The 562383-nt window shown below is 52.4% G+C and overlaps 8 protein-coding genes and 1 long non-coding RNA gene across 16 annotated transcripts; 5 read left to right on the top strand and 4 right to left on the bottom strand.

Moving 5' to 3' along the window:
- Positions 1-168802: 168802 nt before the first annotated feature.
- LOC103819171 (voltage-dependent N-type calcium channel subunit alpha-1B) lies at positions 168803-260326 on the top strand. Its single transcript, XM_050981029.1, has 25 exons — positions 168803-168882; positions 170762-170851; positions 174358-174567; positions 185405-185517; positions 191830-191942; positions 195005-195136; positions 196557-196629; positions 202236-202353; positions 209774-209841; positions 216407-216513; positions 224953-225015; positions 232761-233585; positions 235368-235594; positions 237305-237425; positions 240902-241031; positions 241727-241786; positions 242515-242621; positions 251167-251263; positions 253923-254083; positions 255116-255253; positions 256077-256278; positions 257861-258025; positions 258992-259102; positions 259270-259353; positions 260225-260326. Coding segments are annotated over exons 1-25 (3537 nt in total). The 5' UTR covers positions 168803-168881; the 3' UTR covers positions 260246-260326.
- A 1621-nt stretch (positions 260327-261947) lies between these two features.
- Positions 261948-310983, top strand: LOC127060228 (voltage-dependent N-type calcium channel subunit alpha-1B-like). Its single transcript, XM_050981144.1, has 16 exons — positions 261948-261959; positions 267741-267857; positions 271351-271416; positions 272008-272099; positions 274132-274282; positions 275217-275344; positions 282555-282651; positions 290623-290731; positions 293909-294016; positions 295601-295710; positions 296937-297064; positions 298274-298400; positions 299648-299758; positions 303799-304006; positions 305141-305352; positions 306981-310983. The coding sequence occupies exons 1-16, from the start codon at positions 261948-261950 to the stop codon at positions 307506-307508; spliced, it is 2304 nt and encodes a 767-aa protein (XP_050837101.1). The 3' UTR covers positions 307509-310983.
- A 4719-nt stretch (positions 310984-315702) lies between these two features.
- On the top strand, positions 315703-399428 carry LOC108962489 (collagen alpha-1(I) chain-like). The gene is made up of 69 exons (XM_050981143.1): positions 315703-315790; positions 348721-348868; positions 349457-349615; positions 350673-350868; positions 351493-351630; positions 353501-353542; positions 360150-360402; positions 360473-360762; positions 363731-363775; positions 364721-364840; positions 369085-369123; positions 369243-369296; positions 369950-370003; positions 371165-371272; positions 372400-372453; positions 373092-373145; positions 373260-373304; positions 373510-373563; positions 374099-374143; positions 374921-374974; positions 375070-375114; positions 375856-375909; positions 376190-376234; positions 376727-376780; positions 377845-377889; positions 378392-378445; positions 379004-379111; positions 380187-380240; positions 380433-380486; positions 380685-380729; positions 381263-381316; positions 381755-381799; positions 382384-382437; positions 383261-383314; positions 383493-383546; positions 383729-383782; positions 384074-384127; positions 384633-384677; positions 385363-385407; positions 386271-386378; positions 386639-386692; positions 386892-386945; positions 387098-387151; positions 387781-387888; positions 388235-388288; positions 388537-388635; positions 388941-388994; positions 389200-389253; positions 389475-389528; positions 389931-389984; positions 390801-390908; positions 391031-391084; positions 391221-391274; positions 391584-391637; positions 392006-392059; positions 392242-392295; positions 392523-392576; positions 393254-393307; positions 394134-394187; positions 394263-394316; positions 394481-394534; positions 394643-394660; positions 394790-394843; positions 395009-395071; positions 395692-395857; positions 396088-396194; positions 396722-396802; positions 397658-397846; positions 399128-399428. Exons 1-69 carry the CDS (start codon positions 315703-315705, stop codon positions 399275-399277), a joined length of 5280 nt encoding a protein of 1759 aa, XP_050837100.1. The 3' UTR covers positions 399278-399428.
- Positions 399429-400677: 1249 nt separating this feature from the next.
- SLC31A2 (solute carrier family 31 member 2) lies at positions 400678-406041 on the top strand. 2 transcript variants are annotated; one of them, XM_009093513.4, is made up of 4 exons: positions 400678-400823; positions 403320-403386; positions 404459-404627; positions 405162-406041. In XM_009093513.4, exons 1-4 carry the CDS (start codon positions 400818-400820, stop codon positions 405328-405330), a joined length of 411 nt encoding a protein of 136 aa, XP_009091761.2. In that variant the 5' UTR covers positions 400678-400817; the 3' UTR covers positions 405331-406041. The 2 variants fall into 2 exon arrangements, with proteins under 2 accessions (XP_009091761.2, XP_018773362.2); XM_018917817.3 differs by having other exon boundaries at positions 404459-404660.
- NIBAN2 (niban apoptosis regulator 2) lies at positions 406010-440908 on the bottom strand. The gene is made up of 14 exons (XM_050980918.1): positions 440731-440908; positions 425192-425322; positions 419966-420094; positions 419765-419870; positions 418577-418744; positions 414290-414405; positions 414105-414209; positions 412955-413117; positions 412027-412214; positions 411679-411834; positions 410823-410939; positions 409916-410023; positions 409700-409811; positions 406010-408995 (listed from the first exon to the last, which is right to left on the bottom strand). The coding sequence occupies exons 1-14, from the start codon at positions 440783-440785 to the stop codon at positions 407725-407727; spliced, it is 2925 nt and encodes a 974-aa protein (XP_050836875.1). The 5' UTR covers positions 440786-440908; the 3' UTR covers positions 406010-407724.
- A 9721-nt stretch (positions 440909-450629) lies between these two features.
- On the top strand, positions 450630-472695 carry STXBP1 (syntaxin binding protein 1). 2 transcript variants are annotated; one of them, XM_030230064.2, is made up of 19 exons: positions 450630-450753; positions 461037-461086; positions 461205-461286; positions 461988-462064; positions 462261-462339; positions 462452-462555; positions 463255-463403; positions 463850-463934; positions 464112-464242; positions 464674-464781; positions 464898-464958; positions 465525-465590; positions 465728-465808; positions 465901-466039; positions 466191-466300; positions 466410-466511; positions 467852-467937; positions 468819-468973; positions 470990-472695. In XM_030230064.2, the coding sequence occupies exons 1-19, from the start codon at positions 450717-450719 to the stop codon at positions 471070-471072; spliced, it is 1785 nt and encodes a 594-aa protein (XP_030085924.1). In that variant the 5' UTR covers positions 450630-450716; the 3' UTR covers positions 471073-472695. The 2 variants fall into 2 exon arrangements, with proteins under 2 accessions (XP_030085924.1, XP_030085923.1); XM_030230063.2 differs by lacking the exon at positions 470990-472695 and adding an exon at positions 469794-470978.
- Positions 472696-474787: 2092 nt separating this feature from the next.
- Positions 474788-490344, bottom strand: AKNA (AT-hook transcription factor). 5 transcript variants are annotated; one of them, XM_050980989.1, is made up of 22 exons: positions 490224-490344; positions 482821-483098; positions 481769-482703; positions 481222-481296; positions 480625-480772; positions 480295-480452; positions 479870-479929; positions 479676-479776; positions 479353-479578; positions 479148-479275; positions 478889-479062; positions 478516-478717; positions 478315-478421; positions 477921-478144; positions 477544-477730; positions 477115-477282; positions 476911-477014; positions 476595-476744; positions 476405-476506; positions 475796-475906; positions 475413-475563; positions 474788-475164 (listed from the first exon to the last, which is right to left on the bottom strand). In XM_050980989.1, the coding sequence occupies exons 2-22, from the start codon at positions 482984-482986 to the stop codon at positions 474888-474890; spliced, it is 3954 nt and encodes a 1317-aa protein (XP_050836946.1). In that variant the 5' UTR covers positions 482987-483098; positions 490224-490344; the 3' UTR covers positions 474788-474887. The 5 variants fall into 5 exon arrangements, with proteins under 5 accessions (XP_050836946.1, XP_030085920.2, XP_030085922.2 ...); XM_030230060.2 differs by lacking the exon at positions 490224-490344 and adding an exon at positions 483718-483831; XM_030230062.2 differs by lacking the exon at positions 490224-490344 and adding an exon at positions 483718-483831 and having other exon boundaries at positions 476595-476690.
- Positions 490345-491139: 795 nt separating this feature from the next.
- On the bottom strand, positions 491140-548725 carry WHRN (whirlin). The gene is made up of 13 exons (XM_050981117.1): positions 548126-548725; positions 530401-530616; positions 515997-516122; positions 507958-508160; positions 506512-506548; positions 504436-504648; positions 503700-503906; positions 497060-497131; positions 495430-495861; positions 495275-495380; positions 493308-493486; positions 492573-492695; positions 491140-491845 (listed from the first exon to the last, which is right to left on the bottom strand). The coding sequence occupies exons 1-13, from the start codon at positions 548723-548725 to the stop codon at positions 491663-491665; spliced, it is 2697 nt and encodes an 898-aa protein (XP_050837074.1). The 3' UTR covers positions 491140-491662.
- On the bottom strand, positions 495913-496643 carry LOC127060225 (uncharacterized). Of its 2 annotated transcripts, XR_007778990.1 has the most exons (4): positions 496336-496643; positions 496268-496288; positions 496083-496212; positions 495913-496022 (listed from the first exon to the last, which is right to left on the bottom strand). It is a non-coding gene; the product is annotated as an uncharacterized LOC127060225 (long non-coding RNA). The 2 variants fall into 2 exon arrangements; XR_007778991.1 differs by lacking the exon at positions 495913-496022 and having other exon boundaries at positions 496053-496212.
- Positions 548726-562383: the final 13658 nt, after the last annotated feature.

Here is a 562383-nt window from a genome sequence, read left to right as displayed (position 1 = left end):
CGGAGTCACCGGCGCTTCCCCGAGCCGGAGCGGCGGAGCCGGCGGGCGGGCGGGGCCGGGCGCTGTCCGCGGTGCTGGCTTGAGCTGGCCACGGTGCTGAGACCGGGCTGGCCACGGTGCTGAAACAGGGCTGGCCACGGTTCTGAGCCGAGCTGACCGTGGTGCTGAGCCGAGCTGACCACGGTGCTGAGCCGAGCTGACCACGGTGCTGAGCCGAGCTGACCATAGTGCTTGAGCTGAGTGATGATGGTGCTGAGCTGAGCTGAGCACAGTGCTGGGATGAGCTTATCAAGGTGTTGAGCTGAGCTGACCACGGTTTTGAAGCCAGGGTGAACACGGTGCTAAGCTGAGCTGACCACGGCGCTGAAGCTGGGTTGACCGTGGTGCTAAGCTGAGCTGACTGTGGTGTCGAGCTATGCTGACCATGGTTCTGAAGCCAGGCTGGCCACAGTGCTGAGCTGAGCTAAGCTGACCGTGGTGCTAGGATGAGCTTATCACGGTGTTGAGCTGTGCTGACCACGGCTCTGAAGCCAGGCTGACCACAGTGGTGAGCTGAGCTGACCACGGTGCTGAGCTGAGCTCATTGAGGTGCTAAGCCAGGCTGATGGTGGTGCTGAGCCAGGCTGACCACGGTGCTGAGCTGAGCTGCCCGCGATGCTCAGCAATGTCTCCACGTTGCCAAATCGAGCTCTCCGAGTGCTGAGCCGAGCCCTCCAGGGTGTTGGGTCTGCGGCGCGGCTCGGCGCTGTCCCTGGTGCTGAGCTGAGCTCTCTGCTGCGCTCAGAGGAACTCCCCATGGCGCTGAGCTGAGCTCCCCACGGTGCCGGGTCCATCTCCCCACAGCATCGGGTCCGTCTCTCCACGGTGCTGAGCCCAGCTCTCTATGGTCCTGAGTCCATCTCTCTGCAGTCCTGGGTCCATCTCCCCGTGGTGCTGAGCCAGGTCTCCACAGTCCTGGGTCCATCTCACCACAGGGCTGACCCCATCTCCCTGTGGTCCTGGGTCCAGCTCTCCATGGTGCTGGTTCCACCTATCATCGGTGCTGAGCTCGTCTCCCCATGGTCTGGGTCCATCTACCCGTGGTGCTGGTTCCATCTCCCTGTGGTGCTGAGCCCAGCTCTCCATGGTCTGGGTCCATATTGTAATGGTGGTGGGTCCATCTCCCCATGCTCTGGTTCCATCTCCCCATGTTCTCGTTCCATCTCCCTGTGGTGCTGGGTCCATCTCCTCATGCTCTGGGTCCATCTCCCCGCGGTGTTGAGTGGAGCCATTGCTGCCCTTGGCCCCGCTGCCGCCTGTGGCATGGCTCCACCCTGGGCAAGCAGGGGCTTGACACAGCTCAGGGTGGGAGATGGTGGCAAAAAACAAGGGGGGACCTGGTGCTGGATTTGGATTCTTTTCCCTCCTCACTTCCCTCCTACATCCCCAAAGGGCACCGAGGGTTTTATTCTCACTGAGAGTGGGCATTGCAATCGAGCAGTAATTCATGTTTTAGACCTGGGTAGGTACTCTAAATTGAACTTTTTGTTCCCATCACTTATTTGCACCGTGTGCTGAAGTTAAATGTTTCTGAAGAAAAATTAAGCAGATGGTGTTTAGTTGTATAATCTATTTGGAGGCAATTTAGCTTATCAATCTCACTGAAAATCAATTGATATTAATAGTTTTTTATTTCCTTTGTACCTTTCACTTTCTTGCTCCCAGATTCCTTGAGCAGCTCAGATTGTGTGTGAGTCTCTAACTCTCTTAGAGAAGTGTCAATTTCCTACTTCTCTTCCAAACACACCCCAGAAAGAACTGAGGAAGCCAAGGAGACCAAATGTCTTAAAAAAATATGAGAAACCTTAGATGCTCAATTAATGCAACTCAGTGCATAGAAACAGGATTTAGATGGGGTTCTTCTCGTATTGTCCAGTGTCTTCTTTAACTTCTGGTCCCCACTCCATTTGAATACATGATTTTAGCTACAATTATAGCCAATTGTATTGTGCTGGCTCTGGAACAACATTTGCCGGATGGAGACAAGACACCGATGTCAGAGAGATTGGTGAGTTGCATTCATTCATTTTCTTTTTTTATTTTCCTGGTCTAATACAAAAAGTAGTCGGCCACTGGGTGTTGGAAGTGTTTGGATCTGTTTTAAAGATCCACACGTAAACAGACAGGCACTGATCTGACAATCAGAAAAAATCTGTCACAGCAAGGATAACTGTCCCCTCCCAATCCCATCTGCACAAGAATGCTTCATCACTCCAGCCAGCCCTGCCCAGCCACGGGAGAGAGCTGCACCTTGTCTTATGATCAGAAGGGCTTCAAACTTAGGTTGCCTCTAAACCAGGACAGGAAGGAGCTGAGGAATGCTTAGAATTATCTTTGGAATCAAATGAACTTCTGTGTAATTTAAATTTTCCCAGGGAGTGGTAGAACAGAGTAATCTTTTAGGATTTGTGTGTCTCTTCCTGCCACAGCACACATCCTTCAAGGCAAACTTCAGATGATTACACTTCCTTCCAAAAAAAAAAAAAAAAAAAAAAGGCAAAAAATGCAACCAGCTTACAGAGAAAAATAATTTACCCGCAGGCTTTATGGTAATGAGTCCAATTACCTTATTTCAAAAGAAAATAGAAGAATAGCTTCAAAATAATTCTCCCATTTATCATCACTGTAGGAAAAGTATATAATTCTTGGTTTGATTTTTCTCCTTTTACTCTCCTCTACTTTTAATGATCTGGAACGTCTTGCATGCCTAAATGCATTAATCCTGCATGTTCAAAGGATGGGGAAATAGGGATCCATATGTGTTTTCCATGTAGATGCTATATTATGCAAACAAAGATAACATTAGGCTTGCTGCCAGAAACGAGAGCCTCTGAATAGTGCTTGCTGCAATTCCCAAGGATGGCCCATGCCAGTGGGCAACTCTCAGAATCTCATTCTCCAGAAGCAGGAAAAAGTGTGTTAGAGAGAAATGTGGAGAGTCGGGGTCAGAGTTTGGTGCTGGGTGGAAATGGATCCACTCCTGCTGGCTGCCCTCCTGCACGGGGCTTGCTCTCTCTCTCTGTTGGAATTATTTTTAATTAAGAAGACACAAGGATAAATTGAATCAATGATTGTATGTAGATCTTTCTGCCATTAAACCTGTCTTTTTGTGCTTTGGGGTTGGTTGGCAAGGCCAGCCTGGGGGTGTGAGCAAAGCACAGGTTCAGAGCCAGGACTGAGATGGGGGAGTGCCTTCCATGGATATAAACATAAGGAAAAGCAGTTTCAGGGACTTTCTGGCTTGGTAATCCTTTTGTTCACATTGGTTTTATGTTTCTCTGCATCCCTTGATTTATAAGGGCATCCTAGAGGCATTTTATTGTCCTTTTCCCAGTGTATTAATTCCATTTTACAGCACACACACCTTCAGATCCTGCCTAAATCATTCCAAAGGGGGGCACTGGCATTGCCACCGAGCAGTGTGAGAGAGCTGAGTGAGTTAAATGCACAGTCTCTGCCCTCTTGGCTCTGCCTCAGAGAGGAGGGAAGAATTAACCCCTAATTTTTGTCCCAAGCACTGTTATGTATGATTCAGATATCCTGAAGCCATTTTAACTCCAGCACATTTGTAACTCTGAAGTAAAAAGTGATTTTTCATACAGTAACACTGAGAATCTTTACAAGTCGAGAAATACTTTTCATTTTTAACATAAGCTGGAAAGAATAAGCATTGTGAGTAAGAGAAATGGTCTTCTAGTTTTCAAAGTGAAGCCTCTTTAGAATTCTGTTACTTCTATAAACTGGAAGTTGTTTCATCAAAAATGAAACAAATGTTACAAATCTGTGTTAAGCCACAGTGGGGAAACGTTCCCATACATTTTCTATACATTTTCAGGTTTGTTCAGCCAAATTCCAAGTGCATGCAGAACAGCAGGTTTTTTACTGCTGTCTTTAACGGGAATGGAATTGGTCTTTTTTTGGGCAATGGTTAATGGATATGGCTTTTTTCCCCTCCTGGTTTCATTAAAATCACCAAATTGGAGATCATCAGTGAAGAGTTAATCAGATATTAAGGATATGAGGAACACATCACAAGCCTTTTGTGACTGGGAGATGTTGGCAGAGTTGTTGAAGAAAAACTGAAGTTGCCCAGATAATTTGTTCCACAGAAAGAAAGGAAAAAAAAAAAGATTGTCTGTTTGTTATAGCTGAGGAAAAATGGGAGGAACCCATGAAAGCATTTTAATTCTATTTCTCTTTTAATCAAAATTCTCCTCTATTTATCTCCCCAAGACCCAGGATATGATCCTGCAGTGCTGCAGCACCAGGCTGTTTTCTGTACTCCTGTTATTGTCAGACAGGGTGAACTGAGCACATGTACAGTATATGCAGTACTCCAAGATTTGAGTGTCTGGCTTAGGAGAATTCTCAGAATGCACAGAAAAGCATTACTTGGCTCTGGGCTGGAAATTCTGGTCTAAATCAGGGCTCTGAGAAAGCCCCAGCCTGGTGATCAGAACATTTAGTGGTGAACTGGGGGACTGGCTCAGGTCCTTGGTCATCAAACGAGGAACAAACTCATTCTCCTACCAGCAGCAGACTGACCTACCCCGAGGCTCTCTCCTGCTCTGAGCTGGAAGTCTCACATGCTCTGGATGCTGGGAATGTTTCCCTCCCACCAGGAATTGTCCATTGGAGCAGCTTTGTCCCTGTCCATCTCCACCAGGAATTGTCCAGTGGAGCAGCTTTGCCCCTGTCCATCTCACCAGGAATTGTCCATTGGAGCAGCTTTGCCCCGTCCATCTCCACCCAGTCAGCCTCCCTCTGCCCCAAAGAACATTGCATTGTTTGTACACACAGGGGGAATGCAGCTGCAGAGATGCTGAGGGAGCTGTTGAGAGCAGCCCAGAGCCTCACTGGTGGTGAGAGCTCCAAAGGTGGGAATGGGAACTTCCCATCCCAGCCCCCAGTGGCCTCAAGGGTACCTTGCTCACGAGGCTGTTGGCTGTCCATACTGAGACCTCCTTCCCTCCCTGTCTCCTTCCTGATTGCTCAGTTTCCCATGAGGAGCTCCAGGAGCCTCTCCCAGAAGGACAGTGATGATTCCAGAACTTGCAGGACAGGAAATCTCTTTTCTGCCCTGCCCTGGAGCAGGCCCTGCTGGATGGCACCAGTGCCATAGTTGAGATGGAGACAACACAAAGCAGCGCACTCTATTTTCAGAAGGCTCCAAACTGTTTTTATTCTAGCCTGCATGCTTCTTATACATTCTTACAAACTCATCAGTTTACACTTTACTGATTGGTCAGGAAAGACAAAGTGCTCATTGGAACAGGCAGTTGCAGGTTTCTCTTATTTATCCTTCCTTCTTTCCTGGTTTCTGTGTCAACGACCTTGGTAGGAAATTCTTTCAGGGATGAACGTGGATCCTCTTATCAGACTTCTCTCTGGCTCTCAGAAATTGCTGTAAAACCTCTTCCACACCAGAGGGGCTCTGGGATGTTCACTGCAGGCTCGGGGTGTTTGGCTCCCCTGGGTGTTTTGGATGTGAGGACAGAACATCACTTTTCCCACATTTTCATCTCTGTGACAGCTCTGGCAATTTACTAATGGATTGAATGCTTTCTCCCATCCACAGGCACTTAGGGCAGTAATGTGTGAGCTGCTCATATTAACCTTTGCATGAACAAAGCCTTTCACACCCAAACCTTTCCAGGCTGTCACATCCGAAGGCCAAGGAAAGACACTAGGACGTGAAGTAGGAATGGTAATGACTTTCCAGACTCAGAAGTTGTTTCTGATCAGAAACATATTGATTAAATGTGTGTTTGGCCCAGCCTCAAACTCTGCTGTGTCCACAGCAAACAACTTGCTGGCACAGCTCTGGCTGCTGCCCAGATTCTCTGCCCTCCTTCCAAGTACGCACAGGGATCCTCATCAGCACCTGCTCTGCCCCTCTGGAACCCGAGCAGGGCCACAGCCTCTGGTCTGAAGGGGCTTCAGGGTGTCCCAGCAGGGACTCTGAGCTGAGGCAGGGCCATTTCAGTGCTGTACAGGGCATTCAGCCACGTCCTTCCCTCCTTCCATCACACACAGTCAGACCAATCCTTTTTTTCTCAGCTGCAGGACCTCTCCCCAGTGGGGCATAAATTTTATTTTTCATCTTGTTGTCACTGCCCTGATTCTTGGGCAGAATCAGTGTAAATTTAGGCATGCTTTAGAAAAGACTTTCTTTATTTTGCCTCTTATTTCCCCAGCTACTCCCTGCCAACCCTACAGATGAGAGTTTTCCTTTGTAATAAATACCCAAATCCATCTGCAAGCCTTCCTACTTCCCTAAAAGCTGACAAAAACTCCTGACCCACTTCCTAAGAGCTCTGTGTAGCCCTAGCTTTGGGAAGAGCACATCCCATCAAACCCTGGAGTACCTGGAGCTGGCTCTTTAAAGCTGGGAGCTGTAATCACCAGGCACCTGACCTAGATTGAGCAGAGACTGGAGTAGATACCAGGCTTCAAGGAAGTGAGGGAGTAATGTGGAGGAGTGGATGTGGGTAAAGGTAGCTTTTTTTGTGTGTCTTAGAAGAGCTATTTTTAGAGGCACACGAGTAGTTGTGGGATGGGGATTTGGGATGGGCTGGGAGGCCTTTGTGTGCAGACATTCCCCGAGCTGTTGAGCCAGGAGCTGGGGGGGGTGTTGAGGAACAGGTGGATTGGGTTGTCAGAAGGCTCCTGTGTCCATGAGAGTTGTAAGGAACTTCTCCTGGAATCACAGGATGATTTCTGACCCCTTCTCCCCTATTCCCTCTTTTCTGTGCTGGGTTGGAGCTCTGGGATGACTCCAGCTCTCGCTGTGGAGCAGCTGCTGGAAGAAGATGTGTATTGTAGGATTTCTGTTGAAGGTCATAAAAGGTCTGGTGGCCTTTGTTCCTGATTCTCTGTGGGTAAACAGCTCTGAGATGGGCAGCTGGAGGTCTGGCAGGGGTGGCTGCTGTGTCCTCTGAGCAGCATCAGTGAGGGATAGGGGGCTTGGAGGTGCTGCTGCTTGTGCAAAGCCCTCCTTGGCTGGAGGGAGGCCAGTTTGGGGCTGGGTTTTCATTTTCTGCTCTCCATTTCAGCCAGAGGCCCAGTGGGAATCCACAGGCCCCTGCTCTGTTTTGCTGCCTGGCCAGCCAGCAGCTGGGACAGTCTCTGCGGGTGGCTGTCACCTCAGCACAGGGACAGGGCAGGTGGAGCTGCTGGGGCTGTGAGGTCAGAAAGGTGGAGGGCATGGAGGTAACAGGGGGGCAAGGGGCAATGGTGGAAGAGCTGTTCCCACTGAGATGTGTAGGGACATGGGGAACAGAACTTGCGCAGCAGCTGATGGAAAACCTCTCCAGGGGCTGTGTTTTCCAGCAGCCTGGAGGCATCCTCAGAGATCTGCTGGACCTGCTGAGCTGGGTCATGTCCAGCCAAGCCTCCTTGGGAGGGCTGTGCTGCCACATTGCAGATCCCAGGGGCTCAGCCTGGAGGGGACCACAGGGGGGTCCCTGGTGCCCCCTCCCTGCCCCAGCAGGGCCAGCCCAGGGCACAGGGCTGATGGCTCTGGAATGTTCCCTGTCAGGGAGACCCCAGAGCCTCCCTGGGCTCTGCTCAGGGCTGGGCACTGCCCAGGGCAGCAGCTCTGCCTCCTGGGCAGGGAATTGCTGGGCTCAGGCCCTGCCCGGGGCTCTGGGGCCATGGCTGGGCCTGGGGCAGGGCCTGGGCCTGCTCTGCCCTCTGCACACAGGGACAGACAGGGGGACACAGGGACAGACAGGGGGGCACAGGGACAGACTGGGGGACAGGGACAGACTGGGGGACAAGGACAGACAGGGGGACAAGGACAGACAGGGGGACAAGGGGGACAGACTGGGGGACAAGGGGGACAGACTGGGGGGACACGGGGACAGACAGGGGGACACGGGGACAGACTGGGGGACAAGGACAGACTGGGGCACAGGGACAGACAGGGGGACACAGGGACAGACAGGGGGGCACAGGGACAGACAGGGGGACACAGGGACAGACTGGGGGGGCACGGGGACAGACTGGGGGGCACAGGGACAGACAGGGACACAGGGACAGACAGGGGGACAAGGGGGACAGACTGGGGGGCACGGGGACAGACTGGGGGACACGGGGACAGACTGGGGGACAAGGGGGACAGACAGGGGGGCACGGGGACAGACTGGGGGACAAGGACAGACGGGGGACACAGGGACAGACAGGGACACAGGGACAGACAGGGACCAACAGGGACAGACAGGGGGGCACAGGGACAGACAGGGGGGCACGGGGACAGACTGGGGGGCACAGGGACAGACTGGGGGACAAGGGGGACAGACAGGGGGGCACGGGGACAGACTGGGGGACAAGGACAGACGGGGGACACAGGGACAGACTGGGACACAGGGACAGACAGGGACCAACAGGGACAGACAGGGCTGAGGGCCCCTCTCAGCATCACCTCTCAAGACTCAACAGGCCCAACTTTTAGGGGTGAAAACCTCAATTTCCTGAGCAAGGGCTGTTCTGAAGGTGGGTCTGTGGCAGAGCTGAGCAGGAGTTGCTGTGCCCGTGTCAAACCTGCTTCTTCCCTGGTTCTGGGACCACAAGCCTGGACATTCCTGCTCTTTTTCCATCAGAGGACAAACAATCCCCTATTGTCATTGTGAGAATTGCAAAATACAAACAGCCACATCTCAAACAGCAGCTCAGCTCTTTGGTTCTGCTGGCCAGACATGCCAAGGCCACTGGAAAAGAGATTTCTAATCTCCCAGTGTGGAAGTTTGCTTCTTATTAGGGTAGGGCTGCTTTACTCCCACTGAATTCAACTGAAAACCAGGATCTGAGGCACATTTGGAAATTGGTTACTGGTGCCAAAGCTGATGAACAAGTTCTTGAAATTGATGCCCATTGCTTTTACATCTTGCTTTGTTCTCTTTTCTTGCCCAAATCTTCTTTCCAAATGTGAATGCTTCCATTTGGCACTGAATTTGTGTTGAAACTCCAGTCAATAAAGTCCAATCCTGAGAGATCTGGTGCAGAGATGGAATGAAAGGTTTAGTAAAACTGTAGAGACCAAGCTTGATTTTCAGTGTAGTGAGCAAGACACGAATCTGCCATCCCAAGGGATGTGTTAGTCTGCACCATGGACCCCAGGCACAAATCTTGCTGCTCCTGCTGTTCATGGGAGGGGATGGGGATTTCTCCCTGAACCAAATCCCCAGTGGAAGGAAAACAAATGAGGCTGCAGCTGTGAAAATTGATAAAATGGAGGAGATGCAGAAAAGAAAGAACTGATGGAATAAATGATAAATAAATAATTTCCTGTCAGTGCAGTCAGGCTTGCTGTGGCTGACTGGTGCTCCCCAAGACACCCTCTTGTTTCAGGTTCCTGGATGAGCAGTGGAACATCTTCCACGCCAATAACTCCAGAAACCTGTCATCTCTAATTTCAATATATCCTTAGAGCAAAATTTCCACATCAAAATTCCCTCCAGAACATTCTGTAAAGGTGGAAAGTGTGGTGTGAAACCATTGGGATGAAGGCCAATAGGATTGCCAATTTGTAAGGAAAATTCATTTCAGAGAAATAATAATGAAATTCCTCTGTGAACTTACTTCCAACAAACTTAAACCTTTAATTTCAGCTCTGTTCAAAGAATGGAAAAGGTGTGAAGTTGCTGCCTGTAGCTGTTTAGGGGACTGCTTATCACAGCAGGAGCATGGATATCTCCTTGACTCCTTTAATTTCCCTTCTTTTCCAGGACGACACTGAGCCGTACTTTATTGGAATATTTTGTTTTGAAGCTGGTATCAAAATCATCGCTCTGGGCTTTGTTTTTCACAAAGGCTCTTACCTGCGCAACGGCTGGAACGTGATGGATTTTGTCGTGGTCCTCACAGGGTAGGTGACCTCCTCTCCCCCTGAGCTTAACGGGGCTCTCACCCTCATTTGTGGTGTTTGTTTTGCTCTGGGTTGGGCTGGGATTCACTGGGCTGGAGTAGCACTAAAATCCTGCCTTTCTGGCTGTAGTAAATCCAAAGAACGGCTCTTGTGCTGAATGAGTCACTTGCCAAGCATTTGGACCAACTCAGAAGTGGTTTTGAGGATATTTCTTTGTAGATATTCCAGTGTGTGTCTGATCCAGACACCTCCTGACATTTCCGTGACTTTGCAGGTTCTAATTGCCACTGGTACTTGAACCTGATTTAAATCAATTTCTTTTCGGACGTTACAGGATGACTTTAGAAGTCAACATGGAGAGTACTACCAAATTAAATGCATCCTGGTTTTAAGCTGTTACAACTCTGAAATCAGCCAAGTTTCTGCAGGAATGAATTTATTCCCTTATAAAATAACTATTCTCAAAAGAATTTGAAGGTGTTTGAAAAGAATTCAAACTGTCTTATTAAGGATGGAGGTGAAAAGGTTACGTGTGCATTTTGTACCCTACTTTGAAATGATATCACTGATCTCTCCCTTAGAAATGCTGACAATATTTTACATTATGCATTGCAGCAGTTTCTGTCTATTTATATAAATAGAGGGTGATGCTGGTGGATAATGAAAACATAAACATGAACACTTCTAGTCTACAAATTGGGCTTTAAAGCTTCAAAGGAAACGATCCAAAGGTCTGCGTGAGGTCCTGAGCTTGCAGCCTTCATCTTGGAAGGATTTCAGTTCATTTCTCCCCAGAAACTGCAGCCTGGCTCCTGCTATTGATATGCTTCCCATATCCATCCTTTCCCACACCTTCCCAGCCTGTGTGTGTGGTGAACGTGGATATTCCCTGCTCCTGGTGGTGGTGAGGAGTAGGGAGGTGCTTGCATACATATACAAATGTATTCATTAGCTACATGATCACTGTAATTCCATTTGCATTCATGACACCCTGTGATACAGCACTTGAGAGGCCAAAGGGAATTCTTGATCTATTAAGAGGAAGAGAATAAATATTCAGGGCTTGATTCTCCTGCTGCTGGGGCTGGGTATTTAATCAATAGAAACTTCAGTGGAGGCACAAGGAGAATCAGATTTCCATACTTAGAAGCAGGGGGTACTAGGATAAAAAGAGAATTAGCACAGATGCTGCAATTATTCTCACTGACTCTCTGTTCTGATTCCTAGTTAGCTCCACACCATTGTTTGTGTTAAAAAAAAAAAAAAATCAAGGCCCTGATTCTGGAAAGGACTTTGGCATTGGCTGAATTTATCCTACAGCAAAGCATTCCACTATATGCTGGAATTCAGCTGACACCAGTGGTTCTCTACTTAAAGTCCAGTCTCCACAGAAAAGCTTTTCTGAATCCCAGCCATATTGTTTAGGCATGGTTTGAATTCCTTTTATTATTTTTTTCCCCTCCATAAACACAAGACTCCAGAGTTTGTTGGTTTTATTTTACAACTGACACATTCCAAGCGTCGCAGCCGGAGCGGCCGCGGGATCCCCCCGGAACAAGCGGCGTCTCCCCGGTGCTGTGGGAGCTGCTTCTTGCAGCACCGTTTGATCCTGGAAAATAATTGTGGAATATCAGCTTGATGAGACAGCTGGAACAAGGACCCCCGGTGCCATCTGCAGCCCCGCGGGTTCCTTTGAAGTGCCATCCTGTTAACGTCACCGCTGCTGTTTCCCATGGTGACACCAACTGGGCCCTGCTGAAATTGTCTTGTACAAGGGCTTCCCACCAGGCAGCAGTGCAGGGGTGGCAAAGGCTCAGCTCATCGGCTTCAGGTCCAAGAGTCGTCTCCACTGAGGAAATCCAGATCTCTAATCCTTGTAATTCGAGGACTGCATTTAACAAGGCACTTGAGCTCGTGCCCGATTTTTGGCGTTAGGGGGAAGGTACTGAAAAGAGCAGAGTTACTCCTGCTTGGTTTAATGCTGTCCTGAATATTTCTAGCCCAGGTGGAGGGAGCACAGAAAGCTCTGCAGCTTCACGCAGGGGGTTAAATTAGTGTTTTGCTCTGCATTGCCCAGATCATGATTAAGTTCTCAGCTCACTCCTGTGTTGCCATGGGGCTGTGCTGGAAATCTGGAGTTTCCCTACCTTGGGTTTCCTTCAGTGGCCAGAACCCTTTCATGTGCCCCCTGCCTGCACAAGCTCAGGTGAGAGGGGAAATCTGTGCAGGGCAGTTCATTTGAGACAAAATCTTCCTCGTTTCTGGATCAAGATTTCAAAGTCAGCTTGAAGAATGAGAAATCTCCTGCTGACAGACCCTCCAGGGGTGGCTGTAAGGTGGTGACACAAGTGGGATCTTCATTCTCATTTCTGTGGAAGGCAGACTTAGATCTGTGTGCTTCAAAAAATGATGAAGCTGTAATTTATTAGGGAATAATAAAAAAGGACAGTGCTAAGCCAGTACTTAATGTGTTCTTATAAATATAGATAGGTAGGACATCAGTTTTTGAAATATCATTTTGCTACTCTATCAAAAGCTTTCCTTTGCCATATGTGCAAGATTTCTGCTTGAAAATGTTACTTCATGTTTCCCAGGCAGTACTCAGCTCCCAAGCTCAGTTTTACATTGGTCTTCAATATTATGGAGGGATTTTGAGTCTTCTTTTATTTTTTTCATTTCTGTGTAAACATGAAAGATCATGAAAATGCTCCATGATACCCCACACAGAGTTGTGTACCTGCTAATCCTCTGAGTGCTCGTTTTTATTAAGGTAAATGGTGAATTCCAGAAAACCTGATCTCATTTTCAGCTTTTAGCTAAGCACCAGAAAAGCAAAGAGCAGCTCTGCTCTCATTCTCTGTTTCCATAGGAAAAAGGCCAGCCAGAGTCTGGGTGTGCTTTGGAGGAGGCTGTGGGGGAAGGCTCTGCATTGATTGAACTTAGCCTTGTGTAAATATTCCAGTGATCATGCAGCAATCCTTCCCACCTGCTTTTTCCAACCTTTTTTTTTTTTTTTTGTTACTCAATGCCTGCACCCTGGAATTATTGATAAATATATTTTTTATCTACCCGCAATGAGGGAGATTTTGTTTGTCAAAAGCAGACAGCAGAACTTGTTAATCAGGAAATACATCAGGGCTGTGTTCCATGCAGCCAGGATCAATATCTTATTGAGCTAAACTCGAGTCTAACAGATAGTGGCCCAAAATGGCTTTGGTTTGTTGTTCCAGAAAACACTCCCTCGGTTTCTTTTCCCAGCAATGCTGTGGTGCCTCTTTCTCATTTGCTTCCAAGGAAACCTGTGGATCTGCTGTTAACAAAGGCCTGGGAAAAGAACAGGTTGCTCTCCTTGAAAGATTTTCTTACCTCTGTGAATTTTTTAGTGATTTCTTATGATCTCCACCAGTTGTAGATGAGTCTCAATGAAAGCTGTCCCTGCTGGGATGGGCCTGTTGCTGTTGGGGAGAAAAACACACATTTTATAGCTCCTGCTCATTTTCTTTCCATGTTTCTGTGGGATTGCACTGGCTCCAGTGGTGACATCACCCATTAGCAGCTCTAAATCACACATAAGTGCAGTTTCTCAATTGGTCTGGGACTGGATGATCTTAATGCACTTTTTCCAAGCTGGAGGCAAAGGGATTTTTCAATTCTGTTGCTGCTATGTGTTTTGGTTTGAAAATTTTAGAAAGCCACAGTTATTTTTGGAAAAACTTTGTCCTGTCTCCAAATTCCTCAGCTGGAGCCATGAGGTCTGATTCAGGTCCTGGAGGGTTCAGACCTTTTTCTCTTGGAGTTCATGAGAGATTTTCTCCTGGGTTTTAGATGCAAAGCCTGGAGAACTCCTGGCTTTGCATGGAGCTGGTGTCAAAGGCTGTGTGCTGAGGGGAAGAATGGGGAACAAGTCATGGACAGAATGATATTGATCTTTGAGTCTCAAAATTCAGATGTCTAGGGGTTTTTCAGAGGGGAAAAAAGGGCTTTTAAACTGTGATCTCCAAGGGGTCTTCCCTCAGTTGTGTTTTGGAGCTTGTTTGTACTTCTGGCTTCCCATATCGTGGACAGAGGGCTTTAAGGTCTGCCCTCAGCTGTGTTTTGGAGCTTTTTTATACTTTTGGTTTCCATATCATGGATAATGGGCCATAGGGTTTAACTCCATACCCGAGGAAAGGAGCTGCTTGTCCCTTTTTCATCACCAGCTATCTGAGATTCCCCTTGGTGCCCTCTAGTAAGGTTTGAAGAAGAATTCCTTTTTCTGCATGCCTATGGTTTTTTGAGGTGTCAGCTTTTCCCCAGACACAGATTCATGCTGCTCAACCCCCCCTGACCTGAGGGCTTTTCTGTGCACCACAGGCCTTTGCTGCCGATTTGGTCTTTCCCCAATTCTGCCACATCCTCATGGAGTGACCACAACCATGTGGTGTTTGTCTAACACCAAGAATGAAATAATGGAGTGGTTGACAGGATCGTGCTCTGCCCTTTATGAGCAGAATTAATTTCTTTTGGCTTCCAATCAGCCTGGATTAAACACTCTCGAAGAGTCCTGGTGGCTTCTTGAGCCAGTTGGATCAGCTGCCTGCATCTCTGGGTGGGACTGGCAGAGACAGCATGTGCCAGCCCCGGAGCTGCCAAACGATGTGCACAAAGTCTCTGCGCGGGTACGGATGTCTCAGGCTGTCTGGAACAAATGACAAAAGCCAGAATTATCTTGATTGTCTGAGAAATGTGCTCCCAGCTCCTGATGCTGCTAATAATTTGGAAGGCAACTCATTTAGTAACAGCAGAAAGGCCTGCTCATCCTCGATGTGAGCGTTGCTGGTTACCAGGATCATCCTGCTATGTGGGCAGTGGGAGCTGCTATTCCTGGTGCTGTGTTTGAGGAGCAGCAGCCTTGGGTGCAGGGATGAGTGGCAGAGTGGGAGGCACAGGAACCACCCATCCTGGGCTGTGCAGAAGGTTTAGACCTTGGATCTGCTCCTTTCAGGTGGATGTACCTCCCAGACAGGGTGTGGGGGGAAATGTGACCAGGGTAGTGTTGGAGAAGGAAATGCCTAGGTGAGGGCTGGGATTTCTTAAAGCTGTCAAATCCTCATAGAAGCTTTGGCTCCAGCATTTCTTTCTCTCCATGTGCATGTTCCTGTTCTTCAGAAGCCCTTAAATGAGGGTATCTGAGCTCTGGGACTGGCTCTGGTGTACTTTGTGTACAAGGGTGACAAGACCAGGGGAAATGGCTTCAAACAGAAGGGACGTTTAGATGAAATGTTACGAAAAAAATCCTTCCCTGTGGTGGTGAGCAGGCCTTGTCAGAGGTTGCCCAGAGCAGCTGTGGCTGTCCCTGGATCCCAAGGCCAGGTTGGATGGGGTTGGAGCTGCCTGGGACAGTGGGAGGTGTCCCTGCCATGGCAGGGGTGGCACTGGATGGGCTTTAAGGTCCCTTCCAACTCAAACCTTTCTGTGATCCTTTGATTCTATATTCCACCTACAAATAACCACAAAACTAATTTGAAAAATGAAATTCAAATGAAATCAGCCCCCTTGGCTGCCCTGCAGCACCCCTTTAGGTGGTTGCTCAATGCTTTGTTTATCAGCTCTGGGGCTGGAGATGCAGGGAATGAAGGGGTCGGAGCAGGGAAGTACAGATTTCTCTCTGCTTTCTCAGTGTGGAAATTTTGGCACTTGTGTGCTAGAAAGCAAAGCAACTACAGGAGTTGGGAAAAGGGACACTTTGAGAAGGAACAAGCTCAGTCCTGGTTGGCTGTCACAAGGAAAAGGAGCTGTTTGCTTGGGGTGGTGATGGACTTGGGGCGAGTGCTGTCAGCACCGTGCATGAGTCATGAAAGGAGCAAAGCTTTTATGGATTTGAATGCAGCTGATCCTTGTGTTCAATTTCTTTTATGCTCCAGTGATGGATGGACACTTGCTGGCTCAGAAGGGCAAAGGCCCCCTTCTGAAATGAAATCAGATAAAGGTGGACAAGACACAGGGAATTTACCTGTAAGGTGTTACCTGGTGCTCTGGCTGGTGGGTGAGGGCAGAAAGTGAGGAAGCCAAGCCACCAAATTTTCATTTTTGAAGCAGAGAGAGTTTGTAACTGGGAGGGAGGAGGGTGTGTGAGGTCTCAGGTTGAACAGAAATTGTTCTGCCCCTTGGCTGTCTGGGCTCCTAGGGAGCTGTAGAAACCATTCCCTTCAGAGAAGACTGGGCAGGGAAGAAGGGTTTGAGGGCTCTAAACCCATCTGGCAAATGTCCCCATTTCATTTTTTGTCCAGTGGGCAGCAGCTTCCTTGGGACTGGAGCTTGTTTTCTCCCTGGGCTTGTTTCTCTGAGCAAAGGGGTACCCAGGCCGTGCTGAGCCTCTTGCTGTGTTAATTAGGTCTTGTGTCTTTTTTTGTTGCTTGTAGTGGCTTTTCTGCATTGATTTTGGTGGGGGTGGCTGGAGGTAGGTTGAGAGGAGCGGGTGGGTGAGTAATTGTGTGGCTGGCTGCTAAATCAAGAGACTTTCCTGGGCAGAGGAGGACTCTGGGCTGTGCTTAGAGGAAGACTGCAGATGGTCCCAGCCCCTCAGAGGACCTGCAGGTGGGGACAGCCCTTCCCTGGCAGAAATTATCCTGCTCTGGCTCTGCTCTGGTGGTAGCAAACCAAATGTTTCAGGTCAGAGAACCTCTCAAGGGCAAACAGATAATGAGATTGATGTGTTGCTCTCTTACTTTATTAAAAGGCACTGCAAGGTATCGAATACCTGGGATGAGAAGTGATAATGAAGGAACAGCACAAGAAGCCTGGAAGTCGAGGCCCAGACAAACCCCTTCCTATTAAAGGAAGAGGAAACAAAATCTCCCAGGTTTCTATTTTGTATCCATTTCCACATTTTGTGCCTGTTTGTGCTTCCTGGAAACTTTGTGCTCACAAAGAGGGGCTGCCAGATAATATTTATGGGTGTTTACCTCTCCCTGAAGCTAGGCAGCTGTCAAGTAGAAGTGACCATCTCAAGGGAAACAAGGGCTGCTCCTCATGGCAGCCAGGGCTTTATCAAAGGCAGGCAGGATCATTAGTCCAGAGTCCAGACAGTCCTTTTAGCTTTTTATGGCTCTCAAAGGCAGGTGGGTGGCAGGGAAATATTGTCTCTTGCGAGGGAAGCAGCTGCTCAGGCAATTGTGGAGCCTGCAGGTGGGAAGAGGACTCTGGACCTTGGGATCTGCTCCTAATGGGTGATCCTGCCCTGGCAACCCTGTCCTGTGAGCACCTAGAGGTGGAAAACATTGGTAACTGCTCTTGGAGCTGGGTGTGGATACTGGGACTTCAACCCCAAACCAGCAAATGAAACTGCAGCTCCAAAGGGCTTTAATTTCTTATTTTTAATGCTTCTAGTTTAAAAACAAACAAACAAGCAAAAAAATCACCAAGCCCAAAATACCCAAGTGCTGTGTGTGGTGTTGAGTGCTGTCCCATAATTAGATGAGGAGGAGGGTGCAGGTTACCTCAGACTCCTGTTTCTCAAATGGTGCTTCTGCTGCTGTGTCCCAGTTCCAAGGCAGCAGCTTTGGATGGCAAAGTGCCTGCTCATCTGAGAGGAGAAGAACCTGCCTGTGACTGTGGAAAAGGGGGAAGATTTGGAAAATCAGCCTGATTTTAGTTGTGATCTAAGCCTGAGTGCCAACAGTGAGTCTGCACACGGGTCCTTGGATCCACATCTCACCCCAAAGGCTTTGGGTGCTCTCAGACCATTCCCTTTCAGAGAGCCCTCTAAAAACATCAAGAAAACTTGGATTTGGAAAACTTGAATTTAGAAAACTGATTTTCCATTCTGTTCTTGCTGAACCACCCAAGAGCTGTGTAGGATGCTCTGGCCAGGGCCAGGCTTCCATGCTGGAAGCTGGAGCCAGAATGTGTGAATTCCAGGTCAAGCCAAGTCCAGGATCAGCACCTGGAGATGCTTTTTCACACAATTCCACAAGATTTTTTTGTTTAACTTCAGCTCTCTTGCATCTTCTCTGTGCTGAAGGGTCTGATGAGGTGGGACAGAGGAAGGGATCCCATGTGAATGAGGTCAGGCTGCAGGATGACTCCTCTGGATGAACTCCTGACTGTGGGAAGGTCCCTCTTCTACCCTGGGCAAGCCCAGCAGTTCAGGCTGAGAAAGTCCTGCCTCCTGTGGCACACACCAAACCTGTGGGGTGAGCTTAGAGGCTTTGGAACATTCCCTGATCCTCACAAAGGCCACCTAAACAATACACAGGAGAAACCTTTCTCTCCTGGCATGGTCAGCATCAGCTAAGTGAGAGTCTGACACAATTGTATCTCCTCCCTCCTCCATCTCCCCATATTTTGGTGGCCAGAAGAGTCACCTGTCATGGGTTTTGGATTGATAAATGAAACAAACTCATCTGCTCAGTGATGTCAGGGTGGAGCATTCAGGAAACAGGTCAGACTTTTCTGGTGGATATTCTAATTCTGTCGGTGCTGGAGTTGTCTTGGTTTCCGAGCTGGCTGCAGGGCTGGGTGTGTTTGTGTAGGTGATTCTCGTGATCAGCTGCAGAATTTTAAAAGCCTCCCTCTGGAGCAAGAAGTTCAGGTCACTCCTGAGTTAAACCCAATTTTAGACAATAATGGGTTTAGCTGTTGGCTCAGTTCAAGTCAGTTCAGGCTGAGCTGGGTGAGATTTAAGCAAAGAAAGGATCAGGAGTAGAGATTGGAGCAATGCTGGGCTTCCCTGGGAATAGAAATTGTTCCTGGGGCTCTCCAAAGAGGGGAGGGCTGCTCTCAGCCAGGAATCTGTGAGCAGAAGCTTGTTCCTTAGGGAAGTTTCTGAAGGGGGGTTAAAGCTGACTTCCCTCCTTTGCCTTGTTACATAAATTCCCTGTAGGGCTCTGCACAACTGGAAGGTCCCAGAGTCAGACTGAGGCTTTAGGAGCACGTTGATGGTCCATGGCATGATGCAGAAGTACAGAAGTGAAGGACAAAAATGAGCTGCTTGGAGAAGACTGAGACTTTTTCAGCTACAAAATGTTTCTGTGCAGAAGAACTCCAATAATCAGAAATACTTGGTTGGATGTAGCTTGCTTCTGGTTCAAAAAGGACTTAATAGAACTTAAACTGGGGCTCTCAGCTAATTTTCCAATTAAAAAGAGCTGAAAAAGGAAGACGGTTCAATCTTTCAGCCTTTTGGCTCAGTTTCCCCCTTTCAAACACCATGAACCAGCATCCTTAAATAAAATTTGGACATGGGAGCTTAGGATGAAGGCTGTGAAAATGATTAAAGTGGTGAAGAAATGTCCATTTAAGGAGAAGTGAGAGTTAAAATTAAGAGCAAAGTCTCATAAGGGTGAGATAGATAAAGAAAAGCAGAGAGAAAATCATGTTTCCCTATCTATTTTGGTAGGACTCAAAAAACATCAGTGATGAAAATGAAGTTTTAGAACTTCTTCACTAATGGAAGTGTAATTAACTCATGGAAATCATCACAAGCATTTGCTGGTTTGGGTCTTGAGACCAAAGTAGCCTTGAGATCATCTTCAGATCCACCAGAAGGGAAATGGTTTTTTTTTGAAGGGGGATGATCAGGCCTTTCCCTGGTGCTCCCTGGAATAAGTTAGGTGGACATGTGAACAGGCTGTTTCATAATTGTCCTTTCCTTTATCTTGTAATTTCTTCTGAATCCTGTGGAGCCACGGCTCAGGAGCAGGATGCAGCCTGTTCCAGCCTGTCCTGGGAATAGGACTTAGTCAGTTTAGACACGACACAGTATTGATAGGAGTGCTGCTATTTCATCCCTTCATGTCTGATTTAAAGATCAAACATCTTCCTGCTGCAGCTCAGAGAGAAACTTCAATGCTCCAGAGCTGAGTGTGCCCTCCAACCCCATGAGCCTCAGCTGTGGGAAAAGACCTGGGGTTGAAAATTGGCACTCATTTAAAATGAATCCCAGGTGGTTTCTGGTAATGTGGATATTGCTGTGATAAAGGGGGTTTGGTTTTGGTGAGGAGGGAGGTCTGGCAGGCTCAGACCTGGTGCTGCAGGGGTCTCACTACTCCCTTTCCCTGCTGGAGCATCCCCTTGACCTTGCTTTGGGAGGATCTCAGCCGTGGCCTCCTGACTTTGCAGGAGCTGGAACACAGGAGAAGATTCTGGCAGGTGAAATTATCTGATCAGGGGGTGGCCCTGTCCTCAATGAGGCTTTAGTCAGAGCTGAGAGCTCGTCCAGCTGCCACCAGTCAGGCATGAAAGCTCTCCTGCTGGGGAGGAGCATTAACAAACCTCCCTCCCAGTGCCAAAGACAAATCTCTGCTGCTTTTCTGGCCTCCAGCTCTGGGGGCAGGGTGGCAGCCAAAGGCTGTGGGAGGTTGCAGGGAGTTATTTCCACGCTGGGAAGAGATCTGCTGCACTCTTGGCTGCTGGGAGGTGGGTTAGACCTTTCCTGAGGGTCAGTAGAAACAGGCCTGGAGAAAAGATGAGGTGAAGTCTTGTCTTGATAAAGACATGGACTACTGAATCTGGGCTGCTCTGGCTGCAGGATGAAGAATGAACTCCAGAAAACTCCTCACATTTCTTTTAAATCCCATTATTTTCAGAAGTTCATATCCATGTGCTCCAAGTAAGTGATGCTGTATCTGTTCAAAACCATTTAGCTGATAACATGAATAACCTCATCACAGATCTCTGCAGCTTATCTCTGCTCTGAGAAATGTGCTGAAATGAAAAATTTTACCTTTCTTTTCTTCTGATGCCAAATCTCAGACTTATTTACCCACTTCCTGGGCAGAAGCATTCCAAATTCCTGAAATTCTGTGGCCCAAATTACCTCCTGGACTGGCTGGATGAATCCTGAGCTTCTTTAAATTTCTTAATAATCAATAAAGTACTAAAATTGGAGAGGTAGAACAAAATAGGATTTGGAAATGCTTGACTTGGTTACCAGTTGTACAGACAGGACCACCCCAAGTCTGTTTTTCAAAAACCACTTAATTTTTTTCACTCTCTGGTTACAGCTTTAAAGCCTGTTATAACAGATACAAAATGATGGTAACCCCTGCCTTTCACAAAGGGTGAAACCTCAAAGGAAGCTCGGCATGATTCAGTTTCTTGTTTTAGTTTGAAGCATGAAAGAACAGGAGAGTATGGGAGCAGTTAATGCTGTGTCTGAGGCAGATCCAGGATAATGCAGCTCTGGGTCTCTTCTGGAGCACACTGGGCAGTGGATGGGATTTTGAGGGTTCTCTTTTTCTCTTCTGCTCATGACTTTGGCTAATCAGGGATTTTAGGCTGTTTCTTTTCCCTTTGTTTTCACATTCCCACCTCTTTAAAAACGAAGGCAGTGCTGGTTCCTGACTCTGTAATGGTGAAGGAGGCTGGGCTGTCAGCACTGAAAAGTAGTGAGTTTCAAATGTCTCAAAAGAAGTAAAAATAAGCCTTTAAAAATGTTGAAATGAAGTGTGGGGAACTTGAATCAGAAGTAAAAGAGATGGTAAGAGCATCATCTTCTAGAAATCATCAGCTAGAACTCTTCTAGCTGCTCAGTCACAGTGAGTGGGAGACTCTTGCACGGAGCTCAGCGCTCGTGTTCCACGGCGAATGTGTTACATCCACGGCGTGGCACACACAGAACTGCAGCTGTGGGTGTCTGGCAGAGCTCAGCCCCAGGCAGGATTGGACCTTTGGGGGAGGTGGTGTGCTCTGAGTCAAAATGTCCATGAGTGTTGTACCTGACTTGTGGTGTGACAACCAGGGGCTCCACCTTGGCTGGAGAGAGGGGAGTGTCCTCCGTGGCAAAATCACTGCTCAGGATCGTGTCCTGGCTTTGAAATGCTGGAATCATGGGTTGATTTTCAAAAGTTGTGGTTCATGAATGGCAGGGAGAAGTTGGGAGTGTTTTCCTAGTGCCTCTTTCCACAGAAGGATGGGACTGTGAAGGTTTCCTGCAGCAGAAGCCTCCCCAGGGTTCCAGCAGTGCTGAAGCCACAGCTGTGACCTGGGGCCAGGTTCAGCTCTTTGGGTTTCAGAGGCCACATCTGAGCAATCAGCTGAGGCCTGCTTGGCATGAAGGTGCCCAGGGGACAAAAGCAAACAAAATTTGTATTTATTTTTTCCTTTTTAAAACCTGGCAGCCCTCCAGCTCATCAAACACCACTTCTGCTTCTGATGCCTCTAGGGCTGCCCTCTGATCTGGCTTGTGTGGGAAGGATGAGAAATCCTTTCTTTGTAACAACAAACCTCTGGTGTCCCTCTGTGAGGGCTGGAAAATGCAGAATTAGTGTCCCTTTTCCTCAAATCAACCTTCTTGTCCATTAGCAGCAATGGAATAGCACTCCTGCATCTTTGGAAACCTTTGTTCCACAGGAGGAAGGTTTGGGTGAGGCTTAATTTCCATCTAATAGCCTGTTAAAATCTTCACATGGTTTCTTGGAGAATGCCATTAAGAACCAATTACATTAATGGGGCTCAGTTGGAGCTGTGCTGAAATATGGATGGGATCAAGGAAAGTGACTTTGCAAAACAGGGTCCTTGGTGCTGCAGCCATTTATTCCTCTTGATCTCCCCCAGTTTCTGTGAGGACCAAACCTGCTCTTGGATCTTGTCAGCTCTGCAGGAGCTGAGCTTGTTCAGGGATGAGGGGTCAGTGTCATGAACTGTGCTGTAAAGCCACTGCCAGCGGGGTTAGGAGGGAGTAATTCCCTCACCCTGGTGGAGATGGTGTTGGGCTGCTCAGTTAAAACCACCTGGCAGCACCAGGAGATCCTCCAGGCCTTGTTCATCCAGCTGCAGAGCCTGATCTGACACCTTAGAGGTGTCTGGGACTCTGCTGCTGACACTGCAGAGTGTCCACGAGCTTATCATGTGACACAGGGCCTGGAGATATGAGAGGATGGAGAGAAAGACCTTTCTGTCTGTGGCTGCTGGGGTGTTAAACTGATTATAACGTGGGCTGTGAAAGAGGATCCTTAGCCATGGAAAGAAGATGGTGACAGAGAGAAGCTGCATGTCCTTGCAGGAGAGGTGCATGGAAAGGTGAGTCCTGTTGTGAGACTGCTCAGGACCTTTCATAAAGTGAGACTGAGAGGTCACTGTCCACTGCCCCTTCCATGGGGTGGGATTAATTGAGTGTCCCACTGCTCACAGCTGGTGTTAGGCAGTGGTGGCACTGCTTTGGTCCTGCTGCTGGTGTAGGAAGCGTGACTGGAGCTGGGCTTGCAGTGAATATGCTGGGAAAGCTCCAGCTGAACCCTCGTGGATTGGGATGAAGGATTCAGGTGGGGTTGGGAAGGAGCCTGTAGTGGCCACAGTGACTCTGGGTGAAGAAAGATCAAGAGAGGGACAGAGACAAGGCCTTGGTGTTGTCTGTTGTGTATTTTCCATTGTACTTTGAGCCTCTTGGATCATGTTTTTTTTGCAGGAACGCTTGTAGAAAGGGCTCTGTGGAATCCAGCTGCCTTGTGGCAGTGTTTCCAAACGCTGCGTGGGCAGCTCAGCTGCAGGCGAGTGGCCTGAGGGACTGAGCTGTGAGGCAGAGCCCTGTGGTGTTTGCAGCCACGTGCCAGGCAGTGCTTGGGTGTTTGTGAGGTGCAGGGAAAGCCACAAGTGTTGGGTGCTCTCTCTTGTCCATGAGAAATTGGTGATTCACAAGAGCTCATCTGTTGCAGTGTATTTGCAAGTGTGAGGCCGTAGTGTGCACCCAGCCTGCTTCTAGGTTTGTTATCAAAGCCTTGGGAATTCATCAAGGCTATTGGAACATAAATTGTGCTAAATTAAGAAAGAAGAGGCTGAAAAACTGACTACCAAGATTGCAAGTACCAGATAACAGGGCTGTGAAACACCTGGACTGTAACCAGCCACGTGCTGTGAGAAATGCAGGCAGAAAAGGAGTGGACAAGACAAAGGCAGCAGTCAAGAAGTGTGTACTTAGTCATTTGTAGAATCTATAAATATGTGTGTAATGTAAACAACACATGGCTTCTGCTTGATCATAGTGGTCAGTTGTCCAGGAGTCCTGGATTTCCCCAACATTCATCATCCCCAGACTCATGAGCTCATACCTAGCTTTGTTTTCTCTTTACAAATGAGGGGCTTGAGTAAAACCAAAACAAAATCTTTAAAAGATCTAAAGTACAGGTGGGGTGAGCATTCCCCTGGTTCGAGTAAAACCAAAACAAACAAAATCTTTAGAAGATTTAAAGTAGAAGTGGGGTGAGCATCCCCCTGGTTCCCCTGGGTGCCATGGCTGAAGGACTCGAGCTGCAGCTGAAGAGAATCCCCGCTGCCAGAGCTGGACACTGAAGCAGGCAGCAGGTACAAAACTGCTGAGCTGGTACCCTCCAGCAGAGCTGCATCCCGGGCAAGGGCTCCACTCAGTGTCTGATCACCCTGAGCACCCCAGGGTGGCACCTCAACTGGCACTGGGGCTCCTGGGGCTGCCCTCCCTGCTGAGCAGCCGGGGCTGGGCACACGCCCGGAGCCACAGACCCCGCGAAGGTGACTCCATGGAAATGACTCTTGGGATGCTTGGGTTCTGTTTGGAGCTGGAGGCTGGAGAGATGTGCCTTTCCCAGAGCTCATCCATTAGGGAACCACCTCCTGTGTGCAGCCTGTGCCCAATGCAGAGCCTGTCCCCCCCAAGCTCTCATTAAATCCAGCAGAACCAAACCTGCCACCATGATATTTTCTGAAAAATCGCTTTGCCAGCATTTCTTCTCCTGGAAAACTGGGAAGCTTCAGCTTCTCCCTGTTCTGCTGCTTAGGAATGTGATTTGGAGATTGTTTATCCAGCATGTGAATTGTTTTTACTTAATGGTCAATCACAGCCAGCTGTGTCAGACTCTCTGGTCAGTCATAGGTTTTTATTATTCATTCTTGTTAAGCCTTCTGATGTTTCCTTTCTCTTTCTCTAGTATAGTTTTAGAATAGCATTTTAAATATAATACAATAAAATAATAAATCAGCCTTCTGAGAACATGGACTCAAATTCTCATCTCTGACCTCATTCTGGGGACCCTCACAAACACCACACAAACCCACCTCTTCCCACTTCCCACCTCACCCAGCCCGAGCTGTGCGTGTGGGGAGAATCTGTAAATCCCTGAGCTCAGGCTTGGAGTAACCTTGGAGCAGAGTGATGGGAAGGGTGTTGCTGGAGACCAGCCCCAGCCAGACTTTACAGTGCCTTGCTCTTGGAAACGAGCTGGGTTTCAGGCAGATATCCGGGAGCTGGGGATTTTTTTAGCCTGTTTCTTGCTGTTCATTTTCTCCCTGGCACTGGGACTGCAATTCCAGGAACCCTGGCTATACTTGAAAGTGCCTCTCAGACAGGAATAAAAGTAATTAAACCTCTCAGCTTTCTCTTTTTTTTTTTAATTTATTGTAGTTTTTCAAGCATGGCTTTAGGATGGGGACAAAATGTACAGGCTGAGATCTGCCAGCCTGTTCCAGCACGGAGCAGGTGAATGGGAGGATGAGGAGGCTCCTCCCTGAAAGGCTCCAGAGCTGCTCCTGGAGGAAGCAGAGATGGTTGGCTGCTGCCAGGTGCAGCCTTTCTTACACTTCCCCTCTCCTCCCCACGTAATTATCTTGTTAAATTTAGCTGTCTGAGAGGTATGGAAACGCTTGTGGTGCAACTGCTTCCGCCGTGCAAATAACCCTGATTTCAGCTTCCGAGAAAAATCAAGGGAATTGTTTCATGCCATGCAGAAGCACTGAAAGAACTGAGTTTCATAGGAAAAGAAGATAAAAAAGGCAAGAAAATTGGGGGAAATGAGGAGTAATGTTTTTGTCTAATCTGGATTATGATGATTTTGAGCTTTTAATATTCTCAATTTTATTTTTTTAACTTCAATTTTATTTGGGAAATTAAACTGTGACATCCTTTTAAGTAGAAAAGACCAGACTCTAAAGGTTTTGATTTAATAATGTTGGCACACAAAATGTTCTCCATGTTGCCTTTCCTCAAGGAAAGGTTTTGGCAAACTTGGCTTGAGTTACTGAAGTGTTGTGGATGACCAAAATCCAGGGGGGATGTGTGGGGGGGAATTCAGTAAAAAGTATTCAGCAGAGTTTCTCTCCTGATGCTGTGCTGCTCAATCTCTGGGCAGATGGAGTGAACTGAGAGTCAGAGCATCCTTAGAATGCACTTTTTGGACAAAATGTTTTCTCTGTTAATAGCTCTTCCTGATTGCTCTGTGCATACCCATGTGGAGGGATGGCCCAGCCTGCAGAAACTGAAATTGAACTTACCTGGGTAAATTTTAGGGTTGCATCCCAAAGCTGTGGTCACTGGAGATTTCTTGATGTACCACAGAGTTATTTAGGTTGGAAAACACCTGTGAGACCATTGAATCCAACCTGTGACTGATCTCCACCTGCTTGTCACCCAGTGAGTGCCGCCTCCAGGTGTTGCTTGGATACCTCCAGGGATGGGGACCCCACCACCTCCCCCCTGCACAGCCCTGTCCAATGTTTAATCATCGTTTATGTGAAGAAATTCCTCCTGATGTCCAAGCTAAACCTCCCCTGGCCCAGCCTGAGCCGTTCCCTCTCCTCCTGTTCCCTGGAGCACAGCCCAACCCCCCTGGCTGTCCCCTCCTGGCAGGAGCTGTGCAGAGCCACAAGGGCCCCCTGAGCCTCCTCTGCTCCAGGCTGAGCCCCTGCCCAGCTCCCTCAGCCCCTCCTGGTGCTCCATTCCCTTCCCTGGGCACGGTCCTGCCTCTCAATGCCCTTCTTGCAGTGAGGGGCCCAAAACTGGACGCAGCACCCAAGTGCTGAGTCCAGGGGGATTTTTATGGGTTCCCATCTGTTGAGGAGCTGGGCTGCTCTTCCCTGCCCATCCCTGATGGAAAGCCCTTGGCTGTGCTCATGGTGGGGAGGCTGAGAGGCTGGTGATGGAGCACAGGGAGCAGCTGAGGTCAGCTCAGGTCTGGTTCATCCTCTGTTCCCAGGTGCTCGTGGTCTCCTCACGCTGTCAAACATTAACCTGCCCCTCCACACACAGCTGTCCCTGAGCCTTCACCACCTGTGCATGCAGCACACACCTGGTGGGTCCTATCCCAGCTCTGTTTGCTCTCAGGGCTCAGCTCCTGTGGGCTACAGCACATGCGGAGGAAGGCTCCAGGTCTGCCTCATGCTGAGCATGGATGGGAGGAGATGACCTTCCTGGGAGCACAGAAATGCTCAGTGGGGATAATCCTGGAGCAGGGACACCCCACCAGGCACCTGCTCCTTCCCCAGAGTGTTTTATCCAGGTGCAAAGCAGACTGGCTGCCCCAAGCCCATTTTCTGCTCAGCAGTTGGTTGGCACTGGGGCAATGTTGGCATTAACCTGCCTGGCTCTCTTTGTTCACCCCCACATTCTCCACTGGCTCCAGCTTTGTTTGAGATGGCAGAGGGGATTCTAATCTCATTTTCCATCTTTATTGTTCAGTGCACAGCCCTAAGTCTTATTTACAGGCTTATTCAAACCATGGGCTGAACATGGGAATTTTCATTTCCTTCCAGGCCTCTTTTTTATGGACCCCATTGCCACAGTCTGAGAGCTTCACACCAACATTAACTCAATTTCACAACACCCCTGTGAGACAGACTTTGATGTTTCCTATTTTATGGTGCAAAGGGAGGTATAGGAATATCAAAGACAAAAGTAACCATTAATTTTCACTTAATACCCTCAAAACCTGGTTTTGGTCACAGCAATAGGCTCATTTCTCCTGCATGGGCTCATTCCCTGACAAGTTTTAGGGCAGCACTCCAAATGGAAAGATTTCTAGGGCTTCTCATGAACTCACACCAGAGTTTTCTGAAGGTTTTCCTTGATTTAGGGCTCAGACAGCACCAAGAAAACTCCACCTAAAGGTAGAAAGCTAGAAACAATAAAAAGGGGTGGGAGTGTGTGGCTTTGAGCCTGTTGGTAACTTCACGTGTTTCTTGTCTCAGGATGCACACAGGAAATGAAAATCCTGCAGGTGATGGTGGCAAAGAACATCCTAGTGGACATTTCAGCTTAAAGCTGGCAGTTTATGCAACTTGTACTGAATGTGAAACCTTCCCCCACCCATCCCATCACTGAGCCCTCTTTGCCATCTGTTAGTCCAAAGTGGTTTCTGGAGTTGCTGCTGGTGGGGCTGTGCTGTGGAGGAGCAAACTTTGTGGCATTATTTCTTCCCTTGGTATATCTGTGCTTTAGGAGGAAAATGTCCAAGAATAATTAAGATGAATCAGGTTTCTATATGTGGCTTTTTTGAATATTTAACATCTTAGATCTTGTGAAGCAAAAGGGGCAAGGAACAAACACTGTCTATTTTTAGGTCTGGGGAGTGGATGAAGCTGCTGGCCTAGATCCTGAACTCCTTCCAGGAGGAGCAGGGGAAAAACAACCATCAACTGAGCCAGTTTTTGTCTGAGGGGCAGGATTTCTTGTGTTTATTTGAGCTGACAAAAACCAGTTGGTTTTCATGTTGAGTTGTGGAGGAAAAAAGTAAAAAAGGGATCATGAGAACTTTGAATGAAACCTCTTCCCTCTCTGGTTTTATTTCAGTTGTCCAAACTGAGAATTGTCTAAATACTTGAAAAGGATGAAAGTCAGTAAAGTAAGGGAAGACTTTCTCCCTGTCTCCACCTCTTCCCCCATTCCACACTGGGGTTATAACTTGCTCAGGAGTTATTCCAGTGTTTTGCTTTTCCCAGCTGCCACAATATGGAAATTTTGGGAGTTTTGAGGGCTCTTCCTCTTTCCCTCCTCTTCCCTGTGCCATTCCTGATACTTTGCACTGGTTCCAGTGAAAATTCATCTTAACTACTGACCTGCTCTCAGAAATTCACCTGGGTTTAAAGAGCCCCCAGATAAATCTCAGGGACAGGCTGGAGAAAGATCTGTGTTTGCCATGCATTTCTTACAGGGAGATATTGCTGTTACTTTAAAATTAAAAATAAGAGCAAGATATGCTGAAAAAATAGAAATAAGTGGGGTGAAAAACTGTTCTTCATCTGAGACTGAGAATGGAAAATTTCTATCCAAAAGAAGAATATTTCTGGAAATGACAACTCAATGGAAACATAGTTCTCTAATGCATTCACTGTTAAGTGAACATTATTTATATTGCAGGAGAGAAACACAATGTGGCAGAAGTTATTTGGTTGAAAAAAAAATAGAAAATCCATGAGCAGACATTCATCGTTTGCAAGTAGGGAGCCTGGGATACAGATGAGCTAAAGGATGAAGACTCCAGACTCTTGCTCTTGTAATTTGCATTTTGTTGGTATATATAAAATGAAATGAGGTTTATATTTGTTTCAAGCAGAAGTGCTTAGCAGGCATAGGAAAAGCTGTCTGCAACGTTAAGCATATATTCCAAGTTTTCTTGGAACGAGATCATTAGGAGGAAATAGCTCCTCTTTTTCTATTCTTGCTGAGGTAGGATCATGTTCTCCACATTGTTTAATAGCAAGTCTAATGCTACTTCTGAGACTCTTTTTTGGAGAGGCAGCACATTCTCAGCCATGTGATCCTGCAATCTGCAGTTGTTTTGGGGTAGTACTCGGATTGCTCCAAGGGGGAGATGTAAATCCCACCTGATCTGGGCTGACTTGTGGGACTGACAGGGGAATTAAATTCTGGGACAAGTCTACACAGGGGGTTTATTCTTCCTTCTCTTTATCCACCCCCTCTGGGGCTGTTGGAGTGGTTTGGGCCCTGCAGTGGTGTGGTGCTGCTGCTCCTGCAGGCTCTGGGTGGGTTCCTGGCACCCACAGCTCCGAGGATTTTGGTGTGTCAAAGTCTGCTTGGAGAGTGCAATGGGAAGTGAGGGAGCTCCCAGTGCTCCTCCTCTTGCCCATCTCAATAATGTCCTGGTGTGCAGGGGAAGTTTTCCAACACACCCATCCATCCTGCAGTCTCTGGGATGATAATCTGGCCAAACCCCTGCTCTGCTGCTTTTTCAGGTTCACCACCTTTGGAAAGAGCTTTTCCTTTTGCCAGTGGGAAGGGCAGAGGTTTAGGGTTTATATTTTAGCAGTTTGCTGTGGGTGGCAGATCCTCTACTCTCTTATTGCTGCTTTCAGCAGGTTTCAGATCAGATCAAAAATTCCTTTGCCATGTTGCAGGACAGATTTCCCAGCTCAGAGCTCTTGTATCCCATAGATTTACTCCCTCAGCAATAAAGACAGCCAGATTGACAGCTAAAATATTTTTTCTCTTTGTAATGACTTTTTAACATTCAAAATTTATGGATCTCTTTATGGCCATAAAACACAGCAAGTCTATCCCCTGTCCCATTCCAGCGTCACTTGCCTAAATTTGAATCCATCACTTTGAAATGATTTCATTGCAGATGGGGTGCACGATGAATAATGGAATATCTTGAACCCTACTAACTTTAAATTAATGTCCTTTACTGCCAAGTAATTACTGTCCCATAAAGGAATCTTTTGTACCTCTGGATGAGGCTTTCTAGTCCCTCATGCCCCAAAGTCCTTTAAACTGTCCCTTTTAAGCTGGTCTGAACCAAAAATACACAAGGACTGTGGGTCCTGATAAGTTTTTAGTCCTTTAATTGGTTTTGTTGGAGGCTGGGAGTGTGGTGGGAGCACATTTCTGGATGACTTTGCTCTGGACACCAGAGTGATTAGCAAGAGCCCTGTTGCTTTTTAAGGCTCAGCCTGGCAAAATCAGCTCGTTCTTGACTCTCCTGGAGCAAAAACCAGGATTGTTGTGGTCATCTTTTTTTGCTAATATGGTCTACCTTGTCCTTATGGCTGGGAGTGGGTGCTTCAGGAGCATCTCAGGACAGGAATTTTGCTGCTAAGGGAGAGGAAGAACTCCAGCTCTGGGCTAATGGAACTCCTGTCCTTCTGCCTACCACGTCCACTTCTGTTTCTCAGTGCTCCGGGCACAAGGATGGAAAATGTGACCCCACGTATTTCATGGGAGAAACAACTGGTGGCACTGAGCATCAGGGATTTTCAGTCTGCTCTTTTCCAGGAAAGCCTTTTCTCCCACTTCACCAGTGCTTTGTGCCTGATCTTGCTGAATTCTAAAATTGCTGTCCTGGCCATAGTTGAGGAACTAACTCTGGTGTCTAAGAGAAGCCTAACAAACACAAGTATCTCCCCAGTTTCTGGGATGCTCACTCTGTCTAGCAATCAGACTTTTCCCTGTTTCTCCTTTTGTGGTTCTCACCATTAGATTTTCCATTTGTTAATTTTCACAGTGCTATTCAACCTGTTCTGTACAAATCTGAGCTCTGTGATGGGGCTTTTTACACCTTCTTATGGTTTGATACAGAAAGAACATGAGCAGAAAGTCACACAGACAAGTTCCCTTTCTCCCACCGGGGCATCTGAGGATGCAGAGGGATGGACAAGGTCTGTGGGGTGACCTGAACCTGTTTGTGGGCTAATGAATCTTCTCCATCATTACCTCATGTTGTAATGACTTTTTGGTGCCAGAATCCTCAAGAAAAATCCACCCCAACCTGAAGGACCATCAGTCTGTGTCATTAAACGGGCCCTGACCCAATCAACCAGAGCTATTTAAAATTTAAATATAATCTCTCGGGTGTCTGTCTCCTCATGAGTCTCTGGAGGCTGCAAATCTGCCTTAGTTCTTCTAACAGAAGATTTCAAAAGAGGTTTAACTCCTTTCTCTCATGCTTAGGATCACAAGCAAGATGGCCCTGACAATCTAAATAGATAAAAGTGCTGCTGTTGGGTTATTTCATCTTCATAAGGGCCATTTAACCCCCTTCTGCTTTTTCTGCTGGAGCAAGGGAGCCCTTCAAAGGAAAGGGTCAAGGAACAGGATGCAGAAAATTGATGTCATCCTCAGAGCTGTCCTTGTCAGCCCCCAGCTTGAAATATCTCGGGTGACACTGAAAGACTCTCTGCAGGGCTCTGAGGACCAGGATGAATGAGGATCCTTGGATTAGATGATGATTAAGTGCCTGATGAAATGGGATGGATGAGGTGCTGCAGGCAAGAACTCTCCATTATCACAGCTGACCCTGGGCCAAATTTCCTCCCTTTCCCCATCTGTAAAAATGGAAATTTATTGCATCATGAGTTAAGGGTGAAGTTGTGTCTTAGAAACCTTCTTGCTCTGGAGAGCAGAGAGCACCTTTCTGTTCACAGCTCCTGCCCAAGTCATCAAGGGATCATGGGTTGGAAGAATCCTTAAAACCATCTGGTTCCACCCCTGCCATGGCAGGGACACCTCCCACTGTCCCAGGCTGCTCCCAGCCCCATCCAGCCTGGCCTTGGGCACTGCCAGGGATCCAGGGGCAGCCCCAGCTGCTCTGGGCACCCTGTGCCAGTGTTTCATCTCCCTTATAATAGAAAACTTCTCCCCACTATCCCGTCTAAACCACTCTCTGTCAGTGTGGAGCCATTCCCTCTTGTTCTGTCACTCCATGATTTTGGAAACAGTTCCTCTCCATCTTCTGGGCTCCCTCCAGGCCCTGCAAGGCCACACTGAGGTCACCCCAAAGCTTCTCCTCTCCAAGTGAACAATCCCAGCTCTCCTAGCCTTTCCTTCCAGCAGAGCTGCTCCCTCTGATCCATGAGGAGACCATAACTGCCCTGCTGCTGATATTTAGTAGACGCTTGCACAAAATGGGCTAAGACAGGAAGCAGTTTTTTCCCTGGACTGAAATCCTCTGTGTGAGCCGTGCAATGAATCCGAATGCTCCACAAAGATCCCCTGAGTGAGTCTGCATGAGGCCTGCTGGGGATGGACAGGCCTCCACATTCCCTGTATCATCCATCAAGGAGCTTGAAGTAACTGGGAAAGAGATGGTCATTGAATATCTCATGGAAGATGGGAGAGAAACATAACTCTTACCCATCTTTGAGGAGAGGAAATGAAGGAAGGAGTAGCAGAAGAGTAATAACACACAGAACAGAACCACAGCTGCCTTGGTGTTTGGTTTGGGCAGCTGCCTGCTGTTTTAGGGCCAGGAAGGGGAGCAGGTACAGAGCATGGCAAATCCTTCCTCCTCTAGTACTCACTGCAAAGTTCTCTGCAGATCTTCCCCGTGCAGACAGAGAAGTGGGGCCCTGAGCCAGCAGGGCCATGGAGCCCACTTGGCATTCCCAGCCCAGCTGGGTTTTTGTAGCCCTGCCATCCTGGCAGGATCAGCCTCCCTAAGCCTTCCTTGCACCTTTAATTGCTTTTTTTTCTCCTGGCTGGGCCCTCAAAGCCCCACAGGCCATTGGGAAACAGCTCCCTGCCATCCTCTGGGTGGTTGCATCCATGGGCTACGAGAGGTGACTGTTCCAGCAGGTAAAACATCCTGGGGTCATTTCCTACAGAGGGGCTAGACATGTCCGGGTCAGGATTGTTAAATCCAGGCTGTTTTACCACACAGTTTGGTTTTACATAAAATCATTGACTCTCTGAGTCAATGTTGGGAAAAATGACCCATTGCAGCCTGGATGAAGAATCCCTGGCTCTTAAGAAAGCTCAGCACTGTCACAGGGAGTTTCTTGTTAAGGAAATATGGAAATCTGAGAGGTGAGGCCAAGAAGGGGAAGTGTGATTTCTGATGGAAAACTGCTTTATTTCTTCCCTGTCTTTGTACAAGTGTTACCTGTGGGTCTCAAACTCTGCAGGAAACATCTCTGATACTTCCTGAAGGAGCTGGCTGATCCCTTCCCCTCTTGTAAAGAGGGAAGAGAAAGGAGGGACATAAAAAGCACATTGAAAATGGCTCCATGGCAATGACAGACACCCGTGGTGTTTTTCTGGAGAGTTTGTTTCCTGGAAGGGATTGATTCTTGCTCAATCAGCTGATTCCTGCCCCTCCTGCGTGATCTTGAATGCTGTCACAGTCAGGCAGAAATATCAGCTGTGACTCTGGTCTTGTTCCACCGTGTAAGTCATGAGCATCAAGAGAAACTTGTCCTCCACCTGGCTGAGGGTAGAATCTGTGGTTTTCCTGCATTCCAATTTATTTTGGTAACTTTGGACCATATAGTGAATGATCCTTTATTTTAAAGGAAGCCGGAGATCTCCCTGAGATTGTTCCAAGTGAGCTCTACAAGCTTCTTCACCTAAATTTTACTCTGGGAGCAGCTGAGGTGGCACTTTCTGCCCCTTTGCACAGATGGATTGTCCAGGAAACCCTCAGGAAAATCCTGATGAGTCAAAGTGGAAAATGTTGACCAGAAAGAGCAGAAGGTCACAGCAAAAGGTCACAGATGGACACTTCCAGCCCTGTCCTGTCCCTCCCACCACAGCAGAATGGTGGGGGGGACAGGGAGAGACGGACAGGGCTGCTCTGAAGGGCTCAAAATGGTTGGGCCCAGGTGATTTCCTCAATGCTATGGAACCTGGTTCATCCAGAGGGGCTGGAAAGTGGATCTTGGGATTGTTTTTAATGTCAGATTATTCAGGTGGGCCTGGTGGCTGGAGATGACTCAAGTGAGAAGTGAAGGAGCTCTGGTTGTGGGCAGTCCAGGGCTGCCAGTCAAGGCTGAACTTCCTGAGATCAGGCATCTTCTAAAGACAGGGCTCATCTGGGGAAAGATAATATTGTCTTTGCCAATTTAATGCAAATTTGGCTTGAAACTAGCTGGATTTGCAGGTGATGATGTTTCACAGGTTTGGGAGTTTGACACGAAGTTGCTCTAAGGCTGTTGGCTCTTGCCAGGCAGAGGCAGCAAAGCTTTCTCAGCAGGGCTGTGGCCTTCTCTAAGGGCTGGGCCACCCCAGGTCTCCTTCATCCTCATTTTCTAAACTCTGATGTGTTCATTAAGAGCTGTTTGCAACTTGTTCCAGCCCTTTTTGCTGAACAAAGGGCAATCCTGAAGGCCAAAGAGCCCATTAAGAGCATACACAGGGAAAAAAGTAACACCATGAAGAAAACATGAGATTTCTTTTTGAATCTCTTAATCCATTTAGTGAAATATGGGTGTTTCAAGCCAAAAATGGAGAAGGAGGAAAATTGAAAGTGTTTCATTTTGAAATATATTGCTTTTATGTACTTGAAATGCTTCTTTTGACTTTATGCTTGGAAATAGCACTGATCTAAACTGTAAATAAAAATTAATTAAGTGACTCAGATGCCATAAATCTGTTACCTTTGGGTCAAAGGAAATATTTGTTTGGCCTGAGGTGGCTTTTCTTAGATGCTTTTTGCCTGGGAAAGCACAATGTCTGCAAATGGGCTCTCACTGGTGTCCCTGCCCATGGGGTTGGAATGAGATGGGCTTTAAGGTCCCTCCCAACCCAAACCATTCTGTGATTCCATAAACTGATTTTCTCCAGTTCTTTTGGATGATCCAATTGAAAAGTTTGTTTGCATCACCCAACAGAAAAGTTCCCTTGTCCAGCTGCAGGTGGCAATGACTGTTTTTTCCTGTTGTTTTTGCACTCAGAGATATGGTTTCCCCCTTCAGGAAAGGGTCAGCAATTGGGATTTTCCATTGCCAGTCTCCTCTGAAACTCATTCCTCTTGGATTAGGAGGGATCTGCTTTGGGAAGACCTTAGACCTGACAGGGAAACTCAGCAAAGTAAACAGAGAATAAGGAAATTGAGATTATTTGTAATTGGGATGATTTGTCTCCCTTGCACCAAGCCCTGAAAGGGATTCTGGGGAAAAGAAAAGCATGATGTAAAAAAGAAGAAGCTTTTATTCTGCTTATCTGGGCTGTTTTGAAACCTTTTTTTTTTTTTTTTTTTGGGGAATGATATTGATAGAAAGGATATTATTACATGCAAAGCTTTGCTGTGTGTGTAGCCTGTAATTCCAGCAGAAATACCTGGAATAAGCCAAATTCCTCAGTGCAGTATTTGGGCATTGCTGGTGGCAGGTCCTGGCTGTTAAATTCAGCTGAAAACATCTGAAGGGGCCACTGAAAGAGTTCAGGCCTTAGAGGGAAACAAGAAAGGGATGCTGGAAGGTTATGGATCTCCTGCCAGCATTTTCCTGGAAAACACAGAGCTTTGCAGGCAGGTTTTGTGCAACAAAGACAAGCTTGAGCAGCTTCAAACACAGGAAATCACAAAGGGCTGCAGCCAAGGAGAGGGTGAACTCAAGGCAGATAAGAGGCAGGAAGATGCATCTCCAAGCAAAATTCCCAGGGCATGGAAGCACAGGTGGCTCTTGCCTCACAGAGATCTTTTGTTTTCTCTTTTTCCTCAGGAAAATGTGTGAAAAAAACCCCGACTCTACACTGATTATCTCAAGTTTAAGATGTTTAGAAAAAGGACAGTTTCTATCCTCAGGCCTCCCTGTTCCTCCTGGGAGAGATGAATTGCTGGAGAGGCACTTGAAGATTTCATTCCACTTTGGTTTTCCTTCATCTTCCTCAGCCTCTGTGCTGATGATCTGGAGGGGCATGGAAGTTCCCCCAGTTTTCCTTGGATTTCAGTGAAGTTGTAAGGAAGTTGTCTTCTCTTCATTTTGTCCTTCACAAATGCTCTGAGGCTTTAATGCTCTTTCAGAAGCTGTGGCTCATAAAATGGGGCTTTGGTGAGGAAGGGGAGGAACAAAATTGGAGGCAAAAAAACCTTTTCAATAACCACCCCCTCTGCCAAAACAAGGATTCACAGGTCCCCTCTGCCTCTCCCTGAGAGGGAGAAGGATCTGAGTGAAGAATGAGCAGAGTTTTCCAAATAAATTCCTGGCTGGAGTGAGCGTAGCAGCTGCTGATCACCTCCCTGAGTGCCACATTCCCCTCTCCTTTGCTCTGAGCTGTGCAGAGACTCTTTGGAACTCCTCTGAGTAAGAGCCTGAGATGAGAGATGCAGGACTCCAGGTGACTCTTCAAAATGCTGTTTATTGTATACAAAATGCTGTTTATTGTATAGAAGACTTTACAGCAGTCTTGTGTGGCAGTGTTCACAGGGGTCCCAGGATGAGAGAAGAGATGAGGATCTGACTCCATGTTTCAGAGGGCTGATTTATTATTTCATTATATATATTATATTAAAAACTTTACTAAAAGAATAGAAGAAAGGATTTCAGCAGAAGGCTGGCTAAGAATAGAAAAGGAATGAATAACAAAGGTTTGTCTGTGACCCAGACAGTCTGGACAGCTGGACTGGGATTGGCCATTAATTAGAAACAACCAGATGAGACCAATCCCAGACCCACCTGTTGCATTCCACAGCAGCAGAGAATCATTGTTTGCATTTTGTTCCTGAGACCTCTCAGCTCCTCAGGAGGAAAAATCCTAAGGAAAGGATTTTTCATAAAACATGTCGGTGACAGTCATGGGTCGTGGGTGACAGAGCCACACACACAGCTGTCAGCTACAGCTATAGAGACGCCTGAAGACACATTAATTTTGGTTACATTGCATTGAATATTTTTCTTTGCTGAGCACATGACAACCAATCTATGCCTTTACTATTACCTATGCCTACATAACTGTCATTACCATATTATGGTCAAACTGTCCAACCACATGAGTTAGTATGGTACAGTTTAAGCTTAAAGTTCTTTTTCAGTTTTCTTGCAGTGAAAATTATTTGACCTTTTTTCTACTTGCCTCATCAGCATGCCTTATTTGCCTGTGGTATCTTTCTGCTTGGAAAAAACATCCTTTTCTTTGTGGTCAGCTTATCTTTTACTCAAAGTCATAAAATCTCTTTCCAACTGACTTAACCTTTGCTTTCTTAGTTGTCCAGTAAGACTGGCTCAACAATCCTCAATTTACACATCCATTGTTCTTCTATATCAAAACTTGCTCCCATCTCTATTCCGCTCTCAGGTTCTACATTCAGAGATCTTTCTGCCAAGCACACATAGCTGTGAGACTTTCGTGTCAAACTTTCATCCTTCCCAATATCTCTACAGAACAATCTGCCCAAGATGGCCCTGGAGCAGTTGTAGGCCAGTCCCGGAAGCCTCAGGCAGGAGAGGAGCAGCTGGGCTGTCCCTCCTTTTCCAACACATCTCCACCTGGGATTTCCTCTGCCCCCAGTGTGTGCTCAATCAGTATTTACCGATTTTGTTGTTGCTGTTTTGAGCTGGAAGGTTTGATGTGTCCATCCTCTCATTTCTCAGGGTCTCTTCTCTCCAGGTGTTTGTCCCACCAGTTTCACCCAGGACAGACCAGGACAGGTTTAATCTGATTTAGGAGGATGAACCTAAAATACAGGTTAGGAAGGACCTTGGGATATTGAGCATGTCCAGAGGAGGCAACGAGGCTGGAGAGGAGCTGGGAGCACAAACCCTGAGAGGAACCCCTGAGGGAGCTGGGGGTGCTCAGCCTGGAGAAAAGGAGACTCAGGGCTGCCCCCATCACTCTCACAGCTCCTGAAAGGTGCCTGTGCTCAGCTGGGCTGGGCTCTGTCTCCAGCAGCACTGACAGAACCAGAGCTCACAGCCTCCAGCTGTGCCAAGGGAAATTCAGGCTGGATATCAGGAAAAAGTTCTTTACAGAAAAAGTGATAAAGTTGTGGAATGGCTGCCCAGGGAGGTGTGGAGTCCCCATCCCTGGGTGTGTTTAACAAAGCCTGGATGTGGCACTGGGTGCCAGGGTTGAGTTGAGCTGTTGGGGCTGGGTTGGGCTCCATGGTCTTGAAGGTCTCTTCCAACCTGGTGATTCTGTGAATTCTGTGAATTGAATATTGTTAGAAATTTGAGATTTTTTTCCGTGTTTTTTGGTGTCCCCCCCCCCCCCCCCCCCCCCAGGGTTTAAGCAGTTGTATTCCCCATCCAGGACCAGGAGTTTCTTCCATTTCACATTGGATATTCCAAAGAGGAGCCATTTCTAGAGCTGTTAGGGTGGCAAAGTATTTTTTTATACAGAGAATCATAAATGTTTTGGGCTGGACTTTGTCCACCCCTCCTGCCATGGCAGGGACACCTCCCACCATCCCAGGCAGTGCCCAGCCCGGTCCAGCCTGGCCTTGGGCACTGCCAGGGATCCAGGGGCAGCCCCAGCTGCTCTGGGCACACACAGTCCCCCTTCCCCTGCACACACCATTGCCTTTGAGTGCTTTCTTCCAGTTCCTAAATTCAAAGCATCTCTAAAGGGCTTTGAATTGAAGTGAATTTCTTGTTACAGTTCTTCAGCAGAAGCAGGGCTCTGTGCTGGGTAATCTCACCTTCCATCATCAAATCCATAATATTTTAATTTAAGAAATTATTACCTAACATTTCATTTTGTGAACCTATTTATCCCCATTTGTAAAGAGCCTGCAGATGATCCAGGCCTGTATTTTACTCAGTCCTATACAAACAGAAATTGGATCTGAAACCAATTAGAGGCTCAATTTCAACTTGTGGGACAGTTATTAATCTCTGGTTTGCCAGACAATCTAACTCCTTTCTCCAGCACAGTGACCTCACATCTAGATTTTGGGAATGGGATTCAGAAGAAATGTGAGGCTGTAATTGTTGCATCTCCTCTGACAGGAAACATTGATTAGCACTGATGGACAAAGTGTCAATGGCCTGGAAAAACGGCTGGGAAGAGGCAAGGGTCAACATCTCATGGAGTTAGTGAGCTCAGCCAAGAGTTTCAGGAGGTGGAGACCAAGCAGACAGGAATCAGTGCTGACAGCTACAGCTCATGCCATGGAGGGGATCATTTGAGTTTCTGGATGATAAATGCACCCTAAGGGAGGGGTAACTGTGGGGAAAGGGTGAGAGATCCAGGTGGAGAACAAGTAGGAAATCTCCTCAATGCCTGGCAATAGTGAAAATAGTAATAAAAGAAGTGAAAATTAATAATCCCATTATCATTACATTGGGATTTAAAAAAAGTCAATATATCAGCAAAAGATCCTTTCCTGAGCTACTCACTGATCCCTGTATCCAATGGAGTTCATGGAAGAGCAGTGGAAGTTGTCAGGATGAGAACCAGTAGCACTGGAGCAAAATAAATGAAAAATCAAGGGTCAGTTAATGTAAAAGATGCCTAAAAAGGAACATGAGAGATGTGAAAAATAAGAGATAAGGGGCCAGTGGATCAGCAGCTCCTTTACTTTCTGGGGAAGCACAAGGAGAAATTGCAGGTAATTCTTGAAAAAAAGAATGAGAAATGAGGAAGTGGCATGTTTGTACTCACAGAGGAGCCAAGGACTTCTCCTGAGTCCTGAGGATGGTGGGAGGGTGGAGCACCCTTCCTGTGAGGAAAGGCTGGGAGAACTGGGGCTGCTCAGCCTGGAGAAGAGAAACTTTGTGGAGAGCCAGTTGTGGCCTTCCAGGGCCTGCAGGAGCCAACAGGAAAGGTGGAGAGAAACAACTTACAAGGGATGGAGGGACAGGACACAGGAATGGCTTCCCACTGTCAGAGGGCAGGGATGGATGGGATATTGGGAAAATATCCTTCTCTGGGAGGGTGGGCAGGCCCTGGCACAGGGTGCCCAGAGCAGCTGGGGCTGCCCCTGGATCCCTGGCAGTGCCCAAGGCCAGGCTGGACAGGGCTGGGAGCACCTGGGACAGTGGGAGGTGTCCCTGCCATGGCAGGAGTGGAATGAGGTGATTTTTAAGGTCCCTTCCAGCCCAGAGCATTCCATCGTTCCAGGGTTCCATGGCACTGGCACAGCCCAAGATCTCTGTCAGGCTGAGGAGCTGTGTCTGGATGTCTCCTCAGCCCAGCATCACTGGTGCTGTCATGGCTGTGTTCCATGGCACCTGCAGGCCTGGCAGGGAGGGGAGGAGGTGAATGTGACACTCTCTAGGATTTCCTGCCTTTACTCCAAGGAATTTGGGCAAGACCACAGTTGAGGATGGATTTCCTCAGACCTCTGTCTCTCCAGAAAGTGCCTTGACACACACAAAATTGACTCTAGAGTGGGGATGGGTTTCAATTTGTGCTGGAGGTGGAAGGTCCAGGGGCTCTTTGGTCTCACCCCTGGCTGGTTATTCCCTTCCTCCTCTGAAGGAATGAGAAGGAAAAGGTGTTCAGTGCTGTCACCATGATATTTTCTGAAAAATCCATTCACCAGGATTTTTCTCCCGAGAAGCTGAGAAGCCTCAGAAAAGAAATGTAAACAATAATTATCTGATTGCTTGGAATGTGGTCTGGAGGTTGCTCACCAAGAGATGCATCTTTGATTGGTTCCATGTAAATTGTTTTAATTAATGACCAATCCCAGTCCAGCTGTGTCAGACTCTCTGGTCAGTCATGAGTTTTTATTGTTCATTCTTGTTTTATTCTTCTAATGTCACCTTTAACTTGCTTTATATGGTTTTAGTATATAATTTTCATATAATATGATATACAATATATGATATGATGAATAGAATAGAATAGAATAGAATAGAATAGAATAGAATAGAATAGAATAGAATAGAATAGAATAGAATAATCAGCCTTCTGAGAACTTGGAGTCAATTCTCATCTCTCACCTCATCCTGGGGACCCTCCCAGCCCCACAACACGGAGCCTGTGGGTGCCTGCTGGGGGTGCAGGGCCAGGCAGCACCACGGCAGCATCCCGGGGATGCTTCCAGAGAGGGCTGGTGGTTTCCAGAGGCAGGGGAGGAAACCTGCACCCGAGATGCCCCTCGCCCACCCCTCCCCACCCTGGCCCAGAGGGACTGGGCTCTGCTTGCTGTCTTGTTGGAAGGAACTGGGAGAGCCACTTCCCCCGGTTCCTCTCCCGGTTTCTATGGTGATGTTGCACTCAGCTGTGCTCAGCAGGTCTGGGTTTATTTCCCCGCAGATAAAACAGCCTGTGCTGATACACTGCAGCCTGGGCTCTGGGGCTTGCCAACAAGTGTACACTGAGCTGGAAGGGCTCTGGGTGCAAGGTTTCTCATGCTGGATTTGGCAATGGGTGGGATTAGCTGATGAAATAATATTTGGGTTGTTGGTTTGGGCTGTTTGCTGCCCTGAGGCTGGAAGGCTGGGGTGCACATGGAAATGTGCATTCTCCTGCTCCTCCTCCAGGCTCCCTGGTGCAGAAAGCTCAGGGACAGCCAGCTCGGGCTTGGCTGGAATGCAGAGCCTGGTGTGGGAGGGAAAACGTGTGAGAGAAGGGTGCTGGAAGCAGTGGGAAAGGGGCTGTGCTGGGGGTGTTCAGGCTGGAGCTGTGTGCACTCCAGGTGAGTAATTCACACCCTTTTCCTCCACGAAGGAGCTGCTGCAGTTTCCATCCCCACTCCACCTCGGGGGTCTCTGGAAGCAGACCCACCTGTGCTCTTTTTCCAAGGCCTGAAGGCTCTGGGTGCTGCTGAGGGAAGGGGATGCAGGTGATGGCTGGCTCCTCCTGTGCATGGGGGATGTGGGCTCACTTCTTGCTGCTGGACATCTTCCCTTCTGTCACTCACATGGCTACAGGTGATCCCTCCCCAGGAGCTGCCAGCCAGACACATCCCTGAGGATCCTGTCCATCACTCCGGCCCCAGAGAGCAAGGCTCAGTCCCACTGCTGGGCTGTGCAGCAGCTCAGCTTTGACTGGGTGTTATGTGGGAGCAGAGATGTTTTCTTTAGCCTTCTCCAAAGAAAACAAGGTTCCAAACCTGCCCTTTGCTCTGACAGGAGGGGTCTCTTGCTGTGTGCAGAGCTTTGATCCTGCCACACTCCAAGATGTGTTTGCTGAGGTTCTCCCACCTGAGTCGTGCTTGTGTATTTGCTGCAGAGGGAAAATAAATAAACCTGGGGAGAAAATGGGACACCCCCCCAACCCAGCAAACCAGGCTGTGGCCTTTGAAAAGACCTGAAAAGTGAATTATTTTAATGATTTAGCATACTTTTCTGCAGCTGGGGGACCTGGGAGAAAGAGAAAGACTGGGAATATTGCAGCAGAACTCATTGCAAAGAGTGATGCTGCTCCTCTGAGCAGGAGAAAGGGGACAGGCAGTCCCAAATGCTGGGGCTGTGCCCTGAGAACCTGGAAATCCCAAATGCTGGGGTTGTGCCCTGGGGACCCTGCAGTCCCAAATGCTGGGACCCTGCAGTGCCTGGTGGAGCTGGCCGTGCCAACAGCCCCTGAGCCACCTCGCCCTGGTGATTCTCGGGCTCCCAGCTCAGTCTGTGTCACTGTCCCCTCTCCCCCTGTGCTCCCGGGCTCAGGCCCATCTGCAGGCCTGGCTTCCCATCCTGGGCAGGCTCTGGGGCCCTGGGGGGGCTGCGTGTGTGAGGAAGAGGGAAGTGCTGCCTGTGAGGATGAGGGAAATGCTGCCTGTGAGGAAGAGGGAAATGCTGCCTGTGAGGAAGAGGGAAGTGCTGCCTGTGAGGAAGAGGGAAGTGCTGCCTGTGTGAGGAAGAGGGAAGTGCTGCCTGTGAGGAAGAGGGAAATGCTGCCTGTGTGAGGAAGAGGAAATGCTGCCTGTGAGGAAGGGAAGTGCTGCCTGTGAGGAAGAGGGAAGTGCTGCCTGTGAGGAAGAGGGAAGTGCTGCCTGTGAGGAAGAGGAAGTGCTGCCTGTGAGGAAGAGGGAAGTGCTGCCTGTGTGAGGAAGAGGGAAGTGCTGCCTGTGTGAGGAAGAGGGAAGTGCTGCCTGTGAGGAAGAGGGAAATGCTGCCTGTGTGAGGAAGAGGGAAGTGCTGCCTGTGAGGAAGAGGGAAGTGCTGCCTGTGTGAGGAAGAGGGAAGTGCTGCCTGTGTGAGGAAGAGGGAAATGCTGCCTGTGTGAGGAAGAGGGAAGTGCTGCCTGTGAGGAAGAGGGAAGTGCTGCCTGTGAGGAAGAGGGAAATGCTGCCTGTGTGAGGAAGAGGGAAATGCTGCCTGTGTGAGGAAGAGGGAAATGCTGCCTGTGTGAGGAAGAGGGAAATGCTGCCTGTGTGAGGAAGAGGGAAGTGCTGCCTGTGTGAGGAAGAGGGAAGTGCTGCCTGTGTGAGGAAGAGGGAAGTGCTGCCTGTGAGGAAGAGGCTCGTCTGCGCGCTCCCACGGCATCTGTGCCTGTGCAGGCAGCGGGTGGCACCGGCAGGCTCCCGCACGGTGACGCAGGTCCTTGGCTGCCTCCCTGCCTCACTTCACACCTCTCCCAGGCACGGCTGATCTCAGCAGTGGCATTTGAACATCCCCAGCACTGCCACAGCTCCGGGCTGACGCTTCCAGCACATTCCATTCCCTCGCAAAGGGCCGCGGGTTGCAGCAGACCTGTGAAAACAAGGCGAGGTTTCACTTGGGGAGTTGCAAATTTAAACTCATCCCAGAGCCCTCCTGGAGCTGCTGCCCACATCCCACACTCTGAGGGTGCAGCATCATCTCCAAAGCAAGGGCTCAGCCACCTGTGATCAACCCTCAGCTCCTTGGCCAGTTTGGCACCAGGGACCTGGTGCCAGAGAGGTGACGGTGACAGAGACTGAGCTGGGAGCATGATAATCACCAGGGTGGGGTGGCTCAGGGGCTGTTGGCACTTCTGCACTGCCAGCTCCACCAGGCACTGCAGGGCCCCAGCATTTGGGACTGCAGGGTCCCCAGGGCACACACAGCTCCAGCATTTGGGATTGCAGGGTCCCCAGGGCACACACAGCTCCAGCATTTGGGACTGCAGGGTCCCCAGAGCACACAGAGCCCCAGCATTTGGGATTGCAGGGTTCCCAGAGCACACAGAGCCCCAGCATTTGGGACTGCAGGGTCCCCAGAGCACACAGAGCCCCAGCATTTGGGATTGCAGGGTCCCCAGGGCACACACAGCTCCAGCATTTGGGGTCGCAGGGTCCCTGGTCCTCCAGGCCTCGGGCTGGAGAAGAGATTGGAGGAAAACCACCCCTCTTTCTGCAGGGCTCAGAGCCTACTTGGAATGAATATTAAGGAGAAAGCAGAGCACATCTTGAGGAAGCTCCTGAACCCAGGGCAGCTCCCTGAATGTCTGGGTTCCATAAGCAGGATGAGAGTGGGCAGGCCCTGGCACAGGGTGCCCAGAGCAGCTGAGGCTGCCCCTGGATCCCTGGCAGTGCCCAAGGCCAGGCTGGACAGGGCTGGGAGCAGCCTGGGACAGTGGGAGGTGTCCCTGCCATGGCAGGGGTGGCACTGGGTGGGCTTTCAGGTCCCTCCCACCCCAAACCATTCTGTGATTCCATTGACCTTGTTCCTCTGTGTTTTCAAAACCAAAACACTGTCTTGGAGCCAAGCTGAGGAAATTGATGTAGCAGGGGGTGTTCAGGAACCCTCCTCACTTCACTGCAGGTCTCCAGGACACTCCTGGATCCCAAGCACTGCCCATCTCCCCATTTCCAGAGGAAAGTTCAGCAAGGGTATGGTTATAGCCAGTAAGAACTCCAGACAAGTGACCTGTGGTGCAGCTAATTGTGCAGCTTTGGTTTATTTTTGTCCACCCCAGACTAACAGCTTGTATGTCTGACAGAAGCTTGCTTTTCCCTTTCCCCTTCCAGTGAAGGATTATTAATAGATGAGGCTTCAACAAAGCAAAGACCATTTGAGAAATAAGATGGGACACTTGCTTTACAGTGGAAAGGGAAAAAAAACAACAGCACACACCCACATGAAACATTCTTTTCTTTTTAAAGCACATTGACAATGAAGGCCTCTCTCCTTCGGGAGGCATTTGTATTCCCCAGAGTTCATGATTCAGCCAGCACTCCTGCCCTCTTCAAACAGATCCAAATCTCAAGGACTTTTTTTCCCCCCATATTGTGCCTGAATGATTTTAAGTCAGGTCAGATGCTGACTTGCAAAAGACTGGGCTTGAGCATCATCTCCTTTTATTGCTCCTATCTGAGACTTTGTGGTCTCTCTTCAGGCTGGAAATAAAATGGGACTAAACATAATAAAATCTCATGCTGCAGGGCAAAATATAATTACCTGGAGGGAGCAGGGAGAAATTGTTTTACTTTTGTGAATAGCTCTGATTAATACAAAGTGGGCTGATGAGGGTATTTCTGACAAGCACTCATGGGCCATCACTGGAAATGGACTCTGTGTGCCAAAGGTCTTTGCTGCTGATACACTGAAGGCTCATTTCAGAGGGCTTGGGAGGTGGATTGGGAGAAATAAAGGAACTTTAGGCTCTGGGAGGCTTTAGGATTCAGAGCTGAAGGAAGACTTTGCAGCAGAGTGGTATAAAGTGTGTGTGGAGAAGGAAAGGAGGAGCTCACAGTGTTTGTGGAGAAGGAGGGTGCTGCCCCGACCCAGGTGCTGAGCCATTCCCAGGGTGCCACCTCCCATGGGATGCTGCTTCCTGGTCACCCATCCTGCCTGGCCACCTGTGAGACCCAAGGGATGTCTCTGTCCTCAAATCTTGGCCCCTGTGGTGCTTTGACAGCCTTTCCTTTAGCTCAACAAGCAGTCTCCAAATGCAGGAATTGTTTCAGGGCAGAATTTATTTTGTCAATGCAGCACCCGCCCATTTCCCCAGGGATCCTGGTGAGATCCCATTTGTCAGGAAAATGTCTGAGAGTGTGGGGAGCACTGATGGAGAAGTGAGAGATCACTGAGTTCAGCAGGAGGGGTTGTGTTTGAAAGCCTTGAGACACCTTTGGCTCAGCTATCAGGTGAGGAATGGCCTGGAGCTGATCATTTCCAGGTGGCTCAAACCCCCCTGGAATCCTGGGGCCAGGGGAGGGAGGGGTAGGTTGAAAAAGGCAGAGGAGGAGCAGCTTCTGCCCTGATTCCAAAGACAGAGCTGATCCTGGCTGAGCTGGGCACAAGGGCTGAGACCTGGCATCACCTCTGAGGCTGAAGGTGAGTTTGCTCCTGAATTCTCCTCTCTGAGAAAAGCAGGGACCAGAGCCATCTGGCTGAAGTCTTTCACTGTTGTGTCTATTGACAATGAAGGTTTTTTGGTTCTTTTACATGTCCTTTGCATTTAAGAGTCTGTTTGGGTGGGGTGAGGGGGGGGTGTGGGCTATGGGGAGTTTGTGGGGCTGCTGTGGGGTCCTAGGATGTGCTGTGGGAAGTGCCCAGTTTTTAACTCAAATGATGCTGTAGCACCCCTTTGAGATAGGCTCTTGTTTTCCCACAGATGGGATTGTTGCATTGACAGGGAAAGCTGCTGAGGCTTCTTTGGAAAAAGGAAAAAAGGGCTCTGCTGTTATCCTTAAAGGTGGGCTGTGAGATCCATGTGCTCCAGGATCCAGGGAAGGCAGCCCGGTCTTACTGCTGAGTTTGTGACTTTTAAAGACCTTTCCTCCTGAGTTAAACCAAACAAGAGCAGTATTTCCTTGGAGAACCAGAGTTTCACTTGTAATTTAGGAGTGTGTGTTGGAGAGACTCAGCCCCACGTCAAGTCCTTCTTCTTTGCTCTGTAGCTGTATCTTTAATGATAATTTAGTGAGCCAGGCTTGTCCAGCTCTAATTTTCCTGTTTGTGTGGTGCAAGTGAAAATCAAATTGCTACAAGAGCAGGTTTATATAACCCCTCTGGCCTGCTGGGCTCTATCCTGTTGGCTGCAGGTAATTGGCGGCTCTGTTGCCATTAAAATTTTAAAAAGCCTCAAACAAAGTGATAGAAACAGCAACAGTTTTGGAACTCAGCTCTGAATTGCACAGAAAATAAGAAATACAACCTCTCCAAAAGTCCTGTTAGCTCTCCATGTGAAATATGGAGATCTGCTGAGATTCCAACTGTTTTGCCAGAAGTATGGCACCAAAACTAAAAACCTGTGGGCTATATGAGGACATGCACAAACAAGAAGGGTATGGAACAGGGACCATGTGATTCAAAACTTGGCCAGGTGGGTTTTTTTCTTGGAGTTAAATCCTTAATCTTATTAAAATTTTATTTATAAAGTACCTTCTTGGAGGCACTTTAGGTGTTGCACAAGCTATAAAAATGCACTAATAAAGAAAATAGCCTCATAAAAAAGCACAGAAATGAAAAGAAGTACTAAAATGGTGCTATCATACAGACAGCAGCTATTACAAGTCATATATTGATGTCAAAATTGTCCCTCCTTATGTTATAAAGATTAATAATTTGCCACTGGGAGCTCAGGTACCATGGTGACAGGGCCAGGGTTGGACTCTGAGGAGAACAGAAGAGATGGAAAAGTTGAAGGCAAAGCAGAGGATGCTTTGTTGGCCTTGGGAAGTGGGGAATGCCAGCCTGGATCAGAGCAGGGCCTGGGGGACAGGAGGGGAATTGGTTCCCCCTGGGCTTTAGCCTGGAGTTTTGATGACCAGAGCAACCTGGGAGAGTGGAAGGTGTCCCTGCCCATGGCAGGGGGTGGAAGGAGAGGAGTTTTAATGTCCATTCCAACCCAAACCACTCTGGGATTCTGTGCACACAAAGACCTGTCCAGTGAATGCAGAGGCTCCCTCTTGGTGTTTGTCTTCAACTGGGACCTCATGGCTTTGTGCTTATTTAGGGGTAGAAAATCTGCATTACCCACTCAGCTTTTGCTGTTCTTATCTGCTCCCATCCTGCAAAGTTTTTGGGCCAGGTTGTTCCCAACCTGTGGCTCCTCAGGTTGGGATAAAGCATCCCCGAGTGATGGCAGGGACGTGCTGGGTGTAGGAGGTTAAAGACTGCAGGAAAAGTGACTGATCCAGCTCCCTCTGCTGAGCCTGGAGACAGCCCCCACTATTGTTCAACACTGGTGCTCAGCAAATCGTGCCTTTTGTAAGAAAAGTGGGTTTTTTAATCAGTGGCAATTGCTATGTGAGCTCTGAGAAAGAGGAGCAAAACATACCCCCACTTCCCTCCCCACCCCCGCTCGCAGCCCCCAGTTTATTCTGCCTGCTCTATTTTTGCCTTCCCAGAGTTACTGGGAGAACAAGATTAGCAACTGATCATTTATGCTGATTTTCCAAGCGCTGAGATGTCTTTCATTAAAACTGTCATTCAAGGGAAAGCCTTCAATCGCGCGCTCGTGCTACAACTCCGCGCCGCTCCTGCCCACGGGGTGGGGACATCTGGCTGCTGCTGCCTGGCAATTGGCTTTGTCTTGGAAGAAAGAGATGGGCCAGGGGGCACTTGGTCCAAGCTGTGTTTGATTCCATCCCTCGGTGCTCCCTGGAAAGCTGAGGTGTGGCTGCAGGAGCCGGGTTTTGGGAGATCCTTGCCTTTATCCAGTCCCAGGTGGAGGTGCTCCCGTGGCCTCAGGAGAGCAAGGCTTTGTTTATCAGCTGCATCTGCAAGGAAAGCCTGCATCTGCCTCCCAAGGCTGTGGAAAAGCTTCCCAGCCTCTGATTTAGAGGTACTTATGGTCTGAGGCTGGGGCTGTGCCTGTCTCCAGGATGGAGGTGGGGTGAAAATGTGCCAGCTCTATAAAAGCTTTCAGGGCTCCCCCGAGGCACTGCAGCAGCCCTTGCTCTGGGCTGGGGATGGGAGGCTGGGAAGGATCTGCCTCCAGCTGCTCCCTGCTCTGTGCGAGGCCAGGAATTCTGCTCCTGCTCCCTGGCACCTGGAGTTTGCTGCAGGTGTTTCTGTGCATGCCTTTGATATCTCATGGCTTTGATACCCCACCAGGCTCCCAGGCAGCTCCCCCTGCCCTTCCAGGCTCCAGCACTGGGCTTGGACATGGGATAATTTGGTCCAGCCTGTGATCACCTCGGTTATTATTCCTTCTGTCACCACAGGCAGCAGCCAGCACGCAGAGGCTGCTGCCTTCCCCTCCCCACCACCCATGGCTTCTCTCCACCAGCTCCATTTTGATCCACGGCACTCCTGGCACTTGTAGCATTACCTACCCGGGCTTTGATGTGCAGAGACTGAAGTATGTTAGAGGCAGCATAAAAATTGCATGTAATTATCCTTGGTCTGGTTCTATGGGAGCAGGGAAACATCAATATTGATGGGTGAGAGCATTTATGTTTTATGTGCGAGCATATATCTCCTCTCCTCCATATTCAGCAGGAGTTTTTGATCCCTGCCTGTGTGCTGCACCATTAGAGCTGCTCTTGTGCTGGTTCCTGTCCCCCTGGGGCTGGGGACCGGGTGCTGAGGTGCTTCCAGAGCTCATTACAGTGGCTGGAGACCAGCCCTGGGGGATCTGCAGCTGGGAACGGGGTGACAGCTTCCCAAAGTGTCTCTGAGTTCCTCCCTGGCTGCACGAGTGCTGCCACCCATGAATAATTTAGGCTGGAAGATGGAAGGGGGAGGATGAGTGCTCTCAGGGTTGGGAGCAGGGGAGTGGTGACAACCCTGCCCATGGGCTGGGGCAGTGAGGGTCAGGCTCTGGTGTGAGTTTTGGGGTTTGTCCCTGGTGCACAGAGGGCATTGCTGAGCCTGGAGAACCCTGAACTCTCTCCTCCTCTGAGGATGGAGGGGATGTGCTGCAGCAGGAGGATGGTGGTGCAGGGAGGGGCTGGTGATGCCCAGCAGTGTTTGGGCACACAACACCCATGTGGGAGAGAATCCTCCTCCACTCTGGTCCTCCCTGACTTGACCTAAAATCCCAGCCAGGACCAGGCATTTCCCTCCCCACTTTCCCTTCTGCACCCAGCTCCCGCTCCAGCTCTGGCTCTTCTTTCCCACGGGGACTGTGTTTGGACCACGTTGCTTCCAAGGCATTTGCACTTGTGGAATTTGTGCCCTGAATATCTTTAAGGGTCTGTTCCTTAAGAGGAGGGTGCTGGGAAAACCCTGGGGGAAGTGTTTGGCCAGGAATGGGGTTATTGGATGAGATGCTGCAGCACCCTGGGTCATCCCCAATTTGTGATGTGACCCTTGGGGTGTTTGTGCAGGGCCAGGATTGGACAGGGTGACCCTGGTGGGTCCCTTCCAGCTCAGGACACTCTGGGGACAGGCCAGCAGCAGCAGCCTGGTGTGGGCTGTGCAGGGTGGGACCTTTCCATGCCCAGTGGGTTTGCTCTGAACCAGAGCTCAGGAATGAGCCCAGACAAAGCTTTTGAGGGGGTTAAAGGACAAAGAGCCACATGGCAGAGGGACACTGTGAGACAGTGGCATCATCCTCTCTGGGACAGAGCACCAGGGACACTGGGATCTGTCTGTCTGCTCCCAGCCCTGCCCCAAACCAGGGCCATCCTCGGGCTTCCAAAGCCCCAGACTTCTGCAGCTTTAACAAACCTGCATCTTGAATCCTGTGTGCATTGCTGAAATCCATCCAGCACGTGGAAAACAGACTGGGGGTTCTGGGTGGGGCAGGGAGAGACAAACTGGTGATGCTACAGGATCTGAGGATGGACAGTCAGAGGCTCTGAGGCTGTGGGATGGTTTTTGGGGTGTCAGTCTAGGGACTGTGTTCCTGTTGGTGTTTTGTGGTGCCTTGGGAATAACGAACACATTCCAGCTGTGCTGTAAAGACATCTGTGTCCCCCCAGAGGTTGTGCCTAGCCCACGTTTCTGGCCCTGGAGTATCAGTGCTGATGATTCCAGATGTGCCCAGGGCTCCAGGGAGCTGTGCCCGTTCTGCTCAGACACCTGGGAGTGGGCTCTGGCTGGGAGCAGAGCCCTGCAGCTCCCTCCTGCCCCTCCCTGCTCCTGCTCTCAGCCCTCTGAGGAGTGGCTGGATGGGAAATGTCACTGCCCTGCTATTTGTAACTGTGAATGGCTTCTCCCAAGGGGAGCTGCCTTTTTGCTCATCCTGAATCAAAATGGATTTCCTGCCCAGAGAAGGAGGAAACCAGAGAACCAGCAAGCCAGAGAAACACTCCCTCCTATCACTGAAATGTATAATCCTCCATATGTACGGGGGGAAAAATGACATTTTCCTGCTGCTTTGTTCCTGTGGTCACTTAAAAAAAACATCCTTTGGATGAGATACCTACACAATTTTGGTCCCTGTAGTAAATCCTGTGTAGTACAGAATCACAGGAGGCTCAGAGTGGGAAGGGACCCACAGGGATCATCCAGTCCCACTCCCAGCCCAGCAATCCCACCCTGTGCATCCCTGAGAGGGCTGTCACAACACTCCTGGAGCTCTGGGAGTGCCAGCAGTAGATTCTATCATAGCACCTACTACCTAAATACTCACATTATACTATCTATTATGTAGTGTGTATCTATGGAGTATTTTATATAGCACCTACAGAACATGGTACTCATCAGGCTGGCAGTATCAGCTCTTCTTTATCTTTAATTTTCTCCCAATTACAACCAAGGCACCCCGAAACCCCTTTTTAGCAGTTTGTCCCCTTGGTTAAAATGAGCTGCTTTGATGAGGAGGCTCCATTCTGCTTCAAAGTGAGGTTGGGTTCTTGTGAGCAGTGCTGTAAATTGAGTTCCCAGGGGCTGCTCACATCAAATGAGAGTTGAGGATGGAAGTTTTACTCTCCAGTTAAACATTGGATCTTCACTGGCCAGTGTTGACACCTCTCCTGGGGTGTGTTGGTTTGCTGTGACATTTCCAAGAAAAATCAACTCCATCAATTTCACAGCTGTTTCAAAAGTATAAAATTTTTTATGTTGGACTTTGTGTGTTGAATGGGCTCCTCTTATTTCATAGGAAGATGGTGGACACTTGGGTAAGTCCTGTACTCACCAATCCAATCTGACTACAAACAGGCTGGTCTTGAAAAAATAAAATTTTTGATTTTTAAAAAAGCCTTTCTTTGCCCAAATGCATTGTTTTGAAGAATATTACAGCTGATATTTGTATGAGTTGTTTGAATCTCCAAAGAAATATTTTTTTTGCTTTAAAAACAAGAGCCAGCTACCCACAGCTTTTATTTCCAGCATATTGTAGCTTCTCAGTGCAATTAGAAGCAGTCTCTGTTGCAAGGCACTCATTTAGACTCTGACCTAGGGCTGAGATTAAACAACTCCTTTGCAAGTTTGTCCCTGTGTTGGCACATTTGATGCATTGCTGATCCAATTAAGTTTTCACACAATGGCTGTATTGTTACTGCAGGACTTCTTTGTTTATTAACCTTTCTTGGGGAGAAATTCCTTCCCTAACCTTCAGCAGATTGGACATATGTTAATGTCCCACAACGGGGAAGGAGCAGAGTCAGGAGGAGGGAAGGTGACACAGCTCTAGCAGGGCTCAGGTGAGGGGAGTCAGCACTTTGTGGGCTGGAGCAAAATTAAGGATTCCAGCTGGTAAGAGAAGTATCTTCTACCCATCTGTTCTTCCATTAAAGCTTTCTGTGTTGGGTGGTTTCAGCAGCCTTGACTCACGTGTGTTTTTGTGGGAATGGATTTTGTTCTCCGTGCTGTCCCTGCTGGCATTGCACCCCAGCTGTGTTTGGGCTCTGCCACTGCAGCCTGATGGAATCACTGAGGGGTCTGGGTGGAAACAGAGCTTCAAATGTACCCAGTCCCACCCCTGCCATGGGCAGGGACACCTCCCACCATCCCAGATTGCTCCAGCCTGGCCTTGGGCACTGCCAGGGATCCAGGGGCAGCCCCAGCTGCTCTGGGCACCCTGTGCCAGGGCCTGCCCATCCTCACAGCAATTAATGCCACCTAATCACTTGTAATGCTGTTTCTGCTCCTTCACTGACTCGTGTCTGATGTGTAGTGCCAGGATTTTGGCTATGGGAGTTTGCAGGATCACTCTCTGTGAGTTCTTTGAGTATCCAGCAACACAATTACAATGACCCCTCCAAGTGCAGGCACAAAATCCTCTGATTTTTGTTTCCTGCCACTGCTTTTCCCATGCAAATTCTGGCAGAGTAAGAAGTAAACTTGTTGTAAAATACTAGTGAAGCAAAGCCTCTTCTTTCAATGCCACAGGAACAGCAGCACAAAGGGATTGTAGGTAACTCAAGCATCTCTTTTTTGTAATTCCTGTGCTCCAAGTCCAGAGCACCAGCTAGACTCTGTCCCTACCAGTGAAACATTAATGACACACTTAAGCCAGTATTTACTCCTGGGGTTCAATGCATGCTTGCCTTGGATGCTTGGACCAGGCCCTGCACAAACATGAACAGTAAAAGTTTGCTTTCCATGAGTTTAAACAAGCCCTGGGCTTATTTCCTCTTGGTTCTGCCCTGTAGCCAAAGTTCTCTGGCCCTTTCCCTTTGTCCTAATGTGTCAGAGTTGAGACAGTCCCAATACAAAGCAGCACACTCCATGTTCAAAAGGCTCCAAACTGTTTTTATTCTAGCCTGCATGCCTTTTATACATTCTTACAAACTCATCAGTTTACACTTTACTCACTGGTCAGGAAAGACAAACAGAGTGCTCATTGGAACAGGCAGTTGCAGGTTTCTCTTTTTCCTCCTTCTTTCTTTCTTGGTTTCTGTGTCAATGACCTTGGTAGGAAATTCTTCCAGGGGTGAACGTGGATCCTCTGATCAAACTTCTCTCTGGCTCTCAGAAATTGCTGTAAAACCTCTTGCACACCACTCCATCAGCTGGAGCAGTTCAGGACACCCCAGGCTGTGCAGCTGGTTTCCTTGCTCAGGTGTTTGCCATCCTGCCATAACTACCCCAGGAATTCAGGATTTAGGGAGCAGCCTGGCTGAGAGCAAGCTGTGGGGAAGGATGTTTGACTCTTGGGGAGCTGCCCCTGCCCCTGCCAAGGAACAAAAGCAAATGGCTGCTTTAGGCTTTACCCCAGTGTCTGCTGTGCTTTGGCTGCTCTCTTTTGGAAATGGCACCTGGTGTGTCCACAGCACCCTTGGAGAGCAGGCAGAGCTCCCTCAGAGATGAAAAACCTTGGAAGGGGCTGGAAAAGAACAAACTCAACACATGGTTCTGTTCCATCATTTAAAGAGAATTTTCTTTCCTCTAGTGACCTGTTAAAGTATGGATTATTCATTCCAGCATCCCAGCTCCATTGGTCATCTGTTGGGAAACTGAGGAAGAGGAGAAATCTTCAGACACCTTGGGCACTCTTGGCAATCCAACAGCTCCAAGAGCAGACAGGCAGCAGCATCCCACTCCCTTCCTTTGTATGTTCACCAGCTCTTCCATGACATCCCAATCCCAAGAGCACAGCCAACCCCACCTGGAGGGGGTTTGTGCCTCTTGAGGACCTCCAGTTCTCCCAGCACTGCCCTATTTTTTTTTTAATGCCTTAGATATTTTTAGCTGTTGAGTGACAAATTTAGTTAATGCATTCAGCTCTGACGTCAAAGGCAGAGCCAGTGGGTAGCTGGAATAGCTAACATTTTATTTAATCATCTTGCTAAGCAATTTTTTCCCTTCCTTTCCTTTTCTAGAGGATCTAGAAAGGCAGTTCAAGCTGGGCCAGACTGTGACTAAAGGGGAAGTTGGTTTGTTTTGGTCTCCATGAGAGGACTCATTCCCCACCTTGTTGCTCTTCAGGCAGTGGGTTTGGTTGGAAAAGCGAGGCTGAGATGCTTTGCTGTGGGCCTGACATCATCCAAAGGTTGTTGTTGATAACTGGCCCAGTTGTGTTTGCTCCTTTTTGGGCCTGGTCCATGGGGTAGGGGAATTACAGAGCAATTACTGAGTTCTTGTTTGCTCCCTGGTTCACACCCTGGTGAGTTGGGTGGTGGCATTTCACTCATTTGTCCCTTCCTGAATCAGCCAGTGCTGGGTTAAACCACCAACTGTGCCCTGTCCCAGGACATGAGACATGTGGAGAGCTGGTGTGGGAATTAATCCAAGGAATAACTGTACAAAACCCACTCTCCACGAGCACCAAAATATCATTATCATTATTAGATCTGCAGGCAGAACCTCTGCCTGAAGTCGCACTCTTGCTAAAAGAGGTGAAGGAACAGAATAAAGATCTCCACTCATACAGCTCCAGTGAGAGTTCAGGCACATAAACTTAATCTTGGGAAATTTTGAGTACATCTCTTATTTAAATGAGTTTTTCCTGCTCACCTCTCTCTTGGAAGGGAGTTTTTGGAGGAGCTGTGCGTTTGGTTCCACGCTTCCACAGGGAAGGGAATCAAGGAAGGGCTTTGGCCCTTAGCACTGCTGTTGCTGTGGCAAAAGTGTTTGATTCCCTTTCCTACCACATCCCCTGAGGATGGAGATGTAAAATGTAAACACCCTCCCTCCAAATTATTATAATTTGGAAATTAAGGGGCTCTCAGGCAAATATGGGAATAGGAATAACAGTTCTGTACTAGGGAAATTAAAAATACAAATGTAATAGTTCAAATAAAGAAAACAACCCACTGCCAGAGTGAGAATAGGAGTTGATCCCCTGTGTGTCAGGGTGATAGCACAGTGCCATCCCAGGGGGGCTCAGGGTGGTGGCACAGTCCCATCCCAGGGGGGCTAGGCTGGTGGCACAGTCCCATCCCAGGGGGGCTCAGGCTGGTGGCACAGTCCATCCCAGGGGGCTCAGGGTGATAGCACAGTGCCATCCCAGGGGGGCTCAGGGTGGTGGCACAGTCCCATCCCAGGGGGGCTCAGCCCTCCTGCAGTGCCAGCTGTGGTTCTGCTGGAGCAGGGATCCTGCACAAGGGGGGAGTTTTCCTCTGCAGCTCCAGGGCTGCTGGAGATGGGCCTGCTCTCCCTCTGGGAATGCAGGGCAGCAGAAAGCTGCTCCTCTGGGAATGCAGGGGGCAAAGGCTGCTGGGCTGTTCCCAGGGCAGATTGGATCCAGGTAGGAATGCTTGGCTCCTCCCCTGGGCGGAGCATCTCCCCATGGGATGGTGGAATTTGATCAGCCCTGCAGGGACACTCCCTGGCCATGGACAGCAGAGATCTCCTGGAGGGGGGATTGGCTGTGGGAGAGATAAAGAAAACTGCCCATGAACAGAGAGAACTGCCCCAGCTCTGACAGATGGGGATAGAGTGCACTCATATCTTCCAACCCAGGACAGCTGGGCTGTGCTGCTGGGGTGGGTTGTGCTCAGAGGGCTAAACCCCTAGGTGCATCCCTTAGCTCTCAACAGCCAGCTGAAATCTGTGAGCATCTTCCCACTGAGTTAACTCTCAAGTACAATGCAGAGGAGAGGTTCTCCAGGTAGCTTTTAGAGCTGGGGAATTGCTCCCCTAAAAGCAGCCCTGGGACTTGCTGAAGCCTTGGCTGTTCTGAGTGTTTCATCCCCTGAGCTTGCTGTGAGTTGTGTGATGCCAAGGGATAGCCATGTTTGCTGAGGGGACAACATCCATGGGGATCCCAGTGCAGCTCTTCCCAACAAGCCAGATGGGGAAAAAAACTCTCTGCTGGCTCCAGGTGACAGTTGGGGCTCAGCTAGTCCTGGTTCTCTGTGGTCCCTGCTCAGCCTCTGCTCTGCTTGTGCTGTGAGCTTGTTCTGCTTGTGACAACTTGAGGTTGTTTCACCTTCTGTGCCAGAGGAGCAAAAATCTTGAACACCTCGAATCCTCCTGGGAGCTGGACCTGGCTTCCCTGTTCCCCTGACTTTGCTGCTGCAGGCAGAGCTGAGACAGTCAACAGCACAGCAGAGCCCTCCAGGTTCTCTTATTTGCAGAGGATTTTGGTACAAGTGACTCCAGGGCCCCTCACAAGCAGCTTCAGCCTGTGCCTGAGCCTGTTTTGCCTTCTGTGATCCATCCATGTTCCCTCCCATCACTCCAGCTCTTCCTCTAGGCTCATTCTCCAGGTAACAATGTTCTTTTTCTGCAGCAGTAAACCCAAACACTTTTCTCAGCAGACAGGTCTCTGTGCTATTATGTGATTTTACAGCTTTTTGTCTTCCTAAATGATTGCTGCTGCAATCTGCATTACAGGAGAGTTTTAGGGGGCCTTGCAGGAATTAAAGGACTGGGGTCTGCTCACTGTTATATGGGGTATGTTGATGAAGAAATGAGGTGGTTTTGTGATTTATGTGCAGCTCAGCCTAGCTTTGGGCCCTGACCAGCACTGCTTCAGCCACAGAGCAATGACTTTGTCCCCTAAACTGATTCCTGTGAAGGGTTCTGCTGGGATTCCTCCTTTCTCTCTGCCTAGCAAGCACATCAGGCAGGTGAGCTCAACTGGAGCTTGCCAAATATTTTAATTCTGCCCTGCTCTGGCTGTTGCAGAGCTCAGCATGTTTATACTGAAGTGAAGGTCAGCACCAACTTTCTTCAGCCCAACTTAGACCTCGAATATTTGAGGAAGGACTTTGAGTGTTGTGTTTTCATCCAGGATCTTCCAAGCAGAGTTTATAGCTAAATTCTTGGGGCTGGGCTGCCTGCATTTACCGCTGTGGTATAAACACAACAATTTTCCTGTTTTCCAAGGGAAGGAATTGGGCTTGTTCATAGTTTTCCCTGCTCTTTATGGGGCAGAAGATCCAGGCCAAGCTCAGAGCAGCTCAGCACAGCTCTGAGGTTCCAGCCAAGAGCTCTACATGGTAATGAAGCTGCATCTGTGGTTCTGAGCACACCATGAAGTCAATGCCTCCAGTTCCTCTGCAGACACCCCCTGCCATGGTATTTATAGAGTACCTGCTGGTGGGTGGTGTGATTCTTTCTTGTATTGCCTTTTTTTTTTTTTTTTTATTTTTTTTAAATTTTCATTCATGAAGGATGAGGCTGCGCCACCCACTCGGGAGCGGTGCCGTATCCTGAGCTCTGCAGGAGCAGGGCTCCCATCCCTCCCTCAGGGAGCAGCTCTGCAGGGAACTGCTGAGGATTTCAGCTGGGGATGGACAAATTCCCACTGCCCTGAGTTGTCTGGATGCCTCGTGGGACTGTGGTCCTCACCCAGGCTGAGCTGCTTTGGATTTTTGGCCCCCACCTCTGCTCTGTGCTTGCCACTCCTCTGCTGCTCTCAGATGGGCAGACCAGAATTTTTCTGTTTATTGGCCACATTTTCCCTTCTGCAAATCAGGGCTGCTTTACCAAAGTCCCAGATTTTACACCCAGAATCCCTTTTTGCCTTTTTGGTTTTTTTTTTTCCTTCCCATCACTCCACCCCTTCAGCAGCTTCCCCAGCATCTCCAGCCCCCACCCCTGCTCGCTGCAGTCCTTCCTCGCCCCCTTCTCCCTGACAGCTCCTCTGCTGTTCCTGATGAACCCTGATGCCTTCCTGGGAGCCTCAGGCCTACGCCACCCTCTTGGTTGCTTTTCCATGCTTTTCCAAGCCTTCCTGAGAAAAAAAACAACTTCCCTTTGCTTAAGGAAAAGAGAAGTCTCACTGGGGGCCCTTCCAGCACCGCCCCGAGCCAAGCAAGGGAAGGGAACTGGGATAACTTTGGGGCTCTGTGCTGCTCCCCTTGGAACTGGAGCATGGAAAAGGATAAAGCAGCATCCCCCAAAGGGCAGGAGAAGCTTTTTCCGAGGTGCCAGACTTGGAGCACCGTGTCTGAGCACGGGGCAGGTGCCGTGAGGTGCCAGCAGACCTCAGAGGACCCAGTCCCGCTCGTGCCTGGCACCCTCCCAGCCCGGTCCTGGCAGGCAGCAGCTCTGAGACACATGGATACCTGCCTGCCAGGACCTGGATCAATCCCACTGGCTTCCCACAAGGCCCCAGGCAGCCATCAGATGGTGGTTGAGCATCCCTGCTGCGCTGGGCTGGCCTGGGACCAGCAGCTCGTGGGCTGGGCACGTGCTGGCCAGGCTGGGCAGCGTGTGCTGCGCGTGGGGCTGCCCAGCATGGCCACTGCAGGTGGCACTGGGGCATTTTTGGCCTTGCCCTTCCTCAAGGATAGGGAATGTCAATCCCATCAGAGTCACTGAAGGTGGGATGAGGTATCCTCGGAGGATGGAGTTATTTTGTTGGGTTTTAGAGAGCTGCTGAGCACACGAGTGCACTTTGGAGTGAAGCTGGGATGCAAAGGAGAAAAAGGAATTGCCATTAATTGGAGAAAAACCTGGATTCATCCCTGGTAACTTTAAAATTTGAATGATGCAGCTGACCTCAGTGGACAGAATTCTTTGAAGGAATAAACTTCTGGTTGCTTGTACCCACAAGCCCTTTAAATCAGCAAATCTAGGAATCAGTCTTTTTACTTTTGCTTGTGTAACTTTACAGGAGTTTTTTTCCTCTTCTGAAATCTAATAACAGAAAACATTTTGAAGAAATTAAGTCAATTTAAGCAGTGAACTGGAGAGAGAATGCTTCCTCCAGCTCCCAATCCATCTCCATCCCTACCAGGGTGATGCCCTGTGCAGGCTGCCCTAGAGCAGAGGCTGGACAGAGCTGAAGAATAAAGCAGGGATTTATTAAAAGCCTCAGTGGATCCACCTTGGGCAGCACCGAGCCCAGCCAGGGCTGCACCCAAGATGACCCAAAATGGCCCCAAAATGCCCGGCCGGGCACGGGGTCTCTCCCTGGGATCAGCTCTGCTCCATTCCCACCTTGCAGTTCATTGTCCCAGCCCAGCTTTAGCCCAGGCACTCCCACCCTGCTTGTTTTTCTCTCTCCAGCCCACGGGGTTTGTGCTCCTGGGCTGAGATTTGGATCATTTGTCCTTGGTGCCCAGCTGGAGCAGGAATTGTTTTGTCTCCCTGCTCTGTGCACAGAGCTCACCATCCCCTGATGGGAACCCAGACCCACAGACTAAAGCAGCACAGAATGTGAAACATAGAAAAGCTAAACCTGAGGCATCAAGGGGAAAGCTGAATGGAACTTCAGGGAGGCAAAGGGACAGCAAGGCTGTAGTCCTGCTCAGGGGCTCTCTGGGGCTGCCCCCATGCCAGGGCACAGGTGGAACCTGGGTTTGAGCCCTGTCATACTCTGCAATATGGGATTGCTCACACCTGGGGACAAGTCTGAGCTGTTCCCCTTCCAGGGAAACTCTGTGGTCCTGCTCCATTCCAGAAGGAGCATTTTGTCCTGCAGGGATGAATTTGTGTACCAACAGCCCCTGAGCACAAGGGATAAGGATGGGAATGGATGCAAGGAGTGGAGGTGGAGCTGAGGCACGAGGGCTGAAGGGAAACTGTGAGTGAGCAGTTACAAACCAAAGCCATGGAAAAGGTTTTTGGGCAAAAGATTTGAGGAATTGAAGACAAATCCTCTCAAATTTAGGAAAACTTGAGCCAAACCAGGTGGTTTTACCTGAATTTATGGCAGTTACCAGGTCAAGGCAGCTGCTTTCAACCTTTCTGAGATCCTGGCTCCCCAGACAGGGGAATGCAGTTTGGAATGTCCATCATGAACTTGGGGTTTGCATCTCTTGTAGCCCCCCCAGGGATGAACCAGAGACCTTCCTGTGAGCTGTTTGGCAAGGAGGGGCCAGTGGGAAGGGTGGGACACGTGGCAGGGCTGCCCTGTGCTGGGAACAGAAACGCTTCAGGGCTGTCCCCAGCCTCTCTGTCTCTGGGACACCTGGAGTGACAGGTTTGTGTGTCACTAAAGAAAACTGAGCAGGATCTGGCTGATTTTCCCAGGTGCAAAGGCAGAGGGAGGAGCTGGGCAGCCTCAGGAGAGGGGCTGAGAAAGGAGAGTTGTGGGGAGGGAGGGGCTGCTGCTCTCAGCTGTTCTGGGGGTCTGAGGGCTCTGGATATTGAACCCCAACCTCTTCAGGGTGGGCTCTGCTTCTCTCTGCTCACTGCTGCAGCACTGCCAGCTCCTGTAACCATGAGGGCTAAAACTTCCTGCTGTTTGCTGCTGTTTTTTCTGGAACATTCTCATAAGAGTTGGACTTGATGATCCTCGTGGGTCTCTGGAACTCAGGGTATTCTTTTATTCCATGCTGTCCATGAGGTTTTCTTGGTATTCTCTGCTTTTAAAATAAGTGTTTCCTCTCTATCAGTGGTCTTGGCTGCAGAGCAAAGCTTCAAACCAGGACTGCACCAGCTTCAAATGTACAAGAAGAAACCTGATGGGAGCTCCTGAAAACCCCTCAGTGCTCCCCAGGCTGGCTGCAGCCTGGTGGGTGTCACATTCACATTCTCTGAAAAAATCCCTTGGCCCAGGATTCTTCTCCTGGGAAGCTGAGAGGCCTCAGAGAAAAGGAAAACAATTCTGATCTCATTTGCTTCTCCTGTGCTGTGCTGATGTGGAATGTGTTTGGAGATTGTTCACCCACAGGGGATTGTTCCATTGCATTCTGCTGGGAGTTGTTTGCACTCTTTGGCCAACCAGAGCCAAGCTGGGTCAGGGCTCTGGAGAGAGTCAGGAGTTTTCATTATTATCTTTTTAGTGTTCTGTCAGTGTCCTTTCTGTATTCTTTAGTATAGTATTCTTTAATATAATATAGTAACATAAAGTAATAAATTAGCCTGATGAGCACATGGAGTCGGATTGATCATTCCTGCTTTTGTTGGGGCATTTCCCTGCAAACACAATAGTGGGGAGGCTGTGCTGAGCTGTGAGCACATGGCAATGTCACCAGGGTCACAGGGACACAGCCCAGCCACTGAATTTCATTTCAGGTTTGCTGTTGCAAACATAAGCTGTGAATTGCTGCCTGGAAGTGTCAGGCTGTCCTCCCGTATCGATGGCACTCCGAGCTGGTATCGCCAATCCCACGCTGGCAAACACGATTAGGAGGGAGACAATAAACAGAGCAGCCATTGCTGATGCCACAGAACCCATTCTGCCCTTCCAATATCAATTTTTCCATTTCCTTTTCTAATTTCTAGTAATTGAGCTCAATGAGCCTGCTTGGAGCTGATTTCTCGATCTAGTTTTCTTTACATCTATTTCTGATTTTTGGCCTTGCTCCAGCTGCTTGCTTGATGGTGCATTTTATTTCAGCTTCTTAATTTGCTGTTAGAGTTGTCAACACCGTGGGGCCCCCTTGCTGCTCTGCTCTGCTTAAGTGGAGTGGATATATTCCTTGGATTTGTTAACCTCTTGCTTGCTGCTGGTGCCACCACCCTGGCAGGTGAGTTCAAACAGCCACGGTGGGGCTGTGCTGCTGGATGAGCTGGGAGGGGGAACGAGCCACAGAGGTGGGGATGAATTTACCAGGCTTTTGGGATTTTGGTGATGTTCCTGGTACAACTCCCAGCTGCCCACCCTCAAAAGGACAAAGGGAGAGGGGCTGTTCCCTCTTTCCCCATCCCCATCCAGGTAACAGAAGATGTGTTGGGCTGCTGCAGGTACAGATCACCCAGCAGGGGTGCAGGGAGGTGAAATCCCCTGGCTCCAGGCAGTTGGAGCAGTGCTGCAGAGCAGCTCTGCCCCAGCACTGCTCGGAGCTGGCTCACTGCCCATGCAGTTCTTTCATGCTGCTTTTTGTTGATGCAACAGAAAGCATTTCCATCTTCTCTTTATCCAAGGAACAGACAGGATCCAATCAGCCTTGTGATGAGGCAAAACAAAAATATGAGGCATAAAGCAGAAGCACAAATGCTTGCATTCATGATTTCTTTCATCCCCTCAGTGGCTTAGGGTTTTATGGCTTCACAGAACTTCCCCCAGCACATTTTTCTTGCAGTACCCATTTAAATTTTTCAGGGCTTGGTTCTGCAGGCAGAAAGGAGATGTTTTGCAGGTGTCCTGCTACATTTTCACTTTTCCAGAAGATCTCTTTTGACACAGCATGTTCTCCTAGGCACTGCCACGCCAGTTGAAATGTCCCAGCTGGTTTGTGTTTGCTGCTGCCTGGATGGAGAAAACTGCTGCTGGAATGTGTGATCCCCTATGGGCTGGTTTCCTTTTGAAGTTTTTTTTTTTATTTTTAAACTTTGGTTTCAGCCCTTTGGGTTGCTGGTGTGGGGAGCTCTGGACACTGAGGCTGTGCTGTTGCCTGGTGGCTGTTTGAGACATCATGTTCCATTGCTCGCGGGGGAATCGTCACTGGGAGAATAAAGCCCATGCTTGGAGCCTGTTACTCAAATGCTGCTCTGCTGCTTTGGCTGAATCATCACCCCCATGCACATAATCACTGTTTATTGTTTACCTTGCTCCCGAATTAATCAGCCACTTTGGAGAGGAGGAAGGAAGAAGCAATTGTTTAACCTTGCTGGTGGCAAAATCTCTTTGGGCTCCTTAATCCTGCAGAGTCACTTCTGCATCTCGGGCAAAACAACTTCCCTTGCATTTCATCCGTGGGGCTCACGGTCTGGCACCTTGTTGGGATTATTCTGTGCTGGAAAATATCTCACTGGGCTTCCTTTTGGGTAGGAATTAGGGAAAATAAGCTTGATGTCACTGTGTTGTGTGATATAGTGAGCAATGGGGAAGAGCAACAATCTCTGCCATCATTATCTGGGTTTTGGGGACAAAAGGGATGAGCAAGAGAGGTGTGCTTGTGCTTGGGGTAGGGTTCAGAGGGGGCTGTAAAACTAAAGGTACAAACCAGCCCCTCTCAGGCAATGCCACAGCTCCTTTGGCAGCAAAGACCAACTGCAATTCCTTGCTGTTAATGAGCCACGAGAGGATTTCAGTGCTGCTGTGTTTTCTCCCCTCAAACACAGACATCTGCAGGAGATGTACAGCAGCCCACTTGTAGCTTGAATAAAGAGTGTTTAGAGCTTGATGGTGATGGAAAAAACCCAGTGATGGTTAATACTTTCTAGCTTTAATTCTTCTCTGCTGGATACTTGTATTGGCAAAGGCTGTCCACCCTTGGAGGCAAGTGGGTGGTGATTTGCACAGAAAGAAAGACACAAGATGATGTTGGGATGTAAAGTAGAAAAAGAAATTGCCATTAATTGGAGAAAAACCTGGATTCATCCCAATTATCTTTAAATTCATGAGTGATGCACCTGCATTGGAAGATCAGGAATCAGAGAGGTGGCTCCACATGGTGGAATTGCCTCAGGGGCCACCTCTGAATTGAGGAGGGAGAAATTTGGGAAATTGCACAAGGGCAGCTGCTGGGCTGCTCTGCCTGAGGTGTCCTTGTGCAAACCCTCCGTGGCCCTTTGTGCTTCTCTTTCCCTCAGCCCTTCAAGTAGGAAATAAAACTGAATGTAGAAATAGGAGAGACCTGGGTGAGATGGGATCACAAACCCAGCAGAAGGAATCCTTGGAAACAGCCTTGGCTCCTTTGGGCGGCTTTTGCAGTTTGCAGTGCAGCCAAGGATCCTCCAGAGAGCTGCAGATTTGTAGGGCTGGGGCTGATTCCCATGCCTGCACTTCTCCAACCTGGATTCTGGGATGTGAGGACGGCAGGGTGGCACGGTGCCACGCAGCACGTGAGCCCAGGGCGGGTTTCCACTCCTTCTGCAGAGCACACCAACTCCAGCTTTTACAGCCTGAGGTAAAACTTTAATAGTTGTTTGATGGTAAATTTCCATGTCAGCTGCTCTGGAATTTGGCTGCAGGGCCGAGCCAGAAGCAGCATATTGCAGCGGGGGGATCCCTGGTTATGTGAGAGCCACAAATGTGACCCGGCAAGGCAGAGATCCAAGCGAGGAATGCAAAGTTTGACTGATAACTGTTGCCTCATTCCAAGATGCAAATGAAACACCAAATGTTCAAGTTCAAGCTGGGGTGGCAGCTTTTTTTTTTTCTCTCCCCTCTTGAAGGATCTGGCCACCCCCAGACTGGGTCTGATGCAGTTTCTTTCTTGAACATATTGAAGGCAGAATTCATCATCTTGGTAACTTTTTCCATATGGCTGTTATTCCTCCTGGAAATAGTTCTGTGTTTGGCTTCCTGTTCCCTGGTCCTCCCTTCCCATGTCTGATTTCTTCTTTTTCCTCTCTTTTTTATTTTTTTAATTTTTTTTAATTGCCTGCTCGAGTGTGATTGTGGGTCCTTTGCAATTCATGAGGTGGAAATGAGGCAGGATTTGGGACGAGGGCTGAGCGGGAGCTGCTGGGGACGCGCTGCTGTCGTGGCGCTCACGTCTCCAGCCCACTTGCTCAGACGTACTCCTCATCCACATGGATACAGGCTCAGTCATCCCAGCCTGCGTGCACACACTCATTCCCCTCCTTTGCCAAGTCCTCAGCTCCCCCCTTGGAGTCCAAAAGCAGGAGAATTAAATCCCCATAACTTCTGTGCTGCTCTTTTCATGTCAGAGCTGCTTTGTGTGGCTGTGTGGTCACTGGTCAGCTGCTGGAAGGGAGAGAGGTTCCTGGGGCTCTGCCTCTCAATCAAACCAAACCTGCAGCACGTTTTGTGCTCCTGTATTAGAGCAGAGCTTCCACCCTTGGGTGCTGGGCCTGGGCAGGGAATTGGGATTCAGGGCCTGTTCTTTGCAGTGAATCCTGGCCAGGATCCTACAGGTGGAGCTCAAGGAGGAGAGGATTTGTTGACAGCCGTGCCTCCCAAGGCTCTCCTTTCCCTGCTGTCCTGTGACTCACACCTGATGCTGGAGTAGCCTTTGCTGGAACAACCTTGAGTGTTCTCTGCTGTGAAATCCCTGCACGAGTGCCAAGCCTGACTCTCCCAGGGAGCTGCTCAGGGCTCAGAGCCGTGGGCTCTGCTCAGCCTGGAGGATTGCAAAGGGACATTTGGCAGCATAAACTGGCTTTCCATGGAGGTGAGGAGCTGCTCCCAGCTCTGGAGAGAGAGGAATGCAATTTCAGCCACCCTCCCACATGGATCTGCCTGACACCCGTGTGGCTCAGGAGGGAATTGTGCTGGGATGCTTGCTGGGCAGACAGGGGAGATCCACCTGAGAGCTCTGAGGCTCCTTTGATCTGTCTCCAGCAGTGCCAGGCAGTGGCAGTGCCCTGCTGGTGCCAAGCACTGAGCTCATGGGGACGCCTGGCACAGCACAGGTCAAGCTCTCAGTGTCCAGATGGCAGCAAATTGCCCATTAGGTGAATAATTGTGTTTTCTGGAAGGGAACAGGCCCTGGGGCTGACCTGTGTTCCCAGGAGATGCTGCTTGGTAACCTCAGATGTTGTCCTGGAGCCTTTGGGGAACACAGAGTACTCCTGGCTCTGCTGGGTGAGGGTGGTACCCTCTGTGCATGTGCAATTCATGGCAGAAAAGGCACTAAAAGGTCTTTATTCCTCTATTGGGTGACATCAGAAGGGACTTGGAGACCAAAGAAAGTTTCACTGTTGGAGCTGAAGCTTTCCTGAGCTCCTGACTGGGGGAGCTCTGAGGTTCAGAGGGGTTCTTGTGTATCATGGGGACCTCATGAACTGCACTTAGCAAATGATGGTAAATAAAGTCCCTGGGAGCAGGCAGAAAGGGATCAAAGCTCCTAAATGAGGAGGGAAGGATCCCACACTGAGCTGTCTTGGCCAGGAGCTGGTTCATGTGGCAGATCCCAGGCAGGAGAGACTGTAAGAAACACCCAAATTTTGGCTCAGGTTTCTTGGCAGATGCTCCCCCAGAGCCCCCAGGAATGGGCTGCCATGGACACACCAGGGCTGTACAGAAACCACCAGGCTGGCCTAGTAAAGCTGGGCTTGGGGGGGTCTCTGAAGGAGCCTCTCTTTAATATCTAACAGGAATCAAAGCTTCAGAGGGTGGGGGAACTGTTGTGTCCTCACCCAGAGCAGGAGATCCTTAGGAGAACAAAAGAGAAACTGTTTATTTTGCTTTTTCTCATGCTACTTGGCAGTGTGCTCCCCCTGCAACCATGAAATAACCATGAGTTAACCACAAGACAACTATGAGTTAACCATGAGATAACCATGAGTTAACCATGAGCTAACCAGAAGATAACCATGAGTTAACCATGAGATAACCACGAAATGACCATGAGTTAACCACAAGATAACCATGAGTTAACTAAGACATAACCACCTTCTCTCAGCAGAGCTTTGCCCAGGCAGTGCAGCCCCTGTGTTGGGGCCACCTCTGCCTCCCCAGCTGGGATGGGAAACACCTGAGCAAGCCTGGGGAGAAGGGGCTAAGGGATGGATGGATGGATGGATGGATGGATGGATGGATGGATGGATGGATGGATGGATGGATGGATGGATGGATGGATGGATGGATGGATGGATGGATGGATGGATGGATGGATGGATGGATGGATGGATGGATGGATGGATGGATGGATGGATGGATGGATGGATGGATGGATGGATGGATGGATGGATGGATGGATGGATGGATGGATGGATGGATGGATGGATGGAGGAAGCCTTTCCTGGCTCTTCCAGCTGACCTGTGCCCAGCCTTCCCAGATGGAAGTGGCAAAAGTGGTTTCCTTGCCTTCCACATGTTTTTAATCCACCGCAGGATGACTCTGGGGCTGTGGCAATCTCAATATTTCTTCTTGGAGCAACTCAGGGCATTGCTGAGGTGGCAGCTGCACTGCCAGTATCTTAGGCTTGGCACTACCCTTGATATTCAGCACTGTTCTATTAATTTTTCCCATTAAAATGGCTGTCCTTGTGTAGGAAGGAGTGAGGACAGACACTGGCAGTGCCGCTTTGCTGTGACCCTCCTGCCACCAGGGAGGCACAGACAGGGACAAGGACAGCTCTGTCCTCTACAAGCAGCTCTTAGGACACTGCAGACACAAGGTAAATGTGTGCAAGGGGTAATTGAACAGTGCCAAGTGTTTTAACTTCCCTTATGGAGCAGCTGAAGAAATGAACTCAGCCATGCACAAATCCCTGGAAGTTGGGAGGCTGCTGTTGCTAATCTCAGTTTGTGCCTGTGGGGAAATCAGGCAGCCAGTGTGTGAAAGACTCCAGGAGCCTGAGCAAGGAGCCACTGGGTCTAAATCACTGAAATGTTCTCAGATTCCTTTCCCCTTTCCCTTTCCCTTCCCCTTCCCCTTCCCCTTCCCCTTCCCTGTCCTCTCCCCTTTCCTTTTCCCTCTCCTCCCCAATAATTCCAGGCTGTCACTTGGTGTCACCCCCCCTTTGAGGACTGATGCCATTTCTGTGATGGAGCCTGAGGCAGTGAACCGTCAAATATTCAAATCTGACCTGGGACTCGGGGTATGTTTACAGGATCCTCATTTTCTTTTAGCCTCTGCCTGGTACATCAGGGCTTTTCCTGGCCCTGTCATTGCCATTAGGAGCCTTTGTCTCCAGAAATGTTTTGCTCTCACCCAGTTTTTGTTAAAAGCAGCGTTGCAAGAACTCGCTAAGATCCCGTGTTCCTCCCTGAAGTGTCAGTCTCAGCCATCTGTGCCCTTCCCACACCAGAGCTGCTGCTCTGCTTTTGTTTTCTTTGACTCTCCCACCCCAAGGCCAGGGCAAAACCATCCAGGTTCCAGCCAGGCCCCTGCAGTGGAATCCCACTTTGTGTATGGACAATTCCCAGGGCTCTCTTGGAACCCATTGCATTCCCCACCCTGAGTGCAGGTTTACTTTGGGGATGTACCACTGGGGCTGGTTTACTACAGGTTTATTCAGAGGATGTGCATTTGGGCTGGTTTACTACAGGTTTCCTCTGGGGATGTACCACTGGGGCTGGTTTTCTACAGGTTTACTCAGAGGATGTGCATTGGGGCTGGTTTACTACAGGTTTCTTATAAGGATGTGCAGTGTGGAGCTGGTTTACTACAGGTTTACTCTGAGGATGTTCATTGGGGCTGAGGCAGTCTGGCAAACCCCAGACCACTGTTGCCTCTGGGCAGCCCTAAAGCCCAGCCTGAGGTGTCTCCACCACTCCCTGGCCTCCAGCAAGGACCAGGAGCTGCTCTCCCTGCCCCAGTAACCACTGGCAGGTGAGTTCAGGAGGAACAGTGCTCACTGCTGGTTCCATTTCAACCTGGGGCAGCCCCTCCGTGCCCAGAATTATTTGTTTGACCCTCTGCCCCCGGCTGGCTGATGCCAAGGGCTGTGCCAGGGAGCCTGGGGTGTTTCTGTGGCTGTGCCCGTGGTGAGCAGCAGCAGCAGAGCACATTTCCCCTTTTACCAGGATGAGGGCCTAGGGGCACTGGGGCTCTGCATTCAGCTGGTGGGGCTGGGAGAGCTGCCCGAGGCATGGAGAGGGGCTGGGGGATGGATGGATGGATGGATGGATGGATGGATGGATGGATGGATGGATGGATGGATGGATGGATGGATGGATGGATGGATGGATGGATGGATGGATGGATGGATGGATGGATGGATGGATGGATGGATGGATGGATGGATGGATGGATGGATGGACAGGGCTAGAGGGATGGACAGATCTGAATGGATGGACAGGGCTTGAGGTACTGATGGACAGGAGCTGGAGGGATGGATGGACCCCAAGTGGCTGTTTTGGTCCTAAAGGGGCTGGAGGGTTGGATGGAGAGGGGCTGAAGGGATGGATGGACAGTGCTGGAGGGTTTGAGTGTGGGGATGCAGAAGTGGGAGGGAGCCCAGGGTGGCAGGGTGGGAGCCCCATGACTGCACTGGTGTGACAGCCTGCAAGGGCAAGATGTGGCTGCCACTGGTGGGGACCATTCTGATCAGGGATGAAAATCTGGGTGTCAGTGGTGGGAATTCTGCCCAGTGACCACAGTCTGGGTGTCCTCAGCAGGGACACTCTGCTCAGGGACCACAGTGTGGGTGTCACCCCTGTCTGAGGTCCTCCTGCTCCCAGCAGAGGTGGCAGGTGCAGGCAAAGGCCAATGGAGTTTTTGGATATTAAGGTGTGGCACTGCCAGGGGAAGTGGTGCTCAGCCCCAGCAGGCAGAGCTGCCCTCTCACCATCCCACCCCACTGCATGCTCCAGGGTGCTGTGGGAGGAATTCAGCCAGGGCCATGTCTGGGAGCTCAATTCACAGCATCCCTGCAGGTGTGTGAGCTGTGCTGGAAAAGGCTGGATCCTTCCTGAGGAAAACTCCAAACCCTGCTCTGTCTGTGCTGAAGAACCCCTGAGTGATGTGCCTTGATTGTCCCCTCTGGCTCAAGGGTTGTGGTTTTCACAGGATTTGGCATTTGAACTAGGAGTTTTAAGCATTTTCTCAAAGGTCAATATTGAGGATGATGAATAAGTAACAAGGCAGGCTGCTGGGGAGATGGAGGCTCCCAGAAAATCCCAGATCTTGGTGAATTATCCCTAAAACCAGCACAGCCCATTGTGTTTGGCAAGTTCTGCTCCATGGTTAAGAGTCCCTGACTCTGTAGGAGTCAGCTCTGGCTGGGAATTTACCTGTGGAGACTTAAATATTTTTCTTTGGTGGCTTTACTTGGATCTCTTGTGCTGGGCCAGGTGGCAGATGCTGTGGGAAGAAAAACCATTCCCACTTTGCTGCTCACCCTCACAGCCCTGCAGTTTGATCCCATCCCTGTGGGAAGCTCCCAAGAGTTGGACTGAGGGATGTGAGGAAGTGCTCATTGTTTAGGGCTGTATTAGATTTGGGGTTTGGCTATAAAACCACAGATTTTCAGTTTTGAGGGCTCCCAGGAGCATGAGATTTATAGGATTTTGCAGTTCAATGTGCCTTTCTTACTCTTGCTGTGAAGAGAACTCTGAATTCCTGAAATATCCCGGGCCCTCATCCTAAAAGATGAGGATTAAATTCCCATTGATGGCTCCTTTTTTGTTACTACCAGCTGAGATAGGAGGCAGGTAAAGCATTCTTTAGGAGGCTAAATTTGCTTGGGGAAGATAAGGAGAAGAAAGGGGATATTCATTAATTTGGCTGCATCATGGTCACCACCTGACATCTCCTCCTGTGGATACTGGAGTGCCCAAAGAGGCTCTTTTGGTCCTAAAGTGGCTGTTTTGGTGCCAAAAGCAGGGACAGAACCTTGAGGGACATCACCTTGAGGGCCAAAGTCCTGCTTGCAGCAGCAGCCCCTGCTCTGTTTCCCCCCACCACGGATGGGGACACACTGGCATGTCCCCAGGCCTGGCAGTGACACCAGAGAGCTGAGGGTGTCGCCATTCCCATCAACACAGGAGCCTCCAAACAACCCCATTTTCTGCCTTTTCCCCCTTGCATTCCACGTCCTTCCCAGCTGAGGGGTCAAGGGAAAGCTGGACGCTCTATTTTGCTTTTCCAGGCCCAGTTTGTGTCAGCGAGCAGAGGGATGTCCTGTGCTTGAGTTCCCTCACTGCTGTCCCCATGGATGTGCTGGATGGGGACCCCTGCCCTGCATGGAACATCTCGTGGCCCCTCCAGCTCCTTGTGGGGCTGGGCCAGGGGACAAACCTGGCTCTGGAGTGTCACTGTCATTTTTTTTAAAAAATCCCTTTGCCCAGGATTCTTCTCCTGGGAAGCTAAAAAGCCTCAGAGAAAAATAAAAATAATAATAATGATCTGATTGCTTCTCCTGTGTTTTGCTGCTGTGGAATGTGGTAAGAGATTGTTTATCCAACAGGTGGTTGGATTGGTTGGTTTCATGTGAGTTGTTTTGGTTTAATGACCAATCCCGGTCCAGCTGTGTTGGGACTCTGAAAACAGTGAAAGCTTTCATTATCATTCTTTGTAACTTTCTGTCTGTATCCTTTCTCTATTCTTCAGTAGGATTCTCTATTCATTAGTATTGAGTATTCTTTAGTAGTTTTAGTATAGCATTCTTTAATATAAGTCCATAAAATAATAAATTAGCCTTCTAAGAACATGGAGTCAGATTCTCAATCCCTCCTTTGTCCTGGAGACCCAGCAAATCCCACACTGGAGCACTTGCATAACTAGCAGAGCATCTCAGTGGGCTCTGCTGAGCTGCAGCAGGGCTCAAATGCTGCCTCTCCTCTATAAATAGAGTGAGTAGGCCAGTTTGCCTTGAGACAAGAATCTTCCCTCCCCCGAGAGCATCCTAAACTTTCCTGCCTGATGGAGCCAGAGCTGCTAAAGAAGCAAATTCCTCCCTATTAACTGCCCTCCTGGTCTTCCCTTCCTTTGTTTGGGGTTTTGAGGGCAGCAGCAGGTGGGGTGCTCCTGTGCCACCAGCTCTGTCCAGGGGAAGATCAGGATGCTGTGGGATGGATATTGGAGTGTTTGTTTGATGGTGGCTATTGGAGGACACTTCCACAGGTTGTTTCCTAGGAAAGAGGAGAGTCTGGGGCTCACTTAAAGAACAGTTTTGCAGAGTAGCTGTGGGAGGTTTCCTTCTGATAAAGGCAGACACCGTGAAGGGCGAGTGGCTGAAGGCCTGGCTGGGCTGGAGAACTGCTGGAAGCGTTTCCAAAATGAACCTGAGCTGCCAGGTGCAAACCCCACAGGAGCAGCACTGTGGGGAGCTGTGCTCTGCATGTCTGTGCTGTCCCTCACTGTCACAGTCCCTCTGGGTCTGGGCTTTGGTGTTTCTGCCCCAAGGGCTGAGTGAGCCTGGTACAGACTCTGCCACTGCCTTTGCTTGGCACTGCCCCCTGTCCCATCTCCAGCCCTGCTGTGACCTCGTGAGGTGTTTGTCACAGCCCCCCTGTGCTGCCCACTGCTGGAACACAAACTGAGCTGAGCCATAAATAAATTCCCATAAATTCTTTTGCTTGCATGTTCCAAGTTCAACCTTTCTTATTTTTTAATTTATTTCATCTTTACTGCTCTGTTAACCCAGCCCCTGAGAATTTGGTGGAAACTTAGAGCAACACCCCCCTTCCCTCTTCCCAGCTTGAAAATATTGCAGTGTTAAAGCCTCCAAGTCTCTGGTTAAATACCAATTCATTTCCAGTCATTCCTGCTGAAAGGGATAATGCTGAGGAGCTAATTATTTGGGGATGTTTTAGACCATTTCTGCAGCCAGGTGTTCTGGTTCTTATTTCTCCGTTGGCCCTGGCTCTGTCTCCTGCCAGCTCTTCCCATCAGTGCTGTGTTCTCATGGACCTGGAAGTGGTTTGGTTTATCCCAGCCAGGCTGCCCTGCTGGCCCTGATAAAGCTGAGCTGGGGGCTCAGCTCCTGTCTGCACTTCCCCAGCAGAGCCTCCCCTGCCTTTCTGACAACCATGCTGTGACCTCAAATCTCTGTTTTCTTTAGTAAATGATTCCCTGTAGGGATTTTTAAAGGCTTTAAGGGAGGGGGATGCCTTTGCAGACGAAGTGCTGCCTGTGTGCAGCTCGGCTCTTGCTGAGCTTCCTGCATGTGCTGGGGAGAGAAATAAAAATAATAAACTGCCTGGTTTGCCCAGGAGCTGAATAAAAAAATGTAAAAAATGGTGTGTCTGTGATATATATATATATATATATATATATATGCAGACACACATATAAAAATCTGATGAACTGCAAATGTGCCTCTTGAACTTGAAAACAATTTTGTTCCTTCCCATCCTTGGAAGTGCTCAAGGCTGGGTTGATGCAGTTCTGAGCAGCCTGGGACAGTGGAAGGTGCCCCAGCCCATGGCAGGGGTGAATGAGATGAGCTTTAAGGTCCCTTCCACCCCAAACCAGTCTGTGATCCCATTATTCCTCTTTATTCTCTTTGTCATGGATCTGTGGCCCTGCCAAGGTTTGTTTTGTTCCTCAGGTGGCTGTGGGAGGACATGGGTGAGTGTGTCCCTTGTCACCACTGCAGGGGATGTCCCTGTTTGGGACAGGTTTAGGCAGAGGTGGTGACAGCCCCTGGCCTTTCCCTCACATGTGCCATGAGAAGTTTCATGTGTTCATCATTCCTGCTTTGGGGGTGGGCACAGAAAAGCACCACAAATGCTGGTGTGGGCATTTTTAGGGCAGGGAACCTCTCCTGTGGCACTGGAGCATGGTGGTGGATCCAGCAATCCCCAGGCTCTGGCAGAGCAGCCTCCCTCACCTGGGCCAACTGGAAATAAAGTCCCAGTCAAGGAAAACCATTCTTATTTTTCCCCCTTATAAATGCCATGCCAAGTGTTTGTGTTTGTTTAACTTGTCCTGCTGCTCCCTTGCTTTCATCCTTATTCCATATCAGTCTGGGAAGCAGGTCTGGCTGCCCTTTAGGAGTTATTGCTTTGAGTTTGCAGCACAGTTCTCCACGTCCTCCAGACAGAGTATTTAGGGATTAGAGGGTATCTGTATTTATTTTGTGCTGCTTTCTCTCTGGCTTACTGACTTTAACACCTTTCAATCCCACTGAAACATGTTCCTTGTCCCCAGATTTGGAATGGATTCTGCTTCCTCCTTTTTTGGTGGCTTTTCTCGCTGGCTCATAAATTTCCCCAATAAATTTATGGGTGGCAGCTTTAACGTTGTCAGCTGAAAACAGATTAAAAAAAAAAAAAAATCTCTGCGTAAGGAGCCAGCTCGTCCTTAGCTGTGATTCTGATACCTCAGTCCTGAAATTATGGCTTTTTCAGTGGGGGGAGAAAAAATAGAAGTGACAAGATTGGTTTGCTGCTAGTTTTGCTCTGTCATCCCAAGGTGGATCTGCAGCAGTTACCAGAAAAATCCTCGGGAGATGGAGATGAATCATTCCCCAGTCGAGGCGGTGCTGGTGGAGCCGGGGGAAGCCTTGTGCTGTCTTTAGGCTCCTCATTATAGGAACCTGGGCCTTCCTTTTGGGCCACTTCCATGGGGAGACAGCTGCAGCCCACTGGGGACACAATAGCTCCAAGGAAATATGGCTCTTGTGTTGTTGTGAGGCCTAAATTCATGTCCATTCATGGGTTTATTGCCTTTATTTGGTCAAAGGATAATCTAGCCTTCACAAAAAGAAAAAAGTATGATAAAATATTTCTTCTAAGAAGAAAAATATTGCCAAATTAATAGGCCTTAAGAGATGTCATAAAAAGGAACAGAACTTCTCTGTGGCCCCAAATGCAAACTTCCTTTCAAAAGGGATAAATGCTGCAAATGCCCATAACTAAAATATTTAGCTGTATTTCTCTACTTTCAGCATGTACATGTAAATACATTCTTCTCTCAGCTCAGATGAAGAGATTAATCCATAATGAAGGATTCTGAACGAGGTGAGAGATGAGAATTTGACTCCATGTTCTCAGAAGGCTGATTTAATAATTTTTGATATTATATTAAAAGAAAATGATATACTAAAGCTATACTAAACTGTAGAGAAAGGATACAGACAGAAGGCTGGAAAAGAATGAATAATAAAATCCCCTGACTGACTGGAGAGTCCAACACAGCTGGACTGGGATTGGTCATCAAGTAAAAACAATTCACATGCTGGATAAACAATCTCCAAATCACATTGCAAAGCAGCAAAATGGGAGAAGCTGAAGCTTCCCAGGAGAAGAAATCCTGGCAAAGAGATTTTTCATAAAACTTCACAGGCTTTGTCTGTGGGAGCAGATGGGATTGGTGGGGCTGCTGAAGGCTGGGGTGGGCTGGGAGCTGTTTGGGGTGGACTGGCCTTTGGGGACACCTCCCCTGAGCTGTTTGGGGTGGACTGGCCTTTGGGGACACCTCCCCTGAGCTGTTTGGGGTGGACTGGCCTTTGGGGACACCTCCCCTGAGCTGTTTGGGGTGGGACTGGCCTTTGGGGACTCCTCTCCTGCCCTGGTGGGGCTCCAGGTGCAGGACCAGGGGATGCAGGGAATGTAACATGAGCAGGCAACATCAGAGGGAGCTTGGGGATGGGTGTGGGATCCAGCAGGGAATTTGGGGCTTTCCCTGCCTCAGGGGAACCCAGAGCTTCACCCAGGGAGAGCAGCTGTGGGATCCTCTCAATCCTTCTCCCTCAGGGAAATCCCCAGGGCCCTGCCTTGGAGAATGTATCAGAGTTTCCCTACCTGGGCTGATAGAGAGGACTCAGCCCATGGTGCTCTGCAGCACCATTGCAAATCTACATCAGACTGCTTCCCCCATTGGCCAGTTGACGCTGCCTGATGAGGTCTCTGGTGCTGAGGTGACCCCAAGGTGTTAGAAAGTCTCTTTTTCCCAGTCTCGAGGAAGAAGACAGGATTCCTTGGCTCTTGTTTTCCAGGTTGTTTATTTGCTCTTCTCTAATCCATTGTCTTTCTGACCCACTGAGGTCTGTCAGCAGGTCGGTTGTGGCACAGTGACTGCCCTCAGGGTGGTATTATCTTTTCATACTAAAACTATGTGTACTTTATTTACAATAATTTTCCAATACCTATCACCTATGTTAGACAGTCTGTCTCTAATCTAAATGAATCCAAAAGTGTCACCATTACAGCAGAAGATGGAGGACAAAAAGAAGAAGAATAAGGAGAGGACATGCCCAGATTCCTCCATCTTGCCTCTTGAAGCCCATTCTAAAACCCCAAAATTCTACTTTTTCACCTTGTGACAAATTCACTGTCATTCAATTCAAACCCTATGTGGCTTGTAACTCCTCACACAAAGTTGGTAATTGTTTCCATGGGCTAAAATCAAAGGCACAGGTGTTTTTGACTCTGTGCCAGGGTCCCTGAGCCCCCTGCCAGGGTCTTGAGTCCTCCAGGGCAGCCAGAGGAATGTCCTGGGTTCTGACACTGCCCACCCCAATTATTCATCCCTCATTGCCCCTGCAGGTTGCTGCCCTTTGCCCACCCCTGTGCCCTCAGGCCATTGTCACTGACCTCACACTTAAGCCTGTGCACACCACATGGTCTTGTCTTTGTCCCTGATCTCTTTGCTGTGCTTTGGAATAAACCTTGCTGGAATGCATCATGCAAAGGCCCTTGCTGTCCCTCCTCTGCTGAGCCATCCATGGTGTGTGTGTGCATGGACTGGAAATGGCTGCTCTGGTGGCCTTACTCTGAGCAGCTCCTGAAGGAGACACTTGGAGGGGGTTGCAGCATTTCTGCCACCCTGCCACAAGCAGGGGTGTTGGAAGGAGCAGGAGCTGGAGTGTGAGAGCTCCCAAGCTCTCCTCTGCTCCCTGCCAGCACTGTCCTCCATCTCCTGCTCTTTCTGGAAGCTGTGGCTCTTGGAAAAGATGTTGAGAACCTCCCTGTCAAACCCTGGAGCCAAAGCTCAGCTCTGAGCACAGGTTTAAGTGTTTTGCAGAGCTCCTGTCCCAAATCCCTCCTGGGGGTCCTGTGGCACTGTGATCCACTGGGAAACACATGGAAGGGACCAAGTGGGCTCTTTCTCCCAGGTTTCCAGTGGCTTTTTCCATGACCCTGGACAAGGCAATTCATGTCCCCAGCTTTGCCTGGCTGGGAGAGGAGCTGATTCTGATCCTCTAGCAGGGATGCCAGGTGCTGGGGGAGCTGCTGGTGAAACCCCAGCTTTGTACTGGGGGCATGAGGGGCTGAGCCCAGGCCTTGGCAGCATCTGCTGCTCCCCCCAGCCTGTTGGAGCAGCAGATATCCTGGTTTATGTGTAATGATGAAAGTTGGTGGTTGGTGGTGAGAACAAGCCTTGCACTGGGTGTTTGGTGTGGCAGAGAGGAGAAGGATTGATCAGAGGGATGGCTCAGTGCCACACTGAGCCTGATGAAAAGCTTTCCTTTCAAAGAGCTCCCCCAGATTGTTCCCAGCTCCTGTGTTTTGGGAGCTCCTTTGTTGTTTTTCTCTGTTAATCACTGCTGGTAGTTCTCAGTCTAATGATTTTGGGGGTTGTTTTCTTTTGGTCGCGTGCTTTTTCACTTTAGGATAAAGGCTAAAATAGGCCCTAAATCCCACAGAACCTGTAAAGCTGCTGGGGTAAGCGAGGGCCAGGGGGGCTGTGCAGTTTCTGTGTGTGACTGCACTCACAGGGGAGACGCCAGTGCTGAGCAATCCCCAGGGAAAAAGCAGCCTGGATTGTTGTGTGGATTACACAGGAGCTGTCTGCTCCCCTGGAGCCCTGCTAAGCCGGCTCCTCCTCACACCCTGCTCCCCTCGCTGTGGAATTCCTGCTCGGCAATGGGGAATGAAGGCAGGAGGGCTCTGTGGGATGGGGTGGGGCAGCTGCCACTGCCCAGAGCATGAACTGCTCGTGGTGTTTGGGGCACAGAATGTCCTGAGCTGGAAGGGACTGAAGGGATCCCCCAGCCCCTGGCCCTGCCCAGCCCCCCACCAACCCCACCCTGGCATCCCTGGCAGCGCTGTCCAAAGGCTCCTGGAGCTCTGGCAGCCTCGGGGCCGTGCCCATTCCCTGGGGAGCCTGGGCAGTGCCAGCACCCTCTGGGGGAAGAACCTTGCCCTGAGCTCCAGCCTGAGCTGCCCTGGCCCAGCCCCAGGCCATGTTCAGGACGTGTTTGTTGTGCAAGAAGGGCTGGGATGCTGAGGCTGGCCGGGTGCAGGGGGCTGTGCAAAGTGCTGCAGACACGGATCCTGTTCCCTCCAGGAGGTAATGTTATGGAAAATCATGGGAAAATGCTCACCCTCTGTAAGGGGGAAACATAGGATGGTTTGTGTTGAAAAGGACCTTAAAGCTCTTCCCATCCCACCCCTGCCATGTCCAGGGGTGCCACTGTCCCAGGCTGCTCCAAGCCCCATCCAACCTGGCCTTGAGCCCTTCAAGGGATCCAGGGGCAGCCACAGCTTCTCTGTCCCAGGGCCTGCCCACCCTCCAGGGAATAGGAGAAGGTAAAATCAGGTCACCCAAGCCCAGATCTAAAGTTGGCTCTTGGCTCACTGCAGGTGAAGTGGAGCAGCTTGGCTTAGTTCTGTCTCAACATCACTTGAGCTGAGCTGCATTAGGAACCACATCCCTGAGGCAGGAAGGTGCCTCCAACCAGGACAGGAATCTCCTTGTCCCAGAGAGATCTGCAGGAATGGGGGTCTGGTCTGAGAAGATGAGGTGGTGGCTCTGCTTCACCTGCTGGAGGTGTGGGGACACAGAGTCCCCTCTGCTCTGGATGCCTCTGGCTCCATCTTTAGAAGAAAAATCTAGAGCTGAGAGAGTTAAGAAAACAGTGAAGGGTCTGGAGGGGTGGCACAAGGAGCAGCTGGAGCAGAGTGAGGGCAGAGCTCAGGGGGCTGCAGCTCCTCCCGAGGGGCAGCTCCCATCTCTGCTCTGGGACAGGGACAGGAGCCAGGGCACGGCTGGGGCTGGGCCAGGGCAGCTCAGGCTGGAGCTCAGGGCAAGGTTCTTCCCCCAGAGGGTGCTGGCACTGCCCAGGCTCCCCAGGGAATGGGCACGGCCCCGAGGCTGCCAGAGCTCCAGGAGCCTTTGGACAGCACTGCCAGGGATGCCAGGGTGGGGTTGGTGGGGGTCTGGGCAGGGCCAGGGGCTGGGTTGGGGGATCCCTTCAGTCCCTTCCAGCTCAGGATATTTTCTGGACTCTGATTCTCTGAGTTCATGCAGCACCAGTTGAGTTTCCCATCCCTTCTCAGCAAGTGGAGCTCCTGTCCCCCAGCAGGCAGGGATTTAACTCCAGGCTGTGCTCCTCCCTGGCAGAACTGGGGCAGCAGGGTGGGGTTGTTGGGGGTCTGTGCAGATCCAGGGGTGGCCCAGGATGATCCTTGGGGTCCCTTCCAGCTCAGGATATTCTGTGATTCCATGATTTTGTGTCAGTCACACCACACTGTTAAAAATCCAGTGCAGGCTCCAGCACTGGTGTCCAGCTCTGAATCCTGGGGAGCAGCAGGAGCAGCAGGGTTTGCACCTGGAGCTGGCTCCTCTGCATTCAGCTTTGAACTTGGAGCGTGGTTAATGCAGGGGGGATTGGAGAGGCAGCTGCTTCCCCCTTTCTCTTCATTGCCTCTGAAGAACAGGCGTGTAACGAGATCAGGCTGGGGTTTGTTCAGTGCAGCTGAGGCTCATTTCACGTGCTGAAGGCACCAGAATTCAAAAGAAATGCTTTCAGTGTCTGAAAAAATGGAAATGAAATGAAATGCCTTCGGAGTACCAGGGGGAACAAGGCAGAGGCGCTGGTGAATGAAATCAAGTGTGTGATGACAGGGGAGAGGGGAAACAGAGTGAAAACCAGGGAAAAGAACAGAGAAATAATTTCTCCAGCCTGCATCCATGAAAGGTTTGGCTCCTGGATCCTTTGAAATCAGGAGGAGTTAGAACATAAACACTGATGTGGATCTGGTGCTCAGATTTTTGGCCTAATTTTGGTTGCTATTCACACTTCAGGCTTTTGCTCTGTTTTGGCAAGATGGGAAGAATGAGCCCTCAGTGCTCCCATGGGGAGTTCCAGGCTGGAAAAATCAGGGATGCCACTGCCACCTCTCCATGGGGACAGGTCACACTCTGCATCCCAGCTGGGTCTGCTGGAAAGGAGGAATTTTTTTTCTGGGCCAGAACCTTGATTTGTAGCAAATAACTTTAAAAAAACCCACCCAAGAAGAAAAGAAAAAACCCAAAAAACTACCAAACAAAATAATATTTCTACAAAAGCACACCAAAGATTCTCTCAGCTTCCCCATTCTCAATAAGAGATGTGATTACAACTGCTGCTAATTTAAAAATTAAAACAATTATTGGAAATATTCTATATCCTTTATTCATCCTATTAACCTTCTTGGGCAAAAAGTACTGACACAGGTTCAAAGTCAGGGCAGAACCTGGAGTTTCCACCATGCCAAAAATATTTTGCAGTGTCAAAATCCCTTTTTGGAAACCTGAAGTCAGAATTTTCCAAGGAGAAGGGCTTGTTTAGGTGGGGATAAAAATATTTTAATTTTGTTTTTAGAATTTATTTCTGGCATGAATCTTGACAAAATGAAAATAAACATGTTTTCAAAACAAGAACAAGTGTGTTTAACCCAATCAGACAGATTGTGACTGTTTTCCTAAATGAGCTTTTGCTAAGTTTGACCCCTTCCAGCAGGAGGTTTTGATATCATCAAATTGTCATTTTCTGTCAGAAAACCGTTCTTCCAGAAAATCTGCAGCCACTTCCAATCAATATTTTCCTTTCTTGTGCTCTGAGCAACCTTGGGCATGGATGCCCTGTGGTGGTTCATGGTGATGTTTTCCCAGGGCCTGAAGGGGCTCCAGGAGAGCTGGAGAGGGACTGGGGACAAGGGATGGAGGGACAGGACACAGGGAATGGCTCCCACTGCCAGAGGGCAGGGATGGATGGGATCTTTGGAATTAGGAATTGTTCCCTGGCAGGGTGGGCAGGCCCTGGCACAAGGTGCCCAGAGCAGCTGGGGCTGCCCCTGGATCCCTGGCAGTGCCCAAGGCCAGGCTGGACAGGCTGGGAGCAGCCTGGGACAGTGGGAGGTGTCCCTGCCAGGGCAGGGGTGGAAGGGTGTCACCATGATATTTTCTGAAAAATCCTCTTTGCCCAGGATTTTCTCCTGGGAAGCTGAGAAGCCTCAGAGAGGAATGGAAACAATAATTATCTGATTGCTGCTCCTGTGTTTGCTGCTTTGGAATGTGGCTTGGACATTGTTTACCAACAGGTGAATGTTTGTTTGGTTCCATGTGAATTGTTTTAATTTAGTGACCAATCCCAGCCAGCTGTGTCAGACTCTCTGAGTCAGTCACGAGTTTTCATTATTCATTCTTGTTAAGCTTTCTGTCTGTAGCCTTCTCTTTTTATAGTATAGTTTTAGTATAGCATTCTTTAATATAATATCAGAAAATAATAATCAGCCTTCTGAGAACTTGGAGGCAGATTCTCATCTCTTCACCTCGTCCTGGGGAACTCCCAAACACCACAGGATGGGATGAGTTCTAAGCTCTCTTCCAGCCCAAAGCATCCCTGGATTCCATGTGCTGCCTGTTGAGGTGAAGGGAACATGAGGAAAGGGGAGCAGGAGGTTTGTGGGGAGCAGCAGAGCTCCCTCCATCCTCCCTCTGCCCAGGGATGCTCCGAGGAGCTGCAGCTGGGCTCAGGAGCAGAGGATTCAGTGGGAGCCACGTCTGGGTCCCTGCACATGGGGACAGCAGTTGCTGGCTCAGTGGGAGCTCCTGTACTTGCTGAATTCTCTTCCTGTCCTTGATCCTGAATTGCAGGAGGGTTTTTGCTGCTGGCCTGGCTGTGTGCACATCCTGGCCCAGTGACAGCCAGCTGGAGCCCAGCTCTGCCTGTGCCCTGCTGGGAGCCAGGCTGGGACATCCCAGCAGGAGCTGCGGAGCCCAGGGGTGACAGCAGTGCCTCCCTGCCTCTGCCCTCCCTGGGGCATGTCCTGGGTGAGCTGGAGCCCCACAGGTGGCAGGGCCAGGCAGGCTGTCCCCTCCCCTTGAAGGACCCAATCCCAGCTCCTTCCTCAGGGAACAAAGTCCCCTGTGCATCCAGCAATGTCTGGGTGTCTGCAAATCCCTGAGCCAGGTGGGGGTCAGGCTCTTCTCCCAGGTGAGAGGGTGAGAGGAAATGTTCTCAGTCTGCACCAGGGGAGCTTTGGGTTGGTAGCAGGGAAGGGGAAAGCTCATCCAGCCCTGGCACAGCTGCCCAGGACAGTGGTGGAGTCCCCATCCCTGCAGGGATTTAACAAATGTGTGGATGTGGCACTTGGGGACATGGGCAGTGGTGGCCTCGGCAGTGCTTGGCAATAGGACTTGGTCTTAGAGGGTTTCTCCAACCTTAGGGATTCAATGGAATAAGTCCCCAAGGTTTTCTGTCTCCCTGGAGTGCTGGGGGAGCATCTCTTGAGGGAGTGATGGGATGTAAAGTGATCTGGAAAGGGGATGAACTTTGAGGGATTCTTATTTGATCCTTAATAATCCTGTTTTGATTAAGGATAAAATACTTCTTTCTCTCCTGTTTTGCCTGAAATACGAAACCCAAGCCTGGCAACCTCCTGAGCCAAAAGTAGGAATTTCCAAGGCTGGAGCTCAGCAGTGGGGGCTGTTTAAGCAGTGTTTTGAGAGGGGTAGGACAAATGACATAACTGCAAGAAAACACACAGGATTTTTACTTTTTAATGTTTTTTTTTCTTTTACCTTCAAGCAATCACCAAATGGCTAATGAATTCCTGAAAGCAGCTCTGTTTTTCCAGAGGACCTCACAGGAAACATTCCCTCTCCCAGCAGCTCTGCTGCTCCCACCCATTGCCATCAGGAATTATTCCACAACATGAAAACCACGGGAGTTTGATGGTTTTTGTGGCCTTAACAGAGGTTTGAGCTCCTGTGCAGGCACTGAGCGGGGTAAAGCATTCCATGGGGAATTCTGGATGCACTGGGGGGACTGGAGTACCAAGGGCAGCACAATCAGAGGCAGGGCCTTTCCCAGGACACTGCAGTCCCAAAGCAGCACCCCCAAAGGAGAGATCCATCCCCTAGGGGGGCACATTGTCTGGGTTTGCAAAGCCAGGTGTCTGCTAAGGAAGGAGGAGCCTCCCTGAAATGGAAAATGTAAACCCCCCCCCCCTCTGAATTATTATAATTTGGAAATTAAGGGGCTCTCAGGCAAAGATATGGGAATAGGAATAACAGTTCTGTACTAGGGAAATTAAAAATACAAATGTAATAGTGCAAAAACAAACCAGAAAATAACCCACTGCCAGAGTCAGAGCATGCCCTGACCCCCTTTGTGTGTGTCAGGGTGGTGGCACAGTCCCATCCCAGGGGGGCTCAGGGTGGTGGCACAGTCCCATCCCAGGGGGGCTCAGGGTGGTGGCACAGTCCCATCCCAGGGGGGCTCAGGGTGGTGGCACAGTCCCATCCCAGGGGGGCTCAGGGTGGTGGCACAGTCCCATCCCAGGGGGGCTCAGGGTGGTGGCACAGTCCCATCCCAGGGGGGCTCAGGGTGGTGGCACAGTCCCATCCCAGGGGGCTCAGGGGGGTGGCACAGTCCCATCCCAGGGGGGCTCAGGGTGGTGGCACAGTCCCATCCCAGGGGGGCTCAGGGTGGTGGCACAGTCCCATCCCAGGGGGGCTCAGCCCTCCTGCAGTGCCAGCTGTGGTTCTGCTGGAGCAGGGATCCTGCACAAGGGGGGAGTTTTCCTCTGCAGCTCCAGGGCTGCTGGAGATGGGCCTGCTCTCCCTCTGGGAATGCAGGGCAGCAGAAAGCTGCTCCTCTGGGAATGCAGGGGGCAAAGGCTGCTGGGCTGTTCCCAGGGCAGATTGGATCCAGGTAGGAATGCTTGGCTCCTCCCCTGGGCGGAGCATCTCCCCATGGGATGGTGGAATTTGATCAGCCCTGCAGGGACACTCCCTGGCCATGGACAGCAGAGATCTCCTGGAGGGAGGGTGGGTGTGGGAGAGATAAAGAAAACTGCCCCATGAACAGAGAGAACTGCCCCAGCTCTGAGAGATGTTAATTGAATACACACATATCTTCCAACCTGCATGATCACAGCTGAGCTAACTTCATTCCCTGGGATAACAGGGATCCCAGTGCAGGTGTTCAGGCACCAGTCTGCAACTGGGAAGTGTTGGAGTGTTCCACCTGTGTGCAGCAGCACCTTCTGACTTTGCAGGGCTACCTAATTATCCCAATGGGGTCAAACCAAGAACCAGCTTGTTCCCTTCTGGTTTTCCTTCTGTTCCTGGTGGGTTTTGTGCCACCTTCTTTTAACTTCTCTTGCTTTTAGAGCAGCCATTGCATTTTTTTTAAATGTCATGGTAAATCTCAGGGCTGGTCCCAGTTGGTGGCTGCAGCAGAGGGTGCTGGAGGATTTTAATGTGAGTTTTGAGATCACTTTTCCCATTGTTGGTGGGCACAGAGGAGGCTTTATTGCTCTGTCCCTGGGGACTCCTAAACTCCCCAGCTGAACCAACCAGGGAAACTTGATCCTGATTTTGGCTCTGGGAGCTGCAGGGTGAGCAGGGGCTGCAGGATGTCCTTCACCATGTCCCAAATGCCACATGCAGCCACACCAGGCCTGGCTGGGAATGCTGTTACTTACAGGCACATGGGAACCCCTCAAAATGTTTTACAGACATACATACATGTTTTTTTGACCCATTTCAAAAATTGATGATGGAGAGAACAACCTTTTCCCAGTCTGGGAGATTAATTCCTGGTTTGGGTGGCCAGATTGGAGAGCTGAGGGATTTTTCTTGGAGGAACAAGATGAGAACATCTTGTCCTGTTTGAAGCCTCTTCCTGGCCTGGTTTGGTATTTAACCAGCCAGGAGTGGGGGTGTCCTGCTGCAGGGCTGAGGCTGTAACTGCTTTGATAACCCCCTGATGGTTTGAGGGGATTTATGTCAGAGGGAACAGCTCCAGGGGAAGGGGCACAACTTCCCCAGGAGCTTCCTGCAGCTCGTGCTCAGAGCTTTTGGAGTCAGGAGAGCAAACTTCAGAGCTGAGCTCTGCTGGATTTTAGGGCAGTGCTGCATTTCTAAAGAGGATCTGCTCATCAGCTGCTGGGAGCTTTGAATCCCTTCTGGGAGAGCAGCTCTCCCTCTCCTCCACAGACATTGGAGATTTATGTCCAAAAAGGAGGCAGAGGAGCCCTGTAACTTTATTTCCCACGGGGTCTCTGAAATTGTTAGAGGATGCAGCCTCCTTTTTATCCTCATTTCCCAGCCACATTTCCCTCTCCTTCCCCACTGCCTGAGGTACTTGAGAGGTTCAGACTTCCCAAATCAGCTAATACCTAATACACCCCTTTTTAATATGCACCTCCACTTTGCTTTTTCCTTGTGTCTCTGTTCTTTGTTCTCCACATCCAGGGATTTAGCACAGGGTTTTTTCCCCTCACCTTTTTTCCTTGGGTGAGCAACAGTCAGTGTCAATCAGTGGGATTCCTCTGGAATTTCTGGTTCCTTCCATTGCTTCTTTCCCCTCTCAGTATTTGGATTTATCTACCAGCAGACCCAGTGTGTGTGAAGACACATCCCTCTCATTCCTTTCCCTGAAGCCCTTTCAGGAGGAGAGCCCCTTCTCCCTGCTCCCCTGGCCCAGCACCAGGAGCCCACTTTGGCAGCAGCCAGCCCAGCTCTGCTCCCCAGGGTGGGAGCTGTGCCCTCCTGTGCCACAGTGCCAGGCTGGAGATCCTGGAAAACAGGGAGGGCATCAGTGCTTTGCCCTCCTCTGGATTTAGCTCCCCTGATCCCAGCCCAAAATATCAGAGCTGGGGGTCAGCAAATACAGGGAGGTTCTTAGGGGTGCATTCCTCTGGGAAAGGTGCTCCACCCCATCAGCTGCAGCCTTGCTCTGAACACACATTTTCCCACCAAACCAAGCTCCTGATGAGCTGAACAGCTGAGAGGAACCAGCTCTGTGGAGAAGTAGTGAAAGGGGAGAGGTGAGAGCTGCCTGGCAGCTCCTGGAGCAGCCTCTGCACTTCTCAGAGCTGTTCCAGCCCTGCCCATCCCTGGGAAGAGCAGAAGCAGCAGAAGGGACACGGGGCAGTCCTGGGCTTTGGGAGGGGTGGGAGCAGTGCTGGCAGCCCTGGTGCAAGGCATGGGGGATGCAGGGAGGGATTGCAGCCTGGGGGAGCAGCTCCTCTCCTGGGGCAGGAATTGTTCCCTGGCAGGGTGGGCAGGCCCTGGCACAGGGTGCCCAGAGCAGCTGGGGCTGCCCCTGGATCCCTGGCAGTGCCCAAGGCCAGGCTGGACAGGGCTGGGAGCAGCCTGGGACAGTGGGAGGTGTCCCTGCCATGGCAGGGGTGGAACAAAGAGGAGCAGGAGGGACACAGGGCAGGCCTGGCTTTGGGAGGGATGGGAGCAGTGCTGGCAGCCCTGGTGCAGGGCATGGGGGATGCAGGGGAGGGATTGCAGCCTGGGGGAGGCTCCCAGTCCAGGATTTCCATCCAAGGGAGGCTCCAGGGCTGGGCTGAGCACTCCAGGGGCTTCCAGGTATCCCTCTGATCCTGGTTTTTAGAGCTTGGCCTGATGTTTTCCACTTCTGCTGAACAACCTAAGGGAAATCAGCACAGCATGCTCGGTGGACCTGGGTATTCTCTCATTATTTTTTCTCACAAGGTGTGAAAATCAGCTGTTGCTCCATTTTTCTGCTTTTATATATAAATTTAAAAGCTCATTTGTGCTGACTCATGGAGAATTAGCCAAGTTAAAGCACCATTTTGAACCACCTAATTGAGCAAACACTGAAAGGAAATGTTTGATTACTCCTTCAGCTCCTCATTTTTCCTGGCTGAGGCCATTTACTGCATTCAGCTCAAATTAACCAGCACTTTTGGTTTCACTCCACATGCATTTTCCTTTGAGAAAGTATTTTCCAAAAGGAGTTTGCTCAGCTTTCTTCCATTCCCAGTGTTTAGAATGAGAATAAAAATCAGATTTCTCATCCTCCCAGGGTGTTGAATGGGAATCTTGTGTTATTTAGGCTGCACACCAGTGCTTTTGTAAGGGATATTCTGTGTGTGGAGGGAAGATGCTGTTAAATATTATAAAGAGATTTTAGTTTCCTCAAGTTCACACACAAGCTGGGAATTTGCACGTGTGTGTGCTGGCAGCTCATTTTTATGAGTGTTCTGAACAATTTTTTATATAAATGAGACCTGTCTGGACATCTGGATGTTATTGGGAACTGACTCTTAAATTTCTTTCTCCAGAAGTTGAGTTTCCTGTGTTGCAAATCTCGAGGCTAAACCGTACTGAGTTGGTTTTATGTGTGTTTAAATTTTAATGGAGATAATTACTGGGAAATAATTGAGAGTCTTGCTCTGGTTTGACCTGTATCAATTAATTTGTTTTTCCCCTCAGTGGAAGAGGATGGGGCTCTCCATCATCTGAGGTAGAGAGTTTAAAAATAATTTTCCTGTTCCATCTGGTCTGCTGCAGTGATTTCCATGGGAAGAGAGGCCCTGTCTCTTTGTGATGGCTTTAATTGAAATCCACTCAGCACAGAAATGCTGCAGATCTCCAAAGATGCTGCACTTACTGCACTGGGCAGGTTTTGTATTTGTCAACTGGTTTGGCTTGGAAGGAGCTTAAAACTCACCTTGTTCCACCCCTGCCATGGCAGGGACACCTCCCACTGTCCCAGGCTGCTCCCAGCCCTGTCCAGCCTGGCCTTGGGCACTGCCAGGGATCCAGGGGCAGCCCCAGCTGCTCTGGGCACCCTGTGTCAGGGCCTGCCCACCCTGCCAGGGAACAATTCCTCATTCCCAATCTCCCATCCATCCCTGCCCTCTGGCAGTGGGAGCCATTCCCTGTGTCCTGTCCCTCCATCCCTTGTCCCCAGTCCCTCTCCAGCTCCCCTTCCCTTCTCCTTCTCTCCTTCTCCCAGCCTGGCTCCAGAGCAGAGGGGCTCCAGCCCTGGGAGTCTCTCAGGGGCTCCCCTGGGTTTTCTCCAGCAGCTCCATCTCCTTCCCGTGACAGGAATTGTCCCCATGGTGTCACCCAGCCCTGGCAGTGCCCTCATGGCCCAGCCTGTGCCACACCCCTGCATTTCCCTGGCTCCCTCCCAGAGCCTCTGGAGCTGCTCTGTGGGTCAGGCACAGACCCAGAGTGAATCCAGCTGCTCCCAAACACGGATAACAAATGCCAGAGGGATTTCAGTGGTGCTGAGCTGCTCTGCAAGGCCAGGAGCTGGAGTTCTCATTAGCCCCATTAGATCTGGGTGTGCTGCACACAGATTTCTGCCTTTTGTTCTCTTTTATGCCTTTTAAAGATGTAAAAGCTCCCTGAGATCCCGGCAGCCGTTTGCCAGCCTGCTGGGAGGGGAAGTGTGGGATGTCCTGAGCTGATGTGGGCAGGGTTTGAGGCCATGTTCCCAAAGCCTTTCCCCTGCTGCCTCTGCAAGGGCTATTCTTCTTTCAGATATTTCAGGAGGGGCTGGGATGTGTGTGAAGCTGGGCTGTGTGGGGACAAAAAGGGCTTTTTAAGGGCTTCTCCCAGATGAAGCAGAAAAATTGATTTTTTAGGGCAATACTAAAATGCCAGGGACTGACTAGGAGTGGCATCACCCTTCTGCCTTGTCCTGACTCTCCAGCTGATTGCTGAGACATGGGGTCACTTTTCTATGCCCTCAGCCTCCTCGTGGTGGCCAGGAGAGAGGGGAGAGGCCGGGAGGGAGCCCTGGCTCCTCCTGGAGAGCAGCTCCCTGCCAAGCCAGAGCCCTTTGGGAAGTGATACAGGAACAGGCAGCAGCAGCTCCTCGTTAAATGCCATTTATAGCTGGGGCTGGAAGCTTTGGAGCAAAGGAAACTGCTGAAATGGGGGTAATAGGATTTCTCAGGGAATTTGGCACTTAGAGCTTGGAGGGGGAAGGCCAGCACGTGGCTCCTGGTGGAAATGCCACGCAGGTCACCTCACACAGCTCTTTCCATCATCCTTCACACCCTCACCCTCCCTGGGTGCTCCTCTTCTCCTTGGGGGATGTCCATGGAGGGAGCCTGAAGCATTACCTGGAATTTTGTTAAAAAATCCCATTTTTTTTGGTCAAAATCCTCAGCTTTGAGGGTCTTTGAGGCTGGACTGGATGCTGTGCCCAGGCAGGGACAGCCCCTGCCCCGAGGAGCCCCCCTGGTGCAGGGCTGCCTCTGAGCTCAGCTTGTTTCTTGTGCCTGAGGCTCCTAAAATCCTGGCTGGCACAATTATTGGTGTCTTTCTGGATCCACTCCAGGGCAAAGGAGGTGCCTTGGGGCCAGGAGGGGCCAGGGCAGAGTCTCTGCAATTCACTGGAGTAAGAGAGGAGGTGGCTGTGCCCACCAAGGTCCTGGGCTGACCTGTAAATATCAATATCATTTACCCAGGGATGGATGGAGTCAATCTGAGAGGCCTTTTCCATCCTAAATGATTCTGGGATTCCGTATTTGGAGGTTTATACTGTGTTTAATTATTAATTATTGTGTTGTCACAGGTGATCACCACAAGCCCTGATTATCAGGGGTTAATCTCACTAAAGAACAAATGTTAGGCTCAGTTTATTTATTCCAGTGGTGTCAGAGGAGCACAGAAATGGCAGCTTGGGATGTCAGGATTGCAAGAGAGAGTGGAGACACCTCAGGTGGAGGAGGCTGGGAGTGTGGAAAGCAATCCTTGTCTGACCCAGGCAGGGATGGCAGGTGTGGTGTGGGAGGAAGTTTGGATGATGGTTTTTGTCACCATGACTGTGTTTTTTTGGGGAATGTGGTGCCTGGTGGTCTGTGCAGGGTCTGAGGGCAGTGGGAACTGGAACTGAGAGCTGGTTCTGCTGCCATGGACCTGTGGGTCTGAGGATTCAAACAGCAGCTGGGAGGGGGGAAAAGCTCTGTCCCAAGGGGTCTTCTGTGCCAAGGCAAAAAATTCCTGGGACAGAATTCCTGCTGGTCACTGTGCAGGGATGGTGTGCAGGAGTCAGAGGGGGTTTGGATAAATCTTTCGTGGCCATGAGCATTTTTTTTTGGGGGGGGTGGGGGGAGGGAATGTGGTGCCTGGTGCCAGGCTGGGGTGTGCAGAGTCTGAGGGGTCTGTGAGTAATTGAGAGCTGGTTCTGCTGCCTTAGGGGCTGTGGGTCTGAGGATCCAAACAATACCTGGGAGGGGTGAAGACCTTTGGGGTACCCAAAGATCCCTTGGGACAGAATTCATGTCCATCACTGTGCTGGGATGGCGTGCAGGAGTCAGAGGGGGTCTGGATGAATTTTGTGTGTCCATGAGCATTTTTTGGGGGGCATGTGGTGCCTGGTGCCAGGCTGGTGGGAAGGCCTTAGAGCCCATTCAGGAAACTTCTGGATGAATACCCTGGGAGAATCTGCCACAGGTTTGGAGAATGCCTCATGCTTGGGGTGAGAAAAAGGGGCTTCTGCCATGGTGCTCTGCAGTGCTGCTAAACTGTGCCAGAGTCTGAGTGTCACTGACAAGTTTTATGGAAAATCCTTTCCTTAGGATTTTCCCTCCTGAGGAGCTGAGAGGCCTCAGGAACAAAATGCAAACAATGATTCTCTGCTGCTGTGGGATGCAGCAGGGGGATCTGGGATTGGTCTCTGTGGTTGTTTCTAATTAATGGCCAATCCCAGTCCAGCTGTCCAGACTGTCTGGGTCACAGACAAACCTTTTTTATTCATTCCTTTTCTATTCTTAGCCAGCCTTCTGCTGAAATCCTTTCTTCTATTCTTTTAGTATAGTTTTAACATAATATATATCATAAAATAATAAATCAGCCCTCTGAACATGGAGTCAAGATTCTTGTCTCTCCCCTCATCCTGGGACCCCTGCAAACACTGCAGCATCTCAGGGCAGAGGGAACTGGAGTGAGAGCTGGTTCTGCTGCCTTAGGGCCTGTGGGTCTGAGGATTGGAACAGCAGCTTGGAGGGGTGAAAAAGCTCTGGGCCAGCCTAGAGATCCCCTGGGACAGAATTGCTGCTGGTCTCTGCTTGTTGCTGTCCTGGAGCCAGCCCTGCCTCCCTGGCTGACCCTGGCTCATCAGGGGCACAGGGGAAGCACAGGGCACAGCTCTGGTTATAAAGCTGCTCCTGCCAGATATTTCATGCTGCTAATTGCTGACACAGGCTGGCCAGGGGTGTTTGCCTCTCCTTTCCTGTTGGAATAAATAAGTAAAAGCAGGTGAAAGGCTGCTGGTGTTTCAGAGCAGAGTTGGAGAGAGCCAGGAGAGCTTGGGCCTGATCCCAGAGCTGCAGAGCACAGGGTGAGGTTGGGAGGGATTTATTGACTGGCATGGGTGGCACGAGGTGGCCAGAATTTGGGAGGTGGAATTTGTCTTCATCTTCCCAGCACAGGGAGGAGATGACAGCCACACATGGGTCAATGGTCTGGGCTGCAGGAGAGCACAGGCTGAGCCAGGGAGGAGCAGCTGCTGACCTTAAACCCTATGGAGCAGCTGGATATTGTGGTGGAAGACAGTCTGTCATTGAGGTGGGGAAAAGGGGATCCAGGGAGAGCTCAGAGCCCCTGCCAGGGCCTAAAGGGGCTCCAGGAGAGCTGGAGAGGGACTGGGGACAAGGGATGGAGGGACAGGACCCAGGGAATGGCTCCCACTGCCAGAGGGCAGGGATGGATGGGATATTGGGAGTTAGGAATTGTTCCCTGGCAGGGTGGGCAGGCCCTGGCACAGGGTGCCCAGAGCAGCTGGGGCTGCCCCTGGATCCCTGGCAGTGCCCAAGGCCAGGCTGGACAGGGCTGGGAGCAGCCTGGGACAGCGGGAGGTGTCCCTGCCATGGCAGGGTTGGGATGGGATGGGCTTTCATTCCCTTCCATCCAAGCCATTCCAGGCTTCTCTGGTGGGCTGGGCACTCTCTTTCCTGCATTATTCAGCAGCATCAAAAGGCAAAACTACCTTTTCATTTCAACATCCCCTCAGCCCTCCTGATGGTTTGGGAAGAGCCAGAAGATTGGGATCCAGGGGGCAGGTGCCTTGACACAAATGTGAATTTGGGAGTGTGCTGCTGTGCTTTGGGCTGGAACCTGAGCCTGGCTGGGGGTGGGACACAGGCACCAGCAGCTGCCAGGAGCCCAGATCTCCTCTCCCCTTCCTTCCTCCTCTTCCTAGCCTGGCTCTGCTGGCTCTCCCCCCAGAGCAGACAATTCTCTCTCGTGTTTCTAGCAAGGCTCTGGTGCTCCTGTGGCTGCAAACACGAGCTGAAACTTCATTATATGAAGACAGCCCAAAGTCAGGTGGCAGAGGAGATAATTACCTTTCTAATATAATAATGCCAGGGCTGGTGAGCCTTTTATCTCACTCTGTGTTCCTCTGTACAGTCACAGGCAGGGATTAAAATTTCCTGGGTTGTTGCTCACCTGTGGCAGCCAGGGCTGTTTTCTCTGTTTGCTTGGAGGGGATTTCAGGTTAAAGGGAAAGAGGAGGATTGGGCAAGAGGAAGGAGCAGGGGGAGAAGCCCTTTGTGATTTTAAGCAGCTGGGAGGGAGATGCAGCAGCCTGAGAACAGGGTGGGTTTGGTAGTGGTGCCATCCGATGGGAATGGGGCAGCAAAGGAGGTGAAAAAGAGAAGGCAGAGCTCCAGGGGAAAGCCTGGGGTTGGGGTTGGGTCTTGGCTGGGCTTGGTTGTTCTGTTCAGTGCATCTCCATTTCCCAAAGGGAATCTGGTCTCTGTGCTGTGGGAAGAGCTGGACTGACCCCTTCAGCAGCACCCAAGTGTTTCCCATTGCTTTCATCCCTTTGAAGCACAAAACTCCATCCCTGGGAGCTTCCTGGGGTGCTGTGCCCTCGTTTTCCCCACCCTGGTCCCACCTGGGCAGGGACTGGTGAGAGCCTCCTGCATCCAGCTCTTGGTTATTCCCAGTATTCCCTCTTGGTTGATCCCTACAAATGCTGATGGTGTGGGAGGCATCTCCTCGTTCTTCTCCCTCCAGTAAAATCCCATGGCTGGTTTCCTCTGAGCAACCAAGTGCTTTTCCTGGCTATCCCCTTTCCCTGGGGAGGGAAGGGGTTTGCACAGCTGCTGGAATTACAGAGCACTGCAAAGGTCAGAGCAGTCCTGTTTGCTCTGAGCTTTTGCAGAACATTAAAGCTGTTAAAATTCTGCTGCCTCATTCGTGTAACAAGGGAGACAAGAGGAGAGAGAGGAAAATGAAAGGGAAAAAACTCATCCCTCCTGCAACTGGGACAGAGAAAAGCTGCAGGTTTAACTCTTGCACTCAGCTGTGGCTTGCAGAGGTTTGCTGTAGCTGTGTGTGCAGAGTCAGCCTCTTCTTCTGTGCAAAGCTCTTACAAATCCTGCTCCAGGGCACTCACTGCTTAAGGAGTTTGGTGCCTTCAGTTTTCTCCTCAGTTTGGGTTCCTCAGCTTGGTCTTTGGCAGAGCTTGTGCTCAGAATCCAGGAGGTGCTGGGTATGGGGAGCCATCCATCCTGGCAGGTCCATTTGTGGGATTTTAGCTGGAAGAAGGGCCTGGGAGGATGAGTTGGGGCTCAGGGGAGGTGCTGAGGGCTGAGACAGCAAAGTCCAGGATATTTCAGGATTCAGCATCCCTCGTGGAAGAGGGGATGGGGTGCCATGGGCAGGGTGGGACAACAGTGATGGGACACCCTGACTGGGTGTCCCACTGCAGCTGAGTTAAAGGAAAGGGGGGAGATGTGTCCCTCAAAACCTGCTCATTCCATCTGAGCAATTCCAGAGCGGGTTTGGGGAACTTCCAGGCTGAAATGCTCTTTTTATTTTGTTTTCCCTGAAGAAAGGCCAGGTCTGAGATAAAATCCAAATCCTGGCTCTATTCCAGGCAGTAACTTTTGTCACCTGCAAACCCCAGGTGTCAGCTTTGTCCCTCCAGCTCTTGGCAAAGCCGTGGCATTGATGGTGCTTGGCACCCTCCAGCCTCCCTCCTCTCTGCCCCCTCCATTTCTCCCCCTCCCACAGCCTGACCTTCCTCCTTTGCTGGAGCTCTGCATCCTGCACATCCCCAGGACCCGTGCTCCAGGAGAAGGATGTGTCTTGCCAAGTCCCTCTGGGATGGATCCTGCTTGATCCCATTGATTCATTCCCCACCTTCCTTTTATCCAATCCCTCTGGAGCCTCTTCCCTTTCTCAGTGTTTGCATCTGGCTGAGCTTTCCCCTTTCCCCTCTCCCCTTTCCCCTCTCCCCTTTCCCCTCTCCCCTTTCCCTTCCCTGGCTCTGGGGGAATGTGACAAGGGAAGGGCCACCATAAATCCATCACTTTTCCACGAGCTGCAAGGAGCTGAAGGAGTTCCCTCTCCTGCCAAAAGTGTGATGTGCTGGAGGCTGCTGTGACAAGCAGTAAATATCACAGTGCCATCAGTCATGGAGCTGTCACAGCTGAAAGGTGAGAGGGATTCCCTGAGCCAGGAGAAAAGGAGTGGCAGTGGTGGCTGGGGACTCCTCAGGAGGGTCCTGCTGTCCCCACCTCTCCTCGTGGCTCTCAAGGTGAGCTGGAAGCACCCCAAAACTGTCTCCATCCCAAACTCTCAGACCTCAAACCCCACCCCAATGGGAAGGGGTGATGAGACAATGTAGGGTGACAGGTTTTCCCTCCAGGTTTGCAGGATGGTCACCCAGAAATCCATGCCCTACTGAGAAATAGTGGAGGAATTATCCTCATTCCAAAAATTTTTGGTTTAGAAAGTAGAGATTCCCCCAGGGAGGTTTCAGCCTGATTTTAAGTGGAAATGCTGCTTTCAGCCTGCTTTACAATATTGCTGCAGTTAAAAGCAACCAAATAAAAATAAAATCTGAAGTCATATTTGAACTTAAAGCAAAACCAAAATGTTTTGTTATTTCCCACTGGAAAACTGAAATTAATGTTTCCCTGAAAACAAACATTTTTGGTGGGAAAAAAAAAAGGCTTTCTCCAGCTTTCTTTGAGTGCTTTTTCTAAGGACAAGCAACACTTCTTGGTTTGCTGGAATTATTGCCACAGAGATGTCACTTACCAGAGCGACCTGGAAAGGGGTTGGAATGAGATGAGCTTTAAGATCCTTTCCAACCCACAGCAATCTATGAAAGAGAGGAAATTTAGATGAGATATTGGGAATTAGGAATTGTTCCCTGGCAGGGTGGGCAGGCCCTGGCACAGGGTGCCCAGAGCAGCTGAGGCTGCCCCTGGATCCCTGGCAGTGCCCAAGGCCAGGCTGGACAGGGCTGGGAGCAGCCTGGGACAGTGGGAGGTGTCCCTGCCATGGAATGAGCTGACTTTAACATTCCTTCCAACCCAAACCCTTCTGGAATTCAGTGTTTCCTTTTGCATGTTGCCAGGGCAGCTCCTCATGCTGGAATGGAAGCTGCAGTGCTCTGTCCCTGCTTGGTGCTGCTCCCCTCAGAGCCTGGGCACGATGGCAGTGCTGGCACTGCACGCTGCAGGGGTGTCTGGCCTGAGCTCTGAGCTGCTCCAGGGAATCTGGGCAAAACAATCAGACAGGCACAAAGCAGATGAGCTGCAAAGCCACCCCCCCCCCCCCAAACAAGCTGGAAGGAAGGAGTTGAATTTTTGTAGGACTTGACTGTCTTTAGGTGCTGGTGTCTCCCCAGCCCTCCCTCCTCCTCCCAGGCCTCTGCCCTGCAGCTGGATGCAGGAATTACCAGTTGTGCAATCTGATCTTCCTTCCACCTCTGCTGATATCTTTATTCTGCTTTGCAAGGCAGCAGTTCAGGGAGCCCCCTGTGCTCACAGAAACCCCTCTCCAATCCCTCCTTTGTTGGGGTCTCTGGTATCGAGATGACCCCAAGGAGTTGGAAAATCTCTTTTTCCCAGCCCTGAGACCAAAGAAGAAGTCAGGATGTGTTGGTTCTGCTTTTCAAGGTTGTTTATTTTTCCTTATCTATGACATTCCTTCTCCGACCCACTGAGATCTGTCCAGCAGGTCAGGTTGTGGCACACTGACCACCCTTAGGGTGGTGTTGGCTTTTTATACTAAGAACTACGTGTACTTTATTTACAAAAATTTTCCAACACCTATCACCTGTGTTAGACAGTCTGTCTCTACCCTAAACCAATCCAAAAGTGCCACCATCCCAGCAGAAGATGGAGGACAAGAACAAGAAAGAACATGCCCAGATTCCTCCATCTTGTCTCCTGAACCCCTTTTCTAAAAACCCCAAAATTCTGCATTTTCACCCTGTGATAAATTCACTATCATTCTATTCAAACTCTTGTGGCTTGTAACCCCTCACACAAAGTTGGTAATTGTTTCCATGGTTAAAATCAAAGGCACAGGTGTTTCTGACTCCGTGCCAGGGTCTCTGAGCCCCCTGCCAGGGTCTGGAGTCCTCCAGGGCAGCCAGAGGAATGTCCTGGGTTCCAACAGGGATTTGCCCCATACATCATTCCCAAGAATTTCCCAGCTGAATTTCCCCCGATGGACAGGGGGGGACAAAGCCCGGTGCCCCCAGTGCCCCTGGCAGGCGCAGGGCACACCTGGAGCTGCTCCCTCCTCCCGCTGCTGTTTCCAGGGCTACGGGCGGAGGGAAAGGCTCCGGCTCCCGGGCGGGGGGAAGGCGATGACTCTGCAAATGTCAGAATCGCTTACTCTGGAAAGCACGCTGGGTCCTGCCGCACCTCCCGGCTCGGAGCTGAGCGCTGTCTAGACGATGGGCTGCTCCTGCACAGCCCAATTATCATAATGGCGAGCGGCTGGAAAAGCGCTCCCGGCTCCTTCCCTGCCGCCCAAGGATGCCCCTCTGGGGCAGCTTTGTGCCAGGAGAGCAGAGGCAGCTGGGTTTGTGCAGAGGGACTGATGGGCACAGGCCGGAGCTGGGCACTACCACCCACCTGAGGTTTAAACCCAGTCAAACATGAAGCGTCTCCTCCCTAAAAATCCTAGTTTAAGCAAGACCAGTGTTCTAGAGTAGAAAACACAGTGTATTTGAATAGTATTTTAATTTTAGAGTGGAAAATGCAGTGTGTTTTATTAGTATTTTAATTTTAGAGTGGAAAATGCAGTGTATTTTAGAGAGGAAACAGCAGCACGGAGTGGAACAGTGACTTGTCTCACAGATGATTAAACTGAGATTTAAACCCAGTCAAACATGAAGTGTCTCCTCCCTAAAAATCCTAGTTTAAGCAAGACCACTGTATTTTAAAGTGGAAAATGCAGAGTATTTTAATAGTATTTTAATTTTAGAGTGGAAAATGCAGTGTGTTTTATTAGTATTTTAATTTTAGAATGAAAATGCAGTGTATTTTAGAGAGAAACAGCAGTGTGGAGTAGAACAGTGACTTGTCTCACAGACAATTAGACTGAGATTTAAACCAAATCAAACCCGAAGCATGTCCTCCCTAAAAATCCCAGTTTAAGTAAGACCAGTGCATTTTAGAGTGGAAAACACAGTGTATTTGAATAGTGTTTTAATTTTAGAGTGGAAAATGCAGTGTATTTTAGAGAGGAAACAGCAGCACGGAGTGGAACAGTGACTCTCACAGACAATTAAACTCATCAGCTCTTACAGCCCTCCTTGCTGAACCCAGCCTGCCCATTTAGGACCCCAGGGACTGCCAGCACTACTCTGGGTTTCTTTTCCCTGCCTGTGCTCTCCTCTGTTGGCTGTAGAGCTAAGCCTGGGCTGATTTAGCTCAGAACACAACACTTAACTCGGCTGCAGAAGAGCTGGGGGGGTTTTCTGGACCATTTCACAGCAATGGGCTGCATCAACAGCGAGCATCTGATGTTGTTGGCCAGCATCCCAAAGCCCTCAGTGCGATGTTCTCCTCGTCACAAAGCTCTGTGGGCCAGGGGCTGCTCCTTCCTGCAGCTGCCTGAGAAATCCCCCACAGATCTGTCTCTCTCCTGCTCCATAAATTCAGGTTTGAATTTGTGATGAGAGGAGAAGTGGCTGCAGCACATCAGCACAGCCCCACACCCGGGGTTATCCCTGCTGTGTTCCTGTTTCAGGAGGCTGCAGCACTTGGAAAAACCTCCCTGCCTGGCTTTGAAACCTTGGAAAACTGCAGCTTCCATCTCTGCCCCATGGGACTGCTCTGGAAGTTTGGAGAACACAAACATTTGCTGCTGTGCTGGGAGCTGGGGTGGCAGATTTCTGCCCACAGCATGGATTTTTTTAAGGGCTGGAATCTACAGCCCAGAAATGGGGAGTTTATGATGAAAATGCTGCCAGGCTTTTATCTGCAGCAATTCCAGGCTTGCTAACAGCCCAGTGGAGAGCAGGAACCTCTGTTATCTGAACAGCCAATTAATTGAAGCACATTTCCCTCTCCTGCTATAAAGATGTCACTTCCCTGTGCCAGTGGCATCGCTCTGGCCCCCGAGGTGCCACCTGCCCATTGCATTGTCCCTTTCATTCGCTGGAGCAGGAGCTCAGGGAGGTTTGCAGCCCCTTCCCTGGAGGTACCCAAACCCCATCCAGACACAGTCCTGGATGACAGCTCCAGGGACCCTCCTGGGCAGGAGGTGGGACTGGATTATGGAATGTTACAGATTGAAAAGGACCTTAAAAACTCACCCAGTGCCACCCCTGCCATGGCAGGGACACCTCCCACTGTCCCAGCCTGCTCCCAGCCCTGTCCAGCCTGGCCTTGGGCACTGCCAGGGATCCAGGGGCAGCCTCAGCTGCTCTGGGCACCCTGTGCCAGGGCCTGCCCACCCTGCCAGGGAAGGATTTATTCCCAATACCCCATCTACCCCTTCCCTCATTCATCTTAAGGCCAGTCCCCCTTGTCTCATCACTGCCCATCCTCATGAAGGTCTCTTCCCAACCTTCTCCTAAGTCCTCTCAAGCACTGGAAGGTGCTCTAAGATCTCCCCAGAGCCTTCTCTTCTCCCAGAGGAATGGGAGACTGCCTCTGGTGTGGGCAGGGACACCTCCCACTATCCCAGGCTGCTCCAGCCTGGCCTTGGGCACTGCCAGGGATCCAGGGGCAGCCCCAGCTGCTCTGGGCACCCTGTGCCAGGGCCTGCCCACCCTCACAGGGATCAATTCCCTCCTGATCTCTCTCTAAATTTCCCCTCTTTCAGATTTTGTTTGAGGACCTTCAGTGCTCCCTTCCAGCTTGAAGCACTTTGTCATTCCGTGGTTGCTGCCCAGGGAGGGTCTGTGAGCCCCTGCTGGCTTTGGGAAGGGGATGGTGCTGCTGTGCTGGGAGAGAAGGGATGGGGAAGGTGGAGAAAAATGAGGTGGAAAAGGAAGAAAGCAGGAGAGGCAAACCAGTGCCCAGGGAGAGGGGACCATTGGTGTGGGCTGTGCTGGTGCTGAGGGGATCCTTGGGGTCATTGCAGGTGGCCTTGGGGCACACAGAAGCTGTGCAGGTATCTCTGAATATCTGGGTTCTGGCTCATGTTCACCTGGGTGCATCGAGTTCTTTAGGTTTCCTTGATTTCCTAGATTTCTCCTCCCATTCTCTTTATCCAAAGCCTTTTGTGGTTTTGGAATCCTGTGCAAAGTAGTGGAGCATTACTGCTGCCCTACAGATGTTTTGTCATGTCCCAAAGGTTATAAATTCACCCCAACACCCTCCTCTTGCTGCACATCTGGCAGCCTGGGCCTGTAAGCACAGCTGGATCTCTCTTTCCCCAGCTTTGCCAGTGGAGAGTGGTGTGGTGGCTCTCTTTGGCTGTGGGAGCTCCACTCCACTCCAAACGGCTGAGAACAAGGGTTAAAAATACCAAAATTAAATTTGTTTGAGCTGTTGAATTGGTGCAGGCTCTGTTTGAGTGGGGATGGGGAGAGAATTCACTTCATCACCCATCTGGACCATGGTGGGGTGGTGCAGGAGCAGGACTTGGACAGGATGATCCTTGTGCCCTCCTTGTGGCTCAGGATATTCTGGGATTTTATGATCCTATGAACTCCCCAGCCACAGAGCAGCTGTGGCTGTCTGTGGCATTCCCATTCTCTGGAAAATCCCTTCGCCCAGGGTTTCTCTCCTGGGAAGCTGAGAGGCCTCAGAGAAAAGGAAAACAATTCTGATCTCATTTGCTTCTCCTGTGCTGTGCTGATGTGGAATGTGTTTGGAGATTGTTCACCCACAGGGGATTGTTCCATTGCATTCTGCTGGGAGTTGTTTGCACTCTTTGGCCAACCAGGGCCAAGCTGGGTCAGGGCTCTGGAGAGAATCAGGAGTTTTCATTGTTATCTTTTTAGCCTTCTGTGAGTATCCTTTCTGTATTCTTTAGACTAGTTTAGTATAGTATTCTTTAATAGAATATAGTACAATAAAGTAATAAATTATCCTTCTGAGCACATGGAGTCAGATGCCTTCCTTGGGGCATTCCCTGCAAATACAACAGCTGCCCCTGGATCCCTGGCAGTGCCCAAGGCCAGGCTGGACAGGGCTGGGAGCAGCCTGGGACAGTGGGAGGTGTCCCTGCCATGGCAGGGGTGGCACTGGATGGGCTTTAAGGTCCCTTCCAACCTTGCAGGCTGTGGTTCTTGCAGCTGAGTGCAGCCAGATGAGACTTTTAAATTAAAGAATGAAATTTGCTGGGCTGGTGATCCCCAGCAGGGCCTGTGGGGGTGTGAAGGATCTCACATGGTGGTGGCAGACCCAGCTCCTGGAGGCAGCACCCACCTGGAACTGCCCTGACCTCAGCTGCAGAACTCGACTTTTATCTACAAAAACAGGGGGAAAAAAAGGGATTTATTTGCCACATTCATGAAATACTGCTCCCCAAACACCCAGCATGAGAGCTGTCATGGCTAAATTATCCTAAAAAACAGAAGGGGGGGGAGTTACAATTTCTGGTTTTGATGCTGAAGGAATAAATTCTGACTTTCCCTGTCCGTAGCCCAGCTTGCAACAGGTTTAAAGCACAGTACAGATGGCTATGAAATTATTGCCAACATCTACTCATTATATTAGATAAAGCCCTGGGTTTATTTAGGAGAAGCAGATGGAGGGAATACACAATATTTTAGATGTCTTGGCAAACTGTGTTTTCCTTAGAACAACACTGCATGTTTGGTGTGAGAGTTCTGGCCAAAAATAAAACAACAAAACAGGGAAAGAGGAATAATTATATCCCTTGAGGGGCAATAAGGTGTGTATTAAAAAAAGAAATATTACAGTGCAAGTCACATTAGGAGATCTGAGGCCTTATTTTAATCCTTGTGGCAAGAGGAGAATTTTTGATTTTACTTGAAAATCTGTATTTTTGTGGCTTGTGGAGAAAGCTTGAAAACCTGACCCTAGCTGCCTCCAAAAGCTGAGGCATCACAAGGCAAAGAGAGAGTTTAAATGTTATTTTTTAAAGGATTTCCTGAGTTTTAGTCCAGCCTTGTTGATGTAGGGGCGGCCTGCATGTGTGAGCACTGGCACCCCAGGATGGCTGAGCGAGGGGCAAGTGGAAAAACGCTGGGATTTGGGATCTCTGGGGCAGGAGACTGGGACAGGAGGTGTTAGAGGAATATCAAATCTGGTGTTTGAGGAATATCAAACCTGTGCCTGCTCGGGGCATTCTTTGGGAAAGGCTCCCCAGAGACCTCTCCCTGTGGAGACAAAGGGTCCTGTGGCTCAGTAGCAGCTCCCTCTCCAGGGTAAACACGTGGAGAGGTGCCTGGTGCCATCCCAGGCTTTGCTTTCTCCAGGAACTGCTCTGTTAGAGGAATTTCCTCTGGGGACCCTGCCAGGAAGGGGTGGAGTGCAGCTCTCTTCTCTTGCTGAACCCCACTCCAGCTCCCCTCCCTTGCCCCCAGCTGTCCTGGGAAGGCCCAGGGGGCAGCTGGAGGGAGGTGTTGGTGATGCCCTCAGGGTGGATCCTCAGAGCCCCTGAGGTGCAATTGGAGCCATTCAACATCCACAGGGGGACAGCAACCAACCCTGGTCCTGCCCCGGCCCCTCTAGAGCCTGGTGTTGGTTTTATCCAGGGTTTGAGTCATCCCTGGTGTCCCATGTCACTCTTTGGATGTTCTACAGCATTCCTTGGGTATCCCACATCTCTTGGGTGTCCCATGCCATTCCTTGTCTGTCCCACATCACTCCCTGGGTGTGTTCCACATCCCTCCTTGGATGTCACACATCTCCTGGGTATCTCATGCCCTACTTTGGGTGTCTCACATCCCACCTTGGGTGTCCCATGTCCTGCTTTGGGTGTCCCACATCCCTTCCTGGGTGTCCCATGTTCCTACTTGGGTGTTCCATGTTCCTCCCTGGATGTCCCATGTCATTGCTTGGATGTCCCACACCCCTTCTTGGATGTCACACATCTCCTGGGTGTCCCATGTCCCTCCTTGGGTGTCCCACACCCCCCCTTGGATGTCACACATCTCCTGGGTGTCCCATGTGTCCCCACAGGCCCATGCAGGCTGAGCACCCCGAGTGCAGGCAGGAGCAGAGGTGCTGGGGTGCTGATGGCACCAGGGACCCCTGGTTTGCTGATAGTTTGTGGTATTGCAGGAAAGCAAGGCCAGGAATGTTTGACATCCTGCTGAAGTTCTCCACCTCGGCTGAGTCCTGGTGGGTTTGGGGTTCTCACTGGTGAAGGGCACAGGTGTGCCCTGATGATCCATTTTGGCCACTCCTCCCCTCTGGCTGTGCCCTGAGGCTGGGGAGAGAGCAGCAAACAGTGCAAATGTGGCAGCAGGAATCACCTCCCTGGCCACCCTCTGCTTTCCCAGTTATTTTATGGATGTTTTTGGCTCTCACTCTGCAGGAGTGTTGATCTTTTCTCATCATCTGCCCATCCCAGCAATGATTTGGGGTGGGAGGGCTGCACTGGAACATCCCCCAGCCCTCCAGGGTCCAGGGCTTGCTTCAGCTGTGGCTGGGTGGGGAAAACCCCTCAGTGCAGTGTGGCAGCAGCTCTCTGGGCACAGAGAGAAACACAACTTTCCCAGGCATTGTTATGGGCAAGGCTGTGAGATCAGACAAAACAAAGAGAAGCAATTCTTGTCTTAACCTGCTGCCCCTGTTGTTGTGCACATGTGGAATGTGTTATGGAGATTTGTGCACCAAAGGGTGGTTTCTTAATTGGCCACTAGTGATGATGTTTGGATTGGAGAACCAATCAAGTCCACCTGTATCTTAACTGTCTACAAAAGAGCAACGGGTTCCTTAATAAAGATTAATAATCAGCCTTCTGTGAAATACATTTAGTCTGTGCTAATTATTACCCTGCCAGGGCTGCTTGTTATGATGGTGCAGGGGGCCAGAAAAGAGTCAGGGACCACGAGGTGTCCTTCCCCTCTCTGGCTGATGTGCCCAGCACTGCCAGGTGGTTTTCCTTCCCCTCTCTGGCTGATGTGCCCAGCACTGCCAGGTGGTTTTCCTTCCCTCTCTGGCTGATGTGCCCAGCACTGCCAGGTGGTTTTCCTTCCCCTCTCTGGCTGATGTGCTCCCCACCCTCTCCTGGCACCAGGGGGAAGGCTGAGCTCTTCTTCTCACCCATTTTGTTTTGCTTTTCCAGCACTGATGGGATGTGATAGTGCTGACATTTCCTGCCCAGCTCAGAGGCAGCTCCTCCTGGGGGCTGGCCAGGTGCAGAGGGTGAGGTGGCTGTGCCTCCAAATAACACAGCCCTCGTCACAGCTCCCAGGGCAGCCTGGCAAGGAGCTTCTCCTCCGTGCTCCTGGAGGGAAGGAGGGTTGGGATGTGTTCTGGTGACTCAGAGCTCTCTCCTCCTGCAGTCTGTGCTGCCCTGTTAGCCCACCTGGCAGGAAAATCCATCCCCCATCCACCCACCAGCTGGCCTGTGCCCTTTGCTTTGTGCTTGCAGCTCGTGGAGAGCACAGCCCTGCTCCTCCAGCATTCCTGGCACAGCTCTGAAGGGCAGGGTTTGCTTTGGGTGACGTTTTTCACTCACACAGGGCTCAGGAGTTTGTATTTTTTGGAAAATGGCAGCATTAAATCAAGGCAAAACTATTTGCAGGCTTGACAAGAATTGCTTCCACTAAAAAAGAAAATGTATTTAAAGCTGGGAATGCTTCATTTTAGAACTTGACAAATGAAACAATCCCCAATGTTGTTCTGTTGCTCTCTCATTTACATCCCCTAAAGTAAAAATACTTGAAACATTTTGCTGATCCTGAAATTCCCCTTGAAGAATCTTGTCTGCTACTGAGACAAAGCCCTTCATGTCTTGACCGTGGCACCAGAACTCTCCAGGAAATGCTTTCTGCTCCCAGCTCCTGCCCTTGGGACCTCTGCAATGACATTCTGGGATGGCCATTCCCAAGGGCAGCCAGCAGCACCTCTCCTCTGTGCTATTAGTGGGTGAGGCTCAAGGTGTGACCTACTTTCTGATCCCCAGTGAAGTGCAGGGTGCTTTAACTCCTCTGCACCCTGTTTTCCCAGCATGAGCTCCCTGGGATGGTTTTGGCTGTGTGCATTTTCCTGCCAGCTGTCAGTGCTGATTGCAAACGAGCCTCCTTTGCCACTCTGCAGTGCTGCATGTCCCTGTCTCTCCTGCTTAGCAGCAACAAGGACTTCTTTGAGCAGCTGCCTCATCATCTTCCTTCATCCTGGGCACAACCCAAGCCCTGCAAATCCTCCTTTGGTGGATTTGAGTGGCCTTCCCTGCCTGGTTGGCTGTAGCAGAGGAGGGGCTGGCTCCAGACACTCTCCCTCCCTGGCTTCTCCCTGGAGCCTGGCTCAGGAATTACACTCCCAAAAGTGAGTTTAGGTGCTTTGGGGAGAGGATTCTGCTCCTGTTTTGCTCTGTCTCCTCCCAGGACTTGGGAGTGTTTCTATCATGCAAAAGAGGAGGAGGAGGGAGTTTGTGTTCACATCTGGGCACTTCTGGAGGCTGGTGATGAATTTAATGCTGGCTCAGAAATGCACCTATTTGGGGTGAGACCAGGGAATCACAGAATCCCAGAACAGCTGGGGTTGGAAGGGACTTCTGGAGATCATCCAGGCCAAGCCCCTGCCAAGGCAGGGTCACCTGGAAGAGGTGACACAGGGATGCGTCCAGGTGGGTTTGGGATGTCTCCAGAGAGGGACACTCCACCTCATCCCTGGGCAGCTGTTCCAGAGCTCTGCCACCCCCAGCAAAAGAATTTCTTCCTCATTTTGATGTGGAGCTTGTGCTTTAGTTCATGGCCATTGCTCCTCATCCTGTCACTGAACAGAGTCTGGCACCATCCTCTGACACCCCTTGGAGGTATTTTATGGATTGATGGGATCCCCTCTGAATCTCCTCCTCTGGACGGACTGGTTGTGCCTCTGAAGCACTTTGCTGCCAAATATTGCTATTTCCTGGGTGTACTTTACTTTACCTTCTGTTCCATTCATGTTAGAGCTAAGGAGAGGTTCATCCCTTGATGGATACAATCCATTTGGGAACAAACACGTTTTTCTGAGTGCAGGGACCAGCCTGAGGTGCTCTGCTGGGAGGAAAGGGTGAGGTCTGTCCCTTGTGCTGTCCATGTGGAAGTCAGGAGCAGGATCAGTGTTGCCCTGTTTTTTTAAATTCTTCTAAGCCTTCTGATGTTTACATTCTTTTAATGAACTTTCTCACACACTTTCCATAAATAACTTATTGTTTTGCATTCTTTTATGGAGAAGGAGAAATTTGATGGACTGCTGGTTTGTCCAGTGTCATTGGAGAGGTGGCACTGTCACTCTCCAATCCACTGTCACTTTTGGAAATCTGTAAATGTTGGAGTCAGAAATTAAACTTCCCTTTTTACCCTGGAGAGTCCAGTGTCCATGTTATTTCGTGTCCTAGAGTGACAGATCAGATGGAACATGCAGGCTCTGCTGGAATGCTCAGGCCTGGTGTTGGTGACCCAAAGAAGAGGCAGAGACCTGCCAAGCTGGGCCCTTTGTGTGGCAGGGACAGGACAGCTGGAGGGGAGTCACCAGTGCTGAGTGACAGAGCCACCAGCTGAACCTGGTGGCTGCCATAAATTAAACGCCATAAATTAAACGCTGCAATTAGCACCTCCCATCGACTTACCAGCCCAGGCCTGGGCTCCACTCTGTGCCTTTGGTAGTCAAGATAAAGCTCACAGCTGTGAAATTAAACTTAGTGGAAAAGGGCATCTTTCCAACCACTCTGATCACCGTCTGTCCCCACTTGGGGCTGTGGCACTGGCAGCACTGCCACTGCAGGCCTGGCACCAGCCAGCTGGGCAGAGTGACAGCCACATCCCTGGGCATGGCCACGGGCACGCCTTGGCTGGGTGCCTGTGCTGCCCTCAGGTCCTGGCTGGGGCAATCTGCCAGGCCACATCCCACAGTGACACCAAGCAGTGTCCCCTTGTGCGTGTGGGTGGCACAAGGGTGACAACGGCTGGTGCTGCTGTGCCCTGCAGTGATGCCCTGTGCAGGCTAGAGCAGAGGCTGGACAGAGCTAAAGAATAAAGCAGGGGTTTATTAAAGGCTTCCATGGATCCACCTTGGGCAGCACCAGAGCCCAGCCAGGGCTGCACCCAAGGTGACCCAAAATGGCCCCAAAATGCCTGGCCGGGCACGGGGTCTCTCCCTGGGATCAGCTCTGCTCCATTCCCACCTTGCAGTTCATTGTCCCAGCCCAGCTTTAGCCCAGCCAGTCCCACCCTGCTTGTTTTTCTCTCTCCAGCCCACGGGGTTTGTGCTCCTGGGCTGAGATTTGGATCATTTGTCCTTGGTGCCCAGCTGGAGCAGGAATTGTTTTGTCTCCCTGCTCTGGGCACAGAGCTCACCATCCCCTGATGGGAACCCAGACCCAGAGACTAAAGCAGCACAGAATGTGAAACATAGAAAAGCTGAACCTGAGAAATCAGCAGCTGAGGGGCTCTGAGCAGACAGACCCCCAGGACCCTCCCTGCACCTCCTGCAGCCCTCACTGGGTGCAGCTGGGGGGTTTCTCCCTTGGCCGTGGCCTTCATCCTCTCCAAAGCCTTGTGATCCACTGGGAACCTTCAGGGAAACGGGGCTGGGGTGCCCTGGTGGCACAAAGGGCCAGAGGTTGTGGCACCTCCAGGTGCTGCCTGTCTACTGGAATTCAGGGCCAGAATGGTGCAATGTTTCTTTTCTCAAGTCCTTCTCCAGCCTGTGGGTAGCATTGGGAAACACAGAGGTGACAGTCAGCCTGCAGGTGACCCACAGATGGGGAAACACCTTCAACTATTCAGCCAATCTTCATGAAGTTAGCTATTTTGGGTTTCCTACTGGATTCCATTCCCAGGGGTCACTGGAGCACATAACCATTGGTGCTCAGTCACGTTTAGGGAATGGGGATGATTTACCAGAGTTTTCTCTCTCTCTGAGGTTTTGGGTTATTTCAAGGGCTAGAATTTATAAAAATTAGCAAGGTTACATCAAAATACCCACAAGTTATTGCAGTGATTCCTGCTCAGCAGTGGCACCAGTGTTATCCAGTGGTGAGATCCCATGGGAAGCATTCATGGCTCTCAGACAAGTTGGGGATGATCCTGAGGAACAGGATTTGCTTTTCCCACTCCAATCCTCAGGATATGGAGCACTGGGGCTAAACCTGAAGGAATTCCAAGGTATTTTCCTTGCTCAGGGCTTCACTCAGGATGTTCATCCCCGTGTCTGGCAGCTGGGGTCTTGCTGAACCAGAACAAATCAATCCTGAGCTCCCAGCCCTTACAGGAAGGGATTGCTAATTATTTATGGTATCAGAACGTTCAGGGAAGGAACTTTCCCTTCATTCTTTGCTTTCTTTTATACCCAGAGGAACAAGCTGCTTTCATAATTTATTCCAGGCATTGCTGGAATAAAAGTTATCAAGCATTTATCCCACAGCTGGGCTGTCTCTGGGAAGAGCTGTCAGTCAGGGCTCGTTACTGGAGGAGAGAGAGACAAAAAGCAGCATTTAACCAAGTGATGGTGAAATTGGGGAGTGAGTGCCCCCAGGGATGGCAGGGTGGGTGGCCAGGTCCTCCTCAGCAGCACAAAAATAAGAAAGCTTTGGTGTTTGGCCATCACAAAAATGACAACTTCCATGGAGGAACTGGTTTTGTTGCACTTAAACCCTTGGAGGTGCAATCCAAGGTAACATCCCAAACATATCCAATCTCTGTGTTTCTGTGCAACCCACTGAGCCACAGAAATGGCAGCAGATCAAGCCATTTATCACCTAAAATCTGATTTTTTCTTCTTGTTTTTGCTTTTCCCAACCGATTTCCCCTTCTGGCACCGGGTCCCCCACCACCTCTGCTTTGTTCTCAGCTGTTGGCTGTGCAGCCAGGGACGCTCCAGCAGGAGTTTGGGATGTGCCTGTCAGCTGGCTCCTTTGATCTCTCCATTTCTCTTCTTTTTAAGGATGATTTCCCACTCCTCCTGACCTAACTCGCAGTGGCTTTTATGAGCTTTCAGAGGGAAAAATGAAACAAAGGTGGCACTTTGGCAAATGCCCCAGATGATGCTAATTAAGGTCTCCCCCTCACTGAGATGTTTTCCCAGGCGCTTTGGGAATCCTGTAAATGAGCTTTGGTTCTGTAGGGGCAAAGGCACCATCCCCACCCTGGCACAGTTCCCCTCCTGAGCTGCTTTGTTGTGCTCCAGCTGCTGCCCCCGGGTCCTTCCTGGCATCCTGAGGGCTCCTGATTGGGATGCTGACACCACAACAACTTTTAAAAGCCTCAGGGCCCCCTGTGCCCTGGTTCCAGTGCTGGCCCAGCCTGGCTGGGGCTGCAGAGCCACGGGGGTGGGCACGGGATGCCAGGGGGCTGCAGGATGCAGCTCAGTGCTGGATGCCCAGCCTGGGCTTTCCCAGCTCTGCCTCATTCACCTGCCCATGTGGAATGTGTTTGGAGATTGTTCACCCACAGGGGATTGTTCCATTGCATTCTGCTGGGAGTTGTTTGCACTCTTTGGCCAACCAGGGCCAAGCTGGGTCAGGGCTCTGGAGAGAGTCAGGAGTTTTCATTATTATCTTTTAGCATTCTGTCAGTGTCCTTTCTGTGTTCTTTAGTATAGTATAGATAGTATTCTTTAATATATATATTGTCTATATATAATCTAGTATAATAAAGTAATAAATTAGCCTCTGAGAACATGGAGTCAGATGCATCATTTCTGCCTCCCTGAAAATACAATTCTCTCTCCCAGGATTTTTCCTGGGAAAGGCAGTGAGAAGCACAGAGAAGAAGATAAAACAATTCTTGTCTCTATTCCCTGCTCCTGTTGTTTGGCACACGTGGAATGTGTTATGGAGACTGTTTACCCAAAGTGATTTGTTAGTTGGACACCAGTGAAGGTTGTTTGGATTCCTTGGCCAGCTGGGTCAAAGCTCTGTCCTGGCTGTCTCAGACAGTCACAGGTTTTTCTTTAGTATAGTTATAGTATACTATTACTGTAATATAACATAGCTTAATAAATAATTGTTCATCTTTCTAAATCATGGAGTCAGAGCACATTATTCCTGTTTTGGGGGCTCCCAGAAACTATCCATCCTATACATTTCTTATTCCCAGAAACTATCCATCCTGACTCAGCTCAAACTGTTTGTGCTGCTGGGAGCATCACCCAGGGTGGGTGTTCAGGATTATCTCCTCCCTGGGTTATTCCCACACTGCACAGGTCCATAAGTGAGCAATTAAGCTGTGAGGATGCAGGAAGGGAGCAGAGGATGAAATCATTGGCCTGGGTGCAGAAGATTGGATTAAAGGCTCTGCATGTGCTGGTTCTTGGTTTAAATTGTCTCCTGTTGCTCGTGCTCCAACTGCATCCATGGAGCTGATGTCATGGGAATTTTAAGGTCGTGAAAATGTGGGAACAGGTGTCCTATAGAATAAATACTCAGCTCCTCAGGTCCTGGCTGGCTTCTGCCTTCTGCCATCCAAGATCCCAGCAGGCTTTTTTCCTGATCTCCAGCACCTCCTGCTGCTGGAGTCTGGCCCTTTCCGCCCAGCAATGCTGAGCCTGCTCTTCCCTGGGCCAGGCTCAGGCAGTCACTGAGGTAAGGACAGGGATTTATTCTGGGAGTGCTCCCTGCACTGCCATGGCCACATCCTGCAATTGTGCAGCTGCTTCAGAAAACTCTGCTTTTCCTTGGGCTGGTTTATGGTGGCTGATCACTGCTGAATTCTCTGCAGCCTGCTGTCAAGAACCTGCAGAAAAGGGGCTCCTGTTAGCAAGAAACTAAGGAAAAGGCGTCCTCTTATCAGGAAAGTGAGAAAAAGGGCTCCTGTTATCAAAAAACTGAGGAAAAAAGGCTTCTGTTATCAGGAAACTTGGGGAAAAGGGCTCTTGTTACCAAAAAGCTGAGGGAAAAGGGCTCCTGTTATCAAAAAGCTGAGGGAAAAGGGCTCCTTTTAGGAAGGAGGGCTCCTTATCAGGAAACTCAGGAGAAAGGGCTCCTGTAATCGGAAAAGTGAGGGAAGAGGGCCAGATTCTCATGGTCACTGGGAGCGGTGCCGAAGATGGCGACTGGTGGGAGGGTTTGGGCTTGGCCTGTGTTAGAATCAGAGTTGTTTAGGCTGGAAAAGCCCCCAGGATCATGAAACCCCACCTTTAGATGAGCACAGGCCCCAATAAATAAAGAAGGAGGGTTTTGCTGGAGTATGCCAGAAGTCCTGCAGGAATTGGTGAAGGTGGCTGTGCTGAGGGGCAGAGCTGGCTTTGTGACTTCTCATCATTGTCACTTGTGGACACTGGGACAATATTTCTTCCCCTGCTGTGCCCTAAACCAGGAAATCCATTTCATTTTCTGTGCAGAACATCACATTTTTAAACCCTCTTCTGCTTTGGGGCTGGATTTCATGGTGTGTCAGACCCACACCCTGCTCTCTGCATGTTCTCCTCCAAGAGGATGCTCTGAGCAAAAATTAATTTGCACACAGAGGAGAAACTCTGAGGAGAAACTGCTTCAGGTGTTGGGAAACACCAGACATCAAACTGAGGGGTTTGTGGATTTATTATAGGAAGTTCAGGCAGGTAATTTCCAGCGTAACTGAGGGATTCAGCTCCCTCTCTCTGTCTCCTTTTTGTGTTTCCTGGGGCACAGGGTGCAGCTCTTTAGTGTCTGATGATGTTCAGTGGCCTCATAATTGGGGATTTTCCTACAGCAGCCCTGGAGTTTGTGGGAATTAATTCCTCTCACTGAACACAATCCACAATCACAGAGTTTAAAGGAGCTCCAATATTTGCCACCACACTCAGCCATGCTTTGGAAAGAGGAATTTGCATTTAATCTGATTTTTTTTTTTTTTAAAGCAGCTCCAATATTTACTGGTTTTACACCACATTTAGCCATGCTTTGGAAAGAGGAATTTGCATTTAATCTGGATTTTTTGTTAAAGAGGCTCCAATATTTGCTGGTTTTACACCATGTGGGATTCATATTCTCTCAACCTGAGAGAAGCAGAGAAAGGAATGATCAAAACAATTCTTATCTCAATTGCTTCTCTCAGGTTCAGAGAATGTGAATCCCACAACACCACACTCAGCCATGATTTGGAAAGAGGAATTTGCATTTAATCTGGATTTTTTTTTTTTTTTTTTAAAGCAGCTCCAATATTTGCTGGTTTTGCACCACACTCAGCCATGCCTTGGAAAGAGGAATTTGCATTTAATTTGGGTTGTTTTTCCTGTTTCCCTGCAGGATTCTGGCGACTGCTGGGACTGATTTTGACCTGCGGACCCTGCGAGCTGTGCGGGTGCTGCGGCCCCTGAAACTCGTGTCAGGAATCCCAAGTGAGTGTCGTGCCCACCTTGTGTCCCAGCCCAAGGGCTCTGTAGGTTTGGGGTGTTACTGCTTTTCTCAGCAATATTTTCTCTCCCTGCCTCTTTGGGGTTGGTGGCTCCTGCCCTCAGCATGCTCTGGTTGTTTCCCATCCCATTTTGTGCTGATTTCAGCTCTGTGCTCCCAAATCTGCAGGTGAGGGGCAGGGATTTGTCCAAGGATCCTTTTGTCTTTGGGGGTGAAGGAATTCTCTGGGAGAGCAGAGCTGAGAGCTGAATTTTGCAGCTTTCAGGCTTTTCAGCTTGGATCTTCTGATGGTTTTGACCAGCTGAGCATCCTGTGCTGGGCATTTGACCCTTTTAGTAAGGGGGAGTTGTGGTCACTATTTGTGGTATTTTTGGGGTCCCCTGGATGGAAGAGGAATTGAGAATCTGACTCCATGTTCTCAGAAGGCTAATTTATTATTTCATGTTCTATATTATATAAAAGAACACTGTACTAAACTATACTAAAGAATAGAGGAAGGATACAGACAGAAGGCTTAACAAGATACCAATGAAAAACTCATGACTCTCTCCAGAGCCCTGACACAGCTGGATGGAGGTTGGTCATTGAATAAAAACAATTCACATGTTGGATAAACAATCTCCAACCACATTCCAAAGCAGCAAAACACGGGAGAAGCAAATGAGATAATATTGTTTTCCTTTTTCTCTGAGGCTTCTCAGCTTCCCAGGAGTAGAAATCCTAGTGAAGGGATTTCTCCAGAAAATATGACTGACAGGAGAAAATAAAGGGAAAAAGCAGGTGGGATCTGGCCTTGCCTACTCGATTTATGCAGTTTATGGGTGAACCTGAGGGGTCTGAATGCTGAGTGAGGAGCTGCATCATGCCCCAAAACCATCCCAGTGCCCACACCGTGGCCTTCTGCCTTTTTCTGTCAGTCACAGCTGCTCTGCCCCCAGCAGGGATCACTTCCAGGAGCTCTTTTATTCCTGGATGTAGAATAGAGAAAAAGGAGCTGCTGGAAGGAGCTGCAGCACTGTGGGATGCTCTGGTGTTCTCTGGATTCACCTGGGGGCAAGACAGCACTAACAATTCCTGAAATCAGGTTCCATTCATGGGCAGGGCTTCCATCTGAATTCCCAGCCAGGACAGATCCTTGGAAAGGTGGCATTTGTTAGCAGAGTCTCTAACAAGGAGATGCTGCTGGCTGGTTTTCCCTGGACCTTTTGCCTGTGCAAGGTGTGTCAGTGCTGTCACAGAAGTGAGGCGGCCCCTCAGAGCTGTCCCTGTCCTGTTGTGGGACACGTGCTCCACCTGGGGATGTGTCCTGGACCAGCACAACACCTCCCCACAATAACTGCTCTCAGGTTTTTAGTGTTGTGGTGAAAGCTGAATATTTTATTGGTTTTTTTTCCCTGTAATAAATGCATAACCTTGATATGCAACCACCCACAAACACAGAATATCCTTCCCTTTTATTCCCTCGGTGTTTTTCCTGTCAAAGAGACCTTGCTGCTTTTTTAAATGTCTGTGCCCATCTCCATCTCACTGGTGCTGTACAAGGTGGCAAGACAAGGATGATCCTTCACACCCCGGCCCTCAGGACTGGGCAGCTGCAGGGTTTTGTGTGCATCTGCAGGACCTTATCAGCCACCTCCATCTCCAGCCTCTCTCTCCTTCTCTCCCTGCCTTTAATTGAAACGAGTGTCAGGGCTGGTGACAAAGCTGTGGATGGGCAGCCCTGGGTGTTTCTGCAGGGCAGGGTGTGACAGGGACAGCAGTGTCCCTTCTGCTCTGTGGGCTGTGGGGGGAGAGGAGCTCCTGAGCAGCCCCCACTGCCTGGCACAGGGATCACATCCACCCACGGGGCTCTGCTTCCCTCCTTCACTTCCAAACTCAGGGACAAGATCAGGTGCTGGGACATTCTGTGCTTGCCCTCACTCTGAGCCCCTCAGGACAGGTTTCCACTGCACTCCAGATCCTGCCTGATCTCTCCAAGCACCACCATAATCCTCCTTCCATGGAAACGCTTCAGCCTCGTGTCTATAGACACAAATTGGAATTTATTTTGGCAAATATCTGCAGGAGACTCTGGTGCAGCTAAATAATTGTATTAGCTGAGGTTTAATCTCCTGCTATGGTCTCACTTCCATTTCAGTGCAGTCAGATAATAACAGTAATAACAATTTAGCACCAATTTCTTAATTACCACTGAGTCCAGCCACTGTGTGAATTTGGTGGGATAAAGCTGACACTTCCAATACGTCTGGAAGCTTCCATGTCTGGACACTTACAGCTGTCCAAAATTGACATGTCCAGCATGTGGAGAAGAGGGAATACATTTTTGTCCCCCCTGCTCTACACCAGACTGGCTTGCTTGGTCCTAAGGTGTCCTAGGTAGAGTTCAAAGCTGCACCACAATTGCCCCAAGGATGTGGCTCAGCTCCAGGCTGACTCTCAGGACTCCAGCAGCTTCAGGAAAAGCCTGAGGGTGCCTCTGAAGCTTAACAAAGCACTGGATCTGTCACCTGAAGAAAAGACACCACAAAAGGAGAGCCCCCAGCTGTCTCTCCTGCTCTCATGGCAGGAAATTATTTTATAGCACCTGGGGAAGAGCAGCTTTGCTTGGTGTTGCCAATCCTCAGTTGGACAGCCCCTCTCTCCCACCTTCTCTCCACTCCCAAAGCCCCATCTGCCTTCCCTCCCTGAGGTGTTTTTGTGTCCCCACAGGCCTGCAGGTTGTCCTCAAGTCCATCATGAAGGCCATGGTGCCCTTGCTGCAGATTGGGCTGCTCCTCTTCTTCGCCATCGTGATGTTTGCCATCATTGGGCTGGAGTTTTACATGGGCAAGTTCCACAAAACCTGCTTTTCCAACGAGACAGGTGAGCTCTGCCCTTTGGACCTTCCCCTCCTGCTTCTGTGCTGCTTTTCCTTTTGCCTCAATCCCTGCATTCTCTCCCTCTTCACCCACATATCCTGAGAATTACACAGAATTTTGTGCCCACCCTACACGGACTGGGACAGATTCTCCTCTCTCTGATGCCACAGTGCTGCTCCCAGTCTGCCCAAGAGGGAGATGAAAGTCCTTAGGGCCTCCTGTCCCAAAAGAATTTTCTCATAGCAGAAGCACAGAACCAAATTCCTGTTCTTTCTTATTAATTAATGGTGTCTGTCTAAATTTCCTTGGGTTCTGCTTTATGCACATTGAGTTTCCTGGGGAGCTCTCTGGGGAAACTTGGTGTGGAACAATAAAAGATTGAAATGTCTGGGAGCAAACAAAAATAAAAGGGCAGTAGATGGGAGGCAAGGAGTCCTTTGATGGAGAAAGGATAAAAATGACCTTCAGAGAAGGGAAATTGGGCACTGAAGAGTGAATGATGTGTCTGCCTGGGGGTGAGTGACAGACCCCAGAAGATGGAGGTGGAGAAGGATGATCCCAGAGATTCTTGGCTGGGAACAGCTGTGTCAAATCATGGAATCATGGAATGCTTTGGGCTGGGAGGGACCTTAAAGATCTTCTTGTTCCACCTCATTCCTTTATAGCAGTGTTAATATATGTTTATTATCTGATAACACACATTAAAATGTTGTTCTTGTCTCCAAGCCATTGCATTTTAAGGTGCAATCGACTTTCTTTAAAACACAGCCTTGTATTTTCAGTCATTATCACTAATAGGTCTTAAAATTGATTTATTTCCATGCAATCCAATGGTGATACAAGAACAGCCCTGCCAAATCTCTGGGCATCCCTCACGGTGCTTTCTGATGGGAGCAGTTTAATGCACTCAGTGTACACAGAGCTTTGCAAAGGGAATTCTTGCTCATGTTCCTGTGGAATGCTGGAATAACATAAAGCAGGTTGTGAAGGAGAGTTGGCAGTTGTGCCTTGTGAGAAAATCCTGGCAATTCCTGGAGGAAAGGAGATTTTGGGCTGGATTTGTAGCAGGGAGAAGTCCCTTTGTGGGTGGTGTGGCCCCTGCCAGGAGCTGTGGCAGTGGGGACAGAGGACAGGGACAGCAGTGACAGGATGGGTGTGGAGGGAGCAGCAGAGTCCGTGCTGAGGTGGAGGGGAGGATGAATCCTGGGCAGGCTGGGGTTTGCCAGGAGCATTTTCGGGTCTGTTAGACTGCAAACAAGGCAGGGGATGTTTGTGCATCCCTTGTGAGCAGGAGGCAGCTGCAGGCAGAGCCTGAGGCTCTCCCTCACGGCTGACACCTGATGAGGGAGGATTTTCATGAGGGAGGATTTCCTTCCCTCCCCAGAGCAGAGCAAAAGGCCAATACCCCCCAGAGCCATGTGTGCTCCCTGCACACTCATCTCTGCCATCAGCGGTGACCAAGAGAGGCTGGGCCAGGCTGGGGGACCCAGGACAGATTTTGTCATGGCTAATGTCATGTGCAAGTTCCTCTTGCTGGCTGGGTGCATTCCAGCTGGAATTGGGAGCAGGGCTGGAGCTCTGCTGCCCGGGCTGCATTTCAGCTCTGCTGGCTGGGTGTCAGCTGTGGCTTGTCGTTGTTGAGACAGTCCCAATACAAAGCAGAACTCCATGTTCAGCAGGCTCCAAACTGGTTTTATTCTAGCCTGCATGCTTTTTATACATTCTTACAAACTCATCAGTTTGCACTTGACTCACTGGTCAGGAAAGACAAACAGAGTGCTCATTGGAACAGGCAGTTGCAGGTTTCCCTGATTTCTCCTTCTTTCTTTCTTGGTTTCTGTGTCAATGACCTTGGTAGGAAATTCTTCCAGGGGTGAACGTGGATCCTCTGATCAAACTTCTCTCTGTAAAACCTCTTGCACAGAGGCTCAGCTCCCAAAGCCCCTCAGCAGGCAGGGGAAGGGGCTCTGGGGGAGCTGAGCTGGCTTTGGGTGAGTTCTGAGCATCCCTTCCAGCTGCCAGGCAGGAAATGTTGTTTCTGGAAAGGAGAGAGGGGTGAGGTTTCCTGGCACTGCATCCCCTGGGAGCAGAGCAGCAGAGTAGCCCACAAAGCTTTTGAAAACCTAAGTGCTCCTCATCTCACAGAGGTGCATTAGGGAGCCTGGGCAGAGACCACGGGCTCCAAACCTGCCTGAGGGTGGAAATGTGAACCCATTAAAGAGATGCCTCTGGTAGGGGGTGGAAATGGGAGGAGGGAAAGCTGCTCGTGCTTCTTTCTGTTCCGAATCCCCAAAGTGAGCAAACCCCTGGGATTTTTCCTGGAATCAGGAGCCAGAGGAACCAACTGTGCATCATGAGGGGACCAAGCAGAGGTGTCAACAGCAAATGTAGCACTGCTGAGCCAATAGCCTGGGTAGGTCAGTGAGGAACTGCAGCACCAAAATACAGCCAAAGGGTTATTCATGGCCTTTCCCCTTCAGCCTGACTGTTCTGAGCTGGAAATGTGACATTACTGTAATAAAAATGGCTGAAACTCAGTGGCAGTTTTGCTCCAGTCTTGTTTCCCTCTCGCTGCACCCTCTGTGCCATTCTGTTCTGGATTATTTTTAAGGACCTGACCCAGCCCAAATGCCCCAAAGCTGCTCCAGGACAGAAGGGCACCATATTTATTTCCCATTTTCCCTTGTATTTCCCCCTTTCTGTCTTCTCCAGCCATGAGGAGTAAGGGCCAGTTCTGGTCACTGTTTTAAAAAGGAAAAAATCCCCCACCCACCCCTTTGTGGTGGATGTGCACTGCATTTTCAGAGAATTCCCTGGCAGCAAAAGGCCAAACCGAGATGAAACTGGATCCTCTTTGAATGCACACTCACAAACGGTCAGCAGGAGCCAGCTTTGGCATTTTCTCCTCTCACCAAGCCCGTGTGAGAGCCTGTGGTGACCCATCTGGGAGCTGGAGGTTTGCCCTGCACTGAGGTGTTGAGTCAACAGGAAAGTGTCACATATATATTTATATATATCTACACACACTTCTGTCCTGCTCCACCGTGACAATTTTGCTTTCCTCCAGCAGGCTTTGCTCTGTGGAATGATTATTGCTAATTTTTGTTAGTGCTTCTCCTGTTTTTCCCCTGGTGAATCAGATTTTGTGCTGTTTGCTGCTCCATGACCACAACATGTCCCTTTAAAAACCCTTTAATGCTTCCCCAACCCCAGCTCTCTAAACAGGGATACTGCTTGGGATATTTGCTTATGGTATTTGTGGGGTTCCCAGATGAAGGAAGGAATGATGAATCTGACTCCATGTTCTCAGCAGGATAATTTATTACTTTATGACACTATATTATGTTAAAGAATACTGTACTAAACTATACTAAAGAATTCAGAAAGGATACTGACAGAAGGCTGAAAAGATAATAATGAAAACTCCTGACTCCTGTCAGAGTCCTGACACAGCCTGGCCCTGACTGGCCAATGAGACAAAACAAATCACATGAAACCAATGAGACAATCACCTGTGGGTAAACAATCTCCAAACACATTCCAAAGCAGCAAAACAAGGAGAAGCAAATAAAATATTTATTGTTTTCCTTTTTCTCGGAGGCTCCTCAGCTTCCCAGGAGAAGAATCCTGGGTGAAGGAATTTTTCCAGAAAATCTGACTGTGACATTTGCTTGCTCTGAAAACCCAGCCCTGGGGTTTTCCAGCCTGCAGCACTTCCCAGCTGAGCCTGGAAGGTGCTGGGATGGTCCTGGCCATTCCTGGTGCTCACTCCCTGCCAGATTTATCCACTTTGGCCTCCTCTGGGTCTGCAAGAAAATCACCAGAGAAGCAACATCCAACATGGATCCTTTCCTTCTGTTTGGTGGAAAAATGTGGATCTTATGGAGGAGCTGGAGTCCTTCAGTGCTGCCTTGGGGTGATGCCAGGGGCTCCTCATGCAGCTGTGCTCCAACATCTGTACCAGGGCAAATCTGGGGCAGTCCACTCCCCCAAACTGGCACTAGTGCAGAAGGTGCCCTTTTGCTTTAATGCTGTAGAGCAAACATTTACCCCTTTGAGGGTGTTTGAAGTGTGTGCCATTCCCAAAGCCCTGATTTTACCACACTGTTGGTTTTATTTTTTGTGGTGTTGCTTTATTTTGGGGTTTTGGGGGGATGTTTTGTGTGGTTTTTTCATGCTGCTCTTACACCATTTCCAGACCTCTCAGATGTACTGGGCTGTCATAGGCCAGAAATTATTTGCAGTTTGGAAGGTTCTTCTGCCAGGTAACAAATGGCAGAATAAGAGGAAATGGCCCCAAGTTCTCCAGGAGAGGTTTAAGCTGGAGATTAGGGGGAATTTCCTCACTGAAGGGGTGGTCAGACGTTGGAAGGGGCTGCCCAGGGTGGAGTCCCCATCCCTGGAAGTGCCCAAAAACGTGTGGATGTGGCACCTGGGGACATGGTGGTGCTGGGTTGATGGTTGTTCTTGTTGATCTTAGAGGTCTTTTCCAACCTAAACAGTTCCAGCATGAGAGGTGGCAAACTATGAATTTTGGGCACTTCAGGGATGGCTCTGCTCCACCCCCCACAGACCCATCTCCCACAGCCCAGCAGTGTGGAAATGACTATAGGGGCACAACGACTTTTCCATGTCCATGGCAGCACAAAGAAACCCAAAATGTGGATTTAATCCTCACAGTGGTGCCAGGAGGATGCAGCAGCACCAGACAGGAACTTCTCAGGATGGTTCCAACAAGCAGGAACTTCTCAGGATGGTTCCAATCAGGAACTTTTTAGGATGGTTCCAACAAGCAGGAACTTCTCAGGATGGTTCCAACAAGCAGGAACTTCTCAGGATGGCTTCAATCAGGAACTTCTCAGGATGGTTCCAACAAGCAGGAACTTCTCAGGATGGTTCCAATCAGGAACTTCTCAGGATGGTTCCAACAAGCAGGAGCTCCTCAGGGTAGTTCCAATCAGTAACTTCTCTTCCCTCTCTGCAGGTGAGGAGGTGGGGGATTTTCCCTGTGGAGAGGAGCCTCCTGCCAGGCAGTGTGAGAGCGGGACCACGTGCAGGGAGTACTGGCAGGGCCCCAACTATGGCATCACCAACTTTGACAACATCCTCTTCGCCGTGCTCACCGTCTTCCAGTGCATCACCATGGAGGGCTGGACCGACATCCTCTACAACGTGAGTGCTCTGCTGGGGCTGGGGGGGTTGGGTGGGAAGAGATGGTTCTGAGAAAAAAAAAAGTGATTAAATTTGTGTGGTTTTCACCTCCTGAACCCCTGCTTTTGAGGAAGATCGTTCCTGTTTTCCTGAGGGTCTGTTTCTGGTTGAGTCTGTGGTGCTTTGAGGGTGCAGGGTTGCTCAGCTATGGGATCAGTAGGAGCAGGAGGATGTAGCAGCACCAGACAGGAAATTCTCAGGATGGTTTCAGTCAGGAACTTCTCAGGATGGCTCCAATCCATTACTCTTCAGGATGGTTTCAGTCAGACAACTGAAACCTGGGTGGTGGCAGTGCAGGAGCTGGTGTCACCCCAAGGTGCTCCTGTGCTCTGCTGGGTGAGTAGGAGCAGGATCTCACAATGCCCCACAGAAATTCCAAATTGTACAAAACTGGGTGGCAAAAGCAGCAACCCCTTCATATTTTGTACCTGGAGGTTTCCTCTCCTGACTGGGTGATCAAACTTGTAACACTGAGCTCCAGGACTGGTTTTGCTCAGTCCAGTCCAGTTTTACAAAGCCCTGTCACTCACCTTCACCCCTGGCATGACTCTGTGGGCTGCAGAGAAGGTGCTCCAGGCTGAATTTCCCTGCCTCCTGCAAGGCAAGACCACGAGTGGCACAACCTCTTGGTTGTTCTGTTTTGCTCTCCCCAATTTTACAGAGAGCAGGACAATTTCCCCCAGCCTCTGCTGGCTTCCAGGCAGTGCAAGGCTCTCATTTGAGGGTGTAGTTTATGTGGAAAAATCCCTAAGCTGTTCACTAGTGATGCCCTCAGCCCATTTCTCTGGCTGGAGGGATGATGCTGTGCTCAGTTTTCTCCATCACAGACTCCAGAGCCCTGCTGGGCTCTTTCAGTCCTTCCTGGGAGGGTTTTTGTAGCAACAGGAAAGGATTATCCTCAGCCACAGCGAATTGCCAGGTACAATGCTGCTGTGTTTGGAGCCAATAAATGTGATTTATTCCCTTCTCCCTTCCTTGCTCAGTTCCTCCATTTATTCCCAGTCTCTGACCACTTAAAGCCATCTCTAGAAGATTTCTCCCCTCACCCTAAAGCTTCACCACACCACCAGTTTCTCATTCAGCATTCCTGCTCCTTCCTCCTGGTGCCAAGTGTTGTAAGAAAAGCCCATTAGCATCCTGGCTGGAATTGATTAATCAATTTGTGGTGCATGAGATCATCTTCTCCCAACCTGCCTCTCGTACCACATGCAAAACCCCGAGCTTACTATGGGGGTATTGATTTTGGGGGTTGTTTGAAGCTGTTGTAGTTTCATTCTGGATACCCATGAATTGGGAGCAGGTGCCTGAGCAGCTGCAGAATGAATTTGTTGTGTCTGAGACCCCAGCTCAGGGTTTGATCTGGCAGATCTGGGGGGCTCTGGATGTTCTCACTGAGGGGAGGCTGAGTGCTTTGTGCTGTGCCATGGGACACTCACAGAAGTCAGTGATGCCAGGAGCCACCCCTGCCACCTTGTCCCCAAGGGCTGTCAGCCCCTCCCTGTGCTGCTCTGCTTGCTGAGGACCTGGCTGTGCTATTGCAGGCTGGAAACAGAGAAGCTGTGGGTGGGAAGATCCTCTCTGTGCAGCCCTCAGCCTTTTCACAGCTTCACTCATGTGCTGCTTCCTGGCCACCTGGTTCGGTGTCTTCTGTGCCTACTCCAAGTCCATCAAATTGAAAGGAGGAGACAAAAGCCCAGACTATGCTGCAGCAGTGACTGAAAATCATCCATGGGGTGTTTGTGGATGCATTGTCAGGCTGTGCACAGGCCACAGCAGTAGAATTATGGAATGGTCTGGGTTGGAAGGGGTAATCCCATTCCAACCCCTGCCATGGCAGGGACACCTCCCACTGTCCCAGGTGGCTCCCAGCGCTGTCCAGCCTGGCCTTGGGCACTGCCAGGGATCCAGGGGCAGCCCCAGCTGCTCTGGGCACCCTGTGCCAGGGCCTCACTGCCCTCCCAGGAAACAATTCCTGCCCAATATCCCATCTAAATCTGTTCTCAGTTTGAAATTCTTGTCCCTTGTTCTGTCACTCTGCCCATATAAAAAGTCCCTCTCCTTTCTTTTTGGAAGTTCCTTCAGGCCCTGCAAGGGCTCTGAGCTCTCCCTGGAGCCTCCTCCTCTCCAGGTGAGCACCCTCAGCTCTCCCACTGGCTCCAGAGCAGGGGGGCTCCAGCCCTGGGAGCAGCTCCGTGGTTCTGGACTGGCTCCAGCAGCTCCAGGTCCTCCTGATGTTAAGGACCCCAGACCTGGACACAGAACCCCAAGAGGGGTCCTGCAAGGGCAGAGGAGAGGGGGGAATCACCTCCCTCATCCTGGCCACTCCTCTGTAGGTGGAATCCATCCATCCTGCTCCAGGCAGTGCACAAACTGCCCAGGGATGCAGCTCGGACCAGCCTGATCTGGGCTCAGACTGGGAAGGATCTGGAAGATGTTTGCCCTTGAATCCAGAACAGGTAGAGTAAGTGAACCCCTTGACAAGGGGGCAGTGTCAGAGGTTATTCCTTGTTCAGGGAGCTCTGATTCACCCATCCAGTTCTCCAGTCCTGAGGAAAATGGTTTTTTGTTAGGAAAATTTTATCAGGAGCAGTTCCCCTGTCAGCCCCAGGCTCTGATCTCCTCAAGGAAAGCAGCATTCCCCTGATGCAGGACACTCATCAGAGCTGAGCTATGCACCTACTTTAAATCTTTTCCTTAATTAAGATTTGCAAAAGGCTGTGGGACCATGGGAGGCAAGATGTGGTCTGTGTAAACTGTGATTAGGCATTAGTAAGAAAAAAGGAGCTTTTTCTCCTGCTAATTCATGAAAGCAGGGAAAAAAAGCACAGTTCTGGTGCCCCCAACATAATGAGGACATGGAACTGTGGGAGCCAGTCCAGAGGAGGCCCCGAAGTTGGGAACAGAGCACCTCCCCCATGGACACAGAAGAGGTTGTGTGGAGAGCTCAGAGCCCTGGCAGAGCCTGAAGGGGCTCCAGGAGAGCTGGAGAGGGACTGGGGACAAGGGATGGAGGGACAGGACACAGGGAATGGCTTCAGTCTGACAGACAGTGGGGTTAGGTGGGGTACTGGGGGGGAGAATTGTTCCCTGTGAGGGTGGGCAGGCCCTGGCACAGGGTGCCCAGAGCAGCTGGGGCTGCCCCTGGATCCCTGGCAGTGCCCAAGGCCAGGCTGGACAGGGCTGGGAGCAGCCTGGGACAGTGGGAGGTGTCCCTGCCATGGCAGGGGTGGGATGGGATGGGCTTGAAGGTCCCTTCAACCCAAATTGTGATTCTATAAATGCTGCAAATCCTCAGGCTTAGCTGAGCCCCTTCCTTCACTCCATCCCGTGAGTGCCACCACCACAGGCTGGCTCAGGTTGGGGTAGATTTGTCCCCCTGCTTGTACAAACCCCTCCCTTGGTGCTGCTGGAGCAGCCAGCCCTGCTGGGACTGAAATCCCTGTGCTGCCAGGCAGTCTGGGACTGAGACCATTAGGGGAAGGCTGAGGTTACAACTTCTGCCTTAATGGCCCATTCATTTCCTGCTGCAAAAGGTCTGGATTGATTGTCCTGCATCAGCAGGGCTCTGTTCTCACCCCCTCCTCCTGCTGCTCTGGGGCTGTTCAGGGCAGCCAGGGCTTTGCTGGGATGTCAGGGTATTGGATTTGCAGGGACCCTCATGGCAGGGAGGAATGGTGATTCTGACTCCATTGCTCAGAAGGATAATTTATTACTTTATTATACTATATTGTATTAAAGAATACTATACTATCCTAAAGAATACAGAAAAGATACTCACTGAATCTTAAAAAGATAATAATGAAAATTCCTGACTCTCTCCAGAGCCCTGACCCAGCTTGGCCCTGGTTGGCCAAAGAGTGAAAACAACTCCCAGCAGAATGGAATGGAACAATCCCCTGTGGGTGAACAATCTCCAAACACATTCCACATCAGCACAGCACAGGAGAAGCAAATGAGATCAGAATTGTTTTCCTTTTCTCTGAGGCCTCTCAGCTTCCCAGGAGAAAAATCCTGGGTGAAGGGATTTTTCCAGAGAATGTGAATGTGACAGCAGGGAGCAGTCACTGGCTGGGATGTGCTTCACCAGTTCAGCACTCATTGAAATCTGGGAGGCTTTGCCCTGTTCTCAAAGCAGATTGGAGGCTGAGACAGTTGGGCTGTGATGGCACCAGGCAAACTGAGGAGTTTGGTGTCAAGGGTGTTCAGGAGAGAGGGATTGGGGTTTGATGGCTTGGCTCAGGTCTGTCACAGTGAGGGGTTTGTTGTGAGGGATTATTCAGTAATTCCCAAAGGATTGAGGTGACTTTAGAGGGGGTCCAGATCCAGCTTTCCTACAGATTAAGAAAGTCACAGCATCAAAGGCTTCAGCACAGCCTTTGCAATTGGAAACCTACCTTGTAAATATTCACTCCTTGTCCTGTGATAAATTGAGGAATTAGGAGAGCAAGAAGAAAGCAAGCTTACAAATCCCAGCCCATTTTTACCATGCTGATCCCCTATTTATACTTTCAGAGACTTTTCCTTTTAATTGGGGCTCATGAAAGCTTTCTAGCAAGGCTTTATCTGGGAGGTGATTTATGCTTGAAGCAAAGAGGCTGAATCATCAGAAGGGTGAAACACTTCAATAATAAGCTGGGGAAAAGAACTTCCTGCCTCAGCAGCACAAAAGCATTGGAACAATGACTCCAACCAAGCTCCTCTGGGAGCTGCAGAGCTGCTCCTCTGAGGTCTGTCTCAGCTGTGGCTTGTTTGTGCTCAAACGTGTCCAAGGAGCAACAGGTGGTTTAGGAAAGTTGGTGCTGGGGAAGAACATTTTTTCTAGCAAGTGGAGCACCTCCTGCTAATTCCAAGCTTTAGCATCATCTGGGAATGTATTAAAGTAGAGCAAGCCAACTGTTTTCCTCAGAGTGGGAGCCCAGTGCTGTGGCCAGGTTTTCAGTCCAGCCCTGTGCAGGACAGAGACCTCTCAAGCAAAGGCAGAGCATTTTCTGGACCATGAAATTAGGGAAGGATCTGCCCCAGCAGCAGCTTGCTGTGGGGGCAATGTTGCTCAGGGGCCACATGCCCTAGACCTGACTTTGTGCAGCTGGGCCCAGCCCCGTGCCAGGCTGGGCAGGTGGCAGGAGCTGGGTCTCCCTCTCTGCAGTGTGGATTCAGCAAGAATTGGGTTGGTACAGCTGTTCTGCATCTGGTGTGTTGGTACTGGGGCAGTCTCTGCTCTGGGATCTCAGGTTCAGGGTGGCCCTTTGAGCTTGTGGGGTTCCCCTGGAGCATCCCACTGGCCTTGGGGTGACATGGGACACTACAGGTTGCTGCTGAGGCTGGCTGGCTGGGTTTGCAAAGCCAGGTGTCTGCTAAGGAGGGCAGGAGCCTCCCCTGAAATGGAAAATGTAAACCCCCTCCCTCTGAATTATTATAATTTTGAAATTTAAGAGGTGTATAGGCAAGGATATGGGAGTAGGAATAACAGTTCTTTACTAGGGAAATTAAAAATACAAATGCAAGAGTACAAAACAAAACAAACAGTACAAAAACCCCACTGCCAGAGTCAGAGCATGCCCTGCCCCCCTGTGTGTCAGGGTGGGGGCACAGTCCCATCCCAGGGGCTCAGGGTGGTGGCACAGTCCCATCCCGGGGGGCTCAGGGTGGTGGCACAGTCCCATCCCAGGGGGGCTCAGGGTGGTGGCACAGTCCCATCCCAGGGGGGCTCAGGGAGGTGGCACAGTCCCATCCCAGGAGGGCTCAGGGTGGTGGCACAGTCCCATCCCAGGGGGGCTCAGCCCTCCTGCAGTGCCAGCTGTGGTTCTGCTGGAGCAGGGATCCTGCACAAGGGGGGAGTTTTCCTCTGCAGCTCCAGGGCTGCTGGAGATGGGCCTGCTCTCCCTCTGGGAATGCAGGGCAGCAGAAAGCTGCTCCTCTGGGAATGCAGTGGGCAAAGGCTGCTGGGCTGTTCCCAGGGCAGATTGGATCCAGGTAGGAATGCTTGGCTCCTCCCCTGGGTGGAGCATCTCCCCATGGGATGGTGGAATTTGATCAGCCCTGCAGGGACACTCCCTGGCCATGGACAGCAGAGATCTCCTGGAGGGAGGGTTGGCTGTGGGAGAGATAAAGAAAACTGCCCAAAGAACAGAGAGAACTGCCCCAGCTCTAGCAGATACACACACTCTCAGAATAGAATGCACAGCCCCCACATTATGTGAATTTATTCATTATGCCCATGAAGTGTCTGGATGTGCCAAGAATTGCTGCATTTGTTTTCATGCTTTGAGCAGGCTCTGGCAGTACCCAGGGGCTGCTGGAGCTGGGGGATGTTGGTGCTGCTGAGGGAGAATATTTCCAGTGATGGACTCCAAGGGCAGAGTCTGGATGAAGAAATCACTGTGCTGGGGTGGGAGGAAATGATGGCACTGCTCAGCAAGAGAAACTGTGGTGCCCTGGGATCTGAGTCCTCCTGAGCCCTCTTTTCCCTCCAGATCTAGTTTTCAAATCCAGATCATTTCTGGATCATTTTAGATCCTCTTGTTTACGTGCTTGGTGTTTGTGAATGACAGTGATTCATCTGTTGCTAATATGGGCTCTGTGGAGGTGGAAAGCCTTTTAAAGAGCCAATAGTACAACTCTGGTTTCCTTTTCTGAGCAGGAATTCCCAGTTTTGCCCATACAAGAACCTTTTTGTCCATCATCCAACCCTCCACTGGTTGCCATGGGAAGTTCCCCTTCTTTTGCGAAGTGAGAAAAGCCTGAAAACTTCTGGGCCTGCCCATGAATTCCTCCATCAAAATAATTATTTTGCTAGGCTGAGCCTAAGCATTCCTTACAGAGAGGAGCCAGCTGGGAGGGAGCTGCCTTCCTGAGGGAGCTGCTGTGGAGCTGGCAGTGATGAGTTTGGAGCTCAGAGCTTTCTGTGGGATCCCCAGTGGATTGGGAAGGGGTTGGGGCTCCTTGCTGTCCTTCAGAGCCAGCAGGGTTTGCTCTGCTCTGTTCCCTCTGCGAGGTGCCTTTGATGTGCACCGGGAACTTCCAAAGAATTGAGAATTGTGTTTGTGGACCCAGAAAATCATGGGTCAAACGTGCTCCATCTGGAGCTGGCAGAAGGCTCAGTGCTGACTTTCAGTGAGCTGGGCTTTCACCTTTCATCTTTCCAGGAGTTCAAAGCTCCACAGTGGAATTTGCTTTGCAAAGCAGGGGCTCCTTGCAGGAGAGGAGAAATGTCAAAGTGCACCCTCACTCTCTTTTGATCTTAATGGCAAGAGATTTTCATGTTTCTTCCATTTCCTACTGACAAATATTGGTGTCCAGCGGGTCTTCCAGGACTGTGGACTGGGCCTAACTCAATATGCTTGTGAGTAGGGATAAACAGTGCAAACAAGATATAAATCTACCTTAAATTGGATCCCAACTGGAACTTTACCCTCCCTGAATTAAAATAGCTTATGATTCACTTGGTATTTTTCATTCCTTTTTGTGTCTTTGAATTTCTTTATTCCTAAGACACAGAAATGAAAGGCTGGGATGTAATTGTTCTTCCATCTGCAGCCCAAGCCAGAGATGGTTTTGTTGGTGGGGTGTCACCATGATATTTTCTGAAAAATCCTCTTTGCCCAGGATTTTCTCCTGAGAAGCTGAGAAGCCTCAGAGAGGAATGGAAACAATAATTATCTGATTGCTGCTCCTGCGTTTGCTGCTTTGGAACGTGGCTTGGGCATTGTTTACCAACAGGTGAATGTTTGTTTGGTTCCATGTGAATTGTTTTTAATTAATGACCAATCACCATCAGCTGTGTCACTCTTGAGGCATCAGTCACAAGTTTTCATTATCATTCTTGTGAAGCCTTCTGATGTATCCTTTCTCTATTCCTTAGTATAGTTTTAGTATAGCATTCTTTAATATAATATCATAAAAAATTAAATTAGCCTTCTGAGAACATGGAGTCAGGCTCATCTCTTCACCTCGTCGTGGGGACCCCACAAACTCAACATCTTTGAATTTCTCTATTTCTAAGAAGATACAGAAATGAAAGGCTGGGATGTAATTGTTGTTCCATTTGCAGCCCAAGCCAGAGATGGTTTTGTTGGTGGGAGGGTGTTGGGGCTGTAGGGGCAGAAGAGACTCTGCTGTCTCAGTTTGGAGAGCTCACATGTGTCTTTTTTTGGTGTTCCATAGAATCCTGGAATGGTTGGGTGGGAAGGGACCTTAAAACTCATCTCATCCCACCCCTGCCATGGCAGGGACACCTCCCACTGTCCCAGGCTGCTCCCAGCCCTGTCCAGCCTGGCCTGGGGCACTGCCAGGGATCCAGGGGCAGCCCCAGCTGCTCTGGGCACCCTGTGCCAGTGGAAGGTTCAGTTATGAAGATCGAGCCTGTGACTCTTGGTCTCCATCACTCCCAAGTGTGAGCTGGGGGATCCAAGGTGAAGTTCCTCAGGAGGAGTTTGGATGTGACCAGCATTGGTTACCTGGACCATGAGGTGATTTCCTGATCAAACCCCCCAGGGAGGGGCTGTGAGGGTGCAGCTTGGATGTGCTACAGAAAACAGAATGGAAGTAAATAACACAGAGCAGATCCCCTCATCTCAGACTTGGATGAAGGCTCCAAGGCTCCTCTTTGCTCCCTGGCTGAGATTCCTCAGGGCTCAAGAACCTCCACACCTTGAGCACCTCTGAAACCTGCCAGTTAAGGCTCACAGGTGACTTAAGTGTCCTTTTGCTGGCCCATTGCTCAGATTGTGGCTTCCTGGGGGGGTTGCACTTGGCTTTGCTCATGGGGACTGTTACAGCTGGTGGCACAGTGACTGCTCCAGCAGAGCCTGTGGAACTCTGCAGGTGGCACTGGGATTTCTCTGTCCCAGTGATGGCACTGGGATTGCTCTGTGTCACTGGTGGCACTGGGATTGCTCTTCTCTCCTGGTACAACTGATGAGTAGTTGTTCTGTCCTCTGTTAGAAGTGACCTCAAGCCAATCCACTGAATCACAGACCCACAATTGCTAAATATTGAGAGGAGAGGGAAGAAATGTTGCTTTTGCAGTGGTGTCTGTGTGTCCTGGAGCTGGCAGCAGTGGTGTGAGGAGGTTCAGGGTGGGTTCAGTCTCCTGTGAGCAGTCCCTGTGCATGATCAACTCTCCTTGTGAATAAATGTTGAGAAGCAAAGCTATTTAACCAGCAGAAGTGTGAGCAGGCAGCAAAAGGAAGAGCTGCTGAAGGGTTTTCCTTACAGTAACAGGGAGAATAGGCACAAGGAGAGGAGAGGCTTTGTTTTGAACTCTGAATCCCACAGCACATTTCTGACACGGTCCCTTTGTTGTTGCTGTCATGTCCAAGGATCAGGTTTTGCTCCAGGTGAATGTGGGGTGTCAGAATCCAGGGCTGGAAGGGAGCAGCACTGGGAGAGCAGAGCAGGGGCTGGGCCAGGCTTGGCGTTGGGAGCTGCACCAGAACAAGCTGAGAACAAGGGTGCTCTGCATCCCCTGGCACACAGCTCAGGGTTCAGCTGGGTCTTTGAAGAGGTGGAGATCAGGGAATCACAGCTGAAAGGATGGCCAGGACTGCCCAGGACACCCCAACAATTCCTTCCTGGGCATCCCTGGGAGTGGTTTCCAAATGCTCTGGCAGCCTCAGGGCCGTGCCCATTCCCTGGGGAGCCTGGGCAGTGCCAGCACCCTCTGGGGAATCCTAAAACAGAACACATGTGGGAAGGGAGGAACCAACAGATGAAAAATGAATGCTGCAGCATGCAATGCCCACAGGTGTGTGAAGGAATGTCACCATGGCTTTGTCTGCAGCAGAGCCTGTTCTGATCTCTCAGCTTTTCAGAGCACACAGCATCTGCCTCACAGCTGGGCCACAGATTTGGTGGAAAATCCCCTCCAGCCCTGACCTAGGGAGAGGTTTCCCTTGGGATTTGATGCTCACCAGTGCTGAACTTCTCTTGTCACTGTGCATTTGCTCCTGGAGATGCCCAGGGACCTGCTGGGGACAAAGCCAGCAGGGCACGTGTCACATGCTGGTGGTGTGCAGCTGTGATGGAGATGGGAGCTGAGCTCCTGAGCTGTGCCATGAGGTAATTGTGCTCTCCTTTCTCCCTGCAGCTTCATAAAGAAGAGAAAAATCTCCTAATGCTGTTAGTGCTCAATTGCACTCGCTATCGAGTTAGGGTGATTTGAATTTGCTAATAAGAACCAGCCACCTTCAGCGAGCACATAAATGATAATTCCCAGCCTGGAGCTGTGGGGTTAATGTTGATTTTGTTGATTTTGTGGCTCAGTATCACCAATCATCTGCAGGAAAGTAGGGCAGTGAAGGCAGAGTTTGGAGCAGGCAGCCAAGAGCCTGGCAGCAGCTCCGAGTGCAGGGCTGGCTTGTGAGGGAAAGGCTGGTAGGGAGGGAGGGAATAACCTCTCCTGTGCATGGGGCCTTTGCAGAAGGGGTACTGGAAGGCAGGGACACACTTAGGGGTGACCAAACTCTTGCATAAAAGCCCCAAACCAGCTCAGCCCAACTACTGACTTGAGCACAAAACCACAATGGGAGTTCTGGATGTGTGGAACCCATCCCAACAGAGAGAGCCTGTTGTATTGCAGGGTGCCCCAAGGAAGGCAGGGATGATCACTCTGACTCCATGTGCCCACAAGGCTCATTTATTATTTTATGATACTATATTCTATTAAAGAATACTATACTATACTAAAGAATGCTAAAAGATAATAATGAAAACTCCTGACTCTCTCCAGAGCCCTGACCCAGCTTGGCCCTGGTTGGCCAAAGAGTAAAAACAACTCCCAGCAGAATGCAATGGAACAATCCCCTGTGGGTGAACAATCTCCAAACACATTCCACATCAGCACAGCACAGGAGAAGCAAATGAGATCAGAATTGTTTTCCTTTTCTCTGAGGCCTCTCTCGCTGCCTTTCAACTTCCCAGGAGAAAAACCCTGGGCAAAGGGATTTTTTCAGAGAATGTGAATGCCACAAGAGCCCACACATGGCCTGAGTGTCCCCCACGACCCCCTTACACCCCTGCTGATGGCACACAGGCTTTTTTCCAGTTGAGATGTGCATTTCATCCATGTTTCCTGCTGGATTTAAGCTTCCTCCCTTCCATTATGTTGTTACCACCTGTGGTTTTTTTGAGTATCAGACAGATTTATTATTATGTAGAAAAATCAGTCTTTTAGGTCACCATTCACTTAGCTGATCACTGGTGAGTGACAGACATCTCAGCATCTCACATTTCAGAAATTCTTGTCTAAACAGACTCACCTACCACCCATGTGTGTAAAAATATCCAAATTTCTCTGTGCCTTAAACCCTTCCCTGGAGTTCTGTGTCCAAACTCCCCTGAGCAGCAGATGGAGTGGATTTCTCAATTCCCTTTTCCCCAGGGAGAAGCCTCACTCCAGGCTCTGGAGTAAAAAACTTGTTACTAATGAGACCTGGTGGGGTGTAGCATTCCTGGAGTGCAATAAATTGGTGTGAGCATCCAGGGATTTGTAGGAAAAATCCCTCGTGGAGCACTGAACAAGCAGCACAAGCTCCTGTGAGGGGAAAGCACGTGGTGACAGGAGGAATCTGCACAGCTGATAGATCCTGTGAGAGCTGTCAGTACAAGAGCCCTACACCAGTCCCAATTCTGCCCATTATTGCTGCTTTCCTCCTGGGTTCTGGAGGGCTGCAGGCCCTGTTTGAATTCCCAGCTCTTTTAAGGGATGCAGGCTTTGCCTGCCTCCTCCTCTGAAAGGTTTGCAGAAACCCAAAGATGCTGGAATAGGAAATGTGTGGAGCAAGCCTAAGGCTGAAATGGCTTTGGAATATTTAAATGCCAGGAGTGCTGCACGTCTGTGCCCACGCCTGGGTCTCCATCCATCTGGGAACAGAGCCTGGCTGACCCTGTGCCCACGTGGGCATTCCCTCCAAGCTGTGGGAATCCACAAAATCCGAGGGGTTTGGGAAAGCTGCAGAAGGCAGGCCTCAGAGACAGCAGGACTGTGACTGGAGCTAAGCAGTAGCTGTGAGATTGGTCAGCAGAAAAATTATGTAAAATGTAAAAGCAAGGACAAATAGAACAATGGGCTGTGTATTAATGCTTGTCTAGAATAACTCCCTGAGCTGCAGAAAAGTTTATCTAGTGAGATGTTAGGAAGTTCCAAGTTAATAATGGAGCTCTGTGCGTTGTGTTTAAGGCTCACAAGCAGATGTTGCATTTGAAATAAGCCAGCAATGTTTAATCAAAGGTACCTGTGCTTAGAGTGGTTGGATGGTACCACTGTCAATATAGAATATATACTGTACAGGTATAAATACTGTCAGTGTGCTTCTGCTTTGTGAGATTGGTCAAAAAACTTATAAAGTGAATTGTAACATTGAGTTCTTGGTCTGCTGCCTGGGGTGTGAGCTGATGGCATCTTCCCATTGCCATAACCAGGTAATGAGACTGATGCTCATTATTAAAAAATTAAAAATAAAAGAGCTCAAGGCACGTTCCCAGCAGTCCCATCCTGTTTGTGATTTGTACAGAGACCCTGGCCAGAGGAACAAGCCTGAGAGGATTGAGCCATTTCAGCCATGCTCCAGCAAATCCCCCTGCTCAGAACAGCCCTTGAGCAAATGTGTGAGGCTGAGCAGGAGCTGAAGCACCTCCCTGAATCTTCTGGGGTTTATTTAATGTCTCAAAGATTTATTCCAAATGACTGCAGGGTGGCCACCTCCAGGTTTAATAGGAGACATTTCAGCTATACAGCAGGAGAGTGACATATAACAGACAAACTTCAAGAGTCTCTTCAAGGCAGCAGTTGCTCTCTGAAAAGCAGTGAAACCTCTCCAAACAGCAGCATAACCGTGGGGGCTTGCCAAGAAAAAAACTCCAGCTGAAGAAACCTACTTGCAGCTCAACAGCATGAAAGCAGTGAGGGTACAAACAGCCCCGAACGTGCCTGGCAATTGCTTTCCTGCCCAGGATGCAAAAGGCAGCTGGGTGCTTTCAGATTGTGCCATCCCTGCTGTATCAGGGGCTGCAGTGACACAGAGTGACAGAATGGGTCTGAGAAAACCCAAAGTGGAGGTTTCACTTGATTTTGTAGTTATTGAAAAGCCAGGTGTCTGCTAAGGAAGGCAGGAGCCCCCCCTGAAATGGAAAATGCAAATCCCCTCCATCTGAATTATTATAATTTTGAAATTAAGGGGCTCTCAGGCAAAGATATGGGAATAGGAATAACAGTTCTGTACTAGGGAAATTAAAAATACAAATGTAATAGTTCAAATAAAGAAAACAACCCACTGCCAGAGTCAGAGCATGCCCTGACCCCTGTGTGTCAGGGTGGTGGCACAGTCCCATCCCAGGGTGGCTCAGGGTGGTGGCACAGTCCCATCCCAGGGGGGCTCAGGGTGGTGGCACAGTCCCATCCCAGGGGGCTCAGGGTGGTGGCACAGTCCCATCCCAGGGGGGCTCAGGGTGGTGGCACAGTCCCATCCCAGGGTGGCTCAGGGTGGTGGCACAGTCCCATCCCAGGGGGGCTCAGGGTGGTGGCACAGTCCCATCCCAGGGGGGCTCAGGGTGGTGGCACAGTCCCATCCCAGGGGGGCTCAGCCCTCCTGCAGTGCCAGCTGTGGTTCTGCTGGAGCAGGGATCCTGCACAAGGGGGGAGTTTTCCTCTACAGCTCCAGGGCTGCTGGAGATGGGCCTGCTCTCCCTCTGGGAATGCAGGGCAGCAGAAAGCTGCTCCTCTGGGAATGCAGTGGGCAAAGGCTGCTGGGCTGTTCCCAGGGCAGATTGGATCCAGGTAGGAATGCTTGGCTCCTCCCCTGGGCGGAGCATCTCCCCATGGGATGGTGGAATTTGATCAGCCCTGCAGGGACACTCCCTGGCCATGGACAGCAGAGATCTCCTGGAGGGAGGGTTGGCTGTGGGAGAGATAAAGAAAACTGCCCAAAGGACAGAGAGAACTGCCCCAGCTCTGACAGATGGCCCCAACCACATCTTTCAACCTAAGACACTCTGCCGTGGGCTGAGACACCTTCCACCATCTCAGGTGGCTCCAAGCTCCAGTGTCCAACCTGGCCTTGGACACTGCCAGGGATGGTGTGTGAAAACACAAAAGATAATAAAAGTGTTGCTGTAATAAAAAAAATGGGTTTAAAATTTCCTTTTAAAAGCTGTATTGTGCCAGGAACTTTATCTTTTGGAGAAAAAACAACAGATTGCCTGAGAGGTGGTGGTTGCCCCATCCCTGGCAGTCCAAGTCCAGGTTGGACAGTGGGGCTTGGAGCAGCCTGGGATGGTGGAAGGTGTCCCTGCCCATGGCAGGGGGAGGAATGAGATGGGTTTTAAGATCCCTTCCAACCCAAAATATTCTATGATTCTAAAATCCAGACCTTGCAGGGGAGGAAAATCACCCCAGAGCTGTGGGAAGCAGCTCATCCCAAAAAACCCCTGGGTGTCCCTGCTCTTTCTGGGGTTGGTTTGTTTAACTGGTCTGTGGCAAAACCTTTGCTGTTCATCCCTGTTCCCAGGTCGTTTCCTTCTCCTGGAGTCCAGAGAGGAGCAGCTTTGAGCTGGGCTCATCATTTTTCACGGGCTTAATGAACATACACTGTAGTAAACATTTTCACACTTCAATTTGGAATTTCACAGGCAGTTCTCATTCAAATTTGGAACAACTTGGCAAGGCTTTTGGTTAGGAAAAACCTTTTTTTTCTTTCCGAGAGCAGAGAGTCCTTTTTATTTAAAATGTCTTCACAAAACCTTGTGAAATATCTTTAGAAGGAGCTGAGAGAATCATGCCCAAATGATTTTTTGTTCTGTTTTGTCTGAAGCAGGGAAATGGGAGGGATAAAAAACCTTTGGAATCTTTTTCTGAGTAAGGATTGCATTGACAAAAGGCTCTTGGGCCTGGGGGCTTTGCTGTGCTCTCAGTTCTGTGGGAGTGAGCTCTCAGCTCCAGCTCCTGAGCTGTAGATTTATTTACAGGGATATTTTTTGCTCATAATTAAGGAAAAGCTGAACTTCTGGAGGTGTCTCATTAGAAGATAAGAAGGAGAAGGTGGCCTAACCAAAATCAATTGATACTCTGCTCATTGCCAGCCCTCTGCTGCAGAGTGCAGGTGTGCAACAGCCCTTGGCTCTGATTTTATACCATGGAATCAAGGCTTTAATTCATTCAACCAATCTTCTCCTACTGCAAACTTCTTGGGAATATTTGCTGGTGATGTTTAGAAGGAAAATCAGGAAGAGTCTGGATCTGCATTAGGCTGATGAGGAAGCCTGTGCATTATCCTTAGGGCTGGTGTTATTTGCAATGATCTTGGGCCTTGCCCCGCAGTTTCCTCTGCTCAAAGCAGGAAATGCTGGAGTGTTGGATTGCTCTGGGGATTGCTCTGTGTCTCTGCTGACCAAGGGGCTGCAGGGCCCAGGGACTGCTGAGTGGCAGGAAAAGTTTATTCTGCATCTACTCACTAGACCAGCAAATCTCTGGGTGGGTCTGAATGCAGACACAGAAAATCTCCTGTGTCCCTGAGCAGCCAGGGAGAGCAGGGCTCTAAATCTGTGTCTGTGTTTATTCATTTATACCCAGGGATATTTCTCCCTCTCATGACTTTCAGAGCACATTTGGGGACAGCTTTAGCTCTTGACACCTGAAGCCTGTGCAGAGTAAGAACAGCATGTCCAGAGAGTGCTGAATTTCCTCCAAGTGCAGCTTGACTCATGCAGGACTTCTCTCAATGAATGATTTGTGCTTGATAAGAACTCCAAGCTCAGCAGCAGAATTTGTTTTTCAAGGTGCTCCCTCCAACTGCAGCACCCAAGAGCTCCTGTGCTCTCCTTGTGCCCCTTCCCAGGAATTGCCAGTCCTGTGTGCTCAGGGAAAGCTGCAGAGGGTGGCTGAGGCACTGCTGCTGGGAATCAGAATATTTGGGGTTTTTCTGGCTGAGCCTGCTGCCCCTGCAGCACCTCAGCTCGAGTCCCCTTTTGGGAAATGCTGGAATTTCTTGGTCTCACGAGCTCAGTGGCTTTTAGATTTGTGGTAAAATTTGTGAAATGCATCCTCAGAGAATCACAGAATGGTTTGGGTTGGAAGGGACCTTAAAGATCATCTGGTTCCAGCCTCCCTGCTGGACAGGGACAGCTTCCACCAGACCAGGCTGCTCCAACCTCATCTAACCTGGCCTTAAACCCTCCTTATCTTCCAGGTAAGTGCCCTGTGGGGCTCGGAGAGGGGCTGGGCAGGTGTTTGCTGGGGCAAAGCTTCCTCTGGAGAAGCCCAGGCAGAGTTGTCCTTCCTCACCCTGAACGTGCCTCACCTGTCCCCAGCAGGAGCAGTCTGCACTGTTTCCATCCATAATTCAAGCCCACAGCTGTTTAAAAATAAAAGAAAGGGAGGAGAGGCTACAAAATCAAAATAAAAACATTAAAAAGAGGTAGAGTCCCTTGGCCAGCCTGTTATTTCTGACAGTGGCAGAGCTTTCCCAGTGCCAGGCAGGCTCATGAATAAAGCAGCTGAGTGAGTTCATGCTAGCTGGGGAAAGAATGAATTTTTTATCAAGAAACCCTGTTAGCATATTTATGTATTGATATATTAGTGCCATAAGCCTTTGGATCAAGGCATAAAACAGCAGTGGTTTTGCTTTTTCAGCCTCCCCAGCTCTGCAGAAGGGGAGAAACAAAGGGGAGGATTTGCTTCTATTTAGACTTGGCTGAATTAACATTATTATTGCTTGCAACAACCACAGTTAAAACGTGTTCCTACATCTACTGCTATTGTGCAAAATTAAAATGCTGCCAGCTTTGAGGATTTTACCCAGAGTCTTCTTGTATTTGTGTTGATTTTATGCATTTGGATGCTTTCAGAGGAAAGCCCAGCTCTGGATTGGTGTATTTGAGGGAATTAAATCTCCCTTCACTCTTCTTTGGCACTTTCTGGGTCCTGCCAGAGGAAATAAAAGGTGGAAAATGAGAATCCTAAAGGGGGAGGTGATTGAGGTGTGTGTCAAGATGAAAAGGAGGAGTGGAGTAGCTCAGAGACCTCAAAGAGAGAGGATCTCAGAGCATGGATCTGAGTGTAGATGTGCAGGGGTTTGGGGTCTCCTCCCAGAGCTCAGGCTTTGTCAGGGCTTTGGTGAGAGGGGAGGGCAGAGGCCACTGGGGACCCTCTGAGGGCTTTTCCTACAACTGCTGACCCCATCCCAAAGGGCTCCCAGGAAACACTTCCTGTGCCATGGGATCTTCCCTGGTGTCCAGCCCCCCAAAGGCACAGGTTTGATGTGCTCTAGGAGGAGATCAGATCACAGAAGCTCAGAACTGGGTTGGAAAACACCTTTGGATTGATGATCTCAACCTATGACCCAGCACCACCTTGTAAACGAAGCCATGGCCCTGAGTGTCACATCCAGTGTTTTTCAAACACCTCCAGGGACAGTGACTTCATTCCAGTGCTCAATCCCTCTTTCACTGGAGAATATTTTTCTAATTCCCAGCCTAATCTTCCCCTGGTGCAGCTCAAGACTGTGTCTGCATTCTCAAATTGTTGTCTGGACCTTACATGAAGTTTAGAGGCTCCTGAAATCCTGTCCATCCCACTTCCAGCCATGGAGACCTCCAGCTGAGGGGTGTTCCTCACAGAAGACATAAGCAGGTTAAAATCCTAAGTAGTGGTGTTTGAGCTTGGCTCCCAGTCCCTGCTGCTTGTTGGGGGCTCTTCCACTTTAATTCCCTCCCTCTCTGAACAGTGGCACCTGCTCTGACCCACCTCACCCCACTGACCCCCGGTGGGGGGGGCTCTGAACCCCAACCCAACCCCATCTTGCTGTACCCAGAGCATCATTTGGAATAGTCACTAATTTCATTAGGGCCTGTCTGGGTTTGCAAAGCCAGGTGTCTGCTAAGGAAGGCAGGAGCCTCTCTTGAAATGGAAAATGTAAACCCCCTCCATCTGAATTATTATAATTTTGAAATTAAAAGGCTCTCAGGCAAAGATATGGGAGTGGGAATAACAGTTCTGTACTAGGGAAATTAAAAATACAAATGTAATAGTGCAAACAAACAAAAACTACTGCCAGAGTCAGAGCATGCCCTGACCCCTGTGTGTCAGGGTGGTGGCACAGTCCCATCCCAGGGGGGCTCAGGGTGGTGGCACAGTCCCATCCCAGGGTGGCTCAGGGTGGTGGCACAGTCCCATCCCAGGGGGGCTCAGGGTGGTGGCACAGTCCCATCCCAGGGGGGCTCAGGGGGGTGGCACAGTCCCATCCCAGGGGACTCAGGGTGGTGGCACAGTCCCATCCCAGGGGGGCTCAGGGTGGTGGCACAGTCCCATCCCAGGGGGGCTCAGGGTGGTGGCACAGTCCCATCCCAGGGGGGCTCAGGGTGGTGGCACAGTCCCATCCCAGGGGGGCTCAGGGTGGTGGCACAGTCCCATCCCAGGGGGGCTCAGGGTGGTGGCACAGTCCCATCCCAGGGTGGCTCAGGGTGGTGGCACAGTCCCATCCCAGGGGGGCTCAGCCCTCCTGCAGTGCCAGCTGTGGTTCTGCTGGAGCAGGGATCCTGCACAAGGGGGGAGTTTTCCTCTGCAGCTCCAGGGCTGCTGGAGATGGGCCTGCTCTCCCTCTGGGAATGCAGGGCAGCAGAAAGCTGCTCCTCTGGGAATGCAGTGGGCAAAGGCTGCTGGGCTGTTCCCAGGGCAGATTGGATCCAGGTAGGAATGCTTGGCTCCTCCCCTGGGCGGAGCAACGCCCCATGGGATGGTGGAATTTGATCAGCCCTGCAGGGACACTCCCTGGCCATGGACAGCAGAGATCTCCTGGAGGGAGGGTTGGCTGTGGGAGAGATAAAGAAAACTGCCCAAAGAACAGAGAGAACTGCCCCAGCTCTGACAGAGGGTGACAGAACACACACCCAGCTACACCTGAGACAAGCCCATTCCAGTTTTATCCTTCCCACAGAGCAGCCCAGGCTCTGCCATGTCCCTCCCATGGGTGGCACAGCCCTGGGGTGTCCATGGGGACATTCCTGTGCCAGCTGAATTTGGCTCTGGAGGGTTGGTGGGCAGCGGCCCCGGCTGCTGAGCCCCTGCAGAGCTGAGCACCAGATGCTCCCAAAAATGTTCTGGAACATCTGAGAGTCAGAATCCAGAGAAACTGGGCTGGATTTGAGCCCAGATGGCATTTCAATGGGATGGGGAAAGGCTTTCTGCAGATCCCTGTGCTCTGTATGCAGCAGCACGTGGGGCCAGTGACACTATTGTGTTGAGAAAGGGTGGATAAAGTGACACGGAGGCTCCACTGTCTCAGAAGGCTAAATGCAATCTTATTAAAAAGCACACACTTTTTCTAGACAGTTTTGATACAGGTGGACCTGACTGGTCCTCAGTCAATGTCTCTGACACCATTGGCTAATCAGCCCCACATCACTGGCTCATTAGGCACAGCACCTTCTGATAAATATCTTAGGGGAAAACAACACCAGCTGCAAAGCTCAAGAATTGTTTTAATTCCTTCTCTGAACTTTCACAAAACTGCACAGAGCAATGCCTGGCAAAGTTTATCTGATTTTGTCTCTGACTAGTTCTCAGCATCCACCGGTCAGTACTTGAGAATTGGGATTTCTCTCACTGCCCTGCTGGGGAATGTGGGAGCAGCTCACCTTTCACCTGGCTGTGACCCCATTTCACCTCCTGGGAGGGTGGGGATTGCAGCAGAGACCTCCTCAGTGCAGGGCTCAGTGGTGTTTCTGAGTCAGAAAGACTACAGAAGGTTGAAAATTTTAAAGCCTTTTTTAACAAAAAGGTTTTTTTCTCCTTCTGCTTTCATCAAAAGGCAGGTTCCAGGTGCTCCTGTACACGCTTGTAATATTTTTGATTTTATTCATAGTAATTTCTGTGTTCATTTAAATGTAAGAATAGGAGCAGATAGAAATAAATCACCCGTAAATAGCTTTGCTAATTATCAGGAATGGTGAGGACGAGAGTTGTGAAAAATCAGACAGAGGGTGAAGAGAGTTCATCTCTCCAAGACAGCTGAGAGTTCTCAATGCACAAACACTTAACTAGGGGAATATTACCCTTTAATTGCCCTGAATAAGTCAGGCTGTGCCATTGATTGGATTCAATGAGTAAACCTAGGTGTGCTCTATTTTGTATTTGGATTAAAAACATGGTAAAAGCAAATGGTCTGTGGTGTTTGGCTGTATCTGTCCAATTAAATCCCGTTATCGACCCCCACTCAGGAAACATTTACGTGGCAGCCCCTTAATTGTTTGTCTGACATTAAAGGTTATTTTATGTGATGTTCCTTCCCCTCCCAAAGCAGCTCCTGCTCCCTTTGATGGAGCCAGCAGTGGGACCTGGGGATGATCTGGTGAGCCCTGAGGCTCCCTGGGGATGTGGAGCAAGGAGCCAAAAGCAGGCAGAGACCCTGGGGAGCCAGGGAGGGGATGGGAATGGGCTGGGAGAAGGATGCTGGAGCAGGCCAGGCTTTTTTGGCATTTCCTGGTGATGGGATGGGGCTGGAACAGTGAGAAGCAATAAGAATGAGAATCCCAGATTGATTTGGGCTGGAAGAAAACCATAAAGATCACCTCATAGCACCTCACCATGGGCAGGGACACCTCCCACTAGCCCTGGTTGCTCCAAGCCCCATCCAAGCTGGCCTTGGGCACTTCCAGGAATGAGGAAACAGCCCTTGGAGCAGCCCTGGGAAGGTGGGTGGTGGCCAGGGCTGCAGGAAAGGAGATGAGAGGTGATAAAAGGGCATTTCTGGGCTCTGCAGCACAGTGCAAGCAGCAGTTGCTTGCTTTCAAGTCGATTGTTTCAAAGGGAATGAATTAATAACCAGACACAGCTGCCACCGTGTTAACAGGGGGAGCAGGGCCTGAGCAGCTCTGTGTGCCTGAGGCACAAAGTGAGGATTAACCCTGGCCCTGCTCTGCTCTTGGACACCCCACAAAAGGCCTGGTGCTGGGAAGGGCTGTGGGCTCTGCTGGAGAATGCCCTGTTCTGCAGCTCAGGGCTTTAATCCCCTGCAGGACAGCAGCCTTTGGCTTCTGAGTCTGCTACAGCTGCCAAAATTCCCCCACAGGTCCCTGCACCCTGAGGGGTGGCTGTGCTGTCACTGCCTGGGGACACCAGCACTGGGCATGGAGAGAGGAGAGAGCCCCTGGGTGCTCAGAGCCAATACAGTGATCTCTTAGGATTTTAACTTTTATATTTTCCTTACATTTGTAACCCTGCAGTTCTTTAGTGGATAACCCCAAACCCCACACCCAGGGTGAGCTGCTGCTTCCCCATTTTGGGCAGACACAACAATTCCCCTCCAGGCCTGGCACTCAAGGACACCTCACTGCCTCAGGGCCCAGAGATGGAAACAAAAGTGAGTTTGGGGGGGAGCAAACTTGGGGTCAATGCCTTCATTAGCTGGAGCTGGAATTGGCAGATGAACCCCCAATAATGGCCCAAACTTATAAAAGTGTGAAACCTGTGACCCATCATCCATTCTGGGTGTAGCCCCTGGGGGGCTTTGTCTGCCCTAAATGCACCTGAAGGGCCTTCCATAAATATTCCTGCTTTTTATTGCCTTAATTCTGTCTGGCCTCTGGTTTTAGATATCCAAAATAGGCATCAACAGGGAGAGAACAGAGAAAGGCTGTCCTGTGACACCCAGCTGTGGACAAGGACAGCAACTCCAGGGCAGCTGATGGAGCAGAGTCACCTGGAACAGGCTGGAGAGATGCTTTTGGGGATTGAGGAATTGGGTGATGCCTCAGGTTTAGCTTTTCTATGTTTCACATTCTGTGCTGCTTTAGTCTGTGGGTCTGGGTTCCCATCAGGGGATGGTGAGCTCTGTGCACAGAGCAGGGAGACAAAACAATTCCTGCTCCAGCTGGGCACCAAGGACAAATGAGCCAAATCTCAGCCCAGGAGCACAAACCCCGTGGGCTGGAGAGAGAAAAACAAGCAGGGTGGGAGTGCCTGGGCTAAAGCTGGGCTGGGACAATGAACTGCAAGGTGGGAATGGAGCAGAGCTGATCCCAGGGAGAGACCCCGTGCCCGGCCGTGCATTTTGGGGCCATTTTGGGTCATCTTGGGTGCAGCCCTGGCTGGGCTCTGGTGCTGCCCAAGGTGGATCCATGGAGGCCTTTAATAAATCCCTGCTTTATTCTTCAGCTCTGTCCAGCCTCTGTTCTAGGCACAAGGCATCAGGGGTATTTGGGTATTTTATCATGCTGGGTGTATCCTGCTACAAGTGCCAGGTCAGGGGTGGGAGCAGCTGGGGGCTGAGCAGAGCTCAGAATTTTAGGGAGAGCACTCCAGGGGTGCAGAGTTTGTGTGGGCATTAGATGTTTGAGGTGGAGATCACTCTGGCCCTGAAAGTGCTCCTCAGCTGCCTCAGTTTCCCTCTGTGCAGCTGTGGGAGCCTTGTGCTGTCACATTTAGGGGATGTGGATCTTTCCATGCCTGGGGCACTCCTGGGGCTGGGTGTGGGCACTGCTTGTGAAGAGCCCCATGGCTGTTTTTAACCAGGAGTCTCAGGAACAGTGTGAGAGCCCCCTGTGAGCCCCTCCTGAATTTCTGGCTATAATTCTGGCACATTCTGTTGAGTATTTTATTTCTCTTGCCCTCCTGTTACATCTCAAGTGGCGCTGACAGACGGCCAGACGTTGCAGCAGTGAAATGTTGTAGCTGGAACATAAAAATTGATTTGATCTCTTGGCTCCTCCTGCTTAATGAGAGAGCCTGGAGCTCAGTGGCTCTGTGGACCAAGAGCTCAGGGCAGACAGAGCTGCCTGTGAGACTCTGGGGGCTTTCCCTGGGAGAAGGAGTTTGGTTTTCCTGGCAGCAGTCAGGTTTTGAGTCATTAAGAGCCTCTCCCTGTGGCAGAGCCAGGGCTGTACCCTGTGCTTGGGCTCCAGCTCTCTTGTGTGAGAAATGAGACTCACTTCCAAAACATTTAAAAGGTTTATTAAAACTTTATCAAAAAATACAACAGAAGACTGAATAGAGACAATATTACAGCGCTGGGAGCAGAGGATTTTCCCCACCATGTGCTCACCCACACAATGGAGGTTTCACCTTTTAACCCTTTAGCCCCCTCAACGTTCTGTCCATCGACTCCTTCTTCACTGTCCAGGGGTGGAGATCCCTGCCTGACATCTTTTTTGGAGGTCAGCTGTTGCCATAGTAATGAGCTGACCCTCCCAAATGTCCCAAACCCAGGCAACCCCTGACAGCAACACAAGGGGGGTAAAACATAACTATAAATCTATAAAACTTCTCTTAACATATATACAGGATATTTGCCTGTTAATTGTGATAAAACATAACTATAAATCTATAAAACTTCTCTTAACTTATATACATCATATTTGCCTTTTAGTTGTGATAAAACATAACTATAAATCTATAAAACGTAACTATAATTCTTTAAAACAATAACTATAAATCTATAACACTTCTCCTAACAAATAGACAGGATATTTGCCTTTTAATTGTGAGAGGCAACCATGACATTACTCATCTGTCACACCTGGGGGCACTGGGAAAGGTGCTGCACATTCCAAGGAGGCTCTGTTTTCAAGGAGCACTTTGTCACCACTTTTGCCTGGTGTTTGTCACCATATCCCAAGTGGAGTTTGTCCTGGGTCCTCGTGAGCGAGGCAGAGCAAACAGAGCCAGGCCCTGCCCTGCCCTGAGCAGGAGGTAACCCAGCAGATGCTCAGGGAAGGGTGGGTAACTGGTTGTATTTCAACACGTTTTGTTTTTAAGGGCTTTGGTCGTGGCATGGAATTGTGGCTCTGCCGCCAAGTTTGGGCTTCAAAGGAGAAATAAATGATAAACGCTCATTTGGCAGCAGTGAACCCGCTGCACTCCTCTGCATGTTTCTGTGCTTTTCCCTTCTCCCATCTGTTCCTTCCTCCAGCCCCCCTTGGCTGCTGACAGCATTCCCAGCCTCACAGAACATGGAATGTCCTGAGCTGGAAGGGACCATCGAGCCCTCCCTGGATGGGATCTGCTTGCTGCAGCCAGAGATGTCTGATTGACCAGATGAAAGCTGAAGAACAGCTCCTAAAGATAAAACCCTAAATATAAAATTGTCCCAGACACTTCCCCACTCCTCCTTTTTCTCTGTTTCCAGACAAATGGTGCCACAGGCAACACTTGGAATTGGCTTTACTTCATCCCTCTCATCATCAGTGCCTCCTTTTCCCCTCACATTGGGAAGGAAGTGCTGAGGATGAGTTTCCCTGTTCCCTCTGAGCCCATCTGCAGAGATGCAGGGCAGAACAGAGCAAGGAGAGAGCTGAAAGCAGAGAGAGAGAAGAATGGAAAGCCAAACCAGGGAATGAAGAATTGGGATGGGATGTCACCTATTCCAAAGGCCTTCAAAACCCTAATTGGGCAGCTCAGAGCCATCCCTGCATCTCTGCTCTGGGCTGTTTCTCCTCAGTTCCATTTGTCCCTCACCTTGAGCAGGGGGCCTGTGGTGAGGTTGCTGAGTGCCCATTCCTCTCCTCTGAATCACTGATCAACTGCACAGCCATTCCTGCGAGGTGTTTGCTCTTTGGGGAGATGCTGGTCTCATGTTTGCTCCTGGAGGAAGGATTTGTGCAGACATGCACCCTATTAACAAACCCCAGGCTTATTTACTTGTGTCAGTGCTATAAATGTTATGTATAAATTGTTGTATTCACATACTCTTTGAACAGAGAGAGACATAATTCTCTCTCCCAGGATTTTTCCTGAGGAAGGCAGTGAGACAGCTCAGAGAAAGAAGAGAAAACAATTCTTATCTCTGTTTGCTGCTGTTGTTTGGCACATGTGGAATGTGTTACGGAGATTTTTTACAGAAGAGAGTTTATTAATTGGACTCTGCTGATGGTTGTTTGACTGATTGGCCAGATGGGTCAAAGCTGTGTTGTGGCTGTGTGGAAAGGGTCACAGGTTTTTCTTTAGTATAGTGTAAGTAAAGTTTAGTAGTATATTATAGAGTATAGTATAGTATGTAGTGTGACATAATGTAACTTAATAAAGCAATTGTTCAGCCTTCTGAATCAAGGAGTCAGAGCACATTATTCCCTGGCTGGGGGCTCCCTGAATCAATCTATAAATGTTATAAACATTATAAGTATTATCACCTGTGAGAAATACTCTGACAGTTTGGGGGTTGTTGTTCATTGGGTGAACAGCAGTGAGGAGGGCAGGGAGAAAGCTCAGAGAGAGAAGAGAACAATTTTTATCTCTGTTTGCTGCTGTTGTTGTGGAGATTGTTTACTGAAGAGGGTTTGTTAATTGGACTCTGCTGATGGTTGTTTGACTGATTGGCCAGTTGGGTCAAAGCTGTGTTGTGACTGTGTGGAAAGGGTCACAGGTTTTTCTTTAGTATGGTTGAGTAGTATAGTGTATAGGATGTAGTGTAAGATAATATAGCTTAAAGCAATTGTTCAGCCTTCTGAATCATGGAGTCAAAGCACATTATTCCCTGGCTGGGGGCTCCCTGCATTGATAAATAAATGTTATGAGGGTTATCACCTGTGAGGAATACTCTGACAGTTTGGGGGTTGCTGTACATTGGGTGACTTCTCATACTGAGACTTTTGAGGTGGCACCAGGTACATGCACAGCTGAGATAAAACACATTTAAAGTGCTTCTTTTTCTGAGTCCTGCAAGCAAAGTTATCCTTGGAAATATGATTAGGAACACTGGCTAAAAAACAGCACAGATAATAAGTTAAAGGCACCAATATCAGTTAGAATGAGCAGTTTTTGCCAGTTGGTGTTTGAGAGCAGTTTTTTGGGGCTCTGCCTTTGGGCAGGGAGCTGAGCTCAGGGTTCCTGCTTTTCTTTACCCTCTGCAGAAGGACAAGGAGAATGCAAGAATTTACTTGTATCAGTATCATTTATCAGCAATAAATGTTATCACCTGTCAGAATGCTGTGATGTAGGTTTTGTCTGTTCATCATGTGACTTCTTATACAGAAACTTTTGAGGTGGCACCAGGTACATGCATGGCTGAGGTAAAGCACATTTAAAGCATTTCCTTCTGTGAATCCTACAAGCAAAATTACTCTTGGCAATATGATTGGGAAGAGTGACCAAAAAGCATCACAGATAATGAGTTAAAGCACCAATATCAGAATTAATGCAGTTTTTGCCAAGTGGTGTTTGAGCTCTTCTCTGTAGTCTCTCCCTTTGGTCAGGGAGGTGAGCTCAGGGTTCCTGGCTTTTTTTTTTACCCTCTGCAGGAGAAGGGAGAAGGATGAGAAGAATGTGTTTAGGTCTTTACTTTCCTTTTTGCTCCCCTCTCCTTTTCCTTCCACCCAACATCAGATCCTCAGATTGCTGCATTCTTCCCTCACAAGGGAGGAATTTGCATTTTCCTCAGCACTGGGATTCTGTCAATAGCCATGTTGACAGGCATTTTCCTGTTCAGCACTTCCCCAAAGAGCTCCCTCGTGGCTGATGAATGCAGAAACTTTGTCATAAACTGCACCACCCTCCCCTCCCGTTCATCTGCCACTGCTGCCAGCTCAGGGTGGGTTTGGCTGGCAGGAGCCCGAGGTGCTGAGTGAGCAGATGTGCAATTCCAGCATTCCAGAGATCCTGGGTTTCTTGCAGACTCCTTGTCTGGGTGTGAGCAGATCCTGGGCTGAACTGCAGCCCAGCTTTAGGGAAGGCTGTGGTTCCCTGCTGGAGTGGCTCTGTTCAGGTGGAAATGTGGTGCTGGGAGTTAGAGCTGAGCTGGGGAGGGAGGAGGCTGCTGCAGGGAGCCTGCACAGGGTTAGGCCACCTAAAAATGGGGTTTGGTCCTGCAGCAGGGTCAGCCTGGAGCTGTGGAATTCTTTAGGCTGGAAAAGGCTTTTCAGGTCATCATTCCCTCAGCACTGACCCATGCTCCCTACACTGCTTTTAAATCCCTTCAGGGATGGGACTCCACCACTGCCCTGGGCAGCTGTGCCAGGGCTGGGCAGCATTTCCATGAAGGAATTTTCCCTAATGTCCAATCTAAACCTCCCCTGGCTCAGCCTGAGCCATTCCCTCTGCTCCTGTCCCTGTCCCTGGGAGCACAGCCCGACCCCCCCGGCTGTCCCCTCCTGGCAGGAGCTGTGCAGAGCCTCAAGAGCCCCCTGAGCCTCCTTTGCTCCAGGCTGAGCCCCTTTCCAGCTCCCTCAGCCTCTCCTGGGGCTCCAGCCCCTTCCCTGGGCATGCTCCTGCCCCTCAAGGTCCTTCTTGAGGAGCCCAGGACTGGAGACAGGATTTGAGGTGCCCCAGCACAGGGGTGGCCACTGCTCTGGTCCTGCTGGACACACCATGGCTGGGACAGCCCAGGTGCCTTTGGCCTCTTGCCTACCTGGGCACACCTGGGCTCATGTCCAGCCACTGTTACAGCACCCCAGGGCCTCTCCCAGCTTTCCAGCCCCAGCCTGGAGCTGTGACCCAAGGACAGGACCCTTGCTGATGGTGACCCCATGGATCACCCTGGGCTGACCCCTCTGCAGGGCCAGCTGCCCTCCAGCACACGCAGTCCCACCCAGCCTGGTGTCACCTGTGAACTCCATCCCCTCATCAGGTCACTGACAGAGACAACAGAGGGATCTCCCCTCTAGAGCTGAGGAAAAACCATGGTGTGGATGCTGGGACAACCAGCACTTTGGCTGGAATTTCAGCTGCTGAACACAGCAGGACTGACCAGGACATCAGTGGTGGCCACTGCTATGGAATTCCAAGGGGAATCTCCTCTGCCCTGCAGGCTCTGGATGGTGTTTCCTTTCTGAGGTGAAATAATACCTGTGTTTGTCTCTCCCTTTGTTTCCAGACAAACGACGCTGCAGGAAACACCTGGAATTGGCTTTACTTCATCCCTCTCATCATCATTGGCTCTTTCTTCATGCTCAACTTGGTGCTGGGCGTCCTATCAGGGTAAGGCACTCTGAATTTCTGTCCCCACCTGGGTATTAAAAGGGAAGATGTGTTGATTTTAGGGGGGTGTTACTGAGAGAGATGGGTGACACATCACTCTGTGTCCCCTTCCCACATATCCCACCCTGTCCTCTCCTTGCAGGGGGATATTTCTGTACAGCCCTAGGGTGGGGGGACAGCCTGGTGAAAAACCCTGCACTGAGATGATTCTGAATCCAGACCCAAGAGTGAAGTGAACTTTTGTGTGGAATTAGACTGATTTGGGCCAGGGCAGCCAACACTTCTGTGCTGCCTTGAAAAGCCATCAGGAACCTGCTGGTGCCAATAAAATGCTGGAGTGGGACATGGAAATGTGGATAATGCCACTGTGCAGCCTGGGGAAAGGGGAAGCTCAAACTCAAGGCAATTAAAAGATCTCAGGTTTGGGATTTTTTTTTTTTTTGTAGTGTTTTTTGTTTTCTTGTGTTTGATTTTTTTTAATTGACTTGTTTTGTTTGTTTGATCTCCGCCTGCTTGAACCAGTGCCTGGATTTTGGGGACACGCTGGTCCCTCGATGTTCAAACCCCAGGGGTCAGCCAGGGATTTGGTGTTTGTTGCAGCTGAGTTTTGGGTTTGGACCTTTGCAGGAATCAAGGTGCCAAGTCTGAAGCTGGAACACTCCCAGCATCTGGGGAGATGTGATCTGGAATTTACACACCCAGGACTATAAAGCTCTCAGACTCTGGCGCCTCATTCTGCACTGAGTTTCTTCTTAGATCATGCAGGCAATTGAGATCATTGAAATGTCCTGAAATCTGGATTTTTTTCTGCCTCTTGGCAGCAGGGGAATTAAAAATGAGTAGTTGCTGCTGTGTGGTAAAAGCCCTTCAGTGCTGCACCTTTCCTCTTCTTTTTTTGAGTGACTGGAGAAAGAAAAGTGTTTTCCAAAGAACATATCAATGCTGATTTGTATTATTTTGTTATTATTTTCCTCCTCAAAGCACAGGCTGTGGGCAGCAGTGCAGTGGTGTTTGAGGAGGGGAGAGGGCTGTGGGTGAGGCTGTGTCACACCCTTCAGTGCAGGAATAATCATCACAATCAACAACTGACCAAATCCATTTATAACTGAACAATAACTGACCAAAGCCATTTATAACTGATCAATAACTGACCAAAGCCATTTATTATTGTTTAAATCCATTTACAGGGCATGCTGGTGTATCAGAGGCTTTGTTTGATGGCTGATTTTCAGGGATTACCCCAGCAGGGCTGAGTGTGGTTCATTAGGTGCCTCATCTCCCTTGTTCCACAGTGGGATTTGAACCAACCCAAAATCCTGCAGGCTCCTGCTCCTTTGTGCTGGAATCAAAGGGGTTTGGTGAGCAGGAGCTGGAGAACTCTGTCTGACTCTCCTGAAAGCCTCTTGTTGCTTGGGGCAAAACATGAATATTATATAAATGTGTATCTCCTCTTAAAAACACAGCTCTGTGCAGGATTCCCTTTGTTAGTGGTGAGGATGAGAAATCTTCCTCACAGAGGGGAGCTTTTAATTTCTGTTTCACTGAGTGGTTTGATGTCCTTGCCTGGAATAATTCCTGGGGAGAGGCTGAGGAAATAAACATCACAGCACAGGTGTGGAGCACAGGGCTCCTGGTGGGCTTGGAGCTGCTGAGCAGGGAAGGAAAAAGGTATAAAATGTATAAAAATCCTTCCCAGTGAGGGTGGGGAGGCCCAGAGCAGCTGTGGCTGCCCCTTGGCAGTGTCCAAGGCCAGGTTGGGCAGGGCTTGGGGCACCCTGGGACAGTGGAAGGTGTCTTTGCCCGTGGCAGGGGTGGAATGGGGTGAGTTTTAAAGTCCTTTTAAACCCAGACTATTCCATGATTCTATATCTGAATGGAGGAGAGATATGAAGACACCAGGAAAAAGGAAAGCCCCTCAGAAAGGCAGAGACTGTGTCAATGTGCTCTGCAGCCAACAGCCCAGACAGCACCATGGAAAAAAAAGGAAAAAAAAAAAAGAGAACTTAATTTGGATCTATTGTTTGCCTGGGTTTCTGCATGGAGAAAGGCATGGAGAAGTTGACTTCCATAGGATAGAGCTTCACTCAAGGACACAAAGCCATCACATCCCCAGGACAGCATCAGCTCCAGCTCCAAGCCCTGTCCAACCTTGCCTAAATAAAAAATGACAACAAATGATTGAACTTCCTCCTAAATTGTGCAGAGTTCTGCCATAAATCTTGATGGAATGTTCTGCTTTTCTGGAACTATTTGTGAATCCATATCAACACTGAGCAGATACCAGTTATGAGTGGGTTTGGCTCCTGGGTTTGCCTGTTTGAGCAAAACTTGGAAAACTGACCCCGTTGGGATGCCCAGAATCACCTGCTCCCAAAATGTGCAACAAGAGATGAAGCCTGTGTTGAAATAAAGAGCAAACAACCTTCCCTCTCTGCTGATTCTTCTGGAATCCTGGGACAGGATCAGAGGAAATGGCCTCAAATTGTGCCAGGGTAGGCTTAGGTTGGATATAAGAAGTCTTTCATGGAAAGGCTTGGGGAGCATTGGAATGGGCTGCCAAAGGTGTCAGCATCCCTGGAAATGTTCAAAAAATGTGTGGAGGTGGCACTTGGGGCCATGGCTGATGGTTGGATTTGCTGATTTTAGAGGCCTTTTCCTACCTGGAGGATTCCATGTTTCTGTAGCAGCAGCAAAGGCAGGGGAGCCATGGGAGATGTGGAAGTTTGGAAAAGAGAGAATATAGAAATGAGCCTCAATCTCAGGCCCCAGGGGGGATCCAAGGAGCTCAGTAATTCCTGGTGGATGCTGGGCTGGACCTGCTCACCCCAGTGCCAAAGGGGAACTCTGACTGGGGAAACTGGGATCATCTCCTCCTTGCCAGGCTGGATAGCACTGGAAAATACAGAAATTGAATCACAGAAATACAGGAACTACAGGGAATTCTGTGTTGTTTTCCAGGGGGATTCAGAGATTTCCTGGGGTGGTGCAGTGGTCAGTGGTGCACAAGGGAGCTGTGACTGAAGCAGCTCCTGAAATCCAGAAGTTGGTTTTTATGGAATATCTGGGGCTCTCCAGCAGGACTCAGCATCCTCTGGAGCAGTGGTTTTGTGTCCCTTGTGGGGGATTTTCCTCTCTGCTCCTCACTTTTGTACTTCCCCCCCCTTTCCATTTTCTTTCCCTGGTGCTTGATTCTTCTGTGAACCAAGGAAACTCAGCAGCCCTGCAGAACCCAATAGAGCAGAAAAATACAGATTATTTCCTTCTGCAGAGCTTTTGCTGAGTGTCACAGCTGATTTGGGAGCTCAGGACTGCACAGAGCCAGGGGAGCAGGAGCAGAAATCCCTCTCCCTTTTGATCCCAATAACATCCAGGAGCTCATTTCCTTCTGCTTGTGACCTGTGAAATTCTGGAATTCCACAGGTCACAAGCATCCATGTGCTGGGAATTGGGCTGGGTGTCTCCCCAGTCACAGACACACACAAGAAAGTGTGTGTCTGTGAAAATTTTTATTTTGATAAAAATAAATAATTGAAAACTAGGTGGAATTAGGAGATTTGACACCTGCTTCAAGTTTTGCTGGCCCATCCCTCCAGGCCCTTGGGTGATGCTACCCCTGTTTCAAAAGATGGGGCACCTTACTTCCCAAAAACTGAGGTGGCATTTTCTAAGAGTGGAAGAACTGAAGTGGTGAAAATATTCAGGAATTTGTGCTCATAATGTATTTCCCTTGGAACATCTTTGTGTGCTGACTGCAGTGGGAGGTTAATTTTATTAAATCCTTTGTAAACTCTTTGTTTGTGATCTAGGTAGCAATGCAGGAGAATACAACTTTTCAAAAAAAAAACAAACACTGGCTGCCTCTCGTGGCCCCACGAGATTGTTCTGACTGCAAACCCTGGCAGGAGGTGCTGACCCCAGCTGCCCTCCTGTGTCCCTCAAACAGGCTCATTTGCTGATTGGGATGTCACAGCTTCCCTTCTGGCCACAACACAGCCTGGGATGATACCCATGAATTTTTTATTGAACTCTAACCATGGTTTGCAGCCAGCAGGGAAAAACCCCCACATGAAGTTGAGAAGTGCTGCCCCACAGGGAATCTTTTTCTGATTTAATTCTGGTTTATTGCCCTGTGCTGGGCACCCCAACCCCATCCCAACCCCTGTGGCAGCAGCTCTCTGGCCACAGAGAGCAGGCACAACTTTCCCAGGCCTTTCTGGGAAAGCTGTGAGAAAATCAGAGGAAAGAAAGAGAAACAATTCTTATCTTAACCTGCTGCCCCTGTTGTTGTGCCCATGTGGAATGTGTTATGGAGATTTGTGCACCAAAGGGTGGTTTCTAATTAGCCAATGGTGATGGTGTTTTTAAGTAATGGACCAATTAAGTCAACCTGTAACAAACTAGGGTATAAAAGTATGGGTTTCTTTAAAAATATTATTAATAGCCTTTTGAAATACATTAAATCTATGTCAATTATTACCTGGCCAGGGACCTGCTGCTCTGAGATACCCCAGCCCCATTCCAACCCCAACCCCATCCCCATCCCATCCCCATCCCCATCCCCATCCCCATCCCATCCCATCCCCATCCCCATCCCATCCCATCCCATCCCATCCCTATTCCCACTTTGTCTTCCCAGTGTTCCCTCCCTCAGCAGCCCCTTCAATGCTGTTTTTCTCCTCCTGCTGCTGTTCCCCTCCCAGCTCCCAGCATTTCCCACAGCCTGCTGGGATTATGGGGTTTCCTACAGCTCGGGTATTAATTTTGCCTGCTAATGAGCTGCATGATGCCTCACAATACATGGCTGAACTGTTTTGATGCTTTGGATTACACAATGCAAAGAGGATAAACGTTATCCTGGGATGCTGGGAGGAAGATGATTGAACTTATTTCAAGGCTAAGTGCTTTTTGGCATGGACCCAGGCGGGGGGAGCGCTGAGGGTGGCGAGACAGCCGGAATTCTGGCCAGAGAGGCCATGCTCCCAGAGTGATGCATTGGGATCCTGGGAGTCTGTGCCTCTGGAGTGTGAAAAATGCTGCTTGTCATGTCCTCAAATATTTATGGTGAAGGCTGAGGTATTTCCAGCCCAGGCAGTGAAGAGTGATGGTTGCTGCCAGGGTTTACTTATCTGGCTGGGAGAGCTGAGCTGGAGATGATGTGCTTTCCCCAGAACTGCTCTGTCCTGGGTGTGCCACACCTCTGTTTTATGGGATCACCTGCGGTGGGTGATGCCTATTTTGGGATATCTAAAACCAGAGGCCAGACAGAATTAAGGCAATAAAAAGCAGGAATATTTATGGAAGGCCCTTCAGGTGCATTTAGGGCAGACAAAGCCCCCCAGGGGCTACACCCAGAATGGATGATGGGTCACAGGTTTCACACTTTTATAAGTTTGGGCCATTATTGGGGGTTCATCTGCCAATTCCAGCTTCAGCTAATGAAGGCATTGACCCCAAGTTTGCTCCCCCCCAAACTCACTTTTGTTTCCATCTCTGGGCCCTGAGGCAGTGAGGTGTCCTTGAGTGCCAGGCCTGGAGAGGAATTGTTGTGTCTGCCCAAAATGGGGAAGCAGCAGCTCACCCTGGGTGTGGGGTTTGGGGTTATCCACTAAAGAACTGCAGGGTAACAAATATATGGAATATATAAAAGCTAAAATCCTAAGGGATCACAGGGACTCTGGAATGGGGGAGATGTTTGGAATGGGTGCAGCAGCTCTGTACAAGTGAGAGCCTGGCAGGGCACACAGCTCCAGCTGTGCTGGCACTTCGAGGGGACAAGGGGTAGGGAAAAAGGGACAGGGAAAAAGGGACAGGGAAAAGGGGATTCAGTTCTTTTTCTCACCCTTTTCTGAGCAATCTGGAACCTGGGTGCTTGACCCCACAAGACACCCTCCCTGTGTTGTGCTGCAGGCTCCCTGAGGGATCTCTGTGTCTCTGCTGTCACTGAGGTTTCCGTGGTGTTGGAGCAGCTCCTCGGGAGGCAGCACAGCCCCATCCCCACCTCCCTGGCCCCAGCTGCCTCGGGGACATGCCCTGCTGAATTTCATGACAAGTTTTCCCATCCTGAGGACTTTTGCCAGGTTGAGATCATAAAACCTCTGCCTGCAAGACGTGCAGAGGCTGGAGGAGAGCAGTGCTGATTAATTTGTCACAGTGGCAAAATGTTCTTGTGTTCCTCCTTCCCCTCATTACAGAGACAATCCTTCATTTGTTCCCAGTGCACTGGTACCTGCTGAGGTCTGACTTTGCCTGGTGTTAATTATTTGCAGCAGAAGAGCTGCATCATGGAAAGAGATGAGATTCTGGCTTCCTCCTTGCTTTTAGTCTGTTCCAAGGCTGTGCTTAAAAGGGAGAGGAAAGAGAAGAAAAAAGCAGAATTCTTTTCTCCCTTTTTCTTTGCTCATCACCCTTTTTAACAAAGCCATCATTGCAAACATGAAATGAGGGAGGAATTTTTCTGTCCTGGTTTCTTGCAGGAGGGGGCAGTGACTGATCCTACTGAATGTGGGTCCTTTGCTCCTTCTGTGGTTTTGGTTAGTCCAGGCAAGCTGCACTTCCTTTATTTGCCCTTCTCTTAAGCCACAATGGAAATCAAAGCCTGGAATACAAAAATGATACAGAGGAGACCTAAATTTCAATTTCATGGGGCCTCTGCTTTGTCCTGGGAGTGGAAACTTGAACAGAGAGGTTCATCCTGCAATTGCAGCAGGCTGAGGCGAGGAGATAAATGGGGCTTTTGAACTCCTTTTTCTCCCTTTGTCAGTGCCTCCTTCCAGCCAGGTTTGCCCAGCTGTGGCACTTGCAGTTCTCAAATCAGATTTGGAGGAATCAAAATCAAATTGGCACAAGCTGAATGGAAAGGCAAAGGAAAGGAGGGAGGAAGATGGATTGAAGGTTTCACCTCTGTGCTGTTCCCCTTCTCTCCCCAGAGATACAGAACATTTCCCATCTCTGGCCTGCATTTGAAGCTCTTGTTGCAGTGATTAAAGAGACTCTGAAGCCTGACTGGGTGCTCAGAGATCATTCTCTCCAGATCCTCCCATCCCTTATCAGCTGCTGGAGGAGAGCTGAGATTTCCCCTCTTTAGAGCGATGAGGGGGAAGCAGGGGCAGCTCTCCCTGTGAAGGATTGGTGGATCCAGTGCTCATTCCTCAGCACTGGACATTGGGATGGGTTAAGCAGCTCTTTGGGCTCAGCCTGGACCTTTCCCAGTGGGATCCTGGCTGGCTGCAGCTCCTCCACATGAAATAGAAACAAAAATGTGTTTCTTGGGGTGGCTGAGGAGCCACAGAGCTTTGTCAAGCTCAGGCCTCCGGGCTTTCCTTCTTTCATAAACTCAGACTTTTCAGCAAACTGCAGTAAAACTTATCTTAGAGGTGCCAACTGTCACCAGCACAAAGGAATTCTAAAAAAAATCTGGCTCTTCAGATGAATCCATTGTTTGGTTTCCTCTTGTTCCAGCAGTTTTCAGCGTGCTCTCCCTGTGCCCCATGGATGGGCTTCCTTTCACCTCCCTCAGGCTTTTCCCTGCCCAAATGAGGAGCATGTCCATGCTTTTCCTTCTTGTTCCATGGGGCCTTTCCAATCAAGATGCTTTGCCTGTGTTCAGTGGTGACCTGGTCCTGATTTTTAGAACTATTTGAAACCAGTGATTTAACAATACACCACGTTCATCTCTATTCATGTTTTCAGAGCAGTAACTCAGAGGCATCAAATTATTTTTAGTTTTGCCTGCAGATTTCTGAGGATTTTTTCTGTGGATGAGAATAATCAAAGCCAGCTTATCCTGAACTTTTCCTGATCCTTGCTGTGGTGAAGATCTGATGTTATGGGGAAGAAATCCATGTTTTTACTGCTCTCCTGTCATTCTGTTTGCAGCCCTTGTGGGTACAAAGTGCCAGCTAAGATTTGTCCTCTTGCGTTTGCTTCTTCCCCGCTCTGGGTCATGTCTGGGCAGCTGGAAATTGCACTGCTTTTCTATTCAGATTTTTCTTCCCTCAGCCAAGTTTCTAACTTCTAACAGTGTATTTCTAACTGACCAACATCCTCCCAGCTTTGTGTGCCACAGGGAATAAATCCCTCCCTCCTCTCCCCCATCCCTTCCCCTTGTCCCTTGCCTCCAGCTGCTGCTGGGGCTGCTTCAGCCTCTGCTGTGGTTGCCTTTCCTCCTCTCCTTCAGGAGTTTCAGTGAGAAACTCCAGAGGCTGGTGCCTTTGAGGTGCCTGGTCCCTGATCTGATGCCCGGGCTGCGTTCCTCCAGGCAGGACTGGCTGTCCCCATGGCTCCTGAGGTGTCACCTGCCATCCATTGCTCTATGGAATCCTTGTTCCTCCAGGCAGGACTGGCTGTCCCCATGGCTCCTGAGGTGCCACCTGCCATCCATTGCTCTATGGAATCCTTGTTCCTCCAGGCAGGACTGGCTGTCCCCATGGCTCCTGAGGTGCCACCTGCCATCCATTGCTCTATGGAATCCTTGTTATTCCAGGCAGGACTGGCTGTCCCCATGGCTCCTGAGGTGTCACCTGCCATCCATTGCTCTATGGAATCCTTGTTATTCCAGGCAGGACTGGCTGTCCCCGTGTCTCCTGAGGTGCCACCTGCCATCCAGGCCCAGCTTTATGCATTCCTTGGATGTACTCAGGCTGGAGACCAAGTCAGTCCTAAAACTTATTGGATTTTTTTTTATGTTAATTTGAAGACTTGAAATTCCGAAAGTTCTCCACAGCTGCTTTCCAGGAGTGGCTGGCAGAGTCCTTCCAAGATCTGCTGCTTTCTCGGCAGCACTTCAGCTCCGGGGATGGCGGCTGCTCTGCTGAGTAGAGTCTGAGATTTCCTGAGATCTGAACGTGGGATCCTTCTCAATGAGGAGCTAATTACCTGTGCTGTAATTACGAGTCGCTAATCACCAGCACTATTAGCGCAGGGATGACAGCGGGGCTGTCTCATCTCTCTCTGCCTCTTCCCCGGCAGTGGGAAGCGTTTCTGGCTGATTTCTGAGCAGCAAACCCCAGCTGCAGAGGTTTGAGGATGCCATCAGTCTTGCACTGCCGCTGCCCTGGGCGTGTGCCATGCAAGCCAGAGCAGAGGAGAATTTAGGATGCTCCATCCCAGCTCTCCGCTGTCACACAGGAAAATTAATCACACACTCGGGGGATGAAGACTGTGGGTTGTTGATTTTTATCCCTCTTTGGTGTGACAGTATTTTTAATTTAAAGCCAACGTGGATAAAGCAGTTACAAGAATTTCATTAGTTTATTAAGTTTACAGACCCTGGTGGTTATTCAGGAGCTGCCTCTGTCTCTTGTGTGGCTCGGGGGGCTCTGGAATTGCCCTGGAGTGGCTGTCTCAGTGCATACTTCACAGCGAGATTGATTTCCCTCCTCCACCCAGCAAGGTGGAAAGCAGCAGCCATCCATTTCCTGGTGACACTCAGCACCGGCCACTCTCCGGGAGAAAAATGGGACACGTGGAGCCTGACTGGATGTGGTTTCCATGATGGATGCACTGCCTTGCAATCCTGCTTGTTCCTGCTGTCTCTGTGCAATCAGCTACAAGGTGGGCAGGGGCACCTTCCACCATCCCAGGCTGCTCCCAACCCATCCTGGCCTTGGCACTGCCAGGGATCACCACAGCTGCTCTGTGCCAAGACCTCTTCACCCTCACAAGAAACCATCATGACATTCCAAAACTGGCCAAAGGGTAGAAAACCAGCTCTGAAAAAAATCCTGGAGGTAAAACTGGGCAGGGAGCAGCAAATTCCTGCTCGGGTTTTTCCTTTCTGATTTGGGAGATTTTTGCAAGTCAATGGCATAAATGGGAATTATGCCGAATAAAAGAGGAAACCTATTTACTGCTCCCAACCCTTCCCATGGGGTTCTCTGTTTTTTCATTTGGAGCTGGCAGGGAAACTTCAGTTGAAATATTTTTAGATGAAATAAGGCATTTTGATATCATTCACCCCTTTCTTTGAATGTGTTCTGAAATCTGTTGAAGAGCTCTCAAAGGGAAATTCTGGGAGTTTTCTAGTTGTAGCAAATGGGGAATATTTCAGTTCCTGAACGGTGATGGACATAGTGGAAGAGACATACATCATTATGATTTCATTTCATATAGAAAACCCTCTTTTTAACAAGTCCCAGCTTCACCAAACCTCTCTGCCATCTCCTGAAATGAGAAAGAACAAGTGGAGCTCCTTTCACCAGGAAGATCCTAAATCAAGACCCTCCAGTCTTGAATCTGATTGTGCAGCAGCTCCGAAACATTCAGGAGGAATTTCATGGGCAGGGACCCAAGGATTTGTCTTAGCCTGGAAGTGACATTCCCAGATTCTACAGCAGAACCTGGACAAGGCTGTGGACAAGCTCAAGCAGTGATCCACAGGAACTTCAGGAGGTTCCAGCAGTGCTGGAGCTGCCCCTGGGTCAGGAGAACCCCCAGGACCAACCCAGGCTGGGATGAGCAGCTGGAGCAGCCCTGGAGAGGGACCTGGGGGTGCTGGGGGTGAGAGCTGGAGCTGCCCCAGCCCTGAGCCCCTGCCCTGGGCTGAGCCCAGCGTGGGCAGCAGGGCAGGGGGGATTGTGCCCCTGTGCCCAGGTGAGAGCCCACCTGCAGAGCTGCCCCAGGCCTGGCCCAGCCCAGGGAGGAGCTGGAGCTGCTGCAGAGATCCAGAGGAGGCACCAGGGGGATCAGAGGGATGGAGCAGCTCTGCTGGGAGGAGAGGCTGGCACAGCTGGCATTGCTCACCTGGAGAGGAGAAGCTTTGGGGGGACCTCAGTGTGGCCTTGCAGGGCCTGGAGGGGCTGACAGGAAAGATGGAGAGAGACTGTCCAGGGGCCTGGAGGGGCAGGACAAGGGGGAATGGCTGCAAACTGACATGGAGTAGGTTTAGATTGGATATTGGGAAGGAATTCCTGGCTGTGAGGGTGGGCAGGCCCTGGCACAGGGTGCCCAGAGCAGCTGGGGCTGCCCCTGGATCCCTGGCAGTGCCCCAGGCCAGGCTGGACAGGGCTGGGAGCAGCCTGGGACAGTGGGAGGTGTCCCTGCCATGGTAGGGGTGGCACTGGATGGGCTTTAAGGTCACTTCCAACCCAAACAGTTCTGGGATTCTGTGGTTGGCCAAAGCTGCCAGTTCCAGGGAGAAGGAGGGCACAGGTGGTTTTAACTCCACAATTTCCCTCACTGGTGCCTTGGGAGATCTGTGTTTGGCTGCACAGAAACTGCTGAAGGTTTGCAACTTGCAGCAGTTTCTCCCTCATTTCCTTACACTTTTAAAGTACAGACTTACCACTTGAGATTTTGGACTCTGATCCTTGCGGGTCCTTTCTGTTTTGTGACTCTGCAATATAAAGTTGTGATAAAAGGGACAAGTCCTGGGTAACTTTTACTGTCCTCAGGCCAGACAGGACCTGGCAGAAGATGAAAAGCTCTGCAAGGAGAGCTCTCCCTTTGCTATTCCTGAGGGGTGAGGGAGCACTGCCATGGCTCATCTGCTGTCCTTCCTGCCCACAGGGGTCCTCCAGGAAACTTCCCAGTGCTGCTGTCTCCTCCTTTGGGAAGCTGTGCTGACGCCAGCCCCCAGCACCACACCTGGAAAATGAAATGCACACTGTCACCTCGTGCTGATCTCATTCCTCTGCTCCAGACACAAACCCAGACTGAGGGAGGGTCCGTGGCCCCAGGCAAGGGCTGAGGCAGGAATGAGAGCATGAAAAGGGAGGAGGGGTGGCCCAGCTGTCACTGCAGGATCTGGGATCACCCTGGGGATGTGCTGAGTGCCAGGGAGGAGCTGTCAGCTCAGAGCTGTGCTTGGACTCCAAGGATGGGGCCAGGGGCTGTCCTGGCAGGTGGGGACAGGGGAGGGGAGTCAGCAGTCTGGGATGTGCTGCCAAAATGAAGATTCCAGCTCAGCCCTCCCATCAGTGCTGGGTCCTCCCTCAGGCCCTACTCAGTGGGTCACATCGCTGCCAAACGAAGCAAAGTGGCACCTTTGAAGGAGCAGCTGCAGACTGGGAATGCAAAGCTGCCCCTGGCACTTGGAGCTCCTTTTTCCAATTTTTCCCCCATTTTTCCACCCTTCTCCCAGCTCCTGCTCCTTGTTGGCTTTTGATGAGCATGTTTGGGTGGGATTTTAGTAAAAATCATTAGTTAGCTGATTAATTAATAGTGAACTGAAGGTGTGAAGGACACAGAAGAGTTAAGACGTGCTGGGGGACTGAATCCTTATGATCCCACATTTAACCACACAAAGCTCTTGTGGGACACTCTCCAGTGTGTCCCTAAACAGTCCCCTTAAAACAGGGATTGCAGGGGCTGGTCAGAGCTCCATAAATGGCAGCTGGACACCTTCATGTGCCCAGAAAATCAGAACATTCCAGAGGTGCCAGGAATTACCTTGGCGAAGGCCCCAGTGTGGGTTGTCACGCTGGTGGCTGCACTTTTTTCTCACCTTCATTTTAAGCTTCAACAGCAGGATGTACTTGGAGGTGGTTTCTGTGATGGTTGAATGACACTTCCTTTCTGCCTGCCCTGATCCAGTGATGATATCCAGACTCTTGCTTTCCATGGGATTTTAGCAAACGGCAGGATCATTTTTACCCTCAGCCCAGGACATCTGGGATATTTCACCTCAACCCATCCCCACTCAGTTCTCATTTGACCTGTGCTTGTCACAGTCACCAAAAGCCTGGGAAAACTTGAAGAAAGACTGACAGGGAAGAGCAGATCCCTTTAGATAAGTGCTGATGTCTGTGACAATCTGGCTTCTAGAGGAGTTTAGGCTGTGGAGAGAGCTGGAGGATGGTTTTTAGCATTGAGGATGACAATTTGTGTTTAATGACTGGCTGTAGTGTGTGCACATGGAATTTTTCAGGTCTTTTTCAGGATTACAGAGGCAGCTGAGAAATAATTTGTTGGACTGATGCCTCAGGTTTAGCTTTTCTATGTTTCACACTCTGTGCTGCTTTAGTGTGTGGGTCTGGGTTCCCATCAGGGGATGGTGAGCTCTGTGCACAGAGCAGGGAGACAAAACAATTCCTGCTCCAGCTGGGCACCAAGGACAAATGAGCCAAATCTCAGCCCAGGAGCACAAACCCCGTGGGCTGGAGAGAGAAAAACAAGCAGGGTGGGAGTGCCTGGGCTAAAGCTGGGCTGGGACAATGAACTGCAAGGTGGGAATGGAGCAGAGCTGATCCCAGGGAGAGACCCCGTGCCCGGCCGTGCATTTTGGGGCCATTTTGGGTCATCTTGGGTGCAGCCCTGGCTGGGCTCTGGTGCTGCCCAAGGTGGATCCATGGAGGCCTGTAAAACCCCAAAATCCCAAATTTAAACTCAAATCCCTACTTAATTCTTCAGCTCTGTCCAGCCTCTGTTCTAGGGCAGCCTGCACAAGGCATCAGGACAGCAATGAGTCCCTTGCTGTGCTTTCCACTCCCTCCTCCCATCCTGGACTGCACCGGCTCCCTGAACTCCTCTGGAAGGCTGGGGGAGGGCTGAGTGCCTGCCCTGGCTGCCTGTGATGGGTTTTCCCTCTCTTGTGTGCCCGCAGTGAATTTGCCAAGGAGCGGGAGCGGGTGGAGAACCGCCGGGCGTTCCTGAAGCTCCGCAGGCAGCAGCAGATCGAGCGCGAGCTCAACGGCTACCTGGAGTGGATCTTCAAAGCAGGTAAGGCAGGCATCTCCCAGGCTTGCCTGGATGTGTTCTGGGGCAAGGGAGCTCTGGTGATGGGCTCCAGAATGAGCCCTTGGTGTGGCCAAGCCTGGGGATGGGCTGGCCAGCACTCGCTGGGTTTGTAGGAATTCTTTCTGAGCGTTCGCACCAAAGTTATGATCTTGGTTTGGTTTAAGCAAAACTAAAGGAGCTGAGCCAGCTTTAGTGCTGAGATCAAAGCAATTGTCCTAATACAGGATAATAGAAAAAGGGATCTGTGGATGCAACAGCCTGGTCAGAAAGTGAGAAAATGAGCTTTGTTTTCTCATTTTCTGATCAGGCTGTTGCACCCACAGTGATGGAATGCCCAAAGCCTGCACAGAGAGGAACTGTCCCCTTCCATGAGTAATTTCTGTTTTATTTACTCCCTGCCCCAGCTGGTTTATCAGCCTTTCCTTCTGTGCTGGTAAAACCCACCCAAATGGCATTTTATGACCTACAAAGATCACTTGCACGAAACTCCCCCCAGCCCATATTAACATTGATTTATAACCACTGGAACTGAACATTGCTCTTTATTGCAAGGCGTGAGCAACTTTAACCAGGACCCAGACACATTAATTTAACAGAAAATAGCATTTTTATCAGACTGCAACGATTACCAATAACCTTCCTGCTTTATGGAGGAGCTGATATTTATATATTGACATAACCACAGTCAATTCTTTCATGCAGCACCAAGAAAATGGGGGGTAATTTCCTCCTTGCTTGCTTTTCAACATCTGAGCCAAGTGAAAAGGCCTTTTAAAAGGATGATGGGGAGGAAAAGAAGTGCTGGTTTCTCAAATGGATTCCTGGGTGCCATTTTAGACAGATGAGCTTCATCTTTGCTCTTTACAACTGAAATGTAAAATAGAAATATCAGCAGTTTATGTGGTGCTTTAAACCCATTATTTCTTGTAGCACTGGACATAGTGACAATTGAGGGCCACTTGTGTTGTCAGACTTTATTCACTGTGACTGTTCAGCAGCAGCTCAGGCAGCCAACCCTCATTCTGTGCTGCTGGAGGAACAGAAAATAAATAATTCCCTTTCCATTTAGAATTTGTCTTCTCATTAGTTTACAGCTTCTGTGCAGCCTCAAACTCAGATTAATTCCTGCCTTGCCCAGTGGCTGGAGCAGGGTTCTCTGGGCTTCTCCCTTTTCATCCTGTTTTGCTTTTAAGGCTCTTGGTGATTTTTGGTCTTAGTCCTGATCTCCATCACTAAAACACAGCTGAGAGTTCCCCTGCAGGGTTGAGGGTGGCTTTGTGTCACTCTGGGGTCTGCTCTGCCCATCACCAGCTGAACTTGGGAGAAACTTGGGATGGAGAAACTATAAAATGTACAGCCAACCTCTGCTCCAATTCCCATCCCCGTGAGAATTCCTGGCTCTTCCATTTCCTTGTTGCCAGGGCTGATTAAATGCCACGCCAATGTCGAGTGAAACTGCTGGAAAATGCACATTTTTCAGCCTAATAACACACGAGCCAGAAGGCTTTGTGGGGCAGGGCAGTGCATGCAAAAGAGCTGAATCAGGGAATGTTAAAAATACTCTGGAAAGGCATTGTGGAGAATACAATAGGAATATAAAAGAGCCTCCTAGTACAGCTGAATAATAACAGTAATTAAAATCAGCTTAGCAATGTTAATAAAATCTTGGAATAAAAATGCAGCGTGAAGGCAAAGCAGAGCAGAGAATCCAGGCTTGAGGACTGAGGCACTGCAAACTGGGACTGTGCCGTCCACGGGGATTTCCCAGGTCTGGCTTGGGGATTTCAGCTCTGAAATGATCTGGCATTCCTTCTCCAGGATTCTGAGCAGGGAGATCCAGCCAGGGAGGACAGACAGAAGGGGACAGAAATCTTGCAGCAGCCCCAGGCAGGAGCTGTTTGCACAAAGGGAAGAGCGAAAGCTCCTGGGAATCTGCTCTAATGGAACTCTGGAGGATTTGGGCATTATTCCTGGGAATATCAAATTGTTTTTAAAGCTTTCTGCCAGCCTTGACCTCCTTGACTCTTGGAGCAAAGAGTGCCACATGTTAACAGCCAGTTTGATTTTAAAAACCAAACAACCCCACGGAGCTGTGTCCTGCCCTCACTTTCAATCCATTGCCTTTGTGCAGTGAGAGGAAGAATTCAGGAGTTCTTTTAATTACTTTTCTTTCTCTAATCTCCCTCTACCTTGTTTCATCTTACTTTTTCTTGCTCTAGAGCACCCAGATCCAATCAGCCCAATCCTCTCACTTCCCCTGGAAGCCTCATCAGGTTTCCAATATTTCTAATATCCTCCCTGAACATTTGGTCTCTTCGATTTTTTTCCCCCTCGTTTATTTTTGATACAAAGGCAGGAAGAGTGGAAAGCTGCATTCCAGTGCTTCACAAAATGATGTTTTAATCCTTAGATGGATTTTGCTCTGTAGTTTTCTACATGTTCTGTGTAGTTGCTGGAGCTGGACAGGAGGTGCTCTTGTCCTTTGTAGTGCTCAGCTTTTTGCCTCAAGTACTGTTTTAGGGCCAAGGGAAGTGTGAGTGACTAAAATCAATCCTCAGTCAACAATAATTTTAATTTAACACTATGGGTATTGTTCAGTGACCACTCTGAAGTGTCTTTAATGTTTCTCATTAATGTCAGTGATTTGAATTATCACAGAATCCCAGACTGGTTTGGTGTGGGAGCCGCATCCAGCCTGGCCCTGGGCACTGCCAGGGATCCAGGGGCAGCCCCAGCTGCTCTGGGCACCCTGTGCCAGGGCCTGCCCACCCTCCCAGGGAACAATTCCTAATTCCCAATATCCCACCTAAACCTCCCCTCCTTCAGTTTGAAGCTAGTTTTGCTTTCAGAGGAATTAAAAAGTGCCAAGTGATGCAATCCATGCAAATGATTTTGCTCCACTGAACTCCTCAGAACTGCAGGAACTCCAAGGCTGGAATTTTTGAAGAACAGGGAACTACAAGTTCTCTACACAGCGTAAAGAGTTATAAGCCCACAAATATTCTTTTGAAGATGTTTCTCTTATCTTACAAGGACATGAATCATTTGGAAAACACTTTGCTCAGAGTCTCTAAGTCTTCCCATCAGGGCTAATCAAGTTTCATGTCTTTTGCATTTTAATTCTTTCCAAATCCACATTTTTTCACACCAAACTGGAGGGCTTCTGTTCTCCTGGAATGCCAGGCTTTGGGAATGATTTCACCTCTCTCTGCCAGCCCTCTGTAACTTCAAGGCCATCCCTGGGTATGGCAGAGCTTTCTGAGCTTCAGATTTCAGCTTTCTTTAGAAGAACAGAGCCCTGAGCCCCTGAGAGAGAAGGGAACAGACATGTCCAGCAAAGAACCCCATGTGAGATGCCAAGGCAGGGTAATTGTCACCACATTTCTCTTCACAGAGAAAAGCAAGGCACAACTTCCCAAGAATATTTCTGGGATTCACATTCTCTGAACCTCAGAGAAAGGAAAAACAATTCTTATCTCATTTACTGCTCCTGTGCTGTTCACAAGTGGAATGCATTGAGGAAGATTGATTACCTGAAGGGAATTGGTGATTGGATTCTGTGTGAGTTTGATTCCATGACCAATTGAATCCAGGTGTGTGTGTGTGTCAGGAGTGTCAGCTGACAGTCACCAGATTCTGGGCAGTTGAGTTGGGTGCTTAGCAGGTTCAGTTGAGATGTAATATTGTATAGTATAGAATAATATAGTATAATAAAGTCATTAATTATCCTTCTGAGAAGATGTAGTCCCCCTCATCATTTCTCCCTGTCACGGGGGTCATCCTGTTCCGACAGGAATTGCCCCAAAGACAAAGCAGAGCTCCCTGGGAGGATGTGCCAGCCACTTCTGAGGGCTGCATTTTTATCAACTTTTCCTATTTACCCAGCCAGAAATTAAACTCATTTAGTCTTTGTTATTTCCAGTCATCTGCTGCTCCTCTGAGCCCCCAGTGTCCTCTTCCCCCACACCAAAGAGGAGGAGAAGGGGCACCACTTTCTCAGCTGGTTTGCCTTTATTTCCAACCCAGCACTTAATGACCAAAAATTCTTCTTGCTGCCGAGACAGCCCTGCCTCTGACACCCTGGCAAAGCCCCTGAGCTTTTGTTTGGAGGCTCAGAATTGCTGCTCTGGTCCCATCTCTCTGCTGAACATTTCTCCTCACGCAGAGGCACCATTTTTGGGGGTTTTCAAGGTGCCCAGTTATCTCCTTCCAGGCTCTGTTAGGGATGACTAAAGGCAAAGCAGCTCCTGAGCCTCTGTTCAGGATACTGGCTGGTGAAAAACCCCTCCTGGCAGTGCTCAGTGACCTGCTGAGCCCTCTTTTTAGCCTGGAAAACCTCCTGGGGTAGCTGTGGTCCTTTGGATTCCCAGAGGACACGAGGTAGACAGGAATAAATATCAAGGGAGAGAACCTGGGAAGGCTGCAGGAGGAGAGCAAGGCTTGAGGGAATTTCAGAGGTGAAAAAGGGAATTTTAAAGGAACAGCAAAACTGAGCCTGGCTGTGTTTATGGATGGAAGTTGTCTGAGCACCAATTCAGGATTCTGCATTTGGGGCAAAGGTTTGCAGAATTGTCTTGTAAGAGTAATTTGTAGGTGGCAATCCAATATAGCAGCAGTCTTTGGGAAGGATCTCCCATCCCTTCCTTGTGTTCCAGGGCAGTCAGACTGGGAATTGCCATTTCAGTCCTCCCATATTTTGGCCCCCAAACATCAGCACAGCTTTCCCTGGGGAGGACTTCAGAAGAATCTTTTGGCCTGAGGTGCTGGTTGGTCAGAGATGTCTCTTGAACTGCCTAAATAGCCCATTTCACTCTTCTGGCCTGTCTTAAGAAGACTTCCAAACCACCTGCATTGTAGGTGGGAATTGCAGGCACAACTTGTGGGTTTTTGGAAGGACTTTACACCTTTTAAAGTGCAGCTTTGAGCTCATCTGACTTTTTTACCCCTCTCAGCTCTCCTTTCTTTCACATCTCTGGTGCATTACTTTGCACTTCTGTATTTCCTTCCCCTCTGCTTAATTTTCCAGCTTTCCTCAGCCCTTGGTATTATTTTTCAGCCTTCTCAATTTGCTGTTTTATTAAAGTATCATTCCCTCTCTCTCCCAGATGATTAATAAAGAGATTATATAAGGCTTGTGTGGCTTATATAGGCTTATATAAGGCTGATCCCTCTGGTATCCTTCTAGACAGCTCTCAGCTACACACTTTGATGTTTGGCCTCTGGTTTGTTTGTATTTATTTTTCTGAAGTTGCTCTTCCATCTAGACTGGCTTAAACGGACTTTAAAGCAAAATTTGGTTGGAACATGGTGTCAGATGTTTTAGTAAGAGCCCTCATTGATGGAATTACAGGCCTGTGAATTTGCCATTTATGAGAATAGAAGGAAGTGTGGAGTTTACCAGCTTTGGGTTGTCCTTTAGCAGATCCCCACATCAGTTTCCAGCAGCAAACCCAAAATCTGTGGTTCTGAGTGCAATCTCAAGTATTGGCACAGCACTGCAAACTGGCCAGAGGGGTGGCAGTGCCCTGGGAAACCTCAGGAAATTGGGTTGTCTTTCACACAGATAAAAGTTATTCAATTGGGGGAGGTTGGTTTTTAGTGTTTCCTGTTTTGTGGTTTTTTTTTTTAATTTAGGACAGTGCAAGGTGTATTTTGGAGATGAGTTTCAGAGGAATGGAAGGGTGGTGTTGCAATCACTGTGCCAGGCAGAGCTCCCCCATGGAAAACTTGCTGTGGATTTTATTTGGACAAAGATTTGAAGTGATGGCTCTGTGGTGACAATGACTCTCCTGCTGTGTGGCCCTGCTACTCTCACCCTGTGCCACCACTCTGCTCCCCATGGCTGAATCCTGATTTTTGGAGATAAAGAGCAGTGATGGGTGTGGAGCATCTTCCCCAAAGTGTCTCCAGTGTGGATGAGCATGAGGGACCTTCCTGGGGCTTGTGGGATTTGTGGTGCTGTCTGGTCTGGAGGGAGGTCCTTGGTCTCCAGAGGTGCCTTGGGGATGAGAGCTGGTGAAGAACCCAGTGTGGAAGGTTGTGAGGAGGGATCTCATGGAGGAAGTGATTGGTTTGGAATCCTTCCCCTGTGCGAGAGGGACACTGGCTGAGAATGGTTCCTGGCCTGGGTCAGGACAGGTGTGGCCAGCAGGAGCAGGGAAGTCATCCTGCCCCTCTGCTTGGCACTGCTGAGGGCACACCTGGAGAACTGTGCCCAGCTCTGGCTCCTCAGGTTGGGAAGGACATTGAGGACCTGGAGAGCATCCAGAGGGGGCAACGAGGCTGGAGAGGGGCTGGGAACACAAACCCTGAGAGGAACCCCTGAGGGAGCTGGGGGTGCTCAGCCTGGAGAAAAGGAGACTCAGGGCTGCCCCCATCACTCTCACAGCTCCTGAAAGGTGCCTGTGCTCAGCTGGGCTGGGCTCTGTCTCCAGGAACTGACACAACCAGAGCTCACAGCCTCCAGCTGTGCCAAGGGAAATTCAGGTTGGATATCAGGAAAAAGTTTTTCCTGAAAGGTGATAAAGTTGTGGAATGGCTGCCCAGGGAGGTGTGGAGTCCCCATCCCTGGGTGTGTTTAACAAAGCCTGGATGTGGCACTGGGTGCCAGGGTTGAGTTGAGGTGTTGGGGCTGGGCTGGGCTGGACTCGGTGATCTTGAAGGTCTCTTCCAGCCCAGGGATTCTGTGAGAAACACAGCCCTGAGCCGTGAATTGCTCTGCAGGCTCGCTCGGGGGTGGGCTGGGTGTCCCCGGGACCGGCTCCTGCTGCCCCACCCGCCGGTGTCGGAGCAGGGCTCTGAGGGAGCTGAGGCTGACCCTGGCCGCTTTTCCTTTTCCAGAGGAGGTGATGCTGGCCGAGGAGGACAAGAACGCGGAAGAGAAGTCCCCTTTGGACGGTAGGTGGCTTTGCTGGGCATTTTCCTCCTGTGCCACGGGAGAGGTTCCACTGCTGTCACTGCCACGCCTTCCTCCCGAGCAGGAGGATCCTCCCGCATGCACCCGGCACAAATCCGGCCATAGAGCCCCTTCTGCAGGCTGCAGGTGGCTGAGGAGCAGTTATGGGACACCCCACACCGGCCCGGGATGGGGATGTGCCCTCGGGGTCGGTGCCCACGCCCTGCCGAGGGTGGCTGGCTGTGTGTGCAGGGGGTAGAGGCTGCCAGAAGGATGGAGAAGAGCGAATGCGCTGACCGAGAGAAGGCAGGGCTCCGAACGGATTTGACCAAGGGACTGAGCCCCCTGTTAGCTGTAAGCAGTAAGACATAACAGGGTGTGGTGATCCTTCCTTCCGACGTGCGAGCCCGGCGTGGCAGGACGGCCGGAGGAGCCGAGCAGCGAGGCCACGGGGATGCTCCCCCTGTGCCTCCAGCCCCGACAGCTCTTAGGATGCGCCAGCCACTCAAAGCTCAGTTAAAGACTCTTCCCTCTCCCTTTTCTGACCATCTTTCGTCCTCCCATGTCTCCTCCTTTCCCCTCCCCTCCCTCCCCCCCCTCTTTTTTTTTCTCCTCCCATTCACTGTCAGGGAGGGCCGCCTCGGAAGGGCCGATTCCTCAAGGCACGGCGCCGGCAGAGACTGGCAGCGGCAGCAGCTACAACAGTGAGTGGATTGCAAATCACCAGGGGCTTAGGTGGCACCCAGGGGCAGCTTCCCCGCCGCAGCCCCGTGCCCAGGTCACCGGTGACATGCCCAGGTGCTTTTGCCTGGCTCCCGGCCGTGCGGCTCTGCAGGTGCTGCCCAGGCCTCGGCCGGCCCGGTGACCTGCGCTGGGGAGGATGTGGGGCTGGAGGAGCCGGGGCTGCAGGTCAGGGCTGAGGTGTGCGTGCCAGTCCTGCTCTGTGTGCGGGGGTGTGTGTGAGCTGGGGAAGCCTGGCCGGCTCCTGGGCACAGCCAGGGCTGCCAGGCTTCGCTGGAGTTTGTGTCTGAGGAGCAGTCTGCGAGGCTGAGTGCTGTGAGAAACTCGAGGTGGGTGCAAGGCACGGAGTAAAGACCCAGAGATACTCAGGTTCCTCTTATCCTAAAGCGAAAGGAGCCCGAGAATGTTCCCAGCCTTGGAGCAACTGGTGTGGAGCAGCCCACAGTCTATGGTGGTAAATCCTGAGTCCCCAAAACAAAGGGACGTGCCTGGAGAGATGGCACAACCTCACTGCCAAACACACCGAGGAGTTTTCTGGGGCAGGAGATAAAAAGCTGCTCAGTTCATGCCAGGGAGTGTTGGAAAGATTGAATCCCAGTGCTGGTTGTGCTCCAGTGCTGAGGATGGCCCTGGATATGCTGGAGTGAACTGGGACAGACTCAGCCTGAGGGACCCCCGAGCTGGCATTGCTGGGACTGAGGATTCAGCGAGAGCTGGGTGGGGCAGCAAGGAGCACAAACAGTGCAAAGCAATGGATCCAGACCGCAGGTTCAGAGCATCCTCCCCTCTGCTCTGGGTGATCCCTTGAAGTGACTCAAGCACAGCCCGTAGGAGCAGGAAGCGCATCCACGTCTCTGTCAGGGCAGGGCAATCCGTGCAGTGTGGGAAAGGAATTCTGTAGAGGATTAGGGTGAGGGGATGTTGTGGAGGAGCCTCCCCGGGGCAGTCTCTGCAGCGTGAGTGGCTTTGCTGTGTGTGCCCACAGACCAGTCTGTATCACCACACCGTGGGGTGTCTTACTGCTGATAGAAAGTGCTGCTTTAGTTACTGTCTGTCTCGAAGCTGTCACCAAACTGTACCAACGTGATTTTTTTTTTCTGCCACTTCTCAAGGTTCTGCAGGTAGGTGGTCCTGGGAGCAGCGTCCTCAGTGCTCCTGCCTCACCCCCCGTGCTCTGGGTGGACAGTGCAGAGCTCTCATTCCCTCTTGGAGTAAATGTAGTGATGTTTGCCCTCCCCACTAAAAGCTGCTTTTGGAGGAGAAAAAAAAAAGTGTTTTCAAAGAATTCCGACGTCCCCAGAGGGCAGGGATTGCACACCGGGTGCTGCTGAGAGGCTGCTCACTGATGTGTGGCCGCTTTTTCCACGCAGCATTTCTGCTCCTCGAGGCATGGCTGGGTGGTAAACCGAGCTCTGTACATGCTGACCCCCTCACAGTGCCTGCTGCGAACAGCACTGGTGGTTCCAGGGGTGGCAGCACTCATCTCCCAGCCCCGTGGGGCTCAGGAAGCTCCAGTGTCCCTGCCCAGCCTTTGTGCTGTGCTGAAAGTGCAGCTGCAGTGACCCACCCCACCCTCCTGCATCTGCTGCATGAAGTGGAACGTGCAGAGCTGTGCCTGGCAAACCTTCAAAGCTGGAAGGGCAAAGGAGTGGAGCACCCTGGCACTGAGGCGTGCAGAGGCCCTGCAAGGTTGTGGGTTGTCTGGTTTGCTCCAGGGTACCCCAGTGGGAGAGCTTTGAGCTGGCATTGGGAAGGAAATGCTGGCCCTGGAGAGTGAAGGGAGGGGGAGAGAGAATCCACTCTGCATCCTCACGGGACACTTTCTCTTTAATTTGCACGCAGTGTTGAAAAGAGCCGCAATAAAGAAGAGCAAAAATGACCTGATTCATGCAGAAGAAGGTGAGGACCATTTCACAGACATTTGCTCCGTTGGTGAGTACTGGCTTCGCATCCCCCGAGGTTTCGATCTCCACCTGAACCTGTCCATGCCATGTTTCCTCCTCTGGAGAGGCTCCTTTGCTCCAGAAGCTGCAGTTTCCTGAAGGAGAATGAATTTTCACTGCTGCAGAAGCAGCACTCGACTTCCCAAAGCAAAAAGCTCCATGGCTTCACCCTCTCCCTGCGCTGTCTGCCTCAGCTCCTGCATGCTGCACCCTTGGGAGAGCCCTGCAAAGCCTTGGGACAGTCCCTGCTGGGCTGGCCACCCGGGATTCTGCTTGGAACGTGCTCATCCATGCTAATGAACCCCAAATCTGCCAAACAACACTGCTGGAGGGAGGAGAGAAGTGGCCACAGTCCCATGGTCCAGCTAAAGTGTCCCAGCCTTTGCTGTGGGAGTGGTCCCTGGGAGGTGCTGGGCAGTGGCCTCAATTCTCTCATTCTAGTCTCAGAGGAAGATCTTTAAGTGATTTTAAAGCCAGATCTGGAGATCCAGCGCAGAGCAGGGCATCCTGCGCCGTGGGGCGGTGCTGGGGTGAATGTGGCATCCTCAGGCTGAGGAGGTGCTGCCCATTCTGCAGCCCCCAGAGCTGATTCCCTGCTGAGATCTGCCCAGGTGGGGAGGCAGAGGCAGCTCTGGGCTGCCAGGGGAGGCTCTGGGCACCCAGCACCCACCTCAGGGAGCTGCTGGAGCCAAACCCCTCTGAGCCGTGGGAGAGCCTCTCCTGCTGCTCTGCAGTCGGGTGCTTTGCTCATCCTGTGCCTGTTGTTGGAGGCTGTTTTGCTGCTGAAGCAGCAGATGTTCTCATTATCTTCCAAAGAAATGTCTTGGCAGCCCAGTCCCCACGAAGCAGCAAATCCTGGATGCACAGGAGGAGCAGCACAAACAGCACATTTGAGAATCCGTGTCCGTGGCTGTTGCACAGCATGAGTGCCTCAGCTGCCCTTTGGAAAGTTGGTCTTGATGTTTCCAGGGATCACAGCTGCTGCTGGAATTTATTTTTCCCCCCTTTAAAGGAAGAGTTGGTTGCAGAAAATGAGCGTGGCTTGGCATGTTCCTGACACCAGCACTGAGCTGCCACAGTCCCCTGGGCTGCAGGTGAAACTGCTGCCACTTCCAGGAGAGGTTTGGTGCTGAAAAAGGGCAAAAATGCAGCAGCCTGTGTGCATTTTTGGTTTGGTTTGTTGTTGTTTCTTCTCGGATCCCTGCATGGATAACAAGGAATGGTCATTTTTGGAATATTTGCTCACGGTTGCAATAATTATGAGATCTTTGCCTCCAAATCCAAGTCCCTCCAGGCTCTGGGCAGCCAATGCCATGCCAACAGATCTTGGAGTTCAGCATTTCAGGTGGCAACGGATGATGGAGCATCTGGGCTCGGGAATAATCCGAGGCAGAGCTGGGAACTGTCTCAGGAGCATATGGCAGGGAAAATAACAGCAGTGCTTTCCACCTCCTGTGAGTGCTTCACCCACTTGGGAAAAGTGGCTTTGATTTTGATTCATGGAACGAGGCAGAAAAGGAGGAATGGATTAAGCAGCTACTTCTGCAGGCTTGTGAAGAGGCTGGAATGCAGAGCATAAACAATCAGATCACATGGGCAATTACACATAAAGGATCTGTTTTGGAGAAAAGGGGTTTTGGATGGTTTTCTGTAATGTGTTCAGACGGGAGCAGAAGGAGTGTGGAAGAACTACCAAATAATCCCTGAGTGCCACGTGAAGATGCAGCTCAGGGTGGGGGAGACTTTGCCAGGTCTCTCTCTGGCCATTGGCTGAAAATGTTGCACTTTAATTCAAGCACAAGCACCTTGATAGCTGCAGTATGAAGCTCTGTAGTGGTAAACACTTCCCAGGGTGTTCTCTGCAGTTGTTCTTAGCTTTTGTTCTTTTCTTTCTACTCCCACTGGCTTCACACCCTCTGTGCTGTACCAGGCACAGAGCACTGCCTTGATTCCCAGACACCAAAGCCTGGACAAGGGGATGTTTTCCATGTTGGAGCAGTTTAAATATCACTGCTTTGCATTTTTGGAAGATCAGCAGACAGGAATGAGAGGGCAGCACTGTTCCTTTGCCAGTCTGGGAGTACAGAGGGTTTGGCTATCTGAGAGCTCTGTACTTGCTAAGGAGTGCTGTGATATGAAGCAGCCTAAATCCCAAACTGTGGCTCTTCTTGTTGTCTTAAAGCAGAGCAGAGGAGGAGCACTGTGATTTCTTCTCTTCCAAACTGCCAAAGGCAGGATTTTCAAACCAACAGAAGAACACACTGATTTTTTCAGCACGGAGTTTGTTCAAAGCCTGGCCAAGGCCAGCTCTGCTTTTGGAGTGCTGGTGGATGGCCAGAAATGTGAAATGGAGCAGAGAGCTCACTTTCCACGGGGGAACATCACACTTGTGTGGGGCTGTGAGGCTTGGAGAACCTGCTGCTGTCACATCTGGATGCCTCACCCTTTCTCTGGCTGCTGTGGTTGATGTGGCAGGACGAGGCTGGGTGAGATTCCCACCCCCTCCAAGTGTTGACATGGAGGTGATCACACTCCAAGATTTGGCTGCTGAAGCCAGAACTCTCTGTTCATGTCACTGAGCCCAGGAGAGCCACCTGCTCCAGGACAGGACGAGGACATGTCCTGCTCCTCCTGCTGGGATGCTCCATCCCAGCGTGGGGAAGGGCAGCACCGATATCTTGTCCCAAACCACTGGCACAGACTGTGGCCAGCCTGGCACCATCACCATTTCCCCTGCCTGCAGCAGCTTCCCTGGCTGCTGCAGGGGAGCCCCAAGGGGTCCATGTATTTATTCCCTTATTCCTGATTTCTCCTGCCTCAGCATCAGCTTGAGATTGCCTTTCCATCTGAGCAGTGCCTCTACCCCAGAGGGAGAGCTGGCATCAGGAATCATTTCTTCCATCAGCTCCCTATTGTTGAAACCCTTGGCTCTCTGCCAGGATTTCAGCCCAGAGTGGAAATGGAGCTGATAGAGGCAGAATTGAGACAAATGAATGGCTGAGCCCAAAATCCAATGCACGGAGGCAGGTTGAGCCCTCTGCTAAAGAAATAGCTGAGGCTGGAGAGTAAATTAAGGAGAATTCACTCAGTTCCCTACTAACTGGTCCTTGAAGCAGGAAAAACAGGGACCAGCTTTCCTGTTGCACCTACCCAGCTCCACGAGGACGTGCTCCACACTGTGGGCAGAAATACCCTGGGCCTGCTGCTCTGTCCCTGTCACCAGGAAAAAGTGATGAGTCTAACTGGGACAATCAGGATTGCTGCCAAGTTTGGAAGCCCAGTTTAGACGGTGGAGCTAGGCATTGACCCATGAAGTTTCAAAAGCCCAGCCTTCATCCCTCATTACAAGCGAGACGCCCTTGCTCAGCCCATTCTCAACACCCCCAGCTTCCTGCTGAGCTGTTCTGGTGCTTGGAGAGGCTCTGTGTGCCCAGGAACCCCCTGTAGCCTTTTCCCTGCTGGGTTGGGCTGTGGTGACTCTTCTTTCTGTCCCAGGGTCTCCCTTTGCCCGTGCCAGTTTGAAGAGTGGCAAGAACGAGAGCTCGTCCTACTTCAGGAGGAAGGAGAAGATGTTCCGCTTCTTCATCCGGCGCATGGTGAAGGCTCAGAGCTTCTACTGGGTCGTGCTCTGCGTGGTGGCCCTCAACACCCTCTGTGTGGCCATGGTGCACTATGACCAGCCCGAGAAGCTGACCACTGCTCTCTGTGAGTACTGCAGGGAGCTGGGGGTGCTCTGCCTGGAGAAAAGGAGACTCAGGGGTGACCTTATCGCTCTGCACAGCTCCCCTCACTGCTGGTTTTGGCTCCTTTGTTCTACCTCTGACAAGAGGGGTTGAAACTCTCAAGACAATATTTCCTGGTCAGGCTTAGATGTTTATTAATTCTTATCTATAATTCAAGTAAGTTCTACAGCATTTTACCAACAAGGAAGGACTTTGGGACACTCGAGCACGTCCAGAGGGGACAATGAGGCTGGAGAGGGGCTGGGAACACAAACCCTGAGAGGAACCCCTGAGGGAGCTGGGGGTGCTCAGCCTGGAGAAAAGGAGACTCAGGGCTGCCCCCATCCCTCTCACAGCTCCTGAAAGGTGCCTGTGCTCAGCTGGGGCTGGGCTCTGTCTCCAGCAGCACTGACAGAACCAGAGCTCACAGCCTCCAGCTGTGCTAAGGGAAATTCAGGTTGGATATCAGGAAAAAGTTTTTCATGGAAAGGGTGATAAAGTTGTGGAATGGCTGCCCAGGGAGGTGTGGAGTCCCCATCCCTGGGTGTGTTTAACAAAGCCTGGATGTGGCACTGGGTGCCAGGGTTGAGTTGAGCTGTTGGGGCTTGTCACTCTAGGACACAAAACAACACGAGCGCACACACCGCTGCTCTCAAGGTGAAGAAAAGGGAAGTTTATTTTCTGACTCCAACATTTATAGATTTCCAAAAATGACAGTGGATTGGAGGGTGACAGTGCCACCTCTCCAATGACACTGGACAAACCAGCAGTCCATCAAATTTTTCCTCCTCCATAAAAGAATACAAAACAATCAGGTATTTACAGAAAGTGTGTGAGAAAGTTTGTTACTAGAATGTAAACATCAAAGTGCTCAGAAAATCTTTAAAAATCAGGGCAACAGGGGCTGGGTTGGATTTGGTGATCTTGAAGGTCTCTTCCAACCTGGTGGCTCTGGTAATCCTGTGAACTCTGTGAGTACTGGCCACTCCTGTTCCCTCAGCAGCTCTGGTGTTTCTGATCCCGCAGTGCCACGGTCATGTCCTGGCTCTCAGTGTCCCTCAAGGCTTGGTTCTCCTCACCCACCACTCCTGGAATCACTGAATGGTTTGGGTGGGAAGGGAGCTTAAAGCCCAGCTTATTCTACCTCCTGTGAAGGGATACCTTCCACTAGACCCTGTCCAACCTGGCCTGGGACTCTTCCAGGGATCCAGGGGCAGCCACAGCTTCTCTGGGAATTCCATTCCAATCCCTATCCTCACAGGGAAGAGTTCCTTCCCAATATCCCATCTATCCCTGCCCTCTGGCAGTGGGAAACCGTTCCCCTTGTCCTGGCACCAGGCCCTTGTAAATTGTCTCTCTTTACCTTTCCTGTCAGCCCCTTCAGGTCCTGAAAGGGAATATTTAGGTGATCTCAAAGCTTCCCTTCTCCAGACCGAACAATCTCAATTCTCTTTCAAATCATATTTCAAATTGTTGAATCACACGATTCAGAAAAAATCCACCAGGGTGTTAGTTTGAGAGAGGAATGCTATCCTAAAGGTTGTTCCAAGTTGAGATTCAATCAGCTGTAAAGCTTGGAACAGTGCAGGAAGAATTGTCCTGGAATGGGGCAGGAGGAGGAATTGTTGTGGAATGGGGCAGGAGGAATTGTCCTGGAATGGGGCAGGACAGGAGGAATTGTCCTGGAATGGGACAGGAGGAGGAATTATTGTAGAATGGGGCAGGAGGAGAAATTGTCCTGGAATGGGACAGGAGGAATTGCTCTGGAACAGGGCAGGAGGAGGAGGAGGAGGAGTTGTCCTGGAATGGGGCAGGAGGAATTGCTCTGGAACAGAGCAGGAGGAGGAATTGTCTTGGTGCAGGACAGGAGGAATTGTCCTGGAATGGAGCAGGAGGAGGAATTGTCCTGGAATGGGGCAGGAGGAATTGCTCTGGAACAGGGCAGGAGGAGGAGTTGTCCTGGAATGGGGCAGGAGGAATTGCTCTGGAACAGGGCAGAAGGAGGAATTGTTTTGGTACAGGACGGGAGGAATTGTCCTGGAATGGGGCAGGAGGGTTTGTCCTGGAATGGGGCAGGAGGAATTGTCCTGGAATGGGGCAGAAGGGTTTGTCCAGGAGCAGCATGCACAAAAGGAAGGGGAATGATGCCTGGAAAAACAGGATTCTCTGGCTAACCTGTGTCCAGAGAAATTTGTGTCACTTTGCAGCGGATCTGCACCCGTGGGTGATTCCTGTGGGGACACACTCAGAGCTCTGCCAGCTCTGACATTCCTGGGGTACCAGCAGCTGGAATGGCCTGGGAGATAAAAATCCTGCCAGTGTTTATGGAATCAGGCACTAAGCCCCCACACGTGCTGTGATTCCTGCCAGAGCCTTTAGAAGGTTTCAATTTCACAGCTCTTTATTGGTTCTGTGCCCTCCCTGAAGGGTGTGATGGCATGGGATGGGTGTCACCGTGCCCTCCTGTGACATTAAGTGACAGAAAGAATCCCAGAGGGAAGATTATCCTGTATTTGTGAAAAGATTTTATTTTAGCTGATTCCTCTGGTCACCTGGTTTAGCTCAGAGAGTCTAGAAGTGCTTTTGAAATATGAGGTTTGGGTTCTTAAATTGCTCTGATGAATGAGAAATGGTGTCTCCATGAGGTCACAGACTCGCTGACAAAGCTTGGTTAAAAAAATATGGGAGGTGAGGGATGGAGCTTTTTTGTTTATTTTAATGAAGTTTGGAGGCTGGGACTCCTAGAGCTGGAAAACTCCTGGCAATTCCTCATGCTGATAATGAAATAATTTTTCCTTCTGAAGGGATGGGATGAGGTTTGTTCCTGGAAGAAAAAGCCATTCATGACCCTATAAAATGGCCAGGAGCAAATCTGTTATTCAGCACTTGACCAGATGAAAATTTAAATAAAACTTCTGAAAAAAAACAAACAGAAGACTGGTAAAAAACCTCAAATATTTCCAACAGTCTAACAATGTTGGCTTAGATCTTTAAAGATCCTTATCTACCTAATTTGCCTTGATTTCTCTCTAAATTAGATACTTAAATATTTCTTGCCTCAGATCCTCAGGTCTTTCCTTATTACAAGGAAGGCAAACTTTTGATGTTTTTTTTTTTTACTAGACCTAAGAGGTCAGTCAGGAATACTGACTGCTCTGACATCAAAAGCTCCTTATTAATATTTGTTGAAATATTTAATGCCACCTGGTAATGGAGCTCTAATGAGAGATGTATAATAAAGACAGAAATTTCTTTCAAGTCTTTTTTTTTTTTTTTTGGCAAGATTTCAACAGAAAAGAGAGACAGACCATACAGAGAAGTCACTCTTGCTTATTCATTACCTCAATTTTCCACAAGAAATAATAAGCTAGATTGGCAGAGTAATTAAAAGTTTGAAGATCAGGATTTCCTCTGGAATTAGGACTAAATGTTTAGGAAACAAATCCTACATTTGGAGTCTTTCAACTCAAAAAAAGGTCACAGATTTACAGAACTCAGTTTTGGGAGCACCTTTTGCAGTGACTTTTCCAAGGGAACACAAAGAAATCCAGGAGCAGGAAACTTCTTAATGTTCCAGTGAGGGCTGGAAGGGCTGGTTCTGTCTCTGGGAATTATTCACCTCCAGCTGGGAAACTTATCTGAGATAGAGGCCACAGATTAGGCTTCCAATCTACCCCAGCTGAAGACAAAAACCAGGTTGGAATTAGGGATGGATCCACGTTTCAGGAGCTCTGCATTTGTCTATAACACCCAGTAATGTCAGGAGCAAGTTTGGATCTCTGGTGTGGGCTGGGAGTGGGGGTCCCAGTGCCTGACATTTCATGGGGGAGGCAGAAACCCACCAAAACTTGGGGAGGAAATTCTCAGCATCCTCCCAGCCTTTGCACAGCCTTTGTCAGTGGGGAAACACCTGGGCAGGGGCTCCACAAACCAGCCCTGAAAGAGATCCCAGAATGCAGAGGAGCAGGGCCTGGCTGGTGGGATGGAGAGCAAGAGAGAAATGAAAAATTCCAACGATGTGGTTTCAGGGAAGGTGCTCAGGAATGGACTGAGGAGGCTTTCTGTGAACTGCAGCAGCAGGAGAGGAGCACAGGAAAGGAGCTGCTAAACCCTGCAACTCCACCCAGGCACCTCTAATTCAATTATACCTGTCCCTCTGGGGAGAAGTTTAATTACATTACAAATTAATTTTACTTAAAGAACAGTTGGTAAAAGCCTACGGCTCTGCATTGATTTATTTTCCCCTTGGTCTTTTCTTTTAACTTTTCTGTTTTGAATTGTTTTGATTAGCTTTCTGTGCTTGATGCTCCATATCTCTACAACTGCTTTGGAAAAAGGACTGCAGGAGCTTTGGAGAGAGGCCTGGGATTTCTTTGGCCTTATTGAAAGCACTGATGAGGAATTCTTTGAATTCTCGTGGTATGATTAATAACAGGCTGTACTTCATGCCCCTGTAATTATCCTCAAATTCAATCAGAGATTCTCCTTCTCTGTATGGAAAGGACTCCAGGGCCAAATAGGATTTCTCTCATGCTGCAGATGGACACTGCTCACTGAAGCACAGAACCTGGGTTAAATAAGCTGCAGTTGGCTATAAAGGAATATATTTCATGCATCTGTTTCATGATTTCATTATCATCTCTTCACACTCCTTTCCACCACTGCCAGTATTCTGAGAAAGAAGAGATTTCTGTAAGAAACCAACTCTGCAATGGCAGCACTGAGCTCTGGTAGCAGCAAAGATGATTTTTCCACTGAGGGCCCCTCAAAATCCATGCTGGGGACACCGTGGAGGTGCAGAGTGACCAGGGCTGTGCCTTTGGGAAGGGCAGCCCCTGAGTGAAACTGCAGTGACCCAGTGCTGAAACCTCCTCCCCATGGTCCCTAAAACCCATCCCACAGTGTCAAAAACCCATCCCACAGCGCCAAAAACTCATCCCACCATCCCAAAAACCCATCTCACTGTCCCAAAAACCCATCTCACTGTCCCAAAAACCCATCCCACAGTGTCAAAAACCCATCCCACAGCGCCAAAAACTCATCCCACCATCCCAAAAACCCATCCCACAATCCCTAAATCCCATCCCACAGTCCCTAAAACCCATCCTGGGGGAGCAGCTGCAGGCATTGCTGCAGGGCACGAGGCCCCAGGGATGGGGCTGGGCTGGGCTCCTCTTCCTCTGGCTAAAGCCATGGGGTGAAGGTGGGACCAGAGCTCCCTGTGACTGTGGGATGGGATTTAGGGACTGTGAGATGGGATTTAGGGACTGTGAGATGGGTTTTTGGCACTTTGGGATGGGTTTTTGGAACTGTGGGATGGGATTTAGGGACTGTGGGATAGTTTTAGGCACTGTGGGATGGGTTTTGGCACTGTGGGATGGGTTTTGGCACTGTGAGATGGGTTTTGGCACTGTGGGTTGGGTTTTGGCACTGTGAGATGGGTTTTGGCACTGTGAGATGGGTTTTGGCACTGTGGGATGGCTTTTTGGCACTGTGGGATGGGATTTAGGGACTGTGGGATGGGTTTTGGCACTGTGGGATGGGTTTGTGGCACTGTGGGATGGGATTTAGGGACTGTGGGATGGGTTTTGGCACTGTGGGATGGGTTTGGCACTGTGAGATGGGTTTTGGGACTGTAGAATGGGTTTTTGGAATTGTGAGATGGGATTTAGGGACTGTGAGATGGGTTTTTGGCACTTTGGGATGGGTTTTTGGAACTGTGGGATGGGATTTAGGGACTGTGGGATAGTTTTGGCACTGTGGGATGGGTTTTTGGCACTGTGGGATGGGTTTTGGCACTGTGAGATGGGTTTTGGCACTGTGGGATGGGTTTTGGCACTGTGGGATGGGATTTAGGGACTGTGGGATGGGTTTTGGCACTGTGGGATGGGTTTTGGCACTGTGAGATGGGTTTTTGGGACTGTAGAATGGGTTTTTGGAATTGTGAGATGGCTTTTAGGGATTGTGGGATGGGTTTTTGGCACTTTGGGATGGGTTTTTGGAACTGTGGGATGGGATTTAGGGACTGTGGGATAGTTTTGGCACTGTGGGATGGGTTTTGGCACTGTGGGATGGGTTTTGGCACTGTGAGATGGGTTTTGGCACTGTGGGATGGGTTTTGGCACTGTGGGATGGGATTTAGGGACTGTGGGATGGGTTTTGGCACTGTGGGATGGGTTTTGGCACTGTGGGATGGGTTTTGGCACTGTGAGATGGGTTTTTGGGACTGTAGAATGGGTTTTTGGAATTGTGAGATGGCTTTTAGGGACTGTGGGATAGTTTTAGGCACTGTGGGGAGGAGGTTTCAGCACTGGGTCACTGCAGTTTCACTCAGGGGCTGCCCTTCCCAAAGTCCTCTTCTTTCTCCAGCACGTCCTGCAGGGATCCTTCCTGGCTCCTCAACCTGTGTAGGTCTGAACCCCAAATCCACTGTCTCCCTTTGATAAATCCAGGGTTTGAGCACAGCATTTGAGCCTTTATGGCCTGTTCCCTGCCCAGTGCTGAGCCTCACGTTTGGGGCAATTTGGCCTTGTTTTGGTGCTGTTGTTGCCTCTGAAGCCAAGACCCCACTCCCTCTGGATACCAACATGCAGCATTTGCAAGGAAAAGGCTTTCTGGAGCATATTTATTTCTGTCTGCTGAGCATTTCACATCTGCTTGGGCAAAAAGGGGGAAGTTTTACCCTTCTGAAGTTCTCCTGCTGAGTTTAATGTGAGAGAGAATGAGGAGAGGAGAGTGTCAGCCTCAGCACCTGCTTCTGATGCCATTGGACTTGGAGATGGGGCAGAAATGGAATTAATCCATAAATGACTGACAAAAAGGAGCTGGTAACTCTAATTAGGAACCTAATTCAAGGGTGTGGGGTGAAGGGATGCTTGCATGGCCTTTGCCAGCAGCACAGCTTGGAAATGAAATGAGAGTGTTTGTATCAAACCTTTCCTCCTTAAATCACATCACAAAAGGCTTTTGAGTGAGGCAAATGAAATTAGGGGAGGTTTGAATACCAGGAGGCCCAAACAACAAAATTGCATTTTCAATTATTTAGGCAGGGCCTTCTCAAAAGAAACCATGTGTTGGATGCAGCAGCCTCTCCATGAAGCCAATTCCTTCTGCCTGAGGAGCTCAGGGTCTGAATTCCACTTCCCTCCATCCCAGCCTCACTGGGCTCTGATTTGTAGCATCTGGTACCTGCTGGGACACAGCTCCTGCTGCCAGGTCTGGGCTCTGCTCTGGAACTCATCAGCTGGGAAAGGCCAAGGGTGGCTCTTGCAGAAGTAGCAGAAGGAAGTTGGATTTTAGATGCTCTGAGTTTTAAACATTTCCTGGCTTTATATATATTTTTTAAATATATAATCAAATATTTCTTGATTCTCTTTTGCCACTTTCTAGCTTTTCCCTTGGGTGATATTCTGGATTTGCAGGTGTGTTTGCAGGATGTGTCAGCCTGATGGTGACACTTTGCACTTGTGATACCCAGGGAGTGTTCAGCCTCTGCTGGAGCAGTCACTGAACATTATTCCTTGGTCCTTCCTCCTTTTCTGCTCCTTTGGGATGATGGTAATTGTCTTGGCAAAGTGTCCTGAGGTCTCTTGGTGCAAATTTGCAGTTAAAAACCACTGCTGAGGATTGTTGTTCTGTGGAGGAATCTGGGGGGCACCTGAGCTGTGACTTGGACAGTGAGGCTGGGGCAGAGCTGAGGGGATGAGAATCTCCCTGCTAGAGATGTGACACATGTGGGGGCTGTGCCTTGCTTCCTGGAGGATCCACAACCTCTCCCTGTGATTTTATCAGCTGATTTAACAAGGTTCCACAGCATTGGTGGGATATCAACCCTTGGGGTAGGGAGCCTGCACCTGGAAGTCGTGCCAGTCAGCATCACCTGCTGAGTGTGACACCAGAGTCCCTCTCCAGCTCTCCTGGAGCTCCTTTGGGCTCTGGCAGGGGCTCTGAGCTCGCCCTGGAGCCTTCTCCTCTCCAGGTGAGCACCCCCAGCTCTCCCAGCCTGGCTCCAGAGCAGAGGAGCTCCAGCCCTTGGAGCAGCTCCAGGATCTCTGGACTCAGGGCTGCCCCCATCTCTCTCACAGCTCCTGAAAGGTGCCTGTGCTCAGCTGGGCTGGGCTCTGTCTCCAGAAGCACTGACAGAACCAGAGCCCACAGCCTCAAGCTGACCAAGGGAAATTCAGGTTGGATATTAGGAAGAAATTTTTCACAGAAAGGGTGATCAAGTTGTGGAATGGCTGCCCAGGGAGGTGTGGAGTCCCCATCCCTGGGTGTGTTTAACAAAGCCTGGATGTGGCACTGGGTGCCAGGGCTGAGTTGAGGTGTTGGGGCTGGGTTGGCCTCAGTGATCTTGAAGTTCTCTTCCAACCCAACCCAGGGATTCTGGGAATTCTGGGAATTCTGTGACTCATCCCAGCAGCTCCAGGTCCTCTTGCTGGTCCCAGAGCTGGAGGCAGCTCTGCAGGTGGGGCCTCACCAGAGCAGATGGAAGGTCAGATGGATTCCCAGCACAATTATGGGTATCTCCTTACTCTGGGATCCTTGGTGCTGGAGACAGTTTCCTCACTGAGTCCTTGCACCTCCTGTGAGAAAGGGGAGAAAAGTTGCAGCATGGTCAGTTGTGAAGAGGCTTCTCCTCAAAAGCTCCAAGCTCAAGGTGAGAGGGAGTTGTGCTGCTCCTGTGTCCTGAGATCCAGAGGGAGGATCTGCCTCTTCCTGGGAAAAAGGCTGTAGGTCTCAGATTTTGTCTCAGATCTTATTCTTCAGCTGGGAACACGTTGTCCTTGGAGTCTCCTTTGATGATCTTGCTGCTGTTTTCAAGGAGAGCAGATCACGTGGGATAATTAATACTCCTGAAACTTCCTCCCCTTTTGCAAATGTTGGCACAGGTCTCCTTGCAGGCTCCTCACTACGGTGTTAATAAAGCCTCTCTCATCTCATTATTGCTTCCTGGATTTCAGGGAACTTTATGCCCATGGTGTTCCATGACTGGCTTTCATTTAAAATTAATTTAAAATTTAAAATTTAAAACCCCTTTTTTATTTTGAGTAATTGAAGCTGCGTTTTTCAAGGCATTTCCAAAGACACCCAGGATGGCCCTGGGCCAGCTCTGCTCACCCCCTATGGATGTGCCAGGCTGGGAATGGAAATCCAAGGCAGAATGGAAATCTCTCCCCACACTCAGCTGAAGCTGCAGATTGCAGGAGGTCAGAGGATGGCGGAATCATGGAATCTCCTGAGCTGGAGGGGGACCCCAAGGACCATCCAATGCCACCCCTGTCCCTGCCCAGCCCCCCACCAACCCCACCCTGGCATCCCTGGCAGCGCTGTCCAAAGGCTCCTGGAGCTCTGGCAGCCTCGGGGCCGTGCCCATTCCCTGGGGAGCCTGGGCAGTGCCAGCACCCTCTGGGGGAAGAGCCTTGCCCTGGTCTCACAGAAGTCACAGAATCCCTGGGTTGGGTTGGAAGAGACCTTCGAGACCATCCAGCCCCAACACCTCAACTCAACCCTGGCACCCAGTGCCACATCCAGGCTTTGTTAAACACACCCAGGGATGGGGACTCCACCCCTCCCTGGGCAGCCATTCCACAACTTTATCACCTTTCTGTAAAGAACTTTTTCCTGATATCCAACCTGAATTTCCTTTGGTGAAGCCTGAGGCTGTGAGCTCTCATTCTCCAGCCTTTCCCTGGCTCCTGTTACTGTCCCAGAGCAGAGATGGGAGCTGCCCCAGAGTGCAAAGCACCTGGAATCCAGGCTCATCCAGCTGAAATTTTCCTTGTATCTGTTGCCCCTTTTCTGTCTCTGTGCACCTCTGCATAAAGTTTGGCACCATCTCCTTTTTTCATTCCTGGAATCATAAAATTAAAATTACAAGAGACTTTCTTGTAGCATCTGTTCTGCTGCAGCCTCTGAGAACCTCCTGTGCTGCACTAAACAAGGTGATTAATCCCCACCTTTTGAGGTTTGATTCTTTTCCTCATCTTTTCTCCAGAGAGAGAGCTTTGCCTTCTGCTGTTTGGTTTTTCTTGGTAGTGTAGGTGGTTTTTGCCTCTTTTGGTTTTTTTTTTTTTTTTGGTTTTGTTTTTAACATTTCACTCTTGCTGTTGCTTATTGGCCTCCAGATCCAAACTTAAAATGCCAAAGGCAGTGTTTGCTGTAGCTTCAAGTTCTCAAAACTTGATGTAGAAATTGAAGCCTCCTGCTCTGTTCCTTCTGCCCTTTGTTTCATCATAGGTGATAAATTTTCCCATCAGAAGCTTCCCAGACTGTGATATGTGAAGGAAAAGGAAACAGAAGGGGCTCTTCCATAATTACAGGGCTATAAAGGCATAATAAAAATAAATGTGGTAACAGGAGACACAACACCTCTGAATATGAGCCCTCAGAGTCAGCACTTCTGTTGGGTAGAAAGGTATTTTTATCATCAGAGGATGGTACAGAAACTTACACCCCACACCCAAAAGTTTCCATCTCTTGCAAGTACAGAAGTCCCAAAACATCTCTGCAATTAAATTTGACCTTTAAAAATATCAGATCCAGGGCTTTCCTTTGAAATTCCTTTCTAGAGACAATGAGGATATGATTTAATGCTCCTTCCCCCACCCAAGGGTGCAGGTGGGCACTGCCTTCGCACAGCTCATGGACACACAGAAAGAATTGTGCCAAACTCTGCCTGGCTCCTCTTTGCCATTGCACAGGGATTTCCTTCTGCCAGCAGGCCCCTGGTGCTGTGCAAAGAGGAACAAAAATTTCCCTGCATGAAGAGCTCTGCCCACCAAGGGCTCATGGATTAATTTAGTCTCTTCTCCTGTTCCCAGATTTCGCAGAGTTTGTGTTCCTGGGGCTGTTCCTCACTGAGATGTCCCTGAAGATGTATGGGCTGGGGCCAAGGAATTACTTCCACTCTTCATTCAACTGCTTTGACTTTGGGGTGAGTAACGTCCAGCAGGGTGGATAAATTATGGGATGGTTTGGGGTGGTTAAAATCATCTAATTCCAACCCTCTGCCATGGCAGGGACACCTCCCACTGTCCCAGGTTGCCCCAGCCCCGTCCAACCTGGCCTTGGGCACTGCCAGGGATCCAGGGGCAGCCAGAGCTGCTCTGGAAATTCCATTCCAACCCCTCCCCACCCTCACAGGGAAGAATTCCTTCCCAATACCCCCTCCATCCTGTCACTCCATGTCCTTGAACCCCCTCCCTGGGACGAGCAGGTGTCTCTCCTGTCATTCAGGTGCTGGGTGTTTGAGGATGAGTGTGGAAATCCACGGGAAGTGCTCCTGGGGGGAGCAGCCCCTGTATAAATTAGCAGTGAAATGCATTAAGCTTCCCTCGTTATCCTCCTTTTGGAAGAGAAGTGACAGCCGGGGGATTTCATTTCCTCCAGCCCCGGGCTGTTGGCAGCATCAGCACCCCGGAGTGCTCTGATTGCCGGCAGATTCTGTCCCTCCCCTTGCAACGAGCTGATTGAAAGACAAAAAAAACCCCCACAAATCTTCCTGCTCGTGTCACCCACTGAGCAGCCTTCACCTGGAGTCACACGGGCAGAGCTTTGCAGAATCACCAGGAGCAGCAGAGCAAACACCTGATGAGGTGACAGCAGGGCAATAATTCCAATTCTTTCAGTGCAGAAGTCCAGGCTCTGCAGCTGGTGTGGATAGCGGAGCTGGGTTTGGCGTGTGGATGTTAATTTACTCATTAAAAGCTATTAGCTGTGATCTGTGCTCAGAGGAGAACTCCCCTCTCCTATCTGCAGAGGGCTGAGCAGGACCCAGGCTGTTGAAACACCCCAGATATGGAGCTCTAGATCCAGGCACAGGGAGAGGGACTCAGGTCACTCTGCTCCTCACCCAGCCCTGCTCTGACATTCAGGCTGCTGTTTTTGGCTTTTATCTGCCAAAATGCTGGGAGTGACTCTTCCTCCATGAAGCCAAATTCCTCTGCTCCCACAAGGGAGGAGGAGCTGTTGTCACCTTCAGCAAGTGACCCTCCTAAATCCAAGGCTCTGAGTAGAGCCAATTTATCTTTTGGGGCTGTGGTCGTGGCAGCAGCAAAGCTCAGAGTAATCTGAATTTGAGGTTCAATCACCCAGCTGTGTCCAGCACCCCGAGGTGTTGCACGAGGCTGTCCCAGATGTGGGGCTCTGGTTTTGGGGTGTCCTGGCAGCTGTGGTTGTTCAGGAACACATCATCACAGAGTGGTGACATGCAGGTGCTTTTATTGAAGAGCTCTGGGTGTCAGGGGTACAGACCCAAATCTGACTCCAGCACGGGTTCAGGATTGTGAAAAACGCCAGTCACTTGTTTTTAAAATTTTAAAAGTTTAATAGTAATAAAATGGTTATAAGAATAGTAATATAATTAGAGTAATAAGAATTTGGACAATTTGGATTAGGACAGCACAGGACAATAAAAACAAAAAGTTACAGACAGTCTGGGTACCTCTTTCTGGGCAAAATAAGCCCAAAAGAGGACACCCCTAAACAGAGGATTAACCCTTAAAAGCAACAGCCTGTTGCATATTCATACACCTCATCCATGATGCATAAATCCCATTCCAACACAGGATTCTGTCTGGGCAGTGTCAGCTTCTTTCTCTTAATCCTAATGGTGTTTTCAGGGATGAGTGAGGCAGGAAGAAGTTCATTTCTGATAATGGAGCAATAAATTCTCTTTCTCTGAAAGCTTTAGGTGTGCTGTGTCTGCCATCTCAGTGCAAGTTCTTTCTTTAAAAGAAGTATCTTACACAACATAGTTTCTATTTTAACATTGTTGTAACCTAAAACTATATTTAACACACTACTTAAAAAAATTAATATAGTCTAACTTTCTAACATAACACATATAATATTCATTTTAATATTTGAGAAAAGCCAATCATAAAATAGGCATTTTTCACAGGATGAACATGTTTTTATAGCCTTATCATTACATAACTACATATCAATTATTAAACTTACATTGTTCTATTGTATACATTGATTTCATCCAAGCATGGATTTTGTAATTTCCATCAAACCCCCCAGACATCGTTTCTCATGATTCCTGTTATGATTAAACAATAATTATATTCAATTACCAAACAATCATCACATTTAACAATCACATCATTTATCATAGCCATTAAATGATTATACAGGTGCAGTTTTGCATGATCCAGTAACATTTTCCCAGGGCCTACCAGGCCCGACCTTTCTTTCCAACCCCCCCTGAATATCCCATGATTTTAGAAACATTTTATCCCTACACTATCAGGGTGGCTCAGAGGGTTGGGATAATCTGTGGTATTTTTGGGGTCCCCTGTTGTTGGGAGGAAATGATGACTCTGACACCATGTTCTTAGAAGGCTAATTTATTATTTTATGTTACTATATTATATTAAAGAATGCTACACTAAACTATTCTAAAGAATAGAGAGAGGATCCAGACAGAAGGCTTAACAAGGTACCAATGAAAACTCCTGACTCTCCAGAGCCCCAACACAGCTGGACAATGATTGGTCATTAAGTAAAAACAATTCACATGTTGGATAAACAATCTCCAGCCACATTCCAAAGCAGCAAAACACAGGAGAAGCAAATGAGATAATATTGTTTTTATTTTTATCTGAGGTTTCTCAGCTTCCCAGGAGAAGAATCCTGGGCAAAGAGGAATTTTCAGAAAATATGACAGTGGCAGGATGGGTTGTCCTGCACAGCACAAGGGACAGTGCCCAGACCCAGACTGTCCATAAATTGTCCTTTAGGGGTGTCACTGATGCCCTGTGCAGGCTGCCCTAGAACAGAGGCCAGACAGGGCTACAGAATAAAATAGGGATTTATTAAAAGCCTCAATGGATTCACCTTTGGCAGCACAAGGGCTGATGTCCTGCACTGGGTGGGCTCTGAGCTGCCCCCCAGGCTGGCTGCCAATTTCCTCAGATCTCCAAATCCAGGATGCTTCTTCCACAATGAGAGCTTCTCAAGGACGGGTGATTTAGGAACTTGCACAAGGCAAAAAGCTGCACTGAGGAGGTGCCTGAGCTTTGTGGGCTGTGCAGCCCTGGCAGGGAGCTCCGCCAGGGTTTCCCAGGAGGAAAAGCTGTTGATCTGTTGCTAATTCTTCCTCCTTCAGAGAATCCATAGGGATCCTCCTTCTGTCTGTGTTGTTCCCTGCCTCACCCACCTTCCAGCCCCCAGAATGAGTTCAGCACTGGAACATCACAGAGCTCTGTACCCAGTTTTGTCTGACAAACCACCGAGATGGAACCGTGCGAGCTCAAAGGGTGAAACAACAAACCAGAGCAACATCTGCCTGGGGAGCAGCACTCCAGGGGGAACCAGGCTTCCAGGAGGGGCTGCTGAGGAAAGCTAATTATCACTGCCATGTACAAGGGCTGAGGAAAGGATTTTGCTGATTCATGAGTGCCTGGGTTTGAAAAGACAGGTGTCTGTTAAGGAAGGCAGGAGCCACCTGTAAAATGGAAAACGAAAAATATATTATTTACATTTTACTCCAAATTATTCTGATTTTGAAACTAAGAGGCTCTCAGGCAAGGATATGGGAATAGGAATAACAGTTTTTTCCTAGGAAAATTAAAATTAAAAATGCAATAGTACAAACAAACAAACAAAAAACCCCAACAAACCTCAACTGCCAGAGTGAGAACAGGCCCTGACTCCTGTGTGTCAGGGTGGTGGCACAGTCCATCCCAGGGGGGCTCAGGGTGGTGGCACAGTCCCATCCCAGGGGGGCTCAGGTGTGGCACAGTCCCATCCCGGGGGGCTCAGCCCTCCTGCAGTGCCAGCTGTGGTTCTGCTGGAGCAGGGATCCTGCACAAGGGGGGAGTTTTCCTCTGCAGCTCCAGGGCTGCTGGAGATGGGCCTGCTCTCCCTCTGGGAATGCAGGGCAGCAGAAAGCTGCTCCTCTGGGAATGCAGTGGGCAAAGGCTGCTGGGCTGTTCCCAGGGCAGATTGGATCCAGGTAGGAATGCTTGGCTCCTCCCCTGGGCGGAGCATCTCCCCATGGGATGGTGGAATTTGATCAGCCCTGCAGGGACACTCCCTGGCCATGGACAGCAGAGATCTCCTGGAGGGAGGATTGGCTGTGGGAGAGATAAAGAAAACTGCCCAATGGACAGCAGAGAATTGCCCCAGCTCTGACAGAGGGTGACAGAACACACACCCAGCTACACCAGAGGCAATGAGGGATCCCAGTGGTGGGAGAGAAATTTTAGTTCTTTCTTCAGATGGCAGACACTGGAATTATCAACTCTTGTGGGATTCCCTTTCCCTCTTCATTTTCTGGAAGCTCAGGGCACAGTGGGTGTTGCAGGACACTCAAACAGTGATGGAATTTTCAGAGACATTCAAGTTTTTATAATAAAAAGGTGGGAAAAGGAACTTTTGGCATTTGCAGTTGAGCCAGCCTTAAAATGTTCTAATTAAAAATTATTGTCCTTCAAAAAAAGATGTTTAAGGTAGTTTGATTGCTAGAGAAGAAAGCAGCAAGCTCCTCTCAGTGTATAAATCACAGTGTTCTCCTCCTGGGATGGAGAAAGCTGGGGTGGGTTTTTCCAGTTCTCCTGGCTAATTTAGGATTCTCCTGAACTTTTTGTAACAAAGGAATTCCCAGTGCTGCTGCCCCCATTTATGCTCCCTCCCACAGCACGAACCAGTGAGAACCAGTTCTGAACTGGTGTTTATGGTGTGCTCTGCCCAGCAGGGCCCACGGGCAGTGGGAGCTCAGAAATGTTAGGTTAATGTGAATTACACCAGGAATTGGCAGGGAAATGCCTGTTTGATCCTATTAACTCTGCAGAAACCTGTGTGGGTTTAATTGTCCTTCCCAGCTGTGCCCAACCCATCTCTGTTTGTCCTTTTCCTAATGAGGGATTTTTGAGAAGATTTTTCCCTTGCTTGAGGTGATTCTCTGCCATCCTTAAACCAACCAGAAAAACAAAATTTGAAAAGCCCACCTTGATTTGGGACAGTTTTTTCAGCGCCCCAAGGCTGAGGGCCAGGCAGATGATGGGATGTCTGTACCAAAGGCTTTGCAGGATCTCATAATAATTATTGCTTTAATTGCTCTCCTCTAAAGACTCTCAGCTGCCAGAAGTTTCTGGTAGATGTTACCCAGAGCTGCTATTCTGCTGTAGATGAGGAGTTTTAGTCCTTCTGATGGGAAGGGGAGGATGGGGCACACCTCCACACCTCTGCAGGTTGTGTGGGCTGGGAAAAGGAATGACAGTGGGCTGACAGGAAACTGTCCTTTTTTGCTTTGGTTTTAAGCTTGTTTGAAACAGAAATCTCAGGTTATCACTTGTATTTTATGGTTAAAAGCCCAAGTTTATTTTCTTTCTGAGTCCCATCCACTGCTGGCATTTGCAGTTGAGCCAGCATTAAAAAAAATCTAATTAAAAATCACAGTGTCCTTCAAAAAAAAAAGGTATTTTAAGGTAGCTTGATTGCTAGAGAAGAAAGCAACAAGCTCCTCTCTGTGTATAATCACAGTGTTCTCCTCCTGGCTATGGAGAAAGCTGGGGTGAGGTTTTTCCAGTCCTCCTGGCTAATTTAGGTTCTCCTGAACAGCCTGAACTCTGGTTCCTGAGCACCCAGGGGGCTCAGCAGCAGCTGTGCCCTTGTTGGACCCAGGACATTCCTCTGGCTGCCCTGGAGGACTCCAGACCCTGGCAGGGGGCTCAGAGACCCTGGCACGGAGTCAGAAACACCTGTGCCTTTGATTTTAACCCATGGAAACAATTACCACCTTGTGTGAGGAGTTACAAGCCACAAGAGTTTGAATAGAATGACAGTGAATTTATCACAGGGTGAAAATGCAGAATTTGGGGGTTTTTAGAATGGAGGCTCAAGAAGCAAGATGGAGGAATCTGGGCATGTTCTGTCCTTCTTCTTCTTCTTGTCCTCCATCTCCTGCTGGGATGGTGACACTTCTGGATTGGTTTAGAGCAGAGACAGACTGTCTAACAGAGGTGATGGGTATTGGGAATTATTGTAAATAAAGTACACACAGTTCTTAGTATAAAGAGCCAACACCACCCCAAGGGCAGGGACTGTGCCACAACCCGACCTGCTGGGCAGAGCTCAGCAGGGCAGAGAAGGAATGGAATAGATAAGAGAAAATAAACAACCTTGAGAAGCAGAACCCAGGAATCTCAACTTCTTCAGTCGTGGGGCTGGAAAAAGGAGACTTTCTGGGGAGCACAGAAACCCGAGATGCCCTCTCTGAGGTGGTCTCTCCCTGCAGGTGATCGTGGGCAGTATCTTTGAGGTGATTTGGGCTGCAGTGAAGCCGGGAACCTCCTTTGGCATCAGCGTCCTGCGCGCCCTGCGGCTGCTGAGGATCTTCAAAGTGACCAAGTAAGTGCAGCTCCCTTGGCAACCACTGCAGGCTCTGAGCCCCCCAGGAGATCCCTGGCCCCAGCCCCAGGGCCAGGAGGAGTGCTTTCCACATTTATCATCAATAAACTAATAATTAAATCACTACAAAGTTAAAAATAAACCCCAACCCAGTGGGGCAGCTGGCACAAAATCCCTGCCTGCCCCAACCTCCAAGGTCTGCACTGCCTGGGGGGGACAGGAGCAGATTGAATCTGCAGGTGCAGAATTCCCCTTCCCTTGGATGGGCAGTTGGAAATTGTGGGAATTCCTGAGCCTGGATTTACACCCACAATGGATTTTAAAAGCCCTTTCTCTCCTCAGCCTCATGTGCAGGTTTGTCTGCCCTTGCTTCCTCAGTGGGCTGACAGCAGAATGTCCTTCTTTGCTTTCTCTTCAGGCTTGTTTAAAACAAAAATATTGTGTTATCACTTGTGCTTTGTGGTAAAAACCCCAAGTTTTATTTTCTTTCTAAGTCCCATCAACTTGCCACTGATCTGATGACAGTTCCTTCAGGGGGAATGACAGTGGGCTGACAGGAGAATGTCCTTTTTGCTTTGGGTTTAAGCTTGTTTAAAGCAGAAATCTCATGTTATCACTACTATTTTGTGGTAAAAAGTTGTTTTTTTCTTTCTGAGTCCTGTCAACTTAGGATGTCCTTCTTGGCTTTATCTTCAGGCTTGTTTAAAACAAAAATACTATGTTATCACTTGTATTTTGTGGTAAAAACTCCAAGTTTTATTTTCTTTTTAAGTCCCATCAACTTTCTACTGATCTGATGACAATTCCTCAAGTATCCAGGCTCTGGAAAAGCAGCTTCCCTGGGGATTGCTGGGTGCTAATCCTGGGGCTGAGCTGCTGGGCAGACACAAATCTGAAAGGTGTTCCTGCTGCCTGGGCTGGGAATGTTGGAGTTTTTCAGGCTGGAGGCTCTGAGGTGGAATTTTCACTCAGGTTTCCACAGCTTTTCTGTTGTTTCTGTGCTCCTGCCTTGAGTCAATGTGTGCTGGCTTCAGCAAACAGCTCCTGTGCCATCTCCAAACCCATCCAGAGCTGTTTCTGCAGGATTGCTGTGGAATTTGATGACAAATTTAGGTGCTCCTGCTGTTGTTTTCCACCTTATTTTTTACACCCTTACCTCTTCAGTGCTGCCTTGCTTCCATCACTCCCTAAATTCTTCGTGCCTTGAAGTAACAGGAGCAGGGACAGCCCCTCCCTCCAAAAACACCCCAACCACCTGAAATAGATACAGAAATTCTGAGCAAAACTGTCATTTGAAGTAACCTGGAATGAGGGTTGTAGCTCTGTGGGGCTGATTTGTACCTGCTAATTGTTTATTGCTAATTACTATTATTCAGATCCCAGGTTTGTGTGTGGTACTGTGTCATTTGGGAAAACAGGGTCGGAACTTTTAAGTTCTGTAAATGCCCAGCAAAAAAAGTGCCTGCACCAAAAATGTCACTGTGCTGTACTTTTGCACTGATTTATGTGTGGGGAACTCCTGGGTTTGCAGCAAATTCAGAGCAATTTTCACCAGTTCATTTTACCCAGAGCTGCTGAGATCTGCTCTTGCTGATTGGGTGCAGTGCTTTGTAAATATTTGGGATGTTTTTGCAAGTTACAATTTTATTTTTGTGGGTCCTGACCACGGATTGCAGTCACCATGATAAAGGGATGAATCATGGAATTATTTAGGTTGGAAAAGATCTTCAAAGCCATTGTGTCTAACCAGTCTTTCCAAGGCCACCACTCACCCATGTCCCCAAGTGCCACATCTGCAGGGATGGTGACCCCACCACTGCCTGGGCAGCCTGGCCAGGGCTTGACAAACATTTTAATGAAGAAATTGTTCCCAATATCCAACCTAAACCTGTGTGGGACAATTTGAGGCCGTTCCCTCTGTTAGTGCTCATTCCTTGGGAGAAGAGATTTAACTTCACAAACCCAGCTGAGGGCTCTGCCCCTTCTCAGGACAACAAGTGACACTCTCAAGCCACTGAGGCTGAAGTTCCCCTGCCTTACTTAAGTGGATTTTTCACCTCACATGACAGAATTGAGTTCATTGCGTGACCAGAGCCAGGTCCCTGCAGCTCCCAGGGGGAATCCTGCATTATCCCAGTGCCTGGGGGAAGAGACAGGTGTGTGCTGAGGAGGGCAGGAGCTGCCTGTAAAATGGAAAATGCAACCCCCTCCTTCCAAATTATTATAATTCTGGAATTAAGGGGCTCTCAGGCAAGGATATGGAAGTAGGAATAACAGTTCTTTACTAGGAAAACTAAAAATACAAATGTAATAGTGCAAACAACCACTGCCAGAGTCAGAGCAGGCCCTGACCCCTGTGTGTCAGGGTGGTGGCACAGTCCCATCCCAGGGGGGCTCAGGGTGGTGGCACAGTCCCATCCCAGGGGGGCTCAGGGTGGTGGCACAGTCCCATCCCAGGGGGGCTCAGGGTGGTGGCACAGTCCCATCCCAGGGGGGCTCAGGGTGGTGGCACAGTCCCATCCCAGGGGGGCTCAGGGTGGTGGCACAGTCCCATCCCAGGGGGGCTCAGCCCTCCTGCAGTGCCAGCTGTGGTTCTGCTGGAGCAGGGATCCTGCACAATGGGGGAGTTTTCCTCTGCAGCTCCAGGGCTGCTGGAGATGGGCCTGCTCTCCCTCTGGGAATGCAGGGCAGCAGAAAGCTGCTCCTCTGGGAATGCAGGGGGCAAAGGCTGCTGGGCTGTTCCCAGGGCAGATTGGATCCAGGTAGGAATGCTTGGCTCCTCCCCTGGGCGGAGCATCTCCCCATGGGATGGTGGAATTTGATCAGCCCTGCAGGGACACTCCCTGGCCATGGACAGCAGAGATCTCCTGGAGGGAGGGTGGGTGTGGGAGAGATAAAGAAAACTGCCCCATGAACAGAGAGAACTGCCCCAGCTCTGACAGAGGGTGACAGAACACACACCCAGCTACACCTGAGACACATGGGAAATAAATTCCTGTTAATTTCTCCCCAAAGTCTCTTCCTCACTCATGTTCTCCCCTGGCTACTCTGATCCAACGCAGGTACTGGAATTCCCTGAGGAATCTGGTGGTCTCCTTGCTGAACTCCATGAAGTCCATCATCAGTTTGCTTTTCCTGCTGTTCCTCTTCATCGTGGTCTTTGCTCTGCTGGGGATGCAGCTCTTCGGAGGGCAGTAAGTCGTTTATTTTTTTTTTTCCCTTTCTTAAACCAGGATTAAATTGTGAGAGTGTATTTTTTGTTTGGACTTAAATGTTTATTTGTTTTTATTTATGTTATGGTTTTATGAGTTGTGAGTTATATAGTACTTTTCTTTAACAAACCAAAAAATGGAGTGTATCTCTTTTTTTACAAGTTGTTTTAAGGATAAACTTTCTAATTAAGAAATGACACTTGAAATTTTTTCAACTCAATAACTAACTATTTGTGTTTTGTAATGTGGATTATTTGTTTAATGACACAATACTACTTAAACTTACCAAGAAGGAGGTGAAGAAGAAGATGAAGAAGGCCTAGCTTCTGTCTTAAAACTTCTATTTTGTTTTCTGCAATATGTGTACAAATTAGGTTTATATAATATATATTTTAAAACTTTAAGTTTTTTTAGTTTGTGATATTACACCCTTTTATTTAAACTACACACTTGTAATCTTACTTTTATTATTTAAGGAAAGATACTATTATGCAAGGTTTTTTTACAGCTTTAGGTCACATGTAGTGTTCTCTTGGGGGTTAGTGTCTGTTAGTACAGAAAATTAAAAGTTTTTAGTAACTAGGGTTCTAACTGTGAGTCTGAGGAATCTTTGTTCTGCCTGATTTCAGGGCTGGGATAGGGAAATAATTCCTGTTCTGGTGCTTTCTCTGGAGCTGGATTCTTTCCTAAGGGAGAATGTCCCCAGTTCCAAGCTCCCCCATCATCCCCTGGTGCCCAGGACACCCAGAGCTGAAAGAGGACTGGGGCAGCACTCTCTGTACTGGTAACCAGAGTGCCGTTGTATTTATCCTCTATAAAATATAATATCCAAAAATAAAACATAATGCTCTCTGGAATGTTTTCCTGCTGGAAAACACAGTTTGGTTGGATCTGATGATTCTCATTAGAAATGCTAGCAATGGTGAATTTTGCAGTAAGAACCATCACAGTGTTACCATTTAGCTCCAGCCTCACTTCTGAACTGAACTAATGAAATGGTTTTGTTTGGTCTTTTATTTTCCCAGTCAATACCTATTTGATCTTTAAAATGGTAAAAAGAAAATATCTGCTTAGAGAGTCATTTCAATTTGGGCTTTTACACATGAGGATGAAAACTTTTGGAATGGCTCATTCTGCAACATCATTGGAGAGTTGGATTGTTCATTTTAATTGGGGATGAAAATGAATTTCAAAGCATCGGAGTTTTCTCTGGGAATGAAATTGAGTTTTTGCTGATGGTTCTGTTAAGCACCTTTGGAGATGTTCCCCAGCCTGGGGTGTTACAGCCAGGTGGAACAAATGTTGCTCCCTGACTTGCTTGGTGGGGTTAGTGGGTGTTCCAGGGCTGCCTGGAGCTGCCCGTCCCTCCCCACTCTGGTTTTTATTTCTCCCTTCTCTCCAGGTTCAATTTCCAAGATGAAACTCCAACCACGAATTTCGATACCTTCCCTGCTGCCATCCTCACAGTCTTCCAGGTAAAGCCATTCCATGTCCTGGGGCTGTGCTAGAACTGAAATTCCTGGGTGTTTCTTCCTGCTTAGGGAGGACAAACAAGTCCCCAAAAACCTGTGGAATTTAGGAAAGGGGGAGTCCTTCCTTCCCATGTGTTTTACTTTGCTAACCGATGCATGCATCACTAAAAATCAAATTAAAAACCAATGCTGTGGTATGAAGGAAAACTAGAACAAAAGATTTATTACTAGGGGGAAAAATGCTGATAAAACAGATATTTCTGTGAATTAAAATCTGTGTGTGCCCGGGCTGTGCCACATCTGGGTTTGCCCTTTGTGTTCTCCAGCCCCTGCCCATGGAGTTGCAGCTCTGGCAGATGCAATGCTTGGATTTAAAGCTGAATTTCCAGCTGTTTCCTACCTGTCTTTTAAAAAAACAATAATAAAATGGTTTTAAATAATTTAAAATAATTTTAAAAGAATGTTTCAGGTGTTAGCCAGCTCAGGAGAGTTGGGGCTGCTCCAGCTGCAGGTGACCCTCACATATCCAGCATTTCCAGCCTTGTCCTGCACAGTGTGGGCTCCCCCTGACCCAAAACTCCCCGAAATTCAGAAGGCCTGGCTGATGTATTTCAGTGTCACGACCTCAAAAGGAGATAAAAAGGAAGGGAAGGGGGGTGATGGCAATTTCTGGATTAAGACAGAAAGAGAATCTCAAGGGAAGCCTGTCCTGAGAGCTCTGCAGGAGCCACTGCCCAGATGTGAGGCAGGTTCAGTGCTCACCTCACAGGATATTGACCATGACAGGGGATTAAGATTTGCATAAGATTTGCATAAGATTTTCCTGCTGTTCAAAGGAAGGGCTCAGAGACAGGTATTGCCAGGGAGCAGCTCCGGATATGAGCCATGGGAATGTTGGTTTTGCTTTGGGACTGGAGCTGCCTGTGGAATACTCAGCTGGAATATTTCCTGTTAGTCCCAGTGTGGGGTGAAGGAAAGCACATGGGTTTAAGATGTTGTCTGGAATGTCAGGGGTAGGAGCTAAACCCAGCAAAAGCCATCAGCCCTGGATTAACTGTGGTCTCTCAGAGGCTCTTTGATACCCTCTGCTCTCCTTCCATCCCAGTCCTGAACTGCAGCTCAGTGTTTCTTCACTCTGGGGCTGGGATCCCTTTCCAAGCTTTTCTTTTATAACTTCAGCCAGGATCAGTCAGAGACAGCATTCAATGTGCTGAATAAATAAAGTTAGATACACCCTGCCCCCCCTGTACTTTAGGAGAGTCTCTGTGTAAGAAGCTTCTCAAACAAGCCCTTCAGCCCTCTGCTTTAGCCCATTTTTATCCCAGCAGCCCAGGCTGGGTCATGGTCCCGTCTCTGGACACCCAGGATGGATTTTGTCCATCTGGCAGCTGGCTGAGCTCAGCCTGAACTCCCTCAGAGGAGCATCAACCTTCAGCTCCAGGCTCCTGAGGGACTCCCTGTGAGCCAAGTGCTCAGCTCTAAATAATCCAGATTCACACACAAACAACATCCATGAGCACAGAGCCTCTGGAAAGCAGAGTTCTGTGTCAGGTACCTGTGCCCTGCTCCCTGATTTCCTCTGGAAATCCTCTCAGGCTGCTGGGGACAGCTGGAAATGAGGGGTGGCAGTGGCAGGATGGGAGCAGAGCTCTGCCCTGCTCCTGACACTCAGAATCCCTGGGTTGGGTTGGAAGAGACCTTCCAGATCATCGAGTCCAACTCAACCCTGGCACCCAGTGCCACATCCAGGCTTTGTTAAACACACCCAGGGATGGGGACTCCACACCTCCCTGGGCAGCCATTCCAGAACTTTATCACTCTTTCTGTGAAAAACTTTTCCCTGATATCCAACCTGAATTTCCCTTGGTGCAGTCTGAGGCTGTGAGCTCTGGTTGTGTCAGTGCTGCTGGAGACAGAGCCCAGCCCAGCTGAGCACAGGCACCTTTCAGGAGCTGTGAGAGTGATGAGGGCACCCCTGAGTCTCCTTTTCTCCAGGCTGAGCACCCCCAGCTCCCTCAGGGGTTCCTCTCAGGGTTTGTGCTCCCAGCCCCTCTCCAGCCTCGCTGTCCCCTCTGGATGCTCTCCAGGTCCTCAATGTCCTTCCCAACCTGAGGGGCCAGAGCTGGGCACAGACTCCAGGTGTGCCCTCAGCAGTGCCAGTGTCTGGCTGTGGGTCACTGTCAGAGCCCCCTGCCCGTGGGGTATGACCTGGAGCTGCTGGCATTCAGCCTTCCCTCAGGCACCTCCCCTGCACTGCAGCCCCTGGAAGCAGCACGGTCCTGTCCCTGTCCCTGTCCCTCATGACTCCATTAACATTTCACAGCAGCTCCTGACAGCTGCTTTATTCCCTCACCTGCTGCCCCCTCAGTGTTAAACAGTGAGCTGCACTCCTAATGGTTATTTAGGGCAGCTGGGGGCAGTTTGGAGCCCAGGGAATAACAGAAATAATCTAAATACACACAGAAACAACATCCCTGAGCACAGAGCCTCTGGAAAGCAGAGTTCTGTGTTAGGTACCTGTGCCCTTGCTCCCAAGCCCTCATTGCCTGTGCCTCTCCCTCTGCAGTGCTGTCCTTCCCTCTCCTCAGCAAAAATTCCTTGCAGCATCCCTAAAGAGATCTGAGAGAGCTGAATGAATTTCATTAGCTGCTTGAGGACAGAGCCAGCAGATCCTGGATCCTTCAGGCTGCTCCCTAATTACTTAAGTAATTCCTGCAGCTGATGGGTGACAGTGGGAAGGACACCAGCTCCTCCTTCCAGGCCCTCAGGGAGCATCCTCAGCTTCTCCAGGCAGCCTGCTCAGTTCACATTATTTATCTCTCTGCAGAAGCCCCATAAAACATCTCTTTTTTTAAACTTGCTCTTTTTGTTCCACTCTTCCATTCCTAAATAATCCAAAAGTTGGATTTTGAACCCAGACCCTGCTGGACTTTGTCATACCTGGAAATCCTGGTCTTCTGCTTGGAAATAGAAAAGTTCCTCAGGGTTGCCCTTTCCATGAATATTTGTGTGATCAGAAATCACTTTATGGCTATTCCCAGAAATCAGGAGCAGCTGTGAATTCATGGAAATTCTGTGAATGCACATTTGTGGACAATACTCTGCATAATTGAGTGGCAGATTTGAAAGCCCAAAGCCCTGTTTCATATTCTGTGGTGCAAATCCAGAGTAGCTCCCGCACTGTTGGGTCTGAATCCTGATTTTGGAATTATTTGAGGCTGAATTGTGCATTTGGGAGAGGAGTTGGTGTCTGCACTGGGTGTCCTTGTGTCTAGACTCGCTTTTGCCCAGTGCTGCCATCAGCACCATCCCTGCAGCCAGAAATTTCCTCTCCCTCAGCAGCTGCCAGCCAGGCTGGAGTTTGCAGGCTGGAATGTGCAGTCATTCCAAGCATCCTGTGTGCACATGGAACTCCATTAGTAGAGCATACATATGGCTTGGGGCTTTTCATCTTCTTTTTTGTTTCGTTGTTTTTTGTTTTTGTTTTTTTTTTTTTTTTTTTTTTGTGGGTTTTTTGGTTGTTTTTTATGTTGTTTTGGTTTTTGTTTTTTGGGTTTTTTTTCTTTTTCACCTACTAAACCCAAAGACAACTTTCTGTTTAGGAGTTGGATTTTGACATCCCAGTGTTTTAATGCACTAAAAGTGGTCATTGTTTGGCTCTGCCAGGGCAGGCAGAGGATGTGCTGATAAGCCCAGAGTTCCAGATTTTGGTGAAGAAAGGAACAGCAGGCAATTCAGACAGGTGCAAAATGAGCATTTAGCATGGCAAGGCTTGTTGGAGTCTTGCACACTGATGAGTTTTCCTATTATTCCTGTGTTGTTAATTAGCCCTGGGTGGACAGAGGTGCAGCTCTGTGCTTGTCCCTGCCCAAGGACAAGGAGGATCAGAGTCCCCTTCAGGCTGTCCCCTGCTCTGTCCTTGCTCACACACAGAGTTTTTAGGGATTTTTTGGGGCTTTGTGGCCCTCTGGGTCAAACCTGGGGAAACTGAAGAGGAGCCCATGGTATGCAGCCCCTGCGGTGGTGCCCAGAGTGATGCCCAGGCCCATTCCAGCTGCAGGAAGGCTCTGCCAGCCCCGAGGGGCAGAGGAGGGGTGGCAGGTGGCAGAGCTGGGGACAGCGAGTGAGGGCTGGGGCAGCTGAGCAAACCCAACCCTGGCTGCAGGAAGGGCACGGGAGGGGCTGGCACTGGCACAGCTCCCACTGAGGGCACTGCTCTGGGAGCTCAGGGCTCTCCTGGGGCTGTGGGAAGTGCCCTGCACGGGACTGTGAACCCTGGGCTCTCTGCATGGCTCACAGAGGGACAGGGGGAGAAGGAAGTGTCAGAATGTCAAACTGGATTTTGTTTCCTCTGCCTGTGTGAGAGCCCCTGGTCAAGGTGGGCAGAGGGCAAGTGACCCAGAGGGGCAGGGCAGGGACACCCAGGCCAACCCCAGCCCCACCAACCCCACCCTGGCATCCCTGGCAGTGCTGTCCAAAGGCTCCTGGAGCTCTGGCAGCCTCGGGGCCGTGCCCGTTCCCTGGGGAGCCTGGGCAGTGCCAGCACCCTCTGGGGGAAGAACCTTGCCCTGAGCTCCAGCCTGAGCTGCCCTGGCCCAGCCCCAGCCGTGCCCTGGCTCCTGTCCCTGTCCCAGAGCAGAGATGGGAGCTGCCCCTCGGGAGGAGCTGCAGCCCCGGGGAGCTCTGCCCTCACTCTGCTCCAGCTGAACAATCCCAGAGCCCTCAGCTGCTCCTCACAGCCCCTCCAGACCCTTCCCCATCCCTGTGTCCCTCTTTTGGACACTCTCACAGATTTAGATCTTTTTCTGATATTGAGACACCCAAAACTCCCCAGCACTGGGGGTGAGGCTGCCCCAGCCCAGCCCAGAGCAGGACAGTCCCTCCCTCCCCCATGTGGTGATGCTGTGCCTGGTGTCCCCCACGGGCTCCTCATTTCCCAGGGACATTCCCTGGTGGCTTTGCTCTGCCTTTCACAGAATTCACACAATGACCAGGTTGGAAGAGACCTTCAAGACCATCGAGTCCAGCCCAGCCCAAACACCTCAGCTGAACCCTGGCACCCAGTGCCACATCCAGGCTTTGTTAAACACACCCAGGGATGGGGACTCCACACCTCCCTGGGCAGCCATTCCAGAACTTGATCACTCTTTCTGTAAAAAACTTTTTCCTGATATCCAACCTGAATTTCCCTTGGTGCAGTTTGAGGCTGTGAGCTCTGGTTGTGTCAGTGCTGGTGGAGACAGAGCCCAGCCCAGCTGAGCACAGGCACCTTTCAGGAGCTGTGAGAGTGATGGGGGCAGCCCTGAGTCTCCTTTTCTCCAGGCTGAGCACCCCCAGCTCCCTCAGGGGTTCCTCACAGGGTTTGTGTTCCCAGCCCCTCTCCAGCCTCGCTGTCCCCTCTGGATGCCCTCCAGGTCCTCAATGTCCTTCCCAACCTGAGGGGCCAGAGCTGGGCACAGTTCTCCAGGTGTGCCCTCAGCAGTGCCAGTGTCTGGCTGTGGGTCACTGTCAGAACCCCCTGCCCTTGAGTGCCACCTTCCAGGAGCTGTGGAGTGATGGGGTGACCCTTTCCTGTGAGTGACCCTGTGTGTCCCTCCTGCTCTGTGCAGATCCTGACGGGCGAGGACTGGAACGCTGTGATGTACCACGGCATAGAGTCGCAGGGCGGCGTCCATTCTGGAATGTTCTCCTCCATCTACTTCATCGTGCTCACCCTGTTTGGTAACTGTATCCTTCCATCCTTGGTGCCACAGTCCTGCCCACTGTCACCATCCGCTGGGCAAGAGGGGTTGTGATGGTTCCTTTCCAGATCCCAAAGTGCAGAAGACAAACAGCAGGGGCTGTCAGTTCAATCACAACAAATGCACTTTATTGAGGGCCAGCAGCAAATGCGATAGAGGGGTCAGAGAAGGGAATAAAGGATGGGAAGACAAAGGAGGAAGGGGAATATAGCTACCAACTATTGGAATATTACCAATATAGCCAGATGGGATGTGCCTGAGCTTGTCTGGCCCTTGGTGCTGAATCAAATAGTGGCACTGTGGTGTTTCACCCCAGGGACACTTTTGGCCATGGCTGGGTGGTGTTTCACCCCACAGACACTTTTGGCCATGGCTGGGTGGTGTTTCACCCCACAGACACTTTTGGCCATGGCTGGGTGGTGTTTCACCCCACAGACACTTTTGGCCATGGCTGGGTGGTGTTTCACCCCACAGACACTTTTGGCTGGCTGGGTGCTCCAGCTGGCACGTGGGGACAAGTCCAGGCGTGCAGGAGCTCTGGGGGTGCTGGGATGGAGCTTCCCCCCATAACAGGGGCTGCTCCTCAGGTTTCCCTCTGTGGAGAAGCTTTAGGGCCATGGGGAAGGAAGGAGTCTGTTCTGATGGAGGGTTTGGATCCAGAGCTTTGTTCTGGCCCACAGCCTCTGAACCCAGCCCCAGCTCCAGCAGAACTCCTGACCCTGTGGGTGCTGCTCCTTTTAACCCCGGGGAGAGGGCAGGGAAGGGGCAGGGAGCCACCAGCCAGGGACAGGAGGGGAGGTCTCAAGGGACAAAGGACGCCTGGATGGCCATGTGCTCCTGACAGCACTGGAGGTGAGTTGTCCAACTTGGCATCGCTTTTCTTATGGCAACATCAGAATTTTTAATTGAATTTAAAGGAATTTCATTTTAATTGTTGTGTTTGCCTTGAAAATGTTCTATTAAGAGTTCATTTAGATTGTGGGAGAAATAATTGAGGGTAGGTCAGAGCAGGACCTTGAGTATCATCACAAACTATTTGTTTTTAGCCAGGGGAGGATTGAGATGGGTTTGGTGGAGGTGAGTAGTTGATGGTGGAGATGAGGCTCCATTCTCTTGGTGCCTTTGTCTGGGGCACCTAAACCAGCTGTGCTGTCCCAAATGCTCAGAATTATCTCATTCCCACATTTAATTTAATTCTGGATCTTGGGTGTCAGGTTCTGGCAGTGTTCAGTGCTCCAAGCCTTGGCACATGAAGTGTCTGTTTTGTTCCTCTGAGAGGTGGAAATCTCTCGAGGGTAACAAGAAACTGGGAGCTTTCATCCCCCCAGTGTCCCAGGATGTCTGCTGGGGAAGGGGTGGTGTGTCCCAGAGGTCCAGGGAGGCAGGGACAGAGTGACACCAGGATGGGATTTGGGAAGGGAGGCTGTGTTTATATGTATTTTACATTTCATACACAAGCAGCTGGGTGTGAGGAGGAGAGCCAGGAGGGCAGAGGGGCTGTCCCTGTGACAGTGCTCTGTGACAGTGCCAGCACCAAGCAGCCACAGCATCACAGGTGTGAGGACACAGCCCTGAGCTGCACCAGGGGAGGTTTAGGCTGGACCTTAGGGAGAAGTTCTTCCCAGAAAGAGTGGTTGGGCAGTGAAGGGGCTGCCCAGGGGGTTTGGAGTCCCCCTCCCTGCAGTGTTTAAGGAAAGATTGGATGTGGCTCTGGGTGACAAGGTGGTGTCAGGTGTAGGATGGACTTGATCTCAAAGGGCTTTTCCAGCCTGATTGATTCTGTGACTGATTCTGTGATTGATCCTGTATTCCTGTGATTCTGTGATTGATTCTGTGATTGATTCTGTGACTGATTCTGTGATTCTGTGATTCCATGACTGATTCTGTGATTGATCCTGTAATCTTGTGATTCTGTGACTGATTCCATGACTGATTCTGTGATTCTGTGGCTGCAGCCACGAGCTGTGTGGATCCAGAGGGAGCATCCCTAAAACAGGAAACCAAGGAATTGTGGCTAAGCTGAGGCATCCCTGGCCACTTTGTTTGTTCTGCAAAGGGGGATGAGAACACCCCAGAGTGGGATGGGAATGCCCCAGAGTGGGATGGGAACGCCTCAGAGTGGGATGGGAACATCCCAAAGGGGGATGGGAACGTCCCAAAGTGGGATGAGAACGTCCCAGAGTGGGATGAGAACGTCCCAGAGTGGGATGAGAACGTCCCAAAGGGGGATGAGAACATCCCAGAATGGGATGAGAACGCCCCAGAGTGGGATGGGAACACCCCAGAGTGGGATGAGAATGTCCCAAAGGGGGATGGGAACGTCCCAAAGTGGGATGAGAGCTCCCAGTGCTGCTGCTCCACCCAGGAGCCCCTGCAAGGATTCCCTGACCTTCTCACTGGTTACAGTCCCAGCATTCCTCTTTTCCTTGGAGTCTTGTTTGTGCTGGAGATGCAGGAGAAGGGGAGGGGTGAACTGGGAGAAATGCTGGGGCTAAAGAGGGAGTTCCTGCAGAAATGGGCAGCTGCAGCTGGAGTGGAGGGGCCAGAAGGTGCCATCGATGACATTGGTGCCCATGGGTGGCACAGCAGTGCTCCAGCCCTTTGGCTTGGCTGGAATTCTGTCCTTCACGATGAGGAGCAGGGACAGGGAGGAGCAGGGCAGGCACTGGGAGCTGTGCCTGTCACACGAGTGTCCTCAAGGATTTATCCCATTCCTGGAGGAGCCGTGGCAGTGATGCTCAGACATCTCACAGCAGCCAGCCCAGCCCCTTCCAGAAACACCAGGCTCTGCAAAACTGGGTCAGAGGGGAGCTGGGAGGGAGGGAGAGCTCGAAATCCTCTGGGATTAGCATTTGGAAATGAGATTAAGCTGTAATCAGGCTTGACAGCCCAGCTGAGGGAGGGACTTGTCACCTCCAGCTGCTGAGCTCCAGCGTTCCTGAGGAACGGGGCAAGAATTCCCTTCCTCCCCTTTAATTCAGAGGGGACCTCTCCCTGCTCCTTTGGCTTCCAGTGCCAGGGAGAGAGCAGGGCATGTTCAAGAGGAGGGGATCTGCTGCCCCTGCCATGGATTTGGGATTTGGAGAGTGGGAACCTCACCCACCTTCTCCCTAAATGCCATCAGGAGCAGCTCTCTTGTTTTCCCTTCTGCTGCTGAGGTGATCAAGGACTGTTTTTCCTGAGTTCCTCCAGACATCTCCAGTGCCTCTGCCATGCCCTGTGCCCACAGCCCTGGTGGGCACAGGGCTGGTGGCTCCTTGAGCTCCTTGGGACATCACTGGGGCGTTGAGGAAGGAAGGAGGATGTGCCAGGTGGGATTCTTTGATCCTCCCTGAGTCCTGCAGGTTGGGATGAGTTTGCTGCAGGTGAGGTTCTGTGAGCTCAGAGAGAGAGAAGAATTTGCTTTTTCAGTGCATCATGGCAAGGAAGAGTTTGTTTTTCTAAGTGGGACGTGTCTCATGTTACGTTTCCATTTCCAGAGAGTCTGTGTGGAACCAGAAATGGTTTAATGAAAGTTTTATGAAAGTAACAAACAATGAAAGTAACAACAGGATTTGGCCCATTTTCCAGGAAATTACACCATGTCTGTGTTCACTGTTATCCACTTAATTGATAAATTGAGGCATCTGTTGAGACAACAAAAAAGAAGGAAAAAATACTCCAAGCAAAACTGCAGAGGAGGCTGAAAAGAAAAGCAGGAACTGCCTGGAGGATGCTGCCCTTTCCTGGCCCTCAAGTGCCAGGCAGGATGATTCTGGCTCCAGGCTCTGCCTCGTCCAGGTTACACAGCCTAGGGCAGAGCCTGGAGTTTGGGAGAGATTTGGGAATCCCCCAGGCCTGCAGAGAGGACTGAGAGACCTTTTTGGGGCAGAAACACCCAAGTCTGCCAGACTGTGTCTGCTTGGGAATGGAGCAGGGCAGGCTGATCTGATAGAAAGAAATTAATTCAGTTTCCAGGGGTTGCCTTTGTTACACGAGCCACCTCCAGAGGGGGAGGGAGGCAGGGGGAGGGAGGCAGTTCTCCTGCTGAGACTTTTATTCCCTGATAGGAGGCTTGGAAGGGTTTCCAGACTGTTGGAAGCACCCCAGAGGAAAAAAACCCAAACACCCAGCACAGCCCAGGGGTGCTCTCAGCCCCCCACTCTCAAAGAAAATGGAGGAATTAATGTCTTTGTAAAGGACAAATGGGGCTCTGGGTGGGAGGGGTGATGATTCCAGCGCTGGTTTTTCCTGTTCTGTGTCCACTGGGCTCCCTGGGATCAAGGTGCTCTCAGCCACTCCTCGCTGTCCTGCTGGGATGGAGGAAGAGCAGGTGATGGGCATCACACTCCAAACCTCCCCCTGGCCCTGAGGAATCATCTCCCAAGGGCAAAACCCAGGAGAAGTGCTGCTTCCTGCTGGAGAGACCCCAGGGCTCTGTGTCCATGCCCTGCAGGGCTTGGCAGTCAGGGAGGATGGAGAAATATCCAAAGGGATGGATGCAACTCCTGCTGGAGACAGACTTGATGGGCACCAGGCTCTGGGTGATGCCCTGTGCAGGCTGCCCTAGAGCAGAGGCTGGACAGAGCTAGAGAATAAAGCAGGGATTTATTAAAGGCCTCCATGGATCCACCTTGGGCAGCACCAGAGCCCAGCCAGGGCTGCACCCAAGATGACCCAAAATGGCCCCAAAATGCCCGGCCGGGCACGGGGTCTCTCCCTGGGATCAGCTCTGCTCCATTCCCACCTTGCAGTTCATTGTCCCAGCCCAGCTTTAGCCCAGGCACTCCCACCCTGCTTGTTTTTCTCTCTCCAGCCCACGGGGTTTGTGCTCCTGGGCTGAGATTTGGCTCATTTGTCCTTGGTGCCCAGCTGGAGCAGGAATTGTTTTGTCTCCCTGCTCTGTGCACAGAGCTCACCATCCCCTGATGGGAACCCAGACCCACAGAGTAAAGCAGCACAGAGTGTGAAACATAGAACAGCAAAAACCTGAGGCATCATTTCCTCCCTGTAGAATCTCAACAAGGCCTTGTTGGGTCTCTATTCTAAAAATTTACTAACAATAGGTATTTAATAACAGATAAGTCTCTAACAATAACAAACAGCTCTCAATATAAATGTATAATAATAAACATCTAACAACAGATAAATATCTAATAGTAAATAAACATCTAATGCTGGAGAAATATCTAATAACAGTAAATATCAAACAGTAAATGTCTGACACCCCCTCAGTGGGAATTAGAGCTGAGAATGCCTGGCTCTGAAGTCTGGGCTTACAGTATCTGCAGGGACCCCTGTGGCAGGGAGGAATGATGAGGAGGACTCCATCTTATCAGAAGGCTAATTAATTACTTTATTAGACTACATTAGTCTGTCCTTTATTACACTGTATTACATTACATCTAAACTGAATCTGCGAAGCACTCAACTGCACACACTGCACTGAGTGTCCCTGACTGTCACTGGCAGTCCCAACACACACACACACACCTGGCCCTGACAGGCCAAGGAAACAAACCACCATCACTGGGTAAACAATCTCCAGATTGCATTCTACTTTGGCACCAACACAGGCACAGCAAATGATAAGAATTGTTTTCCCTTTCTCTGAGGTTCAGAGAATGTCAAACCCAGAAATATTCTTGGGAAGATTGTGCCTTGCTTTTTCTGTGAGGAGAAATGTGGTGACATGGGCTGAATTGTGTTTGGTAAAACCCTGGAGAGGGAAGCAGAGGGGCTTTGAGCTGCTGGTTTGGGCCAGCTTTGCTCCCTGCCTGCCTGGGAAGTTTCCTGATGTGGGACAGGCTGGATGGAGCTGCAGGGACACCAGGATGGCTGTCTGGGAGAGGGGGATCAGCCCTGCAGCTCTCCTGGCTGGTCTGGCTGTCCAGACACCCCCCTGAGGGATGGGGAGCCTCGGGAAGGGCTCTGAGGCCATGGGCTCCCCAAACCCCCCTGCAGGCTGGCAGCACCCTTGGGGTTCATCCCTCTCTTGTCCTGCCCTCCCAGGAGGGGTTTCTGCCTTCCCGCCCTACCAGCCTCACCCCAGCCTGCCCTTGCCCTTCCACCCCACAGCTCAAGGCAGGGAACATGGACCTGACAGCAAATCCCAGGATGGTTTGGATTGGAGGGGACCTCAAAGATCAGCCCTGCCATGGCAGGGACACCTCCCACTGTCCCAGGCTGCTCCCAGCCCTGTCCAGCCTGGCCTTGGGCACCCTGTGCCAGGACCTGTCCATCCTGCCAGGGAACAATTCCTAATTCCCAATATCCCATAAAACTTTACCCCCTGGCAGTGGGAACCATTCCCTGTGTCCTGTCCCTCCATCCCTGTCCTTTTCCAGCTCTCCTGGAGCCTCCTGCAAATATCTGAATTAAGTTTCCTAAAGCTCCTGCAGTCCTTTCAGTGGGTTTAGGAACCATTCCCCTGCACTTTCCTGCCTGGAGGAGCCCACAGAGCTCTGCAGTGAGTGACTCTCCTGTCCCCAGGTGATGTGCAAGAGCCAAACACGTTTTCTCCGTGGCAGAGGGGTTTTGCTGTGTTTTGCTCTGCTTGCCCTCCTTCCCTGTGCAAAGGCAGCTGATTTATGGCTGCTCTGGGGCTGTTTTGCAGCCCCAAGGCTGGAATAAGAACAATAAACTCAGCAAAAGCTGAAATCATTAGGTGGAAAAATGAAAGTAAAAGAGGAATAAATAATTCCAGGCCAGTGTTCTGTCTCAGGGATGGGATGCAGAGCTCTGCACAGAGGCCTGGGCTGGTGTGGGCACTGGCCAGGCTTAGCTGGGCTCTGGGCTGGGCTTAGGGGCTGTTTTATCAGCAGAGCTCATGAACGGGCTCATGTGCTGCTCTGGGGCAGCTGAGCTCTGTGTGGGGCTCAGCATGTCTGGGGTTGCCCCACTGCCACCCTGACTCCCGTGAGGCCAGCCAGCAAGGTTTCCTCCCAGCAGCAATGACCTGAGATTCATTTTAACATGCTCTCCACAACTTTATACAGCTCTGTGTGTATAAAAATGTAAATGTTGGATTAAAATGACCCATTTCCTGCAGCTCCACTGGTTGTGCTTTTCAACAAGAGGGGGAAATGAGGCTGGAACCTGCATGAGGGGAAAATGAGGCTGGAATCTGCATTTCTGGGCTGGAGGGGTGGAACACCAGGGGCTGTGGTGCCTCTGGGGGCAGCAGGAGGTCCCACCCTGCCCCTCTGATGGGGTGACACCCTTCAGGTCCTGTCCCCTCTCCAGACAGGTGCTGGGGACACCAATGTGTGTGCAGAGCCAGCTCTGGGCAGGGTGGGTGAGCTGGGAATGGTGGCAGAGCTTCCAGAGATGAATCCATGAGACCCTGAGGGTGGAAAGAGGGGCAGCAGGAAGGGAAGGATTGCTCCTGTGCTGTGTGAAGAGCTTTTCCTTAGCTGCTCCCACAGATACCCTCCTGAACGTCTTCTTGGCCATCGCTGTGGACAACCTGGCCAATGCCCAGGAGCTGACCAAGGTAGGTGGGACATTGCTGGGCCCTCCAGAGCAAGGGGGACACCTGAGCTGTCCCCTGGAGCCCTGGGGTGTGATGGTGCTCGCAGGGGTCTCAGGGAGGGACGAGAAAGTTTACTCCATGTTCAGAAGGCTTGGTTTATTATTTTATGATATATATTATGTTAAAACTATACTAAAAGAATAGAAGAAAGGATTTCATCAGAAGGCTGGCTAAGAATAGAAAAGGAATGAATAACAAAGGTTTGTCTCTGACAGAGACAGTCTGGACAGCTGGGCTGGGATTGGCCATTAATTAGAAACAACCACAGAGACCAATCCCAGATCCCCCTGCTGCATTCCACAGCAGCAGAGAATCATTGTTTGCATTTTGTTCCTGAGACCTCTCAGCTCCTCAGGAGGGAAAATCCCAAGGAAAGGATTTTCCATAGAACATGTGGGTGACACTGGGGTGCCTGAAGGAGCTGGGTCAGAGGATAGATGGAGTTAAGGGGAATAAAGTGGAGATTTATTGAAGGGCCTTCAAAGGCCACACCCAGCAGTACCTGAGCCACAGGCTCTGCCCAGATGGCTCCAAGGTGGGAGCAAAAGAGAGCTTGGTCATGAGATCTCACATTGTGATCAGCTCTGCTCCATTCCCACCTTGCAGTTCATTGTCCCAGCCCAGCTTTAGCCCAGGCACTCCCACCCTGCTTGTTTTTCTCTCTCCAGCCCACGGGGTTTGTGCTCCTGGGCTGGGATTTGGCTCATTTGTCCTTGGTGCCCAGCTGGAGCAGGAATTGTTTTGTCTCCCTGCTCTGTGCACAGAGCTCACCATCCCCTGATGGGAACCCAGACCCACCCACCAAAGCAGCACAGAATGTGAAACATAGCTGAGGCCTCACCTGCTGCATCTCTGGTGACCACTGTGCTCTGCAGAGAGGTTCATTCCCCTGCAGGTTTTTTATTTCAGGTTGCAGTGAATATTTTGTATTTGCTTTACCCCAGAGTGGGCATTGCTCATCTCACATTTTCTGTTTCCATGAGCAGAGGAGAAGCAATTAACAGGTTTTTGACTGATTGGAAACTCAGACAGGAGCACATTCAGGGATTGTGGGGCTGCTTTTGCCCCTCTGGTGAGCAGCTTGCACTGCAGAGATGTTTATTCCCCTGCAGGTTTCTTTATTTCAGGTTGCAGGGAATATTTTGTGTTTGGTCTCACACTTTGTGCCCCTTCCCTCACCCAGGTTGGTGATGGATTAAAGAATTAAAATTTTCTAATCAGCTCCAGGCAAAACAATTTGCAGAGGCTGTTGTGAGCACTCAGGGGAGATGTTGGGATATTCCTGCCTCTCCCCAGGTGTTTGAGAAATCAGAGGCACAAAGCCAGGTCCTGGCAGGGGTGGCAGTGACACTGGTGTGACTTTTCTGGGTGTGGACAGAGATTTCTTAGGAGAATGTTTACACTGAGAGCAGCTCAGCCCGGGGTTGTGCAGGCGGACTGTGACTGTTGCCCTTGGTTATTGCACAGTTCTGATTTCTTGGTGCACTCTGGTGGATTTATGAGGAGAATTGAAGGGATTTTTGCACGTTTTTAGCTTTCCTTACCCATTCCTGTGCTGCTGCCATCAGCAGCAGTCACAGTGACCTGCTGGGGCACAGGCAGCATCGTCCCCATTGGGGTGGATGTGCTTTAGAACTTTAATTTCCTTCCTCCTGCCAGTGGCAGAGCTCTCTGCCCATGAGCTGAGGCAGCAGCAGGCCCAGGTGGTTTTTACTTTTAGGGAAAGGTGCAGCTGTTCCTGCCCCTGGATCCCAAGGCCAGGCAGGATAGGGCTGGAGCAGCCTGGGCTGGTGGGAGGTGTCCTGGGTGGGCTTTGAGGTGCTTCCACCCCAAACCATCCCCTGGCATTGCTCAGGAGCCACGGAGCTGTGGTGCTCAGGGTCAGTGCTGAGCTCTGGCCATGGATCTGGCACTGCTGCACTCAAATCCTTCCCAGCATTTTTGGCTCTTTGGGTCCCCACTGCAGCTCCAGCCTTGAGGGACAGAGATTCCCCCCCATGCCCACCCTCCTCAGCTGCTGCAGAGCAAACCAGCCTAAGGTTCCCATCAAAAACCACATCCCTGCTGGGGCTGAGCTGCTCTCTCATCTCCCCTTTTCCTGCAGGACTGGCTCCAGCTTTTCTGGAGGTTTCTCCCAACAAACCCTCCAAACAGCCTGGTGGCTTCTGGGTGGAAAATATTTTTTATTAATATAAATATTCTTATTAAAAATATTTTATTCTAAAGAATTTTTAGAAATATTATTATTAGAAATAATTTTATTAGAAAGATTTCCACTATTTAAAAATTATTATAAGTGATTTTTATAAAATATTCTTATTAATAGTAAATTTATTATAAATATTTTGTTACTATAAATAATTTATTATAAGAAATTTTATTATATAAATAATTTTTATAACTTTTATAGATAAAAAATTTATAAGTATTTTTATTATTATAAGTCAGTTTTTATAGTTTTATTATTTTATTATTTTTTATTATTTTTATTATTTTTTATTATTTTATTTTTGTTGCAGTTCTGTGTTCTGCATCCCCCCTCCCTTATAATGCTGCTCATGGCTGTCTTTAATGGCTCTCTGGTTTTTGAGAGTTTTCTTCTTTTTTTTTTTTCTAATTTTTTTTTTTTAATGGGAATTTTTCCCCTTTCAGCAGCTCAGCTGTTTCTGTGCTCACAGAAATCTCCAGCCTGGAGGCAGAGATCCTGCCAGATTTATGGGCATCCCTCGCACGTGCTGAGAGGGGAGCTGAGGCCCAGCACAATTCTTGGATAATGAAGCTCATCCTCCTTCTTTTTAATCCTTTAAGTGCTTTCTTGTGAATATTTCAGCAGCTGACAGGGAGGGTTGGAAACCTGACTTTGGGGATGTTTATAAAGTCTAATTAAATATTGATGGATTCCACAGCATTGCCAAATCATAAAGCTTCACCAAAAAGTCTCCTGGGGATTTTTTTTAGTTTAATTTTATTTATGATTCCCCCCCTTCCCCCAAAAAAATCACTGGAGCTTTCAAAAGAAGAGGAAAAAGCTAAAATTCAATTAGACACGTACCTGGAGAATGAGGGATTTCCTGCTGAGTAAATATGATCATGCAAGCCCCAAAAATGGCCCAGAGATCCAAGGAAGTTACTCAGGAGTCAGTTGGTCCCACGAGATTCTCCTGACATTTATTCTGTGAAATTAATTGAGACCAGTGCTGAATTTAATGTGGGAGCAATTGAAATTGCCTCTGCTTAGGGAAGGCAAAAAACTTTCCTGCCTCAGGACTGGAACATCTCAACCTTCCCCACTGCTGGGTGCTAATTTGGATTCTTGATGTGGCATTTGGGCCCTTTCTGGGCTCTGTGACCTGTAAGAGGAGCTCTCAGAGCTGGGACTATATTTAACTGCAGCTTGATCACCCCGTGGCTGGTACAGAACTCACCAGCTTAGGCATGACTCATTTTTGGGGGAAAAAAATCAAGAATCACCACCTTTGCTTTCAGTCTTTAAAAATCCTGCTCCCAGCTCCCTCTCCTGCTCTTCCTGTTGTGGCCTGACTCAAACTCTCCACCCGATTTTGAGTGATTCCTGAGAACTCTCCTCAATCCCTTTGGGTTCCCTCACCTTTAGGGTTTTCTGATAGATTGACAGGTTTCTCTTCCTGCTCAGAGCAGAATTTACAATTGCCCCCAACATTATTTTTGCTGGTCATGCAGAATGTCTCTGGTGACATCAAGCAGCTCCTGCTTCATCCTCACTAAACTGGACTGTAAACCCACCAAAACTGAGGCTTTGTTTTCCTAAATATCCAAGCAGGAAGTGTTTTCTTGTCTCTGTGCACTGCCAGTGATCCCTGAAAAAGCAGGATAAAAACCTGTATGGGGGATGTGGGAATTGGATGTAAATTTGTATAAAGTTCTTGAGGAATGCCCAGAAATTCTGGACTGAAGGGAGTGGCCAAACCCAGAGCTGAGCATCCATAAATCCCCCTCCTTCCTTTGGAAAAGGCTTGAACTGACTGAATGTGTTCAAGAAAATTCAGTGTGAATGATGCACATCGTGATGGGTAGCACCAAAAATGGGTTTTACCCCGTGAGAAATTGATTTAAATGAAGATTTAGAGCTCTAGAAAACAGAGAGGGACATGAACCAGGGATGTCCTTGTGGGCAAGAGCTTTATCTCTGAAATGGGGGTGACAGTTTGAGCTGGAATTTTAAATAACAGGTAAATATTAAGGAATTTTTGGAGTCATCTGCAATATCTGCATGGAAGGAGCTACAGAGATGTTTCAAAGCAAACATCTGCTGAGGGCTGAGCTCGTTGTGAGGGAGGAGCAGCTGTGTTTGCTGCTCCTTCAGGATGGAAATCCAGCAGAATTACAGAGGGAGAATGGAGCAGAAGGCACACATCTAAAAGAGGTTTGAAAACCTGCACCTGGTGCTTTAGGGGCAGAGAAAGAAAAATCAGCAGCCTTTGGTTTTGGTTTGCAGGCTGCTGGAGATCCCTCAAAAGAAGAAATAATTTGAATTTACCTGGAGGATGAAAGGAAAAGCTGAAAGATTTTTTTATTGGGGTGTTATTCCTTTAACACTCGTGTCCTGAGGAGGACATTTGGGATGGGCACAGTTAATATTTGTCACAGGAGCTGCTGTGGGATTTGTGTGGGAAAGGGAATTTGTGTTGGAACCACTCTGGGATGTTTTGTTCTTGCTGAGCAGCGACCCCACAGAGTCCAGGGGGGAAACTGGGGGGCACAGGGACCTGGGGACACACAGCTGGGACAGCTGAGCCCAGGGACATTCCAGACATGGTGACAACATCTGTCTGTCCCAGTCCTGCTCCATGGAGGAAGCTCTGCTGCCCTGGGAATGGCAAAACCCGGGGTGGGAAATGTGGAATTCATTCCTTTCTCTTTTTCTTCCCCAAATACACTGAATTTATCCCACTCCCTGGGTGCTTGGCTGTTTCCCACCCCAGCAGGGTGAAAGGACAGGTACCTGAGGCTGAGCTGGGGGCCAGGATTAAACCAAACACCCTTGGTTTGCAACCAAAGCTCCCAAAGCTTTGATAAATTGGAGTTTGGCATAAAATAAAAATAAAATACTGGAAATTATGGAAAAAAATCCATAAAATACTGGAATTTGACAGCTGAGAAATACTGACTTTGTATAATTGCTCAGCAGGTCTTTTATTCAGGCCTGGCTATAGACTTGCAAATATTTGCAGAGGAAAAAAAAAGAAGAAGAAAAATAAAAAAGAATAAATTTATATGGTAACGATTTTTTAAATCAATTTTCCGTAATTTTTTTTTCCTTCTGAAGGAGAAAAAGAAAACAGTTTCCAAATGAGTTCAGTGGCAGCAAACAGCACCAAAGGCAGAGCAAGGAGCTGTTTATGCAGATGGGATTCAGGGTGGATAAATCTCTATAATTTCCTATTCCAAAGCTGGAGATCTGCCTGCTCTCATTATTTTAACCCTGACTCCTTCCAGCAGCCTGGGAGAGCAGAGGCAGACTGTGCATGCCATGGGGTTTGACAGAAGAGCCTGGGACTCCCTCAGTGTGCTTTTCCCTGGAGCTGTGAGATGCTGGTGTTGCTACCAGAGCTCTGTGCTGATCCTTCCATGGTTGGACTTTATTTTGGTTAGAAAATTCCAGCAAAGTTGCCCTTGGTGACCACTGAAGGGGAACCAGGCTGTTTCTTTGGGTTTTGCTCTCACCTCAATATTTAAGATCCTTAAATTTTGAATTTTTGAAATTAATTGTCATAATTAATTAATTTTTTTTTGAAAGTAAGATCCTTAAGTTTGAGTTTTAGTGGTGCTTTTCATGTTGGGTAGGAAGAGAGAAATCCCAGGTACAATCTTAAAAATTGGTTAAAAATCCTCCTGATCCAGGGATATGCAGGAAGCTAGAGCAGAACCCTGCTTTGCTCCACAAACTACATTTAATATGGTTCTTTTTTTGTTCTCTGAGTCCTCAGGGATCTGAGGTGGGTGTGAACAACTGATGGGAGCAGGACCATCCCAAATCCATCATTTTTTGTTATTGTTTCAGAAAAGTCCCCTTGGCAGGAGGTCAGGGAGGATTTAGGAGCCTGTGCAGGTGTTCCAGAGGGTTGTTCCACACAAAGCTCTGGGATAAATGGGGAATTCCACCTGGAATTGTCCCATCCCTGCTCCCTCAGAGTCTCCTTCCCCAGTGCTGTGTGCTGGGAGGAGACCCAGCAGAGTCAAATTTGTGAGGGTAAAAAACCCTCTTGACCAAACCTTGCCATTCTCACCTCAACCTGCACCAAACCTGGGGCTGCTTGCAAGAATATCTGCCCTAAATTGAAATTCCCGTGTCCTTGCAGCCCTAAACCAAAATCCCTGTGTCCTTGCAGCCCTCAATTGAAATTCCTGTGACCTTGCAGCCCTCAATTGAAATTCCTGTGACCTTGCAGCCCACCACAGCAGCACCACACCCCAGGCCCAGGGGAGCTCTGCTTGTTGTTATTCCACGATTTATTCCCTGATTTCTCTTGGGTTTTTTGTGCCCCAGGACGAGGAGGAGATGGAGGAAGCCACCAACCAGAAGCTGGCCCTGCAGAAGGCCAAGGAGGTGGCTGAAGTGAGCCCCATGTCAGCAGCCAACATCTCCATAGCTGCGTAAGCACCTTTGATTCCTTGGGAGAGCATTTCCCTTTTGCAGTGTCTCTGTCTGTCTGTCTGTCTGTCTGTCCAGCTGGAGCATCCCGTGGTCTGGGAGCCCTCCTGCACCACCTCTGGCCAAATACTTCTGTGCTGAGCACTTAATTAGGAGTTTAATGAAGGATTTCTTTCAGTTTGGTGTCCTTTGTAAGGCCTCAGCTTTGAATAATTGTGTTTTAGGAGGATTTTTTTATTTTAAGCTGGCCCAGGGTAGATTTCACCAGGTGAAGTGTTAACATCCCTCTTTGGATTTTTAACGAGGAGATGAGTTTAATGATGTTTAATGAGTTATTTCTGTGTGTGTACAGAAATCAATATTTTTTAATAATCTTGAGAATTCAAGTGCAAAGTCATCCTCTTAAATAGCTGAAAAATGTGCTTGAATTCCCTTTCCTTGCTGTGTGAAAGAGCTGGGTGGAATGAAATGCTCTGGTTTGGAGGCAGGAACATCCTTTTGGGATTCCCAGGTGCCTGGATGAGGACCAGCACAGGCTCTGTGATACCAAAACCCTTGGACAGCTTTGCCTTGGGCCCAACTTGTCCTGGATCCTAGAGGTGCAGAAATGAGGTGTAGGTGGAAATATCTGAGGTCCAGGTTCCTGTGTTTGAGACTTCCCTGGAAATACCCGAGTGTTGGATGGACTTGGAGCAGCCTGGGATGGTGGAGGGTGTCCCTGCCAGTTTGGGATGGGATTGAAGGTCCTTCCAACCCAAACCATTCCATGACTGTTCTGGGACTCCTCACAAGGATTTGCTGAAAAGGTTCCTTGAACTCTTCTGGAATTTCAGCATCAACACCAAAAAGTTTGGTCCTGCATTTTACTGGGAGCTGCTGATGTTTTCCAGACCCCTTTTACAAGAGAGACCTCCAAGGGCTGGAGAAGCTCAAGCATAAAAAAAAAAAAAAAAAAAAGAAATTTCCTGCTCAATTTACTGGAAAAAAACCTGAACTGCAGCCGGATTCCTTCGGTGGAAATCTCTTTTTACTGGGACTTTAATCCACTTTAGCAAAGACAAAAGGCCAAGTGGAGCCAGTTTATTACATGTGAAGGAAAAGAATATTATTAATTTGCCTATTTTATTCTTCTTACCATTTTATTTTGTCATTACTGCTGTAATCAGTTCCTATTTATGCTCTGGCTCTTTGATAGTTTTAAATACCATTTTTTCCTTACAATTATTTTCTGGCCAGCCTTGAAAAGAAGTCAAATGAGGATAATTGCTTCTGCTCTTTGATGAATTTCTTGGTTCTGGTATTTGAAAATGCAAGATGATGATGGTGCTTATTTGCTCCTGTTTTAATAAAAGCATTTTGCCTGGGAAGATTTCTTAGAAACCAGCAGAGAAAAAACCAACTCACTTCCATGGACCTAAGGTTGAAATTGCTTAAAATCACCTTTTCCCATCATTTTTCACCAGGTTTTCAAAAGCACGAGGAGATTTTTTGTGACAACAATTCAAAGTGAGGACGAAATTGTGGATTTTTGCTTATTTTACCTCAAATTGAGTCTGCCCTGCCCCAGCTGTGTGAAAATTCACACGAGCACCGGGGCAAGGGTGGTTTGCACATCTCCTGACCCTGTGACACCCTGTGACATCTCCTGGCCCTGCTCCATGGCCACTCACAGAGCTTTGCTTTGGGGACAAAAAGCAGCATTTGGGTCAAGGGGTTGATGCCCAAAGGGATGAGGCCCTGGAGGAGCAGGCAAGGGAGGAGTCAGATTTTGGGAGATGGGAAGAGGGGCTGGATAGATTGGTGGCTCGTGACCTGTGAGATTCAATGAATCTCCAATCTCCAAGCAATTTTATCCAGAAATCCCAGAATATTCTCACCTGGGAGAGACCCACAAGGATCAAATCCAGCTCTCAAGTGAAGAACCCATACAGGGGTGGGATGTCCATCCTCAGGGAGCTCCAGAGGGGCTGGGCAGCCCCTAAATCTTGGACAGGGATGGTCTGCAGCCCCTGAATCTTGGACAGGGATGGTCTGCAGCCCCTGAATCTTGGACAGGGATGGTTTGCAGCCTCTAAATCTTGTATAGGAGGTGGTTTGCAGCCCCTGAATCTTGCAGGGGGTGGTCTGCAGCCCCTAAATCTTGGACAAGGGATGGTTTGCAGCCCCTAAATATTGTATAGGGAGGTGCTTTTCAGCCCCTAGATCTTGGACAAGGGATGCTTTGCAGCCCCTAAATCTTGGACATGGAGGTGGTTTGCAGCCACCATCCTTTGGATGCTCCTCTCCAGCACAGTAGGGCTGATTTAGGGACCTTCTGGCACCCAAATCCACCCCAACACTTCATTTCTCCTGCTCTCATTCCCCACGGTGCTCTGAGGGTGGAACAGATGTCGTGACCATGGCAAGTCCTGGCAGATCAGATCCAGAGCTGGACGTGCCAAAAGTACTGGGTGTCCTTAAAAATTGGATTTTTGGTGAATGGAAATATCTCCAGAACCCAGAACTCGGGTACAAAGAACTGAGAATCCAATCCCTGTGAGATTCAGTGAGCAAGGCCTGGGAAAACTGGGATTTATCTCCTGCAAAGGTGGCTCTACTCTCTCAATTTCTGTTTGTACTTTCCCCTAAGGAATTTTTTTTAAATTTAATACTATTTTCCCAACATGTGAAAATGGATTTCTATAACAGCAGGCATCGATGGCATGGATGGATGTTCTGCAAACATTGATATTTTCCCTGCCTGCATCAGTCCACACAGGTGGTGGTAGAGAATACCATGACTTGGATTTTCTTGATCACGATGTTCACGTTCCCAGTGTCCCCACAGAGGTGACAAAGCTGTCCCTGGGCTGAGCTGGCTCAGGAGTCACAGTGGCTGTGCTGTCTCAGGTGCTCTTTGCTCCCTGCCCTTGCCAGTCCTGCTCCCAGCACTGACTGTGGCTCCCCTACAGCTCCTTCCAGCCCTTCCCATGGTGTTGGATCCCCCACCTCTGGCATTTTTCCTGTGCCAATACAGGGTCAGCTGTGCCTGGAGAGGAATTTTTTGCACTCTGTGACTTACAGGGTTTGGGTTTTTTTAATTCCTTGAGGTAATGGATTACAGCTGCAGCCACATCCAAGGGAATAATTTAATCACCTGCCCCACCTCCCCTCCTAAGCAAGCTCCATCAAATTTGCACATCCAGTGCCTTGGAATTGTCCCCTTGTCCCCCCTCCTCCTCTCTGAGCTCCATTTATTGTGCTGGCTACTGAGCATCATTTCCTAAGCATCAGGAACTGGTTGTTATCCAGGGTTACCCAGGCTCTGAAGAGGCACCTTCACCTTCCCAGCTGGAGCTGGATGCTGTGGGGGCTGGGAATTGCTTTGTGATTGATGGACACCAGGGATCTCCTTTAATAACAGGCTGATCACTGCAGTGCTGGGGAGGAATCATTCATCATCTGCCTTACCATATCCTGCATGGCTTTGGAGCTCCAGAAATGTCCTCTCTTGTATTCAGGGCACCCTGACGAAGGTGAGGAATGATGAATCTGACTCCATGTTCTTAGAAGGCTAATTTATTATTTTATGATACTATATTATAGTAAAGAACACTATACTAAACCATACTAAAGAATAGAGAGAGGATCCAGACAGAAGGTTAAAAGATAATAATGAAAATTGTGATTCCTTCCATAGCCCTGACACAGCTGGACTGTGGTTGGCCATTGAGTCAAAACAATTCACATTAAACCAATGAAACAATGACCAGTTGGATAAACAATCTCCAAACACATTCCAAAGCAGCAAAACACAGGAGAAGCAAATCAGATAATTATTGTGTTCTTTTTTCTCTGAGGCTTCTCAGCTTCCCAGGAGCAAAATCCTGGGCAAAGGGATTTTTCCAGAAAATATGACTGTGACATTCCTGCTCCACCTGAGCAGATTTGTCTAGCCACAGTTGATTTTTCACCTGGTGAACTCTAGCCTGAAGGATTTATTTAGGATGAAAAGCAAGGATGGTGTGGAGCTGCTGCTTCATCCAGCCCCCAGCATTTCTCTGCTCCACCAAAGAAACCTGAGCAGATTTGTCTGACCACAGTTCCCTTTTCACCTGGTGAACTCAAGCCTGAAGGATTCATTTCGTGGTTTCTCTGGATGAAAAGCGAGGCTGGTGTGGAGCTTCTGCTTCATGCAGCCCCCAGCATTTCCATGCTCCACCAAAGGGATTTGCCTGAGCAGATTTGTCTGACCACAGTTGGTTTTTCACCTGGTGAGCTCTGTTCTGCAGGATTTATTTTGTGGTTTCTCTGGATGAAAAGCAAGGATGGTGTGGAGCTCCTGCTTCATCCAGCCCCCAGCATCTCTCTGCTCCACCAAAGGGACCTGAGCAGGTTTGTCTGACCACAGTTCCCTTTTCACCTGGTGAACTCAAGCCTGAAGGATTTATTTAGGATGAAAAATGAGGCTAGTGTGGAGCTGCTGCTTCATGCAGCCCCCAGCATTTCTCTGCTCCACCAAAGAAACCTGAGCAGATTTGTCTGACCACAGTTGATTTTTCACCTGGTGAACTCTAGCCTGAAGGATTTATTTAGGATGAAAAGTGAGGGTGGTGTGTTGGTTCTGTCCCTGTTTGCAATGTTTGGCTGAACACAGGAGATGTGTTTGATTCGAGCCCATTGTTTCACTCTTCTTTTTTTGTGATGTTTGTTTGTTTGTTTGTTTGTTTTCTGTTTAGCATTTTCCTTGCTTTGTTGTTTCTGGAGGTGAGTTCTGGGTTTGTTCAGCCCCTCTGTGTTGTTTGCCCTGCTCAGCCTCTGCACCTGAGGGACTTTACAGAGCCAGGGGTCCTGAGGGCAAACCATTGGTGCAGCTTCCTTGGCAGCCAGACCGGAGAATGGGGGACAAGGGGACAATTCCAAGGCCCTGGATGTCCAAAGCACTTTTTGGTGCCACTGCCAGTGGAAGGAAGAGCCCTTAGGCTCATCCTGTGGGTCACACAAAGACCCCAAACAAACTTGGGGTTTTTCCTGCTTTTGCCTGGCCTGATGCCTGAACTCCCCATGTCTGGGTTCCTCCTCTGCCTTCCCTGTCCCAGCCAGAGCTGCACCAATGGCCTGTACACAAGGAGCACTCCCTGCCCCAGGCAGGGCAAACCTGGGGCTCACCTGGTACCCACAGCATTCCCCAGTGCCCTTCCCTCACCTTTGCTTGGGGAAAGCCTTAAAATAGCAATTTTTCAGCACCTCTAAATTCATAGGAGCCTGCCAGGTAGTCAGCCACACTTGGAGGAACTTTTTGCACTCTGTGATTTATGAGGTTTGGGGTTTTATTAATTTCATGAGGTAATGGATTAGAATTGTAACCAGATCCAAGGGAATCATGTAATCACGGGTGTGAGGGGTGAGTTTTGGGTGAGGAGAAGCTGGGTGGTGGATGAAACGCTCTGGGCAGTGGCAGAGACAGCTCCTGGACGTGGGCACCAGACCTAAGCACAGTTTGTCACATTGCCCACTGCTGTTCCAGAGTTATCTGTGCTTCCCAGGACAACTCTCCAGCCTCCAAGGACCTCCTGCTGTCTCCAGGACTGGTTTCTGCTGATCCCACTGGGCTTGTTCACAGAACTGGTGCTGTAATTGCAGTCCCACAGGGGGACAGTGTCTGTCAGTGTGAGCCAGGCAGGAAAGCCACCAGAGGTGGCACATCAGCTACTTCACCCTGACCCCTCTGGCCCTTTTGTACAGGTCTGGGGATGCAGGGAGGGGGGAGCTGCTCTGTTTCTCCAGGTTTTCCATCACAGAGGTTCCATGTTTTCCTTCTGTCTCGGGAGCACCGAGGCTGATTTCCAGATCTCTGTTGGGCTGTGGGGACCCAACAGGACCCATCAAGAAGCTGCCTGACCACCCAGCCCATGCCCCGTGCTCTGCTGGGGGGTGTAGATTAGAAGAGGTGTTCTTTTCCTTTTGCTGGTTGTGATTTCTTCCCTCTGCTCCTGCCCTGGAGTGTGTCAGTGTGTGAGGTTCTGATTCCTCCCGTGGGTTTTCCTCTCTGTCCTCACCGTCTGTGTCACCCACAGCCGCTCTCTGGGCTCTGTCCCTCCTTCCTGGTAAGTAGCATCTGGTGAAAATCAACTCCTGCTGTCGTTTTGCCCTGGAAAAGGAGGCTGGGCTGGCTCTGTGGTTGACACATGGCAGTTCCAGGCAAATTTATGGTTAGAAAAAGGCAGATCCAGCCACGGGAGCAGAGCAGTGAGCCTGGAGCGCTGCAGGACTTGTGTCACATTCCCTGCACAGGTGACAAGGACAGAGCGTGGCCTTCATCCCTCCCAGCACCAAAGAGGCAGGGAGACACACAGAGGTTCATCCCACTGAGGGATGTTCATCTGCTTTCAACAATTTTCAACAATCAAACCCAAAATCTCCACACGTACTGACTCCCAGGTGAATCAGGGCATCATTCTCCTGCATCCCAAGTTTTCCCAAAGGAATTTCTTGGTTATGCCCTGCGCTCAGGGGCTTGTTCTCTGCAGGATTTTGTTGCCAAAGAGTAAAAAGGTCCCCAGCTTGACCAACCTGGAAATTATCATTTCCTTGGCCAGCATGCGGGACGTGCCACCCCCACTCTGCCTGTGCTCCTGTTTCATTTGGCCCCAGACAAATGCAGAAATCCTGGGGTTTAGGTAAAATACCTCACCTGGCTGCTCAGCAGATTATTTGCTTCTAGCAAAACTTTTATGATGCCTTCCATAATTTTTCTTATATTCACTCCAGGTTTCTGAACCTCTGGATTTTGTGTTATATGCAATATCTGAGCCAACATTTCTGTTTAGAACAATCCATTAATTTTAATTAATGTATATTTAAACCCCTATTTCTATGATACCCAAAGAACATTAGGTTTTAACTGGGCCTTCTGGTTGGCTGGAATTGATTGTTAACAGATTTAGACCCTTGTGAAAGCAGGAGGAAAAATGCTGCAACTGAAAAGGCAAATCAGGAGGTGAAGGGATTTTATTTTCAGTCTTGGGGAGGGTTTTTGGAACGCTGTAGATTGATAAAAATGATCATCAGAGCTTGGAAAAAATTAATGCCTCAAGCCAGGATCAATGAGGATATTTAGAATCCTAGTTTTCTGTGGATTCCCTGCCTTTTCTGTGTGATTCAGTGATTTCCATATTTAGAATTCCCCCCATAAATGGTGTGCCGGGGATGGAGGAGAATCTACAAAATTCCTTGAGCTGCAGGAAGCTCCTTTCACCCCTGGGCCCTGCCCCACTGAAGCTGCAGCAGAGCTGAGGTTTTTAGGCCCAGTGACCCAATTTTGGGCAGTCTGAGCCAGGCCCATCCAGTCCCTGTCCAAGGAGAGAGGTAAGTGCCTCCAAAGAGCCCATCTGAGGCAGGGACTGAGGGGAAGTTGTGTGGCACCAGCTGCTGGAGCTCAGGAGGATTCTGGAGCCTGAGGTCCTCCCTCTAGCCCTTGCTCCGTGCTAAAGCTTCCTCCTGGTGCCAGGAGCAGGAATTAGCATCCTGCTCCTCTTGGAAACGAGGATTTGCAGCCCAATCCCGCCGTGGCTGCAGCCAGGCCTCCCCGGGTGGCAGAGGTGGCTCCTGCAGGACTCTGGCTGCAGCCAGGCCTCCCGGGGTGGCAGAGGTGGCTCCTGCAGGACTCTGGCTGCAGCCAGGCCTCCCCGGGTGGCAGAGGTGGCTCCTGCAGGACCTTGGCTGCAGCCAGGCCTCCCGGGGTGGCAGAGGTGGCTCCTGCAGGACCTTGGCTGCAGCCTGGCCTCCCGGGGTGGCAGAGGTGGCTCCTGCAGGACTCTGGCTGCAGCCAGGCCTCCTGGGGTGGCAGAGGTGGCTCCTGCAGGACTCTGGCTGCAGCCAGGCCTCCCGGGGTGGCAGAGGTGGCTCCTGCAGGACCTTGGCTGCAGCCAGGCCTCCCGGGGTGGCAGAGGTGGCTCCTGCAGGACTCTGGCTGCAGCCAGGCCTCCCGGGGTGGCAGAGGTGGCTCCTGCAGGACTCTGGCTGCAGCCAGGCCTCCCGGGGTGGCAGAGGTGGCTCCTGCAGGACTTTGGCTGCAGCCTGGCCTCCCGGGGTGGCAGAGGTGGCTCCTGCAGGACCTTGGCTGTGTGAGTTCCAGGGAGCCACGGGGCCCCGCACTCACGGTGTGCCTCTTGGTCACCTCTTCCTTTTGGCTCCCTTTTGGACTCTTTGGTTGTGTCCCCATTCTCCAGAGGGTGGTGTGTCCGTGGCTTCCACAACCCTGGAGCTTGCCTGGACTCCTCCCCGTCTGCACCCGACAGGACGCGGCCTGTACGAGTCTCTCCCGATGTCTGTTATGGTTTCTCTGCCCATTTGGTTTGGTTTGGTTTTTTTTTTTTTTGGTTTGGTTTTTTCGGTTTTTTGGCTTTTTTCTTTTCTCACTTTTTGTTTTCTTTGTTTGTTTTGTTTTTTTGCATGTGCAGTTTTGTAAAGCAAACTCGAGGTACTGTATCTCGCAGCTCGTCAGTCTCCAGCGTAAATTCACCGTGAGTTGCTCTCTGTTACAATATTCACTACGTGGATTTCTCATTCAGAGCTCTGTCAACCTTCCCCTTCTCCTGGTGCCTTCACTCTCCCTGTGTTCTTTCTCCCCAAAAAATCATTCCCATCATTGTGGAAAGCCTCCAGACCAACATCCAGGGAAAGGACTGGAAGGTGTCATTGTCATTTGATGCTTGTGATTTGTGAGCAACTCTTGTGTTCCATACATTGACTGTGACTTTTCCCCCCCTTCCTTCCTCCATTTTTCTCCCTTAATTCCTTTCCATCATTTCTCCTGAACTATTCTCCTCTCTTCTCCTGTCTCCCCTCGTTTGATGGTTTGTCTTGTTCTCACTTGTATTTCTTTCTGTTCTCTGTGTTTATTCCGTGCTGGGCTGTTGGCTTTGATGTTCCACCAGTGTTTGCACTCTGGGTTCTGTGGGAGAACCAGGAGAGCTCTCTTGGAGGGAAAACTGGAGGAGGACTTCAAAAGAATTCTGGAAACAGGGTCCAAGTGAGACTAAATTGGAAAACTCTTGAAAAGCTGGTTATGTCTTTGCTCTCTGACCTTCTCTAGCTGGAGCTTAAAGCAACAGATTTTGTTCTAATGAGGCTCTTGGCAACTCCTTGGAGCTGGAGTTGAGCAAACACAGTGGAAAACTCTCTCTCACTCCATGTGCTTCCTCCCAATCCAATCCTGCTGGCTGTGCTGTGGGTCAGGGTGTGCTTTGACACCGACAGGTTGGTAAAAACATCATTACTGCTGCTGACTAACCCTAAAACTCCTCATCAGCTCCTGTCCCACCCCCACGAGTGTCCTTTGGGTTATCCTTTAACTGTGTCACCTTGTCTTTCTTCTTTAATGCTTTTGGAGACTCAAGTAAGTGCAATTCCAGCCTGGGGGTTTGTCCTGGCCCCACAGCAGGCACCAAGGTACTGTGAAGCCAAGGAGCTTTTCCAGCAGCTTTTCCTCCTTGATACTCCCCTGGGTGTTTTGGGGCTCCTTGTGCACTGGTGGATCTTGGACAAGTTAGGATTTAAAATATGTGGGTGCTTTAAGTGAGTTTAATTTCTGTGACCAAGACTGAGCTGTTGTGACTGCCCAGAGGATGTGTGACCTGTCTGTGCCCAGGTCTGATGGCTCATGGGGAAATTGGGGGAATAAATGAGATTTAGTCATCTTTTAGATCATTTCTTCCAATGTATTTCCTGGCTGCTGGGAGTTTTGACAGACAGAAAGGTGCAGAGAGAGCTCAGCTGCACTTTGGGTGCCTCCTACCCTGAGAGGGGGGCCAGGATGGAGAAAGGGAAGTGCTGGGAGCTGCCTTCAACCCAAAATTCCAATTTCCCCCAGCAGAAATTACCCCAAACTGCTCCCAGTCAATGTTTTCCCAACTAGCCTTTAAAAAAAAAACCAAACTATTTTGTCCCCTTTTCCAAATTTCCAGAGGCAGAGTTGCTTTTTGTAAAAGGATGAAATCAAAGTGCAGGTACCAAAATCCTTTTGAAAGGAGGATTTGGCCACATTTTGAGGCATTTTTCCTTGGGGTTTGTTGTTAACTCCCCACCAGAACAGAGACCCTGGAATTTAACTGCTGTGACCAAGGTTGAGCTGTTGTGACTGCCCAAAGGAGGTGTGACCTGTCTGTGCCCAGATCTGATGGCTCACAGGGTTGGGACAGTGAAAATTGGGGGAATAAATGAGATTTAGTCATCTTTTGGAGAATTTCTTCCAATGTATTTCCTGGCTGCTGGGAGTTTGGCCAGGCAGAAGGGTGCAGAGATGGATGAGCTGAATGTGCATTTTTTTTTCTCAGTGAGTATTAAGGAGTATTTCCCAAAAACCTTCAGAGAGATAAAACATTGGGCTTTGTGCACACCAACCCCAAAGTGAAATATCCCATCGTGTTTTCCAAGTGGAAAATGGAAATGTGGAGTTTATGAACCCTGAGGTCATGAGCAGAAAATAGCATTTGAGTGGAAAAGTTTTGTTGTATTTTAACAACAAATTCCCTTTTATCTGAAACACAGAATTTCACAGCCAGTGTGTAATGTGTGGTTATTTTTAACACTGAATTATTATCTTTCCATAGGCTGCTTTCATTCATTATTTACTGCAGTAAAATTTTAAGGATTTCATTGAAGTGCAGCAGTAATTTCAAAGGTTATGGGAACAAAATCTTGAATCATTAAGGAGCACCCTAAGATTAGAATATGACTAAAAATACACTTCTCTTCCTTGAACAAACCACACAGTGCTTGCAGGTTTTATTTATACCAATATTAGTCATTGATTCATTAATATGAATTTTATTTGATTCTCCAGGAATTGCAGGGTTTTCTTCCCAGCCACAGGCAGGAGTTGTTTGTTGGTGTCTTAACCCAAGGAAAACCAGTGGAGCTGGGACCAGCAGTGGTATCTACAACATTTCCAGCCTGGAGGGTCTGGGGGTGGAGCAGAGCCTTCAAAGAGTTCCAAATATTCCTGAAAATAGGGATGGGGCGTAAAGCAACGAATTACCAGCAGTGTTTGTAGGATGTTGGCCAGTCAGGAGTGATTTACAGGGCAATTTCCTTAATGGCTTCAGGAGCATTCCAGGCAGCCAGCAGTGAGCAGGGTTCAGATGAGCAGTTGGCTTTATGGTTTTTTGTGGAATTTTATGGGGTTTTGTGGATATTTTTGGTAAGTATTTGTTATCACAAATCCTCTTTCTGGTCATTTTAGGTGTGTCCTGCCCTGCTCATGCTGTAGCTGGGCTGTGCCTGCCCTGATTTGTGTAGAATTCACTGCCCCAAATGAGGGGGGAAGCAGAGGAATTTATTTTTGCCCGGTTGATGCTTTTCCATCTCCTCTGAACCCCTCCTGTTGCTGCATCTCCTCCCGGGCAGGCAGCTGGGCTGGAGCCCTGCTTTGCTTTAAGGGCTGCCATAAATCAGCTCCCAGGCTGTCCCCGTGCCCAGGGAGCACCAGGAGAGGAGGAGCTGCCACAAATCTCAAGCCCAGTGGCTGTGGGGACCCAGAGAGAACCAGGGCTGGATAAACCCAGCTGGACAAGCAGCTGCCACTTCCTGCTGCTGCTCTGGCTCTGCAATTCCCTGCGCTGTCCCCACGGGGCCAATGTGCTCAGGTGCTTTGTCCCTGTTCCCACAGCAGCCCCTGTGCCCTGGCTCTGACTCCTGCGTGCTGTGTTTGGGATGACAGGGTTTGGGATGCTCCTCACTGCTCTGGAGATCACAGAATCACAGAATAATGAGGTTGGCAGAGACTTCTAAGATCACTGAGTCCAACCTGTGCCCTACCAGCTCAACCAGATTATAGCACCAGGTACCATGTCCAGTCTGTTTTTAAACACATCCAGAGATGGTGATTCCACCACCTCCCTGGGAAGAGCATTCCTGTACTTTATTATCCTTTGGTGAAAAATTTCTTCCTAATATCCAACCTATCCCTTCCCTGACGTAGCCTGAGACTGTGTCCTCTGGTTCTGTCAGTGCTGCCCAGGGGAAGAGACCAACCCCACCTGTCTGCAGCCTCCCTTCAGGGAGCTGTAGAGAGCAATAAAGGCACCCTGAGCCTCCTCTTCTCCAGGTGGAATTGAGCTCACAGGCGCTGCGTTTTCCTGATTGTGTTTTTACCACACTTTGTAAATATCCCGATTTGCCTTTTTAAAAAATATTTTTGGAGTGTTTTCCTGGTGGGAAGAGGAATGGTTGTGCAGGCATTGCCTCTGCCTCTCCTGCTCTGGAGCTGTTGGTGCCCAGAGCCAGCAGGTGGCTTTGTGCTGGAGGTTTTGGCACTCGGCTCCGTGACTTGTGTCAGCGTTAAGGATGCAGTTCATTTCCAGGTGCTGGGAAATTCCAGCTTGGAATGTCAGTGCCTGATTTACCCAGGGATCTGAGCTGGGTTGATGTGTGCACTGCCTGGTTCCTTCAGGTTCTCCGGGGTGCAGTTCCCTGGCAGCACCTCTCCCTTAGCCCTGAGTGATGGGCAGTGGGAACAGCTCAGAGATCATTTAAAAGCTGATTTATGTCCTTGGTGGAACTGAAACACAAGTGCAAAACCCCTCCTGCAGTGGCACAGCTCATGTCAGAGCTGGGCTTAGGATCAGCCCTGAATCCCAACCTTCTTCCTCCCCACATCCAGCCGCATTGAGGGGATTTTCTTTCCTTCTTGGCTGGGGGCTTGGTCTGAAAAGAAAGGTGTCTGCTAAGGAAGGCAGGAGACTCTCTTGAAATGGAAAATGTAAACACCCTCCCTCTGAATTGTTATAATTTGGAAATTAAGGGGCTCTCAGGCAAATATATGGGAATATGAACCAGTTATTTCCTAGTTATTTACTAGGAAAACTAAAAATACAAATGCAATAGTTCAAATAAAGAAAACAACCCACTGCCAGAGTCAGAACAGGCTCTGCCCCCTGTGTGTCAGGGTGGTGGCACAGTCCCATCCCAGGGGGGCTCAGGGTGGTGGCACAGTCCCATCCCATGGGGGCTCAGGGTGGTGGCACAGTCCCATCCCAGGGGGGCTCAGGGTGGTGGCACAGTCCCATCCCAGGGGGGCTCAGGGTGGTGGCACAGTCCCATCCCAGGGGGGCTCAGGGTGGTGGCACAGTCCCATCCCAGGGGAGCTCAGCCCTCCTGCAGTGCCAGCTGTGGTTCTGCTGGAGCAGGGATCCTGCACAAGGGGGGAGTTTTCCTCTGCAGCTCCAGGGCTGCTGGAGATGGGCCTGCTCTCCCTCTGGGAATGCAGGGCAGCAGAAAGCTGCTCCTCTGGGAATGCAGGGGGCAAAGGCTGCTGGGCTGTTCCCAGGGCAGATTGGATCCAGGTAGGAATGCTTGGCTCCTCCCCTGGGCGGAGCATCTCCCCATGGGATGCTGGAATTTGATCAGCCCTGCAGGGACACTCCCTGGCCATTGACAGCAGAGATCTCCTGGAGGGAGGGTGGGTGTGGGAGAGATAAAGAAAACTGCCCATGAACAGCAGAGAACTGCCCCAGCTCTGACAGACAGGAATAGAATATCTATCCCCATGCACATCTTGCATTTCCAACAGCTGGGATCTGCTCAGCACAGGCAGTAGGCACAGCCTGTGTCCGTGGGAGCTGCCTGATGATTTTCTCACTGTTGTGCTTTGGGTGTCACTGCAGGGACACTGAGCCTTCATGTCCCAGCCCTGCTGGTTCCTGTCCCCAGGCAGTGGAGCACAGGATGGAGCAGGGGTTGCTTGTGCTCCTCCCTCTGTTCTTGGGTTTTAGATAAATAGAAGTTTCAGCACAAAGTTTCAGCTGGAAGTTTCAGTACAAAGTCACTTTTCTTCTTAATCACTAAGGCTGATTATCACCTCAGTGCTGCCCAAAGCAGAGGACAGAGGCTGGTCCCCACCCCAGGACTTTCACTATGGAGTGAGGAATATTCCCTAAGAGCAGAGGTGTTTGTGGCAGCATTCAGGGAGCTCAGCCAGGCACAGAAAAGCCCTGAGCTTTCCCTGTGCCTGGCTTTGAAGAGATTTGTAGTCCAGTTGGGTTTAGCAGAGCTAAAACCCCAGGATGCCCATCCCAGGCAGCTCCATCCCTGCTGCCTGTGAGAGCTGGGCTGAGCTTTTCCTGTGGCTTCCCATGGGAAATCCTTGGACAGGGCAGCAGGGCTGGGCAGTCAGAGGCTCTGCACGTTCCTCATTCCTTCTCAAACCAAGGAAAGCTGCTGATGAGTTAGAATCTTTTAATTTTTCATAATTTTGAACTAAAGAAAATGGTGAGTGCCCACTGTGATGGGGCTGTTCATCCTTGTGCTAGCTTGGAGGGGGCTCTGCCTCAGGAGGAGCCTGTCCTCCCTTGAGGGTGGGGTTTGGGGTGAGCAGGGTTCTAAGCCATGTCTCCAGGACCTTCTGGCATTATTTACATTTAGAACTGAGAGTTTTATCACTTCTTCTCCTGCTGTGGTGCAAATGGGGGACTCAGCTTCTGGAAAATGAGTCCAGAACTTGCCAACAGGGCGTAGATACTTAATTTTGGTGATCAGCTCTGATTTTGGGACTAAATGAGGTTTTTCACATCTGCCTGGGTACTCTCATGAGGGCTTCTAGTGAATTTTTTCCTTTTAGCAGCACCGGGCGCAGCAACCTCGGTAAAGAAGCGATTCCCCAGCAGATCCCAGTGACACAAAACCCTTGTGACAGCTCCCACTGTGCCACATGAGCGTGGCTGGACGTCACCTCCCCGGGGTCTGTGCACGGTGACAGAGCCAGACAGTCCCAATCAGCACCAGAACACGCAAAAGCTGCTTTTTCCCACTGCCAGGGGAGCCCAGAAAATGCGTAAGGAAACTGTGTTTGCCTCCCCTGTGGGCTCTGCTCCCTCCAGCTGCACAGCTCAGGCTGAGGTGTGGGGAATGGAGGTGTCAGAGCAGACTGGGAGGAGGAAAATGCCTTTTTTGGTTTTGCTAGAAAAAGTTTCATTTAGGAAAAATGGGTGCTGAGTCTCCACGAGGTTAAATCCAGAACTCACCTGGCAGCCAGTGAAAAGCAGAGTTTGGCTTGAGGTTTTTGGGAGAAAAAGTCTTCCCTTCACAACCTTCAAACCCTGGTTGGGTTTGTGGTCACTTTGAATGTGGTGGTGAGAACCCAGATGCTGTGCTGAAAAATCCAAGCATTCAGGCCATGCCAGAGGGGGTGTCCTGGCCACAAGAGGTGACAGAGATGAGCAGGTGTCTCCAGGTGTTCCATCCCATCTTCATCTTTGGATACTGAGATGGGGAAGGGTCTGGAGGGGCTGTGAGGAGCAGCTGAGGGCTCTGGGATTGTTCAGCTGGAGCAGAGTGAGGGCAGAGCTCCGGGGGCTGCAGCTCCTCCCGAGGGGCAGCTCCCATCTCTGCTCTGGGACAGGGACAGGAGCCAGGGCACGGCTGGGGCTGGGCCAGGGCAGCTCAGGCTGGAGCTCAGGGCAAGGTTCTTCCCCCAGAGGGTGCTGGCACTGCCCAGGCTCCCCAGGGAATGGGCACGGCCCCGAGGCTGCCAGGGTGGGGTTGGTGGGGTCTCTGGACAGGAATAGGGGCTGGATTGATTATCCTGATGGATCTCTTCCAGCTCAGGATCTTTCATGGATCTCTTTATGACTCTCCCACTCTCTGGGCTCTTTTCCTGGTGCACAGGACAGTTGATGTGTGGGCTGGCTGGTCCATGCTCACGTGGAAGGATGCTGTGGATTTAGAGCAGTTTTAGACCTCTTCCATGAGCCAGCAGGGCAGCACAGCTGGAAAACAAGCCCTGGGGCTGGCTGGAAGGGGAAGGGGCTGGTGGCAGGCTCGGATCCTCAGGGACAGGTCTCATTTTCCCTGCTCCTCCTGCTGATCTAACTTCTCTTGCTCACCACTAATTTCCTCGTCCAGGTATTTCCAGGTGGGGAGAAAAGTGCTGCTAATTTTGGGAAGCTTTGCGGGCTGTTCCAAAGCTCTGGCTGGGGTGTGTGATTTTTGTGTGCTGACGTTTTAATCCTTCAGACTATTCCTGAGGCTTCCACATTTCCGAAATGCAGAATAACTCCTTTCCAGAGGGCTGATCTCATAGTTGTGGGCAAACTAACACGGATGATCCTGCTGGCTTTCCCTGCTTATGTTCTCTCTCCATCCTTGTTACTCCTTTGGTTCGACCCTCTAATTCCCCACCTCAGCTGAAATTCCCTCTTTTTTTTTGGTTGGCAATTAGGGAATTGGCACGAAGTCGGGTGCTGACTTCTCACCTTTCTCCCGCCCTTAGCAAGCAGCAGAATTCCTCCAAATCCAAGTCGGTCTGGGAGCAGAGGACGAGCCAGATCCGGATGCACAACTTCCGAGCCAGCTGCGAGGCGCTGTACAACGAGCTGGACCCCGAGGAGCGGGTCCGCTACGCCACCACGCTGCACATCCGTCCCGACATGAAAACCCACCTGGACCGGCCGCTGGTGGTGGAGCCCCGCGGCGAAGGCAGGAACAACATCACCAAGCTGAGCCCCGTGGATGTCCAGGAGGTGGTGGAGCACCCCAAACCCACCTCCGCTGATGGGGCAGAAGCGCCGCGGAAGCACCACCGGCATCGGGAGAAGGAGAAGCTGGCAGAGCAGGAGAAGGGAGACGTGACCAAGGACGAGAGCGGCGAAGCCGGGGCTGGCACCAAGGAGGAGCGGCACCGGCAGCACCGGAGCCGCAGCAAGGAGGTGGAAGGGGGCAGCAAGGAAGGGAAAAGCGACCGTAACAGGGGGCAGGAAGGGGGCAAGAGGCACCACCGGCGGGGCTCGGTGGAGGAAGGGGCCGAGAAGGAGCACCGCAGGCACCGCAGCCACCGGCACTCGTCCGACCGGCCGGGCAAGGAAGGCAACGGCACCGCCAACGGCGCCCGCGGCGAGCGGCGCTCCCGGCACCGCGGCGGGTCCCGCTCCGGGAACAGGGATGGAGAGCCCGGGGCCAAGGGGGACAGCGGAGAGGAGCCCCACCGGCGGCACCGGCTCAGGAACAGGGCCCTGTCCACCTACGAGTCAGTGGAGAAGGACAGTGGGGAGAAGGAGGGGGAGGCTGGCGAGAAGGAGCACCGGAATCACCAGCCCAAGTGAGTGAGTGCTGCCAGACCCTGCACGGGTCGGTTCAGGGGTCACAGAGCCCCAGATGTGTTCCAGAAAATCCATTATGGCCCTCCCCGTGGCATTCCCTGCTGTCCCTGTCCCCACACCAGCTCCCAACACAACCTGCAGTTCTGTTTTGCCTCAGTCAGCAGTGACAGAGGCTCCCAAAGACGATTTTGGTTCATAAAACAGCTCAGGTTTAAGGCAGGAAATATCCTTGCTGTAAACACCAACAGACCCTGTAGGACATCAAGTGGAGCGGAGAATTTCCCAGCTTCTGAAGGGAAATTTCCTTCCTTGCGAATGAAGCTCCTGAGGGACATCTATTTAAATTTCAGCCAGCCTTGCTTACAGCCCTTTGATTTTCATTTTTAATGGGAAGCCTTCAGCTGCACCACCAGTTGTTCCAGCACATGGCCTCTTCCATTAAGAGCAGCGATGGCCCCCATTTGCTTTAATTCTTATGTAAGTCAAGTGAGAAAAGCAGCCCTGGTGAAGCATTTGGAGTAGTTAATAAAGAAGGATAGATTGCCTTTTCAGCTTTATTAGTCTGATGGAAAAGAAATTGCACTGGGAATCTTTAGAATAGAGTTCATGTCACCGTGGAGAGCTGTGAGTGGCACTGAGATAATAATTTTCCTGTCTAAATTATCTTCCTTTCAGCTGAATTTCCAAACACTCTGCCTGCTGTGTAGCGGGCTCATGTGCATGGGCTCACTTTCCTCCTCACTGGAGCAGAGCTGCTGCTGCTGCAGAGGAGAGCAGGAGCCATTTAGCTGCTGATTGCCACGTTCCAGAACCATTCCAAAACCATTCCGAACCATTCCAAAAACTGGAAAAGAGAATCAGCACATTTAAAAAAGGCCTGGGGAGAGCGTTAGGGAGCAGTGTGTCAGGATTCATCCTGCAGCTGCTCTGGGAAGTGGCTCATGGCACTGCTACATGGTCCTGGCTTGGGAGCATTGTTAAAGTGACCCCAGGGATGTCCCGTGCCACAGTCCCCTCCTAATGCTGGGGCTGGGGTTTGGCCTGGGAGGCCTCGGAGAAAAAGATCCCAAATTTTGTGGTCAGAGGTTGTCCTGTATTGATGCAGGGAGCCCCCAGCCAGGGAATAATGTGCTCTGACTCCATGATTCTGAAGGCTGAACAATTGCTTTATTAAGCTATGTTGTATTACATACTAAAGAGATACTACACTATACTACACTATACTACACTATACTATACTATACTAGACTATACTATACATACTATACGATACTATACGACTATACTACACTACTATACTATACTATACTATACTATACTATACTATACTATACTATACTATACTATACTATACTATACTATACTATACTATACTATACTAAGGATACTACAAAGATACTAAAGAAAAACCTGTGACTGTCTGAGACAGCCAGGACAGAGCTTTGACCCAGCTGGCCAAGGAATCCAAACAACCTTCACTGGTGTCCAGTTAACAAATCACTTTGGGTAAACAGTCTCCATAACACATTCCATGTGTGCCAAACCACAGGAGCAGGGAATAGAGATAAGAATTGCTTTCTCTTCTTCTCTGAGGTTCTCACAGCCTTCCCCAGGAGAAATCCTGGCAGAGAAAATGATGTCTCTCTGTCCAGAGAATGTGAGCACCACAGTCCTGCAAAGGATTTCCAAGGAGGAAACAAGCCCAGCACGAGGTGCAGCATCAGGGATGTGTTCTCGGAACCTTTCCCAGGCCATATTGAACAAATCCTGCTTTTTCCTAGGGAGAACCAGTGTGAGCTGGAGGCCAGTGGCAGTGGCAGTGGCCCTGGCAATGTCCCTGTGCACACCCTGCCCAGCACTTACCTGCAGAAGGTGCCCGAGCAGCCGGAGGATGCCGACAACCAGAAAAACGTGACCAGGATGATTCAGCCCCCCCTGGACAAAACCACCACTGTGAACATCCCTGTCACCATCACTGCCCCTCCAGGGGAAACCACTGTCATTCCAAGTGAGTGCCTTTGTCCCCTGCTTTTCCTGCTGTGGAAGTGCCAGGAAATCCAAATCTGCAAGGAGTGAGGGGGGCTCTCCTGGGCACTGCCATCCAAGAGAGGCAGCCAGGGAACTTGGTGATGGAGGAGCTGTAATTGCCACACAGACTGCAGGAACTCAGCAAGGGTTCCTGGTGGCTCTGGAAAACACCTGAGATTCCCTGGAGATGGCTCACCCAGGTCACACCCTGTGTGTAAAGGAGAGGTGAGGGAGCAGGGAGAGCAACATCCATGTGTGACTCTGCTGCTGGATCCTGTGACATTCCAGAGCTTTTTACAAACCTCTGCATCACACTTGGAGCAGATCCACCCTCCCTGTCCTTCTCCAGAGCTCTCTGCCTTGGGTCCATCAGAACAGATTTACAGATGGTCCCAAGATCCTTGTGCCCAGCCACCACCAGCCTGTTCCCACCACCTTGGTGCTGATCCCTGGCAGGGTGGGAACAGCCTAGAGAAATCTGGAGAGCTGAGGAGAATCCCAGAGGGAAATCCAAGAGGTCCACATTAAAGTACAGGCTGTCAGGACTCTGCTTGCCAAAAGGCCCAGCCATGATCTGGCAGGGTCTCTGTGCTTTTTCACTCTGTTGTCAGCCACAAGATTTATCTTTTATTTTTTTATTATTTTCCCTTCTTCTTTCTCCTTTTTTTCCTCCCTCTTCAATGGTAATTTTCCTATATTGCAATGCTGAGTTGCTGTCAATCACAATTTATCAGTCTCTCCCTTTCTTGGCCATTTCCTCTGGATCTGACTGGAGATCCAATAAGGAGTTTATTGAACATGTCACTCAAACACAAAGAAATGTCATCTTCTTGCAAAATAAAATAAAAAGTAATAACAGCCCTGCACTGAATGCATTCCAAAGGGTGGGACTGTTGGACTTTAAGTCCTGGGAATTAATGGAAGAGCCTTTATGCATGTCTAAGAGAATTTGCAGCATAAAATGTTACCCAGCTCATAGATGGGAAATTATCTTCAGTAAATTATCCCATAAACCCCCTGCAAAGGAAGTCAGGATGGGAACTGGAGAATTTCCAACCTTTGGGAGGGAGGTTGGGAACAATCTCAGGGAAGGAGATCCCAAAACCTGCTGCAGGATGGAGCTGCTCACCTTTGCAGGTGGGGAACCCTGACCAAACCGAGGTGCACGATGCAGGCACAGCTCTGGGGGGTCCAAGAAGTCCTTCCCACGTTTCTTTTCCTATTTTCTGGGAAGTGCAGCAATTTCAGCCTTCAGATCATTAAACCTCATCCATGAATCTGCTCTTTCATGTGTTCCAGAGCCAGTTGTGCTCCTGCTCCACGGGAGAAAACACTAAATTAGGAGGCTGCTCAGGCTCCCTTTTAATTTTCTTTCAAGGATCCCGAGCTGATCCCTCTCCCTAAGAATTTGTGCTCTTTGGGATGGGTTTTCCAGCCCCAGTTTGGCAGCTCTGGGGTAGATCAGCTCATGGTTTCATTTCCTGGCTGTTGCTGCTGTGGCTCAGCAGCAGTGGAGGAGCAGGGAGTGATAACGATCCGATGATTGTTCATCCCAGTTAATCAGCACTTCCCAAGGCTGTTTGCTCTCCCAGCTGCACTGCTGCCATTTCCAGCTGTTCCAGGCAGCAGGAAGGCTGCGGATCCATTTTTAACCCTCTCCTTTGTGTTCTCCCTGAATTCCCATTTCCAGTGAACAACGTGGAGTTTGAGAACAAAACAGAGGAGAAGAAAGACGTCGATGACCTGACCAAAAATGGGCCTAAACCAATCCTGCCTTACAGCTCCATGTTCATCCTCAGCCCCACAAACCCGTGAGTTCCTTCCTTTAACACCAATTATGGGCTCCAGGTGCTTCAAAGCATTAGCATGAGTGGGATTTTCATCTCTGAAAACACACTGGGACATGAAATAAAAGCCTATTTCTGTGGGCCAGATGCTGTTGTTCTGTTAGTTTTCCTCAGGGGATAAATTATCAGGACAGGGAAAAGAAAATGCTTTGGGCAGACCCTGCTGATTTAGATCCCCAAAAATGGGAACAGAGAAACTGCTGGGAAAAGATTTTATCAGGAACAACAGGTTGAGGAATATTTGGATACCAGCAAATTCCTGCAGGTTCCTCAGCTGGAATTCCTCTTCTTTCCATAAAGTGGCTTTGCAGCCCTGCAAACTTTGAACTTCTGGGAAAACCTGGATGGTTTTTACTTGGCAAGGCTGGGAGTGGGATCTGCTGGGGTTGGGGCATTTCTTCCCCTTCAGGCAGTGCTGCCTCCTGAGGAGCTCTGGATTCCAAGCTGGGAATTCTGAATCTGTTCCTCTGCAGGGCTGTGGGACCAGTGGGGAGAGGGGTTGGAATTATTGTGGCATGAAGGGCTGTGAGTCAGTTTGAGCATTTTGAGGGAGGTATTTGGAACTTCTGGAGATCCGCTCGGAGCAGAGGTTTCTCTCTGGCTCAGGGAGAAACCTCTCTCTTGTTCTTCTTGGAATTTCTCTCTGCCCAGATACCCAAGGGGAGCTCAGGCCCTTCTTTTTTGGCTGGATTTAAGAGAACGATGAGTTCTCCTCCTGCTTTTGAGGGCTGTGACGTCCTGTGCAGTCCTGGAACACAACAAGCTCTCAGTTCTCAGATTTGACATCCAAAAAGCCCCTGTGGCACCCCCGGACCCTGGGCAGGCTGAACAGCATCCCAGCATCCCAGAATCTCCTGACTGAGCTGGGAGGGACCCACCAGGATCATTGATCTGGCTCCTGGCCCTGCACAGACACCCCAACAATCCCACCCTGTGCATCCCAGATTGTCCAAATGCTCCTGGAGCTCTGGCAGCCCTGGGAACATCACCTGGGGAGCCACACTGGGATTGTGGAGTTTGGCCTCTGTCTGGATGGATAAGGAAATGGTGTTTCCCTAATATTTGGTCTTTTTGCTGTGAAGTGACCACCAAAAATGAGCTGGGAAAGATGTGCCAAGGCAGCAGGGCTGGGTGAGGAGTGAGAGATGCTGAGCCCAGGGCTCTGAGCTGAGGGCTGGGCTGGGCAGGCAGAGAAGCAGCAACATTTCTTTGTATCCTATGGCTGCTTCCTTTCTCCCCCTTCATCCCAGTCAGGACCTTCTGAGCCTCAGAGTCCAGGATCTGGGGTTCTTTCAGATGCTTTGTTGTTTCAGCTTCCTTCAGTTTTCACTTTTCCCCAGACAAAAAACCAACAAACTGTGCTGAAAGACCATCGGAAAAACAAAGTTCACTGGCAGAAAAAATGTGTTCCAAGCAAGCCAAGGGGGAATACCCAGACAAAGGCCAAACTCCAGGAATGTCAGCAGCTTGTTTGTCCTCTGGGCAAGGTGCAGAGCCAGCTGCATCCCCCCGGGGGTTCTGGCTGCTGGGAGCAGAGCTGAGAGCCCTTGCTGGGGTCAGAAGCTTTTCCCCACTCCAGTGCTGCCACCTCCCTTCCAAGCCCTGCTGGGGATCCATGACCCAGGTGCTGCCAGAGGGGAAAACAGCTCAGGGAAGCAGAAATAAATTCCTTTTTTCCCCAAGTGGCACCACCCTCTTAGAGCACAGAGGGCTGTGAAGTGATTTCTCAAGCCCCACTGGCAGTTCACAAATGCTCCCACATCTCACTGCTGGTTATGGATGATGAGGGGCTAAAAATAGGGGCTTGTTATTGCTTTGATGAATTGAGTTTGATGCAGGAATTATGGCTACAAATGGTACTGGAAATGTTGCCTTTCACTTCTGTGGTTTCTCGGGGCACAGAGATGATCATCTTCTCCTGGCAGATGGAAATCCACAGTTAAGGGGTTCACAAAAGCACTTTTCTCCAGGTTATTTTCTATCTCATTTGCTTCCCTGGTATTTGTAACTCTTTTCCACTCTGAATCCATTAGCAAGCCAAAGAAAAGGAGTATGTAAGTAGACGTGAGAAATAGACTTTAATTCTCACTGTTTAGATATTTGCTCAGAGAAAATGGGATAGAGGAGCTGAAATACATTCTCAGATAACAAAGTTGTTGGCAAGTTAAATCTATAATTTGATTCTCAGGCTAAGTCCTTTATTCAGCTGACAAATATGGTGCAGATGCAAAGCTCTGTGTGCAATTAAGGATTTGGGAATTGTGGTCAGAAGGAATTATTAGCTGCAATTTGTGAAGACTTTTGGATTGCTTAGAAATGGGAGCATTTACCATTTTCCTTGGACACAATTTGTGCATAAAAAGATTAGGTGGAAGTAATCAAATCTATTCCTGTAAAGTATTTGTGCTGTAAAGTGAGAGCTGGAGTAAAGTGCAGGCAGAGAGAGATTGGTGGGAGGAACACTGAGAGCCACAAAGGCAGATTCAGCTGAGAGTCTCAACATTTTAAAGGGATTAGTTGACACTAAAAGGATTTCAAACCTTGTTTTGAGCTCACAGGGCGTTAACCTGGCAGTTCAGAGGGAGAAGGACGGGGGAGTGCCATAAACATAATTTGCAGAATTGAGTGTGGATGCTTGAAAGCTCTCAGTGCTCTTTTGACAGATGGGTAGAGAGATAAATAGATGGAGAAATAACTAGATAGGGAGATAAAGAGATAAAGAGATGAATGGATGTTGCTGCCTTGCAGAGGGAGCAGAGATCAGTGCAAAGATGTTGAACTCCCTTATTTATCTCTCACCACAGATCTGCTGCAAACTGGAATTTCAAACCTGTTTTTTGATTTCCTTCCCATTGTTAGGAAAATTAATCCACAAACACCAGAGGTTTATGTCCAAAAAGGAGACAGAGGAGTCCTTCTACTTCATTCCAATAAAGGCAGAGGCCATGGGGCATCCCCTGGGGTCTCTCACATTTTTGGGGGACACAGCCTCCTTTTTATCCCAATTTCCAGCCACATTTCCCTTCTCTCTTTCCCCACTGGCTGAGGTACTTGAGAGGTTCAGACTTCCCAAAACACCTGACAGCAGAGATTGCCCTCTAATGTACAACCCTCCCTTTTAAGTTTTAATTCTTATGGAATTTAGGGTTTTTTCTTCCCCATTGTTTCTTTCAGCTTTCAGTGTCTAATTTCATTTATCAGCAAACCTAAAGTTGATTTGTAAAAGCAAATCTCTTTTTCCATTCATCAATCAGTGGAATCCTTCTCATTGTCTCTTTTATCTCCCAGTGTTGGTTTTATCCACCAGCAGCTTGTTTGTAAAGACAAATCCTCTATTCCTCTCCCCATTATCACAGCAGGAATCCCAGAGGTGCTGCTCCTGCTGGGTTTGTGCCAGTTGTGCCCCCTCTGTGACCCCTGGTGTGCTCCTGTCCCTGCAGGATCCGCCGCCTGTTCCACTACATTGTCAACCTGCGCTACTTCGAGATGGTGATCCTGATCGTCATCGCCCTCAGCAGCATCGCCCTGGCTGCAGAGGACCCTGTCCAGGCTGAGTCTCCCAGGAACGACGTGAGTGCCACCCAAAATTCACAGAATTCAGGTGCTTCCCTCCTCCCAAAATGCCAAGAGTTCAGGTGCTTTTCTCCTCCCAAAATGCCAAGAGTTCAGGTGCTTTTCTCCTCCCAAAGTTCCCAGAGTTCAGGTGCTTTTCTCCTCCCAGCTCATGGCCATTCCCATCTCTGCCGGTGCTGGCCATGCAGAATTAGAGCTGCCTTTGGGAACACACTCCAGTTATCTTTGTTGCACTGTCAAAATGCTCAAATTTCTTTCCCTTTCTGCTGCTTCAGCCACATCTGAGCAGGAGAGCTTGAAAATCAGGGGTTGTGTGGCTGATGTGGTTTGGTGGAAGAGCTGCAAAGCTGGCACCCCATTCCACAGTGGGAAAAGCTGGATCCTGAGGACCTTGAAACCTTAGGAAAGGATGTTCAAACATTTCATTTTGAAACACCCCTTTTGCCTTGGTGAACCTGCCAGAAATGCAGGTGCACTGGAGCCAGCCTTGGGTGCAGTGTGGCAAGGACTGGGAAAATGCTGCTTTAAATCAGATGGTTCAGGTTTGTGCCTAAATTATCTGCAGCCCTCCTATCAGATGATTTTTGTCCAGCAGACAGGCCACTGCTGGATTGGATATTTTACTCCTTGCTCGTGTGCAGGTTATTTCAGTGTGTGGCCTTTCCTAACACACATTTCCCCTTCCCACTTAGGCTCTGAAATACCTGGATTATATATTTACAGGAGTCTTCACCTTTGAGATGGTGATAAAGGTAAGAACTTTTCCAAGCAGGAAGATTCACTTCCTCTTTCAGATTTATTTGTGAGAAGCTGGAGCAGGACAGAGGTGGGGAGGATGGAGTTGGAAACTGCTCTCACAATCAGATGCAGCAGCTCTCCTGGCTTCAATCCTCATGTTTTATGGAGGAAAATCAGGATATCTGTAGGAGCTGTGGCTGTGTAAGAGGATAAGAACTGGGAAGAACCAGGAGCTGACAGACCTTCCTGAGACACTCCTGATTCTTCCCTTTGGAAGGAATATTAATAACAACTGATTCTTGGTTTGTCATGTATCAAAAAGCTGAGAATTTCTCTTTTTACTCAGAAGGGTGACAGGTTTTTCCAGAAATGTGGGCAGTAACTTCCCAGAGAGCACAATTCCATAAAATCAGGGTTCAGTGCTGGGGTAGGGCAGGAGTTGGGTTTTCCTGCCAGAGTAAAATACAAAAGAGATGCAGAATAAAACCAGGATGAATGCATGTGTGTGGAAAAAATCCTAGGGAGCAGTGAGAGCTCTCATTTCTCCAGCTTTTGGTTGTGATTTGTTGATTTGAACTTCATTTTTGGGAGAGTTTTCCTGCCTGTTAGAGAGGAGCAGCTTGGCTGAGTATCTCAGCTATTTGTGAAGGGTGCTTTGATCCAGAACCTTCTCCTGCCCCTTGGCAGGGTGGATTTGGGCCATGTTTTATTAAAACTCTTCTTTGCTGGGTTTTCTCTGCAGATGATTGACTTGGGGCTGCTGCTCCACCCTGGCTCCTACTTCCGTGACCTGTGGAACATCCTGGACTTCATTGTGGTCAGTGGGGCCCTGGTGGCTTTTGCCTTCTCGTAAGTTCATTTTCCTCCTCCTCCCAAATCCCAGGGAATAAGTGACAGAGGGGGCAGGGGGCTGGCACAGGGACAGTGGCTGTGTGACGTTCGTGGCTCCATTTCTCAGTGAAATGTTCAGTTCCTGCCCTTTTTCCAGGGGGTGGGAAGAAAAGAATAAACCCAGCTAAATTCGTGCTGTGGAATATGGAGAAAATCCTCCCAGCTTCAGGCTGAGCCCATTCACTGCTCACTCAAACACCAGGCCAAGATTTTTGTGACTCCTTGGCCAGTTCTTTTCAGGAACTCACTGTAACACCTCGTGGCAGTCCAGTGTTTCCAGTCAGTGATTGTGAGAATCACTCTCATTTTGAGAAAACACTTCAAGAACTCAGCTGACAACTCCGTGAACTCTTGGCAAACCCTTATTTCCAGAGCTGTGGATATTTATTCTGGCTCACAAACCTTTGCTATTTCTCTCCTTTTCACTCCTCTCTCTGTACTTCCACTGGGTTTCACTCCCTCCCTCAAACCCAGCTCTGTATTTAAATAACACCCCATATTCTCTTTCGTGTCACGGAGGATTTTGAGCAACAAACACAGAGAAATAACTCCTTAAAAATTAAGATTAACTTCTCATCCGAGCTTTTTTCCTTGGAAACAACCAGAGGAAGAGCAATGCAGCTCCTTCCATCCTTCAGGAGCCGAGCTGGAGAATGGGAAGAAATTTTCCACTCGGATTGTTGTTTGCAAATCCTTTCCTGAGAAACAATGGGAGAGACCTGGAAGCAGGCAGAGGGACTTGACCAGTTTAATCTTCTGCTAAATTAGCCCCGAGCAATTAGGGGAATGTTCAGCAGCCCTGCACTCCCGGTTTGTGACACGATGATTACAGGAGAGGAAATTGTTCCACTTGCTAAAGAGAATTACAGCTAATGAGAAAAGCATCCACCTTTGTCAGGGAGCCACGGAGCGTGGCTGGGCTGCTTTAGACTGGCAGAAATTTTTAAAGCAGAGCCAAATCCCTGCTCCTCTCTCAGCTCTGCAGAAAAAAATGCACAAAATGTTGCCTTTCTGGTAAAATATTCCTCAGCAGTTTTTTGTTTTCCGAGCTGCCAAAATTGCTGTCACATCCAGGCTGTGAGATTTGTGGTTTAGATCTGCTTTTCTTCAGTGCAGATACAAATAAATACAAACACAAATAAATACAAATAAACCCTCTAAATTAAATTAACCAAAAAATGAATGGACAGGATTGATATTTTAGGTGTGATTTTTGGGGATATTGAAATCCGGGCTGTGCCTGATCCTTCACCAAACTGAGAAAATCATATTTAATGTAATGTTTCCAAAGGGGTGCTGCCCTCCTCTCTTTAAACATTTTGTCCCTCATTAAAAATCAGATTTTTGGAGGAGCTGACTGCTCTGTCCTTAGCAAAATTGTCTTGGTGAATGTCCTGCTCACCTAAAATATAATATCCAAAACCAAGCTGCTTTTTAAGCTTGACTAGACATGTGTGGGGTTTTATTTCCCTGCACATGAAATATATCTGTGGAACATCTTTCAGAACTAGACTGACTTAAGCCAGACTGAGTTAATCAAAAATTTAACTTAAAAAAGCCATGTAACAACATTAGAATTTAACAAAGCTCCTCTGAGTTGAAGAGAGGTAGAGAAGTAAAATAATCACAAAAACCAACTCAACCCAGAGTCTGGGGTTCCATGAGAATTTCCCTTTTCCAACAGGAATTCAGACTTCCAAGGTTGATTGTAGAAGGGGCATTTTGGGAGCCCTTCAGAGCAGCTCCCTGTGCTGTGAGAACAAACCTCAGGCTCTGCCTTCAAAACCTCTTCTCTTTGAACACCATCTTCTTTTGAGGGAGATTTTCCTTGCCCGAGTTATGGATTAAAATGAATATTTTTTAATCTTTTTGAGGCTTTTCTTGCTCAGGTTTTCTTCTGTTGCTGGTGTTGGGCCATGAATATCTAACAGCACCTCATCAGCCTCTAAATAAATTACTTCTACATCCCCTGCCTGTGCTTTATAATAGGTGCCCCAAGCTGCTTTTATTTTGCACTGTGAGTGAGTCTTGAGCAGGGTTTTACAGCCAGGGACTGCATAAACCCTGCCTAGTTACTGTATCCCAGATTAAAGTCAGACAAGCTGATCTGTGAGACTCAGGAAAATTTGAATTTCTTCTGTAATTTTTCTGCTCTCTGTAAGCCCTGCTCCCCATCCCTGTTCCAGAAGGCATCATCCAATCCAGGGAATGTCTGCAGCCTCCCTGCTGGAGCCCAAAAGCTGGAAAATCAGTCATTCCTAGGAAATTATTTTTCCCTGTTCCAGTTCTGAGTCCTGACAGGGTAGAGAGCCAGGACTGAGGCCCAGCTCCTGGATAAACCAGATGGACACAGAGCCAGCTGAATGCTGACAATCCCAAAAAGGAGCTCCTGGAGTCTCTTTGTTGTTCAATCAGTTGGGTTTTTCCAGCAAATCCTACAGCCCTGTCACCCTCCTCAGTGTCACTAAAAATGGGATTTAATGTGGCTGTCACCACTTTGTTTGCAAGAACCCACAGCTGCCACGTGCAAGGTGGGATTTAATTCCTGTTTTTGGCCTCCTGGCTGTCCACTGAAGGTGATGTGAACCAACTTCTTGCTGAATTAACCCATCCCTAAAAACCCAGGAATAACAGAGCTCCCTGAAATGCTCCCATCTGCAATACTGCAGCAGCCTGTGTTAATTAAAGCATTTGAGATTATATCAGTCACTGGTACAAGACTGATAAAATCCAGCTCTCAAAGCAGCTATGGGTTTTCTTTCTGCCTGCAGCTCTTTGGAAGCAGCTCTGTGGTTAGAAAAACAAAAAATAAATTTCAAACAACACCCCCGGAGTGATGCTGGGAACAATAATATGATGCTGACAATAATAAACTAATGTCTTCCATTCAGCAAAGCATTTCAAAGAGAAATCCCTTTCTTTTTCTGGAGATAAACATGCCACAAACACCCAGACACGTTTGAATCCTTAGGGAACAGGAAGCAAACAAAAAACCCATGGAAACTTGTCACCAAAATCTCTCAGCCCCAGGAGCAGAATGTACTTGGGAGGAACAGCTGAGGGAGAGCAGCAAAGATTTGGCCTGGAAAAATTGGAACAGAGATGCCCAGAATTTCAGGATGCTCCTGGAAAAAAACAAATAGTTGAGATTATCCCTCCCAGAGGGGGAGAGAAGAGATGTGCAGGTGTTATTCCCAGTGCAAGGGCTGATCCAGCAGGGAATGTGTATTGTGTTTGCAGGGATAGGAAGGAATGATGAATCTGACTCCATGTGCTCAGAAGGCTGATTTATTACTTCATGACACTATATTATATTAAAGAATACTATACTAAAGAATACAGAAAGGATACTGACAGAATGCTAAAAGATAACAATGAAAACTCCTGACTCTCTCCAGAGCCCTGACCCAGCCTGGCCCTGGTTGGCCAAAGAGTGCAAACAACTCCCAGCAGAATGCAATGGAACAATCCCCTGTGGGTGAACAATCTCCAAACACATTCCACATGAGCACAGCACAGGAGAAGCAAATGAGATCAGAATTGTTTTCCTTTTCTCTGAGGCCTCTCAGCTTCCCAGGAGAAGACTCCTGGGTGAAGGGATCTCTCAGAGAATGTGACCAATGTGGGATTTCTGTGCAGAGCCCTCCCTTCTCCGCTGGTTTATCCTGTGGGCTTGGTGGGAGTGGGCCAGGGGCTGGGGGATCTCTCTGATGTTTCTGTTTGTCATTGACTCTGCTCTTTCTTTGTCTTCTCCTCGCTGGAATCTCTCTCTAGGAGTTTCATGGGGTAATATGTTCTTCCTGTCTCTTGCTGCTCTGTTTTGCCTGTCCAACCTGTGTCCACACACTTTGCCACTGTGGAGACAACCCAGCCATGTTCCACCCATCCCATCGACCCCTCTGTCCCTTTACTGCTCATTATCCAGTGAAATGTATTACTTTAACTCATCCATCCTGATTTTCCTTCAGCACAGGTAGGAATAGACTGGAAATCCAAGCCAGGGAATCAAAAAACCACATGGAGATATATCTGTACCAAAAAGATTAGAGGGGCTGACTCAGTGGGCACTGAGGGGTGACGTACAATTCATGAAAATCTTCATAACCAGGTTTAAAGAAGCAGCTTGAGTCTCTTTTAGAGGATTTCACCTCCAAACAGCCAAGCTGGAAGCTCCAGGGCTAATTTAGTGCAGTGTGGACACTGTGACCCAGCTGGGATCCAGACTCTGATATTGGGGAAAGTCTCTGCCCTGAAAACAGAGCTCAGGGAGCTTTGTGCAAGGCTGATTTGTGGAGAAGGAGCTTCCAAACATTTTATTTAACCCTGTGCAAGTGGCAGCTTTGCTGTCAGTGCAGGGGCAGGGTGGGAGGCAGAGCTGTGTCCTCTGTCCCCACATTCCAGGAGCTGCAGGGGGATCCTCCACAGCAAGGAGGATGCCAAGAAAAGCCTTTGATGGGTCCAGGAAATTTGGCACTTGGTTCTTTCTTCTCTCTAGGAAAGCAGAGGATTTAGGGCAGAAAGAGGGTGCCTTTGTGCTTGGGCAAGGTGGGCTGACCTCATTTACTCTTCCAGGGAAGAATTCACTCTGCCAGGAGGATTCCAGGCTATCACAGAAGGCAGAGGCTCCACCTCACCCTGAATTTTTGATGCCCTGACTCTGAGGGGTGCATGTCACCTGAAATCAGAGCTGCTGGCAGCAGCAACAGGAACAAGCAGCTTCCATTTGAAAGAACCACTGAATTTTTAAAGGCTCTTTTATTTATTAAAGGGAGAAAAGGCACTGCAAAGCTCTTCTAAATTTTTTTTAATGTTTTAAATAAACATGCAGCAAACTGACACAGAAAACAACAAAACAGCACTGGCCTAATGCACCCAAAATTGATCTAATGCAATTTTTTTTGTGGTATTCTCCTGTTTTTCTTCTTTTTATTTTTTGCTGTCTGCCTTTATCCTGTGCTCCTCTTTAGCTCCTATTCAAGATTCAGCTGTCCTGAATGTTGCAGTTGTTATTCTGCAATCAATTAAAACCTTGTCATTCCATGGCAATTTATTTTTGTTGTGAGGAATATTCAGGTCAGATGTGTGCTTGGATACACCTTTTGACTGAGTCCCAGCTCCATCTGGACCTTTTATTTTCTGGGACATCTGGCTTTGTATAAAAGCAGGGAAAGAAATCCCAATATTGGCAGAGAGGGTTTTAAAAACACCCAAACCCAACCCTAAGGGCTTTATTTGACAGAAGAGTTGCAGAGGATGCTTTTAATTAAAATGCAATTTGCATCACTTTGGGTCAAAGCATCAGGAAAGGCTTTTCCTATAGCAGGGACCTTGCTGTGACAAGAAATGGGAATTTTTTTTTCCTCAGGATTCTCTATATGGCTCAGAGCATAAATCCCATTAAGATTTAATTGGCTCATGCTCTTTATTTGCTTAAGTGCCTGAATGGAAAAAAAATCAGTCAGGCCTTCTTAGTGTCCTCTGCTGAGGCAGAAGGAATTCTGTGTGACTGGAGCTGTCTGCCCTCCACCTCTGAGCTCACTCATCCGTGCCTCTCCCATTCTAGGGAAAAGCAGGAGCCAGGATTTGCTCTGCCCCACGTCTCTTTAACGCTCCTGGAAATATTAAACCCACAGAAATTCTTGCTTTAGGTGTGGAGCCTGCCCTGGAAGAGCAGAGCAGGGCAATGTCTCTGTTCTCGTTTGCACGAGGCCTCGTTAGTGCAGCTGTTAATTGGCACAATAGCAGTGTAGTAATTGGGGTCTCCTGGAGTCAGGAGAAGGCACCACCTGGGAATATTCTGAGTGAGGGTTCTGAGTGAGCCCAGGAGAGCAGAGCTGAGCTGAGCTTTGCAGTGTGGGCACTGTGACCCAGCTGGGATCCAGACTCTGATATTGGGGAAAGTCTCTGCCCTGAAAACAGAGCTCAGGGAGCTTTGTGCAAGGCTGATTTGTGGAGAAGGAGCTTCCAGACATTCTCTTTAACCCTGTGCAAGTGGCAGCTTTGCTGTCAGTGCAGGGGCAGGATGGGAGGCAGAGCTGTGTCCTCTGTCCCCACATTCCAGGAGCTGCAGCGGGATCCTCCACAGCGAGGAGAAGGATGCCAAGAAAAGCCTTTGATGGGGTCCAGGAAATTTGGCACTTGGTTCTTTCTTCTCTCTAGGAAAGCAGAGGTTTCTCTTCTCTTCTCTCTGGGAAAGCTGGAGGTGCTGATGGGCACAGGAGAAGTGTGGCTGTGGCTGGTGGGGATGGAGCAGAGCTCTGGGCTCACTGTCCCCATGTCCCACCCTTCCCTGTCCTGCTGCCCCAAGCACATGGCCCTAAAGGGTCTCCCCTTCACTGCTCCCTCAGCCCTGCCCTCCTCAGCTCCCACCTTCCCTGGCTGTCCTCAGGAGCAGGGCCGGATTGGCTTGGCCTGGCAGAGGGGACAGCCCAGGGGATGGGGTGGGATCTGCTGGGGCGATCCCCTTTTGCTTCCCTGCTTCCATTCCCATCCTCCTGGAGAGGGTGAACAAACTATTCTGCAGCCAGGGCACTGCTGAGGGTCACACCAGGGAGCTGCAGGCCAGCTGGTGGCTCTGGTGACACCGAGGTGTCCAGGGCAGGGACACTGAGCTGAAAGCAAATCTGCAAAGCCAAGCCTAGGCCAGACCTTCAGCTCTGCTAAAACCTGACAAGAAGGGCAGAAAAACTCTGCTGGCAGTGCCTGTTCCATCTAGAGCAATCAAAGATCTCTAATGAAAATCAAATTTATATATATATATATATATATTTAATAGTTATTTTGTGGCTTTACATCAGTCCTGTGGCTCTGGGAGTAAATCCAATGCCTGGGTTTCGAGCCATGTCAGTGCTCAGGGTCCATCTGGGGTGGATTAAAATGGCCTTAAAAGAACCCTGAAGGATGAGGGAGGGAGAAGATAGGGATCTGTCCATCCTGTTCCCCCTCTCCTCCACTTCTACTAAATCTTGTGGAAAGGAAATTTCTCCTCAAGTTGTACATGCTGGGATACAACCCACAGCCCTCCAAAAATTCCTTTGTGTCCCTCTTACTGCATTTCCAGTCAAGTGCAATGCCTGGGAACGGGACAAAGGGACTGGAGCTGAGGCAGGGCTGTGGGTTTGGGTTGGAGGTTCTGGTCCAGCGTTACTGTTGAGTAGTACAGGGTTAGCAGTGAGTTCTTCATCCTTTGGAAGTGGATGGATTTCCAAAAATTCCATTTCCAGGGCTGAGCAGGCTCAGTCAGCCCCAAAACTGGGTGGTTTCCTCCACTCTTGGTGCTCCTCCCTCAGCACAGGATGTGGGGCGGGGTGGGGGAAGCTTTGCAGTCCTTCCCAAACCTCTGTGGGTCTCTCGTGCCTCTCGTACTTCCGTTATTTCCCTCTTGGAGAAGAGGAATGTCCAGCAGCCTGGAGAGCACAGAATAGGTGTGTCAGCATCTGTCCTACACGTTCTTCATTCCCACCTGTGTTCCCCCAGCGCAGACCCAGACCCAAATCTCCAGCCATGAATAAAACTCTGTTCCAGATTTCCATCCCATTTCCCACTCCATATGAAACGAAGGGAATGTCGTTGTTTTGCCGTGGGGTTGGAAGAAGATGTACCTGTTGTCTTCTTGTGTTGCTTTATTTTGGAAGTGCACGAGGAAAGGAGCTCTGTCCTTCCCCTGGAACCCCTCTTGATGTTAACAAGAGGAACATTCTCGACCTTGCACTTGGTTTTAACAAAACCCAAACCCCAAATGTGACTGACAGCACCTGCATGCCTGAGTGGGGAGTTGCCCCAGCACTGTTCCAGGCATGTAATATATTGCCATATTACATGTTCCTGCATGGGATTGGTGGCATGTCCTCCACGGGAGACTCAGGAATGAGGGAATAGGCTCTGACCCCCAGGAGAGCTCTGTTCCTCACCAGGAAGGCTCCCAAACCCTCTTGGCACAATGTTCCTGCCAAAGAAGTGCACGGAGAAACACACCTTGCCTCATCCAGAAACACACCCTGCCTCATCCAGAAACACACCCTGCCTCATCCAGAAACAGCCCCTGCCTCATCCAGAAACAGCCCCTGCCTCATCCAGTTGGGGGGGAAGAGCCTTGTGTGGCTTTGTCCCTTCTCCTGGGAATGGGATGGAGGAGCTGGCCTCCTGTCCCAGTGCTGCTGCCCTGGCTGGGGGTGTTGTCCAGGTGTGGAGTTGGGGCAGGAAGGGCCCCGAGTCCTGGTGAGTGGCTGGAGGTGACAAAGCCTGGCCAGCACATGTGGCTGAGCCCTGCCAGGACCCTGTCCTGCCCCAGCCTTCTCCTCTGTGCTGCTGGAGACATCCCAGGTGAGGTTGGGTCATGCTGCCTGCAGCCCTGGTGAGGATGGACACAAAACCCATCAAAACATCCCCAAACCCAGGCAGTTCCACCACCAAAGCCACCCTGGATACGCACAGATATCCCAGTGAGTGGCCTGGGGAGGAAACAATTCCCTCTGTTGTTCTTGTGCCTTTTTCTCCCTTGCAGAGGAACCAAAGGCAAGGACATCAACACCATCAAGTCCCTGCGAGTCCTGCGTGTGCTCAGACCTCTGAAGACCATAAAACGTCTGCCAAAACTAAAGGTTAGAAAATAACCCCAATTTTTCCTTCTCTGGAGGTTTCTGGCTGATCTGAGTGAAAGCTGGTGTACCCCACTTAATCCAAGTTGTTTCTGTTGCTTTTATTTCATTGCAATGAATCTTTTTGCCAGATGAGCACAAAGAGCTGGGCAGATGTTGAGCAAATGTCAGGCACTTGGGTGCTTTTGCAAACATTGTGGATAATGTTGGGGATTCTTGTGAATCCACATGAAAATAAAACCTCTGCAAATAGAAAAAAAGAATGCAAATAAATTAAATTACAGTTCATAAGTGGGATGTTCTTCGATGTGATAAAGGAGAAAATGGGGTTGGAAGGGTTTGGCTTTCCCTAAAGAATTTAATATGAATATTGCAAGGTTTTCCACAGGCTGTCCAAAGAGATTTGTCATTGCTATGGGAGAAGCTTTAATTTATTCATCTTTCTATTAAAGAATCCATAGTTCAGGGGTTTATCCCTAGAGCACTGATCTAAAAAATAAAATAAATTTAATTGCCTGCGATTACTCATCCAGCACCAACAATCTGAGGTACAGCCAGGCCCTGAAAAGAGAGAATGGAAGGAGTTAACAAAACTCAGTAATTTCTGAGGTTTAGGGACTCTTCAGTACTTTTTGTGGGCTGTTTTCTGTGAGAGCTGGGGAAAAAGCAGTGAATGTTTTGGAAGGGTGAAAATGTGTTTGACAATTTCTGTTTTCACATCAAAATAAGGGTCAGCTGTTCTGTAGATTTGCTTTTGTCTGAGCCCACTATTCATGCTTAAATAATTTTAGTTTTATGCTCACTAAATTTATCTAAAAAGGAACATTAATGTTGAACCATGTAGAAATTTCATGTAGGATTTCTGGGCTGATCAGAGGGATTTCCATCAGAATTTTGGGGCTGATCAGAGGGATTTCCATCAGGATTCCTTGGTTGCTCTCTTGGTTTGAAAAGACAGCAAAAAGGTGTCTGCTAAGGAAGGCAGGAGCCTCTCTTGAAATGGAAAATGTAAATCCCCCTCCCTCTGAATTGTTATAATTTTGAAACTAAGAGGCTCTCAGGCAAAGATATGGGAGAAGGAATAAAAGTTCTTTATTAGGGAACAAAAAAATAAACAATGCAGTAAATCAAAACAACACTGTCAGTCAGAACAGGCCCTGACCCCTGTGTGTCAGGGTGGTGGCACAGCCCCATCCCAGGGGGGCTCAGGGTGGTGGCACAGCCCCATCCCAGGGGGGCTCAGGGTGGTGGCACAGTCCCATCCCAGGGGGGCTCAGGGTGGTGGCACAGTCCCATCCCAGGGGGCTCGGGTGGGCACGCCCTCCCAGGGGGCTCACCCTCCTGCAGTGCCAGCTGTGGCTCTGCTGGAGCAGGGATCCTGCACAAGGGGGGAGTTTTCCTCTGCAGCTCCAGGGCTGCTGGAGATGGGCCTGCTCTCCCTCTGGGAATGCAGGGCAGCAGAAAGCTGCTCCTCTGGGAATGCAGTGGGCAAAGGCTGCTGGGCTGTTCCCAGGGCAGATTGGATCCAGGTAGGAATGCTTGGCTCCTCCCCTGGGCGGAGCATCTCCCCATGGGATGCTGGAATTTGATCAGCCATGCAGGGACACTCCCTGGCCCATTGACAACAGATTCCTCCCCTCCCTCCTAGAGGGAGGGTGGGTCCTGGAAGAGATAAAACTGCCCCACCTGGTTTTAAGGGCTCACCCATTAACAGAAGATAACAATAGAATACACCTCCAGCCAGGTCTCACATTTGCAACCTAAGACAGTTGCATCAGGAGTAATTCTGTGAATGATTCACTTCCATTCAGAGGAACAGAAGCAGGATTGTACAAACCCTGTGCTTGGGCAGGGACTGCTCAGTTTCTGGTATTATGACAAACTTCTGACTAAAATGAAACTGCAAATTACTTGTAATGAATCAGGGCCTCATACCCACGTAGGAAATGGATTTGAGGAGTTCTTTGCAGGGAGCTTGGGAGGGCACATGCTGACTACATTAGTCACACCTCATTTTGACAGACAGCTCTTTAGAAAAATATTTATTCAAAGCATCTGGTTGTTTTGTTTCTGGTATTTTTTTCCTTATTATTCCAACAGTTTTTATCCAACCACTGGAATTAAAATCAAAACCAGTGCAATTTTCATTTTATAATGAAATGTTTGCTCAGGACTCATATTGTCTTGACAAGCTGTGATTGTCTTTATAAATGTTATGAGCAGCATCAGGAGGTTCACTGGCACAGCCAAAGTTGTGGATAAAGCAGGAGATGAAGGAAGCTGGAGTTATTTCTCACAGCTTTGGGAAGTGTTTGGGAAGCAAAAATCCATTGAAGCATCCATGGGTGGTGGGATGGGTAATAAAAGAGATTTAGGTGGGGTATTGGGAAGGAATTCTTCCCTCTGAGGGTGGGCAGGCCCTGGCACAGGGTGCCCAGAGCAGCTGTGGCTGCCCCTGGATCTCTGGCAGTGCCCAAGGCCAGGCTGGATGGGGCTTGGAGCAGCCTGGGACAGTGGGTGGTGGGAATGAGATGATCTTTGAGGTCCCTTCCAGCCCAAGCCCTTCTGTGATTCCCTGAGTGTGGTTAAATGGTGGTGCTAAGATTTTGGATGAACTTTTCCTTTCTTCCCACCCCTTGACCTTGTCCCCCTGCCCCCCCAGGCTGTCTTTGACTGCGTGGTGAACTCCCTGAAGAACGTCCTCAATATCCTCATTGTTTACATGCTCTTCATGTTCATCTTCGCCGTCATCGCCGTGCAGCTCTTCAAGGGCCGCTTCTTCTACTGCACGGACGAGTCCAAGGAGCTGGAGAAGGACTGCAGGTACAGCTGGGAGCAGGGAATGGCAGGGAGCAGCTTCCTCCAGCTCCCCAGGCTGGCCCAAAGGCAGGGGTTTGCTGAGTGGGAAGAGTCTCCTGTAAATAAGAGCAATAATTCATCACAGGTACCCTGGAGGTGAATTTTCCTTTCTTTTTCTTCATCAGCTCTGTCATTCCTGGCTCTGATCTTCAGGATACAGGGGAGGCAGCTTTTTTCCTGGGAGAGCTGAGTGTGATGTTTGAGAAGGGATTGTGAGAGTGTGACTCCTCTTTCCACCTGTTGCCTCCATTCTTAGAGCTCTTATGAATTAGAAAAGCACACTGAATAAATAATCAGAAGTGTGGGATGTTAAAGAGCTACTAATTAGCGAGGAGAGGGACAGGATGTGAATATCTTAAAAGCCCTGTCATGCTTTGTCCTTCCCAGCAGGCTGGCAAGGTGTGTTGTGCATCTCATTAGCTTTTTTCTTGGCACCCAAAGCACCTCCTCAGCACTGTCCTGCTCTGCCCATCCCTTTCCTGCTGCCTGGCACCTGCAGGGCTCGTCCCTGGTGGGGTCCTAGGGGCTCTCAGTGCAGTTCTTCTTTGGAAAAATGCAGCTAAATTATGGAAAGGAATGTGAAATTACAGAGTAGGGTAGGTTGGAGAGGGTTCTCCACGTGCCAGGCCCCTCAAAGTGGGATACATTTAGGAATTAGATCCAACCCTGGAGTAGGAGCCAGAGATGTTTCCCCATCAAGCAGAAGTTTCCTGTGGGGGCAGACATTTGAGGGGCAGGCATGGTGTTCATAGCTGGCTTTGCCTAATGAATGAATGATTAAAAACTCTCATTTTGAGATCTCAGGTCCAGTTCCCATGGCTAGAACTGGCTCAAAAATTGGCTTTTACTTCTGTCATGGACTTTGAGGGAGTCCCTTTGTCATTAACCCACAGCACAGTCCAGACTGTGCTGCTGGGGCTTTCCAACACTCCTGAGGGCTAAGAAATGCCTGATCTGCTTTAATTCTCTCATTGGCTCCAAATCTCTTTTTCCTAGGGGTCAGTACCTCGATTATGAAAAAAATGAGGTGGAGGCACAGCCCAGGGAATGGAAAAAATACGAGTTCCACTATGACAACGTGCTCTGGGCTCTGCTCACACTCTTCACCGTGTCCACAGGGGAAGGGTGGCCAACGTGAGTACATGGCACTGGCAGGGGCTGATGGTGCAGGTAAAGCAGGTCCCCAAAGCTCTGAGGGACAGCAGGTGACCTGGGAAATGAGAAAAGTCTTTTATCAGCTAAGTTCTGTGTGATTATTGGGTGAACCAGCGGGCAGAGCTCTGCACTTTTCTTGGTGCTCTCCTGAGCTTGCACAGGGATGCTCAGAAAGTTTTCAGTTCTTGCTTCAGGCTTTTGGACTCACACACCTTTGTCAGGGGTAAAACTGATAATGGAAATGGTAGAAAACGAAGGGGAAAAAGTGTTGTGAGCTCTGCTGAAGGTCTGCTGGGCGTGACAAGTGACATTTCCTGTTCAGCCCATGACTTTATTTTGGCACACGTGGAGTGCAGTGTGTGGCCAGGGCTTCTCTGCCTCCACATTCAACTCTTTCATAAAATAAAGACTAAAACAGCATCAGCCTCCCTTTTCCAGTCCCTCACTGTGTTCCCCTACTTGGATGTCACCTCTCTTTTCCTACCCTTACTCCATCCCTGTTGAGCAGAGAAGAGAAGCCAGATCCAGCTGGATCCTCTCGCCTTTGGGAGATCAGGGGGGATCAGTGGATCTGGGCACAGCAAATCTCCACCATTCTGCAGAATGGTGAGAACAAAGGGTTTCCCTAAAAATATCCTCAAAGAAAAACTTCTTCCCAGCCTCGTGGATGGGAGCAAGCTTTTCCTGAGCATATGTGGAAAACCCTGCACGTGAGTGAAGGCCAGGGAGTGATTCTCAGGGGGTCCTTGGTGCTTCCCAGGGATTGTGTTGACCTTTCCTCTCTCTTTGCATTTGCTTGCAGTGTGCTGAAGCACTCAGTGGATGCCACCTACGAGGAGCAGGGGCCCAGCCCTGGCTACAGGATGGAAATGTCCATCTTTTACGTGGTGTATTTTGTTGTCTTCCCTTTTTTCTTTGTCAACATCTTTGTGGCGTTAATCATCATCACCTTCCAGGAGCAAGGAGATAAAGTGATGTCAGAGTGCAGCCTCGAGAAAAACGAGGTACCCACCTCTTCTGACTCCAGAGTTGGTGTTCCAGGGGCTTAGAGCCCCTGGGTACTGGTGGATACTCCCCGTTCCCCCTGTGCTGGGGGCACTGGAGAGCAGTGGTTATTGGAGGGTGTGTGGTGTAGAGACCAAAGAAATGAGTGGCTGTTTCAGCTTCTGCGTAAAATAAACCCCAGGGAGAGTCCCTAGGTGCTTCCTGTTGGGAACCACTGTCACACATCCCCCTGGACCACACCAGAGTAAGGATGGGGAGGCCCTGGCAGAAGCTGCCCCATCCCTGGGAGTGTCCCAGGCCAGGCTGGACACTGGGGCTTGGAGCAGCCTGGGGTAGTGGAAGGTGTCCCTGCCATGGCAGGGGTGACACTGGATGGGCTTTAAGGTCCTTTCCAGCCCAAACCATTCCATGATTTTATGTTTGCTCGAGTGTGGAGGGTAGAAGGAGGCAAACCTTGTGGGCAGATCTCAGAAACCAAACTGAGGTTCAACTGCTGTGGCTGCCCAGAGGAAAACTCCTCTCTCCAGGCTGGTTTTGTGCCTGGCTGGAATTTTTGACAGCAGCCAAAAGGAGATGCCTTGAGAAGAGTGTAAGACCAAGGCAGAAAAAGCTGTGAGGTTTTACTTTAAAGCCCCCAAAAACACCATTGTTTTCCACTCAGGGACCTCCTGAGCTGGTTTTTCTTTAGCTACTGGCATCTGTGTATCTTCCTGCCATGGGTGTATCCAGTTTCCTTCTCAATCCAAGCAGATTTTTAGCATCTGCAGCATCCTTCTTCCAGGGTCCCACAGCCTCAATGACCTCTTTTGGGAAGAACCATCTCTTTTCATATATTTTGAAACTGGAACCTGATTTTTGATGAAAAGAGATGAATTTTTAAGTGATTTTTAACTAGTTCCTTGTTTGTCTAAATGAATAAAAAGTCCAAAATAAAGCATAAATTTAGAGAGCTTTACCCATGTTATTTTCCAACTGAGCGGAAAGTGATTTCAGACTTGCAATTCTTATGTAAATTCAAGTTGAGAAAATGCTCCAGAATCAAAACCTCTTGTAGAAAGCAATTTTTATCAGTTTTATATTCATATAATAAAGTGAACAGAAATAGCCAGTGAAGGGGATCTCTGAGAGTTCCCCCAAGTGCTTCTGGTGGGTAATTTATTGGTAAATTCAGTTCTCATTTTATGAAACATTCCGAGCTCTTTGGGTGTTGCTGTGTATGAAGACACACCCAAGTTCCACAATACTTTTTAAAAACCACAGATAACATCTTTACCAATCCTCTGGTTCCTATAATCGCCCATCAGGAGGAACTGGAAGTGTTTTTAGAAGTGGGAAGGGATCAGGACCACGGAGGAGCTGGGCTCTAATGGAATGTGGTCGGACTGCAAGGGGCATGGGAAAGTTCTAGGGTAAATATTGCAGGAGAATGGATCAGGATTTGGGGATCCTGTGCTGCATTTTATAGGAACAGCCAGCACTCACTTGGTATAAATGCTCTGCTCACTCTCCCAACCACATCCTGATGGATAAAGACTTCCAGCCCTTTTTGTGGCACCTTTTCATCCCCTTTTTGTTTTGTAGAGGGCCTGCATAGACTTTGCCATAAGTGCCAAGCCCCTGACCCGCTACATGCCTCAGAACAAGCAATCCTTCCAGTACAAGATGTGGAAATTCGTGGTGTCCCCTCCCTTTGAGTACTTTATCATGGTCATGATTGCTCTCAACACCATCGTCCTCATGATGAAGGTGAGTGGGATCTTCCTGAATCTTGGAATTTTGGGCTGTTGGCTGGAGAGACTCTCAGCCTGACTCAGCAGAGCAGCCCCCACTCCCTGTGTGCCTGGTGGGATTCCATTGGCCCCCGAGGGAGGTGGATTAGCTGGGATGAGATCCCACCATGGGGTTCCCTGCAGAGTGATGGTTGGGCTCAGCCCCTTTGGTGTGTGACCATGGGATGGGAACTGGGATCTGCAGGTCCTGATCTCCAGGCCCAGCCTGAGCTTTCTCCTGCAGAGCAGGGTCTTGGGGCTGCTCAAAGTCCAGACAGGCCATGAAAATTCAAGCTGAAACAGAGTAGGTTTAGATGGGATATTGGGAAGGAATTGTTCCCTGGGAGGTGGGCAGGCCCTGGCACAGGGTGCCCAGAGCAGCTGGGGCTGCCCCTGGATCCCTGGCAGTGCCCAAGGCCAGGCTGGATGGGGCTTGGAGCAGCCTGGGACAGTGGGAGGTGTCCCTGCCATGGCAGGGGGTGGGACTAGATGATGTTTAAGGTCCCTTCCAACCCAAGCCATTCTATCATTCTGTGAAATTACTCAATCTTGGAACAGTATCAGGCTCTTGGGAGAGTGGGGGAAGAGACACAGGTGGATATGTCCCTTCCTATCCCATGCCTGTCTTAGAGTATCTTTACAGTCAAGGGGTCCCCATATTAGTGGAAGAAACAGTTCTGCACTTGTCCTCTGGGTTGGAAAATGCCCTTCCTACCTCCTGGTCCGAGCTGTGCCTACAGGAGGATGTCCCTCAGCAAGTCTTCACTGCTGGGGATATTCTAGCTGCCCCCTCAGTACAGGATGGAGCAAGAGGGACAGGAATAATTGTGTTGTAACCCCAAATCCCACTTAAAGTGAGCACAGAATCCTGACTAAAATGAGCAGGGATCAGCTGGGGAGTCAGTGATCTTCCAGTAAGAGCCTTTCTTCCATCCCACTTTAGTTCTATGATGCTCCAGAAGCATATGAAGAAATGCTGAAATGCCTGAATATTGTGTTTACATCCATGTTTTCCATGGAATGTGTGCTGAAGATCATTGCCTTTGGTGTGCTGGTAGGTGCCTTCCTCCTTCCCTTCCACCTCCTTCCTATCTCAATGAAATGCTTGAATTTCGTGATGCGCGTTTAAAAACAAACAAACAAAAAACTCCCTGAACCTGTGCTGGCAAAAAAAAAAATAACCCCTGGATCCCTCTATTCCCCTTGTGTTCTATTTGGCAGAATTATTTCCGAGATGCCTGGAATGTCTTTGATTTTGTAACAGTGTTGGGAAGTATTACTGATATTTTAGTAACAGAGATTGCGGTAAGTACAGTTTGCTCAATTTATTTCATTTATAAACAAAGCTGTGCCCTGTCAAGACACTGACCCTTCTCCCTACCAGCCTTATTCCCTGGAGCTGCCTCTGGGAGTCAGGATGGCCTTGGCTGACCCTGTTCCATGAGCTCTGCTTTTCCATGGAGCTGAGCACAGCTGTGTGCCCCAAAGAGGGAAGGCTCTGATGAGAAGCACAGTGCTCATGACTCTGCCAGGAAGCAGCTCCCTCTCTCCTGCAGCAAAATACTCTATCCCAGGCCTTTTCTGCCTGTTCATGGAAAAATCCTGCTGAATTTAGAGAGGGAAAAGACCAAAGGGATTCTGCTGTGTTAATGTGGGAGTTTTTTTTCAGGGCACATGTCTGGCCCTTGGGATTCTTGCCCAGTGTGGGTCACGGGGCAGGGTGAGGGTGAAGGGAAGTGACAGGGACACAAGGATGGGGAAGAGGTGAAGAGTCTGGACTGAGGGAATGTTCCTGTCACAAAAGCTCTGTGGGGCAATGAATAAACAAACAGCTTTCACAGAGGATTTCTGGGCAGCTCTACAAGGGCTGCTGTCTCCCTGCTAACAAGCCTTGTACATCTCACAAAGTGGCCAGACTCATCATTAAATTCTGAAGGATTTTTCCATAAGGGCAGCCAATGTCTGTCTCAGTCCCTGACAGTCTGATAATACCTGATGGATAAATTGCTCCTCTCCTCTCCCAGTGCATGTTGTAGCTGATGATGTATCAAGAGTGTAATGAATTTGAACTTGACCATAACTTTTTTTGGACAGACTCTCACACTCAGTCCCAGGGGTTTGCCTGTAGATCTGTTTTGTGTGTGCTCACAACTGTGCTCCCCACATTCCTTTACAGGTGGTGGTGAAGACCATGTGACTGTTTCTAACAAATGCATTTTTATTTAACCTCCTTGGCACAAAATAACACTCAACCCCCCAGGTTTTCCTCCCCATACAAATGGTGTTCATTTATCTGCTGGTGAATCCTGTGTTGTAGGCTTTGGATTTTGTTTTCAGTGCAGCCAGGCTGAAGTTTACTCAGCTCACCCTCTCTGAGTGCTGTGGGAAGGCACAGGGTGCTTGTCCCCACTCCCTCTGCCTTGGGATGTGTTTTCTTGCCAAGGGCACCCAAACTTTTGCTATGGTTTGAAAATTTGTGAAAAGTCAGCCAAGACAGACTGAAGCTTTACCAGCCCCACTTTGGCCACTTTTCCTGGGAGGAAGCAGCACTGACAGCTCCCACAGGGTAAGGGAGCCTCTGGTTGCTCCCAGACTGGTGTCTTCTCCTTCAGGAAGGTTTCTGCTTCTCAACACCAAGCCCACATGCTGCTAAAATCCTCAATTTTGGAGCTATTTCACAGGCAAGGAGCAGCCACAGTGCTGCCCTTCCCTGCTCAGTTAATGGGACATTTGCAAAGTCAGGTTCTTGAAAAACTGACTTGCAATTCCAGGTAGGGCAGAGCAGGAAATAAAGACTGGGGATGAGCATCCACTCAGCTGCTGCTGAACCAGCCCCACCTCACCTTCCTCACCTCAGGGCACTCTCCTGGAGCAGGGAATAAGCAGAGAGGAGAAGAGCTCTTGGATCACCAGTCCCACAGCTGTGTCCCCAGCAGGGAATGGCCCTTTCTCCATGTGCCTTCCTCAGCTCCAGCCTCCCATTCTCAGCTGGGCAGAGCTTGGGGCAGCCCCTTCAGTCCCTCCAGCCCTCCTGGCAGCCATTCCCATGGAGTTTCCTCAGCTGGGATGTCCAGGTGACAGCCACAAAGTGACCTTGACTGCCAGCCTGCAACTGTCCCTGTCCCAGCACCCTCCCCAGGAGATGTTTCCTAGGTGACACTGAGCTCAGGCTCACAAATACTTGCCACAGCACTGTTTTCCTCCATATTTTCCAGCTAGAAGTGTTCTCCAAAGGTAAATAATCCTGGGTGGCCTCACCTTGAGAGACTTTGCTTCCACCAGCCTTGTTTGGTACCTTTAACCCTCTGAGAAGTAAAGACAAAAGGAAAAGAAATGTGTGGATTAATTACTTTGTTTTAGTTTTCCTGGTCATGTCACATATAATTTACCTTGTGATTGTAGTGGAATATCTATTTTTTTATTTCTTCAGGCAAAAGCATGAATGTCAGTTTTTTTTACCCTCAGTAAATGAGGGAGAAGAGGTGGGATGAAGGAAAAGGTGTCCTTGTGGACACAGTCGGCCTTGGGAGGCCGAGTGGGTGTTTAGCAAACTGACATCTATTTCTATGCCTGGAAATATAAAAAACCATCCTGAGAAGTGTTTGTGAATTGTCTCCAAATTTGCATTACAAAGTGAAATGCAAATAACAACTGCACTGTCTGTGTTACCTCAAGGACCTCCGAATCTCTTTTGGTTCGAAGCATTTTTTATTTCTGGAGTTCCCATAAAATAACACCTCCCCCGATAGCCCAACGGTTTTTTTCCAGTGAAATTTTTCAGAGTTTCCTTTTTGCTTGTCCTGATTACTCATTTTCTCTTTTGTTTCCTGTTTTTGTTCCTTATTTTCCTTATCTACCTGCTGAATCACGCCATCCAATCAACATACAATGCGAAAACCATGTCTCCGTCTGTATGTTGTGCACCTGCTGCTCAAAAAAAAATATAAAACTTTGTAAATAATCTTGCAAATATCCATCCATGACAACATCACATATAGGACACGGTTGGTTTCATTGAATTTAAACAATTCTTTAAATTCTCTGCTTTGATTTTCTCTTGTTTTTCTTTGATTTTAATATGTTTTTGGTTTGTTTTTTTTTTTTTTTTAATGAGAGTTCTGATTGCACTGGTGGAAAAGCCTCACTGCAGCGTGCCCCAAAGTGGCTTCTGCCCTGCACCTCTCTCCCTGGGCTCATTGGTGACCTGAGCAGTTGCCAATAGCCCATCCCTGCTCCCTGTGCCACCCCTGTGCCAAGGGGACACTGCCACTTGCTTTATTTCCGTGGGCAATGGGAGGAGATGGCCAGGGAAGGATGTTCTGCACCTGGAAACGCTGGGGTCTGGAGGTGGTGGTACCAAATTCAGCTCTCTCTAAGTGGGTTTGGCTTCTTTTAGGATGAGAGGATGGAGCTTTCTGCTGAAGGAAGCCCCTGACAGCCTTACAGGGGGTTTAACCCATGTATTGTAAGGCAGAAATATTATTGGGGTAATGGCAGACTTGCTTCCCTCAAATCAAAAATGATGGGAAAGAAGGATCTTAAATTTGAAAATTCTCTGTGACACCAACCCAAAGAACCCATTTTCCACAGTGAACACAGAATCAAACCCAAAATGGATGCAAGCCCAAAACCCCAAGTAAAATGAATAAATCATGTTATGAGCAGAGCTGAAAAGTACCAGGAACCAGATCCCACTGGGAATTCAGTGCCAAAGTGCAAATTTATTCCAAAAATGCCTTCAGAAACATTGACCTTTATCTTTGAAAATCACCAATTAAACAAAAGAGAATCCATAAAGGAAAATGCAATCAGAAATATATATATATATATTTCCATTCTTAATTGTTTTGGCTATGAGACCAGAAACTTCTCAAAAATCCTTGCTCAGCCACCTGACACCAGCTCTTGGATCTGTGAACATCCACCTCTCCTGTTGCACAGTTGCTGTTAAGAAAGAAATCAGGGTGAATTTTTATTTCCAGGCTGCATAGAAGCTCCATGCATGTTCATGGAGGGTCCTGGGGGGAATTTTCTGCTGGCATGCAGCAGAGAAAAAGATAATGTGTAAGTTCAAAGCTTACCCAGTGCAAGCCAAGAAGGGAATCCTCCATGGTGCTGGATCCCTTCCAGATGTGTGGGAGCACTCAGGATAAATTTGGAGACTTTGTCTGCTGCACACCTGGCCCAGGCAGCACAGAAAAGGGCTCTGGCATTAGCTGTGAACATAAAAATATATTGGGGAAAAATCAGTTTGCTAAATTTTGGCTGCTGTCCCTGTTACTGGTCAAAGATTGAAAAGCTCATCCTGCACTTTGTTAGGATTGGGGTTATTTCATAGAGACAGGTCCAGGCTCCTTTGACCACTTGGCATCCAGGTGAGGACTTTGGAGCACCTCATTGTCCTCTGGAGCTGCTGCAGTGACACAGCAGGAGCAGCAGAGCTGAGAGGAGTCCTGGAGAGGAGGAGCCGAGGGCAGAGCTCCCCGGGGCTGCAGCTCCTCCCGAGGGGCAGCTCCCATCTCTGCTCTGGGACAGGGACAGGAGCCAGGGCACGGCTGGGGCTGGGCCAGGGCAGCTCAGGCTGGAGCTCAGGGCAAGGTTCTTCCCCCAGAGGGTGCTGGCACTGCCCAGGCTCCCCAGGGAATGGGCATGGCCCCGAGGCTGCCAGAGCTCCAGGAGCCTTTGGACAGCACTGCCAGGGATGCCAGGGTGGGGTTGGTGCGGGTCTGGGCAGGGCCAGGGGTGGCACTGAATGATCCCTTCAGTCCCTTTCAGCTCAGGACATTTTCTGATTCTGTCAAGTAGGAAATGAGGAGAGTTCTGGGCATTGTACACAAAATAATTTTTCCAGCATTCCTGACTCAGGATGGAAGGACTGCTAGGAAGTCCCTCCAAAGGCAGAGTCCCCGAGACACAGACGAGGGTGGCAAAAATCTTCAGCCTCTTAAAATCAGCAGTGGATTCCCCAAGCTCCAGATGAAGCCAAGACCTTGTGCAAGATTCAGGAAAACTTCAGTGCTGGCAATACCATGGACATTTACATGGCAACTCAGCTATTTCCTCATCAGTAATTCCTTAATTAAATAATTACTAATAAGTTGCTTTTTATTGATGCCAAATGAAGAGAAGTCCTAAAGCTTCCTGAGTGATCCCATTCTTGGCTTGGTCAGATGCCTCTTCCTGCAGCTCCTTCTGCAACCCTGTGGACAGAGGGAGCAGCTCCTGTGCTGGGCAGGAAACCTCTGTGCTGCTGAGGCACTGGTACACAGATCCAGGCAGTGCCTGTGCCCTGCTCTTCATGGCTTTCCTGATTTTCAGCATGGAAAACTCTGAGCCCCCAAAAGAAGCAGGACATGGAGATCCTGGAGAGATCCAGAGGAGGCCATGGAGCTGCTCCAAGGGCTGGAGCCCCTCTGCTCTGCAGCCAGACTGGGAGAGCTGAGAGTGCTCACCCTGGAGAGCTCCAGGGAGAGCTCAGAGCCCCTTGCTGGGCCTGAAGGGGCTCCAGGAGAGCTGGAGAGGGTCTGGGACAAGGGATGGAGGGACAGGACACAGGGAATGGCTCCCACTGCCAGAGGGCAGGGATGGATGGGAGATTGGGAATTAGGAATTGTTCCCTGGCAGGGTGGGCAGGCCCTGGCACAGGGTGCCCAGAGCAGCTGGGGCTGCCCCTGGATCCCTGGCAGTGCCCAAGGCCAGGCTGGATAGGGCTGGGAGCAGCCTGGGACAGTGGGAGGTGTCCCTGCCATGGCAGGGGTTGCACTGGATGGGCTTTAAGGTTTCTTCCAACCCAAAACTTTCTGGGATTCCATGAAACAACCTAAGAAGGGGTAACAGAGCAGGCTCCCATGGTGGGACAGCCTTCAAGGGCAGCTCCTGGTCAGTGGTGTTTATTCTCCGTTTCCCCACTCTTTGCAGTTTTCTTCCCAGAGGGATGCATGGCCCATCTCCTCTTGTGGGAAGTGGCAGCAGTGTCTGGCCATGCCCAGAGTCCCAGGTTCCCTTCAATACCAGCCCTTCCTTTTCCAGGAAAATAGTGACAGGCCAGGTGGAAATTATTTTCCAAACCTAATTTATTATTTCTTAGATGGATGATAAAATCCTAAAGCTCTGGTGCCTGTGAGCACCATGAGCATCTGTGCAACAGGAAAGAAAAAGAAAAAAAGCTTGGAAAGGATGACTTTGATAACCCAGATATCAGATCTGTGCATGGCACAGAGGTGGCTCAGTGGGAGGAGAAGTGATGCTAAAAACTGTTTTACCTGAGAAATACAGCAATGTGGAGTTTCCCCTCTGGCTGCATGCCATCCCAATTCCTGCCTGGAGAGTTGAGGTGTGGGAGGATGGGTTTGGTCTGTGGGGTGCTGAGGGTGCCACACACACGTGGAGCCCTTGCAGCCCCCACCAGTGTGGGGAACTGGCCTCTCTCTCTCCGGGCAGTGCTGAGAACGGCCCTTCCAATATCCCAGGGTGTCTGTCGGTGGTGGGAGGGGATTTTCCTGGGTTGGGAGTGGCTCTACATGGAGCCAAGGCTTTCACTGCTCTCTAGGAAGTGGCAATGCCAGAGTTAAATAGGGAATGTGGGAAAAAAAATAAATCTGTGGACTGTTTGTCCATCTAAATCCCAGGGAACGGGGGAGTCACAGACATAACTGCACATCTTGAACCCTTTTCCCATTTCTACCCCTTTTCCATGGTAGCACTGGGCTAGCTCAGCTTGCAGGGAGCCCAGCCCAAAGCAGGTGTTAAACATCCTGGCAGCTGGGCTGATGAGGTTTTAGCAAAGCCTGAGTAGGACAACATTCCTGCTGCTGGGCTGCAGTTATGTGGGAAGAGGGAAATCCCACAGGATCCCACAGAGATGGATCCTGTGCCCCTGCTCCTCCTTGGAGCCTAAGGATTGTGCACAGGAAAGATCTGGCTTGAGCATTGCTCTCAAGTTAAAATCAGACTTTCAGGCCCAAGTGCTGCCAGCATTACACGTGAGGGCTGATCCAGTCCCCACTGCTGGGGAGATGTTCCAGGGCTCATGGTTAAACCTGTGCCCTGCCCTGGGCCCGGCTCACTGTGGGAAGAAGAACCCTGTTAGTGATGGTCCCCATTACCCAGCTGGGCCCCAGCTCTGCCCCAGGGCCCTTCCCTGGCCCTGCCCTGCTCAGGTGAGTGCAGCTGGACTGTTGTGAAGGGCAGGTAAGCGCTGTGAAAATAAACCTGCAGCTGATGCTGAGACAAACTGGACATTTTCAGTGCCTGTTCTACTGCCCAACCCAGGGGAATCCTCGCTCGTGCTTTGCCTGCCAGAGATGGCTTCTGTTGCTGGCTTGAATGAGCTCAGTGTTGTCTGCTCCTTCATTGAACATTCCTGTGCTTTTCTCTTTTCTCTTTATTTGAAGATCGAGTCTGATTTTCGGTCTGTGCCTAACTCTGAGCTGCTTGTGTTTTTAACCTGAGAGAAACCGAGTGCATGCCTGAGACTTGAGTTCTGGAACTCTTTGATGGGATTGGTGGAATGCAATGCTAATGGCCCCAAAACTGAGCTGGCATTGAAAGAATCCATAGATCCAACAAGCCCCCCAATTTCAGTATGAGCTCTGTAGCCAAATGAGCAAGAAATGTGGGTCAGTTCAAAGTGACTTCTGGTAAAACAATAATCCAAGGGAAATTTTTGCTCATCTTTACCAAGCAGAGCTCCTTATGATTATATTTTCTGCTTCACTGCTCAATAGTTTAAAGTGGGATGTTTTCTCTCTTTAGCTCACTCAGTCAAATAAGTGGCTGTGATCAGAGATCCACAAAAAAGTGAATTATGGAACAGGGGAATATTTTTTCATCTTCTTAAAATAGGAGGGCAAGAGGGATCTGGCTTTTGCATGTTTTGTTTTGGAAAGAACCCTCTCTAGATTAGCTCGTTGGGGCAAGAATCCTCTTTTCCCCGAAGGAAAGAAAAAAAAAATGGGGTGAGGGGTGGGGAAAATCCTAGAAAACAAATGAAAATCAGAACCTGCCTCCAGCAGTTCTTTGATCCACTTGTGCAGACACATTTAACGAGAATTTGAAAAACCAGCAGGTTCCTAAGGCATCTTCCTGCTGGTGAAAGCTCCACCTCCCCAATTGACTCGCTGCCCTTGATCCATCTTCCAAACAATCTTCTGGTGCCGTTTCTCCTTGGCAAACCTGTCCAGTCGCACGCTGTACAAACACTGGAAACCTCCAGGTTGGAAAACATCCTCATTCTTCCAAGGATGTTTGAATCTTCACTGGACATTGCCTTTCTTGGTCCCTTGCCAGTGTCTTGGCTTAAGTTCAATTCCCTGTCGAAACTGACTGACCAAGACTTTCAACTCATTCCTTTTCAAAATGAAAATCTGGCACCATCCCCCTCTCCCTGAGTCTTGAGGGGGAGAAAATATTCCTTGCTCTAAGCAAATCAGCCCTCCAAGGACAGCATGACAGGGCCTTTTCCTTTTCTCTCATTGAGCCAGTAGCAGAGGGGAGGGCTCTTGTGGAGAGGGGTTTTCTCATTCTTGCTGCATGTGGAGTGATCTGCACTGACGAATGTTTCTTTTGGAAGGTTTTCTGGTGGCCGATTTGCTGCTTAGATCGTGAAGCTGGTAATTTTAATTTCTTTTTTGCGGGCTGTGGTTTCGGATCGCGGTCGTTTCTGAAGGACACAAAACCTTTACTTTCCACAGGACAACTTCATCAACCTCAGCTTCCTGCGGCTCTTCCGGGCAGCCAGGCTCATCAAGCTCCTCCGCCAGGGCTACACCATCCGCATCCTGCTCTGGACATTTGTGCAGTCCTTCAAGGTGAGCCTTGGCAATGTGGGGAGAGATCTGGGGAGAGGGTTGTGCTTGGTGCACGCACAGCATCTTCCAGTGAGGATCCAAGAGCTTCTCTTGTCTTGGAACAGCCTCTCTGCAACTCTACAGAGCAATTACAGGAATTCAGAATTCAAGAATTCTTCAGCCAAAGAGGATTGGTGAGCACTGCCCAGCCACAGGAATATTAATTCTGCAGAAAATCAAACTGGCTAGCACCAAGAATATTAAATGTTAATTCAACTGGTTCGCAAAACAAGGGATGTTAATTCTGCTAAGAGTGAACTGGCTCATATTGACCACTCCTAGGAATATTAATTCTGCTAAAAATGAGCTGGTGAGCACTGCCCAGCTCCAGGAATATTAATTTTCTACAGAAAAGAGAGCAGGTTAGCACTGACCATCCCCTGAACACTGCATTTTGGAGGAGGAGGCTGAAGGGCTGCTTGCTCATGCATACTCCAGCAAGTGCTCAACACTCAGGTTACCCTTGACTGCCAAAATCCCTCTGGCAAAGTCTGGATGCTCAGGAATTTTCATAAGGAAGCAGTGGCCTGGCTGATGAGTGCCTTGTTCTTCACCTGCAAGGAGTGTAAGGCTAAATTACCTGCCCGAGGATTTGGGTGTGGTGGGATCTGGCAGAGGTGAAACCCAGCCCCTTGAGCTTTGGTAACACAAACTGTGAAGCTGTAGAGCCACAGGCCTGGGTTTGATGACGTGGAGGATAAAAATAACGAGGTTTTGTTGAGGTTTTGTTGTGAAGTTGAGGCAGTTGCTTTGCCTGGTTTCCTTTACCTCTGTCCTTCCACCAATCCTCAGGTGTTTTCTAGATCTAAACAAAATCAGCTGAATTGGCTGTTTTCGATATCTAAAGAAAAGCCCACATGCCCCAAAGCTGGTTATTTTTACATCTCTCAGCTGGTTTGCAGCCCATTTTTCATTGTTTGATGCTTTAACTCTGGTCCTGGGGCTGCTCAGGTTCTGCAGAGCAGGGAGGAGAACACAGCATGTGGAACCAGGATTTGTGGCAGTGATCCTGGTCTCTGACACACCAGTACTCATGGGCTGGGAGCTGTGGGTGCAGAGCCCCAGCCCTCTGAGGGGTCTGCAGGTGTGAGGTGTTCCCAGTCAGGAGAGAGGGGATGGATGTTGGGAGAAGGGGCTCAGCCTTTTCCAGACAATCCCGACCCTTCCCAAAGCCTGTGTGCTGAGTGTGGCCCTGACGTGGAGCCAGGACGTTCCCGGGCTTCATGAGGAGCTGTTTGTCTGTCTGTCCCCCTGGCTTGGAGCTCTCAGGCTGTGTCCCTCCTGCAGAGGTGTCCACCAGAGGTGTCCATCAGTTCCATCTCCGCAGTTTCCCTCCACGTTTTGCCCTGGGGTGCCTCAGGCCCAGCAATGGCGGCCGGGCCAAGGATGGGATTGTCCTGCTCTGCTCTGGGCTGGGCCTCACCTCCTGTGCTGGGGGAGTTTTGGGCACCTCAGTAAGAAAAAGCTGTGAGAGAGTGTCCAAAGGAGGAACAGAGATGGGGAAGGGTCTGGAGGGGCTGTGAGGAGCAGCTGAGGGCTCTGGGATTGTTCAGCTGGAGCAGAGTGAGGGCAGAGCTCCCCGGGGCTGCAGCTCCTCCCGAGGGGCAGCTCCCATCTCTGCTCTGGGACAGGGACAGGAGCCAGGGCACGGCTGGGGCTGGGCCAGGGCAGCTCAGGCTGGAGCTCAGGGCAAGGTTCTTCCCCCAGAGGGTGCTGGCACTGCCCAGGCTCCCCAGGGAATGGGCACGGCCCCGAGGCTGCCAGAGCTCCAGGAGCCTTTGGACAGCGCTGCCAGGGATGCCAGGGTGGGGTTGGTGGGGGGCTGGGCAGGGACAGGGGTGCCCCTTGATGATCCTTGGGTGTCTTTTCCAGCTCAGGATATTTCATGATTCTACAATTCCTGCTCCCTTGGCCTGCAGAACTCCTGCTCCAGGCACCACAGGGGCTGGCCCGAGGGCAAGACTTCTCTGTTTTTGAGCTATTACTAATTAAGAGGCATTAATTACCCATTCATTTAGCCCAAGTAGAAAATAGCTGTCACTCTCAGCCTGGTTGACATAATTACATTGCAGCCTTGACTGATTTCTTGCTAAAACTCAGAATCCTTTTGTCCTCCTGGGATTCCAAACTGGGCCTGTTTCAGAGCAGGCACTCATTTCTGGGATGGAGATTTTTTTTTTTTTTTTTTTTTTTTTTTTTTTTTTTTTTTTTTTGCACAGACTGAATTTCCAGTTAGGTCATTAACAATTAATGTTCAGACAATTATGCACACAAAGTGCCAGTGCCTACTGGTAGCTCCAGCGTTCAGTGCCGAGCCTCGGATTGGGTTTTCCCTGCTTGCTGCTTCCAAGGATACAGAGAGAGCCCTTGGAAAGCCCTGACTGTTGTGTGATCAATGAATACCTGGCTCCAGGGCGTTGTCTCCTGAGGGCTGCCACAATTCTTCATATCCTCTTCCCAGTTCCTACACCTGAAGGACTGTCTTGGTTTGCAAAGCCAGGTGTTTGCTAAGGAAGGCAGGAGCCTCTCTTGAAATGGAAAATGTAAACCCCCTCCCTCTGAATTATTATAATTTGGAAATTAAGGGGCTCTCAGGCAAAGATATGGGAGTAGGAATAACAGGTCTGTACTAGGGAAACTAAGAATAAAAATGCAATAGTACAAATAAAGAAAACAACCCACTGCCAGAGTCAGAGCATGCCCTGACCCCTGTGTGTCAGGGTGGTGGCACAGTCCCATCCCAGGGGGGCTCAGGGTGGTGGCACAGCCCCATCCCAGGGGGGCTCAGGGTGGTGGCACAGTCCCATCCCAGGGGGGCTCAGGGTGGTGGCACAGTCCCATCCCAGGGGGGCTCAGGGTGGTGGCACAGTCCCATCCCAGGGGGGCTCAGGGTGGTGGCACAGTCCCATCCCAGGGGGGCTCAGGGTGGTGGCACAGTCCCATCCCAGGGGGGCTCAGCCCTCCTGCAGTGCCAGCTGTGGCTCTGCTGGAGCAGGGGTCCTGCACAAGGGGGGAGTTTTCCTCTGCAGCTCCAGGGCTGCTGGAGATGGGCCTGCTCTCCCTCTGGGAATGCAGGGCAGCAGAAAGCTGCTCCTCTGGGAATGCAGGGGGCAAAGGCTGCTGGGCTGTTCCCAGGGCAGATTGGATCCAGGTAGGAATGCTTGGCTCCTCCCCTGGGCGGAGCATCTCCCCATGGGATGGTGGAATTTGATCAGCCCTGCAGGGACACTCCCTGGCCATGGACAGCAGAGATCTCCTGGAGGGGGGATTGGCTGTGGGAGAGAAAAAGAAAACTGCTCATGAACAGCAGAGAACTGCCCCAGCTCTGATAGGAACAGATTACACACCTCCATTTCCAACCTAAGACAAGGACAAATGCCACAAAACCCAGTCCTGCCAGGGAATTGGATGTTTGCTTTTGCTGTCATTAATCCCATTTTTTCCTTCCCCACAGGCCTTGCCTTATGTGTGTCTCCTCATTGCAATGCTCTTCTTCATCTACGCCATTATTGGCATGCAGGTAAAATATTTCATTCTCTCATTCTACCCATAAGCAGCCTGGGTTTGTTCAGGGTGCAGATGGTTGTTGCCTCCACAGCAGGAGCAGCACTGATTTGGGATGAGGCAAAAGCTTTCCTTGTCTGATGTCAGGTAAATTAGAAATGAAAAAAAAGGCTTCTTTTACAACTTTAAATGTCAGGTTTTTATGTTGAAGTGTCCCCAGTGAGCTGGACAAGCCAGCTGTGGGCATGAGCCTGGATCACATTTCAGCACTGGACATCGTGAATCCCATGGGAAAACACATCCCTTCCTCTGGCTATGGACACATCAAGAGGCTGGGAAGAGGGAGCAGCCCAAGCACTGCACCTTCCTGAGAAGAAATAATAAACTTTTCTTGTCCTGGGATGCAGCTGAACTGCTGGAAAGGACCTTTGTGAATACAAAGCACATTAATCTTGTGTTTGATCTTCCAACACATTTTTATCTCCCTTTTCAGCAGAGAAATTATTCCAGCTCTTGAGAGCCTTTAAACGAGGACAAATTCTTTCCCTGCCTTATTTTCCAACTCCACTTGATGTGCCTGGCTGAATCCCTTCTGTTTTCCTGGCAGGTATTTGGGAACATTGCCTTAGATGATGAAACCTCCATTAATCGGCACAACAACTTCCGGACCTTCCTCCAAGCCCTGATGCTCCTGTTCAGGTAAGGAGAGGATAAAACACCCTCTGGTTTGTGTGTGAACAGCAAACACATCTTTGTGCAGGTGCCAGTGGAGCTGCTCAGATTGGACATCCTTTAAAATAGGGATTTCTGAGAATTATCTATTCCTGCTCCCTCCTCCTCAGCAGATTGGATTCAGCCCCTCCACAAAGTGTCACCTGGAGCTGTGACCCTCCCATGGCAAGTCAGGCAGAAGCTGATTATAGATCAGAACTCCACTGGTTTAACTGAGTGATGGGTTTCCTGCCCTGGAACTTGGTGAATTTTTATTTTTTTAAGTGACAATTGCTTTAATTGGCAATTTTTGCATAACCAGAAGTCACCAGCTCCTACACCAACCCCACCTCTGTTTCAGAATTCAGGTGTTTCCCTCTGGATCCACCCTGCCTGGAAATGAAGCATTTTCAAGTTGAAAATCAGTCAATTAAAGAACAGATTTTCATTTTAAGACCCAGCAAAACAACAAAAACCAGCTTGGGGCAGTGTGGGGAGATGTTCCTGGTCCAGCTGTGGAGACCCCCCAGTGAACAGCAGCCCCTTCCAGCCCTGCCAAGGCTCAGCTCCAAGGATTCTGTGGTGCTTGGTACTGGATCCTTGCCTGGGAGTTTCTGTGAAGCCAGACAGAAATGGAATTAGCCCTCTCTAGCTCAGAATAATCCCTGGGCTCAGAACTCTGAATTTTAACAAAACTGGGTCATTATTCAGCTTTGTGGTCCCTCACCAGCCCCAGAGCAGTGGGAGTGAGGAGCAGAGGCAGCAGGATTGGGATGGGAGCTGCTTTCTGCACAATTCCCCACAAAGGGAATGGGCCTTTAGCACCCAGGCACCAGGGGGGAAATCTGCTGTAATTCAGAGTAGCCTGGAAGTTATTCCAGCTTAGATGGAGCACTGAGTTTTTCCAAAGTTTCTGTGCTGGCTCTGGGAATACAAGGCAAAAATTCTTTTTTTCTCTAAATGTTGAAGGAAGAAAAGGAATTCTGGAAAGCAAAAATTGAGGGAAGCAGGAATTCAGAGTAAGTGCATGTGGAGAACCCCTGACTTCCAAACCAAGGGTGAACTTCACAGGTGTGATGATGTTTGCAGGGGTCCCAGGATGAGGGAAGAGATGAGGATCTGACTCCATGTTCAGAAGGCTGATTTATTATTTTATGATATATATTATGTTAAAACTATACTAAAAGAATAGAAGAAAGGATTTCATCAGAAGGCTGGCTAAGAATAGAAAAGGAATGAATAACAAAGGTTTGTCTGTGACCCAGACAGTCTGGACAGCTGGGCTGGGATTGGCCATTAATTAGAAACAACCAGGTGAGACCAATCCCAGATCCCCCTGCTGCATCCCACAGCAGCAGAGAATCATTGTTTGCATTTTGTTCTTGAGGCCTCTCAGCTCCTCAGGAGGGAAAATCCTAAGGAAAGGATTTTTCATAAAACATGTCAGTGACACACAGGGACTGCCTTATTTTGAGGACCAACTCTCTGGGACTCCAAAGTTTTTCCTTTTGGCTCTTTTCTCTCAATAGTAGAAGTTAGAGAGGGAGGAGGGAACGGGTGAAGAACACACAGGAGACTGTGATGAGAAAGAGACCCAAGTCCAACCAGCCCATGCTGGAATTTATCTGCTGATAAAGAAATAAGAGATTCCAGTGGAGAAGCCTGGTTTCATTTCCCATCCTCTGCACGGGCTTTAGAGCCAGCACTAGATTCAAAAGGCAACAATCTTAACTCTGTTTACTCAGATTTGTTTAAATCAATCTGGTTTTATTCTCCACAGAAGCAATAAAGCTATTAGCCTACCTGAGCCTGTCTGGTTTCTTTTACCCCCCTGTAACAGAAGGAAATGTTCTTTCTCCTTTCTTTTTCACTAATAGTTCCAACTGCCAGTGTAAGTACAGTCTCTGCTCTGGGGCACAACCTTCCAACTAATTAATTTGGTTAATTGGGTGCAGTATTATTGCAGGGTGGCTGTCATGGGGAGGGGTGGAGAAACTCAGCCTCTGCTCTGGTGTTGCAGGAGCGCTACAGGGGAAGCCTGGCACGAGATCATGTTGTCCTGCTTGAGCAACAGAGCCTGTGACCCCCTCTCTGGCCTCACCAAAAAGGAATGTGGCAGTGATTTTGCCTATTTCTACTTTGTGTCGTTCATTTTCCTCTGCTCCTTCCTGGTAAGTCAGTCCTGACACCTCAAAGTGGGGGTGCTGCTGTGGATCCCCCAAACCCTCCCCTCCCCACCCCTGTGCCCCCTCCTCATCCCTAATTATAATTTAGACACCACCAAGCCAGCTTAGCTAAACCCCATTTATCATCTTGCTGATAAAATCCCCAAAGAGATCATTTAGTCGTTAAAGGGAAAGGGTTTATCTTTCTTCTCACAGGGGCTCTAACATTTGGAATTAAGCATTAATGGGGTTTGTCTTGATTTATACCATCCCTTTGAAGAAGGGCAGTGGGACAATGTCTGAGTTCAGCAGCCTTTCCTGGGAGCATCACATTCATTTCACAGAACCCCAGCATCTCCTGGGATGGGATCTGGGCTGGATCATGCTGGAGGCAGCACCAGTGATGGGGATGTGGAAAAATGGGCAGGAGAGGAGAAGGCAGCAGAAGCATTCCCAGGGATCCAGGGCTCTGTTGGAGAGTTTCCCCCTGGAGTGAGGTTGCTCCTTGTAGAAATATCCAGTTATGGGAACCATGACTGCTTCCCTTCCAGGTCTTAATTTTTAAAATTCTCATTCACATTCCCCTTCCTCTTACCTTCCATTCTTCTTCCCTTCCCATTTTACTTCCCTTCTCCTTTCTCCTTTCCCTTTTTTCTCCCTTTCCCCATCTCCTTTCCCTTCCTTCTCCCTTTTCTCCTTTCCCCCTTTCCCTCTCTGTTGCCCTCTCTCATCTCTTTTCCCTTCCTTTCTCCTTTCCCTTTTTCTCCCTTCCCCCTTCTGCTTTTCCTTCTCCTTTCCCCCTTCCTTTCTTCTCTCCCTTTTCCTCTCCTCCCCCTTTCTCCTTTCCCTTCTCCTTCCTCCCTTCCCTTCTCGGTTCCCCTCTCCCTTCTCCTTTCCCTTCCCTCTCCCCCTCCCTCCCCTCCCGGCCCCGTCCCCCCAGATGCTGAACCTGTTCGTGGCAGTGATCATGGACAATTTCGAGTACCTGACCCGGGACTCCTCCATCCTCGGCCCGCACCACTTGGACGAGTTCGTGCGGGTGTGGGCGGAGTACGACCCGGCAGCCTGGTACGTGCGGGGACACCGGGCTGGGACAGAGGGACAGCAGAGTAGGGACAGAGGGGACACCGGGCTGGGACAGGGGGACACCAGGGCTGGGACAGAGGGGACACCAGAGTAGGGACAGAGGGGACACTGCAGCTGTAATGCTGCACCTGAGCAGGCTCCGAGGCCGTGTTAACAGCTCCAGGATTTGGGGTAACGCCGCTGTTAATGCTGCAATTCCCTGAGCGCTGGAGAGGAACAGAGCTGGTGTCACTGCAAGGGCGTTTCCTTCCCGCACAGCCAAGCCCTGCAAGCAAAGCCCAGCCAAAAATGAACAGATTAAAGCCTCAGTTCCACTGAGCCCGCCTATATGGCCCTGGAGAAAAGCTATTTAGCACTTCCAAAAGGAGCTTTGGGTTCCTGCATCCCATCCGGAGATGCAAATCCGCAAATCTCTGCTGTTGGCAGCACTTGAGGGAGTGGGAGAGCTTCACACCTCATTTGTGCAGCCTTGTTTTAATCGAGATCCACCTTGGTGGATGCTGTGCAGACACCTCAGGCTGCATCTGAGTCAGGTCCTGCAGGCTCTGCTCCATCCTCCCACCCGCTCCCAGAGGGAATGATGTGATGCTCCTCTGCCTTAGGGTGGTTACCTGAAAAAATGGGATTTTTTCAAACAGCCTTTCCTCATTAAACACAACATTTTTCTCCTGGAAGCCTCCTTGTAATGACATCAAACTCTGGGTGTAAATTTTGGCCTTTTGAGTAATATTTAGCTCTGGAGTTGCAGCTGATATTATAAGATATGCAAAATGATCAGGATAAAATGAAATGAGCCAAAGTTTGGAAGTGTTTAATGCTTATATTTAATTGTCTGATAAAATATTCCTGATTTATGAGTGGGTTAAAGGAGGGGATGGTTTTCTCACACTAAACAATGAGATGTTTATTTCAGGGGTTTATTTTTTTAAATTGTATTTCTCCCAAAACACAGGGGATCTGCACACTGAGCTTAGGCAGTGGAGCAGCAGCACAGACCCCAAATTAAGGAATTTTTTAAAATTGAGGGAATGGCCCTGCCCAATGACCACTTCTAGAGCAGGACTGATTTAATAAATTGCTTTTCTGTATTGCTGCACCACAGCCCTGGTCAGGGGGTTATTCTCATTTCTGGATGCTCTATCCCAGCTCCCAATAATTCCTTGATACTCTATTTGGGAATTTGCCTGTTGGGAGACTCTTTGTTAATTTAAAGCTCTGCTAATTTTGGATCCCTTTTTTCCTCCCTGTGAGTTCCTGTGCCATGAATCTCCTCTGGATTTGTGATGCCTCCAGCTCTTCCAATCTTTCCTTTCTGTTTTGTTTCCCTTCAGCAGAGACAGAAGCAGGGAGTGTTTGGATAATCAGCATCTCCAACTCCCTGCTAGGATGCAATTAAACTGCTTTCAAATCTCACTTCAAATGATTTAGCCTAACTTTAAATGGAAACTTGTTCCAAAAACTGCATTTCTCTGATCTGTGGGGGATTTGAACTGCTCCAAGCCACCCCTACTACCAACCTGAATATTTACTCCACACTTACTACCAGCTTGTAATCTCCAGGCAGGTTTTCATCCCCACGAGGTCTGTGACACAGCATATCCTTTGTGAGGATTTAGGAGGCATAAATAGCTTTTCTTTTTACCTTTTTCCAATCCAGTCCTTTCTCTTCCCACTAGAAAATCTCACTGAGGCTGAAAACTCGGGAGTGCCTCATTGTTCTTTAGAAAAACAGCCTTGGCTCTACATCCCTGGGAGGAGGAACACACCTGCAAAGGGAAAATGGGATCAATGTGGATTGTTAATGTTTATATTCAGGAACCTTCCACCCAGAAGAGGCACCAGCAGTGAGTTTACAGGAAGATTTCTCGCTCTATTAACTCTGAGTCACTCAGGGGCCAAACTCCATTCCCAGAGCTGCTAATGCAGAAAATGTCACATACTAAGATGCTAATTCTGTTTTTTTTTTTTTTCTCTCTAACCCTGTTCCCTTTTCACTCTGGTGGGAAGTTATTGGGTGTGAATAGTTCCACTGAAATCACATTTTCAGAAGTGGGACTAAGATCTCCACAAACCTGAACTCCTTTCACACTTTAAGCCAGAATTGAGCTTTCAATAATTTGATTTAAGACCTTTCTGATCTTAGAGGTCTTTTTCAACCCAACTGATTCTCTGATTGGATTATTCCATGATTTGAGCTGAATGTGGTCACTAGCTGATCACTTCTCCCATGGTCTCTTCCTTGATTATCCCAAGGAAAATGGAATTACAGTGTTGTCCACTTTCCTTAGCTTGAGATCCCCAGTGAAAGATGCTGCACAATTGTTACATTTTTATTATATAGATAATATTTAAGACACAATTTAATGTGTATTTTACCTCTGTTTCTGATATCACCTTTGGTTTTGTTACAAAATCCAACTCCCTGGAAACTTTTCTAGAAAAAACCATTCAAATTGAAGTTAAAAAGGCAGTTAGGAGCTGTTATTCCAGCTGTGCCACCTTCCCTAGGGGTGAGTATGGGAAAACTGCTGGATTTGAGGGTGACAAAAAGCCTTGAGCTCACAAAAAAAAAAAAAAAAACTGAGAGAAATAGGGAGCACAGGGTAGATTGGTGGGAGTTAATTAAGAAAGGAGGGCAAACAGAATTTAGGAATGAACTGGGAAAGAAAACATAATTGGGTTTCTAGGAGCTTTTATTTGTTCAACATATAGAAAGTGAGGTCTTTCTATGTTTTATTCCTCTCCCAATGCCCACCCATGGAGATACTGGGGATGTTGCTCTGGCCATCCCACTGCTATCAGCTGTCCCCAGAGCACTCAGGAGGAGCTGCAGGTGCTCCCAAGGGAGGTCTGGGCTCTCTGGGATAAAGGGATGCTGAGGAAAATCAGATTTAAAGAAAATGATGTGCCATCCCTGGCAGTGCCCAAGGCCAGGCTGGAGGGGCTCGGAGCAGCCTGGGATGGTGGAAGGTGTCCCTGCCATGGCAGGGGTGGGATGGGATGGACTTTAAGGTCCTTCCACACCAAACCATTCTGGAATTCTCTGAACCTGGAAAAGGATCCCTGTTTGTCCTGATTTTGTGCCATGATCTCCCAGGCAAAGCATCTGGTTGGTTTTCCACCCTTCCACAGACTCTTGGAGAGCTCAGCGAAGTGTTCAGCCACATTTTCCACACCCTGATTTCCAGAATCCTTCTAAAATTGTAAGGAAAGTGTAAACTTGGTGCCTCAGTTAAACCCAACCCTTTTTAGACCCACGATTAGGCCTGGAGCCAAGACCTGCATGGTCCATTTGCTGTCAGGTTCATAGTTTGGACTTGATTGGGGAAGGCTTTGAATCAAGCTTAATTCTTCACATCCCAAAAAGCAGCAACATTGAAGGAGTTCTCTCAAAGCATTCCAGCCTTCTTTACAGAATGCACCCAAATAAATACAGGGAGGCCAAATGTCTGGGTTTGCAAAGCCAGGTGTCTGCTAAGGAAGGAGGAGCCTCTCTTGAAATGGAAAATGTAAACCCCTCCCTCTGAATTATTATCATTTTGAAATTAAGCGGGGCCCTCAGGCAAAGATATGGGAGCAGGAATAACAGTTCTGTACTAGGGAAATTAAAATTACAAATGTAATAGTGCAAACAACCCCCTGCCAGAGTGAGAACAGGAGCTGACCCCCTGTGTGTCAGGGTGGTGGCACAGTCCCATCCCAGGGGGCTCAGGGTGGTGGCACAGTCCCATCCCAGGGGGGCTCAGGGTGGTGGCACAGTCCCATCCCAGGGGGGCTCAGGGTGGTGGCACAGTCCCATCCCAGGGGGGCTCAGCCCTCCTGCAGTGCCAGCTGTGGTTCTGCTGGAGCAGGGATCCTGCACAAGGGGGGAGTTTTCCTCTGCAGCTCCAGGGCTGCTGGAGATGGGCCTGCTCTCCCTCTGGGAATGCAGGGCAGCAGAAAGCTGCTCCTCTGGGAATGCAGGGGGCAAAGGCTGCTGGGCTGTTCCCAGGGCAGATTGGATCCAGGTAGGAATGCTTGGCTCCTCCCCTGGGCGGAGCATCTCCCCATGGGATGGTGGAATTTGATCAGCCCTGCAGGGACACTCCCTGGCCATGGACAGCAGAGATCTCCTGGAGGGAGGGTTGGCTGTGGGAGAGATAAAGAAAACTGCCCAAAGAACAGAGAGAACTGCCCCAGCTCTGACAGACGGCAATACATTACACAGCCCCATTGCCAACTTAAGACACCAAAGCATCCCAGTTTTTTTCAGAGGTAATTTTGAAGGTCAGCTCTTCTCACCTATGAGTTGGCTATACAAAAACATTGAGAAATATAATCCTGCTGTTTAATTAGCTGAAATTATTGTTGGGAGTTAATGAGAGTGACCATAAAGCTTCCAGGAGGTGTCTGATTTCTCCTTCTGGTATTGAAGGTAGATTTTCCCAGTTCCAGTGCTGAAGAGGCTCTGGAGGTGACACTTTCTGCTCTCCCAGCAAATCCCTCATTGCCCAGGAATGGCCCTGCTGGGGTTATGTGGGAGGTGACAGTGGCAGGGAGAGGTTCCCAAGGTTTTAAAGCAGCTAATTTGAATCCTGACAACAACCATTGAAGAGCTGTAATAAAATCCCAGGAATAATCAATTAAAGAGGCTCTTTGTGACCTGCAGGCTCTGGGTGGAGTCTGGAGGCTGATGCTCAGGACAGGGAATTAAAGCATGAGTGGGAAAGGAAACCAAATGTTTGGGAAGCCTTCCACACATCACTGAAGGTTTCCCAGAGGAAAATCCAAGGATATAAGGTTGGGTGAGCAGTTGGAAGTTCTCTCTGTGTGTAAAAGTGGCTCCTTCCTTTCCAGACTAACCTTTCTTTTCAGCGTGTTTTGCCCTTCCAACTTGTCCTGTTTGCCTGTGGAAAAGCTGATTTTTTCCGTTTCCCTGTAGAAAAGCTGATTTTTCCCTGTTTGCCTGTGGAAAAGCTGATTCCTTTGGATTTTGCTGTCATAACCTCTGGTGTTTCCTTTCCAGTTGCCGCATTCATTATAAGGATATGTACAATTTGTTACGTGTAATTGCTCCACCCCTGGGCTTAGGAAAGAAGTGCCCTCATAGGGTGGCCTACAAGGTTTGGAATTTCAGAGATCCCTCCAGCATCTCTAGTCCTGGTTCTGTTTCTTTTTACCCCCTCCTCCCTCCCCGGAGTGCAAATGCAACCAGTAGAGGAAAGAAAGTGTAACGTAACCAATCCCCTGCCTGAAAAAAGGAATGATTGACTGACTGCCTCCTTTTTCTTCCATGCATCCCTTCCCTGTCTCCTCCCACACCCCAGCTGGCTGGGGACAGGCAGTTTTATGGGACAGGGAACCCTCCAGCTTCCATCCTGCCAGTTCCAGCTGGGAAATCCTGGGGAAAATTATCCCAGCACTTCAACATATTCCAGAGAAATGGCATCCCAAGGTTTATGGGGAGCAGCAAGTTTGGTTTGGTTTGGTTTGTACAATGTTTTGATCAATTGTTGAGTGATCAACTTGCCCTTTCCTGAGCTGGAAAACCACTGGATCTGGGCAGAGATGAGGGATGAGCTTTCCATGGTGCCACAGCCTGAGATGGCCTGGGGGTTAAATGATGTCTCTAAGCTGTGGTGGACACCCAGGGAAAGGTCTGCTCATGGCACAGGGAGAGTTGCCTGTGCTTGGGAGCCCAGGTGGGGGATCTGGCACAGATCTTGCTGAGAAATCAGCATGGGATGGGCATCAGTGGGGACCCAGTTCCAGGCAGGGAATTTCTTGGGAAACAGAGGATGAAGGAGAAGGCTGGAAGCAGCCAGCCCAGAGCTTCCTTTTCCTCTCCACTCCAGCCCAGGTGTTTCCCACACCTGAGTGAGGATTAAGAGCCCAGAAGCTCTGCAGAGGAAGAGGAGACCCCACACCCCAGCCCAGGAGCAGGAAGGAACCAGGGGAGGACACTGGCTCCAGTTCCCATTTTATGTCTCTCAGCAGCCTCCAAATCAGCTCTGGGCTGGGAGAGCTGGGTGGGATTTTATCTGCAGCAGTTACCAGGGACAGGAATAGATGTTTTGGGCTGGGTGAGTTCTCTCCTCCTCCTCCATCAAAGCTTTACTTAGGAACTGATGTCTATGTCAAGGGCACTGGGCTGGTGGGAGGGTTCCTGCTCAGAAAGGGGGGTTTAAATGGGTGCCTAGGTTTTCTTTGTTGGTATACAGATGAGGACATTATCTTGCTTTTCCAGGGGTTAAACTCTAATAAATAACATCCCTGGGTCACCTCAGATGCCAGGCAGCAGAGATTGGTACATTGTATAAGCAGTAAGGAAAACAAAAGGAGATTGGCACAGTTCTGCTCCCAGTTCCAACAGGCTACAAGAAGGTGAAGCAGGAATTTCTTGCTGTTTTGCCCCCCGTGTTTTTCAGGCCAGGATTTATCCACCACCATGTGCTGGAGGGAGATGCCCTCAGCAATGGGCTGCTCTGAGGGACTTGTCACAAACTTCTGCAATTCCCAGCTGAGGTCAGCTTGGTGAAAAACAAGCCCCACCAAAAGTGAGAGAGGAGCAGGTTTTCCTCCCACCTCCTGCCAGGGATGGGCTCTGCTTTTGCTGGATCAGGAATTTGCAGAATCCCAGCTGGGAGTGGGAGCAGACCCAGTGTATCCCTCAGCAAACCCCCACGTTTGACTTCCCCTTGTCCCATCACCCAAACCCAAAGTGCTGCTTCCTGGCAGGAAAGCTGGGCTGTGTTCCCCCAGCCCTGTCCCATAACTCTGCCCCCCAGCTCTCCCTGGCATGGTGACCTGGCTGCTTTGGGGGGTGATGGGGGAGCCTTCATCCCCCACGCCGCCAACAGCGAGCCAAACCCAGCCCTGCCACCCCTTCTCCCCCAGGGGACATCAGGCATTCCCCAGGGGACATCAATCATTCCCAGGGCCACCCCTGCAGGAGGAGGAGACGTTGGGCGCCGAAACAGCAACGGAAGCGGAGCCTCCTTTCTCCTGCCCCACCTCTTGAGTTTGGTTTTGTTTCCCCGAGAAATCTGATTAACCAGATCTCTGTTTTCTTGTCTGCTTTCCCTTCTCTCTCTCCTCCTTTTCATTTGCTCCGTTGTGTTGCCTTTTCCCCCGCCCCTCTCCCGTTCTCCCCGCCTCAATCCGATGGGATTTCTGTGTCCTGGTGCTTTTGCCTCCATCCCTGTGGTGCCAGCGGGCGCATCAGTTACACAGACATGTATGAGATGCTGAGACACATGTCCCCACCTCTAGGCCTTGGGAAGAAATGCCCAGCTCGTGTTGCCTATAAGGTAGAAAACCTCCCCAGGAACTCCTGCCCAACCACCAGCTTTCTGTGCCGTGGCTGAAGTGGGGTTTCTGTGGCATTGGTGTTGTTCTTCTGGACTTTTCTGGTGCTTTCTCTGCTTTCCAAGCAAGATTTTGGATCTTCTGATTTTTTTTCTTCTTAATTTTTATATATTTATATACATATAATTTTTTTGGGTAACTTTTTTTCTGGTCTTTGAAACTCTGGCACATCAGTTTGTCTTTCTAAGTATGTCTCTGCTCTCTATCAGTGTTTCTCTCTCTTTTCTCTCATTCTCCTTCCATTTAGGTTAATTTGAGGAGGGACCATGCTAATGAGCAAATTACCCCCCCTTAGATCCCCATTTTTCTTCCTGGGGCTCTTTGTCTCACTAACCCTTCAGAAGAATGTTGTTTTTTCTTCCTCTTAATTAGATTGGAGTAATTAGAGTAGGCAGTACTGTAGGAGTGAGCAGCAATTAAACAGAGACAACACCAAAGGGCTCCTTAAACACCCTCGTGGAAGAAAAGACTTTAACAGAAAACATTTAGGACAAGGAAGTGGAGAATCACTCCAGCGTATTGCTGATTTGGCAAAACTTTTTAACTGAGCCACCAGAATGAATTCTATCCCAAAGGCTGCTGCCTGGCTGGAAATTCAGATGGAAATGGAACAGTAAATGCCAGGCTGCCCTCCCAAAAACTCTCAGGGTGCTTGGAGACTTCCATTTCCAGGGTGATTCCTTGGAAGTTTCACCACTGAACCTCACAGTTTAGAAGGAGAGGTTGCTCAGAACCATTTATCACTGCTGTGGTTGAGGATCCATCCAACCCAGCAGGATGTTTTGGCTGCTGGTGTCACTCCAGCCACTCCCACACCCCAAAACTCAACCCAAAGGATCCAAACCACAACAGCCCCTCCTGTACTGAGGGATTTTTCACTGAGACCAAATAAACCCAAGATTTTTGTGAAGAGGCTCAAGCCAGACCCAAACCTGGGGCTGATTTATTCAGGCAGGAAGAAATTCAGATAAATCTTCCTACAAGATCCTTCCTCAGCCTTCCAGGATTTAAAATAAAAGGAAAATGAAACATAACCTTAAATCTCTCCAGTGAGGTGGCTTTGCTGCATTTGATTTGTTCCTGGCCACCATAACTGAGCTTGAGGAACCCAACTAGATGAAAATTCCAGGTCTCAGCTATTTTAGACACCAGTTATCCACAGAAATCCAAGGATTTGCCACCCCTGAGTTTCCATTGGTTTAGGAGAGCTGTGTCCTGCTGAAAGGAGGTGTTTGCAGGTGGGCAACCAGATCTGCTCTGGGGCTGTATCAGAAGGATGAAACTTTTTTTTTCCTAAATCTTTTAGAATTCAAAAAGGAAGAAAATAAAGGGGGATAAAGAGATCATACATTAAAATAGGCATTTTAAATAAGGTTTTGGGCTGGTTTTCATAGCAGACTTTGTGCCCACAGGCATTTCTTCAGCCTGAGAATTTCCTGATATCTCCTTTGTCTGTCTCTACAGAACAAACCCACAGAACCAGGGTACATAGGAATGGCTTCTTTTTATAAACCAGACTCCTGATTTTTTAAAGACATGGTTAATTTTTCCCCATCCTAGAAGGATCCTCTGGATTGTGTCTGTGTGTCACAAGCACAGGCAGAGATGGGCTCAAACAGCTCCAGTCTGGGTGAACACTGGATTTCTGTGAGTTTGGAGATGATCACATTCATTTCCCCCTCATCAAAGAGCCCTGAAGTACAAAATACAGATTTAAGACAAGATCAGGATTTCCCCCATGGATTAAAGCTGCACTTTGGGCTGATCTCTCACCCAGTTATTGCTGGTAAAATTAACCCCTCATGGGTTAGGACTGGTTTTTGCTCCTTCCCTCCTCCACTTCTCCGTGCAGCACATCCATGGGTTGGTGCTGGGCACCTTCCCCCATGACTGTGGTGGGATGTGGCACCCCCTGCCCTGCTCCTGCCAGGTGTCCCCATGGTGTCACTCATGTGACAGCCACTCCCAAGTGGATGAGAGACTCAGGAGGGCACTGAAATCCCCCTGGACACTGACCCCTCCCCGAGCCTGCCAAGGGACATTGACCCTCTGCTCCTGCAGGTTTGGCTCAGTCAGTGCCAACAGCAGCCAGGGCTTTGTCTCTGCCCTATTTTCTCCCTCTCCCTCTGGTTTGTAAAACCCTGACTGTTCTGTCCAGCAAAAGCTCTTTAGCCCCACACATCCCCTTTTTCTTTCCATGTCTTCTTTTCCCCAGTCCTTGTCAGAGGTTTTGTGTGTTTTCCCCACGTCTTTGTTGCCTTCTCAGCACGTCCACACTGGTTTTTGTTTGGATTTTCCCCTCTTTGCAGCCTCCTTGGCTGCTGTCCTTCCTTTCTGCTGTTTTCTGGTTCCCCTTTCTCAACTGTTCTCCTTGGTCAGCCTGACCAGCCTCTGCAGTTCCGTGTGGCTTTGCTGCTTGCCCGAGGTGCACGGGATCCTCAGGCACCAGGGAGCTCTATCCTGCACTGGGCTGGGGGAGGAGGCTGGAAACCCCAAATTCCTGTGCTCACTTCTGGGCCACCCACACTGAGAAGGATATTGAGGGGCTGGAGCCCCAGGAGAGGCTGAGGGAGCTGGGAAGGGGCTCAGCCTGGAGCAGAGGAGGCTCAGGGGGCCCTTGTGGCTCTGCACAGCTCCTGCCAGGAGGGGACAGCCGGGGGGGTCGGGCTGTGCTCCAGGGAACAGGGACAGGAGGAGAGGGAATGGTTCAGGCTGGGCCAGGGCAGGCTCAGGGTGGACAGCAGGAAGAATTTCTTCACAAAGAGTTTTCACACCCTGGAAGAGGCTTCCCAGGGCAGTGGTGGAATTACCACTGCTGGAGAGATTTAAAACCATACAGATGTGGATGTGGCACTTGGGGATATGGGTTAGTGGTGGCTGGATCAGTGTTTGAACAGATGATCCTGGAGGTCTTCTCCATCCTAAATGATTCTGTGATGCCATCAATTTTAGTCTTTTCTATCCCATCAGATGTAAAAGGGGAAGAAAACCTCTTTGCCCTCACTTGGCTGTCTTAGGATTTGCTCACTGTCCCTGCCCAGGGCAGAGGGTGGAACTGGACAAGCTTTGAGGTCCCTTCCAACCCAAACCATCCCAGCTGTGATTCTGTCATTCCTGGAATGATCTGAGAGGGATGAAAGCTGTGAAGAACCTCTCCAAAGCCAGCAGAATTAAACCAGAGTAAAATCATTCCAACTAGGTCGGGGTGAATTATTCATAACAAATAATTTATTCACCAAACTCGACCTCATTTCCCACAGCAGCGCTCCACTGTCCCCAATTTATTCCTGTCTGGGGATCATTCCCAGAGCAGTTCCTGTCCCAGAGGCTGATGGGGTGCTCTTAATAATTCAGATCTGTCGGGGTGCCAGTAGTTTTCCAGGCACTGTGTGCTCCTCTTCCTGTTGCCTCTGGGTAAATGTGCCAGGGAAGAGGGTTTAGGGTGTAGTAACTTTTTCTGGGTCAGGCTGAATCCAGCAAGACACCTTTGATCCGGGGATGAATTTTCTCCCTATTCCTCCAACCCTTTCCCTGCCGTTTGGACCATTGTCCGAGCAGTTCTTGAGCAAAGCTGAAAGGGAATTTATTCCTGTCACAGAGATTTGGTTCCTCGTTAGCGCTGCCTTTGTTAATTGCCAATTAAACCGCGCCGGGGCCGCCTCCTGACCGCGCCCGGACCCCGCTCACCGAGCGCTCCCTCCCGACCCCGCCTCTAATCAGCCCCTCGTTATCAGCACAGCGTTAATTACGAGACTCCAGAGACATCCCCGTGCCTGCTGCCTCTGGGGCCCTCTCCTGCAGCAGCAGGAACGAGCTCCAAATCCGTCTAATTAAACGCTGGGGCTGCGGGAGGGATCCCCAGAGCAGAGCGGGGACTCCACCTGCTGCCGGCTGCGCCTCCTCCCCCGCAGGCGCTGGGGATTCCTTTCCTGGCAGGTCAGGACTCCTGGGAAGCATTTCCACCTTTTTTTTTTTTTTTTCCTGGTTCCCATCATTAAGTCACCGGAGCGCCCCTGGATCATCCCAGGAATGATGGAATCCCGGGATGGTTTGGGTTGGAAGGGACCTCAAAGCTTGTCCAGTTCCACCCTCTGCCCTGGGCAGGGACAGTGAGCAAATCCTAAGACAGCAGAGTGAGGGCAAAGAGGTTTTCTTCCCCTTTTACATCTGATGGGATAGAAAAGACTAAAATTGATGGAATCACATAATCATTTAGGATGGAGAAGATCTCCAAGATCATCCAGTCCAAGCACTGATCCAGCCCCTGGGTTGAGGTGGTGATTCCCAAGTGATGCACATTCTTTATCAGTGCAGGGAAGGAGCAGCAAGCTCCTAAAATTTCCTTCTGGGCTCCAGAAAGATGAGAAATTATCCAAATTGGAGTTGGGGTTTTTTTTTTCTGTTTGTTTTGGTTCAGTTATTTTTGTTGTTTGGATTTTTTTGGTTCGTTGTTTATTCCTTTTTTCCCTCTCCTTTTTCCTTTCCCCCCATTCCTTTTCCTTTTTTTTCTTCATTCCCTTTCCCTCTCAAATTTTTTCATCCTCTTTCAAACCATAAGCTACAGCTCTGACACAGCCTTGAAGCAAAACTTCAAGTGAAGAAACAGAAAAAAATGGGGGGAAATTATTTTTTTTTTAATTGAGTACACTCTAAACAACTTTTTAATTTTTTTTTTTTTAACCTATGTTCTTGTCCCTAAGTCTTTGAGAAAACTTGAGGTTTTCTCTTCTACCCTGGTGCAGAATGAAAATTAAAAGTTCTTGATTGAATTTTTCAAGGAGAAATTTTGGATCAAGCAGAATATTTTGAGTTTGAAAAATGTTACCAATTTCAATTGGATTGCTTTTAAATGGATCCTCTAGAAATTGAGAGGAATTAAATACAGATAAAATTAGAAAGTAGCCTGGAAAGGCTTGAAATGTCAACCTCTGCACAAGGAGATATTTTTATGTATAGGGTTATTTTTTAATATTTAAGAGAAAAAAGTTAATTTAAGTTTTGTTTTCAGTTTCAGCCTTTTGGCTGCATTTCTGGCATTGGGAAAACACACCAGACAAAGTTCAAGGATCAAATCCCTCCTGGCTTTGCCGGTGTCTGGCTGATTCCTGGCTCCTCTGGGTGCCCCTGGGGATTTGGGACATTGATATTGGGGTGTGGGGTGAGCAATGTCTCACCCAGCCCTCCCTCACCACCCCAGCTGTGCTGGCAAAGCTATTTTGGATCCCAGAGGAAACAATTCTTTTCTTCCAGCTGCCCCACCCTCAGCAGGAGCTCTCAGACATGCCAGATATTCAATAAAACACAGATTTTCTCAAGCCAGGGGCTTCCAAGACAGGAATTTTCCCTGTTTTTGGAAGGATCTCGTGTGGCTTTAGCTGAGACCTGTTGGCTTTGGCTGCTGCAGGTTCTGAGGCATTTCTCTCTTATTTTATGGCTTTTTTTGGCCAAGAAATGGGCAGCTGGAAGGTGCAACCTGCAGCTCACCTTGGCAGGGCAAGAACTCCTCAAGTGCTGTCCAAAGGGAGCTGAATCCCAGACTGGCACCCCAAGGGGACCCAGGGACTCATCCCATCACAGCCCTCCTGTCCTGAGCACCTCAACCCCCCCTTTCTGCTCCCTGCTGGGTTCTCCCATTGGGAATTCCGAAGGCCTGGAGGTGTCTGTGGTGCCTGTTTGACCAGTTTGGATACTGGGATGAAGGAAATGGCAGTGCAGAGGGAAATGCAGGGAGCAGGGCAAGGAGGTGGGGTAGGGAGAGCCTCTTCCAGGTGCCTGTTTGCAGCAAAATGTGGGTTTTGCTCAGCCAGACTTCCATAAGTGGGAATCCCCTTGGAAAATCTTCCCCTACATCCTCTGTCCCTGGCTCAGATTGAGGAGGAGAGCACTGCTCAGTACAGCTGTGGGTGGCCTGTGGTGTGCATCTGAATCCTTTGGGAATTCACCTGGAAAGTCAGCTGGGAGACCTGCCACGTGCCCACCTGGTTTCTGGTGGTGGTTTCTGTGAGGATAGAGCTCTCCTGGGGGGAATTGCTCCTCATTTGCCTGTTCTTCACTTGCATGCATCTTCTTTCTCTCTGCATCCCTTCCCTCTCTCCCACTCCAGTGGGATTCTGGGACTCTGTGATTGCTAACTGTGGGCTCTCATAGATTTTTTTTTTTTTTTTTTGTAGTTTTTTGTGTGCTGAGGGCAGAATTGGAATTAAATCCCCTTTCATTTGACATGAGTGACCAGAAAAAGCCCAGTGGTGTTGCCAGCAGTTGGTACTGTCAACGATTGAGAGGCTGAACTTTGATTTCCCTGTCTCTAGGGCTGGGCAGACACAGAATAACCTCTGGGCATGCTGTGAGGAGAGCACAAGGGTTTGTCCCAGGCTTCAGGTGACAGGGACATTGTTACAGTGGTCTCTTGTCCCTGCAGGATGCAGTGAGAGCTGAAAATGTGTAAATAAGTGAACAAGGAGATTTCAGCTCCTCTGAGCAGATTTTACACTGGACCAGCACTTTGTGCCCTTTGTCTGCTCATGCCAACACCAACAAGTGTCCCCCTGGGGGTGGGGGGGGGGGGGAATTCTCTCCAGAACTGCCAGGGTTGGGGTCTGCCCTCCCTGAGGGCATGGAAATGTCCAGGGCCAGGCTGGACAGAGCTTGGAGCAGCCTGGGCTAGGGAAAGGTCCCTGCCCCTGGCAGGGGGTGGGATGAGATGATCTTTAAGGTTTTTTCCAACTCAAACCAGTCTGGGATTCTAAGGCAGCTCAGCCCATTCATCTGGGAAGCTGGAAGTAGAAGTTGGAAGATTCTCTAAGCAGGAAGGTTATCCCAGAGATGGAAAACCTGGCCAAGTCTTCATGCCCCAGCCAGGGCTTGGCTTGGGGAAAACACAGGAGCAGCTCCCACTGAGCCCTGAGGCTCCAGCAGGGCCCTGCTCTCACCTGCACCACGTTCCCTTCCCCAGCAGGAGAATTCCCATCAGCTGAGGAGTTTCTGCTGCAGATTTTCCCCAGGACAGCAAAGAGGCTGCAGCAAAATGTGCATCTCTGCAAGCAGTGTCAGGCTTGTGCCCACTGCTGCAGCACCCAGAGCCACGGGGGAGTGCAGCTGGCACCTCCACCAGCCTTTAGGGGCTGTTGTTAGGCAGAGAGGAGGTTTCTGGGCAGACAGAGGGGTGTAAATACCAGCCCAAGCAGCTTTCAGGTGGGATGAAATTCTCTCCCCAGCAAAGGGCCCAGGCCAAGCTGCCACTTATTTTTGAGGCTGTGCTCAGGCAGATCAATACCCAGGGACTTCCTTGGACTTTTTTATCTAATTACACAATACTGCCTAAACTTATGAAGAAGAAGGTGAAGAAGAAGGACCAGCCTCTGCCCTAAAACCTCCATCTTTATATACATATATATATATATATATATATATATTACTATAGCCTAAAACTTTGATGTTTTTCACTGTATGATGTTACACACTTCTGTTCAAACTCCACACCCACAATCCCTGTTCTACCATTCCATTTTGGAAGCTTCTCCACAGGCTCAGGTCAATGCAGTGTTCTCCTGGGGGTCAGTGTCTGTCAGCACAGAAATCTGAAATTCTCATTGACCAGGGTTCCAACACTGGATGGTGCAGACACCACTGGAGACAGTCAGGAAATGGGATGAGAGCCTCCCACCTGGCTTCCTTTTGGGAGAGCTCTGTGGGATTGCAGTGCAGTGCTGGCAAGTCACTCATTAAACCACTGAGGTTTACCCCAAACCTGCTCCTGGACAGGAGCTGCCATCCATGTGCAGAAGAATTTCAGCTCAGCACACAAAAAGTTCTTTCCTGTTTGTATTTTGGGTGTTTGGGGGTTCAGAGAGGGGCAGGTGAGGGTGGGGGGAGGACTCCTGGCCCTCCTCACAGCCAGCCCTGTCTGTCCCCAGCGCCTGGTGAGGATGAACATGCCCATCTCCCCTGAAGATTTAACTGTGCACTTCACCTCCACGCTGATGGCCCTGATCCGCACAGCCCTGGAGATCAAACTGGCCTCAGGTGAGAGGGAGGGGATGGCTGGGTCACCTGGAGATCAAACTGGCCTCAGGTGAGAGGGAGGGGATGGCTGGGTCACCTGGAGATCAAACTGGCCTCAGGTGAGAGGGAGGGGATGGCTGGGTCACCTGGAGATCAAACTGGCCTCAGGTGAGAAGGAGGGGATGGCTGGGTCACCTGGAGATCAAACTGGCCTCAGGTGAGAGGGACAGAGTGGCTGGGTCACCTGGAGATCAAACTGGCCTCAGGTGAGAGGGACAGAGTGGCTGGGTCACCTGGAGATCAAACTGGCCTCAGGTGAGAGGGACAGAGTGGCTGGGTCACCTGGAGATCAAACTGGCCTCAGGTGAGAGGGACAGAGTGGCTGGGTCACCTGGAGATCAAACTGGCCTCAGGTGAGAGGGACAGAGTGGCTGGGTCACCTGGAGATCAAACTGGCCTCAGGTGAGAAGGAGGGATGGCTGAGGGGTGGCTGGGTCACCTGGAGGATGCAGCAAAGACACCAAGGGCAGCTGTGCTCCTTGGAATGCTCTGTGACCATGGCACACAGGGATTAGGGAAGCTGAAGTCTCCTCTCGGTGTGGATTTCATTATGCTGCACGTTTCCTGTGCATGGAAAAACCCCAAAATAGCACCATAAGACCAGTGGCCTGGCCTCTTCCAGAGCTTTCCCCCAGCTGTGTCAGCCTCCAGCCTGTGCCTTGCAGGATGGGAGGGCATCTTCTGCCATCTGAGCTCCAGAAAACCAGGAGCAAGTTGGAGTTTTCTGAGAGCACATTGGCTCACAGCCCAGCTCCTGACCACAAGATGGGCTTGGCTGGTCACACCAAGGTGCCAGGGACACCAAGGGCACAGATTTATCCCTGGATGGGCCATTCACTGAAGAGTTTGTCAATGCTTGTGGGTCCCATCCAGGTCAGAGTATTCAGTGAAATCTGTGGGCTCGGTGTCCTCCCAAAACCATGGAAATTCTGCCCCAGGTGGGAATCCTGTCTTCCCATGAAACACCTGAGGACAGGGGTGTGGCAAATCAAGGCAGCCCTGACATCTGGGGAGAAAACGAGAAGGGCTCCATTGATATCAGAAGGCTAATTAATTACTTTATTATACTATATTATTTTATATTACACTTCATCCAAACTGAGTCCACACAAGTACTCCACTGCACTCAATTGCCCAGAATCTCATGACTGTCAGCTGACAGTCCTGACACACACACACACACCTGGATTAAACTGGTCAGTGAATCAAAACACTCACACCAGAATCTAATCAAGTAAATTCCTTCAGGTTAATAATATTCCTCAATGCATTCTACTTGTTCCAAAATGCAGGAGTAGTAAATGAGATGAGAATTGTTTTTTTCTTTTCTCTGAGGTTCAGAGGGTGTGAGTCCCAGAAAATGTCACTGGGAAGTTGTGCCTTGCTTTTCTCTGTGAAGAGAAATGTGGCCACAAAGGGGAGCTTGGGGAGAGGCCAGAGGGGTCCGGTCCTGAGCATCCCTGTGCCGTTGTGGTGGCAGTGAAATGTGGGAATCTTTGCCCATCCCAGCTGAGAACCTCTGAGGGGAAGCCCAGGACGTGTCCTCCTTGCTCTGAATCAGAAATTGAGTTTCCCCCACCAGTTCTGAACTATTCCAGCCCTTCCATGCTGGCAGCAAGGCAGGAACTGCAAGTGCCCTGAAGCACATTCCACCTTGAGATAATGTAATTATTGAAGTGGTTAATCAGGTGCTCACTCAGCTCCCAATTAAACTTTGCAGTGTAACAAAAAGCAGCGGCCTTTTCTCTGGGTCGTTACCCCATCTCATCAGCCTGCCTGGGTCACAGTCCAGCCGTGCCTGGCCCAAGCACTCTTACACCTAATTTAAAAGTTAACAGGAGGGAACCAGGCTCCTGGGAGCAGGGGCAAGGCAGGGTTAGGCTGCTGTGCTTTCCTGAGCAGTTTTAGGCCAGTGCAAACATCTAAGTTAATCTCCTCCCTCCTGTGCTGCTTAAACTTTGCTTGTGATGCTTTGGGGAGGCATTACTGGAAGAGGACAAAATTTTGAGGTGCCTGGGGCTCCCCAAAGGAGTGGGATCAAGACAAGGATCAGACACTCATTTCTACATATGCTTTTAGGATTTCCTGTGACTTTAAGAGCCAGCACCTTATTTCAGGAATTACTCCTAGATAAAGATGCTGAGAGTTTAATTTTCAGTTTCTGGTAACCTGTCAGCCTTTTCAACTGGAAAAGCTGCCCCCACCCTTTTGAAAACTGGATGGGAGCCAGAGAGGAGAACTCAGCTGATGCCCTGGATTATTTCTGTGGTTTAGCTGGGCTCTCTGGGGTGTGAGGTTCTGACCTGTTTTGTTGCTATGATCTCTCTTTGAATAGGTTTCATGTGCTACATTTAATTGAGTCTTTAGTGGGTTTAACAGACCCTTAATAAACCTCCCTAATGAGTTCCCTTGTGGGAGTTCAAACCACGCTGTAACAGACTACCCAGAGCCTCCTCCCTTACTCTGCTCTTAGAAAAATAATCTCTGTCATTCAGATGAACCCTTAATTGCCTGGAGTGTGGGGAATTCAGCTGGGAGCTGGCCTGGGGCTCACCCAGCCTTTAATCACTTTCCAGGAGTGCATTTAGGCCTGGCTTTGGCCCTTGGAGGAGAGCTGTGGGTTTGGCTCTGCCCTGCCCTAGGGTAGAACTCTGAATTTGTGTCATTGGGGTTTGGGGAAGAGCTGGTGGCAGAGGGTTTGTGATCCATCAGGACACTGCTCAGTGGAGGGTGAACCTGGCAATGGCAGAGGGTTGGGTTAGAGGATCTTTAAGGTCTTTTCCAACCCAAATCAGTCTGTGGTTATGGGATTTTGTGATTCATGTCTGGATCCTTTCCATCCCACCTGGGAGGTGCTGCTGCACCACGGGCTATCCCCAAAGGAAGAGGCACCTGCAGTTACATGGAATAAGTCTGAGCTCAAATTTAAGTGCCAGGTCACTGCTGAGGGTCCCAAGGGCAAGGCAAGGCTGGTCCTGCTGGGTTTATGCTCTTCTGTCATGGAGAATTTACAGATTACCTGGGCAGGGAAGGGCTGTGCTGGCTCACCCTTCCCAAGGAACGGGAAGAGGGGATGCAAACAGTGGGATGTGCTCCAGGGCAGGGCTTCACTCCTCTCCTCTCCCTCCCTGGCTGCAGGAGGTGTGAAGCAGCACCAGTGTGATGCTGAGCTGAGGAAGGAGATCTCACTGGTCTGGCCCAACCTGTCCCAGAAGACTCTGGATTTGCTGGTGCCTCCTCACAAACGTAAGTGCTTCAAGCACTGGGTCCTTCCCAGATACCCAGGAACCCCAGATTAGGTTTTTCCCTCCTTGCCTGCTCTATCCAACCCCAAATTAGGTTTCTCCCTCCTATTCTGCTCTATCCAAGCCCAGGTTAGATTTTTTATTATTTTTTCTATCCAGCCCCAGATTAGTTTTTCCCCTCCTCATTTGTTCTATTCAACTCTGGATTAGGTTCTTCCCTCCTATTCTGCTCTATCCAACCCCAGGTTAGATTTTCCCCTCTTGCCTGCTCTATCCAACTCCAGAACAAGTTTTTCCCTCATTGTCTGCTCTATCCAACCCCAGATTAGGTTCTTCCCCTTGCCTGCTCTGACCCAAGCCCCATCTGGGTCACCTGGAGGATGCAGCACAGACTCCAGTGGCAGCTGAGCTCCTTGGCAGCCTTTGCTGCCCTGGCTCTGTCACACAGGGATTGGTGACTCCAGGCATGGACTTCATTGTGCTGCAGATCTCCTGTGCACAGAAAACCCCAAATCCCAAACAGTGCCCAGAAGAGACCAATGCCCTGTGAGGCCTCTCCCAGAGCTCCTCCCCAGCTCTGGCAGCCTCCACCCTGTGCCTTGCAGGTGGGAGAGCAATTTCTGCCCTTTGAGCTCCAGAAAAACAGAAGAAAAGCTAAAGCTTTCTGAAGATTTAGGGAATCTGATGTGAGGTGTTTGGGGGTTAAAGGCATTTGTGTTATTTGGTGTTGTCCTGGGCAGAAGAGCTGAGAAAATGGGGAGTTTGCTGTTCCCTTGATTAGCTCTGGATTCCTGATTAATGAGAAGCAGTGTAGAATAATAAAGGCATTGTTAATTAAGAAAAGTGAGGGAGCTGAGGAGGTGCAGATCAGTGGGTAGTGACTGCTGAAGTCTGTCCCTCCCCTCCTCTCTTGATTCCTGTATATCTGCTGCTCTGCTCCAGTTTTTTCCATGGTGAGTGCTCCAGTGCTGGGCAGGGAAAGGCTTCCCATGGCTCTGAGGGTGAAAAAACCATCTGGAAAAATGAAATATTCCTTAAAAGTATATCAGCCCATTATACCCCACTCACTGTAATTCAGAGAAGCAGGAGTAAGGCTGTTGTGTAGATAAAGGCTGGCTGGGGCTCTGGGATGAATTTAGGAATTCTCTCAGCAGTGCTGACAATGCCATGAGTTTTCCTGCATGGTTTTTCCTACACAATCCCTGTGTTTGAGAGAGAGAGAGAGAAAGAGCTCCAAACCAAGGCAAGGCAGCAACAGGCAAAGAGTTGAAGAATCGTTTGTAACCTTTTCTTTGTTTTTTTTTTCTTTCCCCTACTTTTCTGTGTCTGTTTTACCTCATTATTCTCATAAAATTTTATTTATTCATAAAAATTATTTTATTAATAATAATTATTTCTTATTAATAAACGAAATAAAATATTATTAATAAATATAATTTATTTTATTATTAAATTCTATTTTTCTCCAAATTCTCATGTTGCTTTCTCCCTCTCCCTGTTTTTCACCATTTGCTGGTTTTTTATTATTCCTGTCTTCTCTTCATCCTTGGAATGGCTCTGCTGTGTTTTGCCCATGCTCTGGCAGCTGATGAAATGACTGTGGGGAAGGTCTACGCAGCCCTGATGATATTTGACTTCTACAAGCAGAATAAGAACAGCAGGGAGCAAGTCCAGCCCCCCGGGGGCCTGTGCCAGGTACAAAAGGGTTTTTTCCATCCTCCCTCGTGGGCAGCTTTAACAAGAATCACCAGCAGGATTCATCCAGGTCTGGCTGCTCTTCCAGGCAGGGCTTCAAACTGCTGGCTCAAGAATGGAAACCTCTCCTCAAAGTCTCTCAAAAAAAAAATACCTAAAACCAAAATTGTTGCAGTTGCCTTTTCCAGTAAAGAAAGATCTGTTCAAAAAAAGACAACTGATCTTTGAAAGTCTAAATGCTGTGTTAGAAAGTGGCCCAGGGCACACCAAAAGATTTCCTTGGGAGAGCCAAAAACTATTGAAAGCTGCTGGCAGTTTGGCTATAGAAGGCTTAAGTTATTTTTGAAAACAGGAATTATTCAGTTGTTTTGGCTCTAATAGGTTTTACAAATTCTAGAAAACATTTTCACACAGCTGGCATTGAAAGCCCAGTCACTTCCAGCAGGACGAACAGCTGTTGTTTTTAGGATGAGCATCCAGCTGATCTCCAGTGCAGGGTGGAGATCTGTCCCACATGTGGATGGGAGCCACTGGAATTGCACTGCCCCTCTGGCCACATCCATGGGGGAACTCACTGCTGTGCTCTGGTGATGGGGAGAGCATTTGGGGGGAAGGGGGTTTGCAGCAGGACTGGGGAGAGCATTCAGAGTGAAGGGGATTGCAGCAGGACTTGAGAACATTCCGAGGGAAAGGGATTACAGCAGGACTGGGGAGAGCATTTGGGGGGAAGGGGGATTGCAGCAGGGCTTGGGAGAGCATTCAGAGGGAAAGGGATTGCAGCAGGACTGGGGAGAGCATTCAGAAGGAAAGGGATTGCAGCAGGGCTTGGGAGAGCATTCAGAGGGAAAAGGATTGCAGCAGGACTGGGGAGAGCATTCAGCATTCAGAGGGACAGGGGATTGCAGCAGGGCTTGGGACAGCATTCAGAAGGAATGGGGGATTGCAGCAGGGCTTGGGAGAGCATTCAGAGGGAAAGGGATTGCAGCAGGGCTTGGGACAGCATTCAGAAGGAATGGGGGATTGCAGCAGGACTGGGGAGAGCATTCAGAAGGAAAGGAATTGCAGCAGGGCTTGACTTGTACCAGGGGTCCCTCAGAGCCTCTCCCCGCTGTGCCCAGGCTGGCGTGGCCTTTCTGCTCTCCCAGAGTGGCAAAGTGGACTTTTCACGGAGTAGGAAAAGCCCTGCAGCCCATCCCAGCTCTGACACCCCCCTTTGTGCTTGGCAGCCCGGGCCAGTGTCCCTCTTCCACCCCTTGAAGGCCACCCTGGAGCAGACGCAGCCCGCGGCCTTCAGCAACGCCAAGGCCTTCCTGCGCCAGAAGAGCTCGGCCTCCCTCAACAACGGGGGAGCCTTGTGAGTATCCCTGAGCCCTCCAGAGCCACCCACCCCGGGGTCACCCCTGAGCCCTCCAGAGCCACCCCACCTCGGGGTCACCCCTGAGCCCTACGGAGCCACCCACCCCGGGGTCACCCCTGAGCCCTACGGAGCCACCCACCCCGGGGTCACCCCTGAGCCCTACGGAGCCACCCCACCTCGGGGTCACCCCTGAGCCCCCTCCAGAGCCACCCACCCCGGGGTCACCCCTGAGCCCTCCAGAGCCACCCACCCCGGGGTCACCCCTGAGCCCCCTCCAGAGCCACCCCACCCCGGGGTCACCCCTGAGCCCCCTCCAGAGCCACCCCACCTCAGGGTCTCCCCCTCCACCACTGCTGCTCTGGTGGCTCTGGTGACACCAAAGCCAGCAGCCCCTTCTCACCATGGCTGCGATAATTCCTGCTGGTGGCTCTGCTCCCACTGTGGTTATCCCACTGCTGGTGGTGTTGGGGTCTTGGTGTTTCCTTCATGAATCCTCACTGGGAACTTCCCAGGGTGAGTTTGCTCACAGGAATTTGGGACTGTTGCAAAACAACCAAGCAAACCCCAGCAAGGAAGGCCAAAGATCCTTGGGAATAAATTCAGCCCTCAAGCTTGGGCAACTGGGCAACAGCAAGTGCTTGCCACAACACAGTTTGTCTCTTTGGGAAAATGATCCCTTCATGGAGAGCTTTCCAAACACTCCTGGTGACAGTGATCTCTAATCAGTTCTCCATTTCCTGCTCTCCAGGTGATTTTCCTCTGGATTATGAGTGGATTTTTAGTGACAGACAGCTGAGGTTTAAACATCCCAGATAATCCTGATGGAGAAACCAAGACTAGATTTGACAGCTGAAGGAACTTCAGCATGGTTGAGGTGTTTGACCAGTGTCCAGCTGGTCCTGCACACAAAATCAGCCTGAACTCCCAAATTCTTCATTGTCCATCAGGAATTAAGTGGCAGGAGTTGTTTTCCTTAATTATTGAAAAAAAAAAATCATAGTTGGTTTGATTTCCTCATTCACATGTGATCTTCAGGCTCTACAGGAGAAAAACCCAGGGCACCTTAGAGCTTTGCCAGCCACTGTGCCCATCCTGCAGCTGATTGGCACACGTGAAACCCCAAAGGTTGCTCGAGTTTGGTTTGGCAAATTTAGCAAAATCTCTTTGCAAAAGGATGAATCTTTTTCCCTCTTTTTCTTTGGACAGGCCACCCCCGGAGGGAGGGATCAAAGAGTCCAGTTCTTGGGGGACCCAGCGCACCCAGGACGTGTTTTATGAAACCAGGAGCCCAGCTTTTGAGCGAGGGCACTCCGAGGAGATCCCCATTGAGAGGGTGAGCAAATGGGGGAAGGGACAGGTGCAGGTTTTAGAGCTGTGGGAGAACTTGAGAAATTTAAGAAAGCATTTAGAAAAAGCAGGTGAAGACAGGGTGAGATGCAGGAGATTTTAGAGGTGTGGTAGAACTCCAGAAATTTAAGAAAGTGTTTAGAAAAAGCAGGTGAGGATGGGGTGAGATGCAGGAGATTTTAGAACTGTGATAGAATTTAGGAAATTTTTGAAAATCCTTAGAAAACGCAAGCGAAGATGGGGTAAGATGCAGGAGATTTTAGAGCTGTGGTAGATTTTCAGAAATTTTAGAAAGTGTTTAGAAAATCCAGGTGAAGGCAGGGGGACCTGCATTTAGCAGGAGATCTGTCCTTTGAGGCAAGCATTGTTGTGTCTCTTGTTTGAGCATTGTGGAGAAACCCCAAACCTGGCAGCTCCCACAGCCTGGACATGCTTTTCCTGGAATTCTGTCTTGCTGCCATAGGTTACCTTTTCCCATCTCCCAGTCCCATTGTCCCAGCTCAGGTGAGGGGTTTGAATGGTCAGAATGAGCTGAGGGGTTTCCAGGGTCACAGCTGGGGTTCCTGGCTGCTGGAAGAGCTCATCCCACTGCTTGTGGGATATCCTTGCTGAGGATAGAGTAACCTGGGCACTCCACCATGGGAATGAATCACATGGGACTCCATTTTCTTCATGGTGGCAAAAGCTCATTCTTAATTCACAGAACTACTTTTTACACAGTTTTACAGCCCTTGTGTGTCACTCCCATTGGTCAGGAGCTTTCTTAACAATCACTTTATTGGTCAGTACAAGTTGTTATTCTGTATGGATTGGTCACTCAAACCCCTGGTGTGTACATGCAGGAAAAGTTCTTTGTACAGGTAGTTTTCATTTTTCTATCTAACAGTGTAAAATCTGTTGTAAAGCTGTATAAAAACAGTTTATCCAGGTGTAAGTTGTTTTTTGCCCAGGAACAGATTGTTATCCTAATGAACTGCTCCCACCAGGATTGCTTTCACATGGGAGCTTGCACAGTGCCAGCTTGGCTTGGAAGAAACGAGAGGCCAGCCAGAGCAGGCCTGATTTTATAGGGCTTTTCTTGATAATTTTTGTACCTTGCTGCAACACTTCTCAGTTGCTCTCTCTGCCACACCAGCATCTCTTCCCAGTCAAATCAAACTTGAAGAAGCTGATGGTGGCTCCAAAGCTGATGCTGCTGTTCTTGCTACTGAAGCCATTCCATGTTTTGATCAGGTGGTAGAAATGAAGGAGATCAGCCCCACAGTTGCCAACGGAGAGCCCCAGCCAGGCCTGGAGAGCCAGGGCCGGGCGGCCTCCATGCCACGCCTGGCTGCTGAAACCCAGGTGAGACGTGGGGATGTGCTGGTGGGAGACTGGGGGCAGGTCAAGATCTCAGCACCTTCTTTCTGCTTGTCATGGGCTGGAGCTGGCTTGGGAATATTGGTGTTAAAAGATGTGGAGACAGGAATCCAGGCCTTGTGTGCTGGGATGGCTGGGGGGTTCCCTGCAGGGTGTGGCTGGTGTTCCTGCAGGGAATGGCAAGGATTCCCGGCAGGGTGTGGCCAGGGTGTCCCCGGCAGGGTGTGGCTGAGGTTCCCTGCAGGGATTCTTGGCAGGGGTGGCAGCTATCCTGTGCAGCCACAGCACTGTCACCAGTTTTACTCCTCCCTGCTTGCAGCACAAAGCAGCCCAGGACGGTCCCTCTGGCTGAGCCACCTGAGAGTGTCTTGGTCACTATTTGGGGACAAGGCCATTCAGGCTGTGTTCCTGGAAGGCACATTTCCCATTAGCTGTGTGTTGTTTATCCAGCTAGCCAAGCCATGTTCCTGTGGCCTATCCTTCCGAAAAGCTGCAGCTGTGCTGTGGCACACACAGGTGGATGCAGCAGGCACAGGAACTACCCGGACACTGATTGCTGCACTGGGACACTGAGTGTGCTCCCTGTATTTTTCTGTTCTGTGACCTTGGCCAGTAATTTGGTATTGAGGATTTCCCTTGTTGATTTATTTAACTTATTTTTCAAAGAAATCTCCTCACTGGAGTTACTTCCACAGCAGCTTGTGGGCACTGCTTAGTGTGTAGGATGTCACAGATCATTTTTGGCCATTTCACACATTTGCTACTGTTTGTCCCCAGTGCTGCCCAGCCACCATCCTGTCTCCTGTGTCACATCATCTCACCACTCGTGTCCTGCCTCATTCCCAGGGCCTGATTCACATAGCCAGGAGGGAGCAGCCTGGCCTAGGGCTGTTTCTGTGTCTCTCTTTGGGGAGCAGAATGTGAAGGATCTACTGCACCCCAAAGTGAAACCCTCTGTTGTGCACACACAGCAATAGCTCCAGCAGGTGGAATTGTTGTGCCAACCTGCTGGGGGTGCCCATTGCCCGCCAGAGGATTTCCCGCTTGGCTCTTGGCCTTTGTGTGAGCCCTGGGATTCTTGGAATTATCACTCCTCACTGTGTTTAATAAAAGCAACAGCTCACAAAGCAAAGTTTTTCCCTTTCCAAGAAATTGTCCTTTATACTAGACCACAGGTAGCCTCCTCCTTCCTTGGTGTGCAGCTGGCAGAGCCTTCCCTTGGGAATCTCCTCTCCATGGCAGTCAGATATTTGCAGGAGTGTCCCTGACAGAAGCATGGCTTGTGTCCCCAGGGTGTCACTGCCTCTTGTGCCAAACCTGGATGTGAATCAGGCCCAGAATCTCAGATCTAACCTCGTTTATAATACAATGTTCAGTGGTTGTAGCTTGGGTGAATAACTGATGTCCTTTCTGTGTGTGTCTCCCCCTCCACGTCCCCCACCCTCCCTCTCACATGCTGCTCTGCCCCTCCCCAAACTTTTGAGTTCTTTCTAACTCTTATTTGCCACGCTTTCTGTTCCTGGATGCCTCCCTTTCTGTTTGCCTCTCTCTTTTTATGTCCCACTTATTTAACAAAACCCCTCCTCCTGTGTTTCCACCCTCCCTCTTTGCTGTCCTGCCCTCATCATCTCCCTCCCCGGTCGTCATGGTGTCTGCTGCACATCTGATGTCTGACACTGGCTGTACTGTGGGGCTGCTTCCAATAATGTCCCTCACCTTGTCCGAATTGTTTGCAGAGGAGCAAAGCACGGTCACCTGGGAGTTACCTGGCAGTATGTAGTTTGCACTAAATTGTATCCTATTAAATTCACCTTAAGAGTCAATTAACCTTCCTTTAACCCTTGACTTTTCTCCCCTCTCATCTGGAGTCTCTCCGGCACAGCCGCTCTCTCTCTCTCTCTCTTTTTCTCCTCACTTTTCCCTCTGTCCGTGGTCGCTCGCTGCTCGCTCTGCTAGCAGGCCTTGGGTGGGTGGGTTGCTTTTTTTTTTTTTTTTGATTTGTTTATTTTCATGCCTCGTTGCTCAGGAATTTAGGCAGTGAAAACACTCGGGTTAGTAATGAAGAAGCAATTAGGAGCTCTCTGCAGGGGTGCATGCAGTCTCCCGAGGCTTTTTGGGAGCCTGTGCCTCCCATAACAAGAGCCTTGCCAGGATTTATGGAAAAGGGATTGATTGCTTTGCCACTGATTCGTGTCAGTGAGAATTCAGTCCCTGGAATAAGCGTGGAAGCAGGACCAAAGCCCAAAAAGAAATGTTCAATTCTTGTCAGTTTGTGTGGGGTTTTTTTGTTGGTGGTGATCGGGGTGTTTTTGTTTTTGGGGGGGTTTTGTTTGTTTGTTTGGGTTTTTTTTTTGTTTTGGTTTTGTTTGTTTTTCTGTTGCATTCTTACTGGCAGACCTGTATGGATTTTGAAACTCTGGCTGTGTTTCTCAGTGGGCAATACTTTCACTTCCCATATTTTTGCCCATCAGACTGTCCAGTTTACAGCCCCCCTGCCTTCCCCCAGCTGCAGGCTCAGCACTAAACAAGGACAGATACGAAGCTCCTGACTATAATTTCTTGCCCACATAAGTGAGGGCACCAGAGGAGGTGACACTAAAACATGCCACTGTGCTGGGCTCCCTCATCCCAGCCTTGTGCCTCTGATAAACCTTCCATCACCAGGATCCCAACTGCCTTTCAGTGGGAAGCAGCAAAATGTTGATAACTGCCCAGATGGTGCCTTTACACCAAGGATAGTCTGCCCTTAAGGGGAGGGAGTGTTTTTTCCACTCAAAATAACGAGCAGAGCTATGAAACAATTGGCTTTGCCTTGGGTAAATATCACAAGGGAAGCAGAGATCTGGATTTCAGGATGAGCAAACAAAAGAGAGCAGACAGGAAAAAATAATACAGAGCTCTTAGGAAAGGTTACAGGGAGCAGAGTAAATGTTCCCTGAGAGCTGGTGTTTTAGGCATTTGTTGGATTGGGAATTCAGACGAGTGTAAGGCTGAGGGACTGGGGGACATCCTGAATTTCACTGTTGAGCTGGAGCACCGTGCTCTGAGATCTCTCCTCTGGCACACGGCTGGGGTGCAGTGACAGACCCAGGGAAGCATCCAGAGGATGAATGAGCTGTTGTCTCCACACAGAGCCAGCCAGAGGCCAGCAGAGAATGAAATGTGGGAATTGTCCCTGTTTTCTGATCTTTATCCCTGGGCAGAGGGAGGGCAGAGGCTGTGAGTGGAGCTGTCCTACAGAACACTTGTCTGGGGGTCTGCAGAACCTTTGTGAGGTTTTGTACCTAAAGGGAAGGGAGCTGCCCCTGGCACAGGGAGGGTGTCCAGCAGTGCTGTTACAGCTCTCAGTGCCCAGATGTTTGGACACAAATGTTTTAAAAACAGCAATAGCAAACCCAGGTACTCCTTTCTGAAGGTGTCCTGGTGGGATTGCAGGATGCACACACTATCCTTGCCCCAGGCAAAGGGCTTCAGGGAGCGATGGTGAGACAAGAGAGGTTTAAGTGTATGATGGGAGTTGTGTTCACTGCAGGGAGATAGAAGGAATTTCCTGGTGGCTTGGCCTGTACCTCCCCTGATTCCTGATTTTTTTTCCCCTCTCCGTGTGGTGCTCAGCAATGCTACTGCTTTCCTCTTTGGAGCTGCTTTGGGATGCAGGCCCTGGAGCAGCTGTGGGTGCCCCTGGTGTTGGAGAATTCCCCTTGTGAGGTGCTTGGCTGCTGCTCTGCCCCGTGTCCCTGCTGAGCTCCCTGCTGGGTGTGCTGTGCAGTGCTGCCTGTGCTTCTGCTCCTGTGGTCCCCATGGATTGGCACTCTGAGATCCCATTCCCTCCCCAAATTTTACACTTAATCCACATCCCACAAATCCTCCTGCCCTCTCCGTTTGTCTCCAAATAACCATTTCTCTCCTTGCCCTCCTTGCCCCTTTCTCTCGCTGTTTAACCCCCTCCATGCTGGGAAGCAGGCAGCCGAGTGGGGCATGGCTCCTTCCCTCACCCTGCTCCGTGTCCCTCCGTGTTCCCGCAGCCCATCCCGGACACGAGCCCCATGAAGCGCTCGGTCTCCACGCTGGCCCCGCAGCGCCCTCACGCCATGCACCTCTATGAGTACTCCTTGGAGCGCATGCCTCCGGAGCAGGGCCACCACCACCACCACCACCGCTGCCACCGGCGGAAAGAGAAGAAGCAGAAGTCCTTGGATAGGGCCGCCCATCACATGGCTGATGGACAAGCTGGTGAGTGCTTTGCTGTCACCCTGATTTTTTAAGATTTTCTAAGCCTTCTGATGTTTACGTTCTTATAGCAAACTTTCTCGCGCACTTTCAGTAAATAACTTACTGTTTGCATTTTTTTATGGAGGAGGAGAAACTTGATGGGCTGTTGGTTTGTCCAGTGTCATTGGAGAGGTGGCACTGTCCCCCTCCAATCCACTGTCACTTTTGGAAAACTATAAATGTTGGAGTCAGAAAATAAACTTCCCTTTTCTTCACCTTGAGAGCAGCGGTGTGTGCGCTCGTGTTGTTTCGTGTCCTGTAGTGACACTTTGCCAACAAGGATTTGTCCCTGGGAGGTCAGCAAGGAGATGTACATCCCCTGCCCCCTCCCTTTCAGGTGGGATTTGGGGTCCTGATTGTGTGGAAGGACCTCCCCACCCCACACACTGATTTATTAAAAAATAAGGATATTGATCTAGTACCGATATCCAACTGTGACAGACAAAAACTCTCTGACAGTTTAAGGTTAGCAAGTGTGTGTTTATTGTGGGATAGCTCCCAAATACTCACTGCAATTTACAGGGGATTACAGAGCCCTCTTATCTATACAGGTATTGAATACCCAAAATACAAATGCATATTCATAACTTTGGTACATCCCATTCCCTGCTTTGTATGCTAATTCAAAAGCCATTAAGCATGGGTAATTTGTTCCTTGAAATGGGTCGGTGGTCCCTTTCATGGGGAGAGGTCCCAAAATGAGGAAGTAAATGAAGTCTTCCTCGTTCTGACCTTTCTACCTTTTCAATGCAAATATGACAAATGAACCCTTGGTAGAACTCCCATTCACCATCTTCATTTGGTTTCAGAACAGAGGAGCCCTACAATTGTCTTATGTTCCTAAAAGCTATTTTTCAGTTTCTATATTCTTCATTATAAACCCAGCTAACCAAACATTGTGTTGCCAAGCAATCAATTATTAGTTAACTACTAACTCTTCATCAAGGCCTACACATTTATTTTAATTAACTCCAATAAAGCTTATCTCTAAAATGAAATCTTTAACTAAAATCTTAGCTCCTCTAAAATCCCTAAATTCATTAAAATTTATGTCTCAGCACGCTGGTGACCCCCTACCCAACATTCTCCTTTCAGTAGCCCAGTCTGGAGAGTCCTCTTCCAAGGACAAGAAGCAGGAGCGTGGCCGCTCCCAGGAGAGGAAGCAGCACTCCTCCTCCTCCTCCGAAAAGCAGCGCTTCTACTCCTGCGACCGCTACGGCAGCCGGGACCGTGCCCAGCCCAAATCTGCTGACCAGAGCAGGCCCACCTCGCCCAACGGGGGCCCAGAGCACGGCCCACACAGACAGGTGAGGAGAGGCAGCGTGGGGAAACAGCCCTGAGCTCTGCCGGGGGCTTGTGCACCTTTTCTATGTTTTGCTTAACTTAGAGGAGGTAGAAAGGGCATGGAAGGCCAGGCAGTTGCAGATAAAGCCATTGAGGTCCTGCCTGGGGTCTCACACCGTGGTTGGAAAAGTCCTCCAAGTCCAAACTGTGCCCAATCCCACCTTCTCACCGGCCCACAGCACTCAGTGCCACATCTAGGCCTTCCCTAGACACCTCCAGGGATGGGGACTCCAAACCTCCCTTGGCAGCCCTTTCCAATGCCTGTCCACCCTTTCCAGGAAGAAATTCCTCCTCATGTCCAACCTGAACCTCCCATGGCACAACTTGAGGCTGTTTCCTCTTACATGGGAGCAGAGCTTGACCCCGAGCTGGCTCCATGCTTCTGTCAGGGAGTTGGAGAAACCAAAAGGGTTCTCCCTGAGCTTCCTTTTCTCCAGGCTAAAATTTAGTTCTCCTTTCTTTTGTAACGAGGATGTGCTCAGGTCCTTGGGAGAAGCTGGGCAGCTTCCCCAGGGTGCTGGAATGTTCCTGGTCACTGGGAGAGCCAGGCAGGGCAGAACAAGCAGTGACTGACAGCCTGATGAGTTGATAGGAAGGAAAAAGTGCTCTTTAAAAATTAAAGGTCTGGTCTCAAAATGTAAGGTTGGGAAAGGCTTGAGGGATTGTTCAATGCACTCATGTCCTGCCTTGGGAGAATGTAAACAGAAATGGGAAGCCAGGCCCTTTCCTCTCACTCGTGACATTTGTGTAAATTACTGCAGCTTAGTTCACTCTCACAAGGCATTATTGGTAAACCAGGAAGCTGCCAGACCCTTCTACCACTCCAAAATGAAATGTGTAATATTAAAGAGGAGAATGTAAATGCATTTTTGTTAAAGGGACTTCTTAAAGCCTGTCCAAAAAGCTTTTGGTTGTTATTGTTTCAGAAATTGGCTATTTAATCCAAAGGCATTTAATTCCCAACCTGCAAAAATGCATAATAATAATAATAACAACCCATAATCCAATTTTGGCAACAGAAATAGATTAATGGAGTCCTTGAATGGTTTGATTTGGAGGGGACCTTAAAGCTCATCTCTTTCCAACCCCCTCCTGTGGGCAGGGTCATCTCCCACAAACCCAGCATGCACAACTGGGGGGTGAAGTTCTGCACAAACCTACCCCAAAGCAAAACTGTAAAGAAACCAACAATAATTCATAAAAATCCCCAATAACTTGGGTTTTTGAGCTGCTCCCAGGCCAGGTAAGGCGCATGTTGAGCCCTGTATGCTGTGGGTGCCTCCCCTGGGCAGTGTCCCCTCTGTTGGAGCCGTGTGCCAGTTTGCGTCCTACCGATGCTCTGCCCCTCTCTGTTCCTACTGCTCCCAGACTTGAACTCTCCAGCTCTTCACATCTCGTGTTGAATTATCTCTCGAGAACCTCCCGCCCCGACTGTGCTTGTCTAAACTCTCTCTTTTTTTGCTTTTCTTTCCTCTTGTGACTCGTCTCCGCCTTCTGTTGCTTCTCCTTCTGTTTGATACCTGCCTGCCTTTGTGTTTGTCCGGTGTTTCCCTTTTTTATTTTGATTTGCTCTGTTCCAATTTTGATGTAGGGCAGTGGTTCAGTTAATGGGAGCCCCTTGCTGTCGACATCTGGTGCTAGTACCCCCTGCCGGGGTCGGAGGCAGCTCCCACAGACTCCACTGACCCCACGCCCCAGCATCACTTACAAGACCGCTAACTCCTCGCCCGTGCACTTCACCACTTTCCAAACCCCCACGTTCTCCCCGGGCCGCCTGAGCCGTGGGCTGTCCGAGCACAACGCGCTGCTGCGGGGGGAGCAGCAGCCGCCCCCGCCCACCGTGGCCCGCATCGGCTCCGACCCCTACCTGGGCCACCGCGACGCCGCCGCCGACAGCCCGCAGCGTGCCGCGCCTGAGGACACGCTCACCTTCGAGGAGGCCGTGGCCACCAACTCGGGCCGCTCCTCAAGGACTTCCTACGTCTCCTCCCTGACCTCGCAGTCGCACCAAATCCGCCGGGTGCCCAACGGGTACCACTACACGCTGGGGCTCAACACGGGCCCCGGCGCCAGAGGACGCAGTTACTACCACGAAGCCGATGAGGATGACTGGTGCTAGCGGCTCGGCGGAACCCTGCGAGGTGTGCGTGCTTAATAAGGATGAGTTTTATCATCTGGAGGGCTGGGAGCTCCCGTGGGGGCCTGGGGCCAGAGGCGGCCGGTGGGGAAGCCCCGAGGACTGCTCAACGCCCAGGGCCGGAGATGCCCCTGCAGCCTCTCTCTCCTCTGTTCTTTAGTCTTTTCCTTTTTGATTTGTTTTTTTTTTGCACTAGACAGACGGAGGAAGAAGGCTCCCTCCTTCTGGGGAAGGCAGCGGGAGAAGCACATCCCTCCCTGCCCCCTCCCCACTGCCTTGTCTAGTCCTGAGACACGCACCAGGCGCCAACCCGGCCACGGAGGCGAGGAGCCGGGAGAAGAGCGATCCTCACCTTCCACGGTGGAAAAGCAGAACTGTGGGTCCTTCTCATGATTGGCGCAGTTTTGTTGGGCTATTTCTTAATTAATTTACCATCATAATTCCCCCCGCCAGGGTGGGAGCCGGGGGTCGCAAAGGGACTCGCGCGAACAACGCTCGCCCCCCGCCTTTTTTGTCTCATTGAGCGCTGAGAAGGAAGAGATGCACCCAAGAAACTGGGAGATGAGAAACACAGCCCAGAACAAAGGACAGTCCTTTTGGACTTGATGTTCAGCCACTGCAATCCTTTAGGGCAGAGCTGGTGCCACCCCTGAGCTGACCCTGCTGTGACACCACTGCCCTGGGGGTCTCTAATGTCACTCACCACATCGGGTCCTTCACACTGACACACGGTAAAGCCACAAGAGAGCTTCTTTGTAAGGACTGTTTCCTTGCTGCTGAGACTTTTCAATCCATCCCTCTCTCCTGTTGACTGCAACACACCCTCACTGTTTTGTCTTGTTTACAATATAAGCTTGATTTAGCAAAAAACAACTTAAAAAAAAAAAGTCCACAAAAAAAAAGAACAACTCAAACAAAAAGAGGAAAAAAAAGCGTAGGGGTGAGAAGAAGAAATGTTATTGGTTTTATATCAAGCTATTAGATAGAACTTTAACTTTTCATTGTGTGCATTTTTGTAAATTGTACAGTAAAAAAAAAAAAAAGAAAAAAAAAAAGAAAAAAATTTCCTCTTTCTGTAGAGAATTAGTCCAATTGTCATTCCAGGTCCCACCGTTTCTACCGAATGCTCCAGTTGTTCACTACTAAGTGCCTAACCTTTGAAATCTTTCACAGTGACGATGCAACCTCTTGCTTCGAGGCCTCAGAGCTTGGGCGAGCGTGGGGAGGGCAGAGGGTGTGGGGCCGAGCAGCCGGAGCCTCGGAGGAGCCCTGGGGTCACTGTGCCCCAGGCTGGGAGCTTCCAGTGGGGAAGGCAAATGTGCTTTGGGTTTGGTTTGGGTTTGGTTGGCCTTTTAATTTTATTTTTTTGTTAGAATATATAAATATAAATATATATATACAGATATACTTTTATGGGTGAGAGGGGAGTGATTGCAGCAAACAAAGCTGGCCTTGTCTCATTGCCCAGTGGAGGAAATGCAGGGGGGAAAGGGCAGCATCTGCAGGGGTGCTCCTGCAGGAGAAGCAGCATCTCCCACAGGCCAGCTGAGAGAGCTCTGGCCATGCATCACTGGTGTGGAGGGCAGTTGGAGTGAGTTATTTTTATTGCCTGATAAGAGAAGGTTAAAAAAAAGTGATGATAATAATGATAATAATAATAATAATCCAAACCTCTAACTCTGATTCTCAGGGATGAGATTTCTGCGTTCTTGCAACGATTCTTGTGTTGGCTGGTTTCTTTCTTTTGTGCCCGTGTGGATTCCTGCACTGTGAGCCTGGGAAAGGGGCAAATGCGCTGTGCTGGCGGGGAGGGAGGCTGGGGGCAAAGCCCGGCCAGGACCTCATGCCCAGGGCTCTGCTAAGCCCTTGTAGGGCTGGTTCGGGGCACAGGGCAGCCAGAGGATGTGCAGAGGTTAAAAGGTGAAAGGAGGAAGGGTGGGAGGTGCTGGGCACATCCCTAAAAACACCACTAGGAAGGAGGATAGGGTTGGAGAGGTGAATTTTTTCAGAGGATCTACCAAGCCCCAGACCTGTGGAACTTCTCTGGACACAGCAGTCGCGTGGGGTGGGTGGAAATCCCACTGGCCCTGGCGACCTGTTCTGTCCCTGGGTTGTTTGGAGGGGATCAGATGCCACCAAAACGCTCAGGAGGTCTCTCATGCTCTCAGCAAAGTCTGTCAGCCTCAGGCAGGAGCAGTCTGCTCTAGGGTGGTTCTTCACATCTCCTGTAGCTCTTCTCTTGAGGAAACTCACCCCGGTTTTGTTCCCTCCGGTGTTTTGTTTTAATTTTGTTCTGTTCAGTACCAATCTCTGGCTGATCTCATCCCTGGATTCTGCTAAAGGATAACTCCTGTCTGTATCTCTGTCTCTGTACTTGTGTGCACTCGGAATAAAGGCAGTGTGGTAGCCAGAGGTCACGGCTGGCATTCCTGGCATTCCCAAACGGAGGGCTATGCAACCAGATGACACGTGCGGACACACACCCACCCCACCACCACTCCAAGACCTTCATCCATCTGTAGCTTTAGCTGCTGGATTTTCCTGTTTCAGGCTTCAGCACGATTGTGACCAAATGTTTTATACATTTTCCTGAAATGAAGGCACAAACACTTTATTTGAAATTTTCCAAGGGAACGTTCCTATTTTACTCCAGGAAGCCGAGGGGAAGCGACAACACCATCTCTCTGCCCGTGCATGCAAACGCTGTACCCACACTGGAAAGCAACAGAGATGTCTTTCTGTACGGAATAATTCTGTCTTTTCCCCCTTTTCCTCTCCCATTATCCATCCCCAACCCCCCAGCCCTGCACTAACACAGCTTTGGATCACCCCAATTCATAGGCAGAACACGAAGAAGAATCTCAAGTTGTCCAAATCCTCCACCCACCTTGTAGGGGTCGATGACAGTGACAGACAAGCCTGACCACAATTATCCATAACCCTTTCCTGACATTTTTTTACAGCCTCTCTGCTGTCTCTCCATCTTTCCAAGAATCCTCATAGTGAGTTGCCAAACTTGAATTGCACCGATCAGTTTTCTGCATCCAGAACCAGTCTCGTAGTGGCTGTACTTTGAATAAGTAATGTTTGCATGTAATATATATACATATATACATATCTATAAAAAGTATGTGCATGGAAAATGTTTATCTTCGTACTTTTTTGATACAATGTATTCATCAGTTGTTAATTTTTAATTATATTTGATATAAATTTGGGGGTTTGTTGCAAAACTTTATATTTAAAAAACAGTGTGAAAAACGATCAAAGTTCCAACCATGCAACACAAGTGGAACTTTACCCAAAAAAAAAATAAGGGGAAAAAAATTGAGAAAAAAAAAAAAAGGTTCTGTGATTGCCTAGTTTGCTGCCTGAGTAATATTTATCAGCCAAACTTTGAATTCTGCAGTTGTTTCTACAATTCCATTTTGTATGAAGCAAAGTCCTTGAATTAAAATAAAAACTTAGCAAAAAAAACCAACCTGAGCAATTCCCAGACGGTGTGTGCGGTGTGCCTGCTGAGTGGGAGGCGCCGGAGGGCTGGCTCCGAGGGCCTGCCCACCTCCAGGAGTGACAGCCCGGGAGAAACTGCATCCCAAACTGGGATTTTGCAAGGAATTGGCCACATCTGTGGGGTTTTTTTGTCCATAGAGGCTTCACAGATGCTCTGTTTGAGTAGGGAGCTGTTTGGAAATTTGTGATGTGGATCCTGCACGGAGATGGCAGTTCTTGGAGTCCAACGGGCAGCAGAACTGTAAAGTTGAGGGTTAAAACCCCCCAGCAGCGATTGATTCCTGCCAGGTTTTTGACAGAGGGATGTTTCTCCTGTAAAACGCTGGCACAGGTTGCCCAGAGAAGCTGTAGATGCCCCATCCCTGGAAACATTCGAGGTCAGGTTGGATGTGGCTCTGGACAAGCTGAAGGTGCCCCTGCTCATCCCAGAAGGGTTGGACTCGAGGACCTTTAAAGGGTCTAACCCTAAACCCAGCCCAGACTGTTTGATGTGTGTGGCTTCCTTTGGCTCTAACCCTGACTGAACCCTAACCCCACTCCCTGCAGGTGTTCCTGGGGCTCCTCAGAAGTCAGCAGTGTGAGGGGTTGGATTGGTGTCAGAGGCTGTCACGTGTGCAGGCCCCGCTGTAGCACCTGGAGAAAACAGAATTAATCATAATCATACTTGTGGAATTAATTGGAAGTTGGTACTTCCAAGACTTCCACTGAGTAGAAAAACCCAAGGGCTGTCGGGACAGAAGGAAAGAACTTATCACTCCCCTGGATAACTGGAGAATCCCCCTCACCCCCTTCCAGGGACAGAAATCCACTGTGTTCCTCCTTCTCAGGGTCTTCTGGTGTCACACAACACCAAGGACTCTCCAGAAATTCTTGGATACTGTAGAGCACTTTTTAGAGCACAAGGTCTTGACTCTTCTTCTCTCCTGTTGTCTTTTCTGTGATGAGACCACCCAAGGTCCCAGCTGAGATTTGGTGTGGAATGAAAGGAAAAGGTCCTCAAGCCCCTGATCTCCAGGTCAGGCTGGAGCTTGGGAAGAAGATGTTTGGCTTGAGGTCACACAGTTCATGGTTAGCAAGGTTTGGGGCAGGAGAACTTTACTTGGCTTGCAGCCTGGTCTGTGCAGGGTTTGGGGTTCTTGGCTGGATGACACTGCAGAGCAGGATTTTTATTTTCTGAAATATCCCAAATAAACATGAAATGGAGATTTCTGAGCAGGGTACAAGGGAAGTTTTGAAGTGGAGGATTTGGGGATCAATGTTGATCATTGTCCACCCAGACCACCAAGGGTACCCTGCAGGATTTACTTCACCACAACCACCTGGGGAGCTGGAATCCGCCTGGGAACCAGCTGAGCAACCTCTCCCCTTCACACCTGGATCACAGAGACCTCCAAACCCACTTTACAACCCCATATGAGTTTTAAAATCCTAAAAGCCTTTTGGTGACTCTCTGCCCTTTTAAAGTATTTTTTCCCCTTTCTTTCTTGTTATTCCACTTGTGTTCTTTGGGTCCAAGGCAGAAATGAACCCATCAGCTTCTCCAAGGTCTCCCTGAGCCCTGGGCTGAGGGAGCTGGAACAGGCAGGATCCCTGATCCCACACTCCCACATCCGAGATGCTGGAGCTGGAACCTCTGGCTTTGAGTTCAGCCGCATCCTAAAAATGGCTTTATTTTTGTTTCTCATCCCATTCCTGGTGGAACATTTTGCTGTCAGGGTGTTTGTCCCCACCAGGGGCACATCTTTCTAACAGAAAGATGGAATGAAATAAAATTTCTATTCCCTTTATTCCCTGTGGAGAAAACCTGGATCAGCTTTTTCCAGGCCAGCACCCCACACCCGGTTGTGCCATTAGGGGGTAGCATTTTCAGGCTTTTTCTACTTTCTAGGGAAACAGAAAAAAAAACCCAAAAAAACACTGATTCAAAAGGCTTGAGAGTCATTCCCTGGAATATTCGTCTTTGGATGCAGAAAATTCAGGCACACCTGAGCACACCTGAGTTCAAAGAGCTCAGGGAATTTGGCTTTTTTTATTCCCTGGAGCATGAAAAGCTGGGATCATCTGCTGATTCCTCATTCCAGCCACATTTCAGACAGCACCCACAGACTCCTACATCCCCTCCAAGGTGACAGATTACTCATCCCAGTGTATTCATCCCTCTTTATCAAGCCTAAGCAGATCTCCTGATATTTTCCAGGCTGTGAAAACACCGTTTTCAGAAAGTGCCTGATCGTGATAACAAACCTCCACTCAATGCTGTCACTCAGCACATTCCAAAATATTTTGCAGAAGAGGCAAATTTTGCATTTTTAAGAGATTTAAAAAAAAAAGTCACTTGAGACCCTTGAAAGGGACTAAATTGCCCAGGGTCTCCCAGCAAGTGAGGACAAGGTTAAGGTTATTCTGCTTCTTCCTTCATGCTTGGAGTCACTGGGGTGTGCAGGATTTTTTTTTTACATTCACAGGTTTTCAGTAGGATCCCAGTGAGGGGGGGTCACTGGGAATTTGGCATCTCCCTAGGAGGGAGAGATTCACTTGTGGGAAATTTAAAGGGGAGAGCAGTAAGAGAAATGCTGGAAGGTTTGGGGACTGAGGGATGCCAGCAACTGATGCACTGGGGGCTCTGAGAAGGGTGTGCAGATATTTGGGGGTGAAGTTTAGGGTGGGTGAGTCAGCAGGAGAACAGAGCAAACCAGCCCTGAGAGAAGGGGTGGAAATCCAGAATGGAGCCCCTCCACCCAAGGAGGGAGGCAGGAACAAGCTGGTGGAGCAGAGCTGTTGATTCAAAGCAAACAATATCAATAACTGGAGTTTATTCCTTTTAGCCTCACCTCCACTCTCTGTCATTGCTCTGAAACAGAATATCCCAGCCCTGGCTTTGTCTGTGTCTGCTTTTGTTATTTCTCGGGTTCTGGAAGCCTTTTTTTCTGCCCAGCACACATGGAGGAGGAGGAGGAGGAGCAGGAGGAGGCATGGTCCTTGTCCAGCTACTTCTGCACAAAAGGCTGGCACACCCACAGGGGTGGAAACCCGAATTTTCTCTCCAAGGGCTGAGGAGGGCGTGGATGTGGTTGTGTCACTGGATACAGCAGATGAGAGTGTGCTTCAAAAGAGGATGCTGAGCTGAGAGCCAGGACTGGGGCACAGGAATCCTGGGAATCTGACAAGGGGATTTTCCTCCTCGTGGGTTGGAGACTGTTGGAAAGATCTGGTTCTGCAGGTGATTCACCTAAACCAGACCTGGTTCTGCAGGTGATCCATCAAAATGAGACCTGGTTCTGCAGGGGATTCACCTAAAAAAAACCTGGTTCTGCAGGTGATTCACCAAAACCAGACCTGGTGGGATGTGCAAGGAGCAGAGGGCAGAGTCCCACGGGTCCCCCAGCAGGGGTGGGGTGCCAAGGGATGGGACACGTGCTGCTGGGACAGACGGTCACACCCAAGGGAATCAACCAGTGAGATTCTGGAAGGAAAGGCAAACCTGTGTCACATGTTCTTGAGAAATAAAGTCCTCTCCATGGCAAAGCAAAGGCTCCTGGAGTGTCTCTGGCCTTCATTTCCTCAGCAAGCCGAGCCAGTGTGGCAGGGGAAGCCCCTGGGAAGGGACAGAGAGAGGTGGCACAGCACGTTTTGCACCGAGCTTGGCTCGTGTCTCAAGCAGCAGTCAGGATTTCAGGTGGGGATTCCAGAATCTCTTTCCCAATGCCATGCTGTGGCATTCACCAGCTGGGTGTCACTCCTGAGCATCTCCTGCTCCCCAGCAGGGATGTCCAGCTGGAGTTTGGCTGCCTGTCTCTTGCTGAAGGTTCCCAAGTATTTTGTGTCTCTGCATGATTGCTGCAGGGAAAATATTATTATGGACTGGGAATGAGCCTGCCTCCCCCATGGGCCTGAGCCAAAACCCCCCAGGGGACCTGTGAGCACCCAGGCCAGTGTCCCACACACAGTGGGACACTGGAGAGCTGAGCAGGTGGGGTCTGCTCTGGGGGTCTGCAGTGGGACTGGGGGTACTCCCTTTTGGGGTGAGCTCCCACTGGGAGGGTGGCGTGGCTGGGGAGGACCTGGCCTGGCTCAGATTTACCCCCCCATGGTCTCAGTGAGGGGCTGGACTGGCCCAGACCCAGAGGAAAGAGGGGCTCTGCCCAGTGCAGCTCTCGCTGGAGAGCTGGGGAGCCTCACTCACCCCAAAATGCCAGGGCAGGAGCTGCTCTGTCCTCCCCCCTGCAGGAGCAGGGCCGGTACCCCCGGGGGAGCCGGGCACGGCTGGGGGGTGAAACACCCCGAGGAACACTTGCAGTGACTTTTGGGGGATGGGAGGATGTGGGATGGCTCCTTTACCTGCGGAGGGCAAACCCGCACAGGAGGGGGTGTCACAGCCCCTGCAGAACCCGCGTGTGCGTGTCTGGGGTCTGTCTGTCTGTCCGTGTGTCACCCGCGGAGCCCGGGGGGAAAGGCGGCCCCCCACCACCAAACTCTTCATCCCCGGCGCGGCTGATTTTGGGGAGGGGGTGATGTGGGACGTGAACCCCGGGGCTCCCCCGGCCCGGGCGGTGCGGGGCAGGGCGGGGGCCGGGGGCGGGGGGGGGGGGGGGGGCCGGGGCCGTGCCTGTCCCGGCGGCGGAGCCGGGCCGGGATGCGGCGGGGCCGGGATGCGGCGGGCACGATGCGCGGCGGGGCGCTGGGGCTGGCGCTGCTCTGCGCCCTGTCCCTGTGCCCGGCGGCCCCCGAGCCGGGCTCCGGGCTGGACTCAGGTAGGACCGGCGGCCGGGGGTTCCGGGGGGTCCCTGGGGGCTCAGCGGGGCTGGCGAGCGGCCGGGACATCACGGGCAGGGATGCGGCCGGTCCCCAAGGGGATGCGCTGGGAGCGCGGTACCGCCGAGTGGCGAGCGGGGAAAGGGAGAGGGGCTCGGCCGGGACCCCCGCGGGTCTGCGGGGAAAGGGAGAGGGGCTCGGCCGGGACCCCCGCGGGTCTGCGGGGAAAGGGAGAGGGGCTCGGCCGGGACCCCCGCGGCTCTGCGGGGAAAGGGAGAGGGGCTCGGCCGGGACCCCCGCGGGTCTGCGGGGAAAGGGAGAGGGGCTCGGCCGGGACCCCCGCGGGTCTGCGGGGATGCGGCGGCGGCTCCGGGCGGTGCGGGTGAAGGGGACTCCCCAGGTACCCCGGCGTCCCGGCCAAAAATGTTATGGGGCAAAAAGGCTCTGCCCACGGAGAGGGGCGTCCCCCGTGAGCTGCTGGGGGCGGGCAGGGACGGAGCTTTTGTGGGATCCCTGTGTCACAGGGTGTCTGGAGGGATCCCTCTCCCCGCGGGACAGAGCAGGGGGATTGCTGGGATTTGTGTGTGGCTTCTTGGATGTCTCACATCATGGAATCATGGAATCCTAAACTGGTTTGGGTTGGAAGGGACCTTAAAGCTCACTCTGGTCCTTGCGTGGGCAGGGACACCTCCCACTGTCCCAGGCTGCTCCTTGGGCACTGCCAGGGATCCAGGGGCAGCCCCAGCTGCTTTGGGCACCCTGTGCCAGGGCCTGCCACTCTCACCTTTGGCTGAGCATCATCCAGCTGTGAGGCTTTGCCCTTTGGTCACTGCTGCCCGGGCTGGGGAAGGTCCTGAACTCAGGAAGGTTTTCAGGTTTTATTGTAGACTGGTGCATGGTGCAATCCTCCAAATGTGGGGTTTTCCTGGGCTTGGCCTAAACCAAGGCACTTCTTTGGGCTTGAGGCTCCTGTTCCCAGCCTGTCCCTGCTGATGGAGAAGTTCTGCTCCAGGCAAGGCCTGAGTGGTGGCACAGCTCCAGCAAACTCCCTCAAGGAGCAGGATGGGAGTGAGGGGCTGCTGGGCTGGGCTGGGCTGGATTTGCTTCCCCTGGAGCTGGGCTTGGCTGTGGGAGCTGAAGCAGTGACCCATGGCTCTGCTGTGCCTGGCTGGGTGCCCTGGGTGCTGATCCTGAGGCAGGTGGGGAATCACTGAAGTGTGGAGAGAGTGCCAGAGGAGAGCAGCTCATGGCTGGAGCTGGGACTTGGTGTTCAGGTCTGGTGAGACCTTGAGAGGTTCTGTGTCCCCTTGGCTCCAGCAGTGTCAGAGAAGAAGGCACAGCACATGGCAGCTGTGACACCTTAGGAAGGAAATTGGGAGAATTTCTTAGGAAAGAAGGATCCCTGTGTTCTTTCCTCCCTCCAGCTCAGTCAGGACAGGGTGATTTGTTGCTCCTGGTTCTCTGGGTTGGGCAGGAAGCTGTTGGTGTTCCTGGTGTCCTCTCCCCTGTGACCACAGCTCACCCATGTCCTTCAGCAGTGGATCAAATCCATCCCATGAACTCTAAACCAAGTGTCAGCTGGAGCACCAGGCACTGGGAATGGCACAGAGAACGATTTTAAGAGAGAAGTTACTGAAATTGCATCTCTTTTTTTTGTGTGTGTTTTCATAGAAACCTGGAATGGTTTGGTTGGAAAGGACCTTAAAGCCCACCCAGTGCCACCCCTACCCTGGCAGGGACACCTCCCACTGTCCCAGGCTGCTCCCAGCCCTGTCCAGCCTGGCCTTGGGCACTGCCAGGGATCCAGGGGCAGCCCCAGCTGCTCTGGGCACCCTGTGCCAGGGCCTGCCCACCCTGCCAGGGAACAATTCCTTCCCTAAACCCCACCTAACCCCACTGTCTGTCAGACTGAAGCCATTCCCTGTGTCCTGTCCCTCCATCCCTTGTCCCCAGTCCCTCTCCAGCTCTCATGGAGTCTCTTTAGGCACTGGCAGGGGCTCTGAGCTCTCCCTGGAGCTTCTCCTCTCCAGGTGAGCACCCCCAGCTCTCCCAGCCTGGCTCCAGCCCTGGAGCAGCTCCGGGGCCCCCTCTGGTTCTTTTTATTGAAATTCCCAAGGATTGCCCTGCAGTGCTGAGGGTCAGGATGGGGCTGATACTGGCAGGGAGATTTTTGCATTTGGGAAGCTGTGGGCTGGGATGAGCCCCAGCTGCTCCCCCTGTCCTCACTGCCTGGGCTCTCCAGGGCTTTGCTGAGCTCTCCCCACCATTCCTGGCTGCTCTGGTTTGGGAGGAGGAGAAAGGGAGGAGCTCCTTGGTTCAGTGGGAGCCCAGCAGCCCCCAAGCTCCTGGGAGCCACATTTCCCTCAAGAAATGCAGTAAATGATAATTGCAACCCCACTCTGCAAAACACAAAACTGCCCCAAATCAGCCCAGAAAATCCCATCTGGGAATGAGATCCAGAAAGGAAAGCACACAAACAATTTCCCATTAATTAAAGCTGGAGTCATCCAATTAAAATCTGCTTAATTAAGAGATGCATCCAAAAATGCAGGGCTTGGCTCCTGCAGATGGCATTTCTTGCTTGAGGTTTTGGGAAAAGTAGGTTTTCAGGAAATTATCCTGCTGGAGGCCTGAGATTCCAAAATGTCAGATCCAGCATTGTGCAAGGTCCTCGAATCTGGGGTCTCTTGGGAATGTAAACATTGACTTGGTAAATGAAACATTGAACCTGATGAAAAGATGGAAAATTATACACAAATTGTGTTGTATCAGTGCTTCTATGTACAGTTGCATGTGTTTTATATATTTTTAATATAAATATATTTATTTTTATTAAGTGATGTTTGTGTCTGGGCCTGATGCTGATAATCTCAAGTAGTTCCAAGTCCAGCTTCTTAAAACTCCAGAAATCCCAGATTTGTACTCTTTGTGTCATTTCCATTTGACCCTCCATTCTATGGAGTGTCATGACATCCTTAATTAGGCAATTATATGGAATTACCAATTTTTTTCTCCTTGACAAGACCCTAAATTGTGCATTTAAAGTGGAATAAGCACAGGGGTCACTGCCTGTGCCCCCAGCACAGAGAGCAGCTGGGAGCCTTGCCCTGAGGCTCTGCCCTGGGAGGGCAGGGCATGAAAAACCAAACCCTGGGGGCTCTCTGGAGCCCTGGGAAGCCCAGACTGAGCCCACCAGGATATTTTTACAACACAGCTTTTATCCATGAGCTCCTTTGTGGCTTCTTCTTTGTGTTCCAGAGGGAGGAGGAAAAAACCTGCCTGGGTTTGTGCTTCAGATCCATTTGAAGGATTTCCTTATGTGAACTCTGGGTTTGCTGAGCATCATTTTCCAGCATTTTCTGCTGGATGAAAGAGCCTTTTCCCTAAAATCCTTTTATCTGGGAATAGGGAGGAGGTGAGTTCCTGCTTTCCCTCAAATGCCTTCTCATGATCCCTTGGGGCTGTGTGGTTGTACCCCCCTTGCACTGACCCTGGCACACCCAGGTGCCTCTGGCTTGGCTGCTGTGGGAGTTCCAGCCTGGAAATGGCCCCACCTTCCCTGGACCCAGGGAACAAGAAAAGCAACTGCTCTACTAGTTATCCTGAAGTTAAGTCTCCAATCCTTGTTGCAAACCACAAAGATGCTATGATAGAATTTATTCATCTTTGTTGAGAATAAAATCAGGACCTGATAGTGTGGGAAGAGCTTGGGAGATGACTGTGGGTTTTTCCAAGTCTTTTGGGAAGTGAGCAGTTGTTGTTCCAGGTGGCAGTGACATTGGTGGCCAGCTGTCCAACGCACTCATGACACCAACCCCCCCCCAGGATGATTCTCCCTCTCTGGAGAAGGTGCTGCCCCAGGGCCTGCCCTGCATTCGGGATGTGGCACATGGGGGACATTGTCCTGCTGTCCCAGCTGTCACTGCCTCCTTCCCAAGGTGACAGGAGACACAACCCTTGTGGCAAAGCCCTGAGGGATGGGGTTTGGGGTGCAGGGACACTGAGGGGTGGGTGCACATCCCTCCTGGGCTGCCAGACCCAGCTGCTGGGATGGTGCTTTTTGCTCTGTTTAACTCTGGAGCTGTTTGGATTGGGTTGGAAAGGCCCTGAAAGCTCATCCCATCCCACCCCTGCCATGGCAGGGACACCTCCCACTGTCCCAGGCTGCTCCCAGCCCTGTCCAGCCTGGCCTTGGGCACTGCCAGGGATCCAGGGGCAGCCACAGCTGCTCTGGGCACCCTGTGCCAGGGCCTGCCCACCCTCCCAGGGAACAATTCCTAATTCCCAATCTCCCATCCAGCCCTGCCCTCTGGCAGTGGGAGCCATTCCCTGTGTCCTGTCCCTCCATCCCTTGTCCCCAGTCCCTCTCCAGCTCTCCTGGAGCCCCTTTAGGCCCAGCAAGGGGCTCTGAGCTCTCCCTGGAGCTTGGATTGAAAAGTCTCTCTCTGTTTTAAGTCTGTCTCGTGCTGGATTATTTGAAAACTTCCAGCCCAAGCTTCCCAGCTGTTCCCAGGATCCCTGTCTTCAGAGTATTTTGGTGTCCCTGGAAGCTGGAGTGCAGAGCTGGTGTCTGGCTGCATCCCCACGAGATCCCTCCAGATCAGACCAAGTTAAAAACTTCTCCACAAGCCTCCTTTCCTAAAGCCTCTTTCCCTTCAGATCCAGGCCCAGCTCTGAGCGGGCTCTGGCACTCCCAGCCCGTGTCCCCTGTGCCTCCACAGAGCACAGAAAGATGCCAGAGCTGCTTTCCCCTCTATTTTCTGCACCTTACTAGTTGGAAATCATCCCATATGAGCCCTGGGGTGCTGGGGAAGGGTTTCAAGGGCTGTTCCTTAGGGGAAGAGCTTCCAGAGCAGTGGAATGGATCATCCTGCAGCCTTGGGATCAGATCAGCTCCCCAGGAGCTGAGCTGGAGCATACAAACCTCATTCCCATGGGAAGATGGACAGTCTGGGCTGAGGGTCTCACCTGAACCTTGTCCAAACCCTCCAGCTCCCGGTGTCAAACCCAAACTGAGCCAGGCTTAGGTGGAACATTCTGGGGGCAGCACAGAGTTTGGTGTGAGAAGAAGCTCGGAGTGGCTGCCCACACCTCCCTCCTCTGGGCAGGCTCCCAAAAAGCTCCTAATTCCTTGCAGGAGGAGCAGCCATCTGCTCCTGGTTGAGGTCCTGGCCGTGGGGTGACGTAACGTCGGTGCCTCCCTGGCTGAGGCAGCTGGAGCTCTTCGTGTAGGTTCAGGGTGTGCTATGTATGTATTTCTGTGTTTATTTACACATGCCATGGCTCTCACAGCCAGCCTGGGGCTGGCACTGCCTGTGTGGGCCAGGAATTCTGGCTGTGGTGCCCTGGCAGGAGCTGGGATTGGTTTTGCAGCTCAGCTGCGAGGAGGGGCCGTTCCCTGGACACTGCAGGTTGTGGGGTCTGCTGCTCCTCAGGGGATTTGGGTGTCTGGGGCTTGGCTGGGAGGGAAAGCTGGGGGATATTAATGCATCTTGGGTGCTGGGATGGGTCCTCTGGGTGCAGGGTCAGGGCTCAGCTCTGCTGAGAGTGAGGGAGGATCACAGAATCAATCACAAAATCTATCAGAGTCAGACAGTCAATCACAGAATCAACCACAGAGTCATGGAGTCACAGAATCAATCATGGAATCACAGAATCAATCATGGAACCACAAAATCAACACAGAATCAATCAGAGAATCACAGAATCAACCACAGAGTCATGGAGTAACAGAATCACAGAATCAATCCCAGAGTCATAGAATCAATCATGGAATCACAGAATCAGTCACAGAACCACAGAATCAATCACAATATCAACTACAGAGTCACAGAATCAATCCTGGAGTCACAGAACCAATCACAGAACCACAGAATCACCAAATCAGTCACAGAATCAATCATGGAATCACAGAATCAATCAGAGAGTTACAGAATCAGTAACAAATCACAGAATCAGTCACAGAGTCACAGATTCAGTCACAGAATCAGCCACAGATTCACAGAATCTGCTGAGTTGGAAGGCACCCACAAGGCTCCCTCCTCCGTGGGAAGCTCTGGAATGAGCCAGGGGCTATGCTGGTACTGCAGCTCTTTCCAGGGGCTCTGCTGGCAGAGCATTGGGGCACAGATCTGAGCACAGAAACCCCATTTCCTTCCCCTAAAAAGAGGCTGCTCACCAAACCCACCACCCCTACAGGCTTAGTGGGGTTCTTGGTGCTTTGCTCCCTGTTTTTAGACACATAGCCAAAGCTATTGTATTTGTGGGGTGCCCTGATGAAGGCAGGAATGATGCATCTGACTCCTTGTGCTCACAAGGCTCATTTATTACTTTATGATACTATATTACATTAAAGAATACTATACTATGCTAAAGAATACGGAAAGGATACTGACAGAAGGCTGAAAATATAATAATGAAAACTCCTGACTCTCTCCAGAGCCCTGACCCAGCTTGGCCCTGGTTGGCCAAAGAGTGCAAACAACTCCCAGCAGAATGCAATGGAACAATCCCCTGTGGGTGAACAATCTCCAAACACATTCCACATCAGCACAGCACAGGAGAAGCAAATGAGATCAGAATTGTTTTCCTTTTCTCTGAGGCTCCTCAGCTTCCCAGGAGAAAAACCCTGGGTGAAGGGACTTTATCAGAGAATGTGAATGTGACACAGCTGCCAAGGCTGGCTGTGTCCCTGTCGCTGGCCAGGGTCTCTGTACAAATCACAAACAGGACAGGATTGCTGGGAACGTGCCTTGAGCTGTTTTATTTTCCAGCATCAGTCTCATTACCTGGTTATGGCAATGGGAAGATGCCATCAGCTCACACCCCAGGCAGCAGACCAAGAACTCAATGTTACAATTCACTTTATAAGTTTTTTGACCAATCTCACAAAGCAGAAGCACACTGACAGTATTTATACCTGTACAGTATATATTCTATATTGACAGTGGTTCCATCCAACCACTCTAAGCACAGGTACCTTTGATTAAACATTGCTGGCTTATTTCAAATGCAACACCTGCTTGTGAGCCTTAAACACAATGCACAGAGCTCCATTATTAACTTGGAACTTCCTAACATCTCACTAGATAAACTTTTCTGCAGCTCAGGGAGTTATTCTAGACAAGCATTAATACACAGCCCATTGTTCTATTTGTCCTTGCTTTTACATTTTACATAATTTTTCTGCTGACCAATCTCACAGCTACTGCTTAGCTCCAGTCACAGTCCTGCTGTCTCTGAGGCCTGCCTTCTGCAGCTTTCCCAAACCCCTCGGATTTTGTGGATTCCCACGTGTCCCCTTCCTTGCACAGAGAGGCTCTGTGAGCATCCCTGGCACTGTGGGATGCACGGCTCGGGGGCACCTGGGGACACTTGGGGACACTGGCACAGGGAAACGCTTCCTGGCTGGGGCAGAGGGATTCCGTGTCCCGCTGCTCCTGATTGTGCTCAGGCTTCATTCACGCTCGGCTGGAAAGCTTTGCTCTCTTGGGGTCATCAATTAAGGAAAAAAAACCTCCCCAGGACTTAAGCGCCCTCCTCCCGCGCCTTTGCCACTGCAGGAACTCGAGAGAGCAACAAAACGACAAAACCCAGCTTCTGTTTAGCGCACCTCAACCCTGACAGGGCGTTCCTGTGCCCCAGGGAGGGCAATTAGTGCAGCGCTAATTGGCGGCGCTGCCGGCAGTGTCACTGCCGCGGGGTGAGAGGGCAGCTCGGGGCACAGCGCGCTGATCCCGGGGCTGCTGGGGACAACGGGGACACGGCACGTGCCTGCTGGGCGGGGGGGACGGATGGAGGGACACGGCAGGACAGAGGGACATGGAGGGATGGGGGGATACGGTAGGACAGAGGGACATGGAGGGATGGGGACGGGGACGAGGACAGGGATGAGGGACACGGCAGACAGGGGACATGGAGGGATGGAGGGACAGAGGGACAGAGACAGAGGGACATGGAGGGATGGAGGGACATGGAGGGACAGGGGGACACGGAGGGACAGAGGGACATGGAAGGATGGGGGGATACGGAGGGACAGAGGGACACGGAGGGACAGAGGGACATGGAGGGATGGAGGGACACGGAGGGACAGAGGGACACGACAGGACAGAGGGACATGGAGGGACGGAGGGACATCGAGTGATGGAGGGACACGGCAGAATGGAAGGACATGGAGGGAGAGAGACACACAGCAGGACAGAGGAACATGGTAGGACAGAAAGACATGGCAGGACAGAGGGACATGGAGGGACGCAAGGACATGGAGGGATGGAGGGGACACAGCAAGACAGACACAACAGGACAGAGGGACATGGAGGGATGGCAGGACATGGCAGGACAGAAGGATGTGCTGGGACAGAGGGACACTGGGTTGGAGGGGCGCAATAGGACAAAGGGACATGGCAGGACAGAGGGACATGGAGGGATGGAGGGACATGGCAGAACAGAGGGACATGGAGGGGATGACAAGACAGACAACAGGACAGAAGGACATGGAGGGATGGAGGGACATGGCAGGACAGAGAGACATAGCAAGACAGAAGGATACAGAAGGATGGAGGGACATGGCAGGACAGAAGGATGTGCTGGGACAGAGGGACACAGTGGGATGGAGGGACACAGTAGGTTAAGCAAAGGTTAAGTAAGCAAAGGTTAACCCTCCAAGGTTAAACCTCCTTTGAAGGAGGTTTTATGACTAAAGAATATGTTGACCACAAACAAAATGTTTTTACCAAGCAGAAATAGGTCTTAGGAAAAGGAGAAGATACAAACAAACATGCTGATGTGGCAAGTAGAAAAAGGTTTAAGAATTTTCCACTGCAAGAAAAGAGAAAAACAACTTTAAGCTTAAACTGTACCATCCTAACTCATGTGGTTGGACAGCAATGACTGCAATATGGTAATGAGAGTAGTGGAGATGGGCTGTAGGTAATAGTGATGGTATAGATTGGTTGGTGTGTATTAAGATGCTCAGAAAAAAAACCAAAAAAAACAAAAAAACAAAAAAAAAAAACCCAAAACAAAAACAAAAAAAAAAAAACAAAACCAAAAAAACATTGTAACCAGAGCTAAAGGGGCTTCAGGCTTGCCTACAGCTGTAGCTGGCAGCTTTAGGTGTGGCTCTGTCACCCATGACCCAAAACTGCTGTAAAATCTGTACAATAAACAGCATTTTGAAGAGCTGTAATATACAATAAACAGCATTTTGTATACAAGAAACAGCATTTTGAAGAGGCACCTGGAGTCCCACATCTCTCCTAAGAGGCTTTCCTGCTGCTGGGGAGCTGGGGCAGGATGCAGTTGATGCTCCCAGCTGGAGAACCTGGTGAGAGCAGAGGGAGTGTGGGGCAGTGCAGGGAAGGGCCTGGGATCCTCCACAGCGGCTCCTCTGGAGGGCTTGGATGGGAGAAGCTCCCCAGCATCCCTGATAGTTTCAGTTTTTGGCATGGGGAGGGGTGTGGGTGTGAGATGCCCGATGTCCCTGCAGAGGTGGCACAGTTGGAACTGGGTGATCCTCAAGGTTCCTTGGGTGCTGTGTGTAAGATGGAGGTAAAATTGTATTAAGATGTTGTATTTTTGTACAGAATGTGATTTGCAGTGATACTTGTAATTTTGGGTTTGGTTTTTTTCCTTTAGGAAAATTAAATTTTATGTAAAAATTTATTTCTAATGAGTTAAAGATTTTTAATTTTTAAGGTTTATAGGGTGTTTTAGGGAGAAATTTGGTTTAGATATTTTATTTTTTAGTGGGATTGATAATAAATTGTGAACTATTTGGAGAGATATTTTGCGGTATTGGTAAATTTATCAAATAGGCTAAAAAATTAATTAAAATCAAATTAATTACATTTAATTAATTAATTAATTAAAAATTATTTAAATAGGTTGAGAATGGGTTTTTTTAATTTGAAGAAGTTAAATAAAAGGTATTTAACTAATGTTTAATTAAATGTTAAACTAATATTAAATTTAAAATGTTAAACTAATATTAAATTAAATAAATTAACTAACATTTAATTGAATGGTATTGGTTAGGATTATTTAGATATTGGGTTTTGGTTGATGTATGGGTAGGATTGTGTTATTTAAGGTAAATAATCCTAAGGATTCCTCCCTGGGATTCTGGGACTCTCTGGCTGGGGCTGACCAAGGACTGAGCAGTGCTGAGTTCTGTTCCCTCCTCTCCAGGGATGTGCAGTGACCAAGAGCAGGGTGGGATTCCTGGGAGAGGAGCACCCCCAGCCTGGGCAGGGCTGGCACAGGGCTGCAGCTCCCTGGTCCCTCACCCTGGGTGCCTGTGCTGCTCCCCTGGCCGTGGCTGCTGTCTGTCCAGCAGGGCAGGGCTGGGACAGACGCCTCCCCTGCTCCTGCAGGGGCTCTGAGCTGGGCAATGCAGCCAGGCAGGGATTTGCTTCCAGGAGCTCCTCTCTTTTCCCTTTCTGAACCTGCCAGATGTGTCGGGATCCTGCCAGTGCTCCCTCCCTGGCATGGCCAGGTTGGTGCCCTCCCATTCCAGCAGGAACTGGAATCCAGTGGAATCCAATCCAGTGGATTCCTTGGAACAGCTCCCAGCAGGGGCAGGGACGGGATCTGTCCCTGAAGGGTCCCCAAATCCAAGGAGGGAGTAGAAGAAATTCCAGGTGTGGAGATCAGAGACTGTGGGATGAGGGGCATTTATTGGGATGTTCTCCATGTGCACAGCACCCTGTGGGACCCACAGCTGAGGGGTTTGGGTGTGAGAGATCTGGGGGGGCTCACCTGGAGAGGAGAAGGCTCCAGGGAGAGCTCAGAGCCCCTGCCAGGGCCTGAAAGGGCTCCAGGAGAGCTGGAGAGGGACTGGGGACAAGGGATGGAGGGACAGGACACAGGGAATGGCTCCCACTGCCAGAGGGCAGGGCTGGATGGGATATTGGGAATGAGGAATTGTTCCCTGGCAGGGTGGGCAGGCCCTGGCACAGGGTGCCCAGAGCAGCTGGGGCTGCCCCTGGATCCCTGGCAGTGCCCAAGGCCAGGCTGGACAGGGCTGGGAGCAGCCTGGGACAGTGGGAGGTGTCCCTGCCAGGGCAGGGTTGGGATGGGATGAGCTTTAAGTTCCCTTCCCACCCAAACCATTCCATCATTCTGTGATTTCCTCTCTAAACAAGGAAATGTGTTTATACTGAAGATTAGGAGTACACCAGACGGGTAATTTCTGCTCACAGTGCAAGAGATACATGTTATTTATTACTTTCTCTGCTTCCCTGCTGCTGAGCCTTCATTTCAAAGCCACATTTTCCACAGCAGCTCCCGCAGGGAGTGGGAAATGCTTGATGAAAGAGGCAGGTTAAATGAGCTGCCATCCAAGGCAGGCACAGCACCCGGGAGTGGAACCTTTCATTTGGCAGAGCTGAGTTATTAATACTTGTTTGAAGTCCTGGAATGGATCAATGAAACAGCTGGGCTTTGCCTGTGCAAATGCTGGGCTCTTTTCTGGCAGGGCTGAGGGAGATGTTCTGTAATGAGAGCTATTAAAAGGTCGTTAGAGATGCAGAGGAGTTTTGAAGTCAGATCTCAGTTTCTGGCAGTGACTTTTGTGTGAGCAGATTTTTAATCAACTCCTGTGCTTTTTTTCTTTTTCTTTTCCTTTTTTTTTTTTTTTCTGCATTCCTGGAGCTTTTGGGTGGTTTTGGATCTTTCAATTGGTTGTTTCAATTTTGAGGATGGCAGATGAAAGATGGGGTGAGATACATGGCAGGAGACAGGACATGGTGCCATCATGGTCCCCCTTGGCCTGCTGGTGACATTTTGAGGAGTGTGGAGTTTAAGTGAGCTGCAAAGAAGAGGGACAAAGAAAACCAGAGAGTTCACACTCTGCATGTGGAATTTGGGTGAAAAAAGCCCCCCAGAGCTCCAGGAGCCTTTGGACAGCACTGCCAGGGATGCCCAGGGTGGGGTTGGTGGGGGGCTGGGCAGGGACAGAGGCTGGGCTGGGGGATCCTTGGAGTCCCATGTCACAGTCACATTTTCTGGAAAAATCCCCTCACCCAGGGTTTCTCTCCTGGGAAGCTGAGAGGACTCAGAGAAAAGGAAAACAATTCTGATCTCATTTGCTTCTCCTGTGCTGTGCCCCTGTGGAATGTGTTTGGAGATTGTTCACCCACAGGGGATTGTTCCATTGCATTCTGCTGGGAGTTGTTTTCACTCTTTGGCCAACCAGGGCCAAGCTGGGTCAGGGCTCTGGAGAGAGTCAGGAGTTTTCATTACTGTCTTTTAGCATTCTGTTAGTATCCTTTCTGTACTCTTTAGTATAGTACAGTATTCTTTAATATAATCTAGTATCATAAATTAATAAATTGGCCTTCTGAGCACATGGAGTCAGATTCATCATTCCTGCCTTCCTCAGGACATTCCCAACAAATGCAGTACTGTTCCTTTGTGTCTGGGCTCTTGTTCCCCAGATTTGCAGAGTCTGGTTTTGTTTAACTTGGTCTCAAGCCCCGGGGAGAAGGGGCTGGGGTTACATCAGAGGCTGCAGCTTCCTCCTGGCGAGGGCAAGGAGCCAACTGATACCAGAATGGGCAAAGCAGGCAGGGCTGACACACTCCAGCAGCTCCCAGGGCACAGAGACAGCTCCAGATTTGTCCAGTTTGTGGGAGCTGCAGCTCCCAGTGCAGCATCTCACCCTGACAAAGAAGGGAATGAGCAGCGAGGGAGGAGGCTGAGCCCAAAGCCACTCCCCAAGGCATGAGAGGGATGCAGGAAGGAGCATCCCAGGCTGTCCCAGCGTGTGGGGCTGCTCTGCCTCCTCCCTTCAGCCCAGGGACCCCCATTCCTTGCAGCTTCCTGCCTCTCCTGAGCCAGACATGTGCAAACGTGACCGGGAATCCACCCGGGATGGCTTTTCCTCCCCCAGGCTGGTATTTCCTCCCGGCTGCCTCCCCCCTGCACGGCCCCTTCTCCAGGAGCCCGGGCAGGCATCGCTGGTGACCCTGACCCGGAGCTCCCCTCCCTCCCTCCCCTCCTGCAGAGCCGGGAGCATCTGGCAGGCACGTGCTGCCCAGACCCTCCCAGGCTCCCTTCTGGGATGTGCTCCCTCTCCAGCCCTGTGGGGACACCCCTCAAAGGGACCCCCCCAAGGACAGGGGTGGCCCCAGCATCCCTGCTCCTCTCAGTTCTTCAGGGGAAGGTTCCTCCAGCAGAAGGGTTTGGGGGCTGTGCTGGAAGTTTGAGTGTCACAGTGTGAGGAGTGATCCTGGATGGCTCCAACCTGATCCTCTCTTGGCTGCTGTGCACTCCTGGCTTCCAGGACTGCATTTTAGGGGATATTTTGAAGAGGAAGCCCTTCTGGTTCTGGTGAATCCCCCACTAATGCCTGCAGCAGCTGGGATGTTCCACGGGCTGGGCTGCAGACCAACAGGAGGACACCCCATGTCTCATGGCATGGTCTTCTCCTGACCATGCACGAAGGGGAAAACAACCTTTTCCTCCTTTTCCTCTTTTTCCCTGGGTGACCCTCGGTGTCAGGGAGGATTCCTCCATCCAGAGAGCCAAGAGGTCCCTGAGATGTTTTATTGTATTTGCAGGGGTGCCCTGAGGAAGGCAGGAATGGTGCATCTGACTCCATGTTCTCAGAAGGCCAATTTATTACTTTATGATACTATATTCTATTAAAGAATACTATGCTATACTAAAGAATACAGAAAGGATACTTACAGAAGGTTAAAAAGATAATAGTGAAAACTCCTGACTCTCTCCAGAGCCCTGACCCAGCCTGGCCCTGGTTGGCCAAAGAGTGCAAACAACTCCCAGCAGAATGCAATGGAACAATCCCCTGTGGGTGAACAATCTCCAAACACATTCCACATCAGCACAGCACAGGAGAAGCAAATGAGATCAGAATTGTTTTCCTTTTTTCTGAGGCCCCTCAGCTCCCCAGGGGAGAAACCCTGGGTGAAGGGATTTTTCAGATGATGTGAATGCCACAGTGTTTGGCATGGCTGGGGTGGCACAGTGGGCAGGGGGAGGATGGATCCCGACCTCAGCAGCTCCTGTGAGCTGGGAAGGGTCTCCCTGGGGCTGTTCCTTGCCCAGAGCCCCTCTGGGGGTGTCTCTGTGGAGGAGGGTGATGAGTTTCTCTCTGGGCCACTGCAGGTGTGAATTCCCCACCTGGCCTGGGTGGTGCTGCAGCCAGGGAGGGGTCAGGGGCTGGGGCTGGGGCTGGGCAGGAGTGGGACAGGCACTGGTCACAGCCTGGCTTCAGAATTAGTGAGGAGATGGAAGCTTTCATCGGGGCTGGGGTGTGGTGGATGGACATTGGCATCCTCCTGACATGGAGAGGGGCTGGATGATTTTCCAGATGGGATCATAAGCTCCTCCATTTCTCCTTATGGGATCATAAGCTCCTGGGATCATAAGCTCCTAGGTTTTTTTTTTAAACCTAAAAAATCCCCCAAACCAACCGACCAAATAAAAGAATAATGACAAAAAAACCAAAACCAATAAAACGACCAAACAAACAAAACAGAAAACAAACAAAAAAGATCCCAAAAAAGAAATTTAAAAAAACCCCACCAAAAAACCCACAAAAAACAACAAAAATGAAATAAGAAACCCCAACAAGAAAAAGAAAAAAGAAACCCCAAAACAACCCACCCCAACAAAACCCCAAAAGCCCCCTAACTTTCCCCATCAAAAAAACAAACAAACAAAAAGTTTTAAAAGAATAAATAATAAAAAAATGTCTCTGAACTTCTTGTGTCCAGTTTTTGTGCTTGAACCATGAGCAGTCAGGTTTCTCATGCTTTTCTCCAAGGCTGTGAGGCTCAGGAAGTTTAATTAACAAGAGGTTCAGGGCTGCTAATGAGTCCAGCAGCTGAAGCATTAAGTCTTTGTGTGCATCAGCAAGTGGGGAGTGCTCCCAAAGCAGCTCCAAGGCTCTGGGCCCACTCTGAGGGCTCCCTGGTTCTTATCCTGAACTGGCCTTGGGTTTCCAGTCCAGAGGATCCTGGAGAAAATCCTGAATTAAATCTCCTCCCCAGCACCTCTGGTTTCTCCTCCCCAGGAGGAGTGTGAGCAGCAGGACAGGGAGAGGGCATGGCTGGGAATTCCCCCTGGGGTGAGCTCCTGATGCTAATTCCAACAGCTCCTGGGCTGTTGGTTTTAATTCTGTTTAATTTTAATCTGTGTTTATTTTCCCCCTTGCAGCAGCAGGTTGTGAACATGGCTCTGCTGCAGCTTGGTGGGGATTGGATCATTGTTGACCCAAGGAAGGCTTTTTCATGGAATCCTGGAATGGTTTGGGTGGGAAGGGAACTTAAAGCTCATCCCATCCCACCCCTGCCATGGCAGGGACACCTCCCACTGTCCCAGGCTGCTCCAGCCCTGTCCAGCCTGGCCTTGGGCACTGCCAGGGATCCAGGGGCAGCCACAGCTGCTCTAGGCACCCTGTGCCAGGGCCTGCCCACCCTCACAGGGAACAATTCCTAATTCCCAATCTCCCATCCAGCCCTGCCCTCTGGCAGTGGGAGCCATTCCCTGTGTCCTGTCCTTCCATCCCTTGTCCCCAGTCCCTCTCCAGCTCTCCTGGAGCCCCTTCAGGCCCTGGCAGGGGCTCTGAGCTCTCCCTGGAGCTTCTCCTCTCCAGGTGAGCACCCCCAGCTCTCCCAGCCTGGCTCAGCCCTGGAGCAACTCCGGGCTCCTCTGGATTCAATCCAGCAGCTCCAGCTCCTCCCTGAGCTGGGGAGCCCAGAGGGGACCCCCTGTAACAGATTGGGTTTCATGAGAGGGGCACAATCACCCCCCTGGCTGCTCTGCCTGCTCTGCTGGTGATTTTTGGTTTATTTATCCTTCCTCCCCTGCTGTCTGGTGCCAGTGGGACACGTGGGGCTGCTCCCCTCACTCCTGTGCCTTTCCTGTGCCCAGCTGATTCCCAAGGAGCTGCTGACAGCCCAGTGAACATTTGCTCCCCACTTGGGACCCCTCACTGGCCCTGGGCTCCCTCCAGCTGTGGCTGTGCCTCAGGAGTGGGGACAGAGCTGTGGTGGCCTGGGGGAGCCCTGGGCAGGGCAGCACATGGGGGGCACACACAGGGATCCTGAGCTGGGGGACAATTCCCAGACTGGCTGTGAGGGCACACACAGGGATCCTGAGCTGGGGGACAATTCCCAAACTGGCTGTGGGGGCACACACAGGGATCCTGAGCTGGGGGACAATTCCCAAACTGGCTGTGGGGGCACACACAGATCTCCCTGAGAAGAACAATTCCCAAACTGGCTGTGGGGGCACACACAGATCTCCCTGAGAAGAACAATTCCCAAACTGGCTGTGGGGGCACACACAGATCTCCCTGAGAAGAACAATTCCCAAACTGGCTGTGGGGGCACACACAGATCTCCCTGAGAAGAACAATTCCCAGACCTGGCTGTGGGGAGCCCTTTCCCCAGGCTCAGCCCCCCCAGCTCTGCACCCAGCAGATGTGAGAACATGAACCCTGCTCCTTTCCACAGCACACAGTTAGTTGCCTTTTCCCATTTAATCTCCCTAAATGTGTTTTTGTTTCATTTTTATACTCCTTCAGGCTTTTACTGGAATTCCCACAGGCCTGAGCGGGTGGGGGATGCTGACTGGAAACAGAACAGGGCTGGAAGGAGCTGAGATAAATGGGCTGATAAAGCAGCCAGAGCCTGGCTGGTGTGGGACTGTCCTCACCCCTTCTCCTGCTCCAGGGGGGCTGCAGGCAGCCAGGAGTGCCCCACTGCTGGGAATTGCTGCTTCCCAGGGAAGGGAACGGAGCTGGAGCCCCAGGAGAGGCTGAGGGAGCTGGGAAGGGGCTCAGCCTGGAGCAGAGGAGGCTCAGGGGGCCCTTGTGGCTCTGCACAGCTCCTGCCAGGAGGGGACAGCCGGGGGGGGTCGGGCTGTGCTCCAGGGAACAGGGACAGGAGGAGAGGGAATGGCTCAGGCTGGGCCAGGGCAGGCTCAGGGGGGAATTTTTTCATTGGCAGGGGGTGCCCAGGGAGGTTTGGAGTGCCCATCCCTGGATGTGGCACTTGGGGACCTGGCTCAGTGGTGGCCTTGGCAGAGCTGGGGGGATGGTTGGACTCAGGAGGGCTGGGGAGGCTCTTGAAATGCAGGAATCAAATGTTTTATGGAGGTGTTTGAGCCTGCCCACATCCTGCAGCAGTGTCCTGGCTGTGGCAGGGAGGGAACAGCCCCATGGCTTTGCAGGTGTGTGATTTACCCTTGTTCTGTCAGATTTTCCAGTGAATTAAAACAATTCAATACTTAGGGCTGAGCTGAGCCCTTGGAGTCTTCCTTTTACTGCAGGATTGATGGGAATGGCACAGCAGTTCATGCCAACTCCACTCTTCACGTTACTTTTCTCTTTGCTTCACTTCCAAACCTGGAAAAAAGCAGCAAAGCCATTCCTTCACGTGGTCCTGCTGCTCCCAGAGCACTGGAGTGTGCTGGGAAGGCTGGAACACTGCTCCAGCCCAGCAGGAGAGCTGCTGCAGCAATCTCCAGGACATTTAATCTGATGACTGCAAAACAAAGGCAGCACGGTGGGTTTGCAGGAGCCCTGCTCGCTGCTGGCTGGATAAATCCTGCAGGAATTGCTGCAGTTGGACAGGAAAGTGAGGATCTGTGCCCTCAGGAAATGCAGGTGTGGAGCAGGAGCAGCACTGCAGGCTCTGGGGAGCTTTGGAGAGTGGTTCATTTTTTAGGGACATTTTTGAGATATTTCAGGGATGTTTTTCTCCAAAAGGAGAAGGAGAGAAGCTCTCCCCTCTGAGGAGCAGAGCTGGGCAGCAGCAGGGGCTTGTCCACATCCAAGAGCTCCCAGGTGAGATGTGCAGAGGGATTTTGGAGATTTATATCCAGTGGGATCTCAGTTCTTCCTCCCTCTCCTTCCTTGGGGCCACGCTCGCTGGGAATTCACTGCTGTCACCTGCTCTGTGTTTGTGCCTGCACCTCACACCTCTCCTGGGGACAGCTGGGCTTCCCTGGCATGTTCCTGGTGGGAAAAGTGGTGGAGCCCAAGGTGAGGGAATAGGGGGTGCTTTTCCAAGCTGTGGATCCTGAACCAGTTCTCCCTGTTTGCTGGTCCCACAGGGATGCTGGGGGCCCTGGAGGTGTCACCTCCCCTGCAGCTCCTCCAGGCTGTGCCAGAGCTGATGGTTCCAACCTGCCCAGCCCTGATCCAGCACCTTTTCCCTCCTGAGCAGGGATGGGAGCCAGGGAACAGCTGGGGCAGTTTTGAGCAGCACAATATAAAAAATGACATTGAGTTATTAGAGAGGGTTCAGAGGAACAAGGGAAGGGTCTGGAGGGGCTGTGAGGAGCAGCTGAGGGCTCTGGGATTGTTCAGCTGGAGCAGAGTGAGGGCAGAGCTCCCCGGGGCTGCAGCTCCTCCCGAGGGGCAGCTCCCATCTCTGCTCTGGGACAGGGACAGGAGCCAGGGCATGGCTGGGGCTGGGCCAGGGCAGCTCAGGCTGGAGCTCAGGGCAAGGTTCTTCCCCCAGAGGGTGCTGGCACTGCCCAGGCTCCCCAGGGAATGGGCACGGCCCCGAGGCTGCCAGAGCTCCAGGAGCCTTTGGACAGCGCTGCCAGGGATGCCCAGGGTGGCACCCAAGGCTGGGCAGCTCTCAGAGCCTTTGGGACACCCAGGATCCATGGAAACCCCCCCTGACCTCCCCATGGCATGGCTCTATCCCTTCCTGGCACTGAGAGGCAAAGCCAGGTGCCCAGGATTGCTTTCCACCAGCTGGGAATGTTTTATTGTCTTGGAAAGAGAAACCTTGAAACCTTCCAGCAGGAGGAGGATTTCTCCCACCGTGCTACTGGATACAGGATAGAGCTCAAAAAATAATTCCTGGCACTGTGGGGAGACAATGTGAAATATTGTTTTAGTTTAGGAAACCCTGACTTTCCAGTCAGGATGGCTAATTCATGGATTTAGGTTTTCTTCTTCTTTGTAAGCATTCCAGGGTGGGTTATAGGTGATGTCCTGGTGTTTTCCAACCCGTGTGTGTCCATAAAGGTGGGAGATCCAGGGGTCCTCTTCACTGCTCCACAGTTTTTTGTTCTGGAGGTGGATTGAAAATGAGGTGGAATGGAGATACAGCAAAATATTGGCTGCAGTGTCAGACATGAGGGAATCCAGAGGATTCTGAGGCACTGGAACAGAAGATGTGGAACAGACGAATATAGAGGAATTAAAGAACACAGAAGAATATAGAGGAATTAGAGAAAATAGAATAATGTAAAGGAATTAGAGAAAATAGAAGAATATAGAGGAATTAGAGAACACAGAAGAATATAGAGTAGTTGGAGAAAATAGAATAATGTAAAGGAATTATAGAAAATAGAAGAATACAGAGGAATTCTCTGCTTGGGGTTCCTCAGGCTGGCTGCTTCCAGCTAAAGGAACAGGGAGTTGAGGGAGGGTGGGCTCAGGAGTCTGGAGCTCACTGGACTTGGTGGAAACAGAAGCAGGGCTGGTGAAACTGGGTCTGATCAGGTGGAAAATTTCCAATCAGGGAGTGAAACTCCAGCCTGTCAAAACTGTTGGGTTTCCTGGGGTTTGTGAAAAGAAAAAAAAAATTAAAAAGCCTGAAAAGTGGTTTACTGGGGGAGGGAGGAAATGTCCTGTCATCTCCAGGGGTTAAAAATAACACTGAATTTTCACTTTCTAGCAGCTTCAGTTAATTCAAGTGAACTTGCAATGAATAAAAGAAAACAAGAAAGAGGCAGCTCATCCACAGAGGTGAAACCTTTCATTTCTGGGCTGACTCAAAGTGACTCATTTTCCTTTTTTTTTACTCTAATGTAGGGAAAGTTTTCTGTTTGACACATGCTTTCTCTCCAGCAATTCCCTTTAACCCTGAGAGCTCCCCCACATCCCAAATCCATCCTTTCCTCAGTCTGGGCTGCTCAGGGAAGTGATGAATCACTAACAAATGTTTTCCCCTGCTCAAAGGCAGAGGGAGGAATGAAGAGCAGATTTTTTTTTTTTTTTTTTTTTTTTTTCAAGGCAGAGACATCTCTGCTGTTCAAACAAGACTTGTCAGCTCTGGCTGGGGCTCTCCCAAATCCACCCAATTCCCTGCAGACGCAGTGGGATGGGGGAGCATGTCCGACCTGGGCTCTTCTCAGCTTCACTTGTGATAAACAATCCTCAAAACCTGCAGTTTTGAGGGGGAAAAATAGATTTTCCTCTGGGTTCTACTGCATTAAAAAAAAAAAAAAACAAACCACTGGGAAATTCTTTAGGTTAGTGAAGAAACAGAGAGAAAGGAAGATTGGTTTGGGCTGGGAAATCAATATTGCTGGTGGAATGCTGTGATGCAGCCTTTGAAGCAGAAAATACAGGAAAGGGCACGAGCCAGGCCTTGGATAGGAAGTTTTTTAGGGGGCACATGAGGATTTTGAACCCTGGAGAGGAGAAAGGGATGGAGGAGTCCATATCCAGCAAGGGGCTTTTGCACAAAGGTTGGCCCATGCCCTCCGTGGGATCTCATCTGTGCTGGAAGTTGCTGGAAGCTTCTCCAGCCCCATCCCTGCTCATCCTCCCCCAGGTTTCCATCTGTGGAGCCTGCCCAGCCCAGGACCAGCCCAGGGAGCTCCAGAGGGTTCAGCCCCTGCTGGGGCTTGGCAAAGTGGTGCCTCCAGCACCATTTTTGGGGTTTGGCAGCTTCTCTGCACAGGAATGAAAGCCTGGTTGATGTTTGTTTATTTGCCCAGAGGCTCCTGAGCTCTGGTTCCAGCACTGTGGGCACAACCTGAGCTGGTGAAAGGAGTTTACAAGAGGAAATCTTTTGGCTGGGGCTCTGAGTGCCTCCCACACCAGGGAAGCAGCAGCTCCGGGCTTGGAGCAGCTCCTCAGGGGATCTGAAAGCTCCCAGGCACCCAGAGATAATTTGGGTGTAAAAATACCAGTGGTGGGGGAGAGGTGGGAGGTGATGAGCTCTGTCAGAGGAGCTTGGAGGAGCATTTGGGAGTTGAGTCGAGGTTGAAACCGCAACAATTCGATCGTTTGTACAGAAAGCTGGCAGCCGCCGGCCTGGAGTGAATCACTAATGTGCACATGTTTTGCCTGGGGTGAAAATCTGAGCTCTGTTTGGCTGTGAAATGGCAGCTTGTTAGGCTGGGAAACACTCATTTTTAATTTATTTTTTATTCTTGGAAGCTGTGTTGAAGGGAGCAGGAGGAGAAGGCCGGGGCTGGTGCTGCTGCCCTGCTCTGCTGCCCTGCCTCTTTCTTGTTTTCTTTTATTCATTGCTCTGCCCCAGGCTGTGCTGGTGTCTGGGTTTGCAAAGCCAGGTGTCTGCTAAGGAAGGAGGAGCCTCCTCTGAAATGGAAAATGTAAACCCCCCCCTCTGAATTATAATTTGGAAACTAAGAGGCTTTCAGGCAGAGATATGGGAGCAGGAATAACAGTTCTTTAATAGGGAAGAAAATAAAAATAAAATAAACAATGCAGTAAATCATAACAACCCACTGCCAGAGTGAGAACAGGCCCTGCCCCCTGTGTGTCAGGGTGGTGGCACAGTCCCATCCCAGGGGGGCTCAGGGTGGTGGCACAGTCCCATCCCAGGGGGGCTCAGGGTGGTGGCACAGTCCCATCCCAGGGGGGCTCAGGGTGGTGGCACAGTCCCATCCCAGGGGGGCTCAGGGTGGTGGCACAGTCCCATCCCAGGGGGGCTCAGGGTGGTGGCACAGTCCCATCCCAGGGGAGCTCAGCCCTCCTGCAGTGCCAGCTGTGGTTCTGCTGGAGCAGGGATCCTGCACAAGGGGGGAGTTTTCCTCTGCAGCTCCAGGGCTGCTGGAGATGGGCCTGCTCTCCCTCTGGGAATGCAGGGCAGCAGAAAGCTGCTCCTCTGGGAATGCAGGGGGCAAAGGCTGCTGGGCTGTTCCCAGGGCAGATTGGATCCAGGTAGGAATGCTTGGCTCCTCCCCTGGGCGGAGCATCTCCCCATGGGATGGTGGAATTTGATCAGCCCTGCAGGGACACTCCCTGGCCATGGACAGCAGAGATCTCCTGGAGGGAGGGTTGGCTGTGGGAGAGATAAAGAAAACTGCCCAATGGACAGCAGAGAATTGCCCCACCCTGAGCCTGCCCTGGCCCAGCCTGAGCCATTCCCTCTCCTCCTGTCCCTGTTCCCTGGAGCACAGCCCGACCCCCCCTGGCTGTCCCCTCCTGTCAGGAGCTGTGCAGAGCCACAAGGGCCCCCTGAGCCTCCTCTGCTCCAGGCTCAGCCCCTTCCCAGCTCCCTCAGCCCCTCCTAGGGCTCCAGACCCTTCCCCAGCTCTGTTCCCTTCCCTGGGCACTCAGAGCTTCCATTCTCCTCCTCTTGAGCTTTCTGATGTTTTGTAGAGCCTCAAACTCCTCCTGAGGCGGGCTGGGTGTGTTTGTACAGTCTGAGCTGCGTGTTGAGGATCAGGACAAGGAGCTGTAACCCTGCTGCCCATCAGCTGTGGGAAGGGAGGCAGCTGGAAGGGTTTGATTTAACTGCCAGCTCCCCTTTGTTCACCAAAAACCAGCAGGATCAGCAAAACCAACACCAGAAACTACAAAAGGTAGAGGTGAGTGAGGCAGAAAGATTTCTTACAGCAGGAAATGCAGTGTCAGGGTTCTGGAATGAAGCTACAAATTGATGGGAAATTACTTTTGGGATACCCTGGTCCCCCCCTTCTCCACTCCAAGCTGATCTCCGTGAGTGTTTCTCCATTGTCTCAGAGAAGTTATTTTAAAGCCTGGCAGAGGCTCAGTCTGGGCTGTTATTTCAGCAGCATTAAAAGTGTCCTGAGTGAGCAGGGAAATGCTGGGTGTTATCTGCTGCTGCAGACACATGTCTGGGAGAGATTACAGCCTGAGAAAATCCAAATAAATACATCCAGGGAGCCCGTCCTGGGATTTCCTCTCATTTCAGCAAATGCAGATGGGCTGCACCCCAAAACCCTCATGCTCTGCTCCTTCTTCTGGGGCTGAGTGGGCTCCTGTGGCACGGTGTGTCAGAGGAGGCTGGGAGACTGCAGATAACCTGACACCCCTGGGGATGTGTGAGGCAGGCATGAATCAGTGCTGGAAGGCAGCCAGGGAGGGTGGCACCTGTGCCAGGAGCCATCTGTCACCTGAGAGCAGACACACCTTGGCTCAGCATCACTGCTCCTCCCGTTTGCCTGGCCTCAACACACAGCTCAGGCTGTACAAACACACCCAGCCTGCCTCAGGAGGGGTTTGAGGCTCCACAAAACATCAGAGAGCTCAAGAGGAGGAGAATGGAAGCTCTGAGTGCCCAGGGAATCCTTGCAGGAATATCCTCCAGAGCTTCCCAGGACAGGAGGGACTTGAGCTCCACTCCTGATAATACAAACTTTGCCTTTGGGTCAGCAAATCCTCGGCCTGCAGGGAGCTGGGAGGAACCAGCAGGAAAGATTCACTCTGTTGTCACTCTGATTTTTAAAGTTTTTTTAAGCCTTCTGGTGTTTACATTTGTGTAGCGAACTTTTTTATACACTTTATGTAAATAACTGATTGTTTTGCATTCTTTTATGGAGGAGGAGAAATTTGATGGTCATTGGAGAGGTGGCACTGTCATCCTCCAATCCACTGTCACTTTTGGAAATCTATAAATGTTGGAGTCAGAAATTAAATATTCTCCTTTTACCCTTGAGAGAGCTGCATGTCCATGTTGTATTATTTTGTGCCCTATAGTGACACTCTGTCCCTTCTCCTCTCCCTCTCCTCATCCTCTCCTCTCCTCTCTCCCACTCCCACTCCCACTGTCAGAGCCAGGCTGGGGGCTGGAGGCACCTCCTGGTGGTCCTGACCTTGGAATCTTTCAAATCCAGACAATTCTCAGGAGTTTGGGGGTGTTTGCACCCCAACATCCACGTGCTCTCCAGGAGGAGAGGGAACAGCCTCAGGTTGGGCCAGGGGAGGCTCAGGTTGGACATCAGCAGGGATTTCCCCATGGAAAACATTGCCAAACAATCAGCAGGGACTGCTCAGGGAGGTTTGGATTCCCCATCCCTGGAGGTGTCCCAGTGTCTTGGTTTGGAAAGACAGGTGCCTGTAAGGAAGGCAGGAGCCTGAAATGGAGAATGCAAACCCTCCCCACCCCTCTGAACTGCTATGAATTTTAAATTAAGGGGCTCTCAGGCAAAAAATGTGGGAGCAGGAAATAACAGTTCTTTAATAGGGAAAAAAAAAGGATAAAATAAACAATGCAATACACTAGAACAACACTGACAGAGTCAGAACTCAACCTGACACCCTGTTGGTCAGGGTGTTGGTAGCAGTCCAGTTGGAAAAGTGGCTGCAGTCCTCCTGAGGTGACAGGTGTGGTTCTGTTGGAGCAGGAGGGTCCTGTAGAGAAAGGGTGTATTCTTCCTCTGCAGATCCGTGGAATTAGAAGCAGCTGCTGTTCCTCTGTGGAATCCAGTGGGAAGCCGTGCTGGTGTGTCAGAATCTCCAGATTATATCTGGGTAGCAATGCTTGGCTCCTCCCTCTGGGCTCACATCTCACAGTGGGATGTTATAGTTCTTATCAGCCATGCAGTGACATTCAATAGCTCGTTATCAGCAGATGTCCCCTGCCAGGGAGGAGAGATTGTGATCACCCAGGGAGAGATAAAGGGAATTGCCCACCTGGCACCAGACACCTGCCATCCAGATGGTAACAGGACACATCCTGCCTTGCAATCTGGCACACCCAGGAAGGGCTGGAGGTGGCACTGAGTGCTCTGGGCTGGGGACAAGGTGGGGATGGGGCACAGCTCAGACTCGGTGGTCCTGGAAGTCTTTTCCAACCTAAATGATTCTGGGATTCAGGGATCAGAATGAGAGGATGCTGAAAATCAGGGCTACAAACCCTGGCTGGGTGTTTTGCCAGCCTGGGGGGGTGTCCAACCCACCCAGAGCAGCCTTTTGGGATCATCCCTTCACAGCTCTGGTGTTTATTTCTGTTTGTCTTCCAAGCCTCTAAACCACGGGGTTGTGTTTTATGAAACCACAGAGAGGGAGGCTCTTGGAAAGCTGGTGCTGGGAACAAGTCCCTGGAGTGGGAGAGACTGGAGAATTTGCTGTTAATTACTTTGACAATGGAGCAATAAAGAGAAGTTTATTTAGGAGCTACAGCAAGGGCCAATGTTTATGGCACTCGTCCCCACTCAGTGTCACACAAGTTTTATTGGGATTTTTTTATTTCTTGTTTTTAAAGGAATCCCACAGAATCCACTGGATAGGCACTGTGCACCAATTCCAATGGTGACTCCCTGTAATCCAGTAATTAATTTAATTGCTGTGAGGCCAACTTGAACAGGTTGAGGAGCAGTTGTGTGGGGATTTAAATGAAAACCATGCAAAAATGCCCCTCTGGCTAAAGCTTTTAAGCCCTGAATGTGGATAAAACATCATTTCCGTGGTGCTTTAGTTGAGACAATTGAAGGTTTGAGCTCAGCCCAGGAGCTCTCAGTGCTCCAGGAGGGGCAGGAGGTGAATGCACAGAGCAGGGGAAGGAGGATCTGGAGGGGAAATGACAACAGGGGATGGAAGATGCACCAAGGTGTGAGTGTGGCCTGGGGGGTGAGGGCTGGGCACGGCTGGGGTGACACCAGAGCACCTCCCCAGGGACCAGGAGCTCTGGGTGGGGTTAGCCCTCAGGGTTGCCAGGAAGGGGATGGGTGAGGAACTCTGAGGGGTTGGATGAGGTGACCTTTAAAGGTCCCTTCCCTGTGCACTCTCGACTCATCTGGGAAAAGTTGAAAAAAGCTTCTTTTTTCATTTCCTATTAAAAAACCCCAAATCAAGCGAGGCCCCCAAACCCTGCAGAGCAGCTGGTCCTTGTGGGCTCCCCCCAGCCCTTCCCTCCTTCAGAGGGGTCTCCTTGCTCAGCTTCCAGGATATCATTTGGTGCCTGTCCCAAACCCTTGCCTTGGCCCCACAAGGGCAGCACAGAACCTCCCAGACCTGTCCCCCTCATTAATGGGATGAGATTTCTCTGCTGGCTCACGGCTTGGAGAGCTGGATTTGCCCTGAGCAGGATAAAGCTGAAGGCTGAGCTGCCCCTTGCACACTCCTGTGCCCACCCTGTGGCTTCAGCAGCTCTGACACTCTTCCCTGCTCCCAAAGCTCCTTCCTTTCCTGCCACTTGCCCTACTTTTCCCAGCTTATCCTTACTGGGGTCATCCCTCCCTGCAGCAGCCCTTCCTGCTGCCCAGCCTTTGTCCCCAGAAGCCCCATCCCCTCCCCGCAGAGGCCCCCGTGCTGGGCAGGCACGAAGGAGGGGCAGCACAGCTGCAGCTGTGGGCAATGAGCTCCAGGAGGACCTGGGCTCCCTTTTCCTGCCCAGACAATGCGTGCAGCCGAGCTCTTTCTTCCCAGAAGGTTTCTCTCCCCTGGAATTCGCTGTGCTCTCCGTGGGTGGGTGCCTGCATTCACTCTTCCATAATGGGCCTGGTGTCCTCCCTGGGAAATGCCCTTGTTCCTTTTCTTCCTGCCTTGGCTCTGGCCCCTCTGCACTGGCAGCCATGGGGTCAGACCCAAATTATCCCTGCTCTCCGGAGCACGGAGCAGGAGGAGGAGGTTCCAATCCTCTTGCATAACCAGCCCTGGGAGCTGGGAGTGCTGCAGCTCAAAGCTCACCTCAGGTGCCTTCTGGAGTACCCTTGGAAAGGGATGCTTGGATGGGGAGGGAAATGGGAGCAGCAGGGAGTGGATGTGGCACTGGCAGTTGTTGGATTTGTTGGCAATGCCCTGACAAAGGCAGGAATGATGAACCTGACTCCATGTTCTCAGAAGGCTGATTTATTACTTTATGATACTATATTATATTAAAGAATATAATACTTTATAATACTATAATATATTAAATATATTTGTAATATAGTACTATATTAAAGAATACTGTACTAAAGAATACAGAAAGGACACTGACAGAATGCTAAAAAGATAATAATGAAAACTCCTGACTCTCTCCAGTGCCCTGACCCAGCTTGGCCCTGGTTGGCCAAAGAGTGCAAACAACTCCCAGCAGAATGCAATGGAACAATCCCCTGTGGGTGAACAATCTCCAAACACATTCCACATCAGCACAGCACAGGAGAAGCAAATGAGATCAGAATTGTTTTCCTTTTCTCTGAGGCTTCTCAGCTTCCCAGGAGAGAAACCCTGGGTGAAGGAACTTTTCAGAGAATGTGAATGCCAGAAGAGAGAATTATGTGTCTCTCTGTTCAGAGAATGTGAATGGCACAGGCAGTGCTGGCTGCTGTGGGCACAGTCATGAGAAATTCTGGGATGGAGGGAGAAGCAGGAAAAGCTGCCTGCAAAAAACTTCATGTCAAGTGTGGTGGCAGCTCTCTGGTCATAGAGAGAGGAAAGCTAGATAAGCTGCACCAAGGAAAATTCAGGTTGGATATTAGGAAGGAGTTTTTCACAGAAAGAGTGATGAAGTTCTGGAATGGCTGCCCAGGGAGGTGTGGAGTCCCCATCCCTGGGTGTGTTTAACAAAGCCTGGATGTGGCACTGGGTGCCAGGGTTGCATTGAGGTGTTGGGGTTAAGCTGGATTCAATGATCTTGAAGGTCTCTTCCAACCCAGGGATTCTGGGATCCTATTTTCCCAGAATCGGCCTGGGAAGCTTCAGGGAGCTGGAGATAAACACTGACAGCCAAAAATGAAAAACAGCCTGCAGGTGGTGCTTTTCTAATAGCTGTTTTCCTGCTATTCTCATAAGGTTGTTTACAAATGGTGTCTTGTTAATTAGCCAGCCAGGTGAAATCTATTAATTAAATGACCAATCAGGCCCACCTGGAGCAAACAAAGCTCTAAAAGAAGAGAGGATGACCTAAATGGGGCTCTTATGCTAATTAGCCTTCTGAATGCCTCGGGAGTCTGTGTCATTCATGACTCAGTGACAGTCAAGGTGTCCTTGAGCTTGTCCAGCCAACATGCAGAGCCACCAGGGAGTTCCAAACAAGTGGGAAGTTGCCTTTTTTTTTTCCAGAGAAAGTAAAGCACAGCCTTGAAATAAGGGTCTCCTCAAGCCAGGTCTTATAAGCTTTTGGAGATCTATTTCACACCCAAGCTAGCTCAGCTACCTTAGGAAGGCATAAAATCAGCAGGATGGCTTCTGTGGTAGTGCTGGAAACAAAAAGGTTTTAATAAAAGGCTAAAGAGTTTAACAAAACTCTTTATAGAGAAAAACCCAGCCAGGTGCAAGAGGTTCTTGCTCTTGGTAAAACACCTCACAAAAGCAATTAGTTTCTTTGTTCTCTTCTTTTTCTAGTTAATTGCTCAGGTGGGACTTTTTGGCTCTTTTCCAATTGGCTATCCTTAAATTTGAGGTGAAATCCCCCAGGTCCTATGAGGTGTCTTTACCTTGTTGAGGAGAGAAACTTCTGGGCTCTTTTCCTTTTTGAGGAGAAAAAGGATGGTTTTGTCACTCTGTCAACAGGGGCCCATTCCTACACAGCCTCCAAGAGTTCCCCCAGCTGTGGGCTGCCAGGGAGCTGGAGCAGCACTGGGGTGTCAGGGGGGCTGTGCTGGTGTGGATGCCTGTTTGGTGCTGCTGTGAGGCCCAGCATGGAGCCCTGGTTCTCCATCCCTAATGCAGGGAACCCTCCTGGTTCAGTCTGGAGCTGTGATGTCCCAGCCTCGCTGACGCAGAGCTTGGAGTGATCCTAAGCAGAGTCCTGGCAGGACATTTCCATCAGGCACTCAGCAGCTGGAGGGAGGAAAGGCCCATTATGTCATGGGCTCCATTCCCCAGCCAGGGCTGTCCCCTGGACTTGTCCCCAGGGCTTGGCCAGCCCTGTTATTTCAGGTTCCAGCCAGTGCCACATCCAGGGGAAATGACTCAGCCTGACAGACCCTGCTAGGAGCTCTCCAAGGCCCCAGTTTTTGGCTGTTTGGTACAATTTTCCTTCATTTCCCTCTTTCGGGGAGAAAGTAAAGCTCAGTGGGAGTTTCACACATTGAAACGAGCCAAAGGAGAACATGGGTGGTCACTTTTCTGTGTCTGCAGCTGGGGGTGCCCCTCAGGGAACACCTTGGGATGGGATGGGATGGGATGGGATGGGATGGGATGGGATGGGATGGGATGGGATGGGATGGGATGGTGGAGAGTCACTATTGAAACCCATCTGATTCCTGAGAGCACCAGTGGGCCTTAAGGACCCCAGCCAGCCTGACCTGGGACCCCCAGCTCATCCCAGCAGTCCCATTTAAGCTCAGCCCTGTGCCCTCAGCCCTGGCCTGAGCTCTGGTGGGGGTCTTTGCCTCCTGGATGGGCTATGGACCTTCCCTGGATGGAATTCCTCTCCTTGTCCTTTTGCTCTCTGTCCCATCTCTGCCCTTGGATGGACTCTACACCTCGCTGCAGCCTGGCTTCTACACCAGCTTCTGCCTGTGCTTCCCTTTCCCACTGACTGTGCTCCAGGAGGGATCTGCACCTGGTCCCTGATTGCCTGGGGCTGCCTGGGCAGCATCTCCCCAGGGGCTGGCACTGCCTGGGCTGCTCCCCCTTGGAATCTGTGCCTGTCCTGGGGTGCCCCAGCAGCTGCTCCCTCCCTGACTGCCCCTGTGTGAGCCTGGCACTGGGATGCCTGGGAAGATCCCTGAGCTGCTTTTAGGAGCAAGTTGGATCTGAACTCCAGCAATCTCCTTCCCAGTGCAGGAACAGCTGTTCTGGAGGTGTTTGGGCAGAGGTTGAATAGCAGAGGAGTTGGGTTGGGGTGCTGGATGTGCTCTGTGGGCAGTGGGAAGGACAAGGGGGGCCCAAGGTGAGCACAGCTGGGATGTGAGCTCTGGTTTGGGGTCCAGAATGCTCAGCAGGGGTAAGAAAGAGTGTTTATGGGCAGAGCTGCTCCCTGATGGCCTCTGGAAGAAGGGAAGCCTGGCTATGGAGATAAATCAACTTGGTCCTGGGAATGCTGAAAACTCCACAGAAAGTGGGAATTTTGTAAAGGAAACTGAGAAATCCTGTAGCAGAGGAACAGCCTGGGTTGTTCCTGCCTCTGGCTGCTGCACTCAGCAGCCTGACATGCCCTGCCAGGAAGGTGTGACCCTGCACTCTGGGCTGGTGACAGCCCCTGCAGCTGGGAATCCCTTCCCAGGAAATCCTTGGGAAGCAGCCTGTCTGCTCCCAGAGCTCAAGGCAAAGGGAGGAAATCACCCTGCTTGGAAATGTCCAGCAAATCCATGGTGTTCTTGCAGTAACCACAAACCCAGCTGTGCCAGGAGGGAGAGGTGGCCCTTGGCAACCCTGGGGAGAGGCAGCAAGGAAAGACTTTGGTGTTGGCTGAGCCCTGAATGCAGCCCTGAACCACCTCATTGTGCAACTCCTGCCCCAGAACTGTGGGACAGTGAGCTGCAGAGAGTGCAGGGACCTCCTCTTGGAATCCTGTTACAGTTTGGGTTGGAAGGGACCTTAAAAACCATCCCATCCCAGCCCTGCCATGGCAGGGACACCTCCCACTGCCTCAGACTGCTCCATCCAGCCTGGCCTTGGGCACTGCCAGGGATCCAGGGGCAGCCCCAGCTGCTCTGGGCACCCTGTGCCAGTGTTCAACTGTAAAAAAACTGTAAAAAAACTTCATACCTATAAATCTAAATTGATCTTCTAGTTTAAAACCACTCCCCCTTTATCCCCTGCCATCAGAGCCTGAGCAGGGAGTGGTGCCCAGCCCAGGGAATATTCCCTGTGTGTTCATTCCAGGGCTGTTCTGATGCCTCAGGTTCGGCTTTTCTATGTTTCACGTTCTGTGCTGCTTTAGTCTGTGGGTCTGGGTTCCCATCAGGGGATGGGGAGCTCTGTGCACAGAGCAGGGAGACAAAACAATTCCTGCTCCAGCTGGGCACCAAGGACAAATGATCCAAATCTCAGCCCAGGAGCACAAACCCCGTGGGCTGGAGAGAGAAAAACAAGCAGGGTGGGAGTGCCTGGGCTAAAGCTGGGCTGGGACAATGAACTGCAAGGTGGGAATGGAGCAGAGCTGATCCCAGGGAGAGACCCCGTGCCCGGCCGGGCATTTTGGGGCCATTTTGGGTCATCTTGGGTGCAGCCCTGGCTGGGCTCTGGTGCTGCCCAAGGTGGATCCATGGAGGCCTTTAATAAATCCCTGCTTTATTCTTTAGCTCTGTCCAGCCCCTGCTCTAGGGCAGCCTGCACAAGGCATCACCCAGAGCTGCAGCAGCTGTGGGAATCACATCCCTGGCAGGACCCAGTGAGCTCTCAGTGCCTGTGTTCTCCAGGGCCCTGGTGGGGGCTGCAGCCCCTGGAGATGGAATTGTGCAGGTCCTGGCACATCCATTGATGCCAGCAGTGAGGGAATCACTCCCAAAAATGCTTGGGGCTGAGAGGGACAAACATTCCTGATATTTTCCCCTCTGTGAGCTCTTTGCTCTTGGATTATTTCCCATGCTGATAAACTCTGCTGGCTCTGCCTTTGGGGGTTTTGGCTGGCCAGGGCTCCCAGGGGCTCAACCCTGCACCCTCTGGCTTGGTCCCAGATTTTTTTTGTGTTCCTGCTGCCAAAAGCTGCTGCACCTTCATTTTGCAGAGCTTCAGAAGTTGCCTGGAATCCCGTGGACACTGTGCCCAAGTGGGGACCTGTGGAAATCCCAACTCCCCACAAACAGCCTCATCTCCTCCATTCCTTCCCCTCTTTCCCATCCCAGGGCTCTTTCCCATGCAGAATCTTCCAAGGAGGTGGTGTCAGGAGTGACACAGAGTGTCTGAAGCAGACCAAAGCTGTTTTCTGCTTGATTGATTTGTTATTTTGCCTCTCTGGCTGTGGATATCTCCTGGCAGGTCGCAGCGTGCCCGGGGCTGTTTGTCTGCCCTCAGATCAATCTCACACCTCATCCACAGCGGGAATGCCAGGGAGTGAAGGGGCTGGATGCTTCCCAAGCCATAGCAGATGCTCATGCAGATGGTGCTGGCACAATTCCTACTGACAAATCATGGAGTGGGATAGTCCAGACCCTCCCAGGAAAGGGTCTGTGGGGTCTGGGGTGATCCTGCAGGGCTGGGCCAGGGCTGTTGAGGTGAGCCTGCCCCTTGTCCCCAATCCTTGCTGCTGGCAGGGTTGTTGCCACACTGGAGGGATCTGGTTTTAGGTGTCCGAGGTTTGTAAGACTTTTTGCTAGTGAAGAGGAAGAAGAAACCTTGAGCTTTAACACATTTTTCCTCAGGTATTTCCGTAGCTCAAAGATTCTTCTGTTAAAGGTGAACTTGGGAAGAGAAGGTCTGTTCACCAGGGGAGGGAAAAGCTTCTCAAGGTGATGCCAAACAGCCCAGGGCAGGGGCTCTCCCCTGTTCAAACCATCTCCAAAGTTCACAGCACATTCTGGGAGTGGATCCTTTCCTTCCTGCGATGCCCACTGGAATTCCTGACCCTGTGATAGGGCTGAACCCTGCTTTGGGCAGGGAGGGGTGTCCCCACCCTCTGGTCAGGACATGCTGAGGGACACAGCGACTTCCTCCCACTCCTTGGGTCCCATTCTTTATTTAGAGCATCAGCAGGGAAATTTGGGAAAGGATGAGCAGGATTCCTGTACCCAGCTGCTCCAGGACTTGTGGTTTGGGGCATTTGTGTCCCAGGCTCTGCTTTACAGCCCCGAGCATCCCAGCTCTGTGGTTGTGAAGGTACCACCACAGCTGGGGAAGGAATGGCCCTTCCTATCCTTGGGACAGTGGCCTCCAAACTCATGTGGTGATTCAAAAAGCTCACCAGGCTGTTTGTGAAGTTGTCTGAATGGTTTTGGTGGTCTGAGTCTGCTGAATTTGTGCACTGAATTTGAATTTTCCCAGGTTGACACTCTTCTTCCTGCAGGCTTGGTCTGTTGTCCAATTTGCCTGGTTTTCTCTCGCTGGAGATTAAACAGAGCAGAGCCCTGTAGTGGAGGCTTCTGAGCCTACTGAGCATCTCTCTCTTCTCCCCCAATGCAGATGAGGTGAACCTGCTGGACAAAATCACTCTCCATGCCCAGGACCTCAGCAATGTTTCCTTTGGCTACGACCACAGCAAGTGCAGGACCCTGGAGATCGGGCAGTATGCAACCCTCAACATCCCCACCAGGGAGGCCTTTGGGGACAGGTAACCTCCCTTCAGGGGCTGGGAAAGGGGTGCTGGGGCTCAAAAACCATCTAAGGCCTGGCTGCTGGTTTGAGGAGCTCCTTGGAGAGCCCATTCCATGGTGACATGGAGATAACTCAGCCACTTTGTGCTCTGAGCTCAGGGCTTCCTTTATTTCTTACATTTTGGAACATTTGGAACAGTTTGACCTGTCCCCAGCAGTGCCCCAGGCTAGGTTGGATGGGGTTTGGAGCAGCCTGGGCAGTGGAAGGTGTCCCTGCCATAGCAGGGGTGGGATGAGATGAGCTTGAAGGTTTCCTCCAACCCAAACTGTTCTGGGGTTCTTTGATGGTTCTTGGCTGGGTGCAGGAGGGACACCTTGGCATGGCCCCATCACGCCTTGCTGAGGTTGTGTGGGCAGTGCTAATTTAGGCCTGGCTGCTTCTCTTTGAACCTCTCAACTGGAACAATTGTTGGCTCTTTTCTCCCTTTAGTTTTCCTTCTCACTCGTTCGTTTGTGCCGTGACTTCAATTTTTTTATCCTACGAGCTCAGCTGCTGGTGACACAGCAGCAGCTGCACAGTGGCACGTGTCCCCTCTTCCCACCAGGTTTGCAGATGAGCTGAGTGTGCTGCTGAAGCTCAGGTACTCCCTGAAGGAGGACACCAGCCTGGTGACCATCCTCAGCCACCGCAGCCATGTGCTCTTCCAGATCAGGGTTAACCCCTACGGCCTGGTCTTTGTCACCACGAGGAGAAGACTCTACGAGTAAGTCCCAGCCCAGGTGCTCTTTTCCTGCCTTTCCTTCCTTCCTTTTCTCCTCCCAAGGCCCAGGGTCAGGCTTTCCCTCTCTGGTGGGCTGTGGGCAGTGCTGAGCTCACCTCAGCAGAAGGAAGGTGATGTCCCTCAGACCTGGTGCAGCTTGTCTCTGCCAACTCCACTCTGCCAAAATGATGCAGCTCTGGGAAACAAAGCACAGAACAAAAAGGTTCAGATGCCTGGAGATCAGTCAAGACCCAAACCCCAGTCATTTCTCAGCTGCCTCAAGTGGTTGTAGACATCCACAAATCCATAGGTATTGGAATATAAATCCCAATATTGCAGAGTGGAGCGTGCCTGGGCTCGTCCGGCCTTGGTGCACTGAACCAAAGGTTTCAGCTGTGGTTTTTCACCTCAGAGACACCCTTGGCTGGCTGGGAGTTAGGCACTCAGAATGAGTCCAAGCAAAGTAGAAACTCAGTTTAGCTCTGGTGGAAAAGGTTCAGGTGATGGTGAAGAGAAAAGAGCGGGTTCTGCCGGAGGGTTAAATCCAGAGTTTGTTCCAGGGTGACAGAGCTCTGAATCTCGGTAACAGCTCCAACAGAATCCAGACCACATGGTTCCAGTGCCTTTTAAACCCACAGGGAGGGAGGAGGGAGAGGAGAGGTGAGCCACCCACCAGGTGGGAGGGGGAGGGTCTCAGGGGACAGTGACACCTGGACAGGCCAATGACCCCAGGTCTGAGAAGCATCTTTGGAACTGCTGCCAATCACACGATGCCCTTGCTGGAATGTGGAACTTGACAGACAGCAGTCAGGAAGAGGGCAAGGGGGCAGGGGGAAGGGAAGGAAGAAGTTGGCACAATATCCTATCCCTATATCCGGAGGGACAGGATATAGCTTCACACCACAACACATGGGAAACAAGTGATGGTGTTGTAACAATTCTCAGATGGTTCCTCGTGTCTGTACTGGGGATGGACACCTGAGGGACCCCGGAGCTGCTAAGGGGTGAAGCCTGGATCAGGTGTGAGGTGAAGTTGTTGTGCCTGCTCCCTTCCCCTCAGGTTCCCAGTGTCCTTCCTGGGCGATGGGCACTGGCACCGAGTGGCTCTCAGCATCTCCCTGGAGAGGCTGGAGCTGCACGTGGACTGTCGGCTGGTGGACAGAGTCAGCTGGTCCAACCATTTTGGGATGGGAGTGAACACTGAGGGGCTGATCATCATTGGAGGCCTCATCGAGTCCTTCGAGATCCCCTTCAAGGTGAGAGCTGGGCAGGGTCTGCTCCACCTGCGTGAATGAGGTGCAAGTTCCCTCTGATGGAATCCATTTCCATCACCTTCTCTTCCCAAAACTACATTTATTTTCATGTTTGGGCAGGATGAACTTAGGAAAGGCTTGGAGTTGTGCAGAGGGCTTGGGTTTGGGTCAGGGCAGCACAAGGGCAGCAGTCAGGTCACCTCTGGGCTCGATTTTCACTCCTCCTCTGGTGCTGGCCATGACTTGGACCATGAGGAGAAGTCTCTGTGCAGTCAGCATGGAAAGATCTGGTTGGGGAAGTGTGTCCAATGGCTTCAAACTTCCAAAGGGTGGGGTTACATGGGATATTGGGAATTAGGAACTGTTCCCTGGCAGGATGGGCAGGCCCTGGCACAGGGTGCCCAGAGCAGCTGGGGCTGGCAGTGCCCAAGGCCAGGCTGGAGCAGCCTGGGACATTTTGCATGCAACTCCTGAAGCTGCAGAGGGAATGTTCACTGCCCAGACCATCCCATAAAGAAATCCCTGGCTGTGAGAAGCTGGAGATGACCCCTCCTGCAGGCCCTTCCAGACCTTTCCCTCTCCTCTGGAAGAAGCAGGAGCACAAACTCTGGTTTCTGTCTCTTCCAGGGCGCTCTCCAACAGCTCACCTTCGTGATGGGGGACCCAGCAGCAGCTGCTGAGCAGTGCCACGGCTACAACTCAACCTGCCCTGGCTCCTTCAGCCTCCACAGGGCCCCCTGGGAGCTCCCAACAGCCTGGCCACAGGTGTGGCTGGGGACAGCTGGCACATTTAGGGACTGCTGGGCCAAGCCTTTCTGGTGTCACACGATTCCAAGGAAAGGCCCAACCCAGGGTGTTGTCTGGAATTGCTGGGACCTCCAGTTTGGGATGGGGTAGGAGGAGGTGGGAGCGGTTCTTTTCCATCCCTTCAGGTCACAGATGGGCTTGGTGCCAAGGAGAGTGAGTTAAAGGGAGAGTTTGGGATCCAGGGAAAGCTTGGGGCTGGCTGTGACTGGATGTGCTCCTGTGGGTGGCACGGGAAAGCTTTGAGTAATGCCGCAGCTGGAGCTGAGCTTCTGAGAGGAGGGGAAAGCTGTCCCTGGGAATTGGACACCACTTTGGAATTCCTGCCCCCTCCCAGCAGCATTGCACCCTTTGGTACATCATCCTTCCTGAGGCTGTCCCTCTGTCCTGCCAGCATTGCTGGAAAATGGAAGTTTGGGGGACTTTGCTTTCGTTGCGGCACTCAACAAATTTTCAACAACCGTATCTGTGTCAAAAAGCCCAGATCACATCGTAAATCCCCAAAATGTGAAGCAGCCAGGCTTTCCTCAGGAGCTGGAGCTGGCCCAGGGAAATTCCTCACATCTTGGGCCAGCTACCTTCATAGGAAGTGCTTCATAGGAGCCTGGAAAAAGCTGGAGCGAGGCAAGTGCTGGATGTCAGCGCCTGGCAGGAGCCTCCCCGTGGTGTGTAACCCATGTCTGTGGGCTGGGGAGGAGCTGGGACAGGGCAGTGCCAAGGGAGGGGATATGGGGCACTGCCCTGGCTGGCTCCTGCCCGGGGATTCCTTTGGGATGCTGGAGCCAGGCAGGGAACAGGGAGTGGTGGCAGCTGGGACAGCCCTGCCGTGGCTGCTGCACTCCCAGCAGGGCTGTGTTGGTGATTTGGAGAGGAGGGATGGTGGGCAAGCCCTGCTGGTGAGGGATTGAGGAGCAGGCTGAGTGTGACACAGAGCTGCTCACCTCCTGCTCGGGGGGACAGAGGAGTGGCTGGGGTAACCCCGAGGGGCCAGTGCAGCCCTGGTCATCCCAAAATGAAACCTCTGTTGTCCCAAGCTCTGGAGGCCTGGAGCTCTTCCATGAATGGCTCTGGGGTCTCACCCAGAAAGCAGAAATTTCACTTTAAGCATCAGTAAATTGCCTGCAGGTGGGACCCCCCAGTTCCCATCCCTTGCTGGCCCTTGTGTTTGCAGGGACCCCAATCGTTGGAAGGAATGATGGATCTGACTCCATGTTCTCAGAAGGCTAATTTATTATTTTATGGTACTCTATTATAATAAAGAATACTATACTAAATTACACTAAAGAATACAGAAAGGATACTGACAGAAGGCTAAACAGATAATAATGAAAACTCCTGACTCTTTCCAGAGCTCCAACAAAGCTTGGCCCTGATGGGACATTAAGTCAAAACCATTCACACCAGAAACCAATGAAACAATCACTTGTTGGTAAACAATGTTTAAACCCATTCCAAAACAGCAAAACACAAGAAAAGCAAATCAAATAATTATCGTTTTAATTTTTCTCTAAAGCTTCTCAGCTTCCCAGGAAAAAATCCTGGGCAAAAAAGATTTGTCAAAAAATATCAGAGTAACAGGCCCCCCCTCAGGACTGAAGAGCTTCCAAATCAACAGAAACTGCAAAAACCCACCCAAACTCTTGAGAGGTTTGATCAGAAGCCATTCCCTGCTGTTGCTGGGAAGGATTGGCTCCCACTGAGCATTCCCTGGATGTTTCCTGGGCCGGCAGAGGCAGCTCCCCAGTCCTGGAGCCAGCAATAAACACGTGCTGGAGGCAGTGCTGTCCTTGGGCAGTGATGTTCTTCCTCTTCTCTCTCTCCAACTCTGCAGGTGCCAAAGGAAACCAATGAAATCCAGGATTCATCTACTCAGGTATGGCTCCTGCACTGTCCTTCCTGTGTCCCTGTGCTGTCACCCCCAGGCTGTCTTGGGGACAGGAGTGGCTGTAACAAGCAATAAGGCAAAGCCAAAATACCCAGACAATGCCACTAATTATGACTTCCTTGGCTGATATGCTATTTTCTTTACTGCAAGCTCTCTCTCTAATGGTTTGAACGTTCCTTGCCGTGTCCCAGAGCTGGTGGAGGTCATGGTGAGGGCTCAGGTGACCTTCCTGAGCATTTGCACAGAGCCAGGGGCTGGTGCTGGGGCAGGGAATGAGGTGGGTCAGGCCAATGCCTGCCCAGGGGATTTGTGGATCTGCCTGGGAGCTGAGCCAGGCTGGATTAGCCTGCAGGGAAGGAGGTGAGGTCAGCAGGATTTGGGATAAAGCAGGATGCCCACTGCTCCTGCCCACAGTGGGATGTGCTGCCTGCCTGGGGAGGCACCCCAGGCCCTCCCTGCTGTCACTGGGGAGCTGAGAAGGGCTGCAGCTCTCTGTGGGAGGGGGTGGTTGTGCCTCTGGGGCCCTCCTTTGTGTGGCTTCCTGGGATCTGGTGCTGGGAGAGAGGGGTGGCTGCCCCCAGTCCCCTGGAGCTCCTGGTGCTGAGCTCCTTGCTGGAGCTCTGTCCCCAGCTGGAGCCTGGAGCGTGTCCCCAGCTCTTGTGGGTGTGCTGGGGACATGAGAGAGTGCTCTGACTGAGGCTGGCCTTGTGTTCCTGCTATATTTGGGGTTTTTAGCCAAGATTTGTTGTTGGAGTCCACGCAAACACATCCTGAGGGGAAAACCCGACAGCAAATGCAAATTGAGATTTGTGTGTGTGTGCCTGAGCAGTTGGAGTTCATTCCCCTCACCCTCCTGGTGCCTGTTAACTCTTTGGGGACAGTCTCTCCTCTCTCAGCTGGCTTCTACTGCCTGGCTACACCTGGATAATTCCAAACTGGAAGTGGCCAAGTGGCCTTTGCAGCCAGGTCCATCCCTCTGCTCTGGGCTCAGCAGCTCAGGGGATGAGCTGTGGGTTTGTAATGAACTGAGGTGCCAGAATCACAAAATGTCCTTTCCTGGGCACTTCTGGAAGGTGGGCTCTGTCATCCTGCTGGGCTCTGTCATCCTGCTGGATGCTCTCTGGGGTGTGATGCCCACCTGTGGGCTCTTCCAGACCCTGGCAAGACATTGCCATAACAAGGAAAGTGGTGAAATTCATAGGTCTGCAGGGGAAAGCGAACAATATTCTGGATTTGGGACAAGTTTATTTTTCAAGCACTTAATAAGGAGCAGAGAAGCTTTGGAATCTTTGGCATTGAGATTTATTAGGAATAAAAAAGGAGTTTGGGAGTAATGAGGAGCAGCCCAGCTCTGCTGCAGGCACAGGCCACAGCTCTGCTTTCTAGTTCCTTTGTTCATTTAGAAGTAAATTAGTACATTGGTGGATTCCTTAATTGTTAATTAGAGCTAAATAATTGTGGAGGCTCAGGGTGATGGCAGAGGAAGACATAATGGGGGGAGGCAATAGATGAGTTTGTCACTGGCAGCGATACCTGAATTGCAGCCCACTCCTTTTGGCAGGTTTTATTTTTTTTGAGGTATAAATTGCCATTTCTGAGCAATCTTTGGGATGTGGATGGTGCTGAGCCACTTCTGCTGCAGTTTGTTTTCTCAGACTGCCTGTCCTAAACGTGAGCAGGAGGGTTCCTGAACTGAATGGCTTTTCCAAGGCTGCTTAACCTGGGATCCTAAAGCCATTCACCAAACAGTCAAAGCTGAAATCCCACAGAGACAAAACTTCACTGGTTTAATTCTCTGGGCAGTCCAGACTAGCTGGGAAATACCTGCTTGATTTAAAAATGCTGTGAAAGCTCTGTGGAAATGCTTGGTTGGGTTGTGGCACTTCTGTTCTCTCGTGCTTGGGTTTGCCAGTGAGCACAGCTGGCATGGGAATCACTCCTTCAGGCTCACTCAGTCCTAAAATTCCATCCTTCCTGTCCAGTCAGAGCAGCCTGCAGCCTGTGGAAATCAGGACTTGCACATATTCCTGGTGCAGGGCTTCAAAACCCATTCCAAAAGGCTTGGGCTTGGCCTATCCTCACTAACAAAGACAAGCCCTCATGGGCCATGTCCCAGGGCTGCAGCCCCTGCCCAGGACTGAGGGCACAGCAGAGGGGCTGTGCTGAGCTCCAGGAGGGGTTTAAATCCCCTCCAGAGCCCTGCTGTGGCTGCTGCAGCTCCTCAGGTACAGCTGGCACCTGACCTGCTGCTGGCCACAGCCCAGGGCATTTCCTGGCACTTACTCCTCCTTGAAATCAGTCCAACCTTGATTTCTGATTTGTTTTTTTTTCTATGATGCAGCCTCTTCTAGGGGCTTGATGCTAGAAAGTGCTGGAAAAAATAGCTTAAAATTTTCTATCTCTGATCTTGAGCTGGAGTGAGTCACATTGTACCTTTGGCTGTTGGATGGAAAAGGTTCCTGTTAACAAAAAAAAAAAAATTCTGTTTCCTGGGAGAAGACCCTGAGCTTTGAACTCTGTTTTACTCAACCTGACCCAGCTAAAAATTAGGGCAGAATGTTATGCTGGTTGTCTGGGCTGCTGAAAACAGGGATGCTCCAAGCTGGGCTTTAACCCCTATGCCACTGAGGAGTTTTTGGAGTGTGGCTCCAGCTGAAAAGCCTTCCAGAGATCCAGCAGCACTGTTATCTTTGTCAATAAAACACTCCTAGGCTCCTCAGGCAAGATACCAAGTTAGAAACCCTTTCCAAAACCATGGCATTAATTGCATATCTGTGGTTTCTTTATTAATGAGCCCCATATCAGTTGTTCTGTTATTTTGCTTGGGCTCAGCTTGAGGGAAGAGGTCTGTAATTACTCAAAGCTTCCCATTTGCCTTTTTTATGCCTTTCTTTTTTTAAATTCCATATTGGCACAACACAAAGCCTTTTCCCAGTCAGTCCCCTGGAGCTTCCCCAGCTCTCTGAGCCAAACTGAGAATTCAGCGCTCATCCTGGGGAGAGCCTGAGGTTTTAATGCTTTTGGGGTGGAATTCTGGGGCTGGGATTGAGAAACCTCTGCTCCCTGTCCCCTCTGGAATGGGAAGTATTTCCTTGTCATTTGGTTATGTCATCTGGATTTTCTAAGTTGGACAGAACTGGGCTTCTCCAGCTCTTCCCAGGTGGTTGCTGTGGTTGTGTCAGTGCCACGTGGCAGGTGACAGTGGGGACCCCACATGTGGCTGGGGCAGACACTTCTCCTGCCTTTATTTTCCTTCTTTAATCCAATTTTTTGCAAATCACAGACCCTGCCTTGCTTGCCACGTGCCAATTCCTTCTTTTTTCCCTTCTGTCATCCTTAATGGCTGCTTTCAATCTGGGCTCCTTCCCCACTTCCCAGCTGGAATTTCTGGGAGCTCAGACCCACATGCCTCGCTCGACTCTCACGCTGTTGGACAGCTTCAGAGCTGTTCCCAGTTTGTCCCTCTCAGCTGGTTCTCCTCTAAATTTGGCCAGTTTGGAGGAGCAAGGATGGATTCTGTTGATTTTGGCTTTTAGTTGTGTTTACACAAACCAATATAATTCAGCCTTGTGCCTCAGTAATTTTTCCTTAGAGCCCCTTTTCCCCTGAGCCTTGCCAGATGGGAGTTTCCAGAGTGGACCTTTCCCATGTCAAGTGTTGAAGTTGAATTAAAACCCCCTTTTCTTCACTCTGTGGGAATTCTTGGCTCCCAGTGCCAGCTGCCAGGCCTGGATGTGGCTTCCCACTGGGATTCCCAGGCTGGCACATCCTGTGGGGCTGCTCTGCACCAGCATCACCTCTTGGGAACCTGAGCACTTCAGCTCCTGCAGCTCCTCTCAGTTCGTGGCTAATTAGATTTGGGAATTCTCACCGCACTTTTCCTCTCCTGCTGGTTGAGTTGCAAGGAAATCTGAGCAACCTGGCCCATGGAAGGTGTCCTTGCCCTTGCCAGGGGTGGAGTGAGATGGGATTTGAGGTCTTGTCCAACCCAAACCATTCCCTGACATCTGCCAGCTGTTATCCCCAGGTAGCTGTCCTTTGAAAAGCTGTTTTTTAAATTCCTGGCTGTTGTTGCCCCTGGGGTTCATCTGCCAGCCCCATGGAGCAGAGAGGTGCTGCTGTCTTCCATTCATTTTTCACTTCAAGGTGTACAAAGGGAGGCCCCAGGTTGCTGTAGCTGAAACTTTCCAGTCCTGGGGATTGCAAAATGTGTTTTAAGGAAATTACCACTTTGGATCAAAACTAGAAAAATTGGTTGGAGGGAGAAATACAGATCAAGTATTACATTGATTTTTTTTTCCACCATTAAAGGTGTGTTTTAAGACCTGCTTTTAATCAGAAACTCCCCAAAGCACAAAAATGTAACATCAAAACTGCGCTGCTTCACGGTGTAATTTCTGAAAGAAAAATTCTTTATTTCAACTCTTTTTCTCAGCTCCCCACTTCAGGTGTTTACAAAAGAATCTCCTCAAACCTAAAAGCTGAACATTTAAAAGTGAAAATTTCCCTTTTGGGATGGGAAGAGCTTGGAAATCTCCAATGTGATGGCAGCAGAGTCCAAGCTTCAGCAGCTCCTGCTGCCTTTGGAGCCCCTCTGCCTCCAGTGCTCACCCCAAATGGGGCTTGGCCTGTTGGGTTCTCACCTGAAGGATCATCCCTTCTGCCTGGGAAATCATTGTTTTTCCTGCTTGCTGCTCCTGCACATCCCCCTTGGTGCTCCCAAGGCAATGGAGCAGAACAGAATGGTGTCAGAGTTGAGATGGAGACAATACAAAGCAACACTCCATTTTCAGAAGGCTCCAAACTGTTTTTATTCTAGCCTGCATGCTTTTTATACATTCTTACAAACTCATCAGTTTGCACTTTACTCACTGCTCAGGAAAGACAAACAGAGTGCTCATTGGAACAGGCAGTTGCAGGTTTCTCTGATTTATCCTTCCTTCTTTCTTGGTTTCTGTGTCAATGACCTTGATAGGAAATTCTTCCAGGGGTGAACGTGGATCCTCTGATCAAACCTCTCTCTGGCTCTCAGAAGTCCCTGTCAAACCTCTTGCCCATAATGGGAGCCAGGTGAAGGGCTCAGCCCATGGAATGTGGGAAGAAGGATGGGAAGGACCCTCCAGGTCCTCCCTCCCAGCCCTGCAAGGCAAGCGTGGGGCTGCATCTCCCTCTAGTGACTTCTCTCAGCTGGTTCCTCGAGCAGCTCCTCCGCCAGGAGCCACCAGGCAGGGCTGGTGCCACCAGCTCCAGGTGCCACACACTGTCCATGTCCCCATGGAGGCAAAGGGGAGCACAGAGCCGGCTCCAGGCAGGGCTGGTGCCACCAGCTCCAGGTGCCATGTGCTGTCCCGGTCCCCATGAGCCTGGTGGCAGCCCCGAGCAGGCTCCAGGCAGGGCTGGTGGCCATGGGGGCTGCTGGAAATGCTGCAGCTGCTCCAGGAGAGCAGCTCCAGGACCTCCACACCCACCAGCCCAGCCTGAGGTGCTTTCAGTGGTTCTGGGTGGGATTTTGAAATGCAGGAGCTCTGAAGTTTCATTCCTTTTCCAGTCAGTGTTTGGGTGCTGGGTGTGGATATTTCTCCCAGCGTTGCAGTTTTTCCCCATCCAAGGGCAGTGCCTGGGCTTGCTGGAGGTTGTAGGGCTGACAGAGCCCTTGGGACCTGCAGGGACCATTCAAGGTGACAGCTGAGGTCAGAGAGAGCCCTGTGCAAGTCACTGCCTTAAATTAAATGGCTGGAAGCATCCAGGAGGCTCCTCGTGCCCTTGTGCTGTCTCCCCCTCCCAGCCCTCGGAGGTTTGCAGCTGCTGCAGTGGGAAGTTGTGTGGTGGGGGCTCCAAGCTCCCCTCTGACCTGCTGGCACCACTCCCCCAGGAGAGCACCAGGAGCCTTGGGATGTGCAGGAACAGCAGAATCCAGAGGCTGAGGGGACACACTGATCCCTGCTGTCACTTTATACATCTGCTGGAACTCCTTAGTGATTGCTCTCCAGACTGGATTTCTGTCGTTGGGCTGTGGGCTCAGGGGAGAGCTCAGAGCCCCTGCCAGGGCCTGGAGGGGCTCCAGGAGAGCTGGAGAGGGACTGGGGACAAGGGATGGAGGGACAGGACACAGGGAATGGCTTCCACTGCCAGAGGGCAGGGCTGGATGGGAGATTGGGAATTAGGAATTGTTCCCTGGCAGGGTGGGCAGGCCCTGGCACAGGGTGCCCAGGTGTCCCTGGTGGAAGGTGAGATTTGGTTTGCAGGTGGGTGCAGTGTCCTGCTCGTTCTGGATGAACTGTCCCAGAATTTGAGGGCTCCTGCCTGGTGCTCACAAGCTGTGCCCTGCATTGTTCCCCCAGCAGCATTCCTGCATGTGGGAAATGAGGAGTTGTAGAATCATTAAGGTTGGAAATGACCTCCAAGGCCATTGAGTCCAGCCTGTGACTGATCCCCACCTTGTCACCCAGAGCAGAGCACTGAGTGCCACATCCCCTCATTCCATGGACATTCCCAGTGGTGACTCCACCACCTCCCTGGGCAGCCCATTGAGCAGGAAAGGGGGAAGAAATAAGTGAACCCTTCAAACTTCATTTTTTCCCTTCTCCTTTTTCAGGACTCCAGACTCACCAGTTCAGATTTGGCCCCGGGGCCACCTTGGCCGTGGGAGGACACCCAGGGACACCTCAGCCTCCAGCCTGGTGGGAGTGCCCTGGCTTCCCTCCCTGCTCACGAGATGCCATCAGCTGAGGAGGAGGAGGAGGAGGAGGAGGGCAGCTTTTCCATCGAGGATGAAGGCTTTGAGCTGCTGAACTCCACCTACAATAAAATCACCAGCCCTGACAGGCCAGAGCTCAGGAGAGCCTCAGGTGAGTCCACGATTTTCCTCCTTTTCTCCATCACAATCCCTGGGAATCTGACAGCGCTTCCTCCACCCAGGAGCCTCCATCAAGCCCCCCCGAGCAGCCAAGAAGGAGCATGGCCCAGAGCCCCGGGAGGAGAACATCACCACGGAGAAGCTGTTGGGGGCCACGGGCAAAGCCCGCCCGGAGCCCTTCCCCAAGGAGGCCCCCCCTGCTCATCGGGGGGCTGCTCCCAAAGGAAACCTCCCCAAAGGTCCCCTCAGGGCTGGGCTGGGTGGCCAGGAGCCTCCTCTTGGATTGTGGGTGGCCCCCCAGGGCTGTGTGAAGCCGGGACCACCAGGGCTGCCGGGACCTCCGGGGCTGCCGGTGAGTGCAGGAGGAGAGGGAGGAGAGGGAGGGCTGGGAGGTGGGGAAGGGCTGCTGACAGAGGGGAGATGCACAGGGAAGGTTCCCCAGGGTGGGGAACCTTCCCCAGGGTGGGAAATGTTCCCCAGGATGGGGAACCTCCTCCAAGATGGGGAAACTTCCCCAGGATGAGAAACTTCCCCAGGGTGGGAAAACTTCCCCAGGGTGGAAAATCTTCTTCAGGATGGGGAAACTTCCCCAGGATGAGAAACTTCTCCAGGATGAGTAACCTTGTCCAGGGTGGGAAATGTTCTGCCTGTGCAGGCACAGTGCGGCGTGCATTGACCTTGTGAAAAGGTTTTTGATATTCAGTGAAGTTTTGAGAAACTTCACTGCAAACTGGAGAGAAGATGATTGCCTTGTCCTCCTTGCTCTAGAGGTGGTCTCAAATCATTTAGTCACACTGTGGGTTTTTATTTCACACTGGTCCAGCCCAGAATTAGGCTGAGGGGATCAGAGGGCACCAAGCCATCTCCTCCAGTCCCCACACAAACCTCTGCACCCACCCATGGACCCAGCTGGCTTCGTTGGTTTTGGTTTCTTCACCCCCAGATTGATGCCAGGTTCAAAGCAGAGCACTGAATTTATCTTGTAATAAGTTCTGACTGTTTTTCAAGTCATTCAGTCATTGTAGAGGATGAAAAAAGGGAAATAAGGAAAAAGAAAAAAGGTAAATTTAGACTAGAGAAATGTCTAGAGGAGTCACGTCTTCGTTGAGGATGAAAAAAAGGAAAATTGTAAAAAAAATGTAAACTTGAAATAGAAAAAGCTTTAGAGGAGTCTTCTCTTCATTGAGGAGTAGCTGAAAAATGTTTTTAAATATTTTTCCATGTTTGTTTATTCTGCCAGAATTATTCCCCTCATTTGGTTTCATTTTCTTAACAATTTCTTTAGAAAAATTTATTTTATTTCCCCATCAAAGTGACCCTGGCACCTTCTCTTTCCCTTTCCTTCCCTCCTGTGGAAGCTGTGGGCCCTGCCTGGGGCTGGGGGGATCCTGCAGGGCTGTTTCCATGGCTGTGCTTGAGGGACCTGGCACTAAATCCATCATCCCTGAGCCAGGCTTGGTTTAAATTTAGGCCTGCTAACTTCCCCCTCAAGCCATCTCTCTTGCCTGCAAAAATAGAAGAAAATGGCAAAAGGAACAGATGCTGGGGGCTGAAAAAAATCCCAGGAGCAGAGGAAACGTCACGGCGTGTGACAGCCCTGCTGTCAGCCTGCAGGAGGGACCCAGCCAGGGGAACTGCTTTCCTCTCCTGGAGAAAGGCTGGAGATGGCCCCTGTGTCCTTGCTCCTGAGTGTCCTGGGTGCAAACACCGGCCCCAGAGCTCAGCCCAGCTTTAGGAGTTGGGGAGCTGACAGGAAAATTGGGAAAGGGCTCTGGAGGGCATGGAAGGACAGGACAAGGGGAGTGGGAAAAGAGCAGGTTTGAGATATTAGGAAAAAGTATTTTCTCTGAGGGTGGGCAGGCCCTGGCACAGGGTGCCCAGAGCAGCTGGGGCTGCCCCTGGATCCCTGGCAGTGCCCAAGGCTAGGCTGGGCAGGGCTGGAGCAGCCTGGGACAGTGGGAGGTGTCCCTGCCATGGCAGGGGTGGGATGAGGTGAGCTTCAAGGTCCCTTCCAGCCCAAACCAGGCTGGGATTCTGGACTGGAGCTCAGTGGTGGCACTGAGAGCCATAAGATGTGTCCCCAGCCTGGCAGCCTTCCCTGTTGTCCTGTGCTGCTCCTGAGGACTGGGGGCAGGGGGGCTCTGGGGCCCCCAGGGAGAGGGAACTGAGCCCTGGAGCTCTGTGGGCTCAGACCTGGTGACCTTCAGGCTCAGAACAAAGCTGGTGTCTGGAACTGAAGCCATCAGAGCTGCAGCAGACACAGGCAGAGGCTGCCAGGTAACAGCTTACAGGGAATTGCTGCCACTCCAAAGGGCCAGGATCTCCCACCTGGCTGGTTCTGCCTTGAGGTGGGGTCAGCCCTGGGCCAAAATGTGCATTTTTACCCACATCCCACCTGTAAAAGCAGCAGATATCTTTGTCCTTGTCCAAACACGTACTGGAGTGTGGATATGATTCAGCTTCAAGGTTTTTTTTTTCCTAACACATTGCCTGTCCTCTCCAGGTGTCAGGAGATGTTCTCCTGCTCCCCTGCCTGCTCTGGGGAGTTTCTGTGGGTTTGCAGGGTGGCACAGTTCAGTTGCTGATGCCAGGGGATTCTTCCAACCCCACACTGGTTTTGGGGGTATTTCTTGGGGACTGGAAGCCGCTGGTTTGCTCTGAATCAGCCATTTCAGTCCTTGCTTCCCTGGGGCTGTGACCCTGGTCACTCAGTCTCTGTAGGATCTCCCTTTGGGGTCACTCAGTCTCTGTGGGGTGTCCCTTTGGGTCACTCAGTCTCTGTGGGGTGTCCCTTTAGGGTCACTCAGTCTCTGTGGGATGTCCCTTTGGGGTCACTCAGTCTCTGTGGGATCTCCCTTTAGGGTCACTCAGTCTCTGTGGGGTGTCCCCTTGGGGTCACTCAGTCTCTGTAGGATCTCCCTTTGGGGTCACTCAGTCTCTGTGGGGTGTCCCTTTGGGGTCACTCAGTCTCTGTGGGATGTCCCTTTAGAGTCACTCAGTCTCTGTGGGTGTCCTTAGAGTCACTCGTCTCGTGGGATGTCCCTTTGGGGTCACTCAGTGTCTGTGGGATGTCCCTTTAGAGTCACTCAGTCTCTGTGGGATGTCCCTTTGGGGGTCACTCAGTCACTGTGGGGTGTCCCTTTGGGGTCACTCAGTCTCTGTGGGGTGTCCCTTGGTCCTCAGTCATGTGGGGTCCCCTGGTCCAGTCTCTGTGGGGTGTCCCTTTGGGGTCACTCAGTCTCTGTGGGGTGTCCCTTTGGGGTCACTCAGTATCTTTGGGGTGTCCCCTTGAGGTCACAGCTCTCTCCTTTGCCTTTCAGGGCTGTCCTGGCCGGCGGGGACTGGTGGGACCCAAAGGAGACAAAGTGAGCACCCACAAAACCAGGGGGTGTCCAGTGTGGGGTGGAGGGTCTGGGGCAAACACCGCCGGTGGTTTGGGTTGGTTTGGGGGTTTTTCATCCAGAGGGCACTGGGAGCTCCTGGAGCTGCAGGGTGGTGGCTCTGTCTGTGGGTTTGGAGGAGGAAAGAACTGGGTTTAGTTGGTACTTTAGGTCCAGCTCCGGACTAAGCCAGGCTTGAGTTCTGGGGCAGTTTTGGGCAGCACAATATAAAAAATGACATTGAGTTATTAGAGAGGGTTCAGAGGAACAAGGGAAGGGTCTGGAGGAGCTGTGAGGAGCAGCTGAGGGCTCTGGGATTGTTCAGCTGGAGCAGAGTGAGGGCAGAGCTCCCCGGGGCTGCAGCTCCTCCCGAGGGGCAGCTCCCATCTCTGCTCTGGGACAGGGACAGGAGCCAGGGCACGGCTGGGGCTGGGCCAGGGCAGCTCAGGCTGGAGCTCAGGGCAAGGTTCTTCCCCCAGAGGGTGCTGGCACTGCCCAGGCTCCCCAGGGAATGGGCACGGCCCCGAGGCTGCCAGAGCTCCAGGAGCCTTTGGACAGCGCTGCCAGGGATGCCCAGGGTGGGGTTGGTGGGGGGCTGGGCAGGGACAGGGGCTGGATTGATGATCCTGGTGGGTCCCTCCAGCTCAGGATATTTTCTGATTCTGTGACTGAGCTGCCTGCACGAGCTGCTCTCTTCCCTTTGAGCTCTCAGATGGAGCAGCTTCAGCTCAGGTCACCTGCAGAGGGGACCCTGCCGTGTCCCAAAGCCAGCCCCAGTTCATATCCATGGAGGCACTGCAGGGACATTTGTCCTCCAGCCCTGCAGCCCCGGGCTGCCCTCCCTGCCCAGACTTGGCCCTGGCTCAGTGTCCAGCCTGTGCTGGGGCCTGAATCCCTGCTGGTTTTAAGGAGCTGCCCTTGTCCCTGCAGGGGTACCCGGGGGCCATGGGGAGGACTGGCCCCCCAGGTGACCCTGGCCCCGCTGGCACCCCCGGTGTCCCCAGCATCGTCCTCTGGAGGAACTCCAGGGAGGACTGGCAGTCGTTCATGGTGAGTTAGAGCCACAGTGGGCAGTGCTGCACTCACCCCTCCCCAGCAGCTCCCTGCATCCCTGGGGTGGGATCTGGGATGGCATGGGATGGGATGGGATGGGATGGCATGGGATGGCATGGGATGGCATGGCATGGCATGGGATGGGATGGGATGGCATGGGATGGGATGGGATGGGATGGCATGGGATGGCATGGGATGGCATGGGATGGCATGGGATGGCATGGGATGGCAGGAAGTGTTTGTTGTGGTTGAGATTCCTCATTGTTGGGTGAGAGGTGGGAGCAGAGGGGCCATGCCAAGGAGGGAGGTGCAGCTCACTTGGGGTGGCTCTGTGGGTGAATGGGATCAGTGTGTGCCCTGTCCCTCTGTCCCCTGTGACTCACCAGGACATCTCTGCTGTCCCCTGTCCCCTGGGCTCTGTGCTGTTCCCTGGGCCCTGTGCTGTCCCCTGTCCCTTGTGCTATCCCCTGGGCTCTGTGCTGTCCCCTGTTCTGTCCCCTGTCCCCTGTGCTGTCCCCCGTGACTCTCTGCTATCCCCTGGGCTCTGTGCTGTCCCCTGTGCTGTCCCCTGTCCCCTGTGCTGTCCCCCCTGACTCTCTGCTGTCCCCTGGGCTCTGTGCTGGCCCGGTCCCTGCAGGGCTGGCCCTGTGCCCTTCTCAGGGGAAGGCAGTGTCTGCCGAGGGGGCCCTGGGTCACCCCAAAGCCACCCAGGGCCATTGTGTCTGTGGCCCCATGACCCCAGCAGTGCCGCCGGCGGCAGCAGGAAAACACAGAGCCCTGGGCTGGGATTTGCTAATCTCAGCTGAGATAAGGCTGGGCTGGAACTGGCTGCTCTGGGGATGGGGCTGGCAGCCCCCACAGCTCTGTGGTTTGGGGTGCTGTTCCCAAGGAGGAGATCCCTGTGGTTTGGGGTGCTGCTGTTCCCAAGGAGCAGATCCCTGTGGTTTGAGGTGCTGCTGTTCCCAAGGAGCAGATCCCTGTGGTTTGAGGTGCTGCTGTTCCCAAGGAGCAGATCCCTGTGGTTTGAGGTGCTGCTGCCCCCAAGGAGCAGATCCCTGTGGTTTGGGGTGCTGTTCCCAAGGAGCAGATCCCTGTGGTTTGGGGTGCTGTTCCCAAGGAGCAGATCCCTGTGGTTTGAGGTGCTGCTGCCCCCAAGGAGCAGATCCCTGTGGTTTGGGGAATTGCTGCCCCCAAGGAGCAGATCCCTGTGGTTTGGGGTGCTGCTGTTCCCAAGGAGCAGATCCCTGTGGTTTGGGGAATTGCTGCCCCCAAGGAGCAGATCCCTGTGGTTTGGGGTGCTGCTGTTCCCAAGGAGCAGATCCCTGTGGTTTGGGGAATTGCTGCCCCCAAGGAGCAGATCCCTGTGGTTTGGGGGATTTGGGGTATCCTGGAGTTTGTGTTGGCTCAGCCCATGGAAATGCAGGGCAGGGGAGGTGCCCCTCAGGCTCAGGGACACTCCAGGAGGGAGGGCTGGGAAAACAGGGGGTGTGGTGGCTGTCCCAGGGCTGCTGTGGCTGCTGTGCTGCTCTCAGCCTCTCCCACTCCCTTCCCTTTGTTGTGAACAGGAATGAAGGAAAAGCAGCCCAAGGCCGCCGTGGTTCCAGCCCAAGCCCCTGTGCTGTGTTTGTGTTCCCCATGTGTTGACAGATGTTGGCTTTGCCAAGAAGTTGTCTCAGAGTGTCTGGAGGGCAGGAACTGCTCCTGGCTTGTTCTGGAGCTGCTTCAGTGGGGCAGTCCCAGAGTGCTGGGAAGGAGAGCTGCAGCTCCCACAGTTGTTGGAGAGCTTAATCTGCTGCACCAGACTGCTTTGGTTTTGTCCTTTAGAAGCAGGAGGTCAGGCTGGGGAGTGGTGCCTGGGAACCTCAGAGGGAAAGGAAAAACTGATCCTCGAGAAAAGGAGGGAACTTTTACAGATGTGCTACCACTGCAGGGTTGGCATCTGCCACGGTGGGGGTGGCACAGGTGGGGATGGCCATGGAGTCACTGCAGAGGGTGGCACACGGTGAGGATGGGGTGACTGCAGAGGGTGGCACAAGGTGGGGATGGCCATGGAGTCACTGCAGAGGGTGGCACAAGGTGGGGATGGGGTGACTGCAGAGGGTGGCACAAGGTGGGGATGGGGTGACTGCAGAGGGTGGCACAAGGTGGTCATGGGGTGACTGCAGAGGGTGGCACAGGTGGGGATGGTCATGGGGTGACTGTAGAGGGTGGCACAGGGTGAGGAGGGCCATGGGGTGACTGCAGAGAGTGGCACAGGGTGGCCACGGGGTGACTACAGAGGGTGGCACAGGGTGAGGAGGGCCATGGGGTGACTGCAGAGAGTGGCACAGGGTGGCCACGGGGTGACTACAGAGAGTGGCACAGGGTGGGCATGGGGTGACTGCAGAGAGTGGCACAAGGTGGCCATGGGGTGACTACAGACGGTGGCACAGGGTGGGCATGGGGTGACTGCAGAGGGTGGCACAGGGTGGGCATGGGGTGACTGCAGAGGGTGGCACAGGGTGGGCATGGGGTGACTGCAGAGGGTGGCACAGGGTGGGCATGGGGTGACTGCAGAGGGTGGCACAGGGTGGGCATGGGGTGACTGCAGAGGGTGGCACAGGGTGGCCACGGGGTGACTGCAGAGGGTGGCACACGGTGAGGGTGGCCATGGGGTGACTGCAGAGAGTGACACAGGTGGCCAGGCAATGCTGCCCTGCCAGGCCTGGGCTGCTGCCCCCAGGGCTGCTGAAGGGTTCCTGTGCCCTGAAGGGCCCCTCTGCCCTGCTCCCAGGCTGGAGTTTTCCAGGAGCACAGATCCCCTCCCCTCCGGAGCTGCAGCAGCAGCAGCAGCAGAGCTCTGACAGTTCCTGCTGGAATTGCAGAGCCCATTAACTGCCCTGCCCCTCCCTGGCATCTGCTGCTCTGAAATCCAAGTCTCACGTGGGATTTTGTCTCCCCTCTGTTTCAAAGGTTGGATGAAATAATATCCTGTCCTGAGTGAATTGGAGTTCACTGATTCCTGAGACAAGGCAAAAGCGTTGGCTGTGCTCCAGCCTCCTCCAGGGAGTTTGGGGAGTGGATTTTGAGGGAAATGAGAACTTGGCTGTGCAGGAGGAACATGCTTCTGCCAGGGGCTGCACCCCTTCACCCAGGGAAATCAATCTGGGATCAGCCTGAAAGGAGCAGGGATGCCACCCATCATCCTCTCCAGAGTGCTGCCCACTGCTAGGAATATTTCCAGCTGTTCAAAGCTCTGGGTTTATTTCCCTTCATGAGTTCCTTGGCTTTTCCCCACTGCTAGTGGGGACAGATCCTTGGGGCAGGGGACAGGAGGGGCTTCCCAGTGCCCTCAAGGTTGAAATTGGGGAGAACAGAGGAATGCTGCCCCTCCAGAGGCCTGGGATTGGGAGGATGGGTAAGGAAAGGGATTTTTTAGCCACTGATACGAGCCAGGATTTGGAGGAGCTGCCTGGACTGCAGGTCTGGGGTCACCATGGGAAGGAAGAGGAAGAGGAAAGATGGATTTTGCCTCCCTGTGCTGCTGGTAGCTGGAGATGGAGATTTTATTTCCTGGACACCTCCCAGATTTTGGAAAAACCTGGCTTGGAAGTGTGCAGAGAGGGGGCTGCACCAGGTGGTCTCAGGACCTTTTTGCTGCTTTGGAAATATGATGGGATTACCTGGTTGGGATGGGATTAGTCCACCCAGGCCCTTTCAGGTGGCTTTTCCCCTCTCTGTGGTCATCTGCTCTTTGGAAAAATTGGAAGTGCATCCAGGATTTGGCTGCTGGGAGCAGCAAGAGGAGAAAACCTTCTTGGGATCTGCTCCTCTGGATTTTCCAGAGGCTGGAGGAGCTTCCCCACCTGGAGTAACCTGCAGGGTCAAACCAGCTGATTTTAGTTTAAATCCTGGCAGTCCCTGTGCTCACCACCACCACGTTTCTGACCTTTCCATATCCCAAACATTCCTGGTCTCCCAGGGCTGCAGGTGCCCATGGAGGAGCTGAATTTCACCAAACCCAGGAGAAGTGGGCTCTGCCTAATTTTCTGCTGAAGTAGTTCCTTATTCCCTGCAGGTTATCCTCAGCTTGTCCTTCCTCCCATGCCTTGCATGCGCCCAATCTGAAATTAATAAATGAATTAAAGAAGTGGTTCATTTCTGCATCTTCCCAAGACAAGAAGAACATCCTTAAAGCCAGCAAAAAGGGATTTGGGATTATTTTTTTTAACATTTTACTTTCCCCCTCATGTTTCTTCCAGCAATCATCATTTTACCAACTCCTGCACGTGGGCTGGCCGGTGAGTGCTGCTTTGTTCACTTGGGTTTGGATTTTTCCTTGTTTGCAGCTGAGTTCTCCTTGCTCCAAGCACTTGATGGGTTTTACCAGTGTTTGTTGTTTTATTTTTTTTAAATCCAGAGAAAACCTGGAGCTCCTGGACCCCCAGGACATCCTGGGAAAACAGGAGCACCTGTAAGTACAAAAGCCCTGCTGTCCCTTTGGTGGCCTTGCTGCCACCCTGGCTGCCTGGGGACACTGTCAGGGTGGATGTCCCCAGGCCCTCAGGCTGTAATTAGGGGCTTTGGGATTGGGTTTCAAAGCAGCCTAATGGATTTCTTGTCTGCTCCCCCCTGAAACCCGGGATGTTTGATATCCAACTCCCAGGGTTGTCCTGGCAGCCCTCAGCTCTGCCAGCTGAGCAGGGCTGGCTGCTTTTCCTGGGCCATCAGGTTCCAGCCCTTGTTTTTGGGGAAGGGACCACGTGGATCCCTCCCAGAGGCACAAAAGCAAGGCAGGGAAGGGCTGGGGTGGGATCTGTGGGGGTGATCCCACCCCCATGCCCACTGCCCTGGCATTGCTGGGTGGTGCTTCCCCCCCATCTGGCCTTGAGGCAAAGAAGGCAAAATTCCCTGTCCTGAAATGCCATCAGGAGCCAAAGCAGTGGGGAAATGGATCTGCTGCTGACTCCAAACCTGCCCTGGCATGGTGGGCAGGGTGGGGGTGCCAGGGATGGGAATCCTCCCACTCTGCCCTTCCCAAGGTACCCTCTGGGCATTGCTGCTCTGGGGGGACACCTTGGGGACTCAGGGGGACACCCTGGGGACTCAGCCCCTGTTTGTGCACAGGGACCCTGCGGAGCGCCAGGAGAGCCGGGGGACAAAGGCCAGCGGGGGCACACGGTGAGTGAGGGCTCTGGGGACACCTGGGACAGCTCCAGTGTGCCCTCAGGGCTGCCCTGGCACCCTCAGCACCCCTGCCCCCCTTGGATCAGCCCCTGCCTGGGTAAGGGAGGGTCGAGATGGGCTTGGGGACAGTTTGGGAATGGTCTGGAGTGATGGGCTCGCTGTCCTGGTCCCCTCCCTGCTGTGCCAGGCAGGGGTGGCTCTGCTCAAAGTCATTCTCCTGCTGCTGCTCTTGTGCTGCAGCCCCAGGGATGGCTCAGTCACGGCTCAGCACAGTCCCTCTGGGTGCTGCACACCTCCAGGTGATGCTCTCCCAGACAGGTGTCCCAAATCAGCCCTCCCAAAGCCCTTTTGTCACCCTCTAGAACCCCCCAGCTCTGCATGGGATGGGTGAGCTCTGCCTGTGCCCCTCCATGGGGATCCTGAGGGATCCCATCTCCCCTGGGCTTGCCCAGCTCACTCCCTGTGGGGTTGAGGTGCCCTGTGGGTACAAGGAGAGGAGAGCAATGTCCCCATCCCAGATGGCTGCAGCTCTGCTCCACACTGCCCTTCAGCTGCCTGAACTCAGGACTGCAGCGAGCTCAGGGGTGAAGGTGGAGCTGGGGATGGATCCTGGGTGGATCTGCTCTGACCCCTGCACGTGGGACAGGATCAGGGATGGCTCAGGGGTGAAGGTGAAGCTGGGGATGGATCCTGGGTGGATCTGCTCTGACCCCTGCACGTGGGACAGGATCAGGGATGGCTCAGGGGTGAAGGTGAAGCTGGGGATGGATCCTGGGTGGATCTGCTCTGACCCCTGCACGTGGGACAGGATCAGGGATGGCTCAGGGGTGAAGGTGAAGCTGGGGATGGATCCTGGGTGGATCTGCTCTGACCCCTGCACGTGGGACAAGATCAGGGATGGCTCTGAGGCAGGAGCTGATGCAGGAGCTTTCACTCGACCTTCTCTCACTGCATTTCTTCTTCCCTTCTCTCCGTGTTGCTTCCTGCTGTACAACTCCTGGCTCCAGCTATCCCAGGGATTTGGTGGAGAACCTGGAAAGATCCACCTGCCCCTGGATGCACAGGGCTTTGCCCCAGCTCCAGAGCTCAGAGTTTCCTTTACTGCTTTCCTAATGTGGATATTTTGATTTTCCATGCTTGGATTTTTCTCCCCAGGGGGAACCCGGGCTCCAGGGCCTGCCAGGACGTGTGGGGTACCCCGGCTCTGATGGCTTCCCTGGCTTGGATGGCAAACCTGGGCCCTGGGGGCTGCCAGGGGAGCAGGTGAGCCGTGGGCAGGCAGGGCCAGGGGAGGCTCAGGATCAGGGGAAGCTGCAGCTCCAAACCCTGGGCTGGAGACAGGGAGTTCCTAAAGCTGCTCTTCCTTCTCTTGCCTCCTTTAGGATTCTCCTCAGCCCCCAAACCAGGCAGGCCTGGATTAGTGCCTCGAGGTTTAGGTTTGCCAGGAATAAAAGAGTTGTGGGGCATCCCACACGGGCATTAAGGGCTGGGATATCCAGAGCTGCAGCTCCTGGGTGTGGTGGGGCTGAGCAGGGCTGGGCTGCTGCACCTGGAGCTCTTCATGGAAAATAACTGCAAATCCTGGAATGGCTTGGGTGGGAAGGGACCTTAAAAGACATCTCATTGCACCTCATGCCATGGCCAGGGACACCTTCCACTAGACCAGGCTGCTCTGAGCCCTTGAGGGCTCAAAATTGGGAGGGTGACCAAGAAATGGGAGTAGTTCCAGAATGTCTGGAGAGTGCCCAATCCAGGATTCTGGTTCCTTGGTCCCTTGTCCAGAGCCCTGGCAGCAATCCCTGAGGAACACAGACAATGCCCCTGGGCCTGGGAGCTTGCTCAGAGGGTTTAGAGGCCAGGGACTGCAGGGTGCTGCAAAGTTTGGGGCTCTCAGGTATTGGATTTGCAGGGGTGCCCTGACAAAGGCAGGGATGATGAATCTGACTCCATGTCTCAGAAGGCTAATTTATTATTTCTTGATACTATATTATATTAAAGAATACTATCTATACTGTTCTAAAGAATACAGAAAAGATGCTGAAGGCTAAAAAAAGAATAATAGTGAAAACTCCTGACTCTCTCCAGAGCCCTGACCCAGCTTGGCCCTGGTTGGCCAAAGAGTGCAAACAACTCCCAGCAGAATGCAATGGAACAATCCCCTGTGGGTGAACAATCTCCAAACACATTCCACATCAGCACAGCACAGGAGAAGCAAATGAGATCAGAATTGTTTTCCTTTTCTCTGAGGCCTCTCAGCTTCCCAGGAGAGAAACCCTGGGCAAAGAATTTTTTCAGAGGATGTGAATGCCACAGGCAGCAGGGTGGGGAGCAGGGTGGGCACGGGTGGCAGCCCCTCAGTGCCTGCCCTGCTCCTTCCTCCCTCTTCCCAGGGCCTCCAGGGCTTCCAGGGTGACCGAGGGCTGGCTGGGGACAAGGGAGAAGAGGTGAGTTGGCTCTGGCTTGCACAGCCATGGGCACGATGAGGTGCCAGCCCCAGCCCCAGCAGTGCCAGCCCCAGCAGTGCCAGCCCCAGCAAGTTGATACTGGTTCCACTGGGACCAGCACTGCTCCTGCAGCTCCTCCCCAGGCTCATCCAGGGCTCTGGCAGCCAGGATGGAAAATGTCCATAAAACAGAGAATGCTGGTGGTTTGTCACCCTTTAATTTTTTTAATTTTCCCATCACTTAGTCTTCTTCAGGCCAGCATTTTTAGAGCTGCCCAGGAGATTTTTGGGCTCCTCCAAGGTCTGATCATCCTGGCAGCTTTGAGACCTAATTTCTTCTTTTTGCAGCAGCAGTCCCACGTGGGTTATCAGACCCCTGTTCAGGACCACACTTTGTGCCCTCCTGCCTGTGCCAGCCCTGTGTCACTGCTGTGGGTGACACCAGGAGCTGCAGGGAGGTGACACCATGCTGGGCACCAGCAGCCAGGCTTTGCCCCATGTAGCACAACCTTGAGGGTCCCCCCCCATCCTCCTGTCCCACCCTGATTGTGTCCTTTGAGGCACAGCAGCCACATTTTATCTCCTGGTGGCCCAGCTGGGGCTCATTCTTGTTCCCATTTCATCCCTGTTCCATTTCAGGGTTTCTTGGGAGACCCTGGACCAGCTGGGGACAAAGGAGAGAAGGGAGTGAAGGTGAGGGTGGCTGTCCCTGCCCCTCAGAGCCCTGCCAGGGTGGGCAGGGGTCTCCCCTTCCCAGCCCCAGGTCCTGCTCTCCTCCATCACTCAGGCTGCTCTTGGCTTTTCCAGGGGCTGAAGGGAGAGAATGGGCTGCCAGGTCCTGCAGGGCTCCAGGTGAGTCCCCTGGGGAGCTGGAGGTGTCTCACACCCTTCCCTCCATGCCCTGTCCCTCTCTGTGATGCCCCCAAGCTCCCCACGCTCTCCTGCCTCTGGCAAAGCCCTGGTGGTCTCTGTGGTGTCCCTGCCCCTCCTGTGAGGGAGGGGACAAAGGCAGTGTCACCTCAGGGTGCTGACACCTCACTGCTGGCTTCTCTCCCAGGGGCTGGTGGGGCTGAAGGGTGCCATGGGCTTCCAGGGCCCTGCAGGGCCGGAGGTGAGTGCATTTCCCTTCTCTGTGCCACCCAAAGGGGTGCAGGAGCTGGGGATTCCCCCTGGGAAGAGGGGTCTGAGCAGGGATTTACATCCAGGCACGTTGGGGCATTTCCTCCAGCATTTCCCATCCCTGTTCTGGCTGGGAATGAGGAGAAAGGAAGAGAAATGAGCTTTTCCAGAGCACACTGGCATTTGTTTCAGGTGGCCACCTCCAGCTGAGATGAATCCCAGGCTGGCAACACCTGGTTTTTCCAGGCTCTCTCAGCAGATGGTCAGCTCAGTGCTCCCACATAACTGGGGGACATCCTGTCCAGAAAAGGACTGGAAAAGGATTTGAAAGGAAAACTGAAGTGGTTTGGGGGTGAATGGATGGATTCTGCAACATGCAAGGGAGCTGGGGTTGGTCAGCAAATGTCTGAGGGGGCATCAAGCAGCTGATGTGAAGAAAAGTGAAAATAATGTGAAGAAAAAGGGGGGATTTGGGCTGAAGGAGAGAATCAAAGCAAAGAATGGCTTTTTTTTCTCTCCTGCTGCAGGGAGAAGGTGGCTCAGTGGGTGCCCCGGGCCCTGCTGGTCCCATGGTGAGTCTCAGGGTTTGATACAGATGTGTTAGGAAAATTAATCCACAAACACCAGAGGTTTTTGTCCAAAAAGGAGACAGAGGAGTCCTTTTGCTTTATTCCAAGCAAGGCAGAGGCCATGGGGCATTCCCCCGGGGTCTCTCACAGTTTTGGAGGACACAGCCTCCTTTTTATCCCAATTTCCAGCCACATTTCCCTTCTCTCTTTCCCCATTGGCTGAGGTACTTGAGAGGTTCAGACTTCCCAAAACACCTGACAGCAGAGATTGCCCTCTAATGTACAACCCTCCCTTTTAAGTTTTAATTCTTATGGAATTTAGGGGTTTTTCTTCCCCATTGTTTCTTTCAGCTTTCAATGTCTAATTTCATTTATCAGCAAACCTAAAGTTGATTTGTAAAAGCAAATATCTATTTCCATTCATCAATCAGTGGAATCCTTCCTATTGTTTCTTTTATCTCCCAGTGCTGGTTTTACCCACCAGCAGACCCACAGCTCGCTTGTAAGGACAAATCCTCTATTCCTCTCAGCTGGAAGCTCAGGCAGCAGAGCTGCTGCTGCCCAGAGTGCCACCGTGTTCCTCCCTCGTTCCTCTAACACCTAAAAATGTTCCTTTACCCCTAAAAATGCTGCACTTGGTTAAAACCATCCCTGCTAGCGGCAGGAGGATGCAAAAGGACCCAGGGGGTTAAAGCTCACCAGTAACCCCCCAGCATCCCTGGGATGCTCAGGAGTCCCTGTCCCACCTCCCTGTGGGGCTGAGAGGGTCTTGCCTTGCAGGGCGAGCCCGGCCAGCCGGGACCTGTGGGGTGCCAAGGCATCAACGGCTCTCAGGTGGGTGTGCCCGCTGCCCACCCTCTGTTCTTTGGGATTTTGGGGTCACTGCTCTCACCCCAGCCTTGCTCTGCCCTGCTCTGCTCTCTCTGCAGGGGGAATTGGGCCCTCCTGGGATGGCCGGGCCCCGCGGCCCCAAGGTAGGGGATCCCTGGGATGGGGTGTCCTGGGCTGGGGTGTCCTGGGGTGGGGTGGGTGTCCTGATATGGGGTGTCCTGGGGTAGGTGATTCCTGGGATGGGGTGTCCCAATATGGGGTGCCCTGGTGTGGGTGTCCCGGGATGGGATGGGGTGTCCCAGCGTGAGTGTTCCAGGGTGGATGTCTTGGGATGAGGTGTCCTGGGAGGGGTGACCCTGGTGGGTGTCCCAGGATTGGATGGGGTGGTGTGTCCCGGGGTTGGTCCCTGGCATGGGATGTCCTGGGATGGGATGTCCTGGGGTGTGGTGTCCCGGGATGGGGTGCCCCAGGGTGGGTGTCAAGGGATTGGGTATCCCAGGGAGGGGGTGTCCCCAGCATGGGTGTCCCAGGATGGGATACCTTGGGGTGGGTGTCCTGGGATGGGGTGTCCCTGGATGGGATGGGGTGAAGTGTCCCAGGATGGGGTGTCCCAGGGTTGGTCCCTGGGATGGGGTGTCCCAGGGTGGGTGTCCTGGGATGGGTGCCTTGGGAAGGGGGTGTCCCAGGATGGGAGGCTGTCCCGGGCTCACCCAGCCTGGAGTGGGATGTGATCCCAAGCCACCCCAAAAGGCTGGCTCAGGGGTGGGAATCCTTTCTGTAGCCCTTCGTGTGCCATAAGCTGGGAACTCTGGAGCTCCTCAGAGGCTGGGAATTCCCAGGAGAAGGGTTGATCCTAATGGCAGCTCCCTGTCCCCCCTCTGCAGGGACCCCAGGGCTTGCAGGGCCGGCGTGGCCCCCCCGGCCCCAGGGGCTCTCAGGTGAGTGGGGCTGTCCTGGGCTGGGTGCATCCCCCCAGGTCTCTTCCAGGAGCTGCTGGGGTTTGTCCCCCAGGTATTTGGGAAGTGGATGGGAAATCCTTGACCTTGGGGGTCCTTGTGGCCCCCAGGAGTGGGTGGGTGGGAAGGGCTGTGCCCCTGGGTGAGGACATTGTCCCTGAGGTGTGAGGCAGCTCCTGGGCAGGTTCCTGTGGGCTGGGGTCTCATCCACAGAGCAGGACAGAGAGCCACATCCCTCTTCTCCTGCCTTTGCTTTTCCCAGGGTCCAGCAGGGCTGGAGGGATCCTCTGGTCCCAAAGGAGACACAGTAAGAGCAGTTTTTGGGACCTTGGTGGGGATGAAGCCCAGGTTGGAGGGATTTCCCTGGAAGGACCTGGCATGTGGGGTTGAGGGGGTCCCTGTCCTTGTTTTTTGAAGAGGAGAGGGGGCAGCACTTCCAGCTGACCTGCCAAATGCCACCTGGGCACCCTGGGGAGGGGACATGGAGAGGCTGGGTGCTCTGATGAGAGCTCTGGGACAGGGACAGGAGCCAGGGCACGGCTGGGGCTGGGCCAGGGCAGCTCAGGCTGGAGCTCAGGGCAAGGTTCTTCCCCCAGAGGGTGCTGGCACTGCCCAGGCTCCCCAGGGAATGGGCACGGCCCCGAGGCTGCCAGAGCTCCAGGAGCCTTTGGACAGCGCTGCCAGGGATGCCCAGGGTGGGGTTGGTGGGCGGCTGGGCAGGGACAGGGGCTGGGCTGGGGGATCCTGGTGGGTCCCTTCCAGCTCAGGACATTTTCTGATTCCAGGATTCCTCTTGCAGGGTACAGCTGGTGCCCCTGGGGTGAGGGGACAGCTGGGACAGCAGGGCCCTGGGGTAAGTGCATGGGAAGGGGGTGGCTGGATGTGGGGTGCTCTCATCTGTAGTAGAAACAGGTGCTCCCCCAGCCAGGGAATAATGTGCTCTGACTCCATGATTCAGAAGGTGGAACAATTGCTTTATTCAACTATATTATATTACATTAATTGTATATTAAAACTATGCTACAGACAACCTGTGGCTGTCTGAGACAGCCAGGACACAGCTTTGAGTGGTTCAAAGCTAATCCCTCAAACCAACTTTCACCAGTGTCCAATTAACCAAATCACTTTGGGTAAACAATCTCCATAACACATTCCACGTGTGCAAAAACAGGAGCAGTGAACAGAGATAAGAATTGTTTTCTTCTCTCTGTACTTCTCACTGCCTTCCTAGGAAAAATCCTTGGGAAGTTGTGCCTGCTGCTGTCTGGGAAGTGAGCTGGGCCACACTCATCCTCCCCCTGACAGCCCCACAGAATCCTGCAGGGAATGCCCTGGTTCCCCAGCTTCCCCCAGGGCTGCTGGAGATGCCAGCCACGTCCCTGTGGGGACATCCCCAAGGCTCCTCTGCCCCTCCTGCTTTCAGGCACCTCCATTTTTATTCTTTCCCTGTGGATTTATCAGCAGAGATGGCCCAGCCCTGCTGATCCCTCCCCTGGGACACCCTTCTCCCAAGGGGTCTGGGTGCTCAGGTGCCTTTTTCAAAGCCTGACCTTCCTCCTGCCTGGCCCAGGTGTCCCTTTCTGTGTCCTGGGACCCCAACCCACAGAGCTGAGAACTGGGGCTGGAATGGGGTGAGGGGTGTGGGGTGGGATGTGGGGGTGCATTTGGAGTGGAACAAGGACCTCACCCTCATCCTAGGGGCAGCCTTGGGAGGGCATGTGACTCTTCTGGTCCCTTTTTGGGGAACAAATCCCACTGAGGCATCTCAGGAGCATCCCTGCAGAGCCAAAGTGGAGCCCCCATTTCCCAGCCCATGCCATCCCTGTGCTGTGGGTGGGCTGTCACCTCCAGGAGCACATGCAATACTTCCCTTTGTGCTTTTATTTTTAAACTTACATTCTCTTTCTCTCTCTGAAGGGTTTTCTTGGCCTGCCAGGTGCAAAAGGCACCCAAGGAGAGCAGGTGAGTGATGGCATCCATGGGATCCTGCTTTGGCTCTGTGTTCTTTATGTCTGCCTGGCATTGGTGGTTGAGTAGGTGCCAGCTGGAGCTGTTTGGGGAGGCAGAGCTGAGCCTGGGCTCCTTTTGCTGGAATTTTCAGCCTTGGGAGTGTCCTGAGGGGTCACCTGCCTTTGGGAGCTCGGGGAAGTGGGAATGCTTTGGCCTGAGTTAAGGGACACAGTAGTGAGGATAAGACACTTGGCATTGTTTTGGTGGTGCCAGAGGTGCCACCACCAGCTGGGAGCTGCCACTGGCATGGGCTGCTGGGCTTGGTTTGGTGGGGATTGAACCCAAGAGCCCTGGAGCCAGATCCAGCAGGTCCCTGCTCCCAGCTCAGAGGGGCCCATCCAGAGGAAAGCCCTGACAGGCACAGGGCAAAATTCCCTTTGTTTGGTGCCAGGATCAGATCCCAGCTTGCACCAGGGGTTTCTCTCTGTAACCTCCCCTGCTGCTGCTCCTGCAGGGCTGCCGAGGTCCCGGTGGAGCCAAGGGAGATTTGGGAGCCAAAGGAGGCAAGGTACTGATTCCCAGGGCTGCGGTGCCTCCAAGTGCCACCTGGAGGTCCCTGGTCACCCTGGGGAGGGGACATGGAGGGGTTGGGTGCTGGAATGAGAGCCCTCTGCACTCTGGGACAGGGACAGGAGCCAGGGCACGGCTGGGGTTGGGCCAGGGCAGCTCAGGCTGGAGCTCAGGGCAAGGTTCTTCCCCCAGAGGGTGCTGGCACTGCCCAGGCTCCCCAGGGAATGGGCACAGCTCATGGAGCTGCTCCCTCTGTTGCCCAGCTGTGGGTGGCTGTGGGTGCCCGAGGACCCTGGGCCCTGCTGGGTTTGGGGGTCTGTGACAGCCAGGCAGCTCATTCTGTGCTGATCCCACCCCCTGATCCATCCTTCACTGCTCCATCTCACTTTGGCTGTTTCAACAATGAATTTCCCCATTCTGGTGGCCCAGGGGTGCTGGGGGAGGAGGTTTGGGGTGTTCCCCCATGCCAGTGATGGGTTCTCCAGGGAAATTCCTGCCCCTGGATCAGGGAATTGCTGTCCCTGCTTTGTGACATTCTGTGTTTTGTTCCTCCAAGGGCCCACGAGGAGCACAAGGAGCAAAAGGCCATCCAGGAGCCCGGGGCCAGGGGGGCTTGCAGGGCTTCCCCGGCCCCCGAGGGGCTGCAGGGCCACGGGGACCAGACGTGAGTGCCACTGCTGGGCTGGAGTGTCACAGGGGGGAGCACACGTGTGACCTGTGTCACAGCGTGGGGACAGCCCTGAGGGGGGCACCAGTGCTGGTTTATGGGCTCTCTCCTAAGGGATCCCTTTAACAGCACTGGGGAGCTTGGCCCAGAGCCCCAGCCTTGGGGCTGCAGGTGCCCCCAGCACCCAGAGCGAGCTGTGCTCTGCCTGCTCCTCACCTCTTCACCCCAAAATTCTCTGCTGGGTTCACTGATGCCAGAGCAGGCTCAGGCACAGGATTGCCAGCCCTCCCCAGCTGCCTCAGCCCAGCAGGATCCTGCTCTGGGTCAGCTCCTTTGCAGCTTTTGGGAGCAGAGGGTTCATGGATTGCTCATTCTGTGCCCCTCTCTGACTCCTGCCAGGCTCCTGGGGCCTGTGCTGCCAGCCTGAAGGGCTTTGGGAATGCTGCTTCCTGCAGTGTGTGCTCTGAGGGAGCTCTCTGGGAGACTGAAGCCACCTCCAGCCCCGTGTTTGAGGCTGGCTGCTGATCCCTAGTGATTCCCAGCTTCTCAGGAAAAGGAGGATTATTTTCCCACCCACCTTTCCAGTCTGCAGGGGCTGCCCTCCCACTCCCAGGGTTTTTGGGATACTTTCCTGGCTCTGCTCTTTGGCTCTCTGGGATGAGTAACAGCTCCTCCCACCTCTCAGGAGCTGGGGATGCAGCAGGAATCCTCTCATGCCTTGTCCCCCCTCCAGGCAGCGCTGCTGGCACAGGGGCTGCCATCCACAGCAGGCAGCGCCTTGGCACAGCACTCCTTGGAATTGCCTTTAATTTGTCCACCAGCAAACAAAAATATCCACATGTGTTGCTTTGGGCCATACCAAACTGCTGAGATTTTTATTTCTGCCTGGTTTTTTTAGCCCTGGGGGGTGGGGGAAGTCTCCGTTCCCACCAGAGCTCAGCTGGTGCCATTTATTAATGTCACCTCTGGTCACACTGGCAGTGTTTTTCCCTACACCAGCAGCAGGCTGGTGACTCCCCCAGGATCTGGGGCTGTGTTTTCCCTGGATGATTCCTCCCCTCTCTCCTGGCAGGGGGAAGAAGGTCAGATTGGCCCTGCAGGGCTCAACAGCAGCGAGGGACCCAAGGTCAGTGCCAGAGTTTGCTGCTTTCCCAGGGGCTGCCCACTGCCTTGCTTGGCCTTTAAGGGTGTGCCCACCCTGCCAGGCTCCCAGGGCACCATCCTGGGCCGGGGGTCTCCAGCCCCTTGACCCCCTCCCTGTGCATGGCACCTCCCTGTAGATTTCCAATGGCTGTGTTTTCCTTTGTGTGGATTTTAGGGATGCCAAGGACCTGATGGCCCCAAGGGAAGCCCAGGACCTCGGGGAGCCCGGGTAACTAACGGGGTGCTGGAGTTTGGATCTTGGAGCAGCTTTGGCTGTGGGGGATTGAAACAAGCCTGGACTGAAACATCCCTTGCTTGGTTGGGATGTGCTGGGGCAGAGCACATGCTTCAGGCACAAGATTTTCCTCCAAATGTGCAGCTTTGCCTCTGGCAGAGGGATGGTTTGGTGATTCCTGGTGTTTTGCAGGGCCGTGTGGGGCAGCGTGGGCTGGTTGGAGTGCCTGGACTGCCTGTGAGTAGAGGATATCCCACATCCCTGTGCTGCCATGGGGAGCTGCTGGCTCTGGGACATGGGAGCAGCATCCTGGGATGTGGCCAGACCAGAGGGTCAGGAATTTGAGCAGGGAAAGTTGGGGATGAGCAGCTCAGGCTGTGGCACATTGCATTTTGACAAACCACCTGCTCAACACCACGACTTCCTCCAGAATGCTGAGCTCAGAAAATTCCAGGAAAGAACTTTGTAAGGAAGCTCTGTTATTCAGAGCTGAGGCTGGTGAAGGAGCCAGATATAAATAGCTGGGGCAGGAGGAGGGAAAACCCAGCTGAGGTGTTGCTGGTGGGAACAGCTTCCCTCCCACATGGATGTTATTTCCCATCCCGAGGTGGGATGGAGCAGGGAGGAGCTGCTGGAACTGTGTGGGACGAGCTGTGCACCAAGGAATCCACAGCTGCCACTGCTGATGTCCCCCACTGTCACCCTGAGGGGAGGCTCTGGGGCTGCAGGAGCCCTTGTGGGGCCACCCTGAGCCAAAACTCTCCTTGCAGGGCTCGCGGGGCGCGCCGGGAGCGGAGGGAGCAGAAGGAAAGCCTGGTACACAGGTTCCCATCCTACATCTGTACTTGCCTGGGACAGGGTGCTGTCATGTGTGGACAGGGGCAGCAGAGCCCATGGGGACACCCCCCAACCTGCCATCCCATGGCCATGTGGGACAAGACCCGATACCATCAGTGGGTCACTTCCCAAGCTCCCATCCCTGTGACTCTGTGGGACAGGACCTGATACCATCAGTGGGTCACTTCCCAAGCTCCCATCCCTGTGACTCTGTGGGACAAGACCTGATACCATCAGTGGGTCACTTCCCAAGCTCCCATCCCTGTGACTCTGTGGGACAAGGCCTGATACCATCAGTGGGTCACTTCCCAACCTGCCATCCCATGGCTGTGAGGGACAACACCTGATACCATGGACTTTGCCATGATGGGGACTGGGAGATGCTGTTCTGCTTCCTCATCCTCATCCTCATCCTTCTCCTACAGGGCCACCCAGGGATCGTGGGCAGCCCAGGCAGGAGGGGACCCCTGGTGAGTAGAGCTGATTTCTGTTTCCATCCCTCTGCTGAGCTTTATCCCTTTGGGAATGTGCCTCCAAAGCATGTCCATGGGCAGCCGGAGGGTGCTCCTCTGGGAATCCTGCAGAGGGGGGAAGGACTGGGAACAGGGCAGTGGGATTTCCCACCCCTGGCACTGCTAGCCTGAACAGATCCAGCAGCAAGACCAGGGCTCGCAGCAGGTTTTCCTTTCTGCAGTATTTAATATATTTGTCTTTGCTCTGAAATGAAAAAAAATAATTAAGAAATAAAAATCTGGCGCTTCCCTCAAAAAAGAGGATGAAAACTGAGTCACAGACATACCTGGGTGCTGCCAGCATCACACAGAGTGTCTGGGGGCATGAGTGGGTGTTGTGTCTGTCCACACACAGCCGTGATGATTCCATGAGGAATCCAGGAGCTGGGTTTTAAGGAAAAGCCCCAGTGCTGCCTTGACCAGGCTGGGCCCCTCCCCTGTTCCCTTCACCTGCTCTGGGTGAGGCTCAAACCTGGGGCTGAGTCTCTCCATCCTCTTCTCCTGCCTTCCCTCCATGGCTCCTCTGCTGCCCTTCCCTCCAGGGATTTGCTGGTTTGCCAGGGAGCCGTGGGCACGCTGGAACTCCTGGATCCATAGTAAGGAAAAAACCAACTGTTCCTCTGCATGAACTGTGTGTTTTTCTAGGTGGGATGTCAGTGGGGCTGGTGCTGCTGGTGGGGAATGTGGGACTTTCCTTGGGAATCAGGGCATCTCTAGGACCTGATCTTAGCTGCTTGATAAAAGACATTAAAAAGCCTCGGTGGTGGAAATAACTGGGGCTAGGGAAGAGCAGCGTCATTCCCTCAAGGAATCAGCCTGCTCCAGGAACTGTGCAGCCTCCCTGAGCCTGGCAGGGTGTCCATGGGGAATGGCTGCTCAGGGAAACCATCCATGGCTGAGCAGGAGCTGGCTCTGGGTCCGGGGAGGAGATCCCAGTGGCAGAGGGTGGGACAGGTTCAGGGGGAGGGTGCTGGCACTGCCCAGGCTCCCCAGGGAATGGGCACGGCCCCGAGGCTGCCAGAGCTCCAGGAGCCTTTGGACAGCGCTGCCAGGGATGCCCAGGGTGGGGTTGGTGGGAGGGCTGGGCAGGGACAGGGGCTGGGCTTGGGGGATCCCTTCAGTCCCTCCTAGCTCAGTGACCTGGGATGGAGACCTGGAACAGCTCCTACAGCTGGAGCAGCTCCTCCCTGAGAGCTTGCACTCAGCTGGGCTTGGTGGTGATGTTGAGAGCAAGGATTGTCACCTGCCCTGGTGACAGCCCTGCCACCATGGGGGCCAGCCTGCAGGAGCCATTAGGACCAGCCACATGGCCAAGTTTGCCCCCTGTGACCCTGTTTGCCCCATGAGCTCAGGGGCAGCAGTGAGGGCTCATCTCCTCTCAGCCTTTGACTGACACCTCCTCCCCAAATAATCCCAAAGGGCTCTCCAGGAAAGCCTGGACCTGATGGAGACCCGGGTTGCTTGGGCCCAAAGGTGAGAACTGGGGTTTGGGGGGGCTGCTTGGGGCAGTGATGGTGCTGCACAGACCCCAGAGGCTCTGAGCTGCCCTGGGGGGATCCCAAGGACTCAGCCCAGGGGATCCTGTGGGATCACTGGGGAAGGGAGGGGCCAGGATTGGGGGGTTTGTTGATTCCCTTGTTTTGCCTGCCAGGGGCTGCCTGGGAAGCCTGGCTTGGAGGGGCCACAAGGACCTGTGGGCACCTACGTAAGTGATGGAGCTGCCACGGAGGGGACACGGCGGGGGCCGGACTGGGAGGAGGCTGCAGCAGCCTCCAGCTGGGCACTCACACCCTGCCAGGGCTCCTGCCTTTCCCTCAGCCACCTTCTCCCAAAAATACAGAGACACCAGGCAGCCCCAGCTGCCTCCTAACCCCGAGCTCTTCCCAGGGCTATCCAGGACCTGCTGGAGACCGCGGGAGGTTGGGACGCAGGGGAGACAAGGTAGGGATGGGACACGCCCTGCAGCACTGAGAGCATTGGAAGCATTTTTGGGATGAGTTTTGAAGCCAGTGGATGGGTTTGGAGGTGTCCAAAGTGTCCAGCAGCCATGGTGGGAGGAGAACAGCTGGATCTGCCTCCCACAGCAGCTGAACCATTGGCATTCCAGCACCTCCTCTGCCTGAACACCTCTGGATTGTTCTGAGAGCTTGTTTTTGTTTTGTTGTGCTTTTTAAAGAAGTTTTTTACATTAAAACAAACAGAGGAAATGAAATCTTTCTTGCCTCCTAACAGGGAGAAAGGGGAGCTCAAGGTCCACCAGGATTTCCAGGAAAAGCTGGTGCAAAGGTAAGCACTGTTTGCTGCTCTTCTGGGCAGCTCCAGCCCCTGGAAAGCCCCAGGCAAGTTCTCTGGGCTGGGCTGGGAATGAGGAAATAGGAAAGCTTTGCCATAGGGTGTGACCCTGAGAGGCATTCCCTGGGTTAGGGAGACACAAGAAGCTTCCCTCAAAAGCTGCTCAACCCCACTGGCCCCTTCCCCTTGTTCCATGTCCCTGAGTCACTCCCTCCCTATTCCCCCACTGGCCCCCATCCTTGCACTGCCCCCATGCCACTGATCAGCCCCTGCCTCTGGGGACACAAAAACCTGGGCTGGCTTTGGACCCTGACCATCTCACCATGCAGCTGAATCAAACACCTGGGGCTATTCTGCAAAAGCCCTTTTTGCTTCCTTGCCCTGAACTTCATCAGCAGCTACTTTGGCTGCTACAATAGGGAGCTTCTGCCAGTCTTGCAGTTACATTGGCAGGGGGCTCAGCCAGGGCTGTGTCACCCATGGTGCTCTTGTCCCCCAGGCCCTGCCAGGTCCTCCTGGTCCTCGTGGTGCTCCAGGCTCCCAGGTAGGGCTCTCCTTGCTCCCTGCATTCCTGGCTGCTCCAGTCCCTCTGCATGGGTGTGTGACCTGCAGCACGGATCCATCCCACAGCCCTTGCTGGGGGCAGGCAGGACCCTGGTCCCACTCCCTGCTGGCTGGGCTCTGTCCTGATGAGCACAGACACTGCTGAGATGGTCCCATATTGTATTTGCAGGGACCCCCGTGGCAGGGAGGAATGATCCCATGTTCTCAGCAGGATAATTTATTACTTTATAGCACTATATTATATTAAAGAATACTATACTAAACTATACTAAAGAATACAGAAAGGACACTGACAGAATGCTAAAAGATAATAATGAAAACTCCTGACTCTCTCCAGAGCCCTGACCCAGCCTGGCCCTGGTTGGCCAAAGAGTGCAAACAACTCCCAGCAGAATGCAATGGAACAATCCCCTGTGGGTGAACAATCTCCAAACACATTCCACATCAGCACAGCACAGGAGAAGCAAATGAGATCAGAATTGTTTTCCTTTTCTCTGAGGCCTCTCAGCTTCCCAGGAGAGAAACCCTGGGTGAAGGGATTTTTCCAGAGAATGGGAATGCCACAGTCCCAAGACAAGGGGATTTCTCTGAGCAAAGCTCCCCCTGATCCCAGTTCCCTGGTCCCAGTTCCATGGACACACTGCTGAACATCCTTCTTTCCCCAGGGCAGAACAGGTGACCCAGGACCTCGAGGGCTCCCAGGGCTGCCTGTAAGTGCAGAGCTCACCTTGCTGGGGGGGCGATGTCCCACAGGGTGGGCAGCTGTTGGAACCCTGGTTGCTGAGAATTTCAGATTTCTGTGCTGGCAGACACTGACCCCAGGAGAACCCTGCATTGACCTGAGCCTGTGGAGAAGCTTCCAAAATGGAATGGTAGAACAGGGATTGTGGGTGTGGAGTTTAATAGAATTTGTGATATCACAGGGTGGGAAACTTTAATATAGCAAGATGGAGGTTTTAGGGCAGAGGCTGGGCCTTCTTTTTCACCTTCCTCTTCATAGGTTTAAGTAGTATTGTGTAATTGGACAAAAAAGTCTGCATTTCAGGCCACAGGTGGTTTGTTATTAGGTTAAAAGTAAAAATAATTTAAGTGTGATTTCTTAAGTAGACACTTTATCCTTAAAAAACCTTGTAGATAGAGAAATACAATTCCATTTTTAATTTGTTAGAGTGATGTACTATAGACCTCACAGTTTGTGAGACATAATATAGATAAGAAGTAACAAACATCTGGATCCAAACAGGAAATACTGTTTCACACATTTAACCCTGACCCTAGAGAAAAAAAAAAAAAATTATATATATACATATATATAGCTTAGCAGACATTGGTGCCCACTCCAGGGCATTTCCATCCCTGGGGTGGTTGTGGGGCAGGGAACACCCCAAATCCTGTGTGTGTGGGTGTGGTGACAAGTGGGGTGTGGGGACAGCAGTGTCCTACACCTGCAGGGATGGGGCAGGTGGCACCTTTGGACCCCGAGGTGACCCAGCTGCATCAGCCACGGGGCTTTCCCTGGCTTAGCCCTCCCAGAGCTGGTCTGGGGGGCCTGAGGGGCTTTCTGGCCTTGCAGGGTGTTCCTGGCACCAGAGGGCTGGATGGCATGCCCGGGAAGCCTGGTGCAGGTGGAGACAGGGGTGCTCCTGGAGCAGCTGGGGCTGCTGGCCCACCTGGCTACCCGGTGAGTGCTGCTGGGAGCCCGGCACTGAGCCTCTCAGGGGGACTGGGATTGGGGGTTTCCCTGCAGCTGCACCTTTGGGGAGCTCCCTGAAGCACCTGCAGGAAGGGAAGGAAAGGGGAAATGTTGCAGGGGGCTTGAGGAGCTGGAGCATGGATTCCCTTCCCGTGGTGTGTCAGGACATCCCAGACCCCCCTCGGGAGCTGCAAAGGCTCCTGAGCTGGGGCCAAGCCCCTCTGCTGATGTGGGATGTTTGTTCTCAGGGCCAGCAAGGTCCAAATGGACGTGAAGGACCTGCAGGGATGAGAGGAGAGAAGGTGGGCACAAAGGGGAGGATTTGGTTTCCCTGGGAGCTGCCCAGAGCCTCAGGCTTGCCCCACTGACCTCCCTGGGGCTTGGGGGCCAGCACCGCTCCCAGCTTGGCCCCATCACTGTGGGATGGGGATTTACATCTCGGGGAGAGACAGAGACAGAGAAGCACCACGGCTGCCTGTCCTGCCTTTGTGTCCTCTGCAGGGTGAGGTGGGAGATCCCGGGGCAGCCGGAGTCCGCGGGCTGGATGGGGAGCAGGTACAGCACAGGCACCTGTGTCCCCACCCCGGTGGGGCTGCTCCAGCCTCCCCAGTGCCCTGCTCCAAGGATGGGAGCAGGCTGCTGATCCTCCAACAAGCCAGGTTAAAGCTGTGAGCTGTGCTAGGGCTGGGCTTTTCTTTCCTCCACAGGGAGCACCAGGACCGGCGGGAGCAGAGGGTCAGCTGGGGCCCAAGGGCGAGCAGGTGGGTGCTGGGGGTGATGCTGGGGCTGGTGCTGGGCTCACCCCTCTCCTGCAGGGTCACACAGGCACCTGAATCCATGGCAGGTGTTTGAAACCCCTCCCCAGCATCCTCCTGCCTGGGGATTGACGTTGCTGGGCATGGCAGGGGGGTCCTATAAGAAAACTGAGTTTTTCCCAATGGTGGTGTTTGTCGGTCTCAGGATGAGGGAAGAGATGAGAATCTTGACTCTGTGTTTCAGAAGGCTGATTTATTATTTTATTATATATATTATATTAAAAATGCTATACTAGAACTATAGTAAAGAAAAAGAGACATCAGAAGGCTTGCAAGGAAGGGAATGGAATGATAATAAAATCTTGTGACTGCTCACAGCCTCGACACAGCTGCTGTCATTGGTCATCAAGTAAAAACAATTCACATGCTGGGTAAACAATCTCCAAATCACATTCCAAAGCAGCAAAACATGGAGAAGCTGAAGCTTCCAGCTTCTCAGGAGAAAAGACCCTAGCAAAAGGATTTTTCAGAAAATATGTCTGTGACATTCCAGTATGGGAAATGATGGTGGGCAGAGCCAGGCTCAGCTGGAAAAGGCAGCCAGGAATCATCCTGGTCATCTTCATCCTGTCCAGGGAGAGGCAGGAACCCGTGGAGCTCCAGGCATCAGAGGGAGCCCTGGGGAGCCAGGGGACGAGGGGACACAGGGGCCACCAGGACGGCCTGGGAAGCAAGGCAAGGAGGTACGTGTGGGATTGCCCCCACAGGGAATGGGCATGGGAAAGGTGCTGCCTCTGGACCCTGCCCATGCCATGGCTCTGCCCCACAGAGCCTGGGGGTTGATGTTTCGGGGTCCCCATGCTGGGCAAGACGTGCTCAGCATTTTGTCCCCCTCACTTTTGGGGTAGTGGGGTCACAGCTGGGGTGATCTCCCAGCACAGGAGGTGAGGCTGTGCCTTACCCAGCATCAAAATCCCGGCCAGGGGAGGGTGGAAAAGCCATGGAAATCAAAGCCCAGCTTTTAACCTGCCCTGGGGTGGGGCTGGGGAGCAGCTGCTGTGTCTGATGTGGGCATTTCCCCCCGGGCAGGGTGACACTGGTGACACTGGGGACCCGGGTGAGCCAGGACTGCAGGGACGGAAGGTGAGGGGTGTCTCTAACCCTGTTCCTCTTTCCAGCACCTCAGGAACACCCCTGGCCTGCTCATCTCTGCTGCTCCATGGTGGGGACAGAGCAGGACAGGGGTGTCCCCATAGCTGAGGAGCAGCCCAGGGTGACCTGCTCCCTGTGGCACCTGGCCCGAGGGTGACAGAGCTCACCTCCATGCAGAAGCTCATTTATTGCTGTTCCTTTTCCCTCTTTGGGTGACACTTGTCTCCATCCCTGAGCAGGGCAGCGCTGGCCCCAGGGGCCCTCCTGGAATTCCCGGTCCAGGAGCTGCCACAGGTGAAACTGGAGGCAAAGGCCAGAAGGGAGAGAAGGGCGAGAAGGTTTGCTGGCAAGTACAGCTGGGGCTGGGCTACCTCACCCTCCAGTGTCCCCAGAGGCTGGCTGAGGGCTGCCAAGGAGGGCACCCACCCCTGCTGGGAAACCTTGGGCTCTGGGAGCTGCAGAAAACCCTAGGAATTGTCAAGTCTCCATAATTAGGGAGTTTCATGTCTCACAGGCATGACACCGAAATTGGGTGTTGCTGGCACCCAAGGATGGTTTGGGTTTGTGGGGCATGTGGGGCAATGCTGCCCCCAGGCACACTCCAGCCCTGCCAGGCTGGGAACAGTGTCCCTCTGTGTGCCAGGGCCAGGGCGGTGTCACCGGAGCTGCAGGACCTGCTGGAGCCAGAGGATGGTTTGTAAGTCAGATCATGTCCCCTGTCCCCTTCCAACCTGTCCCACTCCTGGTGAGGGGACGTTTGTGTGACTGGGAGCACTGGGAGGGCCCTGCCTCTATCCCAGACCTGCCAGGGGACATCTGTGTGACTGGGAGGGGACATCTGTGTGACTGGGAGCACTGGCAGGGCTGGGTGACCCGGGCTCCTCTGCTTGTGCCCTGAACAGGGCGGGACAGGACTCCGAGGTCCTCCTGGGCTCGACGGTCCCGAGGGAGAGAAGGTACAGAGAGATGATGGCTCCAACCCTTTATCTCTGGGTGAAACTCCCTTTTCTGGCCTCTCTTCCAAGCTTTCCCAGTGGGAATGTGCTGGCACTGGCTGCATGGATGTCCTGGGCAGGCTGGTGACAAGGGGACCTGCCATGGGACACCCCTGAGATCCAGAGCCAGCAAGGCAGGGAAAGGTTTTCCATGGACAGAGCTGTTTCCCCTCCTTTCCCAGGGAGATCCAGGGCCACGAGGTGTGGATGGAGCTGCTGGGGCTGCAGGATTCGAGGTACTGATGCCTGGAATGTTGCAGAGCTGGGAATTGCCAAAGGCCCCCCCAGCTCTTCCCTATTTCCAGTACAACCCAAAGGATTTGTTGCCCCTTCACTGGCCAGGTCGGGGGGCTCTGAAATGAGGAGGGGGTTTAACACCTCATACCTCAGCACTGACTCTCAAAACCCTAAAACCCCAAACCCCCAGTACCTAAACCCCCAAAATCAGACCCTTCCCAGCACCCAGTGGTGCCTCATGGAAAACCAGTTCCTGCTGCTGAATCCTGGTCACTCCCACGAGGCTCCCAGTGCTGTCTTGGCCAGCTGAGCGTGAGGTGTGGGACAGGATGCTCAAAGTCCCCTCAGAGGTGAAGGACACGGTGCTGAGGGGCTTTTTCTGAAGGCCCATGTCCCCACAGGGACAGGCTGGAGATGATGGAGCAAAGGGAGATGGTGGCAAGCCCGGCCCAATGGTGAGTACCAGCTCTCCTCCCAAAAATTCCCTTGGCAAAGAGGTTTGGTGGCATTTTGGGATGTGTCTAACCCTGGGGGTGGCTGCAAAGTGAGCCCTGCCAGCCTGGCCATGGCTCTTGGCTCTGGGACTGAGTCACTGCTTCCTTGGATTTCCCACAGCAAAAGCTCCCAGAAGGAATTTTAATAGAGCTGTTAAAAGCCATGCCAAAGTGCCAGGGCTGTCAGGTGTACCAGCCTGGGTAACCCTGGGCTGCTGCAATCTGCCTGAGGCAGCTCCAGGGCTCTGCATTTCCTCTCCTTGGAGCAGATCCACAGGTGTCCCTGTGGCTCTGGGAGCTGCCCAGTGCCTGGAACACATGAGGTGCCTCAGGATGGGCATTCTGGGCATGGCAGAGAGCCCCAGATGTGTTATGGATGCCCTGAACTCAGCTGCAGGATCAATCCCACCTGCATCCCAGTTTTCCCACCTTGCAGTGCCACTCTGCCAGGCAAGACGTGCCCTTATGGAATCCCAGAATCCCAGAATTGGGTTGGAAGGGACCTCAAAGCTCTTTGGATTCCATTCCCTGCCATGGGCAGGGACACCTTCCACAGGTTGCTCCAAGCCTTTAGCTTGGGTGATTTGCTGGGAGACATCAGGCTCTGGAATAAACTCTAGGGGGGTTTGCTGTGGAATAAACCCTGGGCAGATTTTTTGTGGAATAAACTGCAGGTGGATTTGCAAAGCTCAGTGCAGCTGAAGTCCCTCGAGGGGTGGCTGCTCAGGCCCTGCTGAGGACAGGGGTGAGCAGTGTCCCCCTCTCTGTGCCCTGCAGGGCTCACAGGGGGCTCGGGGCCTGGCAGGTGCCCCTGGGCTCCGGGGCTACACCGGGCACGAGGGAGCCAGAGGAGTGGTGGGCACCAAGGGACAGCCAGGCCGGCAGGTAACGCCTCTGCTCCATGGGGGACATCCCTGGCACAGCTCTCCCTGGGGACAACAGCCCCAGCTGTGCCCTCCTGCCTTCCCCTGGTGCCAGCCTCATGTTTTGTCTCCAAATGAACTCAGGGAACTCTCGGGCCACCGGGAGAAGCTGGAGCCACTGGGCTGAGTGGCACTGAGGTGAGCAAGCTCCTCTCTGCCCCATTCCCTGCCCCAGCTTTTCCAGCCTCCCAGAGCTGTGTCCTGCACAGAATAACCCAAATATCTGAATAACCCAAAGTTTTGGACTTGCCTTGAATTCTGGTTTCCTTCTTAGGGCCTGGTGGGTGCAAAAGGGGAGCCAGGAGAGCCAGGAAAACCGGGACAAATGGTGAGGAGTGGGATGGAGCTGTGGTGGTTCTCCCTGAAAGGGGCTGGGGGATGCTGGCATCTCCTGCAGGTGTGAAAGTCCAATGCAGGCACCATCTCCTGCTCCTGCTGAACCCTCCCACGGGTGGGTGAAGCCCACCCTGCCCCCTTCTGCCCAGCCTGCTCCAGAGAGAGGGAAAATCCCAAAGGGAAGATTCCAGCTTAGAGCATCCTCCTGAGCACACTGGGGCAGGGCAGGGAGGGAAGCCAGGAGGGGCATCCCTGGCACAGCATCCTCACAGAGGGCTTTCCTTCTCCTTTGGGATTTTAGGGGTCTCCTGGACAAGCTGGTCCTAAAGGACAGAAGGGCTGCAAAGGAGATAAGGTACCCCCAAATTCCTCCCCTGGGGATGGCACCTGAGGGGCACTGTCCAGTGGGCATGGGGTGGGCAAGCCTGAGCTGGTCAGTCCATTGGGGACCATGGAGAGCAAACTGGGAATTGCCCAGGAGGATCTGTTTTTCCCCCCTGGCAAACACAGGATGCTCTTGGGCTGGTTCTGGGGTGAGGGGCTGGCAGATCCTGCCTACAGCCTGGCTCAGGTGGCCCTGGGGGGCACAGGGGCCTCCCCAGCTCTTGGTGCCCATCTCCAGAATCCCCCAGTGCCTGCTGGGCTCTGTCCCCATCCTTCTCCCCACTTCTGGGATGTGGCTGAGCTGCTGGAGACCCACACCCCCCTCTCCTCTTTCCCCAGGGCGATGCAGGGCAGGAAGGGGACAAAGGGGTCCCAGGAGAAGCTGGCAGACGGGTAAATGGCACTGCTGTCCCCCCGAGGGTGGCAGGGAGCTGCTCCTTGGAGCCCATGCAAGCTCTGCAGGGTGGTTCCAGTTTTCTGGGGGCTCAGAATCCCTGGAGAGGGGATCCTGGAAGGATGAGGGGTGGCTGGATCAGTTTGGAACTACCTGTGAGTCTTTCACCTGTGGTCCCCAGGGCAAGCGAGGCAAGATGGGCCAGCAGCCCCCACGGGGTCCCTGGGGACACAAGGTAGGTGGCTTTGTCAGGCTGTCTTGCCCCCCTGGCAGTTTGGGGGTGCTCCCACCTGCCTGAGCCCCCGCTTAGAAAAGAATAAACCATCAAAACTGAGGGCTCTGCCCCCCAGAGCCTCCCAGCCCAACAGGGGCACCTCCCACACCTACAGCCCCCATGGGCTGCTCTCCCTGCCCTGGAGCATCACCCTGGGCACAGCCAGGGCTTCTCCCTTTGCATTTCAGGGCTCTCCAGGTGACAAAGGACTTCCAGGACCCCAGGGCCCCCAGGGACCCTACGTGAGTACCAGTGTGGGGGTTTGGGGTGCTGGCTGCTCCCTGATTGACTCCACTGTGTGACCTGGCTCTGCAGGGACCCAAAGCAGGGACCTGTTTAAAATGAGGGAAGTTTTGAAATGGTTCATCCATCTCCTCCTGTCTTCTCCTCCCAAATTAACATCCCGGGAGGGTGTGTGCAGTCAGACAAATCACATCATTCCCAAAATGTGGCTCTAGAAGCCAAATCCTTCTGTTAGGTATGTGTCTGATGCCCGGCAGTGCTGAGCTCTGGTGAGACTGTGCCCCCTTTCAGAGAGCTGTCATGGAGGGACAAACTGCAGCCAGCAAAAAGAACTCAAATATTTATTTTAATTACTAGAAATTGCTTTTCCTCTGCTTAAAATTAAAAAAAAAAAAAAAAAAGAAAAAAAGAAAAAAAAGTCCAACTTTGGCAACTTCACCAAAAACAAAAAGCTGGATATCGTCAGCCAGCCAAGGCACCTCCAGGGCATTTTTAATGGGTTTTGCTGAGGGATCCTCCTGAAGGCAAAAATCAAAGAAACAATGAGGAAATGCCTCAAAGCTTCTAAAACTGCCTGAAATCCTCAGAATCCTCAGGTGTGGGGAGGGCCCTCCTTGCCAGGGGCTGACAGGAGCAGCTCAGCCCAGGGTGAGGCAGTTCCATGTTTCTCTCTTAGGGCATCCCGGGGCTGAAGGGCATCAAAGGAGACCCTGGACCAAAAGGACACAAGGTAGGGGACACATGCCAGGCACAGCAGGGATGCTGGGCACAGGGTGGCATTTAATTTGCTGAATGCCATCCCTTATTCCCCTCTTTTTGAATCCTGATGGCTGCACCATCTTTCTCTGGGGTTGGCCATCATGTCCCTGGGTGCTGGGAGATGGAACCTTTAGATTTTCTCCCAAATCCAGACCTTTTGCAGCTTTTCCATCCTCCAGGAATTGCAAGCAGCAGTGTGAAGCCTTTTAATCCCTGCTCTCAGCATTGATGCTGATGCACCATGAGCTGAAGCTCCCTTGTTTCATTCCTGATGGATTCTTGGCTGAGGAAACTGAGCACATCCCATCCCATGGATCCCATCCCATCCTATCCTATCCCATCCCATCCCATCCCCTCCCAGTCCCTGGCAATGGGGAGCTGCTCAGAGCCTTCAGGAAAATGAAACTTTGGGAATCAATAAAACTTTAGATTCCTTGTCAGCTCAGTGAGCAGCTCCTGGGAGAGCAGGCAGAGGGGAGGCTGTGCTGGGATTTTCTCCCTGTTCTGGTTTCAGCACACCAAGAATCTTCTTAATTCTCTCCAAGTGCTTCCTGGCAACTTCCAAGGTTTTCCTGAGAGATGTTTTAGTCTGGGATGATCCTTTCATCCTGCTGCTGCCTCTGTCCCCAGCAATGTGGGTGCAGTGAATTCTCTGGAACAATTCTCTGGTGTTTGGGGGTTTTTGCTCCAGAAGTTTTGCAGCCAGCCATAACTGGGAATTTCCCCACCCACCCTGGTGTCCTGGGGGTTCTGTCCTTCCCTTTGCCCTCTGACAGCTCTCCCTGACTCTCTCCTAGGGCGAAAAGGGCAGCAAGGGTGACCTGGGCCAGCAAGGGGACGATGGCTTCAAGGTGTGTGACAGGTTTTGCTCTTTTCCTTCCCCCTGGTCCCTTGTCACCCTGTGTGACATCCTGCCATGTTTCCAGGGCAAGCCAGGACCCCACGGTGTCCCTGGGAGGCCAGGACCCAAGGGAAGGCAGGTAAGGGCAGGGTGGAAAGGGATGTCAGGGACTGAAATGAGTATTTGGAGTGAATTTCTTATTTTTCCATATAAAATCCACCTGGGGATGGGGCTGGGTTGTAGAAGGATGCAGGGCAGGGGGATGTCCTGTGCAGTGCCCTGAGCTCCCTGCTGTCCTTGCAGGGTGACACTGGCCCCCCTGGCCCACAGGGACACCCTGGAATTCCTGGGACACCGGTGAGTCCTTCCCCCTCCCACAGGATTGGGGTTCACTCCTCACCCCCCTGGGATGCAGCTTTGATCCCCCTGCCTCCCTCTTATCCTGGTCCTGTCCTTTCCTTCCAGGGCTTGTCTGGACCCAAAGTAAGTCGAGGGAAGCAGCTGGAGGGGGATCAGTGGGATCCCTCCCTCCTTCCCACTCAGGGGTGCAGCTCAGCACAGCAGCATCTCCCCCCTTGCTTTCCTTCCCTTCTGCACCTCCTCCTTTGGCAGGGGCTGAGAGGCTTCCCAGGCCAGCCAGGCCCCAGGGGCACGCCAGGAATGCCGGTGAGCAGAGCCACAAACACCCCTCAGCCCAAAATCTGGGTCCCTCACTCCCTAAAGGTGGCAGTGAGACCATGCCATGCTGCCCTTCCACGGGGATGTCCAGCTGCTGGCACTGGTGGAGGAGCTGCTGAGCCCAGTGCCACCAGCACTGTCATTGTCCCCCAGGGTCTGGCTGGCCCCCCTGGTCCCAGAGGGCCTGCAGTGATGCTGTCCCAGGAGGAGCTGCAGGTGAGTGACCCTTGCCCAGGAGGGAAGGTGTGGTGGTGTTTGCTGGGGTCTTAGGACGAGGGAAGAGATGAGAATCTTGACTTTATGTTTTAGAAGGATGATTTATTATTTTATGATATATATTATATTAAAAGAAAATGCTATATTAAAACTACACCAAAAAAAATAGAAAAAAGATTTCATCAGAAAGCTAGCAAAGAAAAATAATACTAAAATCTTGTGACTGATCAGAGAGTCTGAGACAGCTAGACTGTAATTAGTTATTAATTAAAAACAACCACATAAACCCAATCAAAGATGCACATGTTGTATTCCACAGCAACAGATAATTATTGTTGGGTTTTCCCTTTGAGGCTTCTCAGCTTCTCAGGAGAAAAGATCTTAATGAAAAGATTTTTCAGAAATATGTCTGTGACAGGAAGGGGCTGCCAGGTCCCCATGTCCTGCTCCTTCCAAGGTCCCCCCCCTGTGCACCAGGACCAAGAAGATCCAGCTACTCCCTCCCCTCTCCATGCTTGTCCTTGTCCCCTGCATGTGCCATCCCCGTCCTCAACATCTGATGATGCTCCTGGTGGGGGATCTGTGGTCAGCTTGGTGATATCCCCTCCTTTTTCTTCCAGCACCTCATTTATTCCTCCAACCACCTGAACTACAGCCTGGTCTGGGCTCTGCTGGACACCCTGAGCCGGGAGCTCCAAGCCCTGGTGGAGCATCCCAACGGCACCAAAACCAACCCGGCCACCACCTGCAAGGAGCTGCTGCTGGCTCACCCTGGCCTGCCTGACGGTATCAGGGGCATGGGGGGCCCCCTGGGCCTGGCCTGGTCTCCAGAGCCTGGGAAGGGACAGGCAGCTCTTTCAAATAAAGAAATTTTGGGGAATGAGGTCAGATGGGCTTTGTGGGCATCCTTGGAGAAACAGGCTGGCAGCCAGGCCACCAGCTGGGGTGGGATGGCACTGTGTGGCACCCTCCCTGTGCCAAACCCGGATGCCAGGGCTGTCCTCTCCTCCCTCCAGGGCACTACTACATCGACCCCAACCAGGGCAGCCCCCAGGACGCGCTGAGAGCCTTCTGCAACTTCACAGCTGGGGGGGAGACCTGCATCGCCCCCGTGCACAACCAGGTACGGGGTGGCTTTTATGGGGCAGCTTCAGCTCTGAGGGACCCCTCAGCGTGGGGGGGACAAGGGCTGGTGGGGCAGGAGGGGGACAAGGTGACCAGTCCCTTGCTGTGGTGACAGTCCCTTGCTGTAGTGATCAATCCCTTGCTGTGGTGACAGTCCCTTATTGTGGTGACCAGTCCCTTGCTGTGGTGACAGTCCCTTACTGTGGTGACAGTCCCTTGCTGTGGTGACAGTCCCTTGCTGTGGTGACAGTCCCTTGCTGTGGTGACAGTCCCTCGCTGTGGTGACAGTCCCTCGCTGTGGTGACCAGTCCCTTACTGTGGTGACAGTCCCTTGCTGTGGTGACAGTCCCTTGCTGTGGTGACCATCCCTCACTGTGGTGCCCTCGGCCCTGGCAGGGAGTGAGGATCCTGGTCACGGTGTGTGCCAGGCTGCACGGACACACAGGAACTCTGTGCTGGCTCCTTGTCCTGCCAGTGCCACTATCCCCTGATGGGACAGTGTGACAATTTCCCCACTCCCCTCAGGTCCCCATCAAGGCTTGGCTGAGCACCTACAGCTCTGAGAACACCTTTCAGTGGTTCAGCACCCTGCCCGGGGGCTTCCTGGTGAGTGCCCGGCTGGATCAGCCAAGGGGACACAGAGCTGGCTCGGGGGTCTCCAAGTGCCACCCGGCAGTGCTGGGACAGCACCCACGTCCCTGGCTGTGCACAGAGGGATGTGACACTCCTTCTGTGAGGAGCTCCAGTGCTGGACAGGCAGCTGGACCCTGCCAGGGTTTAGCCTGGGGGGAGCACAGCCCCCCCAAAGCAGCCCCCACATGCTGGATGTGAAAAACGCCAGTCACTTCTTTTTAAAATTTTAAAAGTTTAACAGTAATAAAATGGTTATAAAAATAGTAATATAATTAGAGTAATAAGAATTTGGACAATTTGGATTAGGACGATATGAGACAATTTAAAAAAAGTTACTGACATCGGGGTACCTTTTCTGGGCAAAATAAGCCCGAAAAAGGACCCACGTTAACAGAGGATTAACCCTTAAAAGCAACAGCCGGTTGCATATTCATACACCTCATACATGATGCATAAATTCCATTCCAACACAGGATTCTGGGTGGTCAGTGCCAGCTTCTTCCTCTTAATCCTAACAGTGTTTTCAGGGATGAGTGAGGCAGGAAGAAGTTCATTTCTTCTGACAGGGGAGCAATAAATTCTCTTTCTCTGAAAGACTGAGGTGTGCTGTGGCTGCCATCTCAGTGCGAGTTCTTTCTTTAAAACAAGTATCTTACATAGCATAGTTTCTATTTTAACCTTACGCTATAACCTAAAACTATATTTAACACACTACTTAAGAAAATTAACACAGCCTAACTTTCTAACAGAACACATACCACATTCATTTTAACCTCTGCGAAAAGCCAACGATAAAATAGGCATTTTCCACGCCGGATTTCCCTGCAGCTGGAATACGCGGGGGCCAGCCCGGTGCAGCTCCGCTTCCTGCGCCTGCACAGCCACCGCGCCGCCCAGAAGGTCTCGTACTCCTGCACGCCGGCCCCGCAGCGCCGCCGGCCCCAGCCCCGCAAGGAAATCCGCTTCCTGGCCGACTCCCGGGAGCACAGCTACACCGCCAGCCTGCGGGGCTGCCTGGTGAGCCTGGCCCCGCGCAGCCCTCCTGCCTGGGTTATCAGTGAATGCTCCAATTTAATAATTAATGAATAATTTAGTAAATGAAATAATTTATATTTATACTATTTTTAATTTTTTATTTTTAAAAGTTTAAAAATTTTTTATTATGTAAAATTCTAAATTATTTCCATAATTTATATATAAATAATTTTATTTAAAACTGATAAAAATATAATGAAAAACATTTTATAATTAAAACTAACATTAATAAAATATAAATATAATTTTATAATGTTATATTATAAATAATATATTATATATAGTATATAATATATAATATCTAATATTATATTATATATTAGATATTATATATATATAATATATATATATATCATATTTAAATAATATATAGTATTATATAAGTACATATTGTATATTTATTTAATCTATAATATAATTTTACTGTTTTTATAGATTTTATCTATTTTCTTTTACTATATTTTTAATATTTATTAAATTATCAAAGCATCAGTTTGGAAAAAGCCACAAGCAATTTCGACTCTGAACCAGGCGATCAGGGTCAGGGAGACTCAGGATTTGGCCTCTATTGCACCAAAGTCCCCGTGGGTCTCCAAATGTCATTTCTAAGGGGTCTGTTTTATACAGTCCTTTGGGCTCTGGAAGGGGCTCTTCTTTAGCATATTTTAGCATATTATTGTAGTTTTTCTTTCTTGCTGCTATGCTTCCCAGAACCTGTGGATAATTGCTGGAATCCTGTCAGGATTATTGTGGGATAAACATCTGATGATGCCTATCAAATGCCTTCTGCTGGGGTCTTGTCAGATGGAAAAAAATCCCTTGAAATATCTATCCCTGGAGACAGTTGTCTGATGAATCTCCCTTTTTGAATGCTTGAATCTCCATTTTTATCACATAGCCTATTACTGCTTGTTGCCCCACACTGGCTTTGTACACAAAACGCTGTGGTTTTCATTTCCTTTAGCACAAATTATTTTATAACATGTATCACACCTGCAAAAGGCTCCCAGGGTTTGGAGAGTGTTTGAAGCCCCGCAGTTTGGGATGGCCCAGGGAGATGGGGCTGCACATGGTGGGATGGGGATGGAGAACATCCACTCCCCCAGCCCAAGGGGCTTCCCGGTGTGGGGATGTGGCAAGGGGGAGGAAAAGCCAGGAGGGGCTGGGGATGGAGACTGGCTGCAACAAGGAGCAGCCAAGGGAGCTCCAGGCCCTCAGCTGAGGGGTTTGGTGCCACTCAGCTGTCCCTGGTGGTTATTTCAGCTGGACAACGAGTCCTCCATCACCGACACCATCTTCCAGTTCAGCACGGAGGAGCTGTGGCTGCTGCCCCTGCGGGACCTGGCCGTGTTCCACAACGGCGACACCTCGCACCAGTTTGGTTTCACAGTCGGACCAGTTTGCTTCAGCTGAAAGTGGTGCCACCCAAACTGAGCCAGCCAGTTCTGTCCCCACCCAAGAGCCATCCCAGTGGGGACCAGCGGAGCTGGAGGTGGCACAGGGCTCCCAGCTGCTCCTCAGAGTGCTGTGTTTGGAGCTGTGTTATGCCCCGGACTCCACTTCCTTCTGGAATAGAGGAATATTGTTTACAGAAGTCATTTCTCTATAAATTATATATATATTATATATGTATATATTATATATGAGAAGGTGATGATTTAATGACTGCTTGGGGGAGGTTTGTGTAATTATAATCAATAGGAACTGTCTGTAAAGGAAAAAAAAAAAAAACCAAGGAACAAAACCAGTGCCAGCCTGGGAAAAGGGGAAGGAAAGGAGCTTTTCTTTGCCAGGGTCAAGGGCACAAATGGTTGGAGCATTGATTGCCCAGGACTGGGCTGGGAAGTGGCCCTGGTGAGCCTGGGAGAGCCCAGCGTGCTGCTGCTCCAGCACTTCCCTCCCAGCCAGGCACCAAGTGCTGCCAAGGGGTGAAAATGTTAATCCCCCCCAAATCCTGCCTCAGTTTTGAGTCAATCACTCAGTTTGAGCCCTTTGCTGTGTGGGATTTTACTGGTGTAGAGCCAGGCACTGTAGCACTGGGTGCCTTTGTGGGCATCTGCACCTGCTGGCACTTGGGGAAACTGAGGCAGGGCTGGCTCAGCACTCCCTGTTCCCACGTGTAATGGGGATGGTTGGAATGTCCCAGCATGGAGCGAACATCTGTGTGCTTCCAGTCACAGCTGGGAGGAAAGTTCCCCTTTGTCCTGCCTGTCTGTAGGGAAAATAAAATCACAGAATCCTAAATGGTTTAGGTTGGAATAGAACTTAAGAGACCATCCAGGGACACCTCCCACTGTCCCAGGTTGCTCCCAGCCCTGTCCAGCCTGGTCTTGGGCACTGCCAGGGATCCAGGGGCAGCCCCAGCTGCTCTGGGCACCCTGTGCCAGGGCCTGCCCACCCTGCCAGGGAACAATTCCTAATTCCAAAGATCCCATCCATCCCTGCCCTCTGGCAGTGGGAGCCATTCCCTGTGTGCTGTCCCTCCATCCCTTGTCCCCAGTCCCTCTCCAGCTCTCCTGGAGCCCCCTGGCAGGGGCTCTGAGCTCTCCCTGGAGCCTCCTCCCCTCCAGGCTGAACACCCCCAAAAATCTATCAGCATTTTCAGGGTGCCGGGGGTGACCAGCAGAAAACCCTCTGGGGTCTTTAGCTCAGCTGCGGGGCCGGGATGGAGCCGGGGGCGAAGGGACAGCGAGCCCGCGCTGTGCGCAGGGGCCGGGCAGGGCCGGGCCGTCCGCAGGGCGCTGAGCCCGGCAGGGCCGCGGGGAGGAGGGGACGGGCCCGGGCCCGCCCCGCACTACAGCTCCCGGGGAGCCCCGCGCCGCGCCACAGGCCGCCACAGCGCCGCGACATGCGCGTGACGGGCCGCGACAGCGCCGCGACATCGGTGTGACAGCGCCGCGACAGCAGCCCCGGGGGGAACCGGCCGGGCCCCGCGCCCGCTGCCACCGCCACCATGCAGGTGAGCCCCGGGACGGGACCGGGAGACCTTCCGGGAACCCCGGAAATACCCCCTGGAACCCCGTGATTCCACCCTGGAACCCCTGAAATCTTCTCTGGAGCCCCATAATTCCACCCTGGATTCCCCTGATCCCACCCCGGAACCCCTTAAATCCGCCCTGAAAGCCCGGAAATCCCTCCTGGAACCCCATGAATCCCCCTTGGAACCCTGTGAATCCCCTTGGATCCCCTTAAATCCCCTCTCTAACCCCGTGATTGCACCCTGGAACCCCTTAAATCTGCCTGGAACCCCGAGAATACCCGTGGAACCCTGTGATTCCACCCTGGAATCCCCTTAAATATTCCTGGAAGCCTGTGTTCCTCCCCAGAACCACATGAATCCCCACCTGGAACCCCATGAATTCCCTTGGATCCCCTTAAACCCCCCTTTGGAACCTCGAGAATCTACTGTGCAACCCCTTAAATATCCCTGAAACCCCATGAACCCCCCCAGAACTCCTTAAGTCTCCCTGGAAGTGTCCAGGTTCAGGTTGCACAGGGCTTGGAGCAGCCTGGGATGGTGGAAGGTGTCCCTGCCCATGGCAGGACCTGGGACAAAATGAACTTTAGGATCCCTTCCAAGCCAAACTGTTCCATGGTTCTATTTGATGTTTAGGGCTCCCAGCCCCCTGAAGCAGCAGGGCCTGGAGGGTGACACAGTCCCAAGGAGGATCCCAGTTTGGGGACAGTGTGTCCCCAGTGTGGGGCTGCAGCTGGGACTGTCCAGAGTGGGGTCAGGGTGCTGCAGCTTTATCCCAAAGTGTGGGATCAGACATCCCAGTTGGGCTGGAGCAGCAGGCTGGGATGCAGCCTGGCCCTGCTCTGTGCAGGCACCACTGGTTTTGCTGGAATAACCCCAAAAGTGCAGCAGATCCAGCCCTAAATACATGTTGAGCACAGATTTCCCAACAAGTTTTTGTTCCTGCTGTGAATTCCTGCGGGGGAGGAGCAGGGCACAGCCTCACCTGGGAGCCTGCTCAATCCAATCCCTGCTGCAGGGCAGGTGGGGGAGGACAGGATCCCCTCCCTCAGCCTGGGACATGGCAACAGGGATGGGGGAAGAATGCAGGGATTTTTAGGATTTTGCCCTCTTGACCTTCACCCACCAAGAAATCTCTCTGTGGCATCGCTGTTGGCCCAAGGAGCATTATTTTGGTGTCACACCCATGCTGGGCACCCAAAAACATGTGACTCCACCTCAGGCTGGGGCAGCAAAGGGATCTTCTGGATCTCTGGAACAGGCTGCCCAGGGAAGGGCTGGAATCCCCATGCCTGGAATTGTTCAAAAAACACAGAGAGGTGGCACTTGGGGACAGGGTTTAGTGGAGGCCTTGGCATGCTGGGCCAATGTTTGGATTTCACTTTATTAGATGGCTTTTCCAAAGTTAATGACTCTGATTCTGCCCATCACTTCTGTCCCCCATCCCTAAAACACTCACCTGCTCCTTCCACCACCTGTGGGTGAAGCCTATGAAGGAGAAATAGCTTCATTTAAAGGCTAATTATCATTAATCTGTGGCCAAAGGAGGCTTAAAAGGGTGAGCCAATTACATGTGCTAATGTGCTGTGGGTAAGGAGGGCCGAGGGCTGTAATTGGAGCCGGGCTGTGGCCTGAACACCCACGGGGTGCTGGATGGTATTTCTGGCTGAGGCTGGTCCTGCTCCTGTCAGTCACCTCTGCCGGTGTTGGAAAAGGCAGGAAAGAGCAGCCAAACGTGGATCTGTGCAGGAGAGGAGCAGCTGTGAGCTCTACAAACACCTCCTAGGGAGGTTCACCAAAGGGAGCACGAAAAACCCAGCAAAATTCCACCTTTGGAGCAGCTGGCTATGGGCTCTGCAGCTGATGTTACACGAGAGCAATTCCTGCTCCTCCTGTTTCAGCAGGGTGAAGGAGCAGGGGTGGTGCCTTTGCAGGTGCTGGCAGTGTTGGGATTGATGCTTCTCTGCCAGGGAGGCACCCTGGACTTGGTCCCCATTGTTGGGTGGTCACACTTGTGGCTCTGGGTGCCTTGGTGGTTGAGTTTTTGGGTGTCCTGGTGGTGCAGGAAGTTTCTCTGCCCTGGGAGGCAGAGGGGAGCAGAGGCTCTGCCCACCAGCTTCTCCTCAGCCTCCACCTGTCCACAGGGACCTTCCCTCCTCAATTCCATGTGGATGAAGTCCTGGATTCATCTCTCTTTGTCACAGGGGTAAATTGGCTTTTTGTCACAGCCCAGACATGCACAGGAGCTGCTGCTGGGGGTGGAAATTGTCCTGCTGGAGCTCACAGGGAGAGTTCAGCCCAGTCAGCATGACTGTGATTGTCTGTGCAAGTTCCTCTTCCCGTTTCAGAACTGGGGAGAAACTTGCACCATTTGGTAAATCCCCAGATGAGCATGCCAGGGTGGGGGCTGCAGGGACTGCTGGCAGTGTGGGCACCCTGAAGGGCTCCTGCACTGCCCTTCCCTGGCCTCTTTTCCAGATGACCTTCTACTTCTCGGACACAGCAGTGCTGCTCTTCGACTTCTGGAATGTCCACAGCCCGACAGGTAAGCTGCCAGCACTGGGACATCCATCCATCTATCCATCCATCCATCCATCCATCCATCCATCCATCCATCCATCCATCCATCCATCCATCCATCCATCCATCCCTGTCCGTCCGTCCATCCATCCCTGTCCATCCGTCTCTCCACCTTTCCATTCCTGTCCATCCATCCATCCATCCCTGTCCATCTGTCTCTCCACCCTTCCATTCCTGTCCATCCATCCATCCATCCTTCCATCCATCTCTCCATCCCTGTCCCTCAAACCATACATCCTGGTCCCTCAATCCCTGTCCCTCCCTCCATCTCTCCATCCCTTCATCCATCCCTTTTCTTCCATCTCTCCATCCCTGTCCCATCCATCCCTCCATCCCCTCACTGCAGAGCTGTGTGGGCTCCTGGAGCAGTTTTTGGCAGGACCTGCCCCTCCCTGCTGAGCTGTGCTGTGCCCTGGGCATGCCCCAGGCAGGAGTTGTTCCTCCCAAGCCAAAAGCAGCGGGCAGGGAGCTGTGTGAAGCCCCCCTCAGCCTGCCAACCCCCCAGATCACGCAGGAATGGCTCAGCTTCCCACTTTCACACTCTTCTGTCTGGTTTTGTTTATTCTCCCAACATCATATTTTAACTCACATGTTTGTTGTGGAGTCAATGCAAAGCTGTGTATTTGTTCCACAGCAGCTCTCAAGGACAAGAGGGCACAGCCTTAAGCTGAGCCAGGAGTAGTTTAGGCTGGACATTAGGAAAACTTTCTTCATTGGAAGGGGCTGCCCAGGGAGGTGGTGGAGTCACTGTCCCTGGAGGTGTTTAAGGAAAGACTGGATGGGACACTCAGTGCCATGGTCTGGGTGACAAGGTGCTATTGGGTGAGGTCACAGCTTTTCCAACCTAATTCTGTGAGTTAAAAAGCTAAATACACCATTTCCTGACATTTAACAACCCTGCTGCCCAGCCCCAGTGCCAGGAGCCCCTCACATCCCCCTGTGGATATTCCCAAACCCCTGTGCCGTGCCCTGCTGTGGCCCTGTCACCCCCAGAGGCTCTCCCCGTGCATGGCAGTGTCGGGGTGTCTCTCCTGCAGGGATGGTGCTCTCGGTGCTGGTGATCCTGCTGCTCTCTGTGCTCTATGAGGCCGTGAAGATGGGCAAGGCCGTGCTGCTGCGGCGGGCGCTGCTGGCCCTGCCCCGCAGCCTCAGCCATGAGGCCCTGACCGAGCCCCAGGAGGGGGACAGCGACCCCGCGCAGGGCAGGTACCACAGGGACCCCTGGCACCCGCCTGGCAGGTCAGGGATGGCTCTGTGGGCCCATGCCAGCACAGAGGGGAGAAGGGCTGTGAGGAGGAGCTGCAGGCTGCCAGGGAGGCGGGGTGTGTAGAGCCTGGGGAGGGGGCTCCAGGGGCAGCCCAGCCCCTCCAGATCCTCTGGGGGGTGTCCAGGGTGGTGGCTAGAGGCTCCTGTTCTCCTCCAGGAGCTGTTGTGCAGGGTGCAGGAGGGTCCTGCTGGTTTGGGGATGGGCACAAGCAGCAGCTCAGTCCCTACAAGGCCCTGACCGTTGCCTTTGGAGCCAAGCCCTGAGTTTTTCCTCTTGTCCCAGATCATTCCTGAGGCTGCTCTTACTGCAAGCCTCGTTGATTTTGGAGCAGGATTTCACCCTGAGCTGCTGTTTGTAGCCCCCACCCCTCTCCCTGCTGCCCAAACCCCCTCTGGCCTCTCCAGGCTCCCGGTGGGAGAGGATTCCAGCTGTCCCAGCCCCTCATTGATGGCATTTCCCCTCTCCTTCTCCAGGTGGTTCTGGTTCCACGTGGGCCAGACTCTGTTCCACGTGCTGCAGGTGGTGCTGGGCTATATGGTGATGCTGGCTGTCATGTCCTACAACGCCTGGATCTTCCTGGGGGCCATCGTGGGCTCCACCCTGGGCTACTTCATGGTGTACCCCCTGCTGGGCCGGGGCTAGAGCCCCCCGGGGTGGTGGCACACGTGTCCCACCTCCTGCTCCTTTGTCTGGAATAGCTGCTGTCACTTCTGCTGAGTCTGTCTCTGTCCCCGTGCTCTGTGGGACGCAGAACCCCAAGGACTTGCTGGGGCCCCTCGGGGCTGGCCCTGCTCTGGGAACAGGGAGCCCCATGGCCAGCACTGGCCTTGGCTGGTGGCTGTCCCCCGGCTCCCAGGGACCTTTGTCCGGGTGGTGACAGCGGAGGGGTGCTGGCATTTCCTCCCCTCCCTGCTTTTCGAGGAGGTTCATCCTGGCTGGAACGGGAACGATCCAGTGACTTGCTGGGGACAGGGACCCCTGCCCTCCTGCCCAGAGCTGCCCTGCACCAAGCCCCTCTTCACACAGTGCCTTTGGGGACACTGGGCAGTCCTGCCACCCCCGCCCCGCTCCTGTGCTTCAGGGATGGGGCTGGAGCAGCCCCTGAGCACCCACTGGTGTGGCTGTGCCAGGGGGGAAATGCTGCTCCAGGTGCCTCTTACTGCTTCCTCAGGACACCCCTTTGAATAAAGTCATCTCAACTCCACTCCTGATTTCGATCACTGCTGGGTGGGCTCAGGATGTGACACTCCTGGGTCACAATGGGACTGGGGATCCCCAGCCCTGCCCAGGGAGGTGCTTCAGGAATAAGGAGAGTCTCCTCTGGCTTTAAATAAAGCTTTTCCATTTTATTAATTATTATAAGCATATCTTTAAACATTTGTATAACTTTCTTAATAAAATATCCTGGAAGAGACAGGTTTGAAGTTCACAGAGAAAGGCACTTTGAGGGGGGCCTTCCAAGGCACTTTGGGGGCCCCCCTGAGTGGGTTAGGCTGGGCATCCCCCTTCTGAAGCAGCTAGGCACAGGTGGGTGTCGGGGTGCTGGTCCCTGCTCCAGGTGTCACACCCAGGGGTCCTGCAGACCCCCAGCACCTCCAGGGCTTTGGGCATCACTGTGTGGGGGCTGCAGCACTCCTGTCCCCCTGACACATGGGGGTGTCAGGAAACCCCTGCTCTTTGCTCAGCCATCACAGCAGATGCCAAAATCTGCAAAGCTGGAGAAAACACCCATGGAAGGTGCTGAGGAGATCTGTAGGGCAAGGGCTGGGATCTCTCCACTGTACAGCAAGCTGAGCCTGGAATTATCCCAGTCCTGCCAGGCACAGCTGGGACACGGCCTGAGTGCAACCTTCCCCCAGAGACTGAACTCTGAACCTAAAATAGCTTCTGGAATAGCTCCTGGGGGTGAGGGTGGCTGGGGGTGGGCAGTGGGTGCTGTGAGCCCAGCCTGGGTACCAGGTTACCAGGAGCCCAGTCTGGATGCTGTAAGCTCTGCCTGGATGCTGTGAGCCCAGTCTGGGTGCTGTGAGCTCTAGCTGGATGCTGTGAGCCCAGTCTGGATGCTGTGAGCTCTAGCTGGATGCTGTGAGCTCTAGCTGGATGCTGTGAGCCCAGTCTGGATGCTGTGAGCTCTAGCTGGATGCTGTGAGCTCTAGCTGGATGCTGTGAGCCCAGTCTGGGTGCTGTGAGCTCTGCCTGGATGCTGTGAGCCCAGTCTGGATGCTGTGAGCTCTGCCTGGATGCTGTGAGCCCAGTCTGGATGCTGTGAGCTCTGGCTGGATGCTGTGAGCCCAGTCTGGGTGCTGTGAGCTCTAGCTGGATGCTGTGAGCCCAGTCTGGATGCTGTGAGCTCTAGCTGGATGCTGTGAGCCCAGTCTGGGTGCTGTGAGCCCAGTCTGGGCATGAGCAACCCACACCTGCCCCAGTGCTCTTCCCTTCAGCAGTGGCTCAAGCCCCCTCCAGCATTGCTGTCCCTGTCATGTCCCTGTTTGCCATCATCCCCTGCAGCCCCCATTCCCACTGGCACTCCTGGAGCTGGCCAGTTGGGTGGCAGTGGGCAGGCTCCCAGGAGCACCCCAGATGGGTGGCAGTGGGCAGGCTCCCATGAGCACCCCAAGGTGGGTGGCAGTGGGCAGGCTTCCAGGAAACACCCCAGATCGGGGCAAGGACAACCCCGGGGACAGCCAGGAGTGTCCCACACAGCCACCCTCAGCAGGGCTAGTGCCAGCCCCCCCAGCAGCCCCAGGCACTGGTGTGGGGGACAGATAAAGCTTTTCAGTAAAGCATCTCCTCAGTAGGAAAGAAAATAAGGCAGAAGAAGGACAGAGCAGAGCGCAAGGGATGCCCCATGCCAGGCTGGGGCTGCCCCAGTCAGACCCAGTGGGGCTGTGGCTGTGGGCAGCCCCCCAGGGCAGCGGGACCCCCTTAGGCAGTAAGGTCTCGGTGTCCCCATCCCCTCCCTCTCCCGCAGTGCTGCTCTCCATCCCGGGGGTCCTATCCCCCTCCCCCAGGGCCAGTCCATGGCAGGGGCTGGGGCTAGAACTCAGTCTGCACCCCCTCACCGCTCTCTGTGGTGCCCCTGGGCTGCGGGGGGCTGTCCCCGTGCTCGCCTGTCTCCTTGTCACCGCGCTGGTGACACGCTGCTGATGGGCTCTGGCCTCCGGGTGGTGCTGCTGTGACACGGGGCACCTCGGCCTCTGCTGGGACATCGGCTTGGGGGCTGGCTGGGGCTGCTGTGCCATGTGGCACGCTGGGCACTGATGGGTCAGCCCTGGGCACGGGGGACGCTGGCACGGATGATCTTGGTGTGACGTGTGGCACCTCAGCCCCTGATGGGACATCAGCTCCAGACACAGGGGAAGCTGGCACGGATGATCTTGGTGTGGCATGGGGCACCTCAGCCTCTGATGGGACATCAGCTCTGGGCACACGTGATGCTGGTGCAGGACGTTGTCTCCCAGTCCCAGATGGGACCTCAGCTCCAGGCACAGGGGGTGCTGGTGCAGCCCGGCGTGTCCCACCTCCTGACGGGACCTCGGCTCCAGGGACAGGTGACGATACTAGTGTGACACGTTCTCTCTCCGTCCCTGATGGGATCTCAGCTCCAGGGACAGGTGAGGATGCTGCTGTGACACGTTCTCTCCCAGCTCCTGATGGGACCTCAGCTCCAGAGACAGGTGACAACGCTGGTGTGGCACACTTCCCCCCTGATGACACCTCAGCTCCAGGGACAGGTGACGATGCTGGTGCGACACGTTCTCTGCCTGTCCCTGCTGGGATCTCAGCTCCAGGTGCTGGTGATGCCGCTGTGGCACAATGCACCCTGTCGCCATCATGGGCTGGACCCTGCTGTGTGGCAGCCCCTGGGGCAGCCCCTGCCAGCAGCACACCCTCCTCGCTGGCACCGCTGCCCTCGGTGCCGTTCATCAGCCGCTCCTCCGCCCCGGCGCCATCCCCCAGGCTCTCCTGTGCCAGCGCCTCCCGGATCTCCTGCACCGCATCCGGGGGGCTTGGGGGCACCCCAGGGTGTGCCTCCTCTGGCTGCCGTGGCTCGGGGGAGCCGGGCTGCAGCAGTGCCTCGGCCCCGTAGGGCAGGGCCCCCTCGTCGTCCTGGATGACCGACACCACCTGCTTGGCCCTGCGGCGCCGCTCGGCCGCCGGCTCGGGCTCGGGCTGCCCGCTGTACTCCTCGCTCCAGTCGATGGGCAGGCCCTCTCCCAGCAGGTGCAGGTTGGGATCGCTGTTGTGCATCACCATGCTGTCCCTGTACAGGTTGTGCTTCCGCTGCACGGCCGCCTCCTTCACAGCTGGGGACAGGGAGGGACAGCTCATGGGGGCTGCGGGCACTGCCAGGCTGGGGCACCTTGCCCAGTCCTCCCCGGGGGTGATGGGAGAGGAGGCTGGAGCTGGGCAGGGGGGCAGCATCCCACCCACTGCTCAGCCCTGCCAGGGGGTAAGCCAGGTGGGAAAGCTGCTTCTGGGGCAGCTCCCAGCACCCTTCACGGGGTCACCCCTCCTTATAGAGTCCCCAGCATCCTGCACAGGGTCACCCCTCCTTATAGAGTCCCCAGCATCCTGCACAGGGTCACCTCTCCTTATAGAGTCCCCAGCATCCTGCACAGGGTCACCCCTCCATAAAGAGTCCCCAACACCCTGTATGGGGTCACCCCTCCATTAGAGTCCCCAGCATCCTGCACAGGGTCACCCGTCCTTGTACAGCCCTGACCTGATCTCCCGAACGGGATCACCCCTCCTCAGAGACCTCCCCCAGCACCCTACATGGGGTCACCCCTTCTTCCTTACACAGCCCCCAGCACAGAGTCCACCCCTCCTTGTACAGCCCCCAGCTGGCTCTGTGTGGGAGCACTCCTCCTTATATAGCCCCTAGCATAGGGTGTCCCCAAAATCCTGTACAGCCCCCAAAATCCTGCAGAAGGTCACCCCCTCCTCACACAGCCCCCAGTACCCTGCAGAGGTCACCCCTTCCTCAGTAGGTGCCACAGGACCCTACCTTGCATGATGTCTTTCATCACCGACTGCAGCACCACCTCCTCGTAGGTGTTCTCCACCAGGATGAAGCTGGCAAAGTCCTCGAAAATCAGCTCCTGAAACTTGGCTAATTCCTGCCAGGGGAGAGGCAGCTCAGCCCAGCAGGCTGGGGGGAATGCTCCAGCCCCTCCCTGGGGGTGGACAGTCCTTCCCTGCACCCCAAACCTTCCCCTCTTACCCCCTTGCAGGTGGGTGCCAGCTTTTTCAGCAGGAAGGGGATGGTGATCTGCAGCAGGGCCTCCCTGAAGAACTTCTTCCTCACAGTGCTGCTGTCATAGTCAAATTTCTGTGGGGTGAGAGGGTGCCCCGGGTCACCCAGGGCTGTGGGTTGGCACAAATCCCTGAGATTTGCCCCCAGCCCATTCACACAGACCCCTCTGGCCTCACATCCCTCTCTCCAGCTATTTCCGAGTGTTTCTGAGCCTGGAAGAGCCAACTCCTCCACTACTGGCTTCAGGAGGGTTTGGGGGCCAGTCTGAACCCTGGGGGGCTTTTACAGATGTGCTCAGAGGGGACTGGCTCCTCCAGGTGATTTCCCACTTACCTGCTCCCAGCAAAATCCATGAAACCCCTAAGACTTTTGAAATAGATAACATCACTGCTAGCCTCTTCCTTGGCCAAGGAACAAGGCCACCAAAGGCTTGACCCCCTGGCTCACTGTAGGAATGTGCCCCTTGTTGACGGAGTGACAAAACTCTCCTTTGTCCTCTTAAAAAGGAAAGAAGCCCAGAAGTTTCTCTCCTCGATCAGGTGAAAAAGGCATCTCACAGGCCTGGGGGACTTCACCTCAAAATTAAGGATAGCCAGTTGGACAGGAGCCAAAAAAGTCCTGCCTGGGCAATTTACTAGAAAAAGAAGAGAAAAAAGAAACTAATTGCTTTTGTGAGGTGTTTTACCTCTTGCACCTGGCTCGGGTTTTCTCTATAGTTTGTTATTTTGCCTTTTTAATAAAAGTGTTTCCAACACTGCAACAGAAGCCATCCGCTAATTTTATGCTTCCAAAGGTAGCTGAGCTATCTTGGGTGTGAAATAGACCTCCAAAAGCTTATAAGACCTAGCTCAAAAAAGCTCCTATTTCAGCTCACCTTGAGCACCCTCTCGAGGATGCGCTGGATGGACTTGCACAGGTCGTCCTTGCCCTGCAGCTTGCTCAGCTCCTGGTGCAGCAGGGTCTCGAAGGTGTACACAGCATCGTCCATTTGCTGCCACCAGAGACACGTGGTGAGCATGGGGGCACCCAAAGAGTGGGCAGGGGGCTCTTGGGGCACTGCCCCATCAAGGTGAGACTTAGTACAGAGCCCCACACTGGTTTGGTGTGGAAGGGACTCTAAAATCATCCAGTGCCACTGCTTGCCATGGGCAGGGACACCTCCCACTGTCCCAGGCTGCTCCCAGCCCTGTCCAGTCTGGTCTTGGGCACTGCCAGGGATCCAGGGGCAGCCCCAGCTGCTCTGGGCACCCTGTGCCAGGGCCTGCCCATCCTCACAGGGAAGAATTCTTTCCCAATATCCAACAGGCAAAGAGCCTTCACTCTGCACAAATCCCTGACCTCCCAGCATGGCATCCACAGCCCTCACCCCCAGGATCAAGGCTGTTGGGAGAGGAGGTTGCTCAGAGCTGGTGTGGCATCCCCTCATCCTCCTACACTCCACACCAGCTTAGGCTGTATCAGACTCCAGAACTGGTTTACTGGCCTTGCTGGTGCCAGTGGGCTCTGTGACAAAGGGGCAGCTGTGCTGGGATGCCCAAGCCCATCATGGGCTCCAGATCAGAGACAGCACAGATATCCCAACCTGGGGCAGCTCTGCCTGGATGCCCAAGCCCACCATGGGCTCCAGACCAAAGAGACAGCACAGACATCCAAACCTTGGAGGGTTTGGGCTCCCCAAACCTCTGTTCCCAGCCCAGGGGGACGGGGGAAGACCCTGGTCTCCATCCCACCTGTCTCATGTGGATCTGGGCCCTCTGCTTGAAGACAGATGTGCTGGAGACATCGAATCGCTGCTGAAGACCCTCCAGTTTCAGCTGGTCCATCTTCTCATAGCATGACTGCATCTTCACAGGGTGGAAGGCCAGGTGGGAGAGCTTCTCCATGTACTGGGGACAAAGCCAAGCTCAGCCTCTCCATGTACTCAGGGCAGGGGCATTCCTGTAGTATCCATCGGATGCTACAGCCCACATGGGTGGGCTCTCCTCAGCCTGGGCTCTCCCAGTGCTGTCCACACTAGGGGTGGAAGCAGGACTGGCCCTGTCACCCCTAAGCTGGCAAGGAACACCAGCAGGTCTCACCTCCACCAGCTTCTCCAGGCCGCCCTCGTTGACGACGTTCATGTTCATGTCGGTCACCTCCTTGAAGAACACCTCCCGTGCCTCGGCAAAGCCCTGGCTCGTGGGGGTCATCAGGGCCTCCAGGATGGAGGAGATGTAGGGCTGGACGTGGTTACGGACACAGACCTCTGCCTTGGGCAGGACGAAGGCTGGGAAAGAGCAGAGATGAGGATGGTGAGGCTCCTCTGTCCTTCCAGCCCTTCACATCACATCCTACACCCACCCCAGCGAGGAGGAACTGCCCCTGCTCCCAAACCCCTCCAGGAGGAGTCTCCCCCTTTCACAGCAACACAAGGAATTCCTGCAGAGTGCCCCTGGTCTGTCCTGAACCCACTCCTGCCCCACGGCCATGCCAGGGGGTTTTGGCATTCACATTCTCTGAACAGAAAGAGACATAATTCTCTCTCTCAGGATTTTTCCTGGAGAAGCACAGAGAGAAAACAATTTTTATCTCTGCTTGCTGCTCCTAGTGTTTTGAACACGTAGAATGGAACTTGGTAATTAGATTCTGGTGATTATGTTAATTAGCCAATCAAGTCCAAGCTGTGTGGACTGTCAGTCTGCAGTCATGAGTTTTTCAGTTAGCAGTAAGTATGATATAGTATAATGTCTCTCTTTAATATAGTTATAATGTAATATAATATAGTTTTATTAAAGTGAGTGTTCAGCATTCTGATTCAATAAATTCAGATGCCAATCATTCCCTGCCTCAGGGGTCACCTTGTTTCACTATAGGGTGACTTGGGTGACTGCTCACCTTGTCCCTGACCCTCTGGAACAATGCCAGTGGGGACATGCACCCCCCCAAGGGTACCAGGGGCTGTGCTGCACCCTGGAACAGCCTCCCAGGAGCATGGGCACACCCACACATGCCAGGGCATCCCTGTACCTCGGATCTTGCTGGCCAGGTGCTCCTTGGAGGTGATGATCTGGTCCATGTCCGTGCGGATCGTGCTCTCCAGCTGCGGCCGCTCCTGCTCACACCTGGCCACAGCTGCATCGTACTGCGCCTTGGCCAGCTCATAGACCATCCTATAGACAGCATCTGACACCTGGGTGCACAGGTGGGGGGTCAGAGACCCTCCAGGTGCACCCCCAACCATCGCCTGCAGCTCCAGCTGGCTGCAGGACCTGTTGAGCCACCCCCTGTGCCCTGACAGGACCCTTCCCCACAGCCTGCCAGGGGTTTCCACACCAGAACCCCCCAGCGGTGTGAGATGGAGCTCCTGCAGTGCAGAAACTGCTTCCAAGTGCTGCTGGAGGGGCAGAGAGGTGAGTGCTGCCTCCAAAAGGCAACCTGCCCCAGGCAGGGCTGGGGAGGCTGCAGGTCTGGGGATGCTGCAGGTCTGGAAGTGCTGCAGGTCTGGGGATGCTGCAGGTCTGGGGATGCTGGTGGTCCAAGCAGGAGAGCCCCAGCCCACCCTGAAATCTGTTCCCAGCCCTCTTCCCCCTCCGTGTGCTCCCAGAGCCAACCTCCTGAGCAGGATGGAGCCGCTCGCTGAGGCTTCACGCTCACTTTGCAGCCAAAGGCTGCGATTTTGGGACCGGCAGGATGCAGAGCCCTCCCCTCCTCCCACCTTCCCAGCCACCGCAGCTATTGGAAAAGCAGGGTTTGTGTGTTTTCAGGCCGCTCAAGTGGCTCATTACGAGCCTGGTGGTAATTATCGGGGTTTAAGGTTTTAACAGGCAGTTCTGAAGAGCCCTCAGTCTTTCGCAACGGTCTGGGCTGGATTTAGCCCGCGCTGCTCTAAAAATGGCTCGCTAAATATAGCCGGGACGGGCTTCGCTCCTGGGCTGGGCTTCCTCCTGTTTGCTCGGCTGGCCCCAGGCGGGGCTGGGCAGGGCTGGGCAGGGGCACAGAAGGAGCTTTAAAAATCCACTCTGGAGAAAGGACGGATTCTTCCGAAGGGGCCGGGAGAAGGGGGCAGCGAAGCCGGTGGGCACCGAGCCCAGCGGGGAGGGGAGGCTCCCCAAGCCGGGTGTGCGGGCAGGGGAAGGGCAGGGACGGTGGGGACCCCCCGGCAGCCCCAGCCCCACACCTGGATCCAGGTCCGCTGGCGCTCCGGGGCTTTGCCCTTCAGCCGGGGGCCGATGGCACTCCTCAGCTCGGGGAGCAGCTCCTCCATCACCAGGTTGCTCAGGACCTGTGGAAGCAGGAGTTTTTTGGGGAGCCTGCTGAGCCCCCCACAGCCCTCTGTGCCCGGTTTGGGGGTGCGGTGCTCACCTGGGTCTCGTTCCCGCAGAGCATGTCCCAGGTGCCGTACTGCTCCTTGGACTGCCGGTACATGCGGATGGCGTCCGTGAAGGCGGGAGCCTCCACTTTGGAGTCCTCCGAGATCCCTGCGGAGGGGACACGGCTGAGCTGCCTGGAAGTGGGAGTGAGGGGCAGCCCAGCACCCCCAGCCCACCTTTGTGTGCTTCCCCCACACCCCGGGACCCGGGCAAGCCTCCAGGGCTGTCACCTAGATTTGGGATCCAGTCCCAAGGCACTGTCCCTGAGAGGGTGGGGGGCAACAGGGGTTGGGGGGCTCTTGATACTTCCACAGTGATCCCCTCCAGAGCCACCCCGAGGGCAGGGAGGCTGGGTAGGATGGGGCCTCAGTGACCCCAAATCGTGCACGGGGACCTGGGGACTCAGTAACCTCAAATGGTGCATAGGGACTTGCGGGCTCAGTGACCCTTGATGGCACATGGGGTCCTGGGGACTCAGTGACCCCAAATGGTGCACAGGGAAATGGGAGCTCAGTGAGCTCCAAAGGCACAGCAGGAGCAGGGGCTCACCAGGATGGGGGGGTTCAGTGACCCCCAACCCCACACAGCACCCAGGGAGCTGCAAGAAGAGGGGCCCTGTAGGGAGCAGCTGGGGGGGCTGCAGGAAGAGGGGCCCTGTAGGGAGCAGCTGGGGGGGCTGCAGGAAGAGGGGCCCTGTAGGGAGCAGCTGGGGGCGGAGGGGGGCTACAGGAAGAGGGGCCCTGTCGAGAGCAGCGTGGCTTGGAAGGAGAAAAGAGAAAAAGTGGCCAAGAGGCCAGTGGAGTGAGTCAGGGCCAGGCTGTCCCTGGGTGAGTCACTGCAGCACGAGGGGGGCTCGGGTGTCACCCCCAGCCTGCCACTGCACCCAGCAGGAAATGGGGACAGCAGGCAGGCAGGCAGGACAGCCCAGGAGCTGTGCCACACATCCCATGCGTGTCCCTGCATTGTCCCTGCCTGTCAGGGCTCTGCAGGTCTCTGCCAGACAGGGAAACACCCCTGGGAGAGAACCTGGGACCTCCAGCCCAGGTCCCCTCCCCATGCCCGGAGGAGGGGATCAGGATGGGATCTGAGCCTGCTGGGAGGCTCCAGGGAATCATCCCTGCAGTGCTGACACCTCCAACAGCAACTGGCAGGGCTGGGGACACTGCTGACACCTCCCACAGCACCTGGCAGAGCTGGGGGCACTGCTGACACCTCCAACAGCACCTGGCAGAGCTGGGGGCACTGCTGACACCTCCAACAGCACCTGGCAGAGCTGGGGGCACTGCTGACACCTCCCACAGCACCTGGCAGAGCTGGGGGCACTGCTGACACCTCCAACAGCACCTGGCAGGGCTGGGGACACTGCTGACACCTCCAACAGCACCTGGCAGGGCTGGGGACACTGCTGACACCTCCCACAGCACCTGGCAGGGCTGGGGACACTGCTGACACCTCCCACAGCACCTGGCAGGGCTGGGAACATGGCCAGGTGTCCAGGAGGGACAGCCTGGGGCAGTGAGCAGATCTTTCCCAGTGCACAAAGACTTTTCTAAGGTGATTACAATTAACTCCAAGCCTAAGCAGCTTTTGCTAAGGGGCAGCTTAATAATCAGGGGGAAAAAGCACTGAGAAAGTAAAATCTGCTCCTTTCCCAGTCTTTGGTGGGAGCCAGAGCTGGGCTGAGCTTTCAGGAGTTGGAGCTGCTCCATCCATGGAGCTCAGATCCCCTCCCAGGTGGGACAATCCTCACCTCCTGTCCCTGCCAGGCCTGGGCTAGGATTTGCCTCCCAAGAGCCTTCCCAACTCACTCCAGGCTGAGCCTGGGGACATCCCTGAGTCTGTTCCCATCCCTGCACCCTGTCCAGGCAGGGCTGGTGCAAGAAGCCCCTGTGCCACTTCCCAGGGCAAATTTAATGAGTTTCCTTTATTAATGTGAGGTTAAGGACCTGGAGTGCCAGGACACAGGGAATGACTCCCACTGCCAGAGGGCAGGGCTGGATGGGATATTGGGAATTAGGAATTGTTCTCTGGGAGGGTGGGCAGGCCCTGGCACAGGGTGCCCAGAGCAGCTGTGGCTGCCCCTGGATCCCTGGCAGTGCCCAAGGCCAGGCTGGACAGGGCTGGGAGCAGCCTGGGACAGTGGGAGGTGTCCCTGCCATGACAGGGGTGGCACTGGAGGGGCTTTAAGGTCCCTTTTAATTCAAACCATCCTGCAACAAGGGGGCAGGGGCCCTGGGGGTGGGCACTGCCTAGGCCCAGGTGACACCAGATTGGACAAGGGACAGTTTTGGAGCAGCCAGGGGCTCCAGGGACACCAGGCTGTCCCCGTCTGTGTGAGGAACAGAGCTGCACATCCCCAGTCCTTACAGAGGAGCTGCTGTTACACAAACACAGTCTGAGACAGGGAGCTGAAAATTCCCACACCAATCATAACCAGAGGCAGAAACAGAGCCTCTAATTTAGGGAAGAAAAAAACCCCAACAACCTAAAGTGCTTTCCAACAACAAAAGAGCCTTCATGGAATATGAAACAGGATCCTGGAGCTCCCAGGAGCTGAGAGGGACAGGAAGAACAAAGTCACAGACAAATCTGGGCTGGAGGAATGCAGCACCGAGCCCTCCCTGGCCACTGCCAACTTGGGAAGGCTTTTCCATCACATGCTGAGGAGAAGGAGAGGGAGGAGAGGATTTTCTGGCACAACCACGGCTGGCAGAGGGGGTGGTGGAGGGGCTCACACCTCCCCTGTGTCTCACAGCAGCACCCAGCAGGTGGGAGGGGAATTAGAGATGAAAATTGGGGGTTTGTTAGGAGATCATTTCTTCCTTTATCCAGAGCTGGTTTTGCTCACAGCTGCTGCTCCAGCCAGCACAGAGGGGTTCTGGGGTGCTGAGCTCACCCAGAAATGATCCTCAGGGGGATGAGGGATCACAGCACCCAGCCCCACACAAAGGAGGGGGCACATTCAGCCCAATGAGCTCAGAGACCCCCAGCACAAAATAAAAAGAGCAGTTTTCCAGGAGATTTAATCCAACATGGGAGGATGAAAACCCTCAGTGAAACCCTATTACAGCAGCTCTGGTGAAATTGAGGCAAAATTGAGACTACCCAGAGTTCCCAGGAATGAAAGAAGGATTTAGCAATTGGGCAGAGTCTGAAATTCCCATGAAAACACCTGATTTTGAGCAGGTTTCAACTCTGGCACCGCCTTCCTCAGGAAATTTCTCACCATCCCAAGCATGGCCAGTACTTGGGGCTCAGCCCAGGAGTGCCCAGGCCACAGCCAAGCAGGAAAATCATGTTTTCCTGCCAGAGTATCACTGATGTGGGAGGCAGGTGCTGCCTCCACCCAGCTGCACAGCCCTGCATCCCTGCCCAGAGCCCTGCAGCCCCTGCCCACAGCCCTGGCAGCCCTCAGGGGGATTTTGGGGTTTGATGACTTTAATTTACAAATATTTTCTCCCTCAAGGTGGGAAATAGGCATCAGGGCAGCTCTGGAGCCAGGCTCTGTACTGGCTCCTGGAAATACTTCCTCACGGGCAGAGGATGGAGCTGGGCACAGGGATGCTCCAGGGAGCTGGGGGTGATGCTGGCATTGATGAGAATCTCAGTCATGGAACCCCAGACTGGTTTGGGTTAAAAGGAACCTTAAAATCCTCCTCTTCCACTCCTTCCTGTGGGCAGGGACACCTCCTACTACCCCAGGGTGCTTCTAACCTGGCCTTGGGCACTGCCAGGGATCCAGGGGCAGCCACAGCTGCTCTGGGCACTCTCTGCCAGGGCCTGCCCACTCTCCCAGGGAACAATTCCTAATTCCCAATCTCCCATCCAGCCCTGCCCTCTGGCAGTGGGAGTCATTCCCTGTGTCCTGTCCCTCCATCCCCTGTCCAAAATCCCTCTCCAGCTCTCCTGGAGCCCCTCTAAGCACTGGAAGGACCCCCTTGGATCCTTCCCTGTAGCCACATTTCTCTTTGCAGAGAAAAGCAAGGCACAATTCTTCCCAAGAATATTTCTGGGGTTTTCCTTTCTCTGAGAAAGGAAACCCAGAGAAGGTGGGGTTCAGAGAATGTGAAACCCAGAAATATTCTTGGAAAGAATTGTGCCTTGCCTTTCTCTGTGAAGAGAAATGTGGCTACACTTCCCTTCTCCAAAGTTCCTCAGCAACTCCCACCCAGTTCCTCCTCATGAGCTCCAAGCCATCCCCTCTCCCACAACCCCAGCCTGGCCTCTGCAGGTGCCTGTGGAGCAGGAGGTGGCTGCAGTGTCCCCAGGTGTCACCCACCGTTGTTGCAGTGCCGCACGCAGTCCTGGAACACCGCCCGCCACTTCTCCTGCTCCTTGCCCGTCATCACACAGAAATAGTAGTGCCGGGCATAGGGGTGCCACAGCACCAGGGGGAAATCCGTGGGGCACTTCAGGATGGGAGAGTGCCCAGATTTCGGTGTCACACCTGCGGAAAAGCGGGGGTGGTTTCAGGGATGGATGGGGCCCGACAGGGACAGGGAAGCTGCAGGGCTGGGGGCGTCCAGCAGGGACACACAGACCCTCCAGCTCCTTCCCAGGGCTTTGCTGGGAGTTATTCCCAAAAAAATGCAAAAAGAGCCTCATTTTTCCAATAATTATATCAGAATGAAAATTGAGGAGTAAAATTAAAAGTAATTAAAAATCATGTGGTTCTCATGGAGACATAGACACGTTTTCCTTCCTTCCTTCCTTCCTTCCTTCCTTCCTTCCTTCCTTCCTTCCTTCCTTCCTTCCTTCCTTCCTTCCTTCCTTCCTTCCTTCCTTCCTTCCTTCCTTCCTTCCTTCCTTCCTTCCTTCCTTCCTTCCTTCCTTCCTTCCTTCCTTCCTGCCTTCCTGCCTTCCTGCCTTCCTGCCTTCCTGCCTCCCTTCCTCCCTTCCTCCCGTCCTCCCTCCCTCCCTCCCTCGTGGCTGTGGCAGGGGCAGGACCTGAGCAGCCCCCACACCCCAGACAAGGCTGTTCTCCTTCCCTACAACCCCGCTACCTAAAACCACCACTTCCCAAAGGTGTCCAGAAAAAAAACCCAAAATAAACAAATCCCAAAAAACCCCATTTCTGAAGGTCTTCAAGGATGCTATACCCAAACCCCACTTTTTCCAGAAGGCCCTCAGGGATTCTACACCCTAAAATGATTCCTTCCAACATCCCTGGGATGCTGCACCCTAAAACAGCCTCTACCCAAAGGTCCCAGGAATGCCACACCCACACCTACCCCTTCCAGAAACTCTTACCAAGGATGCTACATCCCAACCCCACCCTTTCCAAAAGGTCCTCAGGGATGCTACACCCTAAGACCACCCCTTTCTGAGGGTCTTCAAGGACACAGTGCCCCAAACCCACCTTTTCTGAAGGTTCCCAGGGATGCTACACCCCACAATCACCCTTTGCTGAAGTCCCTCAGGGATCACACCCCCAAACCCACCCAAAGGTCTCCAGCAGGGCCCTCACCAGGCAGGCTGTTGTTGACCAGCTCCAGGTACTGCTCCACGGAGGTGAGGACCTTGTAGCCAGCACTGTTGACCAACACCCGGGGCGGCTGCTCCCGCTCATAGGCCTGAGCAGGAGAAATGGTCATGGATGGGGTGTCCCCTGGGGTGTCCCCTGGGGAATGACCCTGCTGGAGATGGGTGAAAGGGGGGCTGTCCTCACCAGTTTGTTCTCGTAGAGGACCAGCCCGTAGTTGTGGGGCACCACGCAGAAGCGGTTCCTCCACTTCTTGTTCTCCTCGATGTACTGGAAGATGTTGCCTGAGTAGATGACATGGTCCTCCAGTGGAACCTGCAGGGAGGGGACAGCACAGGTGTCCTAGACTGCCAAGCAATGTGTGCTCTACCCTCATTGTTCAGAGCTGGGGCAGTTCTCTCTGTTCTTTGGGCAGTTTTCTTTATCTCTCCCACAGCCAATCCTCCCTCCAGGAGATCTCTGCTGTCCATGGCCAGGGAGTGTCCCTGCAGGGCTGATCAAATTCCACCATCCCATGGGGAGATGCTCCGCCCAGGGGAGGAGCCAAGCATTCCTACCTGGATCCAATCTGCCCTGGGAACAGCCCAGCAGCCTTTGCCCACTGCATTCCCAGAGGAGCAGCTTTCTGCTGCCCTGCATTCCCAGAGGGAGAGCAGGCCCATCTCCAGCAGCCCTGGAGCTGCAGAGGAAAACTCCCCCCTTGTGCAGGATCCCTGCTCCAGCAGAACCACAGCTGGCACTGCAGGAGGGCTGAGCCCCCCTGGGATGGGAGTGTGCCACCACCCTGAGCCCCCTGGGATGGGACTGTGCCACCACCCTGAGCCCCCCTGGGATGGGACTGTGCCACCACCCTGAGCCCCCCTGGGATGGGACTGTGCCACCACCCTGAGCCCCCCTGGGATGGGACTGTGCCACCACCCTGAGCCCCCTGGGATGGGACTGTGCCACCACCCTGAAGCCCCCCTGGGATGGGGCTGTGCCACCACCCTGACACACAGGGGTCAGGGCCTGTTCTGACTGACAGTGTTGTTTTGATTTACTGCATTGTTTATTTTTTTCTTCTCTAATAAAGAACTGTTATTCCTGCTCCCATATCTTTGCCTGAGAGCCCCTTAATTTCAAATTTATAATAATTCAGAGGGAGGGGGTTGCATTTTCCATTTCAAGGGAGGCTCCTGCCCTCCTTAGCAGACACCTGTCTGTCCAAACCAAGACAACAGGGGATCAGGGAGGGGACAGCTCTGCCCTGGGGAGCTCAGCAAGGTCCATCCATGGTGGCCTGGGTGGGTGTTTCTTCTCCAGGGCCGTGCTGAGGGTCTCCACTGCATCACCTCCCACAATGGTTCAAATTTTGGTGCCCGAATTGGTGCATCTGGGAGATGCTTTGAGGCGCACCACAGGCACAGCCCTAGAAAAGCTCTGAGGGGTGGCTCATCCAGCACATGGGGACATCTCTGGTGACACCTGTGGTGACACCTCTGCCCCTGGCATCTCCCCAGGGACACACTGAGCTCAGCTGAGCCCCTCCAGCTCCCCTGGCTGAGTGGAAGTTTGGAGCTGAGCTCTCCAGCAGCTCTTCCCAACCCCAGCTGGAATTTCCCTGCCCTGGGGCAGGGGCAGGGTGTGTGCCATGCTGCCAGAAGGCCCTGCCAGGGGCATCTGCAGGTGGCAGGAACCAAACCCTGCCCAGCAGGGTCTTCTGATGGGACAGGGCAGAGGAAAAGCACAAAGCCACCCCACAGATGATGCTCAGATGTTCTGGACTTCACTGGGACCAGTGACAGCTTTTTTAAACTATAAGAGATTTTTAGTGGATTTTGGGAGGGTGGGCAGGCCCTGGCACAGGGTGCCCAGAGCAGCTGGGGCTGCCCCTGGATCCCTGGCAGTGCCCAAGGCCAGGCTGGACAGGGCTGGGAGCAGCCTGGGACAGTGGAAGGTGTCCCTGCCATGGCAGGGGTGGCACTGGATGGCTTTAAGGTCCCTTCCAACCCAAATATTCCATGATTCTGTGCCAGGATTCCATGACAGGACCAGGCCAAGGACATGCCGTGACCCCCAGGCTGTGCAGCCCCTCCCTGGCTCTCCAGCATCTTTTGGCCAGCAGCATTTGCACCATCCCAAACACAGCCTGCCTGAGGGAGCCAACAATTTGTCCCAGGAATTTTTATGATCCCAGGAACATAAACAAGAGCTGAGAGCTCTCGTGAGGGCTGGAGCGTGCGGCAGCCGCCTCTTCTGCTCTGGCCACTCATCCTCCACCATGGTGGCCACCAGGAGGGACCAGCCAGGGCTTGGATCCCACCCTGCCCCAGCAGCAGGACCCTTCTGGAGGAGCTTTTCCCACTCTTCTCCCTTCTCCTGGCTCACAGGAACCTCTCTGCCTTCCCCAAGCCTTGACCACACACCCCCTTGAGTTGGGGGAGGTCTGACAGCAGCTTGGCTGCTCCTCACTGCTCCTCACTGCTTCCCAAAGCCTTTGGAGGAGGGAAAGGAAGCCCAAAGCAAGCCCTGCAGGGCTGGGGGTCAGCAGGAGGAATGAGAACCTGACCCCCAAGGCCACCAGCAGGGATGGGGACAGAAAGGACATGCCAGCTCTGGGGAGTGACCAGTGACTCACCCAAGGGGAATGAGCCCCCCTCAAGTGGTCCAGAACCTCTGCCCAGGGCAGACAGCTGGACAGACCAGCTGCTGATGGAATAAAACCCAGGCTGAGCCCTGACATGGCTCTGGGGACCCCGGGGAGCCACCAGCACCCTGGGAGCCCCAGCACAGCTGTCCCCCCCTCACACACCCTCCCCACCCCAGGGAGGCACCCAGGGGGCTCCTCCCAGCTCCAGGAAATATTTGGGACAGGCAGGTGTGTGCCAGGCTGTGGGGCTGGGCAGGGAGAGGCCCGGGAGCCCCTGAGGTGCCCAAATCCCTGTCACAGGGCCAGGGGCAGGGGGTGTCAGTGAGGATTTTTCAGCAGCTCTGGATTGTTGGAGAGGCCAAAGGCAGATGTGTTTATTCCATATTCTCATTGCTGTTTTATCTTGTTGGTCTTTCAGGTGCCTGAATCATCCTTCACACCCTGTTCCTGCTGTCCCCCTCTGCCCAGGAGAGCCTCCAGTGTCACTCCTGGTGTCACTGCTCCCAGAACCACAGAGCTCACAAAAAAAGGGGAATAAACAAAATAAAATTTAAAACTCCCAAGTGCCACATCCCAGCTGAGGCCAGGCAGGATGACACCATCCATCCCTGTAACATCCACAACTTTTTGGGGCCTGTTTGGGGGGCACAAAGTGCAGCTGGAGCTGCCCATCCCTCACTGTTGTGCTGTCTGGAGTGTTGGGACATCCCAGTGGCACTTCCAGGACCCTGGAAGGGCTTGGGCAGCACATGGGACATGTCCCAGTGGCACTGCCAGGACCCTGGGAGGGGCTGGGCAGCAGACAGGACACTGAGCAGGAGGAATTCCTATTTCTACATGGGGTTTTTCCAAGACTTGCAGTGTCCCTGACCTCCTGACCCTGCTGCTGTCCCTCAGACATTCCTGGGCTGCTTGCTGGAGCTTTTGGATGAAGCAACCAACCTGGGGATGGAGGCACCTCCTGGTGGGGGGGGCTGAAGGTATCTGAGGAACCCAAGGGTGCTGAGGATAGCAGGAACCTCCACTCCTTTGTTTTTTCTAACACACCCAGGCCCAGGCAGGTCCCCGAGGAGATGGGACACATCCTGGTGCCTGGGCAAGGTGTCACCTCCATGGGTGGGTCAGGGACATGGCCTCTGTGAGTGCCCAGGGCTTGAGGCTGAGCTCAGGGAGGCATTGCTCAGATTCCTGAACAGAGCCACCCCTTTAAGCTGCAGGCAAAAGCAGAAGCCTGTGGCCATGTGCACTCACATCTCTTCCTGCTTTCCAGGACAGCAGCTCCTCCAACCTGGCCAGGCAGGACCCCAAGAAAACCATCCTGGGGAGGCACCCAAGCCATGTCAGCTTGTGAGCAGCCCCACCTGAGGTGATCTGCCTTAGGAGGAGGGAGGGGAAGAGGGGAAGGCAGGATCCCACAGAGCTACAGTCACAAATCCCAGATTTGTGCAGGTCAGACTCAGAGCCACCTCTGGGGTCAGGGACACCTGCCAGGGGTTTCCTGTTCCTCCCTAGGGATGTGCCGAGGTGGGAGCAGCACTCACACCCAGGAGCAGGAGGACACTGCCTGGCACCTCCGCACATGGGGGCCCTGAGGGGTCCCTGAGCTCCTGCAGCCCTGGCATGGAGCACAGCCATGGAGCCTGCCCCCATGGAACACAGCCATCCCCACAGCTGAGCCTGCTGTGTGCTCTTCCGTGGGGTGGGACAAACCCAGCCCAGGGAGTGCACAAGGCCCCAGGGACAGGCTGGGCCAGCAGCATGGGCCACATTCCACCCAGCAGGAGCAAGGAGAACCCGAGCCCCAGGGCCACCAGCAGGGAGGGGGACAGAAAGGAGGTGCCAGACCCGGGGAGTCCCCAGCAGTGAGTCACCCAAGGGGAATGAGCCCCTCTAAAGTGGCTCCAGAACCAGTTGCCAGGGCTGTGGGAAGGACAGGGAGCTGGGATGAGCCCTCACCCTGCTGTGGGAAGCACAGGGAGCTGGGATGAGCCCTCACCCTGCTGTGGGAAGCACAGGGAGCTGGGATGAGCCCTCACCCTGCTGTGGGAAGCTCAGGGAGCTGGGATGAGCCCTCACCCTGCTGTGGGAAGGACAGGGAGCTGGGATGAGCCCTCACCTTGCTGTGGGGAGGACAGGGAGCTGGGATGAGCCCTCACCCTGCTGTGGGAAGGACAGGGAGCTGGGATGAGCCCTCACCTTGCTGTGGGGAGGACAGGGAGCTGGGATGAGCCCTCACCCTGCTGTGGGAAGCACAGGGAGCTGGGATGAGCCCTCACCTTGCTGTGGAAGGACAGGGAGCTGGGATGAGCCCTCACCCTGCTGTGGGAAGCACAGGGAGCTGGGATGAGCCCTCACCTTGCTGTGGGAAGGACAGGGAGCTGGGATGAGCCCTCACCCTGCTGTGGGGAGGACAGGGAGCTGGGATGAGCCCTCACCGTGCTGTGGGAAGGACAGGGAGCTGGGATGAGCCCTCACCCTGCTGTGGAAGGACAGGGAGCTGGGATGAGCCCTCACCCTGCTGTGGGAAGGACAGGGAGCTGGGATGAGCCCTCACCATGCTGTGGGAAGGACAGGGAGCTGGGATGAGCCCTCACCTTGCTGTGGAAGGACAGGGAGCTGGGATGAGCCCTCACCCTGCTGTGGGGAGGACAGGGAGCTGGGATGAGCCCTCACCGTGCTGTGGGAAGGACAGGGAGCTGGGATGAGCCCTCACCGTGCTGTGGGAAGGACAGGGAGCTGGGATGAGCCCTCAGGAAGCACAGGGAGCTGGGATGAGCCCTCACCTTGCGGTGCAGCAGCTGGGCCTGCGGGCCCCCGGCGCCCTCGATCTCATAGCGGACGCTGTTGAAGAGAGCGACCCCAAACTGCTCCTTGTAGCAGCGGCAGAACTCGCCCAGCACCTTCCCCGTCCTCTCTGTGGGAAAAAGCACCCGTCACTTGGTTTTAAAATGTTAAAAGTTTAACAGTAATAAAATGGTTATAAAAATAGTAATATAATTAGAGTAATAAAAATTTGAGGAGAGTGATAATTGGAGTAATAATTTAGAGTAATAAAAATTGAGATTAGGACAACAGGAGACAATAAAAACAAAGAGTTATGGACAGTCTGGGTACTTCTTGCTGGGCAAAATAAGCCCGAAAAAGGACTCACATAAACAGAGGATTTACCCTTAAAAACAATAACCTGTTGCATATTCATACACCTCATACATGATGCATAAATCCCATTCAAACACAGGATTCAGTGTGGTCAGTGCCAGCTTCTTCCTCCTAATCCTTACAGCTCTTCATGGCTGAGCAAGGTGGGAAGAAGTTTATTTTTTCTGATAAGAGAGCAATAAATTCTCTTTCTCTGAATGATTTCAGTGTCCTGTGGCTGCTATCTCGGTGCAAGTACCTCATTCCTTTCTTTAAAAAAATGTCCCACGTACATTGTTTCTATTTTTACTACAAAAGTTACATTTGAACTACAAAACTACATTTACCATACTATTAAAATGTTAATACAGAACTACTAATCAATTCAACATAATACATATAGTAAATATCTGCATAGGGCCATATAATATGCACTTTTCACATCTGCAACAGGACAGCACAGCCACGTCAGGCATGGGCTGGGTTTGGGCTTTGAGCCCTTCAGAGCCCACCCAGACCCCTCCCCAGTCCCCTCCCGCCTGCTGCAACATAAAAATATATCTGAACAACTTAAGCCTCAGTGTGCACCAGCCACACTGTCTGTAACTGCTCTTAGCAGAATTTTCTCAAAGAACCCTCAAATTCATCAAAGCTACTAAAACATCAACTGAACTAAAATAAGAATGAAGAAGCTGAGAGACTGCATACCAAGGTCACAAGAACTAAATAACAGAAAACTGTAGAACACCTACATAGTAACCAATCACAAACACTAAAAAATGAAGGCAGAAAGCAAAAGAACAAATAAAAAACACAATCAAAAAGCGTAATCTTAGTAATTTATAAAATCTATAAGAGTGTATGTAATATAAACAATAAACAACTTCTATTTAATTGTATTAATCTATTATTCAAGAGTCCTGGTTTACCCTCAATACTGGAACAGCCTTTGGTGCAGGGACCATGGCAGAACCCGCTGCCTCCTGCCCTCCCTGTGCAGCCCAGGGCCTGGTTCAGGGTCAGGATGATCTCTTTTTTTGGCCTTTCACATTAATTTCATGGATTCCTCTCCCCAGCAGGAAATTCCTGACATTGAGCTGATTCCGGCGGTGCCGGAGCTTCCTGAGCCTTGTGCAGCTCCTGGCCCTGCTCTGGCCACCTCAGCTGGCTGGGATTGGGGTGAGCCCCCCATTCCCCAGCCCAAACATCACTGACACCCCCTGACCCCGCTGTGCCCCACAAGGGTCATCCCACAAAGGGCTCCCAGCCTGTGCTGCAGCAGGGCTGGGATTGGGGTCAGGGTGAGGGCAAAGGACAGCCTGGACCCCCCACACTCACCCACCTGAGGCAGGGACCCCCACCAGGACCCCAGACTCCAATCTGGGGTGAGTCCAAGGTGCTGGGAGAGCCTGAGCTGCCAGGTAATCCCCCTGCACCCCACACTGGAGGAGATCCCCTCCATCCCACAGGCAGCCCCTGGGTGTAGGGGGTGGGGGCACACTGCAAACCCACCCCCAGCAGCAGGGACAGGGCTTTACCAGCCCCAATGTGGCCAGAGGAGACCCTTGGACACCCTGACCCACCCAGCACCTCCCCACCCCTCCCCAACCCCAGACAGGGGTCCCACACCAAAACCCCATCCTGAAGCATCCCAAGGCTGCAGTAACAACTCCCCCCCCGAGCTGCTTTTGGCACACAGAGCCTCGACTTTGAACTCCCCAGTCAACTTTGCCCCAGAGCCTGTGAAAAATGAAGAATTTGAGTCTCCTCCAACAATTTCTGACAGCTCAGGCTTGGCCGGAGTGCTGACGATGGGCGCGGGAAGGACGGATCCTGGCTCTGCATCCCAGTGCTGGAGCCAGCATGATGCTGGGGGCACAAACCCAGACAAAACAGCCCCCACACCGGCTTGGCACAGCCTGGCAGCAGCCAAAACCTCCAGCAGGAGCCAAAATCTGCAGCAGCAGCCAAAATCTGCAGCAGGAGCCAAAATCTGCAGCAGGAGCCAGCCCAGAGCTGTGCTGGCAGCCAAGGCAGCACAAGGAGCAGCTTTGCTGCAGGGTGCTACAAATCCCCATGGGATGAGCAGCTCCAGAGGAAAATGCTGCCCAGGGAGGGATAAACCCATCCCTGAGGAGATGCCAGCACTGCCAGCCATGGGAGCAAACCACAGACCAGCAGCACGCTGTGCCAGGGTGAAACCCCCAAAACTGAACAAATTCACAGCAAAGGATGAGACGCCCCAGCTCATCCCAGCACAGAATTCCTCAGCCTGGATTTTGGCCTCTCCTCCTGGCCTGCTCTCCTGGCCTCCACACAGCACCTCTGTTGCAATTCCTGTCTCCCAGGCTGTGTGATTCTGGCCAGGGCTCTGGGCAGCCATGCAGAGAGCTGAGATTGAAAAGGACCTTCTGAGGTTTCATTTCCTTTCAGTCCATGGGAAAAAAGGAGCCCCCAGTCCCCAGGCAGGCGAGACAGCTTAGTCACTCATTCTTCCCTGATTAACAGCAGGGCCAATTAGGAGGGTTTAAGCACATGGAAAAGCAAAAGTCAATTATTTGCAGAGGTTGGAACAAGACTTGCAGTCAAACATCCGAGGTGACTAAATCTCCCCAGGCTCAGCAGGACGCTCCGGGGTGCTGGGGGGATGCTGGGGGCCACTGGTGCTCCCTGCCTGGCAGCCCTGGTGGCAAGCCCAGGAGAGCAAGAGGGACATGGACCCCTGGGGGTGACATAAGAGTGGAGAGCTAGTGGGGGGCTGTGTGTGCCTGAGCAGAGGGTGGGTGCCCCTGCTTCCCATGCCAGAGGGTGTCCTGACCCCTCACATCTGGCAGGGCTGATGTGTCACCCTCAGGAACTGCCTCAGTCACCCCCTGGCTCCTCCATCAGGCTGAGCAAAGCCTCCCCGAAGAGCTGGGGGCTGTGCAGAGCATTCCCTGCCAGCACAAGGGAGCTCTGAGGGCTATACAGAGCATTCTGTGCTCCAACTCTGAGACCAAAGCCACCCACGAGTGGCTGTCCCTCCATGAGCAGCTTCCATCCAGCCAAGAGCTGCAGGGGTCTGGGGATAGGGGACACAGCCCCCTAGACTGTCACCTGTCCTCAGACCCCTCTGTCATGGCAGAGGAGGGAAGGGAACCCCTGCAGCCAACAGCACCCTGGGTGTGGGCTCAGACACCCACGAAGCACTTTGGCAAACAGGAACACCCGCAGGGACCTCCCAGGGCCGGGTGTCCCCAGCCAGCCACCCACCCCAGCACTTTCCCAACACCCCTGTTTGCTCCAGGACCAGCCCCACTCCCTCCCCCTGGCACCACGCCGTCCCTGGCACACCCAGAGGGGCGGCTGGGCTGGCACAGGCCCTGGCACGTCCTGCTGGCTCCTGGCAGGGGGAAACCACCGTGGGGTTCCAGGAGCACCAACGCCTGGCTCGGCAGGATCCCTGTGTCAGCACTTCTGGTGACAGAGCTGCTCTGTCCCCAGCCCCCAGCTCCCCTCCTGCCTTTCCATGACTCAGACACACGTGGTGGCTCCAGCAGGAGGGACATGAAGGGGCTGCACAGCTCAAAGTGCACACAGAGGGCTCTGGGCACCCAAACCCCACACCGGGCTGGGTACAGGGCTGGGTGGCATGCTGGCAGCAAGGACAGGGTTCAGCCAGGCCACAGCAGCTCCCAGCCACGCTCCAGCCCTCCCTGCCAGGGCCCCAGGGTCCCTACCCCATGCTGGCATCACCCAGACAGGCTGTGCTGTGGGCACAGCAGGGCACAGGCACAGAGAAGGGCAGCACAAGTGTGTCCTTGTCCCTGGTGAGCCCGAGGTCCTGTGGCTGAAAACAGGACAGGAGGCTCCTCTCCTGCCCAGCCCCTGAGCAGAGCTGTCACCCAGGGCAGGGTGACAGGCAGGGCACAGCCCTGGAGCAGTGGGTGCCCCAAGGGCAGGCACAGTCCTGGCGTGCTCAGAGGTCACGGCCCGGCCAGGGCAGCCCTGGCTGGCTCTTGGTCCCTCTGAGCCAGGGCAGGAGGTGGATTCTGCCTTCAGGATTCCAAAGGCAAACTGTCCAAGCTGGTCCAGCAGCCTGGACTGGCTGTGTCCTACCCTTGGAAGCATCTCCAGCCCCGTAATCAGCCCCACACACGGAATCACGGATTGCTCTGGGCTGGAAGGGACCTTGGAGGTCATCTCCTTCCACCCCTGCCATGGCAGGGACACCTCCCACTGTCCCAGGCTGCTCCCAGCCCTGTCCAGCCTGGCCTTGGGCACTGCCAGGGATCCAGGGGCAGCCCCAGCTGCTCTGGGCACCCTGTGCCAGGGCCTGCCCACCCTGCCAGGGAACAATTCCTAATTCCCAATCTCCCATCCAGCCCTGCCCTCTGGCAGTGGGAGCCATTCCCTGTGTCCTGTCCCTCCATCCCTTGTCCCCAGTCCCTCTCCAGCTCTCCTGGAGCCCCTTCAGGCCCTGGCAGGGGCTCTGAGCTCTCCCTGGAGCTTCTCCTCTCCAGGTGAGCACCCCCAGCTCTCCCAGCCTGGCTCCAGCCCTGGAGCAACTCCATGGCCCCCTCTGGACTCTCTCCAGCACAGGCACATCCCGAGGCAGCAGCCAGCTCTGATCCTGCCCTCCCATCAGACCAAAACCAGCCCCAGCTCTGTGCTCTGGGGACAAGCCACCCAGGAGCTGCAGGTGTGCCCCAGAGCCCTGATCTCCTGCAGCCCAGCCCTGACCTTGCTCTGATCCCTCCTGCTGCTGTATTTGCTGCCTGCAGGCTGTTTCACCGGGGTGGGGAGAGCAGAGCTCCAGGAATTCACCCCAGGCTCACAGAGAGCCCTCCAGCACCAGAGTGTGTCCAGAGCTCGTTTTCCTCATTGCCCTTGAGATCATGTGAAAATGGGAATGCTGCTGGAAACAGCCCAGGCCTGGGCAGCCCAGTCAGCAGATCCAGCCACAGGGAGGTCAGTCCTGCACAGGTTTGCTCCAAATTTTCCTTGTTTCCTCCTCATTCTTGCTCAGCTCAGCATACTCAGGACCCACAGGGGTATCAGGGGATGCTGTGTGTCCCCAGTGGGACAGAGCCTGATGGGGACAGGGATGTGGCTCAGCCCAGGTGTGTCCCCAGGGCTGGGCAGCTGCTCCCAAAGGCAGTGGGAGCAGAGCTCTGGGGCTGAGGGGCTGTAGCAGCACAGGCACACCCAGCAGCAGGGCATGGATTGGGCTGGAAGGACCTTGCAGCTCATCCAGTGCCACCCCTGCCATGGCAGGGACACCTCCCACTGTCCCAGGCTGCTCCAAGCCCTGTCCAGCCTGGCTTTGAACAGTGCCAGGGATCCAGGGGCAGCCACAGCTTCCCCCTTCACAAGGAAGAATTTCTTCCCTTTATAACCTTCTTTCAGTTTGCAGCCATTCCCTCTTGTCCTGTCATTACAACCCCTGATGAAAATCCCTCTCAGGCTTCCTTGTGGCCCCTTCAGAGGTGCTGTGGAGACCTCCCAGGCCCTTCTCCAGCACACACACCCAGCCCTGTGTGCTCACACAGCCCCCAGAGGGGCTGCAGCCAGCAGCTGGCCAAGCCCAGGGGGAATTTCTGCATCCTCCTCCAAGGCCACATCCCATTGTGTTAGCTGGTGCAGTAAAACAATCCACGGCCTTTAGATTTACACCTGCTGCTGCTTTAAACTGAATTCCCAGTTTTTCCTGTCAAGTCCATCTAGAATCACTGAGTTACTCCCACTGTTGTATTAACCTAAGCAACTCTGCCTCAGCTCTCTGTGTGCCATGGCCTAACCACCAGTGAGACACCAAGAGAATTCTTCATTTCAATTAATGTTGCTGCTGATATGCTTAGAATGGTCCAGTATCCACAGCCCTCACGTGTCCCCTGCCCTTCCCATCTGTGCAGGGGCTGAGGTGCCTTTGGAAGCCCAGCCCTCTGCAGAAGGCCCCTGGGATGATGCAGAATCATGGAATAACAGATTGGTTTGGGTTGGACGGGAGCTCAAAACTCATCCCATCCCAACCCCTGCCACTGTCCCAGGAGTGCAGTGACAGCTGGGGCCGGAGCAGGATGCCCAAACCCCTGTGCATGCCACAGGGATGCTTCACCCCAGGCAGGGAATTTTCCTCTTGGTCCAGAAAAAATTAAGAGAAACAAAAAGGCCAAACCAGCTCATTGAAGCAGAACCCCTGGGCAGGGAGGGCAGGGCCTGGTCTGGCTCATGTCCCAGCCCTGTGGGACAGCCAGGCTCAGGCCCCATGCAGTGTCCCCTGTGCCCAGGCCAGAGGGGGGACAGGGATGTGCCTGCAGGGCAGTGGGGGGGTCACAGCCTCATGTCCCTGTGCTGGGGCTCCCTGCCCTCTGTGCCATGGTGGGGGTGGCCCATGACGTGGTGGCACAGGTGACTTGTGGGCAGTGTGTGCTGGCCTGGCCAGTTTGCCCAGGCTGCTGGGGGAAGACTTAATTACTAATTTAGCCCGTAAATGATTAGTGAGTGAGGGCAGGCTGCTGGGGGGAGCACAGGCTCCAGAGCAGTGGAACTGACAGGGACAAGCAGCATGGTGGCACTGACAGGGCCAGCAGTGGCCTGGGTGGCTCTTCCAGCAAGGGAAACAAAGGCACTGCAGGGAGGCTGATGCCACTGCTTGGCCCCAGGTCACCCCTCTCAGTGGGGCTCTCTCTGCTGCCTGCTGCAACACACCCTGGCTGTTCCCACTTCCCTTGGCCATCCTCCTGTCCCAAATCCTGGCATTATGCAGACAGGGTGTGGGGGCATCCCCCTGAAGCACTGCACGGTGGGGATGGGATGCACACATGAATGGGGGGCACAGGATGCCATGGATGAGGTGCCCAGGGCACCCCACAAGCCCTGAGCAGCACCCAGACAGGAGGACCTATGGCCAGGGGCTGTCCTGACTCATCTCAGGCTCATCCCAGCAGGAATTTGGGAAAGACTGACAGCAGGAGATGGCTCCAGGCAGGCTAAGCAGCAGCACAAGGGACAGTGCCACTGTGGATGGGACACAGGAATCCTGCAGAGCCAACAGGGCCCCCAAAGAGTTAAGCCCCAGCTGGCAGTTTAGGGTTTCAGGAATTTGGATATGAGCTCATTTCCACCCAGAAACACAAACTCCCTCACAGGGGCCTGACTCAGCCCGGCTGAGCATCCCGAGGAGATGCCAGCACTGGGGGAAGTTGGGCACCAGTTCCTCACCCGGGGGCACTGGGTCAGAACAGGGGCTGGGGGAGGTTTTGCTCCTGGGCACGGCCAAAGCCAGGGGCTGACCCAGCAGCTCTCTGTATTTCCCCCTCTCATACACACCAGGAGAGGCTGGAACAGGGAAAGCTAAGTGGGGAGAGCAAAAACTGGGAGAGTTTTCCCTCTGCCCTCCTTGAACCCAAATACATCCTTCACCCAAACCCAGCCCAACCCAGCCCGAGTGCTCCTGCTCTGAGCTGCTGTTGGGACTGGCACTGAGCTTGACTGGCACAAGTGGGAAGCAGAGGCTGCTTTGATGCCAGGCACTGCTCAGCAACAGGGATGTGGCAGGACAGGGGCACTGCCAGGCTCCAGCAGCACCCCAAAATCCTTCAGGAATAATTTCAGAATTGAAAACATTGCCCGAAAGCAGCTCAGAGGGGCGGTGGGGGGGGTGGGAAGGGAGCACACGGTGCCTCCCCCAGGCAGCAGCTCGGGCTGCCCTGTGACTCAGCCGTGCTGGGAAGGGTGGGCTGAGCAGCAGGAAGGGATGAGGCAGCGGAGCCTCGCCGGAGAAACCAGCTGGGGCCGGGCCTGAACCGGTTGATCCTCTCTGGCCGTGCCTGAGCCGTGCCGGGCTCTGCCCCCGGATGAGTCAGAAGCGCCCGTGGTGCCAGCGCAGGGCTGGGGCACCCGCCGGGGACACGGCTCTGCCACCCCATCCCCGCGGTGTCCCCCGGCCAGCTGGCACCCCCGGGTGCCCCCAGGGCTCTGTGCCCACCCTGCAGCGCCCAGCCCATCTCCTGACCCCTCGCCCTGCCTGCAGAGCGCCGCTGCCCTCCCAGCCCAGCCCGAGCTGCCGGGACACAGCCGCGCTCCCCTGCCTGGCCCTGCGGGGCTCTGGAGGCAAGCACGGGGCTGGAAATGAAGCAGCACATCCAGCAACTCCTTAACCTCCGAACAGCTGAAAAACACTGACAAAACCACTCTGGGGCAAGCTTTGTACACCTTCTGCTGCTCCTTTGGACACCGCTGCTCCCGCTGCGCAATCCCCACACTGAGAGCCGGGCTCAGCCCCCGCACCAGCCCCTTCCCGGGGCTCGGGGCACTCCCAGCCCGCCAGGACACGGGTTAGTGGCCGTGGGTGTTTTCCCGTGCCGTGGATGCCGGTGTCCCGCTGCTCCTAGGAACAAAGCACCGCGGGGCCGTGCGTGCGAGGAATGTGCCCGTGGATAACAAATAACAAACGGCAGCCCGGCTCGCAGCGCCTCGGGGCTACACTGAGGACCTGCCCTGAGCCTCCCTGCCCAAACACATCCGAGGGATGGGGCAGGAGGAGATGCCTGCCCCCATCCAGCCTGCAAGCCCCCTTTGCCCTTGGAGCAGCCTTTGGGGCGGTGCTCCAAAGCCGTGGGGCACAGGTGGCCTCAGGTGGTCCAGCCCAGAGTGCCACCAGCAGAGGTGACTGCACTCCCAGGACTGCCAGGATGTGTCCCATGGACAGGCAGGTGGCTGTGGGAGGACGGAGCATCCCTGGCTTGGCTCAAGCTGAGCACCAACCCCAAAGCCTGAGCAAGACCAGCAGCCACTGCCCTCATCCTGGCTGCAGCCACATCACCCCACATGTCCCTTGTCCCCCTGGGTGCCACCAGCACGCGGGCAGGGTGGAGAAGAGCTGCCACCCCTCTGGCTGTCCCCACAACAGGGTGGTACCCAGCACCACCCCAGATAAGGCCCAGCTCATTCCCCAGCACCGGCCGGGCCGCATTGCATCCATCCCTCGGGATGGCGCAATCCCGCCGAGCCGAGCCCAGCCGAGCTGAGCCGAGCCGAGCCCAGCCCAGCCGAGCCAAGCCAAACTGAACTGAGCCCAGCCGAGCCCAGCCAGGTGTGCACCTGCACCCACACCGTCCAGCCATCCCCTGCCAGCTGGGGACAGGGAGCTGAGGTCCCAACGGCAAAGAGGACACGGCAGACTTGGCCATCTCCTCCAGCTGGGGTGGGCGGTCCTTGCTCCAGGATGTCCCAGGAGCTGTGTCCCTTGTGTCCCCTCGTGCCCAGCCCCAGGAGAGGAGCTGAACCTGGCACACTGTCCCTGTGCCCAGCTGGACAGTGCCAGTGGGAAACCCAATCCAGCCCCAGGGAAGGAGACCAAACAAAGATTTTTATGTGCATCTAAAAAACAACCCAACCACAAGGGATTGAAGAAAACAGCCCTGAACTTGTCCTGGAGCTGTCCTGGAGCTCCCTCCCTGCTGGTGGGGAGGGTTCTGTGTCCAGCTCCTCCGTACCCATCGCACAGGATGCTGGGCCACCACAATTTTGGGGTCTGGGAGCTGGCTCACCCCAGCTTTGGGCAGAAAAATCTCTTAAGGGGCTCAGCAGAGCTGGCAGAAGGAGAAAGGAAGCCAGGACAAATGTCCTGTGCCCCAGGAGCCACCAGCACAGCAGGAGATAGGTGAGATCCTGCCCCAGGCCTCTGTCACCTCCAGAGCAGTGTCCCATCCATCCTGAATGTCCCATTTGGGGACCCCCCTAGTGAACGGGTCTGAGCTCCTGAGAGGAATTCCCCAGAGAGATCCCTGCCAGGGAAGAGACAAAGGGGACAAAGAAGGGCAGGAGGGCATGGCAAAGGGCAGAGAGGCAGGGAGAAGGGCACTGTGCTCTACCAGAGCTGGAACCTGTGTCAAATGTCACTGCTCTTTCCCTTTGAAAAGGGGGAAAAGGTGGAGTTTTATTCCTTCCTCCCCTGCCGGTCCAGGAGACTGGGAGGAAGCAGGGACTGCTCTGCTCTGCCCCTTCTTCCCCTCCTGGCCCCAGCACTGGGCTCTCCATGGAGCCACTGCAGGCATGGCCAGGCAGGGGACAAGGCTCCAAGGCCAGCCAGGAGCTGGGGAGGTGCAGATGCCATGGGACAGAGAGAGAAACGGCAAGTGTTTCTCACTGCAGCTTGTGAGAAATTTTAAAGAGTTAGAAAGATGTGATAACTTGTTAAGTATAAACAGTTTGCAGTTAGTGCTTTTCTACTTCGCCTTTCTGTTCCTCTCGAAGACAGTGTGTGAGGAAGGTGTTGCTGTTAGTTAGCCAATAGAATAGAATCTATCATACCACTCTAGAAAAACCATGCTGTTCCTTTAAATAAAGCCTTCTCACCTGTTCCTGCCTCAGTCACCGTGCAAGAGTGACAGGGAGGGGCACAGCCCCTGCTTGGGGACCCCAGCAGATGGGCTCTGGGGGCTGCAGCCCCAGGAGGAGGTGACATCCCCCCAAACTGGGTGGTGGGAGCAGAGCTGGGTCCTGCAGGGGCAGAGCAGGAGAGCTGCTCCTCACCTGCCTTCACACCCTGCCCCACAAAGTGCCCGTGGATGAACAGTCCTGCATCCCTCCAGCCCTGCTTCCTGCAGGAAAGCTGGGAGGCACAGGAGCCTGGCACTCCCACTGGGGCTGGCAGGGGCTGTGCCAAGGGGCACTGAGCCCCTTCTGAGCTCTGAGCCAACCTCTGCCATGATCTGGGGAAGAGGGGAGGCAAAGGCTTGGGAAATTCCAGCTCCTGGCTGTGTCCCTGGGTAGAAAATGAATTTGTAGAGAATTTGTAGAGCTTTAAGGCATTTACAGCATGGTGTGGCTAAAGGTGATAGGCCAAGAAACATTTAATATATATTAATTAGGAAACAGTTGGTTTCTGATTGTGATGGCGTGAATTATAACATCTGTTTTGTCTCACCTTTCACATGGGACTGAAAATAGAATAAAAGTTTTTAAAACACCTCAGTTACCCCTTCTCTGGGACAGAAAAGGGCTTAATCTGACATGGTTTTTGGGGTGTCTGACGCTACTATGGAGGTGCCCTGGTCTGGGGATGCTTTTCTCTCCCTGGGCTGGCCAGAGGAGAGCACTGAGCTGCCACTCTGGCTCTGTTCCTCCTGTGCCAGCCCTGCTGCTCCCAGGCAGAGCAGGAATCCCCTCCCTGCGTGCCCCAGCTTGCTCCAGCCAAGGCCTCTGGCTAAACCCGGCCGGGGGAGGCAGGGGAACCCCCCCTCCGAGGGCAGGCAGGCTCTGCCCCGGGGCTCAGTGGGGCACAGCCGGGAGGGCTCCCGCCCCCTGGGGAGGCCACCAGAACCGTGTCCCCTGCCCCGACACGCTGGCTGGGAGCGAGCCCCGTGCCCCGACACGACGGCTGCAGGTAAAGCCCCAGCTTGCCAGAACCAGCCCTCGCCGCTGGCAGGGAGCCCTGACATGCCAGGGGAGTTATTTATTTGGCGATGAAAGACACACGTTTCATTGGGAGAAACCACTCCACGGCTGCAGCACCCTCGGAGCCTCCCTGCACGGCTGCCCCCGGGGCAGGGTGAGGGCTGCAGCCTCAAGACCAACCCCAGAGCCCGGCAGCCTCCACCTCCCACGCCGGCTGGAGCTGAGCTGTGGCAGAGGCTGGGAAATGAGTGTCACGCTTAGGGAAGCCACAGTGAAGCTTCTCCCGCTGCCAGCAGCCTCCACCCCCGGGGCACGCCACAGCCTGGTGCCTTCTGGCGTTTGCCAGGTACCTCTGGAGCCGACCCTGATGCCCAGCTCATCCCATCCCATCCCATCCCATCCCATCCCATCCCATCCCATCCCATCCCATCCCATCCCATCCCATCCCATCCCATCCCATCCCATCCCATCCCATCCCATCCCATCCCATCCCATCCCATCCCATCCCATCCCATCCCATCCCATCCCCCTGCTCGCTGGAATCAGGGACACGCACACTCCGATGCCCCACAAGGCTCCCTGGAGCAGGGAGGCTGCAGGTCCCGCCCCAGGGATGAATCTCGGTGTCACCTCCGCGTGGGCTGCTGCCTGTGGAAGTCCTACCCCGAAATTAGCAGCTGCTTCACTCCGTAATTAACGGGCTGGCGACTCCCCGGAGATGCCGGAGCAAGGTGTGAGCTCCCGGGAACCCTCCCTGCGCAGCCACCCACCCCCACATCCCTCTGCCATGGAGACATCCAGCGGCTCCTGCTGATCCCTGGGCTCTGCCTCTCACCCAGGATGGCACTCAGGGGCTCCTGCTGCATCCCTGGGCTCTACCACTCACCCAGCACCTCCTGCTGCATCCCTGGGTGCTGGCACCTCTGGGCTCAGGACCAGCAGCTCCACCCAGAGCTCCTGCCAACCATGCTTCAGCTCAGGCCCCAGGGGGGTCCATGGGATGCTCCAGGGAAGCATCAGGATTCCAGCATGAGGGAAGAGCTCATCCTGTCCATGCTGAGAGCACCCACTGCCCTGGGCATGAGAGACGCTGTGCAAAACTCCACCCAGTGACATCCTGGTTTCCCAGGACACCCCATCCCTGCCTCCCTGCTGTGCCCAGGTGATGGTGCCCACGCTGGGCATCCTTGCACAAGGAGGGTGAGCCAGTCTCTGCTCCAGTCCACAGAGGAGCTTGGAAACAACTCCCAACCCACATCTGGGAGGAAGAGGAGGAGGAGGAGGAGGAGGAGGAGGAGAGCAGCTGAAGGGTGTTGACAAACAAACTGGCTGACTCAGGCAGGAAGATGTCCAAAGGAGGGGGGCAGGAGGAAGCACCAGTCAGAGAGACCCTGGAGAAGGGAATGCAGGATCACACCTGTGCCTCACACCTGGCTGCCCTGACACCCCAAAGCTGGCACGGACTTGCCTCTGTGACTGCCTGGAGCCCTCCAGCCCCAGCTGGGAGGAAAGACCCTGCTCCTGAGCCACCCAAGTCCCACCTGTGTGACTTGTGACTTCTGGGAGACATTGGCACAAGTCTCACACAGCCACCATCAAATGGGCTGGGACAGGGCATGGCACCTGCACAGCCTGGGCACTGTGGGCATGGCAGGGCTTCTCCCACCTCCCTCCTGCCTTTACCCCATTCCCAGGAGGGGCACAGGTCTGGGCCAGGCTCTGCCCAGCAGCTCTGCTGGTCTAAGGGGCTGCAACCTCGGGAAGCACTGCCAAGCCCAAAAAGCTCCTGTCCCTCCAGCAACCAGGGCTCATGGGGGCCTGGGCAGCAAATCCAAACCCAACAAATTTGGGAGGACAACTGGGAAAAGCTGCTTGGAGAAGGGCTGGATCCCTCCTGGGCCAGCAGCAGTAGAGAACAGGCCGAGCTAGGCAGGAAAACCTGGAGTTCTCCCCGCCACGTTGCTTTGCATGCCTGACAGCAAGTCGTGCCTTGTCTGTTGGGCTCCAGCCCCTCCCAGCTCCAGGGGCTCCCCAGCCAGCCAGGAGCCCTGGCAGGAGCAGAGAGGTGCTCCAGGAACCCAGTTTGCCCCAGTGTCTCCAAGGGAGGTGTCCCAGTACAGGTGTGTGTCCCCGCTGCTCAGCCCAGCACGGCACGGGACATGTCCCAGCCCAGACTCCATAATCCTATTCCACATAAATCTTTTTCACCCATGGAATCTTTTTTCCCATGAAAAGCCCTCTGAAGTCCCCAAGCATGGGTTAAATCCCACCCTGCCAGGGTGCAGCCATCCAGCCTGGCCTTGCAAACACCCAGACCCTGACCCAGCAGAGACAGATTCCTGCACAGGAAACCCAGCCAGGCTTCTCCTTGTTATTCTTCAGGATTAGGATCACAGGGGCTTGCACGGGGAGCTATCTATGCACAGACAAGCAGCAAGTTCCAGAGAAATTCAGGATGTGCTTTGGATCCAAACACGCCACAGGCAGCCCCGAGCCGGTGCTCAGCCGGGCTGAGCTTTAACTAATGCAAGATGAAAACCCCAGAGCGAGTTCCAAGCTCTCCTTCAAAGCTCAGAAACCTGCTGGCGTCCTGCTGAGCCGCATACCACGTAAGCATTCCTGCCAGGATGGGGCCTGGCAGGGCGGATGGGCTGCACGGCGAGACAGCCGTCCCTGTGCCAGCCCCACGGCAGCTCCGGCAGCTCTTCCCCCAGAGCCCTTGGGGACAAAAGGACTTCAGAGCCACTCCCGAGGCTTTATGGCCGCGACAGAGGAGTGATACGGCGGAGTCACCTCCAAAACATGGGCGGTCCTCAGCCCTTGAGCTGCCGGCGAGACGCACAAGGTCCAGCTCGAAGCCAGTCTCGGCTGTGACACTGCTCAGGTGCGGCCCCGCTACTGCGGGGGTGGCTTCAGCCACTGGAGCCGAGGGTTTTTTTGCCAGCCTGGGGAGCTGAAACCAAAGCTGGGACATGAAAGGGCTCGGAGGTCACGTCCTGCCCGCTCAGAAGCCCCGGGGAGCCAAGCGCCCGCATCACGAGTGACGCAAAGTGGCTTGAGGGAGCCCAGCACGGCGATGGGGGGATGACCCCACTTACAGGGGTCAGGAGTATCACCATAGACCCCAATTAGTAGCGCTGAGCCCCCCAGCCACAGCTTCCCACGATCCGTGCTGGGCAGAGCCGTCACCCCGCGTCCCGCGGTTCCCGGGCAGCTCCGGGCAGACAGACATCCTGAGCCGCGGGACACACGGGCTCTCAATGACCGCATTGTCACCCTGCCGGTCGCACGGGGCTGGCGGGGGCACTGCTGTGTCCTGCCTGGAGCCAGCCAGGGGTGCAGGCAGCCCTTCCCTCCGTCCCAGAACCTCTGAGTGGGGGTTCCTAAGGATCTCCCAGCACTGTGAAGGGGGATGAGGCTCATGTGCCAGCCGGCGCCAGCAGTGCCCGTGCTGACAGCGGTGTCGCTGCGCTTCCAGCATCCCCCGGAGCCCAGCTCCCCCCTCCCCTCCCGCAGCCCGAGGGGTCCCCGAGCCCCGCCGCCAACACAAACACCACGGCACAACGCAGCCTTTCATTTGGGAGGCACACGGGCACCTCGGGTACCCCCCCGAGCTGTGTCGAGGCAAAACCGCGGGGAAACTAAAATTTAAAAAGTTTAAAGAGCGAGAAAGAGGCGAAGAGCGGGCGTGGGGGTTCCGGGAAGACTGAGCGGGGGGGTTCCCAAAGGGATAGAAGGAGGGATGGGGAGATGCCGGGGATCTCCCGGGATGAGCGGAGCGAGGGGCGCGCCGGGGGCTCACCCGCGATGTGCTGGCGGCGACCCTCGTCCAGGTGCGTGGAGACCACATCTCCCATGGCGAGCGGAGCCGGGCCGGGCTGGGCGGCGGGAGGAGCGGCAGGAGGAGGAGGGAAGAGGGAGGAGGAGGAGGAGGAGGTGGAGGATGAGGAGGAGGAGGAAGAAGGCAGAGCTCGGGGCGGCCCGGCACCACGGCGCCCCACGGCCCCCGCCGGCCACTCCTCCCGCACCGCCCCGCGTCCCGCCCGCCGCCCCCGGCCTCGGGGAGAGGCTGCGAGTGTCCCCCCGCCGGGTAATTAGCCGCGCTAATTGCCGGCGGGGGATGGGCAGGATGGAGGAGGGGGCTGTGCCCGATGTCCCCCCGCAGTCCCACCGGGAGAACCGGCTCCGTGCTGGTCCGGCGCTGCTCCAGCCCGGCATTGCGACAGCCGGGCTCCGTCCTACCTGCGCCCACACCCGCGGCCAACAGGCTGAACTTTGTGCCAAACTGGAGAGGGGCGTGGGAGCCGGCGGGCGGCGGGCACAGCCAGGGGCCCCTTGGCCTCCCCGGCCCGGGGGAGAACGGGATGGGAACGCTCGAGGTGATTTAAACCCGCCCCAGCCGCAGGAGCTGTCCCGGGATGGGGGCTAACATCTCCCGGGGAGCCGGGGAGCGGTGGAGGGGGGGGGGGGGACACTGAATCGGGAATGTGGCAGCGATCGTGCGAAGTCTCCTCGGACCCAGCCGGGGAGGAAGCAGCTGGAGCCGCGGAGCCGGAGGAAGCGCTGGAAAAGCTCCTCCTTCCTCTTGCTGCTGCCGCGGCTCCTTTCCCAAGCGCAGCAGGCGGAAACAGCCCGCAGGATCCCGCAGCGCTGCCCGGGCACGATCCGAGGGGAGGAAAGGCCCCGCCGCCCTCATTCCCAGAGCCCGGGCACCGCCAGCAGCTCGGGGTGTGACCGAGGGAGGAAGAGGAGGAGGAGGAGGAAGGAGGACGTGGTGGCGTGACCAGAAAGTTCAAGCCGTTCCCAGCTGCAGGGCGGCTCCGGGGAGTCGCTGCCGAGGTGGATGCACGCCTTGGGATCGCTCGGGGTCCCTGGATGCTGCCAGACCTCTGGAAGCCGGGGCTGGGCCGGGCTCAGCTGCTTGGCTCGGTGTGGGGCAGCCAGCGTGGAAACGGCTCCGGGCGGCTTTTCCTGGGCTGGCCTTGTTTACCCGGCAGCGGTGGGAGGGAGGGTTGGAAGTGGCCGAGCTGGGAGCGAGGCATCCTGTTTATCCTCCTGAAATAGCTGCCCTTGGCCGCCGCGGGGCTGGGCAGGGGGCGGCAGGATGGGCACACCTCTCCCTCCCCGCCTGCTGCCACCGCCAGCCCTGCCCTGCAGCTCTGCCACCTCCCCGGGGACACCAGCCAGGGGGATGCCACCCTGGAGCCAAAATCCTCCTTTTGGGCACTGTGCGCCGCTGTCATGCTCTGCCCAAGCCTAACACTCCCCAAAAAACATCAGCGCATCGAGTGGCAGCCAGGTGCCACCTGCATTTGTCCCAGCTCCCTCTCCCCCCAGGGATGCCCACAGTGCATCAGCCTTTTCCATCCTGATACTCTTCTCCCCCCTCCGACTCATTTCAATGGGAAAATGTTCTGAAGCTGGAATATTTCCCTTTTTTCCCCCTGGGATGCTCCATAAGAAGGTTTTACCCTTAGCACAGGGCTTGTTTTCAATTTGTTTGCCAGGCCAGAATGCTGCTGGTATCAAGGGATTCTCCTGGGAAATTTATCTGCAGCAAAATCTCATTTCCAATAGAAAATCATTCCACTGGAGGCTTTTAAACACTTTCCCTAGTGCTGATCCCTGAGGATTCTGGCTCTGAATTAATTTGAAATTCTGTCTTAGTGAGGTGATGGTATTTAAGAGGCAATGAAAATGCATCCACCCCCTTCAAATTGAAAAGAAATGGGAATATCTATCCATGTAAATAACTTCATTATTAGAAACCGAGCTTCATCCCTTCCAAAAAGCAATGTATGGAATATGATTAGGCAGTGTACACAGAATCCTGCTAAATAAACCAAGTAAGTGGTTAAAAAGCCTTATTTTTGCAAAATTAATCTGTACAAGCACAGCAGCACTGACTCATCACTGTCTATTTTGCCCACTGGTGTGTTTCTTAAATAAATAAATAAAACCTGAATGAAGAGGTAAAAAATGGACAGCATTGATATTGTTGATTTGCAAACAGAAAGGGAATGTTTGTGGCATACAAAAATAGTCTGTCAGCAGAGCCTGGAGCTGTCACACAGACACACAGGCTGCTTTTGGGGCTCCAAAAACCACCTGAGGATGGGCACGAAGTCCTGGCACCACCAGACAGTGCCACAGCAGGGAGCTTTTGGCACAGGCTGCCTGGTGCCAGAGACAGGCTCAGCTGCTAAAGCTTGGGCCAGGAAAGTACAGAAGTTGTTTGAAGGGTTTTATTGGGACTGAAGACATTTGGGATCTCAAAACTCGGCAGGTGAGCACATTTTGGTTTATTCCTACAGGGTTATGTGCAGAGGGCATTGTCCCCAACATGCTCCTGGTCAGGGTTTCCTTCATCCCCACTGCCCCAGGAGGATGAGGATGGTTTGTCCTTCCTCTCCAGCACATATTGGTTTATTCCCCTATGGTCCTGTGCAGAGGGGATTGTCCCCAACATGCTCCTAGTCAGGGTTTCCTTCATCCTCACTGCCCCAGTGGCTGCCCCAGGAGGATGAGGATGAGAATGGGAATAGGGATGGGGATGGTTTGTCCTTCCTCTCCAGCTGCAGTTTCTGGGAGCCCAGCCTGGCCCTGCTCAGGCACTGCACCCATCCTGCTGAGGTCAAGGGGTGCAGACACAGCCCCCCACTGCCCTCCTGCCTCCCCTCCTGGCTCCATCCTTCCCAAGGACATCTTTAAACCCATCCCCCTTTGCAGGCTCAGCTCCCAGCTCCCTGCTCTTCTTCTCCACATCCCTCTGCAAAGGCTCCAGGTAAAGCCCCTGGATCCAGGAGAACAAACCAGCAGTGCCAGCAGCACAAGTGATGCTCAAATGGCTTTGTCACACCCTGTCCTAGGCCTGTCCCACGTGCTGGGGCTCTGAGGGATCTGGCACAGACGTCCCTCCCATCAGAGGCTGTGCAGTGTTGGAGTTGTACAGAATTGCAGGCTGATAAAGTCTAATCATGCCAGCTAATTACATCTCACTGAAGAGATGGAAATAATGCTTATCTGCCTAGAGCTGATGAATTATCTATCCCAGCTTGGAAATGAAGGATTTCCCTGTGAATGCAGCCGAGGAGAATAAACACTCTCGTGATTTCAGGCAGCTCCTGGGATGGTGGAGATGGCAGCAGTGAGGTGAGGTAGTTCCCAAATTATTAAAGCCTTCAAAGCCTTCAGTGCATTAGTCCATCATGATGAGCAAAGTGTCCATACCTGTCCTTCCCCCTCCCAGGACTTCTGGATGGTTCTGATGCCACAATCCAGAGCTGTGACAAAGCATTTTTTTAAAAAAGTTGATTGTGTGGGGTATTTTTTCTGCTCACAGCAGTCAAACCAAGCCTGGCAGGGGCTGTGTGCTCAGCTCCCTGCCCTCCTGCCCTCAGCTGGTTCCGCTGGATTCGGTACCTGGGGGGATCATCCCACCTTGCTCCCGTTGGATTTTCCATGAGCACGGTGTAGAACCTGAGCTCTCGGCAGCAGAGGTGCTGGAGGCACCTGCAGAGAGCCCAGAACAGGCTGTTCCCAGCCTCTCCCCTCCGCCAGAATCCTGCTGGATTCCTGTAGCCGCTGAGCACTGCAGGATAAATCTTCAGCCCGGCAAATGTTTTTCCATCTCACCCACACCAGGAGCAATCAGTGGAGTTTTCCTTCCACTCTCAGTGACCCTGGCACAGGGATCTATTTCCACCGCACCAGATCACCGGGAAACCCGATCGCGGTCGAGGGGGGGTTTGAGGGCAGGAGCTGCAGCCGAGGGGAGGTCGGGGTGTCCCTCAGAGCTAGGCTCAGGTCCCCATCCACAAGGTGGGGGTGGAGCCCACCTGGGGTCACCTCTGAGGCCCCGGGCGTGTCATTTTTAAGGGACCCGCTGTGCCCTGGGGTCCGAGCCAGCCCAGGCTGGTCAGGAGGGAGAAGCAGCAGCAGAGAAGGGGGTGGCGGTGCCCTCCTGCTCGCCTTCCCCAGAACTGCTCTCGGTGCAATTAACAGCAGCGTGATTGCAGCAATAAAACTTTGCAATGCTGATAAAGGCGAGGGCAGCTGTGCCCAGCCCCGCGAGCGGTGATGCCGTGCCCGCGGGCTGCTGCACCCTCCGTCCCGCTGCTGACTCCAGCGCTGCGCTCCCGATAACAGCGTCATTAACCAGTGCTGAATCAGGCCTGCCTCGAGCGGCTTCTGCTGAATCAGGGCTGCACCCGTCAGCTCCAGCCCGGGCACGGAGCTCTGAGCGGGATCCATCAGCTCCATCCCGGGCATGGAGCGCTGAGCGGGATCCATCAGCTCCAAATCCCGGCTCCAGCCTGAACACGGAGCTCTGAGCAGGATCTGTCAGCTCCAGCCCCAGTTCCAGCCCGGGCACAGAGCTCTGAGCAGAGGGGTGACACTGACTGAGGGGCACCAGGGGATCCGCAAACTCCCCCCCAAACCGATGCCAGGGGTCTGTGACAGGCAGCCGGGGTGTCACCCCAGCCTCACCCCCGGTGGGTGAGCACCCAGCGCCCACCAGCGCCCCAGGGGCAGGGAGCGGCCGGCGGGGCCGGCGGCACGGAGGGAAGGGGGAGGAGGAGGGAGGCTCCTGCGGACCAGCATTCCCCTCTGCTGGTCGGCACTGGGATAACTGGTGGCCGCCAGCCAGGCGTTGGCAGGGAGCCGGGATCGGCTCGGTGCAGCCTGCGGAGGGTGCGACAGACTGGCGACATTGGCACCGGCGTGGCACGGGGCGTGGGGTGCGAGCAACGGCCTGGGCACCGGGCTGAGCACAGGGTATGGGCACGGGGACAGGCACCGGCATGGCATGGGACATGGGAGAGGCACTGTGATGGCACAGGACATGGGACAGGTGCTGGCATGAGATATGGGACATGGGATATGGGCCAGAAACTGGAATGGGACACTGGACATGGGACACAGGACATGGGACAGGCACTGGCATGGGAGCTGGAACACAGGACATGGAGCATGGGACAGGAACTAGCATGGCATAGGATATGGAGCATGGGATATGGGACAGGCACAGGTGGGACAGCCTGGGCACTGGAATGAGCACAGGGAATGGGCATGGGCACTGGCATGGCACAGGTGTGGCCCTGGCTCTGCTCCTTGCTGTGGGATACTGGCAGGAGTGGTTTTCTGCCTCACTCCCAAACCCCAGGCAGGTGCAGGGGCTGGTGCTGGGTCACAGCTCTGGCATTTGCACCAGGGAAAGGAAAAATCCCATGTTTGAGCAATGCTGAACAGCTGGAAACGGGGAAAACCTAAAGCACCAGGCTGGGCCCTGCCTGCATCTAAGCAGGGTCTGCCCAGCCCCCAGCCCTCACTGCCCCAGCACAAACACCGGGCTCCTGGGATGATTAACCCCGAGCAGCTGCACCCCGGGCAGCTCATGGGTGACACTGTATTGTATTTGCTGGGAATGCCCCAACCAAGGCAGGAATGATGCATCTGACTCCATGTTCTCAGCAGGCTAATTTATTACTTTATGACACTATAATATATTAAAGAATACTACACTAAACTATACTAAAGAATACAGAAAGGATACTGACAGAAGGCTGAAAAGATAACAATGAAAACTCCTGACTCTCTCCAGAGCCCTGACCCAGCTTGGCCCTGGTTGGCCAAAGAGTGCAAACAACTCCCAGCAGAATGCAATGGAACAATCCCCTGTGGGTGAACAATCTCCAAACACATTCCACATGAGCACAGCACAGGAGAAGCAAATGAGATCAGAATAGTTTTCCTTTTCTCTGAGGCCTCTCAGCTTCCCAGGAGAAAAACCCTGGACAAAGGGATTTTGTTCAGAAAACGTGAATGCCACAACACTGTGCCCTTGCTGTCCCTACAAGCACCTTCCCCTAGGACACATTCCCAGCCCTGGGGCCAGGCATTTATCAGCCAGCATTGCCTCTGCCCGCCCACAGGGGGTGGAAGTGCCTCCCCATCCCACAGCCCTGGACCATGGATGCACTCCCCAAAGGATGTTGGACACTCTCACACCCTCCCACAGTGTCCTAAAATCCCAGATATTCTGGGGGAGCCCCCAGGGAAGATGGTCAGCAGATCAGCAGGAGCTGCCAGTGTTTCTGCCTCCAGGCCCAGGACTCAGAAGATTGTGGGGCACCCCCATTTCTGCCAGTTAAACACATGTGCAGCACCTTAACAGGTTTTAACTGAACTTTTGGGGGTGACAAAGCCCAGAGTGAGGCCTCCTGGCCTAGACTCCTTCAGAGAGGACCAGGAAGGAGGGATCAGGATGCAGCCCTAAGGCTGCTGGGGGAGGCATCTCTGACATCAATTTCTCCTTGGTACTACAGATATCCTTACACTTGTCTGGTCAGGAAAACCAGCCTGAGCCAGCTCTGACCCCAGGGCCAGTCCCTTCTCTGGCCTCCCAGCTCCCTGTTACTTCCCAGACATCCATCCCACACCAACAGCCACTGGTGCAGGGCTCAGTTGCCAGACCTTGCCATCCCAATTTCCATTATTTGGACCAAAACAGCACAGGATGGAGTGAGGGGAGCACCCACCACCTCTCCCCATCCACTTTGATGCTCCTTCCCAGCGCTGTGTGGAAAGGGGGCTGAGGAAAAGCCCCTTCCCTTCCCTTCCCTTCCCTTCCCTTCCCTTCCCTTCCCTTCCCTTCCCTTCCCTTCCCTTCCCTTCCCTTCCCTTCCCTTCCCTTCCCTTCCCTTCCCTTCCCTTCCCTTCCCTTCCCTTCCCTTCCCCCACATCCCCCCTAGCAGGGAAAGGTTTCTGGGGGTCCCAGACCAGCCCACAGGCCCTGCTTGGAGGGAGTTCTGGGGCATTTTGCACTCCAGGAAATGCCCTGGAGTGGGGTCCAGCCCCTGGGTCCCCGAGGCCAGCAGGGTGCTGGGTGCCAGGATGGGGCCTGCCCATGCTGGAGCTGTTTTAGCAGGGAGGGTCTCCAAACCATCATTCTCCACCACCGTGGGGAGGATGTTCCCATCCCTGCCCTCCTGGCTTTGCCCCCCAAAAGCCTCCATGCCCTGGCTGACACCTTCCCCAGGCAGCTGTGGAGTGGGGCAGCTTGGTTCCCAGTTTTTCCAGTGAAACAAATGCCACTCTTGTAGCAATATACCTGAACAACTCACCAGCCACACTGCTTGGAACTGTTCTTATCAGAATTTTATCAAAACACTGTACAATTCATCACAGTTACTAAAACATAAACTACACTAAAATAAGAACAAAGAGGCTGAGAAACTGAATACCAAGATCTCAAGAACTAAAAAACAGAAGACTATGAAACACCTAAAATATAACCAATCACAGATACTAAAAAATAGAAACAGAAAATGAGAGAGCAAGACAAAAACACCAATCAAGAAGTGCATAATTAGTAATTTGTAAAATCAATAAAAGTATGTGTAATATAAACAATAAACAGCTTCTGTTTAATCACATTAGTCAGTTATTCAAAAGTCCTAGACTTCCCACACACTCTTTCCTTATTTATATTTTTTACCAGGTGTGATGGATACAAGAGAACCACTGGGCTGCCAGGGAGCTGACTGTCCCCAGGTGTCACCATGACATTTTCTGAAAAATGCCTTTGCCAGGATTTTTCTATTGAGAAGCTGAGAAGCCTGAGAAAAGAAATGTAAACAATAATTATCTGATTGCTTGGAATGTGGCCTGGAGGTTGCTTCCCAACAGGTGCATCTTTGATTGGTCCCATGTGAATTGTTTTTAATTAATGACCAATCCCAATCCAGCTGTGTTGGGACTTTGATCAGTCACGAGTTTTTATTATTCATTCTTTTCCAGCCTTCTCTCTGTATCCTTTCTCTATACTTTAGTATAGCTTTAGTATATAACATAATAGTATATAATATATAGAGAGTATATTTTTATATATAGTATATATTTAGTATATAACATAATAGTATATAATATATTTATATTATTAATTATATTTATGTAATATAATGCTGCATATTAATATTATATAATACGATACTATATAATATCTTAATATAATAAATCAGCCTTCTGAGAACTTGGTGTCAGATTCTCAGCTCTCACCTCATCCTGGGGACCCTCAAAGCACGCAAGGGGACACACCCTGGGGGCCTTGGTGACCCCCTCTGGTCACCCCCTCGGGTGCAGCTCTCCTGCAGCTCCCTGGGGCTTTTCCTGCAGCCCAGCACTGCTGCCTCCCTGGGCAGCCCGGCAGGGAGATGGAGCAGCAGTATAAATACCTCGCTCCTAAATAGCCTCTGGTATTTATAGCCTGCCTTGGCACCGAGTGCAGTCTCTGACAAACTCAGCTCGGGATTATTTTTAAGGAAGCGTGGAGGAGAGCAGGTTTTGGAGCGAGGGATTGGGGCTGGCGGCTGCCTGACCTGGGGCTGCTGGGGCTGGATGCAGCCAGGCCGTTGTCACTCTGCTGTCCCTCCGGGCGCTCCTTTGCTGTCCCGTGTCCCCAGGCAGTCGGTGGCAGGGTGAAGTCGGTGGCCACATTCAGACATGTCAATGTGTGCACACACCTGCGGGCACAGCCTGCTCTGCATCGCTGCCGTTGCCCGGGCTCTGTGCTAGCACCGAGCCGTTCCCCTCCTCCTCTGCCATTCCCCCTTCACACCCAGCCCGAGCTCAGAAGGGGAAGCCCAGAAGCGCCCAAATCCCCTGGGCACAGCCCTGGGAGTCTGACACTGAGTCTGGCAGCCAGCCCGGAGGGAAAGCTCATCATGCTGTGCTGGCCGCGGGGTGAACACACAGCCTTTGCCCCCGGATTTACAGCCCTGCCGTGCCCAGCGGGGAGGGGGCACTGAGCCTGTGTGTGATGAGATTTTACTGGGAAATAAAATTAAAGTGATTTTATGGAAATAAACCTGAGTGACCCCAGGGACCCCTCCCCAATGCAGGCCTGGGGGCGGGAGGGGCACGTTCCCTCCAGCCCCAGCGTGGGGTTGGGGCAACGCTTGGCTTTGGCAGAGCTTTGGTGGCACAGCTGAGGCCGGGGGTGCGGGGGGTGCTTGGGGCGGGGGGACACCAGGTGCGTGTCTGGGGGGGATGCTGGAGGTGTGGGGGGGATGCGGGGGTGATTTCAGATGTGGGGGATGCTGGGGGGGTGTCTGTGTTAATTCTGGTTGTGGGGCGTGCCAGGTGTGTATCTGTGGGTGATTCCTGTTACGGGGGGTTCTGTGCGTGTGTCCGTGGGCGACTCCGGTTGTGGAGGGTCCGTTCGTGTCCCCGTATCCGTTAGTGTCCCCTTGTCCGTTCTCATACCCCTGTCCGTCCGTGTCCCTCTGTCCGTGTGTGTCCCCGTGTCCGTTTGTTTCCCCCTGTCCGTGTGTGTCCCTGTGTCCGTGTGTGTGTCCCACTGTCCGTTCATGTCCCTCTGTCCGCTCATGTCCTTCTGTCCGTTCGTGTCCCCCTGTCCTTGTGTTCTCCCCTGTCTATGTGTGTCCCCCCGTCCGTCCGTGTCCCGCTGTCCGCGCGCAGGTGCCACCGCTGCAGTACCGGGTCCCGCCTGCCAGGGGGCGCTGGCGGCGGGCGCTGCTCTGCGGCGCGGGGCGTGGCCTTGGCAGGGCGTGGCCGGGGCGTGGCCGATGACGCAGGCCCTCAAGCCTCGCCCCGGTCAGCTGAGCGCGCCGCACCGCCCCCCCCGCGCCCCCCCGACCCCCCCCACCGTCCTCCTCCCTCCGCCCTCCGCATCCCCGCGCCGCCACCCGCAGCCTCGCCCGGCCGTGCGCGCCCCTGGGTGCCCCCCTGAACCCCCCCAGCCGCGGCCCCCCCCGGCACGGAGACATGGCCCCCATCGGACTCAAGGCTGTGGTGGGAGAGAGTAAGATCCGCGCCCTCCGCGGGCTTCGGGGGTGGGGGGCAGCGCGGGGAAGCCGCGGGGGCGGGGGTCGGAGCGGGCGGGCTGCCCCGGCCGGGGTGGGGGGGATGCTGCGGATGCGTAATACGGACCCTCGGGGGGAGGGGGGACACGGCGACACGGGACACCCCCGTGGGGACACGCGGGCGTTCTGGGCTGCGGGGGTCGGGGGTGCTGTCACCTTCCGGGGTGTGTTTGTTGAATTTTTGCCGGTGTCTGGGGTTTTTCTGCAGTGCTGGGGAGGGGGGGGGGAATTGGTGACGGGGCGACGGCGGAAAAACCGGGGGGGGGGCAAGGAAGCCGGAGACGCTCGAACCCCCCCTCTGTTTTATCCCCCCCCTCGACCCCCGTGGCCTCCAATTCCCCAAAGGGCCCAGGGGCCTCCCCCCACGGGAGGCTGTGCCCCGAGGGGGGTCACAGAGGGGTGCAGACCCCCCAAACCCTCCCCCAGCGCAATGCCAGGCCGGGCCCTCCCGCTTTGTCTGCAGCAAATCCCGCTCAAACGCTGGGCTGTATTGCATTATTATTATTATTATTATTCCTATCATTATTATTATTATTTTCGCGAGTGTGCCTTTGCTCCCTTAGCTCGGGGGTGTCCCTGTTGTGTCCCCCCTCCCCGGGCATCCCTTGCCCCGGGGGTCCCGCTCCCCCGCGCTGTTCCCGGCCGGAATATCGCCGGGAGCCGCGGGGGGGGGCACGGCCCCATCGTCCCCGGCTCCGCTTCCTCCTTCCCGGCTGGTGCAAGGCGATATTTTCCCGGGGGGAAACGAGAAGGGGGGGTTGTTCTCCAAAAACACACGAGGCTGGACCAGGAAGGAGGGGCGCTCCTTTCCCCGGGGCGAAATTAAGGCGAAAAACTCCGCATTATAGGAAAAAAAAAAAAAAAAAAAGAAGAAAATGAAAGGGCAGGAACCGGTGGGAACTTCCCCCCGCAGCCATGAGCCTTCCTCCTCCTCCTCCTCCCCGCCTCTCGCAGGGTTTATTTCCGTGGCACCGTGGCCGGCCGCGGCCGGATCTCTGTGTTTTTTTGGATTTTTCGCTGTTTTTGGGGGTGTTTTTGGCGTGCCAGCCGTGTCCGTGGCCATCCCCCCGCCCTCCCGCGGCCGCTGCAGATGGCGCGGCCGGGCCGGTGGTGTGATCGGGTGGGTGGTGATGGCGAGGGGGGAAAACGGGGGTATCCCCACGGATGCGTGGCCCTGCCACCCTGCCGGTGTCACCTGCCGCGGGGATGGGGGGCTGCGCCATCCCCCCGCCCAGCCCGGGCTCTGCGGCGGGGCCAGAGCCCAAAATGGACGGGAGAGGCAGGGCAGTGTCCCGGTGTGGCTGTGCTGCAGGAGCAGCGCTGGGGAGGGGGGGCTCGGCGGCTTTGCTGGGCTGGATCTGGGGGAGCTGGTCCCCAAGGGGGGACAGGGCTGCCCCCAGCGCGGGGGGATGGGGAAGGGGGGCTCGGAGCCCTGGCAGGGCCACAAGCGGTGCCCTCGCCCGAGAGGGGACAGAGACCAGCGCCACTGCGTGTCCCTTATTTCCATTCATTGTCTCTGCGCTGGGAGAGAGCACAGCCACACACACAAGCTCAGAGAGGTTCCAGGCAGCATCAGGGAAATCTGACTTAATCCTCCCCTTCAGGGTTTAGTGACAAACCGCTCCGTTCTTTCCTTGAAAAACATCATTCCCGGCTGGAAATGATAATGTGGAGCCGGGCAGCAGCGCCGGAGCCGGGCTGGCAGGGACGCGTGGGTGGCTGCGAGGGGGGAGCCGCGTTTGTGCAGGCAGAATGCTGCAGAGCAGCGAGGGGTGGCACCGGGGGGGCACCCCGGGGTCCCCGCAGGGATCCCGGTGCTCATCAGCCCTTCACGGGGAGCTCCTGGGCTTGGTGCATCAGCCTGCCTTGGGGGGCTGCTCCAGCTGGAGCTGCTACCCCAGAGCTAGGAGCAGGGTCTCCAGAGCCCTGTCCCTGGGCACTGGCACGAGATTTCCAGGGCTGTGCCAGCCTGGCACTCCCCGGAGGTTTTCCTGCAGGAGATGTTTGCTCTTGAGGAGCAGGAGAGCCAAGCCTGGGGCTGACCCCGAGGCTGGACATCTCCTGTGGGCTCCTTCTCCAGCAGGAAGGGAGGGATGGATGGGGAGGATGCTGCTGCGTTGCCATGGCTCGCTCTGCCAGCCCCCCCTCCCGAGCTGCATTCTGCCCTGGCTTCCCTCCAGACCTGGATTATTCCTCTGACCAGCTGGTGCCATAGCAGGACGGGGTTTGGAGGCCTCTGATGAGGTTGGAGGCGGCAGGCAGGGGGAGAGGTGGCCCAGGGCTGCAGGAGGAGAATGGCAGAAGCAGATTGTCACCCCCAGAGCTGTGGGGTGTGTGCTGGGGGGTGTCCCTGCACCTTCCTGAGGTGTCCAGCCATGTTGACTGCATCCTCCTGGACTGGCTGTTGTCTGGACAGGGTTGGAGCTGAGTGTGTTTGTCCTCAGAGGTGATGCCTGAGGACCAGGTCCTCCTGCTGTGTTGCTGTCCCCTCCCAGGGAGAGCTGGCCCCTCTGCCCTGGTGCTGGTTGGGAAAAATCTCACCTGGGAGTGGCAGCTCTGAGAATACCCATTCCCAAATCTTCAACTGACCCCCAACTGCAGGGACATCATTCCCAAAACTTCACTGGCCCCCAGCTGCAGGGACATCATCCCCAAATGTTCACCTGACCCCCAACTGCAGGGACATCCCTCCCATCCTCTCGTGCCCCCTTGGATCTTCTCAGGGCCTCCTTCCCCTGCCCAGCCCAGTGGTGGCTCTCCTGCAGCAGCCTGCAGCGGGGAGGAGGAGGAGGAGGAGGAGGAGGCTGGTTTTACTTCACTGAACTGTCAGCAGCCAGGAGAGACAGGCCCTGCTGCAGGGGTGACACCTGTGCAGCGCCTGCCACCGCTCTGGGCTGGCACAGGACACCAGGACACGCAGCTGGAGCAGCTGGATGTGATTCCATGGTGGATCCAAACCCCTGCAGCCCTTCAGCCTCCCCAAAGGCTCCTCTGGCTCCCGGTGCTGTCACGGGCGGATGGGAGAGGCGGAGGAGCCCTGGGATAAGGAAGTGCTTTGCAGAGGCAGCAAGAAAACACCTTTCCCCCAGGGCATCAGGTGATCCTCCCACGGGGCAGCCTCACCTGCCCAGCCTCCCCCAGAGCTGACCCATGCCCAATGCCTCCTGCCAGGGCCATGCCCAGGAGCCCCACGGGCAAATCCTGCCTGGACAGGGTCTGACACTGCCCAGTGTCACTGCATGTCCCCAGGTGGGCCTCTCCAGGGTCCAGCCCTGCCTGGGGATGACTCAGGGACTCAGGCTTGGGTTGTGCTGCACCTGCAAGGGCAGGGCTGGGGCTGCTGCCAGCCTGGGGCACAGCCTGGGGACCTGCTGGTACCTGACTCAGCCCGGCTGTTTGGGGCACCTTAGGGCTGCCACCAGCCCCTGCTTGGCACAGGGAGCCTTGGAGGGTCAGATGCTGCTCTTGGAGGATGTTCTGTCTCAGTGCCCAGGGGACGTGGCTGGTGTGCTGCCCATGCTAGGCCTGGCAAGGGCTGTGCCAGGCAGAGAGGAAGAGGAGGCAGCGAAGGGCATGGGGACCATTGGAGGGGTGCCCATGGCATCCTCTTGCCTGCTCAGGGCACAGCTGTGCCCTCAGTGGGTGGGTGAGGAGCAGGAGGTCTCTGCACCCTGTCCCCACCGTGGGTGGGAGCAGACCCTGAATCCAGTGGCTCCCTGAGCAGCCCATCCTCCCAATTCCTGCATTCCAGGAGTCCTTTTGGTGCCAGCCTGGTGTGTGGGTACAGGAATGGGCAAAGCTGGGGCTGTAGCTCTGTCACCAGGCTCTGTCTCACCTCTGGTGTTGGCTCGAAGTTGGAAAAGCTTGAAAAAAATCATTGTAAAATTCAGCATTCACCATCTCAGGCATTGCAGAACAATTTCAGTCTCCAGAGCACAGTCTGCACAGGGGCTGAGAAACTCCTGCCCATATGTGCCCATGGAAGGTGACCAAGAGTGACAAACCTCACTTTGGCAGGAGTGCATCCACCCACCAGTGTCTGCATGTGCAAAAAGGTTAAAAAAAGCCACCAGTGGAGAGGATTTAAACTCTTTCCCTTTTAGAAAGAAAAAAATAAATAAGGTCTGTGTCTGATTCCTCTGCACCTCTTGAAGAAGGTGGCCCAGGAGAGATTCCTTCCTTCTTCCCACAGAATCAACACTTTGCAAAGGAGAATCATCACCATCACAAGGCTTTTGGTCTCACGCTGAGGAGCAGATGCTGCTCCCTCCAACTCACAGTGCGGGGAAGGAGCTTGGCTCTGGAGAGTGCAAAAATAGAGCAGGGCTGAAGGTGCTTGAATTTGTAGGCTCCCACATCCCCCAGGATGGGAGAGAACCTGGGAATGTGCACACACCTGTGGGCACCTGTGCTGGAGGGGCTTTTGAGGAGCCCATCAGATGGTTTGGCCTTGGATCAGGGAGCAGCAAGGACCACTCAGCCACATGCCAGCTGCCCTCCAGCCTGTCCTGGTGTCCCTGAGGGACAGGAGACCAGCCCAGCCTGGATTCCCACCAAAGAACCACAATTTGTTGGTGTTTTCCTCTGTTTTGGTTCAAGGCAGAGAGAAGAACGAGCTCAGAAAGTCATGGCCACACGTGGGAATGTGGGGTCACCTCCCCTCAGGGACACTGTGACACTGTGTGGGTGCTGTCCTGCTGCAGGACAGCTCTGGGCTCCTCTGTGCACTGAAACACCACAGCCAGGGCCAGCATCTGCTGGGGATGGGAACAGCTGGAGCAAGAGAACAAGTGTTGGTGAAGGGTGGTGCCTTCAGCAGGGACCTGAAGGGCTGTGGGTCACTGATTGTACCCAAGCTGGGAAACTCTGCTCAGCTCCCAGCTCCTTGTGCAGGCCCAAGGAAGTTGTCTGGAGTTGCCACAGAATATCCTGAGCTGGAAGGGACCCACAAGGATCAGCACAGTTCAGCTCCTGGCCCTGCAGGACAGCCCAGCCATCACCCTGTGCCTGATCCTGCTGTGGAAGCCTGGTGGATTTTCCTCTGTTTCTGCAGGGCACTCTGAGGGCTCATGGGTGTGATCCTGCATTTCATTTCCCTTTTTCACTTCTGGCTGTGTTACTCAACTTCTACAGAGTTCAAGAGCTCCAGGTCTCCATCCTCTTCCTCCTCCCTAGGCTGTGCAGCTTTCCCAGGGCTTTGCCCAGCAGGTATAAATGTGGACACCCTTCATGAGGGCAGTGCAAACAGGAAAAGGAGGAGTTAAACACATTCCTGGGACCAATCCCTGGGTTCCTGGGTGAGAAATGTGTCCTCCAGGAAGGGCGAGGGCTTCCAGGTGGGCATAATCCAGTGGGAAAAATGGGTGTTCAGGACTTGGGCTGCTGAAGGGGAGGAGTTTGAGACTTGTTTGGGTTTTGGGCACAGCAGTGGCCAGACTCAGGTCATCCCTGGATGGTTCTTAGCTGTTCTGAGGGACATCAGCTGGGCTTGGTCTCCTCTCAGTGATTCCCATGTGCTGGGTGGTGCTGGTGGCCGTGGAGGGCCATTCCTGCCACCCTCAGGTCCCTGCTGCCTGTTTTATTTGGGGTGGCACCTGCAGAGCCCCAGCTGGGGCTGGTTGGAGCTGGGGCCATGCTCCACTCCGTGCTTGGATCAGTGCAACATTCACACTGGCTTGAGCAATTAGTTAATGAACCAGCACAAATGCAGTTGCCAGGCCAACCCAAAGCCAAACGTGTCCGTCTGGAGATGCAGCCTGACAGCTTTTCAGGAGAAGTGGCACTCCAGCAAACCTCACCCTGATTCCATGGATTCATGGATTGCCATGATCCAGCTCTCCAGAGCTGCCCTGGGATTTGGGATCCCTCTCGGGTTTCTGTGGTTGAGATGATTTTTGAGGTATTAGAAAGTTGGTTTTGTTTAGTTTTGCTACTGAAGAAGTTGAGATTCCTGGGTTCTGCTTCTCAAGGTTGTTTATTTTCTCTTATCTATTCCATTCCTTCTCTGACCTGCTGAGCTCTGCCCAGCAGGTCGGGTTGTGGCACAGTCCCTGCCCTTGGGGTGGTGTTGGCTCTTTATACTAAGAACTGTGTGTACTTTATTTACAATAACTTTCTAATACTTATCACCTGTGTTAGACAGCTTGCCTTTACTCTAAACTAATCCAGAAGTGTCACCATCACAGCAGAAGATGGAGGACAAGAAGGAGGAGAAGGATAGGACATGCCTAGATTCTTCCATCTTGCTTCTTGAGCCTCCATTCTAAAACTCTTAAAATTTTACTTTTTCACCTTGTGACAAATTCGCTATCATTCTACTCAAACTTTTGTGGCCTGTAACTCCTCACACAAGGTGGTAATTGTTTCCATGGGTTAAAATCAAAGGCACAGGTGGTTTTGACTCCTGCCAGGGTCTCGAGTCCTCCAGGGCAGCCAGAGGAATGTCCTGGGTTCTGACAGATCCCGAGACACAGGAGAGGGAAAAGCTCAATTCCTGCCCATCCATAAAGCAGCTCCATCTTCCTGTGCCACTGCAGGCCACCGCTGAGGTCCTGGGATGTGGCAGTGAAGGAGCATTTCTGAGCAGCAGGGATTTCCAGGAGGGAAGGGCTTGGCCATGGCTGCTGGCACTGGGGTCAGCCCTGCAGCTGGAGTGGCCCTGCTGCTGCATCCCCAGCCTGGGGGGGTGGCCAGGACAAGGCTTCAGGGAAGCCTTAGGCTTTCCCTTGCCCACCAGGGGAGGTCAGGGCTGCTCATCAGCTTCCAGGCCTGTTCTGAAGCAGGAAATGGGCTGGGGGAACCCCAAAATAAGTCCATCTCTTGGGGAACTCCAAATGGGTTCATCTCTTGGGGCATCATAAAAAGGGTTTATTTCTTGGGAAATCCCAGAAAGGGTCTATCTCTTGAGGCATCCCAAAATGGGTCCATCTCTTGGGACATCCCAAAATGGGTCCATCTCTTGGGACATCCCAAAATGGGTCCATCTCCTGGGGCATCATAAGAAGGGTTCATCTCTTGGAGAACCCCAGCATGGGTCCATCTCTTGGGGACACAGCTTTGTTGGCGTGGCAGGGATGCTCCCTCCTTGCCCAGCTCCAGTGGGACACGTGGGGCTGGCTCTGTTTCCATGCCCAAGGCAGGGCTGGGGAAGGCCAGGGTATAATAACATGGGATAAGCCTCTTGGAGGGATGGATGGGCTCAAGTCCTACTAGGCCAGCGTGTCACCTGCTTGGAAATGATTCAGGGGGCATGGCCATGCCATGTGTCACCCTGAGAAGAGCCTGGGTCTCCAACATGACACCTGCCTGGTGACTCTTTCAGGGCCATACTGCTCCAGGGGGTCTCCATTCACAGCAGAGATGTGCTGCCCCCTGTGCTTTACTGGGATGGAGTTGATGGGATGCGATGATGGAGCTGATCCTCTGGTGCTGGAGGGGGATCCAGAGCTGTCTGTGCTCCCTGTTCTTGGGAGAAATTGTCATTAAAATTCCTTCAGCCTGAAGGAAACAGATGTGACATGGTAGGTCCAGGCAAGCCAAGTGTTGGAGAAACTGGGTGAGATGCTCGTATGGATTTTTTTCCCCTCTGAAACCTTTTTTATTTGGTTTTATCTCCAAAATGAAAAACTTGGCTGTGAGCATCACCAGCTGATGTTAGATCCTAAAAACTCTGTCTGGCCAGATGTTTGAGGACATGGGCAGCAACATTGGCCTGCTGATGTGGAGTGAGAGAGCACCACTTCTGGGAGGGGACTGAGCATGACTTGAGGACCTTGGGGCCTCAAGACCTCCCATTTCCCCTGGGAGTCCAGAGCACTCCTCCCTGAGCTGGAGTTTAATGGCTGCTGCAGGGACAGCAGGAGGGGAAGTTCATGGCCACGTCTCCCTAAATGTGACATCAGTCTCCAGCTTTTGCTGGAGTTTGTGCCCTTTGGCAGGACCCTGGAGCTCTTTGGAGGATGCTTTGTGGATCTGTCTTATTCCTGACCCTGCCTGGGCTCTGGACTGGCTCTGGCAGCCTGTGGGAGAGCCAAAATTTGGAGTCAGATCTGACCCATGGTCAGGGCAGGAGAGGACATCAGTGTAGGGAATGAGTGTGCCCAGGGACCAGGGATTTAGGGACTGATGCCCTAAACCTCCCAAGCTCAGAGAAATTACCCTTTGAAGTGCCCAGCTCCTGCTCGGAGAGGCCCATCCTGGTTCCAGGGTCGGGCTGGGGATGTGACAGCACTTTTTGCAGCCTGGCAGATGCTCCCCCCCGAAGCATCCTCCATCCAGCCCAGCCCATCCCTGTGCAGGAGGGACACGGTGTTCCCACAGAGCCACAATGTCCCTGCAACTGCTGCCGCAGCCAGGACGCACTGGGGGGGCTGAGGCAGCACTTTGGGAGCCCTTCTTGGGATCTCCTGCCCTTGGGCCCTCTTCCCTCATGGGAACACCATGCCCTGGGCACAGGATGCTCTTCCCAGCCTCCTTCTGTCCTTCCTTCCCCAGCTGGATTTTCATTGCAGGGAGGGGAAGAAATTCCTCCTGGCTGCTGCTTTTTGGTGACCCCTTCCATGGGGCACCAGCAGGGCCCCTGGGCTTCACTGGGATGGAGCCTGTGGGGTGGGATGGGATGGTGGAGCTGATGGGATGATGATGGAACCCCCTGGGATGAGGATGGGGCCTGTAAGATGGGGTGATGGTGGAGCTGATGGGATGGGATGATGATGGAGCCTCAGTGCTGCCCTGCAGACAGTGCTGTTCTTGCTGGATCCTCGCTCTGGGGCAGGAGCCAAGTGAGTGATGGCAGGAGGAGCAGGGATGTGCTGGCACAGCTCCTTCCCAGATGTGCCCTGCTGTCAGGGTGCAGGGAGCAGCACTGGGGTGCACAAGCAGCCCTCTCTGCCAGCTGCTGCCCACAGAGGACAATTCCTGCTGGATTTGGTGGCTGCAGGTGGACAGCACACGTGGGCACAGGCAGCAGCTTTGCCTGCCCTGTTCAGGTACCCAGGTACCCTCCATCCCCTCTTCCCAGCACGGAGCTCTCCCCATGGGGAGGCCAAAGGATGTGACCAAGGGCAAGGCCAGTGTCCTCCTGGGGCTCCCTGCAGGCAGATTGATTTGTTTATTAAGGGCACCTTTGGGCAGGAAAGGTGATGGAAGTGCAGTGGTAGGAATGGCTGTAGGAATTGGTGTGGATGTGCAGTGGTAGGAATGGTTGTTTCCTCCAGGTTTTCTGCAGGTTTTGCAGCAGGACAGACAGACAGCAGCACTCAGAGGCTCCTGTTTTATCCCTGTTGGCACCAGTGCCAGCTCTGGACCCTGCTGGGCTTTACCCAGGGAAGCAGCACCCTTGGGGTGACCCACAGGGAAGGCTCCCAGGGCTGAGGCTGGCAGGATGACACCCTCACACCTCTGTTTTCTAGTTCAGAGATGTTCCTTAACTGGCTTTTTGTTGGCATTTCCTTCCCTGTCCCTGGGACCAGGGGCTCAGAGCAAACCCTGCAGAGATGAAATCTAGTGGAAAATGCTGTGTGAGGACTTGGCACTGACTCCTTTCCTCAGGCTCAGCTCTGTGAGGGACAGAGGTTCACACATCAGGGTCAGAGGGGACCTGCAGGGTTTGGGGGGCACCTCTCTCCCCCAAAACAGATGTTTGGGCAGCACTGGCAGCAGGGCAAGGCTTGAACCCCCCTTCCTGAACCTCAGCCCCAGAGGTTGTCCCACTGCCACCTGCTCATGTTCCTGAACTGATCTCCCAGGGAGCTGGCCTGGGCCAGGAGCAGGGGAATTTGGGGTGGGTGCTCCTGGGGTTCCAGGGGTGCTGCTGTCCTGCCTGGTTGCATAAGCCCAGCAGCCACGGGAGGTGAAATGGGATTGAGAGGGATTACAAGGAACAGGCTCAGGCTGCTTGATTCTTGTTTCTAAAAGGAGCTCTTAAGCTGCTGTTGTTTTCCCAGCACTTTGGATTAGGGCTGAACCTCGTGGGGTGGCCCCCAGGCTCCCCAGAGGGACCCCCCAGCCAGCCTGGGGTCTGCCTGTGAGTGTCAAGCACCAGAGAAAACAGGGCTGGGGGGTGACCACCCCTCCCTGTGCACCCCAAAACCACCCCCATCCCCAGTTAAGGCACAGCGTGACCCTGCACAGGGGTGGGGGTTTGGTGCCCCCAGTGCAGCCCCTGGGGTGCTGTAGGAGGGACCCTGGGGTCTCACCATTGCCCACATCCCCTTTCTTGCAGAAATTATGCACGATGTGATCCGGAAAGTGAAGAAGAAGGGGGAATGGAAGGTGAGCACCAAACCTAGGGAGGGCCAGGAGGGGAGGAAGCAGGGAAGGGGCAGGGTGGGGAGGGTCCTGCTGTGTCCCCAGCTCATGAGGTGCTCACAGGGTGCTCACCTGTCCCCAGGTGCTGGTGGTGGACCAGCTGAGCATGCGCATGCTCTCGTCCTGCTGCAAGATGACCGACATCATGACAGAGGGCATAACCAGTGAGTTCCCCCTCCCTGCCTCCACATTCCCTGTGGGAAGGGCCAGATCTCCCTGTGCACCCACCAAGACATCTCCAGGCTGGCGCAGGGCAGTTGGCACAGCCCCCACCCAGCCCTATCCTACTTGGGATGGAGCCACTCCACCTCCATGGCCCATGGATGGCTCCTTGTGCCAGGCTGGAGTTCCACAGGTGCCTCCTTGCCTGCTGGGGCTGGAGCAGCAGAACACCTTGTCTCCTGGCAGCCCTTCAGTTCGAGGAGGGGACCAGCTGTTGGTTTTTATCAGCCTGATAATGAAATAGCTCCCTGCAACACTTGGGAAGGAGAAGGAAATCCCAGGCTGGATTCCAGGGGGTGTAGGGGATAGTGGGGTTTTGTCTGGAGCAGCAGAGCTCAGGTGAAGGGGGATGTGAGGATAAACCAAAGGAACAGGAGCAAAGACAGAACCCCTGGGACCTGACCAGGTGCCCACCCCCACTGCTCCAGCAGGGCTGGGATGGGGTGGGCAGGGGGGATGCCCCAGCTCCTGGGTGGGCAGGAACGAGTGGCTGGGGGTGTTTTGGCTGTGGAGGGGCTGCCATGGGGAATCCAATGGCCGTGGGCTATCCAGCCACCACAGGGTGTCCAGTAGCCCTTCGTGGCTGAGTGCCCTGCCCACAGCCCCCCCTGCCCTGATCCTTGATCCCTGTTCTCCCCCCAAGTTGTGGAAGACATCAACAAGCGCCGGGAGCCGCTGCCCAGCCTGGAGGCCGTGTATCTCATCACCCCCTCCGAGAAGGTGAGTGCCTGCAGGGCACAGGGACAGGGCCTCTGGCCAGGGTGAGGTCTGGCATGGGCAGCTGTGCCCGTGGGAAGCGTCCTGGCACCAGTGGCGCCAGCAGGGTGATAGGATGGAGGTGTAGAGCTTGCCCTGAGCCAGGAGGGAGGCTCACAGTGCCATCCTGCCCAGCCCAGCTGCTCCCTCTCTCTTCCAGTCCATCCACTCCCTCATCAACGACTTCAAGGATCCCCCCACCTCCAAGTACAGAGCTGCCCATGTCTTCTTCACTGACTGTGAGTACCCAGAGGGGGGGACAGTCACTGGAACGGTACCAGCAGGTGGGGAGGGATGAAGGATGGAGAGATGCTGAGCCCCACCCTCCTCCTCCTCCTCCTCCCCTCACAGCCTGTCCCGACGCCCTCTTCAACGAGCTGGTGAAATCCCGCGCCGCCAAGGTCATCAAAACCCTGACGGAGATCAACATTGCCTTCCTCCCTTCCGAGTCCCAGGTGAGCCTGGGCTGGGCTGGGCAGGCTGTGGGACAGCCAGCGAGGGCTCCAGGTCCCTCTGCAGCCCACCAGGGTTGGTGTGACAGCTGTGCACCCCCAGCTGGCTCCTTGCTCCCTCCCTGTCTCCTCAGATGCCTTCCCAGGCTGATCCTGTGGGGGATTTAGCTGGTGCTGTGCCTTGGCCCCGTGCCCACAGCTGTGCTGGCCAGCTCTCCCACCAGCCAAGGACACCAGAGAGCTGGCCTTGGGCCATCTGCCCCTGCAGGGGACAAAGGAACCAGGGGGCAGACCTGCTTGGTGCCATTAACCCTTCAATGCTCAGCATTCCTAGGGAGAAACCCCTTGGCATCTTCACATGTTTTTTTCTGGGGGCACACCTGGGGAGCAGCATGGTTCTGCTCGGCCCCAGGTCTCTGTTTCCCTGCCTGGGAGTAGGTGACTGCTGAGGGCAGGGGTCTTCTGCCTCTTCTGCTCAGCTGGGAGGGACACATGGATAGGGATCCTACCATGGAGCTGGAGCTGGGGTCCTGGGAGCTGGAAATTCTGATGGATGCCCTGAGCATCTCTGAGCTCCAGCTGCCTGGTCCCAGGCTCAGCTGGGTCCATTTGGGCATGAATCTGCTCTCCAACCCAGCTGAGGTAGGGCAGCTCTCCTGCAGACATCCCTCCCCTCTGACCTTCCTGCCTCTGCACCCCCAGGTTTATTCTCTGGATTCAGCTGACTCCTTCCAAAGCTTTTACAGCCCACACAAGGCCCAGATGAAGAACCCGATCCTGGAGCGCCTGGCAGAGCAGATTGCCACGCTCTGTGCCACCCTGAAGGAGTACCCAGCCGTGCGGTACCGTGGGTAAGGCCAGCATGGGCATCCAGGGGCAGGGATGGGGCCAGCGTGGGCATCCAGGGGCAGGGATGGGGCCAGCGTGGGCATCCAGGGGCAGGGATGGGGCCAGCGTGGGCATCCAGGGGCAGGGATGGGGCCAACGTGGGTATCCAGGGGCAGGGATGGGGCTGCTGTGCCCAGTGCTGGTCAGAGTGTGGGGTGGCATGGACAGACAGCCATGCTCAGTGTAAACAGGCTCAGACTGGATGGTCTGGGGAGCTGGGAGGTTTGGGATTCTGAAATCTTTAGAGGCCCCAAGGCAAAGTAGAGCTCATTGAGGAGTGGTGGGAGTGGGCAACAAAACCTGCTTGGGTCCCTGCTCTCCCGTGAGCCAAGGATGTTGCACAGGGCAGCCAACATCTCCTCCCTATGCTGTGCCCTGTGGGGCTGACCTGTCCCCCTGCCTCCCCCAGGGATTACAAGGACAATGCCATGCTGGCACAGCTCATTCAGGACAAGCTGGACGCCTACAAGGCCGATGACCCCACCATGGGCGAGGTGAGCGTTGCTGGCAGCGGGGAGAGTGCTGGGGTGATGCTTCACTCCTGCAGTCCTGCTCAAACTCTGCCCTGTGGCAGCCACAGACCCTGAGTGGGGATCCTAGAGCAGCCCCAGAGCAGCTGTGGGGCTGAGGGAGCCCCCAGGCCGGTGCTGATGGCTCTGCTGTACCTGCAGGGTCCGGACAAGGCTCGCTCCCAGCTGCTCATCCTGGACCGTGGCTTTGACCCCGCGTCCCCGGTGCTGCACGAGCTCACCTTCCAGGCCATGAGCTACGACCTGCTGCCCATTGAGAACGACGTCTACAAGTGAGTTCAGTGCACCCCCACCCCCTGTGACACCCCTGAGGCCACTCCTAGAGCAGCAGCTGGGAGCTCAGCATCCCTGCATCCCTTGGGGTCCCCCATCTCGTGGGTTCCCCATCCCTTGGGGTCCCCCATCCATTGCCATCCTCCACAAGGCCTCCATTGGGAGACACCAGTGCTGCACTCCGGCAGTCCTGGTGGGCAGGACAGGGACTAAAAGGCTTTTCCACCCTTCAGCCCTCAGCCCCTTCCCAACATTTAGGAGTTGAAGGGGTCCAAGAGGGAAAGAGGTCAATCCCAGTTGAAATCACTTTGCTGCTGGCACAGCCAGGAAGAGCCCTCGTGTCCCCCCAGCTCCCTAAACCCAGCAGTGAGGGGGCTGTGTGTGCCCTCAGCCCTGTCCCCCTGTGATGACACCCCTCCCCTCACCCCAGGTACGAGACCAGTGGCATTGGTGAGGCCCGGATCAAGGAGGTTCTTCTGGACGAGGATGACGACCTGTGGGTCACCCTGCGCCACAAACACATCGCCGAGGTGTCCCAGTGAGTGGCCCTGGGGCTGGTTTGCTGCCTGGGTGGGACCCTGGCTTGGCATTGCCACCCACCCCTCTGTGAGGGACCCCTCCCCACTCACAGCTCTGCCCTCCTCCTCTCTCCAGGGAGGTGACCCGGTCCCTGAAGGAATTTTCTTCCAGCAAGAGGATGAACACGGGTGACAAGGTGACCTGATGCACCCACCCAGCTGGGGAGGGGCTCAGCCACGGGCTGGCATGTGGTGGGGTCTCCTGGGGACACTGTGCCAAGAAAGAAGGGTGGTCAGGTTCCTTGTGGGGGGAGATGGCTGTGGGGAGCCAGCCCTGCACCTGGGGCTGGGAAAGTGGGGTGCTGTGGGAGAGCTCTGCACCCAGGGATCAGTTTGCCCCCAGCACAGGGTCCATCACCTCCCTCAGCAGCCGCTCTGCCCTCGTTCCCTGAGTTGGTGGCAGTGAGGGGACCCTGGTGGCAGTAGGCTGTAAAAGTGGCCAGGAGCTGAAAGGACCATCTGAGCCCCAGCCAGGCACACGAGGCTCCCAGAAGATCCTCAGGGGATTTCTCCCCACCACAGCCTAGTTTGCAGAGCTGCATACCCCTCCTGCCTCTCAGCTTCAGGGGAGGAACACATCAGGTGTCACCAAACCCCCCTGGGGCGCTCATGTGGGGACAGAAGTCCTTGGCAGGGTCATGTACTCCCTGCTGGTGGCCCCCAGGTCCCTGAGGGTGAGTGACCATGTCCCCTTCCCTCACAGACCACCATGAGGGACCTGTCCCAGATGCTGAAGAAGATGCCACAGTACCAAAAGGAGCTCAGCAAGGTAAGGGGACAATGTGTGTTCAGTGACTGTGCCCATCCAGGAGCAGGAGGTGGCAGCTGTCCCCTGGCCATGGCTGGTGGCACAGGGACCCTGAGCTGCTGCCGGCCCTGCCGAGGTGACCACTCTTGTGTCCCCAGTACTCCACCCACCTGCACCTGGCTGAGGACTGCATGAAGCACTACCAGGGCACTGTGGACAAGCTGTGCCGAGTTGAGCAGGTACCAAACAGCTCCCCCACCTTGCCACAGGAACAGGAGGTGCAGCTCCACCCTCCCAGCATGGAGTGGTGCTGAGCACGTGTTCCCTGCAGGACCTGGCCATGGGCACCGATGCTGAAGGCGAGAAGATCAAGGACCCCATGAGGGCCATTGTCCCCATCCTGCTGGATGGCAATGTCAGCACCTATGACAAGATCCGCATCATCTTGCTCTACATCTTCCTGAAGAACGGTGAGGACCTGTGGGTGGGGTGGGCACATCCAGGTTTGGCCAGGACAATCCAGCTCTGCCTCCCTGACCAGGCTGAGTGTCCTAAGGTGGCAGCAGAGGGGCTGTGTCCCCTCTGAGACATTCCTGAGAACACCCTCTGTTGCATTCCCAGGAATCACCGAGGAGAACCTGAACAAGCTGATCCAGCACGCTCAGATCCCGGCAGAGGACAGTGAGATCATCACCAACATGGCCCACCTCGGGGTGCCCATCATCACAGACGTGAGTGTCCTCCTCCCCTGCCCCTGCCCCTGTGCTCTGTCCCCCGGGGTGGCCTGGGGCTGTCCCTGGTGCTGCTGTGGCTCAGGGTGTCCCTGTGCTCTGTGCCCAGTCCACACTGCGCCGCCGGAGCAAGCCGGAGCGCAAGGAGCGCATCAGCGAGCAGACCTACCAGCTGTCCCGGTGGACCCCGGTGATCAAGGACATCATGGAGGTGAGCCAGCAGCCAGGACAGGCCTGGGGGCAGGGCAGGGAGTCCCAGAGCCACCCAGGAAGGGACCTGCCCAGAGCTGGGTGCTCCCAGCCCAGAGCCTGACACCTCTTGGAGTGTGTCTCCTCCAGGCTGCTCCCTGCCTGGGGGTGCAGCACGGTTGGGATATTTTGGGAGGCTTTCCTGTCCCCAGGTAGGGTGCACAGAATCACAGAATATGATCAGTTGGAAGGGATACCAAGGAATATCATATCCAGCCCCTGGCCCTGCACAGACCCCAGCAGCCCCACCCTGCTGCCCCAGTTCTGCCAGGGAGGAGCAGAGCCTGGGATTAAATCACTGCCTGCTGGGGGACAGGAGCTCCACTTGCTGAGAAGGGATGGGAAACTCAACTGAAGAGAATGAACTCAGAGAATCAGAGTCCAGAAAATATCCTGAGCTGTAAGGGACTGAAGGGATCCCCCAGCCCAGCCCCTGGCCCTGCCCAGCCCCCCACCAACCCCACCCTGGGCATCCCTGGCAGCGCTATCCAAAGGCTCCTGGAGCTCTGGCAGCCTCAGGGCCGTGCCCATTCCCTGGGGAGCCTGGGCAGTGCCAGCACCCTCTGGGGGAAGAACCTTGCCCTGAGCTCCAGCCTGAGCTGCCCTGGCCCAGCCCCAGCCGTGCCCTGGCTCCTGTCCCTGTCCCAGAGCAGAGATGGGAGCTGCCCCCTCTCTTTCCCTCCTGAGGAAGTTTCAGACTGCAGTGAGGTCTCCCCTCAGTCTCCATGGCCCAAAGCAGGCTTGCCCAGCATCCCTGGATTACAAATGCAGTAAGAACTTGGCTGGTTGTGTGTGTGCCACCGTGGCAACCAAGGTCCCAGCAGAGCCAGGGGACAGGCAGGGCTCTGTACAGCTGTGTGTGTGTGTCCTCAGGAGCTGTCCCAGGAGCTCTGCACTGGGATAGCTCTGGGCAGTTCAGTGCTGCCTCTGCCCTCAGACCAGCAGAGCCACAGCTCCCTGGGGTCCCAAAAGCACAGAGCTCCTGTTTTCCTTTGCCACAACCCCCCCACAGAGTGGCTTCACCCAGGACACCCCTCAGCCTCACCCCCAGGACAGAGGGGCCTGCCCAGGCCAGCAGCACCTCAGCAAGGTGTCCCAGGTGGCACTGACCCTGGTGACACTGACCCTGGCAGTGGGTGCCTTGTTCTGGAGGGGGATCCCAGGGCTGGAACCTCCAGCTCAGCACCTGCTCCAGAGCTTCTCAGGAGGGGAATCCTGGGCACAGCCCTGCAGAGGGGCTGTGGGGCCTGGGGCTGTGCCTGGCTCCTCGCTGACCCCAGGCCTGTGGCTGTCTGTCCCCAGGATGCCATCGATGACAAGCTGGACACCAAGCACTACCCGTACATCTCCACCCGCTCCTCTGCCTCCTTCAGCACCACTGCCGTCAGGTGGGTGCCCCTCTGCCCTGTCTGTGCCTACCTGGTCACTGTCACCATCCATCCCACACAGCCCCCGGGGCTGCAGCCAGCAGCAGCTCTGGGAGCTTCTCGGAGGGCATCGTGCCTCAGTTTCCCCTCAGGCACTTCATGTCTGCATTCCTTTGATGCACCCCAGGTCTCAGTGTCCCTCCAGACAGCCTGTGCCTCTGTATCCCTTTAGGAATCCCTTGTCTCAGTTTCCTTCAGGCACCCCATATCTTTATTTTTCTTTAGGCATCCTGTGCTCCAGTTTCCCTACAGCTGTCCTATGTCTCTGTTTCCCTTTGGGAATCCTGTGCCTTCACTTCCCTTCAGGCATCCCATTCCTCAGTTCCCCTCCAGACATTCTGTGCCTTTAGGAATCCCATGCCTCAGTTTCCCTTTAAGCACCCTGTGCCTCACCTTCCTTCATGCAGCCCATGCCTCCATTTCCTCCATGGCATCCTGTGCCTCAGTTTCCCTTCAGACATCCCGTGCTTCTGTTCCTTTTTAGAAGTCCCATTCCTCGTTTTCCCTTTAAACACCTGGTGCCTCAGTGTCCCTCCAGGCATCCTGTGCTTCTGTTCCCCTGTAGGAATCCTATGCCTCAGTTTCCCTGTAGGAATCCCATTCCTCATTTTCCCCTTGGACACATGCCTCAGTTTCCCTTCAGGCATCCTGTGCATCAGTTTCCCTTTAGGAAGCCCATTCCTCATTTTCCCTTTGGACACCTGGTACCTCAGTTTCCCTCCCTGTAACAGCGAGCAGCACTCGTGGCTTGAACACTGGACTTGCCCTGCTGTAACAGCAATACCTGTGTGATTTAACTGAGAAGTGGTGCCCGTCCTTCACCCTCCTCTTCCTCTCCTCAGTGCCCGCTACGGCCACTGGCACAAGAACAAGGCCCCTGGCGAGTACCGGAGCGGGCCCCGCCTCATCATCTTCATCCTGGGCGGGGTGAGCATGAACGAGATGCGCTGCGCCTACGAGGTGACACAAGCCAGCGGCAAGTGGGAGGTGCTAATAGGTGAGTGGTGGCCCCGGGGCTGGCCCCTCCCGCTGCCTGCTCATCCCACGCTCCATCCCGCAACTTCCCAGCTCCAGACGCCCGCGGGAGCTGGAACTCTGCGGAAGGGTTTTCTCCGGACATCTCTTGTCACCCCTGTGTGTCCCCTCCTTCCCCACCTGGGTTGTGTCACTCCAAACATTCTCATTTTTGCTTCCATTTTCTCATGTCTCCTGGCTGGTGTCTGAGCAGGGCTGGGTGAGAGGGGAGGTTTGGCAGCTCGATTGCTCCTTGGTTTTGGGCTCATTACAGGAAGAAAAGTGCAAAATGAAGAGGGGTGCAAACAGGAACCAGGTTTTTCAGGGTCATGCAGCAGGATGTGGTCAGGGTCAGCTCCCATCTCTGCTCCCAGGGGAGCTTTGGGTCGGGCACAGAGGACACAGTGGATGCTCTACCAGCAAGGAGCTCTTAGGTCCCTAAAATTCCTCTGGGAAGCACAGCTTGAATACACACCCTGTAGGGCACAGGCAGGTGTCCTTTACCATCTGATCTGATGCCTGGTGGAGCCTATCCCCAGCATCTCTTCTGCTCCTTGGGAGCAGCATCCCAGTCTCCATCACCTCCTGCTGCCCCAGCTGTGTCCCTGTCACCGGACACCCATCCCAGCTCCATCCTGCCTGTCACCGTCTCATCCCGTCTCTCTCCAGGGTCCATCCCCTGCATGCGCGTCCGAAGCTCCGGGCTTTGCCTGCCTCCTTCCTCTTCCTCCCCCCAGAGGCAGCTGGTGGTGGTGGTGGGGGAGCCTCGGCGCAGCCGTCAGCCCCGCTCTGTTCTCCTGCAGGTTCTACTCACATTCTCACTCCCACCAAATTTCTCATGGACCTGAGGCACCCCGACTTCAGGGACTCCACTAGGGTATCATTTGAGGATCAGGCTCCAGCAATGGAGTGAGCCAAAGAAACCAAGTAAAGGCAGCTTACTAATGAAAAAGAAACTCTTCCTCCCCGAAGGGTTTTCTTTGATTCTTCCATTTCTCTTTTTTTTTAATTGTTTTGGGATTTGTTGGGTTCTTGGATTAGAAAATGCTTGCGGTTCCTCCAACCAGGTGGAAAAGCATCCATCACCCCTCGGCCATGTCCCCTGGCCAGCTCCTTCATACCATGAGCTCCCCCTCACTAGGGCCAGAGGGGTCAGGGCCCTGCCTGCCCCACGAAGGGGGGACAGAGCTCCCAAATTCTGCCCTGGAAGTGGCTGGAGCGGGGCTGGGGGAGAGGGGCAGCAGTGGAGACCCCAGCACTCATCCTGGTCCGTCCCCATGGGCTGGGCACTGCTGGGACCCCCCAGCTCTGGGGTGCCCTGGGGCTGGAATCCCACTCAGCTCAGGTTTGCTCTTGGATAGGCAGGAGCCTTGTGGCGTTGCAGGCGCTCAAACCCTGCTCTGGGGTTCAGCTCCTGATGGTTTCACCAGTGAGTGGCACCCCAGCATGCCCCCTGTGCTGGTCCCTGCAGTGCCAGGGTGACTGTGGGGCTGAGCCAGTGTGGGCAGCATGGTGAGACCCCCACTGGTGCCGTGCTGGGGGACCCCCGAGTGAGGGGCACCCGAAGGCAAGAGCCTTTTGTTTTCCTTGTCCTGTCCCACCCCTCCGGGCCACCTGTCTGTCCCCAGAATGCTCCGTGCAGGTTGGGGGACCTGGGGAAGGTCCCTCCACGCCGACTGCTCCCTGCATCTCCTCCCTGCACCCAGCGGTGCCTCCTGCAGTAACCCCAGTGCCACAAACCCTCTGCACCACCACCTCCTCCTGGCCCCTGCCTCATCCTGCCAGCTCCATCCCTCGCCTCCATTCCTCCTCTCCTCCTTTTCCCATTCTCCATGCCCCCAGAGCCCACCCCCTCCCCACAGACTGCATTTCCTCGCAAGCATTTCCAGTGGCGCGGGGCCGGCGCCGCCAGGTAAGGGGGACCCGGGACATCAGGGACGCGCCAGGCTCCCAAAGCCATCACTGATCCCCTTGCACCCCTTCTCCTCTGTTCCCACAGGGTCCACGCACATCCTCACCCCACAGAAACTGCTGGACACGCTGAAGAAACTCAATAAAACAGAGGAAGAGAGCAGCAGTTAAAAGGAAACGCTGTCACCACTCGATGCCGACCCACGTCCCCACCGGGCGCCCGGCCCTGGGTGCCACCCTGCACCCAGTGGGCCCCAGCTTCTCTCTTGTTCTTGTGTTGAACCCCCTTCTCCCCTCCCAGCGCCCCCCCCATCTCATTTTATCCACAGGGAGGGGATTACAGCCAAAAAAAAAAATTATATATATATATATATTAAGAAAATGGATGCATTGTGTTTAAGAGAAAAAGGAAAAAAAAAATCTATATATTTGTAGCTGCAGCTGTGGGAAGCGCCCAGGACCTCATTGCTGAGTAACCATCTGCCCATTACTAGTGAATATGGTGGGGAAAATGATAGAAAACCACTTTTTTTTGGGGAACGCTCCTCACTGGGGTCTTGTTTGGATGGGAGGATAGATGGACAGACACCCCACACTGCTTCTGGTGCTGCTTAGGTGTGCACCAGGCTGACACCACCATCTGTCCCACGGCTTTTGGGGCAGTGGGTGCTCCTGCCAGATGTGCACGCCAACATCTGGGTGGGACTTTGGGCTGGGGGTGGTGTGGGAGTGCAGCCAGGATGCTTCACACCGTGGTAATTCCCATGTGAAAAGGGACCAAACTGGTCAAAACTGGGAGCTGGGGCCTGTCTGCTTGCACAGCCCTGCTGCAGCCCTGCCTCCCTCTCTGGGAATTCCTTCAAAAAAAAAAAATATATATATATAAAATAAAAAGCTATTTTATATATATATATATATATATATCTGTGCTATCTCTCCATGGGTACCTCTCTCCATCCATCCCCGCAGGAGCTTGGTGCCTGTGCCCAGCTCCACTCGTGTCGTCCCCTGGTGAAGCGTTTCTGAGCGTGTCGTCACCTTGAGACCCCCGAAAATCCTCTGGGCCCTCCCCAAAAATCCTCTGGGCCCTCCCCAAAAACCCTCTGGGGCCCCCCAAACCCCCCAGGCCCCCCCAAACCCCCTGGACTCTGTGTATATTAATGACTGTGTCTTGTGACGTTCTTACGAGCTTGGTGTATAGTGATTTCCCCAAACCTCTGATTTTCGTTGGGTTTTTATTTGATGCCCCTGGATTGCCTCCTGTCCCTTGCCTTTAGATGCACTGCAATATTTTGGGGTCTATGGTTTTGTTCTCTTCCCCCTGAAGGCTGTGAGCCCCCTTTTCCTACCCTAAAATTGCTCTTTCTTGCCTCGTTGGTGGTTAGCCCCCCCTTTCCCTTCCCGTCTGCTCCTTGCCCATAAAGTTAAATATATATTTTTAGGGCAAAGGCTGTATCATTGCACTGATATTTGTTCGTTCCCCTTTGGTCTCCCAGCCCGTTTCTGTTCCTCTTTGGTTTAGCAATGCAAATGCTTCAGGATCTTGTATGTTGGACATTATTATTATTATTATTATTTTTTCTGTTACAGTTATTTATATAAAAAATAATTTATCAAAAAGGAAAACTTAAAAAAAATAATCTAGTCTGTCTTGGAACTTGTTTACCTTGAAATTACTGGAATCTAAATGTTTGAAAGTGTTGAAGCACAAACATGTATCATCTCTGTATATCTGTTCTTCTGTACTAAAGCACTCGAGTGACTAAATAAAAGCGATCTCCATCCCTAGTGCAACTGGGGCTGTGCTCTGCTGCTCCCTCAGGGCTAGGAAAACAGGGAAAAGGCATGGGAAAATATTCCCTCCAACCCCAAGGGAGGGCTCCTGGTGTGGTGATGCCAAACCTCCCCCTAGGAGTGGCTTTGGGAAGGAAAATCAGCACACGAGTCATCCAACTGCATTTATTTCCTTCAAAAATAGGTGATTTCTTCATACAAAATACCATCCCAGTGGCTCTGCTGGGCGTTAAAAAATAGGGAATAAGGGGAAAAAAACCCAACATTTGGTCCTGGCTACTGCATTTGGAATAATTAACCACACTTTCATCACATTTCTGTCACACCCTGCCTGGGCTGGGGGAGTCACAGCTCCCAGCTTGGGGCACGGGCATGAGCAGAGGCAACCAGAGACACATGAAACCTCTTTTAAATCCCCCAAACCTCTTTTAAAGTCCCCCAAACCTGTATAAAATCCCCCAAATCCAGCCCTCTCACCCCAAAAAAGGAGGAGGGGACAGCCCAATTCCCAGCCCCTCTGGGCTCATGTCAGGATCAGGCTCAGGGGGAGCTCGGAAGGCTCCAGACCTGAGTCCCTCACTGATTCCCCCCCCTCCAAATGTGGAGATTTGTACAACAAATAAAAGAAAAATAAATACATTTGACACTGGCACTTCAGGTAGGTCCTACAGATAAACACAGACTGAGGTGCTGGGGGTGGAGCAGGGGGTTTGGCTGGACCCGTCCCTGGAAAAGCTGCCCTAACCACACACTTTTCCCTAAAAAATAGGAATTAACTCCTCAGAAATAGGAATTAACTCCTCCTCCAGCTGGGAGGAACAGGGGCTCCACAGCCCTACACCTGCTTTGGTCTCAGCAGGTGACTTTTCCTCCACCAGCCCAGCTTCCCTGAGGATCCCAGGGGAAGAACCTCAGATCCTTCATTTTATTTTCTGTCTGGATAATGCTGTGGGTGGCCACATCCACGGACGACCAGAAAAAAACCCCACAAATGCCCTAAGGGTTGTGCTGGAAATGCAAACCAGAATATTTTTATATATGTATCTGTAGAAAGATATATCTATAGAATCACAGATCTGGACATACACAGATCTATTTATATCTGTCTTTCTATAGACATGTAACTAAATATAGATATGCCTATATCTAGATATATCCATTTACAGATACACATATATCACACACACACATTATAGATCATCGATCAACACTCCAAAGAGTGATTTAGCTGCTTACTAGATAAAAAATTCACATAAAAATCAACAAAAAATAGATTCCCCCAGGGAGGATTCTGCTGGGCTCAAGTCCAAGGGCAGGGGGCACAGGGCAGAGCCCCCTGAGGAGGCCTGGAGGCTGGAAAGGGGTGGAATAGGGAATGCCAGGGAATGCCAGGGAATGCCAGGGATTGCCAGGGAATTCTGCCCACACAGACACAGAGGTAAACACAGCTGCCAAGGGGGGTAGACCCACATGAGGTCAGAGCAACCCCAGAAGTGCTCAGGGTGGGGTGGCCACGGCCCTGGGGGGACACCCTGCTGGTCCCAGGGGATGGGGAATGCTGGAGACCTCTGCCTTCCCCCCTCCTGCAGCTTGCGGCGTCCTGGAGACGGACAGACAGATGGACAGGCCATGCAGGGACTGCAGGTAGGGCAGGAAGGGAGTGAGAGCCAGGGCAGGACCCCCTGGAGGTACCTCTGGCCCTGCTGGCCCCAGGTCTGGCAGGGAGCCCACAGTGCAGGGACCATGAGGGGCCCATCCCTGTCTCCTGGTGGCATGGAGGGTCTGGAGGTACCTCTGGCCCTGCTGGCCCCAGGTCTGGCACAAGGCACGCAGGCAGGGACACTGAGGGGCCCATCTTCCTCTCCTGGTGGCATGGAGGGTCTGGAGGTACCTCCGGCCCTGCTGGCCCCAAGTTTGGCAGGGAGCCCACAGTGCAGGGACCATGAGGGACCCATCCTCCTCTCTGGTGGCATGGAGGCTCTGGAGGCACCTCTGGCCCCAGGTTTGGCAGGGAGCCCGCAGTGCTGGGACACTGAGGGGCCCATCTCTGTCTCCTGGTGGCACAGAGGCTCTCAAGGTACCTCCGGCCCTGCTGTCCCCAGGTCTGGCAGGAGGCACACAGTGCTGGGACCATGAGGGGCCCGTTCTCCTCTCTGGTGGCACCAGAGGCTCTGGGGGTGCCAGCAGGGCCCTCAGAAGAGGCAGGAGCCACGCAGGCCCCGCGGCCGGCCCAGCTCGGTGGCCAAGGCCCGGCTCAGGCGGCTGCTGCTCAGCCTGGCGCTCTGGGCAGCCTCCACCGCCCGGCCCAGGCACCAGTTCAGCTCCTCCAGCTCCTCCAGCTCCAGGCTCAGGCAGCGCTGGCGGCCCTGGGGCCGAGGGGGACGCTCTGCCCGCCGGGGACCTGCAGGGACACCAAGGGGGACCCCGGCCAGGGCTGGGGCTGAGGTAGGAACTGCTGGGGAGCAGTAGCTGGGGAGAAGAAGGGACACGGGCTCAGTGATGGGTTCTGTGCCACCACCCCACCTTGTTTCCATCCCCATCTCCTCTATGCCCACCCCACAGAACCACCCCCTAAACAGAGCTTGTCCCCAGAGGACCTGGTGGCAGTGTCACCCATAGTGGATCCCTGGGGTGGAGATAGCCCCTCCTGGGTTCCCCCTCCACCCCTGGGGGATGCTGACCCCCCGAGCCCCCTGCCAGCCCCAGGGCATCCTTACAGCATGGAGGGCACGAAAGGCACGAGGGGGACGGGTGCCAGGCAGACGGTGGCAGCAGGGGTGGCTGCCAAGTACCAAATTCCGGGTTGCTCCGGCTTCTCGGCTCCAGCATGGGGATCTGGGGGACCAGAGCCACCAGGGACACGCTCTGCTGAGGGAGGAAGGGGGTTAGGTGTCCCCATGGGGGTTTGGTGTCCCCATGGGGGTTCAGCATCCTCAGGGGTTAAAATCAAGTGATAACCCCAGTGCCATCCCCCCCTGTGCCACGTTGGGTGGGCACAGTCCCCTGGCATTGTCAGGGGGCTGAGGTTGTTCCTTGTCCCACCAGCCAGCCCCCACGCAGGGAGGAGCTGTGCCAGGCACGTGTCACCCTTGTCACCCACCATGAGTGGCTGTGTCCCTGCTGCCCGTGGGTGCCCGGCAGGTGGGGCAGGACATTCTCCTGGGGGTGCTGTGCTGGGGCTGCCGGGGAGGGGCACCTCCCCCAGATGCACCTGTGGAGAGAGGACATCAGGAATGTCCCCTGCACTGCCAGCCAGGGATGGTTGGGAAGAGCTGAGTAGTTTGGAGGGGGCTGATGAGATTGGGAGGGGGCTTTCCCTGAAGGGAAAGGGGGGTCTGCAAAGGTGGGCTCTGCACTGGCACCTGGGACAGGGCTGGGGACAGGTGACAGTGCTGCCAATGACACCTGGAAACCCAGGGAATCCCAGCAATCCCAGGGAATCCCAGGTATTTCTGCCCACACAGGCACAAACATATGCCAAGGGGGGCTTGACCCGTTCAGGACCCCCACGAGGTCAGGGCATTCCCAGAGCTGCCCAGGTGGGTCCCCCTGGGGGACAGTGGGGTCTGGCCAAGGGACAGTGGGGAGAGCCTCAGGCCAGGAGGAATGGGTTTGTCTGTCCCCTCCCTAAGCCTCTCCAGTCAATTAATTAACATCATTAGCAGCTGTTAGGGGTGGCAGGGAAGGGGAGGGGCTGTGGTCCACTCACCTGATGCCATCCTGCCCCTGTGACATCGGGGACACCCCGAGGTGCTCGGCTCTTCTCGGGGTGCCGGGGTGGCATGCGGTGTCCCCGCCTGGTACCGTGTCCCTGCCAAACCCCAGCGTGAGCATGGCCAGAGTCCCCAGGGTGGGGACAGCCACCTACAGCCCCACCACCGACCGCAACCAGCACCCACCTGTGCACTGTCCCCGGAATGCCACTGCCCCCGGGAGCTTCCCAAGGTGCTTCCGAAGGGCCGGGGGTGCCCGGGGCCCAGGCTCTGACTCGGAGGCTGCGGCAGAGGACAGGGAAGGGGGGTGGCATCCGCTGGGACCCAGCTCCAGACCTGCAGGACCCGCCCTGGGCTGAGCACTGTGGGGTCCGTGGGATCACCAGGACCTGGTCCCCACGGTCCTGCAGCCCCACAACATCCTGCTGCGCTTGGGGAGGGCAAGTGGCGTGCGGGGAGGAGCGTGTCCCTTCTGTCCCCACCCCGGTGGGGTCCCACTTACCGAGGTCCAGCTCGGGCTTGCCCCGTGGCAGCGATGCCGACCTCTCCCTCCGCGTGGGTGTGACCCCGGGGGCCGCCCTGCCCCGCACCGGGGGATTCGGCTCCCTGCACAGGGGACAGAAATGATGTCACCCCCTCCTCAACCTGCGGCTGGGGATGTCGCCACGCTGCCTCCCACACCCCCCAGGTCCCCCCTGCCACCTACCCCGAAGGTGCCGCGTCCTGCGGGGCCGATGGTGCGCTGGCCACCGGCTGCCTCCTGGTGACACGGGGAGTGGCTTTTCCCTCGGGATGGCTGCGGGAGCGGAGCAGGCTCTCCTCCAGCCTCCGCCGCAGCCGCCACACCTCGTCCTGCAGCGCCCGGATGGCCTGGCTGCCCCAGGACATGTCCCAGTGAGGGGGGCTGAAGCCAGCAGGGACCCCAGCAGTGCTGGTGGCCCTGGGGGAGCATCAGCACCCCGCTCCTAGAGCCCCCATCCCCACCACCGGCACCCAGCAGCTGGGACACTCCCCAAAACCAAGCCCGGGGCTGGGCTGTGCTAGCGTGCAGTGCCCAGTGGGTGCCTTTGGGGGGTCCCTGTGTCACCCAGGGGGGTCTGGCCTAGTGTGGGGTGCTGGGGACACAGCCACTCACTCGCGCTCCAGACGGGAGCCCAGCAGGTCACAGTGAGCCAGGTCGAGGGATGGCAGGTCGGGGGACAGGAGGGTGGGGGACGGCGTTTCGAGGGAGGGCAGGGGGCTGGTTGGGCTCCTGGCCATGGCTGGGGGGTGGCCACCGGCACTGGCACAGCTCCTGTCCCCCACCTCCGAGTCCGTGTGAGCTGGGGAGGAAAGGGAGCACAGTGAGCTGGGATCAGAGAGCAGAGACTGGGACACACCTCCCTCCAGGGAGGGTGACACCAGCACACCGGTGACACCAGCACGACAACAAGGTCTGGGAACCCCAAAAACCAGAGCCACAGAGTCAGGGCCCCCCAGAACTCTCTCCCTTGCCGAGTCCTGTGTACTCACTGCCATCACCGTCGGGGTCCGGCCCCACCTCACTGCCCTCAGCCCAGTGAGGGGGGGAGCTGCTCTGAGAGGGGCTGCTGGGCGGCAGCCGGGGCCCCCCTGTGCCCCCCGGGGGGTAGATGCCCATCAGTGCTGTCTCGGAGGGAAGCGGGGTCGTCTCTCTCTTCCGTGGGGAATGGAGGCTGCTGGGGATGGGGACGGATGGTCCCAGAGAGCCCGGAGCCCTGGGGAAGGGACAGGTCATGAAGGCAGCACCCAGGGCTCCCCTGGCCACAGGCACTCTGCACATCTCCAACCCTGCTCCCCACACCCTCAGTGCCTCTCCTGCCACCCCTGCTCCTCAAATCCCCCAAATCCCGCAGGCAGAGCCGAGTTCCCGCAGGCGGGGCCGTACCCTGGGCCGGGGGGGTGGTGCTCGGGGGTGTGCACGGGGGGTGACACCCTGCTGGCCTCCGAGCCCACGAAGCCGCTGTCAGTCTCTGGGGACACGATGCGCTGCTCCTGCAGAGGCACGGGGACAGCAAGGTTGGTGCCCAGCAGCCCGGGGGGCTCTAGGGGGGCTCTCACGCAGAGATCCACAGTCCCAGGGACTCACCTTGCAGGGCCCGTGCTGGGTGGCACTGCTGCCCGTCCCACCGAGGGAAAGGGGCACCCGTGGTGGCTCAGGGACCCCCAGGGCGGACTTGGCAGAGGCTGGTGGCTCCTCAGCAGTGGCAGGGGAGTGGTGGCCCCGTGTCTCCTCCAGGTTTGGGGGTCCTCTGGGCGGAAGTGTCACAGCTCTTCTCTGTGGGAGGTGCCTGTGGGGAGGGGATGGAGTAGGAATGATGGGTCAGAGCAACCCCAGGCACAGGGAAATGTCCTGGTCCAGCTCTGCCATGGAGGCCGTTAACCCCGAGGTAAAACTGGACACCTGATGTCAAACCTCCTGCTCCCCCCTGCCTGGGGACCCGACCTCCCACAGCACTTACAAGGCCAAGGGGTCGAGGTTGCGCTCCTCCTCGAGTGACCGTGTCCTGCAGGGGACCTTGCTGGGGCCACCTTCCCCAGCCGTGGGTGCATCCACCTCCTCCTGGGACCGGCTCTCTGCCAGGCTCAGCCGCTCCACGCTCAGTGACTCTGGCAAGGACTTGAAGTGCTTGTACCTGGGGGGACCCGTGGGCAGGAGCAGGTGGCTTTGGGGACATGCTCTGTGCCCGTGCCCCCCCGCCCCGCTGTGAGGGCACTCACTGCTCCAGCAGGTCCCCGAAATCCTCCTCTACTTGGCACTGCTTGTGCCAGAGGGGCCAGGGCAGCCCCCCTGCCACCCCCTCGCTGTCCCCTGCTGTCCCCCGAGGATCCTCCACCAGGGCAGGGCTCTGCGGGCACAAAGGAGTGAGAGGGGCAATCCCCCATAAATGCAGTGGGGTGGGGAACCTTTGCACCCCCAGCTCACCTCGGGACATGGGGAGTGGGCAGCCGGAGGTGGGGATGGGGAACCTTTGCACCCCCAGCTCACCTCGGGACATGGGGAGTGGGCAGCCGGAGGTGGGGATGGGGCTGGGGGGCAGCAGGGCTGCGGGAGGGGCTGCGGGAGGGGCTGCCGCCTGCCCCCCGGCTCCAGCCGCTCCTTCAGCCCCTCCAGGCGCAGCCCCAGGCGGTAAATCTCCCCTTCCACTGCCCTGCAAGACACCAGCCATCAGTGCGGGGGGGGAGAGTGACCCCCGGGGACTCTACGGGGACTCTAAGGAGGGGGTGGCAGGGGGATCGAGCACGTACCGGTCAGGATCAAACTCCCCCGCAGCTGCCGGGAGCTGCTGCCGGCCCCGCAGGTATTCCCGCTCCAGCGCATCCTGCGCGTCCTTCAGCATCCTCATCCTCTGCAGCACAAGGGTGCGGAGTCCGAGCCTGTCCGCTGGGCCCCGGGCACCCCCCGTGCCCCCCGGCTGGGGTTTGGGAAGGGGCTGACGCACCTGGAGCTGTTCCGAGGCTGTAGGGGTCCCTGAACGCACCCAGCTTTCGAAGGATTCCACCTGGCCAGGGTTGTACAGGCTGAGCCCGGCCCTGCTGTGCCCCCTCCGCACCCCCTAGACCTCCCAGTGTGAAACATCTCCAGGGACTGCTCCAGCGCGATCCCCCACTGCTGCTCCCTCCCCACAGCCCCCCTACAGCATCTCCCCCAGACCCCTTCCACAGCTGCCCCTGCAGTGCCTCCCCAGCCTATCCCTATAGCCCCCCACCAGAACTCCCCCCAAATCCCCTCCCTGCTGCCCTGCAGCCCCCACCAGCACTCTCCCCAAAAGCCCTTCTCCATTCAGCCCCCCAGCACCCCCTCTACAGCTCCCCATTCCTGCACCTCTCCACGCCCCAGCCCCCCCAGCAGTCCCCAGGTCCTTACCTGCGCCTGCAGCCGGCGGCTCTGCCCTGCCAGGGCCCGGGTGAGCCGGGGGCCGGGGCAGCAGCAGGGCCCGGGGCAGGTGGGGCAGCTCCCCCCGGGCGGAGGAGGGGACCGAGGTTGGGGTGAACCCCCCCGCTCTGACGGTCCCGGGGCTGCAGCTGCGAGAAAACACGAGGACAAGTGACACCGCAGCAGCGGTATCACCAGCGTGGGGAAGGGGCTGTGGGGGACAATCTCCCCAGAACCGGAGCGGGAGGGCGGTGAGCGGGGCAGGGGACACGGATCGACACACCTGCGAGGTGTGGGGCTGTGGGATGTGGATCAACACACCTGCACCTGGAGGAGCCGGGGCTGTGGCCATACCGAGAGCCGCTGTCCGTGCCTGCGGGATGCTCAGGGTCATCACTCGACTCCCGGTAGCCACGGTGCCCACGGCGAGGCTGCGGCTGGGCTGTGGCGGGTCGGAGAATAGGCTCACCTGGGCAGGGAGAGAGGGTTTGGGCAGCCAGCCTGCACCCCGACCCACCCACTGTGCCCCGGGGCACCCTGAAGCACCTCATGGGCACAGCAGTGGGTGCGGTGAAGGTGGGGACACGAGTGCGGGGGGCGGTTGGGACAGCCCTGCCTCGGTTTCCCCACCCACGCGGTGGCAGAGGTGACACAGGGACGTGCTTCCTGCCATCGCAGAGACGTGCCCCGCCACTCCGGGGACAATCCGGCTCTGCCACCGCCCTGGCACGGAAGGGACCCTGCAGGCGAGGAGGGCACGGTGCTCCCCGGGCTGCTGTGGGCTCTGCGGTGGCCTCAACCGCAGCTCCCCGGAAGGAGGAAGAGGAGGGGGGCCGGGGGAGGAAGGCACAACTCATAACCTCAGGGAGGGGGGAGCAGGGAGGGAAACCCCTCCAGGCATCCTGAGCCCCCACCCACCCTGGCGCCCAGGCGCAGCTGGTCAATGGTGTTCTCAGCCTCGGCGTACTTGGTCAGCAGCTTGTGGTAGTCGTCCTGTGGGGAGGGGACACCAGTGGGGGACAGCACCCGGCACGGGGCATGCCCGAGAAGTGGGTGTTAAAGGAGGGGAGGCAGCCCTGAGTGGGGACAGCACAGAGGGGGAGTCCCATAGGTGGGGTGCAGGAGCACCCTCTCCAAAAGACCCGACCCCTCTGTGCAGATGTGCCCCCCGTTTCTCTGCGTGGGGAGATCCCCCTCTCCTCCCAGGGGGACAAACATCCTGAGGGCGACAAGCTCTGTGGGGCTGACTGTCGTCCTGGGGAAACATGAGCCTCCTGTCCCCAGGCTGAGCACTGCCCACATCCCTGCCCCTTCCCTCCTCGCCAGCTTCATGCAGGATGGGGAAGGCGTGACCAGCACCACATCCCCATGGGCGTCCCAGAAACAGTGACACCCCCATGTCCCCCCCACCCTGCAGACCCTCCCAGTACGGCCCTGTGGCTGAACGGGGGGAGCTGGGCGTTACCTGGAGCTGCTGCACCAGCGCCGTGGCTTGTCTGGGGGACCTGAATTCCTGCGGCAGCCCGGCCGTGCTGGGGGGCTGGGGGGACGCCCCCTCGCCGCTGCTCAGCAGCACCTCCCGGACGATTTCGGCCGGGGATTTGAAGCCGATGGGGCCGCGGGGGCGGGCAGGGAGCACCCGGCCCCGGGGTGGGCGGTAGCTCTGGTCGAACTTCACCCGCGCCTCCACCTTGGACAGGTCGGGCAGGGGGTGGTTGAGGCGCCCTCGGCCGTACTGGGTGCCCTCGGTGCCCGTTCGCGAGGGATCCTTCGTCCCCTTGGCACCCGTTCGCCTCCGGGGGCTCAGGGACCGCGACTGCCGGGCGGGCTTGGGGGGCACCACCGCGGGCGCTGCTTTCTTGGGCACTCGGGATCTGCCGTGCCCTTGGGGTGCTGGGGCACTCCCGGCGCCCTGGGGCTGGCCGGCGGGTGCCGAGCCAGCAGGTGCCATCCCTGTGCCAGCTGTCTGGGGCTCGGGGACACACTCGGGGCTGGGGCCATCGGTGGAGAGCTGCAGGGGGAGGCTCCGTCTAGGGCTCCACTCTTCCCTGTGCCCCCCGATGGTATCCCCGGCCGTGCCCCAGCCCCGGTGCTGGCGGGACGGGGTGCCAGGGCTAGGGCTGGTGTCCGAGAGCCCTGAGGTGTCCCCCCTGTCCGTGCTGCAGCCCCGGGGCTGGCACAGAGCCCGGCCGTCCCTCATCGCCTCGGGGCTGCCGCTGGAGCCCGAGCCCCAGCAGCCCCCGGAGGACAGCTCGGGGTAGGGGTCCCCATCGCTCTCTGCCCCTAAGGGCCCCTCGTCCCCCCCGGAGCTGCCCCGCTCTTCGTCCTCGGCCGGCTCCTGCCGCGGGTGCCATCGCCCCTCCTCTGTCGGGGACCCCTCCTCCAGCTCCTCACTGCCACCTGCAAAACAGAGGGATCGCGGGGCTGTCACCACCCACACCCAGCCGGTGTCCCCGGCCCCCCGGCTCCAGCAGCTCCGGGTACATTTGGGACCCACCCCTTGTGGGCAGGACTCACCCCACGGGGGGCTCCTGGCACCCTCCCCCAGGCCGATGACCCCATCCTCGTCCATCCGCCTTTCAAAGTCGTCTTCTTCCTCCTCCTCCTCCTCCTCCTCCTCCTGGCCGTGCCAGCGCGTCAGCTCTGTTTGTGTCCAGCGCAGCCATGGTGCCGGGCTGGCCATGGCCGCGGGCACGCCGGGCCCGTCACTTGTGTCGCTTCATGGCCCGGCGGCGGTGGCGGCGGGCTGGGGACCTCCTTGTAGCGAATGTAGGTCACAGCATCGCCGCCGCGTCCTGGGGGGGCCGGGGGAGAGGGAGGGATGCTCAGCGGGACATGGGCTCTGTTTGAGGGGTCTCCCCCACGCTGGCAGGGTCTTCCCTGTCCCCCAGATCCCGGGGACAAGAACAAGCCCCGATGATGGGGGGAGACACTCTCGGATCAGACCCCCCCACTGTGCATCCCACCCTGAAGCTGGAGCTGCCACATCTCTGCCAGCTGTGAGGTTCTCGTGGGGAAGGAGCTCCTCAGGGCCACCCCAAAAGGTTTGTCCCCCACCCTGGGAACACCCAGCCCATGCTGGCACCCTGTGGATGTCACCCCAGCTGGGCAGCCACACCCTGGGGACCACCAGCAGTGCTGGGGAGGCAGGAGCACCCCAAAGACCCCTCTGGATGTGGGGTGACAGCAGAGACCTGACACACAAATTCCCAAATGATCCCAAAGAATGAGCTCCCCCCTCACCCCCACCCAGGGTTTCCACCAGCAGCCAGATGCCAAAACCCCACATATGGGGTGAGGCAAGAAAGGCCATGGGGTTTTCCAACCCCTCTGCTGGACTGGAGCCCCATAAGCCCAAATTTTGGCCTGGGGAGCCAAACCAGGCACCACCAGCCCCATGCAGGGGACACTCACCCTGTACCAGCAGCCCCAGGACATCCCCATCACTGTGACCCCATGAAAACTGAGCCCCCCAAAAACTTCCTGTGCCTGTGGGGCAGCCCAGCTTTTGCAGAAAGAGGAAGTGCTGTTTCCTGCAAGTTTGCAGGTGGCCACAGAAGTTTTAACCTCATCCGGCCCTGCGCAGTGGGGACTGAACCCTCCTCCCTCAGCATTTTCCATCAAAACCTTTATTTTTTAATCCAGTTCAGAGCAAAATGCTGTAGGAAGAGAAGGGAGGGAGATCCCTGGGACCATCAGCAGCTGGTCCATAAAACATCAGCACGAGGATCTTCCAGGAGACCTAAAATTAAGCTTTAAAGCCCCAAAATTCAGCCACCCTTGGAAATTCCCCCAGATTTCCAAAGGGAGGGTCCAGCTGGCCCCATCCTGGGATGCTGCTCACACACACTCCCAGGGATGCTGTAGCTGCACCCAGCCACTGTGGCCTGTCTTGGCACATTCACAGGCAGCCAATTAAGCCAGCTCGTTAATGTGTAATTAGTGGCACGCAGAGGACAGCTTGACGAGCTAATGAAACCACAGCACGATCCCTGGGGTGGCTGCTCTTAGCCAGAGGGTGCTGTGGTGATTTTGGGGTTCTGCTGGCTCAGGAATGGGGGTGATGAGGAGTAAACCTATCCACAGCACCCACATGCTCTGGGAAAAGTCCTCTCATCGCCTCCCAAGCCTCAGTTCTGCAAATTCCTTGGGTGTTTATAAGGTTTGAGGTTATTTTCCAGCACCACCTGGCTCTTGCACGAGCGTTGCTCCCAGTCCTGCCTGCATCCTTGGGGATTTCAGGCAGGAGCAAACCCCAAAGCATCTCTTAGGGTCTTGCCAACCTCCTGGGGGGTTTGAGGGGGTTTGCATGAGGTTTTTTTTCCCCCACACTGAGTGGATAACTCCATTCCCCACACTTGGAGATGTTACACAGCTTCTCCTGCCACGGGGAAGGATGGGGCTGCCCATGGGATTCTTTGGACCCTGAGCTACTGAAACCAAAGAGGGATTTGGGCTTTAGCTCCTCCCTGAGCTGGGATGTTTCCATCCCCAAGTCCTTACACACTTCCCAGAGATCCCCACTGAGTGCCTCCCATCCCACTGGAGCCCTGCAGGATCCCAGAGCCATGAGGAGCCCCAAACACCACAGCCAGGATTCCCACAGGAGAGGGCTGGGTGAAAGGAGCCTGGGTGTAGGAATGTGTTTTCTGTTGACAGAGTGACCAAATCATTCTTTGTCTACTTAAAAAGGCAAAAAGCCCAAAAGTTTCTCTCCTCAACTGGGTAAAAAGACACCTCACAAGAACCTTTAGGACTTTACCTCAAACATGGGGCTGCCCAATGAGAAAAAGGCCAAAAAGTCCCATTTAAGCAATTCACTAAAAAAGAAGATAACAAAGGAAATAATTGATTTTATGGAGTGTCTTAACAAAAGCAAAAACCTCTTCCCCTTACTCAGTTTTTCTCTATAAGAGCTTTATTATTTTGCCTTTTATTAAAACTTTTTCTGTTTCCAATACTACCTCAAAAACCATCCTACTAATTTTATACCATTAAAAGTAACTAAGCTATCTCAAGTGTATTAAGTTCTCTAAGAGCTCATAAGACCAAACCCAAATTTCCCCATCACCTGGGGGTCCTGTTCTCTTGGGATGAAGGGGGTTAAAACATTCCCAACCCATTTCCGCTGTTTCTTTAACCCCATCCCAGGCAAGGGATGGGGATTTTGCAGCTCTTGAAGGAGGCCATGCCTAACCCACATGCTGTCACCCCATTTCTGAGCAGTGGTTCCCACAAGCAGAGCCCACAGCAGCTGCAGTCCAAACCCAGCCACAGTTATTGCTTTCTCAGAAATCCCTCTGCTGATGGTCATGGTGGCAAGAGCAAAAAATCTCAGATTCTTTTCCCCTCTCTAAGTGATTTTCTCCCTATAATGGGAGCACAGAAAAACTTGAAAAATGATGTGGCTTCGTGCTCAGCAGCCACAAATCAAACAGAAACAATCCCAAATGTGTGTGCAGAAATATATCTATATATTTTAATTTTCCCTTTTGAAAGCCAGGATTTTTGTAACAGGCAACTGGGAAAAAAGCTGAAAAGAAATTTAAAAGCCTCAGCTAAAAAAACCCTGAACTCTGCTCTGCCCCAGCCCCTCCATTCCTCTTCTGCCCTACAAATCCCAGCCAGGGCTGTCCCAAATTGTGGCTCAGGGAGGAGGGGATGCTGCCAGCAGTGCTGGGTGCTGCCAGGTCTCTGTCTGCCCCTCCAAACCCCTGATCCTTTCTGCAGGCAGTGGTCCCATCCCTGTCCCACTCCCTGCCCCATCCCATCCCTGTCCCACTCCCTGCCCCGCGGCAAACACCGAGGTGCGAGGCTGAGCCCGCCCAACTCATCCCGCGTGGGCAGGGAAGCCGCAGCCATCAAGGCCAGCACCAAGCCATCGCGGCTCCTGGGTTTATCAGTGGTGACAGCAGAGGAGACAGGAGCATCCTCCGCCCCAGGGCTTGCTCGGTGACAGGAAGGGGGAGTCAGGGCTGCTGTCACTCTGCCTTCACTGCCTTGTCAGCCCCGGGCAGAGCAGGGGGGATGGGGGGGCTCTAACCCCCACACCCTCATCCCCACATTCTCTGAGTGATGTGGAATTACCCTCCTGCCCTGTGTCCCAAATCCCTTGGCTGGGATGGGTTAAAGCCCCTCCTGCACATCCGTGCCCATCTGGGATGCAGGGGCGGGGGGGTCCCAGGCAAGGGATGGATGTTTTGCATCTCTTTTAGAGAGGCTTGAAGGAGGCCAGAACGGCCTCGGGCTGAAACTTGGCAAGGGATGTCTACACTCCAGGAGGGAGAAATTCCTGGTGTATAAACCCTTTTTTAAAGCCCACAGAGCCCCGTTTTTATAGGCATGAAAGAGGGCAGAGAAGCGGAAACGCTGCGTTCTCAGTTTGCATTATTTGCTACTAGAACAAGGGAGGGACCATCACAGCGAGGAAGAACCGGACAAACCTCCCTCGTCCCCTGAAAGCACACGCCTGTTACCATCACTGCACAACCCACGTGTCACCCCAATTCCAGCTCCCGGAGGGGCCATTTCCCCCCCCAGCCCCCCATACTGGCACACCCCAACGGAGAGGCACAAAAACCCCATGAAAATGTTATTTTTCCAGCACTTGCACCGAAGCAAAGCCCCACGACAAGACAGAGAACTCTTCTCTCCTCCCTCCTCCCTGGCACACGGACACTCCTGTCCTGCCTGGGGACACGCCGGGTGCACCCCCGGGCTGCACCCCCGCAGGGCCGGGGGTGGATGGCCATAATGCCCTGTCTGAAGGACAGACAGCCTTAATCCCCGTCTGGAGAGCGCTGCCGCTGTCCCCGCCACAGCCGCTGCTACGGAGATCCCTTCTTAGCACAGGACAGCGAGGCGGCGGGGACACGGCCGGGGAGATTGTGCAGGGAAGCTGGGGTGAACCAGCCCCAGCTTCCCTATGCCACGGCCTCAACCTCCCACAGCAAAGAATTCATGCCCAATATCCCATCCAACCCTGCTCTTTGTCAGTTTGAAGCCATTCCCAGTGTTCTGCCCCTCCATCCCTTGTCCCCAGTCCCTCTGCATCTCTCCTGGAGCCCCTCTAGGCACTGGGAGCAGCTCTGAGATCTCCCTGGAGCTTTTTCATCCGCATCTCTCCCAGCCCGTACGGGCAGTGCCTGCCTTGCCGCACTCCCCGCCTGCCCTTGAACTTTAAGAAGCGATTTAAGCCCTGCCCGGAAGGCACCGAGAGGCTGCGGCTGAGCACGGGACACCCGCGGCACCCTCGGGCACCGGCGGCTGCCATGAACACGGCTGCCCTTTAAATAAAACACGGAACTGAAGCTGAACGCTGCCCCGGCAACTTCCCCGGAGGAGCCGCCGGCAGCTCCCGGCCCCGCAGCCTCCGAGAGCCCCGGCCGTGCCTCCGAGCCGCCTCCGCAGCCCCTGACGAAACTCTCTCGGAATCCTCCGGCCTCGACAGGGAGGAGGCACCGCCAGAAGAAAAGTTCTGACAAGTTTCCTAGGGGCCACGGAGGCTGCGATGGCGTGGGGAGGACACGCCTCGGCCAGGAGCGGCGCGTCCCGCATCCTCCCGGCGTGTCCCGCATCCTCCCGGCGTGTCCCATGTCCTCGGCCGCAGGGACCCCGCCGGGGTTGGGGGTGCCCTCGCTGCCCAGGGACCTCAGCAGCTCCCGCGGCGAGCCAGTCCTGCCAGAGCCGGGCTCAGCAAAGCCGGGCTCAGCAGAGCCGGGAGCTCTGGATGCGGCCCCGGGATGGGGCCCGCGGGCTGCGCCTCCAGCTGCGCCTCCAGCTGTGGCTCCGGCGGCGCCCCGGGGGCCCTCTCCTTCCTTCCAGCTGCAGCAGGGGCTGCAGGGAGCAGCCATCAAGGCAGCACCAAGCCATCGCGGCTCCTGGGTTTATCAGTGGTGACAGCAGAGGAGACAGGAGCATCCTCCGCCCCAGGCTTGCTCGGTGACAGGAAGGGGAGGTCAGGGCTGCTGTCACTCTGCCTTCACTGCCTTGTCAGCCCCGGGAGAGGCAGGGGGATGGGGGGGCTCTAACCCCCCACACCCTCATCCCCACATGTCTCTGAGTGATGTGAATTACCCTCCTGCCCTTGTCCCAAATCCCTTGGCTGGGATGGGTTAAGCCCCTCCTGCACATCCGTGCCCATCTGGGATGCAGGGGCGGGGGGGTCCCAGGCCAGAGGGGTGTTTTGCATCTCTTTTGAGAGGCTTGAAGGAGGCCAGCACGGCCTCGGGCTGAAACTTGGCAAGGGATGTCTACACTCCAGGAGGAGAAATTCCTGGTGTATAAACCTTTTTTAAAGCCCACAGAGCCCCGTTTTATAGGCTGAAAGAGGGCAGAGAAGCGGAAACGCTGCGTTCTCAGTTTGCATTATTTGCTACTAGAACAAGGGAGGGACCATCACAGCGAGGAAGAACCGGACCAAACCTCCCTCGTCCCCTGAAAGCACACGCCTGTTACCATCACTGCACAACCCACGTGTCACCCCAATTCCAGCTCCCGGAGGGGCCATTTCCCCCCACAGCCCCCCATACTGGCACACCCCCAACGGAGAGGCACAAAAACCCCATGAAAATGTTATTTTTCCAGCACTTGCACCGAAGCAAAGCCCACGACAAGACAGAGAACTCTTCTTCTCCTCCCTCCCTCCTGGCACACGGACACTCCTGTCCTGCCTGGGGACACGCCGGGTGCACCCCCGGGCTGGCACCCCGCAGGGCCGGGGGTGGATGGCCATAATGCCCTGTCTGAGGACAGACAGCCTTAATCCCGTCTGGAGAGCGCTGCCGTGTCCCGCCACAGCCGCTGCTACGGAGATCCCTTCTTAGTCACAGGACAGCGAGGCGGCGGGGACACGGCCGCGGAGATTGTGCAGGGAAGCTGGGGTGAAACCAGCCCCAGCTTCCCTATGCCACGGCCTCCACCTCCACAGCAAAGAATTCATGCCCAATATCCCATCCAACCCTGCTCTTTGTCAGTTTGAAGCCATTCCCAGTGTTCTGCCCTCCATCCCTTGTCCCCAGTCCCTCTGCATCTCTCCTGGAGCCCTCTAGGCACTGGGAGCAGCTCTGAGATCTCCCTGGAGCTTTTTCAATCCGCATCTCTCCCGCCCGTACGGGCAGTGCCTGCCTTGCCGCACTCCCCGCCTGCCCTTGAACTTTAAGAAGCGATTTAAGCCCTGCCCGAAGGCACCGAGAGGCTGCGGCTGAGCACGGGACACCCGCGGCACCCTCGGGCACCGGCGGCTGCCATGACACGGCTGCCCTTTAAATAAAACACGGAACTGAAGCTGAACGCTGCCCCGGCAACTTCCCCGGAGGAGCCGCCGGCAGCTCCCGGCCCCGCAGCCTCCGAGAGCCCCGGCCGTGCCTCCGAGCCGCCTCCGCAGCCCTGACGAACTCTCTCGGAATCCTCCGGCCTCGACAGGAGGAGCAACCGCCAGAAGAAAAGTTCTGACAAGTTTCCTAGGGGCCACGGAGGCTGCGATGGCGTGGGGAGGACACGCCTCGGCCAGGAGCGGCGCGTCCCGCATCCTCCTCGGCGTGTCCCGCATCCTCCCGCGTGTCCCATGTCCTCGGCCGCAGGGACCCCGCCGGGTTGGGGGTGCCCCTCGCTGCCCAGGGACCTCAGCAGCTCCCGCGGCGAGCCAGTCCTGCCAGAGCCGGGCTCAGCAAAGCCGGGCTCAGCAGAGCCGGGAGCTCTGGATGCGGCCCCGGGATGGGGCCCGCGGGCTGCGCCTCCAGCTGCGCCTCCAGCTGTGGCTCCGGCGGCGCCCCGGGGGCCCTCTCCTTCCTTCCAGCTGCAGCAGGGGCTGCAGGGAGCAGCCCAGCCATTCCCGCCCCCCCCGGGCACAGCTGGGGCACATCTGGCCCGCGGGCACCGCTGGAGCAGAGCCCTCACCCCGCCTGCGCCGCGCTGCCCACCTGTAGGGAGGGCCCGGCCGGCGCCTCCTCGGCCGGCGCTGGGCGGCTCCGGTCTCGATCCCGCTCCCGGTTCTGATCCCGGTCCTTGTCCCGGTCCCGGGGCCGATCCAGCCCGGCCCGGCCCCGCCGGACAAAAGCGCGGCCCGCGGCGCTAGGGGGCGTGGCCTCCCCTTATTAGCATAGCCGCCGCACTCCGCCAATCCGCCCGCGGAGCGGGAGGTCGTCAGCATAAGCCCCGCCCATCTTTTATTTGCATATCCCGTGGCTGGCGGCCAATCAGAGCCGCGGTTGAGGAGACTTCATTGGCATAATTTATGCAGCGCGGGCACCCCCTGGCGGGGTGCTGCCCATTCCCGGGATCCTATTGGATGGGAAGGGAAGGGAAGGGAAGGGAAGGGAAGGGAAGGGAAGGGAAGGGAAGGGAAGGGAAGGGAAGGGAAGGGAAGGGAAGGACGGGCACAGGTACGGGAATGGACGGGCCGGGAATGGGACGGGCAGGGCCGGGAAGGCGGGAAGGGACAGTGGACGGTTCCGGGAAGGGAAGGGAAGGGAAGGGAAGGGAAGGGATCCATGGGATGGCTGATCCCAGAGATCTTTGGCAGGGATTGAGAGAAGAATGGAGAAGGGATGAGGTGGGAATGAGAAGTGATTGAGATGGGAAAGAATGAGGTGGGATGGAATAAAATGGGGATAGGACTGGGCATGAGATAGGATGGGAATAAGGACTGGATGAGTCAAGGATGGGATGGCATGGGGCTGACGTAGAGCATCCCCCCACCACCACCACCCATGCAGTTCCACCCACCCTGCCAGCCCTGGGAAGTTCCCAGGATATTAAGGAAAATACACTATCACCCCTTCCCCTTCCTACTTCCTCATCCCAGTCCCAAAGCACCCCTCAAACACAGCCTTTTTTCTACCCTGATGGATTTATTGAAAAATTAAAAGCACAAGCTCTGTATATATAAATACAACGACATTGCCAGCGATTTACAAGGCCTCCGGTTGCTCTCTCTGCATCCCCACCCGTGGCTAGTACCACCCACCTGGGCACCTTGGGGACCACCCAAAGGAGCAGCAACCCCCCGAAGCTCCCTCCAGCCTGAGCCACGGGCCCACCTTGCTCTGTGTGTGGCACTCAAATGACAGCAGGGACACCCAGACCGTGCCATCCTCCTGCCCCGCTCCCAGCCTGGCCGAGGGGGACAGGATATTCCTTACCCCAGAGAGGACAGGGATGGAAACTTGAAGGGATGTGCCCGTTCTCAGCCTGCCCTAGCCAGGCAGCGAGCCTGCAGCGGGGACATTTGGGGACAAGCCGGGGTGTGTGCGCGTGCGGGGCCGTGCGCGCTGGGACGCTGCTGTCCCACCTCGCTGCCATCCTCCATCCCCATCCCAGCGCTCCCCATGGGCGAGGCAGCGCTGCCCAAACCCTGCCCCTAAAGGGCCACGTTGAACTCTGTGACCAAGAAATCGATGTAGTCCTTTTCCTTCAGCTTAAAGGCCTCGGCGATGATGCGGGCGGCCTCGCGGTGCTCCTTCCCTCGCAGCCCCGTGCCGTTCACCTCCAGAATGACGTGTCCCACCTTCAGCTTCCCACAGTTGTGTGCCGAGCCCCCCCGCTGCAGGACAGAGAGGGGTCAGCCCATGTTCCCACCACTCCCTGCATCAAGCAGGGGAAAAAAAATGGAGATATTTCATATCTGATGTGATGGATGTGAAATTATTTCACTTTTTGGAGAGAGGGATGAATTTGGCTTCTACCCCGCTTGCTCCTGGAGCCTGACGCCAGCTGGGATGGCCAAGAATAACCAAGGCAGAGTTGGCTCTGCTTTTTTTTTTGCTGTAAATCACTTGAATTTTGCCCCAAGTAAACAGCAAGCAGGGAGACAGCTCCAGAGGGCTCAGTCCCCTGGCTCCCATCCACCATTCCCCCTCCTCAATCCTCTGTCTGGCAGTTTCCAGACATCTGGAGACAGCAGCCAAGCTTTCAGGGCTGCCCTGATCCCCTCGGAGATGTCTGGAGCACACAGCTGGCTCCCAGGAGGTGTGTTCTGGGATGGGATCATCCATGGGACACAGACACCATCCTCAGCATGGCAGAACGGTGTCTGGGGAGCTGCAGGGCTGTAGGGGGGGACAAACCCCCAAAATCTCCCTGGCCACAGCTCCAGGGCTTTCCCCAGCCTGCTCAGGGAGGAGAGGGCTGGGTTGGGATGGGCTGGGCTGGGATGGGATCTATGAGATGTGCTGGGCTGGGATGGGATGGGATCCATGGGATGTTCTGGGCTGGGATGGGATGTGCTGGGCTGGGATGTGCACAGAGCTGTCCCATCCCAGCTGCCCTACCTGGATGGTGACGATGCGGGGCAGCGGCTGCCGTGTGTTGGCGCCGCCCTCGATGGCGATGCCCAATGTGGGAGCGGTCTTGGACACCCGGATCAGACATGACGTGGGCTCCAGGAGCCCTGGCTGTGGGGACAGATGGCAGCACTGCCAAGGGGGCCTGGACACCGTGTGCCAGCCGTGCTCCCTTGGCCAGGGCCCCAAAGCAGGCAGGGACACGCTGGCTGTCACCACAGAGGGACAGTCACAGCCCTGCAGTTGCTTTCTGACTCCTGATCTAAAATCCCAACTCTGGGCAGCTCTGGAAGTGTTTGGGAAGGAGCAGAGCAGCTCTCTGCTTGCCTGTGTCCCCCAGCCTCACCACCACCAGAAACCCTCTGAGTTAGGTCTGACACCTTCTCCGTTGGGCGACAGGTGACTTCACGCATGTGTCTCTTTAGAGCCAGGAATTCACCCATGCCCCAGGTAGCTGCTTGTTAGAGCTGGGAGGGATGGGATTTACCCAGGACGGAGTGAATCAGCCCTACAGTGCCCCTCTCAGCCACTCCTGACCCCTTTCCCCACAGCTCAGCTCCCCAGAGAACTGACTGCCCGCAGCAGAGAGAAGAAATACCCCAGCTAAGCACGGATGAGTGGCTGCTGCCTGTGGACAGAGGGAGTGGAAGGGGCTGGCCAAGGCAGTGGGGCACAGCCCTAGGTGCCCCCTCCCACACAGAGCAGCACCCCAAACCCCCTCACCGGCTTGGAGGCCCCTTCTGCCACCCCCTCGCTCCTCGTGGCCTCCTTGGGGCTGCGGCTTTTCCCGGGGCCTGGCTGCCGGCTCCTGTCCTTGCCGCTCGTCTCGACCTCCCCGATGTCCACCCCGCTGTCCTCGCTGAGGGTCTGCCCACTGTCCGACAGCTGGGAGAGCGTGGAGGCTGGGGAGAGACGCGGCGTTAGCGGGGGCAGCGCCAGGGCCGGGCCGGCCGAGCGCCCACGGCCGCGGGGCGAGGGCAGCTCCCGCTCCCAGGGCTGGGCAGCCTCCCTGGGATTCACACCGGGGCTGCAGAGCAGGATCCCAAGCACAGCCCTGCAGAACCATGGAATTGCTTAGGTGGGAAAAGCACTCTCAGATCATCGAGTCCAACCACAAGACCAGCACTGCCAAGGCCACTCCAAAGCCGTGTCCCCAGGTGCCGCATCTATACGGCTTTTAGATTCTTTCAAGGATAGGATCTCCACCACTGCCCTGGGCAGCCTCTCCCCAGTGCCTGACCACTCTTTCAGTGAAAGGATTTCCCCAACATCCAACGTGAAGATCCCCTGGCACAGCTTGAGGCCATCTCCTCTTGTCCTATCCCTGTTTCCTGGGAGAACAGATTGACCCCATCCTCACTGCACCCCCCTGTCAGAAGAGCAGAGCTGAGCACAGGCAGCATCCAGAGACAAGTGGCCTCAAGCTCTGGTCTGGAATGCAACCCAGATTCCAAACTGGGATGGAAGGAGAATCATCCCTGATGAATTCAGGGACCCTGCTGGAGGCCAGTTTATGCAGCCCATGCTCCACAACAGGGGCTGGGAGGAGACAGGGACCAAACCAAGTGAAGAGGTGCTGCCATGTAGAAGCTTTCTGCCCTTCGAGGATGAAGGCCAAGTGCAGATGGAGGCTGGAGATGTCAGGAGCAGCAGCGGCGCTGCATTAATGCACCCGCATCACCCTGCAGACAAGGGCCGGCTGCAGTGACGGCACTGTGCCACACGAGGGCGACATTGCCACTCGTGTCGCCGCCGCAGCGCGGGGGGGGCGGGAACGCTCCGGGACGCCCGGGATTGCCCTGGGTCCCCCTTCCTTCTCCTTTGCCGAGAGATTTCCTGGATCCCCTTCCCTCTCCTTCTCCAGGAATCCATCCTGGATCCCCCTTCCCCCTCAATGTCCGAGACACCTCTGGATTCCCCTTTCCTCTTCATCCCCGAGAGCCCCTGGACCCCCCTCATGTCCCTCTCCATCTCCAAGATGTCCTCTTCTCCCTGGGACCCTTCCTCCCCTCCCCACCTCCAAGTGACCCATGGGGCCTTGCACACTGCTCCCTCACCTCCACTTCTTCTTCCTGGGATAAATGTGATTTCCAAGCTGAGTGTGGGCACAATTCAATATTTTTTCAAAATGCACAGTTAATGGGAAAAGACCAGAATTACTTCTAGTCCTTAAAGTCAGAGAGTGGCCTGGGTTGGAAGGGATCTTAAATCTCATCTCATCCCACCCCTGCCATGGGCAGGGACACCTTCCACTAGACCGAGCCCTGTCCAGCCTGGCCTTGGGCACTGCCAGGGATCCAGGGGCAGCCCCAGCTGCTCTGGGCACCCTGTGCCAGGGCCTGCCCACCCTGCCAGGGAACAATTCCTCATTCCCAATCTCCCATCCATCCCTGCCCTCTGGCAGTGGGAGCCATTCCCTGTGTCCTGTCCCTCCATCCCTTGTCCCCAGACCCTCTCCAGCTCTCCTGGAGCCCCTTCAGGCCCTGGCAGGGCTCCCCCAGCTCTCCCTGGAGCTTCTCCTCTCCAGGTGAGCACCCCCAGCACCCTCCCTCTCCATAGGAGAGATGCTCCAACCTTTGGATCATGAGATCCATCACGAGACCTGAAGCCCTGAGATCTGTGTACTGCCCCATTTATCTCCCCCCCAGCACCCCAGGGAGGGCTCCTCCAGCTGCTGAGGTGACACCCACCTCTGGCCTGGGGCAGGGGCCTCACTTCGTTGACGTCGGGCTCGCTGTTGGGCTGGTGCACCTCCACCATGATGAAATGCTGGTTGCCCACGGCCGGGGGGCTGCCCTTGTCCGGGGGAGGGGGCGCGGGGTGCGGGGGTGGAGGGGGAGGGGACGGGGCCGGGGGGGCTCTGCAGCCCTTCTGGGGATGGGCTCTTCAGCCTGCTGGGGGACTGGACCCTGGGGAAGGGCCCGATGGGGTGCTGGCCGAGCAGGGGCAGCGGGCTGTCCGCGGGCCGGCGGGAGCCGAGCGGGGACGGCGGGGAGATGGTGGCGTAGATGGCGCTGGGGGCGGAATCCTCGGTGGCCGTGGAGGCCGTGGAGGTGACACTGAGCGTGTCCTTCTCGGGGGGGTTGGGAGGGGGAGAGGGGTTCCGGGGGGCCACGAAGAAAAGGCCAGACTGGGAGGACTCGGAGGAGGGGCGCTTGGGCTTGTCCTTCCCCTGGGGACGGGGCTGGGCTGAGGAGGGGTCCAGGGTCTGGGGGGCTGATGGAGGAGGAGGAGGCTTGAAGTTGGGTGGTTCCTCTGGGAAGGAGGAGAGATCATCCTGCCAAAGCAAGAACAGTTTGTAGGACTCCATGCCCAGGCTCAGTGCATGTTCATCTAACACTGACCATGGCTGAAGGAGCTGGTTGTTCTAGAAACACCTTCCTGACCTGACAGAGTTACACAAACACCTTCCTGACCATAACAGTGCTACACAAACACCTTCCTGACCCTCTGACAGAGTTACACACCTTCCTGACCATAACAGTGCTACACAAACACCTTCCTGACCCTCTGACAGTGCTACACACCTTCCTGACCATAACAGGGTTACACAAACACCTTTCTGACCTGACATAGCTACACAGACATCTTCCTGACCCTAACATTGTTACACAAACACCTTCCTGACCTGCAGATTACCAGACACCTTCTGACCATACATGCTACACAAACACCTTCCTGACCTGACAGAGTTACACAGACACCTTCCTGACTACATACACAACTCCGACCTACAGGGTTACACAGACACCTTCCTGACCATAACAGGGTTACACAAACACCTTTCTGACCCTAACAGTGTTACACAAACACCTTCCTGACCCTCTGACACTGTTACACAAACACCTTCCTGACCTGACAGTTACACAAACACCCTCCTGACCCTCTGACAATGAGAATTCAACTCCAAAATGAGCACAGCTGCAGAACACCTGATAGGGCAAGAAATGCTTATAATGTACTGTAATTAAGAAATAGTTGGGTTCTGATTGTGATGGCGTGAATTATAACATCTGTATTGTCTCATCCTTCTCATGAGACTGAAAATGGAAAAAAAGATTTTTGACTTTTCTATTTTATTTATAATAATAATATATATAAATATATAACAATAATATACAAAATATATATCATATTAATATATTAAAATAGATGGCATTAATATATAAATATAAAATATAAAATAATCTATAAAATATATAAATATATTAATAAAAAATATTTTATTTTATTCTCAGTTGCCTCATGTCTGGGTCAGAAAAGAGCCTAATCCAACACAAAACAATCCACCCAAGCTTTTCTTTGGTTCCACAAGGCTGCTCCTATCCAGCCAGGCAGAATCCTCCTCCTGACCCACCTGAAGAGCTGTGCTCAGTGACTGCCCTGGGGGTTGGTGTGGCCCAGCTGCCACAGCTGGGGCCCAACCCAGCACCCCCAGTTTGCCTCCTGCTCCCCCCAGCTCCGTGCAGCCTTACCAGGGACACATCTGGCAGGGTGTTGATGCTGCTCTGGTGGCAGTCCCCAGCTCCCTCCAGCTCTGACGTGTTCTGAGAGGGCACAGAAGAACAGAGAGCCATGGCACAGCAGCAGGAGCAACCAGCACAGTGCCAGGGGACGGGCAGAGGGGTGCTCCAAACCCCTCCCCGTGCAGGGCCAAGCCCTACCCAGGGGGTTTTGCCTCCTTGGGGTGCCTTGGGTGGAACACAGGCTCCCCCCAGCTAAGGGATGTGCTCAGAGCATGCTGTGGACCTGACACCTTGGGGTGGGCTCCTCTAGGCCCAAATCAGCTGCTCCTGCTGAATTTGGAAGGAGGGAGGGGACCAGCCCTGAGGGCTGCAGGTTCAACACTTGTTTTTTTATCCCCAGAGGAAGGACAATAGAAATTTAAAACTCTCCTCCCCTGCAACCCAGAGCAGTGGGTCTCAGATGTAAAGAGAAGCTGCTGCCACTGCTTTATGAGCTCAGAAATGTCACCAGGAAATGCCCCACCACAGTTTTGAGGACATCACAGCTCCAGGAATCCAGAAGGGATTTCCTGTGGGAATCTCTCAGTAGGGATGGGCCCAGGGAGAGGCCATGGGTGCAGCCAAGCAGAGCAAAGCTGGTGAAGTCAGGGAGCCAGAGTGAGGACACAGCAGAGCTGGGGGTGCAGAGGGAATCCTCGGCCAGGGGGGACCATCCCCAGCCCCCCTGGTGGCAAACCCAGCCTCAGCCCCCTCTCCCTCAGCATCTGCTGCTCTGGAGGGGGCTGCTGCTGCTCAGGGAGGCTGAGCTCGGCTCCTGTCCCGCTGGCAGGGCTGTTTGGATGGGGCAGGGCACAGTTTGTGTTTAAGTGCCTGCTATTTATTGCAGGGTAAACAGCTGATTAGCTGAAACACTGGTGCATCTGCATCTCCCCCAGCTGCTGGAGGCTGCTGCTGTGCCTGGGAGATGTTCGAGTCCCAAAATAGACACGGGAGGCAATTAAGACCATTAGAGGAGCAGCAAAAACATTGATGTAAAGTGCTTTTATCCCTGTGACTTCTGAAGGAGCTCTGGAGAATGAGAACACAAAGAAACAGCTTGTTCAGGGAGTGACAGGTAAAGGTCTGGCTTGGGAAACCTTCCTGTGGCAGGGGGGGTTTCATCCTCCATTACTCCAACATAAGGGCAGGGGGCTTTTAAAAGTGAATCACAGAAGGATTTGGGTTGGAAAGGACTTTAAAGATCATTCAGTGTCACCCCTGTCACAGGCAGGGACACCTCCCCCTGTCCCATGCTGCTCCAAGCTCCATCCAGCCTGGCCTTGGGCACTGCCAGGGATCCAGGGGCAGCCCCAGCTGCTCTGGGGAATTGGACTGGCAGAAACTGTCCCAGCTGTGTCACTACTAAATGGGAATAATGTGTCTGATGCCCCCTAAAACCTGTGCCCATCCCAGCCCCTGTCCCTGCTCTGGCCTCACAGCAAGGACCAGTCTGTCCTGAGTTGTGGCTCCTCTGCAGATGCTGGGTGGGCACAGCAGCTGTCCTTGTGCCCCCCAGTGCCACTGCCATCTCTGTCCCCCCTGCCAGGGACACTGATGCTGCTGCTTCTCCCCAGGACACCTCTGGCTGCAGAAGATTTGCTTTTCCTCACTCCTTCAGGGGGCAAAAGCAATTAAACAGTGATTGCTCTGGGCCATAAACCATGATGAGTTTTAAGCACATTTGCTTTCAGGAATTGGCTATTTTGAGGCTGTGCCTTCCTGGATTTCCCTTGAAGGACTCACAGAAATCACTGCCCTGAAAAATGAGTATTGAGAAGGCTGCTCCCTCCTGCTCTCTACCCCATCCATTTTCCAGTTCCTCGGGGTAACTGGGGCCAGGTGAGGCCCTTCCAGCCCCTCCTCAGAGCAGCTGGGAAATGTTTGTCTGTCTTGTCCTAAAAAGAGTCCCCAGCAGGAGTGATGGAGCTGCAGAGCATCTTTCACACAGGCAGACACTTTTCATTTGCAGATTAAAGAGTGGAGAAACTGCCACCTCCCCGGGGAACACAGCCCAACCTTTAATTAACCTCTCAGCTCCAAATCTGTCCCCTAATTTCCAGCTACTGCTAATGAGAGCTTTGCTGAGCTACTCAGCCTGAGTCCTGCAGGGTGTCAACTTTGAACAACCACCCCAGCCTGGGGATAAGCACAGCTTCCCTCCTCTCTTCCCTTCCATCTCCCACTCTGGAATGCAGCCACAGGGATGGAGGAGCCACAAGCCCCTGCTGCAGATTTTAGGGGCTCCAAGCATGCAAAATGACCTCCACACAGTGGTTTCACTCTGTCCTTATCCTCACCCTCTGAGAGGAGCATTCCTAGCACATGGGACATCCCAGGGAGCTGGAGCTGGCTCACCTCTGGAACCAGCTGGAGCAGGGCAGCACCTCTGGAATCACCACCTCCCTCCAGCCCTGGGAGGAGAAGGCACCTCTGGCTGGCAGCAGCTTTGCTAGGAAGTGGTGGAGAGGAAAACCAAAACCCCCATGGATATCAATTCCTTCATCCTGACACTGAGGGCTGGGCAGGAGGTAGGGACAAAGGGAATGCCAGAACAATCAGGAATTCCCACTGCTCTGGTCAGACATGCTGCACCTGATTATTGCAGTCTGCAGCTGATCTCTGCCCTGCAGGACTCCTCTGGAGGCCCAGGACTTCAGGAGGTGCTGGTGACACTCAGTGGCTGAGCACCATCAAACACTGGCTCATTGCCAAGCATCCTTCAAGCATTCCTGGATGGAATCACTTATCCCATGGCAGGGCTGGCTCAGCCCCACCCTGCTTGGTTTTGGGGGAAGTTTGTGGCCCAGCTCTCTTCACAGAGAGCAGCAGGCACAACTTCTCCAAGGACTTTTCCTGGGGAAGGCAGTGAGAAGCTCAGAGAAGAAGAGAAAACAATTCTTATCTTTATTTGCTGCTCCTGTTGTTTGGCACATGTGGAATGTGTTATGGAGATTGTTTACCCAAAGTGATTTGTTAGTTGGATTCTGCTGAGGGTTGTTTAGATTCCTTGGCCAGCTGGGTCAAAGCTGTGTCCTGGCTGTCTCAGACAGCCACAAGTTTTTCTTTAGTATTTTTTAGTACAGTATCTCTTTAGTATGTAATTTAGTACAGTATTAGTAAAATAGAATAGTTTAATAAAGCAGTTGTTCAGCCTTGTGAATCATGGCTCAGAGCCCATGATTTCAGAATCACATTATTCCCCACACTGGGGTTGCCCTGCAATGACAGAAGTTCACTCACCAAGCCATGGGACAGGTGACCTGCTCTCGTGTCACTGTGGCCACAGAGCCAGAAAGATCTGTGTCCCACAGTCTGGGTGCCTGGGACAAACTCCATGTGGGAATGTCACAGCATCCTCTGCTGGGTAAGAGCCATTCCCAGGGGTGGGCTCAGAGCTGCAGGTCCCACCCTTTGCTCCCTGGGCTGTCCTGACCCTGTGATTCCCTGCAGGCCAGGAGCATGGAATGCTTCCACAGCCTGGAGCCTGCAGCTTCCCTCAGCCTGCTCCCAGCCAGGGGCTCAGGGGTGACACAGGGAGGGGTTCCTGGGGCTCTCCTCCACCCCTGCCCAGCCCCTCCACATGCTGGGTGAGCATTTCTCACTCACAGTCCAAGTGCACTGACCCCCTGAACTGCAGCATGGAGCTCTGCACACCCAAGGGCCATGAGGAAAATTCTCCCCCATCCTAAGGATGTGTGCAGGGATGTGAGAGAGCTGGGGCTGCTCAGCCTGGACAGGAGGAGGCTCTGCAGAGACCTTGTTGTGCCATTTGACTGCTTGGAGAGGGCTGTGAAAGATGGGGACAGGTTTTTTAGCAGGGCTTGTTGTGATAACATGAAGGGGAATGGTTTTAAACTAAGAGAGGGTGAGTTTAGATCAGATAGAAGGAAGATGTGTTTTAGAACAAGGGTGGGCAGGCCCTGGCACAGCATGCCCAAAGAAGCTGTGGCTGCCCCTGGATCCCTGGGAACATCCAAGGACTTGGACAGGGCTCTGAGCCCCTTGGTCTAGCTGAAGATGTCCCTGCTCACTGCAGGGCAGATGAATTAGATGGGCTTAAAGGTCCCTTCCAAACAAACCATTCCATGATTTTCTGCTGGTGTTTAGCCAGGGTGCCCACACAGCACAGCAGCAGGGAGGGCAGTGTGGGCTCTGCCAGGCTCCAGCTCTGCTGCTGCCTCCAAAACTCCATCCCTGAGGTGTCTGTGGCACTCAGATCCAGCTGGGTCTGGCTCAAGCTGAGCCTTGTGTGCACTGCAGCACCAAGGACTGGGGGAAGGAGCTGCTCTGTGCAGAGGCACGGAGGAGCAGCAGGGGTGGGTGACACGAGGTGGCCCTGCAGGAGCTGCCACCCCCCTGGGCAGCCCATCCCTCCCCTCCCCTGCCCGCACCCCCTGCCCCAGGCACTGCAGCCCTACCTCCATCAGGTCTATGAGCCACAGGAGCCGCTCCTGGGGTGTGCCAGGGGAGAGCAGAGGGAAACAAGCACAAAAGGGAAAATGTGCCATCAGGGAGGGTGCAGAACAAAGGAGAGAGCTGAGCAAACCCCGGCACGGTGCTGCCCCTGTCCCCAAACCCAGCCCAGAACCCAGCCCAGCTGCAGCCAGGGAGGGCTGGAGGGAGCCCCTCCTGCCAGGCTGCTGGGGAGGGAACAGCAGCAGGGGCTGAGGGATCACTTTGGGAGCCCTGCCCACATCTCTCCTGCTACCATCCATCCACCAAGCACTTCCAAGCACCCATCCACCACGAGCTGGTGCTCTTTGCTTGGCAGCTGTTCCAGCAAGAGTGGGCACAACCACATCCAGTGGCAGCATTCCCATCACCCTGGATGGATCATCTCCATTCCTTGGAGCAGGGCGTGCTCTCCCACCCCTGGGGACAAGTGCCACTTGGCCAAGGAGGCCCTGCAGGGGCACAAGGGACACGTGCTCTTGAAGGAAGCTCTTAAAGCAGTGGTGCCCACTCCCTTCTCTGTGCCACGGCACCACCCTGGTGTCCCTCCCTGAGCTCTGGGATCATGTGCCAGGTGGGGCTGGGCCACTGGTCACACACTGGCCCAGGCAGGCACGTTTGGCATGTGTTGTGGAGCACCAGGCACACCTGGAGCACGCGGCACAGCCCCAGGCATGGGCACAGCATGACAGCAGGGTGTTAGACTCAGCACACAATCCTGGCAGACCTGTGCCAGCCCTCAGAAAAAATTTCCCAGCAGCTCCTTGGAGAGCAGAGCAAAACTCACTTTGTTTATGCAGATCCAGAAAAGATCTCACTGAAATCCTCCTGACCTGAGGTGGTGGCTTTCCTGTGGGCACTTGTGGATTTAACAGCACAAAACAGGACAAAAGCACAGCCCTGATGCTCTGGTGGTCTCTGAGGTCTCTCACAGGCAGGCAGAGCCCCAGGAAAGCCCCCTCCCCTCTCCCCCAGCACGGGCTGTGCTGGGTGGACCCTCCCCAGCCCCATCCCACCACTGTGGGCTGCTTTCCTCGCTGAGCACAGAGCCCATTGTTCCTCCTTCTTTCCATGAAGGGTTTAATTTCCAAGGTTACTAATGCATTTATGATGAAAGGCATTTTATGGCGAGGAAATTAATTTGGGGGCTGTGTGCCTGCACAGTCTGAGGTGATTACAGTAACTTAATTAGATGGTGCGTGTGACAGGGGCCTGGCAGAGACGTGGGAGTGCTGCTGCTGAGTGCTGAGAGTGGGTGGCAATGGGATGCAGCTGCCTGGCCACTGTGGCTCCGACTGGGATGGGGAGCAGGCAGCCAGCATCCTTAGGGGGTGATTTAGGAGCTGGTGAACAGCAGCAGGCATGGCAGGGCTGGGCTGGGATTCCTGTGGGGATGCAGTTCCAGTGGGTTTCTGTGAGCAAGGCAGGCTCTGTCCATCACTGGGATGAAGGTGATGGCTCAGGTTTAGCTTTTCTATGTTTCACACTCTGTGCTGCTTTAGTCTGTGGGTCTGGGTTCCCATCAGGGGATGGTGAGCTCTGTGCACAGAGCAGGGAGACAAAACAATTCCTGCTCCAGCTGGGCACCAAGGACAAATGAGCCAAATCTCAGCCCAGGAGCACAAACCCCGTGGGCTGGAGAGAGAAAAACAAGCAGGGTGGGAGTGCCTGGGCTAAAGCTGGGCTGGGACAATGAACTGCAAGGTGGGAATGGAGCAGAGTTGATCCCAGGGAGAGACCCCGTGCCCGGCCGGGCATTTTGGGGCCATTTTGGTTCATCTTGGGTGCAGCCCTGGCTGGGCTCTGGTGCTGCCCAAGGTGGATCCATGGAGGCCTTTAATAAATCCCTGCTTTATTCTTTAGCTCTGTCCAGCCTCTGCTCTAGGGCAGCCTGCACAAGGCATCAAGGGGACATGCAGCCCTCAAGCAGGGGACAGCAGCACCTCAGTGTCAGGGGCACAGAGACACCCAGCACCTCAAGGGATCACCCACAAACCACCCAGAGTGCACAGAAAAATAACAGCTCAGGGAACCCATGGGGGAAGCAGGAAGGGCTCCCTGTGGGGTGAAATGGCTTTGCAGCACTCAGGGAAAGCAGCTTGCTGTAGGACTGCCAGGAGGAGGTGCTGGAAGGAAGGGTCGGGCAGGAGGGACCTACCCGGGCCGAGCTGACGGTGGTGGCAGTGAAGTGGCTGCTGGAGGACGAGACGGTGTCGCTGTAGGACATCATGGAGTAGGAGTCAGGGCTGGGCCCCGCGGGCTGCCGGGCCTTCATGGACTCGATCTCCCTCTTGAGCACCAGGTTGTCGAAGCGGTCCAGGTCTTGTGGGGAGATCACACCCCTCACCTCGGAGAGCAGCGAGAACTGGCCAGGCACACAGAGCCACAGCCAGGTGGAGCACAGTCACATTCCTGGCAAGCTGCAGGTCTCCCTCCCACCACGGTCAGCAATGGCAATGGGATATACTGGCAGGTGATGGAGGAGGTTTGGTCCTAAACGCTACCAGAAGCTCCTCTGCCACTGAACACCAGCCTGCATCCCCCAGAATGGCCCTGGCACAGGGTGCCCAGAGCAGCTGGGGCTGCCCCTGGATCTCTGGCAGTGTCCCAGGCCAGGTTGGACAGGGCTAGGAGCAGCCTGGGACAGTGGAAGGTGTCCCTGCCATGGCAGGGGTGGAACAAGGGGATTTTTAAGGTCCCTTCCGACCCAAACCAGGGTGGAATTCTGTGCTGTTCTACGACAATGTGGATTTGTCTCCCGTACCCTCCCCCTTTCCCTGAGCAGATCACCTTGGAGGCACGGGGCCCCACGGTGACAATGCCCACAGTGTGGCAGTGACCCTGCTCAGCCCTCCAGCCCCCAGCAGCTGTCCCTGCCCTGGGGAGGGCCTCACCTTGGCGTGTGTGTTGAGCAGCTCGAAGAGGGCCATGACCAGAGCATCCACGGAGATGTTGCCCTCCTTGTACTCGTCCAGGTAGTAGCCCATGGTGGCACGCTCCTGCTCGTTGAGCAGGTGCCTGGCCTGCTCCTCCAGCATCACCCGGCTCTGGTTCACCATGGTGCTCAGGGTCACCTGCGAGCCGGCCAGCCCCCGGTAGAACACGGGCTGCAGGGCACAGGGGACAGCCTTGGGGCTGGGATGCCAAGGGGGTGGCAGTGGGAAGGAGGGCAGAGCTCTGCTGAGCCAGCTGGGCTGAGCAGGCTGGACCAAGGAGTGCCCCTGCTCTGGGCTCTGCCACCAGCCCTCTCTGCCTGGGTGCCAGCACTGCCTGTGGGGGAGCTGGGAGTCAGACTGGAAGGAGGATTTTGGGAATGACAGGAGGAAGGTACCCCCAGGTACCCCCCATCAGCCTTTCAGTGTCACCAGAGCCAAGATCAGAGGAGCTGAGCTTTGCTCTCTGGGACAGGGACAGGAGCCAGGGCACGGCTGGGGCTGGGCCAGGGCAGCTCAGGCTGGAGCTCAGGGCAAGGTTCTTCCCCCAGAGGGTGCTGGCACTGCCCAGGCTCCCCAGGGAATGGGCACGGCCCCGAGGCTGCCAGAGCTCCAGGAGCCTTTGGACAGCACTGCCAGGGATGCCCAGGGTGGGGTTGGTGGGGGGCTGGGCAGGGCCAGGGGCTGGGCTGGGGGATCCCTTCAGTCCCTTCCAGCTCAGGATATTCTCTGGACTCTGATTCTCTGAGTTCATGCAGCACCAGTTGAGTTTCCCATCCCTTTTCAGCAAGTGGAGCTCCTATCCCCCAGCAGGCAGTGATTTAATCCCAGGCTGTGCTCCTCCCTGACAGAACTGGGAGAACTGAGGCCACAGGAGACAGGCCAGATCCCCATAATGTGGAAAAGGCACATTTGCCCCCCCTGCCAGCTTGAAGCAGACCCTAGTGAAGAAAGAGCCACTGGCAACCACAGGAGCCCCAGGGAGAGACAAGCCTGGCTGCAGATGAAAGACTTTTTCCCTTTGAGAGGAATTTCTGAGGGGAGGTCTTAGTGTTTCCTCCCAGGCAGAGCTGGCATAGGGATATAGAACCAGACAAGACCCTGACTATCCCAGAGACAGAGAGGAGTTGAGGCTGGAGAACATGTTTTGCCAGCAAAGAGTACAAAGCTGTTATCAGTGAGAGCCACCTGTGAAACCTCCCTGCTTAATTTCCATTTAAAAGCAATGTGCTTTGCAAGGAGGTGTCCAGGAGATGCTGGCACAGAGCTGCAGGCACAGCACGGGGCGAGTCCCTGTGCCTGGTGAGCTGGAGAGGGCTGGGACAGACCCCTGCAGCTCCCAGGGCCCACAGCCAGCCACCATGAGGCCAGTCATGGTCACCTCTGCAGGGTGGAGGGGTCCCCATGTGTCACCAACATGTTTTATGGAAAATCCTTTCCTTGGGATTTTTCCTCCTGAGGAGTTGAGAGGCCTCAGGAACAAAATGCAAACAATGATTCTCTGCTGCTGTGGGATGCAGCAGGTGGGTCTGGGATTGGTCTCTGTGGTTGTTTCTAATTAATGGCCAATCCCAGCCCAGCTGTCCAGACTGTCTGGGTCACAGACAAACCTTTTTTATTCATTCCTTTTCTATTCTTAGCCAGCCTTCTGCTGAAATCATTTCTTCTATTCTTTTAGTATCGTTTTAACATAATATATATCATAAAATAATAAATCAGCCCTCTGAACATGGAGTCAAGATTCTTGTCTCTTCCCTCATCCTGGGACCCCTGTGAACATCATCACACCCCTGGTCCTTGTCCATGGGTGATCATTGCCCCTTGCCCATGAAGGCTGGAGGGCACCAGATGTGCTTTGAAGTGGCACAGGAGAGGGGACACCACTGTGTCACTGTAGAACACAGCATGGGGAGGAGAAAGGCCCATTAAAATCCCAAACCAGCACCCCTGCTGTAACCAGGAGCACAGGCCCTCCCTCCCATGGAAAATAAACCACAGTAGCAGGGATAATTTCACAAGGCATCAGGAGTGTCTTACCCTGGCTGCCACGTCCATGGCATGGTCACCCACTGCCCTGCGAGGAGGGAGAAGATCAGTTAGCCCTGAGTGCCTGTCACTTGTCACTTGGCACAGCACCTGGCACCTGCTCTCCTCTCTGGAGAGCCAAAAGTTTCTGGCAGAGGAGAAGGGAAAGGGACTGTGGATGTGACAAGTTGGTCAGAGAGTGAATCAGATCACTTTCCCAGGCATCCTTCTGGGAAAAGCTGTGAGAAGCTCAGAGAAAAGAATTGAAACAATTCTTATGTTAAGTCTCTGCAGCTGGTGTTTGTGAACATGTGGAACATGTTTTATGTGATGTTTATGGAAAGATGGTGTTGCTCCTAATTAACCAATCGGGTGGCAGGTGTTATTAGAACCAATCAGGTTCTGGGTGAATGATATTGCTTATATAAAAACATGAAGTTTTGTAATAAAGGAACTTTTATGCCTTCTGAAAATTCATGGAGTTGTATCACCTTCATTCCTGTTCCTGGTTTAACGGTGACATCGGACAGCACAACATTGTCCACACCTGCTGCACCCTACAGGCCAGAGATGCTTCCCTGACACAGGAGCCACACCCCAGAATGGGGAGCTCCATGGACAAGCTGGATGTCCCCACCCTCCCAGGGGCTCTGAGCTAACAGACCCCCCAAAAAGCCCCTGTCTCAGGTTGGAAATAGGGCTGTGTATTCTATTCCTATCTGTCAGAGCTGGGGCAGTTCTCTCTGTTCTTTGGGCAGTTTTCTTTATCTCTCCCACACCCACCCTCCCTCCAGGAGATCTCTGCTGTCCATGGCCAGGGAGTGTCCCTGCAGGGCTGATCAAATTCCACCATCCCATGGGGAGATGCTCCGCCCAGGGGAGGAGCCAAGCATTCCTACCTGGATCCAATCTGCCCTGGGAACAGCCCAGCAGCCTTTGCCCCCTGCATTCCCAGAGGAGCAGCTTTCTGCTGCCCTGCATTCCCAGAGGGAGAGCAGGCCCATCTCCAGCAGCCCTGGAGCTGCAGAGGAAAACTCCCCCCTTGTGCAGGATCCCTGCTCCAGCAGAACCACAGCTGGCACTGCAGGAGGGCTGAGCCCCCCTGGGATGGGACTGTGCCACCACCCTGAGCCCCCCTGGGATGGGGCTGTGCCACCACCCTGAGCCCCCCTGGGATGGGACTGTGCCACCACCCTGAGCCCCCCTGGGATGGGACTGTGCCACCACTCTGACACACACAAAGGGGGTCAGGGCATGCTTTGACTCTGGCAGTGGGGTTTTTGTTGTTGTGCTATTACATTTGTATTTTTTAATTTTCCTAGTAGAGAACTGCTATTCCTATTCTCACATCTTTGCCTGAGAGCCCCTTATTTTCAAAATTGTAACAATTTGGAGGGAGGGGTTTACATTTTCCATTTCCTTAGCAGACACCTGTCTCTTCAATCCCCCAGGCCATACCCCGCAGAGCAGAGCAGGGTCTCCCCGAGCTGGGAGCTGCTGATCCAGCGGGTCTCATCCACGGTGGTGCGGGCGTGGGGCAGGCGCCCGATGTCCTTCACCGTCATCATCAGGTGCCGCGAGGACTTGAGCAGCTTCACGGCCTCGTCGTGGGGGATGCTCAGGAAGCTCCGGCCGTTCACCTCCAGGATCTGGTCTCCCACCTGTGGAACGAGGATGGACTGAGCCTGGCATGTCCTTGGGGCTCTCTCCTGTTGGGAGTAACACTTTCCTGTCCCAGCAGGGAGGTGCTGCCCAGTATAAGCCAGCTCCAAGGTGGGATGCAGCAGCTGGAGGGACCAGGGACAATGCTGTTGGATGGAGATCATTGTCACCATCATATTTTCTGAAAAATCCTCTTTGCCCAGGATTTCTCTCCTGGGAAAGTGAGAAGCCTCAGAGAAAAAGGAAAAAAATATTATCTCATTTGCTTCTCCTGCATTTTGCTGTTTTGGAATTTGGCTGGAGATTGTTTATCCAGCATGTGAATTGTTTATACTTAGTGACCAATCCTGGTCAGGCTGTGTTGGGACTCTGGAAGGAGTCAGGAGTTTTCATTAGTATCTTGTTAAGTCTTGTGTCTGTATCCTCTCTCTATTCTTCAGTATAGCATTCTTTAATCTAATATAGAACATAAAATAATAAATTAGCTTTCTAAGAACATGGAGTCAGATTCATCATTTCCTCCCTTTGTCTGGGGGACCCCAAAAATACCACAGATCATCCCAAAAGCTGGCAGGCAGTGAGGCTGGAGGGGCCTGTTCAGGATCCCGGCTCAGACTGGTCTGCCCAGTCTCCTCCACCAACCAGACCAACCCCAAAGAACATCAGGGCCTCCAGCCCAGTCCCTGCAGCTGCCCTGGGATGTCAGGAACCATCTGTGGAGGCCCCAGCCCTCAGATCTCTGCATGCAGCAGGGAGGGTCTCACCACAGCCTCCAGCACCCTGCAAACTGCAGCATCTGGAACAGCTGCATTCCATCTCTCCTCTCCTTTTTCCTCCCCTTCTGTGGGCAAGGCCTTTGCTGGAACCAGGAGCTTCCCTGACAGCCTGGCCTTGTTTGAGACCCAGCACCCATCTGGTGTTTCACCCTTCTTCCCAGGTCCTCTTCCTCTGTGCTCCCAGGGCTGCTCCTCCTCATTCCTGTATCACAATCCATCCTATTCCTGATAAACCACAATTTTGAAACTGCCCTCTCCTATCTTTGCTTAGCCACAGGCCTCAGCTCAGCTCTACCAAAGCACAGCATGGATCTTCTTCTCTGCCTGGCCAGCAAGTGACACGGGGAGAGAAAAGTTCCAGAGAAGTGAAACAAATGATCAGTGGCAGATGAAGGTGCCTGTGAAAGGACAGATGGAAGAGATTAGGCTGTTAAATTTAGAGAGGAGATCATGTGGGGGGCTGGATGGAGCTCTACAAAATAAGGCTGGCAATAATGAGAAGCCAGAGAAGGGCTCCTGTTTGCCCTTCCCTCTGCTCAAAGGACAGAGGAGGCTCAGGGAGGCTGGGAGGATGCTCAGAGGAGGAAAAAGGACCTGCAGCAAGAGCATCATGGAGTCATTTGGGCTGGAAAAGGCTTTTGGGATCATTGAGTCCAGATGCAGCGGAGCTCAGCTCCATCCAGGGACCCTGAGTGGATTTGCCTCATTCTTCACCATAAAGTTCAATGGTTTGTGTTGGAAGTGACCTAAAACATCCCAGAAGTGTGAAGGGAGGGACCCCAGGGGAAGGCACATGACACAAATGACCCCAGCCATGGGGCTCCACAAATATCTCAGGTTCCCTTTGAGCTTTAAATCCACTGTCAGAAAATTGCTGGCTACCTGTGGATTCTTTGCTTCTTTTCTGCCAGGGCCAGGATTAAATCACAAGATGATATTTCTTGTTCAGGCTCAGCTGTTTATTAGTTCTTATCTATGTTACAGTCTCACAAGCTCTGAGTTCTACTTCACTCTAACAAACAAAAAATGGAGCCCTATCTCTCTCTCTACAAGGCCTTTTAAGGACAAACTGTCCAATTAAAAAATGACACCTAAATTATTTTTACTTTTAACCCAATAACCAGCCACCCATGGCCTGCAATGCAGATTTTTTTATCCAATTACACAAAACCACCCAAACCCATGGAGAAGAAGATGGAGGAGAAGAAGATGAATAAGAAGGACCAACCTCCACCCTAAAACCTCCATCTTGCTTTATATATATTACTATATTCTAAACCCTTAAACTCCGAGTTTTTCACCCTGTGATATCACAAATTCTATTAAACTCCACACCCACAATCCCTGTTCTACCATTCCATTTTGGAAGCTTCTCCACAGCCTCAGGTCATTGCAGTGTTCTCCTGGGGTCAGTGTCTGCCAGCACAGAAATCTGAAATTCTCAGCAATCAGGGTTCCAACAGCTGCCAAGATAACAGGGGAGGGGAATTATGCCAGGGCCTGAAGTGCCAAGAGAAACCCCCACTCAGGTGCACAAATTTCATCTCCCAGGCCTTTCTGATCCATCAGGAGTCCCCTGGAGTGGATTTTGCTGCTCAAATAAGAAGCACAGAGTTCACTGAAGCACCAAAACAATAAAAATCCAAATTTGATTAGGCAGTTTTATTGCAATTATGAATCTTTAATGGTTTTCCATAGCAGGGATTAAATTTTCATGATTTTTTGGTTCAGGACAGTTACATGGGTTTAATAATCTTTAATTTCTCCTTTTAAGAGTGAACCAAGAGGAGCCTGGCATGCTCTTGTAACATCAGGGAGACCAGAGGGCCCTGGATTTTTTGCTAATTAACATAGATAATTATATTTTCCCCCCAATGTCAAGGACAAGTGGAAAAATAACAAAAATTCTGCAGAGATGCAGAAATCAAAAAGAACCATCAACTGAAACAAAAGCTGACCCTGAGAAATGATTTGCTGCATTCACAGCTCCAAACTGGCACAGAATAAAAGAAATAATAATAAGACACTCACACAAAAAAAGTTCTAATAAAACACAGGAAAATTATTGCCCTGGGTATTTCAGGAACTACTTTTCAGTTGTGCTCAGCTAATGGTGGGTGGACACCCAGGATGTGCTGAATGCTTGAACACCTCTGAAAATGTGGATTACTCTCATTTCCCAGGGAAAATTGTAGCCTGAAATGCAGGGGCTGAACATGACACGCAAAAGGTGACAGACCATGAGAAAAAGACAGTTTGGAAATTACTCCTCGATGACAGTCCTGGCTCCTTCTCCTTCTGGAGACAGGGGAAGGGGAGGTGCAGTCAAGAGAAATGTGATGGGCTTCAGACGAGGGTTCTGAGCAGCACAAATAATCAGAATTTGCTCTGAAAAGTTCTCTTAAAAGTAATCAGAATTTGCTCGGAAAAATTCTCTTTAAAATAATCAGAATTTACTCTGGGAGAAATTCAATCACACAGACAGAAGAAAAGGCAAGAGATGAAAAATGTGAGTTAAGGTTAAAAGACACCAAACTGAGCTGGGAATAACAGGGCCAAGGGGATGATGCCAAGTGGGTTGGCACTGGCACCAGTCCTGTTTAATGCCACTAGAGTGCCAGCAGAGAGGCTAAATGACACTGGAGATAGCACTAAAGGAGAGGGAGCCTCTCTCCAGCACAAATAATTACCAAAAGCCCTTAAGAAATTAAAGATACAAGCAGGAAATGTATGGATCAATTTGGAACTGACCAAATGAAGGCTCCCAGTAAATAAGGGAGTGCTCAGCTTCTCCAAGAGGGAAATGGCTCAGGGCAGATGATCCAGATGATCCATGTGGGAAGGGTCCAGGACAGACCTGTGGCATTCACACCCTCTGAGAGATCCCTTCACCCAGGGTTTTGCTCCTGGGAAGCTGAGGAGCCTCAGAGGAAAGGAAAACAATTCTGATCTCATTTGCTTCTCCTGTGCTGTGCTGATGTGGAATGTGTTTGGAGATTGTTCACCCACAGGGGATTGTTCCATTGCATTCTGCTGGGAGTTGTTTGCACTCTTTGGCCAACCAGGGCCAGGCTGGGTCAGGGCTCTGGAGAGAGTCAGGAGTTTTCATTATTATCTTTTTAGCATTCTGTCAGTATCCTTTCTGTTCTTTAGTATAGTATAGATAGTATTCCTTAATATAATATAGCATCATAAAGTAATAAATTATCTTTCTGAGAACGTGGAGTCAGATGCATCATTCCTGCCTTCCTCAGGGCATTCCCAGCAAATCCAGCACAGGACAGGGAATGAGGGGGCCATGGCTGGCTGGAAATGGGTCCTTTCCCCAACCACTGCAGCCCAAAGAGGGGAGATGAAAGCCCAGGGAGGGAAGGGGCTCTCTGGGGTGGCAGTGCTTGTGTGTGGCCGCATTTCTCTTCACACAGAAAATTAAGGCACAACTTCCCAAGGATATTTTCTGGGAATCATAACCAGGAATCTCAGAGAAAGCAAAACCAATTTTTCTCTCAATTGCTGCTCCTCTTGTTGAGCTCATGTGGAATGCACTCTGGGGATTGTTCACCCGAGGTCACCAATTGCATCCACGTGTGTGTGTCGGGACTGTCAGCAGACAGTCACAAGATTTGGTGCAGTTGGGTGCTCGTGCAGTTTCAGTTCAGATGTACTGTAATACAGTATAGAATAATATAGTATAATACAGTCATTAATTAGCCTCTGATATCAGTGCAGTCAGATGCATCATTCCTCCCTGCCACGGGGGTTGCTTGCTTTGCCAGTACTTGTGGCACTGAATGGGGGGAGGTTTTGGTGGCCTCCCAGGAGAGGAGATTTCTGTCCCCATCAAGGTGACACCATTGGAAAGACCAGGAGAAATGTCACATCTTGGGTACCACAACCTCCTGAATTAATTTGTCACTTTGCAGCTCATTCCCAAACTCTGAGGGAGCCACAGGGTTTTGACTTCATCTTCTTTTTTTTGGGATATTTGTCTGTCCAGACCTCAGAGCTCGCTGCAGCTTTCAAGGGGTGGCACTGGATGAGGGACTCAGAGTTTGCAGATGGCACCAAATGTGTCCAGGGAAAGGAATGGAGCTGGGGAAGGGTCTGGAGCCCCAGGAGAGGCTGAGGGAGCTGGGAAGGGGCTCAGCCTGGAGCAAAGGAGGCTCAGGGGGCCCTTGTGGCTCTGCACAGCTCCTGCCAGGAGGGGACAGCCGGGGGGGGTCGGGCTGTGCTCCAGGGAACAGGGACAGGAGGAGAGGGAATGGCTCAGGCTGGGCCAGGGCAGGCTCAGGGGGGATATTTAAGAAAAAATCTTCACCAAAAGGGTTGAAAGGACTCCAAAGTCCCCATCCCTTGAAGGATTTAAAAGCCATGTGGATGTGGCACTTGGGGACATGGGGCAGTGGTGGCCTTGGCAGTGCTGGAGGAAGGGTTGGAAATGATGATCTTAGAGATCTTCTTCAGCCTAAATTACTCTTTGTTCTATGACAGCCAGTGCTGAGGTAAAGTCACTCAGCTCTTCCTATTTACAGTCTCCCTTTCCCTCTCCTCTCATATCTGGATAAATATGGATCATGATTTTCACCCCAGCCCTCGTTCTGGGAACTCAATATTGAGTTGTTTGCTCAGAGCAAGCTCCCTGGAATCTGCTATTTCTGATTTAAAGGTCAAGCAGAGCAAACAAAAATGGCTTAAGGAGGAAAAAGAACCCCAATCCTGACAAAACACAGCACCAGGAAAAATGGGCAAGGAAGAAATGAGGGCCAGCAGGGCCAGGAGCAGCATCAGGAGCTCAGCTCGTGCCAGGCACCGCTGGGGACAGCAGGAAGGAGGCAGGAAGGGCAGAAGCTGAAAGCAAAGGAGGCTGACTCACCTCCCTCCTCTAACCCCCACTTTTTCACTCTCAGAATCTCCTCGGAGGCAGCAGATTTTCCAACATTCCCCAAGAACACATTGTCAGAAGTTTCACGAATGAATAAACATGAAGCAGGCCAAGCCTATGAATATTGAGTTATTGACTGAGTGCAGAGCTCCTGCCTGGCTTTGGCTGCAGTTCTGCCTGCTGAGGGAGCAGGACAGCAGCCCCTGAACCAGCACCAGCAGGGCTGCAGCTCCTCTGGGACCCTCATCTCAGGATCTTGGTCCTTGTTTCTGGAGCTGGCAAAAGTTCCTGGGCCTCAAAGGAACTTCCTTGGTTTTGCCTGGCTTTCAGTAGCTTTTGCTTGTCCTTCCATAAGAGAAGTGTAAAAAATTAATTATTTATTTTAGTTATTATTTAAAGAGTCCGAAATTCTGATTTGGTGCCATAGATACAAGGAGATAAAAATAAAATGTCTGACAAAATTACAGATTGGTTTGGGTTAAAATGCACCTTAAAGCCCAGCCAGTGCCACCCCTGCCATGGCAGGGACACCTCCCACTGTCCCAAGGTGCTCCCAGCCCTGTCCAGCCTGGCCTTGGGCACTGCCAGGGATCCAGGGGCAGCCCCAGCTGCTCTGGGCACCCTGTGCCAGGGCCTCACACCCTGCCAGGGAAGGATTTCTGCCTCGTCTCTCATCTAAGCACCACCTCAGAATCAGCCCAATTCTGGTAACAAGCTCAGTGGAAGCAGCAAAGCCCACAGAAGGATCCACTCTTGGGAAGCCAGCAGGAACCTTCCCACCAACCCAGCCAGGATGTGTTGAGCCCACATTGAGCAATCCCACAATATTTCCATTTTAGAGAGCAACAAATTACCTGGAAATCACATTTATCCTCCAGTTCTTGCTTCCTTGTGGCACCACATCCCTTTCACCACCACCTGGAGCAGCAATCTACACCCCACCATGTCTAACAGCAGGACATAAAAGGCCTTTTTTACCTCCAAACCTCCAGGCAGCCCTGAATTTACAGCCTGTAGCATACACAAATCAGGGTGGGAAGCAGCTGTGAGGATCTGAAATCACACCAGGCCTGACATCCAGCACAGCAGGAGCCTGCTGGACACACAAATCACTGCCTGCAGAGCAAAGCAGCAGGGGGGAGAGCTCCAGAATCAACAAGCAGAGGCTCAGGTGTGCAAACAACACAAGAGGAGCTGGGGGGACAGGGTGGGGAACTGGCACTGCTCTGGCTGCTGACTGTGGTTATTTGCTGGCATTCCAAGCAGGCATGGAGGGATTGAGCCAGGAGTTCTGCTGTTGGGACTGTCCCTGGGACATCTCCTCACTGCCAGGGCATGCAGAAGGAATAAAACCAGAGATTTCCCTGTGCAGCAAAACCAGGAAAGAGAAAAATCATCCAAGGAAAACAATGCAGCTCCTCCTTTCTCATCCTGTCTTTAACCTTGCAGGCTTCTGGGCTTTAGGGGGTGGATCCTGACCCTGGCACAGGGGACAAACACACTGGTGTCACCCACAGCAGCTGCAGGCAGTCCCTCCCCTTCCACATCCACAAACAAATTGTCCTGGGCCTCTTCTTGTCCCTGTCTCACAATCCTGTGCCCCAGAGCACTGCCCCACCAACGTCCCTGGGACACAGCTGGGGACCAGCCAGGGCTGTGGGCAGAGGTGCCATCCTGCACTCTGGGGTTCTGCAGGGAGCTTGCAGCAGCATTCCTGCAGCCTGGAAAGCACTCTGCCATCTCCAGGATGCCCTGGAAAGCACTCTGCCATCTCCAGGATAACCCTACAGCTCCCTGTGCCATCCCCAGCGACCCCCTCAGGGCCCAGGGTCCATTTCCCTTCTGGGAACCTGAGAGAGATTAAATAAATTGATCCAAAGCTCCCTGGAATCTGCAATTTCTGATTTAAAGGTCAAGCAGAGCAAACAAAAATGGCTTAAGGAGGAAAAAGAGCCCCAAGTTTGACAAAACACAGCACCAGTAAAAATGAGCAAGGAAGAAACGAGGGCCAGCAGGGCCAGGAGCAGCATCAGGAGGAAGAAATATTTTTCCCTGAGGGTGGCAGAGCTCTGGAACAGCTGCGCAGGGATGAGGTGGTGTATCCCTCTCTGGAGACACCCCAACCCCACCTGGACACGTTCCTGGTCACCTGCCACCCTCCCTGGGATCACTCTCACCTTCAAGCCAGTGCTCTCTGCCTCGGAGCCCTTGTCCACACCCGTGATGTAGATGCCCAGGGAATATTCTGCCCCTCCTCGGATCATGAGGCCCAGGGATTTCCCTTCGTTCAGGACCAGGTTCACCTGCAGGGGAACAGGGAGAGACATTGATTGGTGGCCAAAGCAGAGGTGGGACACAGCCACAGAGCTGGCTAGGACAGCAGCTCCTGTGGCACTGAGAGGCAGTGAGAACCAGGAGGAAAAGCTCCGGGGGCTGAGAGGTTCAGCTACACGAGGGGCAGCACATGTGGGGGGACTGTCAGCCACAAATCAGCTGATCCACAGCAGTGCTCCACTCTCTCCTTCTACAGGGTCTAAGAGATGTCTGGAGTTTCCTTCATTTGCCTCAGGACCATCCCAAGGGCCCTGCAGACCCCGACAGGAGCTCTGGCCTGGCTGAGGTGGGTGTTTGCTGGATGTTGTGCCAAGTGATTGTTTGCAGGTGTGATCGCTGTGCTTTCACAGAGCACTGCTTAGGGCAGGTTAGACAGAGGGTGGCCTGTCCTTGCACACTCACACCTGCCCCAGAGCTCTGACAGAGGGTGCCCTGTCCTTGCACACTCACTCACACCTGCCCCAGAGCTCTGACAGAGGGTGCCCTGTCCTTGCACACTGACCCCTGTCTCACAGACCGAGGGGTCTCAACACAAAGGCCCGGGAATCTTCCCCACCTTTTGGCCACTCTCCTTTGGATTGAGACTGTATCAACTGGAACTTTTGAGAGGACTTTGGTCAACCCCCATGGACGATGGTGAATCTGTGCAGCTGGTCCATGGGGATTCCATCTCATTGGTAGCTATATTCCCTTTCCCCCTTTGTCTTCCCATCCTTTATTCCCTTCTCTGACCCCTCTATCGCATTTGCTGCTGGCCCTCAATAAAGTGCATTTGTTGTGATTGAACTGACAGCCCCTGCTGTTTGTCTTCTGCACTTTGGGATCTGGAAAGGAACCATCACGAGCCCATTTGCCCAGCAGATTGTGACACAGGTGCATCCCTGGGGCAGAGACCTGAGAACAACCCCCAGAACCCCAGGAGCAGCAGTGGGGTGGGGCCAGGCAGCACTGGCTGTGAATACCCCCTCTGGCATTGCTGCCTGAGCAAACAGAGCCATGATCCCCTGTTGGATTTGTTGGGAATGTCCCAACGAAGGCAGGAATGATGAATCTGACTCCATGTGCTCAGAAGGCTCATTTATTACTTTATGACACTATATTATATTAAAGAATATAATACTATCCTAAAGGACACTGACAGAATGCTAAAAGATAATAATGAAAACTCCTGACTCTCTCCAGAGCCCTGACCCAGCCTGGCCCTGGTTGGCCAAAGAGTGCAAACAACTCCCAGCAGAATGCAATGGAACAATCCCCTGTGGGTGAACAATCTCCAAACACATTCCACATCAGCACAGCACAGGAGAAGCAAATGAGATCAGAATTGTTTTCCTTTTCTCTGAGGCCTCTCAGCTTCCCAGGAGAGAAACCCTGGGTGAAGGGATTTTTCAGAGAATGGGAATGCCACAATCCCCCTCCACCCAGCCTGGCCTGAGCCCAGCTCCAGCCCTCTGCCCTTCCCTGTGCAGAGCTGACTGTGCAGGGTCACTCCAGGCACTCCCCACAGGACAAACCCCACAGGGACAATCACATGCCTGGTTATCTCCAATTAACAATGCCAGGACAACCTTCCCATAGATCCAGCACATCCTGCAGAAGCCATTTCGTACTTCCCACAACCTTCCAGGCAGCATCTGGACAGATGTTCTCCCCACCAACTGCTGACTGCAAACCCAGCTTCCCCCTGCCTTCATCCACCCTCTCCTCCTCACAGGGCCTGGCAATATCTGGTGTTCAGGTGGGAATTTGGAGGGCAGAGCAATCCTGTGCTCAGCTCCCTCAAGGACTCTCCATTTAAATTGGCCTTTGTTCACTCTCTGCATGACACTTTTAAAATGAATAACTCCAGGGTTATTTTTTTGCTTTGCTCCCAAGTTTTGAGTCACTTCTGGATAAAAAGCAGACAGCAGGAATAAAAACAAATGAGAAAAGCCAAAATGTGTTTTACACTGATAGAAACAACCAGAAACAAGCTGTTTGTGAAGGGCTTTTATATTTAAACCCCTGTACTGCAGTCAAACCAAAATCGTGCACATTTACCTGGATGGAAAAGTAATTCCCAGCTTCAAGTCAGTAATTAATCCATCTTTCTAGAGGACACAGCATCACAGAGGGAATTCAGGCCAGCCTTAGAGTGGCTGGTATTGAAAACCCATTTTCTGTCTTGGTGATAGAAACACAGAAATCAGCAGCAGGACAAAAATCCACCTCAGGCTCCAAATTCTGGATTTAGAGAAATGGATGCAGAGCTGGAATAAGAACTGTAAAACATCAACTACCTGTACCAGCATCCTTCTCTGAAAAACCTGATGTTCCCAGGGTTTCCTTTCCCTGTTTTAAAGGGCAGAAAGTGCTGGAAACAATTTTAGCATGGAAGGATTATAAAGGAATTATAGAGACCTTTGTGCTGCAGGCTGGGAGATGAGCTGGGCACTGGACCCACCCAAAGGAGCAGCTGCTGTCACATCCAAGGGCACTTTGGTTTTCTCCTCACAGGGAAACCTTGCTCTGGAACACAGAACACTTGGCTGAGTGTTTTTGAAAATTAGGAAAGTATTCAACTTTTCTGAAGTGCTGTTACTTCCCAGTCTGTCTGATGGCATTCAGCATTTCCCTGCTGTAAGTCTTTCACCCCCCCTGTGGCGGTGCTTCTCAAAAAATCCCCCAGTTTGGGAAAAAAATACAAGGAGGAGAAATGCAGCAAGGTGTCTGGAATCACAGATCACACCAGAATAGACTGGGAATGGCAAAATTCCCGCTGTAAGTCCCTGAATGATGTTTCTGTGTGCTGGGGGGAGCTCCAGGAGGGCAGCTCTGCAGGCAGACATTTCCATTTCCCTTTAACACTATCCTGGTAAGCTGAGAAGCTGCTCCCCCCACCTGGGCAGAGCATCAGGTGCAGTAAGAGATACCCCCTGTCCCTCTGCTCCTCAGGTGCTGCCACGTGAGCTGCTCTGCTTGGTCTGACCAAAATGTGGAGACAGTTAATTAACACTTTATATGGAATTTATAGAGTTATGCACTAATGCAGTACAGGGCTTGAAAAATATAAAGGCTGAAATCTGAAGGCATCAGGTGAGAGGGACTGTCTGACAGACTGACTGTCTGTGAGAGAAGAGAGGACTGAGGGGGGATCCCACCAATCCATATAAACACCTCCAAGGGGTGTCAGAGGATGGTTTGCCCTGCACTGAGCAAACCTGTGCTTCCAGAGGCAGGGATACAGAAACCCTGGAGCCACAAAACCCAATAGAAGCTGTGTGAGCAAACCTGTGCTTCCAGAGGCAGGGATACAGAAACCTGGAGCCACAAAACCCAGCAAACCTGAGCTGTGTGTGCAAACCTGCTGGCAGCACAGAAAGTTGGGTAGCTCAGGGCTCAATTGCATCTCTTAATCAGCTAATAGCTGCAGCTCCCTGAATGAAGCCTGCAGCAGGAGCTGCCAGGAACAGCAGAGAGCAGCTGGGAGCAGCCAGCTCAGGGACTCACTGCGGATTTTGGGAATGGCTGGGGAAGGGAGAGTGCTGGGGTCAGCCTGGGGAGGGAGGGCGAGGCCTTTGGAGCTACCTAAAACCAGAGGCCAGACAGAATTAAGGCAATAAAAGCAGGAATATTTACTGAAGGCCCTTCAGGTGCATTTAGGGCAGACAAAGCCCCCCAGGGGCTACACCCAGAATGGATGATGGGTCACAGGTTTCACACTTTTATAAGTTTGGGCCATTATTGGGGGTTCATCTGCCAATTCCAGCTCCAGCTAATGAAGTCATTGACCCCAAGTTTGCTCCCCCCAAACTCACTGTTGTTTCCATCTCTGGCCCTGAGGCAGTGAGGTGTCCTTGAGTGCCAGGCCTGGAGGGGAATTGTTGTGTCTGCCCAAAATGGGGAAGCAGCAGCTCACCCTGGGTGTGGAGTTTGGGGTTATCCACTAAAGAACTGCAGGGTTACCAATATAGAAAAGCTCAGACCCTGAGGGATCAAAGGGGCAATGGAGGATTGGCTGATTGCCAGGATGAAGCAAAGGCTGAGCCACTCCATGCCAAGGGCTCAGGGACCTCAGGGGACAATTTGCACTCTCCTTCCCAAGGGCCTGTGTCCCCAGTGATGGCACAGGAGGGGTGGCCCTGCCTGCTGGCTGTCCCATTGTCACACTCCTGCCAGCCTGGCCCCACGGCCCACACACAGCTCTGGGGTGACACTGAAGCCCAGCTGTGCCCAAGGATGGAGCTGAACCTGCGAGCAGGCTCATGTTCCCAGTGGTTCCCAGTGGTTCCCAGTGGTGATCCAGGGTCCCTCTGGGAGCCTCAACACAGCATTCCCTGGCCAAGCCCTTCTGCTTGGGCTCTTCGCCTCAGGCTGGCACCCATGTAACACTCCAGTGCCAAGGCTTGGCCCAGAGAGGGCATTTTGGGGCCATTTCCACTTTATGTTTCCACTCATCCCCCTGGCTGAAGCTCCCTCAGGGAAAGCTGGGATCACCCTGAGCTCCTAAATCCAGACTGTCCTGACACCATCCTAAACCAGGCTGCAAACAAGGGCAGCTGTTCTGTGGGGGAAACTGGGGACATCCCAGATAATAGAATGGTTTGGGATGGAAGGAACCTCAGAGCCCACCCAGTGCCACCCCTGCCATGGCAGGGACACCTCCCACTGTCCAGGCTGCTCCCAGCCCTGTCCAGCCTGGCCTTGGGCACTGCCAGGGATCCAGGGGCAGCCCCAGCTGCTCTGGGCACCCTGTGCCAGGGCTGCCCACCCTGCCAGGGAACAATTCCTCATTCCCAAGATTCCATCTAATTCTCTCATCCTTCAGCTTGAAGCTGTTCCCTGTGTCCTGTCATTCCATGTCCTTGTCCCAAGTCCCTCTCCAGCTCTCCTGGAGCCCCTTTAGGTCCTGGAGGCACAGGAACACCCAGGCAAGGCCATCCCCCACCCTCTGCCAGGCATTCCACAGCACATCACTGCCCAGTGCCCACCTCCTTCCCTGTGCCATGCCCAGCCCCAGGTGACTCCTGCATGCATCACACAGAACCATCAGGAAGTCCAAGGTCACAGTTTTAATTTCTGTTTCAAGGCTGAAACATCTGCCATCTCCTGTAGCAGGAAATGAAGGCAAAAAAATGTAAAATGCCATCATCAGTGAGGCTCTTGCTCTGAGCTGATTCCTGCACAGGATTGCTGCTGTCTGGCTTTATGGAATTACCTGTTGACAGATTCAATTTGCCATTAGCAAAAGGCCTTTCAGGCAGGAATTAGCCTGCCCCACTAGGGCTCAGCACGCAGCTGGGTGGCTGAGGAGGTTCCAGCCATGCTGGCAGCTATTTCCAGGCCATTACTGCTGCCACACAACACAAACAATGCCTGGAGAGGCTGGCAGGGCTCATCCTTCCTCTGCTTCCCCAGGAAACCCCACAGTTTGTGTCTAGACATCCTGCACACAGTGAGTGTGGGGAGGCAGAGCTGCCTCACAGCCTTTAACTGAGTCCTGGGGGCACCTGGGGGTGCCAGGGCCACCAGAGCTGTGCCAACATCACCCCCTGCCCAGGGCAGCTCCCTAAGGCCATGCCAGGACTTGGGCTGCCACCCAGTGTCCAGCACTGTGGACAGGGAGCAGCTCCCAGGGCTGGGGGGTGGCACAGAGCCCAGGAACAGGGACCAAACCAGGTCCTGTGCCCATCCCAGCCCCAGAGCAGCTCCTGCTGAGCCCACACAGGGCAGGGCTTGGCCAACACCAACACCACTGCTGGGGGCTGCTTCTGCTTAAAGTGATGCCTCAGGTTCAGCTTTTCTGTGTTTCACAGTCTGTGCTGCTTTAGTCTGTGGGTCTGGGTTCCCATCAGGGCATGGTGAGCTCTGTGCACAGAGCAGGGAGACAAAACAATTCCTGCTCCAGCTGGGCACCAAGGACAAATGAGCCAAATCCCAGCCCAGGAGCACAAACCCCGTGGGCTGGAGAGAGAAAAACAAGCAGGGTGGGAGTGCCTGGGCTAAAGCTGGGCTGGGACAATGAACTGCAAGGTGGGAATGGAGCAGAGCTGATCCCAGGGAGAGACCCCGTGCCCGGCCGGGCATTTTGGGGCCATTTTGGGTCATCTTGGGTGCAGCCCTGGCTGGGCTCTGGTGCTGCCCAAGGTGGATCCATGGAGGCCTTTAATAAATCCCTGCTTTATTCTTCAGCTCTGTCCAGCCTCTGCTCTAGGGCAGCCTGCACAGGGCATCAGAAGTGCCAGAAATAACCAAGAGGTGGAACTGCTGCCCTCAGGCTGGGCTGGGGTGTGACACAAAGGACATTTTTGGGTAGATCTGCTGGGACAGGGCTACAGAATGCCTGAGGCAGAAGGGTGACTCCTGGAAACATGGAAGGGCAGGCTGGATGTGGCTCAGGACAACCTGATGGAGCTGAAGATGCCCCAACCACTGCAGGGGGTGGATTAGATGGGATTTAAAGGTCCTTTCCAACCCAAACCATTCCCTGCCTTTAATCCCCAGGACACCCTGCACCAGTGGCTCCCATCCCATATTCTAGTCCCACAGGGAACTGAACCAGCCTCCCACCAGCCTGGATATCCCTCAAGCTGTAAACAAAATTAAACCCCAGCAAGGTCAGAGCAAGCAAACAGTGAGAGACGTGGGGAGCTGGATCATTCACACTGCAAATGTCATTACAGACGAATAGAGAGAAATCCTTCTTTCCCTCTCCTGCATCTCTTAACCTTCATGCTCAAGTAGTCACCAGCAGTGTCTCAAACATTCAAGCCACGCAATATTAGCACAGATATTTTAATTTTTTTTTTAATAATAATTACTGCTGCTTTTGGCTCCAGAAGTGCCTGAAGCTGAGGAGATGTTCACACTCCCTTTATTATGTTTTCTTTCTTCTGCTGCACCAAAAGCTTGCAGGAATAAGCAGCTCCCCTGGCAATAAGCACATTAAGGCACCAATTCAGCTGATGGAATGGTGCTTCTCAGAGAACTCCCAGCTCTGCCAGAGTGCTCTGCACACTTCATCTTCCTCCCAGCTCAGCAGCACCTCCGAGTTTTCACTGTCTGAGGGTTTCCAAAGTGCTTTTAATGAAATAAGCTGTCAGTCCCAGAAGTCCATCAATGACAATTCACAGCACAAATGGCTCTGTGTGCTGCTGTGACAAATCCAGAGGACTCTAAGCCTGGGCAGACAATAAAAATCCAAGTGCTCTGGAGCAGAAGGTGAGCATGGGAAGCAGGTTCCAGCTTTCCAGCAGGCTGTGACATCCTGGGATGGGCTGGGGGATGTCACCTGCTGCTCTGTCTGGCCTGGCTCCAGCAGCATTTCCCAGAGCTCTGCACTATTGCAAACCCTTCCTTTCACACTTCCTGAGCACTGGTGACTCCCCTTGTGGGCACAGGGCTCTGATGAGACACTGCACGCAGCAGGAAAATGCTAAATTTGGGAAATACAGCACCTGCCCATGGAAAACACAGCACAGCCATAGAAAACAAGGATCTCCAACACCTTGGGCAACCACAGGCTGAACCTGCCAGCAGCTCCTTCAGCCCAGCATTCCCTTCATCCTCACCTCCCTTCTCCAGTGCCAGGTCAGGTCTACACTGAAAACCTGGCCCAGATCTCAGCACCCCCTCTGCTCCCCCAGCCCCTGACCCCTGCTCAGGGCAGCCTGGATTCTGCCTGGAAGGGGATGGGAAAAGCCAGGCCAGCTGCCAAATCCCAATCCCCAAATCCCTTTGGGGGGATTCTTCCACAGCTGGAATGGAGGAACCCCAGTGCCCACAGGAAAACATGGCCAAAGCCCCAGGGAGCGCTGCCTCTAGGGCTGGAGCACCCTGCCCAAAGGCACCCGAGGCAGGCAGAGCCCAACCAGCCTGTCCCACAGCCCAGCCCACCAGGGAGAGCCCACAGACCCCCGCATGGCTCAGCTCCACCATCACACTCCTCATCCCACAGACCCCTGCATGGCTCAGCTCCACCATCACACTCCTCATCCCACAGACCCCCGCATGGCTCAGCTCCACCATCACACTCCTCATCCCACAGACCCCCGCATGGCTCAGCTCCACCATCACACTCCTCATCCCACAGACCCCTGCATGGCTCAGCTCCACCATCACACTCCTCATCCCACAGACCCCCGCATGGCTCAGCTCCACCATCCCACTCCTCATCCCACAGATCCCTGCATGGCTCAGCTCCACCATCACACTCCTCATCCCACAGATCCCTGCATGGCTCAGCTCCACCATCACACTCCTCATCCCACAGACCCCTGCATGGCTCAGCTCCACCATCACACTCCTCATCCCACAGACCCCTGCATGGCTCAGTCACACCATCACACTCCTCATCCCACAGATCCCTGCATGGCTCAGTCACACCATCACACAGCTCACAGTGCTGCTTTCCATTTCAGTCCTGATAACAAATCCTGGTTATTCTTGAGATAACCAACCCTCAACCTCAGTGACAAACCCTCCTTCCAGGCATGCAGATGGGCTGGAGGGGACAGGGATATTCCAGTGCCTGAAGATTATTGTAAATGCAGGCCACTGACAAGGGGAGAGAATGATGAACCTGACTCCATGTGCTCAGAAGGCTAATTTATTACTTTATGATACTATATTATATTAAAGAATGCTGTACTATACTAAAGAATACAGAAAGGACACTGACAGAATGCTAAAAGATAATAATGAAAACTCCTGACTCTCTCCAGAGCCCTGACCCAGCTTGGCCCTGGTTGGCCAAAGAGTGCAAACAACTCCCAGCAGAATGCAATGGAACAATCCCCTGTGGGTGAACAATCTCCAAACACATTCCACATGAGCACAGCACAGGAGAAGCAAATGAGATCAGAATTGTTGTCCTTTCCTCTGAGGCTCCTCAGCTCCCCAGGAGAAAAATCCTGGACGAAGGGATCTTTCCAGAGAATGTGAATGCCACAGGAGAGGGCCAGATGCCTCCAGCAGCCCTGAACTGAACCTTGGCAAGGCTGGGAATGTCCCTTTGACTCCAGAGGTGTTGCAGCTGTGCTGAGCTGTGGCAGTGGATTTGCCTGGGGGGTTACAGCACTCCAGCCTCCTCCTGCAGGGCTGGGGCTGCTCTGCTTCCCCTAAGTCTGTGTGAAAGCTTTGCCACATTCATTCCAGGGCATTCAGATTGATTGGAAATAGGGGAGAGTGGGATAAAACAAAATAACCAACTAATTCTCCTCTCAGAATGTAAAACCACCCACAAATCAAACAGTGCCTGTCAGTTCTGGTTGACTGGGCTGAATTAACCAGGGATGTGTTGCATTTATTTACATTTTTGTGATCAGAATAACTCCTCTTTCAGCAGTTAATTCTTCATCTGTAGCTACCCATAAATCTACACATAGAAATAAAAAAAACTGGAGGCAGGTTGTTCCCCTGCTCTGGGACACATTTCCACCCCTCCAGGGTGCTCAGTGATTCAGGCCACAGCAGCTCAGCTCATCTGTGCCCTGCAGCCTGTGTGTCACACCACAAATGTCCCCCCAATAACCAGCACAGCCAGGGCCTGCCCTCAGGGGGAATTGCTGCCAGCACCAGCTGGCACAGCAAGGCACCTCTGGACACGGAGGTGTCTGGGCAGCCTCGAGCATCCCAGAGTGCTTGCAGCCAGTAATTTTCTTTTTTTCTGCTCATAGGGATGGGAAATCAGGAGTGGAGATGCTGCAAAGTGCATGTCCAGCCTTGGGCACTCACAGCAGTGACCAAAGTCCCTGCTGGCGTGTCAGCAGGGAGTGGGGCCAGGAGAAGGCTGAACACTCCTTCTCAGTCAGAACCCATCCCTCTGGCTGCCCTGGATGGCTCCAGCCCCTGCCAGGGGGCTCAGAGACCTTGGCACAGAGCCCAAGAGCCCTGTGCCTTTGATTTTGACCCATGGAAAAAATTACCAAGCTTGTATGAGGAATTACAAGCCATGAAAGTTTAAGTAGAATGATAATCAGTCTGTCATAGGGTGAAAAATAGATTTTGGAGGTTTTTAGAATGGGGACTCAGGGTCCCAAGATGGAGGGATTTGGGTGTGCCTTGTCCTTCTTTCTCCTTCTTTCTCCTTCTTTCTCCTCCTTCCTAGCCTCCATCTTCTGGGTGATGGTGGCACTTTTGGATTGGTTTGGAGTAGGAACACACTGTCTAACATAGGTGACAGGTATTGGAAAGTAATTGTCAATAAAGTACATGTAGTTTTTAGTACAAAATGTTGACTGACCTGCAGGACAGATCTCAGCAGGCAAGAGAAAGAATGTATTAGAAAAAAGAACCTAAACAACCTTGAAAACCACAGCTGAAGAATCCTGACTCCTTCTTTGGCTGCCGGGCTGGGAAGAGGGACTCTAACACATCTCAGGGTCATCCTGACCAGCAGAGATTCTGAGACTTCTCCATCACTGAGAGCTGCAAAGATTTCCTGCAGCTGTCATGGATTGTTCCAGGTTAACAGAGGGGCTCCAGCCCCCTGTCCTGGGCTCAGAGTGTGATATCTGCTGGGGAGATCCAGAGGAGGCACCAGGGGGATCAGAGGGATGGAACAGCTCTGCTGGGAGGAGAGGCTGGCACAGCTGGGATTGCTCACCTGGAGAGGAGAAGCTTTGGGGGGACCTCAGTGTGGCCTTGCAGGGCCTGAGATGAAAGATGGAGAGAGAGTGTCCAAGGGCCTGGAGGGGCAGGACACAGGGAATGGCTCCCACTGCCAGAGGGCAGGGCTGGATAGGAGATTGGGAATTAGGAATTGTTCCCTGGCAGGGTGGGCAGGCCCTGGCACAGGGTGCCCAGAGCAGCTGGGGCTGCCCCTGGATCCCTGGCAGTGCCCAAGGCCAGGCTGGCGGACTCTGGGATAGTGGAGAGTGTCCCTGCCATGGCAGGATGAGCTTTAAGGTCCTTTCCAACCCAACTCAGTGTGGGGTCCCCTGAAGAAGCCAAAGGGCTGCCTGACCTTCGGAGCAGCACCAGGGAATGGCAGGACACAAGCTCAGATTTGGGAAGAGCCACTCCTCACACCTGGGCACAGGTGCACACACCAGGAAGGGCAGGAGCACAGCCAGGGCTGGCACAGCTCCCCAGGGCTCACAAGTGGCCAGGACCACAGGAGGCTGGGACAGGGGCAGGTGGGGAAACCCAAAACACCAGGAATATTTCTCTCTCTGCTCTGGGATGCCCTGACCCCCAGGGCAGCACTGACTTTGACCCTCATCCATGGAGAAAGTTTCCCAGACTTCAAGACAGACTGGAACCCACAAAAGTGTGAAATAGATTATAGAGAGCAGTGTGGGTGTGTCACTGGGTGAGAAATTGAGGGTTTGGAATTTTTAGTGTGTTGGGGATGGAAGCAAGATGGAGGGCACAGGGTGTCATCCTGGGTTTCTTCTTCATGCTTCTTCTTCTCCATGGGTTTGGGTGGAATTTGTAATTGGGTAGAAAAGTCCCCATTGGGGCTCTTTGGGATCAGTTATTGGGTTAAAAGGGAAAATAATCTAGGTGTCAGTTCTTAATTGGATAGTTCAGTCTTAAAAGACCTTGTACCAAGAGATTGTTGGCCACTTTGTGCCTTCTAATGAAAAGCTGCTGAACTCACAGCAGTGAGACTGTTTTACTGATACGAAATAATAAACACCTGAGTCCCAACATGAATTCCTGTCTCAAGTGCCTTCAATCCAGAGCCAGAGAAACCCACAGCTGGTACTGCCACAGGCAGGGGACACTCAGCTCCAGGTGTCTGAGCCTTTCACACCCACACCCAGCCAGGACTGCAGGAAGGATGTGCTCAGAAACAACTCCCCACAGCTGCCCAGAGCTGCTGCTGCTCTATCAAGGTGACACTGGGTGGCAGGGGGTGGGGACAGCAGCCAGCAGAGCCTGCGTAGACTGCCCTTGAGCTAGAAGTGGCTACTGGGGATATTTCTCCTCAGAGACACCTTCGGCTCGCAAGCAGTTACTATTAAGCACTCGAGATAGGCCCATGCAAAGCAGAACTCAGTTTACCTCTAGCAGAAAAAATCCAAGCGATAGTGAAGAGGAAGAGAGTGCGTTCTGCCGGAGAGTTAAATCCAGAGTTTATTCCAAGGTATTACAGTTCTGAATCTCAGTACTGCTCCGAACAGACCCCGACCGCATGGCCCCAACGCCTTTTAAGCTCACAGGAAGGTGGGGGGGGAGGACAGGTGAGCCACCAACCAGGTGGGAGGGGGAGGGTCTCAGGGAACAATGACATCTGGACAGGCCAATGACCGCAGGCCTGAAGGGCATCTTTTGAACTTCTGCCAATCTCACGATGCCCTTGCTGAAATGTGGATCTTGACACAGTAATCCGGAACTGGGCAGGGGACAGGCAAGGAGGAAGGAGTCACAGCTGAGGGGCAGAACCTAGCTTTACACCACAACAAGCCTGCTTTCCCCCTCTCCTTAAAATAAAAACAATAGGCCCTTCTCCCTTGTGGCCCACATGAATATTTCATCAGCAAACTGCCTCACCCTCTATTAGATTTTTCTCTCCCTCTGGCTGAGATGGGAAGCTCACAGACCCTCGCAGGAGCTGAGGACATTTTGGGCACAGACGGAGTGATATCAGGATAAAAGGATGGAAATAGCCAAGGGTCCAAGCAATCCTGTGTCTCTGGGAAGGCAGTGCTGACTCCTAGGGCAGTACTCTGATATTCCACATGGGGCAATGAGGAAACATTATTGGAAACATAGTCCATGTGGTGGGAACAGCACGTCCTGCTTGTGCAGGATGAGGTTCCCTGTCCCTCTGTCCCTCCCTCCACGGGCACCTGAGCACTGTGACTCTGCAGTGACACCTCTGCAGGCCTGGCTGGCCGTGGGAAGTGTGAGGGAGAGGAGACATCAAATCCCTGAGATCAAATATTGCAGTCCAACAGCCTGTGCTGGCTTCCCTTACACCAAGGGCTGCGAAAGGAGGGCAGCTCCCAGCCAGGGAGCAGGGCTGGAAATTCGATGTGCTGATGGTTTCCTTCTGTCACAGGCTCAGGATCTGGCCCAGCACTGGCCACACTGCCCTGGTGTCACTACAGAAGCCATTCCCTTCCCTGCTCCCCTCACTAGGGTTTTCACTCAGGCTACCTCTCCCCAAAAAAGAAAAGGAAAATAATCTGGTTTATTTGATTTGCAGAAGAGAAGAACTGGGGAGGGGTATTTTTTACTAAGGCAGAACTGCCAGGAGAGCCAGGAAAGTCTCACCAGGAACACCTGAGGAAAGATCTGAACTGCAGGAGGAAGGGCAGGAATGCACTCTGAGCTCCAGCCCCCCACATCCACAGGTGACACAGATTAGAAGAGACCTCAGAGCCCAGCCAGTGCCACCCCTGCCATGGCAGGGACACCTCCCACTGTCCCAGGCTGCTCCCAGCCCTGTCCAGCCTGGCCTTGGGCACTGCCAGGGATCCAGGGGCAGCCCCAGCTGCTCTGGGCACCCTGTGCCAGGGCCTGCCCACCCTGCCAGGGAACAATTCCTAATTCCCAATCTCCCATCCAGCCCTGCCCTCTGGCAGTGGGAGCCATTCCCTGTGTCCTGTCCTTCCATCCCTTGTCCCCAGTCCCTCTCCAGCTCTCCTGGAGCCCCTTCAGGCCCTCCAAAGGACTCTGAGCTCTTCCCAGAGCTGTCCTGTCTCCAGGCTGGACATGGATGTTGGGCCCTCAATGTCCCGCCAAACAACCAGCTAAGAAAAACCCAAACCTTGAAACCCACTTGTGCTTTGGTGGCTGCTCCTAGCAGGACCTTCCCTGCCAGCCCATACTGGGCAATCCCTCCCTCCAGCCCAGCTTCTCCCTGGAACAAAGCCACCCCATCCTCCAGGGCTCCTGGGGGCAAAGCTACACCCAAGGGAGAAAACCTGGCTGTCCAAGAGGACACAGTCTCAAGCTATAGCAGGGAAGGTATAGGCTGGATATTAGGAAAAAGTTTTTCACTGAAAGAATAATAAAGGAATTGGAATGCTGGAATTGCTCTGGAATGCTCTTCCCAGGGAGGTGGTAGAATCACCATCTCTGGACGTGTTTAAAAACAGACTGGACATGACACTTGGTGCTATAGTCTGGTTGAGGTGTTAGGGCACAGGTTGGATTCAGTGATCTTAGAGGTCTCTTCCAACCTCATTATGCTGTGATACAGGAGAGCCAGCCAGAGACTGACACAGGTGACAATCCCAGGATGACAAAGAGGGCTGGCACCTGCATGGGAAGAGCCCCCCAGGGCTGGGTCTGACCCCCCCCTTTGCTCACCTTCTTCTCATCCCCCTCCTGCAGGAGCTGCAGGTGGCTCCTCTTCTCGCTGTCCCTGCGCAGGGAGCTGTTCTGGTGGTGGGGCAGCCCCGAGGGGGGGGACACGCTGCGGCCCTGGGGGTCCACCCAGGTGTAGATGTGGTTGGTGACATAACCCCCCGGGATGCGCCCCACCGAGTGCACCGACAGGTTCAGCTTCTTGCAGCCCTTCAGCACCTGCAAGGCAAGCCAAGCACAGGGGGTTAATGAGTCACCATGGTACCTTCTGAAAAATCCCTTCAACAGGATTTCTCTCCTGAGAAGTCTCAGAAAAGAAATGTAAACAATAATTATCTGATTGCTTGGATTGTGGTCTGGAGGTTGCTCACCAACAGGTGCATCTTTGATTAGTTCCATGTGAATTGTTTTTACTTAATGGCCAATCCCAGCCCAGCTGTGTCAAGGCAGGGACAAAAGGTTAATGAGTCACCATGATATCTTCTGACAAATCTCTTCACCAGGATTTTTAAGCTGAAAAGCCTCAGAAAAAAAATGTAAACAATAATTATCTGATTGCTTTGGATTGTGGTCTGGAGGTTGCTCACCAACAGCTGCATCTTTGATTAGTTCCATGTGAATTGTTTTTACTTAATGACTGTTGGGAAAGTTTGACAAGAAAATCTCACAGATATGTATGGTTGGCAGAAAGATTTTTAAATGTAGAATCTGAGGAAGGAATAGAGATGGAAGCAAGTTTTGATATAGAAGAAAAGAATTGCTGAGCCTCCTGGCTAACCAAGGAGGCAAAGGGTGTGTTAGTTAGAAGGGGTTTTTATGACTTAGAGCAAAGGATAAACCCACCCCAAACAAGAAGATGTTTTTACCAAGCACAAAGAGAGCACAGGCAAACAAGGTCAGCAAATGGGGCAAGCAGAAAAAAGGTCTCAGAATTTTCCACTGCAAGAAAACTGAAAAACAACTTCTGGCTTAAACTGTAATGTACTTTTAGTGATTGGAGAATGGTAACATGAATATGGTAATTAGGGTAGTTATGATAGGCTATGGATAATATTTAAGGTATAGATTGGTTCTGCTGTATGAAGATGCTCAGCAAAGAAAAGTATAGAATGCACTGTAACCAAAGCCAAAGGGTCTCCAGGCCTGCCTGCAGCTGGAGCTGACAGCTGTGGACACAGCTCTGTCACCCCTGACCCTGGACTGCTGTAACACCTTGGATGCAATAAAGTGCATTTTGAAGAGCTGCCTGGAGTCCCACATCCCTCATTTCAGCTCATACAAATGACCAATCCCAGCCCAGCTGTGTCAGAATCTCTGGTCAGTCACAGGTTTTTATTCTCATTCTTGTTTTAGCCTTCTGATGTCTCCTTTCTCTATTCTTTTTAGTATAGTTTTAGTAGATCATTTTCTTTTAATATAATATCATAAAATAATAAATCAGCCTTCTGAGAACTTGGAGTCAATTCTCATCTCTCACCTGATCCTGGGGACCCTCAAAACACCCCAACAGTGAATGGCCACAGAGCCACCTGGGATTCAGGCAGACACAGCTTTGTGTCAGAACTCAGGGCAGCCCTGAGGGAGGCAGGAAATGTCGAGGAGGACTCCATGGATATCAGAAGGCTAATTAATTACTTTATTATACTATATTATTTTATATAACACTACATTACATCTGAACTGAATCTGCACAAGCACTTAACTAAACTCAACTGATGTGCTGATGGTTTCCCTCTGTCAGAGGCCCAGCACTGGCCACACTGCCCTGGGGTCACTACAGAAGCCATTCCCTTCCCTGCTCCTTTTTCCCTCCCCAGGGTTTTCACTCAGGCTGTCTCTCCCCAAAAAAGAAAAGGAAAATAATCAGAACTGCCAGGAGAGCCTCACAGGAACACCTGGAAAGATCTGAACTGCAGGAGGAAGGGCAGGAATGCACTCTGAGCTCCAGCCCTCCACATCCACAGGTGGCACAGATTAGAAGAGACCTCAAAGCCCACCCAGTGCCACCCCTGCCATGGCAGGGTCCAGAATCTCATGACTGCCCACAGTCTGCACACACAGCTGGCCCTGACAGGCCAAGGAAACAAAACACCATCACTGTGGGTAAACAATCTCCATGTTGCATTCTGCTTTGGCACAAACACAGGAGCAGCCAGTGAGATAAGAATTGTTTTGATCATTCTTTTCTCTGCTTCTCTCACTGCTCCTCTCAGGTGCAGAGAATGTGAATCCCACAGCTTTGCACTTCTGGAGACCTCAAGATCTCCAGCTCTTCTGCAGCCATCAGCTGAATGATGGAGCTGCAAAAAAAGCTGGGATTTTTCTGTTCTCTCTGGGCTGCAACACAGTGAAGGCAAAGCTGCTGCTGTGAAAACACAGAGAAAAGCTTCCTTATCAGCCAGGAAAGAGCAGAGTGGAGCAGAGTGGGGAGGTGAGGAGGGCAGAGCCATGGCCAGGATGGGCTGAACCTGGAACTGAGCAGCTCCTGCGGCTCTGGAGAGGAGTCAGAGCAGGACAGGGGGCAGTGCTGGAGGAGAGCAGCACTGACTCTTGTCCCAAGTCCTCTCCAGCCCCCTCACTTCACCTCCCCCTAATAAAGGAGTCCCTTTAGGCACTAGAAAGTGCTCCAAGGTCTCCCTGGAGCCTTCTCCTCTCCAGGTTGAACATGGATCTCAGCCTCTCAGTGACTCTGCTGGCAGCAGACAAAGCCAGTGTGGGAAAAGGCCCAGCTCTGCCCCCACAGCTCCAGCTCTGCCACTGGAACAGCTCCTGGTGCCTCCAGGGAACATGGACAGCACTCCCAGAAATTCAGGCACTGAGTTACCAGCTGCCTGCCCCAGCACAAGAAGTCAATTAATGAGAGGAATAATTGCTAAATACATCCTCACACTTAAACCAGCACACAGAGAGGTGACCTTGGGGGCCAGAGGAGGTGATTAGCTCCTCTGCCCCTCCAGCTTCCACTGTGAAAAGCTGACACAGAAACTTCAATTAACACAGAGGAGTTCTCCCTGGGGACAGCTGTAAGTGCTGATCCCTCCAGAGGCCTCAGCACTGCAGATCTGCTCTCAGAAAGGTGTTTGGGGATTTTTCCCAAGTATACATCATTTTGATGAGCTGCCCTGCAAGGTCTGCTGTCCCCACTGAGCAGAGGAGCTGCTGAGCAAAGCTTGTGGCTGGGAAGGACTAAAACCCTTTCCTTTACCTCAGGAAAGGGTAAATTGTCAGCAATAGTGGGCTGGCTGCACCCCAGCCCTGACCTGGCAGCACTGCTGCTCCCCCCTGCCAGAGCACAGAGAATCCAGCTCAAAGCCCAGCTCAGCATCTCCATCACATACAGCAACCTGGCTGCAGACCTGTCACTTGCTCCAAGGTCACCATGTGCCTGAGGGCTGCCACAAGGACTGCAAAACCAGGGGGGACACCCACAGAGCATTCGCCCCCCTGGCTGCTCCCCAGCTGCAGCCCCTGCTCCTGCAGCTCAAACACATCCCTGCAGGGATCTCCTCCCTCCCTGGGCTCTCAGAGCCCAGCTGGGCTGCTCCCCATGCTCCAGCCTGCCCAGGTCTCTCTGGGTTGGTGGAGCAGGTTCTGAGCCCTCTGCCCATTCCTGGGCACCCCTCTCCCATGGGCACCATGGCTGTGCCAGGCTTCAGGGCACAGAGCAGCTTCCTGAGCCAAAGCTGCCCTACAGCCAGGGTCAGGGTGGGCTGAACTCCACAGAAATCAGTGAGCTGGAGGTGGCAGGGACCCTTGTCACCTACCCCAGAGCTGCCAGGGCAAGGGATCCCTGTCAGATGGGGTACAGGAACCCCTGAATTGTTCTTTGCTCATCCAAACTGAAGCCACCACTATAAAACCTCTTTGGAGTCTGCAGGGCATCACTGTACCCTGTGCCTGTGTCCAGTTCTGGGCCCCTCAAAGGAAGAACTGGAGCGTGTCCAGGGAAGGGAATGGAGCTGGGGAAGGGGCTGGAGCCCCAGGAGAGGCTGAGGGAGCTGGGAAGGGGCTCAGCCTGGAGCAGAGGAGGCTCAGGGGGGCCCTTGTGGCTCTGCACAGCTCCTGACAGGAGGGGACAGCCGGGGGGGTCGGACTGTGCTCCAGGGAACAGGGACAGGAGGAGAGGGAATGGCTCAGGCTGGGCCAGGGCAGGCTCAGGGTGGACACAGCAGGAATTTCCCCATGGAAAGGGTGATTAAACATTGGCAGGGGCTGCTCAGGGAGCTTTGGAGTGCCCATCCCTGAAGGTGCTTAAGGAAAGACTGGACATGGCACAGGGATCCCCTTCCTTCCCTTCCCCAGAGAATCCATCCTGGCAGGGAGGAGAAGGAGCAGAGAAGACCTCGGGGTCTGTACCACAGAGGAGAGACTGGGCATGAGAGAGGGACTGGGCACAGGAGAAGGGACAGGGCACAGGAGAAGGGACCGGGCACAGGAGGAGGGACCAGGCACAGGCTGGTTCCACCCTGGGCACCCTGGAGTGTCACAGCTGCCCCGGGGACAGGGCAGGGGTGGCTGCTGAAGCCTGGCAGAGCCATTGAGCCTGAGCCAAATGTCACCCCCTGGCAGGGCAGGCACAGCAGCAGAGCTGCTCCCTGGAGGCACAGGGAAATTAGCAGGGATGAGAGGCCAGAGGTTTACACAGGGATTTTTATGTCCCCCTGCAGCTCCCTTGACAGGGCCACCAGGAGCAGGGATCTGGGCTCAGGGAGATGTTTTATGCATGAAGGTGACAGCAGAGAGCCCGAGGGGAGGGGAGCAGCTGCACAGAGCCAGGGCCCCCTGCCAGCCTCCATCCAAGGGGGGCACAGGAATGAACAGAGCTGGGAGAGCCCAGCAGGACACTGCTGGTGACAGTGTCTGCCAGAGAGGCAGCAGGCTGAGGACACTCTGCAGAGTCCTATGTACATTTACTGAGGTCCCTCCTGTACTCAGTGAGAAGCAGTTTTGTCACCATCATATTTTCTGAAAAATCCCTTGGCCAGGATTTCTTCTCTTGGGAAGCTGAGAAAAATAAGAACAATAATTATCTGATTGCTTCTCCTGTGTTTGCTGCTTTGGAATGGGGTTTGGACATTGCTTACCAATTGGTCATTGTTTGATTGGTTTCATGTGAATTGTTTTGACTTAATGACCAATCACAGTCCAGCTGTGTTAGGGCTCTGGAGAGAGTCACAAGTTTTTAATTATTATCTGGTTAAGCCTTCTGTCTGTATCCTTCCTCTTTTCTTTAGTATAGTTTAGTATAGTATTCTTTTATATAATATAGTAACATAAAATAATAAATTTGCCTTCTAAGAACATGGAGTCAGATTCATCATTCCTCCCTGCCACGGGGGACCCCATAATATACCACACAGTTTCCTGCCCAGCACAATTTCCTTCCCAAAACCCCCTCCCTGCTCATGCCCAGGGCTGCAAGAGGAGCCCACCAGAGACCCTCCCTCACTCAGAAGCCTTTCAGGACACACCTTTTGGACCAGGTCACCTCCTGACCTGCACCTTTTGGATACCCTTTGGGTGATCACAGCTGGGGGAGGACAGTGACACCCACAAAAGATTTTTAAGGGACTTTTAGAGGGATTTTATAGTAATAGGACAAGGGGGAATGGCTTCATGCTGTGGGATGGTAGAATTAGATTGGAGATTGGGAAGAAACTCTTCCCTGTGAGGGTGCAAACCCATTCCCCAAACTGGTGACTGTGGTGTTTTCTGAGCTCCCCAGATGGAGGAGGAATTGAGACTCTGACTCCATGTTCTCAGAAGGCTAATTTATTATTTTACTATATTATAATAAAGAATACTATACTAAACTATACTAAAGAATAGAGGAAGGATACAGACAGAAGGCTTAACAAGATACCAATGAAAAACTCATGACTCTCTCCAGAGCCCTGACACAGCTGGATGGAGGTTGGTCATTGAATAAAAACAATTCACATGTTGGATAAACAATCTCCAACCACATTCCAAAGCAGCAAAACACGGGAGAAGCAAATGAGATAATATTGTTTTCATTTCTCTGTGAGGCTTCTCAGCTTCCCAGGAGAAGAAATCCTGGCAAGGGGATTTTTCAGAAAATATGACAGTGACAGTGACCACTAAAGTGAGTTCTGCTCAAACATCTGAGCTTCCAGGAAGCTCTGTGTCCATCAGGCAGCTCTTTAAACTGCAGCTGCCAGGGCTGGGAGAGGAGCTGAGAGGGAAGCAGCTGTGCCTCAGTTTCCCTGGGATAACAGCACAGCAGGTGATCCACAGTGAAGGACAGCAGGCCTGGGGAGAGGCTCTGGCACACATCTACAACACCTTTGTGCAGCCAAGCTCTGAACCAGACTTTAACAAAGCACTTGGCACCAGGAGCTGCAGAGTGACGAGGCACCAGGTGAGCCAAGGGGGAGAAGCTTCCACCTGCATCCAAGCAGGACAGAATCCAGCAGCAGCTGCTGTGCTGAGCTCCAAGAGAGCAGAATTTTCATCCATCTCCCTGCACTGGGAGAAATGCTGCACTTCCCCTCTGTTTTGGGGGTTTTTCCCCCAGGTTTTACCAAGGCCAGATCCCAGCCCTGTGTGCAGGGAGGGCTCAGAGCAGGGCCCAGGTTCTGCTCCAGGGGCCCAGCAATGGGACAGGAGGAATGGGCAGGAACTGATGCCCAGAAGTTCCACCTGGACATGAGGAAGAACTTCTTCCAGTGCAGAGACTGAGCACTGGGACAGGAGCCCAGAGAAGGCTTCCCCACTGTGTCCCCTCCCTTGGAAGCCTTTATCCTGCTGGTCCCTGTGCCCAGCTGCTGCCCAGGCTTTGAGCACTTCACTGGCCCCATTCCCAGTCAGGTGTCACAGTGCCACCAGGCTGGCACCAGCCCTCCCATGCCAATTTTGCTGCCAGCCCTGCTTATGAAGGCACCACAGCAAGAGAGAGGGGCAGAGCCTGCCCACAAAGACCATGCAGATCATCCCAGCTTCCTGGGACAAAAGGAGGAGCTTTTCAGCAGAGTTCTAATCACAGAATTCCACAATCATTGAGGTCAGAAAAGACTTCCCAGACCATCAAATCCAAGCTGTGACCAATCCCCACCTTGTCCCCAGCCCAGAGCTCTGAGTGTCCAGTCCTTCCTGGGACACCTCCAGGGATGGGGACTCCAAACCTCCCTGGGCAGCCCCTGCCAAGGCCTGAATTTCCCTTTTCCATGGAGAAATTCCTGCTGGTGCCCACCCTGAGCCTGCCCTGGCCCAGCCTGAGCCATTCCCTCTCCTCCTGTCCCTGTTCCCTGGAGCACAGCCCGACCCCCCCGGCTGTCCCCTCCTGGCAGGAGCTGTGCAGAGCCACAAGGGCCCCCTGAGCCTCCTTTGCTCCAGGCTGAGCCCCTTCCCAGCTCCCTCAGCCTCTCCTGGGGCTCCAGACCCTTCCCCAGCTCCATTCCTTTCCCTGGACACACTCCAGCCCCTCCAGGTCCTTCCCAAACTGAGGGGCCCAGAACTGGACAGAGGATTTGAGGTGGTCCCAGCAGTGCCCAGCACAGGGGGACATCACAAGGGGGCTCTGGGTGGGAATTCTACAAGGGAAAACTTTTTCCTCCCAGACCCAGTAATTGTCCTGTGTGCACTGACTGCAGAGATACCCCCCAAAGCCACAGCAGAACTCACCCTGTGAGTTCTTTGGGACATGAGGGGCACACTGAACCTCACCCAGAAGGTGATAAGAAATAAGAAATAAAAATGAGAAATAAGAAATAATCAATTCCACCTCCTTAATGCCCCGTGCAGAATCAGGCAGTGCAGGCTGCATCTCCATCTCCTTTCTCAAGCCACTGCAGGGATTTGCAGCCTCAGATAAGATTTGGCTTTGCCCCATCTCTGATGTGTTTGAGGACCACGGGGTGGGAGTTTTAGGGCTGGCAGCACAGTGTGCAAGCTCACCTGCCAGCAGCCCAGCTTACAGAAATCATTGATGTGAATCTGGGAATTAGTGCCAAAACCTTTAGCAGAGAAACAGTCACCAACTGCCCAGAAATGTCAGCAGAAGCAGCAAGTGCCAGAGAGGGGCAGATTGATTCCATGAGGCCACTGATCCCCTAACAGCTCTCCATTTAATTATCCAGCCCTCTGAGAGGGAAGGAGATCGTTTAAACTGATCAAAATAGGAAACACACATCTCATGTGCCACAATTACCTTCATAAAACCCCATAAAACCCAAACAGCTCCCAGTACATCCTGTTCTTTCCTGGGATGGAGAGAGGCAGCTGCCACCCTTCTGAAACCCTGCAGGGCTGACACCACTGAGGGCTTTCCTCTCTCATCTTCACCATTCCCCCTCTTATTCCCCACTTCCCAACGGCCCTGAGAGGTAAAAACACCTCCAAAAATCCCCCCAGAAGGAGCACAGCTGCCAGAAAGGAACAGCAGTGAATCACCAGGATGCTCCTGGCAGCCTGCCCAACTTGCCTGGGGCAGGGACAGCCCTTCACCTTCCCCAGTAAAGGAGCAGCAGAGTGGGAAGATCCCAGTTGGATACTGGGAGCATTAACCATGAGCCATCCTCCCCCTCGGCTCAGCCTCCAGCTGCTTTTCCTCCAGCAGAAACAGCCTCCTGGAGCTGGTTTGGCTTTGGGATAGTGGGTATGGGATAATGACTATGGGATAATGGCTGTGTGTCACTGTCATATTTTCTGGAAAAATCCCTTCGCCAGGATTTCTTCTCCGGGGAAGCTGAGAAGCCTCAGAGAAAAATGAAAACAATAATTATCCGATTGCTTCTCCTGTGTTTTGCTGCTTTGGAATGTGGTTGGAGATTGTTTATCTAACAGGTGAATTGTTTTAATTAATGACCAATAGTGGTCCAGCTGTGTTGGTACTCTGGAAGGAGTCAGGAGTTTTTCATTGGTATCTTGTTAAGCCTTCTGTCTGTATCCTTTCTCTATTTTTTAGTACAGTTTTAATATAGCAATCTTTAATATAATTACATGAAATAATAAATTAGCCTTCTGAGAACATGGAGTCAGATTCATCTTTTCCTTCCTGCCATGGGGGACCCTGAATATCACAGCTATGCAATAATGGCCATGGGATGATGGCCATGGGACAATGGCCATGGGATTACAGGCATTGCTCTGCTGGCGAGCTCCAAAGGTCAGTGTGGAGGTTTTCACCAGGAATTTGGCAACGCAACCCCAAAAAGTAAAGCACAGGTTTAGAAATAAAGCTGCAAAGGGGAAAAATATGCTGAGATACTGATGCCTCAGGTTCGGCTTTTCTATGTTTCACATTCTGTGCTGCTTTAGTCTGTGGGTCTGGGTTCCCATCAGGGGATGGTGAGCTCTGTGCACAGAGCAGGGAGACAAAACAATTCCTGCTCCAGCTGGGCACCAAGGACAAATGATCCAAATCCCAGCCCAGGAGCACAAACCCCGTGGGCTGGAGAGAGAAAAACAAGCAGGGTGGGAGTGCCTGGGCTAAAGCTGGGCTGGGACAATGAACTGCAAGGTGGGAATGGAGCAGAGCTGATCCCAGGGAGAGACCCCGTGCCCGGCCGTGCATTTTGGGGCCATTTTGGGTCATCTTGGGTGCAGCCCTGGCTGGGCTCTGGTGCTGCCCCAGGTGGATCCATGGAGGCCTTTAATAAATCCCTGCTTTATTCTCCAGCTCTGTCCAGCCTCTGCTCTAGGGCAGCCTGCACAAGGCATCAGTTCCACAGGAGGGAGGCAGGGGGAGCTTTTACAGCGCATTCCGGCTCCGTGCAGGAGCCATGGCAGAAGTTTGTCCAGCCGCTGTTTCCTGCTCCATTCCAGGGCACTCCTGCTGGACTCAGGGGGTTTTAAGCTTGTGGGATCAGATGGACTGAGCAAAAAAATCCTGCTGCCAGGGGGGATGAAGCAGCTCCCTGTGGCTGCTGGGGAGGAGAGCAGGAGCTTTTACAGGAGAGCGATTGAGCCACATCAGCTGAAAGGCTCCTGTGCCGAGACAGGACAGCAGGCACAGCATTTCCTGCCCCCAAAATGTTTGCTCCAGGGATCAGCGGCAGGCAGGATGGATAAAAGGCTATTGCAGCTCCCACTGCACACCTGGTTAAGGGCAAATTTGCCAGGAGAAGCAAGGAGAGACTGTCTCCTGCCCCAGAGTGCAGAGAGATTTTGAAACAAGCAGCCCAGAGCAGCTGTGGCTGCCCCTGGATCCCTGGAATGTCCAAGGCCAGGCTGGACAGGGCTTGGAGCAGCCTGGGACAGTGCAAGGTGTCCCTGCCCATGGAACTGGATGAGCTTTAAGGTCCCTCCAACCCAAACCAGTCTGGGATTCCATGATTTTAAATCTGTCCCAGCCTCATGTTGCCTGACAAAGCACAGGGAGCTGGATGTGAGCAGAGGATCAGGGAGCCTGGGATGCTCTGACCTGGGAGGAACAGAGAGAGGTGGAAGGAGGAGAAGGGGACCCAGAGGCAGGAGAGGAGAGCAGGACACAGGAGGAGGTTGAGGGAAGCACAGATGGAGGGACAGCAGTGGGTGCCAGGGTCCAGGGGTGACACAGGGGTGGACACAGCCTCCCTGCAGAAGGACAAACAGGAGCTGCAGGAGGCACCGTCCAACCTCTCCCCCTCTCCCAAGGCAAAGGACAGCAGTTGGGCTTTCAAGCAGAGGCACTTATGCAAATCAATGCAAATCGATGTATAATTATGGTGATTGCACACATTTAGCCCCAAGGCATCGGGAAGCCCAAGTCCCTTTCACCGGGAAAGGTCAAGTGAAATCTTAGCTCCAGCACCTTCTCCCCAAGCTCCCCATCCCCACTCTGCAACCTCCCACCCCCTCCACGCTGCTCCCTGCCCAGTGCAGCCCTCAGGCAAGCCCGGGACGATTCTAAAACCAGCAGAAAACTCCACAGAATTGTGGAAACAAAGCAAAACCAAAGCTGTTTGGGTGCTTTCAGGGCAGGGGAAGGCATAAGGGAAATGCAGATTGAAGCACTGCCTCCTGCTTCCTCGGGTCTTCTCTCTCTGCTCCACTCCAAGCAAGGCTAAAAGGGGTGATGTGAAGCACCACATTGGCTAAAAATGACAGTGCCATCAGACAAAGCCATACTGTCTAAACAGGGTTAATTCCTGGGTGGAAAACATTGGAAGAATCAGTGTGGGGAAGTGAGGAAGACGCTGGATGAAGCACCCAGGGCATCCAGGCAGAGCCTGCACAGAGCAGAGCCCCCTCCAGCCTCTCCCACCCCCAGGGGCTCCAAGGCAATCTCTGGGGCACCTGGCAGGACCAGAGCTCCTCCAGGGCTCTGCTTCACCTGTACTCACCCAGCACCTGGTGCTCGTGGCAGGGAGAGCTCAGAGCATCCAGTCCACAGAACCCAAGGTAAATCACATCAGCAGGCGCTTTGTCACTTTAACTGAGGGCATTTAGAGCTGAATAATTCTCCGTGGCATTGAGGAAAGTGTCAAGAAAATCCATCCTCATCCCTGAGGACAGGGGAACTGGGTAAAGGATATTTTAATTCACCAGTTCTGACGCTTTTGTTTTCTTCCAACGGCCACTAGAAGGAAATAAGTTTTATCCTCCAGGTTATCTTACCAATTTCTCTGCTGAAGCAAAACTGTTTATTTACAAGGAACCCACTAAATAACATTGATGCTGCAAGAACTCCAGGATGCCCTGACAATGCTAACCCTGATGAACAAGCCAGTCCTGGTGCCAAGTCCTCTCATCCCTGCATTATGAGGGGAGGAGAGATTAAGGACCTCATTCCAGTCTTTTGCATCAGTATAAAGTCATTTGATTTCATTAGGGCTGATTGTGATATACTGGTGAAATGAAGGGAAACAGATGACTAAGGAACTTTCCCACTGAGGGAAACCAGTGGCAGAGCAGCAAATACAACCAATTCCTAAGCCAGGTGGAGCAGCCAAGCCCAAATTCCCACAGCCCTGGCTGGGTATGCAGCTTCACACCAGCCCAAGTGGCACCAGGAATTCATCTGGAGCTCCAAGTGACAGGGGAGCAGCTCCAGGTGAGCTCCAGTGCTCAAACCTGCTCCAGGACAGCTCCAGATCTGCCCCTGGAACCAGGAGCAGCCCCTCCACTGCTACCAACCCTCCCCCTCAAGGAGCTTTCAAAGTCATTTTAAATGCAGATGCCTCCAAGCTAAAGAGTGACCATTTCCCCTCCTCCTTTTTCCCAGAGGGAGATCCTGGTGCCCTTACACTCCCCACCCTCTCCCTCGAGTCAGCTGAGCACAGGAGCTGACATGGAAACTGCCTGCAGGACAGAAGGGCACAGCAGGAGCCCCTGGCATCACACAGCACCTGCCTTTTAAGCTGTGAGTGCTTTTTTTTTGGGTGCAGTTTTGGGGGTTTTGTTTCTAAGCAGATGCAGGAAGGGATTACCACTCTAACTATTGGGGTGGATGCTAGTCACATCTCCTTTTCCATGCTCCAGCTCCCCCAGCTCCCTGGGGAAAGGGAGAAGATTCAAGTCTCTTTCTTTAGTGCCTTCTTAAAACACAGAGCCTCGATAAGCACACAGCAGTTAAAGGAACAGGGCTGAAATCCTCACAGAATCAGGGATCAAAGGAATGGGGCTGAAATCCTCACAGAATCAGGGATCAAAGGAACAGGGCTGAAATCCTCACAGAATCAGGGATCAAAGGAACAGGGCTGAAATCTTCACAGAATCAGGGATCAATGCATTGCCTGCACCTCTCAGCCATCCCAGCCCTGCTCTGACTGATCAGCCACAGCTCCAAGCATTTGGAAGGGTCAAAACCCGACCAAACCAAGCTGCACTCACTGCTCTGAGCCCCCAGTGCTGGGGTGATGAAAGAAGCAGTGTCAGGTCATGGTGATCAATTAATTTGGCATCACAAGAAACAGTGACATAAAATTTGCTTTATTGGAAGCTGACTGGAAAGAAAAATGGCTCTAGAAACGTTTGAGGCTCAGGGCTGCACATCTCTGCAGTCATTTCTGAGAGGTCTTTTAGCAATCCCACACTGGGGTCCTTTCGTATGATATATTGCAATCTCTGAAGAGATCACATTTTTGCCAGCAGGAAACGCCACAGTAAAAAGACCTAGAAGGGATTTTAATCTCCTTTTAATTATTTTTAAATGCCCACTTGGCACTTCCATCAGAGCAGGAGATGGAAGGGATGGAGGGAGTGAAAAGCTCTGCTGGAACAGAGATGGCGGTGGCTGGGGATGAGATCCCTCTCTATCCCAGGCTGGGGTGTGAGGTGGTATCCCCTGATGCAATCCCCTTCCTTCACAGGTCAGGGAGAGGAGGAGACCCCCTGGCTGTGATCCCCCTCCCTCCCTTCCCAGCAGGGCTGTCACAGGGACACAGGACAGGCTGGCAGTGCCACATCCTGGACCCCTCTGCCTTGTCAGCCTCATCCCAAGCCTTCCCCAGCCCCTCCAGCCTCTCTCCAGAGATGAAAAACCCAAGCCAGGGCACTTGAACTACTTCAATTCCTCCAGAATCAACTCAGTTCCAGCCCAGTGACTTTGGCAAAGCCATCACACATTTACACCAACACCAAATAACCAAAGTCCCCCAGCACAGCACATCCAAATAAATGGAGTTTTGGGGATTTTCTTCAAGCTGATCCAGATCTGCCAGGAATAGCTGGGCCAATGGTGAGACCAGTGCAGCTCTTTGAGGCTGGTGTAGCTCATTAAGCCAAATCCTAAATCAGGAAAATTTTCCACTTTTCACTTTCTCTCGTCCCCTTTCTCCCTAAATGTCTTTTTATTCAAAGGACATAAAAACCTACAACAAAGAAAGAAAGGTAGGGGGTGGAGAGAAAGGAGTGTGAATTTAATGCCAACCCCAGAGCATTAGGGAAACACCTCCCTGGTAATATTGATGGTCTAAACCCACAAACACCCTCATTTAAATCCTCTGGATAAAATATGACAGCTTATCAATACAAACTTTCAGCACAACTGCTAAAATATAGCATTATATGCTCAAATATAGCAGCATATACACCATAAATAGTAAAATAAATATATATATATAGTATATAGACATAATATAATGTCCTAAATAGCAAGGCTGATAAAAGCCAAGCAAGCTCTAAAAATATGGCAGACAACACAAACTTCTCCACTTACCCCATAATTCAAATGCTGGTGATCTTTTGCTAAAGTGCACTCATGAATGCTGCAATGATGGAGCTGTAATTGTAATGGAGTCATTTAATTTGGATTTGGATGGCACAGCCGAGCTCAGAGCAGACAAGGCATAAAACTCCCGTGCTCACGTAAAGGTTAAGGAGCTGGTCATTAAGGGAATTGATTTGGAGGGCTGAGGTAATTTTGTGGTTGAAGTCAGAATGCCACTTTTTATCTCATTTACACTGGAAACATCTGCAAACACCAGTGCAGTGGTGACAGGCCAGCAGTGAGTTCTGAGCTGGGACATCACACGAGTCACTGAGCCAGGTGTTGTGGCAGCTCTCATCTGCTGCCACGATTCACTTTGGGTGCATCACTGAGCAATGCCTGAAAATTCCAGGAGTGAACAGAAATTGCTGCTACCCCGTGGAAGGGGCTAACAGCAGGCCTGTTAGCTAAAGGAGTGAGGAGAAGCTGAGAAGGAGCTCTCTCCAAGGCTGTAACCAAGGAGTCCAAGAGAAGTGAGGAATTGAAGAAAGATAAGACAACTTTGCAGCTGGACAAATTATTTTAGAAAATTAGCTGAAGTCACTGTAACTTTTCACCAATGGTGTTATGTTGATTTATTGTGGCCAATAGTTAGGGTAGAAGAAGTATAAACAATTAGAAAGTGTATAAAAGGTCAGCCATGTTCGATAATAAAGAGTTGTCATCTGAGACTGCTTGTGGCCTCTGCTTTGTGTCGTGACTGCCTCGACAGCGACACAACCCCACAGCAGAGCCTCTCCTCGTGGAGAGAAGGGATAAAAGCAGCTGGGCTGCTCCTGCACGGCCAGACGCACACGGAAAGACAACAGAGCCACCACGACCTGATAAAAGAACGCAGTGGCTGCTGTGGGAACGCTGATCCAAGGCTGCACAAGCAAATGCAAACATTGTATTTATTCCCTGCTCTGTCCGAGCAGCTGCCACAGCCCCAGCCGGGCACCTCGAGCACCCCGGCGGGCACGGAGCATCCGCGGCTCCGGGAGTTTGTCACGCTCAGCCCGGGAGCCTTCCCGAGCTCTGCTCCTGCGCCAGGAACGAGCTCTGACAACTTCTGTCAGCACAGCCCGCCGAGCCTGTGATGGACAGCAGGGCGCCCCGGTCAGACAGCTGCTGGCCGCAGGACAGGGGGAAAGAGGAGCCGGAGCATCGCAGGGACCGAGCTGAGCTCCGATCAGACACGTTCTGCCCGGGGGAGCTGGCACAGCCCCTCCTCTGGAGCTGAGAGTGTCTGAGAGATCAGCCACACGGCCAGGGGCTCGTGTTAACCAAGTCTCTCTCCTCAGCTTTCTCTGTCTCCGTTACAGCGCGGGCACGAATTCCAGGACCGAGCCAGCTCTGGTTTATCACGGAATATTCTGAGTTGGAAGGCATCACAGGGATCATCGAGTCCAACTCTCAAGTGAACAGCCAAGAAAGGGATCAAATCCCCAATCCTGGGGCTATGAGCACCAAGCTCTGAGCAGTGGAGCTGGTGTTGGCCATCAGCACTGCCCCAGTGCAGGACACAGCGAGGCTGGCTCTGCCTCAGGAGAGCAGACACAGCCAGGGCCCTTTGCAGAGCTGCCAGTGCACCCACCTGAGCCCCACATCCCAGGTTTCAAGGGGAAGCAGAGCACAAAATGAATCACCCATCACCACCTCTTGTCCCTGCAGCTCTGACGCTCTGAATGACACCCAAAACATCGGGCTGAGCTATTTGTACCTTAAACCTTCAAATGCTGCCCTTGAGCACTGCTGAAGGCGATCTCTTCATTGTCCCCCTCCCAAATGCAGCATCTGAGTGCAAATTAACACTTGGTTCATTTTAGAATCTCCCAAAGATTTATTAGAGCTGTACTGAAAATCACTCTGCCACTCTACCCAGGCAAAATGTTTCCACCACAAAAGCGTGGGTCATAAAAACCTTCCCAGATGTGAAAAGAACCCAGGAGCTCAAGAAGGTGCCAGCACAGGGCAAGTGATAAATTTGTTGTTGAAAGAAGTTCAGCTCACAAGGAGACAATTTCTAAGCTGCTTTTTCCTATCAGGATCATATTAACAAAATATAGCTCTTGGCAAGGCACATCCTCCAGGAATTATTTCTGTGCAGGAAGCACTTAGTTTCACTCAAAATTAATAATGTCTAAAAGGCATCAATTACATTATATTAGAGAACAAACAGAAAGTGATGTGAATTACCCAGCAGAGTGGGATGAATTGGAGATGAAGTCATGGAGTGGAGCATTCCTGACACCTGGTTCCTCTCCATCCCAATGCCATAACAAAATATGTGGGGGTTGCAATCTCCAAACCACAAAATTGCAAACTAACAACTGAAAGCTTACCCTGCTGTTGTCCTATCATTAGGAACAAGAGGAAAATAATTCCTACAAACCTTTCCTCTGCTGTCAGAATTACCAGGAAGTCATTTCCAGCCTGGAAGTCGTGCCCTTGCCCTGGGCACTGATTTAAAGCCGGGGCAGGGAACACACAGGTCGGCAGGGAAGAAGTGTTCAAAGCTGTGCAAGATTAATGTGCTGTCAGAGGAAGGCTCCACATGGAACAGGCTCCCAACAGAACTACTTTAGCTGATTATGGAAAAATTAAAGCACAAACAGCTGGAGAACAGCCTTGTCACTCCAGATCCCAGCTCTCCATACGCTGCCTACAAATTGCTGCTCTAAAAGTCGATTCTCCAGCTCGATACGTTTGTGCCTCGGGAACATTCCGAGCGGAGCCCACCAGCCACAAGCTCAGCTCTGGGAACGGTTTGGGACACTCAGAGCTGGATTTGCCTCAGAACCCCGCGTTTCAGGCGAAAATCCCACAGTTCATGGAGTTCCCCCCCCAACATGAAAGCTTTTGTCGATAGCCCCCATGCTGTTACGAGCTACAACAGGCCTCCGGGCATGTGGAGCCATGCTGGGAGAGCGGGAGCCCTCAGTTCAGTTGTGTAACCGCTCTCCTTCTGCCCCTGGAACATTCAAAGGGGAATCGGGGATCTGCTCCTGCCTCGGGCAGCCTTTCGGGGGGTGGGGGTCTGTTCTGCTTCTCCGTGCCTCGGTTTCCCCATCTTTGCGAGGAGAAACCCACTAGAGCGGCTGGAGTACGTCCCTCAAAACCCGGCTCACGCATATTTCCAGCTTCCACAAGCTGCAGGCGAGCCACGAGCAGGCACCGCTGCGTTTCAGAGGCGCGACAAAAGCTCAGGACGAGCCCGCCGTGCCCGGAGCCACCCCCGCAGCCCGGTCCCGTCCGTGGGTGACATCGTTATCGCCACCGCAAACTTTCCGGCCGAACTCCCCGCACGATGTCGCCGGCGCGATGCAAACCCGGAGCGGCTCCGCTCCGCCGAGGGCTGCGGGCTCCGAGCGCCGCGTCCCGGGGAGCGGCACCGGGGCTCCGGTCCCACTGGCTGACGGGGATGGAGCCGGGGAGGGACGCGGCCGTACGGGGATAAGACCCAGGGAGGGAAGGGAGGAGCGGGGGGACATGGACAGGCACCGGAGAGGCAGAGCGGGACGGGGCGCGCAGCGGAGCTCGGGACAAGGCGGGATGGAGAAAACATCCACCGGAGCCCGGTGTGAGCCGCCTTACCTTGACCGCCTCGGCGTGGGTCACCCTGTCCAGGGACTTGCCGTTGACCCCAAGGATCTGATCGCCGACGCGCAGCCCCTCCCGCTCGGCCAGAGAGCCCGGTTCCACCAGCGACACATAGATGCCCACGCCGTGCTCGGCGCCGCCGCGGATGCTGAAGCCCAGACCCTCGTGGGCTTTGCTCCGGCGCAGCGTCACCTGCCGCAGCTCTCCTGGGACCACCGGCGGCGGGGCGGGGGGCGGCGGGGGGCGGCCGGGCGGCGGCAGGTAGGGCCCCTCGGCCGTGTACTGGTCGAAGAGGAGCTGGTCGGAGCGCGGCAGGACGAGGCGCAGGAGCGGCAGCAGCTGCCGGCGGCGGGGCCCGTCGAGGAGGGCGCGCAGGGAGCGCACCAGGTCGCAGACGTTGCGGCGGCCGTGGTAGGCGTTGAGGCAGAGGATGAAGCGCTCCCGCTCCGCTTCGCTCAGCAGCGCCGTGAGCGCCTGGTGCAGCCGCCGCACGTTCGCCGAGAGCGGCCGCGGCGCCGGCCCCGCCGCCGAGCCCAGCGAGCCCGACGAGGAGGAGGAGGAGTGCACGGACACGCCGTCCAGCTCCGCGCTCATCGCCGCGGCGGAGAAACCGCACCGGGGGATGGAGCGGCAGGACCGGGACGCGTCGGGCAGGAGCGCACCCGAGGCGGGCAGGAGCGGAGCCAGGCGGGGCAGGAGCGCAGCCCCGCGGGCAGCACCGGTGCCGGCCAGCCCCGCCGCTCCACCTGTCCGTGCGCTCGCCCGCGGCTCCCCAGGAAGTGACGCGGCCGCCGTTGCCGGGAGACGGGTTATACAGAGCGGCCCCGGCGGCGGGACCGGACCCCCCCCCCCGCCCCGCCCCAGCGCCCGCCCCCGCGGGACCCGCAATTAGCGCGCCCGCTCATCAGCGCTCATCGGCGCGCCCAGCCCTGCCCGCGGCTCAGCGCAGCGCGGGGAACGCGCAGGTGGGAGCTGCGCAGGATGGAAAGTCCTGGTACCCTTCCTGAGCCCTCCCGGGATGGATCGTGTCCATCCCAGAGCTCCGTCAGCTTCCCTCCATCCCAGCATGGCGAGCGCACTCGGGATGGAGGACACGCGGCAGAGGACACTGGGCAGGGATCGGTTTACAACCGAGAACAGCCTGCCCGGGCACACGGAGCCGTTACCTGACCCGCGGGGATGTTTTTCCACTGCCCGGCTTGCCAGGTGTGGGATTGTTGTTACCTCAGAATGCTGGGCACGGTAACTGCTGAGTTATGGTGCTGGGGATGCACCCGTTCAGCTCAGAACAGGCTTTGTTTTAATCACACCTAAACGGAATTCAGACACATTTGCTACTGACAGGGTGTTGAAGGAATCTATGATTGGGGGAGCAGTTTTTAAAAGGAGAAATTTAGATTAAATCTTAAAAAGAAATTGTTAAGAACTGAGCGAGGATGGGCAGGCCCTGGCACAGGGTGCCCAGAGCAGCTGTGGCTGCCCCTGGATCCCTGGCAGTGCCCAAGGCCAGGCTGGACCGGGCTGGGAGCAGCCTGGGACAGTGGGAGGTGTCCCTGCCATGGCAGGGGGTGGGATGAGATGAGATGATCTGTAAGGTCCTTTCCAACCCATCCCAAACCAATCTGTGATGTAGGGTTTGGAGTCCACCTCAAACTCCCAGCAATTAACTCCTCATTTAGCAAACACAACCACGAGAGAGAAGCCCTTCCCATGAGGGATCCTGTGGTCCGGATCTGATGATCAAGATGCTGGCAGGGCCTCAGGCTCACGGTACTGCAAACCTGGATAGGTGGGATTCAGGGAATCACATTCTCACCTGGGATGCTCCTGCACAGGTAGCCACCCTCTTCTCTTCCTCCACACACATAACTTGTGACCTCAGACCCAAAAGAGCATCAGCATCAGGAATGAGTGCAGAAATCCAGGGACTGCTTTTCTGGTTGTTGGATGAATTATTTCTTACTGTGGGAGGTTTGAGTTTCTTTAATGTCTGTGGAACACCTGAGCAAAGACCATTTTCCATCTCAGTCATTTGAAATCTTTCTGTCTTTGTTGAAGTGCTTTCCATCTGCTACAGTAGAGGAGGATTAAACCTAATTCATCAGATGAATCTTGATAGCAGTAGAATTCATTTTGTTCATGGATATGATGGAAGAGCTTAAACAGCTGCATTACAAGTAGCTTTATGTATTAAAGCTTTGTTGGAGCTCTCAATGCCTTGTTTAAAACAAAACTAAACAAAGCAGATTGCTAATTGAAATTCGTGTTCAAACTGGGGCTGATAAATAAGCAGATGGAGCAGTCAACATTACTGGAAAGAAAAGGGACAATATAGGACAGAGAAGCGAGTAAAAACAAAAATACGCCTACATCAGCCAAACCAAGGGAGAGAAGGGCACCCAAGGTACTGCAAGTCTTTGAATTGCACCCAGACACGATGTTAGTGCTCAGACTCCTCTATTTAAAGCACTGCTGCTCCCACCAGTGTTGTGGCTGAGCCCCTCCAGCCTCTTTTAATCCCACGTGAAGGCTCCCAATGTGTGAACACGAGCAGATGCAGTGAGAGCTGCCCCTGCTCTGCTGCTCCAGCCTGGAGCAGCACATCCATCCCTTCCCTCTGCAGCAGAGCCTTGCAGTGCCCAGAGCAGAGCCACCAGGGCTGGCCCATGGCCAGAGCTGCCCTGTGGTGCCACTTGGTCCCTGATCTTTTGACCTCTACTCCAGAACATCACAACATCAGTTTCCCAGTGCCAGCACAACTCCAATCCTGTGCTACCCAGCAGAAACACACAGAGCAGCTATTTGGGAATAATTCTGTTTTCTTGCTGTCACTACAGCCCTGCCAGCAGCCACTGCTCATCCTTGGGATGCCCCATGCACTTGCTGCTGCCACAGGACAGCTCTGAGCCCTCCCTTTGGAAGTGACCCCTGGTTTAGTTTCTCCTCAGAGAAGTTTTACATTTACATTGTTCCCACATTGGCAAGTTGGATCGTTTCCATACACTCCAGACAGGGGCACCCACTGCTTTCCCTTTGGAGAGAAAAGGGTTGAGGTCTTCTCATGAAGCCTGAGCTTTGAAGTGAATCTGATGGATTTCTGGGGGCTTTATCCTTTCCATGGCTGTAAACACTAAAGCCAGCAGTTGAGAGGGAGCAGCACATGGCCTTGGGCCAGAGCAGCTTTCCAGAACCAGAATCATTCCCAAATGCAGAACCAGAGGCTTCATGCAGGTCTTGGGCTCAGGAGTGTTCCCACACCGGAGCAAAACCTCTCCAACTTCCTCAGCCAAGGTGCTGCTGCTGAATAAATGCCCCCATCAGTGTGCAGTAGCTTTGCAGGGCTGCAGGCTCCAAGGGCCAGAGTCTCACCACACCAAAGTGCTCCTTCAGGACTGCCTAGGAAGAAATTTTTCCTTTTGAAGGTGGGGAGGCCCTGGCACAGAGAAGCCGGGGCTCTCCCAACCCTGCAAGTGTTTAAGATCAGCTTGGACAGGGCTTGGAGCAACCTGGGATGGTGGAAGGTGTCCCAGCTTATGGCAGGGTGGTAGGACAGGGTGATCTTTATGGACCTCCTAACCCAAACCATTGGTGGTGAAGCCTCATCCCTGGAGGTGTCCAAGGAAGGCCTGGATGTGGCACTCAGTGCTCTGGGCAGGTGACAAGGTGAGGATCAGTCAAAGGTTGGACTTGATGATCTTGGAGATCTTTTCCAACCTCAGTGTGATGGTTTGGAAAGGGACCTCTGCCAGGGGGGAGCTGGCAGCAAGTGCTCAAGGCAGAGGTACAGACAGCATCACCTACAAACATCCTCTGGAGGCAAGAGTCATGGACACTGAGAGTCCACAATAATTCCTGGGACAGCTCCTGGCTGAACTGAACCATTGATAACTGCAGGAACCCAACTGACAGCAGCAAAGGGACCTCAGCACCCACTCACAGTGGAGAGCTCCAGAGCAGCCGGGCACTGCTCATTCCCAGCTTTCAGCTCCACCACCTGCCTTGCCAGCAGAGTCCCTCAAAGCCAGCAGGAGCCCAAAAGATGTTATTCTTGTGAGTTTTTAAATCATCCTTGCAGCACCAAATAATCCGATGCGTTTGCTAAGTGCCACCTGAATAAATTGCCTAACCTTTCCGCTTTAATCCGCTGTAATCACTTTCCAGAGGCACTCTTTGAAAAGTGAGCTCCGTGTTTCCAGAGCAGCTGTGCTCCTAATTAAAAGGCACTGTAGCAAGAAGCCAACCAAACCTAATTCTGGTTGGAAATGCCTTGCTGCAGTTGGAGGACTGAGGTGAACTGTGAGGAGGGCCAGGGAGGAAGCAGCAGCTGCCTGTGCTGCTTAAGAGAGTATTAGGAGAGGGCTGGCACTCAGGGCTGCCTCTTGGCTAAATCCCTGTTTAGCAGATTGGCTCCCAATCCTCTGTCCCTGGCCAGGCTGGTTTGCACAGCTTGGACATGTGCAGGAATCAGCTGAGTGCTGCAGCTGAGTGCTCCCAGAAGGAGCCAGTGCAGAGGGAGAAGCATCCAGAGGGTTTTCCAGCAGAATTCCTGGGTGCCTTGGCTTCCAGCACCATTCCTCCTGCAGCAAAGCTGAATCCAGCACAGTGCAGGCTCACAAGTTCCCCACGGTGCAGGGAGCAGGCTCAGGCTCTATCTCAGCTCCAGATATAACAGGCAGAAGTTGGATTTGAAGGAAAGCTGTAGGAGCAGTGAGAAATCATCATTTCAAGGGATATTTTTTGAGCTCTGCATTATGAGCATAAACCACTCACAACAGGAGTGTTCCCAGCGAATGGAGGTTGCTGTGCTTTGTCAGACCAAGCTCAGTTTGACACATCCCAGCTGGGGCAGATCCTAAAGAGCAAGTTCCAAGCAGGCAGAGGGGGTAGGAAACTCTGACACTCCTTAAATCCTTCTGTATCTGCATATCTACAAATCTTATAAAGCTCAGGGTACACTCAGCCTGTACCTAAGCAAAGCCAGCCCCAAACAGCTTCATTTGAGTGGGAATTTGGTAGTTTCCATTGTGCAAGAGAACATCAAAGATGAGAATTCTAGCACCAAACCCTAATGTTTCCATGGGGTGGACATCACAGGGTTAGAGTTTTAGACAGTGTGGATTAAAAACTGAATCAAATCAAACAGACAGCAATAGTTTCACCCGTATTCCCAGCCATATTTTCATTTGAAAGCATTGGAATGCTGTAACACTTACTAAAACCCTAACTTACATTTGCTCCATTTTCTGATGAAAAAGCCTGTTCAAGGAGCAGAAGCTCCCCCCTGATTTGCCTGCAGAGATCTCTCCACAGTGCCAACACCACTGAGTGTAACCCTGCATGGCAGAGGCAGATGATTTAAGAGCTGCAATCCTCCTCCCCTCTCCAGCAATTTCTTGCACTTATGCACTCTCCAGTCCTGCTTGAAATGCCTGAAAGAAAAAGCCGCTTGCGTCATCAGCTTCTTTTTTTTTCTTTTAATGCCCAGCACAAATCATGGCTAAGTCACGATGTGGGCCTGGGTGTCAGGGACAGGCAGAGCTGCCACTGGCACAGGATCAGGTCAGTGCCACACTGATTTGGGTACCTGGGCTGTTCAGTTTGCTGTTTAGGGCCACAGAGGCTGTTCCTGAGGGCTGCCTGTCCTTGGATGGGACAGGGGAGTTTAGTGACCCTGGTTGGTGGGAGGTGTCCCTGCCCATGGCAGGGGGTTGGAGCTGGATGAGCTTTAAAGTCCCTTCCAAACCAACCCATTCTGTGATTCCACCATTCTGAGGCCATTTTAGGACTGGGGAGCTGTCACTGTGATACTTTATGAAAAATCCCTTTGCCAGGATTTCTTCTCCTGGGAAGCTTCAGCTTCTCCCTGTTTTGCTGCTTTGCAATGTGATTTGGAGATTGTTTATCCAGCATGTGAATAGTTTTTAATTAATGACCAATCCCAGTCCAGCTGTGTTGGACTCTGGTCAGTCATGGGATTTTTATTATTCATTGTTTTCAAACCTTCTGTCTGTATCCTTTCTCTTTCTTTAGTATAGTTTTAGTATACCATTTCCTTTAGTATAAAGGAAAATATATAAAATAATATCATAAAATATATAAAATAATATCATAAAATAATACATCAGCCTTCTGAGAAACATGGAGTCAAATTCTTATCTCTCACCTCACCACAGGGAGCCATGCCACAGGGAGCACCTGCAGAAGGAGGCAGCCTTGGGGCTGTGAATAATTTACTGCACAGGACTGGGTTTATTCACTCTGTAGAAATTGTCAGACAAGTCCAACATTCCTACTGATGGCAGAGGACTGGTTGGGAAGTTGCAGCATGGAGGGGGAGCACAGATTTTATGTCCTCAGTGGTGCTTTCCTGCATGATTGGGGTTGACCTTGTGCACAGGGGGTCACAAGGTGCAAATTGATGCCTCCAACCCTGAATTCTCCTCCTGCTGAGTCCATCACTGCCCCAGCCCTGTCTCCACACTTCAGGCAGGGACTTCACCCTGCTGGAGGCCTTGGCTGCTCTTGGAGTTCAGCACCACACACAGAGGCAGGGATGCTTTACTGATAGAGCCATGGAATGGGTTGGGTTGACCTTAAAGATCATCTTGGTTCAACCTCCTGCCATGGCAGGGACACCTCCCACTGTCCCAGGCTGCTCCCAGCCCTGTCCAGCCTGGTCTGGGACACTGCCAGGGATCCTGGGGCAGCCCCAGCTGCTCTGGGCACCTGTGCCAGGGCCTGCCCACCCTGCCAGGGAACAATTCCTAATTCCCAATCTCCCATCCAGCCCTGCCCTCTGGCAGTGGGAGCCATTCCCTGGGTCCTGTCCCTCCATCCCTTGTCCCCAGACCCTCTCCAGCTCTCCTGGAACCCCTTCAGGCCCTGGCAGGGGCTCTGAGCTCTCCCTGGAGCTTCTCTTGTCCAGGCTGAGCAACTCCAGCTCTCTCCATCTCCAGAGCACCTTCACAGTCCTCTCTGGACTCACTTCAGCAGCTCCACATCCTTCTTATGTCAGGAGCTGCCTGGGGAGTACCAAATGAATTTGGGAGAAGTACAGTCCCTTTCTGAAGAGCTCTGTTAATATATCCAACAATTTCACATCAGACCTGGGCCCTGCAGAGCTCATTTGCACAAGTTCAGCCTCCCAGCAGGTGGGAAAATCAGGGACTTCACTCACACTGGGAATTGACAAACTCACACAGAGCTAATCTAATTGGAAGGTATTTATCTCATTTGAAAACATTTACCTAATTCAAATACATTTATCAGTCTGGTTGTGAAAGCCTGTCAGTCTGGCAGGAATTATGGGCCAGCTTCCCAAGCATTTCTGCAGTGGTGGAAGTGACTGCAGTGGTACAAACTATCCCTGCAGGTTTGCATCAGGAGCACAACTCAGCCCTGCCATCAGGAGAACTCAGCTGCAAGGTCTGATTGCACAGATTTGGGGGGGACAAACACCAAGGCAGAAAGGGGGGTGCTCCTCACTGAGACTGTTCTTTCCCTGTGCATCTATCTGTGCCCCAGGGGAAAGTGCAAAACCCAAAATTCCCCAGGGAGCAGCTCACTCCTGCTGGGACAGCCCTGGAATGATGGCAGAGCACCAGGAAACTCATCCTCAGTACCCACTCCCACTGCTGGGAGTTTTGCTCCCTGTTCAGCCATTGTCACAGGAGCACAGGATTGAGATCTTGGAGGCCTGGAACAATGAGCATCTCTCCTGGTGGGGATGATTTACACTGAGATTCCTCCACTCACTCAGAGGATAATGGGGCTGCAGGGTCACACTCTTCATCCAAAGCTTTGCTCTCATCTCCTCCAGCCTGCACACCCATCCCTGCCAGGCTGGAGAGCGATGCAGAGCTCTGGGCTCCCTTAGTTCAACACTGCAGGAAGACAATCAAAAGAAAAAGTTAATGAGGTACTAATCATTATAGATTTGTAGTATATAATGCAATAAATACCCACTGCCATCGATTAAATGTAATGGGGCAAAGACATCTAATCCATCATATCGGCCATTTGATTCTTCAAAATTCATTTCCTACCATCAGGGAGATGCCAGAGGCCCAATCTCCTGCCCAAGAAGCTGGCACCGTTCCCTCCCTGCACCCATCACACTGTGGCCAGCCCACACCTCCTGACAGAGCTCTGTGAGGTTCCACTGAAGATCCCACCGTGAGGAATTGGGAGCTTGCAGAGACAGGAAAAATAGGCAGGACAAGCTTAAATCCTGGGTCCTTTCTCTGTTTCTCTGCAGGCTTTTATTTGTTTGTTTCCAGCCCAACCCCTCTGGTTTTCTTGCAGAGATGAGGCTTTTGGGAGAACAAATATTAGTTTTAATAAACAAACAAACACACACACAAAAAAAGGAAAATCTGTTCTGAATGCCTTAAGTTCTCCTAAAGTGACAAATGGCCAAGAGAAAACAGATCCGAAAAGCCTCTCAGAGATGTCATCACAGTTCTGAATCTTGCCAGAAGGCAAGAAAAATCGCTCTGGCATCTCTTAGGGAGACAAAGGTGATAAAACCCAGCTACAGCCAGATGTAGGTGATGGACAGTGCTGTGGTAAAGCCTGAGGAACTCCAGAGCGGCGGGCAGGCTAAGTGGCTGCGCTGGCAGCCGAGGATGAGACTAATTAGGGCTGCGATCCCTGCCCCACAGCGCTAATGCCCGTGGATAGATCGCTAATGCTCTCAATTCTTGCTCATTAGCACCGGCAGCAAAGACAAGACAAGCGTGTTATGTCATCGTTTAAATCCTGTCACATTTCCCCAATGACTCTGATTACATTTTTAAATATTCATTCTCCTTCCCCGAGGCAGGACTGCCTTGCTCTGGAGCTCCAGATCCCCGAGATTTGCTCCGAGCAAAGCTCTCACAGCCGGACGGAGCCCCAGCCCTTCCCCGGGTCCTCGGGAAAGGGGAATCCCCTGGTGGGAACACTCAAGGCATCAGCTCACGCTGCCCTAATTCTCCCCAGGACTTTACATCTCTGACTGGAGTTACACTGAGTATTTTCCAGTTACCTTTGCAGGAGGAGGGAGTTTGGGGCCTTGTATCCCTGGATGAGCAGGCACACTCCAGCTCAGTAAGCACAAAACACCTTGGCAGCACGAGGAGTCGATGGTTCTTGAGTCAACAGGCAGGAGTGAAAAGAATAAATATGTACAGACACATGCTGCACTGATCTGTGCCAGCTGGATTTATAGCAGCTCTCACTCCAAGGGGGGTTCAGCCTTCTGCCCTCAGTGCCCAGTGACCTGCTGGCGGGGCTGGGCGGGTTGGAAGGGCTGGAACTCCTCCCACAGGGACCCTGACCAGGGAATACCCAGGAACACTCAGCACAGAGAGCAGCAGGGGTGGGAGGGCTGTGAAATCTGCTCTCATGCCTTGAAACCCAGGGCAGGGCATGTGGAAATGGTCACAAACACACCCTGCCCAGGGGGAGGGAACATCTCCTGAGTTCAGCACAGGCAGCATCAGGCCCATTCCCTCTTCCTTGCAGCAAACCGTTTCCACAACCACTTTGTAGATGCCACAGAGGGAGGAGACCTGTCCAGGTGAATGTGGGACGCCCCAGAGCAGCTGTGCCATCCCCCAGCCACAGACTGAACCCCACATCCCATCCCATCCCATCCCATCCCATCCCATCCCATCCCATCCCATCCCATCCCATCCCATCCCATCCCATCCCATCCCATCCCATCCCAGCCTGGTTTCCCCAGCTGGGCTGTGGAATAGGTGTTGCTGTATTGGTGAGGTTTTTGCTGCAGAATCTCCTGGGAAAAGGATGAATTGCTTTTGTTCCAGCAGCTGAAGGTTTCAGAGCTTGCTTATGAAAGCAGGGAAAGGAAGAAATAACAGAAATAAGTGGATGGAGTCAGATGTGCATTAAGAGGAAGGGTTTACACTAGATGGCACCTGATCTCACCACTTTGGATGCAGAAGGTAAAGCCAGCAGGATTACTGGAGGGAATGATGTTATTCCTTCCCCAGGAGCTGCCTGTGTGGCCCTCCCTGAGCTCCCAGGCATGCAGGAGGAACAGCTCACCCTGCAGCCAGCACTGCTGTGAATGTTAAACACCCTTTGCATAACCCCACTTGGAATCTCTTTCCAGGTGCTGGAGTTCCCTGCTTTGCTCAGCCCAAGCTGCTTCCAGAGCCACTTCCAGAGGCTAAAGGTGCCCAGCCTGTTTCCAGGCAGGTTTCTCTCTCTGGAAGCACAACCTCCCTCTGTGAAGGCAGAGGGAGTAAGAAGGGCTCTGTCCCTCAGGGACTTAACTCTGAGGCAGCAAAGCCACTGCAGGGCTGTGACATGGATAATCCAGCAGATCCACCCTGAGCACTGCTCAGCACAGAGGCCACTTAGCACGTGGGGACACTCCAGCTCTGCCACAGGGCTGGCACAGAGACACCAGAGCCCAGACCCTCATCTCACACACTCCCTGAGAGGATATGGAAGGTGCTGAATGGAGCCACATTTCTCCTCACAGAGAAAAGCAAGGCACAATTCTTCTCAAGAATATTTCTGGGTTTCACATTCTCTGAACATCACAAAAAGAAAACACAATTCTTATCATTTGCTGTGCCTGTGTTTGTGCCAAAGTAGAATGCAATGTGGAGATTGTTTACCCAGAGTGATGGCGTTTTGTTTCCTTGGCCTATCAGGGCCAAGAGTGTGTGTGTGTGTTTGTGAGAGTGTGTGTGTGTGTGGATGTGTGTGTGTGTGTGTGTGTGTGTGTGTGTGTGTGTGCGTGCGTGTTGGGACTGTCAGGTGACAGTCAGGACATTCAGTGCAGTGTGTGCAGGGTTGAGTGCTTGGCAGATTCAGTTTTAGATGTATAGAATAATAAAGTACAATAAAGTAATTAATTAGCCTTCTGATATCCATGGAATCCTCCTCATCATTCCTCCTTCGTCGGGGCCTTCTCAGCACAGCTCTGGCTGAAGACACAAAATAAGTGGCCATGGTTCTGGCAACCCACAGAGGATGAAGGGTTTGCAGGAACCACTGCTCCACACACATCCACACACACAGGGAATGAGTCGGGGAATTGCTGTGGGAGAAGAGGGAAGAGCTGCCAGCTGGGAAGAGAAGAGGGGCTGAGCCTCAGGCTGCTCTGGTGCAGCACATCTTTTCTCCTGCTGCCATCAGGAGTCAGACACTGGAGGAGAAAGCTGGCCTCAGTCCATGGGCAGTCTCAGTGGTCATTCCTGAATGACCAGCCTGGACCTGGGTCTAGGCTGGATGGATGGGCCTTGGAGGAAGCTGGTCTCTAGGGGGTGGAATGAGATGGTTTTTAAGGTCCCTTCCAACCCAAACCAGTCTGTGATTGTACAGCCTAATCTAGAGCTGCCCACCCCATCATCCACTTTCTGCCCCTAAGTACTATCAATGAAATTCCCATTAAAAAAACTGGTAAATAAATAAAATCTAAATGATGAGTGAGGAAAGGATTTCTCTACAAAGGCAGAACCAGCAACAAGTCTCAGCCCTCTCCTGAATTATTTTGCCTCCTCTTGGATCCCTCCTGGACTGGAGAAGGGATTTCTGCTCCTGGCAGCTCCACAGCACCTCTGTCACGTCTCAGAGTGTAAGGTCACAGTCGTGCTGCTCTGAAGACATTTGCAGGCAAATTACTCTGCCTCTCCCAAGCACAGACACTCACTGCTTCAGCAGGAGGCAGAGAGCAGATTACATGAGATAATTTAGTAGCTGACATTAAAAACACCTCATTTAGCCTGGAATAAAAATATCTTCATTCAACCTAAACCATATTAAGATAACTGAATTCATAGTAGGTTTTGAGTAGCTGCTCACCTGGGCAGCTGAATGAAGACTCCAAGTCAACATCTCCCTGTCACTGTGTCCTGCTGGAAAGCAGCAATGCTAGCAGGGACTGTGGCAGCAGAAGGATCCTCATGGGGCCCAAACCTCCCTCCCTGCTACAACAGATTGAATTTTCCAGCTTTCCTGGATGAATTGCTTTTTACCTTCTCCCTGGTGTGGGCCAAGGCCTCCAGCTAAGAGAGCAGAGAGATGAATTTTGCTGCATCTCAAGCAGCTGTTGCTCTGCTTGGCTTAATGCTGTGCTGTGAGCAGAGCCATGGCTACAGAGAGAGAGTTAATAATAGCCTGAATGAGACAAGAGACAGGGAGAGGAGATGGAAAGGGATGCAGGGAGGAGGGATACTTTAAACACTGACAAATTCTGCAGTTACACATCCTCTATTCTGCTTTCCAGCAGACAGATGGAAACAATTTTTACATGGCTTAAGCAGAGGCTTAAGCCTCATGTAAATGAACTCCTTCTCCCAGTGCAAGACTCAACAGCACAAGTACCATCTCTGTAACCTTTGGAGACCTCCATAATTAAGGAATTACCAAAAAAAAGGAAGAGGAAATCCTTGCCTGACCCCATTTTGGGGGCAGCAGGTGCTCTGAGGTGTTTGGGATTCATTCAGGAACCAGTTCAGGAGAATCTTCCCCCAGCAGCTCCAAGTTCCTGCCTTTCAGCAGCAGAACCCAGAGCTCTTTGTGCACAGGTGTTCCCACCCCTGCTCTCCCCCAAGCCCCAAAAAGCACCACTGGCAATGCCCAGAGTGCTTTAATTTGAGATTCTCCATCTCAGTACCTCTTTTCCTATTATGCAGAACAGAATTTGCCATTCCCCCTGCCACGGAGGCTGCCAGCAGTTCAAGGTGCTGGTGCTCCCTGTAGCTGCCCAGGTAGAGAGGACTCCCTGAAGATGCACAGGTGTTGTTCCAGCCCTCTGCTCCCACCACACCATCAGCACAGCACTTTTCAGAGAAAAACAATCCAATCAAAGCCCTGTGGCTGGTCCCTTGGATCCTTTCCAGAGGTCCCCCAATCTCTGCAGACCCTCTGAGTACCCAGCTCATGGCTGGGGGTGCTCCAGTTCCCGCCCTATCTCTGAACACAACACAACATCTGCCACAGGGATTTCTGAAGTGTCTGAGCTGACACTTTTTGGGCCAGATGCTCCTGAGAGTGAGGGACAGAGGGAGTTCCAGCCATGAGGAACTTCAAGACAAACTCACCCAGCAGAAATTGCAACAGCACTTTTGGCTACAACAGAGCTGCCTGATTGAAAATCTTAGAATATCCTGAGCTGGAGGGACCCACAAGGATCATCAAAGCCCAACTCCTGGTCCTGCACAGGACAACCCAAACAATCCCACCCTGTGCCTGAGGGCATTGTCCAAATGCTTCTTGAATCCCTGAGGACCTGACCCCAAGAAATCCCTCCAAAGGCTGCATGGATGGGGCTTGGAGCATGAAACCAAGCTCTGCCTGTCCATGGACTGCAGGAAACGCTGCTAAACAAGAGGAGATGTCACTGTCCTTCTGGATTTGCTCCCTGGAGCTCTGTCAGGGAAGTCAGAAGGCATTTGGCATGTGCAGCTGAATATCAGACTTACAATGAGGATGTCTGGACTTGTTTTCCAGATTTGAGACTGACACACTTTGCAAGCTCAGTCACTTCTCCTTCCTCCCCAGGCCGGATTTCATCCCACTCTGCACCTTTCCCAGTCATTTTGTACCTGCACAAAGCATTAGCTCAGCCAGAACATTTTGCTCACTTAGATGGGTGTCACATCTAACACCAAGAGGGGAGTGCTTTCAGCATCACTTAATGAGGCTTTTCTGCTTTGCATAAAAACTTGGCAATGAGCTCAGGATGATAAAGGAGGAGGAGAGCTGCCAGCTGCCAGGCAGGAGAGACAGACAGCTCCTGTCACCCCCCTCCTCCTTGGACACAAGCAGGGTGGGCTGGGAAGGCAGCCAGGCTGCTGTTTTGGGGCTCCAGCAGGATCTGTGTTCACACCCCAGCCCACAGGGGCTGTGTTACCGTCTCATCCCTGGCCTCCCAGCAGAGTGCCTGTCCCAGATCCCAGCATTTCCTCACTGTTTTGTGAAGTTATTACTCTATTATTGCTCCCTGCAAACCTCCAGCTCTTCCAATCTACACAACCTAAGGCTGGTGCAGCCAAATTCTCCTCCCTGAGCTCTGCCAGGAGCACTGGCTGCTGCCTTCCCCTCTCACAGCCTCCAGGCCCCTTCCCCCTGCCACCAATAAACATTCCCAGGGTTTCAAGTTTTCCTCATCCAGGTTCCTTCTTGTATTCCCCTGCAGGATTTCTATGGGGGAAGATGCAGCTGGGTGACCCCTGCTCTGTTGCATGATGGAAATGGTTCTTTTCCCCTTTTTTCCTTTGCTCCCTTAG

The sequence above is a fragment of the Serinus canaria genome, chromosome 17 (assembly GCF_022539315.1).
Source record: "Serinus canaria isolate serCan28SL12 chromosome 17, serCan2020, whole genome shotgun sequence".
NCBI classification, from domain to species: domain Eukaryota; kingdom Metazoa; phylum Chordata; class Aves; order Passeriformes; family Fringillidae; genus Serinus; species Serinus canaria.
The sequence above is the reverse complement of the archived record's forward strand: the minus strand, read 5'-3'. Positions and strand labels throughout refer to the sequence as shown.

Bases quoted from the DNA above. Each gene is read 5' to 3' on its own strand.
- SLC31A2 (XM_018917817.3), top strand. The intron at 403,387-404,458 runs GTAAGCTGCCAG...TCTCTCCTGCAG, and splicing joins GAATGTCCACAGCCCGACAG to GGATGGTGCTCTCGGTGCTG. The intron at 404,661-405,161 runs GTCAGGGATGGC...CTCCTTCTCCAG, and splicing joins CCCTGGCACCCGCCTGGCAG to GTGGTTCTGGTTCCACGTGG.
- AKNA (XM_050980989.1), bottom strand. From the start codon at position 482,986: ATGGCCAGCCCGGCACCATGGCTGCGCTGGACACAAACAGAGCTGACG. The intron at 479,930-480,294 runs GTAAGGACCTGG...AACCCTGGCCAG, and splicing joins GCCGCCGGCTGCAGGCGCAG to GTGGAATCCTTCGAAAGCTG. The intron at 478,422-478,515 runs GTGAGTCCCTGG...GTGCCTCTGCAG, and splicing joins CCCAGCACGGGCCCTGCAAG to GAGCAGCGCATCGTGTCCCC.
- LOC108962489 (XM_050981143.1), top strand. From the start codon at position 315,703: ATGCGCGGCGGGGCGCTGGGGCTGGCGCTGCTCTGCGCCCTGTCCCTG. The intron at 374,975-375,069 runs GTGGGTGTGCCC...CTCTCTCTGCAG, and splicing joins AAGGCATCAACGGCTCTCAG to GGGGAATTGGGCCCTCCTGG. The intron at 388,995-389,199 runs GTAAGTCAGATC...TGCCCTGAACAG, and splicing joins CTGGAGCCAGAGGATGGTTT to GGCGGGACAGGACTCCGAGG.
- LOC127060228 (XM_050981144.1), top strand. The intron at 282,652-290,622 runs GTAGAAAACCTC...GTCTGTCCCCAG, and splicing joins CAGCTCGTGTTGCCTATAAG to CGCCTGGTGAGGATGAACAT. The intron at 295,711-296,936 runs GTACAAAAGGGT...TGTGCTTGGCAG, and splicing joins CCCCCGGGGGCCTGTGCCAG to CCCGGGCCAGTGTCCCTCTT.
- LOC103819171 (XM_050981029.1), top strand. The intron at 242,622-251,166 runs GTAAGTTCATTT...TCTCCCTTGCAG, and splicing joins CTGGTGGCTTTTGCCTTCTC to AGGAACCAAAGGCAAGGACA. The intron at 255,254-256,076 runs GTGAGTACATGG...ATTTGCTTGCAG, and splicing joins ACAGGGGAAGGGTGGCCAAC to TGTGCTGAAGCACTCAGTGG.
- NIBAN2 (XM_050980918.1), bottom strand. From the start codon at position 440,785: ATGGGAGATGTGGTCTCCACGCACCTGGACGAGGGTCGCCGCCAGCAC. The intron at 419,871-419,965 runs GTGAGGACAGCC...TCTCCTGCTCAG, and splicing joins TCCTCTACGAGAACAAACTG to GCCTATGAGCGGGAGCAGCC. The intron at 414,210-414,289 runs GTGAGCACCGCA...CTGCTTCCACAG, and splicing joins TCTGCGGGAACGAGACCCAG to GTCCTGAGCAACCTGGTGAT.
- STXBP1 (XM_030230063.2), top strand. From the start codon at position 450,717: ATGGCCCCCATCGGACTCAAGGCTGTGGTGGGAGAGA. The intron at 464,959-465,524 runs GTGACCTGATGC...CTTCCCTCACAG, and splicing joins GGATGAACACGGGTGACAAG to ACCACCATGAGGGACCTGTC. The intron at 468,974-469,793 runs GTGAGTGGTGGC...GTTCTCCTGCAG, and splicing joins CAAGTGGGAGGTGCTAATAG to GTTCTACTCACATTCTCACT.
- WHRN (XM_050981117.1), bottom strand. From the start codon at position 548,725: ATGAGCGCGGAGCTGGACGGCGTGTCCGTGCACTCCTCCTCCTCCTCG. The intron at 504,649-506,511 runs GTAAGACACTCC...TGTGCCCTGCAG, and splicing joins CCATGGACGTGGCAGCCAGG to CCCGTGTTCTACCGGGGGCT. The intron at 497,132-503,699 runs GTAGGTCCCTCC...GTGCCCTCTCAG, and splicing joins CCACCGTCAGCTCGGCCCGG to AACACGTCAGAGCTGGAGGG.